The 576716-nt window shown below is 44.3% G+C and overlaps 1 protein-coding gene, 1 long non-coding RNA gene and 1 pseudogene across 8 annotated transcripts; 2 read left to right on the top strand and 1 right to left on the bottom strand.

Annotated features, from left to right (window-relative positions):
- The first annotated feature begins 90749 nt into the window (after nt 1-90749).
- LOC134910135 (NADP-dependent alcohol dehydrogenase-like) lies at nt 90750-556628 on the top strand. Of its 7 annotated transcripts, XM_063917876.1 has the most exons (14): nt 90750-90862; nt 91669-91770; nt 103847-103985; nt 106402-106485; nt 116271-116274; nt 149198-149414; nt 167018-167278; nt 187783-187918; nt 215543-215678; nt 492214-492430; nt 505965-506225; nt 517511-517646; nt 539229-539364; nt 556360-556628. In XM_063917876.1, exons 1-14 carry the CDS (start codon nt 90845-90847, stop codon nt 556382-556384), a joined length of 1872 nt encoding a protein of 623 aa, XP_063773946.1. In that variant the 5' UTR covers nt 90750-90844; the 3' UTR covers nt 556385-556628. The 7 variants fall into 7 exon arrangements, with proteins under 7 accessions (XP_063773946.1, XP_063773900.1, XP_063773909.1 ...); XM_063917839.1 differs by lacking the exons at nt 90750-90862; nt 91669-91770; nt 103847-103985; nt 106402-106485; nt 116271-116274 and adding exons at nt 106210-106378; nt 133436-133502; XM_063917830.1 differs by lacking the exons at nt 90750-90862; nt 91669-91770; nt 106402-106485; nt 116271-116274 and having other exon boundaries at nt 103896-103985.
- LOC134948232 (5S ribosomal RNA) lies at nt 189889-190007 on the top strand (annotated as a pseudogene).
- LOC134944937 (uncharacterized) lies at nt 357233-358279 on the bottom strand. The gene is made up of 4 exons (XR_010181999.1): nt 358229-358279; nt 358017-358076; nt 357378-357401; nt 357233-357262 (listed from the first exon to the last, which is right to left on the bottom strand). It is a non-coding gene; the product is annotated as an uncharacterized LOC134944937 (long non-coding RNA).
- Nucleotides 556629-576716: the final 20088 nt, after the last annotated feature.

The raw sequence follows: 576716 nt of genomic DNA, 5'->3' as shown, positions 1-576716 counted from the left end.
AAAATCATTTGGAACATGTAACATCACACATACTGTACTGTATTGTAATAAAGCCAACATCACACATACTGTACGGTACTTTAATCAAAAGGTAACAGCACAAATACAGTAACAATATCAACTTTAACATTTTTATAATTTATTTTTTTGTGGTGGTGGTGCGGGGTAATGGTTTTTGTACTTTATTTTTAGGTTTTGCTTTTTTGAATTATTTTTCGTTTTTGTCTTTTGCTTTTTAACACTGTCGCATACGGACACCAGAATAGAGGACTGACAACAGCAGCCCCAGGATGGAAACGCAGCCCAAGGCCCCAGATGGACACAGCACAATGGACTCGGCTGCTACTGGATAGATACAGCAGCGCCCAAAAAATCAACAGGAATAAAAGGGGCAACTTGTAACAGGCCCTTACATTACCAGGAATGTGGTGAGCCAAGTTCATGCACTCCCCTTTGAGTAACCGAGCTGCTCCAAGTGGATTCAGCACAGTGCATGCAGCCCCAGAAAATGTACAGGTCATACAGGTACATTGACACAATTTTTTAGCTTCAGCTGTGTGAAGCTGATGTGCTGAAGCTAGGAGGTAGGTAATGATCTGGTTTCATCATAGTCGAGCTTCCAAGTCATTTTCCTCTTCGTTCTCAGCACAGAGTTTATGGTATCCCTTATCTTCCTCTTTTCTGGATCACCAATCCTCACGCGGCGTTCACACCTAGCCATGATGTCATGTACCAGATTTTTGGGCAGCGGAAGTTTGCCCTTGGAACCATCAAAGTTCACACGATTGGCCCACGTCAAGTATTTGTCGTACCGTACATGGTGCTGGTACAGAGAATATGCATATTTCTGAATATGTCCATTTGAAGCTCTGTACAGATGGTCGTCCAGGGAAGTTGAGATGACAGCCAGGGCAATATTGTTCAGAGAGCCTCCGAATGTATTGCGAAGTGGCCTGTGAGCAGGTGTGCTGGTCATCATTGGTGTTCCTGGCAACAGCACACTTGAATCCAGGCCTCTGCGGTCGTCCAGCCCTCTGCGGTCGTCCAGGCCTCCTCTGCGGTCCTCCAGGCCTCCTCTGCGGTCCTCCAGGCCTCCTCTGCGGTCCTCCAGGCCTCCTCTGCGGTCCTCCAGGTCTCTTCTGCGGTCCTCCAGGTCTCTTCTGCGGTCCTCCAGGCCTCCTCTGCGGTCGTCCAAGTCGCTGACTTCGTCCAGTCCGCTGCTGTGGTCCAGGCCTCTGCGGTCCTCCAGGCCTCCTCTGCGGTCCTCCAGGCCTCCTCTGCGGTCCTCCAGGCCTCCTCTGCGGTCCTCCAGGCCTCCTCTGCGGTCCTCCAGGTCTCTTCTGCGGTCCTCCAGGTCTCTTCTGCGGTCCTCCAGGCCTCCTCTGCGGTCCTCCAGGTTTCCTCTGCGGTCCTCCAGGCCTCCTCTGCGGTCCTCCAGGCCTCCTCTGCGGTCCTCCAGGCCTCCTCTGCGGTCCTCCAGGTCTCTTCTGCGGTCCTCCAGGCCTCCTCTGCGGTCCTCCAGGTTTCCTCTGCGGTCCTCCAGGTCTCTTCTGCGGTCCTCCAGGCCTCCTCTGCGGTCGCCCAAGTCGCTGACTTCGTCCAGTCCGCTGCTGTGGTCCAGGCCTCTGCGGTCCTCCAGGTCTCTTCTGCGGTCCTCCAGGCCTCCTCTGCGGTCGTCCAAGTCGCTGACTTCGTCCAGTCCGCTGCTGCGGTCCCCCAGGCCTCCTCTACGGTCGTCCAGGCCTCCTCTGCGGTCGTCCAGGCCTCCTCTGCGGTCGTCCAGGCCTCCTCTGCGGTCCTCCAGGCCTCCTCTGCGGTCCTCCAGGCCTCCTCTGCGGTCCTCCAGGCCTCCTCTGTGGTCGTCCATGCCGCTGACTTCGTCCAGTCCGCTGCGGTCCTCCAGACCTCCTCTGCGGTCCTCCAGGCCTCCTCTGCGGTCCTCCAGGTCTCTTCTGCGGTCCTCCAGGCCTCCTCTGCGGTCGTCCAAGTCGCTGACTTCGTCCAGTCCGCTGCTGCGGTCCCCCAGGCCTCCTCTACGGTCGTCCAGGCCTCCTCTGCGGTCGTCCAGGCCTCCTCTGCGGTCGTCCAGGCCTCCTCTGCGGTCCTCCAGGCCTCCTCTGCGGTCCTCCAGGCCTCCTCTGCGGTCCTCCAGGCCTCCTCTGCGGTCGTCCAAGTCGCTGACTTCGTCCAGTCCGCTGCTGCGGTCCCCCAGGCCTCCTCTACGGTCGTCCAGGCCTCCTCTGCGGTCGTCCAGGCCTCCTCTGCGGTCGTCCAGGCCTCCTCTGCGGTCCTCCAGGCCTCCTCTGCGGTCCTCCAGGCCTCCTCTGCGGTCCTCCAGGCCTCCTCTGCGGTCCTCCAGGCCTCCTCTGTGGTCGTCCATGCCGCTGACTTCGTCCAGTCCGCTGCGGTCCTCCAGACCTCCTCTGCGGTCCTCCAGGCCTCCTCTGCGGTCCTCCAGGTCTCTTCTGCGGTCCTCCAGGCCTCCTCTGCGGTCGTCCAAGTCGCTGACTTCGTCCAGTCCGCTGCTGCGGTCCCCCAGGCCTCCTCTACGGTCGTCCAGGCCTCCTCTGCGGTCGTCCAGGCCTCCTCTGCGGTCGTCCAGGCCTCCTCTGCGGTCGTCCAGGCCTCCTCTGCGGTCCTCCAGGCCTCCTCTGCGGTCCTCCAGGCCTCCTCTGTGGTCGTCCATGCCGCTGACTTCGTCCAGTCCGCTGCGGTCCTCCAGGCCTCCTCTGCGGTCCTCCAGGCCTCCTCTGCGGTCCTCCAGGCCTCGGTCGTCCAGGCCGCTGACTTGAACCGCTTGGTGGTGTGTTGCAATGATGGTGCGGCAAACTCCAACTTGCCATTCTTCCCTCGTTTGTTCAATGACTTTCTTCATGGCTTCTACCATCTGTTCCTTTATGCCTTCTTTAAGGCCAGCCACATCGGTCTGCAGCTGATTGACCTGTCCACCAACTTCTGACTCCATATTGGTCACCTTACTGAGTAGCTCCTTTAGTAAAACAGGACAGGTACACTGGCAGTCCTGCACTTTGGTGTTCACATCTGTGAAATGCAACCTTCTTCGTGGTGAATGTGTCATGTCTTCTTGTCCAGGGGTGGCTACATGGTCCAAAAAAGAAGCTTCCTGATGCAGCGTGTTTGTCACGTCCTCTAGCACCGGTATTTCCAGATTCATTGGCTGAACACTGTGATCTGCAGGAGATGGAACAATTACATCATTTGCCACACCACATATCAGCTCCAACGTATTATTCTTTGCCTTGGCATTTTTTCGTGGTTTCACCACATTTTCTTTCTGAGCCGCCTTGGCAGTTTTCTTCTTCTTTTGTGGGACTACTGCAGCAAGTTTCTGTGCCACTGATGGGTGGGTTTTGGCACTCCCGTAAAATCTGGTAGTCTGCATTCTTTGTCTTTTGTCTAAAAATATAAAAACCACAATAAGAAAACATGTAAAGCACAGCATGCTAAAAATAGCAAACAACTGTACATTTTCAAATAAAGTGCACAACAGTAAAGTGCAAATACTGTACAGTATTTGCCTTTTTTCCCTGTGCCTCCCAACAAGAACCTCTGCAGGAGGGACAGAATGCTCTGTTACGGACTTCAGTTTAAATATACAGTATGATTACCATCACCTGTGCGAACAACTATACTGTACAGTAGTTACTGTATTTGATAAGATAGGTGTTTCACCACAAGTGATAGCAATCATTCAGTACTACTGCACATAGTACACCGGGATAAGCAAGGTCTATGTACATTACGTTATACCGAGCTGGATCGCTTAGCAACCTGACAAAATGGCCACCGACCGTGAACTCCCAGCACGTGGCAGCGCTTGGATATGGAGTGAGATACAGTATGGTACAGTCCAGGGGCAATGCTGAAGGAGCGTCACAATCCCCTAGCTCAATTACTAGAGCCATCTTAACAGCAGTGTGGGCCCCTGGACACAGCAATGCACTGGGGCCCCTACCCACTCACCAGCGGAAGGGGTGGGGGGAGCTATCAGCGGCAGCTTTGATGCTCCGCGGGGGATAGGGGGGGTTCTATCTTTCGCTCAGTATGTACAGTAGGACCTGGAGAAATAATTTCTGCTAATTATTCCTTTACTGCACAGATGGGGCAGGAAGGAGAACACTAAACTGTAGAAGGGGGCATTGTGCTGAATGAAGGGGCCCTGGTACATGACTTCCAGGGTGGTAGGGGGTGTTTAATACACAGGGGAGGAGTGGATAATGGAGTGGGCTTAATATTAGTGTTATGGACTGCAATTAGTTTCCTGTATGAAACAGATACAGTACAGTAAATAACCCTCCTTGGAAGTGCATGGGCCCTGTGAGACTTACAGTAGTGTACAGCATAAGGGTCGACTGACATGATGTACAAGCATTACATACAGTACATGTCAGTACTGTATGTAAATTCTTCAATTATTGCCTAACAACAATGCTGCTTACTGTATATTAAATACTGTAGGCCTAGAAATGTGCATCTCAATATAGTAGTTAAAAACACAGGGGCCTATGTGGATAAGCGAGTTCTATGCACACTAAAAATGGCCACCGACCGTGAACCCCCAGCACGTGGCAGCGCTCGGATATGTAGTGAGATACAGTATGGCATACATTTCACAGTTCAGGGGGCAATGCTGAAGGAGCGTCACAATCCCCCTAGCTTAATTACACCGGGATAAGCGAGGTCTATGCACATTACGGTATACCGAGCTGGATCGCTTAGCAACCTGACAACATGGCCGCCGACCGTGAACTCCCAGCACGTGGCAGCGCTCGGATATGTAGTGAGATACAGTATGGCATACATTTCACACTCCAGGGGGCAATGCTGAAGGAGCGTCACAATCCCCTAGCTCAATTACATTGGGATAAGCGAGGTCTATGCACATTACGGTATACCGAGCTGGATCGCTTAGCAACCTGACAACATGGCCGCCGACCGTGAACTCCCAGCACGTGGCAGCGCTCGGATATGTAGTGAGATACAATATGGCATACATTTCACAGTTCAGGGGGCAATGCTGAAGGAGCGTCACAATCCCCTAGCTCAATTACATTGGGATAAGCGAGGTCTATGCACATTACGGTATACCGAGCTGGATCGCTTAGCAACCTGACAACATGGCCGCCGACCGTTAACTCCCAGCACGTGGCAGCGCTCGGATATGTAGTGAGATACAATATGGCATACATTTCACACTCCAGGGGGCAATGCTGAAGGAGCGTCACAATCCCCTAGCTCAATTACACTGGGATAAGCGAGGTCTACTGTATGCACATTACGGTATACCGAGCTGGATCGCTTAGCAACCTGACAAAATGGCCGCCGACCGTGAACTCCCAGCACGTGGCAGCGCTCGGATATGTAGTGAGATACAGTATGGCATACATTTCACACTCCAGGGGGCAATGCTGAAGGAGCGTCACAATCCCCTAGCTCAATTACATTGGGATAAGCGAGGTCTATGCACATTACGGTATACCGAGCTGGATCGCTTAGCAACCTGACAACATGGCCGCCGACCGTGAACTCCCAGCACGTGGCAGTGCTCGGATATGTAGTGAGATACAATATTGCATACATTTCACACTCCAGGGGGCAATGCTGAAGGAGCGTCACAATCCCCTAGCTCAATTACACTGGGATAAGCGAGGTCTACTGTATGCACATTACGGTATACCGAGCTGGATCGCTTAGCAACCTGACAAAATGGCCGCCGACCGTGAACTCCCAGCACGTGGCAGCGCTCAAATATGGAGTGAGAGATGGTATACATTTTAAAATACACCGGGATAAGTTGTACAGGCCATGGAGCAATGCACAGGGACATTCATCATTTACGTACAGTATATAAATAATTGTAAACCGTAAATGAAATAATTACCGGTCAAATACTGTATGACGAAACTGTGTCAATGAGCTGGAACAGTATGGCCTGTGAAGAAGTTTTCGAAGGCAGAAACGGAGAGCAAATTATCAGGAGATTTCTGAAAGGTCGGAGAAGATCCACACAGCAAGTCTGCCTACGAGGAAACAGATTTGCAAAGTGGGTAGCGGGCGGTGACTGAGACGCTCTTTTATTCATATTCAAAAGTACAGTATGCTCTGTGATTGGTGTAAGGATGAATGCGCCTATATTGGCACCAATCACAGCGGTAAGAATTCCTTTTGTGTGAATGTGAATAAAAGAGCGTCTCAGTCACCGCCCCGCTACCCACTTTGCAAAGCTGTTTCCTCGTAAGCAGACTTGCTGTGTGGATCTTCTCCGACCTTTCAGAAATCTCCTGATAATTTGCTCTCCGTTTCTGCCTTCGAAAACTTCTTCACAGGCCATACTGTTCCAGCTCATTGACACAGTTTCGTCATACAGTATTTGACCGGTAATTCTTTCATTTACGGTTTACAATTATTTATATACTGTACGTAAATGATGAATGTCCCTGTGCATTGCTCCATGGCCTGTACAACTTATCCCGGTGTATTTTAAAATGTATACCATCTCTCACTCCATATTTGAGCGCTGCCACGTGCTGGGAGTTCACGGTCGGCGGCCATTTTGTCAGGTTGCTAAGCGATCCAGCTCGGTATACCGTAATGTGCATAGACCTCGCTTATCCCAATGTAATTGAGCTAGGGGATTGTGACGCTCCTTCAGCATTGCCCCCTGGAGTGTGAAATGTATGCCATACTGTATCTCACTACATATCCGAGCGCTGCCACGTGCTGGGAGTTCACGGTCGGCGGCCATTTTGTCAGGTTGCTAAGCGATCCAGCTCGGTATACCGTAATGTGCATAGACCTCGCTTATCCCAATGTAATTGAGCTAGGGGATTGTGACGCTCCTTCAGCATTGCCCCCTGGAGTGTGAAATGTATGCCATACTGTATCTCACTACATATCCGAGCGCTGCCACGTGCTGGGAGTTCACGGTCGGCGGCCATTTTGTCAGGTTGCTAAGCGATCCAGCTCGGTATACCGTAATGTGCATAGACCTCGCTTATCCCAATGTAATTGAGCTAGGGGATTGTGACGCTCCTTCAGCATTGCCCCCTGGAGTGTGAAATGTATGCCATACTGTATCTCACTACATATCCGAGCGCTGCCACGTGCTGGGAGTTCACGGTCGGCGGCCATTTTGTCAGGTTGCTAAGCGATCCAGCTCGGTATACCGTAATGTGCATAGACCTCGCTTATCCCAATGTAATTGAGCTAGGGGATTGTGACGCTCCTTCAGCATTGCCCCCTGGAGTGTGAAATGTATGCCATACTGTATCTCACTACATATCCGAGCGCTGCCACGTGCTGGGAGTTCACGGTCGGCGGCCATTTTGTCAGGTTGCTAAGCGATCCAGCTCGGTATACCGTAATGTGCATAGACCTCGCTTATCCCAATGTAATTGAGCTAGGGGATTGTGACGCTCCTTCAGCATTGCCCCCTGGAGTGTGAAATGTATGCCATACTGTATCTCACTACATATCCGAGCGCTGCCACGTGCTGGGAGTTCACGGTCGGCGGCCATTTTGTCAGGTTGCTAAGCGATCCAGCTCGGTATACCGTAATGTGCATAGACCTCGCTTATCCCAATGTAATTGAGCTAGGGGATTGTGACGCTCCTTCAGCATTGCCCCCTGGAGTGTGAAATGTATGCCATACTGTATCTCACTACATATCCGAGCGCTGCCACGTGCTGGGAGTTCACGGTCGGCGGCCATGTTGTCAGGTTGCTAAGCGATCCAGCTCGGTATACCGTAATGTGCATACAGTAGACCTCGCTTATCCCAGTGTAATTGAGCTAGGGGATTGTGACGCTCCTTCAGCATTGCCCCCTGGAGTGTGAAATGTATGCCATACTGTATCTCACTACATATCCGAGCGCTGCCACGTGCTGGGAGTTCACGGTCGGCGGCCATGTTGTCAGGTTGCTAAGCGATCCAGCTCGGTATACCGTAATGTGCATACAGTAGACCTCGCTTATCCCAGTGTAATTGAGCTAGGGGATTGTGACGCTCCTTCAGCATTGCCCCCTGGAGTGTGAAATGTATGCCATACTGTATCTCACTACATATCCGAGCGCTGCCACGTGCTGGGGGTTCACGGTCGGTGGCCATTTTTAGTGTGCATAGAACTCGCTTATCCACATAGGCCCCTGTGTTTTTAACTACTATATTGAGATGCACATTTCTAGGCCTACAGTATTTAATATACAGTAAGCAGCATTGTTGTTAGGCAATAATTGAAGAATTTACATACAGTACTGACATGTACTGTATGTAATGCTTGTACATCATGTCAGTCGACCCTTATGCTGTACACTACTGTAAGTCTCACAGGGCCCATGCACTTCCAAGGAGGGTTATTTACTGTACTGTATCTGTTTCATACAGGAAACTAATTGCAGTCCATAACACTGAAGTTGTATTTTCAGTACTGTACAGTATACAATACTTAAATTTGAACATCAGGTACTGGATAGTAAACATGTACAGTATTAACTTCTATCATAAAACTCTTATGCATTTTCAGATGTGTAAATTTTAGACTACAGTATTCACAAATGTTTTCTCTCCATACAGGAATTATAGTTGGACAACATGCCAGTAACTATCAACAAAACGATGAGCAAGATAATCGCCAACATGAAAAAAGAAAATAAAACCATCAAAGAGATCCATGCATGGCTCAAGGAAAGTGGCATTATAGTCACTTTAGAAACGGTGCGCTATCATGCATTCGAGAGAACAACGCCCAGATTTGTATTTCCTACAAAATGCACATGGTACGTACTGTACACTACTGTAATGTTTAAATGACTTGCTTTATACCATAAACAATTTTTTTGAAATAAAATAAAAACTTCATCAATTGTAACTGTGATTGTGCTGTTCATGAATTCATATTTTTCATACTGTATTGTACTGTAGGAGAGTGCAACAAATTGTGGAGGAACTAACTCGTGAGGATGATGAGCGTACTGCTCTGCAAATAAAACGAATTCTCCATTCCAAGTATAACCTGGACATATCGGCCACCAGCATCAGAAGGATGCGACGGAAAATGGGATGGACCTTTGGCGCAACAAGGTAAAATACTGAAAGCAGTATAAACCATACAGTAAATGCACTGTTAATAATCCCTTGATACGTGATATAATAATGCCATAAATCATTATACAGAGTGTGTACTTTATACTATATACAGTATGTGTGTGTGTATATACTGTATATATTCTATCCCAAAAGAGATACCTACTGTATAGGCACTCAGAGACAGCAATGAAGCATTGCCGGCTTATTGTGATGATTACATACTGTATACTGTGTGTGTGTGTTTGTGTGTATGTACAGTATGTATATATATATTACTCTGTATGTAACTTAATGTACTGTATGTACAGTTTAATGTATACAGTAGGTATATAATACAGTATACTGCACATACAGTCTACTGTATATACAGTAATCTGTAAATCTGTAATTTCATAACTGTATCTGATTTCATTATTTTTGGCTCTTCACAGGATATCTCCAATGATAAGAGATGTGAATAAAGAAAAGAGAGTGGAACAGGCACGGCGATGGATTGAGAGTGGTGAAACATTTGATGATGTCATTTTCACAGATGAATCGTCTGTTGCCCTTGAGCGGTTCTCCAGAATGTCATTCAGGAAACGTAACCATATCTCTTTAAAACCACGCCCAAAGCATCCATTGAAAGTCCATGTATGGGGAGGCATATCACGATTAGGAGCTGGTCCCCTATTATTTTTCGAAGGTACAGTACTATACTTTATTCTGTGCCTGTGTTCTGTAAAAATACATGTTGTACTGTAGAGTACGTGTAACTGCACAATAAAAGGAGTTGCTTATTAATGAACAACATTTTTTGATTTCTGTAGGAATCATGGATAAGAAATTTTTCCAAGAAACAATAGTAGAGAAATGTATGGTGCCATTTGTGAATAAATATTACCCAACTCACCATAGGATATTCCAAGACAATGATCCTAAACACTCCGCCTCAGCCAAATTTATGGAAGAGAAAGGTATGAATTGGGAACGCACACCACCAGAGTGAGTATTCTTTCAACAGTGTACAAGTAAAATTTTGGATAGCACTCTAGTACTGTAAAAAAAAATTTTGTTTAATAAACAGTACAATATTGTATGTTTAATTTTCTCTATTTACTGTAATGTAATTAATTTTTTCTATACGCTTTATTTTTATTTTTATATAGATCACCAGACATGAACCCAATCGAATTAGTGTGGGCTCAATTGAAGAGGTACGTTAGGAGTGTTGCAAAGCCAACAACAAAACAGCAACTGGTGGATGGGATAAAGAAATTTTGGCTAGAAGTACTCACACCTGAACATTGTAATAATTATATAAATCACCTGTATAAAGTATTACCTGTTGTAGTTGAAAGAAATGGTCAAGCCACAAATATGTAGTTCTGTATTTTCTGTTTAAAATTTTAAATTGGTGCATTATTAAAAAAAATGATAAAATTGCCTTTGTCTGATTATTGCATAAACTAATGTAGAATATTATACAGTAGTAATGTTATTGATGTGTACTGTATGAACAGTTATTTTCAGTTTTATAAGTCCTGAATAAGAGTACTGTACATTTTGATCAGTGCAGTACATGGAATCGGATGTTGTAATACTTTATTTTTACATTAATATTGATGTTTTTCCAATAAATATTCAATTTTACAGTATGGTACGGTACAGTACATGAGGGTACCTGTACAGTATGATACGTCATTATGGGGGAGAAATACTGTATCCACTAAATGTACAGTAAAATGTTTTTTTCTTATTACAAACACACAAATGCATCTCAGATGGAAATATGCTATACACAGCAGACAGCTTATGGTGACAGAACTTCCCTACTGTATCCCCACCCATAGTCGTGGTATATTTTAGATTGCCTAATGAGACACTCCTGCAGCATTGCCAATGATTCATGTAAAACCTGTGTGCAAACAGTATCTGTATTGAATGCAAAGTACAGTAAGAGTACAGTATACAGTATTATCAGAGCCAAACCTGACCAACATGATGCCCTAGGCTAGATTTTGGCTGATGCCCTCTTGCACAGATGCTACGTAGTTCCGCCTCTAACCCTGCACCCCTTTCCCAGCACCATCACCCATTTTGGCGCTCCTACCCCCTATAATCTAAATAAGAACAATGTGCACATTTAGTGCCAGCCCAAAACAGTGTACAGTATGTTCTTGCTGGGAAGGGGCATGGTAACACAATAATACCCGAAGATGAAATGACACAACACAGTACTGCAACTTTATTCACATTATATCATGCAGTGGTGTCTCTTATTCTCATGACATCATATCATAGTACCACATTACTCCTAACAGTAATGCCCCTTATTCACATTACACCCCACCACATTCATCTTTATTTACATTAGACCACAGGTTCTCAAACTCAGTCCTCAGGACCCCACACAGTGCAGGTTTTGCAGGTCTCACAGAATCACAAGTGAAAAAATTAGCTCCACCTACTGTATGGACCTTCTAAAATGTGTCAGTTAGTAATGAATACATCTGTGCACTTGCTGGTTTACCTGCAAAACATGCACTGTGTGGGGTCCTGAGGACCAAGTTTGAGAACCACTGCATTAGACCATGCAGTAGTGCCCTTTCCTTATGTTACACCAGAAAATATTGTAGTACACCTTATACACATACAGTACAGTAATGCCACACATTAGTAATGCATTTCATATTTAAATTTTCTGATTTAATTTCATAGAGCCGCAGTCACTCACAGAATATAGGCATGTACTGTAGCATCTCATTTTATTCTGCAGAAGCTGATTATTCCCGTTTGGCTAGTTTGCCGCCTCTGTACAGTATATCACAATAGAAAAAAGTTATAGTGTCAGTGAAAAAAGCACCTCATGACAGATACTGTACACAAGCTCATGTCTAAATACTGTATACTGTAAGCAGTGACATTAAGGGGTACAGTACTGTATATGCAATTGCAGTCGAATTCCGGCAGGAATACGGAAAAAATGGACACGGGATCCCCCATCTTTTTAGAACCAGCACCGGGCTCTGCGCCTGGTCCTGGTGCAAAAAATAAGGGGGACAAAAAAAGCGTAGGGGTTCCCCATATTTTTTGAATCAGCACTGGGCTCCACTAGCTGGACAGATAATGCACAGCCGGGGGAGACTTTTATACCGGTCCCTGCGGCCATGGAATTAAATACCCAACTAGTCACACCTGGCCGGAGTACCCTGGAGGAGTGGGGGCCCCTTAAATCAAGGGGACCCCCCTCCAGCCACTCGATTATCTCTATCACCCCTGTGTATTGTAGCTAGGGGATTGTGACGCTCCTTCAGCATTGCCCCGTAGCCTGCAAAATCTGTGCTGTTATTTGCTCCATAGCTGAGTGCCTCCTAGGAGCTAGGAGTCACAGGCGGTAGCCATTTCAATTGAGTCTGCCCTGCTATAGAATTGTACAGGTATGTGTACATTACCGTACGGTGCATAGAACCTTTACAGTAGAAACTCTCCTGCAGCTTTGGCCTGCTTTACTGTATGTACTGTAAAACTTGTGTTTTGTCAGTTTGCTATGCGACCGAGCCCGGTGTAACGTACAGTACTGTAATGTGCATAGACCTCGCTTACAGTATCTCTGTGTATTTTGGCTAGGGGATTGTGACGCTCCTTCAGCATCGCCCCGTAGCCTGCACAGCTTATGCCATTTCTCATTCCATACCCAACTGCTGCCTGCCACGAGGTGGGGGTTCAGGAGGTGGGGGTTCATGGGTAGTGGTCGTTTTGACAGTGTGCTATGCGATTGAGTCCGGTGTACCGTAATACTGTATGCAATCCTACAGTAGCTTATCCCTCCCCTGTGTATTTTGGCTAGGGGATTGTGACGCTCCTTCAGCATTGCCCCATAACCTGCACAAGGGTTCAGGGGCGGCGGCCATTTTGCCAGTGTGCTACAGTATGTCATCGAGTCCGGTGTACCATAATATGCATACTGTGTATTTTAGCTAGGGGATTGTGACGCTCCTTCAGCATTGCCCCATAGTCTGTACAATCTGGACTATTACTTGCTCCGTAGCCTAGGGCCTCTGTGGGGCAAGGAGTCATAGGTGGTAGCCATTTCTATTCAGTCTGCCCAGCTACAGAATTGTATGTGTACTGTGTACGGAGCATAGAACCTTAACCTGCATAGAACCTGCACATTATGGTACACCGGACTCGATCGCATAGAACCGCTCATGCAGCTACTGTATGCCCTGGTTTACAGTATGTGAATAAAAAAAATAATAAAGTGTCTGAAAAAAACTACAGTAACATGCATTCGTACTTAAGGAATCGAACCCTGGACTCTGAGTATAGGAAGCGAAACACTTCACCACTTCGCCGCAGACAAATGTATAAATCCGTTGGTTTTGATTATGCTGTAATGGCTACGGGATTAGGACGATAACATACTGTAGAAAATTCCTAATCTTGAGAGGCAATAGTGAACTTGTAACACACATCCATTTGCGACAGTGTACACTACTGGTTTTACAGTACTGTGTTTTGTCTGCGGGACTTGGACGCTCACATACAGTATTCATAAAGTATTGTAGATGGATCATATACTGTATGCTGTACTATTTGCGTCGGTGTCGTACTGTATATACAGTACTGTATTAAATAATGCAGCGTAATGAGTACAGTATTTACTGTATGCAGCGTAATGAGACGCCTTAGTAAAGTAGTCCTTATTATGTATGTCAGTATTGTATTTTACGGGAGACCACACGCATGCGCAGTGGTGATTGTAAAAAGCGACATCTGGTGGCTGATCGCAGGTATTACACGTAAAGGTAACGCCAAACGTCAAATGTCTGTCTCCGTGCGATTAGATAGCCTCTCTGTGGCTAGGCGCGCCTCGCTACGCCACAGTACGCTGCGTATGGTCGAACGGGACAAACGCCGCGGCCACTCAAGATAAAGGTGGCTACATCTGTAGCACACGGTATGAGCCAAAATTCACATGTTAGCACACAGAATGAGCTGAAATTCACATTATGCCACATGGAATGAGACAAAATTCAGGGAGAGTGACCGCAGGGATATAGGGACAGGGAGAGTGACAGAGGGACAGGGAAAGTGACAGCAGGGACATAGGGACAGGGAGAGTGACAGAGGGACAGGGAAAGTGACAGCAGGGACATAGGGACAGGGAGAGTGTCAGAGGGACAGGGAAAGTGACAGCAGGGATAGGGAGAGTGACACAGATAGGGACAGCAAGGGCATACAGTAGAGACTAGGGAGAGAGAAAGGCAGCAGGGTAAGATTATCTATTTAGCAGTGTTGGTGCTGAGGATGCTATGGTCTGTGGTTCAATGGATAAGGAGGCTGTGGTCGTCAGCCGCCCCTGATTGGCTGCCGGTCTGCGGTAGATTTGAAATAGTAGTGCCGTGGTCATAGGAGCGAGAGCTCAATGCAGCAGCGGGGGCAGACTCAGTTCTCGAAGAAGTGCCGGTATGACATACCATTGTATAACGGCCCACTTCGTGCACTGGTTAACGTTACACGTAAAGTAGTACCCCTTATACATGTTACGTCTCACAGTAGTACCCCTTATACACAGAGACGTGCAGTGAGCTGCTTATACATGTTATGATGCACAGTAGTACCCCTTATACACGTTATGATGCGCAGTTGTACAACTTATACAAGTTACACTACACTGTAGTGCCCCTTACTGTATACAGTTTATGCTACACAGCAGAACCCCTTATCAGGGATGTCTTTTCATATGGACTCAATGGGCAGTTGCCCAAGTGCCCCAGGATTATAAGAGCCATAGGGGTGTATTCAATTTAAGTCAGATCCTTTCTGACATTAGAGTATCCAATTAGCGGCCAAATCCTATTGGATTTGGAAGTCCCCGACAATGCCAATCCGACTTTTTTAAAGTCGGATTGACATCGTCGGAAACGGGGCTAAAACTTGTTGGATTTGCTCACGAATCCTACAAAACACGTGGGTCCATGGCTAATCCACCGATTCATATGTTTTCCGACAAGTCGGAAAAATGGCAGGACCATTGAATAGGTCGGAACACTAACCGACCAACATTTTTTGGAAATTGCCGTCTTTCTGACAAGGCGGCAGTTCTGACTTGAATTGAATACCCCTCATAGGCTGATAGCTGTGGGTCTCCTTTTTCCAGGGGTACCAGATTTTTTACATAGGCCCAGGGGAACCTGAGATATCTGACTTTAAAGCAGTGGTCCCCATCCGAGCCTGTTAATTACTTTTCTCAGCCAGATATCTCGGGATCTGTCTGACTTAGGGCCTAATTCAGACCAGATCATAGCAGCAAATTTGTTATCAGATGGGCAAAACCATGGGACTCATTCAGACCCGATCGCTGCTATGCTTTTTTCAAAGAGCATGGCCTAATCATAGGAGGTGTTGTCATGTACCCTTAGAAAAAATACAGAAAAAAATTAGTATTTTAAGCACTTCCATGGCCACCCTGCAGCCCAATACACAGCAGAGTGTGCTGGGCTGAGGAGAAGAGCTGCAGCTGCTGCTGCCAAGTTAGGGAGAGGGGGCCTGGGCCCCTACTGGACCCTCACTGGGCCCCTCCATCAGACCTGGGCCCGGGTAATTTGTACCCTCTCCCCGTCCTCTCGATACCACTGGGGGCAGCCGCAGCGGCTGCGTGAAGTCACACACAGCCGCTGCGACCTAGGCTGCAACAAGTAGCTCCCTGCCAGCATGCAGCAGCTGTGCTGGCAGGGAGCTACTCCTGAAGTACAAAAGCATTGCCGCTGTGTGATGATTTTGTTCTTCTACGACGGGGCAGGGACTGACATGCGGGACGGACTTACCCTGTGCTGGGAGTTTCCCCGCATGTCAGTGTGCCCGATCGTAGCTGTTCTAAATTTAGCACAGCTACGATCAACTCTGAATCACCCCCAATGTGCACTGCGGGGGAAGGGGGGGGGGGCAGATATAACATGTGCAGAGAGAGTTAGATTTGGGTGGGTTACATTGTTTCTATGCAGCGTAAATACTGTCTGCTTTATTTTTGCACTGCAATTTAGATTTCAGTTTGAACACACCCCACCCAAATCTAACTCTCTCTGCACATGTTATATCTGCCCCCCTGCAGTACACATGGGGGCTAATTCAGACCTGATCGCACGCTACAGTTTTATACAGCGCTGTGATCAGGTCAGAACTGTGCATGCATATGCACCGCAATGCACAGGCACGTTGCACTGGTACAAAGCGGATCATTGCTGTGCAATGGGTTTTATGAAGAATCCATTCGCACAGCCGATCGCAAGGTGATTGACAGGAAGAATGCGTTTTGTTTGTGGTAACTGACCATTTTCTGGGAGTGTTTGGAAAAAGACAGGCGTTCCCAAGCATTTGCAGGGGGGGTGTCTGACATCAATTCCGGCCCCGGATAGGCTGAAGTGATCACAGCAGCTGAGTAAGTTCTGGGCAACTCAGAAACTGCACAAAGTTGTTTTGCACCGCTCGGCTGCACATGCGATTGCACACTTACATAGCTAAAATACACTCCCCCGTAGGCGGCGAATATCTAATCGCAGGACTGCAAAAAACTGCAATCAAGCGATCAGGTCTGAATGACCCCCATGGTTTTGCCCATATGCTAACAAATTTGGTGCTACAATCAGGTCTGAATTAGGCCCTTAAAGTTTTTCTGAGGATATACTCCAAAAGCTGTGACTCTCCCCTTTTGGTGGACATTGGCAGTTTATCTTTTCTATGCCCAGAACCAGAGATATCAGCCTTCCAGCAGTCGGCCCCTGCTGCAGTTCCACACGCCTGATATGCAGTTTCATATTTTCATTGGTTGATTGCTCTGGCTCCTGAACTCTATTCCCCAAGTCCCCGGTACCTCCTGAAAGGTGGGACTTACTAGCTTTTTTATCAAATGAAAAGCTAAGAAATCTATTTCCATCAACTGGAGATATCGACAGTCAGACAAGCAGCCCTCCCACCAGAAAATTATGAATATTAAGTTCACTCCACTAGCCACCCCTCCCCTGCATATTAAACACCCCCTACCATCCTGGAAGTCATGTTCTGGGGCCCCTTCATTCAGCCCAATGCCCCCTTCTGCAATCTAGTGTTCTCCCTCCTGCCCCATCCTCCACCATCTGTGCAATAAAGGAGTAATTAGCAAAAATTACTGCTCCAGGTCCTACATGCTGAGCAGAAGATGGAGCACCCCCTACTGCCCACGGTACATCAAAGCTGCTGTTGATAGCACCACCCACCCCTACCACTGGAGCAGGGGCGCTTTAAGAGAGGAAGAGGCCCGTGTACGGATGTAGATGTCAGTAAATGCAGGAAGACATACCTGAAGTATTCGCCCGGGATCACCGTCTCAGACCAGATCTTTCTTCTGGAACTCTGCCAGCTTGCCAGCAGGACGAGGAACCCCAACCCCACACAAGTCGTTTGGACGGTGACACAAAGATTTATTTTTCAGAAACACGAAAAAGTGGTCACCGCTGTAACTTTTACTGGTAGCTAAGTTAGGCATTGCAAAACCTTTCACAACAACAGTAACAAGTATTTGTACACCACTCCGCAGTCGGTTTTAAACAGTTAATTGATACTCAAGAGTTACCACATGCACAATTCAAACAGTTCAGTACAGGTGATGGAACCTACGTGTTAGGGTGGGAATAAACTTTCTCTTAACTATCCTCGTACTGATCTATATCTGTCCATCAGAAGGTAGTTAGCGACTTATAATGTTCCTGTGCTCTGTCGTACTCTAAACTGTAGGTTGCAGAATTTTAGCAGAGCATAGAGTAGACTGCGTAATAGTTGAAAAAGTTACTTTTGCTCCTCAGTTTATTAAAGGCAAGTAGAATCACGGGTATAATAAGCTGGTAGTCAGGCATGCAGCAGGGTTTAGTAGGAAAGTGACGAGCAAAAGGCAGTTGCTCAAATGCTTTGGATTCGGGTGGGTTTTTTTTTTTTTCAAAAAACCCTCAAAAACCGCTTAAATCATAGAATTTGGGGGTAATTTTGATCCTATAGTATTATTAACCTCAATAACCATAATTTCCACTCATTTCCAGTCTATTCTGAACACATCACACCTCACAATAGTGTTTTTAGGCCAAAAGGTTGCACCGAGGTCATTGGATGACTAAGCTAAGCGACTCAAGTGGTCAGCACAAACACCTGGCCCATCTAGGAGTGGCACTGCAGTGTCAGACAGGAGTGCAGATATCAAAAAAAGGCCCCTAACAGCATATGATGCAAAGACAAAAAAAAGGTGCACCGAGGTTGCTGTAGGCCTAAGCTAAGCGACACAACCACCTGGCCCATCTAGTAGTCTCACGCAGTGGCTGAATGTCAAGAGTGGGCCGCAATTGTTCGGTCCACTGACAGCATCTCCAGCACGCTCCAGTCACTTTAAAAAAAATATGCAATTGGTGGACTTATACGGCAGTACCCCAGGACTAATACAGCAGTACCCCTGGACTCATACGGCAGTGTCACACAGGATGGCACTTTTCAAAAACTAGGCCCCAAACAGCACCTCATGCAAAGATGTCGAAGAGGTGCAATGAGGTAGCTGTATGACTAAGCCAAGCGACACAAACAATTCCAACTGGAATTATATGTCCAAATCGCTAGAATTATTTGGCAAGATCACTGTAATTAATAATTATAAATCACTGATATTAATTGGTAAAATCACTGTAATGCTACGTCCAAATCACTTGAATTAATTGGCAAAATCTCGCTATCTCCTGCCTAGTGAAGTGGAATCTAGATGGGATTTGGTACCGGGGACACAATAACTTCATCAATTGTCTAAATCCCACTGCACTAATGGCGGATAACGGGCACACGTCTAACAGCGCACTGATTATGCTGCTCACTGATTATACTGAGCGCTGATTATACTGAGCACTGATTATACTGATCACTGATTTTACTGAGCCCTGATTATACTGAGCACTGATTATACTGAGCACTGATTTTACTGATCACTGATTTTACTGAGAACTGATTATACTGAGCACTAATTATACTGATCACTGATTATACTGATCACTGATTTTACTGAGCACTGATTATACTGAGCACTGATTATACTACGGAGAAATGACACTGACGATGCAGCACAAGACACGGTACTAGTATTAGTGAGCAGCACAAAATCCCTCTAGAATTGTCACCCCCCAGATTACCCTGTCACTGGAATGATGATGACCTATGCACAGTGACAGGACACTACCACAGCAGCCTACTGCAGCAAGATGCAGCACAAGACACTAGACTATTAGTAATGTAGTATACTGAGTAAAGTAGTATACTGAGCACCACACAATGTAGCACAAGACAATGAGTAGTGATACTGAGCACTGATGAGGATACTAGAACTGACACTGGGCAGCGAGAACAGCACTGGACTATTGTACTGTAGTATACTGGTCACCACAATACAGCAGCAAGACAATGAGTAGTGATATAGAGCACTGATGAGGATACTAGAACTGACACTGGGCAACGAGAACAGCACTGGACTATTGTACTGTAGTATACTGGTCACCACAATGCAGCACAAGACAATGAGTAGTGATACTGAGCACTGATGAGGATACTAGAACTGACACTGGGCAGCGATAACAGCACTGGACTATTGTACTGTAGTATACTGGTCACCACAATACAGTAGCAAGACAATGAGTAGTGATACAGAGCACTGATGAGGATACTAGAACTGACACTGGGCAACGAGAACAGCACTGGACTATTGTACTGTAGTATACTGGTCACCACAATGCAGCACAAGACAATGAGTAGTGATACTGAGCACTGATGAGGATACTAGAACTGACACTGGGCATCAAGAGCAGCACTGGACTATTGTACTGTAGTATACTGGTCACCACAATGCAGCACAAGACATTGAGTAGTCAGGGCCGGCACGAGCTTAATTTTTTTGGTAAGCGAATTTAGAATTTAGCGCCCCTTGATGGGATCAAATTTCAAAAGAGGTGTGGTCTAACAAGGAAGGGGCGTGGTCACACAATAGTACCCCCAGAGGTCCAGGGAGATTGTCAGTGACAGGGAGAAAGTGCGTGACTGGGTGGCAGAGGTGATAAAGATAGTGGGTGACTGAGGAGGCTGGGGTCACAGGGAGATAGTGGGTGACAGGGAGATAGTGGGTGCCATGTGCCCACAGTGCCAGATATGCCCCCACAGTGCCACATATGACCCCACAGTGCCAGATACAGATATGCCCCCACAGTGCCAGATATGCCCCCACAGTGCCAGATACAGATGTGCCCCCACAGTGCAATATGCCCACAGTGCCAGATATGCCCCCAAAGTGTCAGATACAGATATGCCCCCACAGTTCCATGTGCCCACAGTCCTAGCTATGCCCCCTAATTGCCATGTATCCACAGTGCTAGCTATGCCCCCACAGTGCCAAATATGCCCCCAAAGTGCCACATATGCCCCCACAGTGCCAGATACAGATATGCCCCCACAGTGCCATGTGCCCACAGTGCCAGATATGCTCCCACATTGCCAGATATAGATATGCTCCCACAGTGCCTTGTGCCATATATGCCTCCACAGTGCCAGATATGACCCCACAGTGCCACATATGACCCCACAGTGCCTTGTACCCACAGTGCTAGCTATGCCCCCACAGTGCTATGTGTCCACAGTGCTAGCTCTGCCCCCACAGTGCCACATATGCCCCCACAGTGCCAGATATGCCCCCACAGTGCCTGATATGCCCACACAGTTCCAGATACAGATATGCCCCCACAGTGCCATGTGCCAGATATGCATCCACAGTGCCAGATATGACCCTACAGTGCCACATATGACCCCACAGTGCCATGTGCCCACAATGCTAGCTATGCCCCCACTGTGCCATGTGTCCACAGTGCTAGCTATGCCCCCACAGTGCCACATTTGACCCCACAGTGCTAGATACAGATATGCCCCCACAGTGCCATGTGCCCACAATGCCAGATATGCCCCACAGTGCCAGATATGCCCCCACAGTGCTAGTTATGCCCTCACAGTGCTACATATGACCCCACAGTGCCATGTGCCCACAGTGCTAGCTATGCCCCCACAGTGCCACATATGACCCCACAGTGCCATATATGCCCCCACAGTGCCATGTGCCCACAGTGCTAGCTATGCCCCCACAGTGCCACAAATGCCCCCATAGTGTTGCTCACCATTTGTGTGTGTGTGTAGAGAGCGCAGTGCGTGCCTCTCCTGCCTGCCGCCATGCCCATCAGTCTGGTCTTCGGCAGTGACGGCAACGTGTATATCTCAAATCAGGCGCCGGTCCGTGATTAGCTAGCAAACCGGCACCTGATTTGAGCTAAACACTCCGCCGTCACTGCCAGAGACCAGACTGAGTGGCAGGGTGGTAGGCAGAAGAGGCGCGCGCTGCCCTCTCTTCGTCTCTTCTGGATGGGTGGCGGATCGCGATCGACTGGTCGCATGTCCGCGATCGACCAGTCGATCGCGATCAACTGTTTTGCCACACCTGCCGGCGCCTTCAACACTGTGGCGCCTTACCCGTGCGCGTACCCAGCGTATTGGGCGGACCGGCCCTGTGAGTAGTGATACTGAGCACTGATGAGGATACTAGAACTGACACTGGGCAGCGAGAACAGCACTGGGCTATTGTACTGTAGTGTACTGGTCACCACAATGCAGCACAAGAAAATGAGTAGTGATATTGAGCACTGATGAGGATACTAGAACTGATACTGGGCAGCGAGAACAGCACTGGGCTATTGTACTGTATTATACTGGTCACCACAATGCAGCACAAAACAATGAGTAGTGATACTGAGCACTGATGAGGATACTAGAACTGACACTGGGCAGCGAGAACAGCACTGGACTATTGTACTGTAGTATACTGGTCACCACAATGCAGCACAAGACAATGAGTAGTGATACTGAGCACTGATGAGGATACTAGAACTGACACTAGGCAGCGAGAACAGCACTGTACTATTGTACTGTAGTAAACTGGTCACCATAATGCAGCACAAGACAATGAGTAGTCAGGGCCAGCCCGAGCTTAATTTTTTTGGTAAGCGTATTTAGAATTTAGCGCCCCTTGATGGGATCAAATTTTAAAAGAGGTGTGGTCTCACAAGGAAAGGGCGTGGCCACACAATAGTACCCCCAGGGGTCCAGGGAGATTGTCAGTGAAAGGGAGAAAGTGCGTGACTGGGTGGCAGAGGTGATGGAGATAGTGGGTGACTGAGGAGGCTGGGGTCACAGGGAGATAGTGGGTGACAGGGAGATAGTGGGTGCCATGTGCTCACAGTGCCAGTTATGCCCCCACAGTGCCAGATACAGATGTGCCCCCACAGTGCCATGTGCCCACAGTGACAGATATGCTCCCAAAGTGCCAGATACAGATATGCCCCCACAGTGCCATGTGCCCACAGTGCTAGCTATGCCCCCACAGTGCCATGTGCCCACAGTGCCAAATATGCCCCCACAGTGCCAGATACAGATATGCCCCCATAGTGCCAGATATGCCCCCAGAGTGCCAGATAAAGATATGCCCCCCCAGTGACATGTGCCAGATATGCCTCCACAGTGCCACATATGACCCCACAGTGCCACATATGACCCCACAGTGCCATGTGCCCACAGTGCTAGCTATGCCCCCACAGATCTATGTGTCCACAGTGCTAGCTATGCCCCCACATTGCCACATATGCCCCCACAGTGCCAGATACAGATATGCCCCCATGGTGCCATGTGCCCACAATACCAGCTATTACCCCACAGTGCCAAATATGCACACACAGTGCTACATATGACCCCACAGTGCCATGTGCCCACAGTACTAGCTATGCCCCCACAGTGCCACATATGACCCCATAGTGTTGCTCACCGTTACTGTGTGTGTGTGTGGAGAGAGCAGCGCATGCCTCTCCTGCCTGCCACCCTTCCCCTCAGTCTGGTCTCCGGCAGTGACGGCAGCGTGTATATTTCAAATCAGGTGCCGGTCCTTGATTGGCTGACAAACCGGCACCTGATTTGAGCTATACACACCACCATTACTGCCAGAGACCAGACTGAGGGGCAGGGCGGCAGGCAGGAGAGGCGCGGGCTGCACTCTCCTCGCCTCTTGTGGATGGGCAGCGGATCGCGATCGACTGGTCGCATGTCCACGATCGACGGTTTGGGCACCCCCTGCAGGCGCCTTCAACACTGTGGCACCTTACCCGTGCGTGTACCCCGCATAACGGGCGGGACGGCCGTGTGAGTAGTGATACTGAGCACTTATGAGGATACTAGAACTGACATTGGGCAGCGAGAACAGCACTGTACTATTGTACTGTAGTATACTGGTCACCATAATGCAGCACAAGACAATGAGTAGTCAGGGCCAGTCCGAGCTTAATTTTTTTGGTAAGCGAATTTAGAATTTAGCGCCCCTTGATGGGATCAAATTTTAAAAGAGGTGTGGTCTCACAAGGAAGGAGCGTGACCACACAATAGTACCCCCAGGGGTCCAGGGAGAATGTCAGTGAAAGGGAGAAAGTGAGTGACTGGGTGGCAGAGGTGATGGAGATAGTGGGTGACTGAGGAGGCTGGGGTCACAGGGAGATAGTGGGTGCCATGTGCTCACAGTGCCAGTTATGCCCCCCACAGTGCCAGATACAGATGTGCCCCCACAGTGCCATGTGCCCACAGTGCCAGATATGCTCCCAAAGTGCCAGATACAGATATGCCCCCACAGTGCCATGTGCCCACAGTGCTAGCTATGCCCCCACAGTGCCATGCGCCCACAGTGCCAAATATGCCCCCACAGTGCCAGATACAGATTTGCCCCCACAGTGCCATGTGCCCACAGTGCCAGATATGCCCCCACAGTGCCAGATACAGATATGCCCCCACAGTGCCATGTGCCAGATATGCCCCCACAGTGCCAGATATGACCACACAGTGCCACATATGACCCGACAGTGCCATGTGCCCACAGTGCTAGCTATGCCCCCACAGTGCCATGTGTCCACAGTGCTAGCTATGCCCCCTGAGGATACTAGAACTGACACTGGGCAGCGAGAACAGCACTGGACTATTGTACTGTAGTATACTGGTCACCACAATGCAGCACAAGACAATGAGTAGTGATACTGAGCACTGATGAAGATAGTAGAACTGACACTGGGCAGCGAGAACAGCACTGGACTATTGTACTGTAGTATACTGGTCACCACAATGCAGCAGCAAGACAATGAGCACTGATCCAGAGCACTGATGAGGATACTAGAACTGACACGGCAGCAAGAACAGCACTGGACTATTGTACTGTAGTATACTGGTCACCACAATGCAGCACAATACAATGAGTAGTGATACTGAGTACTGATGAGGATACTATAACTGACACTGGGCAGCGAGAACAGCACTGGACTATTATTCTGTAGTATACTGGTCACCACAATGCAGCACAAGACAATGAGTAGTGATACTGAGCACTGATGAGGATACTAGAACTGACACTGGGCAGCGAGAACAGCACTGGACTATTGAACTGTAGTATACTAGTCACCACAATGCAGCACAAGACAATGGTGGTCATTCCGAGTTGTACGCTCAAAGCCGATTTTATCTATGCTGCAATTTCCTGCTAAATGCGAAAGTGCATGGTATGCAGCGCGCATGCGCTAAGTTATTTAACTAAAAACTTAGCAGTTAGCTGGTGTTCGTACGACGCTTTTCAGTCGCACTGCCGATCGGTAAATGATTGATAGGAAAGGAGCGTTTCTGGGTGGTAACTGAGCATTTTCCGGGAGTGTGCTAAAAAACGCAGGCGTGTCAGAAAAAAACGCAGGAGTGTCTGGAGAAATGGGGGAGTGGCTGGCTGAACGCAGGGCGTGTTTGTGACATCAAACCAGGAGCTAAACGGACTGAGCTGATCGCAATCTGTGAGTAGGTCTGGAGCTACTCAGAAACTGCAAAGAATTATTTAGTAGCATTTCTGCTAATCTTTTGTTCGCAATTCTGCTAAGCTAAAATACACTCCCAGAGGGCGGCGGCCTAGCGTGTGCAATGCTCCTAAAAGCAGCTAGCGAGCGAACAACTTGAAATGTGGGCCATTGAGTAGTGATACTGAGAACTGATGAGGATACTAGAACTGACACTGGGCAGCAAGAACAGCACTGGACTATTGTAGTGTAGTATACTGGTCCCCACAATGCAGCACAAGACAATGAGTAGTGATACTGAGCACTGATGAGGATACTAGAACTGACACTGGGCAGTGAGAACAGCACTGGACTATTGAACTGTAGTATACTGGTCACCACAATGCAGCACAAGACAATGAGTAGTGATACTGAGCACTGATGATTATACTAGAACTGACACTGAGCAGCGAGAACAGCACTGGACTAATGTACTGTAGTATACTGGTCACCACAATGCAGCACACGACAATGAGTAGTGATACTGATCACTGATGAGGATACTAGAACTGACACTGGGCAGCGAGAACAGCTATGGGCTATTGTACTGTATATACTGGTCACCACAATGCAGCACAAGACAATGAGTAGTGATACTGAGCACTGATGAGGATACTAGAACTGACACTGAGCAGCGAGAACAGCACTGGGCTATTGTACTGTAGTATACTGGTCACCACAATGCAGCACAAGACAATGAGTAGTGATCCTGAGCACTGATGAGGATGCTAGAACTGACACTGGGCAGCGAGAACAGCACTGGACTATTGTACTGTAGTATACTGGTCACCACAATGCAGCACAAGACAATGAGTAGTGAAACTGAGCACTGATGAGGATACTATAACTGACACTGGGCAGCGAGAACAGCACTGGACTATTGTACTGTAGTATACTGGTCACCACAATGCAGCAGCAAGACAATGAGCACGGATCCTGAGCACTGATGAGGATACTAGAACTGATACTGGGCAGCGAGAACAGCACTGGACTATTGTACTGTAGTATACTGGTCACCACAATGCAGCAGCAAGACAATGATCACTAATCCTGAGAATTGATGAGGATACTAGTACTGACACTGGGCAGCGAGAACAGCACTGGACTATTGTACTGTAGTATACTGGTCACCACAATGCAGCAGCAAGACAATGAGCACTGATCCTGAGCACTGATGAGGATACTAGAACTGACACTGAGCAGTGAGATGCAGCACTGGACCATTGTACTGTAGTATACTGGTCACCACAATTCAGCACAAATACTGAGCACTGATATTGAGCTGATACTGAGCTTTCCACTCAGAGAACGTAGCCACGTCCTCTCGCTCTCTTGAGAAGCACGAGTGAAAATGGCGGCGATGTGCGGCTCTTTATATGGAATCCGAATCTCGCGAGAATCCGGCAGTGGGATGATGACGTTTTCCCCCGTTCGGGTTTTCCGAGTCAGACGGGAAGAACCGAGGCTGCTTCGGACCCATGTAAACTACGTGAAGTTCAGGGGGGTTCGGTTCTCGGAGAACCGAACCCGCTCATCTCTACACAGAATAGGTCGACAATAACAATATTGACAAACTACATGTCCGACACACCTTACATCGAAACAGAATAGTTCGACAATAACAAGATCGACAAACTACATGTCCGACACACATTACCTCGAAACAGAATAGGTCGACAATAACAAGATCGACAATCTGCATGTCCAACCAACAATATATCGACCCCATTAAGAGCTTCACACTTAAGTTATACCCACTACCTGCTAATTCTAGACTCCCAGACCCGCATCATCCGCCGCTACTTTAAGCTGTGGCACTACAAGTCCCAGCCTGCCCTTCACTACCTCCCAGTGTTCCTGCAAATGCCATGCCCAACATCCACCCTGCAGTCATATACCTGAAGGGATGGGCACCCCCATTCCCAGCTCTGCACCCCCTTTTCTGCCTGACCCCATACCCGCTAATTCTAGACGCCCAGAGCTAGGCGCGCCTCTTCATCCCAACTATACATACAGGTCTATTTTAATATGGTCCCCGTCAATACCTCAACCCCCGCCGCTACTTTAAGCTGTGGCACTACAGGTTCCAGCCTGCCCTTCACTCCCTCCCAGCATTCCTGCAAATGCCATGCCCAACAACCTCCCTGCAATCATATACCTGAAGGGATGGGCACCCCCAGTCCCAGCTCTGCACCCACTCTTCTGCCTGACCCCCTACCCATTAATTCTAGACGCCACTCTTCATCCCATTGATACAAACCGTATTATATAATATTGATGAACAGTGATAATATTAATAGAGTCACAAGAGGGATACAGTTCACATACCGCCGAACACTATACCGATACTTACAATCCAAAATATTTTTCAATTCACCATTTACACAGACAAATATTTTGTGACTCTACCGCCCCACCACCAACAACAACCACCCGTGTAACACTGCGTATCCATCATGTATAAAATGGCTACACCTAAAGGCTAAAGCTTTCTCTACCATGTAAACTGTTACACCTCTTCACTTGCTCAAACAGTAGTCTACCCCTGGATGTGCCCAAAGTTACAACTATGACCCATGCTGGGCATACCCCAAGTTGTAGCTCTAACACATGGTGTGCATGCCCCCAGTTGCAGCTATAACACATGTTCGGCATGCTTCCAGGTATAGACGTTCGTCATTTTCTGTGTGTAGGTGGATAGTCCTGTTAAAATACAAGTTGGAGCAACAACACACTCTATGCCAATTTCCTTTTCATTGCACAGGCACACTGTTTGCTGTAGACCTGACATCAGCCCTACTTCCAGTCATTTTTACAGCTGTCAGTTCTTATGATTGTATTCCTGTACGCCACCCCTTTACCCCCGTTTTAGCTAAGACATGCCTTTTCAAAGTATCCAGGTCTATATGTCCTAAATGTATTGGTGTAGGCAGGTAGTCCTGACAAACTTGAAGTGGCAGCAGCAGCACACTCCGCAAGTATCCTATTTCTTGCACAGGTACACTGGTTATGACATTTTTGAAGATGAATAAATGTTTCACTTTGTCCCACTGTGAAATAAGAATGGCGAAGTGCTAAACTGTAAGATAACGCATCTACCAATCAGCTCCTAATTGTGAAGTCAAAGGCTTTCTTTGATAAACTACAGCTATTAGCTTCTTGTATGGTGCATTATCACCTTCCATTTCATATCTTCTCTATGCTTAGTACATAGGAGCAGAGCCGGATTAAGAGGGGGGTCCCGGGGATAAGTATCCCGGGCCCCCTTTTTTCAAAGGGCCCCCCGTCGCCGCTGCTGCAGATCGGAACATAGTTCCGATCTGCGGTATTGCGCTGCGCTCCCCGGAGCCGGCGCCACACGCAGCGGCAGGGCAGCTCAGCGATTGCTGTCCCTGGCAGCTCTGGCTCCCGGCGGCGGCTCCACTGACTTGACTGCCTGTGAGTGTGATGGAAGGACAGCTAAGCGACGGCTCAGCTGTCCAATAACGTGAGGAGCAGCAGCCTGCGGCTCAGTTATTGGCTGCCGCTGGGCGCGCAGGCTGCAGGGAAGGAGGAGGGAGGACTCCGTGGAGGCAGCAGCCAGCCCACCACCCATTCTCAGCCAGCTCTAAGACTGCTAGGCTACCTGTACCTGTGCAAAAGCACATAAAAATGTAAGGCTGCATTACAGTATGCTCTGTATATATATATATATATATATATATATATATGTGTATGTATATATATATATATATATATATATATATATGTGTGTGTATATATATATATATATATATGTGTGTGTATATAATATATATATATATATATATATATATATATGTAACCCTCTTTCCACACTAACCTATTGATTGATTACCCTAAATGTGCCTCCACCCAAGCTATGAGATTATTTTGGTTGGGGCTTGCTTGGGTAAGCCCTATCCCCTAATAAGGTGATTCTTCAATATATATTCATGTGCATGTAAATACAACTTCCCTTTGACTTTAATATACCTGTTCTCTTTTCCAGCTCTCTCCGTACGACTTCCAGCAACACCAGGAAGAATGGTAAGTATAGTAGTTTTAATGTCACAGTAATAAATATTTAATAACATTACATAGCCATGAATATATAAATATATTTCTTAATATACTCCTTTTTCCCTTTCTAAACTATTTGCCTTAGTGTGCCTATACAATTATAAATGCATGCAACACAAAAAAACTCTCCGCCTTCTCTTAGGCAACAAATAACCCGGGTACCCTTGTCCTGTTAGTGCACTCGTTGGGGCCCTGGGGTTCCTGAGTTAGAGTTACAGTAGTATCTGGAAGGATATCTTTTCATTACAATGTTGCAATCCTGCTATAAATAGCAAATTAGGTAGTCTCTACTGAATATTAATGAGGTCCATGGGGCCGATATTCCCATCTGTTGCTCTAACTGTGGACTGAATAGGCTGTAGATACTTCCCCTTAATAATTTCCGGCACTGTCTTTGAAGTATCAGTTTTCTCTGGTACAGAAAGGATAATACTAGCCTTTGTTTACTGTTGTAGCATTTTGTGTCCAATAAATGATGACTTGCAGCTATGTAGAATTCAGTGTCTGCTAGACTGCGACTGCTACTTATGTTTCCTTTCTAGCTGTCCAAAGGGAAGTTTTTTTCATAGGTAACAAAGTCTTCTGTCTAACTAGTAACCAAATTGTTTCTCACGGACTGGTGACTGCAGCAGATGTCCTTTTCTGTACTATGCAGCCTCCAACAGATGATATAAATAACATATGCAGTAGTATCTATATGGGAAGCTGTAACCTTTAATATGTCTTACAATTGTCCAGTATGTCACGTATAGCAAAGGTTTCAGCAGTCCCTTGTATGGTATCTCGGCCAATATGCTATATAACAGTTACTATTAATGTATTTAATCCTTTCACTAAATATCAGCATCATCTTATAATACTGTATAATTGAATTCAGCAGCTATATAACTGATTCTGCTATAAGCAATGCCTGTAGCTAAGGTTATATGTCCCACTCCTGTAGCTACATTGATAAATGTCATGCAGCTGGGGTTGTATAGTGCATAGTGGGAGATTACTTAACCCCACTTCTCAGCTGCTGCGCTCCCTCTGTGACTAGGCCACTCCCCCAACTCTATGCTGAATGGCTGCTCCAGAGGGATGGTCACTCACCCAGTCATACCACACCGAATTTGGGTCTATGGGTCTGTGCTGTAGCCTAGCCCCGTCGATTCCTCAGGGAGGCTGTCCCTACTTCTACCAGCCGCTGAATTTGGAGGATCGACTTGCTTGACCAGTGCTCCAGCCCTCCACACTTTCACTCTCCTGGCCTCCTATGCAATCAGTGCTGGCAGAGAGAGGTAAGGCGCTGTCCATCCTGGACTGTAGTCTCTCCTCACTCACGCGTCTACCACCGCTGCAGCTCCCGGTGTCAGCGATTCCCACACTTCACCGAACTGATTTAGACGGGGGTCACCTCCTTTACTGGTAAGAGATCCCCCTGTCCTCCATCGCTGCTCCTCACTGTTTCACAGGCAACCAGCTCTTTTCCAACTGCCACACCAGCAGCCCCTTTTATAACCTCCTCTCTAACTGCTCGTGACTCCTGCTCCCCGGCTATGGCATGCGGATGATGCTGCCGTGGGGACAGTCTAGCAGCTTCTTCCCCCTCCACTGTATTATAGCATACAAATTACCATTATTAACATTACACATACACATATACTGATATAGCTTCCTAATAGTAACCATGGATTACACTCTCCCCCTGGGGATTCCAACTTCATAGAAGGTGGAGATCACCATTACATGAACATAGCTATTACAACTATAACATTATATTAGTCAAACTTACTAGTCATGGTTAAAATAGGGCCAAGGCATCAGTGCATAGGGGTGTAATACCAACGGAACTTCAGTAGGGGTCCCTAGCGTATCATATGTGAATATTTGTGGGGGCCTACCAATCCGTTGGGGCCTTGGGAGGGCCGCATGGGTGGCTTCCTCAACATTATACTCATCGATGACACTCTCTCCCAAGGGAGGATCACAAGAATGGTCCCATCCTCTCTCAGAAAATACACTACTATCTCCCCTCCCCCACTCATCATTAGGGTTATTTAATGACGGCTCTGGGGGATTCACGGGAGTACCCATTTCGCTGACAGGTCCTAACAGGTTAGAGTCTTTATAATAACTCCCTGAACCATATTGCTCATCGAGTACCATATTCATCTCTCCTCCTCTCCTGTCATCATCTAGATGGGAAGGAGCATCTTTTGGTAGCACTACCAATTGGCTATCTTCCTTCACTTCTTCTTCTGTTTCTTCCCACCTAATGTCTTGGGCTATTGGCAACAGATGGTGCCGATGATAAGTTACTAAAGGCCCTTGTTCATTCTCTGGTATCAGCTGATATACTGGAAGGTCATTAAGTTGTTTTACGACAATGTAAGGTTTGGACTTCCATCGGTTATTTAATTTCTGATGACGGGGTAATCCTAGAAGTTTAACTAGTACCTTATCCCCAGGAAGTAATCGATGTTCCTTTACGTGACTATCATACCGCAATTTGTTCCGCTCCCCTAATTTCTTAGCTTCACGTTGAGCCAGTTGAAATGCCTTGTTCAGCTGCTGTCGTAATTGCTTGATATATTGACTGTGTGAAGTCCCAGATGACGAGCTAACCTGTGTTCCTAAGCTCACGTCTATGGGTAATCGAGCTTCTCGCCAAAACATTAGTAAATAGGGTGTGTATCCAGTAGCTTCATTCTTCGTGCAATTGTACGCATGCACTAAGTGTGATATGTATTGTTTCCAACAAGGTTTTCTTTTAAGACTCAATGTACCTAACATATTTAAAAGTGTTCGGTTGAAACGTTCAGGCTGAGGGTCTCCCTGAGGATGGTATGGTGTTGTTCTGGATTTCTTGATACCACAGCAGTTGCACAGTTCCCGAATGAATCGACCCTCAAAATCCCATCCCTGATCGGAATGTATCCTTGCTGGGAGGCCATAATGTATGAAAAACCTATCCCATAGAGTCTTTGCTACGGTCACTGCCCTTTGATTACTCGTCACATAGGCCTGTGCGTATCGAGTAAAGTGGTCGGTTACAACCAATATATTACTATGTCGTCCTCCAGGATCCTCAAGGGCCAGAAAGTCGATACAAACTAATTCCATGGGACCCGTACTGGTAATGTTCACTAACGGAGCCGACTTCTCAGGCAATTTTTTTCGAACTATACAATTTCCACACGTTTTACAGTATTGATCTATTTCTTTATTCATGAAAGGCCAATAGAATCTTTCAGAGACCAATCCCTGGGTTTTATCGTACCCCAAGTGTCCATGCCCATCGTGTAGGGCTTGTAATACCATTAATTTGTACTTTTCTGGCAGAACCAATTGCATCTTATAAGTGCCATCCATTCGTATCGACCTCCTGTACAATATCCCCTTATGTATGATCAATTTCTTTACTTGCTTGGATAAGACCTTAGACTTAGTGGACAATTCATCATTCGAAACAGGCAGATGAGGATGCCCCAACATCCGAATAATTGGAAATATATCATTATCAGCCTGCTGTTCCCGTATCATTTGTTGGGAATCCACTATCTCTAAACCTCCAAAGGCAGATTTATTCAACCAGCAGTACATGTTAGGGAGTGCGGCATTTGACACTCCCATAGTCACAATGGCGGGAGTTAATGAACCATGAATGATATTGATCTGATTGCCTAACCCCTTGACAGTAGCTGCAGGAACTTCAACCCATTCCTCACTGACGATATGCACTTCCCGGTGTGGCATTCGGGATAACGCATCGGCATCCTGGTTACTGACCCCCAGCTTGTATTTAATGGTAAAGTTGTAATTTGACAGGGCTGCCAGCCAACGGTACCCAGTAGCATCAAGCTTAGCTGTTGTCTGAATATAGGTCAATGGGTTATTGTCCATATGAACAGTAAAAGGAACACCATACAAGTAATCATGAAATTTGTCCACAATGGCCCACTTTAATGCCAAAAACTCAAGTTTATGGACAGGGTAGTTCTTTTCACTGCCAGATAATCCACAGCTGACATAGGAGATAGGCTTCAACCTATTATCCGGGGCTTGAAAAAGAACTCCCCCAAGGCCCTCATAGGACGCATCTATATGAACGGTATATGGGAGCGATGGGTCGGCATATGCTAGTACAGGGGCTTCAGTTAAACTCTGTTTTAATTTTTGGAAAGCGTCTTCACATTGGATATTCCATCTTTCTCCAAAGGGTTCATGTGGCCTGAAATATCTGTGCTCACCGATCTGCTTTGATGTTATCTTCTTATTATTGGGTGGATAATCCTTAGTCAGTTCGGTCAGAGGCAGAACAATCTTAGAGTAGAGTGGAACAAATTTTCGGTAATAGCCGCAAAACCCTAGGAAAGACCTCAGATCTTTCAAGCTGTTGGGTCTAGGCCAGTTCACTACAGCGGTAACCTTGTCTGGATCTGTAGAAATTCTTTGCCTACTAACAATGTGTCCCAAATACTTCACAACGGATTGACACAACTGACATTTCTCAACCAACAATTTCAACCCTCTGGCTTGAAGACGATCTAATACCTTTAATAACCTCTCATTATGTTCTTCCAGGGTGTTTCCAAATACAATTATATCTTCAAGATATACAAGTACCTCGCGGTAACACATGTCCCCCACGGTTTTCTCCATCATTCTCTGAAAAGTAGCTGGAGCTCCTTTTATACCTTGGGGCATCTTGAGGAATTCAAAAAATCCTATCGGACAGATGAAAGCGGTCTTGGCTCTATCATCAGCACTCATGGGTATTTGGTAATATCCGCTTCTTAAGTCTAACACAGAAAACCACTGGCTTCCCTGCAGACAATCCAGAGCTTCATCAATTTTGGGCACTGTATACTGATCAGGTATTGTACGGTTATTCAAGGTCCGATAGTCAATACAAAGCCTGATCTCTCCATTCTTCTTCCGAGCCACTACAATAGGGGATGCATAGGGGCTTTCTGAATATGCAATTACATGATTCTCTAGCAAGCCCTTCAGATGTTTCCTCACATCTTCAAAATCAGCAGGAGCTAGCCGTCTCGACCTTTCTCTTAAAGGGGTATCATCCATCAGTTTAATATTATGTTCCACCCCCGAGGCTGTTCCTAGGTCCCAGTCTCCTTTAGAGAATACCAATTCTCGTAGTTGTAGCTGGGCAAGCAACTTTATTTTACTATCATGGTCAATGTCACTACCATGAAAGCATGTGTCCAGAGCAGAAGATCCTTGATCTATACCCTCACCAGTGGTTGCCTCACTCCCTGATGCTTCTAGTATACTGTCAATTTTCTGGCATATGTAATCACCGTTGAAGGAGTTCCCATGGCCTTTGTCCACACCCTGCTTATCACACCAATTACTGAGATTTTTAAACATATTGGTGTTAGTACCTACTATCACTGGTAACTTGCCATTGTCCCCAGGGGAATCAGGACAAATGAGGGCAACCAAAAGAACAGTCTCATTCGGAGTGATCAACCCAGGTTCGAATGTTATTCGGGTAACTACATACCCCAAATAGGGATACTTCTGCTCGCTGAGACCCCAGATGGTGAGTCCACTGAGGGGTTGGATAGGAACATCAGTCAGATGGGATTGGTACCAGGATTCAAAGATAATAGACACCTGAGATCCACTATCTATCAGTACTGTACATTCATGCCCGTTAACCAGGGCTTTTACCAATGGGGCGGGACCCATTAGACTGCCTGGAATGTTATCAGACCACAGAGCACTCCCCATAGCATGGACATTTATGATTGGGGAGCCTGTGAGGGGGTCACAGCGCTACCGTTGGGAGTTTTCCACCGGTTCTGTTCTCCGGCGAGTATAAGTATAATTCCCTCCTCCACTATTACTATTTACTGGACATTCAAAAGAGCGATGACCGGGCTGTCCACACGAATAGCAGATAATAGGAGACCTATTTCCCACTCGTCGATTCACTCCCCGTCCCATACCTGAAGGCAGATCTGACCTAATACTACTACTACGATCCTCCTGAAGAGCTATCAGCTGGTCGATTTTTTTATTTTGTTCTTCTAATAACTTTAATAACCTTTCATCCAGAGTGGTTTTATCAGTAGCAGGTAACACCACCTTTACCTTTTTTATGGTCTTCTCACGATTTTCAATCTGTACTTCCTCCAGTTTAACCTCCCTTACTAGTTCATTTAAAGTCGGTGGGGTAGTCTTTGACAAGGTGCATCGTAACTTCTGCGCAATAGGGCTATTAGTAAGGGCCCCTTTGAGCACTTGTTTAATCCGTCTCTCATCCACTTGCTCTTTATCAATACCCCCTTTATCGACAATTTTGTATATTAATCTATCTACTCGGTAAATGTAGTGCGTTAGTGTTTCTCCATACTCCAGATACGTGCTATTTAGTCTAGCTAACAGGTCTCCCACATCTTCCAATGTTCCATACGAGAAGTCTAGAGCCTCTATGTAGTCGGTTAGAGTGGCCTGGGTATTGCTCCTCCTGGTGGCTTGTATCACTCCGATGGCTGGACCCCTCAAACTTTCCACAACACGTTGCCATTTTATGTGCTCAGGACACTGCCATTCTTCCGAATGCTGGATGGCAGACTCCCTCCATAGTTCATAGGTCTCCTCTCCCGCCGGAACAGTTGTTATTCCTGAGAATATCCGTAGTTGACGATATCCTCCTTCGAAGTGCCACCTCTCCAAATGACTTACAACTTTATCTACTACTGCATCGGCATGTGAAGCTATTGTGGGTTCTTTATCACAGGGTGGCTCTTGTCCTAAATGGTTATTGTGGGAATCTCCCCCAGAAAAGGGTGGTCGGTTATCATTGCTATCAACTGGGGTATCCCCTTCCTCCCCATCATCCTTACTATCATCGGGCCACAGCACAGCAGTTTAAATTTTCTTCCGGGGACATTCTCCACGACGATCATGCCAGGAAGTAGTATGGGATCTAATAATGCATTATTGCTGATGAGCAAAGCAAAGGTATCCCCAACTTGTCCCCTCCACTGATCCACAATGTATGGTTGTATCACACCATATAGTTTTTTTATTTCCTTTAATACCAGTTCATCTCGAACGGCAATGAAATTTCCTCCTAACCCAAAACTGCACAAGGGATCTACTCCCTTCTCTTTACACCAACGATAAATGTCTTTTCCAGTCACCGCTTCCATTATGAATTATAGGTACACAGGAGAAGTCCGCTTATCTTAGGATCTCAGCAGTGCCTCCATAAATGTAACCCTCTTTCCACACTAATCTATTGATTGATTACCCTAAATGTGCCTCCACCCAAGCTATGAGATTATTTTGGTTGGGGCTTGCTTGGGTAAGCCCTATCCCTTAATAAAGTGATTCTTCAATATACATTCATGTGCATGTAAATACAACTTCCCTTTGACTTTAATATACCTGTTCTCTTTCCCAGCTCTCTCCGTACGACTTCCAGCAACACCAGGAAGAATGGTAAGTATAGTAGTTTTAATGTCACAGTAATAAATATTTAATAACATTACATTGCCATATATGAATATATAAATATATTTCTTAATATACTCCTTTTTCCCTTTCTAAACTATTTGCCTTAGTGTGCCTATACAATTATAAATGCATGCAACACAAAAAAACTCTCCACCTTCTCTTAGGCAACAAATAACCCGGGTACCCTTGTACTGTTAGTGCACTCGTTGGGGCCCTGGGGTTCCTGAGTTAGAGTTATAGTAGTATCTGGAAGGATATCTTTTCATTACAATGTTGCAATCCTGCTATAAATAGCAAATCAGGTAGTCTCTACTGAATATTAATGAGGTCCATGGGGCCGATATTCCCATCTGTTGCCCTAACTGTTGACTGAATAATCTGTAGATACTTCCCCTTAATAATTTCCGGCACTGTCTTTGAAGTATCAGTTTTCTCTGGTACAGAAAGGATAATACTAGCCTTTGTTTACTGTTGTAGCATTTTGTGTCCAATAAATGATGACTTGCAGCTATGTAGAATTCAGTGTCTGCTAGACTGCGACTGCTACTTATGTTTCCTTTCTAGCTGTCCAAAGGGAAGTTTTTTTCATAGGTAACAAAGTCTTCTGGCTAACTAGTAACCAAATTGTTTCTCACGGACTGGTGACTGCAGCAGATGTCCTTTTCTGTACTATGCAGCCTCCAACAGATGATATAAATAACATATGCAGTAGTATCTATATGGGAAGCTGTAACCTTTAATATGTCTTACAATTGTCCAGTATGTCACGTATAGCAAAGGTTTCAGCAGTCCCTTGTATGGTATCTCGGCCAATATGCTATATAACAGTTACTATTAATGTATTTAATCCTTTCACTAAATATCAGCATCATCTTATAATACTGTATAATTGAATTCAGCAGCTATATAACTGATTCTGCTATAAGCAATGCCTGTAGCTAAGGTTATATGTCCCACTCCTGTAGCTACATTGATAAATGTCATGCAGCTGGGGTTGTATAGTGCATAGTGGGAGATTACTTAACCCCACTTCTCAGCTGCTGCGCTCCCTCTGTGACTAGGCCACTCCCCCAACTCTATGCTGAATGGCTGCTCCAGAGGGATGGTCGCTCACCCAGTCATACCACACCGAATTTGGGTCTATGGGTCTGTGCTGTAGCCTAGCCCCTTCTATTCCTCAGGGAGGCTGTCCCTACTACTACCAGCCGCTGAATTTGGAGGATCAACTTGCTTGACCAGTGCTCCAGCCCTCCACACTTTCACTCTCCTGGCCTCCTATGCAATCAGTGCTGGCAGAGAGAGGTAAGACGCTGTCCATCCTGGACTGTAGTCTCTCCTCACTCACGCGTCTACCACCGCGGCAGCTCCCGGTGTCAGCGATTCTCACACTTCACCGAACTGATTTAGACGGGGGTCACCTCCTTTACTGGTAAGAGATCCCCCTGTCCTCCGTCACTGCTCCTCACTGTTTCACAGGCTACCGGCTCTTTTCCAACTGCCGCACCAGCAGCCCCTTTTATAACCTCCTCTCTAACTGCTCGTGACTCCTGCTCCCCGGCTATGGCATGCGGATGATGCTGCCGTGGGGACAGTCTCCACTGTATTATAGCATACAAATTAACATTATTAACATTACACATACACATATACTGATATAGCTTCCTAATAGTAACCATGGATTACATATATATTTATATATACACACATGTGTGTATGTGTGTGTGTTTGTGTGTATGTATATATATCTATATATATATGTATATATATGTGAATATATATATGTGTGTTGTGTGTATATATATATATATATATGTGTGTGTATATATATATATATATGTATTATAGACATATTTATCATAGGCGTGCGCACGGAGGGGTGCCTGGTGCACACAGGTAACCCCTAATGTCCAGCACCCCCCTCACACGCCTGTAGCTGACTCATTACTGAGCATGCAGTTCTATTCATGACTGTGACTACACTGTACGCCCGCACACGCTCTACGCCCAGCAGCACTGACGGTCTGCTCTCTACGGCCGTCCACCCGCACAGACTTCCTGCATGCAGAGACATCCCGCTAACTACGGCTGCTTGCTACGCCCGCCCACACCCACATGCCGCTGCAGGGGCAGTAGAGGGTACATTTGTCAGCAGCACCTGCTACCGAAACCCACATGTGAACAGGACTGCACCCACAAGTAATGTATAATGTGTGTTATATAATGTATTTGGAGGGGCACCATGTGTCACATAATGTGTTTGGGGGCACTGTGGCGTAATGTGAATTTTGCCTCATACCGTGTGACGTAATGTACATTTTGTCTCATACCGTGTGGTGTGGTGTGGTGTGGTGTAATGTGAATTGCAGCTCATGCAGTGTGGCGTAATCTGAATTGCGGCTCATACAGTGTGGCATAATGTGAATTTTATCTCTTGGTGTGTGGCGCAATGTAAATTTTGGCTCATACTGTGTTGCGTAATGTAAATTTTGGCTCATACTGTGTGGCGTAATGTAAATTTTGGCTCATACCATGTTACGTAATGTGAATTTTGGCTTATACCATGTGACATAATGTGATTTTGGCTTATAGCATGTGGCGTAATGTGAATTTCGTTTCATATCATGTGGTGAAATGTTCATTTTGACTCATACTGTGTGGTGTAATGTGAATTTTGCACCAAGGCACACCACTCTCTGGTTCCGCCACTATGTCAAGGATAGGTTGGGGAAGTGTAAGTAACGATAGGATGCAGCGGCAGCTAGGACTCAGGGTTATGCCTTAGCGGACAGTCAGTACCGTCCAGTGGTCACACCATTATGTTTCATTTTATTTCTCTGGGGTGTATTATATCTACTTGTATTATTAGGAACTAGGGAGAAATTAGATTACGACAACTGTATTAAAAAAAACTTTGATTAAAAAATATTGTATATTATTGTTTTTGTGTAAAATATGCAATAATAATAAATATTCCATTTAAGATGGATTAGTCTTTAAGATTCTTTCAAATGTACAACCTAATTGTAATTTTATTTGTAGTGATTGAAGATGCTATGATTTTATTTTTAAATCTTAGGGCCCCCCTGTCTTAAGTACCCCAGGCCCCCCGAAGCCTTAATCCAGCTCTGCATATGAGACCTATGTATGTTTAATGTCTGTTGCTAAAAATTCCACTATGTAAAAAATGTTGTGATCTTCTGCTATTGTTCTCTAGACATTATAATTTTTTATGTGGTGCCGGCGTTCATAAGACTGATGCTGTAAGTACACTACTTTGAATAACTTTGTTGTGCTGACCACTGACATAACAAAAGGGACTATTTTAAGTGATGGCTAGGTTTACGAATTGACAATAGATAGGTTAGCGTAGCTCACACACTACTTAAATTTAACACTACATACCACCCACATTGACTTAGTCCTAACCACTATTGAAGAACGTGTTAGTTACTGTGTCTACCTAAGTATGGTCGACATAAAGACCGTATATCTTAGTTGCCATTTAATTTCAAAATAATGAATCCATACCCTGTCTGCATATTGATTGTTGTGATACTGGTGTCCATCGGGTGACTACTGGCATCATGACAATCGTTCTACAGAACTACAATGTGTCGTAGTGTTATTATCAATAGCTTACCTTATATTTTTGTTTTGTAGGTGTTCAGTCGGCTTTTCAGTGCTTATTTGTATCAGTGAGCATATTGGATTTCCCCTCACTTGACTTCCAAGCTTTTATTTCTGCCAATAATTTATAAAAAATATATAGATATTACAGTATGTATGGGAGTGTACCTGCATGTATGTGCTTAACGTATAACAATGAAATGTTGCAGTCCTGAATCCGGTCATGAAGTCCTTAATCCAGTTCCGGATGGAAACCTGTAAATGCTGCTGCTTGGGAGAGAGGCTTAAATGTCCCTTACATAATAAAGAACTTATTTTATTTATATTTTTTTATTATGTTATAAACAGTCAAAATTACATTTTTAAACAAGAAGTGTAATATTAAAAAATATATCCACTGTACTTTTATTTTATTATATATTGTATATTTTTTCAAAGTCATTTTCATTATGCAATTTTTGTTATGCCAGGAGAACGTAATTAATCATGCTGAATTATCCGTCGGTATACTGTTCCTCCCATGAAAGATGGTGATAGTGCTGAAAAGAAATATATAAAATAACATTTAAAGGTAAGGAATCAACACATTTTATCATTTGTTCACCCATTTCCTCCCTACTAGCCCTAAATAACGATACATATAAATTTATATAAAGAACATATTGTACTATCTAACACCAAACAAGACTAGTATGTACCTTTAAAATTTAGTCACCCTCTTATTACTTGTGAAATTAAACATTTCATCGGTCCACTAATCTATTTTTTTTTATACTTCATCTTATCAAAAATCAATAACTATCCTTTTCTAAGAAGACATGGCCATATACTGTTCTATAAACCATTATTTTTTTTAACTTATGATGTGGTTTATCCCTAGCTTTCAGTTTCTGCTTACCATTTGATGCACGCCGATGAGCCCTATGCCAGCCTCTTTAATTTATAGAGCCGGTCCCTTTGGAAGGCTGGACCATTTTAGACATCAGTGTAAGTCATTCCTCCTCACTACATGCGGTCATGGGTGTTGAGGTCTTGGCTGAATGGAAAAAAGGAAGACGTTAGCAATGGTAGACCACAATCAATTGGCCTGGCTGTCTCTATACAATACAACTCACCTCCTGAACTCCGCCTGAAAACCCTAAGTAAATAGCAAATCCTAAACACAGACATGAAAACATAGCTTTCAGCGGCAGCTTACCGTTTGATGCACGCCGACGAGCCCTATGTCATCCTCTTTAATTTAGAGAGCCGGTCCCTTTGGAAGGCTGGACCCTTGGAGACATCAGTGTGAGTCCCTCAGTCCCTCTATATGCGGTCATGGGTGTGGAGTTCTTGGCTGAAAGGGAAAAAGGAAGACGTCATCAATGTTAGAACAACTAACATTTTATCTATTATTAAAAATGTCTCTCACTATCTCAATATTCTCTCTATTTACAAGATTTAAAAATCAAAACTAATTATTTTCTACATTAATATTCTATTTTAATTAAATTTTAAATAAAATCTTTATATTTAAGATGGGTTGTGGAGTACTTTCCACCTACTCTTTTATTTTATACTCCTCCTGTCCAGGTCTTTGCTCCTCTTGTCCTGGTCTTGGCTCACCCTGTCCAGGTCTTTGCTCCTCTTGTCCAGGTCTTGGCTCGCCCTCTCCATGTCTTTGCTTGCCCTCTCCAGGTCTTGGCTCGCCCTCTCCTGGTCTTGGTTGTCCAGTTCTTAGCTCACTCTGTTCTTCAAATCTTTGGAGTTGCCAATTAGCATATGCAAGATGCGCACGTAGTTCCAAAAACTCATTGTACGCAGAGCTTTGTGGTGAACCTGAAATCAATGTTGACTGAGGGTGATCTGTTCCATGGCCGTATTGGTATGGTGCATGTTCTGTGTTTGTTGCATATGGTGGAGGTACGGTATTGTGCATTCTTCGCCCTCCTTCACTCAGCAGATGTAGTGCTGTTGAGATCAATCGAGTGTTGTTCCCCGACTCATACTGCCATAACCCCATATGGTGCAGAGTCTGCATGATTTGTTGGCAATGCAAAGAAATAACTGCTTGATTAGCGGCAAGCTGGTCATAGATGGAAGCAATAGTAACCAATGAATTGCTTTGTGCGATCTGCGTTGTCCATATCTAGCCGATTCTCAAACCTTTGGAAATCTTCTAACCATCGTTGCTCCATAAGATCAAGTACTGTAATCATGATTTCCAAATTAGAATAGGATACCCTTGGTTGATCTTGTATAAAAAAATGAATTTTATTTAAAAATATATTTTAAAAACTTTAAAAATTTGTTTTCAATTATAGGAAAATATAATAAATTTATATACTATCTATCTCTATTACTGGAATTTCTTCTACTGAAAGTGTTAAATATTTTTAGATTAAATACTTTATTGATTAGAGTACTGTGTAAATTCCATAGGCCACTGCAACATTCATGCAAGTTTGTGAAATATGAGGCAGACTCTCTGGCTCATCCACTACAGCGTGTTTAACAACCTTGTTGCTCCAGTACCCGAAACAGGTAACGTTTTCCCAGTATACTCACTGTATTAAAGCAAATAATTTAATCTCCTTTTTACTTTTAAAATTTGACATTGATTAATGAATACACATGTTAAACAGTTATTTAACCTAGCAAACATGAACTGTTGTAGATAATTTGTGACAAAGGTTGGAAACCGCTGCTCTAGAGGAAGTTGAGGTTTTGTTTATTTTAAATTAAATGTTAAATATATTGTAATTTATTATTACAATATATTAACAGACCAATACTGTTTCAAAATTTAAATTTTTAACATTAATACATCTCTACGCACCTGTAGGCTCTATTTCCTCGTCAGTTGGCTGTGTCTCCTCATCATTTTGACGTGTGTCTCCTCCACAGTCGCCACTGACTCCTCAACAGTCGCCACTGACTCCTCAATAGTTGCCATTGACTCCTCAACAGTTGCCACCGACTCCGCCACAGTCACCACCGACTCTGCCACAGTCGCCACTGACTCCGCCACAGTCGCCACTGGCTCCGCCACAGTCGCCACTGGCTTCTCTAACATTCATGAAGCTGTGGAGATGTGGATGTAGATTTCTTAAATGAGGTAGTATTCTTCTTTGGCGTGCCAATTTTTTTCTTTTGGTTTTTGGTTTTTTTTCTTTTGGTTTTTTTTTTTAGTTTTTTTCTTTGGTTTTTTTTTTTGGTTTTTTTTTTACTCCTCTGCTGCTTTTATGTTCTTTTCCTTTCAAAAAATAAAAGATTTAAGATATTCTAGAATAATAATATAAATTCAATACAGTAATATAATGAATCTCATAAAAATTTTTATTTACCACTAGGGCTAGCAACCTCCTCATCTCTGGCCAGCTGGAAGTACTCCATGAATTTCTTCGACCAATCTTTATGTAGCTTTTGTCCAGCCTGGATTTTATTGTTTGTGAGCCTCCTGCAGTCTCTTAGCCTTTTATTTACAGCTCGATACACTATGTTGTGTAGTGCCAGCAGAAGACACATTGTTTGCATTCTGCTCCCATGTTGTGGTGTTGAACCTGTTTTGAACATTTGTTTCTTTTGATCCAAAAAGCTCAGAGCTAAACTTATTTATTTAATCAATGATGGTTTCTGTCTCTTCATCGTTGAATTTTGGAGCACGGGTGCTCCCTCCTTCTTCTGCGGAGTCCTACTCCTCATCATGTGACCCTGCCACATGCTCAATACGTGATAGTCCATGTTCATACACACTCTTGCTTCTATGTGGCTGTGATGCTTCTTCCTCTGATAATTGAAGAGAATGTTTTCTTGTGCGCTCTGACATCTTAAAAAATAAATAATATTTATTAGCATTTAATACTATTCTCCGTACTTCAAATGAATAAGAAATTAGACTATATTAAAACATTATATAGCCAACGCAACACAATAAAAAAAAAAATTACAATATAAAGCCTTACAAATATAAATATAAAGGCCTTTGATACGAAAAAAACAAAATGAATAACTTTTTTACATGAATACCCCGTGCTAACATTTTATGTTAAAAAAATTAAATTATGGAAACTGCAGTGGGAGTATAGTAGGGCATTCTTACTTTGTATTCTTTATTAAAAAAAACTTATCTAGGTTTTAAATTAATGTAATGAATTAATATTGACAAATTATGGTGTACTCTATATGACACATGCGCACAAGCAGGGTTCTTGTTATGTTACTCAGTTCCCATGTAAATATAAATAACTGTCACCCCCTTTTTATAATATGGTTGTTTTAATTTAAAAAAAGGACAGAACATGTGCAAACATTAGTAAAAATTGTAATTACACAACACAGTGATATTATTATAAGACATGCATATTGCGCATGTGCTCCTGCCAAAGTTATTGTGCTGTCACAAAAGTGGGTGTGGTCTCTCAACTACAAATAATCCACCTCGCATAGTGCAAGATTCACAAACAATGCCACCCCACATAGTGCCAGATACACTTAGAATGCCCACCAGCATTGCCAGATACACCTATAATATCCAACAGCAGTGCAAGATACAATGCCCACGTGAGTGCCAGATACAATACCCCCCCACCAATGCCAGATACAATGCCCCCACCAATGCCAGCTACAATGCCCCCACCAATGCCAGATACAATTCACCTCACATTGTCAGATAAAAAAACAATGCCCCCCAGCAGTGTCAGATGCACAAACAATGCCCCCCAGCATTGCCGGATACACCAATAATATCCACCAGCAGTGCAAGATACAATGCCCACATGAGTGCCAGATACAATGCCCCCCCACCAATGCCAGATACAATGCCCCCACCAATGCCAGCTACAATGCCCTCACCAATGCCAGATACAATTCACCCACCAATGACACATACAATGCCCCCACCAATGCCAGATACAATTCACCCCACATTGTCAGATAAAAAAACAATGCCCCCCAGCAATGTCAAATGCACAAACAATGCCCCCAACATTGCCGGATACACCAATAATATTCACCAGCAGTGCCAGATACAATGCCCACTGCAGTGCCAAATACAATGCCCCAACCAGTGCAAGATACACAAACTATGCATCCCAACATTTCCAGATACAATGCCCACCATTGCTGTCTTCTTCCAAAGTGGAGTACAGCGCAGTGAGCACTTCTACAGTGACTTAGGGGTCTATTCATGAAGCAGTGAATAGTGTGGAGAAGTGAGCCAGTGGAGAAGTTGCCCATGGCAACCAATCAGCTGCTCGGTACAATTGTATAGTATGCAAATTCTAAATGTTACTTCAATGATGATTGGTTGCCATGGGCAACTTCTCCACTGGCTCACTTCTCCACAGTTTTCACAGCTTCATTAATAGACGCCTATATGAGAGCGGCAGCGATGTTGGTCTCAATAGTGTTGCATTTGAAATATGGCACCGTTAAGTTAGCCAATTAAAGTTTGCGTTCTGTCAACCCACCCTGTTCCGATGCTGCCTGTCCGCGAACTCGGATTGGATCACGTATGGCACCATATTAAAAAGGAATGGAAGATTGACGCCACCATTGATTGGCCAAACACATTAACTCGGCGAGCTAATGAAAATGCTATGGATCGCTACAGGTAGCTGTCAATCTTCGGGTTGGCGATCAATGGATAGATCATGTTTACAAATACAGATCTAGTTGGTTACATTAAAACCAGAATTTGCAATATTACCAGGCAAACGAGATGAAATATGTCTGACGCCTCAGTGGAAAAGCGTCTTCTCTGGAGAGGTTAAGTCCTGGCAGCACAAATGCGATTTAACGATCAGGATCACGGTCAAGATCTCGGCCACACCAACTATCTTCAATCTACAGTGCCAATCCACACACACTGTCAGCATTAGTGACAAGAAAATAGCACCTAAGCTAGAGTGGTTCATTACTTTCATACTTTATTCAAAAGGCGGTAAAACAAAAAAAATCACATGATGTCAATTATGTTGCGTGATTGGTTATGTATTTTGAAGCATAAAATTTAATCAGAGTCAGGACTTAATGCAAATATGTGTCTGGGACGGAAGGGATGGAGCCATAGGGTCAGACAGAAATGTTATTGGTGTGATGCTTGTGCCTATGTGTTATGATTGGATGTGTCTATTTTTTACTTACATTTTTGAAGGATTCAAAATGTACAGTATAGCGAGTAGTGAATAGCCGATTAAAATATTACATTACATCTGTAAATAATAAAAACATACATACAAAATATATTGACGTTATCAGGAGAGAAAAAAAATATTGCCTGGTCAATGATTAGGACACAAAAGAAGAGTGTGCATATGCTGATACTTGTAGTTCGACAGCATTTCCCACCCAAATCAAGACCGCGCCAAACGTCTACACCTGGGCGCATCCCCGCGGCGGCCAACAGCTACAATGGGGGTGTCGACCAGGGGCTAGACACATGGGCAATGTCATGTCTGCAGCCAATTAAAACTGTTTTGCTGTGCAATGATTAGGACACTGAAGAGGAGTGTGCATATGATGATACTTGTAGTTCGACAGCATTTCCCGCCCAAATCAAGACCACGCAAAATATCTACACCTGGTTGCATCCCCACGGCGGCCGACAGCTACAAGGGGGGTGTCGACCAGGGCTAGACACATGGGCAATGTCATGTCTGCATCCAATTAAAACTGTTTTCCTGTGCAATGATTAGGACACTGAACAAGAGTGTGCATATGCTGATACTTGTAGTTCGACAGCATTTACCGCCCAAATCAAGACCGCGCCAAACGTCTACACCTGGGCGCATCCCCATGGTGGCTGACAGCTACAACTGGGGTGTCGACCAGGGCTAGTCACATGGGCAATGTCATGTCTGCATCCAATTAAATCTGTTTTGCTGTGCAATGATTAGGACACTGAAGAATAGTGTGCATATGCTGATACTTGTAGTTCGACAGCATTTCCCACCCAAATCAAGACCGCGCAAAACGTCTACACCTTGGCGCATCCATGCAGCGGACGACAGCAAGAACGGGGGTGTCGTCCAGGGCTAGACTCGTGTGTATCCACGAGGAGGGTCGTCAATGTTTAGACGGTAGCAGTAATTAATATATATCTGAACATCATAACGATAATCACAATAAAGATAAATAAAAATTTTGGGGTTATTAAAGAACAATTTTTACATACTAAAATAAAATGGAGTCCATAATTTATATAACCAGGTTCCATGTAATAACATTTTAATCTTAAATGTTCGTTCCCCTCTGTTGATATTTTACTATGGTCAATGTTCCTAATATGAAAGTTCCTACCCACTTTATGTGTTTACTTTTTTAGGACGAATCACATCATAACATTTCAAATAATACAATATTGCAAATTTTCGCGCACTTATTAAGTCTTTAAATATACATGTCATGTCCTTGTTTAGCCGCCATTTTACGTACACTGACATTGAGCGTGAAAGAGTTTTGGAATTGGCTTCAGTCAGAGGAGAATTGGTAGCTGTCTTAAAGCACATTGCTGATGACCGGCTGCTATCTGATCATCAACCTTCACAACCTGTTGGAGAAATTTTACAGTGATCACTGTTCCAGAAAATACGAATTTACAAAGAACAATCCTTGAAATTTAAACACCTTACAAACGTAACTATGCATTAGTCTACATCTATCTTTTTACTTTAAATTTTTAAAAATGTTTTTTTTTGTTTAATACTTTGAATGATACTGACACCGTAACGCAGGACTGTAACATCTGTATTCAACAAACACTGCAATTCTTGAGATTGTAGTGCTTACCCATGTCCATGGGGTGTCCCGTTGTGGTTAGATGTTACTGACAGCTGCCAACATAGAGGCGTGGAGGTAAAGGGATGTGGTATGTTACACTGTGCGCTTTTACAACGACACAGCCTGACCGTATGGTTCCGGTATGGTGTAATACATGGAACGGTCTGGATCTGGGGTTCAAGTGATCGGGGCGGAAATGCGTTCTCCCATCATGATGTCTCTCCCATAGTGAAGAGGAGCAGATGCCCTGAGGACTGCAGCGTACAGATGCAGGAGCGGTGCTCGTTGACTATGGTCTGTGTGTTGTTTTCTTTTTTTTAATGTGTATGACTGTTTCTAATGGGGGCAGACAGCAAGGGGGCAAACAAATGGGTGAAAGCTGCTGGGGGCAGACTACCGTGATGCAAGCTATAAGGGGGCAGAATACAATGGGGCAAGCTAGTGGGGTGCAAACTACTGGGGACCATTATTAATGGGGGATAAATAGTGGGGGCAAAGTAAAGGGTTCATTAATACTGTGGGCATAACTACAGGGGCATTACTAATTGTGAGCAAACTACAGGAGGGCAAACTACAGGGATGCTAAACAACTGTGGGACATTACCACTGGGGGCATACTACATAGTAATAACTACTGGGGCTAACTGACTGGGGGCATTACTACATGCGACATTACTACTCGGGGCAATACTATACAAGGGCATTGCCGTTAAGGGTATAAATAATGGGGACACTACTAATGAGGGCATTGTAAAGGGGGCACTTCATAAGGGTTATCATTAGTGGGGACAAAAGGGGCACAACTACTGGGGGCATTGCATAAGGGGCACAACTACTATGGGCTCTATATAAGGGGCACTATCACTGTGGGCACTGCCAGTACAGTTGACAGTGTATAAGGGGCGGCAAAGCTGGGTGCAGTATGTGTATTTGTGGTGCTACTACTGTGTGCATTATTACTATTGTGTGTGACATTTAAAAATACAACTATATATAAAAAAAAATTTGATTGGTGAAGCATTGCAGAATCCTAATATATATGTTTTATAAATTAATTTATAGATATCAAGGTGCATCATATCAATATGGTAATATAGCTGCACAATTTTGTTACTTAGATATATATCATGTTGATGCATATCAGAAAAATACTATAGTGGTGCATATTTTTTAAAATGATAGATAGCAAGGTGGATCACGTTAAGGTGTCACTATAGTGTCACTATATATTTATATATATATATATATATATATATATATATATATATACAGGTTGAGTATCCCTTATCCAAAATGCTTGGGACCAGAGGTATTTTGGATATCGGATTTTTCTGTATTTTGGAATAATTGCATACCATAATGAGATATCATGGCGATGAGACCCAAGTCTAAGCACAGAATGCATTTATGTTTCATATACACCTTATACACACAGCCTGAAGGTCATTTTAGCCAATATTTTTTATAACTTTGTGCATTAAACAGTGTGTGTACATTCACACAATTCATTTATGTTTCATATACACCTTATACGCACAGCCTGAAGGTAATTTAATACAATATTTTGAATAACTTTGTGTATTAAACAAAGTTTGTGTACATTGAGCCATCAGAAAACAAAGGTTTCACTGTCTCACTCTCACTCAAAAAAGTTCGTATTTCGGAATATTCCGTATTTCGGAATATTTGGATATGGGATACTCAACCTGTATATATATATATATTAGAGATGTGCACCGGACATTTTTCGGGTTTTGTGTTTTGGTTTTGGGTTCGGTTCCGTGGCCGTGTTTTGGGTTCGAACGCGTTTTGGCAAAACCTCACCGAATGTTTTTTGTCGGATTCGGGTGTGTTTTGGATTCGGGTGTTTTTTTAAAAAAACACTAAAAAATAGCTTAAATCATAGAATTTGGGGGTCATTTTGATCCCAAAGTATTATTAACCTCAATAACCATAATTTACACTCATTTTCAGTCTATTCTGAACACCTCACACCTCACAATATTATTTTTAGTCCTAAAATTTGCACCGAGGTCGCTGGATGACTAAGCTCAGCGACCCAAGTGGACGACACAAACACCTGGCCCATCTAGGAGTGGCACTGCAGTGTCACGCAGGATGGCCCTTCCAAAAAACACTCCCCAAACAGCACATGACGCAAAGAAAAAAAGAGGCGCAATGAGGTAGCTGTGTGACTAAGCTCAGCGACCCTAGTGGCCGACACAAACACCTGGCCCATCTAGGAGTGGCACTGCAGTGTCACGCAGGATGGCCCTTCCAAAAAACACTCCCCAAACAGCACATGACGCAAAGAAAAAAAGAGGCGCAATGAGGTAGCTGTGTGAGTAAGCTAAGCGACCCTAGTGGCCGACACAAACACCTGGCCCATCTAGGAGTGGCGCTGCAGTGTCACGCAGGATGGCCCTTCCAAAAAATACTCCCCAAACAGCACATGACGCAAAGAAGAAAAAAAAGAGGCGCAATGAGGTAGCTGTGTGACTAAGATAAGCGACCCTAGTGGCCGACACAAACACCTGGCCCATCTAGGAGTGGCACTGCAGTGTCACGCAGGATGGCCCTTCCAAAAAACACTCCCCAAACAGCACATGATGCAAAGAAAAATGAAAGAAAAAAGAGGTGCAAGATGGAATTGTCCTTGGGCCCTCCCACCCACCCTTATGTTGTATAAACAGGACATGCACACTTTAACCAACCCATCATTTCAGTGACAGGGTCTGCCACACGACTGTGACTGAAATGACGGGTTGGTTTGGACCCCCACCAAAAAAGAAGCAATTAATCTCTCCTTGCACAAACTGGCTCTACAGAGGCAAGATGTCCACCTCATCATCATCCTCCGATTCATCACCGTGTACATCCCCCTCCTCACAGATTATCAATTCGTCCCCACTGGAATCCACCATCACAGCTCCCTGTGTACTTTGTGGAGGCAATTGCTGCTGGTGAATGTCTCCATGGAGGAATTGATTATAATTCATTTTAATGAACATCATCTTCTCCACATTTTCTGGAAGTAACCTCGTACGCCGATTGCTGACAAGGTGAGCGGCGGCACTAAACACTCTTTCGGAGTACACACTTGTGGGAGGGCAACTTAGGTAGAATAAAGCCAGTTTGTGCAAGGGCCTCCAAATTGCCTCTTTTTCCTGCCAGTATACGTACGGACTGTCTGACGTGCCTACTTGGATGCGGTCACTCATATAATCCTCCACCATTCTTTCAATGGAGAGAGAATCATATGCAGTGCCAGTAGACGACATGTCCGTAATCGTTGTCAGGTCCTTCAGTCCGGACCAGATGTCAGCATCAGCAGTCGCTCCAGACTGCCCTGCATCACCGCCAGTGGGTGGGCTCGGAATTCTGAGCCTTTTCCTCGCACCCCCAGTTGCGGGAGAATGTGAAGGAGGAGATGTTGACAGGTCGCGTTCCGCTTGACTTGACAATTTTCTCACCAGCAGTTCTTTGAACCCCTGCAGACTTGTGTCTGCCGGAAAGAGAGATACAACGCAGGTTTTAAATCTAGGATCGAGCACGGTGGCCAAAATGTAGTGCTCTGATTTCAACAGATTGACCACCCGTGAATCCTTGTTAAGCGAATTAAGGACTCCATCCACAAGTCCCACATGCCTAGCGGAATCGATCAGTGTTAGCTCCCCCTTCAATGTCTCCAGCTTCTTCTGCAAAAGCCTGATGAGGGGAATGACCTGACTCAGGCTGGCAGTGTCTGAACTGACTTCACGTGTGGCAAGTTCAAAAGGTTGCAGAACCTTGCACAACATTGAAATCATTCTCCACTGCGCTTGAGACAGGTGCATTCCACCTCCTATATCGTGCTGAATTGTATAGGCTTGAATGGCCTTTTGCTGCTCCTCCAACCTCTGAAGCATATATAGGGTTGAATTCCACCTCGTTACCACTTCTTGCTTCAGATGATGGCAGGGCAGGTTCAGGCGTTTTTGGTGTTGCTCCAGTCTTCTGTACGTGGTGCCTGTACGCCGAAAGTGTCCCGCAATTCTTCTGGCCACCGACAGCATCTCTTGCACGCCCCTCTCGTTTTTTAAATAATTCTGCACCACCAAATTCAAGGTATGTGCAAAACATGGGACGTGCTGGAATTTGCCCATATTTAATGCACACACAATATTGCTGGCGTTGTCCGATGCCACAAATCCACAGGAGAGTCCAATTGGGGTAAGCCATTCTGCGATGATCTTCCTCAGTTGCCGTAAGAGGTTTTTAGCTGTGTGTGTATTCTGGAAAGCGGTGATACAAAGCGTAGCCTGCCTAGGAAAGAGTTGGCATTTGCGAGATGCTGCTACTGGTGCCGCCGCTGCTGTTCTTGCGGCGGGAGTCAATACATCTACCCAGTGGGCTGTCACAGTCATATAGTCCTGAGTCTGCCCTGCTCCACTTGTCCACATGTCCGTGGTTAAGTGGACATTGGGTACAACTGCATTTTTTAGGACACTGCTGAGTCTTTTTCTGAGGTCTGTGTACATTTTCGGTATCGCCTGCCTAGAGAAATGGAACCTAGATGGTATTTGGTACCGGGGACACAGTACCTCAATCAAGTCTATAGTTGGCTCTGCAGTAATGATGGATACCGGAACCACGTTTCTCACCGCCCAGGATGCCAAGGCCTCAGTTATCCGCTTTGCAGCAGGATGACTGCTGTGATATTTCATCTTCCTCGCAAAGGACTGTTGGACAGTCAATTGCTTGGTGGAAGTAGTAAAAGTCGTCTTACGACTTCCCCTCTGGGATGACCATCGACTCCCAGCAGCAACAACAGCAGCGCCAGCAGCAGTAGGCGTTACACGCAAGGATGCATCGGAGGAATCCCAGGCAGGAGAGGACTCGTCAGAATTGCCAGTGACATGGCCTGCAGGACTATTTGCATTCCTGGGGAAGGAGGAAATTGACACTGAGGGAGTTGGTGGGGTGGTTTGCGTGAGCTTGGTTACAAGAGGAAGGGATTTACTGGTCAGTGGACTGCTTCCGCTGTCGCCCAAAGTTTTTGAACTTGTCACTGACTTATGATGAATGCGCTGCAGGTGACGTATAAGGGAGGATGTTCCGAGGTGGTTAACGTCCTTACCCCTACTTATTACAGCTTGACAAAGGCAACACACGGCTTGACACCTGTTGTCCGCATTTCTGTTGAAATACTTCCACACCGAAGAGCTGATTTTTTTGGTATTTTCACCAGGCATGTCAATGGCCATATTCCTCCCACGGACAACAGGTGTCTCCCCGGGTGCCTGACTTAAACAAACCACCTCACCATCAGAATCCTCCTTGTCAATTTCCTCCCCAGCGCCAGCAACACCCATATCCTCCTCATCCTGGTGTACTTCAACACTGACATCTTCAATCTGACTATCAGGAACTGGACTGCGGGTGCTCCTTCCAGCACTTGCAGGGGGCGTGCAAATTATGGAAGGCGCATGCTCTTCACGTCCAGTGTTGGGAAGGTCAGGCATCGCAACCGACACAATTGGACTCTCCTTGTGGATTTGTGATTTCGAAGAACGCACAGTTCTTTGCTGTGCTTTTGCCAGCTTAAGTCTTTTCATTTTTCTAGTGAGAGGCTGAGTGCTTCCATCCTCATGTGAAGCTGAACCACTAGCCATGAACATAGGCCAGGGCCTCAGCCGTTCCTTGCCACTCCGTGTGGTAAATGGCATATTGGCAAGTTTACGCTTCTCCTCTGACGATTTTATTTTAGATTTTTGAGTCCTTTTTTTACTGATATTTTGTGTTTTGGATTTTACATGCTCTGTACTATGACATTGGGCATCGGCCTTGGCAGACGACGTTGATGGAATTTCATCGTCTCGGCCATGACTAGTGGCAGCAGCTTCAGCACGAGGTGGAAGTGGATCTTGATCTTTCCCTATTTTTGGAACCTCAACATTTTTGTTCTCCATATTTTAATAGGCACAACTAAAAGGCACCTCAGGTAAACAATGGAGATGGATGGATACTAGTATACTTATGGATGACGAGTGACTGACGACACAGAGGTAGCCACAGCCGTGGACTACCGTACTGCGTCTGCTAGTATAGAGATGATAATGATATAAAAAATATATATATATCACTACTGCAGGTATATATAATATAATGACGGACCTGCTGGACACTGTCAGCAGACTCCTAAACTACTAGTATGAAGAAGATAGAAAAAAAAAACCCACCACAGGTAGGTATACAATTATGGACGAGCACTGACGACACAGAGGTAGCCACAGCCGTGGACTACCGTACTGCGTCTGCTAGTATAGAGATGATAATGATATAAAAATATATATATATATATCACTACTGCAGGTATATATAATATAATGACGGACCTGCTGGACACTGTCAGCAGACTCCTAAACTACTAGTATGAAGAAGATAGAAAAAAAAAAAACCCACCACAGGTAGGTATACAATTATGGACGAGCACTGACGACACAGAGGTAGCCACAGCCGTGGACTACCGTACTGCGTCTGCTAGTATAGAGATGATAATGATATAAAAAATATATATATATCACTACTGCAGGTATATATAATATAATGACGGACCTGCTGGACACTGTCAGCAGACTCCTAAACTACTAGTATGAAGAAGATAGAAAAAAAAACCCACCACAGGTAGGTATACAATTATGGACGAGCACTGACGACACAGAGGTAGCCACAGCCGTGGACTACCGTACTGCGTCTGCTAGTATAGAGATGATAATGATATAAAAAATATATATATATCATTACTGCAGGTATATATAATATAATGACGGACCTGCTGGACACTGTCAGCAGACTCCTAAACTACTAGTATGAAGAAGATAGAAAAAAAACCCCACCACAGGTAGGTATACAATTATGGACGAGCACTGACAACACAGAGGTAGCTACAGCCGTGGACTACCGTACTGCGTCTGCTAGTATAGAGATGATAATGATATAAAAAATATATATATATCACTACTGCAGGTATATATAATATAATGACGGACCTGCTGGACACTGTCAGCAGACTCCTAAACTACTAGTATGAAGAAGATAGAAAAAAAAAAACCACCACAGGTAGGTATACAATTATGGACGAGCACTGACGACACAGAGGTAGCCACAGCCGTGGACTACCGTACTGCGTCTGCTAATATAGAGATGATAAAGATGATAGAGATGAACAAAAAAAATATAACACTACTGCAGGTAAATATTTATATAATATAATGAATGACGGACCTGCTGGACACTGTCAGCAGAATGCGTAAATAGAATAAAAAAAAAAAAACACCACAGGAGTGTTTAACTTTTTCAGGCAGACAATATACTGGTGGTCACTGGTCAGTCACACTGGCAGCAAAAGTGTGCACTGTACTCCTGCTATAACTGCACCCCAGTCTCCCCCACAATTCAGCTGTGTGAGCAGTGAGCACTCAGCACAGTCAGATATACATATATGATATTATCATGCAGCACACTGAGGCTGAGCACAGATATGGTATGTGACTGTGTATCGTTTTTTTTCAGGCAGAGAACGGATTATATTAAATAATAAAGTGGTCAGTCACTAGTAACTAACTATCAGCAAAACTCTGCACTCTGAGTACTCCTAATGCTCCCCAAAATTACTAAGTAATCAACTCAAGTGTCTCTATCTACTAACGGAGAGGACGCCAGCCATGTCCTCTCCCTATCAATCTCAATGCACGTGTGAAAATGGCAGCGACGCGCGGCTCCTTATATAGAATCCGAGTCTCGCGATAGAATACGAGCCTCGCGAGAATCCGACAGCGGGATGATGACGTTCGGGCGCGCTCGGGTTCGCCGAGCAAGGCGGGAAGATCCGAGTCTGCCTCGGACCCGTGTAAAAAGGCTGAAGTTCGGGGGGGTTCGGATTCCGAGGAACCGAACCCGCTCATCTCTAATATATATATATATATATATATATATATATATATATATATATCATGGTTTGGCATGTAAAAATACTACTGCAGTGGTGGATTTTTTTACATTTGGTTAGATATCAATGTGCATCATGTACAAGTGGTACTATAGTAGTGGATGTTTTAAAATTATATATATATATTATGGAGTGGCATGAAATAATACTACTTTAGTGGTGTTTTTTTATAAAATTGATCAATTTAAAGGTGCAGCATGTATAACTGGTACTTCAGTGTTGACAAATTGGTTACTTTGATATATATCAATGGTGCGTCATGTGTTTTAAAACTAATATAGTGGTGTATTATCTTTAAATATGACAATGTAATAGTGAGGTGTAAACAAATGTGCAAAAATCATTTGGTTATTCTATATTTTTAATATATTATCTATTATTATGGTAAATATATACAGTTTGATAAAATAAAATTGTAACCAAATATACATGTCAAATCCAATATGTTTTAATGTAAAAATCACCACTGAAACTTATAAATAAATGTATGTAAACAATATCATTAACGTTTTTTTAAATAGATTTAACATTGTTTGCTCTAAAATTATAAATAGTAATTATACTAACAATTTAATACTTTAAATAATGCAAATAGTAATATTAAAAATTATTAAATATAATATATTTTTTTTTTTTTAAATCAGTTCAAAGAAATGGCTGAGGAGCAAAGAAGATGACGTTCCCTATCTTTAACTGAAGGAGAGGGAACTACCAACCAACAAAGGACCCAGAGCAATGATGATCTGGAACAAAGATCGCAGGAGCATGTGACTAGAGATTCACATGAGAAAGAGGAATCTCCAGAGGAGGGAACAAGCACCAGGGCCCCTAAATTCACAGATGATAAGACTGAAACTCTCATTGATGATGTAATTAAATTTAACATTCAACTATTTGGGTCAAGATCAAGAAATTAACATAACCGCTTCAATAATACAACATGGGAGGAGATATCAAGAAACGTGTCTTCTGCTGGGAATACAGAGCGAATCGTGTCCAGCATCAAAAAAGACTCCGAGACTGCAGGAGGGTAACTAACAATAAAATACAGGCAGGACAGAAGCTACAGAAAACATGGGAGAAAAAGTTTAAGGATTACTTCTGGCTGGTACACCATGAAGAAAGTGCTGGACCTAGCAGTGCAGGTAAAATAACATAAAGTATTTTTTAACATATTTTAAAATTAGAAATATATATTATATATATATATATATATATATATATATTCCTCCAATAAGAACGGCACTCAGAGACTCTCATGATAAGTAAATTGTATTCAGATCAAGTCAGATCAAACGAACATTTTCGGGGACACAGCCCCTTCCTCAGGACCACAGACAATGTAATATCGCTTACATTTATAGAAGTGTGGGATTTGTACTATTGCGGACGTACGGTTTTTGTACACGTGTCTCGGACAAAGGACGGGACAGCGTACGCATACGCACGGTTGCGTGTTTACGCAACGTGCGTAAGGGTACGGCTGCTAAGTACAAATTACACAATAGCATTGTTTAGTTTAGGCGCGGGACGGTAGCCACGCGACAATAGCACAAATTGCTCAGTTTCCAAGATTTAGTTTAAATAATACCTTTTTTACTGTATAACCTCTGGTACTAAGGCTGTTTATCTGAATGAAAGTTAATTTTCTGTACAGAAAAACCAAAGTGTATTTGAGTGAACGAACGTGAGTGTGCATAAAGGTTTTGTGGACCCAGGGAAATCGGGATCCCGTAGAGGTGGTACACCAGGTGAGTGGAGACTTGGTGGCGTGAGAATTTGCTGGCTCACGTTAAAGTACAAAGGAGCAAGGTAGCAGATACCGCAGGCCAGAAGGTCAGCGAAGGTTTAGAATACCGCAGACCAAAGGTCATCAAAGTTTTTGTTTAAATACCGCAGCCCAGGGGGTTAGCGAAGATACCCATATAGGCCATTTGATTGATTCGCTCTGGCTGAGGTTTCGCAGCCTGAAAAATCGATTCCATTGGTCGTACAGCGGATAAGTAAGTTACCTATACGCTGTGCGATTGGACCGCGCGTTCGTGGGTGCAATACTTAGCGCAACGTGATACCCTTTTTACGAGCTTTACGTAAAATCGCGGGATCATTAGCGCTGGAAATAGCACACGCAAGCGTGATTTGTGTAAAAAAAAAATATTTTAATGGAGTTTCGCTGGTCTCACTCAGGAAATCTCCAACAACCAATATTTATGGAAAGGGTAAGTCACTCCCATATACTTCCAGTGAATAGAGGTTACATAGGGGCCCTAGGTTGGGTACTACCTTCGCTGATGACAGTATTTGGTTGTATTGGCCAACGTGGGCGGTGAGTGGGTAAAAGTACTCGTAGAACTTTCACCGTTGCCTTAGATTGAGTATTTTGTTTTTTTGTAGGATTGGCCGGGACGGCAATACCTGCAAAATATGGGGGCCAGTTGCTGAAGTAAGGGACGTTGAACCAGGGTTCAGGTTGACATTCCGCGGCCCAGAGGGTCAGCGAGGTTCATAATGTGTGAGAAGCATGGACCACACGCAGAAATTTTGTGCAATGAATGGGAACGTATGACTGCAGAAGATAGGGAACCATTCCCTAAGGTAGGCAGTTTTGAACCAGAGGTATTGCAGAATTTAAGGTTTAGGATATGTCTGATAAAATCCCAAAAACAAACGGTCAGACACAGAAACTGTTTAAATTTATGGCAGCAAGAGGGCGATATGCAGAGGGAACTAGCTCACGCAGCAGGTTCCAAGCCTAGCAGGAAAATGATGGCAACCGCACCACCACCACCGTATATTGTAGGGGAGAAAGTGGCTACAGACAATGGCATACCGGTATCTGATAAAAGTATGGTTGATAAATGTACTAATGCTAATCCGTGCAAGTTGTATCCCATTTTAAACTTTCCTCAGGACTGTGAGCAAGAAGATGAGCCCAGCACGATATCGGCACTCTCTCTAGCAGCCACCATACAGAACACTCAGGTGGGCACGGCCCAACCAGTAAGATCAGTTGTAAGGCCCCCTAGCGGAGGGATAAGTGAGGTCGTGTCCACAGGTAAGTACGGTACCATACATTATGCAGAGACAATAGCACCTCAGATTGTGGAATCAACTCAGAATGATGTAATTGAATTGAATCCTGTCAGGGTGATTGCAGTCCCCAATGGGAAGACTGACGCTCAGGGAGTCACTCCCATCAGGAACATTGCTACACATTGTCCTTGGTCCCGGACAGAATTGAGGACAATTATGTCTGAATTTCCCGATCCCAGAAAGGATCTAGTCGCATGCCAGAGGTTTATTAAAGAATTAGGTAATGCCACCGAATCCAGAAACAAAGATTGGCGAACAGTGCTACGGACATGTTTACCCTCCAATATTGACCCCGCGAAAATCATTACTGATTGTAAATTAGACGCAGAAGTACCTCTCACTGATGAATACACTCAGGAGAATGTACGACAAATCAATCTGCAATTAGGAGTATATTTCCCTACTGTTGTCAAATGGAATAAAATCTTTTCCATAAGACAAAAAGAAGGTGAAACGGCATCTGAATATTTCCATCGAGCACTGCAGGAAATGGCTAGATACACTGGGGTCGAGGACATTAAGGAAAATGTACATCACAGGGAGGTAGCTGTGTCAGTATTAATGGACGGGTTAAAAGAAACATTGAGAACAAAGGTACAAACCACTCAACCTAACTGGAGAGGTATTTCGGTGGCTGCATTAAGAGAGTCCGCTATCGAGCGCGATCGGAACATCATTTAAGCACAGGGAGTCACAATGGGGATAAGCTGATGACAGTAAGTATAATGCCCTTACAACGAAGCCGCATCAGCCAAAACCCCAGACCCCTGATGGTAAGTTCCGTGTAGTGGTATGCTATAACTGTAAGAAGGAAGGACATTATGCACCGAATTGTAGGTATAAGGACACACATAAGGTATACCGACCCCCTAGACCAGGATATGAACAACATTATGATACACGTAATTGGGATCAGGGATCACATAGGAAAAATTATGAGCCACACGCAGGGGAAACAAGGAGGTATCCACCTAGGAGGGACTGGCAAGCCTCCGAAAATTCTCAGTTACCCCCCTCACATAATGTAGCTGCCAGCGCACTGCGGGAGGGTCACAATATACAATAGGGGTGGGGCCACACCTGTAGTCTTCAGCCAGTAAAGTTGATTGCTAGCCTTGGTAGTGAACCCGAGGTCACAGATGATGTAGCTGGTAGATCATTACTTTTTCTTGTAGATACAGGGGCGGCCAGGTCAGTGTTAAATTCGACGGTAGGTATGAAAACCACGGGTAAAACAATTTCAGCAATGGGAGTAACAGGAATAGTGCAACACTACCCTTTAAGTAGACCAGCGGAGATTACGATAGGGCCTTTGCAGACCAAGCATTCCTTTTTGCTGGCTGCATCGGCTCCGACTAATCTACTTTGGAGAGATTTATTGTGTAAAATGGGGTGTGTCATATATTGTACTCCTGAGGGTGTCTTCTTGGATATACCCGAGAATCATGTTCAGGAAGTGCACAAAGGTTAATGTCACACTCTGCTGGTATAGACAAGTGTCCATCCAAGGTAGAGGCAATGATCTCCCAGATACCAGAATCCCTCTGGACCAAAGATGGACAAGACACTGGACTGATTGCGAATGTAGCTCCTGTAGTAGTGCAAGTAAAAGATGGCAGGATAGCTCCAAAAATCCCTCAGTATCCTCTGAAGCCAGAGGTGGAATTAGGAGTGTACCCAGTCATAGAGCGCTTGCTACAACAGGGCATCCTAGTTAGGACGTCCAGCACTGCCAATAGTCCCATCTTTCCTGTGAAAAAGAGTGGGGGGAGGGGTTACAGACTAGTGCAGGATCTAAGGGGGATAAACAAGATAGTTGAAAACCAATTCCCCGTAGTGCCAAATCCAGCTGCCATTCTCATGCAAATTCCCCCTACTGCAAAATTTTTCACTGTCATTTACCTCTGTTCTGCTTTCTTTTCTGTCCCTCTGCACCCTGACAGCCAATACCTGTTTGCATTTACATACAGGGGAGTACAGTACACCTGGACTCGCCTACCCCAAGGTTTCATTGACAGCCCAAGTATTTTCTCTCAGGCTTTGCATGACTGTTTACAATCCTTTCAACCTGAGAGCGGATCAGTATTAATACAGTACGTAGGTGACTTACTGCTGTGTTCTGATTCACTCGAATCGTCCTTGAAAGACACGAAACAGCTTCTGTTTCACCTTTCTAATACGGGACACAAGGTTTCAAAGGATAAGTTGCAGTTGTGCCAGACCAAGGTAAAATATTTGGGACATTGCTTGACACAAGGACTTAGACACCTCACCACTGATAGAATACAGGCGATTAGCGACATGACTCTGCCACAAACCCAGCAACATATCCGCACCTTTCTTGGAATGTGTGGGTACTGCCAAAACTGGATCCCAGGGTTCTCCATACTGGCTTTACCTGTGCAGGAAATGATCTCCTCGAACAAACCAGATCGGATCTCTCACACAGATGAGTCCGAACTGGCATTTGAGAGACTTAAACAATGCTTATCACAGGCACCTGCATTAGGCAGGCCAGATTATGGGAAACCCTTTGAGTTGTACGGTACGGAAAGTGCTGGGTGTGCGGCAGTTGTCCTAACCCAGAGACATGGTGATGCCAGCAGGCCGGTAGCTTACTACAGTGCACAGTTGGACACCATAGCGCGGTCTCTCCCCACATGCTTGCGAAGTGTTGCAGCGATGGCCTTGCTAGTGAGTAAAATCGAAGACGTAGTGTTAGGACACAACCTGACCATCCATACACCTCATGCAGTGTCAGCCTTACTGAACTCTGCTCAAACCAGACATGTCTCATCTGCACGGTTTACAAGGTGGGAATTAGCACTAATGGCCCCTGTAAACATCACCATAAAGAGATGCAGCGCACTAAATCCTGCAACTTATCTGCCAGGTGTGCCTGGACAGGCACAAAGGGTGGAGGATGAGAATGATGGTGAAGGAGGATTTAGTACAGACACTGACACACATGATTGAATGGAATATCGGAACCAGACTTTCACTGCAAGACCCGACATTAGTGACAACCCACTGGAAGGCGTAGATTTCACTTTTTACACTGACGGTATTTGCCACAGACAGACGGACTCGGGAGACTTGTGTACTGGATACGCAGTCGTAGACGACAGAGGTATCATAGAAGCTGAGCCCCTGGGCCCACCGCACTCAGCACAAGTTGCTGAGCTGGTCACCCTAACCAGAGCGTGTGAATTGGCCAAGGGAAAGTCAACCAATATATATACAGATTTTAGGTATGCTTTTGGAGTAGTGCATGATTTCGGGGCCCTATAGCGCCTCAGAAATTTCATGACGGCAGCTGGCACACCTGTAGTGCATGCATCTCATATAAAAAGGCTTCTAACAGCGATACAAGAACCAGACAGAGTGGCTGTTATCAAGTGCATAGCCCACACTTACAGTCAAGACCCAGTGTCACTTGGTAACAGCCGGGCAGACGAAGCTGCTAAATCAGCAGCCAGCACCCCCATACAAACAGATATCACATCACTGATGACATTCAACACCATTAACACACAAAAATTGAGTGAAATTCAAAATTTGTGTTCTCCACAGGAAAAGGCAGTCTGGAGGTCAAAGGGGTATGGCCAGGAGTCCTCAGGACTCTGGACAGATGGACAGGGTAAGCCAGTGGCCCCCAGAGCATATCTTCCAAGCTTAGCTGAGGCGGCACACGGTCTGACTCATCTGGGTAAAGAGGGTATGTGTAAGCTGGTGAGAGCCTACTGGTGTGCGCCAGGATTCTCTTCTCATGCGGGTAAGAGAGCAATGACATGTCTTATTTGCTTGAGGAAGAATATTGGAAAGTCAATACCAACAGAACCATCCCATATCCCGCCGACAGACGGCCCTTTTTGGGTAATACAGATTGATTTCATACAGTTACCACCCTGTAGGAATTTAAAATATGTGTTAGTCTGTATTGATGTGTTTTCCAATTGGGTAGAAGCGTTCCCTGCTGCCACAAATACTGCTACGTTCACTGCAAAGAAAATTGTGCAGGAATTTGTGTGCAGATATGGTATATCTAGAATAATTGAAAGCGATAGGGGTACCCATTTTACAGGTGAAGTCTTTCAGGTTATGTGCAAACTGATGGGAATTAATAGCAAGCTGCTTACTCCGTATCGCCCACAGGCGAGTGTGAAGGTGGAGTGAGTAAACAGCACTATTAAGAACAAGTTGAGCAAAGTGATGGCTGAAACTGGATTGTTGTGGCCAGAAGCTTTGCCACTAGAGTTGTACAGCACCAGAACCACTCCCAGGTCCCTCCCTTAACCTATCACCCTTTGAGATTCTTTTTGGTCGACAGCCCCATGTAATGATAGACCCCCAGGATGATTTGAAATGCAATAACGAAGTGACTGTAAAATATTTGGTTAAGATGAGCCAGCAGCTGAGGAATCAAAACAGAAATCTAAAGCTTGTGATTCCTGACCTACCAAACAGTAATTGTCATGACATTGAACCTGGGGATTATGTAATGATTCGAAATTTTCTATGCTCAGGTTGCCTCATTGACAGGTGGTAAGGACCGTACCAAGTCTTACTAACCAGCACGACAGCATTAAAGGTTGCCGAAAGAGAGACTTGGGTCCACTCGTTCCACTGTAAGAAGGTCGCTGACCCAGAGAGAACCCGTGACAAAGAGCAGAGTGTAGAGAACATCGTAACACTGGAGTGTCTGTTCCGGGAAGGCTGAGAGGCAGTACTGTTGTCACGGCACCTGAGCGCGGAGAACAACAAGACCAGAGGCGGTTGTCGCACCAGTTTTCTTTTTATTATTTTCTCCATCTCCCAATACCCTCCTTCTCTCCTTCCCTTTTTCCCCCCTTCTTGTTTCCTTTCTCTTCCCTTAACAAGATGGACTTACCCCAAGAGACTGCGTTCCGGGTTTTCCTGTTAACCCTGTTGTTGACCAGAACAGTCTGTTTCGGTGAGAGTCCCAGAGAGGTCGAGAAAGGATCTGGAATGGGTTCTGATGGTGAGGACGGATTTGTAGAATTCCAAGAGCAACACATCACTCGAGCAAAGGCGAGTATCAGAAAACGATCTGGTAGTCAGGGAACTAGGAGGCACTGTGAAGGGTTATTGGCTGAGGAAAATTGCATTTGTAGGAATTGTGAGAACCTAGTTGAGGATGGGTGCATCCAGAGATGTCAGTCCAGCCTTAATATCTACATGGACCGTCATCCATTGAGTGATTACCACTCACTAGTGGGTAAGGTTTTAAACCAAACAGAATGCTGGGTGTGCTCACAAGTACCTCAAGGTCAGAGCAAGTCAGTATTAGTACCGTACCCTTTAGCAATAGATGAGGTACTCGAAGTATGGGGTGGGAGACCGGTGGACAATAAATTTAATATTTCTAGGCCCCCTAGTTTGAAGCTCCACCAGTATCATGTAGATAGATCCTTAGTGTGTTTCAACATTTCCAATTTCCAAAAACCAGGAAATTGGGAGGTGACATGGAATAATCAAACTATGGCATTTTCGCATAGAGCTGATAGGATACCCGTAGACTCTGAACTTGTACGCCAAATAGCCAATAGTGGAAGGTATTTTCGGTATAGGTATACTCAAGGAAGCAAGACCATGCGGGTTGGAGAAGTATCACCAGGGTACTGTGCACATATCATCCAGCCTGATACTTGTACTGAACAGATGAGAGAACTAGGGATTGAGTTTTTCACTTGGAAAATTTGTAATATGGTGATGTCATATTCTGTCCCATATGTTCTCCCCGATGATGCCTATTTCATATGTGGGAGGAAGGCGTATAAGTGGCTTGCCCCAAACTCAGAGGGAAGAGTGTTGCCAGAGGTCTTGACCATAACCCATGATAAGATGAAAGACGTTCACCGCAGTGCTCAGGCTCCTTATACTCATACTCATTATGAACACATCGTCAAGAGACACCTCATAGATAGGACAGAGCACGTAGCCTCTGATTTGATCCATGAATCCACCGGGATTCAATTCCTTCTCGCATTAGACATCACCCGTACTGCCAGAGGAATTATAAATTATAGGTATATCCATGCGCTAGCGAACTTGATAGATAAGATCACTGAGATGTATGATGACACCTTCAGGTATACAGGAAGGGAGTTGCAAGCTTACAAAACGGAACTGATCCAGCACAGGATGGTCCTCAATTATATCACTGCCGTGATGGGTGGGTACTGTGTCACTTTGGAAACTCAATATGGTGTGAAGTGTTGCACGTATATTACAAACAGCACTGATGACCCAACCGAGATCATCGATCAAAAGATGGACGATATCTTGCAGTTGAAGTGGGAGTTCCGAAGGAGACACAACCTTACCCTTACAGCTGTGAGTAATGAACTGACCGGCTGGGTCTCATGGTTGAACCCACGCAATTGGTTCGCAGGTTTAGGAGAATGGGCTCAAAATGTTATTATGAGTGTAGGAAAGTTTCTCCTTTGTATCCTGGGAGTTGTCATAATTATTGGCTTGATATTTAGGTGTGTTCGAATTCTAATCTGCAGAGAAGATGATGCGTTAGATTATATGATGGGTAACTTTTAAACAGATGAATAACTATTACATTTATTTGAAACCAACAAAATTATGATTAAAGTAAAAAAAACAAGATTTAAATTATATATATCATCTACTTTAAAAAATTAAACAGTTAAGAAATAATAGGAATTATATTACCAAATAAGGAGGATTGATTGAAGATTGATTATAGTCTTCCTGGTTTGATCCTGCAGAACATTCCTTGTTGTATTATTCCTCCAAAAATTCTAAACAACTAAATAACAATAATTCAATAAATTATTTAAATTATTTATAGAGATTATCAAAATTAAATTGTATAAGATTTTATAAAGTTAAATATTACATATTACTTAGTTGATTTTATACTTACCAGCAATTATTAGATCCAGTCATTGAATGATCCATAGGATTTTTTTAATAAAAAATTTAAATAATTTAACTTTTGATTTTTAAAAATAAATCCAACATTAACTGAGTTTTGAACTTGAAACTTGAAAATAAATTGAAACAAGTGATAGTGACTAGGGACTTAGTCATATTTAAGTTTGAAGACAATGGAACAGAGATATTCCACCAAATCCACATTCCCAAGCTGAGATATGCATTTCTGGAGAGCTTCCTCACGATATTCGTGTTCTCGCTTTTGTGGTGTTTTGAGAACATTAAAAGTCACTTTTTCAATAAGGCTCTTTGTTACTTTTTGCTCCTTGTGAAAAGCCATTATAACTTTGTAGAGCCCCATTTTTTTTTCACCAAGGACTATGTTCCACCTTCTGTGCCAGCCCTCCAACTTGTTTTGGGTTCTTGGAATACCGCCAAGCATATTATCATAGTCAGACCAAATGCTAGGTGGAAAAAGTGGGGGAGATCTTGTTTGACTTCTGCCATTGGCTCTAATACGTCCCAAAACGTAGGTCTCTTCAAAATAGTTCATTAAAGGGGACACATTGGGTGGAATTATTTTTTTTTAATTCTTCAAAGGCAGTGGGAATTTCATCTGGGGGAATAAAAGCAAGTGCTTGAAGATGCCTCAGTTTCAGACAAAATGAATGGTCATGTCCATATTGCGTTGCAAGTCCAAAAGATTGGATTTTTCTCCAAATGTTTTGTCCTAGTTGAAACAGACAACACTTATGTGTGCTGTCAGGAAATACATCCTTTGCAGCTTGTATTGCTGCATTTTCAAAATCAGTTAAAATAAACTGTGGAGCAAACTGAATGTCAAATTGTAAAGCATATTCCTGAAGATCTTCAAGAAATCTAATATAGCAATCTTGGCTCTTGCTACTCAGCAATCCATACACAAGTGAAACAAATTTTTGTGTTGCTTCATTTGTTTCAATCATAGCATGAATGGAGTATATCTGACGGAATAAGGTGGGGCAAGTTTTAAAAGTGCCATCCATAACCCAACATGCTGCTTCATGAAGTTTTCTTAAGTTGCCTTCAGTAGTAAATAAAAGGATTCGTTCATTATGGAAAGCGGTGTCCTTTACCAAAAATTGAATGTCATCTATGTGGGACAAATTTTGTGGAATATCAATTTCATCCAGGGAGGTCGGTTCTGGAGGGCAATCTCTCCTGGCTCTTTTTACTAGTTGTCATAGACATTCCCTGTTGGGCATACAGGGAGCACTTGTTGATGGCATATCTGCAGTTACAGATTGAATTATGAGAGATGGGGGATCATTGGTATCCCGAGCACATTGTTTGATAGCTGCCTGAGCTAAAGCCACATCCGTTTTTTCAGGTTTAGGGGCATGATTGTGTTCTCCATGTTGAGCTGATGCTGTCCAACCACAATCATTGTCTTAGCAAAGCAAGTGCAAGATCCTGTCTGCCTCTCCGTGCAGTGCCAATACACCACATCCCCGCGCTGTTTGTTCTTTGCAAGAAGGTATCCATCTATGTTCAGTAGCATTCCTTTCCTGGAAGGAACAAAACGAAAAGCTGATTCTTCTGCCATTGTTGAATAAAAATCGGTAGGATATGGATAAACCACAGAATACTTGAATCCGAGTAATGGATGAAAGTATATATCCAACTGTGTTTTGAAATTCCTATTTATTGCTTTGAAAGAAGGAGGAGTTTTTAATAATAGCATTTGGTTTAGTGGACCAATAAAAATGTCTTACTTAAAAAAAAAAGGGGAGGACCAAAAATATTTGAATTTAATAAAAGGTCCTATTTGGTTTGTTGAATATAAACAACATATAGTGTTTTATCAATTTTATGTGAAACAAATTATTAGCTAGAGATAAAAGCGTGGTAAGATGTAGAAGGGGAGGGGTGCACAACAGGTAAGGTGGGTGCACATCCCTTCAGGTGCATGACTAAAGGGTGGTTGTTGGGCATGGCATTTGCTAGAATGCTGAGAGGGAGTGAGAGGCATGCTGGGACCTGTAGTGCTACGGCTTAATGTAGCAGTGGGGGTTGAGGTATTGACAGGGAATGTCTTAAAGTAGACCTGTATGTATCGATGGGATGAAGAGGCGCGCCTAGGTGTTAGGGTCTCCTGCCCTGTGCTGCCACGTCGTCATGGCAACCGGGAGACAAGTGCTAGCGGAGTGACCTGAGCGCAGCTGATACTCCGGTTCGGGTCTTTTGCTGTGCAGTGGTTATAGGCTCTGTGCATGGCAGGGGATCCGGTGCTGGTTTTTGTGCTCACAGTCTGTGAGGTCTGAGTGGGGCGTGGACAGCACCTGCTTTATAAGGCCTCTTCTCAGGGTAAGCAGATGCTGCTGAATCTTTGTTGGTTAGTCAGTTTCTGAAAGTTAGCCAGTACTGTGTAGCTTTGTATTTGTTTGTTGCTTACTGCAAATAGGCCTGGGGATTTGGTATTACACTCTGCCAATCCAGACCTAGCAGTAAGACTGGAGTCAGTCGTTTAGCTTGCTGGGGTTCTGTTACTACTTTGTGAACTTAGCAAGTTTGCGGCTGTATTCTAAGACTTGCCTGTCTAATCCTGTCTCACTGTGCTAGGTGTCAGGGGTCAGTTTAGTGGCAGTAAGCTGAACCTGTGCACTGCAAGTGAGAATTAGGATTGTGGAGACTCTCCTTGTGTCTATCATTCCATCTCTGACCAAGGAGTTTACTGCCACACCCGTTGGTAACCCTTTAGGGTTTTGCTGTTGCCCTTAGCAACAGCATTTCGGGTTCTCTACGTATTAAAACACAACATCTTGCTTTTCCCATCTGAGCAGTTCTAATACAAGGGAGATACCCAGTTCCTTAGCCTCTGGGCTTCTCTGTTCACTTTGTGTGTATTTTGTTAACCTATCACCTTCTGTGTACGTTATGTCATATTCCCCAGTCTGTCTGTAAGTCCATTTGTTTTGCATAACAGTTCAAACACCAGTACATTCCTGCAGGCACTGGAGTGCATAACAGTCCTGACACCAGTACTTTCCTGCAGGCACTGGTGTGCATAACATATTCAGCAGCCAAATACTCCTGTTGAAATTTTGTGGGAATATGGAGCATACCCCTCAAAATACGTTGCAACAGGTGGTCGATCAGGTGCAGGTCCTGACTCGACAATTTAATGATTTGTCCATTAAAATGCACACCTCCCAGGCTGCTGGCGGAGCTCCCGCAGCAGCAGCACCTGCAGGAGTTAAGGAGCCGAAAGTAAATCTCCCGGATCGTTTTTCTGGAGATCGCTCGCAGTTCTTTTGTTTCAAGGAGAGCTGCAAGCTATACTTCCGGCTTAGGCCTCAGTCTTCTGGGTTGGAGATTCAGCGGGTGGGCATAGTGATTTCCTTGCTACAAGGAGACCCACAGGTCTGGGCATATGGGTTGCAGCCTGACTGTCCGTCGCTTAAAAGTGTTGATGCTTTTTTTACGGCACTGGGCATGTTGTATGATGACCCTGACAAGACGGCCTCAGCCGAGGCTCAGATTTCGATCCTTAAGCAAGGGCGAAGGCCAGTTGAGGTTTACTGTACGGAGTTTCGGAGGTTGGCCCATGATACCCAGTGGAATGACCCAGCCCTGAGACACCAGTACCGAAGAGGTCTTTCTAACCAGATAAAGGACCAACTGGTACAATATCCCTTGCCTGATAGCTTGGATCAGCTCATGCAGTTATCCATCCGGGTGGATAGACGGCTGAGAGAGCGTAGGCTTGAAAGGGAGACTGAGATTTCCTTCCTTCCCAAGGGAACCTCAGACTCTGAGGAATTTTCAGAGGAGCCTATGCAGATTGGGGCTACCCGCCTCTCCTCGCGTGAGAAGACGCGGAGGAGACAGCAGGGGTTGTGTTTGTACTGTGGGAATAAAGGTCATGTGGTAGTATCATGCCCAGAAAAGCCGGAAAACTTCAGGGCCTGAGGGTGATGGGAAATATCCTGTCAGGCCAGAAGTCAGAATTTCCCAAGAAGACTTTTATCATTCCGGTGACCTTGAAGATCCTCGGTCAAACTGTCAAGACTGAGGCCTTTGTGGACAGTGGGGCCGACTGGGTTTTTATGGACCGCCAATTCGCCCTGAAACACTCTGTTCCCTTAGTACCCTTGGCATCGGAAATTGAGATTTGTGGGTTAAACGGGGAACCATTATCCCAAGGTAAAATTACCTCTTGCACTAGCCAGATTTCTTTGTTTATTGGAGCCACACACTCTGAAAAATTGTCCTTTTATGTGACTGTCTGTACTTTTGCCCCATTGGTGTTGGGGTTACCCTGGTTAAGGGCCCACAATCCTCAATTTGACTGGGTCTCTGGGGAGATTCTTAGTTGGGGTACTGATTGTTTCAGGAGTTGCTTGAGCCTTCCAGTCAGGCTCTCGCAGCTAAGTTTGCCTGGATTGCCAGGGTGTTATGCAGATTTTGCGGACGTGTTCTCCAAAAAAGTTGCAGAGGTACTACCTCCCCATCGCCCCTATGACTGTGCCATTGATTTGTTGCCAAATGCTAAGCTTCCCAAGAGCAGGTTGTACTCCCTGTCACGTCCTGAGACTCAGGCTATGGCAGAGTACATTCAGGAGAACTTGGCTAAGGGATTTATCAGACCTTCACAGTCTCCAGTTGGGTCGGGGTTCTTCTTCGTGGGTAAAAAGGACGGTTCGTTGCGACCCTGCATCGACTTCAGGGAATTGAACCGTATCACGATTAAAAACTCATACCCACTGCCTCTCATTTCGGTCTTGTTTGACCAGCTTCGTACTGCCACCATTTTTTCTAAGATTGACCTACGCGGTGCGTACAATCTAATCCGAATAAGAGAGGGGGATGAATGGAAGACTGCCTTTAATACCCACTCAGGGCATTATGAATATTTGGTGATGCCTTTTGGGCTCTGTAATGCCCCGGCAGTCTTCCAGGATTTCATGAATGATGTGCTCAGGGAATATTTGGATAGATTCTTAGTTGTATACTTACATGACATCCTAATCTTCTCCCATTCCCTGGAGGAACATCGGAAGCATGTACGCTTAGTCCTCCAGAAACTCAGAGACCACCGGCTTGGGGCGAAGCTGGAGAAGTGCGAATTTGAAGTTCAGCAAATCGCATTTCTAGGATATATTATCTCCCCAGAAGGTTTCCAAATGGAGGGTTCCAAGGTACAGGCAGTCCTGGATTGGGTGCAGCCCACTAGTTTGAAGGCGCTTCAGCGTTTCCTGGGCTTTGCGAATTTTTATAGACGATTTATCGCTGGATTTTCGTCTATAGTGGCGCCCTTGGTGGCACTCACTAAGAAAGGGGCGGATGTTGCTCACTGGTCTTGTGAGGCTAAAGCGGCTTTTGCCCGTCTCAAAAGGGCATTTGTTTCGGCCAAGGTGCTGCGACACCCAGATCCAGAGCGTCCTTTTGTGGTGGAGGTGGATGCATCTGAGATGGGTATTGGGGCAGTGCTTTCTCAGATGGGAGTGTCTGATAATCGCCTTCATCCCTGTGCTTACTTTTCCCGTAAATTTTCGCCTGCCGAGATGAATTATGACGTGGGTAACCGGGAATTGTTGGCTATTAAGGATGCACTCGAGGAGTGGAGACACTGGCTTGAGGGGGCTAAGTTTGTGGTCTCAATTCTCACTGACCATAAGAATCTGGCATATTTAGAGTCAGCGAAGCATCTCAATGCCAGGCAGGCACGATGGGCTTTGTTTTTTGCTCGCTTTAATTTTTTGATAACATATCGCCCTGGGTCAAAAAACATCAAGGCTGATGCGCTCTCGCGGAGTTTTGCTCCAATCCAGGAGACCACCGAGGAGCCGTTGCCCATTGTTTCCCCATCATGTATTAAAGTGGGCATTACCCAGGACCTCTTATCATTAGTCCTTAGAGCACAGGAGCAGGCTCCTCCAGACCTTCCGGTAGGTCTTTTGTTTGTGCCTCCTAGGTTAAGACAGCGAGTGTTCCTGGAATTCCATGCCAAGAAGTCTGCAGGTCACCCGGGTATTGCCAGAACTCGGGAGTTGCTATCTAGGGCGGTGTGGTGGCCCTCAGTGGCTAAGGATGTGGATCAGTGGGTTCGGGCATGTGACATCTGTGCCCGAAATAAGACTCCTAGAGGGGTTCCGGTTGGCCCATTACATCCACTCTCTATCCCATCTAAGCCATGGACCCACATTTCAATGGATTTTGTGGTGGACTTGCCCAAATCCTCGGGGATGACAGCCATCTGGGTTGTCGTTAACAGGTTTTCGAAGATGGCGCACTTCGTTCCACTGGTTGGGCTGCCATCGGCAAGACGCCTGTCTGAATTATTTATGCTGCATGTTGTGCGTCTCCACGGGTTGCCACTTGATGTGGTCTCTGACCGCGGATCCCAGTTTGTGGCCAAATTCTGGAGGGCATTTTGTTCCGATCTCCAGATTTCTGTCAGCTTGTCGTCGGGCTACCATCCGCAGTCTAATGGGCAGACTGAAAGGGTGAACCAGTCCTTGGAGCAGTTCCTCAGGTGTTATGTCTCCAAGTGTCAGACTGACTGGGTTGCTCATCTGTCCATGGCGGAGTTTGCCTATAACAACGCGGCTCACTCTGCTACAGGGATCTCTCCATTCCTTTGTGTGTATGGGCATCATCCTAAGGCCAATTCTTTTGACCCCCTGGACTCCACGCCTGGTGGTTCCTCTGTGGTTTCGGTCCTTAGAGGTATTTGGCGGAAAGTGAAGAAAGCCCTTGTGTCTGTGTCATTAGTGACCAAAAGGGTTTTTGATAAGCGGAAAAGACCCTGCAGCTTCAAATTAGAAGACTTCGTCTGGTTGTCTACCAAGAATTTGAAGTTGAGACAGCCATCTCATAAATTAGGCCCCCGGTTCATCGGCCCTTATAAGATCACCAGGGTTATCAATCCGGTGGCATTTCAGTTAGATCTGCCCCGTTCTTTGGGTATCAATAAAACCTTTCATTGTTCCCTTTTAAAACGGGCGATTAGTAATCCTTCTTCCAGTGGAAGACCTTCCCCTCTTCTGATACGTGGCCAGAGGGAGTTTGTTGTTGAAAGGATTCTTGACTCCAAGGTGGTTCGGGGTCGGCTGTCATTTTTGGTGCACTGGAAGGGGTATTGCCCGGAGGAGCGGTCGTGGGTGCGCAGTTGTGATCTTCATGCCCCCAGACTGATACGCTCTTTCTTCTCGCAGTTCCCAGATAAACCCGGTGGTAGGGGTTCTTTGACCCCTCGTCAGAGGGGGGGTACTGTTAGGGTCTCCTGCCCTGTGCTGCCACGTCGTCATGGCAACCGGGAGACAAGTGCTAGCGGAGTGACCTGAGCGCAGCTGATACTCCGGTTCGGGTCTTTTGCTGTGCAGTGGTTATAGGCTCTCTGCATGGCAGGGGATCCGGTGCTGGTTTTTGTGCTCACAGTCTGTGAGGTCTGAGTGGGGCGTGGACAGCACCTGCTTTATAAGGCCTCTTCTCAGGGTAAGCAGATGCTGCTGAATCTTTGTTGGTTAGTCAGTTTCTGAAAGTTAGCCAGTACTGTGTAGCTTTGTATTTGTTTGTTGCTTACTGCAAATAGGCCTGGGGATTTGGTATTACACTCTGCCAATCCAGACCTAGCAGTAAGACTGGAGTCAGTCGTTTAGCTTGCTGGGGTTCTGTTACTACTCTGTGAACTTAGCAAGTTTGCGGCTGTATTCTAAGACTTGCCTGTCTAATCCTGTCTCACTGTGCTAGGTGTCAGGGGTCAGTTTAGTGGCAGTAAGCTGAACCTGTGCACTGCAAGTGAGAATTAGGATTGTGGAGACTCTCCTTGTGTCTATCATTCCATCTCTGACCAAGGAGTTTACTGCCACACCCGTTGGTAACCCTTTAGGGTTTTGCTGTTGCCCTTAGCAACAGCATTTCGGGTTCTCTACGTATTAAAACACAACATCTTGCTTTTCCCATCTGAGCAGTTCTAATACAAGGGAGATACCCAGTTCCTTAGCCTCTGGGCTTCTCTGTTCACTTTGTGTGTATTTTGTTAACCTATCACCTTCTGTGTACGTTATGTCATATTCCCCAGTCTGTCTGTAAGTCCATTTGTTTTGCATAACAGTTCAAACACCAGTACATTCCTGCAGGCACTGGAGTGCATAACAGTCCTGACACCAGTACTTTCCTGCAGGCACTGGTGTGCATAACACTAGGTCTGGCGTCTAGAATTACCGTGTAGCGGTCAGGCAGAAGAGGGGGTGCAGAGCTGGGAATGGGGGTGCCCATCCATTCAGGTATATGACTGCAGGGTGGATGTTGGGCATGGCATTTGCAGGAATGCTGAGAGGGAGTGAGGGGCATGCTGGGACCTGTAGTGCCACGGTTTAGAGTAGCGTAGGCTGATGTGAGTCTGTGCATTTCGAATAAGCGGGTAATGGGTCCGGGAAGAGAGGTGGTGCAGAGCTGGGACTGGGGGCGCCCATTCCTTCAGGTATATGACTGCAGGGTGGATGTTGGGCATGGCATTTGCAGGAATGCTGGGAGGGGGTGTAGGGCATGCTTTGACCTGTAGTGCCACGGCTTAATGTAGCGGTGGATGATGCGGGTCTGGGCATCTAGAATTAGCGGTTAGTGGGTCCGGGAGGAGAGAGGGTGCAGAGCTGGGACTGGGGGTGCCCATCTCTTCAGATATATGACTGCAGGGTGGATGTTGGGCATGGCATTTGCAGGAACACTGAGAGGGAGTGAGGGGCATGCTGGGACCTGTAGTGCCACGTCTTAGAGTAGCATAGGCTGATGCGGGTCTGGGCATCTAGAATTAGTGGGTAATGGGTCAGGGAGAAGAGGGGGTGGAGAGCTGGGAATGGGGGTGCCCTTCCCTTCAGGTATATGACTGCAGGGTGGATGTTGGGCATGGAATTTGCAGGAACGCTGTGAGGGAGTGAGGGGCAGGCTGGGACCTATAGTAGCACGGTTTAAAGTAGCGGCGGGGTTTGCGTGATTAATAATATTTTATTCTATTATTTTAAAGGGTTTAAAGATCTGTTATATGTTGATCTTAGGTTTTGTATATCTGTAGAAGTTTCGTTGAGTTTTGGTCGAAGTTCAGTGTGTCGATCTACACTTCTGTCTATATGAATGTGGTCAATGTAATGTTTGTCGATCTTTGATGTGTCGATCATATCATGTGTCCTATATGTTGTTTTGTCGATGTTCTAAATTTAGATCTTCCTTTTGTCGATTAAAATGTTGTCGATCCTCTTGCTGACGGTTATATTTGTTGTCGATCGTAATGATGTCGATCATATGTTTTCGATTTTTATTTTGTCGATCATATATTTTTCCGATCTTCTTTTTGGTCGATCTTCAAGTTGTCGATCACATATACTTTCGATATTTGTATTGTCGATCATGGGTTTGTCGATCATATATGCTGTCGATCTAGTTATTGTCTATCTTGTTTGTTGTCGACATTATGTCTGTGTCGATGTTGCATGTGTCGATGTTATGTTGTTGTCAATGTATTGTTTGTCAAATAGTGGTTACTGTCAATGTTCGTGTAGTTAATGTTCGCTTGTCGATGTAGACATTGTCGATGTACGTACGTCCGACCTGATGTCCGGATCCCATCCTGAAGACTGGAGTGCCAGCAAACATGCCTGTACCTGCCCTGCCTTCACCTGAAGCAAGAGGTATTAATGAGGTGGAATTCAACTCTACATATGCTTCAGAGGATGGAGGAGTAGCAAAAGGCCATTCATGCCTATACATTCACCTATGATATAGGCAAAGGAGGGAAAATGCACCTGACTCAAGCGCAGTGAAAAATGATTTCCGTCTTGTGCAAGGTTCTCCAACCCTTCGAACTTGCAACACATGAAGTCAGTTCAGATACTGCCAGCTTGAGACAGTCATTCCCCTCATCAGCTGGAGAAATTAAAGTAGGAGCTAAAACGGAGTGATTCCGCTAAGTAAGTGAGACTCATAGATGGAGCCCTTCATTCCCTTTGCCAGGATTCAAGGGTGGTCAATCTGTTGAAATGAGATCACTACATATTGGCCGCCATGCTCAATCCTAGGTTTAAAGCCTAGATTTTATCTCTGTTTTCGTCTGACACAAGTCTGCAGAGGTGCAAAGACCTGCTGGTTGGAAATTGTCAGCCCAAGCAGAATGTCACACGTCAACAGCTCCTTTTAATTTTTTCCCGCAACTGGGGCTGTGAGGAAAATAATAAAATTTTCTTGCCGACCCACTGGCGGTGGTGCAGGGCATTCAGGAGCAAGTTTTGACATCTGGTCAACAATTACTGACATGTCTACTCTCACTGCATATGATGCTGTCACCGTTGAAAGAATGGTGGAGGATTATATCTGTGACAGCATGCAAGTAGGCATGTCAGACAGTATGTATGCTTGCGGGAAAAAGAGGCAATTTGGAGGCCCTTGTACAAACTGGTTTTATTTTACTTAAGTTGCCCCCCCCCCCACCTCCAGTGTGTACTCTGAAAGCGTGTTTAGTGCAGCCGGTAACCTTGTCAGTGATCTGCATAGGAAGTTATTTCCACAAAATTTAGAGAAGATGATGTTCATCAAAATAAATTTGAAATTCCTCCAGGAAGACCTTTACCAGCAATTGCCTCCAGAAAGTACACAGGAATCTGTGATGGTGGATTCTAACAGGGACGAATTAATACTCTGTGAGGATGAGGATGTAAACACTGAAGGGGTGAGGAATCAAGGGATGAGGATGAGGACGACATCTTGCCTCTGTAGAGCCAGTTTGTGCAAGGAGAGATTAATTGCTTCTTTTTTGGTGGGGGCCCAAACAAAGCAATCATTTCAGCCACAGTTGTGCGGCAGACCCTGTCCCTGAAGTGATTGGTTTGTTAAAGTGTGCATGTCCTGGTTATAGAACATAAGGGTGGGTGGGAGGGCCCAAGAACAAATCTATCTTGCACCTCATTTATTTCTTTGCATTATGGGGGTCATTCTGAGTTGATCGCTAGCTGCTTTTGTTCGCTGCACAGCGATCAGGCAAAAAAATGGCATTTCTGTGCATGCGTACGTGGCACAATGCACACGCGCTTCGTACTATTACAATGAACGATGTAGTTTCACACAAGGTCTAGCGAAGCTTTTCAGTCGCACTGCAGACCGCAGAGTGATTGACAGGAAGTGGGCGTTTCTGGGTGTCAACTGACCATTTTCAGGGAGTGTTCGAAAAAAGTCAAAACAGGAACTGAACAGTCTGAAGTGATCGCAAGCGCTGAGTAGGTCTGAAGCTACTCTGAAACTGCACAAAATTATTTTGTAGCCGCTCTGCGATCCTTTCGTTTGCACTTCTGCTAAGCTAAAATACACTCCCAGTGGGAGGCAGCATAGCGTTTGCACGGCTGCTAAAAACTGCTAGCGAGCGAACAACTCGGAATGACCACCCATGTGCTCTTTGGGGCCTAGGGGGTAATTCCAAGTTGATCGCAGCAGGAAATTTTTTAGCAGTTGGGAAAAACCATGTGCACTGCAGGTGTGTCAGATATAACATTTGCAAAGAGAGTTAGATTTGGGTTGGTTATTTTATTTCTGTGCAGGGTAAATACTGGCTGCTTTATTTTTACTCTGCAAATTAGATTGCAGATTGAACACACCACACCCAAATCTAACTGTCTCTGCACATGTTATATCTGCCTCCCCTGCAGTGCCCATGGTTTTTAAAACTGCCATCCTGTCTGCCACTGCAGTGCCACTCCTAGATATGCCGCCCACTTGTGTCGCTTAGCTTAGTCATCCAGCTAACTTGGAGCACCTTTTGGCCTAAAAACAATATTGTGAGGTGTGAGGTATTCAGAATAGATTGTAAATGAGTGGAAATTAATGTTATTGAGGTTAATTATACTGTAGGAACAAAAAAAATAATTCTGTGATTTTAGCTGTTTTTTTGGGGGGGGGTTTCAAAAATAATTCAGATCCAAAACCAAAACCCAAAATGTTGGTTTTGGCAAAACCAATAGAGATCCAAATCATGAATGGAGATCCAGAACACAAGAATCTGTCCCACACTGAGTGGTCAGCCCTTAAATGCCTGGGTACTTACAGATAAATAATTATCCACCCTGCGGACAAAGGGGTCTTGTTTGTGATTTTAGATCTTGAAAACTACAGAACCGAGATCTATAAACAACTGTCTGCGAGTTCCACCTACCGACAACTGAGTTTGAACCCTATGGACCAATATAAAAGGAAACAGCTGTCATGTAGGAAACCTCAGTAGTACCAATCTTCTTCACAGTCGCAATGGTCCACAACAATCTCATGGACCCCCAGGGCAAGCTAATTATTTCAGATCGCAACTCCCTGCACCAACCAGTTTATGGATGACATTCTCCAACCTTACATCATAAAACAACCTACGCTCATTAAAGGCACTAACAGCTTTCTCACACTGTTGAACACCATCGAACAGATCCCGGAGGGCACATTAATGTGCATTATTGACGTGTGCAGTTCGTACAATAGTATTCCCCATCCGTGGTGCACATGTGACTCGGCCACATTCTCCCGGTGTATCACTTGGTGAGCTCCTCTTTTTTGATTTAAGGAAAGCACCTACATTTATTTGTCATTGTACACCATGAAAACCGGGCGCACGAGCCCCGATACGTTGGACACACTGCTTGTACTTCAATACAGTTTTTGAACCAAGTCTCAGAGTGTAGCTGTTCTTTCTTCAGAGGGATTGATAACGGTATATTGCATTTATTCTTGGAGGTCACCGGAGCACATTACATATCAGCAGAGTGCTGGACTGAAGAAGAAATATATACTATTTGGGACAACGCATTGCTGCAAGGTGCAGAGTCATGGAGAATAGCTCCACCGCCAAACTCCCGTTAAGCCCAACCCCCAGGCTGTGATCGAACGACCGGCTAGTCACAGAAACAACAGGGATGACCATCGTTGGGTGAAACCATCGATAGTCTCCCATACCATAGTTGGTTATCATTAATGTCCATGCACAACTTCAACATCAATGACATCCATCGATAGGGAATCCACTGATGGCCATCCCTTTTGGGAAGTCAGTGCTGGAAAGAATTTAGGACCCAGTGTTGTTGCTGCAGTGTAAGTGTGAGGAGAATCTGTTGTGTGACAGCCAGCACTGGGGAACTGGGGGTTGCTGGATGGGGTTAGCCAGGAAAGATGGGGGGCACAGAATGGGGAGAGTTGGGGGGTATGCTAAGGGAGAGCCGGTGGGTGCAGAACAGTAGAGCAGGGTGGGGCGCATGGATGCTACTACTGAGTGCCGGGAGGGACAGAGAGCTGCTACAGGGGTCCAGGGTTCACAATGTACAGGGAGCAGCAGGTGCTTACCTAGTGCTGTGGTTTTATGGAGCAGCCCTAGCTGTGTGTGGCATCCAGCTCCTGGAGGGCAGGCAGCCATTCTTCAGTTTTCTTCTTGTCATTCCCATGTGCATTGGGACAAAAATGAATACATTAATTAAATAATCCCAAAATGTGGAACATCAATAATAAATCAAAATTAAGGTTGACTAATTGGAGCCATTCATTTGAGTGAGTCCCTACCATGAAATTATTTAGAAGAACCTCTCTCTAATGCTTCGGCAGAAAATATAACTTTTACCTCTCCAGCAGTTGTGCTTAATTATGATTCAGTCTTTTCTGAGTCACACTGACTTTGACCACAAATGTGGTCTCTCCCCACTTTATTTAAAAACACTTTGGCATTTTCCATTTCTACCTTTGCTGCTAGTTTTCACAAATCTGTTTGTTATGTTGAAGCTTGTTTCATATATGCTCTAGACTTTCATTTAAACCTAGGATCAAGTACAGCAGCACCCCTGTAATTATACAGCAGCATCCATGGATTTATACAGCATAGGCAGCACCCCTGGTGAATTTCACAGCACACCAGACAGGCAACAGCACCCCTGGACTTAAACGGCAGTGGGGCAGCATCACTGGGCTGATAAGGCAGAGGGGCAGCACCCCATATAAGGTAGCACCCCATGAATGATATGGCAAAGAAAATACATGCAAGATGGAATTGTCCTTGTGCCCTCCCACCCACCCTTATGTTGTATAAACAGGACATGCACACTTTTTACAAACCAATCATTTCAGTGACAGGGTCTGCCACACGACTGTGGCTGAAATGATTGGTTTGTTTGGGCCCCCACCAAAAAAGAAGCAATTAATCTCTCCTTGCACAAACTGGCTCTACAGTGGCAAGATGTCGTCCTCATCCTCAGATCCCCCCTTCAGTGTTTACATCCTCACAGAGAAATACTATTCAAACAAACAAACCACATCATTTAGGTGTCAGTGGACTGCTTATGCTATTATCCAAAGTTTCAGAACTTGACAATGACTTATGATGAGCGCACTGAGGGTGACGTGTAAGGGAGGATGTTCCTAGGTGGTTAATGTCCTTACCCGTACTTATTATGGATTGACAAAGGCAACAGATGTCTTGACATCTGTTATCCGGATCTATGGAGAAAGAATTCCACACCGAAGTGGTGGCTTTTTTTATTTTTTGCCCAGGCAGGACAATGGGCTTTTTCATCCCATAGGCTGTCTCCACTGGTGCCTTATTCAAACAAACCACATCAACATCATAATCCTCATCTTCAAATTCCTCCGCAGTGCCAGCTACACCCATATACTCCTCATCCTGGTGTATTTCTACAGTGGCATCTTCAATCTCAATATCAGCAACTGGACTGACAGTGCTCCTCCCAGCACTTGAAGGGGGCTTGCAAATGGTGGTTGGAGACTCCTCTTCCCATACAGTGTTGTGAAGGTCAGGCCTAGACATTGCAAAGACGAACAGTAACAGCACGCCTGTATTTTCATGACACCCCTGTAACATTACAGCATACAAGACAAGTCCAGTGTACATTTATTTTTACTGCCCCCCTGTATTTTTACAGCAAACAGGACCAGTGTACTTTTATTTTAACAACAGCACCCCTGAATTTTTATAGCATGCAGGGCCAGTGTACATTTATTTTCACTGCATCTGTGAATCTTTATAGCATATAATACAGGTTAGTGTACATTGCCTTTCACTGCACCCTAGAATTATTACAGCATACAAGACAGGGCCAGTGTACATTGATTTTACTGCACCCCTGAATTTTTACAGCATACGGGGCTACTGTAATATTATTTTAACAGCATCACCCCTATATTTTTACAGCATACAAGACTAGTTTGCTTTTAACTTTTAATAACTGCACCCCTGAATTTTTACAGCATACAGGGCCAGCATAATGTTATTTTAACAGCAGCGCCCCTATATTTTTACAGCATACAGGACCAGTGTGCTTATAATTTTTATTAACTGCACCTTTTAATTTTTACAGCATACAGGGCCAGTGTAATGTTATTTTAACAGCAGCACCCCAATATTTTTACAGCATACAGGACCAGTGTGCTTTTAATTTTTAACAACTGCGCCCCTTAATTTTTACAGCATACAGGGCCAGTGTAATGTTAATTTAACAGCAGCCCCCCCATATTTTTACAACATACAGGACCAGTGTGCTTATAATTTTTATTAACTGCACCTTTTAATTTTTACAGCATGCAGGGCCAGTGTAATGTTATTTTAACAGCAGCACCCCTACATTTTTACAGCATACAAGAGCAGTGTGTTTTTAAATTTTACCAACTGCACCCCTAAAATTTTACAGCATACAGGACCAGTGTAATGTTATTTCAACAGCAGCACCCCTATATTTTTACAGCATACAGGACTAGTGTGCTTTTAATTTTTAACAACAGCACTCCTGAATTTTTACAGCATATAGGGCCAGTGTACTGTTATTTTTACAGCCACCCCCCCCCCATATTGTTACAGCATACAGGACCAGTGTGCTTTTAATTTTATTTTACATTTGTTTATTTTTAACATAATAATACAAGCATGAAACAGATATGTCTGGTCAGGATTCATTTACAGAATGCAAGTGTAACAAAGATAAACACAACAGATAATGAAATACCAAGATTAACCATCAAGGCTCAGTACTAAAGAGTGTTGCAGGTATAGCTCAAACAATATCACATAACTATGTTAGCAAAGTATCAAAATGATTAGTGACTGATGTGTAATGAGCAATGAGACAGTAAATCAGTAACCCTATAGAAACCTGCTGATAAAAATCTGTTATAGTGTAAGAGAAATAAACATTCAAAGCAGTCAATAACTGCAAGGGAGCATGGTCCTGAACCTTGACAGATGAAAAAATAGCAACCAAGCAGTCTGCAATCATACATGGTCATCAAATTACAATTATATATATAATTGTTAAAGAAGAAAAAGATGGGGTAGGATGGTAAGGTAAGAAAGGGAGCACACACGAGGGGAGGAGGGAGGGGCAGAAAAGGAATCACATAACATAACATTTGATCCATAAAATCTAAGATGTAAGTTCAGCACCGCAGTTGGAAAAATTTTATAGAAAATAAGAGAATCAGAAATCAATGAGAAGGGTCAGAGTGGGAGTCTTCTAAGCCGTCTATGAAGAAACTATTCAGTGTGTTTGAATACCTTAAAAATGTAGGTTTGTGTGGCTGGATGTGTTTTTAATTTGTATTAACAACTGCACCCCTGAATTTTTACAGCATACTGGGCCAGTGCAATGTTATTTTAACAGCAGCCCCCCCATATTTTTACAACATACAGGACCAGTGTGCTTTTAAGTTATATTAACAACTGCACCTTTTAATTTTTACAGCATACAGGCCAGTGTAATGTTATTTTAACAGCAGCACACCTATATTTTTACAGCATACAACGACTGATACATTTCTGTGGTCTGGATGGCACTGTCCTAAGCTGGTTCAAATCATTTCTCACAGGCAGGTCACAGAGAGTATCGTCTGGATTATACTCATCACCACCAGTGCCATTGCCATGTGGTGTCCCACAAGGTTCTATACTATCCCCCATGCTTTTTGCAGTATACATGCTCCCATTGGGCGAAATAATCAGGCGCCATGGCCTGGTCTACCACTGCTATGCAGATGATACACAACTGTACTTGTCCTTTGCTCCGGGCACTGATAACCCAATAGCAACCCTAAATGGCTGTCTAGCTGAGCTACAGGAGTGGATGAGCGCCAGATGGCTGCGATTGAACCCGGATAAAACAGAGGCCCTTATGATACAATCGCAACATCAAAGGACAAGACTGCAGCATAGCCAACCAACTGGAATTACATTTGGGGATTCAGAATTACAGACCATGTGCAGAATCTTGGCGTTGTACCGGATGGTGGCTTGACACTTAAACATCAGATATCAGCCACAATCAAATCCTCATTCTTTCACCTGAGGAACATAGCCAGAATCAAGCACTTAATTCCCTCAGATGATATGCCAAAAGTCATACATGCATTTGTATCATCTCAATTAGACTACTGTAATGCCCTCTACCGTGGTCTCCCAGCAAAAGAATTTCAACGCTTACAGCTGGTGCAAAACACAACTGCCAGGCTGTTAACCAACCAGCCCCGTTCTAGCCACATAACACCCATCCTCTACTCCCTTCACTGGCTGCCTGTAAGATGGCGAATCATCTTCAAGATTGGCTTACTGAGTTTCAAAGCATTACATGACCAGGGCCCAAGGTACCTGAAACAGCTTCTGACCCCATACTGCCCCACTCGATTACTGTGATCTGTAGATGAAGGACTTTTAGCAGTACTGTACCTAGAATCTACCGTAATTCATCTGGGGGTCGATCTTTTAGTCATGCGGTTCCGACTCTATGGAACTCACTTCCCCGCACAGTGCGAGAGGCCCCAACTATAGAATCCTTCTAAAGTAGACTCAAGACTTTCCTGTTTACTCAAGCATTTCTATAGTGTCCCTTTTAGTATCTTCATGCTTCTGTATTTTATGAAAATATACTTCATTATTTTTTGTACTATATTATGCTATGTATCTGTTAAGCGCCTTGAGTCCTATTGGAGAAAGAGCGCTATATAAATAAAATTATTATTATTATTATTATTATTATATTACAGGAGCAGTGTGCTTTTAATTTTTAACAACCGCACCCCTATATTTTTACATCATACAGGACTAGTGTGCTTTTAATTTTTAACCACTGCACCCCTTAATTTTTACAGCATATAGGGCCAGTGTAATGTTATTTTGACAGCAGCCCTCCCCCCATATTTTTAAAGAATACAGGACCAGTGTGCTTTTAATTTTTATTAACAACTGCACCCCTGAATTTTTACAGCATACAGGGCCAGTGTAATGTTATTTTAACATAAACACACCTATATTTAAAGCATACAGGACCAGTGTACTTTTAATTTTTAACAACTGCACCCCTACATTTTTACAGCATACAGGAACAGTGTAATGTTGTTTTAACAGCAGCACCCCTATATTTTTACAACATACAGGACTAGTGTGCTTTTAATTCTTAACAACTGCACCCCTGAATATTTATAGCATACAGGGCCAGTGTAATGTTATTTTAACAGAAGCACCCCTATATTTTACAGCATACAGGACAGTGCCCCTGCCCCCTGTACAACACAGTGACAGCCAGGAAAGCAACACAAATGTACAGCTGCAGCTTCCATAATAGCACATGAAACACCAGTGACAGCCAGGACAGCCATGACAGCACCCCTAAAACAGCACAGTGACTGCAGCAGTACCCCTACAGAGCACACACTAACCCCACCCTACACCACTACCCACAGAGAAACAGAGGTCTGTCTCCCTCACTCTCCAAGTCCAGAGTGAAAATGGCAGTGACGCGCGGTTGTTTATATGGAATCCAAAACCTGCGATATTCCGACAGCGTGATGATGAAATTTTGCCTCGTTCTGGTTTCTGAGTCTGGCAGGTAGTCCCGAGCCGGACTCGGATACGGGCTCGGAGCATGAAATTGGGGGGTTCGGTTCTCAGGGATCCGAACCAGCTCATCTCTAATCTATATATTAATTTATGAATTAACATTTATGTAGCACTAGCATATTCCATTGCAATATCTTTCAAAGTTGGGTAGGGTCAGATTGGGAACTCAAAGTTGCCCTGGAAATTTTTTTTAGAAATAGCCTCACATTTGCAGTACCAGAGGTATACCATGTAACCATGGTGGCAGCACCACCCCTCACATGTTAACAAAAAAAAAGGCCCCACATGCATATCGGCCCAACAGGAATCTTCCCATTTAACCCTATGGCCAATCCACCCTGAGGTCCCCTATCACCAACCCAGCATGCCACTTATTATAGTAGGAATCTATAATCACCCCAGAATGCCAATCATTACAGGGAGCACAAATGACCACCCCAGTGTGCTTAAAACAGCAAGTCATGATGCATTGTAAGGGGTCACTAGGATCCCCCATTTCATGTCAACAAAATTGTTAAGGGAGTACCTTTGAACTCCTGCATAACAACACTTTATGGGGAGCACCTCTGACCACCAGCATGACAACACTATTTAATACATGAACTCTGAACTCTGCATGCCTCCTGCTGTTGGTGTGCCTGCTGCCAGCCGGGGCACTCACTTCTCCTTGTCCTCCTTATTGTTATTCCCTCTGTACAAGGCACCCCCACAGCCCCCAGCAACCACGGAGAACCCCTGACCTCTCCTAGCTGCCTCTAACCAGCTGTGGAACTTGATTATGTCCGGCTCACATCATACATAAGCCAACAGACACAGTATATTAGAGCTTTTCTTGCCACCAGACACCCAGACACCATGCACACTGCACTGAGCTAAGAAGGGGATAGCACATGGTGTGTGTACTTTAATCCAGCCTGCTGTAACTGACTGGCACCACCCATGCTATAGAAGCAACAACGCTGCTGTTGTTGCAGTGGCAGCTGAAAAACACAGGCTGACATGGGGAGATGGTGTGCAGATCCATGGTCCTACCGGGATCCGGTCTGAAGATCGACAGTGTCTAGGTCGACAATGTTTAGGTCGACCACTATAGGTCGACAGTCACTAGGTCGACATGGATGGAAGGTCGACTGGGTTTCTAGGTCGACATGCGCTAGGTCGACAGGTCTAAAGGTCGACATGAGTTTTTCACATTTTTTTCTTTTTTTGAATTTTTTCATACTTAACGATCCATGTGGACTACGATTGGAAAGGTAAAGTGTGCCGAGCGAAGCGGTAGCGGCGCGAAGGCACCATGCCCGAAGCATGGCGAGCGAAGCGAGCCATGCGAGGGGACGCGGTGCACTAATTTGGGATCCCGGTCACTCTACGAAGAAAACGACACAAAAAAAAAATCCTCATGTCGACCTTTAGACCTGTCGACCTAGCACATGTCGACCTAGAAACCCTTTCGACCTTCCATCCATGTCGACCTAGTGACTGTCGACCTATAGTGGTCGACCTAAACATTGTCGACCTAGACACTGTCGATTTGATGAACCACACCCGTCCCACCGCCCTGCTGATAGCTAAATTGGCAGTGGCTGTGTGGGTGTGCAGCTTCAATCATGGCTGGCCCACAGCTGGTGCAGAGATGGAGACAATGTTGTCTCCATCTCTGAAAAATATGGAGGTTCTGGAGTAATATACATGAAATAAGTAATTCATTGGACTGGAACATATGGAGTTACGGTCATGATATCATCAAAGGTAGTTAGAATATGAGATCTCTGCCGTTGGTATATATCTTGCAGTTTGAGCATTAGGTATACCATGATGTGGCAAACAAGAGCTTAACAAAGATTGGAACAGGACAAGGATTTAGGCAAAGCAAAAGCTAGACATCTGACAGACAGAGAACCGGCAGACAGGCACAGCATTAACAGGAAAGACACAACGTGTAGAAACCTGGGACATGGGGGGTCATTACAAGTTGATCGTAGCTGTGCTAAATTTAGCACAGCTACGATCAGGCACTCAGACATGCGGTGATGCTTTTGCATCTCAGGAGTTACTCCCGGCCAGTTCAGCTCCTGTGGCTGGCCGGGAGAACTTCTTTGCTGCCCCGGGTCACAGCGGCTGCGCCCCCTTAACGGTGGCTCAATGCCGCCATCCAGTCCCCTCCCACCCAGTGACCGCCTCTGCCTCCAAGGCGATCGCTAGGCAACGATGGCTGGCATGCGCAGTTCCAACCCGATCACTGCACTGTGATAAACTGCAGTGATCGATCGGGTCGGAATGACCCCATGGCCCAGCAGCTTACACAGCAGCATAAACTATAACTGGCAGGGAGGAGCTGGATTGACTGCCTTATAAAAGGGAGATCCACCAATCAGTGCAGCCAGGGAGTAAAGGACTCTTCATTACACAACAGAATATAGCTGCAGCCCAGCACTTAGCACAAACCCTGCTGACCAGGGTTAAATTTAGCCAGAATGTCATGACGTCTCTCCCATAGTTCCGAGGAGAGGAAGGCAGGAGGACCATATTGGTCAGATGCAGGACCCGGGCTTGGTGAGTATTGTGTTTATTTTTTAATGTGTGTGTGTAAGCAGCGCTTTTACTGCGGGTGGAACTACTGGGGGCATAACTACATGGGGGATAACTACTGGGGTCATAACTACATGTGGGCATAACTACTGGGGGCTAAACTACTGGAGGCACAACTACATTGGGGCATAGCTATTGGGGGCTAAACTACAGGTGGCTAAACTTCAAGGTGCATAACTACATGGGGGCTAACTACATGGGGGCTAACTACTGGGGGCTGGACTACTGGGGGCTAAGCTACAGCGGGCATAACTACATGAGGGCTAACTACTTGGGGCTGAACTACTGGAGGCATAACTACATGGGGCTAAACTACAGGGGGCATAACTACATCGGTGGTGAACTACTGGGGGCATAACTACACATGGGCATAACTACTGGGGGCTAAACTACACAGGGCATAACTACATGGGGCAAAATTAGTGGGGGCTAAACTACAAGTGTCTAAACTACAGGGGACTAAATTATATGGGGCATAACTACATGGGGCTAATTACTGGGGGTCTGAACTACTGGGGGCTAAACTACTGGGGGCATAAACTACATTGGGACATAACTACTGGGGACTAAACTACAGGGGGGCATAACTACATTAGGGCATAATTACTGGGGGCTAACGTACAGGGGACTAAACTTCAGGGTGCATAACTACATGGGGGCTAACTACTGGGGGCTAAGCAGGGCCGAAACTAGGGGGGGGGGCACTAGGGGGTCACGTGCCCCGGGTGCTGGGCTGTAGGGGGTGCTAATGAGCCCAGTTCTTCTGTAGGAATAGCTTCCGCTAGCTCCCCGACAGCAACTGTCCTGCTGTAGGGAGCCAGCAGCACTAGACGCGGCTCCCTGTGCTTCCGGGATGCGGACGCCGGCACATCGCGCGTGTGACGTCATGACGTTTCACGTGACGTCAAATGCACGCACCCGGCTAGAGAGAGGACGGACTGGAGCCGGAGATGGGAGTCTCTGGCGGCCGCGTCTTAACTAGCAAACCCTGGCTGCATGCGCACCAATAAAGTAGGTGCGTGCTGCGGCTGCCTCCACACTGTGGACCACAGTATCAGCAATGGGGGCCGAGGCTAACATGCTAAAAGGCTGGCTGCAGAGTACACAGCACTGAGGGGGGAGCTTAATAAATATACACTGACTGGCTCACTGACATGTACATTTTTTTAAACCAGTATCCCACATTAATATATATATATGTATATAATTATATATAATTATATATATATATATATATTATGTATAATATATTTTATATATACAGTATGTGTATGTATATATATATATATATATATATATATATATATTATACTGTATGTGTATATATGTATATGTATAAAACAATTTGGATATTTGATGGTGTTCTTTAAGAAACGTCACTCAATATTTTTACGGGATGGATATTACATTTATGTCGGAAAGGCCATCGTTCATGGTTGAAAAATGTTTGAAAGGGCAAAGTGTACAGTTGTGGGGTTTTCTGTGTTTTTTATTTATTATTTTATTTATTTATGTTTTTATTTAATTTTTGTTATTTATAATGGGTTTTTTTTGTGGGGTGGGGGGCGCCAAATTACTGCCTTGCCCCGGGTGACAGAAATCCTAGTTTTGGCCCTGGGGCTAAGCTACAGTGGGCATAACTACATGGGGGCTAACTACTGGGGGCTGAACTATTGGAGGCATAACTACATGGGGGCTAAACTACAGGGGGCATAATTACATCGGTGGTGAACTACTGGGGGCATAACTACATGTGGACATAACTACTGGGGGCTAAATTACAGGGGGCGAAACTATAGGGGGCATAACTACATGGGGCATAACTAGTGGGGGCTAAACTACAAGTTGCTAAACTACAGAGGACTAAACTATTGGGGGCATAACTACAGGGGGGCTAGCTACTGGGGGCGGAACTACTGGGGGCATAACTACATTGGGGCATAACTACATAGGGGCTAAACTACAGGGGGCATACCTACATTGGGACATAACTACTGGGGGCTAAAGTACAGGGGACTAAACTTCAGGGTGCATAACTACATGGGGGCTAACTACTGGGGGCTAAGCGATAGCGGGCATAACTACATAGGGGCTAACTACTGGGGGCTTAACTACTGGAAGCATAACTAGATTGGGGGATAAACTACAGGGGGCATAACTACATCAGTGGTGAACTACTGGGGCATAACTAAATGTGGGCATAACCACTGGGGGCTAAACTACTGGGGGCATAACTACATGGGGGCATAACTAGTGGGGGTTAAACTACAAGTGGCTAAACTACAGGGGACTAAACTGTAGGTTGCATAACTACATGAGGTCTAACTACTGGGGGGCTGAACTACTGTGGGCTAAGCTACAAGGGGCATAACTACATTGGGGCTAACTACTGGGGGCTGAACTACTGGTGGCATAACTACATGGGGGCATAACTACATGGGGGCTGAACTACTGGGGGCATAACTACATGAGGCTAAACTACAGGGGGAATAACTACATGGGGCTAAACTATAGGGGGCAGAACTACATGGGGGCTGAATTTCTGGGGGCATAACTACTGTGGCTAAACTACTGGGGGCATAACTACTGGGGGAAATACTACAAGGGGCATAACTACAGGGCATACTACTGGGGGCACTACTACACGGAGGAATACTTCAGGGGGCATTACTACTGGGGCACTACTACAGGGGTCAATGCTACACAGGGGCATTACTACAGGGGACATTACTACACAGGGGCATTTCTACTGGGAGGCAGTACTACACAGGTGCATTACCACAAGGGGCATTACTACTAAGGGCACTACTAATGAGGGCATTCTATAGGGGCACTACATAAGGGGCTTCACTTCTGGGGCATTAGGGGCACTGCATAAGGAGCACCACTATTACATAGGCACCAGTTTGAACACACCCCACCTAAATCTAACTCTCTGGGCATATGTTACTTCTGCTCCAACTGCAGTGCAACATGGTTTTTGCCAAATGCTTACTTTTTTGGTTTGTTAACTCTAAATAATCCTATTAGATCATTATCTACCCTTATGATTTTCCTTTACTATATATTATACAGTTGAGTAAATATTAACCATTTTATCACAAAAATATCTCTGGCATACTCTGGCCAGAATGATTCATTGTTTATATGCAATGACAGATTAACTAGTGTGATGCATTGCCAAAAACTCAGCTTCTCAGACGGAATATAAGGCAGCTTCTGATTTGTGTTTGCAAACTCTAGAGAGCAGAACCAACTCCCAAAGAACAAGCAACAGAGAAACGGAAAGCGTTACGCCCCAAACATTTGGAAGGAAGAAGTGTTTGCAGCAGAGACATGAGCACTGCAGGAAAAGTATGTTTTTTCTTAAAAAAAATATGTTTCTAGATTTTAAAGACCTTGGTTTCTATAACAGTGAAGCTGTTGTATTGTTAGATGTTCTAAGAAAGAAATGAGTCTTGTACTAATGTTTAGTTATACAATGAGTGGTAATGATCTTTACATCCTGTGTTCTGCTTTCTTACATTTGCAGTGTTGTCACTGCCTTTATCTTCAAAGCATCATCTTAAATCAGTATGCGCCTCCTTAAAGAATTATTTTATTAGTATATTATTGAACTTCTATTGTTTGTTTATACAAGTTGTGAAGCAAAAACAAAGCATCTGTATATATGGCGGCTACAAGAGCTGTTTGTACTATTAGCTGACTTCTTGCCCCTTCGTAAAGTTGCCAATGGATTTTGTACATGTCAAAGATTACTTGGGTTGGTTTAGTTTACTTTTCCAATATAGTGTAGTAAGTTTTAGTTTATATATCTAACTGCAAAACAATAAATACTTAAAGATATAAAGTGTATTGCATTCATGAAATAATACCTAAACAAATATACATTATAAGAAAAAGTATTATTTTGAACAGAAAATTATAATTTTGCATCTGACATATAATAATAATAATAACAACAACAGATATTATTATTATTATTATTATTATTAGTTGTAAAATAAAAAAGTAATAGAACTAGAAACCTTTGGTTCAATGACTAATCATATATACTGTATAGGGGAAGATCATTTGTACTAAACTTGTTATTTGTATTAAACTGTTCTGTTTGTGTTCATAATATGAAGCATTATCTAAAAAAATGGTTTGTTTTTAAGGTTATTAAATGCAGGGCAGCAGTTGCCTGGGAACCCAATAAGCCCCTCTCCATTGAGGAAATCGAAGTAGCTCCACCAAAATCTCATGAAGTTAGAATAAAGGTACTGTTACATTTACTAAAGTTATATGTCTACTAAGAAAGTGCTCATGTACTGTACAGTATGCTAAGAGGCGTTTTATCAGAGTAGGGGTCCCATGTGCAGACTCCGGGATGGCCTTTCCTCTTCACAGTGCAGTAGACTCCGGCATTGTGCCAGAACTATGGTGCAGTGTGTGCAGTGTGGACCCCCCTGTACCCTGGGACCCTTGTGCACCGCACACATTGCACACATTCTAGCAACGCCAATGAGTATGCCATAATTACCTCTTTAATATACATTTCTGCAGTAACACTGAATACGGTGTCTTTTGTGCTATACATTTTCTTTGAAGAAAGGATAATATACAAATATAACATATTCAGTTTACAGCTCTAAACTGGAGACTTACTGAAGCTGACACTGTAATGTGAAAAGAGGGTTTGGCATAATCTTCCTCAAATGCCAGCATTCCATCACATTAAAATCAACATCACCAATTATGTCTCCTGTACTCTATGTTAACTATTGTGTTAGTTCTTTATTTTGCGCTTTTTATTACACTAATTTTCACAGATTATTACTATTAATTGGAGTCATCAACTAAGTCCTTTATCGCACATACAACTGACCACTGAAAAGACATATTGGTCCAATATGGTTATACACATTTATTGTCAAATTAAACTCTTTACTTTTCAGGCTGGCGCTGAGCCCGTTTTTCAATGATTGTTATTGTTTCATCAATATCACAGATTATACCTTGTTTTTTTGTGTTATTGTTTTTTTCAGAAGACCACCATTTAAAAGAATATCATTAGTCTTTTGTTGCCTTCTTTCACAATTAGTACAATACAAACAAAATGGGCAAAATGTTTTATTTATTTTAAATTGAAATGTGAAGAAAGTGAACTAAACACAATTATGAACCAGTGGTGGATTTTACTTATGAACTGCAGCTCCCCCCCCCCCACCCCAGTAATATCCGCACTCCGCCACAAGCAGCCGCGCTGATAAAAAATATGGCCACTGACTGTCTGGCAGCACAGTCTCTTACATGGCATGGTTTTGCCTTGTAAGTGATTGTCCCTTTAAAAAAAACATCCGAGATCGGCCGGCAACCACCAACTCCGGCGATTACATCACACCGACTTTCTCTCTCTCTTCGACATCCCTTCTCTCACTGATGTCATCTCTCTCTTTCCCCTCTCATCCCTTTCTCTCTTTCTCCCAGACACCCTCTCTCACTCCTCTTTCTTTTTCTCCCATTCCCTCTTTTTCCATGAAACCCTCTCACTCTCTCTTTCCTCCACCCCCTTCTCTTCTTTCTCCTCTTTCTCTCTCTCCCCCTTACACCCTTTTTGCCTCTCTCTCCTGCTCCCCTAAGGGGCATTGTAGTGGGTGGGGGCTTCAAGATTTTGCTATGGGGCCCACAAACTTCTAGTTACGCCCCTGCTACCTACCAATCACCCGCAGAAGGGGTAGTCACATTGGGAAGTGTTTCCTCCCTCTGGGACTGCCAGACATTGCTATGATTCCTGTAGGAGGCCACTCCCTGCCTTTTAGCTGAAGCCGATGCAGTCTATAGAAGCCGGGGTTTTGTGCATGCATAGCACCGCCACTGCTACTGTGCATACGCTGGTCCCTGCACCTGTCAGCTACATTGTGCAGGTGTCAGAAACCAGATGGCAGCAGGGACAAGGCGGCAGGGAACAGTCATCACTGCCAGTGGCAGGCCCCCTCCTCAATCCAGGTATGAGCCACCACTGTTTTTTTTTTTTTTTAATACAATTTTTTATTGTTTAAAGATAGAGGTGTATACAAACAAAGGATGTATCGTCAAATACATGAAATGCAGGAATCCAAGTGCATAAAAACAATCAACATGGTGATCCAATCCGTATACAACATAATAAATTGGGAAGAAACATCAGCAAGTACAATGTAGATTAGACTACAATTAAGGATTCAATCATGTTAGTGCATGTAAAACAAGAACGATACTTAAAAGAAAAATAATAATAAAAAAGATAAAAGAAAAAGAACGAGAAAAAGAAAAGAAGACAAGGGAGGGAAGGGAAAGGGAAGGGGGGGTATCTGATCCTTTATATTGAGAGAAATCTGAAATGGAGTATAATAACCTATACAAAGTTAAATAATAAACCAATGTTAAGTGGCATTAGGAAATAGTAATAGTTCGTAATAAATGCCAATCCGTATGTTCATATACCTTCATGATTCTATCTTGAGTAGACAAATCTAAAGAATGTATAAATGGGGACCATTTTGCATAAAACTTTTCGACATGTTTATCCATATCGGGAAAAGTATTATTTATATCAAAGTAAAGGAGCTGTAGAAGCTTTAATTTAAGTTCTTGCAAGGATGGAGAAGAAGAGGAAATCCAATGTGTAAGAATGATTTTCTTTGCAAGTGTCACAATGGTTACCAACAACGAAATATGGGGTGAAAGTTCTCTATTAGGGAGCCAATTTTTAAAATTCGCACATAAGCAGGCTAGAGGATCAGGGCAGACATGTGTGGAAAATAAAGAGTTTAGGTATATAATTACTTTATTCCAGAAGCGCTTTATTTTACCACACTCCCCAAAACAGTGGAAAAAATTAGCGTGTGAGTAATGACATTTAAAACAGGAATCAGATGTGTTCGGTAACATATGTCTTCTTTGAGCAGGGAATATATGTAGGCTCTATGTATAGTTCTCCAGTGCACTTCCTGGAGATAGGAGGATTTCAAAAATTTTAGAGTTTTAGAGCAATGTTCGGTAAGAGTCAGGGAGGAATCAATGTCAGGGATATCACTTTGCCAGGTTAACGCCAGTGATTGCCATGATTTCGTATTAGAAATAGGTAATAGTATAGTATATAGAAGTTTAATACAATAGGGGATAGTATTTAATAGGCGTAAAAGGGAATTAATGGGATCAGTAGAGTTTTGATGCCTAGTATTAGAGTCTAAAGAAAAGACATAGTGCCGTGTTTGTAAATACATGAAAAAATTAGAAGTGTGTAGAGAGAATTGTGTTTGAAGAGTAGAAAAAGACAATATTTGCCCTCCAGGATCAAAAACCTGTGAGGTGAGCGAAAGACCTTTATCTTTCCACGTGAGGAAAATTGGATTAGATAGCGAAGGGTAGAATGAGGGATTGCCCCAAAGTGTATTATATGGAGAAGAAGACGGATTTCTTGTCAGTTTTTTATTAATAGTTTTAGTAATCCAAGCTGAATAAGTGTCTTGAAATAAAATATGATGTAAAATATTCGTAGGAATGTCGGATTTTTTAGAGTGAAGAAGGGCACTGGGAGAGTAAGGACTGAAAAGGGCTGTGTCTAGAGAAGTTGAAGTGTAAGTGGATTTAGAGAGTAGCCAGTCTGAAATATATCTGAAATGAATGGCTAAAGTATATAATTTAAAGTTTGGAAGGGACATACCTCCGAGAGATCGGTGAGTCTGCAGTTTGTGGAAAGCAATTCGAGGACGTTTATTTTGCCAAATAAATCTTGAGGTAATCTGGTCAAAGCGTTTCAAGTCAGAGATAGAAAGACTGATTGGTAACATGTGTAGTAAGTAAAAATTTTTAGGAAAGATAATGCATTTAACTACCGCTATTCTTCCAAGAATAGATAGTGGTAAATTCAGCCATGAATCATAAAGTGAGGATAATTTAGCAAGAGACGGTGTGTAGTTGAGTTTATATAAAGAAGAAAGATCAGAAGGTATGCATAGGCCTAAGTATTTAATATCCGTTTTGATTATGGATAAGGAGAGAGGGTTTGTGGGAAGTTGTGTGGGAGTACCGGGGTCTTCTAATGTTAAGATTTCTGATTTAGCAGTGTTTATCTTAAATCCTGCTTGGGCACCAAAATTAGATATCAAAGAAAATAATGAGGGTAGGGAAGTAGAAGGGTTAGACAGGAAAAGTAATAAATCGTCTGCATAAAGGGCAAGTTTTAATGGGATATTTCCGACTAATGTACCATGAATGTTAGGGGAGTTCCTGATAGAGATTGCCAAAGGCTCGATAGCAATAGCGAAAAGTAAAGGAGAAAGGGGGCAACCTTGACGGGTACCCCGAGAGACCGTGAAAGGGGCAGATAAATGTCCGTTACAGTAGAGCTGAGAGATCGGAGAGGCATATAGGGTTTGGATATTAGAGATAAAGGATGAGGGATAACCAAAGAGTTGCATGGATTTAAAAAGGTGGGACCATTCCAAAAGATCAAACGCCTTTTCTGCGTCTAAGGTTAGTATAATATTATGTGTCGATGTGGGGTGTGTTTTCAAATGTTGAATTACAGAGAGAACTTTGCGTACGTTTGTCACAGAATGTCGACCCCAAATAAAACCGGATTGGTCTGGGTGGATTATGTGAGGGAGGGAAAATTTTAGACGATCAGCTATGATTTTTGTAAAAATTTTATAATCTGAATTTATTAGAGAGATTGGGCGATAGGAACTTGGGAGGGAGGGGTCTCGTCCTGGTTTTAAGAGAACTTTAATTGTTGCACTATTAAAGTATAGGGGAAGAGACTTTGAAAAAATTATTGAGTTATACAATGCCAAAAGGTGCTTATCAATTTTGTCTATTAATAATTTAAAAAATTCATTAGAAAAACCGTCGGGACCCGGAGCTTTATTAGGTTTCAGGTGGCTAATAGCGGAGCGAACTTCTTCTAACGTAATGGGGGTAACTAAGGAATCAAGACAATCAGAAGGAATTTGGGGTAGTTGAGGAAAAGACCAGGGTTGGAGCGTCTCATCAGAGGGGGGTAACTGACCAGAATACAAAGTTTCATAGAATGATTTCATAATAGTTGCAATGTTTTGGGGGTCATTAGTTAAGGAGCCATCAGGAAGTTTTAAAGGATGTACTATCATAGGAGGAGAGGTACCTTTCAGAATATTAGTTAGAAGCTTACCTATTTTATTTCCGAATTTGTGAAACCGGAAATCGACTTTGAATTTATATTTGTCTCCCATCAAAGAGAGAAATTCGTTAAACTAGAGTTTTAATGTTAAATATGCAGAGACGGAGAGGGGTGGGTTTTGAAAACATGAAAAGCTGCAGAGAGGGCATGTTGTATCTCTAAATAGGATTGAGCATATTTTTTCCTCAAGGCCGTGGAATATGAAATAATGTTACCCCGAAGTACTGATTTAGCTGTTTGCCAAAATAGAGGGGGATCTAATTCCGAATGTTGTTCGTTTGAAAAATAAAAGGAGTCCCATGTCGCCTGCAGGGAGTCACAAAATTTCGTAGAGTTAGAAAGATGAGAGGGAAATCTCCATTGAGGGGTCGGAGTGTGAGTAGGTTGTAAAATGAAAGAAAACCAAATCAAAGCGTGATCAGAGATAAAAATGGGTTCAATGGCTGTATCTATTACTGATGGGAAGAGATGTTGGGATATAGACACATAATCGATTCTAGAGAATGTATCGTGGGCAAAGGAGTGGCAAGAAAATTATCTTTCTATCGGGTGAAGTGCACGCCAAATATCGGTTAGTTGCAAAGTTTCAGAGAAGTGAGGTATTCCAAGTTTAGAAAGGTGTTGGGGAGTCCTAGAAGTATTGGAGCGGTCTAAATAAATTGAAGAGATTAAATTGAAATCACCACAAACAATAAGATTATCATTGGAAAATGGAGTCAATTTAGCTAGTAACATCTGAAAGAAAGATTTTTTATAAGTGGTAGGAGCGTAAATATTGCAAAGGACAAAAACACGTGAATCAATAGAGAGTTTAGTGAGTAAGAATCGGCCATTAGGATCTATATCAGAGGATAACACATTAATGTGAAGGTTACGTTTTGCTAAGAGAACAACTCCCCTAGATTTAGAGTTATATGGAGCTGCCGCTAAGAGGGACCAGTGTGACATCTGTAATTTCATGGATTCCTGTTGTGTTAGATGAGTTTCCTGAAGAAACGCAATATTAATATTCGTCTTGGATAAATACATAAGAATTTTACGGCGTTTAGCCGGGGAGTTAATTCTACCAACATTTAGTGTACCAACTTTAAGGTCATTCATTTGAATGTCGAAGAAGGCTAGAAAAGGAAAAAGAGCAACCTTATATCAGAAGTATGGATCAGAAAAAGGAAATAGGAAATGGGGATAGGGGGGGAGGGGCATAGGGGAAATGCAAATATATACAAGAAAATGTGGTAAATGTTTGACAAGCAAACAAATTTCCGGGCCAAAAATACAGTATGAGAGCTGAAATTAGTCTAAACATTACTTCTAGGCCGGAACATTACCCCAGATAATTTCCCGACAACGGCATCTGGGTAAAATTAAGCCATATAATATAACAGAGCGAAACCAAGAAATGTAACAATAGGTACAGGATATGTTAAGAAATATACTATCTTTAAAGAAAAGCATCTCTAAGCATAATTGTTTGTTATAATCACAAATGAGGTACAAAATAACCTGAAAACGAGAGCCTATCCTAATGAAGACTCCCTGTTTAAGTGATATGCAGGTGGATAAAACTTAAATGAAACTACTTAGGACGTAGTCCATCATATTGAGTATTATCATAAGAATTAAACCATTTTGAAATTTATCATGTTTACGAGAACCAAACAAAAAGAGAGGGATAACCCTTATACTAAGGATTTCTGTGTGGAACCTGAGAATCAAGTGTCTGTGATGGGGCTGACATCCGTGATGTCATTATGGTCATCCGCAGACCCCTCTTGAAGGTAAGATGCTACATCCTCTGGAACGGTGAAATCTAGGTGCTTGTCTCCATCATAAATTCGAAGTTTAGCTGGATAAAGTAAGGAGAATTTGCGTTTGGTGGACACTAATTTCGTACAAATGGGGTTAAAAGTAGAGATGAGCGGATTCGGTTTTACTCGGTTTTACTCGGTTCTCAAAACCGAATCTTATTGGCTATCCAAAACACGTGACATCCGTGAGCCAATAAGATTCGGTTTTGAGAACCGAGTAAAACCGAGTAAAACCGAATCCGCTCATCTCTAGTTAAAAGCCTTTCGAGCTCTTGACAATTCGGCTGAAAAGTCTTGAAATATGAACAGTCGGTTGTTCTCCCACTGTAGAGACCGAATTTTCCTAGACGCAGACCATATGGCAACTTTGTGAAGATAGTTGAGGCATCTGAACAAGGTGACCCGAGGGCGACCCTCAGAGGAGCGAGGCGGAGGCCCTACACGGTGCACCCGTTCAATTACTAGGTCTTTGCAGACGTCAGTGATACCAAGGAGGGTAGGGAGCGTTACTTGAACAAATTGAGTGAGACCATCTCCTTTCACAGATTCCGGTAGGCCGACCAGCCTAATATTATTTCTTCTAGACCTATTTTCTGCGTCGTCTAGCGTCATCCAAAGCTGGTAATTTTCTTTTTCAAGACGTTTAATACAGCCCTGAACATCAGCCATATCATGACAAAGACCTCCAATTCTGTTCTCGTTAACAGAGACTTTATGTGAGAGATGTTGCAGTTGGAGTGAGATATCGGACACTGCCTTCGACAGTAATGGAGATACAGCTTGTGTTATGGCCTCCGTCAGATCTGCATTTGTAATAGGTGAATCAGGAGATCGGTCAGTTGGTGGGGTACATGAGAGAGATTGTGATGCAATTAATTTTTTAGGAGCTGGAGATGTAGGGGGGTAGTAATGCCCGGAGCCATGGTTGAATTAGCTCTCCTTTTTTCCTGTCTAACAGGGAGGGAGGAGGCTGGGACCTTAGCTGCAGAATTGGGGGACAGGAAACGGTCCATCAGTAATAGGAGGTGAGGAAGAAACAGGAGACTTGAGCACCGTTAATATATCACTGCATTCAGTGTAATGAGGAAAAGCTGGGTGACGTGCGGAGAGGGCCTTTTGGTAAAGGCTATAATAATGCTGTGAGGCGTCTGAGTATAGCAAAAACTGTACCTTTAGCGTGCAGTGTCCCTGGGAGTAACTGAGTACACCGTCTATCCGTTCTGAGGTGGAGTGACTTGGACGGTTGCTATGGAGATCGTACCCGGCCTTGTGAATGCGGCACACCGTGAAATTCCTCGGCGGCTTCCCAGATTATATGTACCTGTGGCGTTGCTGGTGGCGACCCACGTGGCTAAGAGAAAGGCCGCAGATCGTGGCGCACAGTCTCTCCGCTGTTAGCTCTGTGAGAGCAGCCGCTGTGACACGCTGACTGGCGGGTGCCTCCTGCGACAGCGAGGCGGCTCGGCGTGGACGTCTGATGCCGGAGGAGTCTCGCGGAATGGCACCGCTGAGGTTGCTATGGCGATCACGCCTGGCCTTGGAGTGCGGGACACCATGACCGTCCTCGGCAAAGGAATGCTGCAGACCTTTGCACTCAGCCTGTCCCACTAATAGTTCCGTGAGAGCAGCCGCAGTGACGCGCTGACTGGCGGGGGCCTCCTGCGATAGAGGAGCTGCTCGGCGTGAACGGCTGACGCCGGAGGATGCTCGCGGGATGGCACTGCTGAGGCTTTAGCGAGGTGGCTGGCTCCTGGAGACTGTAAAAACAGTCGTTATAACGGTGCCGGTGTCGGGAATTATCGGAGCTCTGCTGTGGTGAGTCTTCACAGCATGAGACCGGAACCGGAAGTCTAGGAGCCACCACTGTTTATGATAATTATTATTATAGATTTTTGTTTGTAGATACCACAAATAAATATTTTGTGGTTCTTGCTTCAGCATTAACCCACTTTTCCAAAACAGCAAAAAGAAAGATGCTATGTGTACAGTAGGTTTTCACACAAAAAAAAAATCTAAACTTGAAAATGATAACGATTTTATTTATTTTATTGGATAATTTTCACTGTCTTGATTTAAACACCTATTATGGTTAGCAATAACATGTAGCCCAAAGAAACCTGTAATTTTCTAAATAGAGATTTTACTGAATTACTTAAGGGACCCTATTTTTATGTAACACAAGACCAGAGCCGGTCGTAGGTATAGGCAAATTAGGCAAATGCCTATGGCATTTTAAAGGCCTAGGGCCATTCATTCCAAGCCTAGGTCTAGCTCAAAGTCAGCTTGACACAGTGGGCAGTGTCGGGATGGATGGATGGCACTGGCAGCTCTGCATTTGCCTACCTACTAAGACTGGGGCTCTCAGCTAAGCTCCAATCGTGTGGCAGCATATACAGCTGACCTGGAAGCAGTGGGAGCACTGGAGCAGGAAGAAGAGAATGGGGGCATCAGGCAGTTACAAAATTGCTATTGAAAAAGTCTCTCCCAGAATGGCTACCACCTCAGAGGAGACAATTATGGCAGACGCTAGTGGACCAGTAGTAAAAGAAACTTCCAAATGAAAAGTGCCAGGACCACTGACCATGGGCTCCAAATGGAAGGGGGGGGGGGGGAGCATTGCACATAAAACCTCTGACAACAATCAGGAACACATTCCACATTGACAAAGATTAAATGTTGGTGTTGCCTTGACATTACTGTGTAGGACATAATTTTTAAGGGGCATTACTGTGTGGAGCATATTATGGTTTATGGTGCATTACTGTGAGGGGCATAATATGGTGCAAGGGTCATTACTGTGTGAGGCATAATATGGTGCAAGGGACATTACTATATGGGGTAAATTATGGTGAGAGAAGCATTTCTGTGTGGCACATAATATGGTTCAAAGGGCATCACTGTGTGATGTAATGTGAATAATGGGCACTACTTAGTGGAGTAATGTGTATTAAAGGCACTACTGTGTGGTATAATGTGAATAAGGAGCAATACAGTGTGGTGTAATGTGAATAAGCAGTAATATGGTGTGGTTTAATGTTAATAAAGAGCAATACAGTGTGGTGTAATGTGAATAAGCAGTAATATGGTGTGGTTTAATGTTAATAAAGAGCAATACAGGGTGGGGTAATGTTAATAATGGACACTACTGTGTGACATAACATTAATAAGGGGCACTACTGTGAGGCATAACATATATAATGTAAAGGGGGTACTACTTTATGGAAACATTTTAATAAGGGACATTACTGTGTGACGTAACATGAATAAGGGACACTTTTGTTTGATGTACTGTAAAGTGAATAAGGTTGCATTACTGTGGGGCGTAATTTGAATTGTGGGTACTATTGTGTGGTAATTCTTGCAAGGCAACACCACTTTTTTTGGTGCGCACACTAAAATCTTACCTAGAATATCAAATTGGTTAGAGTCAGCTCTGCACAATACAGAGGAGATCTGGGGTTATATTTACTAAAAACTCAATTTGGGATTAATTTTTATGAATCCAAAAAAATCAACTGAAATCAATTCTATTGAAATTGAAAAATCCCTTAAAAAACCCTCACTTACTAAAAACTGATTTTGCATTTGATTTTCAAATCAAATTCAATTTTGATTTACGTTTAGAAGGGATTTTTGAAATCCGTTTCAAAATCGAACCTAAAATCCCCATTAAAAACCCCAGCAAAATTGACTGCAAAATTGAACAGAACTTCCTCATTGCCTCCTATTGGTCCAAATGTATCACATGCACACTAATTAAAGGGGAAGCTCTCTCTTCAAACTGTATTATACATGAAGACCTAACTGATGATTACAATTTTGTAGGTTTTTTTTTTAAATACTTACAGCTAAAATAGTTGGCAATAAGCTTTTCTCTAATCTGCTTTCCTATCTGCCTTCCACTTTCTGTGCTCACATAGTCAGTTGTTGGTAACCTCTGCATGCTCCCTGTTTATTGCATAATCATGGGGGAGTGGTTTATTGTGTATTTGTGGTTATGTAATAGACAGCAGTAGATCACAATATCGGACACTTTTGCCAAATAATATAATAATATGCCTCCCGAATTATCTATTTTTAATAGACCAGAGATGCATTCTGTCATGGATTGGGTGGCTATATGTGCCTATTTAAAATTATCTTCAGCAGGAGTTTGAAGATTTGTCAATGTAGTCAGAAGCCCGGAGCAACAGCCATGGCCTAAATCACCATTGTGCTATGCTGCTACTGTATGTATTGCACATGCATTGACTAGGTATGATGCCCATTTGTATACAAATGTGCAGTATTCAACTCATGAAGCTGCTGATGTTGCTCTGAGTAATGCTCCTGGGTCCTCCCAGTCAGGTGGTGATTTGCATACTGATAATTCAATTTTGAGTGGAATTTGAGTTGAATTTGGTTTTAGAATCGATTTGACATTCAATTTTGCCTTTATTAAACCAATCACTATTGAATGGAAATCGAATGCCAAATCCATAGGGAATCAAAATCGAATAATAGTAAATATACTCCCATGGTCTTTAGATCTTTCCCCTTTTAATCAGTGGAAAATATTGTTTTATGTATATTATTATAGTATTTATTAGAGCACAAGGAAATAAATACTGGTGGGGCACATCATTTGAAAAAGAGGACCCCCTCTCTTTAAAATGTTAATGATCCTAACTGTTCAGGTACATTTATGGGTATGATAGGTAACATAGGGGGTCATTCCGAGTTGTTCTCTAGCTGCCGTTGTTCGCAGTACAGCGATCAGGCTAAAAAACGGCATTTCTGCGCATGTGTATGCCCCGCAATGCGCCGGCGTGTTGTACGGGTACAATGAGCATCGTGGGTTTGCACAGAGTGTAACGAACATTCCAATCGCATGGCCAAACGCAGGAAGATTGACATGAAGTGGGCGTTTCTGGGTGTCTACTGACCGTTTTCAGGGAGTGCTTAGAAAAACGCAGGCATGGCAGAAAAAACGCAGGTGTGGCTGGGCGTTCGCTGGGTGGGTGTGTGACACTCCCTCCGTTGTTAGAATCAATGCACATAGAGAGTAACTACAGGGCTGGTCTTGTTTTGCACAAAATGATTTTGCAGGCGCTCTGCTGCACAAGCGTTCGCACTTCTGCAAAGTGAAAATACACTCCCCAGTGGGCGGCGACATTGCGTTTGTATGGCTGCTAAAAGTAGCCAGCGTGCAATCAACTCGGAATGGCCCCCATTATGTGCTTCTGACCATGTTTTCCTTAGTGCAGGGTAATATTGCATGTTGACAATCAAACAGCTATGAGGTGGCCACTTCTTTGAAAAAATGCAGCTCTTAGATTTTTTTCTCTGATTTGTTCTTTGCAGATCCTTGCTTCTGGTGTATGCGGGTCAGACAGCACTGCATTAAGTACAACAGTACATACCAAGTTCCCAGTAATTTTGGGTCATGAAGCTGTTGGAGTTGTTGAAAGTGTGGGTCCGGGAGTGACTCGGGTTAGTAAAGGTGAGTCTTATGTAGTAATAGCTGCTATACTCAAATCAAATGTATGGATGCATATGTTAAGGGAATGACATCATCAGAAAATGTACAGTATTCTGAAAAATTAATCTAGCAAGGGATTGTGATAATACTGTGTGCTATTTAAGGTAACCTATATAACATATATCCCATTTTTTAGCTAAAAATTGTAAATGTAATAGGGTGTGATTATTAGGGTTAAAATAGAAATCACGTGCGTTTTTTTGTAAAGGAAATATGCAATTTTTAGTCATGAAAACATGCGTTTTTTAGTGCTTGTTTTCATTACTTTGTGCACTTTGAGCCAGAAGCATGCACAGACAAATCAGTGAGATCCATGCATGCTTCTGTCTGTAAAAATAAAGAAAATAAAAAATAAAAATAGAAACCAATGTGCAGGTCCCCCCCCCCCCCCCCCACAAGCATAAAATACAGGAAACAAATGTTTAGGGGTTCCCTGTATTTTAACAACCAGCACCAGGCACTTGGACCAGTCCTCATTCCAGAAATACGAGGGAATAATGATGTAGGGGTCCCCCATATGTTTGGAACCAGCACTAGGCTCCTCTAGCCAGGAAGGTAATGCCACAGCTAGGGGACACTTTTATGAAGGTCCCTGCAGCCACAGCATCACCCCCCCCAACTAGTCACCCCTGGATGGAATTCCCTGGGAGAGTGTGGACCCCTATAATAAAGGGGTCCTCGGTCCCCCCCCTCCAGGCATCCAAACACCAGGGATGAAGCTCGGGGCTGTCCACGCTGTCCGTTGCCTGTGGATGTTGGGCTGATAGCTGTAAATTGTGTAAAAAATAAATAAATATTGTCTTTACTGTGGAACTACAGGTCTCAGCATACCTCCCCAGCATGCTGGTACTTGGAGAACCCCAGGTACCAGCATGTGGGGCATTAAAGGGCTCGCTGGTGCCTGTAGATCCACAACAAAAGAGATATTCAAATAAACACTCAGACACCATAATAGTAGAAGTTTATTTTATCACTCTTCCACACACACACTTACATTTACTTACCTAGTGTCCCACGGAGCCCACCGGTCCCCTTTTCAACACAGAATCCATTAGGTTATCTGTAAAAAAAAAACTATACTCGCCTACTCCGGTGTCGATTGGACCTTTTCAGTCCATGTAGGCATCTACGGGTTTAATATGAAAAAAAAACACTATCATCCCGAACCATGACGGACTACACATACACTTTAACTACATGAATGGGGTCCCCCCATGTGACTACTGTAAGTACAGGGACAACTCAGCCAATCAGGAGCCGCTGCAGTGGCAGCAGCTTCCTGATTGGCTTTGTAATCTGAGAGCACAGCCAATCGCGGCTTGCCCATAGGAGTGAATGAAGACACTTGTCTCCATTTAATCCTATTGTGGGAACCGCTAAAATGGCTTAATCACAAAGGTCAGCACCAATTAACTTTGTGGTTAGAGTGGGAAACCACAAAGTAACACATTTCTTTTTCTGTATTTTAGCAGCCAGGACCGGCTTTTTTTTTTTTTTACTCGTTCTTTACTTTTATGCATCTTACTGATCTGTGCATGCTTCTGTCAAACTCGCCATTCACAAACTGAGCTATTTTTCTGATGATTTTTGGTAATGTTTGGTACAGGTTGAGTATCCCTTATCCAAACTGCTTGGGACCAGAGGTATTTCGGATATCGGATTTTTCTGTATTTTGGAGTAATTGCATACCATAATGAGATATCATGGTGATGGGACCTAAATCTAAGCACAGAATGCATTTATGTTACATATACACCTTATACACACAGCCTGAAGGCCATTTTAGCCAATATTTTTTTATTACTTTGTGCATTAAACAAAGTGTGTGTACATTCACACAATTCATTTATGTTTCATATACACCTTATACACACCGCCTGAAGGTCATTTAATACAATATTTTTAATAACTTTGTGTATCAAACAAAGTTTGTGTACATTGAGCCATCAGAAAACAAAGGTTTCACTATCTCACTCTCAGTCAAAAAAGTCCGTATTTCGGAATATTCCGTATTTCGGAATATTTGGATATGGGATACTCAACCTGTATTACATTTGCAGTTTTGCTTGTTTTCATTTGGAAAACATCTGGATGCTATTTTTCCCTTGCAAGTTTGTGTTGAGGCTGAAAACATGCGATTTTATGCATTACTGCACCCTATTACATTTGTATTTTGCAGAAAACATTTGATACTGTGGGAAAAATCACACGTTTTCCAAAATCGCTACCTATTACATCTAGCCCCCAGTGATGTGAAACCTCGAGCTCCACCTGCATAATAATCCCATACTAATAAGATGTACAGCATCTGAATGATCTTCATGTTCAGTTGAAGTGTACTTGGCTATGCTGAGGTAATTTTATTTTATATCTTTAGGTGACAAAGTCATCCCCCATTGCCTTCCCCAATGTGGAGTTTGCAGAAGCTGCAAAGGCTCAAACAGCAATTTCTGTGAAAAAAGTTATATTTTTTATTTGTTTATTTTATTTTTTTCTTTAAACAGATTACTATGGGGGAGTGTATAAAAAAGAACATATCATATTAGTTTAGTTATAGATGTATCTTGGTGTAGACCCAGGAACCTACTGTATCTATTATGTTACATGGCACTCCAGGCCCTCTATTAGTTACATGACTTGGATACAGTACTTCAAATGGGGTGCGGATCATTAGATCGACAGTGTCTAGGTCGACAATGTTTAGGTCGACCACTATATGTCGACACACACTAGGTCGACAGGGTTTGTAGGTCGATGGGGTTTCTAGTAGTGATGAGCGGGTTCGGTTCCTCGGAATCCGAACCCGCCCGAACTTCAGCTTTTTTTACACGGATCCGAGCGACTCGGATCTTCTTGCCTTGCTCGGTTAACCCGAGCGCGCCCGAACGTCATCATGACGCTGTCGGATTCTCGCGAGGCTCGGATTCTATCGCGAGACTCGGATTCTATATAAGGAGCCGCGCGTCGCCGCCATTTTACACGTGCATTGAGATTGATAGTGAGAGGACGTGGCTGGCGTCCTCTCCGTTTAGAGAAGAAATAGATAGGAGAGTGAGAGTGAGACAGTGACACTTCATTTACTGGAGCTTAGGAGGAGTACTCAGACAGAGAGTGCAGAATTTTGCTGATAGTATTAGTTAGTTATACTAGTGACAGAGTGAGACAGTGACACTTCATTTACTGGAGCTTAGGAGGAGTACTCAGACAGAGAGTGCAGAATTTTGCTGATAGTATTAGTTAGTTATACTAGTGACTGACCAGTGACCACCAGTGCAGTTTTATATTATTTAATATAATCCGTTCTCTGCCTGAAAAAACGATACACAGTGACTCAGTCACATACCATATCTGTGCTCAGCCCAGTGTGCTGCTGCATCATCTATGTATAATATCTGACTGTGCTCACACAGCTTAATTGTGGGGGAGACTGGGGAGCAGTTAGGTTATAGCAGGAGCCAGGAGTACATATTAAAATTAAACAGTGCACACTTTTTTTCTGCAGGAGTGCCACTGCCAGTGTGACTGACCAGTGACCTGACCACCAGTATATAGTATACTATATTGTATTGTGAATGTCTGCCTGTAAAAGTTAAACACACGTCGTGTGACTTGTGTGGTGTTTTTTTATTCTATAAAATAAAAAACTCATTCTGCTGACAGACAGTGTCCAGCAGGTCCGTCATTATATAATATATACCTGTCCGGCTGCAGTAGTGATATATATATATTTTTTATATCATTATTTATCATCCAGTCGCAGCAGACACAGTACGGTAGTTCACGGCTGTAGCTACCTCTGTGTCGGCACTCGGCAGTCCATCCATAATTGTATACCACCTACCCGTGTTTTTTTTTTCTTTCTTCTTTATACATACTACATCTCATTATCATCCAGTCTATATTAGCAGCAGACACAGTACAGTACGGTAGTCCATGGCTGTAGCTACCTCTGTGTCGGCACTCGGCAGTCCGTCCATAATTGTATACCACCTACCCGTGGTTTTTTTTTCTTTCTTCTTTATACATACTACATCTCATTATCAACCAGTCTATATTAGCAGCAGACACAGTACGGTAGTCCACGGCTGTAGCTACCTCTGTGTCGGCACTCGGCAGTCCATCCATAATTGTATACCACCTACCCGTGTTTTTTTTTTCTTTCTTCTTTATACATACATACTACATCTCTTTATCAACCAGTCTATATTAGCAGCAGACACAGTACGGTAGTCCACGGCTGTAGCTACCTCTGTGTCGGCACTCGGCAGTCCATCCATAATTGTATACCACCTACCCGTGGTTTTTTTTTTCTTTCTTCTTTATACATACATACTACATCTCATTATCATCCAGTCTATATTAGCAGCAGACACAGTACAGTACGGTAGTCCACGGCTGTAGCTACCTCTGTGTCGGCACTCGGCAGTCCATCCATAATTGTATACCACCTACCCGTGGTTTTTTTTTCTTTCTTCTTTATACATACATACTACATCTCTTTATCAACCAGTCTATATTAGCAGCAGACACAGTACGGTAATCCACGGCTGTAGCTACCTCTGTGTCAGCACTCGGCAGTCCGTCCATAATTGTATACCACCTACCCGTGGTTTTTTTTTTCTTTCTTCTTTATACATACATACTACATTTCTTTATCAACCAGTCTATATTAGCAGCAGACACAGTACGGTAGTCCACGGCTGTAGCTACCTCTGTGTCGGCACTCGGCAGTCCATCCATAATTGTATACCACCTACCCGTGGTTTTTTTTTCTTTCTTCTTTATACATACATACTACATCTCATTATCATCCAGTCTATATTAGCAGCAGACACAGTACAGTACGGTAGTCCACGGCTGTAGCTACCTCTGTGTCAGCACTCGGCAGTCCGTCCATAATTGTATACCACCTACCCGTGGTTTTTTTTTCTTTCTTCTTTATACATACATACTACATCTCATTATCATCCAGTCTATATTAGCAGCAGACACAGTACAGTACAATAGTCCACGGCTGTAGCAACCTCTGTGTCGGCACTCGGCAGTCCATCCATAATTGTATACTAGTATCCATCCATCTCCATTGTTTACCTGAGGTGCCTTTTAGTTGTGCCTATTAAAATATGGAGAACAAAAATGTTGAGGTTCCAAAATTAGGGAAAGATCAAGATCCACTTCCACCTCGTGCTGAAGCTGCTGCCACTAGTCATGGCCGAGACGATGAAATGCCAGCAACGTCGTCTGCCAAGGCCGATGCCCAATGGCATAGTACAGAGCATGTCAAATCCAAAACACCAAATATCAGTAAAAAAAGGACTCCAAAACCTAAAATAAAATTGTCGGAGGAGAAGCGTAAACTTGCCAATATGCCATTTACCACACGGAGTGGCAAGGAACGGCTGAGGCCCTGGCCTATGTTCATGGCTAGTGGTTCAGCTTCACATGAGGATGGAGGCACTCAGCCTCTCGCTAGAAAAATGAAAAGACTCAAGCTGGCAAAAGCAGTAGCACCGCAAAGAACTGTGCGTTCTTCGAAATCCCAAATCCACAAGGAGAGTCCAATTGTGTCGGTTGCGATGCCTGACCTTCCCAACACTGGACGTGAAGAGCATGCGCCTTACACCATTTGCACGCCCCCTGCAAGTGCTGGAAGGAGCACCCGCAGTCCAGTTCCTGATAGTCAGATTGAAGATGTCAGTGTTGAAGTACACCAGGATGAGGAGGATATGGGTGTTGCTGGCGCTGGGGAGGAAATTGACCAGGAGGATTCTGATGGTGAGGTGGTTTGTTTAAGTCAGGCACCCGGGGAGACACCTGTTGTCCGTGGGAGGAATATGGCCGTTGACATGCCTGGTGAAAATACCAAAAAAATCAGCTCTTCGGTGTGGAAGTATTTCACCAGAAATGCGGACAACATTTGTCAAGCCGTGTGTTCCCTTTGTCAAGCTGTAATAAGTAGGGGTAAGGACGTTAACCACCTCGGAACATCCTCCCTTATACGTCACCTGCAGCGCATTCATAATAAGTCAGTGACAAGTTCAAAAACTTTGGCCGACAGCGGAAGCAGTCCACTGACCAGTAAATCCCTTCCTCTTGTAACCAAGCTCACGCAAACCACCCCACCAACTCCCTCAGTGTCAATTTCCTCCTTCCCCAGGAATGCCAATAGTCCTGCAGGCCATGTCACTGGCAATTCTGACGAGTCCTCTCCTGCCTGGGATTCCTCCGATGCATCCTTGCGTGTAACGCCTACTGCTGCTGGCGCTGCTGTTGTTGCTGCTGGGAGTCGATGGTCATCCCAGAGGGGAAGTCGTAAGCCCACTTGTACTACTTCCAGTAAGCAATTGACTGTCCAACAGTCCTTTGCGAGGAAGATGAAATATCACAGCAGTCATCCTGCTGCAAAGCGGATAACTGAGGCCTTGACAACTATGTTGGTGTTAGACGTGCGTCCGGTATCCGCCGTTAGTTCACAGGGAACTAGACAATTTATTGAGGCAGTGTGCCCCCGTTACCAAATACCATCTAGGTTCCACTTCTCTAGGCAGGCGATACCGAGAATGTACACGGACGTCAGAAAAAGACTCACCAGTGTCCTAAAAAATGCAGTTGTACCCAATGTCCACTTAACCACGGACATGTGGACAAGTGGAGCAGGGCAGGGTCAGGACTATATGACTGTGACAGCCCACTGGGTAGATGTATGGACTCCCGCCGCAAGAACAGCAGCGGCGGCACCAGTAGCAGCATCTCGCAAACGCCAACTCTTTCCTAGGCAGGCTACGCTTTGTATCACCGCTTTCCAGAATACGCACACAGCTGAAAACCTCTTACGGCAACTGAGGAAGATCATCGCGGAATGGCTTACCCCAATTGGACTCTCCTGTGGATTTGTGGCATCGGACAACGCCAGCAATATTGTGTGTGCATTAAATATGGGCAAATTCCAGCACGTCCCATGTTTTGCACATACCTTGAATTTGGTGGTGCAGAATTTTTTAAAAAATGACAGGGGCGTGCAAGAGATGCTGTCGGTGGCCAGAAGAATTGCGGGACACTTTCGGCGTACAGGCACCACGTACAGAAGACTGGAGCACCACCAAAAACTACTGAACCTGCCCTGCCATCATCTGAAGCAAGAAGTGGTAACGAGGTGGAATTCAACCCTCTATATGCTTCAGAGGTTGGAGGAGCAGCAAAAGGCCATTCAAGCCTATACAATTGAGCACGATATAGGAGGTGGAATGCACCTGTCTCAAGTGCAGTGGAGAATGATTTCAACGTTGTGCAAGGTTCTGATGCCCTTTGAACTTGCCACACGTGAAGTCAGTTCAGACACTGCCAGCCTGAGTCAGGTCATTCCCCTCATCAGGCTTTTGCAGAAGAAGCTGGAGACATTGAAGGAGGAGCTAACACGGAGCGATTCCGCTAGGCATGTGGGACTTGTGGATGGAGCCCTTAATTCGCTTAACAAGGATTCACGGGTGGTCAATCTGTTGAAATCAGAGCACTACATTTTGGCCACCGTGCTCGATCCTAGATTTAAAACCTACCTTGGATCTCTCTTTCCGGCAGACACAAGTCTGCTGGGGTTGAAAGACCTGCTGGTGAGAAAATTGTCAAGTCAAGCGGAACGCGACCTGTCAACATCTCCTCCTTCACATTCTCCCGCAACTGGGGGTGCGAGGAAAAGGCTCAGAATTCCGAGCCCACCCGCTGGCGGTGATGCAGGGCAGTCTGGAGCGACTGCTGATGCTGACATCTGGTCCGGACTGAAGGACCTGACAACGATTACGGACATGTCGTCTACTGTCACTGCATATGATTCTCTCAACATTGAAAGAATGGTGGAGGATTATATGAGTGACCGCATCCAAGTAGGCACGTCACACAGTCCGTACTTATACTGGCAGGAAAAAGAGGCAATTTGGAGGCCCTTGCACAAACTGGCTTTATTCTACCTAAGTTGCCCTCCCACAAGTGTGTACTCCGAAAGAGTGTTTAGTGCCGCCGCTCACCTTGTCAGCAATCGGCGTACGAGGTTACATCCAGAAAATGTGGAGAAGATGATGTTCATTAAAATGAATTATAATCAATTCCTCCGCGGAGACATTGACCAGCAGCAATTGCCTCCACAAAGTACACAGGGAGCTGAGATGGTGGATTCCAGTGGGGACGAATTGATAATCTGTGAGGAGGGGGATGTACACGGTGATATATCGGAGGATGATGATGAGGTGGACATCTTGCCTCTGTAGAGCCAGTTTGTGCAAGGAGAGATTTATTGCTTCTTTTTTGGGGGGGTCCAAACCAACCCGTCATATCAGTCACAGTCGTGTGGCAGACCCTGTCACTGAAATGATGGGTTGGTTAAAGTGTGCATGTCCTGTTTATACAACATAAGGGTGGGTGGGAGGGCCCAAGGACAATTCCATCTTGCACCTCTTTTTTCTTTTATTTTTCTTTGCTTCATGTGCTGTTTGGGGAGGGTTTTTTGGAAGGGCCATCCTGCGTGACACTGCAGTGCCACTCCTAGATGGGCCCGGTGTTTGTGTCGGCCACTAGGGTCGCCTATCTTACTCACACAGTCAGCTACCTCATTGCGCCTCTTTTTTTCTTTGCGTCGTGTGCTGTTTGGGGAGTGTTTTTTGGAAGGGCCATCCTGCGTGACACTGTAGTGCCACTCCTAGATGGGCCCGGTGTTTGTGTCGGCCACTAGGGTCGCTTATCTTACTCACACAGTCAGCTACCTCATTGCGCCTCTTTTTTTCTTTGCGTCATGTGCTGTTTTGGGAGGGTTTTTTGGAAGGGACATCCTGCGTGACACTGCAGTGCCACTCCTAGATGGGCCCGGTGTTTGTGTCGGCCACTAGGGTCGCTTATCTTACTCACACAGTCAGCTACCTCATTGCGCCTCTTTTTTTCTTTGCGTCATGTGCTGTTTGGGGAGGGTTTTTTGGAAGGGACATCCTGCATGACACTGCAGTGCCACTCCTAGATGGGCCCGGTGTTTGTGTCGGCCACTAGGGTCGCTTATCTTACTCACACAGTCAGCTACCTCATTGCGCCTCTTTTTTTCTTTGCGTCATGTGCTGTTTGGGGAGGGTTTTTTGGAAGGGACATCCTGCGTGACACTGCAGTGCCACTCCTAGATGGGCCCGGTGTTTGTGTCGGCCACTAGGGTCGCTTATCTTACTCACACAGTCAGCTACCTCATTGCGCCTCTTTTTTTCTTTGCGTCATGTGCTGTTTGGGGAGGGTTTTTTGGAAGGGACATCCTGCGTGACACTGCAGTGCCACTCCTAGATGGGCCCGGTGTTTGTGTCGGCCACTAGGGTCGCTTATCTTACTCACACAGTCAGCTACCTCATTGCGCCTCTTTTTTCTTTGCGTCATGTGCTGTTTGGGGAAGGTTTTTTGGAAGGGACATCCTGCGTGACACTGCAGTGCCACTCCTAGATGGGCCCGGTGTTTGTGTCGGCCACTAGGGTCGCTTATCTTACTCACACAGCGACCTCGGTGCAAATTTTAGGACTAAAAATAATATTGTGAGGTGTGAGGTATTCAGAATAGACTGAAAATGAGTGTAAATTATGGTTTTTGAGGTTAATAATACTTTGGGATCAAAATGACCCCCAAATTCTATGATTTAAGCTGTTTTTTAGGGTTTTTTGAAAAAAACACCCGAATCCAAAACACACCCGAATCCGACAAAAAAAATTCGGTGAGGTTTTGCCAAAACGCGGTCGAACCCAAAACACGGCCGCGGAACCGAACCCAAAACCAAAACACAAAACCCGAAAAATTTCCGGCGCTCATCTCTAGTTTCTAGGTCGACCTGTTATAGGTCGACAGGTCGAAAGGTCGACATGAACTTTTTTTTTTCTAACTTCAAGAATTTTTATTGAGAAAAAATATAAATTTTTATGGGGTACAGAAAAGAAAAGAGGGGATGAGTAGTACATCATACAACATGGTATATAGGTATACAATAAAATATAAATCAACGGAGGGGTACAGGAGGGGGGAGGGGAGGGAGCATCCAGTAAATCCAGAGTGCTTGTACTCTCACGGGCTAGAGAGGAATCAAGTGAACCTTCTCGAGAAATAGAGGGACAGAATACGCCCAACAGTTACAGATGTAATACTAGAGATCCTAAAGCGAAAGTACGAGGAGGGAGAGAGAACCAATAGCGTTACAAAGGGAAACCTAGAATCCAACATAGTGAATAGAGGCTATTGAAGAGAAAGAAAAAGGAGGAAGGTATGTAGGAATGTGCAGAGGGCCCATCGATACATTTATAGGAGATAGTGTTGGCTGGAATAATTGGAGGAGGAATCTCAGTAAGCTGGTACAGCAACTCTTTACTCACTGTCCGGTTGTTCAATTAAACTAGTCTGAGGAGGGTCGCTTGGAGAGGGGTTGCGAAAGTAATGGGAGCCCTCGCCAGCCGTAACAAACTGCTGCCACAGAGACCAATTTTTCCTTGGAGAGGGTGAACTGTCGGGAGGAGGGAAATGTTCAGTTTCCATAAGAAAGTGGTGATTCGTTTTGTGGATTACTTTAAGTAAAGTAGGGGGCGCAGGTTGTTTCCAGAGTTGGGCCAAGTTAGAGCGAGCGGCAATTAAAATGTGACCTAGTACATATCTGCTAGATGGGGGGACCGACGAGGGAACAATATGTAATAACGCGAGGGCAGGGTCCGGGGTTAGGTGAGTATCGAGAACTCTATTAATCAGGTCAAAAACTTCAGACCAATAATTAAGAAGGTGTGGGCAGGACCAAAAAATGTGGAAGATGTGTCCCACAGAGCCACAAAGCCTCCAGCATTTATTACTGCAGGAGGGTCAATATAGAGGAACAGGTCCGGAGGGCCTTCTTTGGGAAGTTATATGGGATCGTGTGGAACAGGTACATTAATTTGGGGAGAAGAGACATTTTAAAAGCAGCCATACGGCATAGCCAGAAGACCTCATAGGAGGCCCAGGATTTCGCCAGGGCCTCAAGCGTCTCTATTAGAGGGGAGAGATTGGAAGTGAAAACATTGGGAGTATGGGTCGGGATGTTAATGCCAAGGTATTTTATCATGAGGTTCTGCCAATTATAGGGGTAAGATGATTGGAGGGATGGCAAGGAGTGGGAAAGGTTGATGGGTACGGCGTCTGTCTTAGTGGTGTTGAGCTTATAATAAGATGCCTGGCTATATGCATCTAAAGTAGAGTGTAAGAGAGGAAGAGTGTGGATGGGATCAGAAATAAACAGGAGAACATCATCCGCAAAGAGACTTAATTTGTGTCGGGAAGATCCAAATTGCAATGCTGGAAAATGGGGATTATTCCGGATTGAGATGGCTAGAGGTTCAATTGAGAGGACAAATATTAGGGGATAGAGGGGACACCCTTGTCTAGTACCATTGGTGATTGGAAAGGAGTCGGAGAGGAATCCATTGCTGAGCACCCGGGCCGTGGGGGAGCTATATAGCGCCAAAACAGAAGTCAAGATATGATCTCTAAAGCCAAAACGAAGAAGAACTTCATGCATATACGTCCAGTTCAGTCTATCAAAGGTCTTGATGCTGTTTCGTCGCGACCTGTCCTCCATATCCGCCATCTTTGATTTAAATTGGTCCAGCTCCCGTTGCTGGAGGTCATGGGAGAAGACTAGTTCGTTATGGGATGTAACAAGTTCTTCAACCTTGCGTTCCAAGTGGTCAGTTCTGTTCCCTATTGCTACCAGCTCGGTCTTGACCTCACGGACAGCAGAGGTCAGGTCTTTGGAGAGTTCTGACTTGAAGGCAGCCAAAATCTGGCAGAGGGATCTCACTGTTAAGGGTGCATCAGATTCACAGTCAACTCCTGAAACCGTGAGAGTGGAGGACAGGAGATTTGACATCCCAGGGTCCGGCATGGTAGATGGAGAGAGGGCGCTTTGTAAAGGGGAGCTCTGAAGAGGTTTCTTGGGGGGGAGATTTTAGGAGGCACCGAATCTTTGTTCTTTTTTGGAGGCATTCCTCGACGCCAGGGAAGTATCCAGATGTTGAAAAGAGTTGCACCGACAGAACGGGGACCAAACAGAGGATATATGTGAAACAGGAGCACTCAGTCACATTGGCAATCAATACATGTTGATTAAGTGAACAGAAGTGGCAGCGGAGGGAGTGAGCAGCTCTCACATTTTGGGGTTTACTCCCTTAGGCACCCGGAGGGTTGTAGGGCAGTCAGCTTGAAAATGTGTCAGGGCCGTAGATGAGTGACACCAGTACAGGGATCAGCTCCGCACCAGGGGGGAGAAAGTCCAACGTGGAGAAGCGAAGCTAAAGACGCACAGGACACTTCGCCTTGCTGCTTGCCTCTAATACAGTGGGGAATGAGCCGACAGGAGCGGCCACTTTCTTCTCCGGGGCCCTCTGGAGGGCAGCTCCTAGTAGAAAGGCGGGCCACAGGAGTGGGGGGTAGATGTGCGTCGAACCTGCGAGAGACAAGGACGCCAGTTCCAGCAGCGCTATATCGGGAGGAACTATTCAACGGGAGCACCCCGTCACAGGAGCAGATGGTAGCAGGGAGAGGCGTACCGGCACTGATCCTCCAAGCCGGGAATGTGGCACTTGTGGGCAGGCACCAGGACCGGAGTCCACAGTGCCTTGGCTGTGACAGGGCACAGGTAGTTGGGCTGTGGAGCAAAGTCTCGATTGTGCAGGGCCTCAGAGGGGTAAGTGAGCAGGCACACTGGTGGGGAGAGGCAGATACAAGTGAAAATGCAGGGGGACGCTGGTTACAGAGTGCATAGGAGGGTCTGGCACTGAAGAAAGCACTGAACTTACAGTTTGGGTGTACCAAGATGGCCGCCACCGGGAGCACAGGCAGGAGAACTCTTGGAATAACTGCAGCTGCTGAGGGCTGAGAGGCAGAGGCAAGTGAAATTGCAGGGGAACACTGGTTACAGAGTGCATAGGAGGGTCTGGCACTGAAGAAAGCTCTGAACTCACAGTTTGGGTGTACCAAGATGGCCGCTGCCAGGAGCACAGGCAGGAGAACTCCTGGAATAACTGCAGCTGCTGAGGGCTGCAAGGGCGCCAACCCACTTCCAAGTGTGCCCGAGGGGTCTGTGGAGGTAGGAGGTGAAGTGCCCACAGGTTGAAGCAGGCAGGGGAGCAGCCACAGGTCCCGTTTTGGCTGTGATCCGGTCCCGGAGCACGATTCTGGGGAGGCCTTCAACTCGGAGCCCCGGCTTCAGGGTAAGGGGTAGGCCCCAGGCAGGGAGCTGTGTAAAAATACACTCTGCGGTACCCCCGAGCACAGGGCGGTATCCACAGCCGTGGGCAGAGCTGAGCCAGAGTAAATAACCACAGGGGTCTGCAGTAATAGGTGGCTTTTAACTCCGAGGGTGCAGGAGCTCTAATAAATCACAGCCACTCAGAGCTGCATCCAGGCCACGCCCCCAGGTCAACATGAACTTTTCATGTTTTTTTGGTGTCATTTTCTCCGTACAGTGACCAGGAAGCCCAATTAGTGCACCGTGGCCCCTCGCATGCTTCGGGCAAGGTTACTATTCCCAATCGTAGTCCGTGTGGATCGTTAAGTATGAAAAAGTTAAAAAAAATAGTTAAAAACTCATGTCAACCTTCTGACTTGTTGACCTAGAACAAGTCGACCTTGAAAACATGTCGACCTAGTGACTGTCGACCTATAGTGGTCAACCTAAACATTGTCGACCTAGACACTGTCGATCTTCAGACCAAATCCCCTTCAAATGTATTGTCATTCAAAATTGGAGAACAAAGTAATATCCAGTGCAGATTCCATAATCTTTCAGGAATATGTACTTTATCATGTCAACTACTAAGTATGTCAAACTTGGCAAGGATATATTTAATCAGTGAAAGAAGAGCTAAGTGCCCCCCAAAAAGATCTATTTCAAACATTTCTATATCACAGTTGAATGATTTAACATTAAATCTCCCCTCGGTTTAAATAATCTATGCGCAAATTAGTGTATGTTATTTTAGGGGCCTTTATTTTTTATGAAGAAATACAAATTGTCAGCACAACATTTTTTATTGCCCCTATTCCAAGACAGCTGCTCAGATAAGCAGTAGTCCAGATTAAGCTACAGCTACAGTACACCTTCACTGCAAACAATTCTGGTAGAAGCTTAGAATGCTAGGTATCGTTCCAGCATTGTTATTTCTAGAGATGAGTGGTTTGGATTACTTGGAATCAAAGCCGGTCCAAATATTGATAATCCGAGTTCACCCGAACTGTGGCTCAGGTGTTCCCACCATACTCCGAACGCAGGACTTGGATTCCATGTACTGTAAGGGGCTGTGGCCTGGACTCTGCACCATTTTACTCAATGTACACTGCTGTTTGCTTCATTATACACTGATGTTTTGGCTGTCCTGTGTCCAGACTCCAGACACTCCAGACTTATCTAAGTGGCTGCTGCAGTACATTAACAATGTATATAGTAGAGATGAGCGGGTTCGGTTCCTCGGAATCCGAACCCCCCCGAACTTCACCCATTTTACACGGGTCCGAGGCAGACTCGGATCTTTCCGCCTTGCTCGGTCAATACGAGCGCTCCCGAACTTCATCATCCCGCTGTCGGATTCTCGCGAGATTCGTATTCTATAAAAGGAGCCACGCGTCGCCGCCATTTTCACTCGTGCATTGGAGATGATAGGGAGAGGACGTGCAGCGTCCTCTCAGTTGTGTTCAGTGTGCTGCAAATATCTGTGCTCAGTGTGCTGCAAATATCTGTGCTCAGTGTACTTGCAAATATCTGTGCTCAGTGTGCTGAAAATATCTACGTTCTCTGCCTGAAAAACGCTCCATATCTGTGCTGCATTGTAGTATAGGAGGACAGTGCAGAATTTTGCTGACCAGTGACCACCAGTATTATATAGCAGTATGGTACAGTAGTCTACTGCTCTACCTACCTCTGTGTCGTCAAGTATACTATCCATCCATACCTGTGGTGCATTTTAGTTGTTGTGCGGTGTATATATAGTAGGAGGACAGTGCATAATTTTGCTGACCACCAGTATATAATAAATAGCAGTACGGTACAGTAGTCCACTGCTCTACCTACCTCTGTGTCGTCAAGTATACTATCCATCCATACCTGTGGTGCATTTTAGTTGTTGTGCGGAGTATATATAGTAGGAGGACAGTGCATAATTTTGCTGACCACCAGTATATAATATATAGCAGTACGGTACAGTAGGCCACTGCTCTACCTACCTCTGTGTTGTCAAGTATACTATCCATCCATACCTGTGGTGCATTTTAGTTTTGCGCAGTATTATATAGTAGGAAGACAGTGTAGAATTTTGCTGACCACCATTATATATATAGCAGTACGGTACAGTAGTCAACTGCTCTACCTACCTCTGTGTCGTCAAGTATACTAACCATCCATACCTGTGGTGCATTTAAGTCATGCGGTGTATATATAGTAGGAGGACAGTGCAGAATTTTGTTGACCATCAGTGTATAATATATAGCAGTACGGTACAGTAGGCCATTGCTATTGATATATTACTGGCATATAATTCCACACATTAAAAAATGGAGAACAAAAATGTGGAGGGTAAAATATGGAAAGATCAAGATCCACTTCCACCTCGTGCTGAAGCTGCTGCCACTAGTCATGGCCAAGACGATGAAATGCCATCAACGTCGTTTGCCAAGGCCGATGCCCAATGTCATAGTAGAGTAGTGATGAGCGGGTTCGGTTCCTCGGAAACCGAACCCCCCCGAACTTCACCCATTTTACACGGGTCCGAGGCATACTCGGATTCTCCCGTATGGCTCGGTTAATCCGATCGCGCCCAAACGTCATCATCCCGCTGTCGGATTCTCGCGAGATTCGGATTCTATATAAGCAGCCGCGCGTCGCCGCCATTTTCACTCGTGCATTGGAAATGTTAGGGAGAGGACGTGGCTGGCATCCTCTCCGTTTATTAATGTTGATGCAAATATTTGTGCTTATTGCTTAATTGTGGGGACTGGGGAGCAGCTGTATTATATAGGAGGAGTACAGTGCAGAGTTTTGCTGACAGTGACCACCAGTATATGTTGTCTGCCTGAAAAACACTCCATATCTGTGCTCAGTGTGCTGCATATATCTGTGCTCACACTGCTTAATTGTGGGGACTGGGGAGCAGCTGTATTATATAGGAGGAGTACAGTGCAGAGTTTTGCTGACAGTGACCACCAGTATACATTGTCTGCCTGAAAAACACTCCATATCTGTGCTCAGTGTGCTGCACATATCTGTGCTCACACTGCTTTATTGTGGGGACTGGGGACCACCAGAATATTATATAGGAGGAGTACAGTGCAGAGTTTTGCTGACAGTGACTACCAGTATACGTTGTCTGCCTGAAAAACACTCCATATCTGTGCTCAGTGTGCTGCATATATCTGTGCTCACACTGCTTTATTGTGGGGACTGGGGACCAGCAGTATTATATAGGAGGAGTACAGTGCAGAGTTTTGCTGAAAGTGACCACCAGTATACGTTGTCTACCTGAAAAACACTCCATATCTGTGCTCAGTGTGCTGCAAATATCTGTGCTCACACTGCTTTATTGAGGGGACTGGGGATCACCAGTATATTATATAGGAGGAGTACAGTGCAGAGTTTTGCTGACCAGTGACCACCAGTATACGTTGTCTGCCTTAAAAACACTCCATATCTGTGCTCAGTGTGCTGCATATATCTGTGCTCACACTGCTTTATTGTGGGGACTGGGGACCAGCAGTATTATATAGGAGGAGTACAGTGCAGAGTTTTGCTGACAGTGACTACCAGTATATATAGCAGTACGGTATGGAAGGCCACTGCTCTACCTACCTCTGTGTCGTCAAGTATACTATCCATCTAGATTCTATACCTGTGGTGCATTTTAGTTTTGCAGTTTGCTGACCGTGACCACCAGTATATATAGCAGTACGGTACAGAAGGCCACTGCTCTAACTACCTCTGTGTCGTCAAGTATACTATCCATCCATACCTGTGGTGCATTTCAGTTGTGCGCAGTATATATAGTAGTAGGCCATTGCTATTGATACTGGCATATAATTCCACACATTAAAAATGGAGAACAAAAATGTGGAGGTTAAAATAGGGAAAGATCAAGATCCACTTCCACCTCGTGCTGAAGCTGCTGCCACTAGTCATGGCCGAGACGATGAAATGCCATCAACGTCGTCTGCCAAGGCCGATGCCCAATGTCATAGTAGAGAGCATGTAAAATCCAAAAAACAAATGTTCAGTAAAATGACCCAAAAATCAAAATTGAAAGCGTCTGATGAGAAGCGTAAAGTTGCCAATATGCCATTTACGACACGGAGTGGCAAGGAACGGCTGAGGCCCTGGCCTATGTTCATGGCTAGTGGTTCAGATTCACATGAGGATGGAAGCACTCATCCTTTCGCTAGAAAACTGCAGTGCCACTCCTAGATGGGCCAGGTGTTTGTGTCGGCCATTTGTGTCGCTTAGCTTAGTCACACAGCGACCTTGGTGCGCCACTTTTTTTCTTTGCATCATGTGCTGTTTGGGGACAATTTTTTTGAAGTGCCATCCTGCCTGACACTGCAGTGCCACTCCTAGATGGGCCAGGTGTTTGTGTCGGCCACTTGTGTCGCTTAGCTTAGTCACACAGTGACCTTGGTGCGCCTCTTTTTTTGTTTGCATCATGTGCTGTTTGGGTACAATTTTTTTGAAGTGCCATCCTGCCTGACACTGCAGTGCCACTCCTAGATGGGCCAGGTGTTTGTGTCGGCCACTTGTGTCACTTAGCTTAGCCATCCAGCGACCTCAGTGCAAATTTTAGGACTAAAAATAATATTGTGAGGTGTGAGGTGTTCAGAATAGACTGAAAATGAGTGGAAATTATGGTTATTGAGGTTAATAATACTATGGGATCAAAATGACCCCCAAATTCTATGATTTAAGCTGTTTTTGAGGGTTTTTTGTAAAAAAAACACCCGAATCCAAAACACACCCGAATCCGACAAAAAATTTTCAGGGAGGTTTTGCCAAAACGCGTCCGAATCCAAAACACGGCCGCGGAATCGAATCCAAAACCAAAACACAAAACCCGAAAAATTTCCGGTGCACATCACTATAGTAGAGACCATGTAAAATCCAAAAAACAAAAGTTCAGTAAAATGACCCAAAAATCTAAATTGAAAGCGTCTGATGAGAAGCGTAAACTTGCCAATATGCCATTTACGACACGGAGTGGCAAAGAACGGCTGAGGCCCTGGCCTATGTTCATGGCTAGTGGTTCAGATTCACATGAGGATGGAAGCACTCATCCTCTCGCTAGGAAACTGCAGTGCCACTCCTAGGTGGGCCAGGTGTTTGTGTCGGCCACTTGGGTCGCTTAGCTTAGCCAGGGCCGAAACTAGGATTTTTGTCACCCGGGGCAAGGTAGTCATTTGACACCCCCCCCCCCCCGCAAAAAAAAAATATATATATTTTACAATAAATAAATAAAAATAATAAAATAAAATAACAAAAATAAATGAATAAAAATATTATATATATATATATATATATATATCTTTCAGAACTTTTTTACCTGAGAAACTGCCTTTTCTAACATACATTTCATATCCAGGAAAAAGTGTCCCCATTTTACACAGTACGACAGGCAAGTGTCCCCATTCCCCATTTTACACATTGCGGCAGACAGGTGTCCCCATTTTACACATTGCGGCAGGAAAAAGTGTCCCCATTTTACACATTGCGGCAGGAAAAAGTGTCCCCATTTTACACATTGCGGCAGGCACAGGTCCCCATTTTACACAGTACGCTGGCAAGTGTCCCCATTTTACACATAGCGGCAGGCACAGGTCCCCATTTTACACAGTACGCTGGCAATTGTCCCCATTTTACACATTGCGGCAGGCACAGGTCCCCATTTTACACATTGCGGCAGGCACAGGTCCCCATTTTACACAGTACGCTGGCAAGTGTCCCCATTTTACAGTTAGCGGCAGGCACAGGTCCCCATTTTACACAGTACGCTGGCAAGTGTCCCCATTTTACACATTGCGGCAGGCACAGGTCCCCATTTTACACAGTACGCTGGCAAGTGTCCCCATTTTACACATAGCGGCAGGCACAGGTCCCCATTTTACACAGTACGCTGGCAAGTGTCCCCATTTTACACATTGCGGCAGGCACAGGTCCCCATTTTACACATTGCGGCAGGCACAGGTCCCCATTTTACACAGTACGCTGGCAAGTGTCCCCATTTTACACATAGCGGCAGGCACAGGTCCCCATTTTACACAGTACGCTGGCAAGTGTCCCCATTTTACACATAGCGGCAGGCACAGGTCCCCATTTTACACAGTACGCTGGCAAGTGTCCCCATTTTACACATTGCGGCAGGCACAGGTCCCCATTTTACACAGTACGCTGGCAAGTGTCCCCATTTTACACATAGCGGCAGGCACAGGTCCCCATTTTACACAGTACGCTGGCAAGTGTCCCCATTTTACACATTGCGGCAGGCACAGGTCCCCATTTTACACAGTACGCTGGCAAGTGTCCCCATTTTACACATAGCGGCAGGCACAGGTCCCCATTTTACACAGTACGCTGGCAAGTGTCCCCATTTTACACATAGCGGCAGGCACAGGTCCCCATTTTACACATAGCGGCAGGCACAGGTCCCCATTTTACACATAGCGGCAGGCACAGGTCCCCATTTTACACATTGCGGCAGGTGGTGGAGGGAGAGAGAGAGAGAGGAAGGGAGAGGGGCTGACTTACATTTGAAGCGGTTCTCGCCGCTCTTCAGCCGCCTCTCCCTCCTCGTCTGCGCGGCTCCGGGCTCCCCCTTCTCCCTCCTCTGGCGGGGTTTCGTGGAATGACGCGTTTGCGCCGTGACGTCACGACGCAATCGCGTCATTCCGCGAAACCCCGCCCCCCGAGCTGGGCACTCGGGAGAAGGGGGTTTAAAAGTATGTACCGCGGCGGGTGTTAGGGGGTCTCGGCGCCCCCTCCAATCTGGCGCCCAGGTCGCCTGCCCCCCTAGCCCCCCCCTAGTTTCGGCCCTGGCTTAGCCATCCAGCGACTTTGGTGCACCTCTTTTTTTCTTTGCATCATGTGCTGTTTGGGGACTATTTTTTAAATCGGCCATCCTGTCTGACACTGCAGTGCCACTCCTAGATGGGCCAGGTGTCTGTGTCGGCCACTTGGGTCGCTTAGCTTAGCCATCCAGCGACCTTGGTGCACCTCTTTTTTTCTTTGCATCATGTGCTGTTTGGGGACTATTTTTTAAATTGGCCATCCTGTCTGACACTGCAGTGCCACTCCTAGATGGGCCAGGTGTTTGTGTCGCCCACTTGGGTCGCTTAGCTTAGCCAACCAGCGACTTTGGTGCACCTCTTTTTTTCTTTGCATCATGTGCTGTTTGGGGACTATTTTTTAAATTGTCCATCCTGTCTGACACTACAGTGCCACTCCTAGATGGGCCAGGTGTTTGTGTCGGCCACTTGCGTCGTTTAGCTTAGCCATCCAGCGACCTTGGTGCACCTCTTTTTTTCTTTGCATCATGTGCTGTTTGGGAACTATTTTTTTAAGTGCCATTCTGTTTGACACTGCAGTGCAACTCCTAGATGGGCCAGGTGTTTGTGCCGCCCACTTGGGTCGCTTAGCTTAGTCATCCAGCGACCTCGGTGCAAATTTTAGGACTAAAAATAATATTGTGAGGTGTTCAGAATAGACTGGAAATGAGTGGAAATTATGGTTTTTGAGGTTAATAATACTATGGGATCAAAATGACCCCCAAATTCTATGATTTAAGCTGTTTTTGAGGGTTTTTTGTAAAAAGAAAACGAATCCAAAACACACCCGAATCCGACAAAAAAATTCCAGGGAGGTTTTGCCAAAAAGCATCCGAATCCAAAACACTGCCGCGGAACCAAATCCAAAACCAAAACACAAAACTAGAGATGAGCACTTGAAATTTTTCGGGTTTTGTGTTTTGGTTTTGGGTTTGGTTCCGCGGCCGTGTTTTGGGTTCGACCGCGTTTTGGCAAAACCTCACCGAATTTTTTTTGTCGGATTCGGGTGTGTTTTGGATTCGGGTGTTTTTTTCAAAAAACACTAAAAAATAGCTTAAATCATAGAATTTGGGGGTCATTTTGATCCCATAGTATTATTAACCTCAATAACCATAATTTCCACTCATTTTCAGTCTATTCTGAATACCTCACACCTCACAATATTATTTTTAGTCCTAAAATTTGCACCGAGGTCGCTCGATGACTAAGCTAAGCGACCCTAGTGGCCGACACAAACACCTGGCCCATCTAGGAGTGGCACTGCAGTGTCACGCAGGATGGCCCTTCCAAAAAACCCTCCCCAAACAGCACATGACGCAAAGAAAAAAAGAGGCGCAATGAGGTAGCTGTGTGAGTAAGATAAGCGACCCTAGTGGCCGACACAAACACCTGGCCCATCTAGGAGTGGCACTGCAGTGTCACGCAGGATGTCCCTTCAAAAAAACCCTCCCCAAACAGCACATGACGCAAAGAAAAAAAGAGGCGCAATGAGGTAGCTGTGTGAGTAAGATAAGCGACCCTAGTGGCCGACACAAACACCGGGCCCATCTAGGAGTGGCACTGCAGTGTCACGCAGGATGTCCCTTCCAAAAAACCCTCCCCAAACAGCACATGACGCAAAGAAAAAAAGAGGCGCAATGAGGTAGCTGTGTGAGTAAGATAAGCGACCCTAGTGGCCGACACAAACACCGGGCCCATCTAGGAGTGGCACTGCAGTGTCACGCAGGATGTCCCTTCCAAAAAACCCTCCCCAAACAGCACATGACGCAAAGAAAAAAAGAGGCGCAATGAGGTAGCTGTGTGAGTAAGATAAGCGACCCTAGTGGCCGACACAAACACCTGGCCCATCTAGGAGTGGCACTGCAGTGTCACGCAGGATGGCCCTTCCAAAAAAACACTCCCCAAACAGCACATGACGCAAAGAAAAAAAGAGGCGCAATGAGGTAGCTGTGTGAGTAAGATAAGCGACCCTAGTGGCCGACACAAACACCGGGCCCATCTAGGAGTGGCACTGCAGTGTCACGCAGGATGGCCCTTCCAAAAAACACTCCCCAAACAGCACATGACGCAAAGAAAAAAAGAGGCGCAATGAGGTAGCTGTGTGAGTAAGATAAGCGACCCTAGTGGCCGACACAAACACCTGGCCCATCTAGGAGTGGCACTGCAGTGTCACGCAGGATGGCCCTTCCAAAAAACACTCCCCAAACAGCACATGACGCAAAGAAAAAAAGAGGCGCAATGAGGTAGCTGTGTGAGTAAGATAAGCGACCCTAGTGGCCGACACAAACACCGGGCCCATCTAGGAGTGGCACTGCAGTGTCACGCAGGATGGCCCTTCCAAAAAACACTCCCCAAACTGCACATGACGCAAAGAAAAATTAAAGAAAAAAGAGGTGCAAGATGGAATTGTCCTTGGGCCCTCCCACCCACCCTTATGTTGTATAAACAGGACATGCACACTTTAACCAACCCATCATTTCAGTGACAGGGTCTGCCACACGACTGTGACTGAAATGACGGGTTGGTTTGGACCCCCACCAAAAAAGAAGCAATTAATCTCTCCTTGCACAAACTGGCTCTACAGAGGCAAGATGTCCACCTCATCATCATCCTCCGATATATCACCGTGTACATCCCCCTCCTCACAGATTATCAATTCGTCCCCACTGGAATCCACCATCTCAGCTCCCTGTGTACTTTGTGGAGGCAATTGCTGCTGGTCAATGTCTCCACGGAGGAATTGATTATAATTCATTTTAATGAACATCATCTTCTCCACATTTTCTGGAAGTAACCTCGTACGCCGATTGCTGACAAGGTGAGCGGCGGCACTAAACACTCTTTCGGAGTACACACTTGTGGGAGGGCAACTTAGGTAGAATAAAGCCAGTTTGTGCAAGGGCCTCCAAATTGCCTCTTTTTCCTGCCAGTATAAGTACGGACTGTGTGACGTGCCTACTTGGATGCGGTCACTCATATAATCCTTCACCATTCTTTCAATGGGGAGAGAATCATATGCAGTGACAGTAGACGACATGTCCGTAATCGTTGACAGGTCCTTCAGTCCGGACCAGATGTCAGCATCAGCAGTCGCTCCAGACTGCCCTGCATCACCGCCAGCGGGTGGGCTCGGAATTCTGAGCCTTTTCCTCGCACCCCCAGTTGCGGGAGAATGTGAAGGAGGAGATGTTGACAGGTCGCGTTCCGCTTGACTTGACAATTTTCTCACCAGCAGGTCTTTGAACCCCAGCAGACTTGTGTCTGCCGGAAAGAGAGATCCAAGGTAGATTTTAAATCTAGGATCGAGCACGGTGGCCAAAATGTAGTGCTCTGATTTCAACAGATTGACCACCCGTGAATCCTTGTTAAGCGAATTAAGGGCTCCATCCACAAGTCCCACATGCCTAGCGGAATCGCACCGTGTTAGCTCCTCCTCCTTCAATGTCTCCAGCTTCTTCAGCAAAAGCCTGATGAGGGGAATGACCTGACTCAGGCTGGCAGTGTCTGAACTGACTTCACGTGTGGCAAGTTCAAAGGGCAGCAGAACCTTGCACAACGTTGAAATCATTCTCCACTGCGCTTGAGTCAGGTGCATTCCACCTCCTATATCGTGCTGAATTGTATAGGCTTGAATGGCCTTTTGCTGCTCCTCCAACCTCTGAAGCATATATAGGGTTGAATTCCACCTCGTTACCACTTCTTGCTTCAGATGATGGCAGGGCAGGTTCAGGCGTTTTTGGTGTTGCTCCAGTCTTCTGTACGTGGTGCCTGTACGCCGAAAGTGTCCCGCAATTCTTCTGGCCACCGACAGCATCTCTTGCACGCCCCTGTCGTTTTTTAAAAAATTCTGCACCACCAAATTCAAGGTATGTGCAAAACATGGGACGTGCAGGAATTTGCCCAGATTTAATGCACACACAATATTGCTGGCGTTGTCCGATGCCACAAATCCACGGGAGAGTCCAATTGGGGTAAGCCATTCCGCGATGATCTTCCTCAGTTGCCGTAAGAGGTTTTCAGCTGTGTGCGTATTCTGGAAACCGGTGATACAAAGCGTAGCCTGCCTAGGAAAGAGTTGGCGTTTGCGAGATGCTGCTACTGGTGCCGCCGCTGCTGTTCTTGCGGCGGGAGTCCATACATCTACCCAGTGGGCTGTCACAGTCATATAGTCCTGACCCTGCCCTGCTCCACTTGTCCACATGTCCGTGGTTAAGTGGACATTGGGTACAGCTGCATTTTTTAGGACACTGGTGACTCTTTTTCTGAGGTCTGTGTACATTTTCGGTATCGCCTGCCTAGAGAAATGGAACCTAGATGGTATTTGGTACCGGGGACACAGTACCTCCAACAAGTCTCTAGTTGGCTCTGCAGTAATGATGGATACCGGAACCACGTTTCTCACCACCCAGGATGCCAAGGCCTCAGTTATCCGCTTTGCAGCAGGATGACTGCTGTGATATTTCATCTTCCTCGCAAAGGACTGTTGGACTGTCAATTGGTTGGTGGAAGTAGTGAAAGTGGTCTTACGATTTCCCCTCTGGGATGACCATCGACTCCCAGCAGCAACAACAGCAGCGCCAGCAGCAGTAGGCGTTACACGCAAGGATGCATTGGAGGAATCCCAGGCAGGAGAGGAATTGTCAGAATTGCCAGTGACATGGCCTGCAGGACTATTGGCATTACTGGGGAAGGAGGAAATTGACACTGAGGGAGTTGGTGGGGTGGTTTGCGTGAGCTTGGTTACAAGAGGAAGGGATTTACTGGTCAGTGGACTGCTTCCGCTGTCGCCCAAAGTTTTTGAACTTGTCACTGACTTATTATGAATGCGCTGCAGGTGACGTATAAGGGAGGATGTTCCGAGGTGGTTAACGTCCTTACCCCTACTTATTACAGCTTGACAAAGGCAACACATGGCTTGACAAATGTTGTCCGCATTTCTGTTGAAATACTTCCACACCGAAGAGCTGATTTTTTTGGTATTTTCACCAGGCATGTCAACAGCCATATTCCTCCCACGGACAACAGGTGTCTCCCCGGGTGCCTGACTTAAACAAACCACCTCACCATCAGAATCCTCCTTGTCAATTTCCTCCCCAGCGCCAGCAACACCCATATCCTCCTCATCCTGGTGTACTTCAACACTGACATCTTCAATCTGACTATCAGGAACTGGACTGCGGGTGCTCCTTCCAGCACTTGCAGGGGGCGTGCAAATGGTGGAAGGCGCATGCTCTTCACGTCCAGTGTTGGGAAGGTCAGGCATCGCAACCGACACAATTGGACTCTCCTTGTGGATGTGGGATTTCGAAGAACGCACAGTTCTTTGCGGTGCTTTTGCCAGCTTGAGTCTTTTCATTTTTCTAGCGAGAGGCTGAGTGCTTCCATCCTCATGTGAAGCTGAACCACTAGCCATGAACATAGGCCAGGGCCTCAGCCGTTCCTTGCCACTCCGTGTGGTAAATGGCATATTGACAAGTTTACGCTTCTCCTCCGACAATTTTATTTTAGATTTTGGAGTCCTTTTTTTACTGATATTTGGTGTTTTGGATTTTACATGCTCTGTACTATGACATTGGGCATCGGCCTTGGCAGACGACGTTGCTGGCATTTCATCGTCTCGGCCATGACTAGTGGCAGCAGCTTCAGCACGAGGTGGAAGTGGATCTTGATCTTTCCCTAATTTTGGAACCTCAACATTTTTGTTCTCCATATTTTAATAGGCACAACTAAAAGGCACCTCAGGTAAACAATGGAGATGGATGGATACTAGTATACTTATGGATGGACGAGCGACTGCCGACACAGAGGTAGCTACAGCCGTGGACTACCGTACTGTGTCTGCTGCTAATATAGTCTGGATGATGAGATGAAATCAAGATATATATATATATAATATCACACTAGTACTGCAGCCGGACAGGTATATATATTTATTATGTAATGACTGATGATGGACCTGCTGGACACTGTCAGCTCAGCAGCACCGCAGACTGCTACAGTAAGCTACTATAGTAGTATGTATAAAGAAGAAAGAAAAAAAAAACCACGGGTAGGTGGTATACAATTATGGATGGACGAGCGACTGCCGACACAGAGGTAGCTACAGCCGTGGACTACCGTACTGTGTCTGCTGCTAATATAGACTGGATGATAATTAGATGAAATCAATATATATATATATATATATAATATCACACTAGTACTGCAGCCGGACAGGTAGATATATTTATTATGTAATGACTGATGACGGACCTGCTGGACACTGTCAACTCAGCAGCACCGCAGACTGCTACAGTAAGCTACTATAGTAGTATGTATAAAGAAGAAAGAAAAAAAAAAACCACGGGTAGGTGGTATACAATTATGGATGGACGAGCGACTGCCGACACAGAGGTAGCTACAGCCGTGGACTACCGTACTGTGTCTGCTGCTAATATAGACTGGATGATAATGAGATGAAATCAATATATATATATATATATAATATCACACTAGTACTGCAGCCGGACAGGTAGATATATTTATTATGTAATGACTGATGACGGACCTGCTGGACACTGTCAGCTCAGCAGCACCGCAGACTGCTACAGTAAGCTACTATAGTAGTATGTATAAAGAAGAAAGAAAAAAAAAAAACCACGGGTAGGTGGTATACAATTATGGATGGACGAGTGACTGCCGACACAGAGGTAGCTACAGCCGTGGACTACCGTACTGTGTCTGCTGCTAATATAGACTGGATGATAATGAGATGAAATCAATATATATATATATATATATATAATATCACACTAGTACTGCAGCCGGACAGGTAGATATATTTATTATGTAATGACTGATGACAGACCTGCTGGACACTGTCAGCTCAGCAGCACCGCAGACTGCTACAGTAAGCTACTATAGTAGTAGGTATAAAGAAGAAAGAAAAAAAAAACCACGGGTAGGTGGTATAAAATTATGGATGGACGAGCGACTGCCGACACAGAGGTAGCTACAGCCGTGGACTACCGTACTGTGTCTGCTGCTAATATAGACTGGATGATAATGAGATGAAATCAATATATATATATATATATATATATATAATATCACTAGTACTGCAGCCGGACAGGTATATATATTTATTATGTAATGACTGATGACGGACCTGCTGGACACTGTCAGCTCAGCAGCACCGCAGACTGCTACAGTAAGCTACTATAGTAGTATGTATAAAGAAGAAAGAAAAAAAAAACCACGGGTAGGTGGTATACAATTATGGATGGACTGCCGAGTGCCGACACAGAGGTAGCTACAGCCGTGGACTACCGTACTGTGTCTGCTGATAATATAGACTGGATGATAATGAGATGAAATCAATATATATGTATATATAATATCACTAGTACTGCAGCCGGACAGGTATATATATTTATTATGTAATGACTGATGACGGACCTGCTGGACACTGTCAGCTCAGCAGCACCGCAGACTGCTACAGTAAGCTACTATAGTAGTATGTATAAAGAAGAAAGAAAAAAAAAAAACCACGGGTAGGTGGTATACAATTATGGATGGACTGCCGAGTGCCGACACAGAGGTAGCTACAGCCGTGGACTAACGTACTGTGTCTGCTGATAATATAGACTGGATGATAATGAGATGAAATCAATATATATGTATATATAATATCACTAGTACTGCAGCCGGACAGGTATATATATTTATTATGTAATGACTGATGACGGACCTGCTGGACACTGTCAGCTCAGCAGCACCGCAGACTGCTACAGTAAGCTACTATAGTAGTATGTATAAAGAAGAAAGAAAAAAAAAACCACGGGTAGGTGGTATACAATTATGGATGGACTGCCGAGTGCCGACACAGAGGTAGCTACAGCCGTGGACTAACGTACTGTGTCTGCTGATAATATAGACTGGATGATAATGAGATGAAATCAATATATATGTATATATAATATCACTAGTACTGCAGCCGGACAGGTATATATATTTATTATGTAATGAATGATGACGGACCTGCTGGACACTGTCAGCTCAGCAGCACCGCAGACTGCTACAGTAAGCTACTATAGTAGTATGTATAAAGAAGAAAGAAAAAAAAAAAAAACACGGGTAGGTGCTAGGTGGTATACAATATTATATATATATTATATACAATTATATATATATATATATATTAAACTCATAAACTGGTGGTGATTATTAAACTGGTGGTCAGGTCACTGGTCACACTATCAGCAACTTGCAAGTAGTACTCCTGAGTCCTAAGCAGACAATCACAATATATATTATACTGGTGGTCAGTGTGGTCACAAACAATGGCAGTGTGGCACTCTGGCAGCAAAAGTGTGCACTGTACGTTATATGTACTCCTGAGTCCTGAGTCCTGCTCTCAGACTCTAACTGCTCCCCACTGTCAGTGTCTCCCCCACAAGTCAGATAATACAGTCACACTATCTCTATCACTTCAGCAAGTACTAGTAGTAGTAGTACTCCTCCTAATGCTCCCCAAAATTACTACTGTGTCTCTCTCTGTCTCACTCTCTTCTCGAATCTCTATAAACGGTGAGGACGCCAGCCACGTCCTCTCCCTATGAATCTCAATGCACGTGTGAAAATGGCGGCGACGCGCGGCTCCTTATATAGAATCCGAGTCTCGCGATAGAATCCGAGCCTCGCGAGAATCCGACAGCGTGATGATGACGTTCGGGCGCGCTCGGGTTAACCGAGCAAGGCGGGAAGATCCGAGTCGCTCGGACCCATGTAAAAAAAACTGAAGTTCGGGCGGGTTCGGATTCCGAGGAACCGAACCCGCTCATCTCTACACAAAACCCAAAAAATTTCCGGTGCACATCACTAGTATATAGGGCAGGCTGCTCTATACTCTGCTGTTTAGGTTCTGCTGTGTCCACACTCCAGAGACTCCAGACTTCACTAAGTGGCTGTGACGTATAGTGACTGTGTCTATAGGGGCACGCTGCATACTGCACTATAATCTGCTGTTTTGGCTGTGTTTTGTCCAGAGTTAAGAGATTCCAGAATTCACTAAGTGGCTGTGCAGTTTAGTGACAGTGTATATAGGGGCACGCTGTACTATACTCTGTGGTTTTGGCTGTGCTGTGTCCATCCATAGACTCCATACTTATTGTGGCTGTGCAGGATAGTGACTGTGTATATAGGGGCACGCAGCATGCTGCTATGTGTTGTGTTGTGCTCTGCTGTATCTATAAACTCTGTGATCCACGCAGTTTAAACTAAGCTGCAAGTTTAAAAATAGAAAAAATATATATTATATATCTATTGTTTTTGTACAGGTTGGTTGATAGGAATTACTCAAGTACGCTCTGTTCTATAAGCCCTGTGACTGCGCAGAACTAAGCTGTAAGTTTGAAAATAGAAAAAAATTATATAATTGTTTTAGTACTGGTTGGTGTGCTTTACTCAAGTGCGCTTTGTTCACGTGCATCTATAAGCGCTGTAATCTGCGCAGATCAAAGACAGGTGCATGTTTAAAAATAGAAATATATCTATTTATCTATATATATGTTTATACTTGTTTCATTTAATGGTTTTTTGGAATTTGGTGAAGGTTCCTACTAGAGATGAGCGCCGGAAATTTTTCGGGTTTTGTGTTTTGGTTTTGGGTTCGGTTCCGCGGCCGTGTTTTGGGTTCGACCGCGTTTTGGCAAAACCTCACCGAATTTTTTTTGTCGGATTCGGGTGTGTTTTGGATTCGGGTGTTTTTTTTAAAAAACACTAAAAAACAGCTTAAATCATAGAATTTGGGGGTCATTTTGATCCCAAAGTATTATTAACCTCAAAAACCATAATTTACACTCATTTTCAGTCTATTCTGAATACCTCACACCTCACAATATTATTTTTAGTCCTAAAATTTGCACCTAGGTCGCTGGATGACTAAGCTAAGCGAACCTAGTGGCCGACACAAACACCGGGCCCATCTAGGAGTGGCACTGCAGTGTCACGCAGGATGTCCCTTCCAAAAAACCGTCCCCAAACAGCACATGACGCAAAGAAAAAAAGAGGCGCAATGAGGTAGCTGTGTGAGTAAGATAAGCGACCTTAGTGGCCGACACAAACACCGGGCCCATCTAGGAGTGTCACTGCAGTGTCACGCAGGATGTCCCTTCCAAAAAAACCTCCCCAAACAGCACATGACGCAAAGAAAAAAAGAGGCGCAATGAGGTAGCTGTGTGAGTAAGATAAGCGACCCTAGTGGCCGACACAAACACCGGGCCCATCTAGGAGTGTCACTGCAGTGTCACGCAGGATGTCCCTTCCAAAAAACCTCCCCAAACAGCACATGACGCAAAGAAAAAAAGAGGCGCAATGAGGTAGCTGTGTGAGTAAGATAAGCGACCCTAGTGGCCGACACAAACACCGGGCCCATCTAGGAGTGTCACTGCAGTGTCACGCAGGATGTCCCTTCCAAAAAACCCTCCCCAAACAGCACATGACGCAAAGAAAAAAAGAGGCGCCATGAGGTAACTGTGTGAGTAAGATAAGCGACCCTAGTGGCCGACACAAACACCGGGCCCATCTAGGAGTGGCACTGCAGTGTCACGCAGGATGTCCCTTCCAAAAAACCCTCCCCAAACAGCACATGACGCACAGAAAAAAAGAGGCGCAATGAGGTAGCTGTGTGAGTAAGATAAGTGACCCTAGTGGCCGACACAAACACCGGGCCCATCTAGAAGTGTCACTGCAGTGTCACACAGGATGTCCCTTCCAAAAAACCCTCCCCAAACAGCACATGACGCAAAGAAAAAAAGAGGCGCAATGAGGTAGCTGTGTGAGTAAGATAAGCGACCCTAGTGGCCGACACAAACACCGGGCCCATCTAGGAGTGTCACTGCAGTGTCACGCAGGATGTCCCTTCCAAAAAACCCTCCCCAAACAGCACATGACGCAAAGAAAAAAAGAGGCGCAATGAGGTAGCTGTGTGAGTAAGATAAGCGACCCTAGTGGCCGACACAAACACCGGGCCCATCTAGGAGTGGCACTGCAGTGTCACGCAGGATGTCCCTTCCAAAAAACCCTCCCCAAACAGCACATGACGCAAAGAAAAAAAGAGGCGCAATGAGGTAGCTGTGTGAGTAAGATAAGCGACCCTAGTGGCCGACATAAACACCGGGCCCATCTAGGAGTGTCACTGCAGTGTCACGCAGGATGTCCCTTCCAAAAAACCCTCCCCAAACAGCACATGACGCAAAGAAAAAAAGAGGCGCAATGAGGTAGCTGTGTGAGTAAGATAAGCGACCCTAGTGGCCGACACAAACACCGGGCCCATCTAGGAGTGGCACTGCAGTGTCACGCAGGATGTCCCTTCCAAAAAACCCTCCCCAAACAGCACATGACGCAAAGAAAAATTAAAGAAAAAAGAAGTGCAAGATGGAATTGTCCTTGGGCCCTCCCACCCACCCTTATGTTGTATAAACAGGACATGCACACTTTAACCAACCCATCATTTCAGTGACAGGGTCTGCCACACGACTGTGACTGAAATGACGGGTTGGTTTGGACCCCCACCAAAAAAGAAGCAATTAATCTCTCCTTGCACAAACTGGCTCTACAGAGGCAAGATGTCCACCTCATCATCATCCTCCGATATATCACCGTGTACATCCCCCTCCTCACAGATTATCAATTCGTCCCCACTGGAATCCACCATCTCAGCTCCCTGTGTACTTTGTGGAGGCAATTGCTGCTGGTCAATGTCTCCACGGAGGAATTGATTATAATTCATTTTAATGAACATCATCTTCTCCACATTTTCTGGATGTAACCTCGTACGCCGATTGCTGACAAGGTGAGCGGCGGCACTAAACACTCTTTCGGAGTACACACTTGTGGGAGGGCAACTTAGGTAGAATAAAGCCAGTTTGTGCAAGGGCCTCCAAATTGCCTCTTTTTCCTGCCAGTATAAGTACGGACTGTGTGACGTGCCTACTTGGATGCGGTCACTCATATAATCCTCCACCATTCTTTCAATGGTGAGAGAATCATATGCAGTGACAGTAGACGACATGTCCGTAATCGTTGTCAGGTCCTTCAGTCCGGACCAGATGTCAGCATCAGCAGTCGCTCCAGACTGCCCTGCATCACCGCCAGCGGGTGGGCTCGGAATTCTGAGCCTTTTCCTCACACCCCCAGTTGCGGGAGAATGTGAAGGAGGAGATGTTGACAGGTCGCGTTCCGCTTGACTTGACAATTTTCTCACCAGCAGGTCTTTCAACCCCAGCAGACTTGTGTCTGCCGGAAAGAGAGATCCAAGGTAGGCTTTAAATCTAGGATCGAGCACGGTGGCCAAAATGTAGTGCTCTGATTTCAACAGATTGACCACCCGTGAATCCTTGTTAAGCGAATTAAGGGCTCCATCCACAAGTCCCACATGCCTAGCGGAATCGCTCCGTGTTAGCTCCTCCTTCAATGTCTCCAGCTTCTTCTGCAAAAGCCTGATGAGGGGAATGACCTGACTCAGGCTGGCAGTGTCTGAACTGACTTCACGTGTGGCAAGTTCAAAGGGCATCAGAACCTTGCACAATGTTGAAATCATTCTCCACTGCACTTGAGACAGGTGCATTCCACCTCCTATATCGTGCTCAATTGTATAGGCTTGAATGGCCTTTTGCTGCTCCTCCAACCTCTGAAGCATATAGAGGGTTGAATTCCACCTCGTTACCACTTCTTGCTTCAGATGATGGCAGGGCAGGTTCAGTAGTTTTTGGTGGTGCTCCAGTCTTCTGTACGTGGTGCCTGTACGCCGAAAGTGTCCCGCAATTCTTCTGGCCACCAACATCATCTCTTGCACGCCCCTGTCTTTTTTTAAAAAATTCTGCACCACCAAATTCAAGGTATGTGCAAAACATGGGACGTGCTGGAATTTGCCCATATTTAATGCACACACAATATTGCTGGCGTTGTCCGATGCCACAAATCCACAGGAGAGTCCAATTGGGGTAAGCCATTCCGCGATGATCTTCCTCAGTTGCCGTAAGAGGTTTTCAGCTGTGTGCGTTTTCTGGAAAGCGGTGATACAAAGCGTAGCCTGCCTAGGAAAGAGTTGGCGTTTGCGAGATGCTGCTACTGGTGCCGCCGCTGCTGTTCTTGCGGCGGGAGTCCATACATCTACCCAGTGGGCTGTCACAGTCATATAGTCCTGACCCTGCCCTGCTCCACTTGTCCACATGTCCGTGGTTAAGTGGACATTGGGTACAACTGCATTTTTTAGGACACTGGTGAGTCTTTTTCTGACGTCCGTGTACATTCTCGGTATCGCCTGCCTAGAGAAGTGGAACCTAGATGGTATTTGGTAACGGGGGCACACTGCCTCAATAAATTGTCTAGTTCCCTGTGAACTAACGGCGGATACCGGACGCACGTCTAACACCAACATAGTTGTCAAGGCCTCAGTTATCCGCTTTGCAGCAGGATGACTGCTGTGATATTTCATCTTCCTCGCAAAGGACTGTTGGACAGTCAATTGCTTACTGGAAGTAGTACAAGTGGGCTTACGACTTCCCCTCTGGGATGACCATCGACTCCCAGCAGCAACAACAGCAGCGCCAGCAGCAGTAGGCGTTACACGCAAGGATGCATCGGAGGAATCCCAGGCAGGAGAGGACTCGTCAGAATTGCCAGTGACATGGCCTGCAGGACTATTGGCATTCCTGGGGAAGGAGGAAATTGACACTGAGGGAGTTGGTGGGGTGGTTTGCGTGAGCTTGGTTACAAGAGGAAGGGATTTACTGGTCAGTGGACTGCTTCCGCTGTCGCCCAAAGTTTTTGAACTTGTCACTGACTTATTATGAATGCGCTGCAGGTGACGTATAAGGGAGGATGTTCCGAGGTGGTTAACGTCCTTACCCCTACTTATTACAGCTTGACAAAGGCAACACAAGGGCTTGACACCTGTTGTCCGCTTTTCTGCTGAAATACCTCCACACTGAAGAGCTGATTTTTTTGGTATTTTCACCAGGCATGTCAACGGCCATATTCCTCCCACGGACAACAGGTGTCTCCCCGGGTGCCTGACTTAATCAAACCACCTCACCATCAGAATCCTCCTGGTCAATTTCCTCCCCAGCGCCAGCAACACCCATATCCTCCTCATCCTGGTGTACTTCAACACTGACATCTTCAATCTGACTATCAGGAACTGGACTGCGGGTGCTCCTTCCAGCACTTGCAGGGGGCGTGCAAATGGTGGAAGGCGCATGCTCTTCACGTCCAGTGTTGGGAAGGTCAGGCATCGCAACCGACACAATTGGACTCTCCTTGTGGATTTGGGATTTCGAAGAACGCACAGTTCTTTGCGGTGCTTTTGCCAGCTTGAGTCTTTTCAGTTTTCTAGCGAGAGGCTGAGTGCTTCCATCCTCATGTGAAGCTGAACCACTAGCCATGAACATAGGCCAGGGCCTCAGCCGTTCCTTGCCACTCCGTGTGGTAAATGGCATATTGGCAAGTTTACGCTTCTCCTCCGACAATTTTATTTTAGGTTTTGGAGTCCTTTTTTTACTGATATTTGGTGTTTTGGATTTGACATGCTCTGTACTATGACATTGGGCATCGGCCTTGGCAGACGACGTTGCTGGCATTTCATCGTCTCGGCCATGACTAGTGGCAGCAGCTTCAGCACGAGGTGGAAGTGGATCTTGATCTTTCCCTAATTTTGGAACCTCAACATTTTTGTTCTCCATATTTTAATAGGCACAACTAAAAGGCACCTCAGGTAAACAATGGAGATGGATGGATACTAGTATACTTATGGATGGACTGCCGAGTGCCGACACAGAGGTAGCTACAGCAGTGGACTACCGTACTGTACTGTGTCTGCTGCTAATATAGACTGGATGATAATGAGATGTAGTATGTATAAAGAAGAAAGAAAGAAAAACCACGGGTAGGTGGTATACAATTATGGATGGACTGCCGAGTGCCGACACAGAGGTAGCTACAGCCGTGGACTACCGTACTGTACTGTGTCTGCTGCTAATATAGACTGGATGATAATGAGATGTAGTATGTATGTATAAAGAAGAAAGAAAAAAAAAACCACGGGTAGGTGGTATACAATTATGGATGGACTGCTGAGTGCCGACACAGAGGTAGCTACAGCCGTGAACTACCGTACTGTGTCTGCTGCTAATATAGACTGGTTGATAATGAGATGTAGTATGTATAAAGAAGAAAGAAAAAAAAAACCACGGGTAGGTGGTATACAATTATGGATGGACTGCCGAGTGCCGACACAGAGGTAGCTACAGCCGTGGACTACCGTACTGTACTGTGTCTGCTGCTAATATAGACTGGATGATAATGAGATGTAGTATGTATAAAGAAGAAAGAAAAAAAAAACCACGGGTAGGTGGTATACAATTATGGATGGACTGCCGAGTGCCGACACAGAGGTAGCTACAGCCGTGGACTACCGTACTGTACTGTGTCTGCTGCTAATATAGACTGGATGATAATGAGATGTAGTATGTATAAAGAAGAAAGAAAAAAAAAACCACGGGTAGGTGGTATACAATTATGGATGGACTGCCGAGTGCCGACACAGAGGTAGCTACAGCCGTGGACTACCGTACTGTACTGTGTCTGCTGCTAATATAGACTGGATGATAATGAGATGTAGTATGTATGTATAAAGAAGAAAGAAAAAAAAACCACGGGTAGGTGGTATACAATTATGGATGGACTGCCGAGTGCCGACACAGAGGTAGCTACAGCCGTGAACTACCGTACTGTGTCTGCTGCTAATATAGACTGGTTGATAATGAGATGTAGTATGTATAAAGAAGAAAGAAAAAAAAAAACACGGGTAGGTGGTATACAATTATGGATGGACTGCCGAGTGCCGACACAGAGGTAGCTACAGCCGTGGACTACCGTACTGTACTGTGTCTGCTGCTAATATAGACTGGATGATAATGAGATGTAGTATGTATAAAGAAGAAGGAAGAAAAAAACCACGGGTAGGTGGTATACAATTATGGATGGACTGCCGAGTGCCGACACAGAGGTAGCTACAGCCGTGAACTACCGTACTGTGTCTGCTGCTAGTAGACTGGATGATAAATAATGATATAAAAAATATATATATCACTACTGCAGCCGGACAGGTATATATTATATAATGACGGACCTGCTGGAGTGGACACTGTCAGCAGAATGAGTTTTTTAATTTTTATAGAATAAAAAAACACCACACAAGTCACACGACGAGTGTACTTTTTCAGGCAGACATTCAATCACAATATACTATACTGGTGGTCAGTGTGGTCAGGTCACTGGTCACAGTGGTCAGTGGTCAGTCACACTGGCAGTGGCACTCTGGCAGCAAAAGTGTGCACTGTTTAATATGTACTCCTGGCTCCTGCTATAACCTATAACTGCTCCCCAGTCTCCCCCACAATTAAGCTGTGTGAGCACAGTCAGATATTATACATAGATGATGCAGCACACTGGGCTGAGCACAGATATGGTATGTGAGTGTGACTGAGTCACTGTGTATCGTTTTTTTCAGGCAGAGAACAAGAACAGAACGGATTATTAAATAATAATAAATTATAAAACTGCACTGGTGGTCAGGTCACTGGTCATCAGTCACTAGTATAACTCCTCCTAAGCTCCAGTAAGTAAATGAAGTGTCTCACTCTCACTCTCCTATCTATTTTAATTTCTAAACGGAGAGGACGCCAGCCACGTCCTCTCCCTATCAATCTCAATGCACGTGTGAAAATGGCCGCGACGCGCGGCTCCTTATATAGAATCCGAGTCTCGCGATAGAATCCGAGCCTCGCGAGAATCCGACAGCGTGATGATGACGTTCGGGCGCGCTCGGGTTAACCGAGCAAGGCGGGAAGATCCGAGTCGCTCGGACCCGTGTAAAAAAACATGAAGTTCGGGCGGGTTCGGATTCAGAGAAACCGAACCCGCTCATCTCTAGTTCCTACATATAAATCATGTTTAATGTACCAGAAGGCACTGTTCTCACTCTTCTTTTCCATATATATTTATATTATTATTATTACATTTTATTTATAAGGTGCAACAAGTGTTTGCAGCGCCGTTCAAAGGACAGTATAAGGAGACAAAACTTAGCATTACAGTAAATTAATAACAAAAATAGAGTACAGGTAACAAAGAGCACCACAATTCTCAAGACATAATACAGCTAAGATGTAAGTAGTGAGGGAGTAATCATTGTACTACTTGGGGCTGGCGGCCATAGATAGAGATGAGCCTTTTTCCAGCAGGAAAAAAAGCGGGTAAAGATGGTCGCTGAGTAGGAGAGGACTGTGAGTGAAACTAGTCGAGAAGAGGGCTTTCACAAGAGGAAAGAGGTCCCTGCTCTGAAGAGCTAACAATCTAGTGGGGAGGGGCGACAGATGACATGAGGTGAAAGCAAGCGAATTAATATATATATAGAGAGAGAGAGAGAGAGAGAGAGAGAGAGAGAGAGAGAGAAGGAAAACTGTGGCACTCCGGTTCTTGTGTTGTCAAAAAGTGTTGTATTCCGGCATTTAAAACAAAATGCATAGATCGATGTTTCGGGGCCCATAGCCCCTTTTTCAAGGTGAACAACAATATATATATATATATATATATATATATATATATTTCAAAAGACAAAGAGGCAGGAGCATTAAAAGATTTATTATTAAAATACAGGTAAACTATCCCTCAAGTATATTATTTCCCATACCATAAGAACAAACTCTGTGGACTGATTACCACATGGTTTATAACAATAACAGCACCGAGCAGTGCTCCAAAGCTCCCAGCTTATTTCCTCCCGGATACCTGCACCATGCTGCCGGCTTTCTCACCGCTGGCTGTCACGTTTCAGGAACACAGGACTGTGGTAATCAGTCCACATAGTTTATTCTTACATTACGGGAAACAATATACCTGAGGGATAGTTTACCTGTATTTTAATAATAAATCTTTTAATGCACTTTAGAACGCTGACTAGAGATGTGCATCGGAAATTTTTTGGGTTTTGGTTTTTAGATACGGTTCCGCGGCCAAGTTTTGGATTCAGACGCGTTTTGGCAAAACCTCCCTTAAAATTTTTTGTTGGATTCGGGTGTATTTTGGATTCAAGCGTTTTTTTTCAAAACCCCCTCAAAAACAGCTTAAATCATAGAATTTGGGGGTCATTTTGATCCTATAGTATTATTTACCTTAATAACCATAATTTCCACTCATTTCCAGTCTATTCTGAACACCTCACACCTCACAATATTATTTTTTGTCCTAAAATTTGCACCGAGGTCACTGGATGAGTAAGCTAAGCAACCCAAGTGGGCGGCACAAACACCTAGCCCATCTAGGAGTGGCACTGCAGTGACAGACAGTATGGCACTTAAAAAAATTGGTCCCAAACATCACATGATGCAAAGATAAATAAATAAAAAAAAGAGGTGCAAGATGGAATTGTCCTTGGGCCCTCCCACCCACCCTTATGTTGTATAAACAGGACATGCACACTTTAACGAACCCATCATTTCAGTGACAGGGTCTGCCACACGACTGTGGCTGAAATGACTGGTTGGTTTGGGACCCCACCAAAAAAAAGAAGCAATCAATCTCTCCTTGCTCAAACTGGCTCTACAGAGGCAAGATGTCGACCTCATCCTCCTCCTCCGATTCCTCACCCCTTTCACTGTGTACATCCCCCTCCTCACAGAGTATTAATTCCTCCCCACTGGAATCCACCATCACAGGTCCCTGTGTACTTTCTGGAGGCAATTGCTGGTAAATGTCTCCACGGAGGAATTGATTATAATTAATTTTGATGAACATCATCTTCTCCACATTTTGTGGAAGTAACCTCATACGGCGATCGCTGACAAGGTGACCGGCTGCACTAAACACTCTTTCGGAGTACACACTGGAGGGGGGGCAACTTAGGTAAAAATAAAGACAGTTTGTGCAAGGGCCTCCAAATTACCTCTTTTCCCTGCCAGTATACGTACGGACTGTATGACGTGCCTACTTGGATGCTGTCACTCATATAATCCTCCAACATTCTTTCAATGGTGACAGAATCATATGCAGTGACAGTAGACAACATCAGTAATCGTTGGCAGGTCCTTCAGTCCGGATCAAAATTCAGTTTTCGCTCCTGACTGCCCTGCATCACCTCCAGCGGGTGGTTTCGGAAATCTGATCCTTTTCCTGGCAGCTCCAGTGGCGTTAGAAAATGAAGGAGGAGCTGTTGGTGGGTCACGTTCCACTTGACTTGACAAGTGTCTCACCAGCAGGTCTTTGAACATCTGCAGACTTGTGTCTGCTGGAAAGAGAGTAACAACGTAAGCTTTAAACCTAGGATCGAGCACAGTGGCCAAAATGTAGTGCTCTGATTTCAACAGATTGACCACCCTTGAATCCTGGTTAAGCGAATGAAGGGCTCCATCCACAAGTCCCACATGCCTAGCGGAATCGCTCCGTTTTAGCTCCTCCTTCAATCTCTCCAGCTGCTTCTGCAAAAGCCTGATGAGGTGAATGACCTGACTCAGGCTGGCAGTGTCTGAACTGACTTCACGTGTGGCAAGTTCAAAGGGTTGCAGAACCTTGCACAACGTTGAAATCATTCTCCACTGCGCTTGAGTCAGGTGCATTCCCCCTCCTTTGCCTATATCGTAGGCAGATGTATAGGCTTGAATGGCCTTTTGCTGCTCCTCCATCCTCTGAAGCATATAGAGGGTTGAATTCCACCTCGTTACCACCTCTTGTTTCAGCTGATGGCGGGGCAGGTTCAGGAGTGTTTGCTTGTGCTCCAGTCTCCGGCACACGGTGGCTGAATGCCGAAAGTGGCCCGCAATACTTCGGGCCACCGACAGCATCTCTTGCATGCCCCTGACGTTTTTTTAAAAATTCTGAACCACCAAATTCATTGTATGTGCAAAACATGGGAAGTGCTGGAATTGGCCCACATGTAATGCACGCACAATATTGGTGGCTTTGTCCGATGTCACAAATCCCCAGGAGAGTTCAATTGGGGCAAGCCAATCTGCAATGATGTTCCTCAGTTTCCGTAAGAGGTTGTCAGCTGTGTGCCTCTTATGGAAAGCGGTGATACAAAGTGTAGCGTGCCTAGGAACGAGTTGGCATTTGCGAGAGGCTGCTACTGGTGTGGCTGCTGCTGTTGTTGCTGCGGGAGGCAATACATCTACCCAGTGGGCTGTCACAGTCATATAGTCCTTAGTCTGCCCTGCTCCACTTGTCCGTGGTTAAGTGGACATTGGGTACAACTGCATTTTTTAGGACACTGATGACTCTTTTTCTGACGTCTGTGTACATTCTCGGTATCGCCTGCCTAGAAAAGTGGAACCTAGATGGCATTTGGTACCGGGGACACACTACCTCCAGAAATTCTCTAAGTCCCTGTGAACTAACGGCGGATACCGGATGCACGTCTCACACCAACACAGCTGCCAAGGCCTGAGTTATCCGCTTTGCAACATGATGACTGCTGTGATATTTCATCTTCCTCGCAAAGGACTGTTGGACAGTCAATTGCTTACTGGAAGTAGTACAAGTGGTCTTCCGACTTCCCCTCTAGGATGATGATCGACTCCCAGCAGCAACAACAGCAGAGCCAGGAGCAGTAGGCGTTATACTCAAGGATCCATCGGAGGAATCCCAGGCAGGAAAGGACTCGTCAGACTTGCCAGTGACATGGCCTGCAGGACTATTGGCTTTCCAGTCTAAGGAGGAAATTGACACCGAGGAAGTTGGTGGTGTTGTTTGCAGTAGCTTGGGTACAAGATGAAGAAGGGATTTAGTTGTCAGCGGACTGCTTCTGCTGTCACCTAAAGTTTTTGAACTTGTCAATAACTTCTGATGAATGCGCTCCAGTTGACATATAAGGGAGGATGTTCCTAGGTGGTTAACGTCCTTACCCCTACTTATTACAGCTTGACAAAGGCAACACACGGCTTGACACCAGTTGTCCGCATTTCTGTTGAAATAATTTCACACCAAAGAGGTGATTTTTGGTATTTTGACCAGGCATGTCAATGGCCTTATTCATCCCACGGACAACAGGTGTCTCCCCAGGTGCCTGACTTAAACAAACCACCTCTCCATCAGATTCCTCCTTGTCAATTTCCTCCTCAGCACCAGCAACACCCTAGCCTCATCCTGGTGTACTTCAACAGTGACATCTTCAATTTGAATATCAGTAACTGTAGTGTGGTTGCTCCTTCCAGCACTTGCAGGGGGCGTGCAAATGGTGGAAGGAGCCACCTCTTCCCGTCCAGTGTTGGGAAGGTCAGGCATCGCAACCGACACAATTGGACTCTCCTTGGAGATTTGTGATTTAGAAGAAAGCACAGTTCTTTGCTGTGCTTTTGCCAGCTTAACTCTTTTCATTTTTCTAGCAGGAGGATGAGTGCTTCCATCCTCATGTGAAGCTGAACCACTAGCCATGAACATAGGCCAGGGCCTCAGCCGTTCCTTGCCACTCCGTGTTGTAAATGGCATGTTGGCAAGTTTACGCTTCTCCTCAGATGCTTTTAATTTGATTAGATTTTTGGGTCATTTTACTGAACTTTTGTTTTTTGGATTTTACATGCTCTCTACTATGACATTGGGCATCGGCCTTGGCAGACGACGTTGATGGCATTGAATCGTCTCAGCCATGACTACTGGTGGTCATTACAATGCTGCTCTGTACTACTATATACTGGTCACAACAATGCAGCAGATATTGAGCACTGATCAGGCTACTAGAAGTGACAAAGATAAGCAAGAAATAGCAATGGCCTACTGTACTATACTACTATATACTGGTGGTCACCACAATGATGTACTGTACTACTATATACTGGTCACAACAATGCAGCAGATATTGAGCACTGATCAGGATACTAGAAGTGACACAGAGCAGCAAGAACAGCAATGGCCTACTGTACTGTACTGTACTACTATATAATGGTGGTCAACACAATGCTGCACTGTACTACTATATACTGGTCACAACAATGCAGCACAGATATGGATACTAGAAGTGACACAGAGCTGCAAGATACAGCAATGACCTACTGTACTGTACTACTATATACTGGTGGTCACCAAAATGCTGCACTGTACTACTTTATACTGGTCACAACAATGCAGCACAGATATGGATACTAGAAGTGACACAGAGCTTCAAGATACAGCAATGGCCTACTGTACTGAACTACTATATACTGGTGGTCACCACAATGCTGCACTGTACTACTATATACTGGTCACAACAATGCAGCACAGATATGGATACTAGAAGTGACACAGAGCTTCAAGATACAGCAATGGCCTACTGTACTGTACTGTACTGTACTGTACTACTATATACTGGTGGTTACCACAATGCTGCACTGTACTACTATATACTGGTCACAACAATGCAGCAGATATTGAGCACTGATCAGGATACTAGAACTGAGTCTGACATGGAGCTGCAAGGTACAGCAATGGCCTACTGTACTGTACTACTATAATATACTGGTGGTCACCACAATGCAGCACACTGAGCACAGATATTGAGCTTGTCAGGCATAGAACGTAGCCACGTCCTCTCCGCTCAATCTACAATGCATGAGTGAAAATGACGGCGATGCGCGGTTCTTTATATGGAATACGAATCTCGCGAGAATCCAACAGCGGGATAATGACGTTCGGCCTCGTTTGGGTTAACCGAGCAAGGCGGGAAGATCTGAGGCTGCCTCTGACGCGTGTAAAACAGGTGAAGTTCAGGGGGGTTCAGATCTTGACGAACCAAACCCGTTCATCATAGCGCTGACTCTTTGTCTTTTGACAGGAAATTGACAACCTGCATCGGACTTCTGAGAAGGTTCAGTTGTGGTCCACTTTCTGATGAATATTTGGTGGACACTGGTGCTGTTATAATCATTTAAGAGGTGGAAGGACTGTTTCCCACCAGACTGTTGTGATTCTTTAGTGCAATAAGCATGTTTTAGGTGCAGAGTATTGTGTGTTTTGTAATGAAAATGTACTGTTTATATATATATATATAGTTTATGTAATGGTTGGTTTGTGCGCTTTACTCAAGTGCGCTTTGTTCAAGTACATTTATAATCCCTGTGATCTGCACAGTTTGAACAGAGTTGCAAGTTAAAAAATAGAAAAAATATATCTATTGGTTTGTACTGGTTGGTTGGTGCGCTTTTCTCAAGTGAGCTTTTTTCACGTGCATCTATAAACCCTGTGATCCACGCAGTGATCCGCGACTTGACAAATGACAACTATCAGTTCAGTGAAGAGCAACCAAATACTAGTGCAGCAGCTGCGGCCAACAGTCATGATGATGATGCTAGTCCAGCAACATAATCTACTAATGGCCAATGCTCAAGGTCATAGTGGGTCTAAGTCAGTGTATCTAAAATCAAAAACCCAATATACAGTGTTGAAGAAAAACACACCTCTTATAAAGGGAAGGTTTGGTACAGAAAAACATAAAATTGCCAAAATACCATTCACCACATGCAGTGGCAAGGAAAGGCTCAGGACCTGCCCTTTATTTCTAAGTGGTGGTTCTGCAACTGTCAGTGAGACATCTTCCTTTGCCTTTCATGACAATGCAAGAACTTTTCACTCAGAGTCTAGAATAGGTGTCAAAAAATTAAAACCATCAAGGCAGTAGAACAAACTGTGCATACAGAACCATCAAACATTCCTGACATTTCCCACACTGTCCTCATAGAGAAGCCTCTTCCACCATGTCTGTACCATCTGCACATATTGCAAGCAGTACATGTAAAGATGGTGATGAGTGCATAATACAGTAGAAATAGAGGATTCATGTGTGGCCGTGGAACAGGATGAGGGGAATACTGTATGTGTGTACTACTACTATCTGACACTGAAGATGAGGATATTGATGATGTTGTTTGTGTAAATCATCCACCAGTGGCTGCAGTTTTTGCCCGTGATAAAAGAAAACCACTGTGATGCCTGGTCAAAAGACCAAAAAAGCCACCTCTTGGGTGTGGGATTATTTTTACCCAGATCCTGACAATGTCTGTGAAGGCATCTGCTCCATTTGTGATGCCAAAGTTAGTAGACGTAGGGTCGTTAGCCATCTAGGCACCTCCACCACGTTAGGTCATTTGCAAAATTTATTTTACAAGATTATAATGTAATTAATGCCCTCATCATCAGCCTCCCCATTAGAGATCAGAGGTAGTCCTTGCAAAAAATGTCTTGTAGAGGCCCAAACAAAAAAAGCATTTCAGCCACAAAAGTATCAAACAATATAACAAGATGTGTGGTGGTCAAAATTGACTGGAAATGACTGAAAATTAATGATGTTGAGATTTCTAAATACTCGAGGAACAAAAAAAGGCCCAAAATTAACTGATTTTAAATTTTTTGCCATTTTTTTTAAAACTCAAAAAAAAAAATACAAAACCAGTCACGGCGGTTTGGCAAATCCAAATCCAGACGAAGAATCAGAGCCAAATCCAAATCTAGCTAAAATGGTCTGGTGCACATCTCTAGGTATTTCACATGTGCACTGTGAAGCCAGAAGAGGAGGGATCCAAATGGATCCCTGTTTGCATTCCGCACCGTCCTCTAACAGGTAAGAATGGGCTTACTCCATTTGAGGATGGCGTTAGCTACTGGAGTCAAGCTCAATCAATCAATCAATCAATCAATCAAGCATCACACATATGCTATTTACTAATTATGTTTCCAGGGCAGTTATGTGCCCTGGGCTGCCCTTCACCACCCTCCAGCCTACAGTGATTGTGATGTAATGAATTCATAAAAGAGTAGCCCTGGAGAAGGGAGCAGCACTTTGGATGCACAACACATTTTCTCTGCAGGCACATACCAGCTGAAAAGAGGTGCTGCCAAAGCCATGCGTCCTGGACAGTGGCACCAGCCTCACCCTAGGTAGGACTTAGTATATTCTTACAAACCAGGTCTTATATATAAGGCATCCTACACATTTTTAATCCAACTTTAACTTTGAAATATAATGACTTGTGCTGAACCTTTGACTGATCTCTGAAAATATTCTTGCCTAACAGCGTAGGCGGATTATCAGGACTGATGGAAGACAAAACAAGCAGGTTTACTTGTAGAGGCAAACTGGTTTACCAGTTTGTGAGTACAAGCACTTTTACGGAATACACTGTTGTGTCTGACATATGTGTTGTCAAAGTGGATGATCGAGCTCCAAATGAAGTCTGCCTCATTGGCTGTGGATTTGCTACTGGATATGGTGCCGCTTTAAATACTGCTAAGGTAATAACTGATACTGTGAAATAAGCAAGGAAGCGTTATTTCAAAACTGCTTAATAAGCAGTTAGTAACCTAGATGTTTTAGCTATTTACATAGGGCCTAATTCTGAGTTGATCGCAGAAGCAAATATGTTAGCAGTTGGGCAAAACCATGTGCACTGCAGGGGGGACAGATATAACATGTGCAGGGAGAGTTAGATTTGGTTGGGATGTGTTCAAACTGAAATCTAAATTGCAGTGTAAAAATAAAGCAGCCAGTATTTACCCTGCACAGAAACAAAATAATCCACCCAAATCTAACTCTCTCTGCACATGTTATATCTGCCCCCCCCCCCCTGCCGTGCACATGGTTTTGCCCAGTTGCTAACAAACTTGCTGCTGCGATCAACTCAGAATTACCCCCATTGCCTAAAGCATGATTGCAAAACACAATTGGATCCTCTCAAAATGCTTAGTTCTTTAACAAAGTGTAGATAAACTGATGCAAGGGGGAATGCAATAATCAAAAAGTGAGAGATTTTGAGAAAGTTCTCCTGTTTTTTTTAAAGCGGCAATCATTTACATGGCAAACCCAGTTGTTGATTTTGCCATGTAAATGATTGCCACTTAAAAAAAAAAAGAGAACTCTCACAAAATCTCTCGCTTTCTGATTTTCACACCATAGCACATTCCCCCAATGAGTCTAGAAAATACATTTTGTAGTTAAATTGTTTCACATACTGGTGGACATTCCGAGTTGTTCGCTCGTTGCCGTTTTTCGCAACGCAGCGATTAGGTGGAAAAAGCGCATGCGCATGGAACGCAGCGCACATGCGCTAAGTACTTTCACACAAAATTTAGTAGATTTACACAAGGCCGACCGACGTTTTTTCATTGCTCGAGGGATCGTAGTGTGATTGACAGGAAGTGGGTGTTTCTGGGCGGAAACTGGCCGTTTTCAGGGAGTGTGCTAAAAAAAACGCAGGCGTGCCAGATTAAAACGCAGGAGTGGCTGGAGAAACGGGGGAGTGGCTGGCCGAACGCAGGGCATGTTTGTGACATCAAACCAGGAACTAAACGGACTGAGGTGATCGCAATCCAGGAGTAGGTCTGGAGCTACTCAGAAACTGCAAGGAATTATTTAGTAGCAGTTCTGCTAATCTTTCGTTTGCTATTCTGCTAAGCTAAGATACACTCCCAGAGGGCGGCGGCCCAGCGTTTGCAATGCTGCTAAAAGAAGCTAGCGAGCAAACAACTCGGAATGACCTCCACTGTACATATGTGAGTCCCAAAGTGGATCACACAGTCTTATCTAATAAAATTAATATTATATTTAAAAGGGTGTGTATCATGTACATTCAGGACTGCAATAAGTATTATTATTATTATTATTATTATTAACATCATCATCATCATCATCCTTTATTTATAAGAACCACAAAATACAGTGCACCGGAAAGTATTCACAGTGCTTCACTTTTTCCACATTTTGTTATGTTACAGCCTTATTCCAAAATGGAATAATTTTCCTTCAAAATTCTACACACAATACCCCATATTGACAATGTGAAAAAAAGTTTTTTTGAGATTTTTGAAAATTTATTAAAAATGAAATTCTAAGAAATCACATGTACATAAGTATTGAGAGCCTTTGGCATGAAGCTCAAAATTGAGCTCAGGTGCATCCTGTTTCCACTGATCATCCATGAGATGTTCCTACATCTTAATTGGAGTCCACTTGTGGTAAATTTAGTTGATTGGACATGATTTGGAAAGTCACACACCTGTCTATATTAGGTCCCACACTTGACAGTGCATGTCTGAGCACAAACCAAGCATGAAGTTAAAAGAATTTGTCTGTAGATCACCGAGACAGGATTGTCTCGAGGCACATATCTGGGGAAGGGTACAGAAAAATATCTGCTGCTTTGAAGGTCCCAATGAGCACAGTGACCTCCATCATCCATAAATAGAAGATGTTTGGAACCACCAGAACTCTTCCTATAGCTGGCCAGCCGTCTAAACTGAGCGATCGGGGGAGAAGGGCCCTAGTCAGGGAGGTAAGGAAGAACCCGATAGTCACACTGTCAGAGCTACAGCATTCCTCTGAGGAGAGAAGAAAGACAACCATCTCTGCAGCAATCCACCAATCAGGCCTGTATGGTAGAGTGGCCAGAAGGAAGCCACTCCTTAGTAAAAAGCACATGACAGCCCACCTGGAGTTTACCAAAATGCACCTGAGGGACTCTTAGACCATGAGAAACAAAATTCTCTGGTCTGATGAGACAAAGATTGAACTCTTTGGTGTGAATGCCAGGCGTAATGTTTGGAGGAAACCAGGCACCGCTCATCACCAGGCCAATACCACCCCTACAGTGAAGCATGGTGGTGGCAGCATCATGCTGTGGGCATGTTTTTCAGTGGCGGGAACTGGGAGACTAGTCAGGATATAGTGAAAGATGAATGGAGCAGAGTACAGAGACATCCTGGATGAAAACCTTCTCCAGAGCGCTCTTGACCTCAGACTGGGGCGACGGTTCATCTTTCAGTAGGACAACGACCCTAAGCACACAGCCAAGATATCAAAGGAGTGGCTTCAGGACATCCCTGTGAATGTCCTTAAGTGGCCCAGCCAGAGCTCAGACTTGAATCCAATTGAACATCTCTGGAGATATTTGAATATGGCTGTGCACCGACGCTTCCTATTCAATCTTATGGAGCTTGAGGTGCTGAATAGAGAAATAGGCGAAACTGCCCAAAGATAGGTGTGCCAAGCTTGTTGCATCATATTTAAAAAGACTTGAGGCTGTAATTCCTGCCAAAGGTGCATTAACAAAATATTGAGCAAAGGCTGTGAATACTTATGTACATGTGATTTCTTAGTTTTTTATTTTGAATAAATTTGCAACAATCTCAAAAATAAAAAACCTTTTTCATGTTGTCATTATGGGTTGTTGTGTGTAGAATTTTGAGGAAAAAATAGGATTTTGATACCTACCGGTAAATCCTTTTCTCATAGTCCATAAGGGATATTGGGGACACATTACTATGATGGGTATAGACGGGGTCCAAAGGAGCCAGTGCACTTTAAATTTCTTCAACTGGGTGTGCTGTCTCCTCCCCTCTATGACCCCTCCCACAGGCAGTTATAGGTAAAACAGTGCCCGAAGGAGAAAGGACATACTTGACAGAAGGAACTTAACACCAACAAACGTGGTGAGATTTATAGACCAGCACACCATAACACAACTTGGCCAGCAATGGCTGGCAACAAGAAACAGCAACAGCTGAACAGGTAACACATAACAGAGAACCTGCAGAAAGTCACAGCACAGAGATGGGTGCCCAATATCCTTATGGACTACGAGAAAAGGATTTACCGTTAGGTATCAAAATCCTATTTTCTCTAACATCCTTAAGAGATATTGGGGACACATTAGTACGATGGGGATGTCCCAAAGCTTTCAGAACGTGTGGGAATGTGTGGAGACAACTGCAGCACTGCCTGCCCAAACTGGGTATCCTCTTTGGCCAGGGTATCAAACTTGTAGAACTTCACAAAGGTGTTCTTCTCCAACCAGGTAGCAGCTCGGCATAGTTGCAGGGCCGAGACTCCACGGGCAGCCGCCCAGGAAGATCCCACTGATCTTGTGGAGTGGGCCTTTAGAGACTGTGGAACAGGTAAGGCAGCCAACACATAGGCCTGTTGGATAGTAAGCCTAATCCAACGAGCAATGGACTGCTTTGAAGCAGGACAACCCTTCTTCTGCACATCAGATAGCATGAACAAGGAATCCATCTTTCTCAGCTGAGCCATCCTCTTGATATATATATCTTCAAGGCACGTACCACATCACAATAGGTTGATTCAAGTGAAATGCGGAGACCACCTTTGGCAGGAACTGCTGTCTAGTTCTGAGGTCCGATCTGTTCTTGTAAAAGACCAAGCAAGGACTTTTCTACGATAAGGCCCCCAATTCTGAGACATGCCTAGCAGAAGCCAGGGCCAGTACCATCACTGTCTTCCACGTGAGGTACTTGTCTTCCACTGTCATCAGAAGTTCAAACCAGGAGGACTGCAGAAATCGTAGCACCACATCCAGGTGGTGCTACGTGCCGTAGGTGGCACAAATGGAGGGTGTATGTGAAGCACTCCTTGCAAGAAGGTCTAAACTTCTGGCAACACAGCCAATTTCTTTTGGAAGAAAATTGAAAGGCTGAAATCTGGATCTTCATGGATCCCAGACATAGGCCTTTATCCACTTCAGCCTGCAAAAAATGCAGGAATCTTCCCAAGTAGAAATCTGCAGGTGGTTATGTGCATTCCTCTCACCAGGAGACATATCTCTGCCAAATATGATGATAGTGTTTTGACATCACAGGTTTTCTGGCTTGCACCATAGTGGCAATGACCTTTTTGGAAAGCCCTTTGTGAGCTAGGATGTTCCGCTCAACTTCCATGCCACCAAACGAAGCCGCCATAAGTCCAGGTAGATGAACTGTCCTTGCTGAAGAAGATCCCTTCTTAGCGGCAGAGGCCAAGGGTCTTCTACGGATATGTCCAGAAGAGCCGCATACCACACTCTCCGGGGCCAATCCGGTGCAAGCAATCCTGCTTGATTCTCTTGAGCACCTTTGGGATCAATGGAATTGGAGGAAACAAGTATTCCAGCTGGTAAGGCCAAGGCGACGTCGGCGCATCCATCGCGCTCGACTGAGGGTCTCTGATTTGCGAGCAGTAGCAGCAAAGTTTTTTGTTGAGTCGAGATACCATCATGCTGATCTGTGGGCATCTCCCCTGTTGATGATCTGATGAAACACCTGAGGGTGTAGTATCCACTTCCCCGGGTGGAGATAGTGACAACTCAGGAAGTCCGCTTCCCAGTTATCCACTCCCAGAATGAAGATTGCGGACAGTGCTGTTGCATTTCTTTCTGCACAAATGAGTATTCTTGACACTTCTCGCATGCAGGCCCTGCTTTTTGTCCCTCCTTGTCGATTGATGTACACCACAGCCGTGGCGTTGTCCGACTGAACCTGGATCTCCAGATTCTGGAGCAGAGGGGAGGACTGAATGAGAGCATTGTAAATAGCCCAAAGTTCCGGTATGTTGATCGGTAGTAGGGCCTCTTGGGCAGACCACCTGCCCTGGAACTGCGCCTCCTTGGTGACAGCTCCCCATACTCTCAGACTTGCATCCGTCGTGAGGAGGATCATATCCTGAATCCAGAAGCATTGACCTTCCAGGAGATTGGAAGACTGCAGCCACCACAGAAGTGAAATCCTGGCCTGGGGTGACAGTTGAATCATCCGGTGCATCTGAAGATGGGAACCGGACCACTTGTTCAGGATGTCCAATTGAAAGGGTCGGGCATAAAACCTTCCATACTGAATGGCCTCATACGAGGCTACCATCTTTCCCAACAATCTTATGCAAACATGAATAGATACTCGAGCGGGGTGGAGAACCATGCGAACCATTTCCTGGAGAGTTCTCACTTTGTTCTCTGGGAGGAATGCTTTCTGCACTACAGTATCCAGTAGCATTCCCAGAAACAATAGCCACTGAGATAGCTCCAGGTGGGACTTCTGTAGAATGAGGATCCACCCGTGGTGTGACAGAAGGTGGCTATATGGTGCAATCTATATGGAGCAGTAGAAGCTCCCTGGAACTCGCTTTTATCAGGATATCGTCCAGGTAAGGGACCAAGTTGACTCCTTGGACTCCTTGGAGCTGGAATATGATTTCCGCCATCACCTTTGTAAACACCCTTAGAGCTGCAGACAGGCAGAAGGGTAATGCCTGGAACTGGTAGTGATCATTAATTCAGGGACACTAGGAATTCCTGTTGTTCCAGGCCTGCGATCACTGCTCTCAAATATTCCATCTTGAATTTGAAAACCTTCAAGTAAGGATTCAAGGACTTCAGATTCAAAATGGGTCTCACAGACCCGTCTGGTTTTGGCACTACGAACATACTGGAGTAGTAACCTTGTCCTGGCTGTTGCAGGGGTACTGGAACAATGACTTGGGACTGGACCAACTTTGTGATGGCCAGTAGTAGCGTAACACGCATATTTTCCAAAGCTGGTAAGCTTGATTTGAAAAATAGTTGGGGAGGAGCACCATCGAACTCCAGCTTGTAACCCTGAGAAATAAGGTCCCTTACCCAGGTATCCTGGCAGGAACTTTCCCAGATTTGGATAAAGTTACGTAACCGAGCTCCCACCTCGAGATCCTCCTGGGGTGGGCGGGCACCGCCATGCTGAGGTTTTTGTGGAAGCTGAACAGGTGCTCTGTTCCTGAGAGCCGACAACGTCTGGTTTCTTAGGCTTACCTCTGGGGCCTCTAGCTGCATTGGAGGCCCCTCTTGCCCTAGATTGAAATCTGGTGGACCAAAAGGACTGAGAAGATGGTCCCGGGTAGGTACGTCTAGCAGGTGGAGCCCCTGAGGGAAGAAACCTTGGAGATCCATGCGTCCAATTTGCCTCTGAAGAGCCACTCTCCTGTAAAGGGAAGAGATTCCACATTGCGTTTGGAGTTAGCATCAGCAATCCACTGACGCAAACCATATGGCTCTGCTTGCAGACACAGCCGTAGCAATGGTCCTAGCATTAATATTGCCAATCTCTTTTATGGAGTCACAGGGGACCCGTGCCTTGTCCTGAATGTGTTTAAGGAAAGTTACCGTAGTAACAAGGGTCATGTCACCCGAGAGACCCTCCTGAATTTGAGTAGCCCAGGAATGAATTGCATGTGTCATAAAGCAACCTGCAATGACCGGTCTTTGAGAGATACCGGCAGCAGTGTAGGTAGATTTCAGTGTGGTCTCAAGTTTCCTACCCCCCCGGGTCCTTTACCGTAAAGGAGCCTTGAGCAGGGAGTACTGCCTTTTTAGAGAGGCGAGAGACTCAGGCCTCTACAGCTGGAGATTCTTCCCAGAGCTTCCTGCCTTCAAGGGCAAAGGGAAATGTATGCAAAAACCATTTTGACACCTGATATTTTTTATCTGGATTTTTCCAGGCTAACTTAAATAAATCATCCAAGTCTTTGGAATCAGGAAATGTGACAGTCAGTTTGTCTTGTGGGAGGAAAAATGACTGCTGATTAGTAGTGTCCTCTATGGGGAGCTTTAGCACATCCCTTATAGCCAAAATGAGGGGTTCAATACCCTGTGTAGGGGCGGAATCCCCACTTATGGGATCCACATCATCCCCATCATCCTGTAAGTCATCATCATTATCTGAGAGGATTGCAGGTAAAGCGCGTTTATGCGCACCTGTATTAGACAGGGGGGGATGGGGAACATAAGCCCTGGCAGCTAGATCTGCTACTGCTTATTGCAGTTCTTGTGTTTTGTTGACATTTCCAGTGAGTTGAGATGACATATCAGACATCATAGTTTTGATAGCCCCCAGCCAGGAGGGCTTGTGACTCTCCCCCACATTGTCCTCAGCATTTTGTGATGATTGACTACACTGCTCACATGATATGGAACCAGATGAAAGAGGGGAGAATCTGGTATTACATACACTGCATAACTTGTGTTTTACCATTAATAAGTAACACACACAAAATACACATACAACACAGACTGAGTTACAATGCAAGCCTGCCCTATTGCATGTGCGTGGAGACACAGAAGAGAGGACACCAGCACACCCAACGCTGCAGAGCCCCAGCGAGGTTGTCAGCGTTTTTATATATATCAGTGAAAACTAGAGATGAGCGCCTGAAATTTTTCGGGTTTTGTGTTTTGGTTTTGGGTTCGGTTCCGCGGCCGTGTTTTGGGTTCGAACGCGTTTTGGCAAAACCTCACCGAACTTTTTTTGTCGGATTCGGGTGTGTTTTGGATTCGGGTGTTTTTTTCCAAAAACACTAAAAAACAGCTTAAATCATAGAATTTGGGGGTCATTTTGATCCCAAAGTATTATTAACCTCAAAAACCATAATTTACACTCATTTTCAGTCTATTCTGAATACCTCACACCTCACAATATTATTTTTAGTCCTAAAATTTGCACCGAGGTCGCTGTGTGAGTAAGATAAGCGACCCTAGTGGCCGACACAAACACCGGGCCCATCTAGGAGTGGCACTGCAGTGTCACGCAGGATGTCCCTTCCAAAAAACCCTCCCCAAACAGCACATGACGCAAAGAAAAAAAGAGGCGCAATGAGGTAGCTGTGTGAGTAAGATTAGCGACCCTAGTGGCCGACACAAACACCGGGCCCATCTAGGAGTGGCACTGCAGTGTCACGCAGGATGGCCCTTCCAAAAAACCCTCCCCAAACAGCACATGACGCAAAGAAAAAAAGAGGCGCAATGAGGTAGCTGTGTGAGTAAGATTAGCGACCCTAGTGGCCGACACAAACACCGGGCCCATCTAGGAGTGGCACTGCAGTGTCACGCAGGATGGCCCTTCCAAAAAACCCTCCCCAAACAGCACATGACGCAAAGAAAAAAAGAGGCGCAATGAGGTAGCTGACTGTGTGAGTAAGATTAGCGACCCTAGTGGCCGACACAAACACCGGGCCCATCTAGGAGTGGCACTGCAGTGTCACGCAGGATGTCCCTTCCAAAAAACCCTCCCCAAACTGCACATGACGCAAAGAGAAAAAGAGGCGCAATGAGGTAGCTGTGTGAGTAAGATTAGCGACCCTAGTGGCCGACACAAACACCGGGCCCATCTAGGAGTGGCACTGCAGTGTCACGCAGGATGGCCCTTCCAAAAAACCCTCCCCAAACAGCACATGACGCAAAGAAAAAAAGAGGCTTTTTACTGATATTTGGTGTTTTGGATTTGACATGCTCTGTACTATGACATTGGGCATCGGCCTTGGCAGACGACGTTGCTGGCATTTCATCGTCTCGGCCATGACTAGTGGCAGCAGCTTCAGCACGAGGTGGAAGTGGATCTTGATCTTTCCCTAATTTTGGAACCTCAACATTTTTGTTCTCCATATTTTAATAGGCACAACTAAAAGGCACCTCAGGTAAACAATGGAGATGGATGGATTGGATACTAGTATACAATTATGGACGGGCTGCCGAGTGCCGACACAGAGGTAGCCACAGCCGTGAACTACCGCACTGTACTGTGTCTGCTGCTAATATATAGACTGTAAAAAAGGAAGGGTGAAAAAATTCCTGCGCACTAGAAAGGGTATATAACACACTTATTTGCGGTGTTGAAAACACTATAAAATGATTTTTATGTGAAAATATGTGAAATTCTTTCCTTATCCACAAGAAATCTTCACATCAGAAAATATACCACACGTGTTGTTGTCTGACAAAAGAATATATACCATACGTCTTATTTCTCGCAATACAACAATAATGGAAAGTCTCGTAGTATGTTCATAAAAAATATATAAAATCCAATAAAAGTCCGAAAACAGTCTGTTATCTGGTATCCTCCTTATTGCAGTAAGTCGTTCCCACCATATATGATTCTTTGTCTTGCTCCTCAATATGGGTGCATGAAAAATAAATAATAAGGAATCATGGTGCAGACTTCTTTACAAGTTTATTCACAGACACAATATTCTACAGTTAAAATGCGTACCAGAAAAGACCTTCCAGGAAGGCACAGTAAAAAGCAAGTAAGGGTATTTGTTGAGCTCCCCCTTATAGAGCTGTACCTTCACCAGGTCCTGGGCAGCACAGAGCACCAACGCGTTTCAACCAAGCAGGTCTTTTTCAAGGTGTGGATAGTATGAGGATAACCAGATTTTTATAGCTAAGCAGCTAAAAACACACCCACTTCCTGTTACAGGGGGTGTGGTTAGCCGTTTTAGTGTTAAAATTTCTTTAAAATGATACAGACAAATCATAGATGATACTTAATACATGATTGAATTAAATAGGAGGTATATCCCTCTTTTTATAATATAACAATATAGTTGATGCATTAAACAAGTGAAATCGCGGATGTTTTAACTTTACTTCCTGTTTGCGTTCCATCCTTTGGAACGCCACGCGGCATTTCCGGTTCCGCCGGAAATGACGCGTGTGAAACAAGATTGCGGTCCGAGATGCAGTAGTGGGAGGCCGCATGGGTCTTATTTCCGCCGGAAATGCCTTGTGTGACTGGCGGGGGACGGTGTGTGGAGGTGCGTTCCACGTAGCTGGAACGCATCCCACAACTTCCGGTTTTGCCTGAACTCGTGGTCCGGCCCTATCTATTGATGTAGATGTTTTTAACTTAGAGAGTGACAGTATGTCACATCGACCCCCATTTACTGGACGTGCTGGTGGGTTTCTAAAAGAGTTTAAAGTGGACGTGAGTTCCACATAGATGGAACGCATTGCGCTACTTCCGGTTTCCCCGGAAATGAAAAGGCTGGATAATTGATGGATTGATTCACATGAATAAAAAATATATATTTGTTGCATATAAATCAAATAGCAATGGTTCAGTGGTTGGTTTTGATAATGTGATCCTCCTTATTTGTAGATTAAATGATTATAGTATTAGTGAGGACACTTCAATTGCCCACCCACATATCTACAAATGGTAAAAATCAAGAAGGAGTGGTAAAACATAAATCATATAAAAATGACCATGGAGAGAATCTTTTAAAATTAACAATTAACAATCAAACATCCAGAAAGTCAAAAGCATAATTAATACAGAAAAATTATATTCCAAAACCCTAAGATATGTGGGGGTTTTTTATAAAAAAATTGAAGTGTCCTCACTAATACTATAATCATTTAATCTACAAATAAGGAGGATCACATTATCAAAACCAACCACTGAACCATTGCTATTTGATTTATATGCAACAAATATATTTTTTATTCATGTGAATCAATCCATCAATTATCCAGCCTTTTCATTTCCGGGGAAACCGGAAGTAGCGCAATGCGTTCCATCTATGTGGAACTCACGTCCACTTTAAACTCTTTTAGAAACCCACCAGCACGTCCAGTAAATGGGGGTCGATGTGACATACTGTCACTCTCTAAGTTAAAAACATCTACATCAATAGATAGGGCCGGACCACGAGTTCAGGCAAAACCGGAAGTTGTGGGATGCGTTCCAGCTACGTGGAACGCACCTCCACACACCGTCCCCCGCCAGTCACACAAGGCATTTCCGGCGGAAATAAGACCCATGCGGCCTCCCACTACTGCATCTCGGACCGCAATCTTGTTTCACACGCGTCATTTCTGGCGGAACCGGAAATGCCGCGTGGCGTTCCAAAGGATGGAACGCAAACAGGAAGTAAAGTTAAAACATCCGCGATTTCACTTGTTTAATGCATCAACTATATTGTTATATTATAAAAAGAGGGATATACCTCCTATTTAATTCAATCATGTATTAAGTATCATCTATGATTTGTCTGTATCATTTTAAAGAAATTTTAACACTAAAACGGCTAACCACACCCCCTGTAACAGGAAGTGGGTGTGTTTTTAGCTGCTTAGCTATAAAAATCTGGTTATCCTCATACTATCCACACCTTGAAAAAGACCTGCTTGGTTGAAACGCGTTGGTGCTCTGTGCTGCCCAGGACCTGGTGAAGGTACAGCTCTATAAGGGGGAGCTCAACAAATACCCTTACTTGCTTTTTACTGTGCCTTCCTGGAAGGTCTTTTCTGGTACGCATTTTAACTGTAGAATATTGTGTCTGTGAATAAACTTGTAAAGAAGTCTGCACCATGATTCCTTATTATTTATTTTTCATGCACCCATATTGAGGAGCAAGACAAAGAATCATATATGGTGGGAACGACTTACTGCAATAAGGAGGATACCAGATAACAGACTGTTTTCGGACTTTTATTGGATTTTATATATTTTTTATGAACATACTACGAGACTTTCCATTATTGTTGTATTGCGAGAAATAAGACGTATGGTATATATTCTTTTGTCAGACAACAACACGTGTGGTATATTTTCTGATGTGAAGATTTCTTGTGGATAAGGAAAGAATTTCACATATTTTCACATAAAAATCATTTTATAGTGTTTTCAACACCGCAAATAAGTGTGTTATATACCCTTTCTAGTGCGCAGGAATTTTTTCACCCTTCCTTTTTTATTGTTACTTTGTGATTAGTGGAGTCACTTAAAAAATTCCAGCAGCCAGTTTACTAGCAAGGATCGCAGGTGGCACCGATATCCTTCCTCTTAATATATAGACTGGTTGATAAAGAGATAGTATACTCGTAACTAGTATGTATGTATAAAGAAAGAAAAAAAACCACGGTTAGGTGGTATATACAATTATGGACGGGCTGCCGAGTGCCGACACAGAGGTAGCCACAGCCGTGAACTACCGCACTGTACTGTGTCTGCTGCTAATATGTAGACTGGTTGATAAAGAGATAGTATACTCGTAACTAGTATGTATGTATAAAGAAAGAAAAAAAAACCACGGTTAGGTGGTATATACAATTATGGACGGGCTGCCGAGTGCCGACACAGAGGTAGCCACAGCCGTGAACTACCGCACTGTACTGTGTCTGCTGCTAATATATAGACTGGTTGAAAAAGAGATAGTATACTCGTAACTAGTATGTATGTATAAAGAAAGAAAAAAAAACCACGGTTAGGTGGTATATACAATTATGGACGGGCTGCCGAGTGCCGACACAGAGGTAGCCACAGCCGTGAACTACCGCACTGTACTGTGTCTGCTGCTAATATATAGACTGGTTGATAAAGAGATAGTATACTCGTAACTAGTATGTATGTATAAAGAAAGAAAAAAAAACCATGGTTAGGTGGTATATACAATTATGGACGGGCTGCCGAGTGCCGACACAGAGGTAGCCACAGCCGTGAACTACCGCACTGTACTGTGTCTGCTGCTAATATATAGACTGGTTGATAAAGAGATAGTATACTCGTAACTAGTATGTATGTATAAAGAAAGAAGAAAAAACCACGGTTAGGTGGTATATACAATTATGGACGGGCTGCCGAGTGCCGACACAGAGGTAGCCACAGCCGTGAACTACCGCACTGTACTGTGTCTGCTGCTAATATATAGACTGGTTGATAAAGAGATAGTATACTCGTAACTAGTATGTATGTATAAAGAAAGAAAAAAAAACCACGGTTAGGTGGTATATACAATTATGGACGGGCTGCCGAGTGCCGACACAGAGGTAGCCACAGCCGTGAACTACCGCACTGTACTGTGTCTGCTGCTAATATATAGACTGGTTGATAAAGAGATAGTATACTCGTAACTAGTATGTATGTATAAAGAAAGAAAAAAAACCACGGTTAGGTGGTATATACAATTATGGACGGGCTGCCGAGTGCCGACACAGAGGTAGCCACAGCCGTGAACTACCGCACTGTACTGTGTCTGCTGCTAATATATAGACTGGTTAATAAAGAGATAGTATACTCGTAACTAGTATGTATGTATAAAGAAAGAAAAAAAAACCACGGTTAGGTGGTATATACAATTATGGACGGGCTGCCGAGTGCCGACACAGAGGTAGCCACAGCCGTGAACTACCGCACTGTACTGTGTCTGCTGCTAATATATAGACTGGTTGATAAAGAGATAGTATACTCGTAACTAGTATGTATGTATAAAGAAAGAAAAAAAAACCACGGTTAGGTGGTATATACAATTATGGACGGGCTGCCGAGTGCCGACACAGAGGTAGCCACAGCCGTGAACTACCGCACTGTACTGTGTCTGCTGCTAATATATAGACTGGTTGATAAAGAGATAGTATACTCGTAACTAGTATGTATGTATAAAGAAAGAAAAAAAAACCTCGGTTAGGTGGTATATACAATTATGGACGGGCTGCCGAGTGCCGACACAGAGGTAGCCACAGCCGTGAACTACCACACTGTACTGTGTCTGCTGCTAATATATAGACTGGTTGATAAAGAGATAGTATACTCGTAACTAGTATGTATGTATAAAGAAAGAAAAAAAAACCACGGTTAGGTGGTATATACAATTATGGACGGGCTGCCGAGTGCCGACACAGAGGTAGCCACAGCCGTGAACTACCGCACTGTACTGTGTCTGCTGCTAATATATAGACTGGTTGATAAAGAGATAGTATACTCGTAACTAGTATGTATGTATAAAGAAAGAAAAAAAAACCACGGTTAGGTGGTATATACAATTATGGACGGGCTGCCGAGTGCCGACACAGAGGTAGCCACAGCCGTGAACTACCGCACTGTACTGTGTCTGCTGCTAATATATAGACTGGTTGATAAAGAGATAGTATACTCGTAACTAGTATGTATGTATAAAGAAAGAAAAAAAAACCACGGTTAGGTCACTGGTATATACAATTATGGACGGGCTGCCGAGTGCCGACACAGAGGTAGCCACAGCCGTGAACTACCGCACTGTACTGTGTCTGCTGCTAATATAGACTGGTTGATAAAGAGATAGTATACTACTAATATTATATACTGGTGGTCAGGTCACTGGTCACTAGTCACACTGGCAGTGGCACTCCTGCAGCAAAAGTGTGCACTGTTTAATTTTAATATAATATTATGTACTCCTGGCTCCTGCTATAACCTATAACTGGCACTGCAGTAGTGCTCCCCAGTCTCCCCCACAATTATAAGCTGTGTGAGCTGAGCAGTCAGACAGATATATAATATATATAGATGATGCAGCACACTGGCCTGAGCCTGAGCAGTGCACACAGATATGGTATGTGACTGAGTCACTGTGTGCTGTGTATCGCTTTTTTCAGGCAGAGAACGGATTATAAATAAAAGTGGTGGTCACTGGTCACTATCAGCAAAACTCTGCACTGTACACTACTGAGTACTCCTAATGCTCCCCAAAATTAGTAAATCAAGTGTCTCTCTAATCTATTCTAATTCTAAACGGAGAGGACGCCAGCCACGTCCTCTCCCTATCAATCTCAATGCACGTGTGAAAATGGCGGTGACGCGCGGCTCCTTATATAGAATCCGAGTCTCGCGATAGAATCCGAGCCTCGCGAGAATCCGACAGCGTCATGATGACGTTCGGGCGCGCTTGGGTTAACCGAGCAAGGCGGGAAGATCCGAGTCGCTCGGACCCGTGAAAAAAAACATGACGTTCTGGCGGGTTCGGATTCAGAGAAACCGAACCCGCTCATCTCTAGTGAAAACTGCTTATATAATGAATTCCCCGGGAGGAATAATATCTGTGCGCAAATAGCGGCTCTCCCCCAGTATACCCTGTACCATTGATCCAGCGTGTGACAGTTTGGAGAAGCTGTGTGAGGCTGCTGCTGCTGCTTATGCAGAGGAAGGTGCCAAAATGCAGCTGAGCCCAATCTGATGTAGCTCCGCCCCCGTAATGGTGCCAGAGCTACAGATATATATTTATACTGGCCATGTCTCATTAACATGCTGTAGCCTCACATAAATGTTTAGTACAGGCATCGCTAGCCAGTCTCATGCAGGGGCTATAGCGGGTCCGCACCAGGAGGGACCTGTATGCCTCACCCGCGCTTTTGCCACACCAGGAACTGGGGGACCTCCCTAGCGGGGCCCATGGTTAGTACCCACCACCGACGATCACCTTCAGGCAGTGTTTGGGGTGTGCGGTGTGCTGCGGTTGCGACAATCAAGGCGCAATGCCCCACTGAACAAAGAACCCCTCAGGACAGTGGTCCTGCAGAGGGGAAACGGGAAGCACCTCGCGAGGCCGGTGACCGCTCCCCCCCCCCCCCCCTAACTCCCACGGCGCAGGTATGCTGCCGCTCAAACAGCATACCGAAAAAAAAAAAGTTTTAAAATAAACTGAAGAAAACTCTGGAGCTAGCAGAGTGTGCATCCTCTCCTTCGGGCACTTTTTTCTAAACTGCCTGTGGGAAGGGGCATAGAGGGGAGGAGCCAGCACACCCAGTTGAAGAAATTTAAAGTGCAATGGCTCCTTTGGACCCCGTATATACCCATCGTACCAATGTGTCTCCAATATCCCTTATGGATGTTAGAGAAAATTAATTTAGTCTTTAGCAATAAGGCTGTAACATAACAAATTGTGGAAAAAGTGAAGCGCTGTGAATACTTTCTGGTGCACTGTATTTTCTGGTTCTTATAAATAAAAGATGATGATGATGATGTTAATAATAATAATGCACTGTATATTACATGATAGGAGAAGATAGATAGATCCAAGTTATGCAGTGTATGTAATACCATTCTCCCTTCTTGCTGCATCCACCATGTGGCTGATGCTGACGGGACTGCCGCTAAAAAGCTATTGTTTATGTTTTAATGGTTAACTAGTGTGTGTCAGCGCTAAGAATAAGTACTGAAAATTTACAAATATAGGATGCCTGATTGACAGGTAGAGAGATTCGGGGGGCGGCAACATGGCATTGTGGGAGTGGGACAGTTAAAACAGACGTGGATCAGTGCCATTTTAGGGGTGGTCATACACAGCTGCTCCGATAAAAAAAATGTTGGCGGTGCACCTGCCTTCGCAGCTAAGCGGCTCAGACAGGGGTCATCCATAGTTTCATGCGATTGCAATCTAATTGCTGTGCATTTGTAATTAGATTGTGATCTCATGTCGGGGTGGACCTTCTCATGCTGGGCGGCCTTGCCCTGTGTTGGGAAGCCCACAGCTGAGATTATTTCAGTAGCGGTATCTGCTAAGATTGCAGAATCTGCGACTGTTTCTCAATAGGGTCCAAAGTCTATTAGTTGTGTAAAATAAAGAATTTATATTGTCTTTTACTTGTGGAACTACAGGTCCCAGAAAGCCTCCCCACATGTTAGTACTTGGAGTACCACAAGTACCAGCATGGCTTGCTGGTACCTTTAGCCCTACCTGTAAAATAAATATTACAATAACCACAGGACACACAGACCGTGACAGTACAACTTAAATAAAACAGTCACATTCACATACAAGCGCTACGTGGGATGGTACGTATGTGTGAGTGTCATACCTACCATCCCACGTAGCGCTTCGGTCCCCTTTTCCTGTAGGAATTCATAGTGTACCTGTTAAAAAATACCCACATACCTAAATCCAGTGTTGATAGGTCCTATTCTTTCCATATGAAAAAACGAGTATCAGCGCACATAAGAAAAGCCATGTATGTATACATGGATTCCCTTTGCTTGAATTGTAATCCCTCCACATGTGTTCTGTCACTTGGAGACCTGCCAGCCAATCAGAGAGCGCCATGTAATAGCGCTCTTCTGATTGTCTGAGCACAGCAGGGCTGTCACTCAGGAGGGGCGCCCATTCTTCTCTATGGGGAAGTGAATGGGTGGGAAACTGCGTTAGCAGTAAGCCAAAGGGTTAATTGGGGTCACCAACAATTCAGGCATCTACATATTTTCTCCTCCCAGAGCCGTGTGATGATGTAGAGACACTCAGCAATACCATTGTTCTGATCTATTGTTTCCTGAACTTTGTCCACCCCTTACCTCTCCACACATGTTTTTGCACTAAAGTTTCTGCATGACAGTATACAATATGTTTCATCACCCAGCAGGTTTCAGGGCAACAAGAATCCCCCCTAAGTGTGCCCTTGCAAATTAGAGCTGTAACAAAAAATGAGCAATATCAGACAACTAGATGCAGTATGGAATTTTAATTGATACTAATTACAATTAGTTTGACATATTTCTACCAATTTATATTTCCTCAGGTGACTCCTGACTCTACATGTGCTGTATTTGGGTTGGGAGGTGTAGGTTTCTCAGTAATACTTGGCTGCAAAGCTGCCGGAGCTACTCGCATTATTGGGATAGGTACTCATAAAGATAAATATCCAAAAGCCATTGAACTTGGAGCCACAGAGTGCATAAATCCAAAGGACTATGAAAAGCCTATTCAGGAGGTCATTTGTGGCATGACTAATGGAGGAGTGGATTTTGCCTTTGAATGTACTGGGCGTATTGAAACTATGGTAAGAGGAAAATAGTACAACAATTGATGCTGATGCGGAGTTTTAATGAACTTGTGCCAAAAGATTGAGGGGTGTATTTACAGATGGGTCCACGTTTATCTTGACCTTTAGGATTAACTGAAACTGGCCAGTCGGAACTTAATCCCCTGCTGTAATGACTTAATCCCCTGCTGTATTGTTCTCTGTATTGTATTGCAGCTGAGAACAATAGATGAAGGGTTTATGCTAATAAATCATGTTGTGCCTAGGTGCAGAAAACTAGTCAAGATAACCGTGGACCCATCTGTACTAAGCCTTGGATGGAGGTAAAATCACTGGAGATAAAGTACCAGCCAATCGGCTCGTAACTGTCATATTTCAAAGACAGCCTGTGGCATGGCAGTTAGGAGCCGATTCGCTGGTACTTTATCTCCAGCAACTTTATCTCCATCCCAGGCTAATACCCCTTTCTCATACGTCCTAGAGGATGCTGGGGTCCACTTCATGACCATGGGGTATAGATGGTTCCGCAGGAGCCATGGGCACTCTTAAGACTTTTCAATGGGTGTGAACTGGCTCCTCCCTCTATGCCCTTCCTCCAGACCTCAGTTTTAGAAATGTGCCCAGGCAGACTGGATGTACTCTGAGGAGCTCTACTGAGTTTCTCTGAAAAGACTTATGTTAGGTTTTTTATTTTCAGGGAGAACTGCTGGCAACAGACTCCCTGCATCGTGAGACTGAGGGGGCAGAAGTAGGAACCAACTTCCTGTAGAGTTTCATGGCTCTGCTTCTGGTTGACAGGACACCATTAGCTCCTGAAGGGTACTGAACGCTAGCCGTGTCTAGATGCTCACTCCCACAGCACGCCGTCACCCCCCTCACAGAGCCAGAAGTCAGAAGACAGGGGAGTAGAAGAAGACAGACCTTCTATCAAGAAAAGTGACGGCTGAGGTACGGCGCGGCTGGCAGGAGCGCAGCGCACCATTGCTGCCCACACACAGGCACTGCAGGGTGCAGGGCGCGGGGGGGGGGGGCACCCTGGGCAGCAAAAACACCTCTATAAACTGGCAAAAAGGGGGCTTAAGATCAGTGGCGGTTCTTGCCACGGGCAAGCTGTACTTTTGCTTGGGGGCCGCCTTCCGGAGGGCGCCGGCGCCATCCGGAGGGCGCCGCACCAGGGCAAGATCCGCCACTGTGCCCCCCGTAGTGCCCTGCTGTGCCCCCCCGCTTTGAAGGGAACCAGACGCGTAGCGTCTAGTTTCCCTTCATGGAGAGGACCTTAGTTGTGCGGTGCGCGATGACGTCATCGCGCACCGGACAGCAAAGATCCTCTCCATGAAGGGAAACTAGACGCTACGGTCTAGTTTCCCTTCGTCTAGAGGACCTTTGCTGTGCGATGCGCGATGACGTCATCGCGCACCGCACAGCATAGTGGCACAGACACTAGGGGTCATAATTGACCTCTAGTGTCTATGCTGTTCTATGGGAGAGACGTAGATCGAAGAGAACAGAAGAGAGGAGGAGAGGAGAAGAGCGGCGCCGCCGGCGGAGGGGGTCTGGATCAGGAACGGGGATGGTAAGTATACTTTTTATTTATTTTTATTTTTTCTTTCAGCGCGCTGACCACGCCCCCAATCGAAGCCACGCCCCCCATATTTTGCCCGGGGCGCCACAAATCATAGAACCGGCCCTGCTTAAGATGCCCAGGCACAGCCCTACCCCCGCCAGTATAAATATTATGAAAAGTTTCTGAGGTAAAAAGGATGGAGCCTCTTCCTCAGGCAGCCAGCACACTGCTCAGTGCCATTTTCTCTCTCCTCAGGCTGCAGAGACATCGCTGGTCCTACTTCACTTCTGACTACAAGTATCAGGGTGCAAAACAGGGGGGGCACAAGCGAATTTGGTGCTTTACAAGTGTGTTTTACTATGTAAAAAGCGCTGCATGTCGGTAGGCATTCTGTGTTCACAGGCATTAGATACTGGCGCTGGCGTTGTGAACTGGCTGCTCCTAAACTGTGTCCCTCTGACAGATTGTACTGTGGGTCTGTCCCCTATAAGTCCCAGTGCGTCTGTGTGTGTGTTGTACACATGTGTAAGACATGTCAGAGGCAGGGAGTTCCTCCCCAGAGGAAACCATTTTAGGGACATAGAAGTGTAATGTGGTGGCGCTGCCGGCACACCAAGAGCTTGCATGGGTGAAAGAAATACTGTGATAGTATGCATCATATCAATAGGAGATTAGATAAGTCTGAATCTCATGCTGAGTGCTGGAGAAAATCTGTGGGGGATGTGATTTTTCAGGGCTCTGTTCTTCCATCCGCAGGCGACCCCTCTGTGTCACATAAGAGACCATTTGCGAATATTGTGAATACTGATACCGACATGGACACTGATTCTTGTGTCGACGATAGTGACTCCAGAGAAATAGATCATAAATTGGCAAAAAATATACAATATATGACTGTGGCTATAAGGGAAGTTCTGGAAGTCACGGAAGCCACTCCTGTACCTCAGGAGAAGGCTTATTTCTATAAAGAAAATAAATCTAAGGTCACTTTCCCTCCTTCCCACGAGCTTATTACACTCTTTGAAGGGATGTGGGTGAATCCCGAAAAGATATTTTGTATTCCCAAGAGAATTCAGTCACCCCCTGTGGTAGACAGTGCACTGTCCAGGTTGACAAAGAAGGTAATTCTCCCTGCACCTGGCACGGCTTCACTAAAAGAGCCGGCAGACCGAAAGATGGAAACTACATTGAAATCCATTTATGTTGCCAATGGTACGCTGCTCAGGCCCACAATTGCTTGCGCGTGGGTGAGTCGCGCTATTGAAAAATGGTCAGAAAGCATGTCTTCAGAAATTGACACGATTGATAAAGATGAGATACTCCTTAAGTTAGGGAATATCAAAGACGCTGCCGCATATATGCTAGAAGTGATGAAAGATATTGGACTCTTGAGTTCACAAGCCGCTACCATGGCAGTATTGGCTCGGCGGGCGTTGTGGATTCGCCAGTGGAACGCGGATGCAGATTCCAAAAGAAATATGGAGGCTCTCCCATATAAAGGTGAGGCCTTATTTGGCGATGGACTGGATGCGTTAGTCTCAGCGGCTACCGCAGGTAAGTCAACATTTTTGCCCTCTGCGCCTGCTCCGGCAAAAAAGACATATCACCCGCACATGCAGTCCTTTCAGCCCAATAACTACAAAAAAGCGAGAGGTACCCCCTTCTTTGCGGGTAGGGGAAGGGGAAAGGGAAAGAAGTCCACAGCAGCTTCAGGTTCCCAGGAGCAGAAATCTACCCCTACTTCTGCCAAATCTTCAGCATGACACTGGGGCTCCTTTGCGGGAGGCCGCTCGGGTGGGGGCACGTCTGAAACTGTTTAGCCAAGGTTGGATTCTGTCTGACCTGGATCCTTGGGTGTTGCAAATAGTGTCCCAGGGATACAAGCTGGAGTTTCAAGACGTTCCCCCATGCAGATTTTTCAAATCGACCTTGCTAGCTTCTCTTCCAGAAAGGGAAGCAGTAACAGCGGCAATCCAAAAATTATGTCAGGATCAGGTCATAGTCCTGGTACCTTTGTCACAACAAGGGGAGGGGTTTTATTCAAGCCTTTTTTGTAGTTCCGAAGCTGGACGGCTCGGTCAGACCGATCCTAAACCTGAAAAATCTGAATCTCTACTTGAAACGATTCAAGTTCAAAATGGAATCACTGAGGGCAGTGATTTCCAGTCTGGAGGAGGGGGACTACATGGTGTCTGTAGACATAAAAGATGCTTACCTGCATGTTCCCATTTATCCTCCTCACCAGGCTTATCTGAGATTCGCGGTTCAGGATTGCCATTACCAATTCCAGACGTTACCTTTCGGTCTCTCCACGGCGCCAATGGTATTCACCAAGGCGATGGCGGAGATGATGGTTCTCCTGCGTCAAAAAGGAGTCAATATAATTCCCTATCTAGACGATCTCCTGATAAAAGCGAGATCCAGGGTTACAAAACATCACACTCTCCCTGTCAATACTCCAACAACACGGTTGGATCATAAATTATCCAAAGTCACAGTTGGAATCGATGACAAAATTGTCTTTTCTCGGGATGATTCTGGACACAGAAGTTCAGAGAGTATTTCTTCCAGTGAAAAAGGCTCTGGAAATCCAGAAAATGGTAAAACAGATATTGAAGCCATCGAGTGTGTCGATCCATCAGTGCATTCGAATGTTGGGGAAGATGGTGGCGGCCTTCGAGGCCATACAGTTTGGCAGGTTCCATGCCAGGGTATTCCAGTGGGACCTGTTGGACAAGTCGTCAGGATCCCACCTACACATGCACCGGAAGATAATCCTGTCGTCAAAAGCCAGGATTTCACTCCTGTGGTGGCTACACAGTTCTCACCTACTAGAGGGACACAGGTTCGGGATTCAGGACTGGCTCCTGGTAACAACGGATGCAAGTCTCCGAGGCTGGGGAGCTGTCAGGGAGAAAGCTTCCAGGGAAAATGATCAAGTCAGGAAGCCTGCCTTCACATAAATGTGCTGGAATTGAGAGCCATTTACAGCGGCCTTCAACAAGCGGTACATCTTCAAGATCATCCCGTGCAGTTCCAGTCGGACAATGTAAGAGCAGTCGCATACATAAACAGGCAGGGCAGAACGAAAAGCAGAGCAGCAATGGCAGAGGTGACGAAGATCCTCCTCTGGGCAGAAAGACATGTAAAGGCTCTGTCGGCAATTTTCATTCCGGGAGTAGACAACTGGGAAACAGACTTCCTCAGCAGACACGATCTCCATCCAGGAGAGTGGGGCCTCCACCAAGAAGTCTTCACAGAGGTGACAAGTCTTTGGAGAGTTCCTCAAGTAGACATGATGGCATCACGTCTCAACAAGAAGCTTCAGAAATATTGTTCCAGGTCGGGAGACCCTCAAGCAATAGCAGTGGATGCGCTGGTGGCCCAGTGGGCTTTCTGGTCGGTGTATGTCTTCCCTCCACTTCCGCTGATCCCAAAAGTGCTCAGGATCATAAGAAGAACAAGAGTTCGAGCAATCTTCATTGCCCCAGACTGGCCAAGGAGGGCTTGGTACCCAGATCTTCAGGAGTTGCTCATAGAAGATCCTTGGCCTCTTCCTCTTCGCGAGGACCTGCTGCAGCAGGGGCCATGCGTGTATCAAGACTTACCGCGGCTACGTTTGACGGCATGGCTGTTGAGCGCCGGATCCTAGCCTGAAAGGGTGTTCCCAAGGAAGTCATCCCCACCCTTATTGGGCCAAGAAAGGAGTAACGTCAAAACATTACCATCGTATTTGGAGAAAATATGTGTCTTGGTGTGAATCCAAGAAGGCTCCTATGGAAGAGTTTGAGTTGGGACGTTTTCTCCATGTTCTGCAGGCTGGTGTGGAGGTGGGCCTACGATTGGGATCAATCGAGGTCCAGATTTCGGCCTGGTCAGTGTTCTTCCAAAAACAATTGGCCTCTCTTCCAGAGGTTCAGACCTTCGTGAAAGGGGTTCTGCACATCCAGCCTCCATTTGTGCCTCCAGTGGCACCATGGGACCTTAACGTGGTGTTGCAGTTCCTTCAATCAGATTGGTTTGAGCCTCTACAAGAGATAGAGTTGAAGTTTCTCACTTGGAAAGTGGTGATGCTTTTGGCATTGGCATCCACGCGACGGGTGTCTGAATTGGGGGCCTTGTCTCACAAAAGCCCTTACCTGATCTTCCATGAAGATAGGGCAGAGTTGAGGACTCGTCAACATTTTCTTCCGAAGGTGGTTTCATCTTTCCACATAAACCAACCTATTGTGGTGCCAGTAGTTACTGACACGTTCACTGAGTCAAAGTCTCTAGATGTGGTTAGGGCTTTGAAGATTTATGTCGCTAGAACAGCTCAAATATGGAAACAGAGTCTTTGTTTGTCCTGTATGCTCCCAACAAGATTGGGTGTCCTGCTTCCAAGCAGACTAATGCGCGTTGGATCAGAAGTACAATTCAGCACGCTCATACTACGGCTGGATTGCCGTTACCGACGTCGGTGAAGGCCCATTCCACTAGGAAGGTGGGCTCATCCTGGGCGGCTGCCCGGGGGGTCTAGACATTGTAACTTTGCTGAGCAGCTACTTGGTCGGAGTCAAACACATTTGCTAAATTCTACAAGTTTGACACCTTGGCCGCTGAAGACCTCAAGTTCGGTCAATCTGTGCTGCAGGGTCATCCGCACTCTCCCGCCCGTACTGGAGCTTTGGTATAAACCCCATGGTCATGAAGTGGACCCCAGCATCCTCTAGGACGTATGAGAAAACAGGATTTTGATACCTACCGGTAAATCCTTTTCACCTAGTCCGTTGAGGATGCTGGGCGTCCATCCCAGTGCGTACTTTACCTATTGTTTTGTTATTTGAGTTACACAAGTTGGGTTATATTTACATCTAAATGTATTTACTTAATTTAATTTTATTTTCTAAATTTCTTTATAAGAAACTAAAGGCCCATATTTATCAAGCCTTGGAGAGAGATAAATTGCACGGTGATAAAGTACCAACCAATCAGCTCCTAACTGTCATTTTTCAAACACAGCCTGTAACATGGCAAACAAAATAAAATAAAATAAAGACTTGTGTAAATAAAAATATTAGGTTCATGTAGAACGGCATAGTAATTCCTTTTTATTAGCTTTCTACCCTAATTACATTATGTAAATAAATTGCACTATATGAAACATCTTTCTTTCTTTGCTGACTATTGTAGGCTAGGTTTAGAAAGACTATTGACTCCTCTTTTGTTGTGGTAGTATGGTAGCTTTGTAAATGGAATATTGTACCCACTTTCTTGTGCCACATTGTAAAGCATTTGTATCATGAAGGGAAAAAAAAACATGCAAATGTATTGCCCATGGAGTACAAATATGCAAAGTCAATTTATACAATCTGATTACCATTACAGGTAAATCTGCAGTTACTGAGAGTAGTTTGCACAACATTTTAGTAAATAAATATAAATAAATAAATGTGTTATTTGTCACCTCGGCCGTAACTAGGTATGTGCAGAGTGTGCAGAATCAAATAGCTCAATAAGTAGGGTGTTTGACTGGAATGCAACAGGTTATGGGTTTGAATCCTGGTTATGGCAGTATATTGGAATGTGTTATTTAATAAAGGGTATTATAACTGAAAAACATATGTAATGTGGGAAGTGGTGTCATGGCATTGGCTTTCTCTGGGATCAATTTTGTCATGTCCCTTCCCCACAAGGGCATGTGCCTTATGTACCTATTGGAAAACTAAAAAAAAGGGGGGTGCCAATTTTCTTTCTGTCACAGAGCACCAAAGAGTCTAGTTATGGCTCTGTGTGCCACTAAAACACATTGTGAAATGTACTCTGCATTCTACTCATGGATTATAAAGAAATAATGATTCTGAAAATACAAAGATTTGAGGGGAAAAAAGTTATTTGTGCTGGTACTGTTCAGAAAATATACTGATATTAAAATTGCATAATAATTAGAGATGTGCGGCGGGCAATTTTCGTGTTTTGTGTTTTGGTTTTGGTTCTAATTCTACACTCATGTTTTGGTTTTGGATAGGTTTTGCCAAAACCACCCTTTTGTATTTTGGTTTTGGATCTGGATGATTTTTGAAAAAAACATAAAAACAGCTAAAATCACAGAATTTGGGAGTACTTTTGCTCCTACGGTATTATTAACCTCAATAACATTCATTTCCACTCATTTCCAGTCTATTCTGAACACCTTACACCTCACAATATTGTTTTTAGGCCAAAAGGTTGCACCGAGGTAGGTGTATGACTAAGCTAAGCAGCACAAGTGTGCGGCACAAACACCTGGTGCACTGCAGTGGCAGACAGATTGGCAGATTTAAAAAATAGGCCCCAAACAGCACATCATGCAAACAGTGTCAGACTGGGGCATGAAGGGCCCACCAGGGGAATGCAGTGATAGGGGCCCATACTTAGGGGTGTGTCAAGCCTACAAAGAGGGTGTAGCCAGCCTCCACAGAGATTTAAAGTAAACAATTGTCTTGTGCAGTATAATGTAACATATCTACCATGTATAATACAAGTGCACAGTCTGGAACCTGATCCATAAAGGAAGGAGTGGGCCCTCAGGCAGTGGGGCCCACCGGTGGTTTCCCCTGTACCCCTGTGGGCCAGTCCGACCCTGTATGCAAAGAAGAAAAAGAGGTGCAATGAGGTAGCTGTATAACTAAGCTAAGCGACACAAGTGTGCGACACAAACACCTTGCCCATCTAGGAGTGGCACTGCATTTGCAGACAGGATGGCACTTAAAAAAACTAGGCCCCAAACAGCACATCATGCAAAGAAGTAAAAGAGGTGCAATGAGGTAGCTGTATGACTAAGATAAGCGACACAAGTGTGCAGCACAAACACCTGACCCACCTGGAGTGGCAGACAGGATGGCACTTAAAAAAACTAGGCCCCAAATAGCACATGATGCAAAGAAGAAAAAGAGGTGCAAGATGGAATTGTCCTTGGGCCCTCCCACCCACCCTTATGTTGTATAAACAGGACATGCACACTTTAACAAACACATCATTTCAGCGACAGGGTCTACCACACGACTGTGGCTGAAATGACTGGTTTGTTTGGGCCCCACCAAAAAAGAAGCAATCAATCTCTTCTTGCACAAACTGGCTCTACAAAGGCAAGATGTCGACCTCATCCTCCGAATCCTCACCGCTTTCACTGTGCACATCCTCCTCCTCACAGAGTATTAATTTGTCTCCACTGGAATCCACCATCACAGGTCCCTGTGTACTCTCTGGAGGCAATTGCTGGTAAAGGTCTTCCCAGAGGAATTTATCATTCATTTTGATGAACATCATCTTCTCCACACTTTGTGGAAGTACCTCCTACGCCGATTGCTGACAAGGTTACCTGACTGCCCTGCATCACCACCAGCGGGTAGGCTAGGAAATCTAATCCTTTTCCTTGCAGCCCCAGTTGCGGGAGAAAATGAAGGAGGAGCTGTTGATGGGTCACGTTCTGCTTGAGTTGACAATTTTCTCACCAGCAGGTATTTGAAACTCTGCAGACTTGTGTCTGCTGGAAAGAGAGATACAACATAGGCTTTAAACCTAGGATCGAGCATGGTGGCCAAAATGTAGTACTCTGATTTCAGCAGATTGACCACCCTTGAATCCTGGCGAAGCAAATTAAGGGCTCCATCCACAAGTCCCACATACTCCTCCTTCAATTTCTCCAGCTGCTTCTGCAAAAACCTGATGAGGGGAATGACCTGACTCAAGCTGGCAACGTCTGAACTGACTTCACGTGTGGCAAGTTTGAAGGGTTGGAGAACCTTGCACAAGACGGAAATCATTCTCCACTGTGCTTGAGTCCCCCCCTCCATTGTGCATTCCCCCTCCTTTGCCTATATCGTAGGTGGATGTATAGGCTTGAATGGCGATTTGCTGCTCCTCTATCCTCTGAAGCATATAGAGTGTTGAATTCCACCTCATTACAATCGCTTGCTTCAGGTGATGGCAGGGCAGGTTCAGGAGTGTTTGATGATGCTCCAGTCTTTGGCATGTGGTGGCTGAATGCCGAAAGAGGCCCGCAATTTCTGCACCACCAAATTAATTGTATGTGCAAAACATGGGACGTGCTGGAATTTGCCCAGATGTAATGCACGCATAATATTGGTGGCGTTGTCCGATATCACAAATCCCCAGGAGAGTAATTGGAGTAAGCCATTGTGCAATGATGTCCCTCAGTTTCCGTAAGAGGTTGTCAGCGGTGTGCCTCTTATGGAAAGTGGTGATACATAGCGTAGGCTGACTAGGAACGAGTTGGCGTTTGGGAGATGCTGCTACTCGTGCCGCTGCTTTTGTTGCTACAGGAGGCAATACATCTTCCCAGTGGGATGTCACAGTCATATAGTCCTTAGTCTGCCCTGTTCCACTTGTCCACATGTCCGTGGTTACGTGGAGAGTGGGTAAAACTGCATTTTTTAGGACACTGAGGACACTTTTTCTGATGTCTCTGTACATTCTCTGTATCACCTGCCTAGTGAAGTGGAACCTAGATGGGATTTGATACCAGGGACACAGTACCTCAAACAATTCTCTAAGTCCCACTGAACTAATGGCGGATACCGGACGCACGTCTAACACCAACATAGCTGTCAATGCCTTGGTTATCCGCTTTGCGAAAGGATGACTACTGTCATATTTCATCTTTCTCACAAAGGACTGTTGGACAGTCAATTGCTTAGTTGAAATAGTACAAGTGGTCTTCTAACTTCCCCTCTAGGATGATGATCAACTCCCAGCAGCAATAACAGCAGCAGCAGCACCAGCAGGCGTACCACTCAAGGATTCTCCGGAGGAATCCCGGTTAGGAGAGGACTCCTAAGTCTTGCCAGTGACATGGCCTGCAGGACTACTGACATTCCTGACTGAGTAGGAAGTTGATATTGAGGGAGTTGGTGGTGTGGCTTGCAGGAGCTTGGGTACAAGAGGAAGAAGGGATTTAGGTGTCAGTGGACTGTTCATGCTCTTACCCAAAGTTTCACAACTTGAACACTGACTTATGATGAATGCAGAGCAGGTGATGTATAAGGGAGGATATTCCTAGGTGGTTTACATCCTTACCCCTACTTATTACAGATTGACAGAGGCAACACACAGCTTGACACCTGTTGTCCGGATTTGTAGAGAAATAATTCCACACCAAAAAGGTGGCTCTTTTGGTATTTTGCCCAGGCATCACAATGGGCTTATTCATCCCACAGACAACAGGTGTCTCCCCCGGTGCCTCATTTAAACAAATCACATCACCATCAGAATCCTCATCGTCAACTTCCTCCTCAGCGCCAGCAACACCCATATTCTCATCCTGGTGTACTTCAACAGTGACATCTTAAATTTGAATATCAGAAACTGGACTGTGTGTGCTCCTTCCAGCACTAGCAGAATGCGTGCAAATGGTGGGTGGAGCCACCTCTTCCCGTCCAGTGTTGGCAAAGTCAGTCATCGCAACCGCCGATACACTTGGACTCTCCTTGGGGATGTGGGATACCATCTTATAAAGCACAGTTCTTTGCTGTGCTTTTTCCAGCTTAACTCTTGTCATTTTTCTAGCGGGAGGATGAGGGCTTCCATCGTCATGTGAAGCTGAACCACTAGTGATGGACATAGGCCAGGGCCTTAGCCGTTCCTTGCCACTCCGTGCCATAAATGGCATATTGGCAAGTTTACATTTCTCCTCAGACCATTTAAATTTATTCTTTGGGTCTTTTTACTGAACTTTGGCTTTTTGGATATTACATGCCCTCTACTATCACATTGGGCATCGGTCTTGGCAGACGATGTTGGTGGGATTTCATCGTCTATGTCATGACTAGTGGCAGCAGCTTCAGCACTAGGAGGAAGTGGTTCTTGATCTTTCCTTATTTTATCCTCCAAATTTTTGTTCTCCATTATTTTTCTGCAGTTATATAACAATATGCGGTACAGGAGAACGTACCTCTACACCACACAGGGCAAACCCTGTGATAATTGATTTGGATTAAATATTAATAACCCCTTTATTTGGAGTAAATAGTATACAGCACAGGACAGCACCACTGAACTTATATGGCAGCACCACTGAACTGGACTTATACACAATTATATGGACTTATATGGACTTATACGGCAGGTTCACTGGATTTATATGGCAGTACTGCTGGATATATATGGCAGTATCAATAGACATATATGGCAGTATCACTGGACATATACGGCAGTATCAATGGACATATACGGCAGTATCACTGGACTGGATTTATACTCCAGTAGCACTGGAATTATACAGCAGGATCACTGGATTTATACGCCAGTACCACTGGAATTTTACGACAGGATCACTGGATTTATACGGCAGTACCGCTGGGCAAATACAGCAGTACCAATGGACATATACGGCAGTATCACTGGACACATACGGCAGTATCACCGGACACATACGCCAGAACCACTGGAATTATATGGCAGGATCACAGGATTTATACGGCAGTACCGCTGGACATATTTGGCAGTATCAATGGACATATACGGCAGTATCACTGGACATATACGGCAGTATCACTGGACTGGACTTATACGCCAGTACCACTGGAATTATACGGCAGGATCACTGGATTTATACGGCAGTACCGCTGGACATATACGGCAGTATCAATGGACATATACAGTAGTATCACTGGACTAGATTTATACGACAGTACCACTGGAATTATACAGCAGGATCACTGGATTTTTATGCCAGTACCACTGGTATTATACGGCAGGATCACTGGAATAATATATGGCAGGATCACTGGATTTATATGGCAGTACCGCTGGACATACTGTATATGGCAGTATCAATGGACGTATACAGCAGTATCACTGGACATATACGGCAGTATCACTAGACTGGACTTAAACGCCAGTACCACTGGAATTATACTGCAGGATCACTGGACTTATACACCAGTACCACTGGAACTATACAGCAGGATCATTGGAATTATACGGCAGGATCACTATATTTATTACGGCAGTACTGCTGGACATATACGGCAGTATCAATGGACATATGCGGCAGTATCACTGGACATATATACGGCAGTACCACTGGACATATACAGTAGTGATGAGCGGGTTCGGTTCCTCGGAATCCGAACCCGCCCGAACTTCACCTTTTTTTTACACGGGTCCGAGCGACTCGGATCCTCCCGCCTTGCTCTGTTAACCCGAGCGCGCCCGAACGTCATCATCCCGCTGTCGGATTCTCGCGAGACTCGGACTCTATATAAGGAGCCGCGCGTCGCCGCCATTTTCACACGTGCAATGAGATTGATAGGGAGAGGACGTGGCTGGCGTCCTCTCCGTAATAGAAAAGACTAAGAGTGACATTGTTATAATTGTGGGGAGGATTGGGGACGGGGAGCAGCTGTTAGGTAGTACAGTGCAGGGTTTTGATTATACCACCAGTGAGTTTAATCCTTTGTTTCTCTGCCTGAAAAAAACGCTCCGACCACCATATCTGTGCTCACTCAGTGTGCTGCACTGCTGCATGAAATATCTGTGCTGAGTGCACTGCTCACACTGCCTAATTGTGGGGACTGGGGAGCAGTTATAGCAGGAGTACAGTGCACAGTTTTGCTGACAGTGACCACCAGTCCAGTATACGTTTGTCTGCCTGAAAAACACTCCTGTGTATTTTTTTTTCTTCTTCATACTAGTTTGTTTGGCAGTTTGCTGACAGTGTCCACCAGGTCCGTTATACAGGATATTATATAAGCAGCAGTACGGTAGGCCACGGCTGTACCTACCTCTGTGTCGTCAGTGCACTCGTCGTCCTTAAGTAATATAATACTATACTATCCATCCATCTACATTGTATACATCTGGTGTTTTTTTTTTCTTTCTTCATACTAGTTTAGCAGTCTGCTGACAGTGTCCACCAGGTCCGTTATACAGTATATTATATATATATAAGCAGCAGTACGGTAGGCCACGGCTGTACCTACCTCTGTGTCGTCAGTGCACTCGTCGTCCATAAGTAATATAATACTATACTATCCATCCATCTACATTGTATACCTGTGGTGTTTTTTTTTCTTTCTTCATACTAGTTTAGCAGTCTGCTGACAGTGTCCACCAGGTCCATTATACAGTATATTATATATATATATAAGCAGCAGTACGGTAGGCCACGGCTGTACCTACCTCTGTGTCGTCACTCGTCGTCCATAAGTATAAGTAATACTATACTATCCATCCATCTACATTGTATACCTGTGGTGTTTTTTCTTTCTTCATACTAGTTTATCAGTCTGCTGACAGTGTCCACCAGGTCCGTTATACAGTATATTATATAAGCAGCAATACGATAGGCCACGGCTGTACCTACCTCTGTGTCGTCACTCGTCGTCCATAAGTATAAGTAATAATAGTATACTATCCACCCATCTACATTGTATACCTGTGGTGTTTTTTTTTTTCTTTCTTCATACTAGTTTAGCAGTCTGCTGACAGTGTCCACCAGGTCCGTTATACAGTATATTATATAAGCAGCAGTACGGTAGGCAACGGCTGTACCTACCTCTGTGTCGTCACTCGTCGTCCATAAGTATAAGTAATACTATACTATCCATCCATCTACATTGTATACCTGTGGTGTTTTTTCTTTCTTCATACTAGTTTAGCAGTCTGCTGACAGTGTCCACCAGGTCCGTTATACAGTATATTATATATATATAAGAAGCAGTACGGTAGGCCACGGCTGTACCTACCTCCCTGTCGTCACTCGTCGTCCATAAGTATAAGTAATACTATACTATCCATCCATCTACATTGTATACCTGTGGTGTTTTTTCTTTCTTCATACTAGTTTAGCAGTCTGCTGACAGTGTCCACCAGGTCCGTTATACAGTATATTATATATATATAAGCAGCAGTACGGTAGGCCACGGCTGTACCTACCTATGTGTCGTCACTCGTCGTCCATAAGTATAAGTAATACTATACTATCCATCCATCTACATTGTATACCTGTGGTGTTTTTTCTTTCTTCATACTAGTTTAGCAGTCTGCTGACAGTGTCCACCAGGTCCGTTATACAGTATATTATATATATAAGCAGCAGTACGGTAGGCCACGGCTGTACCTACCTCTGTGTCGTCACTCGTCGTCCATAAGTATAGGTAATAATAGTATACTATCCACCCATCTACATTGTATACCTGTGGTGTTTTTTTTTTCTTTCTTCATACTAGTTTAGCAGTCTGCTGACAGTGTCCACCAGGTCCGTTATACAGTATATTATATAAGCAGCAATACGGTAGGCCACGGCTGTACCTACCTCTGTGTCGTCACTCGTCGTCCATAAGTATAAGTAATAATAGTATACTATCCACCCATCTACATTGTATACCTGTGGTGTTTTTTTTTTCTTTCTTCATACTAGTTTAGCAGTCTGCTGACAGTGTCCACCAGGTCCGTTATACAGTATATTATATAAGCAGCAGTACGGTAGGCCATGGCTGTACCTACCTCTGTGTCGTCACTCGTCGTCCATAAGTATAAGTAATAATAGTATACTATCCACCCATCTACATTGTATTCCTGTGGTGGCTTTTAGTTGTGCGCAAAATATGGAGAACAAAAATGTGGAGGTTAAAAAAATAGGGAAAGATCAAGATCCACTTCCACCTCGTGCTGAAGCTGCTGCCACTAGTCATGGCCGAGACGATGAAATGCCATCAACGTCGTCAGCCAAGGCCGATGCCCAATGTCATAGTACAGAGCATGTAAAATCCAAAACACAAAAGATCAGTAAAAAAATGACCCAAAAATCAAAATTAAAAGCGTCTGAGGAGAAGCGTAAACTTGCCAATATGCCATTTACGACACGGAGTGGCAAGGAACGGCTGAGGCCCTGGCCTATGTTCATGGCTAGTGGTTCAGCTTCACATGAGGATGGAAGCACTCATCCTCTCGCTAGAAAAAGAAAAGACTTGCGGCAAAAGCACAGCAAAGAACTGTGCATTCTTCGAAATCCCAAATCCCAAAGGAGAGTCCAATTGTGTCGGTTGCGATGCCTGACCTTCCCAACACTGGACGGGAAGAGCTTGCGCCTTCCACCATTTGCACGCCCCCTGCAAGTGTTGAAAGGAGCACCCGCAGTCCAGTTCCTGATAGTGAAATTGAAGATGTCAGTGTTGAAGTACACCAGGATGAGGATATGGGTGTTGCTTGGGCTGGGGAGGAAATTGACAAGGAGGATTCTGATGGTGAGGTGGTTTGTTTAAGTCAGGCACCCGGGGAGACACCTGTTGTCCGTGGGAGGAATATGGCCATTGAAATGCCTGGTCAAAATACCAAAAAAATCAGCTCTTCAGTGTGGAAGTATTTCAACAGAAATGCGGACAACAGGTGTCAAGCCGTGTGTTGCCTTTGTCAAGCTGTAATAAGTAGGGGTAAGGACGTTAACCACCTCGGAACATCCTCCCTTATACGTCACCTGCAGCGCATTCATAATAAGTCAGTGACAAGTTCAAAAACTTTTGGCGACAGCGGAAGCAGTCCACTGACCAGTAAATCCCTTCCTCTTGTAACCAAGCTCGCGCAAACCACACCACCAACTCCCTCAGTGTCAATTTCCTCCTTACCCAGGAAAGCCAATAGTCCTGCAGGCCATGTCACTGGCAAGTCTGACGAGTCCTCTCCTGCCTGGGATTCCTCCGATGCATCCTTGAGTGTAACGCCTACTGCTGCTGGCGCTGCTGTTGTTGCTGCTGGGAGTCGATCGTCATCCCAGAGGGGAAGTCGGAAGACCACTTGTACTACTTCCAGTAAGCAATTGACTGTCCAACAGTCCTTTGCGAGGAAGATGAAATATCACAGCAGTCATCCTGTTGCAAAGCGGATAACTGAGGCCTTGACAACTATGTTGGTGTTAGACGTGCGTCCGGTATCCGCCGTTAGTTCACAGGGAACTAGACAATTTCTTGAGGTAGTGTGCCCCCGTTACCAAATACCATCTAGGTTCCACTTCTCTAGGCAGGCGATACCGAGAATGTACACGGACGTCAGAAAAAGACTCACCAGTGTCCTAAAAAATGCAGTTGTACCCAATGTCCACTTAACCATGGACATGTGGACAAGTGGAGCAGGGCAGACTCAGGACTACATGACTGTGACAGCCCACTGGGTAGATGTATTGCCTCCCGCTGCAAGAACAGCAGCGGCGGCACCAGTAGCAGCATCTCGCAAACGCCAACTCGTTCCTAGGCAGGCTACGCTTTGTATCACCACTTTCCAGAATACGCACACAGCTGACAACCTCTTACGGCAACTGAGGAAGATCATCGCAGAATGGCTTACCCCAATTGGACTCTCCTGGGGATTTGTGGCATCGGACAACGCCAGCAATATTGTGCATGCATTACATCTGGGCAAATTCCAGCACGTCCCATGTTTTGCACATACCTTGAATTTGGTGGTGCAGAATTATTTAAAAAACGACAGGGGCGTGCAAGTGATGCTGTCGGTGGCCAGAAGAATTGCGGGCCACTTTCGGCGTACAGGCACCGCGTACAGAAGACTGGAGCACCACCAAAAAAACCTGAACCTGCCCTGCCATCATCTGAAGCAAGATGTGGTAACGAGGTGGAATTCAACCCTCTATATGCTTCAGAGGATGGAGGAGCAGCAAAAGGCCATTCAAGCCTATACATCTGCCCACGATATAGGCAAAGGAGGTGGAATGCACCTGTCTCAAGCGCAGTGGATAATGATTTCAACGTTGTGCAAGGTTCTGCTGCCCTTTGAACTTGCCACACGTGAAGTCAGTTCAGACACTGCCAGCCTGAGTCAGGTCATTCCCCTCATCAGGCTGTTGCAGAAGAAGCTGGAGGCATTGAAGGAGGAGCTAAAACAGAGCGATTCCGCTAGGCATGTGGGACTTGTGGATGGAGCCCTTCATTCACTTAACCAGGATTCACGGGTGGTCAATCTGTTGAAATCAGAGCACTACATTTTGGCCACCGTGCTCGATCCTAGATTTAAAACCTACGTTGGATCTCTCTTTCCGGCAGACACAAGTCTGCAGGGGTTCAAAGAACTGCTGGTGAGAAAATTGTCAAGTCAAGCGGAACGCGACCGGTCACCATCTCCTCCTTCACATTCTCCCGCAACTGGGGGTGCGAGGAAAATGCTACGAATTCCGAGCCCACCCGCTGGCGGTGATGCAGGGCAGTTTGGAGAGACTGCTGATGCTGACATCTGGTCCGGACTGAAGAACCTGCCAACGATTACTGACATGTCGTCTACTGTCACTGCATATGATTCTCTCACCATTGAAAGAATGGTGGAGGATTATATGAGTGACCGCATCCAAGTAGGCACGTCAGACAGTCCGTACGTATACTGGCAGGAAAAAGAGGCAATTTGGAGGCCCTTGCACAAACTGGCTTTATTCTACCTAAGTTGCCCTCCCTCCAGTGTGTACTCCGAAAGAGTGTTTAGTGCCGCCGCTCACCTTGTCAGCAATCGGCGTACAAGGTTACTTCCAGAAAATGTGGAGAAGATGATGTTCATTAAAATGAATTATAATCAATTCCTCCATGGAGACATTCACCAGCAGCAATTGCCTCCAGAAAGTACACGGGGATCTGAGATGGTGGATTCCAGTGGGGACGAATTAATAATCTGTGAGGAGGGGGATGTACACAGTGAAAGGGGTGATGAATCGGACGATGATGATGAGGTGGACATCTTGCCTCCGTAGAGCCAGTTTGTGCAAGGAGAGATTGATTGCTTCTTTTTTGGTGGGGGCCCAAACCAACCAGTCATTTCAGTCACAGTCGTGTGGCAGACCCTGTAACTGAAATGATGGGTTCGTTAAAGTGTGCATGTCCTGTTTATACAACATAAGGGTGGGTAGGAGGGCCCAAGGACAATTCCATCTTGCACCTCTTTTTTCTTTCATTTTTATTTGCATCATGTGCTGTTTGGGGAGTATTTTTTGGAAGGGCCATCCTGCGTGACACTGCAGTGCCACTCCTAGATGGGCTAGGTGTTTGTGTCGGCCACTAGGGTCGCTTAGCTTACTCACACAGCTACCTCATTGCGCCTCTTTTTTTCTTTGCGTCATGTGCTGTTTGGGGAGGGGAGTATTTTTTGGAAGGGCCATCCTGCGTGACACTGCAGTGCCACTCCTAGATGGGCCAGGTGTTTGTGTCGGCCACTAGGGTCGCTTAGATTACTCACACAGCTACCTCATTGCGCCTCTTTTTTTCTTTGCGTCATGTGCTGTTTGGGGAGGGGAGTATTTTTTGGAAGGGCCATCCTGCGTGACACTGCAGTGCCACTCCTAGATGGGCCAGGTGTTTGTGTCGGCCACTAGGGTCGCTTAGCTTACTCACACAGCTACCTCATTGCGCCTCTTTTTTTCTTTGCGTCATGTGCTGTTTGGGGAGTATTTTTTGGAAGGGCCATCCTGCCTGACACTGCAGTGCCACTCCTAGATGGGCCAGGTGTTTGTGTCGGCCACTAGGGTCGCTTAGCTTACTCACACAGCTACCTCATTGCGCCTCTTTTTTTCTTTGCGTCATGTGCTGTTTGGGGAGGGGAGTATTTTTTGGAAGGGCCATCCTGCGTGACACTGCAGTGCCACTCCTAGATGGGCCAGGTGTTTGTGTCGGCCACTTGGGTCGCTTAGCTTAGCCATCCAGCGACCTCGGTGCAAATTTTAGGACTAAAAATAATATTGTGAGGTGTGATGTGTTCAGAATAGACTGAAAATGAGTGTAAATTATGGTTTTTGAGGTCAATAATACTATGGGATCAAAATGACCACCAAATTCAATGATTTAAGCTGTTTTTTAGGGTTTTTTTAAAAAAAACACCCGAATCCAAAACACACCCGAATCCGAGAATCCGACAAAAAAAATTCGGTGAGGTTTTGCCAAAACGCGTTTGAACCCAAAACACGGCGGCGGAACCGAACCCAAAACCAAAACACAAAACTCGAAAAATGTCCGGTGCACATCACTAATATACAGCAGCACAGGGACACCACCACTGGACTGATGCAAGAAACCACTGCAATGGGCTGGACTTATACAGCAGCACTGGACATATGGCAGCAGAGGACACCACCACTGTGACTGGACTGATGCAGCACAAGACACCACCACTTGACTGATGCAGCACAACACAGCACCACTGGACTGGACTTACCCAGAAGCACTGGACATATGGCAGCAGAGGACAACACCACTGTGACTGGACTGATGCAGCACAACACACCACCACTGGACTGATGCAACACAACACAGCACCATTGGACTGGATTTATACAACAGAACTGGACATATGGCAGCAGAGGACACCACCACTGTGACTGGACTGATGCAGCACAAGACACCACCAGTGGACTGATGCAGTACAACACAACACCACTGGACTGAACATATACAGCAGCACTGGACATATGGCAGCAGAGGACACAACCACTGTGACTGGACAGATGCAGCACAATACACTATCACTGAGGGCACTGAGGACGGAGACACGTCCTCTCTCAACAATCTCCAATGCCGGACTGAAAATGGCGGGGACGCACGGCTCCTTATTTGGAATCCAAACCCTGTGAGAATCCGACAGCGGAATGATGATGTTTTCCTCATTCTGGTTTCCGAGTCAGGCAGGAAAACCCGAGCCTGACTCGGATCCGGGCTCGTGATGTGAAGTCCGGTAGGGTTCGGTTCTCTGAAAACTGAACCCGCTCATCTCTAATTATAATAAAATTGTAATGAGCCCGAAATTGATAAAATAGGTGAAACAGAAATATACTATATTGACAAATGAAAGGTATGGTCAATTTCTCTAAATACATACAGTACTTGCATCTTATTCTTAATATTTAACATATGTGCCCTCTGTCCCGTACACTAATGACCTTGCAAATAGAACAATACTTTGATAAAACAACATTTTTTTTGTTTACTATTTTCAGAATTCTGCTCTTGAATCCACGTACTGTGCCAGTGGAGTCGCTGTGGTGCTTGGTGTGACATCTCCAACTGATAAACTTACATTTCCTCCAATGTTGCTCATCCCAGGTCGTACATTGAAAGGATCTCCATTTGGAGGTTTGTTTTGCACATTTCCTTATCTGTTTAAAAACTATTTTTTAGATAAAATTAAAACAGATTGAGCACTATAGCACTTGGTCACACATTCACACCCGGACAAATTGTCACAAGGGATAATAATTCATTTTCAAGGCAATTATCTTTATGTACATGCAGGGCCGTTTTAAACCTTCGGCTTATTAACACACACACACACACACACACACACACACACACACACACACACACACACACACACATATTGTAAACAGGTATATGACCCAGAGCATAAAAATAAAATACAGTCAGCCTTATGTTCTTTGTGTTGCTGGCAGAGAAGCTTTGACAATACAGTAGAAGAGCTCTGTGTCTTTCCTGCAAGCAGCTTACGCCACACGATCTCCGCTGGACGCTGGTGTCTTGCTCCACAGTCCACACACAGAATGGAAACTAGACGCTAACTCACACACAGTGTACACAGAGAGGGATCCCTCCTCTTTCCCTGCAGCCTGCGCGCACAGCCAATGACTGAGCCGCAGGCTGCAGCTTCATTCATTATTGGACAGCTGAGCCCTTCCTGTGCTGCTGCCCGTCAGCCCACCTGACCCCATATACATACAGTGGAATCAGGAGGCGGAAGCACAGCACCACCGCAGATCGGATCGGTAAGAGAGATCAGATCTGGGGTGGGTGCTGGTGGCCCTTTTGGAATGGGGCGCCCGGGGTCTAGCAAGACAGCATATCTCCCTCTATCACAGCATAGTAGGCTCAAATGAATACAAAAACTGCAGGTCTCATATAAGTATAGCACCGTTACAGTGCTGCGCAAATATATGTGTGTAAGTGCACAACTGTAATAAACACAATAAAATATATGAAGGGAGAAACACATTAGCTTTGTTTTTAAATCTTTATTCACATTAGTTTACTTTCTGTCACCCTCTATTTATTCTTTATTCTATGAATTTTAATATTTCGCTCTATTTTCAATAAAGGACAATTGAGTCCCGTATAAATACACAATTAAATAAACCTCTATAGTAATTAAGGTTACTGAGCATTTAAGCCCTTACTTGATACTACCATTGGGGATATATATGTGTCATAATAATAATTGTATTAATGATTCAGTAGTTGGATGAGTGCACCTTAAATGTATCTGGTTTCTTTTTCTTTTCCCCCTCCTATGGGGATTTGACTCCATATCCTCGTTTAAACCAGTTGGTAGCACCTTTATGAGCCTTTGAACCTTGCATGCGTGCATGTGAATCCCTATAGTAGGGTTTAATGAGAAATAATTATAGGCACTCCAACAGATTCACAACATAAAACATAAATCTCGGTGCGGGTTACTCTCCAGACCTGGTTAAAGGCTTTGCCTGACCAGTACTGGAACTTTTGGTATCTAAAACTGTGTTTATCCTGTCTCAGTAGATTTATTCTCCTGAATTTGGTGACAAGGTTACAATCGTTTTCTATGTGATATTCTACTCTTTGAATGAACCCTTACTCTCTAGTTTTTCACATCTTGGGAACTATGGTGATACTAATTAATGTAATGATATATATCAGAGGTCGGGTTTGTCATTGATAAATGTATGCAAAGTTTATTGTCATATCCAGTGACACTACACTCTCTAAAATTGTGATATCAGACCATCCGACTCAGGATTTATAGGTACCCACTAACTGAGGGAAACATCGGGGACCAATCGCATTGTGGATTTATTCTTTACTCCCAGCATTGACCATTCCTCAATTCTCTTCTTCCTTCCTTTCTTTTCTTCCTTCTGTGAACTCTCATCCATGATTCTGGGGAGCGTGTCCCTTCCATAGACACGTCTCCTCCGTCTAATGTGGACAGCACATTCACGCCTGCATATCCGACGATTTCTCCCTCTTTCCCCATCATCCCAATATCTCCTTCTCCAGGAGGAATCAACCCCTCCTTTTCGGTGCACTCTCATTGGTGGTACAGGGTCAAGTCTTCCTACGACCATACCCCTACGCTCGTGCCCAATCTCGCCCGATCTTGGAGGCTAAACGGAGGCGGGCTGGGTTAGTACCTAGATGGGTGACCACTAGGGAATACCCAGTGAAGTAGGAAGACACAATTTCCTGTGGAATAACACCAACAGCAGGATCACCACTAATACCCGTTCCCACTATTTCCAGAACCCAGATCCTATCCCTGTCTCACCCCTCCAACCCAACCCATAATAGTGGTCAACTACCAGGGTTGAAATCCAGTGTGTGGGTTTTCCCTCCCATGAAATTAACCCAATCTAGGGCTTCATAAATACAAACACAGTTTGTACTGATCTTTGGCAGACGGAAGCAGCGTGGCATGCAGCTACCTTCCTATATGCACTTATCTAAGTATAATCAAGATCTGAACATTTCCTATTTTTTCAGAATCTTTTCAGAATTGATTTCTCATGCTTTTATGTCCATATTTGTTTATTGTTATTTCAAATGTTTTATTCTTCTTAAGTTCCCATGTATTTTAAGAGCAGAAATAAAGACTATGCTAATGTTTTAGGCACTTCACTAATCAATAAACACTAAGACTCAACAAGAGTGCACCCAAACAAGAGTCAAACTTTTTCTTTTTTCCTTACATTTGCCCTTTCATTTGACTCCTGGCGCACCGCCACATGGACAGATAGGAACGGTCGATACCTTGAAACATTGTCCACTTCTGGCTTAAGCATTATCACTTTTGTACATTGAATCTAGGCCGGTGCAGGATCTACCCTTTCCCCAAACAGTGGTAGGCAAAACGCATGCGTGTCCAGGCGTTTGCTGTGCGGGCGTCTGACATCAACTCCGGGACCGTGCAGGCTGAAGTGATCGCAAGGACTGAGTAAGTTCAGATCTGCTCTGAAACTGCAAAAAACTTTTTCGGCCTGCTTGGCTGCACATGCGATCGCACACTTGCAAAGCGAAAATACACTCCCCGTGGGCGGCGACTATGCGTTTGCACGGCTGCAAAAAGTAGCTAGCGAGTGATCAACTTGGAATGAAGGCCATGGTTTTGCCCAACTGCTAACAAATTTGCTGCTGCGATCAACTCTGAATTAGGCCCTATCTCACTGCAGGTGTCAGTCACATGTCTCCATAGATCTCTTGCATACTGGTATCACGGATGGTTACCATGCCCGTGAGCAAGGGTTCAATTCCCACAAAGGACACACTTGTATTGTATACCTGTGTAAAAATCAGCATGCACAGTTTTATTCTAATTTTGCCAAAACAAATTCTGTCATACTTTGTATACAGTCTCAGACATGCACACAGATATACAGTACAGTCATAATTTAAAAAAAAACAAAGAAACTGTAGGTGCTACTTATTACAAAAATATACTGTACAAGTGTGGCTTTTCAAATTATGTGAGTGTTATCTTTATGAGACTGAGTTTACTTTACTTCTTCCCAAGCCTCCCCATTGCTTTATTAGGCAGCCTCCCCCACTACTAATTCCACCTCCTGTGAGACTCCTAATTTCACGGACTGAGTGCACTGCTTAGTAAATGACAAACACAACATGGCCGGTACACTATTGTATGTAAATGAATGGCTCATGCTGGCTTTGACTGGGGGAAGAGAACCAGAAGTCACAGAAGGCACATTCATCTGTAAGGGATGCGGTCAATTTATCTACAATTAAAATCCCAACAGTCAAAGTACCGGCAACTATTGACCGACAGGCAAAATTCCGACATAGGCAAAATCCCAACATGGTCAAAACACCGACTTTTAAAATACAGACAAGGTCAAAATACAGACATTTAAAATGTTGACAGGTCAAAAAGTTGACATGAGTTTTTCATGATAATTTAATTGAAACCGACTAGTTCATACTTTACCATCCCAGTGGACCTGGAGGGGGATTATATTAGTGTGCCGAGTGCAGCAAGCCATGCGAGGGAGCGTGGTATACTTATATGGTGTCCATGTCGACATACACACAAAAACAATGACAACTTGTGTCAAATTTTTGACCTGTCGACATTTTAAATGTCTGTATTTTAACCTTGTCAGGATTTTAAATGTCGGGATTTTGACCATCGGTCAATTGTTGTCCGTATTTTGACCGTCAGGATTTTGATTGTAGATATTTTATACTAAACCCATTAGTAATGTAAGGCATGTTAGCATTGTGAATGCACCTAGAGATTGAGAGATGCCTGGCGTGAGTTAGCCGTCATTTGCCGGGCAGCTTTGCTAATTTCTGGTGTCTTTTCTTGCCTTAAATGCATCTTACAGATGTGTCCTCTTACATCCTTGCTGCAGTCATGCTAAACAGCCCTTGAAGTCACACCATGCTGCTGCGGGACTTGGTAGCTGCGATCATCTTTTTTTTTTTTTTTTTTTTAAATGCGTTTTAGATGCAAAGATACAAAATACTGTGCTACAGTGTTTTCTTGCATCATTTCAGATGCAGATAGAGCTGCTATTACACACACAGAATATAGGCATGCTGTATATCATTTTAATCAGCAGAAGCTGCTTGTGTATCCTATCACATTACTTTGCAACTAAGACCCATTTCTGCAGGTAAAAAAAATGCAAAAAAAGAAGATTGGCGCTACTGAGTCCCACCATGGCATGGTGTGATTTCAAGGGCTCACTTCAAGTTCCTGATTGACTCTCTCCATCTGACCGCTGGTCTGTGTGTATAACATCACAGCTGTCACTGGCCATTTGCCAGTGCTTGCTAGTAATACACTATTACAGTACAATTACTATACTGTTCTGTACTGTACAGTATATCCATCCTCCGCTATTCGCTCTACAGTACTGGATTAGTGGCGCATTAGCCACTCAGTGGTGAAGATGTGTATTGCATGCTGTGTATGTTGTCGCACCTTAATGCGCCTTTCCGCACTACACCTCAACAACCTGAGCTATAGCTAAAGAGTGACAAATACTCTGTTTAAGCGGAGAAACTGCAACAATGAGGAAAGCTCCATCTGTATGCAAACAGATCTGTTTATAGGTGAATATCCATATGTTTATCTGTGCACACAATGCGTAAGTAAATTACTATTCACTTGATTTCAACTCTAATTATACCCATTATATTCTAGTATAAACATAAATATACTGTAAAATGAAACATTGATATTGATTTTTTTTTAATTGTTTGTACAGATGTGTTGTCATTGCTACAGTCAAGCCAAACAATACCTTACTGTGCCAGATTCTATTAGGTTAGGGAAACTGTTTTTGTGTCTTTTGAGCTGGAAAAGCATCTTAGTTGCAATGTGATACACCTAGGAGGCAATATGAGATTGTGCTGATTAGATTGATGTATATGACACTTGTATATCTGTGTGCGACTGAGTCTCCGAATCTGTATACAAAGTGCTACAATGTAGCAGCTGCAGCTTTCTACCATGCCAAGTTTCATAGCGCTTCGTATACAGACTCAGCCTTACACAGATTTACAAGTGTTGCATATCAAATTAACCAGTAGTCTCCTGATGTGTCCTAGTCGCATCACATTGTGACAAAGATGCATTTTCAGTAAAAAGGCACGCAACACTTCCAGGGTTGCACTAGACCTGGCAACTCACTTGCACCAGGCATCTTGGTGTACAGTATTGAGGCTAGATGTATGAGGACACGTACCTGTATACAGTTGTTAAGAGGTACTACATGTGTTTCCCTGGTTTAAAAATAATAATTGAATATAGCAGATAAAAAGACTGTATTTTGTAAAATGTATTTCAAGATGTTGACAATTCTAAAAATCTGAAAATATTAAATCCACCTGAGCATAAGTTTCTGTGCATTTTACATGCTCCTGTTTGCTTAGACATTTTGCAGTATTTGTTTAAAGTTAAATATACAGTAGCTTACACAATAGATAATGGAACTAATATTTTGTTGTTATTTTGATTAACACTGAATATGAAAATATAATATAAGGGTCACAGAAAGTGGGCGTCTTAGTGCTTGCAAATTTAGACACAGGCATGCGCATGGGTGAACATTATCACTCCCACGACTCTGCTGACAGACAGAAGTGTGGACGCAGCATCCATCTCTGAATATGGGGGGGTCATTCCGAGTTGTTCTCTCTCTAGCAGTTTTTAGCAGCCGTGCAAACGCTATGCCACCGCCCACTGGGAGTGTATTTTAGCTTAGCAGAAGTGCAAACGAAAGGATCGCAGAGCGGCTACAAAATCATTTTGTGTAGTTTCTGAGTAGCTTCAGACCTACTCAGCGCTTCACTTCAGACTGTTCAGTTCCTGCTTTGACGTCACAAACACACCCTGCGTTTGCCCAGCCACACCTGCGTTTTTGCTGGCACGCCTGTGTTTTTCCAAACACTCCCTGAAAACGGTCAGTTGACACCCAGAAACACCCACTTCATGTCAATCACTCTGCGGCCAGCCGTGCGACTGAAAAGCTTCGCTAGACCCTGTGTGCTAGATCATTCGTTGTTATAGTACAACGCACGTGCGCATTGCGCCGCAAACGCATGTGCAGAAGTGCCATTTTTTTGCCTAGCGTTCAACTCGGCTAGCAATCAACTCGGAATGACCACCATGGCCCCATATGCTTCATAAGGGATTAATTTTTAAACACCTGTTATTATTACTTAAAATAACCCCATATCCATACCTCCCAACTTTCTTATTATACAAAGAGGGACACACACGCGGCTTCGTTGTGCACTCCCAAAAAGAGGCGTGGCCTATGAAAGGGGGGGTGGCTTTGCAGGAGGGCCACGCCACCATTTTCGTCACAGAGGGGGCATGCCCAGCGCTCTCTGAGCTGCTGGCAAGCCCCCTCTCCTCCTGTCTCCACTGAATAGATGCTAAGCAGAGCAGCAAGTGTGGGAGCCTCCCGACTGCCCCCCCCCAACCGCGGGACACTGCGGCTCATGGGTGGGACAGCGGGGCAATCCAAAAAAAAATGGGACTGTCCCGCGAAAATCGGGACAGTTGGGAGGTATGCCATATCAGTGTAATACTTTGTACAGGTGAGTATACAAATGTGGTGCAGGAGAAAGCTGGTGCTACCTCTGTGATGCATTCTTACTTCTTACTTTGGTGTAACTCTCATCTTAGACCACAATCCGGCAGAGAGGAAAAGGTTCTTCCCACAGACATAGACACAATGGGGTATATTTACTAAAGTGTGAGTTTTTTTAGAAGTGGAGATGTTGCCCATAGCAACCAATCAGATTCCCCTTAACATTTATCTAGCTGCTTCTAGAAGATAATAGCTAGAATCTGATTGGTTGCTATGGGCAACATCTCCACTTCTAAGAAACATACTCACACATTAGTATATATACCCCAATGGTAGACAAAATGTATGTAAAGGAGTTTTGCATTTATTAATAATAACACCAAATAATGACTACAATGGGTAATTTTAAATGTAATGAATATATTATAAGTACTGTAGTTTACACATAACGTTAAATTACCAGGTATAATTAGCACAATATCACTGTAATTATGAATTATCTGGTTTTGCAAAACTAAACTAAAAATAAGAATTTACTCACCGGTAATTCTATTTCTCGTAGTCCGTAGTGGATGCTGGGAACTCCGTAAGGACCATGGGGAATAGCGGCTCCGCAGGAGACTGGGCACAACTAAGAAAGATTTAGGACTACCTGGTGTGCACTGGCTCCTCCCTCTATGCCCCTCCTCCAGACCTCAGTCAGGAAACTGTGCCCGGAAGAGCTGACACAATAAGGAAAGGATTTGGAATCCCAGGTAAGACTCATACCAGCCACACCAATCACACCGTACAACTCGTGATACTATACCCAGTGAACAGTATGAATAACAACTGAGCCTCTCAAACAGATGGCTCCAAACAATAACCCTTTAGTTAGGCAATAACTATATACAAGTATTGCAGACAATCCGCACCTGGGATGGGCGCCCAGCATCCACTACGGACTACGAGAAATAGAATTACCGGTGAGTAAATTCTTATTTTCTCTGACGTCCTAGTGGATGCTGGGAACTCCGTAAGGACCATGGGGATTATACCAAAGCTCCCAAACGGGCGGGAGAGTGCGGATGACTCTGCAGCACCGAATGAGCAAACTCAAGGTCCTCCTCAGCCAGGGTATCAAACTTGTATAATTTAGCAAATGTGTTTGAACCCGACCAAGTAGCAGCTCGGCAAAGTTGTAAAGCCGAGACCCCTCGGGCAGCCGCCCAAGAAGAGCCCACTTTCCTCGTGGAATGGGCTTTTACAGATTTAGGATGCGGCAGTCCAGCCACAGAATGTGCAAGTTGAATCGTACTACAGATCCAGCGAGCAATAGACTGCTTTGAAGCAGGAGCACCCAGCTTGTTGGGCGCATACAGGATAAATAGCGAGTCAGTTTTCCTGACTCCAGCCGTCCTGGAAACATAGATTTTCAGGGCCCTGACTACGTCCAGCAACTTGGAATCCTCCAAGTCCTTAGTAGCCGCAGGCACCACAATAGGTTGGTTCAAATGAAAAGCTGATACCACCTTAGGAAGAAATTGGGGACGAGTCCTCAATTCCACCCTATCCATATGGAAAATCAGATAAGGGCTTTTACATGACAAAGCCGCCAATTCTGACACACGCCTGGCCGAAGCCAAGGCCAACAGCATGACCACTTTCCACGTGAGATATTTTAGTTCCACGGTTTTAAGTGGCTCAAACCAATGTGACTTAAGGAAATCCAACACCACGTTGAGATCCCAAGGTGCCACTGGAGGCACAAAAGGGGGCTGAATATGCAGCACTCCTTTAACAAACGTCTGAACTTCAGGCAGTGAAGCCAGTTCTTTTTGGAAGAAAATCGACAGAGCCGAAATCTGGACCTTAATGGAACCTAATTTGAGGCCCATAGTCACCCCTGACTGTAGGAAGTGCAGAAATCGACCCAGCTAAAATTCCTCCGTTGGGGCCCTTCTGGCCTCACACCACGCAACATATTTTCGCCATATGCGGTGATAATGGTTTGCGGTCACCTCCTTCCTAGCTTTAATCAGCGTAGGGATGACTTCCTTCGGAATGCCCTTTTCCTTCAGGATCCGGCATTCAACCGCCATGCCGTCAAACGCAGTCGCGGTAAGTCTTGGAACAGACAGGGTCCCTGCTGCAGCAGGTCCTGTCTGAGCGGCAGAGGCCATGGTTCCTCTGATATCATTTCTTGAAGTTCTGGGTACCAAGCTCTTCTTGGCCAATCCGGAACAATGATTATAGTTCTTATTCTTCTCCTTCTTATTATCCTCAGTACCTTGGGTATGAGAGGAAGAGGAGGGAACACATAAACCGACTGGTACACCCACGGTGTCACTAAAGCGTCCACAGCTATCGCCTGAGGGTCTCTTGACCTGGCGCAATATCTTTTTAGCTTTTTGTTGAGGCGGGACGCCATCATGTCCACCTGTGGCCTTTCCCACCAGTGTACAACCATTTTGAAGACTTCTGGATGAAGTCCCCACTCTCCCGGGTGGAGGTCGTGTCTGCTGAGAAAGTCTGCTTCCCAGTTGTCCACTCTGGGAATGAACACTGCTGACAGTGCTAACACATGATTTTCCGCCCATCGGAGAATCCTTGTGGCTTCTGCCATCGCCATCCTGCTTCTTGTGCCGCCCTGTCGGTTTACATGGGCGACCGCCGTGATGTTGTCTGACTGGATCAGCACCGGCTGGTGTTGAAGCAGGGGTCTTGCCTGACTTAGGGCATTGTAAATGGCCCTTAGTTCCAGAATATTTATGTGTAGGGAAGTCTCCTGACTCGACCATTGTCCCTGGAAGTTTCTTCCCTGTGTGACTGCCCCCTAACCTCGAAGGCTGGCATCCGTGGTCACCAGGATCCAGTCCTGTGTGCCAAATCTGCGGCCCTCTAGAAGATGAGCACTCTGCAGCCACCACAGCAGTGACACCCTGGCCCTTGGAGACAGGGTTATCAGCCGATGCATCTGAAGATGCGATCCGGACCACTTGTCTAACAGATCCCACTGAAAGATCCTTGCATGGAACCTTCCGAATGGAATTGCTTCGTAAGAAGCCACCATCTTTCCCAGGACTCGCGTGCAGAGGTGCACCGACACCTGTGTTGGTTTTAGGATGTCTCTGACTAGAGATGACAACTCCTTGGCCTTCTCCTCCGGGAGAAAAACTTTTTTCTGTTCTGTGTCCAGAACCATCCCCAGGAACAGTAGACGCGTTGTAGGAACCAGCTGCGACTTTGGAATATTCAGGATCCAGCCATGCTGTTGTAGCACTTCCCGAGCTAGTGCTACTCCGATCAACAACTGTTCCCTGGACCTCGCCTTTATAAGGAGATTGTCCAAGTACGGGATAATTAAAACTCCCTTTTTCCGAAGGAGTATCATCATTTCGGCCATTACCTTGGTAAATACACTCGGTGCCGTGGACAGATCAAACGGCAACGTCTGGAATTGGTAATGACAGTCCTGTACCACAAATCTGAGGTACTCCTGGTGAGGAGGGTAAATGGGGACATGCAGGTAAGCATCCCTGATGTCCAGTGATACCATGTAATCCCCCTCGTCCAGGCTTGCTATCACCGCCCTGAGCGATTCCATCTTGAACTTGAACCTTCTTATATAAGTGTTCAAGGATTTTAAATTTAAAATGGGTCTCACCGAACCGTCCGGTTTCGGTACCACAAACATTGTGGAATAGTAACCCCGTCCTTGTTGAAGGAGGGGTACCTTGATTATCACCTGCTAAGAATACAGCTTGTGAATCGCCTCCAGCACTGCCTCCCTGTCCGGGGGAGCTGTCGGCAAGGCAGATTTGAGGAATCGGCGAGGGAGAGACGTCTCGAATTCCAGCTTGTACCCCTGAGATACTACTTGTAGAATCCAGGGATCCACCCGTGAGCGGGCCCACTGGTTGCTGAAGTTCTTGAGACGGGCCCCCACCGTACCTGGCTCCGCCTGTGGAGCCCCAGCATCATGCGGTGGACTTAGAGGAAGCGGGGGAGGACTTTTGTTCCTGGGAACTGGCTGTATGTTGCAGCTTTTTCCCTCTACCTCTGCCTCTGGGCAGAAAGGACGCACCTCTAACCCGCTTGCCTTTCTGGGGCCGAAAGGACTGTACCTGATAATACGGTGCTTTCTTTGGCTGTGAGGGAACATGGGGTAAAAATGTCGACTTCCCAGCTGTCGCTGTGGAAACGAGGTCCGAGAGACCATCCCCAAACAACTCCTCACCCTTGTAAGGCAAAACTTCCATGTGCCTTTTAGAATCTGTATCTCCTGTCCACTGCCGAGTCCACAATCCTCTCCTGGCAGAAATGGACATTGCATTTATTTTAGAAGCCAGCCGGCAAATATCCCTCTGTGCATCTCTCATGTATAAGACAGCGTCTTTAATATGCTCTACGGTTAGCAATATAGTGTCCCTGTCTAGGGTATCAATGTTTTCCGACAGGGAATCTGACCACGCAGCTGCAGCACTGCACATCCATGCCGAAGCAATAGCCGGTCTCAGTATAATTCCTGAGTGTGTATATACAGACTTCAGGATAGCCTCCTGCTTTCTATCCGCAGGTTCCTTTAGGGCGGCCGTGTCCGGAGACGGCAGTGCCACCTTTTGACGTGTGAGCGCTTTATCCACCCTAGGGGATGTCTCCCAACGTGACCTGTCCTCTGGCGGGAAAGGGTACGCCATTAGTAACTTTTTAGAAATTACCAGTTTCTTATCGGGGGAAGCCCACGCCTCTTCACACACTTCATTTAATTCATCAGATGGGGGAAAAACCACTGGTAGCTTTTTCTCCCCAAACATAATACCCTTTTTTTGTGGTACCTGGGGTAATATCAGAAATGTGCAACACATTTTTCATTGCCGTAATCATATAACGAGTGGCTCTATTGGAATGTACACTAGTCTCATTGTCGTCGACACTGGAGTCAGTATCCGTGTCGACATCTGTGTCTGCCATCTGAGGTAGTGGGCGTTTTAGAGCCCCTGATGGCTTTTGAGACGCCTGGGCAGGCACGGGCTGAGAAGCCGGCTGTCCCACATCTGCTATGTCGTCAAACCTTTTATGTAAGGAGTTGACACTGTCGCGTAATTCCTTCCACATGTCCATCGATTCAGGTGTCGACCCCGCAGGGGGTGACATCACATTTATCGGCACCTGCTCCGCCTCCACATAAGCCTCCTCATCAAACATGTCGACACAGCCGTACCGACACACCGCACACACACAGGGAATGCTCTGACTGAGGACAGGACCCCACAAAGTCCTTTGTGGAGACAGAGAGAGAGTATGCCAGCACACACAAGAGCGCTATATAATGCAGGGATACACACTACACAGTGATTTTTCCCCTATAGCTGCAATAATACACAGTTTGCGCCTAAATTTAGTGCCCCCCTCTCTTTTTTACCCTATTGAGCCTGGAAACTGCAGGGGAGAGCCTTGGGAGCGTCCTTCCAGCGGAGCTGTGAGAGGAAATGGCGCCAGTGTGCTGAGGGAGATAGCCCCGCCCCCTTCTCGGCGGACTTCTCCCGCTTTTTTCGGGATATTTTTGGCAGGGGATTTTACACATATATAGTCTTACTGACTATATTATGTGTTTTTTTGCCAAGCTAAGGTACTCTTATTGCAGCCCAGGGCGCCCCCCCCCTCAGCGCCCTGACCGGAGTGTGTGGTGTGCATGGGGAGCAATGGCGCACAGCTGCAGTGCTGTGCGCTACCTTAATGAAGACCGGAGTATTCAGCCGCCGATTTCCTGGACGTTCTTCTTGCTTCTGGCTCTGCAAGGGGGACAGCGGCGCGGCTCCGGCACCGGACGACCGAGGCTGGGCCTGTGTTCGATCCCTCTGGAGCTAATGGTGTCCAGTAGCCTAAGAAGCCCAAGCTAGCTGAAAGCAGGTAGGTTCGCTTCTTCTCCCCTCAGTCCCTCGTAGCAGTGAGTCTGTTGCCCGCAGATCTCACTGAAAATTAAAAAAACCTTAATATACTTTCTTTTCTAAGAGCTCAGGAGAGCCCCTAGTGTGCAACCAGCTCGGCCGGGCACAAATTTCTAACTGAGGTCTGGAGGAGGGGCATAGAGGGAGGAGCCAGTGCACACCAGGTAGTCCTAAATCTTTCTTAGTTGTGCCCAGTCTCCTGCGGAGCCGCTATTCCCCATGGTCCTTACGGAGTCCCCAGCATCCACTAGGACGTCAGAGAAATAACAATATTCTTGCAGAATGAATTGACATACTTGCAGTCCAAATTCACATTTAGTTCAGGATACCAATGCCAAAGTCTCAACAGCCAACAATGCTGGCAGCCAGAATCCCAGCGCACCAGGGCTATTCTTAAGGGCCCATACACTAACGCGACATGTCCGACTGTCATATCGCAAACGAACACCCCGCAAGCCTCCCAGGCGGCAGGATCGGCCAAGATACATCGTATGCTGTCTTTGTGTATATGATGTATCTTGGGCGATCCCAGCTATGCCTGCGTGGTCGGACATGATCATTAGTGCAGCACGGTCAAGCTGGAGGATCCGATCCGATGCTCACGGGAAAGCGCATCAGATCGGAAACACCTCCAAAATGCCAGATTTCATCCGATATATCGGGCCGAATGCCTGAAATCGGATGAAATCGGGCATTATCGTTCTAGTGTATGGGGACCCTTAGTTGTGTGTATCAAAGACCGAGCCCGCAGCGTCGCGAGAGCAGTGAGCCCGCAAGGGGACTCTTATCTCTTGCCACGCTACCGGCATCTTAGATGCAAGGCATGCTGCTCTCACCCCCTACTCTGTTAAATGTCTGCTGTTCTATCCCCCCAAAATCTGTGTGCATGCTGCTGCTCATCCCCCCAGACTGTGTGCATGCCTGCTCCTTATCTCCTCCCCCCACCCCCTCACCACACCGCTGCTCTCGCCCTCTTTCCTTATCAATGCAGAGAATGCACTGTGCAGCCACCTTACCTGCAGGCTGCAGTGCAGAGTTGGAACTGAGTAGTCTGTGAAAGAGCCTGGAATGAAGAGCAGTGCTGCATGTCACCCCCAGCCAGGACTCCAGGAGCTTTCAAAGTTACTGCCTGTGCCGGGTGGAGGTGGAGCTGGAGGCTGCAATACGGGAGCTTAGCAGTCACGGCTACTGTAAGATACGCATTCTGGGGGATTGCAGTGGCTGTGAAAGGTAGGACTATGCTACCTTTTTTAGGCAGCTGTAGCAGGCCGCCCCCTCTGGTCCCGACGCCCCTAGGCAGCTGCCTAAAGCTGCCTAGTGGAAGCTCCGGCCCTGTCTGCATGCACAAAACAGTTTTTACTTAAATCATTACTATGGATCTCTCTCAACAAATCTGATACAGGATCATAGGATGCAGCTTCCCCTCCAGAAGTTAGGCACAGCTTGCTGGAACATGTTTACTTAGTGCGACAAATATTGAAACAGACTGTGGTACTGCAAGTCCTAGACAGTCTTTGCTGTAGCTTGTGTCCTCTGCTTCTCTGCAGGAGCCACACTTTCAGAACTTAGTGGGCCCAATAAGGTTTCCCTGTCCCAATGCTTCTTGAGAGATACCTCTTTGCAGCAGTTATTCATTTTATGCCCATAATAGTGCCACAGTTTATTTTCTGAACCATAGTAGTGCCTTACTTAATATGAACCATCATAGTTCCCTAGCTTACATGATGTCACATTATGCCACACAATATCCCCAATTCACATTATGACATAAAGTGACCCCAGATATTATTATGCCACAATACAGTGCCCCTTGTTCATACTGTGCCACATTAGAGTGCGCTCCAGTTCAAATTATGCCACACTGTAGTGCTTCCATTTCATATTGTGCAACATTAAAGTGACCCAATTCTTACTTTGTTGCATTAGAGAAACAATACAACGCCCCCTTATCATTATAACATCTACTACACACTCCTCTCACTGAAAATGTTATGTCACACAATTCTACTGGGCAGTGTGTCAGAGGCAAATCTGTGAAATTAATATACAACTTGGGTCCAGGCCCCTTAAGCCTCGAGGCCCCATAGCAATGGCACCCCTCACACGTACTATAGTTACTAGAGATGAGCGCCTGAAATTTTTCGGGTTTTGTGTTTTGGTTTTGGGTTCGGTTCCGCGGCCGTGTTTTGGGTTCGAACGCGTTTTGGCAAAACCTCACCGAATTTTTTTTGTCGGATTCGGGTGTGTTTTGGATTCGGGTGTTTTTTTCCAAAAACACTAAAAAACAGCTTAAATCATAGAATTTGGGGGTCATTTTGATCCCAAAGTATTATTAACCTCAAAAACCATAATTTACACTCATTTTCAGTCTATTCTGAATACCTCACACCTCACAATATTATTTTTAGTCCTAAAATTTGCACCGAGGTCGCTGTGTGAGTAAGATAAGCGACCCTAGTGGCCGACACAAACACCGGGCCCATCTAGGAGTGGCACTGCAGTGTCACGCAGGATGTCCCTTCCAAAAAACCCTCCCCAAACAGCACATGACGCAAAGAAAAAAAGAGGCGCAATGAGGTAGCTGTGTGAGTAAGATTAGCGACCCTAGTGGCCGACACAAACACCGGGCCCATCTAGGAGTGGCACTGCAGTGTCACGCAGGATGGCCCTTCCAAAAAACCCTCCCCAAACAGCACATGACGCAAAGAAAAAAAGAGGCGCAATGAGGTAGCTGTGTGAGTAAGATTAGCGACCCTAGTGGCCGACACAAACACCGGGCCCATCTAGGAGTGGCACTGCAGTGTCACGCAGGATGTCCCTTCCAAAAAACCCTCCCCAAACAGCACATGACGCAAAGAAAAAAAGAGGCGCAATGAGGTAGCTGACTGTGTGAGTAAGATAAGCGACCCTAGTGGCCGACACAAACACCGGGCCCATCTAGGAGTGGCACTGCAGTGTCACGCAGGATGTCCCTTCCAAAAAACCCTCCCCAAACAGCACATGACGCAAAGAAAAAAAGAGGCGCAATGAGGTAGCTGACTGTGTGAGTAAGATTAGCGACCCTAGTGGCCGACACAAACACCGGGCCCATCTAGGAGTGGCACTGCAGTGTCACGCAGGATGTCCCTTCCAAAAAACCCTCCCCAATCAGCACATGATGCAAAGAAAAAGAAAAGAAAAAAGAGGTGCAAGATGGAATTGTCCTTGGGCCCTCCCACCCACCTTTATGTTGTATAAACAAAACAGGACATGCACACTTTAACCAACCCATCATTTCAGTGACAGGGTCTGCCACACGACTGTGACTGATATGACGGGTTGGTTTGGACCCCCCCCAAAAAAGAAGCAATTAATCTCTCCTTGCACAAACTGGCTCTACAGAGGCAAGATGTCCACCTCATCTTCACCCTCCGATATATCACCGTGTACATCCCCCTCCTCACAGATTATCAATTCGTCCCCACTGGAATCCACCATCTCAGCTCCCTGTGTACTTTGTGGAGGCAATTGCTGCTGGTCAATGTCTCCGCGGAGGAATTGATTATAATTCATTTTAATGAACATCATCTTCTCCACATTTTCTGGATGTAACCTCGTACGCCGATTGCTGACAAGGTGAGCGGCGGCACTAAACACTCTTTCGGAGTACACACTTGTGGGAGGGCAACTTAGGTAGAATAAAGCCAGTTTGTGCAAGGGCCTCCAAATTGCCTCTTTTTCCTGCCAGTATAAGTACGGACTGTGTGACGTGCCTACTTGGATGCGGTCACTCATATAATCCTCCACCATTCTATCAATGTTGAGAGAATCATATGCAGTGACAGTAGACGACATGTCCGTAATCGTTGTCAGGTCCTTCAGTCCGGACCAGATGTCAGCATCAGCAGTCGCTCCAGACTGCCCTGCATCACCGCCAGCGGGTGGGCTCGGAATTCTGAGCCTTTTCCTCGCACCCCCAGTTGCGGGAGAATGTGAAGGAGGAGATGTTGACAGGTCGCGTTCCGCTTGACTTGACAATTTTGTCACCAGCAGGTCTTTCAACCCCAGCAGACCTGTGTCTGCCGGAAAGAGAGATCCAAGGTAGGCTTTAAATCTAGGATCGAGCACGGTGGCCAAAATGTAGTGCTCTGATTTCAACAGATTGACCACCCGTGAATCCTTGTTAAGCGAATTAAGGGCTGCATCCACAAGTCCCACATGCCTAGCGGAATCGCTCCGTGTTAGCTCCTCCTTCAATGCCTCCAGCTTCTTCTGCAAAAGCCTGATGAGGGGAATGACCTGACTCAGGCTGGCAGTGTCTGAACTGACTTCACGTGTGGCAAGTTCAAAGGGCATCAGAACCTTGCACAACGTTGAAATCATTCTCCACTGCACTTGAGACAGGTGCATTCCACCTACTATATCGTGCTCAATTGTATAGGCTTGAATGGCCTTTTGCTGCTCCTCCAACCTCTGAAGCATATAGAGGGTTGAATTCCACCTCGTTACCACTTCTTGCTTCAGATGATGGCAGGGCAGGTTCAGTAGTTTTTGGTGGTGCTCCAGTTTTCTGTACGTGGTGCCTGTACGCCGAAAGTGTCCCGCAATTCTTCTGGCCACCGACAGCATCTCTTGCACGCCCCTGTCGTTTTTTAAAAAATTCTGCACCACCAAATTCAAGGTATGTGCAAAACATGGGACGTGCTGGAATTGGCCCAGATTTAATGCACACACAATATTGCTGGCGTTGTCCGATGCCACAAATCCACAGGAGAGTCCAATTGGGGTAAGCCATTCCGCGATGATCTTCCTCAGTTGCCGTAAGAGGTTTTCAGCTGTGTGCGTATTCTGGAAAGCGGTGATACAAAGCGTAGCCTGCCTAGGAAAGAGTTGGCGTTTGCGAGATGCTGCTACTGGTGCCGCCGCTGCTGTTCTTGCGGCGGGAGTCCATACATCTACCCAGTGGGCTGTCACAGTCATATAGTCCTGACCCTGCCCTGCTCCACTTGTCCACATGTCCGTGGTTAAGTGGACATTGGGTACAGCTGCATTTTTTAGGACACTGGTGACTCTTTTTCTGAGGTCTGTGTACATTTTCGGTATCGCCTGCCTAGAGAAATGGAACCTAGATGGTATTTGGTACCGGGGACACAGTACCTCCAACAAGTCTCTAGTTGGCTCTGCAGTAATGATGGATACCGGAACCACGTTTCTCACCACCCAGGATGCCAAGGCCTCAGTTATCCGCTTTGCAGTAGGATGACTGCTGTGATATTTCATCTTCCTCGCAAAGGACTGTTGAACAGTCAATTGCTTACTGGAAGTAGTACAAGTGGGCTTACGACTTCCCCTCTGGGATGACCATCGACTCCCAGCGGCAACAACAGCAGCGCCAGCAGCAGTAGGCGTTACACGCAAGGATGCATCGGAGGAATCCCAGGCAGGAGAGGACTCGTCAGAATTGCCAGTGACATGGCCTGCAGGACTATTGGCATTCCTGGGGAAGGAGGAAATTGACACTGAGGGAGTTGGTGGGGTGGTTTGCGTGAGCTTGGTTACAAGAGGAAGGGATTTACTGGTCAGTGGACTGCTTCCGCTGTCACCCAAAGTTTTTGAACTTGTCACTGACTTATTATGAATGCGCTGCAGGTGACGTATAAGGGAGGATGTTCCGAGGTGGTTAACGTCCTTACCCCTACTTATTACAGCTTGACAAAGGGAACACACGGCTTGACACCTGTTGTCCGCATTTCTGGTGAAATACCTCCACACCGAAGAGCTGATTTTTTTGGTATTTTCACCTGGCATGTCAACGGCCATATTCCTCCCACGGACAACAGGTGTCTCCCCGGGTGCCTGACTTAAACAAACCACCTCACCATCAGAATCCTCCTGGTCAATTTCCTCCCCAGCGCCAGCAACACCCATATCCTCCTCATCCTGGTGTACTTCAACACTGACATCTTCAATCTGACTATCAGGAACTGGACTGCGGGTGCTCCTTCCAGCACTTGCAGGGGGCGTGCAAATGGTGGAAGGCGCATGCTCTTCACGTCCAGTGTTGGGAAGGTCAGGCATCGCAACCGACACAATTGGACTCTCCTTGTGGATTTGGGATTTCAAAGAACGCACAGTTCTTTGCAGTGCTTTTGCCAGCTTGAGTCTTTTCAGTTTTCTAGCGAGAGGCTGAGTGCTTCCATCCTCATGTGAAGCTGAACCACTAGCCATGAACATAGGCCAGGGCCTCAGCCGTTCCTTGCCACTCCGTGTGGTAAATGGCATATTGGCAAGTTTACGCTTCTCCTCCGACAATTTTATTTTAGGTTTTGGAGTCCTTTTTTTACTGATATTTGGTGTTTTGGTTTTGACATGCTCTGTACTATGCCATTGGGCATCGGCCTTGGCAGACGACGTTGCTGGCATTTCATCGTCTCGGCCATGACTAGTGGCAGCAGCTTCAGCACGAGGTGGAAGTGGATCTTGATCTTTCCCTAATTTTGGAACCTCAACATTTTTGTTCTCCATATTTTAATAGGCACAACTAAAAGGCACCTCAGGTAAACAATGGAGATGGATGGATTGGATACTAGAATACAATTATGGACGGGCTGCCGAGTGCCGACACAGAGGTAGCCACAGCCGTGAACTACCGCACTGTACTGTGTCTGCTGCTAATATATAGACTGGTTGATAAAGAGATAGTATACTCGTAACTAGTATGTATGTATAAAGAAAGAAAAAAAACCACGGTTAGGTGGTATATACAATTATGGACGGGCTGCCGAGTGCCGACACAGAGGTAGCCACAGCCGTGAACTACCGCACTGTACTGTGTCTGCTGCTAATATATAGACTGGTTGATAAAGAGATAGTATACTCGTAACTAGTATGTATGTATAAAGAAAGAAAAAAAAAACACGGTTAGGTGGTATATACAATTATGGACGGGCTGCCGAGTGCCGACACAGAGGTAGCCACAGCCGTGAACTACCGCACTGTACTGTGTCTGCTGCTAATATATAGACTGGTTGATAAAGAGATAGTATACTCGTAACTAGTATGTATGTATAAAGAAAGAAAAAAAAACCACGGTTAGGTGGTATATACAATTATGGACGGGCTGCCGAGTGCCGACACAGAGGTAGCCACAGCCGTGAACTACCGCACTGTACTGTGTCTGCTGCTAATATATAGACTGGTTGATAAAGAGATAGTATACTCGTAACTAGTATGTATGTATAAAGAAAGAAAAAAAAACCACGGTTAGGTGGTATATACAATTATGGACGGGCTGCCGAGTGCCGACACAGAGGTAGCCACAGCCGTGAACTACCGCACTGTACTGTGTCTGCTGCTAATATATAGACTGGTTGATAAAGAGATAGTATACTCGTAACTAGTATGTATGTATAAAGAAAGAAAAAAAAACCACGGTTAGGTGGTATATACAATTATGGACGGGCTGCCGAGTGCCGACACAGAGGTAGCCACAGCCGTGAACTACCGCACTGTACTGTGTCTGCTGCTAATATATAGACTGGTTGATAAAGAGATAGTATACTCGTAACTAGTATGTATGTATAAAGAAAGAAAAAAAAACCACGGTTAGGTGGTATATACAATTATGGACGGGCTGCCGAGTGCCGACACAGAGGTAGCCACAGCCGTGAACTACCGCACTGTACTGTGTCTGCTGCTAATATATAGACTGGTTGATAAAGAGATAGTATACTCGTAACTAGTATGTATGTATAAAGAAAGAAAAAAAAACCACGGTTAGGTGGTATATACAATTATGGACGGGCTGCCGAGTGCCGACACAGAGGTAGCCACAGCCGTGAACTACCGCACTGTACTGTGTCTGCTGCTAATATATAGACTGGTTGATAAAGAGATAGTATACTCGTAACTAGTATGTATGTATAAAGAAAGAAAAAAAAACCACGGTTAGGTGGTATATACAATTATGGACGGGCTGCCGAGTGCCGACACAGAGGTAGCCACAGCCGTGAACTACCGCACTGTACGGTGTCTGCTGATAATATATAGACTGGTTGATAAAGAGATAGTATACTCGTAACTAGTATGTATGTATAAAGAAAGAAAAAAAAACCACGGTTAGGTGGTATATACAATTATGGACGGGCTGCCGAGTGCCGACACAGAGGTAGCCACAGCCGTGAACTACCGCACTGTACTGTGTCTGCTGCTAATATATAGACTGGTTGACAAAGAGATAGTATACTCGTAACTAGTATGTATGTATAAAGAAAGAAAAAAAAACCACGGTTAGGTGGTATATACAATTATGGACGGGCTGCCGAGTGCCGACACAGAGGTAGCCACAGCCGTGAACTACCGCACTGTACTGTGTCTGCTGCTAATATATAGACTGGTTGATAAAGAGATAGTATACTCGTAACTAGTATGTATGTATAAAGAAAGAAAAAAAAACCACGGTTAGGTGGTATATACAATTATGGACGGGCTGCCGAGTGCCGACACAGAGGTAGCCACAGCCGTGAACTACCGCACTGTACTGTGTCTGCTGCTAATATATAGACTGGTTGATAAAGAGATAGTATACTCGTCGTAACTAGTATGTATGTATAAAGAAAGAAAAAAAAAACCACGGTTAGGTGGTATATACAATTATGGACGGGCTGCCGAGTGCCGACACAGAGGTAGCCACAGCCGTGAACTACCGCACTGTACTGTGTCTGCTGCTAATATATAGACTGGTTGATAAAGAGATAGTATACTCGTAACTAGTATGTATGTATAAAGAAAGAAAATAAAACCACGGTTAGGTGGTATATACAATTATGGACGGGCTGCCGAGTGCCGACACAGAGGTAGCCACAGCCGTGAACTACCGCACTGTACTGTGTCTGCTGCTAATATATAGACTGGTTGATAAAGAGATAGTATACTCGTAACTAGTATGTATGTATAAAGAAAGAAAAAAAAACCACGGTTAGGTGGTATATACAATTATGGACGGGCTGCCGAGTGCCGACACAGAGGTAGCCACAGCCGTGAACTACCGCACTGTACTGTGTCTGCTGCTAATATATAGACTGGTTGATAAAGAGATAGTATACTCGTAACTAGTATGTATGTATAAAGAAAGAAAAAAAAACCACGGTTAGGTCACTGGTATATACAATTATGGACGGGCTGCCGAGTGCCGACACAGAGGTAGCCACAGCCGTGAACTACCGCACTGTACTGTGTCTGCTGCTAATATAGACTGGTTGATAAAGAGATAGTATACTACTAATATTATATACTGGTGGTCAGGTCACTGGTCACTAGTCACACTGGCAGTGGCACTCCTGCAGCAAAAGTGTGCACTGTTTAATTTTAATATAATATTATGTACTACTGGCTCCTGCTATAACCTATAACTGGCACTGCAGTAGTGCTCCCCAGTCTCCCCCACAATTATAAGCTGTGTGAGCTGAGCAGTCAGACAGATATATAATATATATAGATGATGCAGCACACTGGCCTGAGCCTGAGCAGTGCACACAGATATGGTATGTGACTGAGTCACTGTGTGCTGTGTATCGCTTTTTTCAGGCAGAGAACGGATTATAAATAAAAGTGGTGGTCACTGGTCACTATCAGCAAAACTCTGCACTGTACACTACTGAGTACTCCTAATGCTCCCCAAAATTAGTAAATCAAGTGTCTCTCTAATCTATTCTAATTCTAAACGGAGAGGACGCCAGCCACGTCCTCTCCCTATCAATCTCAATGCACGTGTGAAAATGGCGGCGACGCGCGGCTCCTTATATAGAATCCGAGTCTCGCGATAGAATCCGAGCCTCGCGAGAATCCGACAGCGTCATGATGACGTTCGGGCGCGCTCGGGTTAACCGAGCAAGGCGGGAAGATCCGAGTCGCTCGGACCCGTGAAAAAAAACATGAAGTTCGGGCGGGTTCGGATTCAGAGAAACCGAACCCGCTCATCTCTAATAGTTACGCCCATGTATATGTGGCTGGGACACGACTTTTACAGGGCCGTCTTTTCATATGGGCTCAATGCGGTCTTGCCCAAGGGCCCCAGGAGTATAAGGGCCCTTTGCTGATAGCTGAGGGTCCCCTATTTCCAGGGGTACCAGATTTTTGAAAATCGGTCCTGGGGAACCGGAGATATCCGACTTGAAAGCAGTGGTCCCCATCCAAGCCTGTTAATTGCTCTTCCCAGCCAGATATCTTGGGTTCTGTCTGATTTAGAGTTATTCTGAGGGTATAATCCAAAAGCTGTGACTCTCCCCTTTTGGTGGACACCTGCACCTTGTCTCTACTATGCCCAGAACCAGAGATATCAGCCTTCAAGCAGCTGGTTCCTGCTCCAGCTCCACACGCCTAATATGCAGTTTTATATATTCATTGGTGAATTGCTCTGGCTCCTGAACTCTGATCCCCAGGTCCCCAGTACCTTCTGAAAGGTGGGACTCTTTAGTTTTTTTATCACATTCAGAGCTAAGAAATATATTTTCAAGAACTTGAGATATCTGCAGTCAAGCAAGCTGCCTCCTACTGGAAAATGCAAAAAAATTAAGCCCACCCCACTATCCACCCATCCCTTACGAAGTAAACACCCCTTACCACCGTGGAAGTCATGTACCAGGGCTTCTTCATTCAGTCCAATGCCCCCTCTACAGTTTAGCCCCATTTGTGAAGTAAAGGAGTAATTAGCATAAATTACTGCTCCAGGTCCTACATGCTGAGCGGAAGATAGAACACCCCCTACCGCCTGCGGGACATCAAAGCTGCCACTGATAGCCCTCCCCACCCCTACCGCTGGAGGATAGGTAGGGGGCCCAGCAGAGGCGTCACTAGGGTTGGTGTCACCCTGTGTGGTAACTCATGGTGTGACCTCCTCGTGCTTTACATGACACGAAATACTTAGTAGAGATGTGCGCCTGGCCATTTTTCGGGTTTTGGTTGTTCTTACAGTATTATTAACCTCAATAACATTTATTTCCACTAATTTCCAGTCTATCTTGAACACCTCATATCTCACAATATTATTTTAATCCAGTTTAGGCCAAAAGGTTGCACCGAGGTTGCTGGATGACTAAGCTAAGTGACAGAAGTAGGTGGCACAAACACCTGGCACATCTAGGAGTGGCACTGCAGTGTCAGACAGGATGGCAGTTTTGGAAACTGCCCAAAAAAATGCTCCAGGGAGCACATAATGCAAAGAAATACGGTGCAAGATGAAATTGTCCTCCCACCCTCCCTTATGTTGTATACATGTATATTAAACAGGACATGCACAGTTTAACAAACCAATCATTACAGTGACAGGGACCGTCAAATGATTGGTTTGTTTGGAGCCCCACAAAACAATTTTTTTAGAAGGAGTTCCTCCATTAAGAATTACTCTGAGGATGTTGATGATGTGTTAATTGCATTATAATCTTGTTCAATAAATTTCACGTCTTCGCCGCAAATGACGGAACATGGTGTATGAATGCATGTATACGCCATGCGAAAATTCCGCTAGACAGTTGCAAATCTGTTTGCAACTCAATCACCATCAAATAATTTTTCCAGTGTGTCCAGTCTGTACGTAGCCCAGGACTTAATCCTACAGTGCAATAGAAACAGGCTGATAAGGGCCAGAGCTGATGTCAGACACCCTCCCTGAAAATGCTTGGGAACGCCTGCGTTTTTCCTGACACTCCCTGAAAACAGCCAGTTACCACCCACAAACATCCGCTTCCTGTCAGCTTACGTACGCTTTGTGATCAAAAATTTTGCACCATCCTGTCGCTGTTTGGCAACACGTCTGCGCATTGCATTGCATACGCATGTGCAGTCATTTGATAATTGGCTACTGTGCGAATTCGCACAACAGCGATCAGGTCTGAATCGGGCCCTTAGTACCCCTATCCCACCACTGCACCTATCATGCAGCAGCTCAGGAAGGTGCATTGTTTTCATTAAATAGCGGATGTCATCTTGTTAGAGCAAGTAGAGCAAGTGACTATTGTACAGGGTTTCAGCAAAATACAGTGGATCAGCACACACAGATTACAAGTGAAGTAACAGATAAATTAACACAAATACTGAATACACAAAACACTAAGGTCCATCTCACAGCCCCTCCAGCTCCCCTTATGTCCAACTCCCATCACCTCCGGCTATCTCATGTCCACCTCATAGCACCAGGCACCCTCATGTCCACCTTATACCACCCCAGGTCCCCTCATGTCCACTTCATACCATCCCAGGTCCCCTCATGTCCACCTCGCAGTCCAGCCACCCCCCCAAATCAGGCATGTTTGATCCTCAGTCTTTTAATCCCAGCATCCGTACATTTTTAAGATTGACTGAGAATGATTTTGGATCTCCTTGCACCTCTAAATCCTATGGTAATCTAACAGGTGATCAGAGAGCAGCATTGCGGTCATTATGGGCCAATGATAGGATTGTGATTCGTCCCGACGATAAAGGCGGGGCAATCGTAATCCAAAATGTAACTGACTATGATCGTGACGTAAAATACCAATTAGCAGATGACACAACGTACGTGAAATGTAGGTCTAATCCGATCCCTGGTATCAAGAAGAAAGCTGATTCTTTAATATCTTTGGCTACACAACAGGGTTGGATAGACACAGAATTGTCTAATTTTTTTCAAGTTGAATACCCTGTATGACCCATATTATACACTATCCCGAAGGTATATAAAACCTTGATTGACCCCCCAAGGCCAGCTCATCATATCGGCCAGGGGTTCGGTGTTACAGCCTCTGGCGATATTGGCAGATGGTTTTTTGCAACAGATGATGAAACATATCCCGAGTTATCTGAAGGACACGGGAGATTTTATTGACAAATTGAAATTGCTTAAAGACCTACCTGTCTGATTTAGAGTTACTCTGAGGGTATAATCCAAAAGTTGTGACTCTCCCCTTTTGGTCGACACTGGCACCTTGTCTCTACTATGCCCAGAACAGAGGCATAACTAGGGTAGGGTGAGTGGGGCACATGCCCTGGGCGCCTTGGCAGGCCCAGCAGAGTGAGCGCTGCCGGCGGCCAAGGCATCATGCCCCATTCACCCCCATCACGCCGCAATGTGAGGGGAGGAGAGCGCAGCGTCTCTCCCTCCCCTCAATATCCTCACCGCCGCTGCAGCACCAGCAGCCGCTGCCGAAGACCTGGAGAGTTGAGGGGCAGGAGAGGTGCTGCGCTGCGTTCTCCTCCCCTCACATAGCACAGCCACAGAGGGAACAGGAAGGAAGTGGTGAGTGACCGGGGGGGAGGGGGGGGGGCATGTAATTGGCACTGTGGGGCATGTATCTGGCACTGTGGGGCATGTATCTGGCACTGTGGGGCAATGTAACTGGCACTGTAGGGCAATGTAACTGCCACTGTGAGACATGTAGCTGGCACTGTGGGGCAATGTAACTGCCACTGTGAGACATGTAGCCGGCACTGTGGGGCAATGTAACTGGCACTGTGGGGCATGTAACTGGCACTGTGGGGCATGTATCTGGCACTGTGTGGCATTGTAACTGGCACTGTGGGGCATGTATCTGGCACTGTGGGGCATTGCAACTGGCACTGTGGGGCAATGTAACTGGCACTGTGGGGCATGTAACTGGCACTGTGGGGCATTTTCAGTGGCCACATCCCTTCTGGTGCGTGGCCATGTCCATTTTTTCACCGCGCACGCACATACTTCTTTTGGTGTTTTTTTTTTTTGGGGGGGGGGCACCACTCTTCATCTTGCCCTGGGCTCCGAAAACCCTAGTTACGCCTATGGCCCAGAACCAGAGATATCAGTCTTCAAGCAGCTGGTCCCTGCTCCAGCTCCACGTGCCTAATATGCAGTTTTATATTTTCGTTGGTGAATTGCTCTGGCTCCTGAACTCTGATCCCCAGGTCCCCAGTACCTTCTGAAAGGTGTGACTCTTTAGTTTTTTATCCCATTCAAAGCTAAGAAATATATTTTCAAGAACTTTAGATATCGGCAGTCAAGCAAGCTGCCCTCCTACTGGAAAATGATAAATATTAAGCCCACTCCACTATTCACCCATCCCTTACGAAGTAAACACCCCTTACCACCCTGGAAGTCATGTACCAGGGCTTCTTCATTCAGTCCAATGCCCCCTCTACAGTTTAGCCCCATCTGTGAAGTAAAGGAGTAATTAGCATAAATTACTGCTCCAGGTCCTACATGCTGAGCGGAAGATAGAACACACCCTACCGCCTGTGGGATATCAAAGCTGCCGCTGATAGCACCCCCCACCCCTACCGCTGGAGGATAGGTAGGGGGCCCAGTGCATTGCTGTGCCCAGGGGCCTACACTTCTGTTAAGACGGCCCTGGACTTTTAAATGATACACGCAATGGTAGGGTATCTAATTGGTCTTTAGGACAGTATTTTTGTACTATTAATTTCATTTTTATTTTCACAGTGTCCATAAACTGTATTTTTAAAAGAAGATGTGTGCATGCATTTTAAATCTTATTTTTAATTAAATCCAAATGAAGTCTACAGAAAAGCATTTGAGATGGGATTAGTAGCGTTTTAACCGAACACAATAAAGCGTGCCAGAAGAGAAGTATGTGTATGAGCTCTACATTTTTTTAGCTAGTTGTCATGTATTGATGCAGAGTGCTAACTTCAATGTGGTACCTCTAGACATCATCTAGAATAGATGTGTTTAATAAAAATAAAATAACATTGTGTTCTTGTGTTCTTCTTTCTAGGGTGGGTTGGTGATGATCTCCCAAAGCTGGTAACTGATTACTTGAATAAAAAAATCAATATTGATCACTTGGTGAGCAAAAGAGTCTCATTGGATAAAATCAATGATGCCTTTGACCTGATCCACAGTGGGAAAGGGTATGTATTTATGGAATCAAAAGCAGTTTATACTCACAGTTTAAAAAAAAAATAAACATTTTAGTTTACATAACTACTATTGTCATAAATATTTCATAAAGTACTGTAGTAATGAAAGTTTTGTACAGTATAAACGCTTTACATTAAAGGATTGTTTACATAGTATTAAATGTTTTAAATTGTATTAAAACATATGTAAACAAAAATAAGAATTTACTCACCGGTAATTCTATTTCTCGTAGTCCGTAGTGGATGCTGGGAACTCCGTAAGGACCATGGGGAATAGCGGGCTCCGCAGGAGACTGGGCACTCTAAAAGAAAGATTAGGTACTATCTGGTGTGCACTGGCTCCTCCCTCTATGCCCCTCCTCCAGGCCTCAGTTAGGGAAACTGTGCCCAGAAGAGCTGACACAATAAGGAAAGGATTTGGAATCCCGGGTAAGACTCATACCAGCCACACCAATCACACCGTACAACTCGTGATACTATACCCAGTTAACAGTATGAATAACAACTGAGCCTCACGAAAAGATGGCTCATAACAATAACCCTTTAGTTAGGCAATAACTATATACAAGTGTTGCAGACAATCCGCACTTGGGATGGGCGCCCAGCATCCACTACGGACTACGAGAAATAGAATTACCGGTGAGTAAGTTCTTATTTTCTCTGACGTCCTAGTGGATGCTGGGAACTCCGTAAGGACCATGGGGATTATACCAAAGCTCCCAAATGGGCGGGAGAGTGCGGATGACTCTGCAGCACCGAATGAGCAAACTCAAGGTCCTCCTCAGCCAGGGTATCAAACTTGTAGAATTTTGCAAATGTGTTTGAACCCGACCAAGTAGCAGCTCGGCAAAGCTGTAAAGCCGAGACCCCTCGGGCAGCCGCCCAAGAAGAGCCCACCTTCCTCGTGGAATGGGCTTTTACAGATTTAGGATGCGGCAGTCCAGCCGCAGAATGTGCAAGTTGAATCGTGCTATAGATCCAGCGAGCAATAGTCTGCTTTGAAGCAGGAGAACCCAGCTTGTTGGGTGCATACAGAATAAATAGCGAGTCAGTTTTCCTGACTCTAGCCATCCTGGAAACATAGATTTTCAGGGCCCTGACTACGTCCAGCAACTTGGAATCCTCCAAGTCCCGAGTAGCCGCAGGCACCACAATAGGGTGGTTCAAATGAAACGCTGATACCACCTAGGAAGAAATTGGGAACGAGTCCTCAATTCCACCCTATCCATATGAAAAATCAGATAAGGGCTTTTACATGAGAAAGCCGCCAATTCTGATGCACGCCTGGCCGAAGTCAAGGCCAACAGCATGACCACTTTCCGCGTGAGATATTTTTGCTCCACGGTTTTAAGTGGCTCAACCAATGCGACTTTAGGAAATCCAACACCACGTTGAGATCCCAAGGTGCCACTGGAGGCACAAAAGGGGGCTGAATATGCAGCTCTCCTTTTAACAAAAGTCCGAACTTCAGGCAGTGAAGCCAGTTCTTTTTGGAAGAAAATCGACAGAGCCAAAATCTGGACCTTAATGGAACCCAATTTTAGGCCCATAGTCACCCCTGACTGTAGGAAGTGCAGAAATCGACCCAGCTGAGATTCCTCCATTGGGGCCTTCCAGGCCTCACACCAAGCAACATATTTTCGCCATATGCGGTGATAATGTTTTGCGGTCACATCCTTCCTAGCTTTAATCAGCGTAGGAATGACTTCCTCTGGAATGCCCTTTTCCTTTAGGATCCGGTGTTCAACCGCCATGCCGTCAAACGCAGCCGCGGTAAGTCTTGGAACAGACAGGGCCCCTGCAGTAGCAGGTCCTGTCTGAGCGGCAGAGGCCAAGGGTCCTCTGAGATCATTTCTTGAAGTTCTGGGTACCAAGCTCTTCTTGGCCAATCCGGAACAATGAGTATAGTTCTTACTCCTCTCCTTCTTATTATTCTCAGTACCTTGGGTATGAGAGGAAGAGGAGGGAACACATAAACCGACTGGTACACCCACGGTGTCACTAAAGCGTCCACAGCTATCGCCTGAGGGTCCCTTGACCTGGCGCAATATCTTTTTAGCTTTTTGTTGAGGCAGGACGCCATCATGTCCACCTGTGGCCTTTCCCACCAGTGTACAACCATTTTGAAGACTTCTGGATGAAGTCCCCACTCTCCCGGGTGGAGGTCGTGTCTGCTGAGAAAGTCTGCTTCCCAGTTGTCCACTCCGGGAATGAACACTGCTGACAGTGCTAACACATGATTTTCCGCCCATCGGAGAATCCTTGTGGCTTCTGCCATTGCTACCCTGCTTCTTGTGCCGCCCTGGCGGTTTACATGGGCGACCGCTGTGATGTTGTCTGACTGAATCAGAACCGGTTGTTTTTGAAGCAGGGGTTCTGCTTGACTCAGGGCGTTGTAAATGTCCCTTAGTTCCAGAATATTTATGCGTAGGGAAGTTTCCTGACTTGACCATTGTCCTTGGAAGTTTCTTCCCTGGGTGACTGCCCCCCAACCTCGGAGGCTTGCATCCGTGGTCACCAGGACCCAGTCCTGTATGTCGAATCTGCGGCCTTCGAGCAGTTGAGCACTCTGCAGCCACCACAGCAGAGACACCCTGGCCCTCGGGGACAGGGTAATTAAACGATGCATCTGGAGATGCGATCCGGACCACTTGTCCAACAGATCCCACTGGAAGATCCTTGCATGGAATCTGCCGAAGGGACTTGCTTCGTAAGAAGCTACCATCTTTTCCCAGGACTCGCGTGCAGTGATGCACCAACACCTGCTTTGGTTTCAGGAGGTCCCTGACCAGAGATGATAATTCCTGGGCCTTCTCCTCCGGGAGAAATTCTTCTGTTCTGTGTCCAGAATCATGCCCAAGAACAGCAGACGCGTCGCAGGAATCAGCTGCGACTTTGGGATATTCAGTATCCAGCCGTGCTGATGCAGCACTTCCTGAGATAGTGCCACGCCGACTAGCAACTGCTCCTTGGACCTTGCCTTTATAAGGAGATCGTCCAAGTACGGAATAATCATGACTCCCTTCTTTCGGAGGAGCATCATCATTTCGGCCATTACCTTGGTAAATACCCACGGTGCCGTGGACAGACCAGACGGCAACGTCTGGAATTGGTAATGACCGTCCTGTACCACAACCTTGAGGTACTTTGAATTTGAACTTTTTTATATAAATGTTCAAGGATTTTAAATTGAGAATGGGTCTCATCGAACCGTCTGGTTTCGGTATCACAACATTGTGGAATAGTAACCCCGTCCCTGTTGAAGGAGGGGTACCTTGATTATCACCTGCTGAAGATACAGCTTGTGAATTGCCGCCAAAACTACCTCCCTTTCTCTGAGGTCAGCAGGCAAGGCTGATTTGAGGTAACGGCGAGGGGGAGTCGCCTCGAACCCAGCTTGTATCCCTGTGATACTACTTGCAGAACCCAGTGATCCATCTGTGAGCGAGCCCACTGGTCGCTGAAGTTCCGGAGACGCGCCCCCACCGCACCTGGCTCAGCCTGTGGAGCCCCAGCGTCATGTGGACTTAGAGGAAGCGGGGGAAGATTTTTGATCTTGGGAACTCGCTGTCTGGTGCAGCCTTTTTCCTTCTTCCCTTGCCTCTGGCAGAAAGGAAGCGCCTTTGACCCGCTTGCTTTTCTGAGGCCGAAAGGACAGTACCTGATAATACGGTGCTTTCTTAGGCTGTGAGGGAACCTGAGGTAAAAATTTTGACTTCCCAGCTGTTGCTGTGGATAAGAGGTCCGTGAGACCATCCCCAAACAATTCCTCACCCTTATAAGGCAGAATCTCCATGTGCCTTTTAGAATCAGCATTACCTGTCCACTGCCGGGTCCATAATACCCTCCTGGCAGAAACGGACATTGCATTAATTCTGGATGCCAGCCGGCAAATATCCCTCTGTGCATCCCTCATATATAAGACGATGTCTTTAATATGCTTTATGGTTAGCAAAATAGTATCCCTGTCGAGGGTAACACTATTATCTGACAGGGTATCAGACCACGCTGCAGCAGCACTACACCTCCATGCTGAGGCAATTGCAGGTCACAGTATAGTACCTGAGTGTGTATATACAGACTTCAGGATTTCCTCCTGCTTTCTATCAGCAGGCTCCTTCAAGGTGGCCGTATCCTGAGACGGCAGTGCCACCTTTTTTGACAAACGTGTGAGCGCCTTATCCACCCTAGGGGATATCTCCCAACGTGACCTATCCGCTGGCGGGAAAGGGTACGCCATCAGTAACTTTTTAGAAATTACCAGTTTCTTATCGGGGGAAACCCACGCTTCTTCACACACTTCATTCAATTCATCTGATGGGGGAACAAAACACTGGCTGCTTTTTCTCCCCAAACATAAAACCCCTTTTTTTAGTGGTACTTGGGTTAATGTCAGAAATGTGGAACACATTTTTTATTGCCGAAATCATGCAACGGATGCCCCTAGTGGATTTTGTATATGTCTCAACCTCGTCGACACTGGAGTCAGACTCCGTGTCGACATCTGTGTCTGCCATCTGAGGTAGCGGGTGTTTTTGAGCCCCTGATGGCCTTTGAGACGCATGGGCAGGCGCGGGCTGAGAAGCCGGCTGTCCCATGGCTGTTACGTCATCCAGCCTTTTATGTAAGGAGTTGACACTGTCGGTTAATACCTTCCACATATCCACCCACTCTGGTTTAGGCCCCGCAGGGGGTGACATCACATTTATCGGCACCTGCTCCGCCTCCACATAAGCCTCCTCATCAAACAAGTCGACACAGCCGTACCGACACACCGCACACACACAGGGAATGCTCTGACTGAGGACAGGACCCCACAAAGTCCTTTGGGGAGACAGAGAGAGAGTATGTCAGCACACACCACAGCGCTATTTAATCAGGGATTTACACTAATAGAAAGTGATTTATCCCTATAGCTGCTTTTTTATATACAGTTTGCGCCTAAATTCAGTGCCCCCCCCTCTCTTTTTAACCCTTTGAGCCTGGAAACTGCCGGGGAGAGCCTGGGGAGCTGTCTTCCAGCTGCACTGTGAAGAGAAAATGGTGCCAGTGTGCTGAGGGAGATAGCCCCGCCCCTTTTTCGGCTGACTTCTCCCGCTCTTATAATTGTATTATGGCAGGGGATTTTTACACATATATAGCTCATTAGGCTATATTATGTGTTGTTTGCCAAAGTTAAGGTACTGTAATTGCAGCCCAGGGCGCCCCCCCCCCCCCCCCCCCAGCGCCCTGCACCCATCAGTGACCGGAGTATGTGGTGTGCATAGGGAGCAATGGCGCACAGCTGCAGTGCTGTGCGCTACCTTAATGAAGACCGAAGTCTTCAGCCGCCGATTTCCAGGACGTTCTTCTTGCATCTGGCTCTGTAAGGGGGACGGCGGCGCGGCTCCGGGACCAGACGACCGAGGCTGGGCCTGTGTTCGATCCCTCTGGAGCTAATGGTGTCCAGTAGCCTAAGAAGCCTAAGCTAGCTGCAAGCAGGTAGGTTCGCTTCTTCTCCCCTTAGTCCCTCGTAGCAGTGAGTCTGTTGCCAGAAGATCTCACTGTAAAATAAAAAACCTAACAAATACTTTCTTTACTAGGAGCTCAGGAGAGCCCCTAGTGTGCAACCAGCTCGGGCCGGGCACAGATTCTAACTGAGGTCTGGAGGAGGGGCATAGAGGGAGGAGCCAGTGCACACCAGATAGTACCTAATCTTTCTTTTAGAGTGCCCAGTCTCCTGCGGAGCCCGCTATTCCCCATGGTCCTTACGGAGTTCCCAGCATCCACTAGGACGTCAGAGAAATATCTGTTTAAAATCAGAGGGAAATTTTTACAACCATTTAAATCAAAAAGTACAGTTTTAGTCAATGGCTATCCTCCGCTTAGCGTCAGTACTCTTCTCAGACCTGATTGCTGCTGTGCATTTTCACACAGCAGGCGATCGGGTCTGAACTGCGCATGTGTACGCAACGCAGTGCGCCGGCACATGCCAGAGAAACGATCGGCATATCAGCCCAGTGATTGCCTCTACCTGATTGACAGGCAGAGGCATTTACTTGGTGGGAGGGGGCGAGCAGAAGCGTTGGGCCGCCGTTTTGGGGGCGTGGTCCGGGCAATGAAGGCATGCCCAGACTGTGCGGGCGGTGGGCCACTGTGACCTGGAGAGCGTCAGGTAGCTCCCTGCCAGCGCGCAGGAGCTGCGCTGGTTGGGAGCATCTCTTCAGGTACAAAAGCATCGCCGCCATGCAATGCTTTTGTACCTGTGCGGGGATCAGAGACAGACATGCGGGGCGGACTATGGACTATGTCTGTGAAAGTGATCATAGATTTACTAAATTTAGCACATCTACGATCAAGTCTGAATTTACCCCCATATTAGGGACATGGAGTATTTATTTAATTTTACTACATATATTCTAAAGCATCCTTGCCTACTCTCCTGCAATTTTTGGGGATGTTATACTCCCAAATCCCGGCCACTTCCCCAGCAATTTGCTCTGAATCATGTCATCCTGGAACTGCATTACATCATGGCTATAATGACAAGATTCATGACACCTTGCCCTTTGTTCATCTCACCTGGATTTCCCTCAGTCCAGATCTCCCAGAGGTCATTTTGAAAAAGTACATCTGGTGCTGCAAGACCTGCATGGTGCCATATAATAATAATAATAATAATAAAAATAATAATATAGACTATAAGCCTATGGACAGGGCAGGCTTAAATTTGGTTTATTATTTTGATTCACAATTGTTAAGCACCCAGAGTATTCTCATGCTGTATAAATACCAGTGACGTGCGGTGAGGTCAATGACTGGGGAGGCACTGGCTAATAACAGAAATGGATTTACACCAACATACAGCTTGTAGAGATGAGCGCCTGAAATTTTTCGGGTTTTGTGTTTTGGTTTTGGGTTCGGTTCCGCGGCCGTGTTTTGGGTTCGAACGCGTTTTGGCAAAACCTCACCGAATTTTTTTTGTCGGATTCGGGTGTGTTTTGGATTCGGGTGTTTTTTTCCAAAAACACTAAAAAACAGCTTAAATCATAGAATTTGGGGGTCATTTTGATCCCAAAGTATTATTAACCTCAAAAACCATAATTTACACTCATTTTCAGTCTATTCTGAATACCTCACACCTCACAATATTATTTTTAGTCCTAAAATTTGCACCGAGGTCGCTGTGTGAGTAAGATAAGCGACCCTAGTGGCCGACACAAACACCGGGCCCATCTAGGAGTGGCACTGCAGTGTCACGCAGGATGTCCCTTCCAAAAAACCCTCCCCAAACAGCACATGACGCAAAGAAAAAAAGAGGCGCAATGAGGTAGCTGTGTGAGTAAGATTAGCGACCCTAGTGGCCGACACAAACACCGGGCCCATCTAGGAGTGGCACTGCAGTGTCACGCAGGATGGCCCTTCCAAAAAACCCTCCCCAAACAGCACATGACGCAAAGAAAAAAAGAGGCGCAATGAGGTAGCTGTGTGAGTAAGATTAGCGACCCTAGTGGCCGACACAAACACCGGGCCCATCTAGGAGTGGCACTGCAGTGTCACGCAGGATGGCCCTTCCAAAAAACCCTCCCCAATCAGCACATGACGCAAAGAAAAAAAGAGGCGCAATGAGGTAGCTGACTGTGTGAGTAAGATTAGCGACCCTAGTGGCCGACACAAACACCGGGCCCATCTAGGAGTGGCACTGCAGTGTCACGCAGGATGTCCCTTCCAAAAAACCCTCCCCAAACAGCACATGACGCAAAGAAAAAAAGAGGCGCAATGAGGTAGCTGTGTGAGTAAGATTAGCGACCCTAGTGGCCGACACAAACACCGGGCACATCTAGGAGTGGCACTGCAGTGTCACGCAGGATGTCCCTTCCAAAAAACCCTCCCCAAACAGCACATGACGCAAAGAAAAAAAGAGGCGCAATGAGGTAGCTGTGTGAGTAAGATTAGCGACCCTAGTGGCCGACACAAACACCGGGCCCATCTAGGAGTGGCACTGCAGTGTCACGCAGGATGTCCCTTCCAAAAAACCCTCCCCAATCAGCACATGATGCAAAGAAAAAGAAAAGAAAAAAGAGGTGCAAGATGGAATTATCCTTGGGCCCTCCCACCCACCCTTATGTTGTATAAACAAAACAGGACATGCACACTTTAACCAACCCATCATTTCAGTGACAGGGTCTGCCACACGACTGTGACTGATATGACGGGTTGGTTTGGACCCCCCCCAAAAAAGAAGCAATTAATCTCTCCTTGCACAAACTGGCTCTACAGAGGCAAGATGTCCACCTCATCTTCACCCTCCGATATATCACCGTGTACATCCCCCTCCTCACAGATTATCAATTCGTCCCCACTGGAATCCACCATCTCAGCTCCCTGTGTACTTTGTGGAGGCAATTGCTGCTGGTCAATGTCTCCGCGGAGGAATTGATTATAATTCATTTTAATGAACATCATCTTCTCCACATTTTCTGGATGTAACCTCGTACGCCGATTGCTGACAAGGTGAGCGGCGGCACTAAACACTCTTTCGGAGTACACACTTGTGGGAGGGCAACTTAGGTAGAATAAAGCCAGTTTGTGCAAGGGCCTCCAAATTGCCTCTTTTTCCTGCCAGTATAAGTACGGACTGTGTGACGTGCCTACTTGGATGCGGTCACTCATATAATCCTCCACCATTCTATCAATGTTGAGAGAATCATATGCAGTGACAGTAGACGACATGTCCGTAATCGTTGTCAGGTCCTTCAGTCCGGACCAGATGTCAGCATCAGCAGTCGCTCCAGACTGCCCTGCATCACCGCCAGCGGGTGGGCTCGGAATTCTGAGCCTTTTCCTCGCACCCCCAGTTGCGGGAGAATGTGAAGGAGGAGATGTTGACAGGTCGCGTTCCGCTTGACTTGACAATTTTCTCACCAGCAGGTCTTTCAACCCCAGCAGACCTGTGTCTGCCGGAAAGAGAGATCCAAGGTAGGCTTTAAATCTAGGATCGAGCACGGTGGCCAAAATGTAGTGCTCTGATTTCAACAGATTGACCACCCGTGAATCCTTGTTAAGCGAATTAAGGGCTGCATCCACAAGTCCCACATGCCTAGCGGAATCGCTCCCTTTTAGCTCCTTCTTCAATGCCTCCAGCTTCTTCTGCAAAAGCCTGATGAGGGGAATGACCTGACTCAGGCTGGCAGTGTCTGAACTGACTTCACGTGTGGCAAGTTCAAAGGGCATCAGAACCTTGCACAACGTTGAACTCATTCTCCACTGCACTTGAGACAGGTGCATTCCATCTCCTATATCGTGCTCAATTGTATAGGCTTGAATAGCCTTTTGCTGCTCCTCCAACCTCTGAAGCATATAGAGGGTTGAATTCCACCTCGTTACCACTTCTTGCTTCAGATGATGGCAGGGCAGGTTCAGTAGTTTTTGGTGGTGCTCCAGTCTTCTGTACGTGGTGCCTGTACGCCGAAAGTGTCCCGCAATTTTTCTGGCCACCGACAGCATCTCTTGCACGCCCCTGTCGTTTTTTAAAAAATTCTGCACCACCAAATTCAAGGTATGTGCAAAACATGGGACGTGCTGGAATTTGCCCATATTTAATGCACACACAATATTGCTGGCGTTGTCCGATGCCACAAATCCACAGGAGAGTCCAATTGGGGTAAGCCATTCCGCGATGATCTTCCTCAGTTGCCGTAAGAGGTTTTCAGCTGTGTGCGTATTCTGGAAAGCGGTGATACAAAGCGTAGCCTGCCTAGGAAAGAGTTGGCGTTTGCGAGATGCTGCTACTGGTGCCGCCGCTGCTGTTCTTGCGGCGGGAGTCCATACATCTACCCAGTGGGCTGTCACAGTCATATAGTCCTGACCCTGCCCTGCTCCACTTGTCCACATGTCCGTGGTTAAGTGGACATTGGGTACAACTGCATTTTTTAGGAGACTGGTGAGTCTTTTTCTGACGTCCGTGTACATTCTCGGTATCGCCTGCCTAGAGAAGTGGAACCTAGATGGTATTTGGTAACGGGGGCACACTGCCTGAATAAATTGTCTAGTTCCCTGTGAACTAACGGCGGATACCGGACGCACGTCTAACACCAACATAGTTGTCAAGGACTCAGTTATCCGCTTTGCAGTAGGATGACTGCTGTGATATTTCATCTTCCTCGCAAAGGACTGTTGAACAGTCAATTGCTTACTGGAAGTAGTACAAGTGGGCTTACGACTTCCCCTCTGGGATGACCATCGACTCCCAGCGGCAACAACAGCAGCGCCAGCAGCAGTAGGCGTTACACGCAAGGATGCATCGGAGGAATCCCAGGCAGGAGAGGACTCGTCAGACTTGCCAGTGACATGGCCTGCAGGACTATTGGCATTCCTGGGGAAGGAGGAAATTGACACTGAGGGAGTTGGTGGGGTGGTTTGCGTGAGCTTGGTTACAAGAGGAAGGGATTTACTGGTCAGTGGACTGCTTCCGCTGTCACCCAAAGTTTTTGAACTTGTCACTGACTTATTATGAATGCGCTGCAGGTGACGTATAAGGGAGGATGTTCCGAGGTGGTTAACGTCCTTACCCCTACTTATTACAGCTTGACAAAGGGAACACATGGCTTGACACCTGTTGTCCGCATTTCTGGTGAAATACCTCCACACCGAAGAGCTGATTTTTTTGGTATTTTCACCTGGCATGTCAACGGCCATATTCCTCCCACGGACAACAGGTGTCTCCCCGGGTGCCTGACTTAAACAAACCACCTCACCATCAGAATCCTCCTGGTCAATTTCCTCCCCAGCGCCAGCAACACCCATATCCTCCTCATCCTGGTGTACTTCAACACTGACATCTTCAATCTGACTATCAGGAACTGGACTGCGGGTGCTCCTTCCAGCACTTGCAGGGGGCGTGCAAATGGTGGAAGGCGCATGCTCTTCACGTCCAGTGTTGGGAAGGTCAGGCATCGCAACCGACACAATTGGACTCTCCTTGTGGATTTGGGATTTCAAAGAACGCACAGTTCTTTGCGGTGCTTTTGCCAGCTTGAGTCTTTTCAGTTTTCTAGCGAGAGGCTGAGTGCTTCCATCCTCATGTGAAGCTGAACCACTAGCCATGAACATAGGCCAGGGCCTCAGCCGTTCCTTGCCACTCCGTGTGGTAAATGGCATATTGGCAAGTTTACGCTTCTCCTCCGACAATTTTATTTTAGGTTTTGGAGTCCTTTTTTTACTGATATTTGGTGTTTTGGTTTTGACATGCTCTGTACTATGCCATTGGGCATCGGCCTTGGCAGACGACGTTGCTGGCATTTCATCGTCTCGGCCATGACTAGTGGCAGCAGCTTCAGCACGAGGTGGAAGTGGATCTTGATCTTTCCCTAATTTTGGAACCTCAACATTTTTGTTCTCCATATTTTAATAGGCACAACTAAAAGGCACCTCAGGTAAACAATGGAGATGGATGGATTGGATACTAGTATACAATTATGGACGGGCTGCCGAGTGCCGACACAGAGGTAGCCACAGCCGTGAACTACCGCACTGTACTGTGTCTGCTGCTAATATATAGACTGGTTGATAAAGAGATAGTATACTCGTAACTAGTATGTATGTATAAAGAAAGAAAAAAAAACCACGGTTAGGTGGTATATACAATTATGGACGGGCTGCCGAGTGCCGACACAGAGGTAGCCACAGCCGTGAACTACCGCACTGTACTGTGTCTGCTGCTAATATATAGACTGGTTGATAAAGAGATAGTATACTCGTAACTAGTATGTATGTATAAAGAAAGAAAAAAAAACCACGGTTAGGTCACTGGTATATACAATTATGGACGGGCTGCCGAGTGCCGACACAGAGGTAGCCACAGCCGTGAACTACCGCACTGTACTGTGTCTGCTGCTAATATATAGACTGGTTGATAAAGAGATAGTATACTCGTAACTAGTATGTATGTATAAAGAAAGAAAAAAAAACCACGGTTAGGTCACTGGTATATACAATTATGGACGGGCTGCCGAGTGCCGACACAGAGGTAGCCACAGCCGTGAACTACCGCACTGTACTGTGTCTGCTGCTAATATATAGACTGGTTGATAAAGAGATAGTATACTCGTAACTAGTATGTATGTATAAAGAAAGAAAAAAAAACCACGGTTAGGTCACTGGTATATACAATTATGGACGGGCTGCCGAGTGCCGACACAGAGGTAGCCACAGCCGTGAACTACCGCACTGTACTGTGTCTGCTGCTAATATATAGACTGGTTGATAAAGAGATAGTATACTCGTAACTAGTATGTATGTATAAAGAAAGAAAAAAAAACCACGGTTAGGTCACTGGTATATACAATTATGGACGGGCTGCCGAGTGCCGACACAGAGGTAGCCACAGCCGTGAACTACCGCACTGTACTGTGTCTGCTGCTAATATATAGACTGGTTGATAAAGAGATAGTATACTCGTAACTAGTATGTATGTATAAAGAAAGAAAAAAAAACCACGGTTAGGTCACTGGTATATACAATTATGGACGGGCTGCCGAGTGCTGACACAGAGGTAGCCACAGCCGTGAACTACCGCACTGTACTGTGTCTGCTGCTAATATATAGACTGGTTGATAAAGAGATAGTATACTCGTAACTAGTATGTATGTATAAAGAATGAAAAAAAAACCACGGTTAGGTCACTGGTATATACAATTATGGACGGGCTGCCGAGTGCCGACACAGAGGTAGCCACAGCCGTGAACTACCGCACTGTACTGTGTCTGCTGCTAATATATAGACTGGTTGATAAAGAGATAGTATACTCGTAACTAGTATGTATGTATAAAGAAAGAAAAAAAAACCACGGTTAGGTCACTGGTATATACAATTATGGACGGGCTGCCGAGTGCCGACACAGAGGTAGCCACAGCCGTGAACTACCGCACTGTACTGTGTCTGCTGCTAATATATAGACTGGTTGATAAAGAGATAGTATACTCGTAACTAGTATGTATGTATAAAGAAAGAAAAAAACCACGGTTAGGTCACTGGTATATACAATTATGGACGGGCTGCGGAGTGCCGACACAGAGGTAGCCACAGCCGTGAACTACCGCACTGTACTGTGTCTGCTGCTAATATATAGACTGGTTGATAAAGAGATAGTATACTCGTAACTAGTATGTATGTATAAAGAAAGAAAAAAAAACCACGGTTAGGTCACTGGTATATACAATTATGGACGGGCTGCCGAGTGCCGACACAGAGGTAGCCACAGCCGTGAACTACCGCACTGTACTGTGTCTGCTGCTAATATATAGACTGGTTGATAAAGAGATAGTATACTCGTAACTAGTATGTATGTATAAAGAAAGAAAAAAAAACCACGGTTAGGTCACTGGTATATACAATTATGGACGGGCTGCCGAGTGCCGACACAGAGGTAGCCACAGCCGTGAACTACCGCACTGTACTGTGTCTGCTGCTAATATATAGACTGGTTGATAAAGAGATAGTATACTCGTAACTAGTATGTATGTATAAAGAAAGAAAAAAAAACCACGGTTAGGTCACTGGTATATACAATTATGGACGGGCTGCCGAGTGCCGACACAGAGGTAGCCACAGCCGTGAACTACCGCACTGTACTGTGTCTGCTGCTAATATATAGACTGGTTGATAAAGAGATAGTATACTCGTAACTAGTATGTATGTATAAAGAAAGAAAAAAAAACCACGGTTAGGTCACTGGTATATACAATTATGGACGGGCTGCCGAGTGCCGACACAGAGGTAGCCACAGCCGTGAACTACCGCACTGTACTGTGTCTGCTGCTAATATATAGACTGGTTGATAAAGAGATAGTATACTCGTAACTAGTATGTATGTATAAAGAAAGAAAAAAAAACCACGGTTAGGTCACTGGTATATACAATTATGGACGGGCTGCCGAGTGCCGACACAGAGGTAGCCACAGCCGTGAACTACCGCACTGTACTGTGTCTGCTGCTAATATATAGACTGGTTGATAAAGAGATAGTATACTCGTAACTAGTATGTATGTATAAAGAATGAAAAAAAAACCACGGTTAGGTCACTGGTATATACAATTATGGACGGGCTGCCGAGTGCCGACACAGAGGTAGCCACAGCCGTGAACTACCGCACTGTACTGTGTCTGCTGCTAATATATAGACTGGTTGATAAAGAGATAGTATACTCGTAACTAGTATGTATGTATAAAGAAAGAAAAAAAAACCACGGTTAGGTCACTGGTATATACAATTATGGACGGGCTGCCGAGTGCCGACACAGAGGTAGCCACAGCCGTGAACTACCGCACTGTACTGTGTCTGCTGCTAATATATAGACTGGTTGATAAAGAGATAGTATACTCGTAACTAGTATGTATGTATAAAGAAAGAAAAAAACCACGGTTAGGTCACTGGTATATACAATTATGGACGGGCTGCGGAGTGCCGACACAGAGGTAGCCACAGCCGTGAACTACCGCACTGTACTGTGTCTGCTGCTAATATATAGACTGGTTGATAAAGAGATAGTATACTCGTAACTAGTATGTATGTATAAAGAAAGAAAAAAAAACCACGGTTAGGTCACTGGTATATACAATTATGGACGGGCTGCCGAGTGCCGACACAGAGGTAGCCACAGCCGTGAACTACCGCACTGTACTGTGTCTGCTGCTAATATATAGACTGGTTGATAAAGAGATAGTATACTCGTAACTAGTATGTATGTATAAAGAAAGAAAAAAAAACCACGGTTAGGTCACTGGTATATACAATTATGGACGGGCTGCCGAGTGCCGACACAGAGGTAGCCACAGCCGTGAACTACCGCACTGTACTGTGTCTGCTGCTAATATATAGACTGGTTGATAAAGAGATAGTATACTCGTAACTAGTATGTATGTATAAAGAAAGAAAAAAAAACCACGGTTAGGTCACTGGTATATACAATTATGGACGGGCTGCCGAGTGCCGACACAGAGGTAGCCACAGCCGTGAACTACCGCACTGTACTGTGTCTGCTGCTAATATATAGACTGGTTGATAAAGAGATAGTATACTCGTAACTAGTATGTATGTATAAAGAAAGAAAAAAAAACCACGGTTAGGTCACTGGTATATACAATTATGGACGGGCTGCCGAGTGCCGACACAGAGGTAGCCACAGCCGTGAACTACCGCACTGTACTGTGTCTGCTGCTAATATATAGACTGGTTGATAAAGAGATAGTATACTCGTAACTAGTATGTATGTATAAAGAAAGAAAAAAAAACCACGGTTAGGTCACTGGTATATACAATTATGGACGGGCTGCCGAGTGCCGACACAGAGGTAGCCACAGCCGTGAACTACCGCACTGTACTGTGTCTGCTGCTAATATATAGACTGGTTGATAAAGAGATAGTATACTCGTAACTAGTATGTATGTATAAAGAAAGAAAAAAACCACGGTTAGGTCACTGGTATATACAATTATGGACGGGCTGCGGAGTGCCGACACAGAGGTAGCCACAGCCGTGAACTACCGCACTGTACTGTGTCTGCTGCTAATATATAGACTGGTTGATAAAGAGATAGTATACTCGTAACTAGTATGTATGTATAAAGAAAGAAAAAAAAACCACGGTTAGGTCACTGGTATATACAATTATGGACGGGCTGCCGAGTGCCGACACAGAGGTAGCCACAGCCGTGAACTACCGCACTGTACTGTGTCTGCTGCTAATATATAGACTGGTTGATAAAGAGATAGTATACTCGTAACTAGTATGTATGTATAAAGAAAGAAAAAAAAACCACGGTTAGGTCACTGGTATATACAATTATGGACGGGCTGCCGAGTGCCGACACAGAGGTAGCCACAGCCGTGAACTACCGCACTGTACTGTGTCTGCTGCTAATATATAGACTGGTTGATAAAGAGATAGTATACTCGTAACTAGTATGTATGTATAAAGAAAGAAAAAAAAACCACGGTTAGGTCACTGGTATATACAATTATGGACGGGCTGCCGAGTGCCGACACAGAGGTAGCCACAGCCGTGAACTACCGCACTGTACTGTGTCTGCTGCTAATATATAGACTGGTTGATAAAGAGATAGTATACTCGTAACTAGTATGTATGTATAAAGAAAGAAAAAAAAACCACGGTTAGGTCACTGGTATATACAATTATGGACGGGCTGCCGAGTGCCGACACAGAGGTAGCCACAGCCGTGAACTACCGCACTGTACTGTGTCTGCTGCTAATATATAGACTGGTTGATAAAGAGATAGTATACTCGTAACTAGTATGTATGTATAAAGAAAGAAAAAAAAACCACGGTTAGGTCACTGGTATATACAATTATGGACGGGCTGCCGAGTGCCGACACAGAGGTAGCCACAGCCATGAACTACCGCACTGTACTGTGTCTGCTGCTAATATATAGACTGGTTGATAAAGAGATAGTATACTCGTAACTAGTATGTATGTATAAAGAAAGAAAAAAAAAACCACGGTTAGGTCACTGGTATATACAATTATGGACGGGCTGCCGAGTGCCGACACAGAGGTAGCCACAGCCGTGAACTACCGCACTGTACTGTGTCTGCTGCTAATATATAGACTGGTTGATAAAGAGATAGTATACTCGTAACTAGTATGTATGTATAAAGAAAGAAAAAAAAACCACGGTTAGGTCACTGGTATATACAATTATGGACGGGCTGCGGAGTGCCGACACAGAGGTAGCCACAGCCGTGAACTACCGCACTGTACTGTGTCTGCTGCTAATATATAGACTGGTTGATAAAGAGATAGTATACTCGTAACTAGTATGTATGTATAAAGAAAGAAAAAAAAACCACGGTTAGGTGGTATATACAATTATGGACGGGCTGCCGAGTGCTGACACAGAGGTAGCCACAGCCGTGAACTACCGCACTGTACTGTGTCTGCTGCTAATATATAGACTGGTTGATAAAGAGATAGTATACTCGTAACTAGTATGTATGTATAAAGAAAGAAAAAAAAACCACGGTTAGGTCACTGGTATATACAATTATGGACGGGCTGCCGAGTGCCGACACAGAGGTAGCCACAGCCGTGAACTACCGCACTGTACTGTGTCTGCTGCTAATATAGACTGGTTGATAAAGAGATAGTATACTACTAATATTATATACTGGTGGTCAGGTCACTGGTCACTAGTCACACTGGCAGTGGCACTCCTGCAGCAAAAGTGTGCACTGTTTAATTTTAATATAATATTATGTACTCCTGGCTCCTGCTATAACCTATAACTGGCACTGCAGTAGTGCTCCCCAGTCTCCCCCACAATTATAAGCTGTGTGAGCTGAGCAGTCAGACAGATATATAATATATATAGATGATGCAGCACACTGGCCTGAGCCTGAGCAGTGCACACAGATATGGTATGTATGTGACTGAGTCACTGTGTGCTGTGTATCGCTTTTTTCAGGCAGAGAACGGATTATAAATAAAAGTGGTGGTCACTGGTCACTATCAGCAAAACTCTGCACTGTACACTACTGAGTACTCCTAATGCTCCCCAAAATTAGTAAATCAAGTGTCTAAACGGAGAGGACGCCAGCCACGTCCTCTCCCTATCAATCTCAATGCACGTGTGAAAATGGCGGCGACGCGCGGCTCCTTATATAGAATCCGAGTCTCGCGATAGAATCCGAGCCTCGCGAGAATCCGACAGCGTCATGATGACGTTCGGGCGCGCTCGGGTTAACCGAGCAAGGCGGGAAGATCCGAGTCGCTCGGACTCGTGAAAAAAAACATGAAGTTCTGGCGGGTTCGGATTCAGAGAAACCGAACCCGCTCATCTCTAACAGCTTGGGGTAAGGGGTGTTCTCCCCAAACACCATAACCCTCCCTTTCCAATCCCGTAGCCTTACCCTAACCTCTCCCTATAGTGCCTAACCCAGGCATTCCCAACCACGGTCCTCAAGGCACACCAACAGTGCAGGTTTTAGTGATATCCAGGCTGCTGCACAGATGGTTAAATCAAAATAACTGAGCTACTAATTAAGTCACCTGTGCTGAAGCCTGGATATCACTAAAACCTGCACTGTTGGTGTGCCTTGAGGACCGTGGTTGGGAATGCCTGGCCTAACCCTTACATCCCTGCAACATTGCCTAAACCTAACCTCCCCTCTCCCCGCAGCCTAAATCTAACTCTCCTTCCCACGCAGCCTAAACCTAACTCTCCCTCCACCACAGCCTAACCTTAACCCTCTTCGTGGGTGCCTTACCGCCCCCCTCTCTGCAGCCTAACTCTAACCTCCCCACGCAGCCTAACACTAACCTCCCGGGGGGGTCGCTAAACTAACCCTGCCAACCGTAAACATAACCGTGGCACTATACTTACATAGGTCGGGATGCCGACTGTCGGGGTTTGGACGTCTGTATCATGACCAAATCGGATTTCTGGCGTTGGCATTGTGGCTGGTGGTGAAATCCCAGCTGACGGTAAATTAACCGCATCCCCGGCCAGCTTGACATACAGTACAGTAGGCGCCAAGGCCAAATCTGGCCATATTGCAGTATTTATATTTAACTCTTATAATATACTGTATCATCCATTTTTGCAAGATCTTCACAGCACTTAAGGGCCCTACACACTGGCCGATGTGTGCGGCCGATATGAACAATCTCGTTCAGTAATGAACGAGAAATTGTTCATATCATTAAGTGTGTAGGCATCAACATTGAACGATGTGCGGCCCCACGGTCATTCATCATTAGTGTCGGCTTGTTTATACCTGCAAGCCAATATGGACAGTATCGTCCATATTAGCATGCAGGGCTATGGGGCTTGGTGACATCTGCACTGCCAGTGACCAATAATTTTTTCCTTAAAAAAACAAAAACTGGAACACAATAGAACTGAGTACAAATATAAGAAATTACACAATGAGTACTCCAGTGTATAGAATAACAAGTAAGGAGCACCAGCATCCATCTTCCTCCCACTCCCAGCCAGGGCTGTGCTGCTGCTACTGCTGCATGTGGTGTGTGGGATAGAGGGAGGTACTGTTCTACTCGGGTTACTGCTTATCAGTAACACACATCCACAGGCAGCACATGAGGGCTGGAAAACCAAAGGCTGGAGCAGACAGTGACACGCAGCCTGCTCCTGCCGTAGTACAGAAATCAAAAACTTGGACACAGGCGCTGTCCAATATGCTTAGGATACCCCAAGAACAATTTCTTGAAACAGGTTGAAGGAGAAATAGTATCCCCCACTAATATGGGGTAACAGTAGTATTGATTATTCCAGTCTTTTTACTCAGTGTGCGTTCCAAATATGGATGTGCCACGAGGATATGACTGGGGACTGTCTTAATTAAAATTGTTGAGACACTGACCTTAAATCAGTGCTCTATGGTGGTCATTCCGAGTTGATCGCTCGCTAGCAGTTTTTAGCAGCCGTGCAAACGCTATGCCGCCTCCCACTGGGAGTGTATTTTAGCTTAGCAGAAGTGCGAACGAAAGGATCGCAGAGCGGCTACAAAAAAAAAAAGTGCAGTTTCAGAGTAGCTTCAGACCTACTCAGCACTTGCAATCACTTCAGACTTTTCAGTTCCTGTTTTGACGTCACATACACGCCCTGCGTTCGCCCAGCCACGCCTGCATTTTTCCTGGCATGCCTGCGTTTTTCCGAACACTCCCTGAAAACGGGCAGTTGACACCCAAAAACGCCCTCTTTCTGTCAATCAATCTGCGGCCAGCAGTGCGACTGAAAAGCTTCACTAGACCTTGTGTGAAACTACATCATTCTTTGTAATACAACGATGCGCGTGCGCATTGCGCCGCATACGCAGAAGTGCAGATTTTTTGCCTGATCGCTGTGCAGCGAACGAAAGCAGCTAGCGACCACCTATGTTCACTGAAAGGTTTCTTTACGTAGATCGAGCGCACAACAATATCAGTCCCATTCAGGTTCAGCACACACAGTGAGGTAATCGTCACAAAACTGACCTTGTTGGAGATCCCTATGTACCCATAGCGGTTTCTTTTTAGACCTGGGTGCGTAAATCCATGCTCCTTAAGTCACTGTATAAAAATCTCTAATCCACGTAATTTAAAAAAAAGGCAGTTTTAATGGTTAACACAACCACGGGCACAAATTCAGCATACACAAAAAACAAGATTATATTAAAAAGTAATTAAAAAAATCTATATATAGAAAGATTAATTCATTGTCTGGGACTCCTTAACCAAAGAGAGGCTACAGGATGTGCACATGTGGTAATAAACCTCAAGGGTCCGGACCAGAGGAGGTGGAAAATACCACAGTACAACAAGAAAAAGAGTTCTTACGTCTCCTGGCCAATCAAGGGAAGGTCCACACAATAAGCTCCACCACTGACGCGTTTCGGATAAAAATCCTTTTTCCAAGTGTCACTCGGTTTGGCTCCGCCCCCTGCCCGCCCCAGATTCTTTATCATTGTCAGTGGGAGGCAGCGCTCCCAGCTGCCTCCCATCCGCATTTTTTTTGTAGAAAAATGCAAAGAGGATAATTATGATACATAACTTCAGTCATTATGACAGGCGTCCCCTGCCTCCCCTGACTGCACATCCCTGATAAATATATTCTAATATTATTCTTAATATTTAGACTTTACAATTTTTCCTTCTTACTTGTTTCAGGATTCGGACCATTGTGTTATTCTGATCCCATTGCCAGCAGAGACACTACTTTCTTTCAGTGGAGTCCTCCATTTTTATTTGCTTCAAATCCTGCATGAAATGTACTAAATCAAGTTCTGTAAGGAAACATGTGGCACTCTATTATATTTACTGTAATTGCAATTATACACTGAATACAATCCAATTGCCTTAGCCTAAGCAATTTCGTATGTTATATCATACATCTGATAGAACACAAGAATATTTATCTTTAAGTTCTACAGAAATAAAGTGGCAATCACACAAAAAATAATTAATGTAAAGAATCATTCACATCTTGAGGGTCATTCCAAGTTGATTGCTGGCTAGCACTTTTTAGCAGCCGTGCAAACGCTATGCCGCCGCCCACTGGGGACTGTATTTTAGCTTAGCAGAAGTGAGAACGCATGTGCAGCCGAGCTCTGCAAAAACAGTTTGTGCAGTTTCAGAGTAGCTCTGAACCTACTCAGCGCTTGCGATCACTTCAGCTTATTTGTGTCCGGATTTGACGTCATACACCCGTCCAGCGAATGCCCAGCCACGCCTGTGTTTCTTCAGCCACGCCTGCGTTTTTTGCAAACACTCCCTGAAAACGGTCAGTTGACACCCAGTAACGCCCCCTTCCTGTCAATCTTCTAGCGGCCGCCAGTGCGAAGAAAAACTTTGCTAGAACCTGAGCACAATCACAAAGGGCTTTGTACCAGTATGTCCCGCGTGAGCATTGCAGGGCATACACATGGGCATTAATGCCATTTCTTCACCTGATCACTGCACTGCGAAAATCGGCAGCGACCAATCAACTCGGAATAACCCCCCTTGTCTTTTGATGCTGAGTGTTGATTTGCAGCCTTCCCATTATATTCCCATTATAAGCTGGGTAGGCATTTGATATGCCGGCTGTCGGGATCCCAGCGCTCACCATACCGATGCCAGAATCCCGACAGCTGCCATACCGACAACTATTCTCCCTCTTGGGGTGTTCACAAAACCCCTGGAGGGAGAATAAATAGCGTAGCCCACCACCGTGCCCGCAAGGGGCTCTTTTGCGCTCATCCTGCTGCCTGCATGTCGGCGGTCGGGATACCGGTGCGGGTATGCTGGGTGCCGGAATCCCGAGCGCCGGCATGACATACTACAACCCTGCTTAGTTTAGAGCTTATTGCTTTTAAAACGGAAACTTCTGAAACTCCGTTCTGTAGCAAACATACAGTATGCTTCCCCTCAACAACAAAATCATAGTTTCTAACTTTATAATTATGTTTCACCAACATTAGATTTAGAATCTATCCTTGTCTTGAAATATCAGTTTTTATGAAAAATAAACCATTAACCATTTGTCTACTTTCATTATTATCTTTTATTCATATGGCACCACATAGTGCCCATTGTGGTGTACGGCAAAAAATTCCAATAATACACAAATAATTCAGTGTATAAAGGTTCAAACAGACAGTACAAGGGAGAAAGTGAAGTTTTTACTCAACTGAGTGACTGCTAAAAACAATGGAAGTCAATGACCCAGTGTCCTTAAAAGGGTGATAGAAAGGATTTGAGTCATTGACCATGAGTGGGAGTACACTGGAGGTATAGTGCAAGAAGCGGGTAGAAGCTCATGAGAGCTTACAGTGTAGAGGAGTGAAGGGTATAACTGGGAGATTCACGGGGAAGAGATGAGGAGAGATGATTTAGTATGTGGGTTAAGAGTGTGAGCAGCACTGTCATTTCTTGCGGCGGACAAGCTGTGTCATCGCATAGGGCACCCGCCAAGGTATTTTGTGTCTCCTTCTGCTCCCCCTCCTCCCTCTTCCGTAGTCCTCCACTTGGGGGGGGGGGGGGGGTGGAGTTTTGTAGAATGACATGGTTGCGTTGTGATATTACGATACAACCTCATCATTCTGCGACACTCCATCCCCCCAAGTGGAGGACTAGGTGTCAGGAATCGACTTACCGCTGTTATGTCTGTCCGCCGGAGCGGACTCCGTCCGGGGTCACTGCATGTTGCTGTCACCTGTCGCCCTGCTCGTGGATACCATCTCAGGCCTGGGAGCGCCCCTGGAGTCAACGGGCGTGTGGGCGCGCCGCGTCCCAGCCGGGCCGCGTCATGGGCGCCGCCATGACAGTTTTCCCCAGTGTAACTGCGGCAGCCAATCCGGAGCTTTGCCGCACCTCCTCGTCTCACTCCAGCCAATACCTGCCGGTCAGGGGGTATATCAGGAGCTGCAGGGTGAGTCAGAGGTTGTCCTGAACTTTGTGTCACTCCTGCGACCCGTGTGTCTGGACCTGTACTCCTGTTCCTCCGTGTTCCTGGATATTCTCCTGATCCTCCGTGTTCCTGGATAATCTTCTGTACCTGTTACTTCCGTGGAACTACAAGTACCAGCACCAGCAATACCTTTCTGGCTTCACACCTTCTACACCTGCAGTGTGCTCCAGCCTACAGCAGTAGAGACTCCCTCTCCAGGTGCATTCCGTCATCTCACCTGTGATTCAGCCTGCATGCTGATTGTGCACTTCCAACAGCACAGTGAACATTACCATCTAGTCTCCTGCATTTCTACCAGGTTTGCTACCATTATTCCACCTCTGCTGGCTCCACGTTTTAATTACTCTGGTTCCATTTCTGCATTACAAACTCTGCCATAGACTTTCAGTTTCAAACCACATTATATCATTGCCATTACCATTGCCGTTACCATTGTCATTTCCATTGCATTCGTTTGTTTTACTTTCTGCTGCATTATTATCTGGACTTTCTGTTATTAATAAATCTACATTGTGCACATGCGCAGAAACCCAATACTGCCTCCTCACTTCATTCCACCTACCTCCACTGACCCACTAGCGCCCCCTCCGGGGACACAAACTAAACCGACTCTGACAGTAAGTTCAGGACCGATGGACTCGGACGGTGGTCAGAGTGTGGGGTCAGGGGCCTTACAAAACCTGGTCTCCCGTTTGGATGGACAAGAGGCTGTGCAGCAGCAGATATTCCAGTTTCTGCAAGGGATGTCCTCCCGGATTGATACGTTACAACAATCTCTGCTAAGTGCGCCTGCACCTCCAGTTCCTGTTACCTCTGCACATGCAAGTGTAGGGGGTTCTTCTTCTCTGGCTACATCTGCTCCTGTATCTCGTTTGCACCTGCCTGTGCCTAGCAGGTATGATGGCAGTCCGAAGTTATGCCGTGGGTTCCTCAACCAGTGTGAAGTCCAGTTTGAACTTTTACCTCATAATTTTCCCACGCCAAGATCCAAGGTTGCTTATATCATTTCACTGCTCTCTGGATCAGCCCTGAGCTGGGTGTCTCCTCTATGGGAACGTGCCGACCCGTTGATTAACAACTATGCTGAGTTTGTTTCCATCTTCAGACGCATCTTCGATGAACCGGGTCGTGCAACATCAGCCTCCGCAGATCTTCTCCAGCTCCGTCAAGGGACTCGCAGTATGGGCCAATACGTCATCCAGTTCCAGACGCTAGCCGCAGAGATCCAGTGGAATAACCAAAACTTGGTAGCAGCCTTCTGGCATGGACTCTCGGAGAGGATAAAAGATGAACTGGCAACCCGTGATATCCCTGTGCAATTACCAGAATTAATCTCCCTATGTATCAAGTTGGACTCTCGCATCCGCGAACGCAATAGTGAGCGTGCTCGTGCTGAGTGTCGCAAACCAAGAATGGTACCTCCTGTACAGTTTCAGCCTCCACCTTCTGACGAGCCTATGCAAATTAATAGGTCCCGCTTAACCTCTGAGGAGCGGTCAAGGAGACTTCGTGAGAGACTGTGTCTGTATTGTGCTGCAGTAGGTCACCAAATAAATTCTTGTCCAGTGCGTTCGGGAAACGCCAGATCCTGACTTGTAGGGGAGGAGTCAAGTTGGGATCTTTCAAGCAAGCTCCTTCAACCCAAGATTTCATTCTCCCTGTGACCTTAGAGACGGCGGCTGGACTCCAATCTGCAACTGCGTTGGTAGACTGTGGTGCAGCGGGGAATTTCATCACTCAAGCTGCGGTAGACAAGTTTCATCTGCCGGTCTATGAACTTCCATATCCAGTCTACATCACGGCAGTTGATGGTAGTCGTATTTCTAAGGGGTATATCACTCAACAAACCCGGCCAGTGATACTGGGGGTTGGGTTCCTGCATTCTGAGTTAATAAAATTTCTAGTTATTCCTCAGGCAACTCAGGAGATTGTGTTAGGTATGCCCTGGCTCCAGCTACATAACCCACAGATTGATTGGGCTACCTTACAACTAACTGCTTGGGGTTCACATTGCCGTCAGTCCTGTTTAGCCCAAGTTGTTCCTGTCAAGACTTCTGAAATCAAGACCCAGTCTACTCTTCCTATGACCTATCAAGATTTCGCTGCCGTCTTCAGCGAGAAGGCCGCTGATGTCCTGCCGCCTCATAGAGAGTGGGATTGCCCCATCGATCTCATTCCTGGCAAAAAACCACCTAGGGGGCGCACCTACCCGTTATCTGTTCCTGAAACCGAAGCGATGAGCGAATACATCAAAGAAAACCTACAGAAAGGATTCATCCGTCCCTCATCATCACCTGCTGGGGCAGGTTTCTTTTTTGTTAAAAAGAAAGATGGAGGACTACGTCCATGTATTGACTACCGGGGACTTAATGATATTACCGTTAAGAACAGCTACCCGTTACCTCTTATTACCGAGTTATTTGATAGAGTCAAAGGAGCCCGCATCTTCACCAAGTTAGATCTCCGCGGTGCCTATAATCTCATCAGAATCCGCAGCGGTGACGAGTGGAAGACAGCTTTCAATACTCGGGATGGCCATTACGAGTACCTGGTAATGCCATTCGGGTTGAGCAATGCTCCAGCAGTGTTTCAACACTTTGTTAATGAAATTTTCCGTGACGTTCTATACAAGTATCTCGTTGTTTACCTGGACGATATCCTCATCTTCTCTCAAGACCTCCCTTCTCATCGTCTCCAAGTCCGTGAAGTCCTCCGACGTCTTCGTGAGAATTGTCTTTACGGCAAATTATCTAAGTGTACCTTTGAGGTTACCTCCATACCCTTCCTGGGGTATATAATCTCTGGATCGGATCTCCAGATGGACCCAGCAAAATTGGAAGCTATTGCCAATTGGTCCATTCCGAACACTCTCAAGTCCATTCAACGATTCCTGGGCTTTGCCAATTATTATAGGAAATTCATCCGAGGCTTTTCAACTCTCATTGCTCCTATTACTAGCTTAACTCGGAAAGGGGCAGATCATTCCAACTGGTCAGAAGATGCCCTGGCTGCGTTTCAAAAAATCAAGATGGCTTTTGTTACCGCTCCAGTTTTGTTACAGCCCGATATTAATAAGCCATTCGAGTTGGAGGTGGATGCTTCCACAGTAGGAGTGGGAGCTGTTCTCTCTCAGATGGGAGCTGACGGGAAGATTCATCACTGTGGATTCTTTTCCCGTAAGTTTCTTCCTGCAGAAGTTAATTATTCCATCGGAGATCAAGAGCTTCTGGCGATTAAACTGGCCCTTGAGGAATGGAGGTATCTCCTGGAAGGGGCGAAGTTTCCATTTAATATCTATACGGATCATAAAAACCTGCTCTACTTGAAGGCAGCTCAGTGCCTTAATCCTCGCCAGTCCCGATGGGCTATGTTTTTCTCCCGTTTTAAATTCAAGCTCCATTTCCGCCCAGGTTCTCAGAATACCAAAGCAGATGCCTTGTCTCGATCCATGGAATCTGAGGACGAGATATCCGATCCAGTACCACGCTCCATCCTGGATCCTGTTGCTTTTGCCTCTTCACAAGTTTCTCCAGCCCCGCCTCCTGGTAAGACTTTTGTTGCTCCTGAACTCCGTCCTAAGTTGTTGTCTTGGGCTCATCAGTCTAAATTTACTGGGCATCCTGGTGTCCTAAAGACTTTTAAATTTCTCTCTGAAACATACTGGTGGCCGAAGATGAAAGTCGACATCAAAGACTTTGTGGCGTCTTGCCCTAAATGTGTGCAGCACAAAACTCCTCGTCAGTCTCCAGCAGGTCAGTTACAGCCGTTATCCATTCCCAGCCGTCCTTGGTCACATCTGTCTATGGATTTCATCTCTGACCTTCCCTCCTCCCAAGGATTCAATACCATCTGGGTAGTGGTCGACAGATTTACCAAAATGGCTCATTTTGTTCCACTCCAAGGACTTCCTTCCGCTCCAAAACTGGCTCAAATCTTCCTACGGGAGATTTTCCGTTTACATGGACTACCCACTGAAATAATATCTGACCGTGGAGTTCAGTTTGTGGCAAGGTTTTGGAGAGCTCTCTGTTCTGCCATGCAGGTCCATCTCAAGTTCTCGTCAGCGTATCATCCTCAGACGAATGGGCAGACAGAGAGGGTAAACCAGGAGTTGGAAACTTTCCTGAGACTGTACATATCATCTTCCCAAGATGACTGGGTAGATTTGCTCCCGTGGGCTGAATTCGCTCACAATTTCCGCTACCACACAGCTACTGAAACTACTCCGTTTTTCGCTGTTTATGGGCAGCATCCACGAGTTCCTGATTTTCAAGACCTTCCTAGCATCGATGTTCCTGCTGCCACTACTGTCCTCAGTCAGTTCTCAACAATCTGGAGGAAGATTCATACTTCACTCAAAAAGGCTTCTGCCCGGTACAAATTCTTTGCCGACCGCAAGAGACGTGCAGTTCCCAGCTTGAAACCTGGGGATAAAGTCTGGCTGTCAACCCGGAATCTTCGTCTTAAAGTGCCTTCGATGAAGTTTGCACCACGCTTCATTGGTCCTTTCTCCATTGAAAGAGTTCTAAATCCTGTGGCTTACAAGCTCAAGTTACCCTCTTCATTGCGTATTCCTAATGCTTTCCATGTCTCTCTCCTCAGACCATTAGTCCTAAATCGCTTCCAAAGAGCTCTTCCAGCTGGCCCCAGCATTCCAACTCAGCGGGGCATAGAGTTCGAGATAGAGAAGATCCTGGACTCCCGTCACCGGTATGGTCGTCTGCAATATCTCATCGACTGGTCCGGCTATGGTCCTGAGGAGAGGAGTTGGGTGAACTCTGCTGATGTCCACGCTCCCAGGTTGGTCCGTGTTTTCCACAGGTCTCATCCTTCCAAGCCACGTGGGTGTTCGGTGCCCACCCATAAGGGAGGGGGTACTGTCAGGAATCGACTTACCGCTGTTATGTCTGTCCGCCGGAGCGGACTCCGTCCGGGGTCACTGCATGTTGCTGTCACCTGTCGCCCTGCTCGTGGATACCATCTCAGGCCTGGGAGCGCCCCTGGAGTCAACGGGCGTGTGGGCGCGCCGCGTCCCAGCCGGGCCGCGTCATGGGCGCCGCCATGACAGTTTTCCCCAGTGTAACTGCGGCAGCCAATCCTGAGCTTGGCCGCACCTCCTCGTCTCACTCCAGCCAATACCTGCCGGTCAGGGGGTATATCAGGAGCTGCAGGGTGAGTCAGAGGTTGTCCTGAACTTTGTGTCACTCCTGCGACCCGTGTGTCTGGACCTGTACTCCTGTTCCTCCGTGTTCCTGGATATTCTCCTGATCCTCCGTGTTCCTGGATAATCTTCTGTACCTGTTACTTCCGTGGAACTACAAGTACCAGCACCAGCAATACCTTTCTGGCTTCACACCTTCTACACCTGCAGTGTGCTCCAGCCTACAGCAGTAGAGACTCCCTCTCCAGGTGCATTCCGTCATCTCACCTGTGATTCAGCCTGCATGCTGATTGTGCACTTCCAACAGCACAGTGAACATTACCATCTAGTCTCCTGCATTTCTACCAGGTTTGCTACCATTATTCCACCTCTGCTGGCTCCACGTTTTAATTACTCTGGTTCCATTTCTGCATTACAAACTCTGCCATAGACTTTCAGTTTCAAACCACATTATATCATTGCCATTACCATTGCCGTTACCATTGTCATTTCCATTGCATTCGTTTGTTTTACTTTCTGCTGCATTATTATCTGGACTTTCTGTTATTAATAAATCTACATTGTGCACATGCGCAGAAACCCAATACTGCCTCCTCACTTCATTCCACCTACCTCCACTGACCCACTAGCGCCCCCTCCGGGGACACAAACTAAACCGACTCTGACACTAGGGAAGAGGGTGGAGGGGGAGAGGGAGATTAAGTGCTAGCACTCGCCCTGCAAATACACTTTATACACCCCTTTGGCAAAGATCATTACCCTTGGTAACAAGCATTACCCATGGCAACAGACATGGATCCCAGCGCATGAAACCCCTGGCACTGAGCAGGTAATTTCAAAGAAAGTAGCTTTATTGTAGGGCATAATATATCAAGGGCATTGTGGTGTATGGCATAAAATGGTGCAAGGGGCATTACTCTGTGGGGCTTAATATGGTAGAATGTTTTTATTTTCCTGTGGTGGCTGATGTCTGTTGTTGCAAGGTCAAAATCGGGTGTGTAAGGTAGTTTTTTCCTGCGAGGCCACGCCTATTTAAGTAAGGACCCACTAATTTTAATTAGAGATGAGCGCCTGAAATTTTTCGGGTTTTGTGTTTTGGTTTTGGGTTCGGTTCCGCGGCCGTGTTTTGGGTTCGAACGCGTTTTGGCAAAACCTCACCGAATTTTTTTTGTCGGATTCGGGTGTGTTTTGGATTCGGGTGTTTTTTTCCAAAAACACTAAAAAACAGCTTAAATCATAGAATTTGGGGGTCATTTTGATCCCAAAGTATTATTAACCTCAAAAACCATAATTTACACTCATTTTCAGTCTATTCTGAATACCTCACACCTCACAATATTATTTTTAGTCCTAAAATTTGCACCGAGGTCGCTGTGTGAGTAAGATAAGCGACCCTAGTGGCCGACACAAACACCGGGCCCATCTAGGAGTGGCACTGCAGTGTCACGCAGGATGTCCCTTCCAAAAAACCCTCCCCAAACAGCACATGACGCAAAGAAAAAAAGAGGCGCAATGAGGTAGCTGTGTGAGTAAGATTAGCGACCCTAGTGGCCGACACAAACACCGGGCCCATCTAGGAGTGGCACTGCAGTGTCACGCAGGATGGCCCTTCCAAAAAACCCTCCCCAAACAGCACATGACGCAAAGAAAAAAAGAGGCGCAATGAGGTAGCTGTGTGAGTAAGATTAGCGACCCTAGTGGCCGACACAAACACCGGGCCCATCTAGGAGTGGCACTGCAGTGTCACGCAGGATGTCCCTTCCAAAAAACCCTCCCCAAACAGCACATGACGCAAAGAAAAAAAGAGGCGCAATGAGGTAGCTGTGTGAGTAAGATTAGCGACCCTAGTGGCCGACACAAACACCGGGCCCATCTAGGAGTGGCACTGCAGTGTCACGCAGGATGGCCCTTCCAAAAAACCCTCCCCAAACAGCACATGACGCAAAGAAAAAAAGAGGCGCAATGAGGTAGCTGTGTGAGTAAGATTAGCGACCCTAGTGGCCGACACAAACACCGGGCCCATCTAGGAGTGGCACTGCAGTGTCACGCAGGATGTCCCTTCCAAAAAACCCTCCCCAAACAGCACATGACGCAAAGAAAAAAAGAGGCTTTTTACTGATATTTGGTGTTTTGGATTTGACATGCTCTGTACTATGACATTGGGCATCGGCCTTGGCAGACGACGTTGCTGGCATTTCATCGTCTCGGCCATGACTAGTGGCAGCAGCTTCAGCACGAGGTGGAAGTGGATCTTGATCTTTCCCTAATTTTGGAACCTCAACATTTTTGTTCTCCATATTTTAATAGGCACAACTAAAAGGCACCTCAGGTAAACAATGGAGATGGATGGATTGGATACTAGTATACAATTATGGACGGGCTGCCAAGTGCCGACACAGAGGTAGCCACAGCCGTGAACTACCGCACTGTACTGTGTCTGCTGCTAATATATAGACTGGTTGATAAAGAGATAGTATACTCGTAACTAGTATGTATGTATAAAGAAAGAAAAAAAAACCACGGTTAGGTGGTATATACAATTATGGACGGGCTGCCGAGTGCCGACACAGAGGTAGCCACAGCCGTGAACTACCGCACTGTACACTGGTTGATAAAGAGATAGTAGTATACTCGTAACAACTAGTATGACACTATGACGACGGTATAAAGAATGAAAAAAAAACCACGGTTAGGTGGTATATATTATAATAATAATACAATTATGGATGGACGGACTGCCTGCCGACTGCCGACACAGAGGTAGCCACAGCCGTGAACTACCGCACTGTACACTGGTTGATAAAGAGATAGTAGTATACTCGTAACAATTAGGATGACACTATGACGGTATAAAGAATGAAAAAAAAACCACGGTTAGGTGGTAGGTATATAATAATAAATAATACAATTCTGGTCGGACGGACTGCCTGCCGTGTGCCGACACAGAGGTAGCCACAGCCGTGAACTACCGCACTGTACACTGGTTGATAAAGAGATAGTAGTATACTCGTAACAACTGGTATGACACTATGACGACGGTATAAAGAATGAAAAAAAAACCACAGTTAGGTGGTATATATTATAATAATAATACAATTATGGATGGACGGACTGCCTGCCGACTGCCGACACAGAGGTAGCCACAGCCGTGAACTACCGCACTGTACACTGGTTGATAAAGAGATAGTAGTATACTCGTAACAATTAGGATGACACTATGACGGTATAAAGAATGAAAAAAAAACCACGGTTAGGTGGTAGGTATATAATAATAAATAATACAATTCTGGTCGGACGGACTGCCTGCCGTGTGCCGACACAGAGGTAGCCACAGCCGTGAACTACCGCACTGTACACTGGTTGATAAAGAGATAGTAGTATACTCGTAACAATTAGGATGACACTATGACGGTATAAAGAATGAAAAAAAAACCACGGTTAGGTGGTAGGTATATAATAATAAATAATACAATTCTGGTCGGACGGACTGCCTGCCGTGTGCCGACACAGAGGTAGCCACAGCCGTGGACTACCGCACTGTACACTGGTTGATAAAGAGATAGTAGTATACTCGTAACAATTAGGATGACACTATGACGGTATAAAGAATGAAAAAAAAACCACGGTTAGGTGGTAGGTATATAATAATAAATAATACAATTCTGGTCGGACGGACTGCCTGCCGTGTGCCGACACAGAGGTAGCCACAGCCGTGAACTACCGCACTGTACACTGGTTGATAAAGAGATAGTAGTATACTCGTAACAATTAGGATGACACTATGACGGTATAAAGAATGAAAAAAAAACCACGGTTAGGTGGTAGGTATATAATAATAAATAATACAATTCTGGTCGGACGGACTGCCTGCCGTGTGCCGACACAGAGGTAGCCACAGCCGTGAACTACCGCACTGTACACTGGTTGATAAAGAGATAGTAGTATACTCGTAACAATTAGGATGACACTATGACGGTATAAAGAATGAAAAAAAAACCACGGTTAGGTGGTAGGTATATAATAATAAATAATACAATTCTGGTCGGACGGACTGCCTGCCGTGTGCCGACACAGAGGTAGCCACAGCCGTGAACTACCGCACTGTACTGTGTCTGCTGCTAATATAGACTGGTTGATATTTAAAGAGATATTAGTAGTATACAACAATACTATACTGGTGGTCAGGCACTGGTCACCACTCCTGCAGCAAAAGTGTGCACTGTTAATTAATATAATTGTACTCCTGGCTCCTGCTAACAACCTGCAGTGCTCCCCAGTCTCCCCCACAATTAATTATAAGCTTTTAATTTATACATTGATGACTGTGCAGCACACTGGGCTGAGCTGAGTGCACACAGACTGAGTCACACTGTGTGACTGACTGTGCTGTGTATCGTTTTTTTTTTCAGGCAGAGAACGGATATAGCAGAGAGAAGTGAACGGATATATTATATTAAATAAAAGTTAACTAGCAACTGCACTGGTCACTGACTGTGGTAAACTAACTCTGTCTGCGACTCTGCACAATCTCTCTCTATCTAATCTATCTATCTCTATTCTAATGGAGAGGACGCCAGACACGTCCTCTCCCTATCAATCTCAATGCACGAGTGAAAATGGCGGCGACGCGCGGCTCCTTATATAGAATCCGAGTCTCGCGATAGAATCCGAGCCTCGCGAGAATCCGACAGCGTCATGATGACGTTCGGGCGCGCTCGGGTTAACCGAGCAAGGCGGGAAGATCCGAGTCGCTCGGACCCGTGGAAAAAAAAGTGAAGTTCGTGCGGGTTCGGATTCAAAGAAACCGAACCCGCTCATCTCTAATTTTAATGAGGCCCCACCCCTCATTGGGAACGTGTGCTCTATGCATTTCAGGGCACATTTGAACATTTAAGGCTGGTAAACAGTCTGTAAAGGCAGGGGAGTTCCAATGGAGAAGAGTAGAGTAGAGTGGCAAAATCATTTGTGTGGGAGAAAGCAATTACAACAGAACAGAGGCAAGGCAACAGTTAGAGGAAGAGTGGTAAGGGGAATAGGGAGTGTGGATTGAGAGGAGGTCAGAGCACAGGCATCACCGGGTGTGGTGATACCCGGTGTGCACTCTGCATTATTACACCCCTCCCCCCACCTGAAAGGGTGCATGGTCTAATTTAAAAGAGGTGTGGACTCACGGAATCTCCTCTTCGTCAATCCGGGGGCATGTCCAGCTTCCCTGATGATGCTGGCTACACCTGGAGACTGGGCAGCGTGTAGTGCCATGTCGGCACTTTGGTATCACCTCTTCCAAAGGTGACACCCAGATGTGGGCCACACCACCCGCTCTCAGCTTTTGACGCCTCTAGGTCAGAGAAGAGGGGAGAGGAATAATAATAATGAAGTGACTTGAATGTGAGGATCTTAAACTGAATTTTGTACCTGAAGAACACACGGTGAAGTAGCTGGAGAAAAAGAGAGGTTGAATCAGAGTAAAGCAATAGGAAAATGAGGTGAGTTTAAGATGTGTCAAGAACATCATACACACATATATCCCCATTTATCAACAAGTAATAAAACTCATTGTGGATGATAAAACTCATTGTGTATGATAAATGGTGCTCCAGACAATCAGCTCCCAGCTGTCATTTTTCAAACACATGACAATTACCAAAACAAAAGTTGGAGATATAACTTAACCAGCACTCTTTAGTAGAATGGATAGTTGCTTGATTCCATACAATATCTCTCCATTTTAAAATTGACCCATCATAGGATAAAAACAAAGAAGGAACATATAGTGAAGTACAGTTTAATAAATCACATTAAAACACAAAAAAATACAGTGGGAGTTTTTCTGCTGAACTGCAGAAATAAATTGAAAGCAGTATCTCTATTACAAGAGGTATCTAAGTAACTTTCAAACAGCGGGTAATTACCACACATATGTTGGAACTGCCAGATAACAGTTCTAAACAGCACATAGATAGTTGTAAAGGGGATCCCGGGACTTCACCGCACTTTGGCCCCCATTTATCAACGAGTTTCCTTGCTGGAAACTCATTTTTGGCGGTAAATGGGACCAATTGCTATTTAACAAGGCTAATAGCGCTTCTAACTAGCAGCACTATTAGCCTTTCATATTCCCTGTACTGCGGCACGCTAAACTGTATTTAAGAACAAGCGTTATTTCTGAAATAGCGCTCGCTTACCTATAATGGCATTTCCTGCTCTGAGCAGACGTTATGACACCGCTGCAGCGGAGTTCATCCCCCCTCCCGCAGCAATCCCAGCATGCATCACGCCTGCCGGGTTGCTATAGAGACAGCCTGAGGAGTTCTCTCAGTGATGGCCGCCGCGTCCGGAAATCACTACCGCGCATGTGCCGGGAATTAGCATAAACCGGCGCATGCGCGGTAGGAGGCCAATCTGGGGACATAGTTCATTCATCAGTACTGATGTAAGGTAAACATCAGCGCTTACGTGGCAAATACCGCATTCGCTCGCCGTGGTATTAGCTCTTCTTAAATAGAAGAGCACGATGCCACTATATCATGGCGAGTGAAAACGGTATTTACCACTTCACTTATAGCTGGTTGATAAATGGGGGCCTATATCTGCTGTTGTCAGGTGGTCTCCCTGCTGGATCAGACCTTGAATGCCTCCACACCGACGCGTTTCTACCCCTGGCTGGGGTCTTTATCAAGGTGCAAATAGTGAAGGTATATTTGTACCTTGATAAAGACCCCAGCCAGGGGTAGAAATGCGTCCCGGGATCCCCTTTACAACTAACTATGTGCTGTTTGGAACTGACTCCTCTGCGCGGCAAAGCCACATGCACCTGAATATGGGGCGTGACCAGTGGTGGATTTACCTATGGGCTGCAGGACTGCAGCCCCCCAGGTAAAATCCGCCACCTCTCTTGGTGTCAGTGAAGCCAGATGCATTCCATGAGATTGCAAAGGCTTAACTGTGACTGGCAGTTACTTCCTATTGGAAGTCCTACCTGCAAATCACAGATACTACAGGCAATCCCATTGGGAGGTGTTTCCTCCCTCTGGGACTACCAGACTGGGCTGCGAATAGCAGAGAGCTGGCTGCCTGTAGGTAGCCAGCTCCCTGCCTCGTCAGCCCTAGACGACTTCTACGGGCTGCAGCCGATACAGTCCATAGAAGCTGGGGTTTGCGTATGTGCCTTACCGTCGCCGCTACTGTGCATGTGCTGGTCCTAGCATCTGTAAACTACATTATATAGATGCCTGGACCCAGCCAATGGCGGAGATGAAGGAGCAGGGACCCGAGGCAGGGAGGAGGGAGAAGGGACCTGGCAGCACGGCCAGCGGTAGCCCCCCATCTCCTCTGAGGTAGGAGACGACTCTGGGCATGACCTCTGTAAATGGGGTAATTGCTTCACAGGAATGCTGCTACTGCCATCCATGCCTCCCATTTTTGTCATTGTGGGGGCATGCCCAGCACTCTGAGCTGCTGGCATTCCCCCAGTCCCTCTGTCGCTTGTAAATAGATGCCGTGCTCATGCACACAGCGACTATTCACCGCAGCTCTACAGCAAAGTGGTGAGTGACAGGGGCCTCCCAACTGACCATCCCCCACCACAGCAGGACATTGCAGCGCACGGGTGAGACATTCATACGAAAATCTGGACAGTTGGGAGGTATGACGTAATGTAATGCACAGGGATATAATAATGAAATTGATAATACTAAAAAATGAATTATAGTATTATATCAAGTCACATCTATTTGACTAAATAAACAGTTTATATTGTATGTGGCCTTGATACGTTTGTCTACCCTTCGTCGTGTTCAGAAATCCCTCAGTTCGACTTGTTTACCCCTCAGTATATAAAAGCAAACACTGCAGGTCTTTGGCTGCCAGCATAGTTCATTTCAAGTTTTCCATTGGCAAAGAGTAAGACTGCAATAAGAAAACAGAGACACGTACAGTTAAAGCTCTGTTCATACATTATAAAAATGTTCTGGTACTTTGATATGACTGAACGTTTGTGGACTAAGTCTGCCTTCTTGTGGTTACTGTATAATATTGTATCTCTTTAATGTTCAGCATCAGTAATGAATTAGTGATTACGGTATATTACAATTTATTTTAAAACAATTGTGAACTGACCTTATAGGCTTTTATGTATGTTTGTGTATCTTGAAGCTGTATCAAATATGCGTAGAAACATTTGATTAATTCTTGTTTAAAATAATTATGTAACTTTTTTTTTTTTTTTGCAAAGAATGCTATACTTGTAGCAATTGTATTAGGACAATGTTGCACAGAAGTTGGGTAGAAAAATAATCAGAAGTCATTTGTCAGTGGCTAGAAGCTCCTGCCACTGTACCCATTATACTATTTGTTGTTAAACTGTAGATGACTAGGGATGAATTAACACTTTGTGCTTTGGGGCCTAAATATATCTTTAAGCCATGATAACATAATACCAGCTTCCAAATCTTAAATTCAGGGTTTTAAATCATATATTTTTATCTACTTTATAACGAGCCAATGTATGTGTCTAGCACAAGACAACTAGAGAGGTGGAAGGAGGGTCCACATCACTGTTAGCACCAGCAGCGGCTCTTAGTCACAATTACTAGGGGGGCTGTGACTACTCCCATGGCCGGAGAGAAGCATGTGCACTCCTGGAACACACTAAGGCCACCATCAATCCTCTCTCATAGCCAGGACTGCCAAGAGAAATCCTGGGCCCCGGTACAGTAACCTCCCGGGAGCCCCCCTGCAGGGGGTGTGGCCACACCCTGATAGTTGCATGGCTGCAACACTCCAGGGGCATGTCTAGCACATGTGATGTCCCCACTCACATACCTCCCAATATGACCCTTTCCAGGAGGGACACAATGAGGGGCCCCACTGGGCCCTCACTGGGCCGCTCCATCAGACCTGGGCCCGGGTAATTTGTACCCTCTCCATCCCTCTCTCGGCACCACTGCTCATAGCAAATTGGCACATACCCATATGACCTGAAACAAGTCCTCACTCACATCTGGCCACCTGCCACTTCTGTCCTGTCCAGAATATGGACAACGGAGGCACACACACTTGCATGCTGCACATGCACCCCCAGAACACACTTTGTCTAGTGTAACCCTGGTTAGGGTTAAAGAGATGTACATAAATGGATATACAGTAGGTACTGTAGATCATCAGGAAAAAGTAAGATACATTCATATATTTACAAATCAAATTATACAATTTCACTGGGTGTGGTATACAAGTTAGACAGCTAAAAGATAGACAGTCATTAGGTCGACACCACATGGTTAACAGTAAAAAGGTCGACATTAAAAATGTTGACAGGGTCAAAAGGTCGACATTCAAAAAGTCAACGGGAAAAAAGTTGACAGTGAAAAAGTCGACATGGTCAAAAGGTCAACAAAAAGTTGCGTTATTTTATGTTTTTTAAAAAAAAAATTGAATTTGAAATTCGTCCCCTCATGGGCTCGTTACTAAAGGTTACTAAAGTTAATAGCTTGTGACATGGATAGTAAATTAAAAAAAGTTTGTAACAGCATGAAAATCCCTAAAAACGTGTGTCAATCCTGTTGATCTTTTGACCCAGTCGGGCTTTTGACTATCGACCATATGGTATCAACCTAATGACTGTCTATCTTTTAACTGTCTATAAACCGCCTCGCAATTTCACTTAATATGGGGTAGACAATGACTAAAAACTTTATTTATTTACATGCATCTCAGAGGGAGTCATGTGAAGCGCAGCTAGGGGTGTAAAAGAGCTGTCAGCCAGTCTGGAGTTCCCTCCCTTCAGCGCTGACGACCCTCTGCCTGACCTGCCAGAGCTGTAAACATCAGAGCTGTGAACAGACAGCCAGGCACAGGGGGATGATGGGGGAGAGGCAGCTGGGATTGCAGCACACGGAACCTTTTAAACATGTATTATTCACACGGAAATTACCACATTGTTTAAAATATTGTGCCGTGAGTTGGCACCTTAAGTGTGCAGCCAAGAAGGGCAGGTACCTTTCAGCGTGGTTCCGCAAAGCAAGTACAACGTGAAAATGCGTGGTTCTGGTGCATCTTGAGAGTCTGGGGTACATTTACTAAGCAGTGATAAGAGCGGAGAAGTGAGCCAGTGGAGAAGTGCCCATGGCAACCAATCAACACTGAAGTAACATCTATAATTTGCATACTATAAAATTATACAGAGCTGCTGATTGGTTGATGGGGAAATATCTCCACTGGCTCACTTCTCCGCTCTTATCACTGCTTCGTAAATGTACCCCTCTGTGCGTGTGTATTCAATGTAGTGTCACTTAATTTATATATATATATATATATATATATATATATATATATATATAAAATAAATAAAAATTACAAAATATATAGTGTGCACTCTAGTATAATATTGCACTATTAAATAAAAATGAGAACAAACCCTTTTGGGATTATATGCATTGGACAGTTCTCACACCAAGTCCTTCAATGGTTGCATAAGCAACAGAAGTGATCATCTGCACTGCAAGTACACGTCCCTGATGTGTCTCATCCATTCAAATTAGGATGTTTGTGAACTTCCTTCAGCAATCCTTTTTCACTGTTGAATAATAAAATGGGGTGTCAGGGACCCACCCATATGCCTGACTTTGGAGGAATTATCCTGCACCCTAACTATGGCCAGAGCACATTTATTCAAAACATTCGGCTGCCACCAATGGTGATCATTAAAACAAACAGGTCATGACAGTGGCATCAGAAGGTGGGTACAGGGGGTGCGGCCCGCACTCAGGTGTCACCCTCGGAGGGGGTGACACCAAAATGCCTTCTGCTCTCACACTCACAGGAGCCGGGTGCTGAAGTGTTGCTTGCAGCACTCGGCTCCTGTGATCCAGGCGCTGACACTGCACATCTACTGTTCAAAGGGGGCAGCCCAGCTTCTTCGGATGATGCTAGGCTGCCCCTGGAGTGATATTACATGCTTCCCCCGTGAGGTCACGCCCATCCGACTTAGGCACGTCCCCTTTTGTCCTCAAACTCGCTTCCGCACGCAAGAGGATGCAGAGTGCGCACCGGGTGTCACCAGACCTGGTGACGCCTCTGGGTCATGGGTCCCCAAACAAACCTTTACATACTAATTGCACAAAGGCCCGGCGCTCCCAAGCATCTATGCAGTATGCTGGCAAGTCCAATATTTCAGCAAATAATAACCATGAACTATTAATATTTCAATTGTACCTCGGCTCTGCGCAAAGACGCCCACGCAGTTCATCATCGCAGCCTATTTGGCAATAAATAACCATTTAGAGCCTAGTGTAGTGATCAAAAAGTCTCTTTAAAGAATTTGGGTTCTGGAGGCATATATGACAGATTAAATAAACAAGAAGGTTTATTTACTGAAAAGTGTACAATGCATATTTTATAAAGAATGCTACAAAAAGGTGGTTACAAAGAAAAGGCTTACAAAGTATATACATACATGGGTAAGAAATTGAAAATAAAAATTTGATTTAAGTTCCAGCTTTAACATGCAGCTAATCTGTCCTGGGGAGAAGTGGAAGAAATGCAGGTTTAAACTTCAATACAACATTGATCTCTCAGAGCCAAGAACAATGGTTGGACATACTTTTTATTTGCAGAGTGACAGATTAAGGTGGTCATGCCGAGTTGATCGCTAGCTGCATTCGTTCGCTGTGCAGTGATGAGACAAAAAAACAGCACTTTTGCGCATGCGCATGCAGCGCAATGCGCATGCACAACGTACTATTACAACGAACTATGTAGTTTCACACAAGGTCTAGCGAAGCTTTTCAGTCGCACTGCTGGCCGCAGAGTGATTGACATGAAGTGGGCATTTCTTGGTGTCAACTGACCGTTTTCGGGGGGTGTTCATAAAAACGCAGGTGTGCCAAGAAAAACGCAGGCGTGGCTGGGCGAACGCAGGGCGTGTTTGTGACGTCAAAACAGGAACTGAACAGTCTGAAGTCATCGCAAGTGCTGAGTAGGTCTGAAGTTACTCTGAAACTGCACAAAATTATTTTGTAGCCGCTCTGCGATCCTTTCGTTCGCACTTCTGCTAAGCTAAAATACACTCCCAGTGGGAGGCGGCATAGCGTTTGCACGGCTGCTAAAAACTGCTAGCGAGCGAACAACTCGGAATGACCCCCTAAGTCCTCATTGGCCTGGAGCTGAAATTCATGAAGGGCCTATTATGTGCAGCCACAAGGGGTGTGACCAGCATAATGGGGGTGTAGCTACTGATATGGGGTGTGGTCTGTGCCATGGGGTGTGGCTAGCACCATGGAGGGAATAGCTACCCACCTACCTTCAATCACTTCAATCTCCCTCCCCTCTTTGCTTATATAAAGCGTATACTATCTGTTATAATATTGACCACACAAATACATAAAATGCACAAACTATGGTTTATTAATAAAAAGCAAAAAAAGTATAAAGTGCTTTCACAGTAACATTCCTGAAAATTGCTAGATACCAATATTTAACTTTGAAGAAAGTACAAGGTGCAGACCATGAAAACATTTGAAAAAATACTAAATAAATATTAAATAACACTAAAACATGAACTATGACTGTAAAATAAGTGACCTTCTCTTCAATTAAGACCTCGCAGCATTTAAAATCACAAGTAGTATATGCAATTTCACTTCATATTTCAAACCAGAAAGTAATGCTCCAGGGACCTCACTCTTAACTGAATAGGCCCTATGATTTAATCATATTACCAGAGATATTATTGTGTATGATAATTGGACATTAGAGTGCCATATACACTGCAATAGCAGACAGACAGCAATCTATTGGGCCCACAAAATACAGTAACTGTAAACACTCAAACTTTTAACTTGGTAATGAAAGAAATCCAAATGCTGTTTGTTTCATCAGAAAACACTTTGGTGAAGATAAGAGCAGGTGTTCTCATATAAACCACACTTTAAACCAGGGGAGGGCAATTATTTCAGCTGGGAGTCCACTTAATACTTTCCAAGGAATATTCGAGGGCCGCACACAAAATATTGTGGCTCCGGCAGGGCACTTATCGCAGATTATGCTTCGGTTGCCTGAGGCACCCGAAGCATAATCCCCGATAAATGCCGGCATCAGGGGGAGGAGCCCGCCGCATCGGGGCTAACAGGATAGCCCTGGGCAATGAGCGGGTCATTGGAAACCCCCATATATGTTTCCAGAAATTACTAATAACATTATGGTGCTGATTCTGAAATAACACACATTTATTAAAACACAATGGCCCTCATTCCGAGTTGTTCGCTCGGTATTTTTCATCGCATTGCAATGAAAATCCGCTTAGTACGCATGCGCAATGTTCGCACTGCGACTGCGCCAAGTAACTTTGCTATGTAGAAAGTAATTTTACTCACGGCTTTTTCATCGCTCCGGCGATCGTAATGTGATTGACAGGAAATGGGTGTTACTGGGCGGAAACACGGCGTTTCAGGGGTGTGTGGCTGAAAACGCTACCGTTTCCGGAAAAAACGCAGGAGTGGCCGGAGAAACGGTGGGAGTGCCTGGGCGAACGCTGGGTGTGTTTGTGACGTCAACCAGGAACGACAAGCACTGAACTGATCGCACAGGCAGAGTAAGACTGAAGCTACTCTGAAACTGCTAAGTAGTTAGTAATCGCAATATTGCGAATACATCGGTCGCAATTTTAAGAAGCTAAGATTCACTCCCAGTAGGCGGCGGCTTAGCGTGTGTAACTCTGCTAAATTCGCCTTGCGACCGATCAACTCGGAATGAGGGCCAATATACTTTTGTCATGAACAGTCAGTGCCAGAAGGCACAGAAACGCGTATAGCCTTAACCACATTCCCTACTGCCACCGACATCGAATAGTCCGGGGTTAAAATCTGACCTCAAATGAAAGCACCACTTGCAAACAATCACATTTAATAATAATAATAATAATAATAATAATAATTTAAAAAAAAACTTATCCCAGTTATCATCTTCCCACCCATCTCCCCCTCTCTGGACAAAGTTACCAGACTCCCACCTCCCCAGACAAAGTTACAAGCTTCCCTCCCAAGACAGAATTGCCAGCCAGAGCCGGCCCTAACCAATATGATGCCCTAGGCAAGATTTTGGCTGGTGCCCCCTAGCACCACCAATAGTTCCGCCTCTGATCCTGCACCCCTTTTCCAGCACCAGGCCAAAAAGGTATGTGTTTTTGCTGGCAAGGGCCATGGCCACACAATAGTACCCCCAATTCAACTTGTGCCTCACAGTAGTGCAACTTTATTCACAATTTATCATACGATAGTGTCCCTTATTCACATTACTTCACACAGTAGTACCACTTTACCTTATGGGGGTCATTCCGAGTTGTTCGCTCGTTGACGATTTTCGCTATACTGCGATTAGTCGCTTACTGCGCATGCGCAAGGTTCGCACAGCGCATGCGCTTTGTTATTTTACACAAAAGTTAGGTATTTTACTCACGGCATAACAAAGCTTTTTCATCGCTGTTCTGATCATAGTGTGATTGACAGGAAGTGGGTGATTCTGGGCGGAAACTGGCAGTTTTATCGGAGTGTGTGGAAAAACGCAGGCGTTCGAGTTGCAAAACGCAGGAGTGGCTGGAGAAACGGGGGAGTGGTTGGGCAAACGCTGGGTGTGTTTGTGACGTCAAACCAGGAACGAAAAGGACTGAGCTGGTCGCAATGGCTGAGTAAGTCTGGAGCTACTCAGGAACTGCTAAGAAATTTCTATTCGCAATTCTGCTAATCTTTCGTTCGCAATTCTGCTAAGCTAAGATACACTCCCAGAGGGCGGCGGCTTAGCGTGTGCAATGCTGCTAAAAGCAGCTAGCGAGCGAACAACTCGGAATCACCCCCTATATACGTTACTCCTCACAGTAGTGCCCCTCATTCACATAACATCATACTGAATTGCTACTTATTCACATTACACCACACCATATTGCTCTTTATTCTCATTATACCACACTATGGGGGTAATTCTGAGTTGATCACAGCAGGAACTTTGTTAGAAGTTGGGCAAAACCATGTGCACTGCAGGGGAGGCAGATATAACATGTGCAGAGAGCGTTAGATTTGGGTGGGTTATTTTGTTTCTGTGCAGGGTAAATACTGGCTGCTTTATTTTTACTCTGCAATTTAGATTGCAGATTGAACACACCACACCCAAATCTAACTCTCTCTGCACATGTTATATCTGCCTCCCCTGCAGTGCACATGGTTTTGACCAACTGCTAACAAAGTTCCTGCTGCGATCAACTCAGAATTACCCCCTATATTGCTCTATATTCACATCAGACCACACAGTAGTGCCCTTTCTATACGTTACGCCACACAGTAGAGCACCTTATACACATAATGCCACACATTAGTAATGCATTTATACACATAATGACATACATAATGTCCCTTACACATATGCTGCACATTATTAGTGCCCTTATACACATAATGACACACATAGTGCCCCTTACACATATGTTACACATTATTAATGCCCTTATACACATAATGACACATATAGTTCCTGGCGTGAGTCATCTGGCAGCTTTGCTAACGCCGGGTGCCTATTTTTTTATGAAAATGCATCTTATTTGCATTGCTATGTGGCAAGCATGCACAAGCAGCTTCCGCTGATTAAAATGATATGCGGCATGCCTATATACTGTGTGCGACTGTGACTGTATATGCATACAAAATGCTACACACAGAATATAGGCATGCTGCATATCATTTTAATCAGCAGAAGCTGCTTGTGCCCCTAGGCATACCAGATGCCCTAGGCAATCGCCTAGTTTGCCTATGCCTAAGGCCGGCTCTGTTGCCAGCTCTCTCCCTCCCCCCCTCTGGCACCCCCATACTGGGCACCTCTGCCCCCTTGTCAGGCAGGTCCACTGCCACGCACTATCCGAGCGTGTACCTTACTTAGGTGCTCAGCATGTACTTTACTTAACTGGCCACTGCCGCACGCATCCACGCCTTTGGCTCCACCCAAAACAGCACCTGATGATGTGACAATCCGGCCGGCTGTACCCGACGTGAACAGGCTTCCTCAGCGGCACCATGGTTAGGAGGTAATTCAGCGCAATGAGAAACAGCTCAGCCAGTCGGGCCGCTTGTCATTGCACACTGATAGGAGGCAGCGGGCCGAGCAGGATCAGTTCGTGGGCCGCATTTACCCCACGGGCCGTATTTTGCCCACGTCTACTTTAAACTCTAAAATTACATTTCAACTTATAACAGGTAAGAGGTAAACAAACACCAGACTACAAACAAACTGAGGATAATGAACAAGTATTGCTAAACAGTAACATTTCTTGCTTTTCGGCTGGAAAATTCTTCAACTGCATTTCCATGTCAATTTTTCTTAATAGATAATTTTCAACGCACAAAAGAGAGAGTGCATTTAAGCACTGTTGTACTTGTGCCATGGAGAACGTCAGTGCATTTTTTACCCGCTTAAGTGCAGAAAAGCTGTGCTCACCACTGCAGTTGGTGACCATCAGACAAAGGGACATGCGTCGTAGTGATATGGCAACATTTGGGATGTTACCAACCAATACCTCTGTAATTAGAAATTTATACATATTGATTTTTTGGCTCTCTTGTGTATCTGTGTTTGCTAAATATAGCTACGACTCAAAGCAGCAAAGTGTACTACTTCACACAGTATGCTGCTTTCCTTTGATTTAGTGATGCCAATAGCTGATCAATTATGGGAAGAAAAGTGTTCAATTTAAATTTGTCTGATTGTGAAAGTCCAGCAGCAGCATCTTCAGTACCACCAAAGTCCCGCTTTTTATTTTTATCTTAATTTGTCTTGTTTGTTTGTAATCATTGCAGGAGTAAAGAATTTTACTTTGGGTCTTAAATTCTGGAAACTGAGAACGGAAGCTTTCTAAAAACATTTTTAAGGATTCCAAAATGACTATGGCTCTGTTGAGATCTGATCTGAATCTTGAAGAAAATGACTGGTTTTGTTAAACCGGCTCAGTATTGTGGACCAGAGTTACACCATTATCTCATTTTTGAACTGACCCATTATAGTATAAAGTCCATTTGCTTCCAAACATATTTCTTCCCTTTCTGATGTATCATTTGCCATATTGTGTAGAAGATTTTTAATAGCTAGATAGCCTTCCTTCAAAGAATTATGGGCATCATGGTGAGTAGACCAACATGTATCTGAAAGGATTTTCAGTGTAGGTAATCCAAGGGGCTTGAAGACATCAGTCAGAAGATTCCAACGATGTGTTGATGTTAGAAATGTGCAGCGGGCATTTTTCGGGTTTTGTGTTTTGGTTTTGGATTTGGTTCCGCGGTCGTGTTTTGGATTCGGACGCATTTTGGCAAAACCACCCTCTCGGATTTTTGTCGGATTCAGATGCATTTTGGATTCGGGTGTTTTAAAAAAAAAAAAAAAACTTCAAAAAAAGCTTAAATCATAGAATTTGGGGGTAATTTTGATCCTATAGTATTATTAACCTCAATAACTATAATTTCCACTCATTTCCAGTCTATTCTGAACACCTCACACCTCACAATATTATTTTTAGTCCTAAAATTTGCACCGAGGTCACTGGATGACTAAGCTAAGCGACCCAAGTGGGCGGCACAAACACCTGGCCCATCTAGGAGTGGCACTGCAGTGTCAAACGGGATGGCACTTAAAAAATAGTCCCAAGATAAATAAAAAAAGATGTGCAAGATGCACATCCCTCCCACCCACCCATATGTTGCATAAACAGGACATGCACACTTTAACAAACCAATCATTTCAGCAACAGGGTCTGCCACACGACTGTGGCTGAAATGACTGGTTGGTTTGGGCCCCCACCAAAAAAGAAGCAATCAATCTCTCCTTGCACAAACTGGCTCTACAGAGGCAAGATGTCCACCTCATCCTCATCCTCCGATTCCTCACCCCTTTCACTGTGTACATCCTCCTCCTCACAGAGTATTAATTCGTCCCCACTGGAATCCACCATCACAGGTCCCTGTGTACTTTCTGGAGGCAATTGCTGATGAATCTCTCCACGGAGGAATTGATTATAATTCATTTTGATAAACATTGTCTTCTCCACATTTTCTGGAAGTAACCTCCTACGCCAATCGATGACAAGGTGACCGGCTGCACTAAACACTCTTTCGTAGTACACACTGGAGGGGGGGCAACTTAGGTAAAATAAAGCCAGTTTGTGCAAGGGCCTCCAAATTGCCTCTTTTCCTGCCAGTATATGTACAGACTGTCTGACATGTCTACAGTGATGCTGTCACTCATATAATCCTCCACCATTCTTTCAATGGTGACAGAATCATATGCAGTGACAGCAGACGACATGTCAGTAATCGTTGGCGGGTCCTTCAGTCCGGACCAGATGTCAGCACTTGCTCCTGACTTCCCTGCATCACCCCCAGCACCCTGAATGATAACCGTAACCAGATATAAATTCCACATGATCAAAGAATTCAGAGATCTTCGTTACACATATTTGCTCAAATGTGTGAATAAGCCCCAAAGCCGCATAAAGGCGTCTCCGTATATTTGGGGTCCCTAGCGCTATATCTAGGTGCAGGGTGTGGCACCCCAAAACACCAGCATAAGCCAGAAAGCCCAGCATAGCATACCAGTGAAAAAACTATAGTGTTAATAAATTAGTATTTAGGAAGCCGAAGCTATAGAGAAAGTGATACATAAATTAAATGCAATTAAAATAGAGAAATTGTTGTGTAAAAATTAATAAGTGAAAAGTGTTAATAGAATGTAAAGGTATGCCACACTAAGGCCATCCAGCTCAGCCAGTCCAGAGGCACCACACCTCACACCTCCATTACCCCAATCTGGGTCTAAGATTAACCAGCAAGGAGCCACATGATAATGGCTCCTTACTACAATATGTCTAAGCTGAGAGCTACCTACCTTAAAGCAACCCCATAATGCTCCATGTGGCATGTCAGGGCCTGCACCTCCTCCTAATGCAGGAACCTCTCTGCCTTTCACAACAAACATATATATTGGTAGATGCTCAATTAGCTTAGTGATATCATTCAGGTGCTCGAAAGGGAGGGGTATTTCTAAGCAAGAAAAAAAGGCATTTGTTTCCCCCAGCACCCTGAATGATAACCGTAACCAGATATAAATTCCACATGATAATAGAATTCAGAGATCTTCGTTACACATATTTGCGCAAATGTGTGAATAAGCCCCAAAGCCGCATCAAGACGTCTCTGTATATTTGGGGTCCCTAGCACTATATCTAGGTGCAGGGTGTGGCACCCCAAAACACCAGCATAAGCCAGAAAGCCCAGCGTAGCATACCAGTGAAAAAACTATAGTGTTAATAAATTAGTATTTAGGAAGCCGAAGCTATAGAGAAAGTGATACGTAAATGAAATGCAATTAAAATAGAGAAATAGTGTTAAAAAATTAATAAGTGAAAAGTGTTAATAGAATGTAAAGGTATGCCACACTAAGGCCATCCAGCTCAGCCAGTCCAGAGGCACCACACCTCACACCTCCATTACCCCAATCTGGGTCTAATATTAACCAGCAAGGAGCCACATGATAATGGCTCCTTACTACAATATGTCTAAGCTAAGAGCTACCTACCTTGGAGCAACCCCATAATGCTCCATGTGGCATGTCAGGGCCTGCACCTCTTCCTAATGCAGGAACCTCTCTGCCTCTCACAACAAACATATATATTGGTAGATGCTCAATTAGCTTAGTGATATCATTCAGGTGCTCGAAAGGGAGGGGTATTTCTAAGCAAGAAAAAAAGGCATTTGTTTCCCCCAGCACCCTGAATGATAACCGTAACCAGATATAAATTCCACATGATAATAGAATTCAGAGATCTTCGTTACACATATTTGCGCAAATGTGTGAATAAGCCCCAAAGCCGCATCAAGGCGTCTCTGTATATTTGGGGTCCCTAGCGCTATATCTAGGTGCAGGGTGTGGCACCCCAAAACACCAGCATAAGCCAGAAAGCCCAGCGTAGCATACCAGTGAAAAAACTATAGTGTTAATAAATTAGTATTTAGGAAGCCGAAGCTATAGAGAAAGTGATACATAAATGAAATGCAATTAAAATAGAGAAATAGTGTTAAAAAATTAATAAGTGAAAAGTGTTAATAGAATGTAAAGGTATGCCACACTAATGCCATCCAGCTCAGCAGGTCCAGAGGCACCACACCTCACACCTCCATTACCCCAATCTGGGTCTAAGATTAACCAGCAAGGAGCCACATGATAATGGCTCCTTACTACAATATGTCTAAGCTAAGAGCTACCTACCTTGGAGCAACCCCATAATGCTCCATGTGGCATGTCAGGGCCTGCACCTCCTCCTAATGCAGGAACCTCTCTGCCTCTCACAACAAACATATATATTGGTAGATGCTCAATTAGCTTAGTGATATCATTCAGGTGATCGAAAGGGAGGGGTATTTCTTAGCAAGAAAAAAAGGCATTTGTTTCCCCCAGCACCCTGAATGATACCCCTCCCTTTCGAGCACCTGAATGATATCACTAAGCTAATTGAGCATCTACCAATATATATGTTCCCTGCATCACCGCCAGCGGGTGGGCTTGGAAATGTTATCCTTTTCCTGGCAGCTCCAGTGGCGGTAGAAAATGAAGGAGGAGCTGTTGGCAGGTCACGTTCCGCTTGACTTGACAATTGTCTCACCAGCAGGTCTTTGAACATCTGCAGACTTGTGTCTGCCGGAAAGAGAGATACAACGTAGGCTTTAAACCTAGGATCGAGCACGGTGGCCAAAATGTAGTGCTCTGATTTCAACAGATTGACCACCCGTGAATCCTGGTTAAGCGAATGAAGGGCTCCATCCACAAGTCCCACATGCCTAGCGGAATTGCTCCGTTTTAGCTCCTCCTTCAATCTCTCCAGCTGCTTCTGCAAAAGCCTGATGAGGGGAATGACCTGACTTAGGCTGGCAGTGTCTGAACTGACTTCACGTGTGGCAAGTTCAAAGGGTTGGAGAACCTTGCACAACATGGAAATCATTCTCCACTGCGCTTGAGTCAGGTGCATTCCGTAGGTGTGTGTACTGTGTATGTTCTGTATGTGTGTGTAATGTGAGTGTGTATATGCAGTGGTGTGGGTGTGTACTGTAGGTGTGTGTGTACTGTGTCTATATGTGGTGGTGTGTCTGTAGTGTGTACTGTTTGTGTATATATGGTTGTGGGGGTGTGTGTACATATGTGTGTGTATATGTGGCAGTGATGTGTGTGTACTGTGCGTGTATATATGTGGTAGTGTGTACTGTGTGTGTGTATATATGGTGGTGCGTGTGTAGTGTGTGCTGCGTGTGCATATCTGGTGGTGTGTGTACTGTGTGTGTACTGTATGTGTGTGTATATGTAGTGCTGGTTTGTGTAGTGTTTGTGTGTATATGTGGCAGTGGTGTGTGTGTACTGTGTGTGTATATATGTGATGATGTGCGTGTGTGTACTAGGTGTAGTGTATGTGTGTTTTACTGTGTGTGTGTGTGTGTGTGTGTGTGTGTGTGTGTGTGTGTGTATATGTGGTGATGCGTGTTTGTTGTGTGTACTGTGTGTATGTATGTGGTGGTAGGCAGGGATAAAAGTGAAACAACAAATGAATACCTAGCGCTTATTAAGACACCAAAACTGTTTGGCCAATCGCTATATTATTGTATGTAGGATTCTCATGTAATGCTGCAGTTCTGTGATGCCAGGGATAAGTAACAACAAAAAAGGCAATAGGAATACCTAGGGCGTGCCATAACATATTTATTAAAAATGAATATTACTGTACATATACATTATGCATACATAATAACAATACTGTATGTCATTAAAAATATATTAAATGAACAATTGAACAAGACTTCTCTTATCTTCTAATCATTAAGGTTACCCAATAAGGGTTTATGGACAGAAATCCTTAATCGATGGTATCCAATCCTAAAGAGTGCCATATAGAATTTTGGTTTCAACAATTGTATTCTGATAAAGTTAGTTATGCTTATTTATTCCAGCAATGTCAATCTCTAGAGGGAGGGCGTCTGACTGTACGGTTCAAATAGGTAAATGTATTATAGCCGCACGCATCGTGCCGCTATAACACTTCCTGCGTCGCCTCATTACTGAGGCGAAGCAGGAAGGGACATCAACAAGATGTACAGTATTAACATCTTGTCTGCCGAAGCGCTACCCCCTCCGTCAATGTTCCCCTGAGCACACAGCGCGTCAGCTCAGTGCTGACGCGCTGTGTCTCCTACCTGGCCGGCTCCTCTGCGCATGCGCAGGAACTCGCTACTCAGGTGAGAACCCCAGCACAGTCCGGAGACGGCAGCTGCCACAGGCAGGGACAGCTCTGTCCCTGCTGTAGTGTATGGGCATCGCCACCTGCAGCTGTCCAAATCGACAGCTGCAGGTGTCGGAATGGTCAGCGATGCTGACCGTTCATACGTTGCCCGCGCATATCCGCCTGCTATCTTTTAGATAGCCGCACGGTAGCCATCATACATGGGTTAGAAGTGGTATAGCACACATAATGTGCGCTGATACCGCTTCTCCCCCATATTGCCAGATCATACATTTACCCAAAAAAGAGCATGGCGCTATGCTCCACCTCCTAGATGTTAAACGTATCCCCACAGCAATGATGTAATGGAATAATTTTTACGCTGACAAAAGGAGGTCGCCGGGGCTCTGTAGGTAAACGCCCCAGCGCTATGCTCCACCTTTGATGTTTGTAGTTACTGTACAAAGTTACTGTCTATCCAAGATGCTGTTAACCAACATTGGGAATGGAGAAGGCGAGCAGCTGCACACACTCACAATGCTGCCAAAGTACTTTACACACAATGCTGTGGGGATAAGTGTAACATCTATGAGGTGGAGCTAAGCACCGCACTCTTTTTGAACCGTACAGTCAGACGCCCTCCCTCCAGAGACTGACATTGCTGGAACAAATAAGCACAACTAACTTGAACGGAATACAACTAATGAAACTAAAATTTTATATGGCACTTTTTAGGATTGGATACCATCGATTAAGGATTTCTGTCCATAAACCCTTATTGGGTAACCTTAATGATTTGAAGATAAAAGGAGTCTTGTTCAATTTTTCATTTAATATATTTTTAATGATATATTGTTATTATGTGTGCATAATGTCTATGTAATATTCATTTTTTTATAAATTTGTTATTGTGCTCCCTAGGTATTCCTGAATCTGATACCTTTTTTTGTTAGGGGTTAAAGTAGGTTGGAACAGGGCGGTACTGCGTTTCCATCAGTTGTAGGTTTAATAAGCGGCACTGCTACCGTGGGCATTTATTATGTGTATAAGCAGCACTGATACCTTGTGGGCATTATGGGTATAAGCGGCATTGATACTGTGGACGTTAATATGTATGTAAGTGGCACTGCTACCGCGGACATTTATTATGTGTATAAGAGGCACTGCTGCCATGGGAAATTATTATGTGTATAAGGGGCATTCCTACCGTGGGCATCATTATGTGTATAAGTGGCACTGCTATTTACAGGGGGTTTCCTTTTGTTTGTTAACTTTCAGATTACACTGTTGATATAAGTGAAGTGGAGATGGCAATTAAGGTGACTGAAGGAAGGCCACACCCCCACACCACTGATCATGCCCCCCACACCACTAGCCACACCCCATGTGGCGGCGCACAATTAGGCCCTTTGTAAATTTCAGCTCCAGGCCCATGTGGACCTTAATCTGGCACTGAGTATTAGTAATGTAGTATTACTGAGCACCACAATGCAGCACAAGACAATGAGCAGTGATACTGAGCACTGATGATGATACTACTGAGAACCGACACTGAGCAGCACAATGCATCACAAGACACTGTACTAGTATCAGTAATGTAGTATTACTGAGCACCACAATGCAGCACAAGACAATGAGCAGTGATACTGAGCACTGATGATGATACTACTGAGAACCGACACTGAGCAGCACAATGCATTACAAGACACTGTACTAGTATTAGTAATGTAGTATTACTGAGCACCACAATGCAGCACAAGAGAATGAGCAGTGATACTGAGCGCTGATGATGATACTACTGAGAACTGACACTGAGCAGCACGATGCAGCACAAGACACTGTACTAGTATTAGTAATGTAGTATTACTGAGCACCACAATGCAGCACAAGACAATGAGCAGTGATACTTAGCACTGATGATACTACTGAGAACTGACACTGAGCAGCCCAATGCATCACAAGACACGGTACTAGTATTAGTAATGTAGTATTACTGAGCACCACAATGCAGCACAAGACAATGAGCAGTGATACTGAGCACTGATGATGATACTACTGAGAACTGATACTGAGCAGCAAGATGCAGCACAAGACACTGTACTAGTACTAGTAATGTAGTATTACTGAGCACCACAATGCAGCACAAGACAATGAGCAGTGGTACTGAGCACTGATGATGATACTACTGAGAACTGATACTGAGCAGCAAGATGCAGCACAAGAGAGACACTGTACTTGTATTACTGAGCAGCAATAAGCACTGATACTGAGCACTGATATTGAGATTTGCCACTGAGAGAACGTAGCCACGATTGAAAATGGCGGCGACGCGCGGATCTTTATATGGAATCCAAATATCACGAGAATCCGACAGCGGGATGATGACGTTTTGCCTCGTTCGGGATTTCCGAGTCAGGCGGGAACAACCGAGCCTGTCTCGGACCGGTGTAAAACACGTGGAGTTCGGGGGGGTTCGGTTCTCGGAGAACCGAACCCGCTCATCTCTAGTTGATGTAGGAAAAAAACACATACACCTACTGAATAAAGTCAAAGAACAAAACTGCCTCAGGGAAACATGTTACAGTACTTTAAACCAATACCATTAGACTAGAAACCAGCGCTCTAAAAATATATAATGCAGGAGGGATCCCACGTAGTAAAAGGAGATATCCCCTTTAGGCAGGAACTTACAGGTAATTTCAACCTCGCGTGTACATAAAGGTATCTTTTATAGACGAGTGTTTCAATCTCAGACGGTTACTTCAATCATACATACTGTACTCCTCTTATTAAAAGCACTTACATTAGAATCCTTTCACGCGTTCCCGTAAAGGTCTCTTTTCATCTCCCATCTTAGATCCCGGTAAATAGTACAGACAGGTAGGATATCCAGAACAACGTGATTTATTTGTAAAATCGGAACAGCACTGTCTTTCCATACATCACAGGATACAGACGGTTCACGCTAACAGTGCTTCATATACAGATACTGGCTGCAGACAGGTAAGTGCAAAAACATCTGTGGCGTTCAGTTCTTAAGACCAATCGGATCCTGGGAGACAGAAGACACGGCAGGCAGCTTCAACGCGTTTCAGGGAGCTCTCTCCCCTTTGTCAAGAACAGTAAGGTTCAAAGAATGTCCATAGCATGGACTATATTAAGCTAGCATATTCTTCTGACAAATCCAGGTCTGCTTACCATTTTATTTTCCACACGTATTCGATGCATTATCGTATGATTGGCACAGGCCATCTTGAATGGAAATCCCAGTTTCCTCAAGAAAAATAAGCAGAGTGTTTGCCAAGTGTTCTCCAATATGTTCACATACTGGAATAAATTTGGTGAACCGCTCAATGGCTCCTCTTGGAAGCACATAACGAAATATAAGTGTTAGCTAATAAGTGTGTGAAATATTGGGTGTTGATTCCACACTTACAGAATAGTACTTCGATTTTTTTTATCTCAGTTATGATCTGCTGCAATACTTGTTGCCCAGTCACCTCAATAAATGAATCACGAATTGTTGAGGACAGATATGATACGTGCCCTCGCCCTTTGTTAGCAAGCATCTGAATGTGTTCAACAAGGAAAGGATCATACTCTGCCAAAAATACTAGACATCCTAAATAATTCCCATTGTGCCCTGAGCTAATGATTTCATCATTTCCACGAAAGGCCAGATCTCTCTATGAAAGGAGTTTGATAGCACTTAAAATTCTGTGAAGAATTTGATGCCAATACTTTTTCTCAGACTCATGTCGAATCACCAGAGATTTGCCTATATGTTCTCTAGTCAATTTTTTTCTAATAAGCTTCTTAAGAGAATCTGCATGAGTGACACTACTTTCATGGCATCCTAAATCTCTGGCTGCACATCTCCAGTCTGAATAACCATCAGTTGTCAACAGTAAGGTGGCATCTGAAGAAAATAATTTGCAGTGAGCACAAAAGAGTTTGAGCATTTTGGCGAGTAGCAAAGCCAGTTATGCTGAATTTTCTCACCATTCATTTGTTCACGATAAAACAACGACTTTGTACAATGGTGTGCAAAATGTTCACCAGGGATTATTTTTTTGGTATTGGTAAAATCACTGTCCAGGAAGTGGCAATCAGCAACTCCCTTCTGATAATAAAATTCAAGTAATGCTTCAGAAACTTTCTGCTCTCCTACATCATTTGTTTCACCACAATTTCTGTATCACCTTCAACTGATTCACTAGTTACATTTTGGACATCTATCTGCATGATCAGTGAATGCACTAGGACTGGCTTCACTTGCACCAGCTTCACTTGCACCAACTGTAAAGTCTCTGGCAGTGGATGTACTTGGACTGACTACAGAGGGACTGGCTGCACTTTTTATAGAACAAACGTGACATGTATTTTTGCATATTGATTTATATCTTTAAAAATAGCTGAAGTGCCATATATGGATTGTATTTCTTACTCTATCATCGGGGACTATACATTTGAGCAAAGGCACACAGGTAGGTGACCATACTGATTTGGAATTGACTTTATGTTTATACATACACAAATATTATATATATAATATAATCTCCAGGGTATGGTTGGCACACACACTTCAAATGATCCCAGCTGCCTGGGGTGCTAACCCAGAACTCTTCCTCGGGTTGTACCAAAAATATACATTCCATTAAGAAAAAATGCACTCACCAGGGACTTTGTCATCAGTGGTTTAACTGAGTTTTTTAATTTACTCACATCATCAGTGTAGACATATAGGGGGGTATTCAATAGACAGAAAAAAACAGACACCCAACCGACTTTTCAAACAATTGAATATCCCCCATAGAATGGACATTTCAATTACCAAGCGTAACCTTCTCAAGACATTCCACCAGTAGAAAAGACAGAGGCATACTGGAATTCAATAGACGGCACTAGTGGTCATTTCTGTGAATAAACTCTATTTAATGCAGCGTTATCCTAGATATGTTTCGGGCCTCTGCATGTCACCAGAGACAAACAGTGCAATAAAGAAATATGCAAACTTATATATCTAACACACAACTTCGTACAATTGCTAAATCAATGTCACCTGTGTGTTGAACAGCGGCATCACTGTAGGCAAGTATGATTTAGTAATTTAAGGAGTTGTGTGTTAGGTATATATATTTGCACATTTCTTTAATGCACTGTTTGCCACTGTCGATGGGTGAAGGCCAGAAACACAAGCAGGATAATGCTGCATTAAATAGAATTTATTCACAGAAATGACCAGTCTCCACCTATTGAATACCAGTACTTATGGTCTATTTGTACCAAGGAGGGCACCGGAGCAAGCTCAAAAGCTGAAGACCACTTTGGATTGCACAGGGGTGCTGACTGTAGAAATTCAGGGGTGCAGTGAAAATAAATGTACACTGGCCCTGTCTTATATGCTGTAAAAATTCAGGGGTGCAGTGAAAATAAATGTACACTGGCCCTGTCTTGTATGCTGTAACAATTCTGGGGTGCAGTGAAAAAAAAATGTACACTGATCCTGTATGCTGTAAAATTACAGGGGCACTGCTGTTAAAATAAATGTACACTGGCCCTGTTTTGTATGCTGTAAAAATACAGGGGTGCTGCTGTTAAAATAAAAGTACACTTGTCCTGTATGCTGTAAAAATACAGGGCTGCTGCTGTTAAAATAAAAGTACACTGGTCCAGTGCTGTGCTGCTGTTAAAAGAAAAGTACACTGGCCCTGTATGCTGTAAAATACAGAGGTGCAGTAAAAATAAATGTACACTGGCCTTGTCTGGTATTCAGTAAAATTACAGGGGTGTTGTGAAAATACAGGAGTGCTGGCACTGTCAGCGGTTGTGATGTCTAGACCTGACCTTCACAACACTGTATGAGAAGTGGAGGCTCCTACCACCATTTGCATGCCCTCTGCATGTGCTGGGAGGAACACCACCAGTCTAGTTGCTGATATTAAGATTGAGGATGTCACTGTAGAAGTACATCAGGATGTGGAGGATATGGGTGTAGCTGGCACTGAGGAGGAAGTTGATGATGAGGATTCTGATGGTGATGTGGTTTGTTTAAATAAGGCTCCAGTGGAGACAGTTGTTGGCCATGGGATGAAAAATCAGATTGTCATGCCTGAGGAACATACCAAAAAGCTACCTCTTTGTTGTGTAATTATTTCTCCACAAATCCGGACAAAAGATGTCAAGCCATGTGTTGCCTTTGTCAATCCATAATAAGTAAGGGTAAGGACATTAACCACCTAGGAACATCCTCCCTTATACGTCACCTGCAGTGCATTCATCATAAGTCATTGTCAAGTTCAGAAACTTTGGATAATAGCGTAAGCAGTCCACTGACATTTAAATGATGTGGTTTGTCTGAATATTATTACTCTGTGAGAATGAGTATGTAAACAATGAAGGTGGGGAATCTGAGGATGAGGAAGACATCTTGCCATTTTAGAGCCAGTTTGTGCAAAGAGAGATTAATTGCTTTTTTTTTGGTGTGGACCCAAACAAACCAACCATTTCAGCCACAATCATATGGCAGACCCTGTTGATAAAATGATTGGTTTGCTAACATGTGCATGTCCTGTTTATACAACAACAAGTATAATTCCATCTTGCACTTCTTTTTTGCCACATCATTCCAGGGGTGCTGCCTTATATGGGGTGCTGCACTTCTGCTCTATCAGTCCAGGGGTTCTGCCCCACTGCTGTTTATGTCCAGTGGTGCTGTTGCCTGTCTGCAATGCCGTGTAATTCTCCAGGGGTAAAGCCTATGCTGTATAAATCCAGGAGTGCTGCAGTATAATTCCAGGGGTGCTGCTGTACTTGATCCTAGGTTTAAATTAAAGCCTATAGAAGATATGAAACAAGCTTCAACATCACAAACAGATTTGTGAAAACATAGCCGCAAAGGTGGAAATGTAAATTGCTATTTTGACTAAGTGTTTTTAATAAAGTGGGGAGAGTCCACATTTGTGGCCAAAGTCAGTGTGACTCAGAAGAGACAGAATCATAAAAGAGAGATTTTCTGCCGGAGGTCTTCTCAATTATTTCATGTTAGGGACTCACTCAAATGAATGGCTCCAATTACTCAACCTTAATTTTGATTTATTATTGATGTTCCACTTTTGGGATATTTATTTAATGCCGGGCTCCGGGATCCCAAGCGCCGGCATAACATACTACACCCCTGAACATCCGAATGCAACTATAATCATTCTGACTGTAGAGATCCCGACAGGCAGGATTACAAAACGGATAACTGGTGAACAAGCCTGTGTGGTGAAATGTACATTCAGGTTGATTCATATCAGCTCCTCACTGCAGGAGGAAGCTGTACCAGGCAGTGTCTAAACCGCTACTGACAGCACGGTAACACAGACTGTATCTCTCCTCTCATCTTACTTCACAGGTGCTTACACGATCTCCGTGGCACATCTGGATCCTGCAATGCCTAGTGAATCATGGTCCACCTAACACCGATTAAGGGGATAAGGAGTGGCACTGCAGCTATTCTTCTAACAGCTTGGCATCCACCCCCACTCTCACCCGTCATCTGCTCCATGGATGACGATGGGAAGCAGATGGGGATGAGTGCGTCTTATGCTGCACTATTTCTATAGCTCCTTAAGACCTTGAAACAGCTGCCTCTATTTTACATTTTCAAGTGCTATAAACAAAACACGTGCACAAAACATTTTTTCAATATGGTAGGGAGAGGTGAACAACATATAATGTGGCAGTGAAGAAGGGATATCTTATCTCTCACTACACATGGTTCGTGGTCACCTCTCAAATATGAGTATGCAAACCGGAATTTAAATGATCAACTGTGAATTTTATTTATACACTGTATATGAGCAAAAGAAAGTGTGGGATTTAATTGTGATATCATAGTGAACAATGGCCCTCATTCCGAGTTGTTCGCTCGGTATTTTTCATCGCATCGCAATGAAAATCCGCTTAGTACGCATGCGCAATGTTCGCACTGCGACTGCGCCAAGTAACTTTGCTATGTAGAAAGTAATTTTACTCACGGCTTTTTCATCGCTCCGGCGATCGTAATGTGATTGACAGGAAATGGGTGTTACTGGGCGGAAACACGGCGTTTCAGGGGCGTGTGGCTGAAAGCGCTACCGTTTCCGGAAAAAACGCAGGAGTGGCCGGAGAAACGGTGGGAGTGCCTGGGCGAACGCTGGGTGTGTTTGTGACGTCAAACAGGAACGACAAGCACTGAACTGATCGCACAGGCAGAGTAAGTCTGAAGCTACTCTGAAACTGCTAAGTAGTTAGTAATCGCAATATTGCGAATACATCGGTCGCAATTTTAAGAAGCTAAGATTCACTCCCAGTAGGCGGCGGCTTAGCGTGTGTAACTCTGCTAAATTCGCCTTGCGACCGATCAACTCGGAATGAGGGCCAATATATCTTGATATTTGTTTAGTACTATCCATTTAACTCCATGGGGTAAATTTACTCACATTCGTAATTTTCGGAAAAAGGTCAAAGTTCAATCACGAATGACATCGAAAGTGTAAAACTGCAAATTTTTGAATTTATTACGCCTAATTTACTAAGCTGTCGTATTCGGATTTTTCATTTGTTCCGATGTCGATGTCATTCGTGTTTTTTTCCCGTTTTTTACGGCAGTGATTAGCAAAACACTGCCGACTTTATCACAATGAATCTCGGCCGGATCTGTGTGATCCGTGCTGGGGTTCATTTTTTTTTTTTAAATAAACACTGTAAAACTTAAAAAAAAATTGCGTGGGGTCCCCCCTCCTAAGCATAACCAGCCTCGGGCTCTTTGAGCCGATCCTGGTTGCAGAAATATGGGGGAAAAAAATGACATGGGTTCCCCCATATTTAAGCAACCAGCATCGGGCTCTGCGCCTGGTCCTGGTTCCAAAAATACGGGGGACAAAAAGAGTAGGTGTCCCCCGTATTTTTAAAACCAGCACCGGGCTCCACTAGCTGGACAGATAATGCCACAGCCGGGGGTCACTTTTATATAGTGCCCTGCGGCCGTGGCATCAAAAATCCAACTAGTCACCCCTGGCCGGGGTACCCTGGGGGAGTGGGACCCCTTCAATCAAGGGGTCCCCCCCCAGCCACCCAAGGGCCAGGGGTGAAGCCCGAGGCTGTCCCCCCCATCCAATTGGCTGCGGATGGGGGGCTGATAGCCTTTTTTGAAAATGAAAAGATATTGTTTTTAGTAGCAGTACTACAAGGCCCAGCAAGCCTCCCCCACATGCTGGTACTTGGAGAACCACAAGTACCAGCATGCGGCGGAAAAACGGGCCCGCTGGTACCTGTAGTACTACTACTAAAAAAATACCCAAAAAAAGACAATACACACACACCTTGAAAGTAAAGATTTATTACATGCATCCACACAAACATACATACATACTTACCTTATGTTCACACGAGGATCGGTCCTCTTCTCCAGTAGAATCCAAGGGGTACCTGTTGAATAAATTCTACTCACCAGATCCAGGGTCCCAGGGTCCGCGGGGCAACCATTTGTAATCCAAGTACTTGAATAAAATAACAAAACGGATACCCGAGCCACGAACTGAAAGGGGCCCCATGTTTTCACATGGGACTCCTTTCCCCGAATGCCAGAAACCCACTCTGACTTCTGTCTAAGTGGGTTTCTTCAGCCAATCAGGGAGCGCCACGTTGTAGCACCTTCCTGATCGGCTGTGTGCTCCTATACTGACTGACAGGCGGCACACGGCAGTGTTACAATGTAGCGCCTATGCGCTCCATTGTAACCAATGGTGGGAACTTTGTAGTCAGCGGTTGACCGAAAGTGACCTCACCGCTGACCACAAAGTTCCCACCATTGGTTACAATGGAGCGCATAGGCGCTAGAGATGAGCGCCTGAAATTTTTCGGGTTTTGTGTTTTGGTTTTGGGTTCGGTTCCGCGGCCGTGTTTTGGGTTCGAACGCGTTTTGGCAAAACCTCACCGAATTATTTTTGTCGGATTCGGGTGTGTTTTGGATTCGGGTGTTTTTTTCCAAAAACACTAAAAAACAGCTTAACTCATAGAATTTGGGGGTCATTTTGATCCCAAAGTATTATTAACCTCAAAAACCATAATTTACACTCATTTTCAGTCTATTCTGAATACCTCACACCTCACAATATTGGCCCTCATTCCGAGTTGATCGCTCGCAAGGCGAATTTAGCAGAGTTGCTCACGCTAAGCCTACGCCTACTGGGAGTGTATCTTAGCTTCTTAAAATTGCGACCGATGTATTCGCAATATTGCGATTACAAACTACTTAGCAGTTTCAGAGTAGCTTCAGACTTACTCGGCATCTGCGTTCAGTTCAGTGCTTGTCGTTCCTGGTTTGACGTCATAAACACACCCAGCGTTCGCCCAGACACTCCCCCGTTTCTCCGGCCACTCCTGCGTTTTTTCCGGAAACGGTAGCGTTTTTATCCACACGCCCCGAAAACGCTGTGTTTCCGCCCAGTAACACCCATTTCCTGTCAATCACACTACGTTCGCCAGAGCGAAGAAAAAGCCGTGAGTAAAAATACTATCTTCATTGTAAAATTACTTGGCGCAGTCGCAGTGCGAATATTGCGCATGCGTACTAAGCGGAATTTCACTGCGATGCGAAGAAAATTACCGAGCGATCAACTCGGAATGAGGGCCATTATTTTTAGTCCTAAAATTTGCACCGAGGTCGCTGTGTGAGTAAGATAAGCGACCCTAGTGGCCGACACAAACACCGGGCCCATCTAGGAGTGGCACTGCCACTCCGTGTGGTAAATGGCATATTGGCAAGTTTACGCTTCTCCTCCGACAATTTTATTTTAGGTTTTGGAGTCCTTTTTTTACTGATATTTGGTGTTTTGGTTTTGACATGCTCTGTACTATGCCATTGGGCATCGGCCTTGGCAGACGACGTTGCTGGCATTTCATCGTCTCGGCCATGACTAGTGGCAGCAGCTTCAGCACGAGGTGGAAGTGGATCTTGATCTTTCCCTAATTTTGGAACCTCAACATTTTTGTTCTCCATATTTTAATAGGCACAACTAAAAGGCACCTCAGGTAAACAATGGAGATGGATGGATTGGATACTAGTATACAATTATGGACGGGCTGCCGAGTGCCGACACAGAGGTAGCCACAGCCGTGAACTACCGCACTGTACTGTGTCTGCTGCTAATATATAGACTGGTTGATAAAGAGATAGTATACTCGTAACTAGTATGTATGTATAAAGAAAGAAAAAAAAAACACGGTTAGGTCACTGGTATATACAATTATGGACGGGCTGCCGAGTGCCGACACAGAGGTAGCCACAGCCGTGAACTACCGCACTGTACTGTGTCTGCTGCTAATATATAGACTGGTTGATAAAGAGATAGTATACTCGTAACTAGTATGTATGTATAAAGAAAGAAAAAAAAACCACGGTTAGGTCACTGGTATATACAATTATGGACGGGCTGCCGAGTGCCGACACAGAGGTAGCCACAGCCGTGAACTACCGCACTGTACTGTGTCTGCTGCTAATATATAGACTGGTTGATAAAGAGATAGTATACTCGTAACTAGTATGTATGTATAAAGAAAGAAAAAAAAACCACGGTTAGGTCACTGGTATATACAATTATGGACGGGCTGCCGAGTGCCGACACAGAGGTAGCCACAGCCGTGAACTACCGCACTGTACTGTGTCTGCTGCTAATATATAGACTGGTTGATAAAGAGATAGTATACTCGTAACTAGTATGTATGTATAAAGAAAGAAAAAAAAACCACGGTTAGGTCACTGGTATATACAATTATGGACGGGCTGCCGAGTGCCGACACAGAGGTAGCCACAGCCGTGAACTACCGCACTGTACTGTGTCTGCTGCTAATATATAGACTGGTTGATAAAGAGATAGTATACTCGTAACTAGTATGTATGTATAAAGAAAGAAAAAAAAACCACGGTTAGGTCACTGGTATATACAATTATGGACGGGCTGCCGAGTGCCGACACAGAGGTAGCCACAGCCGTGAACTACCGCACTGTACTGTGTCTGCTGCTAATATATAGACTGGTTGATAAAGAGATAGTATACTCGTAACTAGTATGTATGTATAAAGAAAGAAAAAAAAACCACGGTTAGGTCACTGGTATATACAATTATGGACGGGCTGCCGAGTGCCGACACAGAGGTAGCCACAGCCGTGAACTACCGCACTGTACTGTGTCTGCTGCTAATATATAGACTGGTTGATAAAGAGATAGTATACTCGTAACTAGTATGTATGTATAAAGAAAGAAAAAAAAACCACGGTTAGGTCACTGGTATATACAATTATGGACGGGCTGCGGAGTGCCGACACAGAGGTAGCCACAGCCGTGAACTACCGCACTGTACTGTGTCTGCTGCTAATATATAGACTGGTTGATAAAGAGATAGTATACTCGTAACTAGTATGTATGTATAAAGAAAGAAAAAAAAACCACGGTTAGGTGGTATATACAATTATGGACGGGCTGCCGAGTGCCGACACAGAGGTAGCCACAGCCGTGAACTTCCGCACTGTACTGTGTCTGCTGCTAATATAGACTGGTTGATAAAGAGATTGTATACTACTAATATTATATACTGGTGGTCAGGTCACTGGTCACTAGTCACACTGGCAGTGGCACTCCTGCAGCAAAAGTGTGCACTGTTTAATTTTAATATAATATTATGTACTCCTGGCTCCTGCTATAACCTATAACTGGCACTGCAGTAGTGCTCCCCAGTCTCCCCCACAATTATAAGCTGTGTGAGCTGAGCAGTCAGACAGATATATAATATATATAGATGATGCAGCACACTGGCCTGAGCCTGAGCAGTGCACACAGATATGGTATGTATGTGACTGAGTCACTGTGTGCTGTGTATCGCTTTTTTCAGGCAGAGAACGGATTATAAATAAAAGTGGTGGTCACTGGTCACTATCAGCAAAACTCTGCACTGTACACTACTGAGTACTCCTAATGCTCCCCAAAATTAGTAAATCAAGTGTCTAAACGGAGAGGACGCCAGCCACGTCCTCTCCCTATCAATCTCAATGCACGTGTGAAAATGGCGGCGACGCGCGGCTCCTTATATAGAATCCGAGTCTCGCGATAGAATCCGAGCCTCGCGAGAATCCGACAGCGTCATGATGACGTTCGGGCGCGCTCGGGTTAACCGAGCAAGGCGGGAAGATCCGAGTCGCTCGGACTCGTGAAAAAAAACATGAAGTTCTGGCGGGTTCGGATTCAGAGAAACCGAACCCGCTCATCTCTAATAGGCGCTACATTGTAACACTGCCGTGTGCCGCCTGTCAGACACTACAGGAGCACACAGCCGATCAGGAGGGTGCTACAACGTGGCGCTCCCTGATTGGCTGAAGAAACCCACTTAGACAGAAGTCAGAGTGGGTTTCTGGCATTCGGGGAAAGGAGTCCCATGTGAAAACATGGGGCCCCTTTCAGTTCGTGGCTCGGGTATCCGTTTTGTTATTTTATTCAAGTACCTGGATTACAAATGGTTGCCCCGCGGACCCTGGGACTCTGGATCTGGTGAGTAGAATTTATTCAACAGGTACCCCTTGGATTCTACTGGAGAAGAGGACCGACCTGCGTGTGAACATAAGGTAAGTATGTATGTATGTTTGTGTGCATGTATGTAATAAATCTTTACTTTCACGGTGTGTGTGTCTTGTCTTTTTTTGGGAATTTTTTTAGTAATAGTACTACAGGTACCAGCGGGCCCGTTTTTCCGCCGCATGCTGGTACTTGTGGTTCTCCAAGTACCAGCATGCGGGGGAGGCTTGCTGGGCCTTGTAGTACTGCTACTAAAAACAATATCTTTTCATTTTCAAAAAAGGCTATCAGCCCCCCATCCGCAGCCAATTGGATGGGGGGGACAGCCTCGGGTTTCACCCCTGGCCCTTGGGTGGCTGGGGGGGGGACCCCTTGATTGAAGGGGTCCCCACTCCCCCAGGGTACCCCGGCCAGGGGTGACTAGTTGGATTTTTGATGCCACGGCCGCAGGGCACTATATAAAAGTGACCCCCGGCTGTGGCATTATCTGTCCAGCTAGTGGAGCCCGGTGCTGGTTTTAAAAATACGGGGGACCCCTACTCTTTTTGTCCCCCGTATTTTTGGAACCAGGACCAGGCGCAGAGCCCGATGCTGGTTGCTTAAATATGGGGGAACCCCTGTCAATTTTTTCCCCATATTTCTGCAACCAGGATCGGCTCAAAGAGCCCGAGGCTGGTTATGCTTAGGAGGGGGGACCCCACGCAATTTTTTTTGAGAAAATAATCACTTTCCCACCCCTTCCCACTGATATACATGCACGGATCTCATGGATCCGTGCATGCCTATCCAATCACGGAAAAAAAAAGCAGGTCTGTTTTTTTTAAGCACTTTTTTACGAGTTGTAATTTTTCACGGTAGTGTTTTGTTTTTTTTTGCTTTGCACTTCTTAGTAAATGACCGAGATTCATACTTAAACAGCCGCGTTTTGACCGATGGTGTATTAATTCGTGATTTTTTCCTAGGACTTCCAAATATTACGAATGCCCTCATCACTGCCGTGATTTGAGTTTAGTAAATTACCGAGATGACACTTTGATGAAAAAACGGCATCTCGGTCAAAATCGGGACCTTAGTAAATTTACCCCCATGTCACAAGAACATTGATTTTTACTGAATGAAATATCTCACACAATCTCTGCGGGGTGTGCATATTAGACTCTCCTTTTCTTAAAGGTAGAAGCACAAAGGGATGTTCGAAATCCTTGTCCTGGATTATAGAAATTATGTGCATTAGATTGGAACCTACACTTATGATCAATGCCTAAGGGTTCTTACTGATGTATGGAATATATAGCCCCTGATGGGATACGCCTTTTTGTGACACTTTTACAGTGAATAAACTGACACGAGTGATAAAGGATAAAAGCTGTAAATACAAATATGCTAATAATACAGGAGGATTTTGTTTCCTCTTGTTCTACAAAATATGTATTTTCACTGCTGCACTGAGGATGATAATATATAAAGTGCAATCGCAGTTATCAGTAATACTCCCTGCATAGAATATATACAGAGGTGTAGCTATGTGCCATTGTACCCGGAGCAAGGGTATGTCAAGGCGCCCCCCTCCCCTGTACTGAATTGGGGTCCTGGCCAACATGTGGGTGATTTGAAAAGAAAATGATTTGAAAAGAAACAATATTTAAAAATCCTAAATTGGTGACAGAGCCAGTTCTAGACCTTGTGGAGCTCAGGGCTCTGGGTGCCCCCAGGGGCAAATGTAGGATTTACTGGGGGGGGGGGTTTCCATAGGGGTATGAGGAAGGGGCATAAGCCTCGAAACGTCGACATTGTAGACACCTGAACAAGACTTTTGAACTGTGTCCCTGTGGGTTATATTATATATCTCCTATATATTAGCCCAGATCTGTGACTTTGTGCCTCATTTGCTATCGCTGGGCGGAGTCACAACACTGGGCGGAGTTAGTCAAATGTGTCACAGATCTGGGCAAATCTATAGGAAACTAGGAGCAGAAGCAGATAGTATGGGCGTGGCCAATGAAAAGGGGGCATGGCTTCACGGGAGGACCCGCGATCGCCAGCCACGCCCCCGTTTTTGTCAGTGAGAGGGCATTCCCAGCGCTCTGTGAGCTGCTGGCATGCCCCCAGGGGTGGATTATGAGTCCGGGGGGCCCAGGGTACTTGAGACAGGGGGGCCCTATCTCATTGCTGTGCCTGCTGCAAGTTTGGGGGCGTGGCCTAATAGCAGCCGCGTGGCCACGCCCCCTTATGCAAATTCTGGGATTTTTTTTTTCCGGATTTTGGCCTCTCAGCTAGGGGTAAATCCAGAGGGGTTGGTGGCTCTCCCCTACACACCCGCACAGGCAGAAGAAAGCAGGGAGGCTGCTGCCTCCCTGCAACACCACAGACCTGCCAACACGCAGCAGCGTGTGCTGACTGTAGCACAATGCTGCTGCTGTTGCTTCAGAGCTGGGACAGAGCTACTCCAGCCGGGGGGCCCCTAAAACTGTGGGGCCCACGGTACGTACCCTTTGGGCCCCCCCCTTAATCTGGATCTGCTGCTGGACCCCCCCTTAATCCGTATCCCATGATGCCCCCTCCCCCTCTGTCTCCACTAAATAGACGCTGTGTGCATGCGCAGAGTGTCTTTTCACCGCTGCTCTGCTAAGCAGAACAGCGAGCACAGGAGCTTCCCAACTGCCCCCCCCCCCCTCACCGCGGGACACTGCGGCCCGCGGCAGGGACAGCGGGACAGACCCCAAAAAATGGGACTGTCCCGCGAAAATCGGGACAGTTGGGAGGTATGGGGGTGTGTGAGGGGGTATGCCGTACAGACAGAGGGGCACCGGCTCACTGTGTGCTTGACCCCCCACATCAGCATACTCAGCAGGGGCTCTCTGGCACTGAGGAGCGTCACTTTCTGGCACACTCCACGCTTCTTAGCTGCAGTTTTGTGGGGTACCTGCCGCTGTGCAGGTTCCGTACTGCCTCTGTTATCTCCAGCCCCGGCAACCCCACCGCTAGCTGCAGCGCTGCCGCCAGCAGTGAGGTGCGCCCAGCTCCTTCTCACACTTTAGCCAGCGGGTAGCGCTGCAGAAGTCCGAGCTGCTTGCAGGCTCCGACCCTCTCCGCCCTCCAGCCACAGCGTCTCCTGGGGGCTAACCAGTCACTCCCAGTCTCCCCTTACCACAGTGCCCGGCTGCCGCGAGGTCCGCGGTGTGCGACTGAGGAGTGGGGGGGAGGGATACGGACGGGCAGTGGAAGCAAGACTCCAGCCTGAGAGAGTCAGCCATGCCAAGTCTCCACCAGCAGCAGATCCCAACAGGCTGGAGTGGAACAGCAGCAGCCAGCAGCAGTGACTCCGGTAAGACACATCTGTCTGTCACCAGTTTTGTCCCTAAACCAATCTCTCCCGTGCCCTGTGTTCTGTCATGTCCCTGTCACCCCTGGCCTTGCCCTGTCACCCTTATCCTGGCCCTTTCACCCTTATCCTGGCCCTGTCACCCTTATCCTGGCCCTGTCAGCCCTATCCTGGCCCTGTCACCCCTGTGATTGCCCTGTCAACCCTATCCTGGCCCTGTCACCCCTGTCCTGGTCCTGCCACCCCTACCCTGGCCCTGTCATCCCTATCCTGTCATTTCTGTCCTGGCCCCGTCACTTCTGTCCTTGCCCCATCACTCCTGTCCTGGCCCCATCACCCCTGTTCTGACCCTGTCACCCCTGTCCTGGCCCGTCACCCCTGTTCTGACCCTGTTACCCCTGTCCTGGCCCTGTTACTGCATACCTTCCAACTACCTTTTTGGCAGGTACAGTACCCGCAGCGCCTCCAGACCCCTCCCCAATGCACCACACCTCCGCACCTTCCCCTCCACCACATGCGGCACTCCACCCTCCCCCACACGCTGTGCCTCCAGACCCCCTACACCACCCGCGGCTCCCACTCCCCCACCCCTCCACCACCCACAGCACCTCCAGACCCCCTCCACCATCCACCCCCCATATATGTCTCCCCCAACACCTGCCCCCCTCCACCCGCAACATCTGCAGACACCGTCCTCCATCCACGGTTTCCCCCTCACCCACCCCTCCCCCACACACGGCAACCCCGCACCCGCCCCTCCACAACCTGCAGCGCCTCCGGACCCCCTTCCCCATCCACCGCATCACCCGCACCTGCCCCTCCCCCATCTGCGGTGCCTCCGGACCCCTTGGCACCCCCGCCCCTTCCCATCCCACAGCACCTCCGGAACCCTTCACCCATCCGCAACATCCCTGCACCTGCCCCTCCCCCACCCATGGCACCCCTGCCCCTCCCCCACCTGCAGTGCCTCCAGACCCCTCCCCCATCTGCAGCCCCCACTCCTCTGCCCCTCTCCCACCCACAGCACCTCCCGACCCTTCCCCATCCGGGCGCCCCCCCCCCACATCCGCCCCCCCTCCACCCGCAGCATCTACAGACACCCTCCTCCATCCGCAGTCCTCCCCACACCCACTACATTCTGTACATCGTGCCCCCTGCAGGTGATGTTCACGCCATCGCAAGGGGCTGCGCCTCCTTCACCATCGCACGCCCTATTATTGTGCAATATTTAATCACTAACAAAAGAATGCAGATAATACTCCATATAATACAAATATTGAACCCCAGAAAGGCATGCAAGGGTTAAGGGGGCGTAGCCCCTTGCGACGGTGTGAAGAGCGCCCGTAGGGCGCGATGAAGCACCTAATATATATATATATATATATATAATGTGTGTGTATAAAAAGTATATATCTATTTTGTACATGTGTCTCTCACACACACGTATACATTACACACACACAAAACACACCACACACATAGTGTACACTGTCCCCCACAGTAATTACACCACTGTCCCCCATAGTAATGCCACACACTACGCCCACATAGTAATGCCACACACTGTGCCCACATAGTAATTCCACACATTTTAACCACCCCTCCCCCCATAGTAATGCCACACACTATGCCCACATAGCAATTCCACACATTGTAAACACATACACACAACAGTCATACCAAAACTGCCCCCCCAAGCAGCACGGAGCATTCCCACAAGGGCTGGCATCAGAGCAGAGCACAACGAACAAAGCAGGACAGGGTGGGCGAGCTGGCAGGTGACGTAGCGTGTGTGACCGCATCACCATACAGTAGGTCACAGGGCCGGGCAGCAGAAAAGCACTGCTGCTGCAGTGCCTAAGCCCATTTGGGCGGTATGTATCTCAGGCGGGCGGCGGCACACCTGACAGTGCTGCTCTGTGCAGAGGGCTCTGCTAACAACAGCTCCCTGCAGCAGCTGTGATCGCGTATGCGATCGCGGTGTGTAGTGAGACGGAGACACAGCTGTCTCCATCTCTGAAAAGAATTTGGCTGATCAGGGGGGGTTTCTGGGCACTCAGAAACCCCTTCTGCATACGCCAGTGGCCCCCCATTTTTAAAATAGGGTCAGTGCGTGCCAAAGGCTTGCAACAACAATATAGGGGCATGGCAGTACGGACAGTGTAATGGTTAGCATTACTGCCTCACAGCAATGAGGTAATAGGTTCGATTCCCACCATGGCCATAACTGTGTGGAGTTTGTATATTCTCCCCATGAATGAGTTTCCTCCGGGTACTCCGGTTTCCTCCCACAATACAAAAATATACTGGTAGGTTAATTGGTTCCCAACAAAAATTAACCCTGGTGTTTGCGTGCGTGCGTGTGTGCGTGCGTGCGTGTGCGTGTATGTGGTAAGGAATATAGATTGGGACAGGGACGAATGTGAATATTCTCTGTAAAGTGCTGCAGAGTATGTGTTTGCTCTATGAATAACTGGTAATAATGGCTTCATTGGGAAGGTGCATGGCCACAAAATAGTACCAATTCACATTACACCAGAGAGTAGTATCCGTTATTCACATTACACCACACAGTAGTACTCCTTATACACGTTATGCCACACAGTAGAGCCCCTTATACATGTTACACCACACAATAAAGCCCTTTATACACGCTACACTATGGTTGAGCCCCTTATACCCATTACACCATGGAAGAGCCACTACGGAAGTAGCTGTATTTAACTATTTATTTGTTTCATTAAAATAAATTAAAAACACTATGTATGTCCTGACTGACCTGACCCACAGAGACCTGATAACACCCCAATCTCTGAAGGAAAATAATGCCCTACAACTGACTCCCCCAGCTCTGATAATCTCCCAATGCCTCAATGAAAATAATGGCCCAAATGTGACCCCTCCCCACAGACCAGAACCCCCCCCAAACTCTCAATGAATATAATGCACCAAAATGTCCCCCCCCCCCCCCCCCCCAATTTGATAATCTCCCAATGCCTCAATGGAAATAATACCCTAGAACTGCCATCTGAGATCTGATAATCCTACAGTGCTTCAAGTGCGCCCTTTAACTTTTTCAGCGCCCAGAGCTTGCGCGCCACCGGAGCCACCCTCGCTACACCCCTGAATGTATAACCATTGATGGAACAGTTGTAGATGCTACATATTGCTACTGAATCTTTTTGATACAAACAACAGGGATTAAGGCAGGGCCGAAACTAGGAATTTCAGTACCTGGGGCAAGGCAGTAATATGGTATCAGCCGAAAGGGAAAGCCTAGTTAGCGAAAGAGGAGGAACAGACAGGCGGCCCCTGGCTCCATAGCAACGGAGGACGCTGTCTAAGGGCTTCTTGATCTACAGAGTCGGGTGAAGCTCCACTGGGTCCTGTCCATCATCAGCCATGTTGTGAGTTGGGGGAGCAGCACATACAGCATTAATGTTGAGAGAGTAATTCCCCCCCTAAATAGACTGCGCCTTACTACCCAGAGACGCTGAGCCATCACCATATACCTTTAGCTTGATGCCTAGGCTGTCGCTGACTGACCTTTACTGCATTCAGTGAGGGAGCCAGATTTACCTTAAGACACTACACATAGAAGGGTCCCTGCCTTCAACTCACTGGTTAACTGAAGATCTCATTGATAAAACCCTGCGGCAAGGATACTTTAGACCTGATCCGGTGAGCACAGGTCAGTCATCATCCAACGGGTTAATAATTGGCATTCATGGGACAGCTGCAGGTTGAAGTGCTAGAGTAGCAACCAAGGCTACCCATTCAATGAAAGAGTGAAACCCCAAAGGAGGTACTATACCGAGAGGAGATCAGTAGTCAGCGCAATAGTCTATAGGTCACCTCCCAGCTGTCATCTAGATAAATAAATTCACTACTGATCCTGAATTTACTACTACCCTGGGAGCTTTATTAGTTACAGCATACAGGGGAAGAAAAACCAAGTAGTACCAGATCAATTAATTACATTAACTATCATCTGGAACTGGCATCCTTACTTGCTCTAATGTCTGTCATTATATATTGCTTAAGTATGTAGTGTAAAGCCCTAGCCACTGAAGTACCTACAGAAATTGAGAATAGGGGGCACTTCCCCCACAGCACCGCTGAGTATACACTTGGACCTTAGGAAGGATAGACGGGTCTAGTCCGTCATAACAAAAGAGACATTCGGAGCCCTATAGGGCCCAAACCACACTATCCTTCATTAATCTCAGACTTTGACCCCCTGAGTTGGCGCAAGTAGTTCAGCCTGCCGCGCCTACGACAGTGATTTCTTCAGTAGTATCCCAGGTTATGGAGGGACAGAAATTAGTGAGATACACTGAGATATTTTTTCCCCTGATCCACTATAGCTTAGGGTCAAAGAACTTCTCAGTTGGACCTAGAACAATATATATAGGGTCCCATTCGGAGTATACATTAGACCTTACTGTGCAGTTATATTTTTCTAGATCCCTGAGGCTATGGTCTAGTAGACTATAGAAAAGGTACCTATTGAGTTTTTTTTGTATTGCATGCATTAGTGATATGTATAGGAGAGTATAGTTACAGTCTTTTAAGTTTTCATGTTAGATTACAATGTACAATTTTGGATTAAATGGTAATATAAATAACTGCAGTACTTACCTGGTGTAGTGTGCCCATGGAGAGGAAATCCAACCTGGAAAGAAGAACAGAAAACAGGTATTACAGGATATTAATACACGGGGAAACAATACCATTTACTGTATCTGTATACTGTAACAGTAATTATTGAATACCAACCCCCGGGACCCTATAGGTCGTGGAGGAAAACCTAAAGGTGCATTACCCCTTTTGCATCCTCGGCTTACCCAGGCAAGCCGCTTCATTACATTTAGTTTGGAAGGAAGCACAAAGATAGTCCCCATTGGGTGACAGAAGAAGCTCCTAGTAACATACCAGGGGGGCTTATTATATAGCTAACCTTCCCACGGGAATAGGGTTACAATAATAATAATAATAATAATAAAAAAAAGACAAAAATAGATAAATAAAAAAATAAACTACTAAACACATTCAAACTACACCACACAGTAGTGCAAACTTAGTCTCATTACACTAAGATTGGTGTGCGCCCTACTGAGAGAGATACAATAGAATAGGTTCTATAAAAAAAAATTAACACTTTATTATTCTCTATGTAATTATACTGGTAGCGTGTTACTAGAGTTTAAAGTAGCAAAATATATGACATAGGGTTTGCTATTTTAAACTGTAAGGAATAATAAGTTACCAATATAATTGAATAATTGAGAATATTAAAGTGTTTATTTTTGTATAGAACCCATTTTTTATAGAATTTTTTTTCAAAAGACTCATCATCATCCGCTGTCACTGTCTACCTCCCAAGTCGGAGTCCTCATGGTGGTGGCATCCTCCTCCTCACTCCTGGGCAGTGGTGCTGCTGTGTGCTGCTGTTCCTCTCTCTATGCCTGACCCCAACGTGACGTCATGACATCAGGTCCCGGCTTACACTGCTCTTACTGAGGGGCGTACCTGCTTGGCAGCTGACATTGCCTTGTTGAATCTGTTCGTTGGGCAATAGGACTCCATCATCTTCAGTAGAAAAAGAGGAAAGGTAAAATGGAGAGGAAGAGACAAGTGGAAGAAAAAAGGGGGTGGCTTGAGGAGGTGCAGGACAAGAGGAAGGGTGGAGCGGGGACATAGAGACATACAAACTGCAGCTGGAAGGGGTACATGGAGACATACATTCTGGTTACTGGGGGAGGGGGACAGACACACTGCAGCTGGAGGGGGGTTATAGAGACATAGTGACTGGTGGTGGTGGGGGGGTGACGAACATAGTGGTGACTCGGCTGGGGAAAGGAGTACATGGAGACTTACACACTGGTGACTGGGGGAGGGGAAACGTGGAGAAATACACACTGCGACAAAAAGGGGAACATGGAGAAATACACTGGGGCCTGGTGGGATATATACACTTGTGTTGAGGTGGCTGGAGTCTAGGGTGAGGGGGGTTGTGGTGACATAGATACATTGGTGACTGGTGAAGACAGAAATTTACAGTGCTCAGAGAGCAGGGCAGGGGCAGAGGTTCTCAGAACCTCAGACACGAACTGGGCATAAAGGAGAGGAAGAGCACAGGTTTGGTGGAGTATTACTCTTACCAGTGTGGCGTACTGTGGGGTCCAACTGCTGAACAGATGAGCCACTTTATTTAACCCAAACCGCGGTCCTGCTTGCCTTCTTCCGACAGTGCTCCTCAACCTTTCCCCACACGCCCACCCAGCAGCCGCACTGCTCAGAGAGGAGGGGCGGAGCCTCAGGAGGGGCATTAGAAGCACATTGGTGGCTGATCCCGGGGGTGGGAGCGGCCACAATGCTGAAGGAAGGGGGCAGGCGTCAGGCACTGCTGCTGTGCTGCTGGCTGGCTACATCACACGTCTGCAGTTACGGCCAGTCAGCAGCTGGTGTGTGCGGGGGTGGCTGCTGCTGCTTATTAGATCCGTGGACACCGCCAGTGCATGTACCATCAATGCCGCCCCCCTCAGTGCTGGTGCTGGCTGCGGGAGGTGATCGCTGTGGTGGGGGTACTGTGTGGAGTTTTTTGTGCCCCCCCCCCCCTCATTCCGGCGCACGTGACCCCAAAGGGGGCCCCCCGTAGTTGCGGCCCTGATTAAGGGGTCTCTTTACTAACCCTTGGATGGAGATAAAGTCAGTACCAACCAGCTCCTAACTGTCATTTTTCAAACACAGCCTGTAACATGGCAGTTGGGAGCTGATTGGATGGCATTTTATCTCCATCCACTTTATCTCCTTCCAAGGCTTAGTAAATAGACCCCTAGTTTTACATTGTTGCAGTGGTAATGTAGTGGTACGAATGTAACCACTCCCTATATAGATATCAGCACACAATAAATTTCTTGTAGGAAGAACAAGTACACTCTACTATTGTATAAAAACAACTTTTCATGCTGAATGTCCGCTTTAGTCAAAAAAAGGCAAAATATCTCACTGCCGGGATTGAAAGCTAATTACTTTGCTAATCACTTTTACAATGTTTGATCTTAAACGATTAATATAAATGTGATTATGAGACAATGTACTCTCTCTAGGCTCTATGTCATATGATACATGAATAAAATATTTAGTTGTTTAACTAAGGGATAATTATTATTATTATTTAAACAAAGAAATTGTCACCACAGAGACAGCTTTTCTGTTAAGTATATAGTTTATTTGATAATTAACAAAGGGGTGACAGTTACAGATGTATTATTTGAGTCACATATAATTACTATTTTCTGCCCCTTCTATTTTAAGAGGAAAATATTACAAGTTATGTTTTATTATAAATAATTATATCAAAGCAATAAATACATGTAATAAAAGAGTGCTCCAAAAAAGGAATCACCTTTTGGGGCAAATGCCCAAAATCTGATACTAGAGGATTACAAAACAATCCTGAGAGACAGCTATAAAGTGGGCAATTAGGAATATACTGTCCAGTATGCAAGTAGGACTCAATAAGACCACATGGAGATATGCAGAGAGGGCTGGTAGAAAAGCTGGTGCCACTTGACTGCATTCGCCCGCCAGGCTAAAACTTGCTAGCCAGCCCCTGGGATCATCCATCCACTTTCTCAGGTTTGTAGCTGGGACATGGACACCAGAGGAGCACATACTTACACTATGTACAAACTAGAGATGTGCGGCGGGCACTTTTCGTGTTTTGTGTTTTGGTTCTAATTCCACTTTCGTATTTTGGTTTTGGCTTGGTTTTTCCAAAACCACCATTTTGTGTTTTGGTTTTGGATCGGGATGATTTTTGAAAAAAAAAAACATAAAAACAGCTAAAATCACATAATTTTGGGGTAATTTTGCTCCTACGGTATTATTAACCTCCATAACATTCATTTCCAATCATTTCCAGTCTATTCTGAACACCTCACACCTCACAGTATTGTTTTTAGGCCAAAAAGTTGCACCGAGGTGGCTGTATGACTAAGCTAAACGACAAAAGTGTGCGGCACAAACACCTGGCCCATCTAGGAGTGGCACTGCAGTGGCAGACAGGATGGCAGATTTAAAAAAATATGTCCCAAACAGCTCATGATGCAAAGAAGAAAAAGAGGTGCAATGAGGTAGCTGTATGACTAAGCCAAGCGACACAAGTGTGCGGCACAAACACCTGGCCCATCTACCAGTAGCACTGCAGTTACACACAGGATGGCACTTAACAAAACTAGTCCCCAAACAGCACATGATGCAAAGAAGAAAAAGAGGTGCAATTAGGTAGCTGGACGGCCAAGCTAAGCGATACAAGTGTGCGGCACAAACACCTGGCCCGTCTAGGAGTGGCACTGCAGTGTCAGACAGGATGGCACATATAAAAAATAGTCCCCAAACAGCACATGATGCAAAGAAGAAAGAGGTGGAAGATGGAATTGTCCTTGGGCCCTCGCACCCACCCTTATGTTGTATAAACAGGACATGCACACTTTAACAAACCAATCATTTCGGCGACAGGGTCTGCCACACAACTGTGGCTGAAATTACTGGTTTGTTTGGGCCCCCACCAAAAAAGAAGCAATTAATCTCTCCTTGTACAAACTGGCTCTACAGAGGCAAGATGTAGACCTCATTATCATACTCCTATTCCTCACCCCTTTCACTGTGTACATCCTCCTCACAGAGTATTAAATTCGTCCCTACTGGAATCCACCATCACAGGTACCTGTGTACTTTCTGGAGGCAATTGCTGGTACAAATCTTCACGGAAGAATTTATAATTCATTTTGATGAACATCATCTTCTCCACTTTTAGTGGAAGTAACCTCCTACGCCGATCGCTGACAAGGTTACTGGCTGCACTAAACACTCTTTCGGAGTACACACTGGAGGGGGGCAACTTAGGTAAAATAAAGCCAGTTTGTGCAAGGGCCTCCAAATTGCCTCTTTTTCCTGCCAGTATATGTACGGACTGTCTGACATGCCTACTTGGATGCTGTCATTCATATAATCCTCCACCATTCTTTCAATGGTGACAGAATCATATGCAGTGACAGTAGACAGGTCAGTAATCGTTGGCAGGTCCTTCAGTCCGGACCAGATGTCAGCTTTCGCTCCTCACTTCCCTGCATCACCACCAGCGGGTGTGCTAGGAAATCTTATCCTTTTCCTTGCAGCCCCAGTGGCGGGAAAAATTGAAGGAGGAGCTGTTGACGTGTCACATTCCACTTGAGTTGACAATTTACTAACCAGCAGGTCTTTGCACCTCAGCACACTTGTGTCTGCTGGAAAGAGAGATACATCATAGGCTTTAAACCTAGGATCGAGCACGGTAGTGCTCTGATTTCAACAGATTGACCCCCCTTGAATCCTGGCAAAGCGAATGAAGGGCTCCATCCACAAGTCCCACATACTTTGCGGAATCGCTCCGTCTTAGCTCCTCCTTCAATTTATCCAGCTGCTTCTGCAAAAGCCTGATGAGGGGAATGGCCTGCCTCAAGCTGGCAGTGTCTGAACTGATTTCACGTGTGGCAAGTTCTAAGGGCTGGAGAACCTTGCACAAGATGGAAATCATTCTCCTCTGAGCTTGAGTCAGGTGCATTACCCCTCCTTTGCCTATATCGTAGGTGGATGTACAGGCTTGAATGGCCTTTTGCTGCTCCTCCATCCTCTGAAGCATATAGAGTGTTGAATTCCACCTCGTTACCACCTCTTGCTTCAGTTGATGGCGAGGCAGGTTCAGGAGTGTTTGCTGGTGCTCCAGTCTTCGGCACGCAGTCTCTGAATGTCAAAATTTTTCGGGCCACCGACAGCATCTTCTGTATGTCCCTGTCATTTTTCAAAAAATTCTGCACCACCAAATTAATTGTACGTGCAAAACATGGGACATGCTGGAATTTGCCCAGATGAAATGCATGCACAATATTGGTGGCATTGTCAGATATCACAAATCCTCAGAAGAGTCTAAGTGGAGTAAACCATTGTGCGACGATGTCCCTCAGTTTCCGTAAGAGGTTATCAGCAGTGTGCCTCTTACAGAAATCAGTGATAGACAGTGTAGACTGCCTAAGAACAAGTTGGTGTTTGTGAGATGCTGCTGGTGCTGCTGCTGTTGTTGCTGCTGCGGAAGGCAATACATCTATCCAGTGGGCTGTCACAGTCATGTAGTCCTTAGTTTGCCCTGCTCCACTTTTCCACATGTCCGTGGTTATGTGGACAGTGGGTACAACCACATTTTCCAGGACACTGAGGACACTTTTCTTAATGTCCCTGTACAGTCTGGGAATCGCTTGCATTGTAAACTGGAATCTAGATGGGATTTGGTACCAGGGACACAGTATGTTCATCAACTGTCTAAATACCACTGCACTAATTGTGGATACCGGACGTATGTCTAACACCAGCATAGTTGTTATGGCCTCAGTAATCTGCTTTGCAACAGGATGACTGCTGTCATATTTCATCTTCCTTGCAAAGGACTGTTGGACAGTCAATTGCTTAGTTGAAGTAGTACAAGTGGTCTTCCAACTTCCTCTCTGGAATGACGATCGACTCCCAGCAGCAATAACAACAGCAGCAGCAGCAGTAGTCATACCACTCAAGGATCCTCTGGAGGAATTCCGGTTAGGAGAGGACTCATCAGTCTTGCCAGTGACATGGCCTGCAGGACTACTTACGTTCCTGACTGAGGAGGAAATTGACGTTGAGGGAGTTGGTGGTGTGGATTGCAGGAGCTTGGGTACAACAGGAAGAAGGGATTTAGGTGTCAGTGGACTGCTGACGCTATTACCCAAAGTTTCTGAACTTGACAATGACTTATGATAAATGTGATGCAGGTGATGTACAGTATAAGGGAGGATGTTCCTAGGCGGTTAACATCCTTACTCCTACTTATTATGGCTTGACAAAGGCAACACATGGCTTGACACTTTTCCGGATTTGTGGAGAAATAAATCCACACCGAAGAGGTGGGGTTTTTTGTGTGTTTTGCTCAGGTATGACAATGGGATTTTTCATCCCATGGACAACAGCTGTCTCCACTGATGCCTTAATCAAACAAACCCCATCATCATCAGAATCCGCATCATCAAATTGCTCCTCATTACCAGCTACACCAATATCCTCCTCATCCTGGTGTACTTCTACAGTGACATCTTTAATCTCAATATCAGCAACTGGACTGGTGGTTCTCCTCCCAGCACTTGCAGTGGGCATGCAAATGGTGGTAGGAGCCTCCTCTTTCCTTATAGTCTTGATAAGGTCAGGCCTAGACATCGCAACCATGGACACACTTGGACTCTCCTTGGGGATTTGGGATATATCTGAATGCACAGTTGTTTTTTTCCTGTGTTTTAACAAGCTTAATTTTTTTAATTTTTTGTGAGGGAGGAGGGCTTCCATCCTCATGAGAAGCTGAGCCACCAGTCATGAACATACAGTAGGCCAAGGCCTTAGCCTTTCCTTGCACTTCGTGTCATGAATGGCATATTGCCAATTTTACGTTTCTCATCAAATAATTTATTTCTTTTTTTCTGATTATCTATTTTTGCTTCTTGGATTTTACATGCTCTCTATGACATTGGGCATCGGCCTTAGCAGAAGATGTTGATGGAATTGCATCATCAATGTCATGACTGGTGGCAGCAGCAGCAGCTTCAGCACTAGTACTAACAACTGGAAGTGGTTCCTGATCTCTCAATATTTTTTCATCCAAGTTTTAGTTCTCCTTTTCACAGGACAGCACTCCTTTATTATTACAGCACACAGAACAGTGCCCCTTTATTATTACAGCACGCAGAACAGTGCCCCTTTATTTTCATAGCACCCCTGTATTTTTACAGCATAGAGGTACAGTGTAATTTTATTTTAACAACAGCACCCCTGTATTTTTACAGCATACAGGGCCAGTGTACTTTTAATTTAACGACATCACCCCTGTAATTTTACAGCATACTATACAGGACCAGTGTACTTTTATTTTAACAACAGCACCCCTGTATTTTTACAGCATACAGGGCCAGTGTAATTTTTTTTTATAAAAGCACCCCTTTATTTTTACAGCATACAGGACCAGTGTAATTTTATTTTAACAACAACACCCTTGTAATTTTACAGCATACTGTACATGACCAGTGTACTTTTATTTTAACAACAGCACCCCTGTATTTTTACAGTATATAGGACCAGTGTACTTTTATTTTAACAACAGCAACCCTGTATTTTTACAGCATATAGGACCAGTGTACTTTTATTTTTACAACAGCACCCCTGTAGTTTTACAGCATACAGAGCAATTGTAATTTTTTTTAACAACAGCACCCCTGTAATTTTACAGCATACTGTACAGGGCCAGTGTACTTTTATTTTAACAACACCCTGTATTTTTACAGCATACAGGACCAGTGTACATTTATTTTGACAATAGCACCCCTGTATTTTTACAGCATACAGGGCCAGTGTAATTTTATTTTAATAACAGCACCCCTGTATTTTTACAGCATACGGGACTAGTGTACTTTTATTTTAACAACAGCACCACTGTAATTTTACAGCATACAGGACCAGTGCACTTTTAGTTTAACAACAGCACCCTGTAATTTTACAGAACACAGGACCAGTGTACTTTTATTTTAACAACAGCAACCCTGTATTTTTACACAGCATACAGGACCAGTGTACTTTTTTTTAACAACAGCACCCCTGTATTTTTACTGTATATAGGACCATTGTACTTTTATTTTAACAGCAGCGCCCCTGTAGTTTTACATAATACAAGAAATTGCCAGTGTACTTTTATTTTAACAACATCACCCCTGTATTTGTACAGCATACAGGACAAGTGTACTTTTATTTTAACAACAGCACCCCTGTATGTTTACAGAATGCAGGACTAGTGTACTTTTATTTTAACAACAGCACCCCTGTATTTTTACACTATATAGGACCAGTGTACTTTTATTTTAACAACAGCACCCCTGTTTTTTTACAGCATACAGGGCTAGTGTAATTTTATTTTAACAACACCATCCCTGAATTTTTACAGCATACAAGACAGGGCAAATGTTATATCTGCCACACCTGCAGTGCACATGGTTTTGCCCAACTGCTAACAAATTTGCTGCTGCGATCAACTCTGAATTACGTCCTAAATACCTAGGGCCTAATTCAGACCTGATTGCAGCAGCAAATTTGTTAGCTAATGGGCACACCGTTCACTGCAGGGGCAGATGTAACATGTGCAGAGAGAGTTAGATTTGGGTGGTTATTTTATTTCTGTGCAGGCTTAAAACTGGCTGCTTTATTTGTACACTGCAATCTAGATTTCAGTTTGAACACAACCCACACAAATCTAACTCTCTCTGCACATTGTATATCTGCCCCCCCCTGCACAGCACATGGTTTTACTTATTAGATAGTAATAACACATATATTATAGTATAGTATATAGTATACAAGACATGGACAGTGTACTTTTATTTTAACAGCACCCCTGTATTTGTAAAGCATACAGGGCCAGTGTATGTTTATTTTAACAACAGCACCCCTGTATTTGTACAGCATACAGGACCAGTGTACTTTTATTTTAACAACAGCACCCCTGTATGTTTACAGCATTTAGAACCAGTGTACATTTATTTTAACAACAGCACCCCTGTATTTTTGCAGTATATAGGACTAGTGTACTTTTATTTTAACAGCAGCACCCCTGTAGTTTTACAGCATACAGAGCCATTGTAATTTTTTTTACAACAGCACCCCTGTAATTTTACAACATACTGTAAAGGGCCAGTGTACCTTTATTTGAACAACACCCTGTATTTTTACAGTATACAGGACCAGTGTACTTTTATTTTAACAACAGCACCCCTGTATTTGTACAGCATACAGGACCAGTGTACTTTTATTTTAACAACAGCACCCCTGTATGTTTACAGCATATAGGACCAGTGTACATTTATTTTAACAACAGCAACCCTGTAGTTTTACAGCATATAGGACCAGTGTACTTTTATTTTAACAACAGCACCCCTGTAGTTTTACAGCATACAGAGCCATTGTAATTTTTTTAACAACAACACAACTGTAATTTTACTGCATACTGTACAGGGCCAGTGTACTTGTATTTTAACAACACCCTGTATTTTTACAGCATACAGGACCAGTGTACTTTTATTTTAACAACAGCACCCCTGTATTTTTACAGCATACAGGGCCAGTGTAATTATTTTTTAATAACAGCACCCCTGTATTTTTACAGCATATAGGACCAGTGTACTTTTATTTTAACAACAGCACCACTGTATTTTTACAGCATACAGGAACAGTGCACTTTTACTTTAACAACAGCACCCCTGTATTTTTAAGCATACAGGAACAGTGTATTTTTTTTAACAACAGCACCCCTGTATTTTTACAGTACATAGGACCAGTGTTCTTTTATTTTAACAGCAGCACCTCAGTAATTTTACATAATACAAGACGTGGGCAGTGTACTTTTATTTTAACAACAGCACCCCTGTGTTTGTACAGCATACAGGACAAGTGTACTTTTATTTTAAAAACAGCATCCCTGTATGTTTACAGAATACAGGACCAGTGTACTTTTATTTTAACAACAGCACCCCTGTATTTTTACAGTATATAGGACCAGTGTACTTTTATTTTAACAACGGCACCCCTGTATTTTTAAAGCATATAGGGTATTTTTACAGTATATAGGACCAGTGTACTTTTATTTTAACAACAGCACCCCTGTATTTTTACAGCATACAGGGCTAGTGTAGTTTTATTTTAACAACAGCACCCCTGAATTTTTACAGCATATAAGACAGGGCAAATATTATATCTGCCACACCTGCAGTGCACATGGTTTTGCCCAACTGCTAACAAATTTGCTGCTTCGATCAACTCTGAATTACGTCCTAAATACCTAGGGCCTAATTCAGACCTGATTGCAGCAGCAAATTTGTTAGCTAATGGGCACACCATTCACTGCAGGGGCAGATGTAACATGTGCAGAGAGAGTTAGATTTGGGTCGTTATTTTATTTCTGTGCAGGGTAAATACTGGCTGCTTTATTTGTATACTGCAATTTAGATTTCAATTTGAACACAACCCACCCAAATCTAACTTTCTCTGCACATTGTATATCTGCCCCCCTGCACTGCACATGGGGGTCATTCCGAGTTGTTCGCTCGCAAGCGGATTTTAGCAGATTTGCTCATGCTAAGCCGCCGCCTACTGGGAGTGAATCTTAGCATTTTAAAATTGCGAACGATGTATTCGCAATATTGCGATTACACACCTCGTAGCAGTTTCTGAGTAGCTCCAGACATACTTGGCATCTGCGATCATTTCAGTGCTTGTCGTTCCTGGTTTGACGTCACAAACACACCCAGCGTTTGGCCAGACACTCCTCCGTTTCTCCGGCCACTCCTGCGTTTATTCCGGAAACGGTAGCGTTTTTTCCCACACGCCCATAAAACGGCCTGTTTCTGCCCAGTAACACCCATTTCCTGTCAATCACATTACGATCGCCAGAATGATGAAAAAGCTGTGAGTAAAATTCCTAAGTGCATAGCAAATTTACTTGGCGCAGTCGCAGTGCGGACAAATCGCTGCGATGCGAAGATTTTTACTGAGCGAACAACTCGGAATGACCCCCATGGTTTTACTTATTAGATAACAAATTTTCTGCTGCAATCAGGTCTGAATTAGGCCCATAGATAGAGATAGATTCTCAATAAAGCATATATAAAGAATACTACAGACTAAATTTCTATGAAGCAAGGCAAAAAGTAACATTGGTTCAGTAATTCTTCAGTTTATCGTGAACATAAATTCAAATAAATGATTTTATTATTAGTATAGATATAGAATATAGATATAGTGCCTGATTCACTACTGTTGACAAATGTGAGTTTGCATGCAGTGAGCGATTATCGGCAGACTACACATGTACTGCAAGTGCATTGGGTTTAATGCGATCACACTGCGTATGCAGCCTGATTGTATAGAACACATTTTGATTGACAGTAAGTGACCATTAGTGGGTGGTAACATGGTGTTTGTGGGGAGTGGTTAGGAAAATGCAGGCATGTCATGGCCATTTTTAGGGCATATATCTGAGAACGCTGTGTTCAAAAATATGTGCCTGGTGCAACTGCTTTCTCATTGATTTGAGTATGCTGCAACTGAACAATGGTGCTATTTTTTTGCAAATGCATTGCAATTCTACTAATGCATATGCAGATTTGCAAATGCATTGGCGGCCGTCTTTTATCCTTTCTGGGCGGCTCTTGCCTTGTGATTTTTAGCAAGGGCAGATTTGGGAAAATTGCTATCTCAGCCTCAATAGCGCTCCATATTGAATTAGCCCCATAGATAGATGTGTGTGCTTGTGGTGTGTGTATATGTGGGTGGCATATGTATATTTGTGATGTGTGTGTGTATGTATGTATTGTATATATATGTGTGTGTGCGTTTATACAAGTATCATGATATATATAGATATATGTGTGTGTGGTGTGTGTGTGTGTGTGTGTGTGTGTGTGTGTGTGTGTTAGTGTGTGTGTATATGTGTTATTTGTGCTTGTCATTTGGTAATATGTGTGGTGAAAGTTTGTGTGTGTTTGTAGCCACTTTAATATTATAGCAAGATGATTTATAGCCAATTTATTCAAATTTGTAGCCTAATAGCATTCTACATTTTGGCCACAAGATGTCCTCACACATCTGAACTCAAATGTTCTGTGGACATTTATCTTATCTTTATATCCTCTACTTGCCTACTTTTGAAACTAAATATAGGGAGATTTCAGTAGGATGTGCCGCACAGAGGGCCTAATTCAGATCTTATTGCAGCAGCAAATTTGTTAGCTAATGGGCAAAACCATGTGCACTGCAGGGGGGTCAGATATAACGTGCAGAGAGAGTTAGATTTGGGTGTAGTGTGTTCAAACTGAAATCTAAATTGCAGTATACAAATAAAGCAGCCAGTATTTACCCTGCACATAAACAAAATAACCCACCCAAAATCTAACTCCCTCTGCACATGTTACATCTACCCACCTGCAGTGCCCATGGTTTTGTGCGGTGTGCTGCCGAGGGGGCATGTCATACTCTGCCCAAAGGGTATGTCTAGTTCCACAAATGAAAGTGTCTATGCTTAAATGCTTGTTGTTGCAAGATATTTCTATATAACATTAGCAATAATACATTTTTAAGTAAAATTCGAGTATGCACCACACCTTTGCGCTGTTTAGGGAAAGAGCTGACCAGGTCTGTATGGATAGGAAAAAACACAAATTCCTTGGATAGGATCAGAATAAAATATGTACAGTCCCATTGGCACTTTGTCCGCCTGGATGTTAAACTTATCACCACCTCTGATTCAAAAGGACAGAAGGAAAGGATCTGTCTAGGGTGCACTAAATATTAAAATATAATGTTTATTATTTCATTTAAAAGTGAATTATAATACCACACTGAGGCTAACAACATTTATGCGAAGTATTTTAAAAAACATATTATAGTGGTGTAAAGATTAAAAGACAATTTGAATAATTAAGAAGGAAATTGAATAAAGATGTAAGATTTAAAAAAAACTAAGCATCTTTATTGTGTCTACTCTTTAATGCAGGGGTGGGGAACCTCCGGCCCGCGGGCCGTATACGGCCCGCGAAGCCGTTTGGTCCGGCCCACCAGCTGGTGTCAGTGAGACACGCTGCCGCTCAGTCCGGCGGCAGCGTGTCTCAGCTGTCAGAACAGGGAGACAGGGAGGAGAGCGCGGCTGTCGAGTTGGAGCGGCGGCGTGTAGTACTGCAAACCAGCCGCCGGTCCGTGAGCCAATCAGAGCTCGCGGACCGGCAGCCAATCAGGAGCCGCGGCTGCCGGTCCGCGAGCTCTGATTGGCTCTCCAACCGGCGGCTGGTTTGAAGTACTACACGGCGCCGCCGCTCCCACCCGACAGCCGCGCTCTCCTCCGTGTCTCACGGTAAGCAGCACGGAGGGGAGGGCATCTGCATACCTGCACTGTGGGGGCATCTGCATACCTGGCACTGTGGGGGCATCTGCATACCTGGCACTGTGGGGTCATCTGTATACCTGGCACTGTGAGGGGCATTTGTATACCTGGCACTGTGGGGACATCTGTATACCTGGCACTGTGAGGGGCATTTGTATACCTGGCACTGTGAGGGGCATTTGTATACCTGGCACTGTGGGGGCAATTGTGGATCTGGCACCGCACTATTTGGGGCATATGTGTATCACGTCCCATTTTAACTGGCCACACCCATTTTTTTGACGCGTGCGCGCCTCCAGCGCGCACACACAGTACCTCTAAGGGGCAGACCTACTGGGGGGCAGGGTCATTTTTTAAGTTAAGAATTTTTGTATGGCCCCCGAAGGATTTTATAAATATCCAAATGGCCCTTGGTAGAAAAAAGGTTCCCCACCCCTGCTTAAATGTATCACTATAGACAGTAACTGTTAATTTCGACCTGATGCTAGGATTTTTCACTGCGCTGCAATCAGGTCACAACTGCGCATGTGTATATACCACAATGCACATGCACGTTGTAGGGGTACAAAGCAGATCGTTGCTGAGCGATGGATTTAATGAAGAATCCATTCGCTCAGCCGATTGCAAGGAGATTGACAGGAAGAGGGAGTTTGTGGGTGGCAACTGAACATTTTCTGGGAGTGGTTGGAAAAACACAGGCGTGTCCAAGCAATTCCAGGGCGGGTGTCTGATGTCAATTCCGGACAAGAACAGACTGAAGTGATCGCAGCGGCTGAGTAAGTTCTGGACAACTCAGAAAACTTTTTTTTACCACTCGGCTGTACATGCGTTCACACAGTTGCAAAGCAAACATACACTCCCCTATAGGCGGCGACTATCTGTTCGCAGTGTGGTAAAAAATAGCTAGCGAGCGATCAACTCAGAATGACCCCCATAATTCTCTAGCTTTAATGCATGTTACTATTAATGTGAAAACTGGCAACAATTGTTGCTTTGTGCTCAGCAAATATTGGTAGTTTGCCTGTGTACTGGATAATTCTGTTTTACCAGGATAGATGTTATGATGTTAAGGGTATTGTATGATGTAATACTCCCATTAATATGGTGTACAGTATTAATGCCAAAGAGTCACAGGAAAGTATCTACTTTGGGGTGGGGGGGGGGGGTTATTCCGATATTAATAATCTATCCCTTTTAATTCTCACAGTGATTGGATGATGTTCACAGTTCACGTTTTCCATGTCACCCTGCAGCTGCACTGTGTATCACCAAACTGTCACATTTTAAAAATCTACAGGTGACCTGCAAAACATGAACTGTGTGGGGTCCTGAGGACTGAGTTTGAGAACCTGTGATGTTATAAATACCCTCACTGGTATTCTTCACATAAAGGGTCTTTCACTCAATAGTGTCAGACTAGTGTGTTCATTTTTTAAATACACATAATTTAGGTATCTTGTGTTTTCATATGTCCATATTATGCCTATGGGTACTATCTATCATATACCACAATTACTTCTTTACAGCAGTACAGTGTATTTATCATTAGGTTTGTCAATCCAGTATATTAGAACCACTAATTAATGTTTCAGATATATAGGTTCTAAATCTCCGCTGATTGCGATATGCAGCATAAGTAATATACTATGGTATTGATTGCTTAGTGAAGGAGCAGATAGTTTTAATACTGTGATGCTTTCTAATTCCTCACATATAGTATATCCAAAAGCAGATAGTAGTAATAGGCTACACTTATGATAGTTTTTTTTATAGCTTGCCCCTTATGTGTACTCATATGGTACGTTAGATGTCACTTGATATTTATCCACTGTGATTTTATTGGTGATTACTATTCCAGAATATCGACGCCCCTGTGTTAATGTACTACATGCAGTGTAGGGCCCGTAATATTAGCAACATTAGCTGCACCTTATCAGAGGTATAATTGTATTAGTGTACTGCATGCAGTGTAGGGCGCTTAATATTAGCAGCAAACCTGCTTAACCTTATCAAAGGTATAGCTGTGCCATCAGACAACCAGTATATACATCTCTGAGAGATAGTAACAGTGGAAAGTATTTCCAATAGTGCATATAGTTGCAAGAAAAAGTATGTGAACCCTTTGGAATTTCCTGGATTTGTGCATAAATTGGTCATAAAATGGGTTCTGATCTTCATCTAAGTCACAACAATACACAAACACAGTCTGCTGAAACTAATACCACACAAGCAATTATATGTTCTCATGTTTTTATTGAACACACCATGTAAACATTCACAGTGCAGGGTGGACGAAGTATGTGAACCCTTAGGCTAATGACTTCTCTAAGAGATAATTTGAGTCAGGAGTAAGACAACCTGGAGTCCAATCAATGAGATGAGATTGGAGGTGTTGGTTAAAGCTGCTGAGAATGCTGATTTATATGCAGGAATGAAAAAGCTATACCTTATACACACTTTAAATACACTTTACCATGGAGCGGCCGCTAAACTTAATACACACTCTACGTACTTTTTACGCTGTTAGCGTACATAGTCCCGTACCGTGTACGGACTCTGCGTAAAAATGCCGCGCTGACGGTACAAAGTACACACAGCGCGTACACACCCAATGAATACACTTTAAACCTTATGCAGCAATGCAGTGTGATGCTATTACACTTTAAACCTTAGCAGGGAAAGAAAGACACAACACCAGTCTGTAGTTAAACCATTGGGTTCCGACACCACAGCGTATTATTGCTGAAAGGGGGTTACAATATAAACAATACAATACAACAGAATGATGGCTACATTCAATGGTACATACGTGATTGGATTCGCTGCGCTACCCTGTCCGGTCCTCAGTCATCTGATAGATAACTTTGTGAGTCTTGTGTCTGACCAGGCCTGCTGCAGGCTCTCTTTATACAATTCATCCAAAACATAACACAATGGATACTGTAATCTCTTTGTCCATTGGACACAGGGATGGTCATTTACAGTACAGGAGAGGTCATAGGTCGATTTGAATAGGTGGGCGATGTCTGTTCCAACTGCTCTTGTGGGTGGTCTCCTCTGGATTCCCGCCGCATACATAATGTACAGTAAATACAGTTTATAGCTATATTCTGCTCCTGCACATAACTATCCGCAGGAACATGCGATCTTCCTCAAACCAACACCGGAATGTTACCCTTAAAATACCCTACAACTGGATACCAAACACCACCTTGTAACCTTGTTCTGTCCCCTCCTATCCTGTAAAGGTGAATCCCTTTGTTCTGTTACCACTTAAACTGCTGTTACTTGCTGATGTGGTGCAGGGAGACTATGTGTACATTGTGCATTTGGATTAAATATGTAATGTGTTTTGATGGCTTTCCATGCGTTCACAAACTCTACCGTAAATACTCATACCACGCACTAATACGCAGGTCCGCGGGAGCGACCATACGCAAATTGTGAATATGCGCACGCACAGCAGAGCAAGTGTTATGAGCCACGGCTGTGGCTCATTCCTGTTTTGCATGTCAGTTAGGTATTTTATGTTATTCTTCTGTTCATGTTCCCCGTGGGTGTCATGGGGTGCTCGGAACTCACCCTTAAGGAGGGGATACTGTTATGAACCACAGGTAGTGGTTCATTCCTTTTTTATGTTTATTAAGTTGTTTCGCAGGCCAGGATTTCCCGTTGCTCTGTTTAAGAGTACTCTTGGTTGCTGCAGCTGGTGAGTCTGTGTAATTGCAGCTTGTTCCCATGTGTTCAGTCTTACCTGGCTGCTAATTGCATCTTGTCAGTTTGGAGTCATGCAACAGGACAGGTGCATGAGATTATTAATTAGGCCTCTCTGTTATATGCTGGCTCAGTGCTATTCACAGACGCTGGTGATATTTCTAGGTTTCCAGTCTGCTTGAGTTCTGAGCGTGTACCTGCCAGTTCCTGAGCTCCTGTGTAGCAGTACAACATATAGGATAGCACTGGGTAAGCGCTGTCAGGAGGTCAAGGCCAATCGTATTCTTAAAGTCTTTTTCTCTTAGTTCGTCGAACCGGAAAAAGAAACAGAATTGTGGACTATAGTGCAGGACCTTAGGTTAAGGATTTTATTACACATCACACACGATAAAAAACAACATTAAGAACATCCCAAGTTAAAATGACACTTAAAATGTACAGCATCTGCTGTTAGGTATTCTTGAGTGGACTTAATCCGACATGGCTAAGGCAGTGGGTAATTACCAGATGTAGGTGAATAACAGGCAAAAAGCAGTTCCACAGGCGTATAACACCAGACTTTTCCGGCTGCAGCAGGAGAGTTCTCTGATGTAGATAAGCCTTCTTACTCTGGCATAGATGATTCCACGTTCTTTTCCAGTCAGATGAGTCCACTGGGGCACCCACGCGTTCCGACCCTGCCTGGGTCTTTCTCAAGGTCAGCTCCCTTTGTGAATGCCAAATACTTCTCTTCATCCGGTTTAAAAGTCCCTCTCTCCCTTCTGATTGGTCCCGGCACAGCTGGTCTCTATACATTAATTAATCTATCAGTCTCTGACACTTGTGCGCTGGGATCCACCTCCCTATACTCCCCTCTCTGAACATATCCAATCAGGACGCTATAACGTCCTGTCATTCCGTTCACGTGGTCCACGGAGGGGGCGTTGTTGTCTTTACTGATCCTCCCTCCTTCTCCCTTGTATTGATGTGCTGAAGATCTCCACCTCCGATCACATGGGAGGCGTGCGCGGATACGTCATCACGTTATCGAGTCATGTTGTTACTCGTTGTCACGGTAACTATCCACTTCCGTGGTTTATGCAGCTTCAAGGGTTGTTATGGTAACCACGGGTCCCGGACAATTTGTATCATTTTCAAAGGCTCAAAAACAAATCATATGTAGGGGGTTCGCCATTCTTAGTGGTCTATAGGGATCAACTTCTCTATGAATGAGAAAGGTACATATTAAAATCTTATAAAACATGCGATCTGAATAAAAAATCATAACAGAGATTACATGTTACAGGAACCATTTCACTTCAAAATCTAGGTTCAACCCTCCTGGTTGGAGGGTACCCATGTCATATATAAGACGCATTTCAGCCTTTGCTAATTGCGTGGAGATGTCACGTCTTCTCCAGTGTCCCTGGACCCACTGTAGGCCTACAAAACGTGTGATGGCGGATACTGAACACCCATGCACCCTCTTAAAATGATTAGAAAGTGCATGGGTATCCAGGCCCCTCCTAATGTTCCTGATGTGCTCCCCTAATCTAACCTTTAGCGGCCTAGAAGTCCGCCCTATATATACCAGATTGCATTCACACTCTACTGCATATATGACGTTTTTCGAGGCGCATGTCATAAATTCTTTTATTTCAAAAGACTTTTTATTAATAATTATTTGACTTATTTTACTTTGATTTGGCATCTTTATTTCTCTGCAGGCCATACAAGACATACACCTATATGTATGTCTTGTATGGCCTGCAGAGAAATAAAGATGCCAAATCAAAGTAAAATAAGTCAAATAATTATTAATAAAAAGTCTTTTGAAATAAAAGAATTTATGACATGCGCCTCGAAAAACGTCATATATGCAGTAGAGTGTGAATGCAATCTGGTATATATAGGGCGGACTTCTAGGCCGCTAAAGGTTAGATTAGGGGAGCACATCAGGAACATTAGGAGGGGCCTGGATACCCATGCACTTTCTAATCATTTTAAGAGGGTGCATGGGTGTTCAGTATCCGCCATCACACGTTTTGTAGGCCTACAGTGGGTCCAGGGACACTGGAGAAGACGTGACATCTCCACGCAATTAGCAAAGGCTGAAATGCGTCTTATATATGACATGGGTACCCTCCAACCAGGAGGGTTGAACCTAGATTTTGAAGTGAAATGGTTCCTGTAACATGTAATCTCTGTTATGATTTTTTATTCAGATCGCATGTTTTATAAGATTTTAATATGTACCTTTCTCATTCATAGAGAAGTTGATCCCTATAGACCACTAAGAATGGCGAACCCCCTGCATATGATTTGTTTTTGAGCCTTTGAAAATGATACAAATTGTCTGGGACCCGTGGTTACCATAACAACCCTTGAAGCTGCATAAACCACGGAAGTGGATAGTTACCGTGACAACGAGTAACAACATGACGCGATAACGTGATGACGTATCCGCGCACGCCTCCCATGTGATCGGAGGTGGAGATCTTCAGCACATCAATACAAGGGAGAAGGAGGGAGGATCAGTAAAGACAACAACGCCCCCTCCGTGGACCACGTGAACGGAATGACAGGACGTTATAGCGTCCTGATTGGATATGTTCAGAGAGGGGAGTATAGGGAGGTGGATCCCGGCGCACAAGTGTCAGAGACTGATAGATTAATTAATGTATAGAGACCAGCTGTGCCGGGACCAATCAGAAGGGAGAGAGGGACTTTTAAACCGGATGAAGAGAAGTATTTGGCATTCACAAAGGGAGCTGACCTTGAGAAAGACCCAGGCAGGGTCGGAACGCGTGGGTGCCCCAGTGGACTCATCTGACTGGAAAAGAACGTGGAATCATCTATGCCAGAGTAAGAAGGCTTATCTACATCAGAGAACTCTCCTGCTGCAGCCGGAAAAGTCTGGTGTTATACGCCTGTGGAACTGCTTTTTGCCTGTTATTCACCTACATCTGGTAATTACCCACTGCCTTATCCATGTCGGATTAAGTCCACTCAAGAATGCCTAACAGCAGATGCTGTACATTTTAAGTGTCATTTTAACTTGGGATGTTCTTAATGTTGTTTTATATCGTGTGTGATGTGTAATAAAATCCTTAACCTAAGGTACTGCACTATAGTCCACAATTCTGTTTCTTTTTCCGGTTCGACGAACTAAGAGAAAAAGACTTTAAGAATACGATTGGCCTTGACCACCTGACAGCGCTTACCCAGTGGTATCCTATATGTTGTATTGTTTGTGTATTGTGAGGGTGGAGAGACCTCAATAGTGATACCCGGACCAGCAGCTGTGACAGCGCACTGACATCTACCAAATTGGTATCCTGTGTAGCAGTGTCTGTCGATTCATGTGTCAGTCCCTGTGTCGATTCCTGTGTCTGATCCCGTGTCCTGCCGTGAAGCGTTCCTGTCCAGAAGTCCGGTGGCTTTGCCTATGCCTGGTCGAGTTTCTGGCTTCTTGGTGTCCACCGGTCTGTCGTTTGGGATTCTGCCTGTCCTCCAGTTCTGAGAGTCTGTGTCGACAGCATTGGGGGTTCCTGTCCGTTTGCCAGTATTCGTACCGGTTCCGTGAGTAGCGGCTCTGCCACGTCCATCGGCCTAGGCCGCTGTATTCCGTTATTATTTCTGTCACTGGTGTTTTGCAGAGGGTTCTGCTTATGCTGTCACCACCGGTACACAAAAGTATTGTCGGCGTGTGGTCAGCATTTCCTTTGTTGTTCTTTTCCTTTGGCGGCAAGCAGCACATACTTTGGTTTTAGGTTTGTTAGTAGCCCCTGGCCTTGTTGTTTAGTCAGAGGGCCCCTTGTTATCACCCTGTCTCGGTTAACTCTTTGTCTCTCATTAAGACCTGAGGGGGCATCGAAGTTGGGCAGACGTAATCCGCCCTTCAAACGCGGCTGCCATGGGCTCAAGCAACCATAGTCTCGCAAGAGTGTACTGACAGCACGGGCGAGACAACGGAGATAGGGTGCCAGGGGCTATTCCCTTTCCATTCCCCTTTCCCAGCATTACGTCCTGGTGCTCTGGACTCGCTTCATAACATCTCCCTTGTTCTGAGCACCAGGAACCTAACATTATCACCAGCCCAACCACAAAAAAGAAATAAAACTTTTTTTCTTTTTTGGCCCAGTCCAGAGTCTAGTCTAGAATCCAGTCCTGTCTAGAATTCAGTGTGCAGAATCCAATCCGGTGTTTAGAATCCAGTCCTGTTTAGAATTCCGTGTGCAGAATCCAATCCGGTGTTTAGAATCCAGTCCTGTCTAGAATTCAGTGTGCAGAATCCAATCCGGTGTTTAGAATCCAGTCCTGTCTAGAACTCAGTGTGCGGAATCCAGTCCGGTATTTAAAAAAAAAAAACGTCTTTTTTTGTCTAGTTTAAAAATTTAGTCTTGCCTTGTCTAGTCTTGCCTTGTCTTGTCTAGTTTTAAATCCTCCTATGTCTACTATGCAAGCCCTGCAGGCATCTCTCTCAGCCCTGAACTCTGCTTTCAGTGCTTTGAGACCAGAGCGACTAGAAGTTTTGCAGCAATCCTTAAAGCAACTGCAAAACCTTCTGACTAAAATCTTGCTCATCTTGCCAGAAGTCGTTGAGAGTACATCTATCTCTAAAGAGACTCTTGTTCACAGTATGGTGACAAGAGAATCCTCTGGTTTAATTGAAGAGAAAAGGTTTAAAAGGTTTAAAAGTTTTCTGCGGCCCAGGCTCTCAGAAGAGGAGCGTCTGCGTCGCAGAAACTTAAACTTATGCCTATATTGTGGGGGTTTAGGCCACTATCTGCAGACCTGTGAGTTGCGCAAGCCAAAGTGTGGTGACGAGTCTTCCCCTCTTGCCAAGTTGAGTCAGGATACAAGACCTACTCCTGCCTCTACTGTGACAGAGGTACTTGTCACACAACCCACACTAAAAAGCTCTCTGTCCTATAATTGGGGTCCTTGGGCAAGGGAGCCCCATTATAGATTCAGGAATCAAAAGAGAATGTTTCTCTCCTCTCTTGAGGTTCCTGTTGAAGCAGAGTTGCAAGCCCCTGGAGTGGTGCCCGATGCCCATGTTCCTGGAGTGGTGCCCGATGCCCAGGTTCCTGGAGCGGTGCTTGTTGCCCAGGTTCTTGGAGTGGTGCCCGTTACCCAGGTTCCTGGAGTGGTGCCCGTTGCCCAGGTTCCTGGAGTGGTGCCCGTTGCCCAGGGTCCTGGAGTGGTGCCCATTGCCCAGGGTCCTGGAGTGGTGCCCGTTGCCCAGGGTCCTGGAGTGGTGCCCGTTGCCCTGGGTCCTGGTGAGGTGCCCGATGCTCAGGATCTTGGTGCGGTACCCGATGCCCAGAGTGCTGGAGCGGTACCCGATGCCCAGAGTGCTGGAGCGGTACCCGATGCCCAGAGTGCTGGAGCGGTACCCGATGCCCAGAGTGCTGGAGCGGTACCCGATGCCCTAGCTTATAGAGGGACATCAAATATTATAGTTCAGGTGTCCATACCAGAAGGGGTCTCAGAAGCTGTTACCCCAGGTAGGGACTTGAAAAGCGCAACCCCAGAAAGGGTATCTAAAACCATAGTTCTAGTAGGGAACACGAGAAGCAAAACCCCAGAAGGGATATTTGAAGTAATATCCCCAAGTGGGGTCTCGAGAGACGCAGCCTCTAAGAAGGGTCTAGAGGTCGCTTCCCCAGGAAAGAACTTAAGAGGCGTAGCATTAGTGGAGTTGCTGAAGGTTATAGCTTCAGCAAATGTCCCGGAAGTCATAGTCCCGGGAGAAGTTTAGATAATTATCGACTCAGAGAGGGAGGCCGATGGCTCGGTCCCAGTGGGGGAGGCCGACGGCTCGGTCCCAGTAAAAGAATCCGAGGTGCTGACACCAGCGGGGTTCCCGGAGGCCACTGCCCCAGTGGGGTTCCCGGAGGCCACTGCCCCAGCGGGGTTCCCAGAGGCCACTGCCCCAGCGGGGTTCCCGAAAGTCACTGCCCCGGGTGGGGTTCAGAAAGTCACTGCCCCGGGTGGGGTTCACTGCCCCGGGTGGGGTTCAGAAAGTCACTGCCCCGGGTGGGGTTCAGAAAGTCACTGCCCCGTGTGGGGTTCAGAAAGTCACTGCCTCGGGTGGAGTTCAGAGAGTCTCAGCCTCGAGTAAGGTCAATAGTGACCAGGTCCTAGTAAAGCACTCCAGTCAGTCAGATGGGAAGGAAACAGATCCTGACTGTTGATATCTCAACATCCATAATCTTTGATGGGGACTTAGCCCAATTTCTGGCGCTTTTCAAACACTATTACACTATTATGTTGTCTAGACCATTTCTGGGCATCACTTCAGAGAACCTTGTGCTATATCTGATTTATTCTTTTAGAGGAGAGCCTTTTGAGTGGGCGACCAGCCTAATGAAAGCTGAAGATCCCATTCTTCAGGATCCCCCAGCATTCAGTGATGCAATTATTAAAAGATATGGTTCCAAAGAAATTGGTTCAGGTTCCTCTAAGTCACCCGTCTTGTCTGCTGAGAGTCCACCAAATACTGTAAACTCGGCACAAGAGTCTCAGCCCGTTGTTTTGACTGCAAGATGTGCTTTTCTGAATTCTTCTTCTAATAGGAGTACTTTGCCAGAAAGTTCAGCTCCAAAGGGTAAGAAACCCATCTCTGATTTGAACGCAGCCTTGCTGGGTGGTACCATCAGTTCAGACAATGTTTGGGGAATTACCTTGGTCAGACCTAAAGAGCTTTGTAAAAAGAAGAAGAAGAAAAAGAAATATTTTTTGACTCTTGCCTTGATATTTTAAAAAAATATATATTTTTTTTTTCCTTGTCTTGTGTCCAGTGGCCACCGTCAAGGGGAGGGCACTGTTACAAGCTGTTGTTGCAGCTTGTTTCTGTTTTCGTGTCTGTTAGACCAGTGTGTCAGGTTTTTTTTTGTATCCCTTGTTTTGGATAGTCTGTATTTTGGGGTCCTTTGACCCCTCCTCAAGGGGGGGGGTACTGTTATGAGCCACGGCTGTGGCTCATTCCTGTTTTGCATGTCAGTTAGGTATTTTATGTTATTCTTCTGTTCATGTTCCCCGTGGGTGTCATGGGGTGCTCGGAACTCACCCTTAAGGAGGGGATACTGTTATGAACCACAGGTAGTGGTTCATTCCTATTTTATGTTTATAAGTTGTATCGCAGGCCAGGATTTCCCGTTGCTCTGTTTAAGAGTACTCTTGGTTGCTGCCGCTGGTGAGTCTGTGTAATTGCAGCTTGTTCCCATGTGTTCAGCCTCACCTGGCTGCTAATTGCATCTTGTCAGTTTGGAGTCATGCAACAGGGCAGCTGCATGAGATTATTAATTAGGCCTCTCTGTTATATGCTGGCTCAGTGCTATTCACAGACGCTGGTGATATTTCTAGGTTTCCAGTCTGCTTGAGTTCTGAGCGTGTACCTGCCAGTTCCTGAGCTCCTGTGTAGCAGTGTCTGTCGATTCATGTGTCAGTCCCTGTGTCAGTCTCTGTGTTGATTCCTGTGTCTGATCCCGTGTCCTGCCGTGAAGCGTTCCTGTCCGGTGGCTTTGCCTATGCCTGGTCGAGTTTCTGGCTTCTTGGTGTCCACCGGTCTGTCGTTTGGGATTCTGCCTGTCCTCCAGTTCTGAGAGTCTGTGTCGGCAGCATTGGGGGTTCCTGTCCGTTTGCCAGTATTCGTACCGGTTCCGTGAGTAGCGGCTCTGCCGCGTCCGTCGGCCTAGGCCGCTGTATTCCGTTATTATTTCTGTCACTGGTGTTTTGCAGAGGGTTCTGCTTATGCTGTCACCGCCGGTACACAAAAGTATTGTGTCGGCGTGTGGTCAGCATTTCCTTTGTTGTTCTTTTCCTTTGGCGGCAAGCAGCACATACTTTGGTTTTAGGTTTGTTAGTAGCCCCTGGCCTTGTTGTTTAGTCAGAGGGCCCCTTGTTATCACCCTGTCTCGGTTCACTCTTTGTCTCTCATTAAGACCTGAGGGGGCATCGAAGTTGAACAGACGTAATCCGCCCTTCAAACGCGGCTGCCATGGGCTCAAGCAACCATAGTCTCGCAAGAGTGTACTGACAGCACGGGCGAGACAACAGAGATAGGGCGCCAGGGGCTATTCCCTTTCCATTCCCCTTTCCCAGCATTACGTCCTGGTGCTCTGGACTCGCTTCATAACATCTCCCTTGTTCTGAGCACCAGGAACCTAACAGCAAGTACGCGCATGGAGGCCATGTGTGTGTAGTTTGTACATGATGTGTGTACTGCAATATTTTTCGACTTTGACAATCCACCCTTTGGCAGTCACCAATAACTGCCACTATCTAATCACTATACAGAAAAATAGCTATACAATATCTACAGAAGTTTTGGATGGTCGGGGGAGAGTTGTAGGTGGGAAATATATAACCTAGTCGGATAGTAGAAATCATGTATGTATGAATCCATGTCTGAGGGGCATGTATCATTGTGCCGTATATGTTCTAAATAAGCTTCGAGGTATTGCGAAGTATACATTAAATCCTTCTCATCCCATATTAAGGGTCTGTAAATTGGCCAACAAACACTGCCAAGCTTTTTTCGGCTTCTTGTTTCAACAAATGGGGTGCACATTTAGTTGATGATACATGGAGGGGGAACATATGTGAGTGCTAGTGTATGTGGATATCACCTGTCGACTATGTGTGCTGTTAACTTGAGGTTGCAGAGATGAAGATAAGACATATCTAAAATACATTCACATAAACATTTTGGGTAGGGCTGCTGTCTTTTCCGGATGGATGTATCTGGGCAGAGGTGGAAACAAAAGAAAAATGGGTGAAAGAAACAGGCCATGAAATTCATTTGCAATCCTTATCATAACACTGTCTCTATGGATGTGTCATAAATTAAATCTGCTGCTATAACAGCGCCCTCGCTCCTTAGACTCATCAACTTTGTGCCGTGCTTGCGCCGCGGCAGATTTCAAACACACCTAAATATCGAACCAATAATTATGACGACTCCAGGATACAAAGGAGAAACTTCCCTACACTCATAATAACATTTTGAGCCCACTCTCCTAAACCTGAGAACCAATTTCGTGGGTTCAACCATGAGACCCAGCCGGTCAGTTCATTACTCACAGTCGTTAAGGTAAGGTTGTGCTTCCTCCTGAACTCCCACTTCAACTGCAAGATATCGTCTATCTTTTGATCGATGATCTCCATGGGGTCGTCAGTGCTGTTCGTAATATACATACAGCACTTCACACCATATTGAGTTGCCAGAGTAACACAGTACCCACCTGTCACGGCTGTGATATAATTAAGGACCACCCTGTGCTGAATCAGTTCCTTCTTGTAAGCTTGTAACTCCCTTCCCGTATACCTGAAGGTGTCGTCATACATCTCAGTGATATTATCTATCAAGTTCGCTAGCGCATGGATATACCTATAATTTATAATTCCTCTGGCAGTACGGGTGATGTCTAATGCGAGAAGGAATTGAATCCCGGTGGATTCGTGGATCAAATCAGAGGCTGCATGCTCTGTCCTATCTATGAGGTGTCTCTTGATGATGTGTTCATAGTGAGTATGAGTATAAGGAGCCTGAGCACTGCAGTGAACGTCTTTCATCTTATCATGGGTTATGGTCATGACCTCTGGCAGTACTCTCCCAATATAACACAATCCCTCTGAGCTCGGGGCAAGCCACTTGTACGCCTTCCTCCCACATATGAAATAGGCATCATCTGGGTGAACATAGGGGACAAAATATAACATCACCATATTACAAACTTTCCAAGTGAAGAAACCAATCCCTTGTTCTCCCATCTGCTCAGTACAAGTATCGGGCTGGATGATATGAGCACTATACCCTGGCGATACTTTTCCAACCCACATGGTCTTGCCATGAGTATACCTATACCGAAAATACCTCCCACTGTTGGCTATTTGGCGTACAAGTTCAGAGTCTATGGGTATCCTATCAAGCTCTGTGTGAAAAGGTCATTGTCTGGTTTTTCCACGTCACTTCCCAATTTCCCGGTTTTCGGTAATTAGAAATATTAAAACACAATAAGGACCTATCTACATGATACTGGTGGAGCTTCAAACTAGGGGGCCTAGAAATATTGAATTTCTTGTCCACCGGTCTCCCACCCCGTAATTCGAGTACCTCATCTATTGCTAAAGGGTACGGTACTAATCCTGACTTGCTCTGACCTTGAGAAACCTGAGAGCACACCCAGCATTCTGTCTGGTTTAAGACCTTACCCACTAGTGAGTGGTAATCACTCAACGGATGACGGTCCATGTCGATATTATGGTTGGACTGACATCTCTGGATGCACCCATCCTCAACTATATTCTCACAATTCCTACAAATACAATATTCATCAGACAATAACCCCTCACAGTGTCTCCGAGCTCCCTGACTACCAGAGCGCTTACTGATGCCAGCCTTTACTAAAGTGATGCGCTGATCCTGAGATCCTACCAATCCATATTTGCCATCAGAACCCATTCCAGATCCCTGCTCGACCCCTCTGGGACCCTCACCAAAACAAACTGTCCTTATCAAAACCAGAATTACTAACAGAACCCAAAACGCAGTCTCTTGTGATCGATCCATTTTGTTAGGGGAAAGGAAGAAAATAAGAAGGAGAAAAGAAAGGAAAAATGCAGGGGGAGGTGAAAAAAGAAAGTGGTACGACAACCGTTCTAGCTCTTGTTACTCTCTGTGCTCAGATGCCCTTCAACAGTCCTGCCTCTCAACTTTCCCGGAACAGACACTCCAGTGATACGAGATTCTCTACACTCTGCTCTTTGTCACGAGTTCTCTCCGGGTCAGTGACCTTCTTGCATTGGGACGAGTGGATCCAAGTTTCTCTTTCGGCGACCTTCAATGCTGTTGTGCTGGTTAACAAGACTTGATACGGTCCTTCCCACCTGTCTATGAGGCAACCTGAGCGTAAGAAATTTCGAATCATCACATAATCCCCAGGTTCAATGTCATGACAATTACTGTTCGGTAGGTCAGGAATCACAAGCTTTAAATTTCTTTGTTGATTTCTCAGCTGCTGGCTCATCCCAACCAAATATTTCACAGTCACTTCATTATTACATTTCAAATCATCCTGGGGGTCTATCATTACATGAGGTTGTCGACCAAAAAGAATTTCAAAGGGTGATAGGTTAAGGGGAGACCTGGGAGTGGTTCTGATGCTGTACAATACTAGTGGCAAAGCTTCTGGCCACGACAATCCAGTTTCAGCCATTAATTTGCTCAGCTTGTTCTTAATAGTGCTATTCACTCTCTCCACCTTTGCACTCGCCTGTAGACGGTACGGAGTATGTAGCTTGCTATTAATTCCCATCAGTTTGCACATGACCTGAAAGACTTCACCTGTAAAATGGGTACCCCTATCACTTTCAATTATTCTAGGGATACCATATCTACACACAAATTCCTGCACAATTTTCTTTGCAGTGAACGTAGCAGTATTTGTGGCAGCAGGGAACGCTTCTACCCTGTTGGAAAATACATCAATACAAACTAACACATATTTTAAATTCCTACAGGGTGGTAACTGTATGAAATCGATTTGTATTACCTGAAAAGGTCCGTCTGTCGGAGGGATATGGGATGTCTCTGTTGGTATTGACTTTCCAATATTCTTCCTCAAGCAAGTAAAACATGTCATTGCTCTCTTACCTGCATGAGAAGAGAATCCTGGCGCACACCAGTAGGCTCTCACCAGCTTACACATACCCTCTTTACCCAGATGAGCCAGACCATGTGCCGCCTCAGCTAAGCTTGGAAGATATGCTCTGGGGGCTACTGGCTTACCCTGTCCACCTGTCCACAGTCCTGAGGATTCCTGGCCATATCCCTTTGACCTCCAGACTGCCTTTTCCTGTAAAGAACCCAAATCTTGCATTTCAATTAATTGTTGTGTATTGATCATGTTAAATGTCATCAGTGGTGTGATGTTCGTTTGTATGGGGGTGCTGGCTGCTGATTTAGCAGCTTCGTCTGCCCGGCTATTACCAAGTGAAATTGGGTCTTGGTTGTAAGTATGTGCTTTGCACTTGATAACAGCCACTCTGTCTGGTTCTTGTATCGCTGTTAGAAGTCTTTTTATGTGGGATGCATGCGCTACAGGTGTGCCAGCTGCCCTCATGAAATTTCTGAGGCGCCATAGGGCCCTGAAATCATGCACCACTCCAAAGGCATACCTAGAATCTGTGTATATATTAGCTGACTTACCCATGGCCAATTCACACGCTCTGGTTAGGGCGACCAACTCAGCAACTTGTGCTGAGTGCGGTGGGCCCAGAGGTTCAGCTTCTATGATACCTCTGTTGTCTACAACTGCATATCCAGTGCACAGGTCTCCCGAGTCCGTCTATCTATGGCAACTGCTGTCAGTGTAGAAGGTAAAGTCTACTCCTTCCAGTGGGTTGTCACTGATGTCAGGCCTTGCAGTAAAAGTCTGATTCAGGTATTCCATACAATCATGCTTATCAGTGTCTGTACTAAATCCTCCTTCACCATCATTCTCATCCTCCACCCTTTGTGCCTGTCCAGGTACACTTGGCAAGTAAGTTGCAGGATTTAGTGAGCTGCATCTCTTAATGATGATGTTTACAGGGGCCATCAGTGATAATTCCCACTTTGTAAACCGAGCAGATGAGACATGTCTGGTTTGGGCGGAGTTTAGTAAGGCTGATACTGCATGAGGTGTATGGATGGTCAGGTTGTGTCCTAACACTACGTCCTCGCTTTTACTTACTAGCAAAGCTATCACTGCAACACTTCGCAAGCATGTGGGGAGAGACCGCGCTACGGTGTCCAACTGTGCATTGTAGTAAGCTACCGGCCTGCTGGCATCACCATGTCTCTGGGTTAAAACTCCTGCTGCGCACCCTGCACTTTCTATACCGTACAATTCAAAGGGATTCTCATAATCTGGCATACCTAATGCAGGTGCCTGTGATAGGCACTGTTTGAGTCTCTCAAATGCCAGTTCGGACTCATCTGTGTGCGAGACCTATTCTGGTTTGTTTGAAGAGACCATTTCTTGCAAAGGTAAAGCCAGTATAGAGAACCCTGGGATCCAGTTTCGACAGTACCCACACATTCCAAGGAAAGTGCGGATCTGTTGCTGCGTTTGTGGCAGAGTCATGTCGCGAATCGCCTGTATTCTATCAGCGGTCAGGTGTCCAAGTCCTTGAGTCAAGCAATGTCCCAAATATTTTACCCTGGTCTGGCACAACTGCAACTTATCCTTTGAAACCTTGTGTCCCGTTTGGGAAAGATGAAACAGAAGCTGTTTCGTGTCTTTCAAGGACGATTCGAGTGAGTCAGAACACAACAATAAGTCATCGACATACTGTATTAGCACTGATCCACTCTCAGGTTGAAAGGATTGTAAACAGTCATGCAAGGCCTGGGAGAAAATACTCGGGCTGTCAATAAAACCTTGGGGAAGCCGAGTCCAGGTGTACTGTACTTCCCTGTATGTAAAAGCAAAAAGATATTGGCTGTCAGGGTGCAAAGGGACAGAAAAGAAGGCAGAACAGAGGTCGATGACAGTGAAGAATTTTGCAGTAGAGGGAATTTGCATGAGGATGACAGCTGGATTGGGCACTATGGGGAATTGGCTCTCAACTATCTTGGTTATCCCCCTTAGATCCTGCACTAGCCTGTAACCCCTCCCCCCACTCTTTTTCACAGGGAAGATGGGACTATTGGCAGTGCTGGACGTCCTGACTAGGATGCCCTGTTGTAGCAACCGCTCTATGACGGGGTACACTCCTAATTCTACCTCTGGCTTTAGAGGATACCGAGGGATTTTTGGAGCTATCCTATGATCTTTAACACTACTACTGGAGCTACATTCGCCATCAATCCAGTGTCTTGTCCATCTTTGGTCCAAAGGGAACCCGGTATTTGTGAGATCATTTCCTCTACCTTTGATGGACACTTGTCTATAACAGTAGAATGCGACATTAGCCTTTGAGTGGTGTCTAATATATCTTGTACTTCTTGAGCGTGGTTCCCAGGTATATCCAAGAAGACACCCTCAGGAGTACAGTATATGACACACCGCATTTTACACAATAAATCTCTCCCGAGTAGATTAGTCGGAGCCGATGCAGCCAACAGGAAAGAATGTTTGGTTTGCAAGGGCCCTATCGTAATCTCTGCAGGTCTACTCAAAGTGTATTGTTGCACAGTTCCTGTTACTCCCATTGCCGAAATTGTTTTACCCGTGGTTTTTATGCCTATTGTCGAATTTAACACTGACCTGGCCGCCCCTGTATCTACAAGAAAAGGTAATGGTACACCAGCTACATCAACTGTGACCTCAGGTTCACTACCAAGGCTAGCAATCAACTTCACTGGCTGCAGACTACAGGTGTGGCCCAACCCCTATTGTGTGGTGAGACCCTCCCACAGCGCATTGGCAGCTACAATATGTGAGGGGGGTAGCTGAGAATTTTCGGAGGTCTGCCAGTCTCTCCTTGTTGGGTACCTCCTTGTTTACCCTGTATGTGGCTCATAATTTCTCCTAGGTAGTCACTGATCCCAATTATGTGCATTGTAGTGTGGTTCATATCCTGGTCTAGGTAGTCGGTATACATTATGTGTACCTTTATTCCTACAGTCCCTTGCAAAATGTCCTACCTTGTGTCCTACCTTGTGACAAGTGTAGCATGTTGCTACACGTGACTTACCATCAGCAGTCTGGGGTTTCGGCTGATATGGCTTTTTTGTAAGTGTGTCTATGTCACGATCCGGGTATCTGGACGCCATTTCTTACCCATCAGATGCCTCCTAAGGCTGGCTCAGCGCTCCAGGACCGGATCCCATCTGTTATCCTAATGTTCACATTCCTGCATCCTCTCCTGTCTCTCTGAGACGCTGTCACAGTAACGCCTTATTACATCTGGCATGGCGTCTCCCGCGGCCTCCGCCGCCGTCCCTGAGCTTCTGCATGCAGAGTGTCAGAGTGGCGATTACGTCAGCCGCGGCCTCCGCTGTGTCCGCGTGGTTGGATGTGCACTTGTCAGCCTGGCGTCTCCTGTCTCCAGTGGCCGGCGCCGCCATTACTGTTTTCATTACCACATGGATTACAAACCAAACTTCCCTCCAAGTGTCTGCATGGGCGCAGCCATCTTGGATTCTGTCAGCTGATCATTTCCTCCAATCTGTTGTCAGTATTGTTAATCTGCATAATTGCCTAGCCAATCCCTTCCTTGCTGCAGGTATAAATACACTGTGCCTGAGCAAGGAAGGCGTCAGTGCTTTGGTTGTCAAACCTAGTTCCTGTTTGTCTCTCTCCTGTGATTGTCTTCCAGGTTCCAGCTCCTGTCTCAAGACTTCCACCATAGAGACCCGCACCAGCATTCCACCTGCGGTGTAGCCTGACTCTCCAATCCATTGTGGATTCATCTGTTTCCAGCTACAACATTACCTGCTTCCAGCTCAGCTTCCAGCAGAGTACAGCTTCCCTTAAAGGGCCGGTGTCCTTTCTACACTTTACCACTCTCCACCGGTATTATTATTTCTCCGCTCTCAAGTTCTACATTTCAGTTCATATTTCATCGCTCCCAAGTTCATTTATTATTTAACTGGTTCCAGCCAGTATCCACTCCGTGCTAACAACAGTCTGGTTCCAGCCAGTATCCACAGCAGCTGTTTTACCTTCAGCAACCCAGCTTTTCCTGGAACACCAGCTGGCACAATCCTGGGTTATCTCCATTGCTACAGTCGGGCCTGGTAAGGACTTTCCATCTAGAAGATCATAAGAACTATCTCACACTACCAGTGCCCTGTGGCTCCTGCCATCCTGTAGTACCCAGGAACTGTATTTATTATTTGCTGACTTTTACGTTTTCTTTTACTGCTGCTGTGTTGCGGAGTTGTCATAATAAACATCATTGACTTTTATTTAAGTTGTCGTGGTCACGCCTTCGGGCAGTTATTATTCATGTTACTTACATGTCCAGGGGTCTGATACAACCTCCCAGGTTCCGGTACATCTCAGCCCCTACAACTGAGGCTGCCTCCCGTCAGCTCAGGCCCTCAGTTGTGACAGTCTATACTTACTGTCATCAGCCTTTCTCCCTGTAACTCCCTGTGCTTAATGATGTTCCTATCATGCTCGACAGCGGACTCTCTCAATGCAGCCACCGAGATACCTCTCCAGTTTGGTAGAGAGGTCTGTACCCTTGTTCTTAATGCCTCCTTTAACCCGTCCATTAATACAGTAACAGCTACCTCCCTGTGATGCACATTTTCTTTTATGTCCTCGATCTCAGTGTATCTAGACATTTCCTGCAGTGCTCAATGGAAATTTTTGGATGCTGTTTCGCCTTCCTTTTGTCTTATGGAAAAGATTTTATTCCATTTGACAACAGTAGGGAAATATACTCCTAATTGCAGATTGATTTGCCGTACATTCTCCTGATTGTATTCATCAGTGAGAGGTACTTCTGCGTCTAACTTAAAATCAGTTATGAATTTTGCGGGGTCAATATTTGAGGGTAAACATACCCGTAGCACTATTCGCCAATCTTTGTTCGTGGGTTCATTGGCATTACCTAACTCTTTAATGAACCTCTTGCATGCGACTAGATCTTTTCTGGGATCGGGAAATTCTGACATAATTGACCTTAACTCTGCCCGGGACCAAAGACAATGCATGGCAATGTTCCTGATGGGAGTGACTCCCTGAGCGTCAGTCTTCCCATTGGGGACTGCAATCACCCTGACAGGATTTAATTCAATTACATCATTCTGGTTTGATTCTACAATGTGAGGTGCTATTGTTTCTGCATAATGTACGGTACCGTACTTACCTGTGGAAACGACCTCACTTATCCCTCCGCTAGGGGGCCTGACTACTGCTCTTGTTGGTTGGGCCGTGCCCACCTGAGTGTCTTGTATGGTGGCTGCTAGAGAGAGTGCCGATATTGTGCTGGGCTCATCTTCCTGCTCGCAGTCCTGGGGAAAACTTAAAATGGGATACACTGGCAAGGGTTAGCGTTAGTACATTTATCAATTACTCTCCTATCCTGTACCAATGTACCATTGTCTGTAGCCACTTTCTCCCCCACAATATATGGTGGTGGTGGTGCGGTCGCCATTGTTTTCCCACTAGGTTTGGAACCTGCTGCGCGAGCTAATTCCCTTTGCATATCCCCCTCCTGTTGCCATAAATTTAAACAATCTGTATGTCTAATCCTTTGTTTCTTGGATTTTATCAGACATGTCCTTATCCTTAAGTACTGTAATACCTCTGGTTCAAAGCTGCCCACCCTAGGGAATGGTTCCCTATCTTTGTTAGTCATACATACCCGTTAATTGCAAAAAGCCTCCATGTGTGAACCATACTTTTCACACATAATAAACCTTGCTGACCCTCTCGGTCGCAAATCTGACCTTTTAGGTCCCACTTCTTCAGCCTGAACCCTGGCTGCTGAACACCCACTGCTTGTGCAATTGGATCCCATCACGGACTTTTTGCCAATAAACGCAATCCCCAATGCACACCGCAGATAGACGGTGAAAGACACCTAGCGCTTTCACTCGCTCCTTCTCCGCTGAGTACCACGACTCACTCCAATAGTGACCACCGCGTACCCAGTGAGGCCCTATCGGTTTCTATTTACTGGAAGTGTTTAGGAGTGACTTACCTATTCCAGTAAATATACACCGCTGGAAATTTTCCTGAGAGAGACCAGCGAAAACTCCCTATAACCTTATACACAAATCACACTTGCGTATGCTCTATACAGCACTAATGGTACCGTGATTTTACGCAAAAGCTTGTAAAGGGGTATCCAGTTGCGCTATATATATCGCACCCACAAATGCGCGGTCCAATCGCACAGCATATAGGTACTTGTTACCTATCTGCCGTACAACCACGGGTCGTTGTACAAACTGCGACCCTCAGCCCGGAGCGTAATACAAAAACCTCTTTACTTCAATACTTCACAATACAATGCACTATCACGCTCCTCTGAAAATCACCTCACGATTTGCGTATTTCAATCTATATTAACGTGAGTCAGCCACTTCACGCCACCAAGCCTCTACTTACTCGGTGTACCATGGGACCTGACTTCAGGAGTTCAATACGTTCACTCTTATGTTCGCTCACTCAAATATACTTTGTTTTTCTGTACAGAAAATTTGGATTCATTAAGGTTGGCTGCTTTACCCCCAGAGGCAATTTAAATCAAAATTATTTATACTAAATTTTGTTTTTATACTAAAATTATTTTTTTTTAGAAACCGGGTAGTTTTGTGCTATTGTAGCGTGGCTACTGTTCCACCTTTAAACTAAACGTACTATTGTGTAATCTGTACTTAGCGCCCGTACTCTTACGCAATTTGCGTAAACACGTGACTGTGCGTGTCTCTTACGCCACGTGTGCAGTTCCGTACTTTGTCCGAGACACGGGTACAAAACCGTACGTCCGCAATAGCACAAATCATACAACTCTATAAATGTGAGCAATAAAACTACTATTGCCCACTAAACACAACAGTTTCTTTCTGTATAAACCTTTACAACTAGGCCAGACTGCGTTTGTGCTTTACGCTTACTTCCTTAAATATTTTTTTTAGTTTTAACTATATAGCAACAAATATCTCCTGTTTCACACAGGTCTAAATGAATCTAGCAATCTGAATGTTATGGCAACAATGTGAGGGTATACAAAGAGTATGGGTGCTGCGTACGCCTTTGGCGCCAAAAAAAATTCACAGATTTTTAAATAGCTTTTTTTCTGTTTACCTTACGGGTTCTACCAGCATCTCTACAAACCATACAAAGCAGACGCCATCTAATCAGCAAATAAGTAGGGTTTTCAGTGTATCCATTGACCAGGAAAAGGATACGTAGGATACTTTCTATCCACCCTTTTGCTGATAGATTAAGTCTGCTGTGACCTGTTAGGCTGTGAGTATGTGGAAAACCGGACGGAGCCCCAATTGAGAATGCTGATTTATATGCAGGAATGAAAAACTATACCTTATACACACTTTAAATACACTTTACCATGGAGCCGCTGCGGCCGCTAAACTTAATACACACTCTACATACTTTTTACGCTGTTAGCGTACAGAGTCCCATACCATGTACGGACTCTGCGTACAAACGCTGTGCTGAGGGTACAAAGTACACACAGCGCGTACACACCCAATGAATACACTTTAAACCTTATGCAGCAATGCAGTGTGATGCTATTACACTTTAAACCTTAGCAGGGAAAGAAAGACACGACACCAGTCTGTAGTTAAACCACTGGGTTCCGACACCACAGCGTATTATTGCTGAAAGGGGGTTACAATATAAACAATACAATACAACAGAATACTGGCTACATTCAAAGGTACATACGTGATTGGATTCGCCGCGCTACCCGGTCCGGTCCTCGGTCATCTGATAGATAACTTTGTGAGTCTTGTGTCTGACCAGGCCTGCTGCAGGGTCTCTTTATACAATTCATCCAAAACATAACACAGTGGATACTGTAATCTCTTTGTCCATTGGACACAGGGATGGTCATTTACAGTACAGGAGAGGTCATAGGTCGGTTTGAATAGGTGGACGATGTCTGTTCCAACTGCTCTTGTGGGTGGTCTCCTCTGGATTCCCGCCGCATTCTTAGTGTACAGTAAATACAGTTTATATCTATATTCTGCTCCTGCACATAACTATCCGCAGGAACATGCAATCTTCCTCAAACCAACACCGGAATGTTACCCTTAAAATACCCTACAGCTGGATACCAAACACCACCTTGTAACCTTGTTCTATCCCCTCCTATTCTGTAAAGGTGAATCCCTTTGTTCTGTTACCATTTAAACTGCTGTTACTTGCTGATGTGGTGCAGGGAGACTATGTGTACATTGTGCACTATTTGGATTAAATATGTAATGTGTTTTGATGGCTTTCCATGCGTTCACAAACTCTACCATAAATACTCATACCACGCGTTAATACGCAGGTCTGCGGGAGCGACCATACGCAAATTGCGAATATGCGCATGCACAGCAGAGCAAGTACGCGCACGGAGGCCATCTGTGTGTAGTTTGTACATGATGTGTGTACTGCAATATTTTTTGACTTTGACACTGCCCTGCCCTATAAAAACACACACCAGATTTGAGTTTGCAATTCTCAAGAAGCATTGCCTGATGTGAACCATGCCTTGCAGAAAAGAGCTCTCAGAAGACCTACGGTTAAGAATTGTTGACTTGCATAAAGCTGGAAACGGTTACAAAAGTATCTCTAAAAGCCTTGATGTTCATCAGCCCATGGTAAGACAAATTGTCTATAAATGGAGAAAGTTCAGCACTGTTGCTACTCTCCCTAGGAGTGGGCGTCCTGTAAAGATGACTGCAAGAGCACAGCGCAGAATGCTCAATGAGATGAAGAAGAATCCTAGAGTGTCAGCTAAAGATTTACAGAAATCTCTGACACATGCTAACATCTCTGTTGACGAATCTACCATACGTAGAACACTGAACAAGAATGGAGTTCATGGGAGGATACCACGGAGGAAGCCACTGCTGTCCAAAACAAACATTGCTGCACGTTTGAAGTTTGCAAAGTTTGAATGTTCTGCAGCAGTACTGGCAAAATATTCTGTGGACATATGAAGCCAAAATTGAGTTGTTTGGAAGGAACACACAACACTATGTGTGGAGTAAAAAAGGCACAGCACACCAACATCAAAACCTCTTCCCAACTGTGAAGTATGGTGGAGGGGGCATCATAGTTTGGGGCTGCTTTGCTGCCTCAGGACCTGGACAGATTGCTATCATCGACGGAAAAATGAATTCACAAGTTTATCACAACATTTTGCAGGAGAACTTAAGGCCATCTGTCCACCAATTGAAGCTCAACAGTAGATGGGTCATGCAACAGGACAACGACCCAAAGCACAGAAGTAGATCAACAACAGAATGGCTTTAACAGAAGAAAATATGCCTTCTGGAGTGGCCCAGTCAGAGTCCTGACCCCAACCAATTAAGATGTTGTGACTTAGATGAAGATCAGAACACATTTTATGACCAACTTATGCACAAATCCAGGAGATTCCAAAGGGTTCACACACTTTTTCTTGCAACTGTATATTGGTAATTCCGTGTTTTGCACCTATATACATATCATATTTATGATAATTAACCACTGCAATTATATTACTAATTCTTATTCCATATTAAACACGGTATGTAGAATTATGGCTCAGTGACTTTCATGTAAGGAAAGAAAGATTCTTCCTTGTTTGGTACTTTGTTACACGCTATTTCAGTACATGCTATAAACTGTTTGATATGGTTTTGCTGATGGTCGCAGAAAATAAAATACAGTTGCCTTTTATAGAAATTTCAGACTGGCTTGTTACACTGACTATTAGGCAGCCAGATCTGCTGCCGTAGTCTCAGTGATAATTACTTCTCCCTAATGGCGGAGACGCTGTGCCATCAGACACTGAACACACACATCATGCTGCCTGTAACATATTCTAGAAAATGAGCATCATAAATTACAGTAGTATAAGCAGAGGCGTAGCGTGGAGACAAGACACCCGGAGCAGGGTCATGTCACGGCACCCCCACCAACCACCACAAACATACTTACATACATACATAGATTCACACACATTTAAGCACAGATATACATAAACACACAAATACAGTATACACAGATATATACACACACATAAACACACAAATATACACACAGATATACACAGACATAAACAAATACACACAGACATACATAAACACACATATACTCACACATACTGTATACAAAGATATATATACACAAGCACACACATACATGTATACACATTAGCACACAGACATATACACACACATTTACACACAACCACAGACATATACACATAAACACACAGCATACACACATTAATTCTCGACAAGAGGGCAGCAGCAGAGCAACTCCTCGTTCCAGCCTGGAGGGGCGGAGCTTCTATGTGATTGACAGGCTGGACCTCGTGGGTAGAAGGAAAGGACTGAGTAAAGGGAATAGGTGGCCACTGAATGCAGATCCCTGACAGCCAGGAAAGTTCTTCTGACAAGCCTTCAAACCTCCCCACTTCGCTAACAACACACCACACTGCACTGCACTGCACTGGACTCTCTGCACTGTGCAATCAGTGATATGCAACATGCAGGCAGTGTGGTGGCCACCTCTTCCCTCTCTTCTAGTAATCTCCTCCTACTCCTGCCCGAGATCCCGGCTCTCAACTGTGCAGTGAGCCAACGTCTTCTGTCCCCAGCGGCGCCTGAAGCTCGAGCTCCACTTTTTCCACCCTCCCTACGCCCCTGAGTATAAGTAACATGAGCTGTTAGTGTAGACACGTAGGACGCTTAGGCTAAGTCCTACATACATTTTGCATACTAGCTTTGTCAAGGTAAATGGAGGTGGCCGCCGCCGATTCTATTTAATGAAGTCCGCTACCAATCACAGTTTCCCGTTGGTCATTCAAAAATTTTTGGGTGCGAAGGTCCATTGAAATCACTTGCTCATGTGTGCATTAGTAATCCTGCACACTGATTGCATTAAGGACTACAATGTATGCCCGGCATTCCTTCTACGACCAGGAACTCATCATGTTATCGGCGATCCTCTATGTCATACTTTCCTCATATATCCAATTAATACGAGACATAGTATGAAATTAAATGACATTGGACATGCAATCTTGATATGACATGATAATATAGTATATTATTTATCATCTTATACAGCTATATTTAACGGTTTTTAAATACTATGGACAGATAATAAATTATTGCAAATTATCATATATAATTAATATATTATTTATATATAATCCAAACAATTTTAGTGTGTCACATTAAATTTGGTATGATATAAATGTTTATAATTAATTGTGTGACTCGTTACAAAATGTATTTAAATTACAAATCTCTATGTTAAATTGTGTCCAATTAAAAAAGAAAGTGAATAATAAGTGCTATGTCGTGTTATAGAAAAAGTGAACTGAAAAATTATTGTGTGTAATTGTGCGTGACTGATTAAGTGAAAATGTGCAATAAATTATTGTATATGAACAAATGTGTATATTGGAAAAATATAAAATTATGTATGAAAAATATAATAAAGAGTATCTGTATAAGTGTATATTTATAAATTGTGCTAAAATGTGAATTGTGAATGATGGTGCTAAACAAATGGTGATCTTAAAAACGTGTAACACTGCAAATAAATAGCGTGTTGTGACTCAAAGGTGCTGCAAACAAGGCCAGGTTGAAAATGTGACTGATAAATTATTGTAAATAGCATCAAAGGACAGGAAGTAAAATATTTCACTATTCACTAATATTTCGTAATTCTCACTTCTGACCAAATAGAACTTTTAAATAAAGGTTTATCATTTTCACCCCAAAGTAAATTTGATTGTTTCAAATGTGAAAAAGATGTGAATCTTTTCACAGGTAAACTACTTCTTAAAAAATTCTTTATGCAAAGTAATAAATTCTCAGCTGATGAAACCAACGAAACGAGTCCAACAAATCATCTTGATGTGAACCTATCATGTGAGGATTTGACAGCGATTTCTATTTTTTAAGAGTTACAAACAGAAAGTGCTTTGGAAATGGAGTCTAATATGTTTCAGACTAAAGTCTTATTTTAGACTTTAGTTTAAAATAAGACTATAAAAGAAATCCACCTTCTATCCTAATACTTGAATTTGTTCTCCTGTTAAGATCTTTTTGGACTTGGTCTCAAAAGATCTAGATAAACTTAAAGAGTCAGAGAGCCCAAGACACTATGAAGATATCCTTACAGAAAATGAAAGACAAGCTCTGAAAGAGATGGAACAGTGGCAAGATATAATCATTAAACCCTTAGATAAGGGGCGAAATATTGTATTATGGCCACATGGCATGTACATAGAAGAACTACCTAGAAGACAACAACAGGAGTAGATATAAGCGCTCAGTGATTGTTTCATGAAAACAAAAAATACTTAATGTCCATATATGAATATGTGAGAAGTCCAAGTCCCAGATGGCTCCTTCTGTTGTGATGTAGATGCGAAAAAAGGGGGGTCTTCAGCTCCATGAAATATCTCATGAAGATATACAATGAAAGCAGAAATAAAACATCATGGTATAGTACATCCTTAAAACATAATAGGTGATGTTATTCCTGACACAACTTCACTATGGAAATGGTCCAGGTATGTTACCATGGAAACGTGGTATTGAGGTTGGGACAGGCGGGCCCTAACGTTTACATGATGCATAAGGGCGGAAGTCCATCCGCGTGTCCTGGCATATCGCTATGGAGACGCGGACAGGAAGTGGACGTAGTATGGGCGGAAGTGCTCATTCGTTTTGGAGCACTAATGCCCATACATGATATTAGAACTGCACTGGATGCTGGGTACACGTGGAGACGCATTACCATGGTAACCCGTCTGTCTAATTAATTTAAGGCTCAATCAAACCCGCATTTGCATTAATTTCCGGTATTTTCACTTAAATACCTTCAGTTCTAGAGCACTCTTGTTCCTTGAGAAAGCCCCATGAAGGGGAGAAACACGTTGGAAGAGTGCTGACAGGTGGATCATTCACATATCTCTTCTCTTGAGGCTGGAATTGTATTTTCACATCTAGCTGGTCAGTGCCGTTTTTGGCCGACGGCCTACCAGTTGTTTACTTTCCACCCCTGAGTTTGTTGTATGTGAAGTCCCCTGCATTTGTTGTTTTATATAAATAAAGTGTTTTTATCTATATCACCACTTTGACCATCATGTTTGGAGCAGCTTGAGGATCTTGCAGCTTGAAGAAACTGCTACGTGAGGATCAGTACCTATTTCTGAGTGAGTAATGGTACACATTTTATATCACTGTTCATTCAAAAGAGATAAAGATACCTTTATATGCGGAGATCTGCTATATCCATTGTGAGTGGGGTACGCCATCCATTTCCATAGTGAAGTTGTGTCAGAAATAACATCACCTATTATGTTTTAAGGACGTACTATACCATGATGTTTTATTTCTGCTTTCATTGTATATCTTCATGAGATATTTCACGGAGCTGAAGACCCCCCTTTTTTCGCATCTACATCACAACAGGAGGAGCCATCTAGGACTTGGACTTCTCACATATTCATATATGGACATTAAGTATTTTTTGTTTTCATGAAACAATCACTGAGCGCTTATATTTGAGTATTTTGCATTGTTTGTTGTATTCCCATGAGGGTTAAGTGGCCCTTACCTTCTCAAATAGCTGCATAAGTTAATTTGCGCCTTGGGCCACTGATTATACATTTTTCTGTTAACTACAGGGGCAGAGTTGCTACAAACATTCAATCTTCAATCCCACTTCTAATTTCATGAGCATATATAACAAGATCATAACAGATGCCTACCAGGAAGGAACTATAACGAAACAAGATTGGGATTTCCTCAAGGTGGATAAATCTTAAACTCCCACATTTTACTTACTCCTGAAAATACACAAAGATGAACACAAACCTCCCGGCAGACTGATTTTCTTACGAATGGGTAGTCTAACAGAGAAAGCTAGTATTTTCATAGATCATCATCTCAGGAATTATGTGGTAATGTTACCCTCCTATGTCAGAGACACCCTGGATGTACTCACAAAGATACAAGAGATTTCACTACCAACAAATGCATGGCTAGCTGTAATGTTGAGAGTCTATACACAAGTGTAGACCATGAAGTAGGAATCAAGGCATCAGAATATTTTCTCAACATGAGTACTACACAGGATTTGAACAATCTCAGTCTATCTTTGTTAAGATTTGTCCTGACAAAAAATTTCTTTGTTTGTAACAAAGCCCACTATCTCCAGGTAAGAGGTACCGCAATGGGGACCACCTGTGCCCCTACATATGCAAACCTCTACCACAGATAGTGGGAAAAGGAATACATGTTTACAGATGAGAACGTTATGTACATTGACCATATCGTCATCTGGCTTCATTACATAGATGATATTTTGATAGTGTGGGAATGCCTGAAAATCACCTTTGAGATATTTATTAACAAACTCAACAGCAATTCACTTAATCTCAAACTGACTTTTGAAATCAGTCAAAATATGATACACTTCTTGGATCTGAAGATTACTATGGAAGAAGATGGGACATTATCAACTGACCTGTATCGAAAATAAACCACTACAAATAGTATTCTACATGCCAAGAGCTCACACTTACAATATACCATCAAAGGAGTTCCAAAAGGTGAATTCTTGCGGACTAATAGAAACTGCTCTAATCCTCAGGCTTTCAAGATGCGCTGTCAAGAACTGATCAACACATTTAGAGCAAGAGGATATAGTCACAAGAGGACAAAGGATGCAAAAAAAACCATCAGAGAACTAAAGACTCTTTACTAGTTCCAAATATGGATAAGAGAAAAAAAGACAAAGATTGTATTAGATTTGTTGGCACTTTCAATACAGAATGGAAAATGATCTTACAAATTCTTCAACGACATTGGCATATCCTTATGACAGATACAGATCTTCGTGAAATTTTACCAGAAAGGGTTCAAGCCAGTTGGAGGAGATTCAATAGTATAAAATACATACTTGTGAGAAGTTATCTGACAACATCCAAAAAGAATCTGTACAATATCAAAGGGTTTCATAAATGTAGAAATTTTAAAGCTTGCCAGTATATGGTAGAAACAAAATTGTTTCAAGATAAATTTTCTAAAACCTTGGACATCAGAGAATATATAGTTTGCAGAACCATGGGAGTTATTTACCATCTCCAATGCCGATATGACAAGAAGTATACAGCTAAGACGATCAGACCTTTTAAACAGAGAATTTTGGAGCATGTGGGGTCCATCAGAAATGCCAGAAATGACAAAGCAAAATTCAAAACACTCACACCAGTAGCAATGCATTTTTTGAAATTTCATGATAGTTCTCTGAAAGACCTAAAAGTCTTTGCTATGGAAAGAGTCATTCTGGGCATAAGAGGTGGAGATCTAGATGGAGAACTGCTGAGAAGGGAAACAAAATGGTTGTCTAGTATGACACCTAATGGCATCAATGAGTACAACAGTTACTTACCTTTTCTGTAAAAATATAACCTATGAGTTTAACAGATACTCACCCCTTCTGTAAAAGACACAATCCAAATTATCTTGGAATATTTTGTCGTATTATTATTTTTGGGAGGAATCTAACAGATGAGATTCCTAGTCCCTTCCATACATTTTCTCTTTTAATATGGATCTGTAATTTATTATTTATCATGATAGAATTGAACTAAAGCTATTTTTGCACAATACTTATAAGACCTTTGGAGTATAAAAGCTACTTACCTTCTTTGTGAAGAATAACAACCTATCCATCTTTTCATGACAAATTAATGTTATATATTTCTATGAAGAGAGGCCGATTATTGGGTCACTCTTCCTACCTCCACTCTTTTCCTTTCAGATAATATATTTTTTTGTAATATATACTTACCTTTAGTACACACTACCTTACCTTTCAGATACTTACCTTGAAAATATACTTACCTTATCTCTCAGGCAATCTCTAAACATATACATACTCATGTAAATCTATAAATATAAAAATGAAATAATGTACAAAATCTAGCGTATCCCTATATGATAAAATTAAAAGATTAGGTATTTATGTGGAGATTTGAATAATTTTATTCCTCAATGTCTCTCAAACCATCCCCATTACATACACATTTATTTGTTACACAAACAACTAATGGAGTTTTACACTGCTCTCCTTGTAATTTTTTTTACATGTATCTACCTCTGTTGTAATACAATGGAATATAACTTACCTTGTTATGAGAAAATCAAGTGATGAAATAACTTTTGGTGACAAATCTAACAGATGAAACCTCTCTTAATTTTCAAGATATGTATATAAAAAAGTTTTCTGGCTCCTCCAATATGAAAGGAATGCAAGTAAAACATTCTATCATTATAATGCTCTCCCTACAGGGAGTCCAACTGATAGGGCTCTTTGTAGAGGTGCCAATACATGAGACTTTACATCATATATTAAGTCCAAGATAGACATGACAAAAGTCATGTATGTATAAATGTAATCAAGAATTGTAACTAAGATGGGACTATGTGACATAGTTCATGCAATATAGGACATTATCAAGACCTCTTTCTCTTATAATATAATATTTTTATCAAGTATATATACCCGTTGAAAGTATCAACGAAGGGCCAATATTTATATGGATAGATAATTTGTTGTATCATTTTATTTATTTATATTTATATTTTCATATTTAGCTGGCCTTATACCTGCACATCCATGTTTGAGTGTATTACACCTTGAGATACTCATTTCTTATCAAGTCAATTGTAATTCACCTTGCATTATTATGTTTATTGTCAAATAATTAGTGTATTTTGTTTTTATTTACACAAATTTAGATTTATATTTTACTTCCTCTCCTTCGATGCTATTTACATTAATGTATCAGTCACATTTTCAACCTGGCCTTGTTTGCAGCACCTTTGAGTCACAACACGCTATTTATTTGCAGTGTTACACGTTTTCAAGATCACCATTTGTTTAGCACCATCATTCACAATTCACATCTTAGCACAATTTATAAATATACACTTATACAGATAATCTTTACTATATTTTTCATACATAATTTTATATTTTTCCAATATACACATTTGTTCATATACAATAATTTATTGCACATTTTCACTTAATCAGTCACGCACAATTACACACAATAATTTTTCAGTTCACTTTTTCTATAACACGACACAGCACTTATTATTCACTTTATTTTTTAATTGGTCACAATTTAACATACAGGGTAGAGATTCATAATTTAAATACACTTCGTAATGAGTCACATAATTAATTATAAACATTTAGATCATACCAAATTTAATGTGACACACTAAAATTGTTTGGATTATACATAAATAATATATGAATTATATATGATAATTGCAATTATTTATTATCTGTCCATAGTATTTAAAAACCATTAAATATACTGTAACTGTATAAGATGATAAATAATATACTATATTATCATGTCTATCATATCAAGATTGCATGTCCAATGTAATTTAATTTCATACTATGTCTTATATTAATTGGATATATGAGGAAAGTACTGCATACAGGATCACAGATAAAATGATGAGTTCCTGGTCATAGCAGGAATGCCATGCGTACATTGTAGTCCTCAATGCAATCAGTGTGCAGCATTAATAATGCACACATGAGCAGGTGATTTCAACGGATCTTGGCGGCCAAACATTTTTGAATGACCAATGGGAAACTGTGATTGGTAGCGGACTTAAATAAATAGAATCGGCGGCGGCCACCTCCGGTTACCTTGACAAAGCTTGCATGCAAAACATACTTAGCTAAAGCATCCTACGTGTCTACACTAACAGCTCATGTTACTTATACTACTGTAATTTATGATGCTCAGTTCCTAGAATATGTTACAGGCAGCATGATGTGTGTGTTCAGTGTCTGACGGCACAGCGTCTCCGCCATTAGGGAGCAGTAATTATCACTGAGACTACGGCAGCAGATCCGGATGCCTAATAGTCAGTGTAACAAGCCAGTCTGAAATTTCTATAAAAGGCAACGTATTTTATTCTCTGCGACCGTCAGCAAACCACATGGTCCCACAGTCAATAACGTGGACTGAAATATCAAACAGTTTAAAGCATGTACTGAAATATCGTGTACCAAAGTACCAAACATGGAAGAATCTTTCTTTCCTTATATGAATTTCACTGAGCCATAATTCTACATACCGTGCTAAGGGGTCTATTCATGTAAAAAACGAAAACATAATTGCTACTTATCACTATTCATTGCATCTCTTCGATGCGATGTATAGCTGTGATAAGTAGCAATTCATGTATACTCACCCTTCCGACGATGCGCTGCGGTGTCTGGGGCTCCTGCGGTGAGGTCTTCTCCAGCGGTCCCTCCCTGCGATGCGCGGAGTCCAGCGGCGGGTCCCTTTGCGCATGCGCAGCTTGATGACCTCCCGGCAGGCCGCAGTGGTTGCTGGGAGGTCGGGGGGCGGAGCCAGCACGAGGTGCCGAGCAGCGATCAGGGAAGCATTGAGCTTCCCTGACGTCTCCGCACTACAGTTCAGGTTACGCCGTCCTCAGATGGCGAACCTGAACTCCATGGAGAAGCGGAAAGCAGAGCTTTCCGCACCTTCATGAATTGCACTCACCATACAAAGGTATGGTGATGCGATTCAGGCACAGAGCGGGGGTACCTGTTAGGGTCTCCTGCCCTGTGCTGCCATGTCGTCATGGCAACCGGGAGACAAGTGCTAGCGGAGTAACCTGAGCGCAGCTGATACTCCGGTTCGGGTCTTTTGCTGTGCAGTGGTTACAGGCTCTGTGCACGGCAGGGGATCCGGTGCTGGTTTTTGTGCTCACAGTCTGTGAGGTCTGAGTGGGGCGTGGACAGCACCTGCTTTATAAGGCCTCTTCTCAGGTTAAGCAGATGCTGCTGAATCTTTGTTGGTTAGTCAGTTCCTGAAAGTTAGCCAGTACTGTGTAGCTTTGTATTTGTTTGTTGCTTACTGCAAATAGGCCTGGGGATTTGGTATTACACTCTGCCAATCCAGACCTAGCAGTAAGACTGGAGTCAGTCGTTTAGCTTGCTGGGGTTCTGTTACTACTCTGTGAATTTAGCAAGTTTGCGGCTGTATTCTAAGACTTGTCTGCTTAAATCCTGTCTCACTGTGCAAGGTGTCAGGGGTCAGTTTAGTGGCAGTAAGCTGAACCTGTGCACTGCAAGTGAGAATTAGGATTGTGGAGACTCTCCTTGTGTCTATCATTCCATCTCTGACCAAGGAGTTTACTGCCACACCCGTTGGTAACCCTTTAGGGTTTTGCTGTTGCCCTTAGCAACAGCATTTCGGGTTCTCTACGTATTAAAACACAACATCTTGCTTTTCCCATCTGAGCATTACTAATACTAGGGAGACACCCAGTTCCTTAGCCTCTGGGCTTCTCTGTTCACTTTGTGTGTATTTTGTTACCCTATCACCTTCTGTGTACGTAATGTCATATTCCCCAGTCTGTCTGTGAGTCCATTTGTTTTGCATACCTATCCGTTCAGACACCAGTACATTCCTGCAGGCACTGGTGTGCATAACATATTCAGCAGCCTAATACTCCTGTTGAAATTTTGTGGGAATATGGAGCATACCCCTCAAAATACGTTGCAACAGGTGGTCGATCAGGTGCAGGTCCTGACTCGACAATTTAATGATTTGTCCATTAAAATGCACACCTCCCAGGCCGCTGGCGGAGCTCCCGCAGCAGCAGCACCTGCAGGGGTTAAGGAGCCGAAAGTAAATCTCCCGGATCGTTTTTCTGGAGATCGCTCGCAGTTCTTTTGTTTCAAGGAGAGCTGCAAGCTATACTTCCGGCTTAGGCCTCAGTCTTCTGGGTCGGAGATTCAGCGGGTGGGCATAGTGATTTCCTTGCTACAAGGAGACCCACAGGTCTGGGCATATGGGTTGCAGCCTGACTGTCCGTCGCTTAAAAGTGTTGATGCTTTTTTTACGGCACTGGGCATGTTGTATGATGACCCTGACAAGACGGCCTCAGCCGAGGCTCAGATTTCGATCCTTAAGCAAGGGCGAAGGCCAGTTGAGGTTTACTGTACGGAGTTTCGGAGGTTGGCCCATGATACCCAGTGGAATGACCCAGCCCTGAGACACCAGTACCGAAGAGGTCTTTCTAACCAGATAAAGGACCAACTGGTACAATATCCCTTGCCTGATAGCTTGGATCAGCTCATGCAGTTATCCATCCGGGTGGATAGACGGCTGAGAGAGCGTAGGCTTGAAAGGGAGACTGAGATTTCCTTCTTTCCCAAGGGAACCTCAGACTCTGAGGAATTTTCCGAGGAGCCTATGCAGATTGGGGCTACCCGCCTCTCCTCGCATGAGAAGACGCGGAGGAGACAGCAGGGGTTATGTTTGTACTGTGGGAATAAAGGTCATGTGGTAGTATCATGCCCAGAAAAGCCGGAAAACTTCAGGGCCTGAGGGTGATGGGAAATATCCTGTCAGGCCAGAAGTCAGAATTTCCCAAGAAGACTTTTATCATTCCGGTGACCTGGAAGATCCTCGGTCAAACTGTCAAGACTGAGGCCTTTGTGGACAGTGGGGCCGACGGGGTTTTTATGGACCGCCAATTCGCCCTGAAACACTCTGTTCCCATAGTACCCTTGGCATCGGAAATTGAGATTTGTGGGTTAAACGGGGAACCATTATCCCAAGGTAAAATTACCTCTTGCACTAGCCAGATTTCTTTGTTTATTGGAGCCACACACTCTGAAAAATTGTCCTTTTATGTGACTGTCTGTACTTTTGCCCCATTGGTGTTGGGGTTACCCTGGTTAAGGGTCCACAATCCTCAATTTGACTGGGTCTCTGGGGAGATTCTTTGTTGGGGTACTGATTGTTTCAGGAGTTGCTTGAGCCTTCCAGTCAGGCTCTCGCAGCTAAGTTTGCCAGGATTGCCAGGGTGTTATGCAGATTTTGCGGACGTGTTCTCCAAAAAAGTTGCAGAGGTACTACCTCCCCATCGCCTCTATGACTGTGCCATTGATTTGTTGCCAAATGCTAAGCTTCCCAAGAGCAGGTTGTACTCCCTGTCACGTCCTGAGACTCAGGCTATGGCAGAGTACATTCAGGTGAACTTGGCTAAGGGATTTATCAGACCTTCACAGTCTCCAGTTGGGTCGGGGTTCTTCTTCGTGGGTAAAAAGGACGGTTCGTTGCGACCCTGCATCGACTTCAGGGAATTGAACCGTATCACGATTAAAAACTCATACCCACTGCCTCTCATTTCGGTCTTGTTTGACCAGCTTCGTACTGCCACCATTTTTTCTAAGATTGACCTACGCGGTGCGTACAATCTAATCCGAATAAGAGAGGGGGATGAATGGAAGACTGCCTTTAATACCCACTCAGGGCATTATGAATATTTGGTGATGCCTTTTGGGCTCTGTAATTCCCCGGCAGTCTTCCAGGATTTCATGAATGATGTGCTCAGGGAATATTTGGATAGATTCTTAGTTGTATACTTAGATGACATCCTAATCTTCTCCCATTCCCTGGAGGAACATCGGAAGCATGTACGCTTAGTCCTCCAGAAACTCAGAGACCACCGGCTTGGGGCGAAGCTGGAGAAGTGCGAATTTGAAGTTCAGCAAATCGCATTTCTAGGATATATTATCTCCCCAGAAGGTTTCCAAATGGAGGGTTCCAAGGTACAGGCAGTCCTGGATTGGGTGCAGCCCACTAGTTTGAAGGCGCTTCAGCGTTTCCTGGGCTTTGCGAATTTTTATAGACGATTTATCACTGGATTTTCGTCTATAGTGGCGCCCTTGGTGGCACTCACTAAGAAAGGGGCAGATGTTGCTCACTGGTCTTGTGAGGCTAAAGCTGCTTTTGCCCGTCTCAAAAGGGCATTTGTTTCGGCCAAGGTGCTGCGACACCCAGATCCAGAGCGTCCTTTTGTGGTGGAGGTGGATGCCTCTGAGATGGGTATTGGGGCAGTGCTTTCTCAGATGGGAGTGTCTGATAATCGCCTTCATCCCTGTGCTTACTTTTCCCGTAAATTTTCGCCTGCCGAGATGAATTATGACGTGGGTAACCGGGAATTGTTGGCTATTAAGGATGCACTCGAGGAGTGGAGACACTGGCTTGAGGGGGCTAAGTTTGTGGTCTCTGACCGCGGATCCCAGTTTGTGGCCAAATTCTGGAGGGCATTTTGTTCCGATCTCCAGATTTCTGTCAGCTTGTCGTCAGGCTACCATCCGCAGTCTAATGGGCAGACTGAAAGGGTGAACCAGTCCTTGGAGCAGTTCCTCAGGTGTTATGTCTCCAAGTGTCAGACTGACTGGGTTGCTCATCTGTCCATGGCGGAGTTTGCCTATAACAACGCGGCTCACTCTGCTACAGGGATCTCTCCCTTCCTTTGTGTGTATGGGCATCATCCTAAGGCCAATTCTTTTGACCCCCTGGACTCCACGCCTGGTGGTTCCTCTGTGGTTTCGGTCCTTAGAGGTATTTGGCGGAAAGTGAAGAAAGCCCTTGTGTCTGTGTCATTAGTGACCGAAAGGGTTTTTGATAAGCGGAAAAGACCCTGCAGCTTCAAATTAGGAGACTTCGTCTGGTTGTCTACCAAGAATTTGAAGTTGAGACAGCCATCTCATAAGTTAGGCCCCCGGTTCATCGGCCCTTATAAGATCACCAGGGTTATCAATCCGGTGGCATTTCAGTTAGATCTGCCCCGTTCTTTGGTTATCAATAAAACATTTCATTGTTCCCTTTTATAACGGGCGATTAGTGATCCTTCTTCCAGTGGAAGACCTTCCCCTCTTCTGATACGTGGCCAGAGGGAGTTTGTTGTTGAAAGGATTCTTGACTCCAAGATGGTTCGGGGTCGGCTGTCATTTTTGGTGCACTGGAAGGGGTATGGCCCGGAGGAGCGGTCGTGGGTGCGCAGTTGTGATCTTCATGCCCCCAGACTGATACGCTCTTTCTTCTCGCAGTTCCCCGATAAACCCGGTGGTAGGGGTTCTTTGACCCCTCGTCAGAGGGGGGGTACTGTTAGGGTCTCCTGCCCTGTGCTTCCATGTCGTCATGGCAACCGGGAGACAAGTGCTAGCGGAGTAACCTGAGCGCAGCTGATACTCCGGTTCGGGTCTTTTGCTGTGCAGTGGTTACAGGCTCTGTGCACGGCAGGGGATCTGGTGCTGGTTTTTGTGCTCACAGTCTGTGAGGTCTGAGTGGGGCGTGGACAGCACCTGCTTTATAAGGCCTCTTCTCAGGTTAAGCAGATGCTGCTGAATCTTTGTTGGTTAGTCAGTTCCTGAAAGTTAGCCAGTACTGTGTAGCTTTGTATTTGTTTGTTGCTTACTGCAAATAGGCCTGGGGATTTGGTATTACACTCTGCCAATCCAGACCTAGCAGTAAGACTGGAGTCAGTCGTTTAGCTTGCTGGGGTTCTGTTACTACTCTGTGAACTTAGCAAGTTTGCGGCTGTATTCTAAGACTTGTCTGCTTAAATCCTGTCTCACTGTGCAAGGTGTCAGGGGTCAGTTTAGTGGCAGTAAGCTGAACCTGTGCACTGCAAGTGAGAATTAGGATTGTGGAGACTCTCCTTGTGTCTATCATTCCATCTCTGACCAAGGAGTTTACTGCCACACCCGTTGGTAACCCTTTAGGGTTTTGCTGTTGCCCTTAGCAACAGCATTTCGGGTTCTCTACGTATTAAAACACAACATCTTGCTTTTCCCATCTGAGCATTACTAATACTAGGGAGACACCCAGTTCCTTAGCCTCTGGGCTTCTCTGTTCACTTTGTGTGTATTTTGTTACCCTATCACCTTCTGTGTACGTAATGTCATATTCCCCAGTCTGTCTGTGAGTCCATTTGTTTTGCATACCTATCCGTTCAGACACCAGTACATTCCTGCAGGCACTGGTGTGCATAACAGTACCGCTGGAGAAGTCAGAGACTTCTCCACGGTAACCGGCTCTGTGAATTGCGGTAAGCAGAGAAAAGCCCTGTTTAACGCAAAACAGGGCTTTTCTCTGCTGCATGAATAGACCCCTTAATATGGAATAAGAATTAGTTAACACAGGGGCATCGATATTCTGACTGTTATTAAATCACAGTGCCCTATAATGTATTTTGAATTTTCAAAAATGGAATAGTAATCACCAATAAAATCACAGTGGATAATTATCAAGTGACATCTAACGTACCAAATGAGTACATATAAGGGGCAATCAATAAAGACACTTTCATAAGTGTAGCCTATTACTACTATCTGCTTTTGGATATACTATATGTGAGGAATTATGAAGCATCACAGTATCAAAACTATCTGCTCCTTCACTAAGCAATCGATTCCATAGTATATTACTTAAGCCGCATACCGCAATCAGCAGAGATTTAGAACCTATATATCTGAAACATTAATTAATGGTTCTAATATACTGGATTGACAAACCTAATGATAGATATACTATACCGCTGTAAAGAAGTAATTGTGGTATATAATAGATAGTACCTATAGGCATAATATGGACATAAGAAAACACAAGATACCTAAATTATGTGTATTTAAAAAATTAACATACTAGTCTGACACTGTTGAGTGAAAGACCCTTTATGTGAAGAATACCACTGAGGATATTTAATAACATCATCCTATCACTGTGAGAATTAAAAGGGATAGATTATTAATATCGGAATAACCCCCCAAAGTAGATACTTTCCTACAGATGTAGCCACCTTTATCTTGAGTGGCCGCGGCGTTTGTCCCGTTCGACCATACGCAGCGTACTGTGGCGTAGCGAGGCGCGCCTAGCCACAGAGAGGCTATCTAATCGCACGGAGACAGACATTTGACGTTTGGCGTTACCTTTACGTGTAATACCTGCGATCAGCCACCAGATGTCGCTTTTTACAATCACCACTGCGCATGCGTGTGGTCTCCCGTAAAATACAATACTGACATACATAATAAGGACTACTTTACTAAGGCGTCTCATTACGCTGCATACAGTAAATACTGTACTCATTACGCTGCATTATTTAATACAGTACTGTATATACAGTACGACACCGACGCAAATACAGTAGTACAGCATACAGTATATGATCCATCTACAATACTTTATGAATACTGTATGTGAGCGTCCAAGTCCCGCAGACAAAACACAGTACTGTAAAACCAGTAGTGTACACTGTCGCAAATGGATGTGTGTTACAAGTTCACTATTGCCTCTCAAGATTAGGAATTTTCTACAGTATGTTATCGTCCTAATCCCGTAGCCATTACAGCATAATCAAAACCAACGGATTTATACATTTGTCTGCGGCGAAGTGGTGAAGTGTTTCACTTCCTATACTCAGAGTCTAGGGTTCGATTCCTTAAGTACGAATGCATGTTACTGTAGTTTTTTTCAGACACTTTATTATTTTTTTTATTCACATACTGTAAACCAGGGCATACAGTAGCTGCATGAGCGGTTCTATGCGATCGAGTCCGGTGTACCATAATGTGCAGGTTCTATGCAGGTTAAGGTTCTATGCTCCGTACACAGTACACATACAATTCTGTAGCTGGGCAGACTGAATAGAAATGGCTACCACCTATGACTCCTTGCCCCACAGAGGCCCTAGGCTACGGAGCAAGTAATAGTCCAGATTGTACAGACTATGGGGCAATGCTGAAGGAGCGTCACAATCCCCTAGCTAAAATACACAGTATGCATATTATGGTACACCGGACTCGATGACATACTGTAGCACACTGGCAAAATGGCCGCCACCCCTGAACCCTTGTGCAGGTTATGGGGCAATGCTGAAGGAGCGTCACAATCCCCTAGCCAAAATACACAGGGGAGGGATAAGCTACTGTAGGATTGCATACAGTATTACGGTACACCGGACTCAATCGCATAGCACACTGTCAAAACGACCACTACCCATGAACCCCCACCTCCTGAACCCCCACCTCGTGGCAGGCAGCAGTTGGGTATGGAATGAGAAATGGCATAAGCTGTGCAGGCTACGGGGCGATGCTGAAGGAGCGTCACAATCCCCTAGCCAAAATACACAGAGATACTGTAAGCGAGGTCTATGCACATTACAGTACTGTACGTTACACCGGGCTCGGTCACATAGCAAACTGACAAAACACAAGTTTTACAGTACATACAGTAAAGCAGGCCAAAGCTGCAGGAGAGTTTCTACTGTAAAGGTTCTATGCACCGTACGGTAATGTACACATACCTGTACAATTCTATAGCAGGGCAGACTCAATTGAAATGGCTACCGCCTGTGACTCCTACAGTAGCTCCTAGGAGGCACTCAGCTATGGAGCAAATAACAGCACAGATTTTGCAGGCTACGGGGCAATGCTGAAGGAGCGTCACAATCCCCTAGCTACAATACACAGGGGTGATAGAGATAATCGAGTGGCTGGAGGGGGGTCCCCTTGATTTAAGGGGCCCCCACTCCTCCAGGGTACTCCGGCCAGGTGTGACTAGTTGGGTATTTAATTCCATGGCCGCAGGGACCGGTATAAAAGTCTCCCCCGGCTGTGCATTATCTGTCCAGCTAGTGGAGCCCAGTGCTGATTCAAAAAATATGGGGAACCCCTACGCTTTTTTTGTCCCCCTTATTTTTTGCACCAGGACCAGGCGCAGAGCCCGGTGCTGGTTCTAAAAAGATGGGGGATCCCGTGTCCATTTTTTCCGTATTCCTGCCGGAATTCGACTGCAATTGCATATACAGTACTGTACCCCTTAATGTCACTGCTTACAGTATACAGTATTTAGACATGAGCTTGTGTACAGTATCTGTCATGAGGTGCTTTTTTCACTGACACTATAACTTTTTTCTATTGTGATATACTGTACAGAGGCGGCAAACTAGCCAAACGGGAATAATCAGCTTCTGCAGAATATAATGAGATGCTACAGTACATGCCTATATTCTGTGAGTGACTGCGGCTCTATGAAATTAAATCAGAAAATTTAAATATGAAATGCATTACTAATGTGTGGCATTACTGTACTGTATGTGTATAAGGTGTACTACAATATTTTCTGGTGTAACATAAGGAAAGGGCACTACTGCATGGTCTAATGCAGTGGTTCTCAAACTTGGTCCTCAGGACCCCACACAGTGCATGTTTTGCAGGTAAACCAGCAAGTGCACAGATGTATTCATTACTAACTGACACATTTTAGAAGGTCCATACAGTAGGTGGAGCTAATTTTTTCACTTGTGATTCTGTGAGACCTGCAAAACCTGCACTGTGTGGGGTCCTGAGGACTGAGTTTGAGAACCTGTGGTCTAATGTAAATAAAGATGAATGTGGTGGGGTGTAATGTGAATAAGGGGCATTACTGTTAGGAGTAATGTGGTACTATGATATGATGTCATGAGAATAAGAGACACCACTGCATGATATAATGTGAATAAAGTTGCAGTACTGTGTTGTGTCATTTCATCTTCGGGTATTATTGTGTTACCATGCCCCTTCCCAGCAAGAACATACTGTACACTGTTTTGGGCTGGCACTAAATGTGCACATTGTTCTTATTTAGATTATAGGGGGTAGGAGCGCCAAAATGGGTGATGGTGCTGGGAAAGGGGTGCAGGGTTAGAGGCGGAACTACGTAGCATCTGTGCAAGAGGGCATCAGCCAAAATCTAGCCTAGGGCATCATGTTGGTCAGGTTTGGCTCTGATAATACTGTATACTGTACTCTTACTGTACTTTGCATTCAATACAGATACTGTTTGCACACAGGTTTTACATGAATCATTGGCAATGCTGCAGGAGTGTCTCATTAGGCAATCTAAAATATACCACGACTATGGGTGGGGATACAGTAGGGAAGTTCTGTCACCATAAGCTGTCTGCTGTGTATAGCATATTTCCATCTGAGATGCATTTGTGTGTTTGTAATAAGAAAAAAACATTTTACTGTACATTTAGTGGATACAGTATTTCTCCCCCATAATGACGTATCATACTGTACAGGTACCCTCATGTACTGTACCGTACCATACTGTAAAATTGAATATTTATTGGAAAAACATCAATATTAATGTAAAAATAAAGTATTACAACATCCGATTCCATGTACTGCACTGATCAAAATGTACAGTACTCTTATTCAGGACTTATAAAACTGAAAATAACTGTTCATACAGTACACATCAATAACATTACTACTGTATAATATTCTACATTAGTTTATGCAATAATCAGACAAAGGCAATTTTATCATTTTTTTTAATAATGCACCAATTTAAAATTTTAAACAGAAAATACAGAACTACATATTTGTGGCTTGACCATTTCTTTCAACTACAACAGGTAATACTTTATACAGGTGATTTATATAATTATTACAATGTTCAGGTGTGAGTACTTCTAGCCAAAATTTCTTTATCCCATCCACCAGTTGCTGTTTTGTTGTTGGCTTTGCAACACTCCTAACGTACCTCTTCAATTGAGCCCACACTAATTCGATTGGGTTCATGTCTGGTGATCTATATAAAAATAAAAAAAAAGCGCATAGAAAAAATTAATTACATTACAGTAAATAGAGAAAATTAAACATACAATATTGTACTGTTTATTAAACAAAATTTTTTTTTACAGTACTAGAGTGCTATCCAAAATTTTACTTGTACACTGTTGAAAGAATACTCACTCTGGTGGTGTGCGTTCCCAATTCATACCTTTCTCTTCCATAAATTTGGCTGAGGCGGAGTGTTTAGGATCATTGTCTTGGAATATCCTATGGTGAGTTGGGTAATATTTATTCACAAATGGCACCATACATTTCTCTACTATTGTTTCTTGGAAAAATTTCTTATCCATGATTCCTACAGAAATCAAAAAATGTTGTTCATTAATAAGCAACTCCTTTTATTGTGCAGTTACACGTACTCTACAGTACAACATGTATTTTTACAGAACACAGGCACAGAATAAAGTATAGTACTGTACCTTCGAAAAATAATAGGGGACCAGCTCCTAATCGTGATATGCCTCCCCATACATGGACTTTCAATGGATGCTTTGGGCGTGGTTTTAAAGAGATATGGTTACGTTTCCTGAATGACATTCTGGAGAACCGCTCAAGGGCAACAGACGATTCATCTGTGAAAATGACATCATCAAATGTTTCACCACTCTCAATCCATCGCCGTGCCTGTTCCACTCTCTTTTCTTTATTCACATCTCTTATCATTGGAGATATCCTGTGAAGAGCCAAAAATAATGAAATCAGATACAGTTATGAAATTACAGATTTACAGATTACTGTATATACAGTAGACTGTATGTGCAGTATACTGTATTATATACCTACTGTATACATTAAACTGTACATACAGTACATTAAGTTACATACAGAGTAATATATATATACATACTGTACATACACACAAACACACACACACAGTATACAGTATGTAATCATCACAATAAGCCGGCAATGCTTCATTGCTGTCTCTGAGTGCCTATACAGTAGGTATCTCTTTTGGGATAGAATATATACAGTATATACACACACACATACTGTATATAGTATAAAGTACACACTCTGTATAATGATTTATGGCATTATTATATCACGTATCAAGGGATTATTAACAGTGCATTTACTGTATGGTTTATACTGCTTTCAGTATTTTACCTTGTTGCGCCAAAGGTCCATCCCATTTTCCGTCGCATCCTTCTGATGCTGGTGGCCGATATGTCCAGGTCATACTTGGAATGGAGAATTTGTTTTATTTGCAGAGCAGTACGCTCATCATCCTCACGAGTTAGTTCCTCCACAATTTGTTGCACTCTCCTACAGTACAATACAGTATGAAAAATATGAATTCATGAACAGCGCAATCACAGTTACAATTGATGAAGTTTTTATTTTATTTCAAAAAAATTGTTTATGGTATAAAGCAAGTAATTTAAACATTACAGTAGTGTACAGTACGTACCATGTGCATTTTGTAGGAAATACAAATCTGGGCGTTGTTCTCTCGAATGCATGATAGCGCACCGTTTCTAAAGTGACTATAATGCCACTTTCCTTGAGCCATGCATGGATCTCTTTGATGGTTTTATTTTCTTTTTTCATGTTGGCGATTATCTTGCTCATCGTTTTGTTGATAGTTACTGGCATGTTGTCCAACTATAATTCCTGTATGGAGAGAAAACATTTGTGAATACTGTAGTCTAAAATTTACACATCTGAAAATGCATAAGAGTTTTATGATAGAAGTTAATACTGTACAGTACATGTTTACTATCCAGTACCTGATGTTCAAATTTAAGTATTGTATACTGTACAGTACTGAAAATACAACTTCAGTGTTATGGACTGCAATTAGTTTCCTGTATGAAACAGATACAGTACAGTAAATAACCCTCCTTGGAAGTGCATGGGCCCTGTGAGACTTACAGTAGTGTACAGCATAAGGGTCGACTGACATGATGTACAAGCATTACATACAGTACATGTCAGTACTGTATGTAAATTCTTCAATTATTGCCTAACAACAATGCTGCTTACTGTATATTAAATACTGTAGGCCTAGAAATGTGCATCTCAATATAGTAGTTAAAAACACAGGGGCCTATGTGGATAAGCGAGTTCTATGCACACTAAAAATGGCCACCGACCGTGAACCCCCAGCACGTGGCAGCGCTCAGATATGTAGTGAGATACAGTATGGCATACATTTCAAACTCCAGGGGGCAATGCTGAAGGAGCGTCACAATCCCCTAGCTCAATTACACTGGGATAAGCGAGGTCTACTGTATGCACATTACGGTATACCGAGCTGGATCGCTTAGCAACCTGACAACATGGCCGCCGACCATGAACTCCCAGCACGTGGCAGCGCTCGGATATGTAGTGAGATACAGTATGGCATACATTTCACACTCCAGGGGGCAATGCTGAAGGAGCGTCACAATCCCCTAGCTCAATTACATTGGGATAAGCGCGGTCTATGCACATTACGGTATACCGAGCTGGATCGCTTAGCAACCTGACAACATGGCCGCCGACCGTGAACTCCCAGCACGTGGCAGCGCTCGGATATGTAGTGAGATACAGTATGGCATACATTTCACAGTTCAGGGGGCAATGCTGAAGGAGCGTCACAATCCCCTAGCTCAATTACACTGGGATAAGCGAGGTCTACTGTATGCACATTACGGTATACCGAGCTGGATCGCTTAGCAACCTGACAACATGGCCGCCGACCGTGAACTCCCAGCACGTGGCAGCGCTCGGATATGTAGTGAGATACAGTATGGCATACATTTCACAGTTCAGGGGGCAATGCTGAAGGAGCGTCACAATCCCCTAGCTCAATTACACTGGGATAAGCGAGGTCTACTGTATGCACATTACGGTATACCGAGCTGGATCGCTTAGCAACCTGACAACATGGCCGCCGACCGTGAACTCCCAGCACGTGGCAGCGCTCGGATATGTAGTGAGATACAGTATGGCATACATTTCACACTCCAGGGGGCAATGCTGAAGGAGCGTCACAATCCCCTAGCTCAATTACACTGGGATAAGCGAGGTCTACTGTATGCACATTACGGTATACCGAGCTGGATCGCTTAGCAACCTGACAAAATGGCCGCCGACCGTGAACTCCCAGCACGTGGCAGCGCTCGGATATGGAGTGAGAGATGGTATACATTTTAAAATACACCGGGATAAGTTGTATAGGCCATGGAGCAATGCACAGGGACATTCATCATTTACGTACAGTATATAAATAATTGTAAACCGTAAATGAAAGAATTACCGGTCAAATACTGTATGACGAAACTGTGTCAATGAGCTGGAACAGTATGGCCTGTGAAGAAGTTTTCGAAGGCAGAAACGGAGAGCAAATTATCAGGAGATTTCTGAAAGGTCGGAGAAGATCCACACAGCAAGTCTGCTTACGAGGAAACAGCTTTGCAAAGTGGGTAGCGGGGCGGTGACTGAGACGCTCTTTTATTCACATTCACACAAAAGGAATTCTTACCGCTGTGATTGGTGCCAATATAGGCGCATTCATCCTTACACCAATCACAGAGCATACTGTACTTTTGAATGTGAATAAAAGAGCGTCTCAGTCACCGCCCGCTACCCACTTTGCAAATCTGTTTCCTCGTAGGCAGACTTGCTGTGTGGATCTTCTCCGACCTTTCAGAAATCTCCTGATAATTTGCTCTCCGTTTCTGCCTTCGAAAACTTCTTCACAGGCCATACTGTTCCAGCTCATTGACACAGTTTCGTCATACAGTATTTGACCGGTAATTCTTTCATTTACGGTTTACAATTATTTATATACTGTACGTAAATGATGAATGTCCCTGTGCATTGCTCCATGGCCTATACAACTTATCCCGGTGTATTTTAAAATGTATACCATCTCTCACTCCATATCCGAGCGCTGCCACGTGCTGGGAGTTCACGGTCGGCGGCCATTTTGTCAGGTTGCTAAGCGATCCAGCTCGGTATACCGTAATGTGCATAGACCTCGCTTATCCCAATGTAATTGAGCTAGGGGATTGTGACGCTCCTTCAGCATTGCCCCCTGAACTGTGAAATGTATGCCATATTGTATCTCACTACATATCCGAGCGCTGCCACGTGCTGGGAGTTCACGGTCGGCGGCCATTTTGTCAGGTTGCTAAGCGATCCAGCTCGGTATACCGTAATGTGCATAGACCTCGCTTATCCCAATGTAATTGAGCTAGGGGATTGTGACGCTCCTTCAGCATTGCCCCCTGAACTGTGAAATGTATGCCATATTGTATCTCACTCCATATCCGAGCGCTGCCACGTGCTGGGAGTTCACGGTCGGCGGCCATTTTGTCAGGTTGCTAAGCGATCCAGCTCGGTATACCGTAATGTGCATAGACCTCGCTTATCCCAATGTAATTGAGCTAGGGGATTGTGACGCTCCTTCAGCATTGCCCCCTGAACTGTGAAATGTATGCCATATTGTATCTCACTACATATCCGAGCGCTGCCACGTGCTGGGAGTTCACGGTCGGCGGCCATTTTGTCAGGTTGCTAAGCGATCCAGCTCGGTATACCGTAATGTGCATAGACCTCGCTTATCCCAATGTAATTGAGCTAGGGGATTGTGACGCTCCTTCAGCAGTGCCCCCTGAACTGTGAAATGTATGCCATATTGTATCTCACTACATATCCGAGCGCTGCCACGTGCTGGGAGTTCACGGTCGGCGGCCATTTTGTCAGGTTGCTAAGCGATCCAGCTCGGTATACCGTAATGTGCATAGACCTCGCTTATCCCAATGTAATTGAGCTAGGGGATTGTGACGCTCCTTCAGCATTGCCCCCTGAACTGTGAAATGTATGCCATATTGTATCTCACTCCATATCCGAGCGCTGCCACGTGCTGGGAGTTCACGGTCGGCGGCCATTTTGTCAGGTTGCTAAGCGATCCAGCTCGGTATACCGTAATGTGCATAGACCTCGCTTATCCCAATGTAATTGAGCTAGGGGATTGTGACGCTCCTTCAGCATTGCCCCCTGAACTGTGAAATGTATGCCATATTGTATCTCACTCCATATCCGAGCGCTGCCACGTGCTGGGAGTTCACGGTCGGCGGCCATTTTGTCAGGTTGCTAAGCGATCCAGCTCGGTATACCGTAATGTGCATACAGTAGACCTCGCTTATCCCAATGTAATTGAGCTAGGGGATTGTGACGCTCCTTCAGCATTGCCCCCTGAACTGTGAAATGTATGCCATATTGTATCTCACTCCATATCCGAGCGCTGCCACGTGCTGGGAGTTCACGGTCGGCGGCCATTTTGTCAGGTTGCTAAGCGATCCAGCTCGGTATACCGTAATGTGCATACAGTAGACCTCGCTTATCCCAATGTAATTGAGCTAGGGGATTGTGACGCTCCTTCAGCATTGCCCCCTGAACTGTGAAATGTATGCCATATTGTATCTCACTACATATCCGAGCGCTGCCACATGCTGGGAGTTCACGGTCGGCGGCCATTTTGTCAGGTTGCTAAGCGATCCAGCTCGGTATACCGTAATGTGCATAGACCTCGCATATCCCAATGTAATTGAGCTAGGGGATTGTGACGCTCCTTCAGCATTGCCCCCTGAACTGTGAAATGTATGCCATATTGTATCTCACTACATATCCGAGCGCTGCCACGTGCTGGGGGTTCACGGTCGGTGGCCATTTTTAGTGTGCATAGAACTCGCTTATCCACATAGGCCCCTGTGTTTTTAACTACTATATTGAGATGCACATTTCTAGGCCTACAGTATTTAATATACAGTAAGCAGCATTGTTGTTAGGCAATAATTGAAGAATTTACATACAGTACTGACATGTACTGTATGTAATGCTTGTACATCATGTCAGTCGACCCTTATGCTGTACACTACTGTAAGTCTCACAGGGCCCATTCACTTCCAAGGAGGGTTATTTACTGTACTGTATCTGTTTCATACAGGAAACTAATTGCAGTCCATAACACTAATATTAAGCCCACTCCATTATCCACTCCTCCCCTGTGTATTAAACACCCCCTACCACCCTGGAAGTCATGTACCAGGGCCCCTTCATTCAGCACAATGCCCCCTTCTACAGTTTAGTGTTCTCCTTCCTGCCCCATCTGTGCAGTAAAGGAATAATTAGCAGAAATTATTTCTCCAGGTCCTACTGTACATACTGAGCGAAAGATAGAACCCCCCCTATCCCCCGCGGAGCATCAAAGCTGCCGCTGATAGCTCCCCCCACCCCTTCCGCTGGTGAGTGGGTAGGGGCCCCAGTGCATTGCTGTGTCCAGGGGCCCACACTGCTGTTAAGATGGCTCTAGTAATTGAGCTAGGGGATTGTGACGCTCCTTCAGCATTGCCCCTGGACTGTACCATACTGTATCTCACTCCATATCCAAGCGCTGCCACGTGCTGGGAGTTCACGGTCGGTGGCCATTTTGTCAGGTTGCTAAGCGATCCAGCTCGGTATAACGTAATGTACATAGACCTTGCTTATCCCGGTGTACTACAGGTATGTGCAGTAGTACTGAATGATTGCTATCACTTGTGGTGAAACACCTATCTTATCAAATACTGTAACTACTGTACAGTATAGTTGTTCGCACAGGTGATGGTAATCATACTGTATATTTAAACTGAAGTCCGTAACAGAGCATTCTGTCCCTCCTGCAGAGGTTCTTGTTGGGAGGCACAGGGAAAAAAGGCAAATACTGTACAGTATTTGCACTTTACTGTTGTGCACTTTATTTGAAAATGTACAGTTGTTTGCTATTTTTAGCATGCTGTGCTTTACATGTTTTCTTATTGTGGTTTTTATATTTTTAGACAAAAGACAAAGAATGCAGACTACCAGATTTTACGGGAGTGCCAAAACCCACCCATCAGTGGCACCGAAACTTGCTGCAGTAGTCCCACAAAAGAAGAAGAAAACTGCCAAGGCGGCTCAGAAAGAAAATGTGGTGAAACCACGAAAAAATGCCAAGGCAAAGAATAATACGTTGGAGCTGATATGTGGTGTGGCAAATGATGTAATTGTTCCATCTCCTGCAGATCACAGTGTTCAGCCAATGAATCTGGAAATACCGGTGCTAGAGGACGTGACAAACACGCTGCATCAGGAAGCTTCTTTTTTGGACCATGTAGCCACCTCTGGACAAGAAGACATGACACATTCACCACGAAGAAGGTTGCATTTCACAGATGTGAACACCAAAGTGCAGGACTGCCAGTGTACCTGTCCTGTTTTACTAAAGGAGCTACTCAGTAAGGTGACCAATATGGAGTCAGAAGTTGGTGGACAGGTCAATCAGCTGCAGACCGATGTGGCTGGCCTTAAAGAAGGCATAAAGGAACAGATGGTAGAAGCCATGAAGAAAGTCATTGAACAAACGAGGGAAGAATGGCAAGTTGGAGTTTGCCGCACCATCATTGCAACACACCACCAAGCGGTTCAAGTCAGCGCCCTGGACGACCGAGGCCTGGAGGACCGCAGAGGAGGCCTGGAGGACCGCAGAGGAGGCCTGGAGGACCGCAGCGGACTGGACGAAGTCAGCGGCATGGACGACCACAGAGGAGGCCTGGAGGACCGCAGAGGAGGCCTGGAGGACCGCAGAGGAGGCCTGGACGACCGCAGAGGAGGCCTGGACGACCGCAGAGGAGGCCTGGACGACCGTAGAGGAGGCCTGGGGGACCGCAGCAGCGGACTGGACGAAGTCAGCGACTTGGACGACCGCAGAGGAGGCCTGGAGGACCGCAGAGGAGGCCTGGACCACAGCAGCGGACTGGACGAAGTCAGCGACTTGGGCGAACGCAGAGGAGGCCTGGACGACCACAGAGGCCTGGAGGACCGCAGAGGAAACCTGGAGGACCGCAGAGGAGGCCTGGAGGACCGCAGAGGAGGCCTGGAGGACCGCAGAGGAGGCCTGGACGACCGCAGAGGAGGCCTGGACGACCACAGAGGAGGCCTGGACGACCGCAGAGGAGGCCTGGACGACCGTAGAGGAGGCCTGGGGGACCGCAGCAGCGGACTGGACGAAGTCAGCGACTTGGACGACCGCAGAGGAGGCCTGGAGGACCGCAGAAGAGACCTGGAGGACCGCAGAGGCCTGGACCACAGCAGCGGACTGGACGAAGTCAGCGACTTGGGCGACCGCAGAGGAGGCCTGGAGGACCGCAGAGGAGGCCTGGAGGACCGCAGAGGAGGCCTGGAGGACCGCAGAGGAGGCCTGGAGGACCGCAGAGGAGGCCTGGACCACAGCAGCGGACTGGACGAAGTCAGCGACTTGGACGACCGCAGAGGAGGCCTGGAGGACCGCAGAAGAGACCTGGAGGACCGCAGAAGAGACCTGGAGGACCGCAGAGGAGGCCTGGAGGACCGCAGAGGAGGCCTGGAGGACCGCAGAGGAGGCCTGGAGGACCGCAGAGGAAACCTGGAGGACCGCAGAGGAGGCCTGGAGGACCGCAGAAGAGACCTGGGGGACCGCAGAAGAGACCTGGAGGACCGCAGAGGAGGCCTGGAGGACCGCAGAGGAGGCCTGGAGGACCGCAGAGGAGGCCTGGAGGACCGCAGAGGAGGCCTGGAGGACCGCAGAGGAGGCCTGGACCACAGCAGCGGACTGGACGAAGTCAGCGACTTGGACGACCGCAGAGGAGGCCTGGAGGACCGCAGAAGAGACCTGGAGGACCGCAGAGGAGGCCTGGAGGACCGCAGAGGAGGCCTGGAGGACCGCAGAGGAGGCCTGGAGGACCGCAGAGGAGGCCTGGAGGACCGCAGAGGAGGCCTGGACGACCGCAGAGGGCTGGACGACTGCAGAGGCCTGGATTCAAGTGTGCTGTTGCCAGGAACACCAATGATGACCAGCACACCTGCTCACAGGCCACTTCGCAATACATTCGGAGGCTCTCTGAACAATATTGCCCTGGCTGTCATCTCAACTTCCCTGGACGACCATCTGTACAGAGCTTCAAATGGACATATTCAGAAATATGCATATTCTCTGTTCCAGCACCATGTACGGTACGACAAATACTTGACGTGGGCCAATCGTGTGAACTTTGATGGTTCCAAGGGCAAACTTCCGCTGCCCAAAAATCTGGTACATGACATCATGGCTAGGTGTGAACGCCGCGTGAGGATTGGTGATCCAGAAAAGAGGAAGATAAGGGATACCATAAACTCTGTGCTGAGAACGAAGAGGAAAATGACTTGGAAGCTCGACTATGATGAAACCAGATCATTACCTACCTCCTAGCTTCAGCACATCAGCTTCACACAGCTGAAGCTAAAAAATTGTGTCAATGTACCTGTATGACCTGTACATTTTCTGGGGCTGCATGCACTGTGCTGAATCCACTTGGAGCAGCTTGGTTACTCAAAGGGGAGTGCATGAACTTGGCTCACCACATTCCTGGTAATGTAAGGGCCTGTTACAAGTTGCCCCTTTTATTCCTGTTGATTTTTTGGGCGCTGCTGTATCTATCCAGTAGCAGCCGAGTCCATTGTGCTGTGTCCATCTGGGGCCTTGGGCTGCGTTTCCATCCAGGGGCTGCTGTTGTCAGTCCTCTATTCTGGTGTCCGTATGCGACAGTGTTAAAAAGCAAAAGACAAAAACGAAAAATAATTCAAAAAAGCAAAACCTAAAAATAAAGTACAAAAACCATTACCCCGCACCACCACCACAAAAAAATAAATTATAAAAATGTTAAAGTTGATATTGTTACTGTATTTGTGCTGTTACCTTTTGATTAAAGTACCGTACAGTATGTGTGATGTTGGCTTTATTACAATACAGTACAGTATGTGTGATGTTACATGTTCCAAATGATTTTGTCCGTAAATAAAGTGTTTCTTAAAATAAACATGACGTGGTTTCCAATGTTTGTATTCCCAACTTCCTGTACTGTATAAATTAGTACTACTGTATGATGGGAATTCAATTAAGAGTGGTATACTGTATGTAAAACAACTTGGTTAGGCATCTTGCATTTCATATTTTAATAAAAACCACAGGAAACTTCTATTTTTAAAAGTTTATTGAAGAAAAAAAAGGTGTTTTTTTAAATAAAGTTTGAAAGTTAATTAAAACAAAAAAGTAGTTTGTTCTTCGTTACATTCTTTTCTTGTGTATATAGATATCTGTGGGGGAAAAAAAAAAAAGTATTAAAGTAAAGACACTCATGTTCATTTGTTTTCCAAGAAAATTTGTGGAACCACACAGCCCAGCAATAAGTCATGCTGGGCTGTGTGGTTCCACAAAAGGCATGCGGTACAAAGTGAAATAGTGGTGTCAGTGGTCAGCACTTTGACACGCTAACATTTGTGGAACCACACAGCAATGGCTGACACACATAAAATGGCTGACACACATAAAATGGCTGACACACACAAAATGCCTGACACACACAAAATGCCTGACACACACATGCTGGAGTGAAAACACATGTTTGCCAAACAGTCGACAGCACATGTCGGCCAGATGGCCGACCAAACTTGCTCCAAATCACCCCAAACTGGCCAGAAAGCACCCCAGCACACTCAGGAGGTACTGTACACCACAGCTAAATTAGGAGAGAATTTCATTACAAACAGCCAGATCTTGCAGATTATCTGCCAGATAATTGTATGGTGTACAGTATGCCTATCTTATACAGTAGAAAAAGATACTATACAATGGAGTACAAGAACAAAAATTTTTATTAAATAAAATTAAATTAATCTTAATAAAAAATTAAAAAAGTGGTCCACTAAGAGGTGGACCACCACCCGCAGGAGCTGGATGGCACGCTGCAACTGTTCTGTGGGAAAAAAAGGACAGTATTACAAAACAAATACTGAATACTTTACAGTGTAGTAATGGCAATACAGTACTTTACTCTATATTAGACAATATTGTTATTTACAATGTACAGTACTGTATTGTCAGTACAGTAAATCAAACACTACTGTATGCTGTCGAGGTAATTTAAACATTGCTTTAGTTTACCTCTTGTATAAGTGGGCTGCTGCCTGCCCGCTTCTGGGCCAGCCCACCTGTCTTGCCCCTGTCTGGGGCCCCCATAAATAATTGGCACTATATTGGAGAAAAAAAAACATTTAGTCACATTCAAATAGTAAACAATTATTACTGTATACTGTAGGTACAGTATTATACTGTATTGCTGGTATTCAAAATATAAAGTACTGTACAAGAGTTTAGCTTCAATAGGTCATAAACAAATTGTCAAAGGAATAAAACACCACAGTACAAATACTGTAGACATTTACTGTATGTATTAGCAGTCATGACATTTCATGACCGCTTCAGAAAAAAGAGGGTTACAGTACTGTAGGTGGTGTTGTAGGGAGTACTATCCATAATAGTGGACTGTACTCAGAGCCAGCCATAAATAATATGATTCCCTAGTCAAGTTTTTGGATGCTGCCCCCTTGCACAGATGCTATTTCCGCCTCTGAGCCTGTACCCCTTTCCCAGCACCATCACCCCTCAACCATAGCAGTCCTCATTTTGGTGCTCCTCCAACTTACTGTACTGTATGTTTAAAATAGCAACAGTGTGCACATTCGGTGTGCATCCCAAAACGGTGCATGTTCTTGCTGGGAAGGGGCATGGCCACACAGTAATTCCCCAATCTGAAATGACGCCACACAGTACTGCAACTTTATTCACAACATATCATGCAATAGTGTCTCTTTTTCTCGTTACATCATATGATAGTACCACATTACTCCTCAAAGTATTCCCACTTATTCACATTGCATCACATCATATTGCTCTTTGTTCACATTAGACCACACAGTAGTGCCCTTGCTACAGTATATGTTACACAACAAAGTACTGTATACACATAATGCTGCACATTAGTAATGCATTTTGTATGCACAGAATATACTGTAGGCATGCTGCATATCATATTAATCAGCAGAAGCTGCTTGTGCCCCTGGGCATTTGGCAAGTATGCCTATGCCTAGGGCAGGCTCAGACTGGAGATCAGTACGTAATCCCGCTGGACGGGATCCCGGCAGTTAAAATACAGACGCCGGAATCCCGACCACACAATCCCGACAGGGGCGGCGAGCGGAAAGCAGCCCCTTGCATGCTTGCTTCGCTCGCCACGCGGTGGGCACGGTGCCTCGCTACGCTCTACACACTATTATATCAGTAGTCAGGAAACGCAGCATGCATTTGTGTAGTGAAGAGGGTGAAAAAGGAGAGAAAGTACAGTTTGTACTGTAAGGTTATGTCAGAGGGTGTGAAGATGATCAGCTCAGTGTTATACATGTTACAGTAAGTTAGAATACAGTACAGTGCATTATGTATTTCTATTTTATTACCAGGTGTCTCCTCCACTGGTTGGCGACGGACTGTAAAAAGATAAAATACAGTTAGTCATATCAGTTGGACTTAAAGTAATGTTGGAGAAAAAAAATACTGTAATTGCAGTACCAACTATTGCTACTGTACAGTATATTTATTTACCAAAATGGTATTCTGGCTCGTCGTCTGTGGGTAAAAGAGAAGAATATTATAAGATACAGTATACAGTAAAAAGTATAGTAATAGTAAACTAGTGTCCAGGCCTAGTGACAGGTGGGTAAAAAAAAGGTATGCTTGTGACAGGCATGGTGATTCCAAGGGACCCCACCGAGACCATCAGAAAATTTGTGAGTGGCCCGTATGCCGGTGATTATGACTAGACTAAGGTAGCAACTCTTTTTTGCTTTGAATTATGCATACTGTACAGTACTGTACTGTATGTGCATATTGTACAGTACACTTAAAATATTTAGCAGTTACTGTAGTGGTAATTTGTAGTGGCAAATATGAGAATTCTAACTACAGTATATGAAGATACTTCTCTGACAATTACAAATATTACCTACTGTACTGCATTATCGTCTGTAAGTGTAACTACTGTAGATAAATGTTAATGTGGAATGTGATTGGTTGCTACTGTATGGGCAATATCACCAGTTCAAACAAAAACAATCATCTAAAGTCCCCCATCCACTATTCCGATTTGTGCAATTTTTATCCGATTTCTACGCATTTTCCTGAAAAATCTGATGAAAAGTGCTACTCTGGTGGAATCAAATCAATGTCAGTGATAATTCTTACCACTAAATGCCGCCTCATCGTATTCATCATCCTCCTCGGCGGCCTGTTCCAGTGTAGGAACTATGAAAAAACATTAATGAGAAAAAAAAGGTTCATTCCAGGAAATACACTACTTTACACCTAACCGCTAGAATCCTGACTGCTGGTCATGCAAACCCAACCCATTGGTTTAACACAATGTACAGTACAGTACAATACTTTAGTTTACTTACCAAGTTGGGGAGAGGGCTTTTTCTCCCCTTCCTCATCACTGTCAATAATTACTGAGTGGAAAATAAAAAAATATTATAAACAAAATACAGTAGAGTACAGTTACTACAAAATTGCACAGTAGTACAGTGCTACAGGAGGCAGAGATATATTCATAATACAGTAGGAGCAGAATGACTGTCCAGCGGTAGGGGACATACAGTACTGTATTTAAAAGACCTGCTGTCTGGATCCCGACATTCAGAATGCAGAGTGTGGATTCAGAGTATGATTGGAGGGTTAGGCTAGTGGAGGGTGGGTCGGATGCACAATTTTGGGCACCATAATACAAAATGGATATCGTGGAACTACAAAAGGTTTAGAGGCGGGCGACCAAAGTGATGAAGTGGATTGAGAAGATGGAATACAAGGAAAGGCAGGCTAGGCATGTTTACATTGGAAAAGAGGAGATTAAGAGGGGACATGATTAACCTTTACAAATATACTGTATACAGTAAGGGGACAATACACAGGAACTGTTTTTGATAAGATGGACACAGAGGACACGTGCACAGTAACTCTTGTTGAAGTAGAGGCGATTTCGCACAGAGGCGAAAAGGGGTCTTCACAGTGAGGGAAATACTGTACAGTACATGTTTGGAATTCCCTGCCTGAAAAGTAATAAAAGTGGACTTGGTCAATACTTTTAAGAATGGGCTTGAGAAAATCCTACTGTACTTACTATAATCTGGCTCCTCTTCCTCCCCCGAATCAATGTGAATGAGCTCCTCCTCCGCCTCTGTATCAATTACGAGGCGGTCTGTGTGTAAAAGATGACAAGTATTGTAAAATACAAAAATTACAGTAATACTGTAAGAAACTAGTGTGTCTGTAACAAAAAGTAATTATTACCACTTCCGGAGCTCTCGGATGGTGTCGGCGGTGGTGGTGGTGGTGGTGTTGGTACTGTGGGAAAAAAAATAACAGTACTGTAAGTGAAGCTGTCAATTGGAAACATGTACTGTACAGTATCCAGGACACATGTACAGTAGTGTAACGATGACAGTCACACCAGAATTCTCGTTACACAATACCTGGCAGCGCAGCAGGTGGTGGTGGTGGTGGTGGTGATGGTGTTGTTGGTACTGTGGGAAAAAAAATAACAGTACTGTAAGTGAAGCTGTCAATTGGAAACATGTACTGTACAGTATCCAGGACACATGTACAGTAGTGTAACAACGATGACAGTAGCACCAGAATTCTCGTTACACAATACCTGGCAGCGCAGCAGGTGGTGGTGGTGGTGGTGGTGGTGGTGTTGTTGGTACTGTGGGAAAAAAAATAACAGTACTGTAAGTGAAGCTGTCAATTGGAAACATGTACTGTACAGTATCCAGGACACATGTACAGTAGTGTAACAACGATGACAGTAGCACCAGAATTCTCGTTACACAATACCTGGCAGCGCAGCAGGTGGTGGTGGTGGTGGTGGTGGTGTTGTTGGTACTGTGGGAAAAAAAATAACAGTACTGTAAGTGAAGCTGTCAATTGGAAACATGTACTGTACAGTATCCAGGACACATGTACAGTAGTGTAACAACGATGACAGTAGCACCAGAATTCTCGTTACACAATACCTGGCAGCGCAGCAGGTGGTGGTGGTGGTGGTGGTGGTGTTGGTACTGTGGGAAAAAAAATAACAGTACTGTAAGTGAAGCTGTCAATTGGAAACATGTACTGTACAGTATCCAGGACACATGTACAGTAGTGTAACAACGATGACAGTAGCACCAGAATTCTCGTTACACAATACCTGGCAGCGCAGCAGGTGGTGGTGGTGGTGGTGGTGGTGTTGGTACTGTGGGAAAAAAAATAACAGTACTGTAAGTGAAGCTGTCAATTGGAAACATGTACTGTACAGTATCCAGGACACATGTACAGTAGTGTAACAACGATGACAGTAGCACCAGAATTCTCGTTACACAATACCTGGCAGCGCAGCAGGTGGTGGTGGTGGTGGTGGTGGTGGTGGTACTGTGGGAAAAAAAATAACAGTACTGTAAGTGAAGCTGTCAATTTGAAACATGTACTGTACAGTATCCAGGACCAAAAAGGGGTCCGGCCAATAAACAATCTGCATCAGAGAAGCAAGATACAGTATGCTTAAAGTATACAGTACTATATACTAGATCGCCAACAAACGTAAATTAACAAACAACTATCACTGGAATTGACCATCCTCATCCCGTAGCGAAGCACGGGTATTCAGCTATCTACAATGTTATTTATACTTTGTGTTTAATATTTACATTTAGTTTTGTAAACAGACATTCTTAACATTAACGGATTGCAGCGAGTTATCTGTGATGGTCAGGACAGGGGGTTGGGACTATAGAAATCACTATGTACTGTACACTACTGTATTTGACAATACTTACCAGCTTGGCGGCGCCTGTCCCGCCTCCTGTGACGTCGTGCTACCAGCCCTGTAAAAATATATATATACACAGTATAATGGCAGCATACTGTACAGCCAATGAAATTCAACATTGACAGCATCTTTATGACATCACAATAAATGGAATTGTTCATTCTAGTACCCTGCACCTAATCACTCAGGAGGGCATAGTGTACTGTACTGTCTTCAAAACTTAAGGGGCACATTTCTAAATGTGACATACAGTACAGTACACTTACAGTATCGCTACAGTACAGTAGGTCCAGGGTATTAGACAGAACACTACCTTTATAGACATTGTAACACACATAAGCATTGCCCTTATAAACATTATGACACACATCAGCATGCAGCCCTCCCACCCTTAACCATCTCAGTACTGTTCATTACATTACAAATTGATTTCATGACAGATGATGCAGTACTCACCTGAATTCATCTTATTCACGTCATGTCACAGTAGTGCAGTTTATTCACGTCACAGTACTGTCCTTGATTCACGTTGTGTCACACAGTAGAGCACCGTATTCACGTCACAGTACTGTCCTTGATTCACGTTGTGTCACACAGTAGAGCACCGTATTCACGTCACAGTACTGTCCTTGATTCACGTTGTGTCACACAGTAGAGCACCTTATTCACGTTACTGTACTGTACGTCACAGTAGTGCAGTAGTATATCCACATTACGTCACAAAGTAGAGATCTGCCACAGTCATGAACCTTATAACACATTATGCAAGAGTAATGCACGTCAGAACACATTAGGCCACTGTAACATCCCTTAGAATAATTTCTGCCAAAGTAACATCCCTTAGAACACTGTACTATCTGAAACACAAATTTCTGCACACTGCACGACACACTGCAATTAAACCACACAATGCACTGCACGACTGCATAGTGTATGCACTGCGTGATATGACAAACTGCACATTTCCCTGCAAAATATGATACAATGTACACTACACAAAAAACTGCAATTACCACATGTGTATACAGTACACTGCACGACAGTGCTGGCCCTAGCCAGATACAGATACAGCCGCAGTCACGCAAAATATAGGCATGCCGCATATCATTTTAATCAGCAGAAGCTGCTGGTGCCCCTAAGCATAGCAAATGCCCTAGGCATTTGCCTACTGTAGTTTGCCTATGCCTAAGGCCGGCTCTGCTGCACGATGTGATTCACTATGCATTACACTCACTGCACAATACCATATACTGAATGTACACTGCATGACACGCTGCAATTACGCAGCACGATACACTGTGATACATTGCATATACTGTACACTGCATGATACTGTACACTGCACAATCGTAGACCACGTGGATTGTAAAGAACTACTGTATATATACACAAGTTTAAAAAAATAACAATTGTTTTTGTAAAACGCATGTCGATCTTTTTCCATGTCAACTTAACGACCATGTCAACCTACAGTAACTGGTGTCAACCAATTTCAAAAGCCGCACCATCTAGGTCCACGCCAAAAAACAAATTGACCTTTTGACCCGGGTTAATGTTTGGTCCTTGTTTAACCATTTGTTTACCACAAATACTGTACAGTGCTATATAGACCGGATACCTGCTGCTACAGCAGCCCCTGCTATAATGTACTGTACCTGTAACTACAGTAACTTAAAGTACAGTAATCTACAGTAATGTACTGTACTTACAATCCCTTATGGCCTGCAGGCGTCGTGGGGTCCTCCTCACGAGGTCGCTCCATCTCCTCTGGAGAGACCTCACCGTTCTCCTCCGGTTGTAGGTCCGGAGGATATCCCTGCTGGCCCTCCTATATGACCTAACCTTCTCCTCGTTGCTGGCGAGAGTTCTGTCCCGCCAGCGAACGAGGAGACGCAGCTCACCCAGAGCATAGGGACGGTCCCGTACAGCAGCCATAACCGTCCTTATGCTCAATGAGCGTCTCAGACGTCGTGCGCCTCAGACGTCGTGCGTCTCAGATGTCGTGCGGTCCAGGCATTCAACGTACAGTACTGTAGTTACTGTACTTTGTGACAGTTTCCCTTAGTTTTAAATATGCCCTTTCTTTGACCACAGTATTTTCCACTGTCTTGCCCTACGCCCTTCCCTCCTGGGAGCCTTCACAGGTCTTATGCAATACACAAATACCGAAGATGCACAGTCCGTCAGAATACACTCATTTCATTCCCGCTGTTTAGGTGCATTTAGCGTAAAGAATCGCTCCTGCAGATGTACTTTGATTTATGTGAAATCTGTGTGCATCCTTCCATTGACTGTCTTACAGTGTAAATAAAATAATACAGTGCATTATTACAGGAAAAAAAAAAAAAAAAGAAAGAAAGAAAGCACATCAGGTCTTGAACCCTGGACCCCCAGCGAGGGAGGTGGGAGCCTTCACCCCTAGCCCACGACGCCTCATGAGAGATTTCCAATTTCATGTGTGAAAGTACTGCAAACAGCGGCCGGCCCCCGCCCCATTGCTGTTGGTTTATGCCTTAGAGGACTCGGACGCTCGCATTTGTAAAGCACGGTGTTTTCCTCCGCCTCCGGCTAGCCTGCTGCCCTTCCCCCATGGGAGCCTGCACAGATCATGCAGTAGACAGGGAGGGAATGCAAATGCTGGTCATGTGCAATACACAAACGCCCACTGTAGTACTGTTTTGCTCACTTACAGTACTGTACTGTAGGTTGCATTTAGCGTAAAGAATCGCTCCTGCAGATGTACTTTGATTTAATGTACAGTATGTGAAACCTGTGTGCATCCTTCCATTGGATGTACTGTATTGGAGAGAAATTTTTTTTTTTTAAAGTGAATGTCACGGGAACACATTAAAAATAAGGTTGGCACTTCCTTCCCATTGGTGTTGGTTTACAGTATGCCGTAGTGTACTCGGACGCTCATGTAATTGCATTTCAAAGGCACAGTATTTTCCATCGTCTCCCCCCTACCCCCATCGCCCTTCCCCCCTGGGGGCCTGCACAGGGAGGAAATTCAGGTCCTGTGCAATACACAAACGCTGAAGATCTACAGTACTGTTTTGCTCAGTTGGTAGCGTCAGAATACACTAATTTCATTCCCGCTGTTTAGGTGCATTTAGCGTAAAGAATCGCTCCTGCAGATGTACTTTGATTTATGTGAAATCTGTGTGCATCCTTCCATTGACTGTCTTACAGTGTAAATAAAATAATACAGTGCATTATTACAGAAAAAAAAAAAAAAGAAAGAAAGAAAGCACATCAGGTCTCGAACCCTGGACCCCCAGCGAGGGAGGTGGGAGCCTTCACCCCTAGCCCACGACGCCTCATGAGAGATTTCCAATTTCATGTGTGAAAGTACTGCAAACAGCGGCCGGCCCCCGCCCCATTGCTGTTGGTTTATGCCTTAGAGGACTCGGACGCTCGCATTTGTAAAGCACGGTGTTTTCCTCCGCCTCCGGCTAGTCCTCCATTCCCATTATGCATTAGCGAACTCAGACGCTCATATATTTTAAAAGCACGGTGTTTATACATTGTACTGTACATTCTTCCTTTTACACAATTACTGTAGTTGCGTCTCCATACACATACTGTACAGTACTCCATACTTTTTCCACCGCCTCCCGTTACGCCTACAGTATTGCCAGAGCTGTAGATCAATCCGCCGCTATACTGTACGATCGAAAGTACTGGATTAGTGGAGCATTAGCGACACAGTGGTGGAGATGTGTAATGCATGATGAGTATCTAGATCGCCTCAACGCGCCTGCCTGTGATGAAACTCAGCTATCGCATTAGCGTGACTAAACGCCCGTCTCGGCGGAGAAACAGTCAAGATAAAGGTGGCTACATCTGTATGACTCTTTGGCATTAATACTGTACACCATATTAATGGGAGTAGTACATCATACAATACCCTTAACATCATAAAATATATCCTGGTAAAACAGAATTATCCAGTACGTAGGCAAACTGCCAAGAATATTTGCTGAGCACAATGCAACAATTGTTGCCAGTTTTCACATGAATAGTAACATGCATTAAAGCTAGAGAATTATCAGTTACTGTCTATAGTGATACATTAAAGAGTAGACACAATAAAAACGCTTAGGTTTTTTTTTTTAAATCTTATATCTTTTTCAATTTCCTTCTTAAGTATTCACATTGTCATTTAATCTTTACACCACTATAATATGGTTTTTTTTTTAAATACTTTGCATAAATGTTGTTTGCATCAGGGTGGTATTATAATACACTTTTAAACAAAATAATAAATGTTGTATTTCAATATTTAGTGCACCCTAGACAGATCCTTTCCGTCTGTCCTTTGCAACAATATGATTTGTGGTCGCACTCACACTGTTTGATATAACAATTGTATCTTACTACTACAGGTTGAGTATCCCTTATCCAAAATGCTTGGGACCAGAGGTATTTTGGATATCGGATTTTTCCGTATTTTGGAATAATTGCATACCATAATGAGATATCATGGTGATGGGACCTAAATCTAAGCACAGAATGCATTTATGTTTCATATACACCTTATACACACAGCCTGAAGGTCATTTTAGCCAATATTTTTTATAACTTTGTACATTAAACAAAGTGTGTCTACATTCACACAATTCATGTATGTTTCATATACACCTTATACACACAGCCTGAAGGTCATTTAATACAATATTTTTAATAACTTTGTGTATTAAACAAAGTTTGTGTACATTGAGTCATCAAAAAACAAAAGTTTCACTACCTCACTTTCACTCAAAAAAGTCCGTATTTCGGAATATTCCGTATTTCGGAATATTTGGATATGGGATACTCAACCTGTATTAGGGGTTCTCTATTACCAACTCTCTAGATAGAGTAAATAATTTTTTCCCTGTGCAATGGATTCCCCACTCCCCGTATCTCTCCCTCTTTAAGTATGCACCTCTGATTTAACAAAGGGATAGAGTGTCTTTAGTTCTTAAAAATGTAATATAACATCTTCAGCAATACATGAATACATTTTAAAAACAATAATATAAATTTATTCCTTTCAAGTAGTTTCCAGGCTTCGCGTAATTAAAATTACAGCGTGCATAGTAAACAATATTTCAAAGTGGTACTTTGCAGAATAAATAGGATCAGATTCTCTCAAACTTGTAGTTAGATGTGTTGGGCTAGTTTTTAATTAGCAATCAATGGTCCCAGGCTGAGTTGCCAAGGCACCACGGCAGTGAGCTTGTCATACCCCAGATTACTGCTGTCCACAGGTACTCCAGCACACCAGTCCATGCTACGCATTTCAGTCACTGGACCTTTGTCAAGAACGAATGGTGTGTCAGGATGCTGATGAGATTTAAAAACCTTATAGCTAATGGATTGATTAACAAGTGTCTGCCCAATTCCTGTTTCCGTTTGACCGGCAATGTGATGTCACTGGAAGTGACATTTCCACTATTTACCAGAAGAGACGTCACCGGAAGTGATATTTCCACAATTTACCAGAAGTGACGGCAGCGGAAGTAACGTTTTGCGTTTCACATGTGATCCACAATGTTTTCTATTGTTTAGACCCAATCCATAAGGAATCCTTTGATCAAGAGGCTGTACTGTATATCACTTTACTGACAGTAACTATCACTTTGGTGTTGCCTTGATTGATCAATTCCAGGCTTGATGATCTTCTAGATGATTACTTGTCTGCCATCTTTGTTAAGGGAATCATTGATTTTTTTCGATTATTTGAATTCTGAGCAGAAAAAAACTCACCACTACATACTTTTCTAATAAGGTACTTAGGGGGACATTTACTAAGCAGTGATAGGAGCGAATAAGTGAGCCAGTGGAGAAGTTGCCCCATCAACCAATCACCAGCTCTGTATCATTTTATAGTATGCAAATTATAGATGTTACTTCAGTGCTGATAGGTTGCCATGGGCAACTTCTCCACTGGCTAACTTCTCCGCTCTTATCACTGCTTAGAAAATGTCCCCCTAAGTATTCATATATAGTATTTGCCTAATACCAGAGTGGTGGTTTTTTATGCTCATTTGACATCCAATAATCCCAAGAAGGTTTCCATAAAAAAGAGAGAGAGAGAGGAATAAATGTTAATAAAATCAAAATAAAATTGTCGATACATATATTTCATAATGGAGAGGTGCAAAGAGTAAGATAATATATGGTATATAGTATAAAATGTGTTAAAATTAGTCTAAGAGCCATCTAATTTCAAAGTCCACATTGTGTCCCATAGGTTTAAAAGTGTTTAGTACAACGATCCAGGGCATCTCACTTTGCGCTAAGGACTTTTCTATGTTTTTGTTTCTCGAGTTGGGTTTTATTTGTTGTAGGCCTATAAATATTTTGAGCTGACCCTCACACTTATTATGTTTGGTAGAGAAGTGGTCAGACAGTGGATGAGTAGTCAACCCTTTGCGGATGTTGTATATATGTTCCGCAGCTCTTGTCTTCATGGATCTTGAGGTTTTGCCCACATATATTTCTCCACATTTACATTCAAGCATATATACCACATTTCTTGAGTGACACGTGATAAAATCATTTAGCATATATTTCTTCCCATTTGCTTTGAATTCTACAACTTTTCTTTCTATATTTGCTCTCGTACTGGTCCTACACATCGGGCACTCTCCACATCTGTGGAACCCTTTGTTGCACCCCTGGTTTGTGGTATTCTCTGCAAGGCTACTTTTTACTAGTTGGTTTTTGAGAGATTTGGCTTTTATGTAAATAAATAATGGCTTGTCTGGTAAATGACTGCCCAACACTGTCATTTGGGTTTTTCTTCTAGTAGGTTGCTTCTTTCAATTATGTCTAATTTTTCTCTTGCTTATTTGAAAGTGCATTCAGTGTAACCTTTTTCTTTAATTCTTCCTGACATCACATCCATTTGTTCCTCAAGGACATTCTTGTCAGTACAATTTCTCTTGAGGCATTTGTACTGACCCACTGGTATATTCTCCAGCCACCTGATGTTGTGTTCACTGTTTATATGGATGTATGAGTTGGAGTCTGTGGGTTTGCGGTGGGTCAATCTCCTTGCGATCACCCGTGCGAATGGATCCATCACACAAACCCATCGCTGAGCGGCGATCCGCTAGGTTTCCGTGCGACGTGCCTGCGCATTGCGGTGCATACGTATGCGCAGTTTGTGCCTGATTGCCAGCAGTGATCAGGTCTGAATTACCAGCAGTGACTCCTGAGCAGCAAATCACTGTTCTTGCAAATAAACTCCTTAGTGTCACCCCTGGTAGAATGTGAAGAATCCGGGAAAATTGACCTACAAAGCAGGGCACCAGGAGATTTATGGCTGAAACGGGATGCTCCCACCGGATGCGGGAGGGTAGGCAACAATAACTTACCTGAAAAGATTGAAAGGCATACTTGTAGCGGGAACTCACCATTGGGACAGAATGTATTCAACAGAATATTTTGTGTTTTACTATCCATCTGCAGTATTTATATAGTAATAATTAAAATACTTATAGTTATGCTTACTATACAAACCCTTTAAACAGGGACACTCATGAATTCCACTGGTTCTATGGCTGATTAAAACCAAATGAAATGCAGGCTTGAAAGTCAGCCAGCCACAAAAACTGTATAATTCATGAGTATCCCGGTTTAAAGGTATAGTATGGTAATTCTATTTCTAGTTAATTACAATACTACATACACATACTTCCCACCTTACGTCTCTTGGGAATAGGGACATGCTACGCCAGAGGCATGGCCACACTGGAGAGGGGGCAGGACCCCATGTGAAAGGGGGCATGGCCTAGCACAGTGAAACCCCCCCCCCCCCCACACACACACACACACACACCATTTTCATAATCTTTGAGGGAGTGCTTGACAGCCCCCGGCTCCTGTCCTTGCACTGATGCTGTGAACATGTGCACGGCATCTATTCAGTAATCACCAACTGCTTTTCAGAGCAGAGCAGCAGTTGGGAGGTTAGCATACAGCAGTGATACTTTATTCACTGCTTGAGATTTTTATCTCTTTTATGTTTACATTGTCACTATCCTGACTTATGCTCTCATGTTTACTAGGTTGTCTTGTGACATACCTCTGCCACTGTCCAGCAGATCAGGATATCCTGGTTGGCTGAGTTTCTTGCTTGAGAAGTCTGCTCAGCATACAAGCTGCAGCACCTTCAGTTTAATCATGAGCCCGTGAGATAAATCTGTAACATTTTGACTATATAGTCAAAATCTTAAGAAAAGTTAGTGCACATCTCAAGATGTTAGGGTGTGTACACACAGTGAGATCCTTGCTATGCCCGATTTTCACTTGCGATTTCCCCTGAACTCCCTGGAGCCCAGATAGCACAGATTTTGACTAACTTTTCTTGAGATATGGACTATGTGTGCTTACGATTTTGGCTTATGTGAGATTTTGGCTTATGTGAGATGTCATTGACATGTGAGATAAACTAGAGAGTACACCGATCTAGCAAGGATTGACTTGCCTGCACAGTCTATCTTTTCTTGCGATGCCGACCTGGCGGGACCACGCATCGGGATCGAATCGGGATCGCAAGGTGACTTTCACCTTGCGATCTGCACTAACTTTTCTTGCGATTTTGACTATATAGTCAAAATCGAAAGAAAATATCTCACCGTGTGTACACACCCTTAGGCAGCTTGCGATACAGATTCGATCCCAATGCGCGGGATCAGTATCACAAGGCTAGATAGACTGTGCAGGCAAGTCAATCTTGACTATCTACAGGGCTGGATCTAGACCTTGTGGCACCCCGGGCAAAAAAATAGGGGCGTGGCTTCATGAAGGGGCATGGTAAGTTATGCCCCCAGTAGTATTGCCCCCAGTAGAGTTGTGCCCCCTAGTGTGTGCTGCTTACAAAAAATAAAAAATAAAATTAATACTCACCATCCCCGCTCCTGATTTCTGACCGCTGTTGCCCTCCATGTCTGGCCACCGGCGCCGCTCCTCTGATCTATGGGAGAGACGTCATGACTTCTCTCCCTTAGCACCGCATAGAAATTAGAGGTCAACCATGACCTCTAGTGTCTATGTGCCGCTCCCACAATGCAGTGCGGTGCGCAATGACTTTATCATGCATCGCACAGCCCCGGGGGGCACCACCAGAAGTGGATCTTGCCACGGCGGCGGCGCCCTCCAGACGGCAGTGGCACCCTCCGGTAGGCAGCGCCCCAGGCAAAAATCCTTTGTGCCTGTAGCAAGATCCGCTACTGACTATCTAGTGTATTATCTAGTATGAAGTATAGTCAAAATTGGCAATTAGTCAAAATGGTGCATAGACAAAATTGTAGATACAGATAGTCAAAATCTGTGCTATCTGTGCTATCTGGGCTCTGGGGGAGTTCAAGGGAAATCGCATAGTCAAAATCGGGCATAGCAAGGATCTCACTGTGTGTATACACCTTTACTGTCTGTTGAAAATCCTTCCATTCCAGGCTGATTATTCACCTGAGAGTTCTCCAGTGTGTGAAGTCTACAGTTTCCTGACTGCAGCAGTGTATCAGTCCAATTAGCAGTGCTGGACCTGCACTGCAGAGATAAAGGGCCTAATTCAGACCTGATTGCTAGCAAGCGATTTTTGCACTGCTGCGATCAGATAGACACCGCCTACAGGGGGAGTGTATTTTAGCTGTGCAAGTGTGCGAACGCATGTGTATCAGAGCTGTACAAACTGATTTTGTGCAGTCTCTGCTAGAGATGAGCGGGTTCGGTTCCTCGGAATCCGAACCCGCCCGAACTTCATGTTTTTTTTCACGGGTCCGAGCGACTCGGATCTTCCCGCCTTGCTCGGTTAACCCGAGCGCGCCCGAACGTCATCATGACGCTGTCGGATTCTCGCGAGACTCGGATTCTATATAAGGAGCCGCGCGTCGCTGCCATTTTCACACGTGCATTGAGATTGATAGGGAGAGGACGTGGCTGGCGTCCTCTCCATTTAGATTAGAAGAGAGAGAGTGAGATTGATTTGAGACAGAGACACTTGATTTACTGGAGCTTAGGAGTACTGTAGAGAGTGCAGAGTTTAGTAGTGACTGACCACAGTGACCACCAGACAGTGCAGTTTTATTTAATATAATCCGTTCTCTGCCTGAAAAAAACGATACACAGTGACTCAGTCACATACCATATCTGTGTGCACTGCTCAGCCCAGTGTGCTGCATCATCTATGTATATATCTGACTGTGCTCACACAGCTTATAATTGTGGGGGAGACTGGGGAGCAGTGCCAGTTATAGGTTATAGCAGGAGCCAGGAGTACATATTATTAAAATTAAACAGTGCACACTTTTGCTGCAGGAGTGCCACTGCCATTTTGACTGACCAGTGACCTGACCACACTGACCACCAGTATAGTTAGTAGTATACTATATTGTGATTGCCTGAAAAAGTTAAACACTCGTCGTGTGACTTGTGTGGTGTTTTTTTTTTTATTCTATAAAAAACTCATTCTGCTGACAGACAGTGTCCAGCAGGTCCGTCATTATATAATATATACCTGTCCGGCTGCAGTAGTGATATATATATATTTTTTATATCATTATTTATCATCCAGTCGCAGCAGACACAGTACGGTAGTTCACGGCTGTAGCTACCTCTGTGTCGGCACTCGGCAGTCCATCCATAATTGTATACCACCTACCCGTGGTTTTTTTTTCTTTCTTCTTTATACATACATACTACATCTCTTTATCAACCAGTCTATATTAGCAGCAGACACAGTACAGTAGTCCACGGCTGTAGCTACCTCTGTGTCGGCACTCGGCAGGCCATCCATAATTGTATACCACCTACCCGTGTTTTTTTTTTCTTTCTTCTTTATACATACATACTACATCTCTTTATCAACCAGTCTATATTAGCAGCAGACACAGTACAGTATGGTAGTCCACGGCTGTAGCTACCTCTGTGTCGGCACTCGGCAGTCCGTCCATAATTGTATACCACCTACCCGTGGTTTTTTTTTCTTTCTTCTTTATACATACATACTACATCTCTTTATCAACCAGTCTATATTAGCAGCAGACACAGTACAGAAGTCCACGGCTGTAGCTACCTCTGTGTCGGCACTCGGCAGTCCATCCATAATTGTATACCACCTACCCGTGGTTTTTTTTTCTTTCTTCTTTATACATACATACTACATCTCTTTATCAACCAGTCTATATTAGCAGCAGACACAGTACAGTACGGTAGTCCACGGCTGTAGCTACCTCTGTGTCGGCACTCGGCAGTCCGTCCATAATTGTATACCACCTACCCGTGTTTTTTTTTTCTTTCTTCTTTATACATACATACTACATCTCTTTATCAACCAGTCTATATTAGCAGCAGACACAGTACAGTAGTCCACGGCTGTAGCTACCTCCGTGTCGGCACTCGGCAGTCCATCCATAATTGTATACCACCTACCCGTGTTTTTTTTTCTTTCTTCTTTATACATACATACTACATCTCTTTATCAACCAGTCTATATTAGCAGCAGACACAGTACAGTACGGTAGTCCACGGCTGTAGCTACCTCTGTGTCGGCACTCGGCAGTCCGTCCATAATTGTATACCACCTACCCGTGGTTTTTTTTTCTTTCTTCTTTATACATACATACTACATCTCTTTATCAACCAGTCTATATTAGCAGCAGACACAGTACAGTAGTCCACGGCTGTAGCTACCTCTGTGTCGGCACTCGGCAGTCCATCCATAATTGTATACCACCTACCCGTGGTTTTTTTTTTCTTTCTTCTTTATACATACTACATCTCATTATCAACCAGTCTATATTAGCAGCAGACACAGTACGGTAGTCCACGGCTGTAGCTACCTCTGTGTCGGCACTCGGCAGTCCGTCCATAATTGTATACCACCTACCCGTGGTTTTTTTTTCTTTCTTCTTTATACATACTACATCTCATTATCAACCAGTCTATATTAGCAGCAGACACAGTACGGTAGTCCACGGCTGTAGCTACCTCTGTGTCGGCACTCGGCAGTCCATCCATAATTGTATACCACCTACCCGTGGTTTTTTTTTCTTTCTTCTTTATACATACTACATCTCATTATCATCCAGTCTATATTAGCAGCAGACACAGTACAGTACGGTAGTCCACGGCTGTAGCTACCTCTGTGTCGGCACTCGGCAGTCCGTCCATAATTGTATACCACCTACCCGTGGTTTTTTTTTTCTTTCTTCTTTATACATACTACATCTCATTATCAACCAGTCTATATTAGCAGCAGACACAGTACTGTAGTCCACGGCTGTAGCTACCTCTGTGTCGGCACTCGGCAGTCCATCCATAATTGTATACCACCTACCCGTGGTTTTTTTTTCTTTCTTCTTTATACATACATACTACATCTCTTTATCAACCAGTCTATATTAGCAGCAGACACAGTACAGTAGTCCACGGCTGTAGCTACCTCTGTGTCGGCACTCGGCAGTCCATCCATAATTGTATACCACCTACCCGTGGTTTTTTTTTCTTTCTTCTTTATACATACATACTACATCTCATTATCATCCAGTCTATATTAGCAGCAGACACAGTACAGTACAATAGTCCACGGCTGTAGCTACCTCTGTGTCGGCACTCGGCAGTCCATCCATAATTGTATACTAGTATCCATCCATCTCCATTGTTTACCTGAGGTGCCTTTTAGTTGTGCCTATTAAAATATGGAGAACAAAAATGTTGAGGTTCCAAAATTAGGGAAAGATCAAGATCCACTTCCACCTCGTGCTGAAGCTGCTGCCACTAGTCATGGCCGAGACGATGAAATGCCAACAACGTCGTCTGCCAAGGCCGATGCCCAATGTCATAGTACAGAGCATGTCAAATCCAAAACACCAAATATCAGTAAAAAAAGGACTCCAAAACCTAAAATAAAATTGTCGGAGGAGAAGCGTAAACTTGCCAATATGCCATTTACCACACGGAGTGGCAAGGAACGGCTGAGGCCCTGGCCTATGTTCATGGCTAGTGGTTCAGCTTCACATGAGGATGGAAGCACTCAGCCTCTCGCTAGAAAACTGAAAAGACTCAAGCTGGCAAAAGCACCGCAAAGAACTGTGCGTTCTTCGAAATCCCAAATCCACAAGGAGAGTCCAATTGTGTCGGTTGCGATGCCTGACCTTCCCAACACTGGACGTGAAGAGCATGCGCCTTCCACCATTTGCACGCCCCCTGCAAGTGCTGGAAGGAGCACCCGCAGTCCAGTTCCTGATAGTCAGATTGAAGATGTCAGTGTTGAAGTACACCAGGATGAGGAGGATATGGGTGTTGCTGGCGCTGGGGAGGAAATTGACCAGGAGGATTCTGATGGTGAGGTGGTTTGTTTAAGTCAGGCACCCGGGGAGACACCTGTTGTCCGTGGGAGGAATATGGCCGTTGACATGCCTGGTGAAAATACCAAAAAAATCAGCTCTTCGGTGTGGAAGTATTTCACCAGAAATGCGGACAACATTTGTCAAGCCGTGTGTTCCCTTTGTCAAGCTGTAATAAGTAGGGGTAAGGACGTTAACCACCTCGGAACATCCTCCCTTATACGTCACCTGCAGCGCATTCATAATAAGTCAGTGACAAGTTCAAAAACTTTGGGCGACAGCGGAAGCAGTCAACTGACCAGTAAATCCCTTCCTCTTGTAACCAAGCTCACGCAAACCACCCCACCAACTCCCTCAGTGTCAATTTCCTCCTTCCCCAGGAATGCCAATAGTCCTGCAGGCCATGTCACTGGCAATTCTGACGAGTCCTCTCCTGCCTGGGATTCCTCCGATGCATCCTTGCGTGTAACGCCTACTGCTGCTGGCGCTGCTGTTGTTGCTGCTGGGAGTCGATGGTCATCCCAGAGGGGAAGTCGTAAGCCCACTTGTACTACTTCCAGTAAGCAATTGACTGTCCAACAGTCCTTTGCGAGGAAGATGAAATATCACAGCAGTCATCCTGCTGCAAAGCGGATAACTGAGGCCTTGACAACTATGTTGGTGTTAGACGTGCGTCCGGTATCCGCCGTTAGTTCACAGGGAACTAGACAATTTATTGAGGCAGTGTGCCCCCGTTACCAAATACCATCTAGGTTCCACTTCTGTAGGCAGGCGATACCGAGAATGTAAACGGACGTCAGAAAAAGACTCACCAGTGTCCAAAAAAATGCAGTTGTACCCAATGTCCACTTAACCACGGACATGTGGACAAGTGGAGCAGGGCAGGGTCAGGACTATATGACTGTGACAGCCCACTGGGTAGATGTATGGACTCCCGCCGCAAGAACAGCAGCGGCGGCACCAGTAGCAGCATCTCGCAAACGCCAACTCTTTCCTAGGCAGGCTACGCTTTGTATCACCGCTTTCCAGAATACGCACACAGCTAAAAACCTCTTACGGCAACTGAGGAAGATCATCGCAGAATGGCTTACCCCAATTGGACTCTCCTGTGGATTTGTGGCATCGGACAACGCCAGCAATATTGTGTGTGCATTAAATATGGGCAAATTCCAGCACGTCCCATGTTTTGCACATACCTTGAATTTGGTGGTGCAGAATTTTTAAAAAAACGACAGGGGCGTGCAAGAGATGCTCTCGGTGGCCAGAAGAATTGCGGGACACTTTCGGCGTACAGGCACCACGTACAGAAGACTGGAGCACCACCAAAAACTACTGAACCTGCCCTGCCATCATCTGAAGCAAGAAGTGGTAACGAGGTGGAATTCAACCCTCTATATGCTTCAGAGGTTGGAGGAGCAGCAAAAGGCCATTCAAGCCTATACAATTGAGCACGATATAGGAGGTGGAATGCACCTGTCTCAAGTGCAGTGGAGAATGATTTCAACGTTGTGCAAGGTTCTGATGCCCTTTGAACTTGCCACACGTGAAGTCAGTTCAGACACTGCCAGCCTGAGTCAGGTCATTCCCCTCATCAGGCTTTTGCAGAAGAAGCTGGAGACATTGAAGGAGGAGCTAACACGGAGCGATTCCGCTAGGCATGTGGGACTTGTGGATGGAGCCCTTAATTCGCTTAACAAGGATTCACGGGTGGTCAATCTGTTGAAATCAGAGCACTACATTTTGGCCACCGTGCTCGATCCTAGATTTAAAACCTACCTTGGATCTCTCTTTCCGGCAGACACAAGTCTGCTGGGGTTGAAAGACCTGCTGGTGAGAAAATTGTCAAGTCAAGCGGAACGCGACCTGTCAACATCTCCTCCTTCACATTCTCCCGCAACTGGGGGTGCGAGGAAAAGGCTCAGAATTCCGAGCCCACCCGCTGGCGGTGATGCAGGGCAGTCTGGAGCGACTGCTGATGCTGACATCTGGTCCGGACTGAAGGACCTGACAACGATTACGGACATGTCGTCTACTGTCACTGCATATGATTCTCTCAACATTGAAAGAATGGTGGAGGATTATATGAGTGACCGCATCCAAGTAGGCACGTCACACAGTCCGTACTTATACTGGCTGGAAAAAGAGGCAATTTGGAGGCCCTTGCACAAACTGGCTTTATTCTACCTAAGTTGCCCTCCCACAAGTGTGTACTCCGAAAGAGTGTTTAGTGCCGCCGCTCACCTTGTCAGCAATCGGCGTACGAGGTTACATCCAGAAAATGTGGAGAAGATGATGTTCATTAAAATGAATTATAATCAATTCCTCCGCGGAGACATTGACCAGCAGCAATTTCCTCCACAAAGTACACAGGGAGCTGAGATGGTGGATTCCAGTGGGGACGAATTGATAATCTGTGAGGAGGGGGATGTACACGGTGATATATCGGAGGATGATGATGAGGTGGACATCTTGCCTCTGTAGAGCCAGTTTGTGCAAGGAGAGATTAATTGCTTCTTTTTTGGGGGGGGTCCAAACCAACCCGTCATATCAGTCACAGTCGTGTGGCAGACCCTGTCACTGAAATGATGGGTTGGTTAAAGTGTGCATGTCCTGTTTATACAACATAAGGGTGGGTGGGAGGGCCCAAGGACAATTCCATCTTGCACCTCTTTTTTCTTTTATTTTTCTTTGCGTCATGTGCTGTTTGGGGAGGGTTTTTTGGAAGGGCCATCCTGCGTGACACTGCAGTGCCACTCCTAGATGGGCCCGGTGTTTGTGTCGGCCACTAGGGTCGCTTATCTTACTCACACAGTCAGCTACCTCATTGCGCCTCTTTTTTTCTTTGCGTCATGTGCTGTTTGGGGAGGGTTTTTTGGAAGGGCCATCCTGCGTGACACTGCAGTGCCACTCCTAGATGGGCCCGGTGTTTGTGTCGGCCACTAGGGTCGCTTATCTTACTCACACAGTCAGCTACCTCATTGCGCCTCTTTTTTTCTTTGCGTCATGTGCTGTTTGGGGAGGGTTTTTTGGAAGGGCCATCCTGCGTGACACTGCAGTGCCACTCCTAGATGGGCCCGGTGTTTGTGTCGGCCACTAGGGTCGCTTATCTTACTCACACAGTCAGCTACCTCATTGCGCCTCTTTTTTTCTTTGCGTCATGTGCTGTTTGGGGAGGGTTTTTTGGAAGGGCCATCCTGCGTGACACTGCAGTGCCACTCCTAGATGGGCCCGGTGTTTGTGTCGGCAACTAGGGTCGCTTATCTTACTCACACAGTCAGCTACCTCATTGCGCCTCTTTTTTTCTTTGCGTCATGTGCTGTTTGGGGAGGGTTTTTTGGAAGGGACATCCTGCGTGACACTGCAGTGCCACTCCTAGATGGGCCCGGTGTTTGTGTCGGCCACTAGGGTCGCTTATCTTACTCACACAGCTACCTCATTGCGCCTCTTTTTTTCTTTGCGTCATGTGCTGTTTGGGGAGGGTTTTTTGGAAGGGACATCCTGCGTGACACTGCAGTGCCACTCCTAGATGGGCCCGGTGTTTGTGTCGGCCACTAGGGTCGCTTATCTTACTCACACAGCGACCTCGGTGCAAATTTTAGGACTAAAAATAATATTGTGAGGTGTGAGGTATTCAGAATAGACTGAAAATGAGTGTAAATTATGGTTTTTGAGGTTAATAATACTTTGGGATCAAAATGACCCCCAAATTCTATGATTTAAGCTGTTTTTTAGGGTTTTTTGAAAAAAACACTCGAATCCAAAACACACCCGAATCCGACAAAAAAAATTCGGTGAGGTTTTGCCAAAACGCGGTCGAACCCAAAACACGGCCGCGGAACCGAACCCAAAACCAAAACACAAAACCCGAAAAATTTCCGGCGCTCATCTCTAGTCTCTGCGCATACCAGGACTTACTCAGTCGCTGCAATTACATCAGCCTTTCCGGTACTGGAATTGACTTCAGGACCCTCCCTGCAAACGCATGGATACACCTGTGTTTTTTCAGACACTCCCTGAAAACGGTCAGTTGACACCCACAAACACCTTCTTCCTGTCAATCTCCTAGCGATCGCCCGTGCAAATGGATCCATCACACAAACCCATCGCTGAGCGGCGATCCGCTTTGTACCTGTGCTACGTGCCTGTGAATTGCGGTGCATACGCATGCGCAAACGCACAGCAGCGATCAGGTCTGAATTACGCCCATTGTGAATGCATTTACTCTCAGGGGGTAATTCAGATCTGATCGCAGCAGCAAATTTGTTGGCTTATGGGCAAAACTATGTGCACTTCGGGGGGGGGGGGGCAGATATAACATTTGCAGAGAGAGGTAGATTAGGGTAGACTATATTGTTTCTGTGTAAGGTAAATACTGGCTGCTTTATTTTTACACTGCAATTTAGATTTCAGTTTGAACACACCCCACCCAAATCTATCTCTATCTGCACATGTTATATCTGCCCCCCCTGCAGTGTTCAAGGGCTGTGTAGACAGGTAACCCAGGTCTTCCGGCCTGGAACCCATTTACCTCCCAACCACAGCATCCTGCGGGTGGTTGGGGGAGAGAGCACACACTGCCTCCACTGCTGTCTGCGCTGCCATGCAGACAGCAGTGGTGCCGGTGGGGTAGGTGAATGGATGTCGCTCTTATGAGTGTGGCGTCCATTCACCACACAGATGGAGGCTGGAGGCAGCCCAGCAGCATCTTCCAGAGCGCTGAGCTTGATGTCATCTCTATGTGCCGGCCTTAAAGACACTGCACCTGTGTGCAATGTGTGCGGTGCTGAACCGGGAATATCCCGGGTCGGCACTGCAGTGTAAATTGGATAAATCCCAGATCCGACCTGGATTGGAATCATTTTCAAAGCCCGGGTCGGATTTGGATTTTGGTGTAATAGCGGTATAAATCTGCCAAATCCCACCTAAAAATGTGGCCTTAATTTTGTTTTTGTGGTAGATGAGGCATTTGTTTTACATGAAAATGTTCTGAACCATTTCCCCAATGACTGCGAAACAGAGAGTATAAAATGTTTAATTATAGATGATCATAGGCAAGGTAAGTAGTGGAGAATACCTTTGAACAATAGGTTTTGGCTTTTAAGTACTATCATAATTTAACAGGTGGAAAAAAAATGATTGTGTTGTAAAGGCATGCTGTGTCCTAAAAAAGATTTTATGCACAAAATCTCTGGGGGTGATTCAGATCTGATCGTAGTTGTGCTAAATTTAGCATATCCACGATCAGTTACTCATACATGCAGGTAGATGCACAGGGCTACTCCGCCCCGCATGCTAGGCCCTGCCCCTTCCCACCCCCCACACGGATACAAAAGCATTGCACGGCAGCAATGCTTTTGCACCTGCTGAGTAGCTCCCTGTCTGCGCAGCCTAGCTGCACTGGCAGGCAGCTATACGTCACGTTCGCGTTCATGCAGCAGCCGCGGCCCGCCCCTGCAATGGTCCGACATGACTGCGTTGTACGGACTGTGCCCCACCAACGGCATTCTAACGCCGTTGGTACACCCCCTCCCGCCTCGTCAGCCTCGGTCTGTCAATCAGGCAGAGGCGATCACAGCCCAGAGATGCTTTTAGCATCTTAACGGGCCTCCCGTGGGGCGTGGGTGCACTCCCTAAAGGGCTTCAGCCTGCGATCGTTGCCGCTGCAGTGATCCAGTCTGAGTTAGGCCCTACAGTATGTTGGCAACACGTGGCTTCTCCACTTAAATGATGGACAGTATGGAACAAGTGGAAGAAGCATGGAGATAGACAGCATTGAAGACTGCAGCCCAAAAAAAGGTCAACTGCTGTAACTAAATTATTTAGCATATTTTAATGTTGTTGGTGGTGTAAACTGGAAAAATGGCAAAATATACACAACTACAGTATGTGTTTTTTCTGTCTAAACAATTACTATTTCTTAAAAGTTTCATTTGTTGTTGCTGTTTGAATGCATGCCTCCCAACTTATTTGTCCCCTGAAGAAGGACATCTTCAAGTGCCGAGGAAATTAGGGGGAGTGACCTCATGATTAGGGGGCATGGCCTTGTAGCTAGAAGACATGGCCTCATGGCAAGCGCTGCAAGTGCAAACCACGCCCCCGTTTTTGTCATTATGGGAGCATGAACAGCGCTCAGTGAGCTACTGCCATGCCCCCTGTCTCTCTCTGCCCGGGAATAGACGCTGTACACACAGCATCTATTCACTGCTGCTCTGCTCAGAGCTGCTAGTGACAGGGTGATCTCCCAACTGCCCCCCTGTCACTCGCAACTGTGACCCACGGGTGAGGCAGGGGGACAGACAGTGAAAAATGGGACTGTCCAGCCATAATCGGGACAGTTGGGAGGAATGTGAATGAAGTACAGCCAGTTACTTATACATCATGTAATACCATCAGTGAGACATCTTGTTGGCTAAAAATTTATTCTGCAGCAGGGCAATGGGCCCAATTCAGACCTGATCACTGTTGTGCGAAGTCGCCAAACAGTGACAGAATGGTGCGAAAATTTAAATTGCAAGGTGTTTGCAAGGTGATTGGCCAGACGAGGACGTTTGTGGGTAGTGACTGGCCATTTTCTGGGAGTATCAGGAAAAACTCTGGCGTGCCCAAGCGTTTTCTGGGAGGGTGTGTGACATCATCTCCAGCTCCAATCAGCCTGTTTCTATCGCACTGTAGAGTAAGTCCTGGGCTACGCTCAGACTGCACAGTATGGAAAAATCATTTGATGGTGAGTGACTGGCGAACGGATTTGCAGATGTCCGCTGTCTGGCGGAATTTTCGCACTGCGTACACAAGCATTTTCACACTTGTATAGGGCGGGTTTTCGCTCTCTCTGGGTGGTGGCTATCTGATCTCAGACCTCTGCAAATTTGCAGCACAGTGATCAGGTCTGAATTAGACCCAATGACCCCAAACATACAGTCAATGTCATTAAGAACGATCTTCACCGTAAACTTTGCCAGGGTGACAAATCCTATTTTCATCCCTGATGTTAGTATCAGTTTCAGCGCCCCCCCCTGGAAGATCTGCTACTTGAGTGAGCTCAGCAGAGCCAATTGCAGTCTGTGTTTGGTTTCATCAGAGGAATAAGCAGAATATCACATAACAGCTGGAAGCAAAACAAACAGGACCAGGAACTGCATCCGGATAGCAACGTAAACTGATCTTGTGCTTTCTGTTTTCTAGGTACAGTATTATAGTACTTATAAGACAAAATGCAGATAAATATTTACTAGGTAAAGTAGCTGCAGGGCTAAGCTGGGATTATGAGGGACATTTACTAAGTAGTGATAAGAGCGGAGAAATGTGCCAGTGGAGAAGTTGCCCATGGCAACCAATCATCACTGAAGTAACATCTATAATTTGCATACTATAAAATTATACAGAGCAGCTTCTCCACTGGCTCACTTCTCCGCTCTTATCACTGCTTAGTAAATGTCCCCCTAAAAATCAACACTGGTATTTAAAACACACAGACCCACTTCAGCCATAGTGTATGGCTCCTGGTGTTATCCTCTTGGTTTCTCAAGCTACTCCCAGTGACAACATGACATCACATCATGAATTACATCCATCCTGTTAAGCAAAGAGTGCCAGGAGGTGTATCTGCTCGCTAGGCCTCCAAATGACTCAAGGGCCCTACAGACACGGCGATCTGCCGCCGATCTGCCCGACCACCGATATGGCAGACGAGCGACCCGGCGGCGAGGGAGAGGTGATGGGGGGAGTGAAGTTTCTTCACTTCCCCCCGTCACCTGGCTCCATAGCAGTGCATGTAAATATGGACGAGATCATCCATACTGGCCTGCATGCAGAAGCGACGGGGCACCAACGATGAACGAGCACGGGGCCGCGCATTGTTCATCACTGGGTGCCTCCACACTGAAAGATAAGAACGGTATCTGGTTCATTAATGAATGAGATTGCTCATATCTTTCAGTAATATCGCCCAGTGTGTAGGGTCTATAAGCCTCTGACTGCCAACTTAGGGCAAATCTAAACTTTTTTTTATAAGAGGAGTGTTTGAACAAATTAAATATACTAGTCAACTGGGTATCAGCTAAAGTTTACTGTATTCTGACAGTTTACTGTATCTGAAAAATTAACTGAATCCTAATCGTTTACTGTAGAGAAGAGCTGGTTCAGATCCCTGAGATCCGAACCTTACCGAACCTCCCTACCCGAGTCAGGATCCGAGTCAGGCTCGGGTTTTGCCACCTGACTTGGAAACCAGAAAAAGGCAAAACGTTATCATTCCGCTGTCGAATTCTCGGGCGGTTTGGATCCCATATAAGGAGCCACGTGTCGCCGCCATTTTCACTCCGGCATTGGAGAGTGTATAGAGAGGACGTTTCTCCGTTCTCTCAGTGTCCTCAGTGTCAGTGTCTTGTGCTGCATCTGTCCAGTCACAGTGCTTGGGTCCTCTGCTGCCATATGTCCAGTGCTGCTGTATGGGGTGCTGTGTTGTGCTTCACCAGTTCAGGGTGGTGTAATTTGTGCTGCATTAGTCCAGTCACAGTGGTGGTGTACTCTGCTGCCATATGTCCAGTGCTGCTGTATAGGGTGCTGTGTTGTGCTGCATCTGTTCAGTGGTGGTGTATTTAGAGATGAGCGGGTTCGGTTTCTTTGAATCCGAACCCGCACGAACTTCACTTTTTTTTCCACGGGTCCGAGCGACTCGGATCTTCCCGCCTTGCTCGGTTAACCCGAGCGCGCCCGAACGTCATCATGACGCTGTCGGATTCTCGCGAGGCTCGGATTCTATCGCGAGACTCGGATTCTATATAAGGAGCCGCGCGTCGCCGCCATTTTCACTCGTGCATTGAGATTGATAGGGAGAGGACGTGTCTGGCGTCCTCTCCATTAGAATAGAGATAGATAGATTAGATAGAGAGAGATTGTGCAGAGTCGCAGACAGAGTTAGTTTACCACAGTCAGTGACCAGTGCAGTTGCTAGTTAACTTTTATTTAATATAATATATCCGTTCACTTCTCTCTGCTATATCCGTTCTCTGCCTGAAAAAAAAAAACGATACACAGCACAGTCAGTCACACAGTGTGACTCAGTCTGTGTGCACTCAGCTCAGCCCAGTGTGCTGCACAGTCATCAATGTATAAATTAAAAGCTTATAATTAATTGTGGGGGAGACTGGGGAGCACTGCAGGTTGTTAGCAGGAGCCAGGAGTACAATTATATTAATTAACAGTGCACACTTTTGCTGCAGGAGTGGTGACCAGTGCCTGACCACCAGTATAGTATTGTTGTATACTACTAATATCTCTTTAAATATCAACCAGTCTATATTAGCAGCAGACACAGTACAGTGCGGTAGTTCACGGCTGTGGCTACCTCTGTGTCGGCACACGGCAGGCAGTCCGTCCGACCAGAATTGTATTATTTATTATTATATACCTACCACCTAACCGTGGTTTTTTTTTTCATTCTTTATACCGTCATAGTGTCATCCTAATTGTTACGAGTATACTACTATCTCTTTATCAACCAGTGTACAGTGCGGTAGTTCACGGCTGTGGCTACCTCTGTGTCGGCACACGGCAGGCAGTCCGTCCGACCAGAATTGTATTATTTATTATTATATACCTACCACCTAACCGTGGTTTTTTTTTCATTCTTTATACCGTCATAGTGTCATCCTAATTGTTACGAGTATACTACTATCTCTTTATCAACCAGTGTACAGTGCGGTAGTTCACGGCTGTGGCTACCTCTGTGTCGGCACACGGCAGGCAGTCCGTCCGACCAGAATTGTATTATTTATTATTATATACCTACCACCTAACCGTGGTTTTTTTTTCATTCTTTATACCGTCATAGTGTCATCCTAATTGTTACGAGTATACTACTATCTCTTTATCAACCAGTGTACAGTGCGGTAGTTCACGGCTGTGGCTACCTCTGTGTCGGCACACGGCAGGCAGTCCGTCCGACCAGAATTGTATTATTTATTATTATATACCTACCACCTAACCGTGGTTTTTTTTTCATTCTTTATACCGTCATAGTGTCATCCTAATTGTTACGAGTATACTACTATCTCTTTATCAACCAGTGTACAGTGCGGTAGTTCACGGCTGTGGCTACCTCTGTGTCGGCAGTCGGCAGGCAGTCCGTCCATCCATAATTGTATTATAATATATACCACCTAACCGTGGTTTTTTTTTCATTCTTTATACCGTCATAGTCAGTCATACTAGTTGTTACGAGTATACTACTATCTCTTTATCAACCAGTGTACAGTGCGGTAGTTCACGGCTGTGGCTACCTCTGTGTCGGAACTCGGCAGGCAGTCCGTCCATCCATAATTGTATTATAATATATACCACCTAACCGTGGTTTTTTTTTCGTTCTTTATACCGTCGTCATACTAGTTGTTACGAGTATACTACTATCTCTTTATCAACCAGTGTACAGTGCGGTAGTTCACGGCTGTGGCTACCTCTGTGTCGGCACTCGGCAGGCAGTCCGTCCAACCATAATTGTATTATATACCACCTAACCGTGGTTTTTTTTTCATTCTTTATACCGTCGTCATACTAGTTGTTACGAGTATACTACTATCTCTTTATCAACCAGTGTACAGTGCGGTAGTTCACGGCTGTGGCTACCTCTGTGTCGGCACTCGGCAGGCAGTCCGTCCAACCATAATTGTATTATATACCACCTAACCGTGGTTTTTTTTTCATTCTTTATACCGTCGTCATACTAGTTGTTACGAGTATACTACTATCTCTTTATCAACCAGTGTACAGTGCGGTAGTTCACGGCTGTGGCTACCTCTGTGTCGGCACTCGGCAGCCCGTCCATAATTGTATATACCAGTGACCTAACCGTGGTTTTTTTTTCTTTCTTTATACATACATACTAGTTACGAGTATACTATCTCTTTATCAACCAGTCTATATATTAGCAGCAGACACAGTACAGTGCGGTAGTTCACGGCTGTGGCTACCTCTGTGTCGGCACTCGGCAGCCCGTCCATAATTGTATATACCACCTAACCGTGGTTTTTTTTTTCTTTCTTTATACATACATACTGCAGTGCCACTCCTAGATGGGCCCGGTGTTTGTGTCGGCCACTAGGGTCGCTAATCTTACTCACACAGTCAGCTACCTCATTGCGCCTCTTTTTTTCTTTGCGTCATGTGCTGTTTGGGGAGGGTTTTTTGGAAGGGCCATCCTGCGTGACACTGCAGTGCCACTCCTAGATGGGCCCGGTGTTTGTGTCGGCCACTAGGGTCGCTAATCTTACTCACACAGCTACCTCATTGCGCCTCTTTTTTTCTTTGCGTCATGTGCTGTTTGGGGAGGGTTTTTTGGAAGGGACATCCTGCGTGACACTGCAGTGCCACTCCTAGATGGGCCCGGTGTTTGTGTCGGCCACTAGGGTCGCTTATCTTACTCACACAGCGACCTCGGTGCAAATTTTAGGACTAAAAATAATATTGTGAGGTGTGAGGTATTCAGAATAGACTGAAAATGAGTGTAAATTATGGTTTTTGAGGTTAATAATACTTTGGGATCAAAATGACCCCCAAATTCTATGATTTAAGCTGTTTTTTAGTGGTTTTTGAAAAAAAACACCCGAATCCAAAACACACCCGAATCCGACAAAAAAAATTCGGTGAGGTTTTGCCAAAACGCGTTCGAACCCAAAACACGGCCGCGGAACCGAACCCAAAACCAAAACACAAAACCCGAAAAATTTCAGGCGCTCATCTCTAGGTGTATTGTCCTGCATCAGACCAGTGGTAGTGTCCTGTGCATCAGCCATCAGTCATTCCAGTGACCAGTCACAGTGGTATCCTCTGCTGCCATATGTCCAGTGCTGCTGTATAATAATAACAACAAGTCCCTTACAGTGTTGCTGTGTTGTCCTGCATCAGACCAGTGGTAGTGTCCTGTGCATCAGCCATCAGTCATTCCAGTGACCAGTCACAGTGGTATCCTCTGCTGCCATATGTCCAGTGCTGCTGTATAATAATAACAAGTCCCTTACAGTGTTGCTGTGTTGTCCTGCATCAGACCAGTGGTAGTGTCCTGTGCATCAGCCATCAGTCAGTCCAGTGACCAGTCACAGTGGTATTCTCTGCTGCCATATGTCCAGTGCTCCTGTGCCACATATTGTGTTATATAACTCCAGAAAAATAATGGAGAACAAAAATTTGGAGGATAAAATAGGGAAAGATCAAGAACCACTTCCTCCTCATGCTGAAGCTGCTGCCACTAGTCATGACATAAACGATGAAATGCCATCAACGTCGTCTGCCAAGGCCTGTGATAGTAGAGGGCATGTAAAATCCAAAAAGCCAAAGTTCAGTAAAAAGACCCCCACATTTTTTTTTAAATGGTCTGAGGAGAAACGTAATCTAGCCAATATGCCATTTACGACATGGAGTGGCAAGGAACGGCTAAGGCCCTGGCCTATGTTCATGACTAGTGGTTCAGCATCATATGACGATGGAAGCCCTCATCCTCCCGCTAGAAAAATGAAAAGAGTTAAGCTGGAAAAAGCACAGAAAAGAACTGTACGTTCTAAGATGGTATCACAAATCCCCATGGGAAGTCCAAGTGTTCCCAACACTGGACGGGAAGAGGTGGCTCCTTCCACCATTTGCATGCCCCCTGCAAGTGTTGGAAGGAGCACCCACAGTCCAGTTTCTGATATTCAAATTGAAGATGTCACTGTTGAAGTACACCAGGATGAGGATATGGGTGTTGCTGGCGCTGTGGAGGAAGTTGAGGATGAGGATTCTGATGGTGATGTGGTTTGTTTAAAAGAGGCACCGGGGGAGACACCTGTTGTCCATGGGATGAAGAAGCCCAATGTGATGCCTGTGCAAAATACCAAAAAAGCCACCTCTTCAGAGTGGAATTATTTCTCCATAAATCTGGATAACAGGTGTCAAGCCGTGTGTTGCCTCTGTCAATCTGTAATAAGTAGAGGTAAGGACGTTAACCACCTAGGAACATCCTCCCTTATATGTCACCTGCTGCGCATTCATCAGAAGTCAGTGTCAAGTTGTGAAACTTTGGGTAAGAGCATAAGCAGTCCACTGGCACCTAAATCCATTCTTCCTGTTGTACCCAAGCTCCTGCAAGCATTACCACCAACTCCCTCAACGTAAACCTCCTCCTCAGTCAGGAACATCAGTAGTCCTGCAGGCCATGTCACTGGCAACACTGAGGAGTCCTCTCCTAACCGGGATTCCTCCAGAGGATCCTTGAGTGGTATGCCTAATGCTGCTATTGTTGCTGCTTGGAGTCAATCGTCATCCCAGAGTGGAAGTCGGATGACCATTTGTACTACTGCAAGTAAGTAATTGACTGTCCAACAGTGCTTTGCGAGGAAGATGAAATATCACAGCAGTCATCCTGTTGCAAAGCGGATAACTGAGGCCTTGACAGCTATGTTGGTGTTAGACGTGCGTTGGATATCCGCCATTAGTTTAGTGGGACTTAGAGAATTGATGGAGGTAGTATGTCCCCGGTGCCAAATCCCATCTAGATTCCAGTTTACTAGGCAGGATATACCGAGAATGTACAGAGACGTCAGAAAAAGTATCCTAAAAAATACAGTTGTACCCACTGTCCAGTTAACCACGGACATGTGGACAATTGGAACAGGGCAGGCTAAGAACTATATGACTGTGACAGCCCACTGGGTACATGTATTGCCTCCTACAACAACAGTAGTGGCACCAGTAGCAGCATCTCGCAAATGCCATCTCGTTCCTAGGCAGACTACGCTGTGTATCACTGCTTTCCATAAGAAGCACACTGCTGCCAACCTCTTACGGAAACTGATGGACATCATCGCACAATGGCTTAACCCACTTAGACTCTCCTGGGGACTTGTGATATTGGAAAATGCCACCAATATTGTGCGGGCAATACATCTGGGCAAATTCCAGCATGTCCCATGTTTAACACATACAATTAATTTGGTGGTGCAGAATTTTTTGAAAAATGACAGGGGCGTGTAGGAGATGCTGTTGGTGGCACGAAAAATTGCAGACCACTTCGGAATTCAGCCACTGCGTGCCGAAGACTGGAGCACCAGCAAACGCTCCTGAACCTACCCTGCCATCAACTCAAGCAAGAGGTGGTAACGAGGTGGAATTCAACACTCTATATGCTTCAGAGGATGGAGGAGCAGCAAAAGGCCATTTAAGCCTACACATCCACCTACGATATAGGGAAAGGAGTAGAAATGCACCTGAATTAAGTGCAGTGGAGAATGATTTCTGTGTTTTGCATGGTTCTCAAACCCTTCAAACTTGCCACACATGAAGTTAGTTCAGACACTGCCAGCTTGAGTCAGGTCATTCCCCTCATCAGGCTTTTGCAGAAGCAGCTGGAGGAATTGAAGGAGGAGCTAAGATAGAGCGATTCCACAAAGTATGTGGGACTTGTGGATGGAGCCCTTCATTCACTTTGCCAGGATTCAAGGGGGGTCAATCTGTTGAAATCAGAGCTCTACATTTTGTCCACCGTGCTCAATACTAGGTTTAAAGCTACGTTGTATCTCTCTTTCCAGCAGACACAAGTCTGCAGAGGTTCAAAGACCTGCTGGTGAGTAAATTGTCAACTCAAGCGGAACGTGACCCATCAACAGCTCCTCCATCATTTTCTCCCGAAACTGGGGCTACAAGTAAAAGATTTCCTAGCCCACCTGCTGGCAGTGATGCAGGGCAGTCAGGAGTGAGTGCTGACATCTGATCCGGACTGAAGGACCTGCCAATGGTTACTGACATGTCTACTGTCATTGCATATGATTCTGTCACCATTGAAAGAATGGTGGAGGATTATATGAGTGACAGCATCCAAGTAGGAATGTCAGACAGTCCGTATGTATACTGGCAGGGAAAAGAGGCAGTTTGTATGCCCTTGCACAAACTGGATTTATTTTACCTAAATTGACCCCCCCCCCCCCCCCCCCCCCCCCAGTGTGTACTCTGAAAGAGTGTTTAGTGCAGCCGGTAACCTTGTCAGCGATCGGCATAGGAGGTTATTTCCTCAAAATGTGAAGAAGATGATGTTCATCAAAATGAATTATACGATAAATTCCTCCAGGAAGACCTTGACCAGAAATTGCCTCCAGAAAGTACACAGGGACCTGTGATGGTGGATTCCAGTGGGGATGAATTTTTACTCTGTGAGGAGGAGGATGTACACACTGAAAGGGGTGAGGAATCGGAGGATGAGGAGGAGGTTGACATCTTAACTCTGTAGAGCCAGTTTGTGCAAGGAGAGATTGATTGCTTCTTTTCTGGTGGGGGCCAAAACAAACCACTCATTTCATCCACAGTCGTGTGGCAGACCCTGTCGCTGAAATTATTGGTTTGTTAAAGTGTGCATGTCGTGTTTATACAACATAAAGGTGGGTGGGGGGGCCAAAGGACATTTCCATCTTGTACCTCTTTTTCTTCTTTGCATCATGTGCTGTTTGGGAACTATTTTTTTAAAGTGCCATCCTGTCTGACACTACCGTACAAGTCCATGGGTACTGCCTAATAAGTCCTGGGGTACTGCCGTATAAGTCCAGTCCAGTGGTGCTGTCTTGTGCTGTATCAGTCCAGTGGTGGTGTCTTGTGCTGTACAGTATATTATTTACTCCAAATAAAAGGGTTACATACATTACTTAAATATTTTCCAAATAATTTTTACAGGGTTTACCCTGTGTGGTGTATGGGTACGCCCGCCTGTGCTGCATATATTAAAATAGCTCCAAATAAAAGTGTTTTTATTATGCAAAATAATTTTACAGGCTTTGCCGTGTGTGTTTGGATTAGGGCATGTCCCATGTTGTTTGTGCCGCACACTTGTGTCGCTTAGCTTAGTCATACAGCAACCCTGGGGCACCTCTTTTTTTCTTTGCATCATGTGCTGTTTAGGGACTAGTTTTTTAAAGTGCCATCCTGTCTGCAACTGCAGTGCCACTCCTAGATGGGCCAGGTGTTTGTGCCGCACACTTGTGTTGCTTAGCTTAGCCATCCAGCTACTCATTGCACCTCTTTTTCTTCTATGCTTGATGTGCTGTTTGGTGCCTATTTTTTAAATCTGCCATCTTGTCTGACACTGCAGTACCACTCCTAGGGGTAAATTTACTAAGATGGGAGTTCTATTTAAGATGGGGTGTTGCCCATAGCAACCAATCAGATTCTTTTTATCATTTATCTAGCACCTTCTAGAAGATAATACCTAAAATCTGATTGGTTGCAATGGGCAACATCCCATCTTAAACTGAACTCCCATCATAGTATATTTACAACCTAGATGAGCCAGGTGTTTGTGCCGCACACTTGTGTCGCTTTGCTTAGTCATACAGCCACCTCGGTGCAACCTTTTGGCCTAAAAACAATATTGTGAGGTGTTCAGAATAGAGTGGAAATGAGTGGAAATTAATGTTATTGAGGTTAATAATACTGTAGGATCAAAATTACCCCCAAATTCTGTGATTTTTAGCTGTTTTATGTATTTTTCAAAAATCATCTAGATCCAAAACCAAAACCAAAACATGAAAGGGTGGTTTTGGGAAAACCAAGCCAAAACCAAAACACAAAAGTGGAATTAGAGCCAAAACCAAAACACGAAAAGTGCCAGCCGCACATCTCTAATAAATATATATATATATATATATATGAGAAAAACTAGGCGGCACTCGTTTTTCTCATGAGTGGGAGCGCCATGCCTCATAGAGGAATTTGTTCTATATTCAAGCAAGGAGGGCACCCTGGCCTTTATATATTTTGTCCAGAGTGCCAGACGGGAGCATTATTCGCAGCTAAAGGAAATATATATTATGGACAGGGTGGCTTCCAGGGGCACTAGCTTGAGAATATATAATAGGAGGGGAGGTTTGCATGAACAATATCATAGGAAGATTTACTTTGTGTGTAGGGGTATCTAGGGGTAATATTCCAGATACAGTGAATACATGACAGAAGTGAGGGTGGGGGGAAGGGGGGATAGGGGTTACAAGAACTATATAATAAGAAGAGGGAATTTGGGGTTGGGTGGTGTCCAGGGGTAATATCACTACTACATAGTATATAAAAGGAACAGGGGGTCTTCCAGGGGCCATTAATCTCACTACAGTGTGTCACATGCAGTAGACCCAAAGGGGGCAATCCTGTGTGATATGCACTGGAGGGAGAGGGGGAAATAAGGGTGTGTTTAGAGATATTATAAGGGAGGAACAGGGCATGTGGTGACACAGGCAGTTTCCCCATACAACATGCGGCAGCTAGAACTCGTCCAGAGAGGAGCTCCAGCACGCATCCATTTCCCCCAGTGTTCTGAATGCCGATACCTCCCGCCCATTATAACCAACGTTCTCCAGTGGTACCTGGGCAAATGCAGGGGGGTGCCATCCATGGTTGCTGCTCCAGCGTCATTACAGCAACAGGGACTGGACCAAGTGATGGGGGAAGGGGGAGATTGTAAACTATTTTTCCCCTCAATTTGCGGGTAGTCGGAGTACACGGTTTAAAGACAATTGTTAGGTACTGCAGTTCTGTTTTTTGTGCTCCTGATCTTCGGGGCCCCCTTGTACTTCGGGGACCTGTACGGGTGTCCCCTTTGTAATCCCTGTTGCCGGGCCTGACTGGCGGTCAGGAGACCGCTGGTCGGCATACCGACACCGGGATCCCATCAGCATACCGACACCAGGATCCCGGCGGGGGGCGACGAGTGCAACAAGCCCCTTGCGGGCTCACTGTGCTCGCCACGATGCGGGATCGGTGACGGGTTCCATTGGGATAGTGAGGGGGGTGGGATGTTGGTGGAGGTCATGTGACCATCGGCCTACCGACTGCCAGTCATATGAATACTACCCTTTGGTGTCCTCCATGGGGTGATATACCCCCAATATAGCAAATATACCAAATACAAAATGGCGGCATTTTGTGTAGTAGCAAAAAAAAGTGTGTCTATTCCCCTTACGTTTCAGGACTGAACCCATTGTTGTTATTTCTGAAAGACACGGCTGTGGAATGTGACCTGATGATGGTGAGAGATCCCAGCTGGACTGTATCAGGTAATTATTAGAGATGTGCGGCGGGCACTTTTCGTGTTTTGTGGTTTGGTTTTGGTTCTAATTCCCCGCTCGTGTTTTGGATTGGTTTTGCCAAAACCACCCTTTTGTGTTTTGGTTTTGGATCTGGATGATTTTTGAAAAAAACATAAAAACGGCTTTTTGCCTCGTTCTGGTTTCCAAGTCAGGCAGGAAAACCCGCGCCGAGCTTGGATCCAGGCTCGGGATGTGAAGTTTGGGGGGGTTCAGTTCTCAGAGAACTGAACCCGCTCATCTCTAATATAGATAGATAGATAGATAGATAGATAGATAGATAGATAGATAGATAGATAGATGTATATACATATACATTATATATATATTATATGTATATATATTGCTAGTAACCTATATTAATAGGATGAATTTATTAATAAAGGAGTATAAATAGATCTCCGTTGGATCGTTTTTTCATATTTATGTCTCCTTTATTTTAATATCTGCTTTCATTATGCATTCTGTATAAACAATGAAATTACTGTGCAGAATTAGGAGAACAACTATACATTAAGCCATAGGGACCAGAATATAAATATCTCCTATATATTTGTTCAGATCTGTGACTCTGTGACTCATTTCCTAACACTGGGCGTGGCTAGGAGCTCTCATTGGGTTAGCACCAGGTTTATCACACCCAGCCCACAGCTGATGGGCCGAGAAATGCCTTCCCACACAGGTTACATCCAATGGGAGGCTCTGCCCTTTGCCTGCTGTGTGTTCCCTGGACTCCACTCGGCTGCAGAGGGACTCGCCGTTGTGAGGGAAGCTGCGGTGCCTGGCCCGGCCACAGGTGCCTTTACCGCCTGCTGTAGGGAGTGCCAACAAAGGTCAGCAGCTTAGCTGCTTCCAGGTGGAGAAGCAGGAGGAGCATTACCTACATCTTCCCCACTTCCAGCACCACCGGCCCCCTCCACCATCTGCGGCACCACCGAGGTTGACCCTCCACCACCCGCAGTAGCTCCAGTCCCTCTCCCCTACCAGCAGAACCCCCGCAACCACCCCTCCACCACCTGCAGCACTCCCACATCTGCCGCTATTCCACCCTTGGCACTCCCGCAACCACCAGTCCCATGGTGGCTCCGGACTCCCTTCCCAACCCGCGGCACCCCCGCACCCAAGGCGCCACCACACCCACCCCTCCCCCACCAACGGCATCCCCATAATTGCCCCTCCCCAACCCATGGCAATCGCTGTCCCCCTCCCCCATCTGCGTCTCCCCGCACCCACCATTCCCCCAACCACAGCACCTACTTGGTGATTCATCTTGCCCTGCTTGTGCTGTTCACGTAGTCGCAAGGGGCTAAAGCCCCTTAACCATCGCACACCCTTTGTCCGTGCACTATTTAACCACTCAAAAAATTAAGATTGGAGGTAATACTCCATATAATAAAAATATTGCATGCCCCAAGTGCGTGCAAGGGTTAAGGGGTCGTAGCCCCTTCTGATGGTGTGAAGAGTGCCCCTAGGGCACGATGAATCACCTAGTTATACAATATCTATGTTCTGAACTCCATTGTTAGAATTACACTCCTGGACATACCATCTCACACTTTGAGAGGGTATGAGTTAGAAACATAGAATTTGTCAGCAGATACAGTAAGAACCACTTGGCCCATCTAGTCTACCCCTTTTTTTACATTATTTTTATCTCTAACCTTATTTGATCCTTATTTCTTTGTAAGGATATCCTTATGTCTAGTTAACGTAGCAACTCGCAAATGTAATGCGGTGCAAGATTTAATAATATTTTTTTACCTGCTCGAGATAATACAGACCAGAAAGCATGTGAGTTTTTTTAGCCAAGTTTCAAATTGCAATTTCACTCTTTTGAAAGGTCCTCATTCATTGGCAAACAAATGACCCATGACTGCTACCTCACAAAACCTATATAAATCCCTGAGCCACCATTTTGTCTTTGATGGGGAGTGAGGCATTTTTCAGAGAAGGGACTTGTGAGAGAGTAAGGTAGTGTGTGTGTTTTTCAGGGGATCCGGTCTGAAGATCGACAGTGTCTAGGTCGACAATGTTTAGGTCGACCACTATAGGTCGACAGTCACTAGGTCGACATGGATGGAAGGTCGACAGGGTTTCTAGGTCGACATGTGCTAGGTCGACATGAGTTTTTCACATATTTTTTTTGTGTGGATTTTTTCATACTTAACGATCCACGTGGACTACGATTGGAACGGTAAAGTGTGCCGAGCGAAGCGGTAGCGGAGTGAAGGCACCATGCCCGAAGCATGCCATGCGAGGGGACGCGGTGCACTAATTTGGGATCCCGGTCACTTTACGAAGAAAACGACAAAAAAAAAAATCCTCATGTCGACCTTTAGACCTGTCGACCTAGCACATGTCGACCTAGAAACCCTGTCGACCTTCCATCCATGTCGACCTAGTGACTGTCGACCTATAGTGGTCGACCTAAACATTGTCGACCTAGATACTGTCGATAAAACGAACCACACCCGTTTTTCAGCATGTCTGCCAGGACCCTTGGAGAGCAGAGGATGGAGGAGGACAAGTTAGTTGTGGGTGAGACAGTGAGTGAGGGAGGTAGTGTGGAGGAGGAGGCTGAGGTGATTTCTGGTGGTGGGGTGGAGGTGGAGATTTTAGTCCCTAGGCTCGGCAAGACATGCATTTCTTTTACCAAGGCCTGCACACCAGACCTAGAGCCAAATGTAATAGAGTGATAGTTTCAAAAAGTGAGAGATTTGGTAAGATTTTGCATTTTTTTTTAAAGTGGCAATCATTTACACAGCAAGATCAACCTGATTTTGCAGTGTAAATAATTTCCACTTTAAAAAAAAATGAAAAACCTTACCAAATCTCTCACTTTCTGAAACTCTCACTTTATTACATTTGGCCCCATGATGGACAGGAAGAAAGATGTGGTTGGGCATCATTAATGCACTCAATGCAGTGATCACGTTGTGATATTCCATTATTTTAAATAAACATTTAAATACCAGTGTTATTATATACTGAAGACACAAGTTGCGTCTAATTACCATACACGATAATAGTGCGCTAAATGTTGCAGCAATACGTCCCTTAAGAAAAAGCAAGTAGTCACACACATAGTTTACTGAGGTCCAATGCTCAGATATATATAAGTGTATTTGATATTAAAAAGGTATGCATACAAAATAACATAAGTACAATATATATCATTAAGTAAAACACATATAAGCATATGAAATAGGTACAGAGTTACAATTACATATGAAACAGTAACAGCCAGTATACATCACCCTTAGCTCAGAGGACAGACATCACCAGATGGAATCAGCAACACTGAGCTTCCTGGGCAAGGGAAAATACTTATATACTGTGTATTGGAGAAGGGGCTGGGTCTTCTGCTATTGGTCCAGGAGAGGGAGGTTTCTCATTCATTGTGTGTTATTGGTCATTTCGAACACTGGGTGATACCTAATCTTGTGATGTGATTACAGTTGTTTACCTCTGGGATTCCACCTGAAGACCAGTTCAAACTGACCACAGTATCATACAGGAATATACATGAATCCGGTATCACTAATAACTTGTTGCCGTAATAGGTGACACTTTCCTCGCAACTACCAAATTATTACTTATGTGACCATGAACAATTTGATCCCACACACGGTGTCCTTATGCAGTCCCGTCTCTGTACTACATATATGGCTTGATATTTAATGGAACAATACCTTTATATATATATATATATATATATATATATATACAGTTGACCAATTGTGTATAGGCTATGTATAACTCATTGTGTAGGGGACAGGTCAGTGCTGTGTAAACCAGAAAGCCAGAATACATATGACATCAATAACTGGTCTGTATTTTATTTATATTGTGTATAACTTCATGGACACCTGGCATAGCTCACTTAAAATGCACACAAGATTCTGGTAAGTGCAGGGGTGTGTTAGTTAGAGCACACAACCCAGAATCTGCATGTCCTTAGCAGTTGTATGGTATCTGGCTTCTTGTTTGTTATAGACAATGGCAACACGGGATCAATGGGATAATCACCAAGCCTCAATTGTTCGGGTTAACAATGGGGGCAAACAACGTTATTAACACATTCACTCAGTCAAAGGTCTATCTTCCATGGACACAATGCCTATTATGACAAAACAATCTGATATGTTTAAGACACCATTTGATTTGTATTCCTAGATGTACCACATTTGAATGTATGTAAGAAATATTTCCTATTGTGCTACAGTATGATATTTATTAACAAATGCGTCTTCTGATAGCATGCGTGTTTGACGCATGCATCGTAGACGCATCCATTAGTAAATGCCATAGTGTATTCTAAATATCGAAATATGCAATTTGACTTTGACAGACCACCCTTTGATAGTAAACAAAAATTATCACAATTTTCTAATATTAATACATACAAATAGAATTGGTGACATAGATATATGTATACATTATTTGGCACATATATGCATGGTATTGTTATCTGATTATATCTTCAATTTCTGTATCGTATGGTAGGTCTGCTTCATCATTGAACAAGGATTATTATTTCAGGTAGTATCCTTCCTAGATAACGTAAACTTTTGGAGTTCAGGGAGAGCCACTGAAACACTTTTCTTCCACTTATAAAATACACATCGTCTGAGAGAATATAGGGAACAGAATGCATCATTATAATAGCACATAGGATTCCAATAAAAACACCATCTCTCTCATCTGATCAAAACATGTTTCTGGCTGTATGACATTCGAACAATAGCCTAGTGACACTACCAGTTATATATATATATGTCGAAAGTGCTTCCCACATATATCAATCTCTTGTACAGTCATGGTATTAATTATCTCTTTATCTGCTCTGTGTGAATAGGCCATTGTCTGATTGTACCTGATTACCTCCCAATTTCCTGGTTTCCTGAAATTGTTGAGATTTAAACATACTTATCTATGGTACTGGTGGATCTTAAGACTAGGGGGTCTAGTTATATTATATTCCTTATAAACTGGTCCCCTCCTCCATGTAATTCAAGTACCTCAGCTAAAGAATATGGCACTAATCCTGCATTATTTTGTTTTACACGTACCTGTGAGCACACCCAATATTTTGTTTAATTGGAAACCTTACCCACTAATGAATGATAATCACTCAAAGGATATCTGTCAAATTCAACCTTACCACTTGACTGACATCTCTGGATGCACTCATCTTCAATTATATGGTCGCAGTAACTACAAAATACAGTATTCCTCAGACAATAGCCTATCACATTGCCTCTGTAACTACTAAACCTTTGATTTACTCTGGCTTTAAACAAAGTGATAGGCTGATCCTGGGAGCCTATAAAGACATCACTACTTTCTCTAGAACCATTTCCAGTTCCACACTCGACTCCTCAGGAACCCTCACAAAAATAGAATGTCCTGGAAAAAATGTTTGTCAACAGAAAAAGAAAGATAGAACAAAACAAATCTTGCTTGTAGCAAATCCATCTTACTACGACTGGTCTTTTTGTAATCCCTTAGTATGCTCAGATAGTGTTCAATATTGCCACCTCTCAGTCTCCACGGAACAGATTCTCAAGTGATATTTCTGTGATTTCACTCCATTTTATGAGTTCCTTCCGGACTAGCGACTTTCTTGCAATTGGAAGCGTGGACCCAAGTCTCTCTCTAGGCTACGTTTCACTGAAATCGTGCTGGTCAACAAAACTTGGTACTGTCCTTCCCACCTGTCTATTAGGCAACCTGAGCATAAGAATAATCACACAGTCTCTTGGTTCACAATCAAGACAGTTAGTGCTTTGCATATCAGGAATCAACATTTTCAAGTTCTTTTGCTAAGTACTCAAATGCTGGCTCATCTTGATAAGGTACTGTTCTGTCACCTCATTGGTGTATTTCAAATCATGGTGCGGATCGATCATGACATAAGGTTGTCTTCCAAAAAAAAAAAAAATTCAAAGAAGGTGATTAGTTAAGTAGAGATCTGGAAGTGGTTCAGATGCTACATGACACTGGCAGTGTCTTTGACTACAGTAGTCCAGTTTCAGCTATCACTTTGCTCCTAATCCTAGGGATACCATATCTACAACCAAATTCTTGCATGATTTTCTTTACAGTTAAAACAGTATTGCCAGTGGCATCTGGAAATGTTTTTACCAAACTTGAAAATACATCCAGTGCATATACCAATACATTTTTTTTTTAATTCCTGCAGGGTGTTAACTGTACGAAGTCGATTTGTATTACCTGAAAAGGTCCGTCTGCAGGAGGATTATGGGATAGCTCATCTGGTACTGCCTTACCAAATGTTCATCCATGCAAGTAAGACAGGACATTGCTTTCCTGCTCACCGGAGAGGAGAACCTGGCGCACTCCAGTAAGCTCTTACCAATTTACACATACTTTCCTTACCCTAGGTGAGTCAGACCATGTGCCGCCTCAGCTAAGTTTAGGAGGTATGCTCTGGGGGCTACTGGTTTACCTTGTCCATCTCTCCAGAGTCCGGAGGACTCTTAGCCATATCCCTTCGCCTTCCAGACCTCCTTTTCCTGTAGCGAACACAAATTTTGCATCTCAATTTAATTGTTGTGTGTTTGAAATGTAGACTACCATGAGCATCACTCCAAAAACATCTCTAGAGTCGGTATATATATTGGCTGACGTATCTTCTGCCAACTCGCATACCCTGGTCAGTGAGACCAGCTCAACGACCAGTGCTGAATGCGGTCTGCCCTAAAGGTTTCAGCTTCTATACTACTCGGTCGTCTACAACAGCATATCCTGTGCATAATTCTCTCTGTCTGTCTGTCGTAACTACCGTCAGTCTAGAGAAAAAAATCAGGTCTGTGTTCATTAACAGGTTGTCACTTATGTCTGGTCTCATAGTAAAGGTCTGATTCAGATATTCCATACAATCATGCGCATCAGTGTCCATACAAAATTTTCCTTCACCAGTATTCTCATCCTCCACCCTTTGTGCACATGCAATAATTTACTGGTGCCATCAGTGACAGCTCCAATTTTGTAACTCATGCTGATGAGACATGCTGGGTTCTGGCAGAATTTTGAAGGACAGATACGGCATGTGGTGTTTTAACTTTCAAATCATGTACCAGTACTATGTCCTCACTTTTACTTACCAACAATGCTATTTTAACTACATTTCTTCTACAAGTGGGGAGTGCACCTGCCACAGTAAACAAATATGAATGGAACAGAGAATAGCGCTTGGTGGAAACAAAAGCAGCCTGGGTGTATTCTGGTGACTCCCAATCACCTAAATGACTAATGGACAGCAGATATTTGTTGAATACACCATTGGCGCTCCCACCCTTTGAACAAAAGTCACGTGATAGTCTTGATGAATAGTCCCAAAGTAGATCCTATGTTTCACTTGTAGGATTCTTCTTTCTAGTTGTTAGTTTTTCTCCAAAAATTAATTCAAGATTTTCCTTCAAAAGGAATTTCATGGTCTTCTGCTTTCTCTACTTGAATCCATGTTGAATTGATTATCAATGTGAATGTGTACTGGAGTGTTATCAAAACAATCCTTTCATCCCTGGCTGCTGTGCTGAGAATCTCCGTCCACAGTAGGGAATTCCTGAGTCCAAGGTGCAGAAGTTGGTTACCCAGCAATTACAAACCACATTGTCAACTAAATTTGTGCAAGGAGGAGCAGGTCCCGTGAATCGGCTGCAGTGATGCCAGTTCTGTGCTGCCCAGCGGGCAGACGCTTGGAGGAGGCAGCTGTCCCCGCTGCGCTGCTGCTGGGCGGGTGACTTGAGAATGTCTCCCAAAGGTTCCCGGAGTGTGGGTGACAGAGAGGGCGGCGATGATATCTCCTGCCCACAATCCACAGCGTTACTATAATCACACAGGGAGACTCCAGTGATGGCTGCCATCACTGGAGTCTCCCTGTGTGATTATAGTAACGCTGTGGATTGTGGGCAGGAGATATCATCGCCGCCCTCTCTTTCACCCACACTCCGGGAACCCTTGGGAGACATTCTCGAGTCACCCGCCCAGCAGCAGCGTGCCGGGGACAGCCGCCTCCTCCAAGCGTCTGCCCGCTGGGCAGCACAGAACTGGCATCACTGCAGCCGATTCACGGGACCTGCTCCTCCTTGCACAAATTTAGTTGACAATGTGGTTTGTAATTGCTGGGTAACCAACTTCTGCACCTTGGACTCAGGAATTCCCTACTGTGGACGGAGATTCTCAGCACAGCAGCCAGGGATGAAAGGATTGTTTTGATAACACTCCAGTACACATTCACATTGATAATCAATTCAACATGGATTCAAGTAGAGAAAGCAGAAGACCATGAAATTCCTTTTGAAGGAAAATCTTGAATTAATTTTTGGAGAAAAACTAACAACTAGAAAGAAGAATCCTACAAGTGAAACATAGGATCTACTTTGGGACTATTCATCAAGACTATCACGTGACTTTTGTTCAAAGGGTGGGAGCGCCAACGGTTTATTCAACAAATATCTGCTGTCCACCTGCCACAGTGTCCAATTGGGCACTGTAGTATGCTACTGGTCAGATGGCATCACCATGTCTCTGTGTTAAAACCCCTACTGGACACCTAGCTGTCTCTGTACTGTGTAACTCAAATGGTTTCTCGTAATCAGGTATTCTCAGCACAGGGGCTCTTTTAGCTTCTCAAATGCCAGTTCGGATTCCTCAGTATGAGAAACCCGTTCTGGTTTGTTTGATGAAACCATTTCCTGTAATGACAATGCCAAAATAGAGAAACCTGGGATTTAAAGTAGTAGCGTCATGTCCTGTATCCTGTCTTTCGTTAAATGTCTGAGTCTTCGTGTGTGTCAGTGTTCTAAGTATTTCACCCTTGTCCTACACAACTGCAGTTTATCCTTTGAGACCATGTGTCCTGTCTGGAAGAGATGAAACAAAAGTTTTTAGTATCCGCCAGTGAAGACACAAATGTATTGGAGCACAGTAATAAAGTAATCTACATTGTATCAATAATGATCTCTTATTGGGCTGAAAGGATAGTAAGCAGCTATGCAAGGCCTGGGAGAAAATACTCAGGCTGTCAATGAAGCCTTGGGAGAGTCAGGTCCATGTATTGTACCCCCTTTGTGAAAGCAAAGCTGAAGAGGAAACAGTGAAGAAAACAGAATAGAGATTAGTGACAGTAAAGTTAGTAGAGGTAGAGAGGATTTTTTTTTAAATGACAGCTGCATTGAGCACTACGGGGAATTGATTCTTAACTACTTGGGTTTCCCCCCTTAAATCTTGTGCTTACTGTGTTACTACTGGGACTACCTTAGCCACCAATCCAGTGTCCTGTGATGAACATGAATCTAGAACAGTGGAATGCAACATTAGTCTTTGAGGAGTATTTAACATACCTTGCACTTCCTGAGTGGTAGTACAATATATATATATTACACATTTCAATTTACACAACAAAATCTCTGTCGAGTAAGCAGTCAGGGGCCACTGCTGCCAGGAGAAAAAGAAAATAGTTTAGCATCATAGGCCCAATCGTAACTTCTGCAGGTTTTGTCAAAGGGTAATGCTGCACTTCTCTCGTTACTCCCATTTGCAGAATTCTTTTTTTTTTACCCGTGATTTTCAATCCTAACAGAGAATTTTCTAGTTCTACAAAAAGCTACTAGATCATGTGAAGTATTAATTTAATCCTTCTCATCCCGTATTACGGGTCTGAAAATGTTCCAACAAACATTACCGAGCTTTTCTAGACAAGGGCATTCCTCGCTGGCCTCACCTCGATGACCTATTTCCTAGAAATGAATACTTCTTAAGTGATAGTTACAAAGAAGCACCCTGGGGGTTACCCCTTCTCTTTCCGCTTTTCTTCTGGGAACTACTAATGTGCGGACAGGATATTCTCTATTTATGTCATTACTTTCCTGATTTTTTTTATTTTTTATTTTGGGTCTTACTATCTATGTACTTGAATTGCACCATACTTACCAGTTCCACTGGTCTCAGCCACTTCCCATGCAGGCTATAGCTCCTCTTTTACCTGTTGGGTATTACTCCTCTGAGTGCATGAGGAATGGCCGAAACCAGAGTCGAGTCACCATCTCCTCCTGAATAAAATGTTTGAAATTCGTTAGTACATAGTATAGGTTACATTTATTTTTCATATTGTTTTTTCCATTTTTTATAGTTTGTATACTGGCTGTAACTGCTTCCCCATCCACATATGGCGGTGGTGGTGTACCTGCTTTCCCTTTTTACTTCTCCTCATTGTTGCTATGAGTTCAGTTATTATGTTTTCGTTCTTATGTTATATGACTTTGGTCAAACATTTTTATTATCATGCTACCTGCAATACCTCAGGATAAAAACCACCAATTATTGGAAATTATATTTCACCATTCTCATTCACATGTACTCGATCAACCATAAGCCAATGCGTACTTACCCTTCCGCATTACCTTCAGACCCTCTATGCCCTTCACCAACCTGAACCATGGTTGGGTCACTCATATTTTACAGAGACGATTTCATAGGGCTACGTCCCTACCACCTTGAACCCGGCAGACCCTTTGGGTTTGTCTTGCTCCTGGTCCCTATGTAGCACGGTTCCCTGCATAAACCTCTATTTCCCATTGTGATGAGATAAGATGTTCCCTGTCAGCAGAGCTGGTGGGCAATTTTCCGAGGACCCCCAAAGACTCCTTCCTTAGTAGACACAGCTAGTCCGACACCTAAGCGAGCAGTGCACGCTACAAGGGAATTGTAATCTCAATCACGTCCGTATCTCACCTACAACTGTGCGGACCAATCATACAGCACAAGGACACTTGTTCTGCTTGTGCCCTGCAATTGAGGAAACTGTATGAACTCGGCAGACCCTTTGGGTCTGCTTTGTTCCGGAACTAGTGTATCTTAACCAACTCTATCGATTTGGGAGACAATTTAACTAGGCAATGCCCCCGGCACCTGGCTAATTGGTTTAAAATGGGCTACGATTCCAACACCCTCATATAACGTAAGGTAGTGATCCTCCACATCCACTGAACCTCTCTTTGGATCAGTGTAATCACTGCAGTACCTCTCGGTTTCACACTCATACAATTCACTTTCAATCTTCACACAAACAATATTTTTCTGTACAGAAAAGGAATCATTTACCAGTGATTGATAACAACCCCCTAGAGGTATTACACTTCAATTCATATTTGCTATTGACTATAAATAAACTATGATTCGGATTGGATAGTTATATTGCAGAACCTACACTAATATAAATATCAATATATAATAATAATATTAATAATAATACAGGTTGAGTATCCCTTATCCAAAATGCTTGGGACCAGAGGTATTTTGGATATGGGATTTTTCCGTATTTTGGAATAAGTGCATACCATAATGAGATATCATGGTGATGGGACCTAAAACTAAACACAGAATGCATTTATGTTACATATACAACTTATACACACAGCCTGAAGGTAATTTTAGCCAATATTTTTTGTAACTTTGTGCATTAAACAAAGTGTGTGTACATTCCCACAATTCATTTATGTTTCATATACACCTTATACACACAGCCTGAAGGTCATTTAATACAATATTTTTTATAACTTTGTGTATTAAGCAAAGTTTGTGTACATTGAGCCATCAAAAAATAAAAGTTTAATTATCTCACTCTCACTCAAAAAAGTCTGTATTTCGGAATATTCCGTATTTCGGAATATTTGGATATGGGATACTCAACCTGTAATAATAATAATAATAATAATAATAATAATATTATAACACACACACACACACACACACATATATATATATATATATATATATATACATACACACATATATATATATATACATACGTACATACATATATATATATGTGTGTGTGTGTGTGTGTGTGTGTGTGTGTGTGTACACATTAATTTATTACACTCTATAAAACTCATACAGCAAATATATTAATACACATATACAGGATGTAGCATCTAGAGCAGCCTAATTTGCATCTCAACAGATGTCCACATACTCTTGTCCTAGGTAGTTGAACAAGTTCATTAGCATTTCAATTACGTAGCTCTTGTAACAGACAAAGGGTTTCACTTTAAACAATAAGCCTGTGCCTGCAGGTATTTACACACTCATTATCTCCAGTTCTAAGACAATTGACTATGGCATGGGTTAGTTAAATTCATTGGTACCTTTTAAATGGTGATGGTTTGGACATATTTATTGTTTACTTGTGACAAAGGTAACAGATTGTTTAACAATGGCTTATTGTGATGTTTAATTCAGGAACAGCTGAAAAAGAGCTGTTAGTTAAGTGGATAGGAAGTGACTTTAAGGTGTGTTGGTTTTAAGACCAATGCAGATTTGTGCAGCATGCACTTGCTATTCATTACTGTAACTGCATTAAACCTAAAATGGCCACTGCTCCTCTCGCCTCCAAGCCATGTGTTTGAACCCAAAATGGAGTCTGTAAGCCAAGCAGCCAGAACACACAAACACTAGCTCTCTCTTTTGTTACAAGTAAATCCCAAATTATACAAGCACCGGAAGTCGCCCTGATGGACAATTCCCACTGCGTGCTAACAAAGCTTCCACTTGCCGCGTCTTTTTCGGCACGAACAAAGCTTTGTTATTTCAGGCTTATGCTAGTATTATGATGCCTAAATGCTTGCACAGTTTTTTAAGCATTCTTTAAACTTACTTAACAGATCAACAATCCAATCTGAATCAAACACAATATGACTTATTGAACTCCATTAGCAACAATAAAGAGTACCCTGTAACATTTCTAATATTGTGCATCTTTGTCGCACCCAAAGACAACAAAGAAATCTATTGCCCCTTGATTCATATCAGCGTCTCAATGATAGCGCAAAATGTATGTGGTTCATCGGCATCAGATGCGGCCACCCTTAGCCAGTAGACCACAGCGCGTCTGTACTGCACATCATATAAGGATGTGATATTGCTGCTAGAGCCCCCAACTGTGAAATTCTATTATTTTAAATAAACATTTAAATACCAGTGTTAATATATAGTGAAGACGCAAGTTGTGTCTAATTAACATATATGATAATAGTGCGTTAAATGTCGCAGCACTATGTCCATTAAGAGAAAGCAAGTAGTTGCACACATAGTTTACTGAGGTCCAACGCTCATATGTATATATATATATATATATATATAAATGTATTTGATATTAAAAAGGTGTGCATACAAAATAACATAAGTACAATATATATCATTAAGTAAAACACATATAAGCATACGAAAGAGGTACAATTACTTAAGAAACAGTTACAGCCAGTATACATTACCCTTAGCTCAGAGGACAGACATCACCAGATGGAATCAGCAACACTGAGCTTCCTGGGCAAGGGAAAGTACTTATGTATTGTGTATTGGAGAAGATACACATATGGGGCTGGGTCTTCTGCTATTGGTCCAGGAGAGGGAGGTTTCTCATTCATTGTGTGTTATTGGTCAGTTCGAACACGGCGATACCTAATCTTGTGATGTGATTACAGTTGTTTACCTCTTGGCTCCCACCTAAAGACCATTTCAGACCGACCACAGTATCATACAGGAATATGTGAGAAAGAAGGAGGCTGCGCTATCAGAGGAAAGAACAATGTCAATCACTAAATGTGTAATTTAAAACAATTTAATAAAAAACAATAATTCTTTAAAAAACAGTACTTCTGTGCAAGATAATATGCCAAATATATGCAAAAATGGATGTTACCAATTATATGCAAGAATTGGAGTTTACCCAAGGTATTGGGTTAGTGCAGTGTCCCATAAATGGTGAAAAAGCTGCAAGGTCTATGCAGTGAAACACGTCAGTTATTTACCCTTTGGAACAGGACATTTTTTAATTGGACCCGAACCAGCCCAAACCGTTGACCAGCTATCCAGAGGAGTCCGAGAGAGGCACCATCCTATCTCCGCACTGCATGAGGTATTCACCATTTATGGGACTCTGCACTAACCCTCTAGCGGCATATGGAACTTTTTCATGGACTCTCTTAATTACCATCTAAAAGGGACTCTCCATAGTGGATTATAACTGGACGTATCATTTATGGGCAAAGTGTGGAACAGATCCTAGAGAATATAAACCATCAGTCCTGTACCAATACCTTGGGTAAACTCCAATTCTTGTATATAATTGGTAAAATCAATTTTTTGCATATATTTGGCATATTATCTTGCACAGAAGTACTGTTTTTTAAAGAATTATTGTTTTTTTATAAATTGTTTTAAATTACACATTTAGTGATTGACATTGTTCTTTCCTCTGATAGCGCAGCCTCCTTCTTTCCCACAGTTTCCTTCCAGGGAGTGACTTTCCCGTATTATTGGCTGCTGCTTAGCTAAACAACTTGCCTCACAGCGCCCGAATATTTCTGGGTATTTTTACCTTATTTTTGTATCATACAGGAATATACATGAATCTGGTATCACTAATAACTTGTTGCCGCAATAGGTGACAATATCCTCGTAACCACCGAATTATTACTTATGTGACCCTGAACAATGTGATCACACACATGGTGCCCTTATGCAGTCCCGTCTCTGTACTACACGTATGGCTTGATATTTAATGGAACAATACCTATATGTATATATATATATATATATATATATATATATACACACACACAGTTGTGCTCATAATTTTACATACCCTAGCAGAATTTGTGATTTTCTGGCCATTTGTCAGAGAATATGAATGATAACTCACAAACTTTTCTTTCACTCATGGTTAGTGGTTGGGTGAAGCCATTTATTGTCAAACAACTGAGTTTACTCTTTTTAAATCATAATGACAACAGAAACTACCCAAATGACCCTTATTAAAAGTTTACATACCCTGGAGATTTTGGCCTGATAACATGCACACAAGTTGACACAAACGGGTTTGAATGGCTACTAAAGGTAACCATCCTCACCTGTGATCTGTTTGCTTGTAATCAGTGTGTGTGTATAAAAGGTCAGTGAGTTTCTGGACTCCTGAAAGACCCTTGCATCTTTCATCCAGTGCTGCACTGACGTGTCTGGATTCTGAGTCATGGGGAAAGCAAAAGAATTGTCAAAGGATCTGCGGGAAAAGGTAATTAAACTGTATAAAACAGGAAAGGGATATAAAAAGATATCCAAGCAATTGAGAATGCCAATCAGCAGTGTTCAAACTCTAATTAAGAAGTGGAAAATGAGGGATTCTGTGGAAACCAAATCACGGTCAACTAGGCCAACAAAAATTTCAGCCACAACTGCCAGGAAAATTGTTCGGGATGCAAAGAAAATCCACAAATAACTTCAGCTGAAAGACAGGACTCTCTGAAAAAAAGTAGTGTGGTTGTTTCAAGATGCACAATAAAGAGGCATTTGAAGAAAAATGGGCTACACGGTCGAGTCACCAGAAGAAAGCCATTACTACGCAAATGCCACAAAGCATCCCGCTTACAATACTCCAAACAGCCTCAAAACCTCTGGAACAAAGTCATTTGGAGTGCTGAGACCAAAATATTAACTTTTTGGCCACAACCATAAACTAGAGATGTGCACTTGAAATTTTTCGGGTTTTGTGTTTTGGTTTTGGTTTTGGGTTCGGTTCCGCGGCCGTGTTTTGGGTTCGACCGCGTTTTGGAAAAACCTCACCGAATTTTTTTTGTCGGATTCGGGTGTGTTTTGGATTCGGGTGTTTTTTACAAAAAACACTAAAAAACAGCTTAAATCATAGAATTTGGGGGTCATTTTGATCCCAAAGTATTATTAACCTCAAAAACCATAATTTCCACTCATTTTCAGTCTATTCTGAATACCTCACACCTCACAATATTATTTTTAGTCCTAAAATTTGCACCGAGGTCGCTGGATGACTAAGCTAAGCGACCCTAGTGGCCGACACAAACACCTGGCCCATCTAGGAGTGGCACTGCAGTGTCACGCAGGATGGCCCTTCCAAAAAACACTCCCCAAACAGCACATGACGCAAAGAAAAAAAGAGGCGCAATGAGGTAGCTGTGTGAGTAAGATAAGCGACCCTAGTGGCCGACACAAACACCTGGCCCATCTAGGAGTGGCACTGCAGTGTCACGCAGGATGGCCCTTCCAAAAAACACTCCCCAAACAGCACATGACGCAAAGAAAAAAAGAGGCGCAATGAGGTAGCTGTGTGAGTAAGCTAAGCGACCCTAGTGGCCGACACAAACACCTTGCCCATCTAGGAGTGGCACTGTAGTGTCACGCAGGATGGCCGTTCCAAAAAACACTCCCCAAACAACTCATGACGCAAAGAAAAAAAGAGGCGCAATGAGGTAGCTGTGTGAGTAAGATAAGCGACCCTAGTGGCCGACACAAACACCTGGCCCATCTAGGAGTGGCACTGCAGTGTCACGCAGGATGGCCCTTCCAAAAAACACTCCCCAAACAGCACATGACGCAAAGAAAAAAAGAGGCGCAATGAGGTAGCTGTGTGAGTAAGATAAGCGACCCTAGTGGCCGACACAAACACCTGGCCCATCTAGGAGTGGCACTGCAGTGTCACGCAGGATGGCCCTTCCAAAAAACACTCCCCAAACAGCACATGACGCAAAGAAAAAAAGAGGCGCAATGAGGTAGCTGTGTGAGTAAGCTAAGCAACCCTAGTGGCCGACACAAACACCTGGCCCATCTAGGAGTGGCACTGCAGTGTCATGCAGGATGGCCCTTCCAAAAAACACTCCCCAAACAGCACATGACGCAAAGAAAAAAAGAGGCGCAATGAGGTAGCTGTGTGAGTAAGATAAGCGACCCTAGTGGCCGACACAAACACCTTGCCCATCTAGGAGTGGCACTGCAGTGTCACGCATTATGGCCCTTCCAAAAAACACTCCCCAAACAGCACATGACGCAAAGAAAAAAAGAGGCGCAATGAGGTAGCTGTGTGAGTAAGATAAGCGACCCTAGTGGCCGACACAAACACCTGGCCCATCTAGGAGTGGCACTGCAGTGTCACGCAGGATGGCCCTTCCAAAAAACACTCCCCAAACAGCACATGACGCAAAGAAAAAAAGGCGCAATGAGGTAGCTGTGTGAGTAAGATAAGCGACCCTAGTGGCCGACACAAACACCTGGCCCATCTAGGAGTGGCACTGCAGTGTCACGCAGGATGGCCCTTCCAAAAAATACTCCCCAAACAGCACATGACGCAAAGAAAAATTAAAGAAAAAAGAGGTGCAAGATGGAATTGTCCTTGGGCCCTCCCTCCCACCCTTATGTTGTATAAACAGGACATGCACACTTTAACCAACCCATCATTTCAGTGACAGGGTCTGCCACACGACTGTGACTGAAATGACGGGTTGGTTTGGACCCCCACCAAAAAAGAAGCAATTAATCTCTCCTTGCACAAACTGGCTCTACAGAGGCAAGATGTCCACCTCATCATCATCCTCCGATATATCACCGTGTACATCCCCCTCCTCACAGATTATCAATTCGTCCCCACTGGAATCCACCATCTCAGCTCCCTGTGTACTTTGTGGAGGCAATTGCTGCTGGTCAATGTCTCCACGGAGGAATTGATTATAATTCATTTTAATGAACATCATCTTCTCCACACTTTCTGGATGTAACCTCGTACGCCGATTGCTGACAAGGTGAGCGGCGGCACTAAACACTCTTTCGGAGTACACACTTGTGGGCGGGCAACTTAGGTAGAATAAAGCCAGTTTGTGCAAGGGCCTCCAAATTGCCTCTTTTTCCTGCCAGTATAAGTACGGACTGTCTGACGTGCCTACTTGGATGCGGTCACTCATATAATCCTCCACCATTCTTTCAATGGGGAGAGAATCATATGCAGTGACAGTAGACGACATGTCCGTAATCGTTGTCAGGTCCTTCAGTCCGGACCAGATGTCAGCATCAGCAGTCGCTCCAGACTGCCCTGCATCACCGCCAGCGGGTGGGCTCGGAATTCTGAGCCTTTTCCTCGCACCCCCAGTTGCGGGAGAATGTGAAGGAGGAGATGTTGACAGGTCGCGTTCCGCTTGACTTGACAATTTTCTCACCAGCAGGTCTTTGAACCCCAGCAGACTTGTGTGTGCCGGAAAGAGAGATCCAAGGTAGGTTTTAAATCTAGGATCGAGCACAGTGGCCAAAATGTAGTGCTCTGATTTCAACAGATTGACCACCCGTGAATCCTTGTTAAGCGAATTAAGGGCTCCATCCACAAGTCCCACATGCCTAGCGGAATCGCTCCGTGTTAGCTCCTCCTTCAATGTCTCCAGCTTCTTCTGCAAAAGCCTGATGAGGGGAATGACCTGACTCAGGCTGGCAGTGTCTGAACTGTCTTCATGTGTGGCAAATTCAAAGGGCAGCTGAACCTTGCACAACGTTGAAATCATTCTCCACTGCGCTTGAGACAGGTGCATTCCACCTCCTATATCGTGCAGAATTGTATAGGCTTGAATGGCCTTTTGCTGCTCCTCCAACCTCTGAAGCATATATAGGGTTGAATTCCACCTCGTTACCACTTCTTGCTTCAGATGATGGCAGGGCAGGTTCAGGCGTTTTTGGTGTTGCTCCAGTCTTCTGTACGTGGTGCCTGTACGCCGAAAGTGTCCCGCAATTCTTCTGGCCACCGACAGCATCTCTTGCACGCCCCTGTCGTTTTTTTAAAAATTCTGCACCACCAAATTCAAGGTATGTGCAAAACATGGGACGTTCTGGAATTTGCCCATATTTAATGCACACACAATATTGCTGGCGTTGTCCGATGCCACAAATCCACAGGAGAGTCCAATTGGGGTAAGCCATTCCGCGATGATCTTCCTCAGTTGCCGTAAGAGGTTTTCAGCTGTGTGCGTATTCTGGAAAACGGTGATACAAAGCGTAGCCTGCCTAGGAAAGAGTTGGCGTTTGCGAGATGCTGCTACTGGTGCCGCCGCTGCTGTTCTTGCGGCGGGAGTCCATACATCTACCCAGTGGGCTGTCACAGTCATATAGTCCTGACCCTGTCCAGCTCCACTTGTCCACATGTCCGTGGTTAAGTGGACATTGGGTACAACTGCATTTTTTAGGACACTGGTGAGTGTTTTTCTGACGTCCGTGTACATTCTCGGTATCGCCTGCCTAGAGAAGGAAGTGGAACCTAGATGGTATTTGGTAACGGGGGCACACTACCTCAAGAAATTGTCTAGTTCCCTGTGAACTAACGGCGGATACCGGACGCACGTCTAACACCAACATAGTTGTCAAGGCCTCAGTTATCCGCTTTGCAACAGGATGACTGCTGTGATATTTCATCTTCCTCGCAAAGGACTGTTGGACAGTCAATTGCTTGGTGGAAGTAGTAAAAGTGGGCTTACGAATTCCCCTCTGGGATGACCATCGACTCCCAGCAGCAACAACAGCAGCGCCAGCAGCAGTAGGCGTTACACGCAAGGATGCATCGGAGGAATCCCAGGCAGGAGAGGACTCGTCAGAATTGCCAGTGACATGGCCTGCAGGACTATTGGCATTCCTCGGGAAGGAGGAAATTGACACTGAGGGAGTTGTGTGGGTGGTTTGCGTGAGCTTGGTTACAAGAGGAAGGGATTTACTGGTCAGTGGACTGCTTCCGCTGTCGCCCAAAGTTTTTGAACTTGTTACTGACTTATGATGAATGCGCTGCAGGTGACGTATAAGGGAGGATGTTCCGAGGTGGTTAACGTCCTTACCCCTACTTATTACAGCTTGACAAAGGCAACACACGGCTTGACACCTGTTGTCCGCATTTCTGTTGAAATACTTCCACACCGAAGAGCTGATTTTTTTGGTATTTTCACCAGGCATGTCAATGGCCATATTCCTCCCACGGACAACAGGTGTCTCCCCGGGTGCCTGACTTAAACAAACCACCTCACCATCAGAATCCTCCTGGTCAATTTCCTCCCCAGCGCCAGCAACACCCATATCCTCCTCATCCTGGTGTACTTCAACACTGACATCTTCAATCTGACTATCAGGAACTGGACTGCGGGTGCTCCTTCCAGCACTTGCAGGGGGCGTGCAAATGGTGGAAGGCGCATGCTCTTCACGTCCAGTGTTGGGAAGGTCAGGCATCGCAACCGACACAATTGGACTCTCCTTGTGGATTTGGGATTTCGAAGAACGCACAGTTCTTTGCTGTGCTTTTGCCAGCTTGAGTCGTTTCATTTTTCTAGCGAGAGGCTGAGTGCTTCCATCCTCATGTGAAGCTGAACCACTAGCCATGAACATAGGCCAGGGCCTCAGCCGTTCCTTGCCACTCCGTGTGGTAAATGGCATATTGGCAAGTTTACGCTTCTCCTCCGACAATTTTATTTTAGATTTTGGAGTCCTTTTTTTACTGATATTTGGTGTTTTGGATTTTACATGCTCTGTACTAAGACACTGGGCATCGGCCTTGGCAGACAACGTTGATGGCATTTCATCGTCTCGGCCATGACTAGTGGCAGCAGCTTCAGCACGAGGTGGAAGTGGATCTTGATCTTTCCCTATTTTTGGAACCTCAACATTTTTGTTCTCCATATTTTAATAGGCACAACTAAAAGGCACCTCAGGTAAACAATGGAGCTGGATGGATACTAGTATACTTATGGATGGACGAGCGACTGCCGACACAGAGGTAGCTACAGCCGTGGACTACCATACTGTGTCTGCTGCTAATATAGACTGGATAAAAATGAGATGAAATTAATATATATATATATATAATATCACTAGTACTGCAGCCGGACAGGTATATATATTTATTATGTAATGACTGATGACGGACCTGCTGGACACTGTCAGCTCAGCACCGCAGACTGCTACAGTAAGCTACTATAGTAGTATGTATCAAGAAGAAAGAAAAGAAAAAAAACACGGGTAGGTGGTATACAATTATGGATGGACGAGCGACTGCCGACACAGAGGTAGCTACAGCCGTGGACTACCGTACTGTGTCTGCTGCTAATATAGACTGGATGATAATGAGATGAAATTAATATATATATATATAATATCACTAGTACTGCAGCCGGACAGGTATATATATTTATTATGTAATGACGGACCTGCTGGACACTGTCAGCTCAGCACCGCAGACTGCTACATGAAGCTACTATAGTAGTATGTATCAAGAAGAAAGAAAAAAAAAAAACACGGGTAGGTGGTATACAATTATGGATGGACGAGCGACTGCCGACACAGAGGTAGCTACAGCCGTGGACTACCGTACTGTGTATGCTGCTAATATAGACTGGATGATAATGAGATGAAATTAATATATATATATATATATATAATATCACTAGTACTGCAGCCGGACAGGTATATATATTTATTATGTAATGACTGATGATGGACTTGCTGGACACTGTCAGCTCAGCACCGCAGACTGCTACAGTAAGCTACTATAGTAGTATGTATCAAGAAGAAAGAAAAAAAAAACCACGGGTAGGTGGTATACAATTATGGATGGACGAGCGACTGCCGACACAGAGGTAGCTACAGCCGTGGACTACTGTACTGTGTCTGCTGCTAATATAGACTGGATGATCATGAGATGAAATTAATATATATATATATATATATAATATCACTAGTACTGCAGCCGGACAGGTATATATATTTATTATGTAATGACGGACCTGCTGGACACTGTCAGCTCAGCACCGCAGACTGCTACATGAAGCTACTATAGTAGTATGTATCAAGAAGAAAGAAAAAAAAACCACGGGTAGGTGGTATACAATTATGGATGGACGAGCGACTGCCGACACAGAGGTAGCTACAGCCGTGGACTACCATGCTGTGTCTGCTGCTAATATAGACTGGATGATAATGAGATGGAATTAATATATATATATATATATAATATCACTAGTACTGCAGCCGGACAGGTATATATATTTATTATGTAATGACTGATGACGGACCTGCTGGACACTGTCAGCTCAGCACCGCAGACTGCTACAGTAAGCTACTATAGTAGTATGTATCAAGAAGAAAGGAAAAAAAAAAACCACGGGTAGGTGGTATACAATTATGGATGGACGAGCGACTGCCGACACAGAGGTAGCTACAGCCGTGGACTACCGTACTGTGTCTGCTGCTAATATAGACTGGATGATAATGAGATGAAATTAATATATATATATATATAATATCACTAGTACTGCAGCCGGACAGGTATATATATTTATTATGTAATGACGGACCTGCTGGACACTGTCAGCTCAGCACCGCAGACTGCTACATGAAGGCTACTATAGAAGTATGTATCAAGAAGAAAAAAAAAAAAAAAACCACGGGTAGGTGGTATACAATTATGGATGGACGAGCGACTGCCGACACAGAGGTAGCTACAGCCGTGGACTACCGTACTGTGTCTGCTGCTAATATAGACTGGATGATAATGAGATGAAATTAATATATATATATATATATATATATATAATATCACTAGTACTGCAGCCGGACAGGTATATATATTTATTATGTAATGACTGATGACGGACCTGCTGGACACTGTCAGCTCAGCACCGCAGACTGCTACAGTAAGCTACTATAGTAGTATGTATCAAGAAGAAAGAAAAAAAAAACCACGGGTAGGTGGTATACAATTATGGATGGACGAGCGACTGCCGACACAGAGGTAGCTACAGCCGTGGACTACCGTACTGTGTCTGCTGCTAATATAGACTGGATGATAATGAGATGAAATTAATATATATATATATATATATAATATCACTAGTACTGCAGCCGGACAGGTATATATATTTATTATGTAATGACTGATGACGGACCTGCTGGACACTGTCAGCTCAGCACCGCAGACTGCTACAGTAAGCTACTATAGTAGTATGTATCAAGAAGAAAGAAAAAAAAAACCACGGGTAGGTGGTATACAATTATGGATTGACGAGCGACTGCCGACACAGAGGTAGCTACAGCCGTGGACTACCGTACTGTGTCTGCTGCTAATATAGACTGGATGATAATGAGATGAAGTTAATATATATATATATAATATCACTAGTACTGCAGCCGGACAGGTATATATATTTATTATGTAATGACGGACCTGCTGGACACTGTCAGCTCAGCACCGCAGACTGCTACATGAAGCTACTATAGTAGTATGTATCAAGAAGAAAGAAAAAAAAAAACCACGGGTAGGTGGTATACAATTATGGATGGACGAGCGACTGCCGACACAGAGGTAGCTACAGCCGTGGACTACCGTACTGTGTCTGCTGCTAATATAGACTGGATGATAATGAGATGAAATTAATATATATATATATAATATCACTAGTACTGCAGCCAGACAGGTATATATATTTATTATGTAATGACTGATGACGGACCTGCTGGACACTGTCAGCTCAGCACCGCAGACTGCTACAGTAAGCTACTATAGTAGTATGTATCAAGAAGAAAAAAAAAAAAACCACGGGTAGGTGGTATACAATTATAGATGGACGAGCGACTGCCGACACAGAGGTAGCTACAGCCGTGGACTACCGTACTGTGTCTGCTGCTAATATAGACTGGATGATAATGAGATGAAATTAATATATATATATATATATATATATATATATATATATATAATATCACTAGTACTGCAGCCGGACAGGTATATATATTTATTATGTAATGACTGATGACGGACCTGCTGGACACTGTCAGCTCAGCACCACAGACTGCTACAGTAATCTACTATAGTATGTATCAAGAAGAAAGAAAAAAAAAAACATGGGTAGGTGGTATACAATTATATATATATACAATTATATATATATATTAAACTGGTGGTGATTAATTAAACTGGTGGTCAGGTCACTGGTCACACTATCAGCAACTTGCAAGTAGTACTCCTAAGCAGACAATCACAATATACTGGTGGTCAGTGTGGTCACAATGGCAGTGTGGCACTCTGGCAGCAAAAGTGTGCACTGTACGTTAAAATATGTACTCCTGCTCTCAGACTCTAACTGCTCCCTACTGTCTCCCCCACAAGTCAGATATACAGTCACACTATCACTTCAGCAAGTAGTAGTACTCCTAATGCTCCCCAAAATTACTAAATACTGTGTCTCTCTCTACTCTAGTCTCTTCTCTATAAACGGAGAGGACGCCAGCCACGTCCTCTCCCTATCAATCTCAATGCACGTGTGAAAATGGCGGCGACGCGCGGCTCCTTATATAGAATCCGAGTCTCGCGAGAATCCGACAGCGGGATGATGACGTTCGGGCGCGCTCGGGTTAACCGAGCAAGGCGGGAGGATCCGAGTCGCTCGGACCCGTGAGAAAAAAGCTGAAGTTCGGGCGGGTTCGGATTCCGAGGAACCGAACCCGCTCATCACTACCATAAACGTTACATTTGGAGAGGAGTCAACAAGGCCTATGATGAAAGGTACACCATTCCTACTGTGAAACACGGAGGTGGATCGCTGATGTTTTGGGGATGTGTGAGCTACAAAGGCACTGGAAATTTGGTCAAAGTTGATGGCAAGATGAATGCAGCATGTTATCAGAAAATACTGGAGGAAAATTTGCACTCATCAGCCCGGAAGCTGCGCATGGGACGTACTTGGAAGTTCCAACATGACAATGATCCAAAACACAAGACCAAGTTGACCTGTCATTGGCTACAACAGAATAAAGTGAAGGTTCTGGAGTGGCCATCTCAGTCTCCTGACCTCAATATCATTGAGCCACTCTGGGGAGATCTCAAACATGCAGTTCATGCAAAAAACAGCCCAAGAATTTACAGGAACTGGAGGCTTTTTGCCAAGAAGAATGGGCAGCTTTACCATCTGAGAAAATAAAGAGCCTCATCCACAACTACCACAAAAGACTTCAAGCTGTCATTGATGTTAAAGGGGGCAATACACGGTATTAAGAACTGGGGCATGTAAACTTTTGATCAGGGTCATTTCGGTAGTTTCTGTTGTCATTATGATTTAAAAAGAGTAAACACAGTTGTTTGACAATAAATGGCTTCACCCAACCACTAACCATGAGTGAAAGAAAAGTTTGTAAGTTATCATTCATATTCTCTGACAAATGGCCAAAAAAATCACAAATTCTGCTAATGTATGTAAACTCATGAGCACAACTGTATATATATATATATATATATATATATATATATATATATATATACATACAGTTGACTAGTTGTGTAAAGGCTATGTATAGCTCATTGTGTAGGGGACAGGTCAGTGCTGTGTAAACCGTAAAGCCAGAATACATAATACATGCGATCGCACACTTGCAAAGCAAACATACTGTACACTCCCCTATAGGCGGCGACTGTTTGCAGTGCTGCAAAAAATAGCCAACTCGGACTGACCCCCCTTGTGCCTTAAATTTATTTATTTAAAAAACAATGCAGCTACAGCAGTCAGTCGGAAGGAACCTGTAAAAAAGAGACCGACACGCCATCAAGAGAATCTTGCTGGTAAGTCCCAAAATAGAGAATAAAAAACATTACTGTACTTACTGTGTTTTTTTGTGGTCTCCAAAATCTTTATTAATGTCTCTCACCATTTGGTACCCTATTTTGCTTTGTATTTACAACATACATGTTAAGCAATATTATGAAGCCTCATATATGTATTTTTAAAAAGCCATTTTTAATCACATAGCAAAAATAAATACTTATGTTTTTTCTCCATTTATAAAACATCAAAACCAGCTGAAGTTGTGTTGCTGCAGTGCTGTTTAAATATGATATTGGGGTGCAATGCCAACTGCCATAGAGCACACACCAATGATGTTGGATGTTGTTCCATTTTGCAGTTGTCTCTACCAATGTTTATTTTTTTATGTGCAGTGCACCTCAAACTCTTTTCCTCCCACTATTGTAAGTAATACAGGGAATTATTGCTATTTCTGCACTTTGGTAAAGTTTATGGTTTTTGAGTAAAAAAAACAATTTTTCCGCCAAAAAATTTCATATGTAAATTTTCTTAGAAAACTTCAAATACTTACCTATAATGTTTATGTTGAAGGACCAATATGCCCATGACCACCCAGACCATCGATTGAAGAGGGATAAGATGCAGTCTTAGTGTTGACACCTATCGACATGCTTGACATCCCAGATGTGTTGATACCTGACAGCAATACCAAACAGCAGGACCAAGCACACCTACACCATACCACAGTCCATCTGTGGAGGACTTTACACTGTCCTTGGACTCTTTTAGGAACACAGATTTTAACAACTGGCACCCAGAAAGACCAGTAGCACTTTTTGGACGACCACTCCATGACTTGTCAGCCACAGTCCCAGTTTCTCGTAATTTGGAAATTAGGACCTGACAGTGTTATGTGAAATTGGAGCTCTTTCTGGGTGCCGGTTGTTCAAATCTGCAGCTACAGTATGACATGGAAATTTCATTCTCCAGACATCAAAATGACCTGAATTCTCTCCTCTTTTGTTGAAGCAATCCTCAGTTACTTGCAACAAAAAAGTGTTGTTACTTTTGAACCATAACTTTTCAGCAAATTCTGATGTTGTTTGACATGTTACGTGACCCCCTTTCCATTTGAAAAAAACTGAATTAGATTCAAGATGGCGCCCATGTTCGGTACATACCCTCAAGGATAGCCTACCTCACCCATACCTTACTGGAGTATTCAGTTTTCCCATATCCTGCACAGTTTTTGAAACAAAAGGGTATACTGTGACTTTTGAATCAACTTGTATATTTATATATATATATATATATATACTGCTCAAAAAAATAAAGGGACCACTTAAACAACACAATGTAACTCCAAGTCAATCACACTTCTGTGAAATCAAACTGTCCCCTTAGGAAGCAACACTGATTGACAATAAATTTCACAAGCTGCTGTGCAAATGGAATAGACAACAGGTGGAAATTATAGGCAATTAGCAAGACACCCCCAATAAAGGAGTTGTCCTGCAGGTGGTGACCACAGACCACTTCTCAGCTCCTATGCTTTCTGGCTGATGTTTTGGTCACTTTTGAAAGCTGGCGGTACTTTCACTCTAGTGGTAGCATGAGACGGAGTCTACAACCCACACAAGTGTCTCAGGTAGTGCAGCTCATCCAGGATGGCACATCAATGCGAGCTGTGGCAAGAAGGTTTGCTGTGTCTGTCAGCGTAGTGTCCAGAGCATGGAGGCACTACCAGGAGACAGGCCAGTACATCAGGAGACATGGAGGAGGCCGTAGGAGGGCAACAACCCAGCAGCAGGACCGATACCTCCGCCTTTGTGCAAGGAGTAACAGGAGGAGCACTGCCAGAGCCCTGCAAAATGACCTCCAGCAAGCAACAAATGTGCATGTGTCTACTCAAACAATCATAAACAGACTCCATGAGGGTGGTATGAGGGCCCGATGTCCAAAGGTGTGGGTTGTGCTTACAGCCCAACACCGTGCAGGATGTTTGGCATTTGCCAGAGAACACCAAGATTGGCAAATTCGCCACTGGCGCCCTGTGCCCTTCACAAATGAAAGCAGGTTCTCACTGAGCACATGTGACAGACGTGACAGAGTCTGGAGACGCCAAGGAGAACATTCTGCTGCCTGCAACATCCTCCAGCATGACCGGTTTGGCAGTGGGTCAGTAATGGTGTGGGGTGGCATTTCTTTGGGGGGCCGCACAGCCCTCCATGTGCTTGCCAGAGGTAGCCTGACTGCCATTAGGTACCGAGATGAGATCACAGACCCCTTGTGAGACCATATGCTGGTGCGGTTGGCCCTGGGTTCCTCCTAATGCAAGACAATGCTAGACCTCATGTGGCCGGAGTGTGTCAGCAGTTCCTGCAAGACGAAGGCATTGATGCTATGGACTGGCCCGCCCATTCCCCAGACCTGAATCCAATTGAGCACATCTGGGACATCATGTCTCGCTCCATCCACAAACGCCATGTTGCACCACAGACTGTCCAGGAGTTGGCGGATGCTTTAGTCCAGGTCTGGGAGGAGATCCCTCAGAAGACCATCTGCCACCTCATCAGGAGCATGCCCAGGCGTTGTAGGGAGGTCATACAGGCACGTGGAGGCCACACACACTACTGAGCCTCATTTTGACTTGTTTTTAGGACATTACATCAAAGTTGGATCAGCCTGTAGTGTGTTTTTCCACTTTAATTTTGAGTGTGACTCCAAATCCAGACCACCATGGGTTAATAAATTTGATTTCCATTGATAATTTTTGTGTGATTTTGTTGTCAGCACAATCAACTATGTAAAGAACAAAGTATTTAATAAGAATATTTCATTCATTCAGATCTAGGATGTGTTATTTTAGTGTTCCATTTATTTTTTTGAGCAGTGTATGTATGTGTATATATATATATATATATATATATGGAAAAAGTGGGGGATAGGGGTACCGGCGACCTGTGTTGTTTAAAAAGTACGTACTAAAAAACTTTAAAATTTATGAGCCAAAAAATATATATAAAAATAAACCAGTTTAATTAAGGTATAAAAGCTAATAGATAAAAATGTACAAATTTTTAAGAGATAAAAGTATATAAATATAAGGTAGGAGATTTGACTTAGCTTTAAAAATAGGCAGGGGGTCAGTGCAGGGAAACCAACGCGTTTCGTCACATATGACTTCTTCCCCTTTGAAGAAGTCATATGTGACGAAACGCGTTGGTTTCCCTGCACTGACCCCCTGCCTATTTTTAAAGCTAAGTCGAATCTCCTACCTTATATTTCTATACTTTTATCTCTTAAAAATTTGTACATTTTTATCTATTAGCTTTTATACCTTAATTAAACTGGTTTATTTTTATATATATTTTTTGGCTCATAAATTTAAAAGTTTTTTAGTACGTACTTTTTAAACAACACAGGTCGCCGGTACCCCTATCCCCCACTTTTTCCATACTTTTTAGCATTACTCTACCAGCACTGCATTTTTAGGGGGTGGCAGACACCTATAACAAGGTTGTGTGTGTGTTTTTAAAGGTTTTCTCTTTTATAATAGTTTTACATCATTTTGGAGTCTATCCCACAAGTGGCGCTGTATATATATTTTTTCTATATATATATATATATATATATATATATATACACACACACACGTAGGAAAGAGGTGGCACTCACGGGACTTTCACTACAGCAATGATGGACACAGCGGTCACCAGTCGAATATCAACGTTTTGTTAATTTACTAACATCATCAGGATACAAAGACAGGACAAAAAAAGCAAACAATTTATACCCACTTACCCCAACTCATGTGTCCTCGCCATCACCCTCGGCGCCGGGTCCTCTGACAACACCCTCCGGCGTTGCGCACTTCCTGTGCGCCCGACCACTTCAGACGGTTGCTCGGCAACCTTACACAACAAATAACAATGATGTGAAGCATGAGTCGTAACAGGCAAACAGCGCTCTCTGCTGTGTATCTCATATCTCGATGTCTGCAGTTATCAATCAGGGGTCCATCTTATTACAATTAATGTTACATTAACACAGAGCTCGGGGAACATTTATCCCAGAGACAAAAATACAACGTATAATAATGCAGAGATGACAAATCAATAATAGTGGTGCAGACTAAAAGATAACGAGCAACCTGAGCTGAATATGAGCAAATTTATCATATTGAGGCGGTGAATCCACCATGCCTCTTTCTGTAATAGGGCCTTACCCCTATCGCCTCCACGCAACCGTTTGGGGACAGTATCGATAATTTTATATCTCAGTGTTGCAAGGCCATGATTCAATGCTCTAAAATGCCTCGCAATAGGTTGATTGGTACCGCTTTTGCCACCTTCCAACACCTGGCGAATGGAGGAACTATGCAACTATTCCCCACATAGAGGAGACCACAAGGACAACGTATAATGTAGACGACAAGAGTACTAGTGCAAGTCAAAATATGGCGTATGGCAATTCGTTCCCCTGAGTGCGGGCGGGCAAACGAATCCCCATACTCCATAAAACTGCAAGTCGTACAGCCCGTACAACGGTAACAACCTGGTTTTCTAGACAAAAAGGTGGTAGGGCCACTGACTGACATAGCAGAGACATAATTCTTCACTAGCCAGTCTTTCAAATGTCTATTTCTGGTATAGCTAGGCATCAGTCTAGTCTTGTTGAGCATCTTAAGGTCTGGATCTGAGGTCACCACTGGACACAGATTCTTCACCACCTTTGAGATCGTGGGACTGGCAGTATTGTACTGTTGCACAAATGGAATGATGTCACCCTTACTCAGCTTCCTACTGTTTTTCGTGATTATTAAGGTTTTACACCGCGGAATCGCCAAAGCCTTCCTTTTAGCCTCCATTAGGTCATCCAACTTGTATCCCCTGGTCAGAAATTGACAAATCATAATGTCTGTCTCCTTCATGGTGTTACTCATATCATCAGAGATACGGTGTATCAGAAGAAATTGTGAGAATGGGAGTCCCTTCTTGGTGGAGGCTGGGTGTTGGCTACTACCATGTAGAATGGTATTGCGGTCTGTGCTTTTCTTATACAGTGAGGTATGGATATTCCCCTCTTGCAGAGAGATTAGAACATCTAGATAGTTCACACACTGAGTACTCATACAGTAAGTGAATTTAATTGTACTGTCCATAGAGTTGATTTTCATCATCAGGTCTTGAAACTCTATCTCCATTCCCAACCAGATAAGAAACAGATCGTCAATGTAGCGAACGAAGAAAGGTATCTTCTCTGCAACCTCTTTCTCACTGAAGAAGGCCTGTTGCTCCAGCTCGAACATGTAACTGTTCGCGAAGGCTGGAGCCACGCAGGACCCCATCGCACAACCTTGTTGCTGGACAAACCAGCGTGAGTCAAACAGGAAGTAGTTCCTATTCAAAGTAAGTTCTAACAGTTTAATGAAAAATTAAAGTTCTGGACCTGTATAGAGCGGACAGGATGACAATAATGTCGCAACAGCTGATAGACCCCCTGAGTGTGGTATATTGGTGTATAAACTCACTATGTCCAAAGTACATAGAAAGGCATTGGAGGGGAGTACAGGTAGATTTTGTAGACGTATAATAAGTGAGGTAGGTATTTTGAGACTGAACCACGGGTTGGAGAAAAACATCTAAGTATTGGGAAATTTTACAGTATATAGATTCCCTGGCGGCTATGATTGGGCGGCCTGGAGGGGCAGTAGGATGTTTATGTATTTTCGGCAACGTGTATAATACTGGAGCCACTGGATGTTGCTGTATTAGTGTTTTCATGGTTGCCCTAATGATAATACCATTAGTTGTGGCCTCCTCCAGTACCGCTCTTAATTCCGCCTCAAAACCTAGGAGTCGGGTCAACTGATAATTCAAGGTATACCTGTGGGTCTTCCAACTGTCGGTAGATCTCTTCCTTGTACCTGGGTAAGTCCTGTATAACAATCCCGCCCCCCTTATCTGCGGGGCGGATGACAATACTATTGTCACGACTGAGATTTTTCAGGGTCTTCCACTCAGATTTGGACATATTCGAGCTAGCCGACCTCAAGGACTGAACTGACCCACTGACCTGTTGTTCAAGTGATCGGTTGAAACATCTCAAAGAGGTATTCATGCTGATGGGATCAAAGTTTTATGTCCCTTTGATTTTATAGAATGGGTGGACTTAATCCGTATCAGATTGCCCAGATGCACCAAAGTGTTCACGAAGTCTCTACTTCCTATTAATCCGATATGCATCCAGTTTCCACTGGAAGTCATTAAACTGGCTAGACGGTACAAAGGAGAGCCCTTTATTCAACAGTTTCTTTTCCTCGGCCGGCAAAGTTCTACTAGAAAGATTGAAGACTATGTCTTCTTTACAGCCTTGTTCTTGCATTTTGATGACCCTTTGGCACTGTCCTCCTCTTCGGGTAAACGGTCTCCTCTTGTTTCTCGCTGAGCGCGAGTTCTGACACCTAAAGGGGGCTTGCCAGTGTTGGATCTATCAGTCGTCTCGTTCTCACTTTGAGATGACTAACCACCACTTGAAGTCTCAGTGTCACCCGCAAATCTCCAAAATTTTCTCTGTCGTGGATTATAAATCCTTTTGTAGCTGGAGATCAGTGCCCAGCGGTAAACTCTACCTTCAGTGTAATCTTTCTGTACCAAAGTGAGCTTGTTCCGCTTGAACTTAACCAAGTCTCTGCGGTAGTTCTCCACCTGTGTTGCTAATTTCCCCAACCAATCAGTGCTCTGGTATTGCCATATAGTGGTGAGATGCTGCGTCTCAAATTCCGCTTTTTTACTCTTAATCTCTTTCATTCTCTCGCTGACTCCTCGATGAGTAACAGGATCAGATCCAGGCTGCACTTATTCAGAATTGCGGCCCACTTGGGGCAGAACTCTGCATTGTATTTTCCTATTGTAGGGGAATTTCTGACTCGAAACCCCCTAGGGATCTGACCACTACAATGATAGTACGACAGAGTTACACCGTGTATGAAAAAGTCTATCTCCTTTTTGGACAGCCTCAATAATTGCACATACAGTTGCTCGGCAGATTCTCCCCAGTATGTTTGCTCAAAATGTTCCTTAAAGCGTATCGTGTCCGCATCTGCATCAGAAAAGCTCCAGGTTTCTCCTGTAGGGAGTGCGATATTCCTAATGCCTGTATTCTCCTGCATGCCCCCAAGAGAATAATTAAAAGCAAACAGGAATCAAGTCCTGAGGTGGAAAGAGCCGATGAGGTATAATTATAGAAAATGCGGGTGGTGCCTTGCCAAGAGGGTGCAGGAAACCCACTGTCAGTTCCAAGAAATGTCTCGTGGTAATCCCATACCAAGTATAGAAGAATAGCAGCTGGCACTCTCTCCTCCCACTGTACTATGCCCCGGTGCCTCCCAGAACGGTCTCATAACCAGATACACGTAGGAAAGAGGTGGCACTCGCGGGACTTTCACTACAGCAATGATGGACACAGCGGTCACCAGTCGAATATCAATGTTTCGTTAATTTAATAACGTCATCAGGATACAAACACAGGACAAAAAAGCAAACAATTTATACCCACTTACCCCACCTCATGTGTCCTCGCCATTGCCCTCGGCGCCGGGTCCTCTGACAACACCCTCCGGCATTGCGCACTTCCTGTGCGCCCGGCTGCTTCAGATGGTTGCTCGGCAACCTAACACAACAAATAACAATGATGTGAGCATGAGTCGTAACAGGCAAACAGCGCTCTCTGCTGTGTATCTCACATCACGATGTCTGCAGTTATCAATCAGGGGTCCATCTTATTACAATTAATGTTACATTAACACAGAGCTCGGGGAACATTTATCCCAGAGACAAAAATACAACGTATAATAATGTAGAGATGACAAATCAATAATAGTAGAGCAGACTAAAAGATAACGAGCAACCTGAGCTGAATATGAGAAAATGCTAGCTATTAAATAAATTAAAGAAGCCCCTGCATGGGAAATAGTAGTAATAATGACCTACATAATGCTGACCCTATAACAGGCAAGAATAACTAACAGTTCAAGGGAAGGTGCTCATTGAGACCTTTCGGGGTGATCATATTGAGGCGGTGAATCCACCGTGCCTCTTTCTGTAATAGGGCCTTACCCCTATCGCCTCCACACAACCGTTTGGGGACAGTATCAATAGTTTTCAATCTTTCTAGTAGAACTTTAATGGCCGAGGAAAATAAACTGTTGAATAAAGGGCTCTCCTTTGTACCGTCTAGCCAGTTTAATGACTTCCAGTGGAAACTGGATGCATATTGGTTTAATAGGAAGTTGAGACTTCGTGAACACTTTGGTGCATCTGGGCAATATGAGACGGACGAAGTCAACCCATTATATAAAATCAAAGGGACATCAAACTTTGATCCCATCAGCATGAATACCTCTTTGAGATGTTTCAACCGATCACTTGAACAACAGGTCAGTGGGTCAGTTCAGTCCTTGAGGTCGGCTAGCTCGAATATGTCCAAATCTGAGTGGGAGACCTTGAAAAATCTCAGTCGTGACAATAGTATTGTCATCTGCCCCGCAGATAAGGGGGGCGGGATTGTTATACAGGACTTACCCAGGTACAAGGAAGAGATCTACCGACAGTTGGAAGACCCACAGGTATACCTTGAATTATCAGTTGACCCGACTCCTAGATTTGAGGCGGAATTAAGAGCGGTACTGGAGGAGGCCACAACTAATGGTGTTATCACTAGGGCAACCATGAAAACACTAATACAGCAACATCCAGTGGCTCCAGTATTATACACGTTGCCGAAAATACATAAACATCCTACTGCCCCTCCAGGCCGCCCAATCATAGCTGCCACGGAATCTATATACTATAAAATTTCCCAATACTTAGATGTTTTTCTCCAACCCGTGGTTCAGTCTCAAAATACCTACTTGAAGGACACTACCTCACTTATTATATGTCTACAAAATCTACCTGTACTCCCCTCCAATGCCTTTATATGAATTTTGGACATAGTGAGTTTATACACCAATATACCACACTCAGGGGGTCTATCAGCTGTTGTGACATTATTGTCATCCAGTCCACTCTATACAGGACCAGAACTTTCATTTTTCATTAAACTGTTAAAACTTACTTTGAAAAGGAACTACTTCCTGTTTGACTCACGCTGGTTTGTCCAGCAACAAGGTTGTGCGATGGGGTCCTGCGTGGCTCCAACCTTCGCGAACAGTTACATGTTCAAGGTGGAGCGACAGGCCTTTTTCAGTGAGAAAGAGGTTGCAGAGAAGATACCTTTCTTCGTTCGCCACATTGACGATCTGTTTCTCATCTGGTTGGGAATGGAGATAGAGTTTCAAGACCTGATGATGAAAATCAACTCGATGTACAGTACAATTAAATTCACTTACTGTATGAGTACTCAGTGTGTGAACTATCTAGATGTTCTAATCTCTCTGCAAGAGGGGAATATCCATACTATGGTGGCCAATCCCGGGATCGGGATTGTCGGGATCCCGGGATTTAGGCACAAAAATGGCCGGGATTCAATCCCGGGATTGGAAGCTCCAATCCCGGGGATTGAGGGATCAGCGTTGAGCGTCCACAGGACGCTTCCTGCTTCCAGGTCCCCAGCGCAGCGTGAGAGGTCACGCTGCGCTGTTAGCTGCTGCTGGGAGCCGCCAGCAGCGTTCACAAGATGTTCCCCACCCGCCCGCCCCCGGTATATGGTGAGTTATATGTGCGGGGTGGGCGGGGCAGCATGGGGCGAGGGGGCGGCCACCTAGGTAAAAGCCAATCCCGGGTATCCCGGGAATCCCGGGATTGGTCATTTTTCAATCTCGATACCCGGGATTGAAAAAATGGCCTGGGATTGGCTTCCATAATCCATACCTCACTGTATAAGAAAAGCACAGACCGTAATACCATTCTACATGGTAGTAGCCAACACCCGGCCTCCACCAAGAAGGGACTCCCATTCTCACAATTTCTTCTGATACACCATATCTCTGATGATATGAGTAACACCACGAAGGAGATAGACATTATGATTCGTCAATTTCTGACCAGAGGATACAAGTTGGATGACCTAATGGAGGCTAAAAGAAAGGCTTTGGCGATTCCGCGGTCTAAAACCTTAATATCCACAAAAAACAGTAGGAAGCCAAGTAAGGGTGACATCATTCCATTTGTGCAACAGTACAATACTGCCAGTCCCACGATCTCAAAGGTGGTGAAGAATCTGTGTCCAGTGGTGACCTCAGATCCAGACCTTAAGATGCTCAACAAGACTAGACTGATGCCTAGCTATACCAGAAATAGACATTTGAAAGACTGGCTAGTGAAGAATGATGTCTCTGCTATGTCAGTCAGTGGCCCTACAACCTTTTTGTCTAGAAAACCAGGTTGTTACCGTTGTATGGGCTGTACAACTTGCAGTTTTATGGAGTATGGGGATTCGTTTGCCCACCCGCACTCAGGGGAATGGATTGCCATACGCCATATTTTGACTTGCAGTAGTACTCATGTCGTCTACATTATACGTTGTCCTTGTGGTCTCCTCTGTGTGGGGAAGACCACTAGACAATTCAAAGAGCGCATGTCGTTGCATAGATCCTCCATTCGCCAGGCGTTGGAAGGTGGCAAAAGCGTTACCAATCAACCTGTTGTGAGGCATTTTAGAGCATTGAATCATGGCCTTGCAACACTGAGATATAAAATTATCAATACTGTCCCCAAACGGTTGCGTGGAGGCGATAGGGGTAAGGCCCTATTACAGAAAGAGGCATGGTGGATTCACCGCCTCAATATGATCACCCCGAAAGGTCTCAATGAGCACCTTCCCTTGAACTGTTTCCTATAAGCTTTAGTTATTCTTGCCTGTTATAGGGTCAGCATTATGTAGGTCCATAGGTGTGCGCAGGGGGGGTGCCTGGTGCGTACAGGCCCCCCCTAATGTCTGGCACCCCGATCTCACATGCCCGATGCAGCGATCGCCGAGCAGGCTGATTACTGTCCCCTCTGCGCTGCACCCTGTCAGGACTGCATTACTGACCGGACACCTGGGTTAATCAAGGGTGCCACTGCCACCGGCTTTCAAACTCCCGGCTCCACCTCCATGTACAAAAACAGCGTGATGTGACGTGATTACATCATGCTGCTCGCATGCCCACCCATCACACCCGCCACATACACACCTCTCTCCTTCTATGCTATGCCAACGCCAGACACTGATGCGGAGCAGCATGCAGCCAGCGTTCCTCTTAGGAAGACAAATTCAATACTGGCAGGCAGTCGGCAGCAACATTGACATGTCACTCGTTTTTCCAGCAGCAGCAGTACTAGTCTGCGACTGTCAGTGTCAGTTTAGTTACTGACTTGTAAGTAAACTGCTGCAGCTTGCAGGGAAAAAAGAGGGGGAGCCAGACCAGGCTGAGGAGGAGCAGTGTAATTGCAGTGAGTGCCATCAGGGGTGTTTGTTTGGTGCACACCACAACATCTGACAATGTATCTGCTTTATTAGGATTCGTACAAAGGTGAATATTTTATATGCATTGACCATCAATAGATAGTGCTAGACTTGCCCAAAAGGCGGTGCAGGACACACCCCTCTCACAGTGCACCCCCTAATAAAATTTGCTGCGCACGCCAGTGTGTAGGTCATTATCACTACTATTTCCCATGCAGGGGCTTCTTTAATTTATTTAATAGCTAGCATTTGCTCATATTCAGCTCAGGTTGCTCATTATCTTTTAGTCTGCTCTACTACTATTGATTTGTCATCTCTGCATTATTATACGCTGTATTTTTGTCTCTGGGATAAATGTTCCTCGAGCTCTGTGTTAATGTAACATTAATTGTAATAAGATGGACCCCTGATTGATAATTGCAGACATCGTGATATGAGATACACAGCAGAGAGCGCTGTTTGCCTGTTACGACTCATGCTTCACATCATTGTTATTTGTTGAGTTAGGTTGCCGAGCAACCGTCTGAAGAGGCCGGACGCACAGGAAGTGCGCAACGCTTGAGGGTGTTGTCAGAGGACCCGGCGCCGAGGGTGATGGCGAGGACACACGAGGTGGGGTAAGTGGGTATAAATTGTTTGCTTTTTTGTCCTGTGTTTGTATCCTGATGACGTTATTAAATTAACGAAACGTTGATATTCGACTGGTGACCGCTGTGTCCTTCATTGCTGTAGTGAAAGTCCCGCGAGTGCCACCTCTTTCCTACATGTATCTGTTTGTGAGACCGTTCTGGGAGGCACCGGGGCATAGTACAGTGGGAGGAGAGAGTGCCGGCTGCTATTCTTCTATATATATATATATATATATATATATATATATATATATAGCAAACAAAAGAGGCGGCACTCGAAGTCAGCAAAAAACGTGAAATGTATTATCACAAGAGTGTTGACGTTTCGGGGACGTGCTCCCCTTGCTCAGAGCACGTCCCCGAAACGTCAACACTCTTGTGATAATACATTTCACGTTTTTTGCTGACTTCGAGTGCCGCCTCTTTTGTTTGCTACTATTCCGGGGTGACCCCCCTGTGGGAAGGCACAGGAGCAAGTATACTTCATTCTGCCATTTCAGTGGAGTGCCGGAGCCACTACAGCTATATATATATATATGCAGCATAGAATCGGCGGCACTCCCAGTCAAATAAATAGTCAAAGACCTAGTGAAACTTTCTACGTTTCGATTTTAGTGCAAAATCGTCATCAGGAACATGTACATTACAAACAGGCTTACCTTATATGTGCTCTAAACACCACCAGTGCCCCGCGTGCTTCCCCGCCATTTCCCGGGCTTGAACTGACATCATCAGCAGCGGCCCCGCCGTCGCTCTGACAACCAGCGCCAGCTTCCCCTCAGTGCTCCCCATCACCAAGGTTACTGAGTATAAACAACAGACGGCATTGCCGTTAAAATACATATCACAGCAAAAGGGTCCATTCTTAGAATAGAGAGCGGTTAACAGTTAGAGATAAGCAATAAACTTATATATGCACATATAGGAAACGTACTTATAAAAAACTACTAAATGTAAGATACTCATTAAGCCCAAACGGCTGTACTGTATTCAACTCAAAAATCCATCTCGACTCTTTTTGCAATAGTAACCTATCTTGATCACCTCCTCTCTTTTTGTCTGGTACATGATCTATGATCTTATTACGCAGCTGTGCCAAAGTGTGTCTACATTGTTTGAAATGCCTGGCAACGGGCTGGTCGATTGTTTTGCCCTCTAATGCTTGATGAATGGCACTTCTATGTTGGGCCATCCTCTCTTTAAATGTTCTAATAGATTTCCCAACATAGTAACTGCCACAGGGACATCTAATGAAATAAATCGTGTACCTGGTGGAACATGTAACTACATGTTAAATTGGGATTCTTTTTCCTGTATGCGGGTGTGCGAATGAATCCCCTACTTCCATATAGGTGCAAGTAGTGCACCCCAGACACCGATATACTCCTGTTTTTTTTAGTGATGTGCCCCGGACATTTTTCGGGTTTTGTGTTTTTGTTTTGGATTCGGTTCCGCGGCCGTGTTTTGGATTCGGACCCGTTTTGGCAAAACCTCACCGAAATTTTTTTGTCAGATTCGGGTGTGTTTTGGATTCGGGTGTCTTTTTCAAAAAACCCTAAAAAACAGCTTAAATCATAGAATTTGGGGGTCATTTTGATCCCATAGTATTATTAGCCTCAATTACCATAATGTCCACTCATTTCCAGTCTATTCTGAACACCTCACACCTCACAATATTATTTTTAGTCCTACAATTTGCACCGAGGTCGCTGGATGGCTAAGCTAAGCGACACAAGTGGCCGACACAAACACCTGGCCCATCTAGGAGTGGCACTGCAGTGTCAATCAAGACAGGATGGCACTTCCAAAAAATTGTCCACAAACAACACATGATGCAAAGAAAAAAAGAGGCGCACCAAGGTGGCTGTTTGACTAAGCTAAGCGACACAAGTGGCCGACACAAACACCTGGCCTATCTAGGAGTGGCACTGCAGTGTCAATCAAGACAGGATGGCACTTCCAAAAAATTGTCCCCAAACAGCACATGATGCAAAGAAAAAAGAGGCGCACCAAGGTCGCTGTGTGACTAAGCTAAGCGACACAAGTGGCCGACACAAACACCTGGCCCATCTATGAGTGGCACTGCAGTGTCAGGCAGGATGGCACTTCCAAAAAATTGTCCCCAAACAGCACATGATGCAAAGAAAAAAAGAGGCGCACCAAGGTGGCTGTTTGACTAAGCTAAGCGACACAAGTGGCCGACACAAACACCTGGCCCATCTAGGAGTGGCACTGCAGTGTCAATCAAGACAGGATGGCACTTCCAAAAAATTGTCCCCAAACAACACATGATGCAAAGAAAAAAAGAGGCGCACCAAGGTGGCTGTTTGACTAAGCTAAGCGACACAAGTGGCCGACACAAACACCTGGCCCATCTAGGAGTGGCACTGCAGTGTCAATCAAGACAGGATGGCACTTCCAAAAAATTGTCCCCAAACAGCACATGATGCAAAGAAAAAAAGAGGCGCACCAAGGTCGCTGTGTGACTAAGCTAAGCGACACAAGTGGCCGACACAAACACCTGGCCCATCTATGAGTGGCACTGCAGTGTCAGGCAGGATGGCACTTCCAAAAAATTGTCCCCAAACAGCACATGATGCAAAGAAAAAAAGAGGCGCACCAAGGTGGCTGTTTGACTAAGCTAAGCGACACAAGTGGCCGACACAAACACCTGGCCCATCTAGGAGTGGCACTGCAGTGTCAATCAAGACAGGATGGCACTTCCAAAAAATTGTCCCCAAACAGCTCATGATGCAAAGAAAATGAAAGAAAAAAGAGGTGCAAGATGTAATTGTCCTTGGGCCCTCCCACCCACCCTTATGTTGTATAAACAGGACATGCACACTTTAAAGAACCCATCATTTCAGCGACAGGGTCTGCCACACGACTGTGACTGAAATGACTTGTTGGTTTGTGCCCCCACCAAAAAAGAAGCAATCAATCTCTCCTTGCACAAACTGGCTCTACAGAGGCAAGATGTCCATCTCATCATCATCCTCCGATTCCTCACCCCTTTCACTGTGTACATCCCCATCCTCACAGATTATTAATTCGTCCCCACTGGATTCCACCATCTCAGGTCCCCGTGTACTTTCTGGAGGCAATTGCTGCTGGTGAATGTCTCCACGGAGGAATTGATTATAATTCATTTTGATGAACATCATCTTCTCCACATTTTCTGGAAGTAACCTCGTACGCCGATTGCTGACAAGGTGAGCGGCTGCACTAAACACTCTTTCGGAGTACACACTGGAGGGAGGGCAACTTAGGTAGAATAAAGCCAGTTTGTGCAAGGGCCTCCAAATTGCCTCTTTTTCCTGCCAGTATACGTACGGACTGTCTGACGTGCCTACTTGGATGCGGTCACTCATATAATCCTCCACCATTCTTTCCATGGTGAGAGAATCATATGCAGTGACAGTAGACGACATGTCAGTAATCATTGGCAGGTCCTTCAGTCCGGACCAGATGTCAGCACTCGCTCCAGACTGCCCTGCATCACCGCCAGCGGGTGGGCTAGGAATTTTTAGCCTTTTCCTCGCACCCCCAGTTGCGGGAGAATGTGAAGGAGGAGATGTTGACGGGTCACGTTCCGCTTGACTTGACAATTTTTTCACCAGCAGGTCTTTGAACCTCTGCAGACTTGTGTCTGCCGGAAAGAGAGATACAACGTAGGTTTTAAATCTAGGATCGAGCACGGTGGCCAAAATGTAGTGCTCAGATTTCAACAGATTGACCACCCGTGAATCCTGGTTAAGCGAAAAAGGCTCCATCCACAAGTCCCACATGCCTAGCGGAATCGCTCTGTTTTAGCTCCTCCTTCAATGTCTCCAGCTTCTTCTGCAAAAGCCTGATGAGGGGAATGACCTGACTCAGGCTGGCAGTGTCTGAACTGACTTCACGTGTGGCAAGTTCAAAGGGTTGCAGAACCTTGCACAACGTTGAAATCATTCTCCACTGCGCTTGAGTCAGGTGCATTCCCCCTCCTTTGCCTATATCGTGGGCAGATGTATAGGCTTGAATGGCCTTTTGCTGCTCCTCCATCCTCTGAAGCATATAGAGGGTTGAATTCCACCTCGTTACCACCTCTTGCTTCAGATGATGGCAGGGCAGGTTCAGGAATGTTTGGTGGTGCTCCAGTCTTCTGTACGCAGTGCCTGAATGCCGAAAGTGGCCCACAATTCTTCGGGCCACCGACAGCATCTCTTGCACGCCCCTGTCGTTTTTTAAATAATTCTGCACCACCAAATTCAATGTATGTGCAAAACATGGGACGTGCTGGAATTTGCCCAGATGTAATGCACGCACAATATTGCTGGCGTTGTCCGATGTCACAAATCCCCAGGAGAGTCCAATTGGGGTAAGCCATTCTGCGATGATCTTCCTCAGTTCCCGTAAGAGGTTGTCAGCTGTGTGCCTCTTATGGAAAGCGGTGATACAAAGCGTAGCCTGCCTAGGAACGACTTGGCGTTTGCGAGATGCTGCTACTGGTGCCGCCGCTGCTGTTCTTGCTGCGGGAGGCAATACATCTACCCAGTGGGCTGTCACAGTCATATAGTCCTGAGTCTGCCCTGCTCCACTTGTCCACATCTCCGTGGTTAAGTGGACATTGGGTACAACTGCATTTTTTAGGACACTGGTGAGTCTTTTTCTGAGGTCTGTGTACATTTTCGGTATCGCCTGCCTAGAGAAATGGAACCTAGATGGTATTTGGTACCGGGGACACAGTACCTCAATCAAGTCTATAGTTGCCTCTGAATTAACGATGGATACCGGAACCACATTTCTCACCGCCCATGCTGCCAAGGCCTGAGTTATCTGCTTTGCAGCAGGATGACTGCTGTGATATTTCATCTTCCTCGCAAAGGACTGTTGGACAGTCAATTGCTTACTGGAAGTAGTACAAGTGGTCTTCCGACTTCTCCTCTTGGATGACGATCGACTCCCAGCAGCAACAACAGCAGAGCCAGCAGCAGTAGGCGTTACACTCAAAGATGCATCGGAGGAATCCCAGGCAGGAGAGGACTCGTCAGACTTGACAGTGACATGGCCTGCAGGACTATTGGCTTTCCCGGGTAAGGAGGAAATTGACACTGAGGGAGTTGGTGGTGTGGTTTGCAGGAGCTTGGTTACAAGAGGAAGGGATTTAGTGGTCAGTGGACTGCTTCCGCTGTCACCCAAAGTTTTTGAACTTGTCACTGACTTATGATGAATGCGCTGCAGGTGACGTATAAGGGAGGATGTTCCGAGGTGGTTAACGTCCTTACCCCTACTTATTACAGCTTGACAAAGGCAACACACGGCTAGACACCTGTTGTCCGCATTTGTGTTGAAATAATTCCACACTGAAGAGCTGATTTTTTTTGTATTTTGACCAGGCATGTCAATGGCCATATTCCTCCCACAGACAACAGGTGTCTCCCCGGGTGCCTGACTTAAACAAACCACCTCACCATCAGAATCCTCCTTGTCAATTTCCTCCCCAGCGCCAGCAACACCCATATCCTCATCCTTGTGTACTTCAACAGTGACATCTTCAATTTGACTATCAGGAACTGGACTGCGGGTGCTCCTTCCAGCACTTGCAGGGGGCGTGCAAATGGTGGAAGGCGCAAGCTCTTCCCGTCCAGTGTTGGGAAGGTCAGGCATCGCAACCGACACAATTGGACTCTCCTTGGGGATTTGTGATTTCGAAGAACGCACAGTTCTTTGCTGTGCTTTTGCCAGCTTAAGTCTTTTCTTTTTTCTAGCGAGAGGATGAGTGCTTCCATCCTCATGTGAAGCTGAACCACTAGCCATGAACATAGGCCAGGGCCTCAGCCGTTCCTTGCCACTCCGTGTCGTAAATGGCATATTGGCAAGTTTACGCTTCTCCTCAGATGCTTTTAATTTTGATGTTTGGGTCATTTTACTGAACTTTTGTGTTTTGGATTTTACATGCTCTCTACTATGACATTGGGCATCTGCTTTGGCAGACGACGTTGATGGCATTTCATCGTCTTGGCCATGACTAGTGGCAGCAGCTTCAGCACGAGGTGGAAGTGGATCTTGATCTTTCCCTATTTTAACCTCCACATTTTTGTTCTCCATTTTTTAATGTGTGGAATTATATGCCAGTATCAATAGCAATGGCCTACTACTATATTTACTGCGCACAACTGAAATGCACCACAGGTATGGATGGATAGTATACTTGACGACACAGAGGTAGCTACAGCTGTGGCCTACCGTACTGCTATATTTAGTATACTGGTGGACACTGTGTCAGCAAACTGCAAAACTAAAATGCACCACAGGTATAGAATGTAGATGGATAGTATACTTAATGGATGATGACACAGAGGTAGGTACAGCAGTGGCCTACCGTACTGCTATATATAGTATACTGGTGGACACTGTCAGCAAACTGCAAAACTAAAATGCACCACAGGTATAGAATGTAGATGGATAGTATACTTAATGGATGACGACACAGAGGTAGGTACAGCAGTGGCCTACCGTACTGCTATATATAGTATACTGGTGGACACTGTGTCAGCAAACTGCAAAACTAAAATGCACCACAGGTATAGAATGTAGATGGATAGTAAACTTAATGGATGATGACACAGAGGTGGGTACAGCAGTGGCCTACCGTACTGCTATATATAGTATACTGGTGGACACTGTGTCAGCAAACTGCAAAACTAAAATGCACCACAGGTATAGAATGTAGATGGATAGTATACTTAATGGATGACGACACAGAGGTAGGTACAGCAGTGGCCTACCGTACTGCTATATATAGTATACTGGTGGACACTGTCAGCAAACTGCAAAACTAAAATGCACCACAGGTATAGAATGTAGATGGATAGTATACTTATTGGATGACGACACAGAGGTAGGTACAGCAGTGGCCTACCGTACTGCTATATATAGTATACTGGTGACACTGTCAGCAAACTGCAAAACTAAAATGCACCACAGGTATAGAATGTAGATGGATAGTATACTTAATGGATGACGACACAGAGGTAGGTACAGCAGTGGCCTACCGTACTGCTATATATACTATACTGGTGGACACTGTCAGCAAACTGCAAAACTGAAATGCACCACAGGTATAGAATGTAGATGGATAGTATACTTAATGGATGACGACACAGAGGTAGGTACAGCAGTAGCCTACCGTACTGCTATATATAGTATACTGGTGGACACTGTCAGCAAACTGCAAAACTAAAATGCACCACAGGTATAGAATGTAGATGGATAGTATACTTAATGGATGACGACACAGAGGTAGGTACAGCAGTGGCCTACCGTACTGCTATATATAGTATACTGGTGGACACTGTGTCAGCAAACTGCAAAACTAAAATGCACCACAGGTATAGAATGTAGATGGATAGTATACTTAATGGATGACGACACAGAGGTAGGTACAGCAGTGGCCTACCGTACTGCTATATATAGTATACTGGTTGACACTGTCAGCAAACTGCAAAACTAAAATGCACCACAGGTATAGAATGTAGATGGATAGTATACTTAATGGATGACGACACAGAGGTAGGTACAGCAGTGGCCTACCGTACTGCTATATATAGTATACTGGTCAGAGCCGTAACTACGTGTGTGCCAAGTGGGCTTGGCACACAGCGCAGTTGCCCTGAGGGCGCAACGGCCAGCGGCATGTAATGAGTCAAATTGACTCATTACATGCCGCCTCTGAAGTCTCTGCGCCGTGCGCCGCGCTGTGAGGATAGAAGACATCTGCGCCGGGCAGCGGAGAAGGAGGAGGGAGGGGGAGCAGGGAGCCGCAGCAGCGCTATGTTATTGGTAGTAAGCGCCGCTGCAGCATCCCCCTCTCCTTCCGTATTGGCTGCCGGGCAGCCAATACAGAAGGAGAGGGGGATGCTGCAGCAGCGCTTACTACCAATAACATAGCACTGCTGCGGCTCCCTGCTCCCCCTCCCTCCTCCTTCTTCTCACCTCACTGCGTGCACCGAGGGAGCTGCACGAGGAGCCTGTGACTGTCAGCGGGGAGAAGGTAAGTATATCCCTCTCTCTCTCTCTCTCTCTCTCTCTGGACACCGCCTGCCGCAATGTGTAAAAAATGGGACTGGCTACCGCAATGTGTAAAATGGGACTGGCTGCCGCAATGTGTAAAAAATGGGACTGACTGCCGCAATGTGTAAAATGGGACTGGCTGCCGCAATGTTTAAAAAATGGGACTGGCTGCCGCAATGTGTAAAAAATGGGACTGGCTGCCGCAATGTGTAAAAAATGGGACTGGCTGCCGCAAAGTGTAAAAAATGGGACTGGCTGCCGCAATGTGTAAAAAAATGGGACTGGCTGCTGCAATGTGTAAAAAGGGGGACTGGCTGCTGCAATGTGTAAAAAGGGGGACTGGCTGCCGCAATGTGTAAAATGGGACTGGCTGCCGCAATGTGTAAAAAAATGGGACTGGCTGCCGCAATGTGTAAAAAGGGGGCCTGGCTGCCGCAATGTATAAAAAGGGGTCCTGGCTGCCGCAATGTGTAAAAAGGGGTCCTGGCTGCCGCAATGTGTAAAAAGGGGGACACTGTCTGCTGTAATGTATAAAAGGGGCTTTACCTGGTGTAGTGGCGCTACTGTGCAGCGTAATTTGAATAATGTAGACTACTGTGCACCGTACTATGAATTGCTATTATTTTGTGGCCATGCCCCTTCCCCGCAAAGCCACGCCCCTATAATTTTTTTGCGCGCCTGCGCCGCGCACTGCCCCTGTTTTACATGGGGGGGCGCCACTATCGTTTCTTGCACACAGCGCTAAAATGCCTAGTTAAGGCACTGATACTGGTGGACACTGTCAGCAAACTGCAAAACTAAAATGCACCACAGGTATAGAATGTAGATGGATAGTATACTTAATGGATGACGACACAGAGGTGGGTACAGCAGTGGCCTACCGTACTGCTATATATAGTATACTGGTGGACACTGTCAGCAAACTGCAAAACTAAAATGCACCACAGGTATAGAATGTAGATGGATAGTATACTTAATGGATGACGACACAGAGGTAGGTACAGCAGTGGCCTACCGTACTGCTATATATAGTATACTGGTGGACACAGTGTCAGCAAACTGCAAAACTAAAATGCACCACAGGTATAGAATGTAGATGGATAGTATACTTAATGGATGATGACACAGAGGTAGGTACAGCAGTGGCCTACCGTACTGTTATATATAGTATACTGGTGGTCACTGTGTCAGCAAACTGCAAAACTAAAATGCACCACAGGTATAGAATGTAGATGGATAGTATACTTAATGGATGATGACACAGAGGTAGGTACAGCAGTGGCCTACCGTACTGCTATATATAGTATACTGGTGGACACTGTCAGCAAACTGCAAAACTAAAATGCACCACAGTGCACGCGGGGGCACTGGTGGTGTTTAGAGCACATATAAGGTAAGCCTGTTTGTAATGTACATGTTCCTGATGACGATTTTGCACTAAAATCGAAACGTAGAAAGTTTCACTTGGTCTTTGACTATTTATTTGACTGGGAGTGCCGCCGATTCTATGCTGCATTTATCTATTCTATACGGAGGGCACCCGGCCTGTTGAACTGTGTATATGGAAGCAATGAGTGCCGAACACGATTTACTGTATGTATTGTGATAGGGGACACCCTTTCCACAGTTAAGGCACCGGCTCCAAGTAGTAATTCATCAGTGGACTGCACTGTTTCTGCACTTGTATGCACCTGCACTTTAACATCTGAGTAATGGATCCAGCAAGTACTGAAGTTCCAGGATTCCAGCATACTGCCCTAGCAAGGGGAGAGTTGCTGACGTTGTCAGATGTGGATGCTGAAAGGATTCTGTTTAAAGATAAAATGTCACTTACAATGGAGAGTGAAACAGCAGAACAGATTTATAGCAAATTGTTCAAACTGAAGAAAAAAGAAACTGATTTTTATCTACATGGGGTATTGCTATCGGATTATTTTAGAGACCGCAAAATTCTGAGGGGGTTTAGGATACACAATATCCCCACTATAGGGCGGCATAGCCCAGAATTTTGTCGGAAGTGGGCAGCTGTATTGAACAAGGCCTCCTTTGATCTAATTTTATTAGTGATAGAGGAGGCCAATAGAGAGCTGACACTTGTGAGAGATAAAATTAAAGTTATGGAGGAGGTTTGTCGGGCAGTGCTGGTATCTGATGATACGTGTGATTGGATTACAAAATTGAATGGGCAGGTTGCAAAATATAAAAAGGACTAGCTAAAATTCAAGACCGCTAAATACAAAGTGGTGAGCCGTGACTATGAGGAGAATAGGGTGTACGCCTGGGTCAACTCTACTAAAGCCGAGATCAGGCAGAGACGACAAAGATACAGGAGAGGACCCAGGAGAAACCCTATGTACACGGAGACTACTAGTGGAGCTGGTTCTTCCACTAGTGAAGCAGAGGTGGCTGGACCAAGTCAAGCTAAAAGTACCGGGCGTCCCCCTTTAGGGGTTAGTACAAGGGCCCAAAGAAAGCCCAAAAAAGGGCAAGAACCAGAAGGGGTAAGCAATGCCAAATGGAAAACCGGGCCTCAATCAAAGAAGAAATGAACATTTACAATTTGTCCTCCAGGACATTAAAGCCGATGTAGATTACGGTGCTGCAAAAGGGATTGAATTTTGTCCCAACAAAGCCTTATTCTACTTTCAATTCTATTGTTGATATTAATAAATTTAGCAGACAATTGCGTCTTCGGGAGTTTTTTGATGCTAAAAAAGAGGTGGTGGTACAAAGAGAAAGTTGTCCAGTACGAGTTAAAAGTACATTTGACCCTGTATCTAACAATTCCTCAATTAAGGCGTATACTAATGCACTAATTTCCAAGCTAAACATCCTGACAAAAATCATGTTAAGGCACACCATGTAATTTATCTAAAGCTGAGTGGGATGCTCTAAAGGATTTTGAGACCTACGCAGATATAGTAGTACGCCCCGCAGATAAAGGGGGTGCACTGGTTATACAAGATCTGAGTGATTATAAGAATGAGGCGTTTAGGCAGCTTCTGGATACGTCAGTTTACTGTAAGTTGGAAGGTGATCCCACACTGCAGTACATGCGAGAACTTTCTGATTTATTGGAAGAAGCACGATCTGATGGTTACATCACAGAGTATGTCGTAACAGCACTACAGAAGAAATATCCGAAAGTACCCATTTTTCATACGAAACCAAAGTTGTATAAGAACAGTAAAAATCCGCCTGGCAGACCAATTGTGTCTGCCAGAGACTCATTGTTTTATGAAGTATCTAAGTACCTTGATCACTATATTCAACCAGTGGTACAAGCGCAGGACACCTATCTGAAGGACACTAACACCTTTTTGTCCAAATTAAGAGCATTGGGACAAATTCTCTCCCCCTGTTGGTTATGTACGGCTGATATAATCAGCTTATATACAAATATTCCATTAGATAGGGAACTGGAAGCTGTAAAGAAATTGTTGGAGATTAGTCCTTTATATGAAGGTCCAAATTTGTCTTTCTTTTTGAAATTGTTGCACTTAGCCTTAAGCAGTAATTATTTCTTATTTGATGATGTCTTCTTTTTGCAGACACTGGGCTGCGCAATGGGCAGTTGCGTAGCTCCGGTGTTTGCGAATGCATTTATGTTTGAGGTTGAGAGATTTATGTTTTTCGGGAGGTATTTTTCTGATAACATACATTTCTTTACGCGCTACATCGACGATATTTTAATGTTCTGGTTAGGTACAAGGGAACAGTTCATTGAGATGATGGATGTGGTCAATACATTAGATCCAAATATTAAATTTACGTGTGACATTCAAGCGATCAGCATCCATTATCTCGATGTAGAGGTTTCTCTGGTTAACAACAATTTGAGAACTTCACTATATTCAAAACCAACTGACTGTAATACGATGTTAGAGGCTAGCAGTTTTCATCCAGCCACACTCAAAAAAGGTTTGCCCTACTCGCAATTCCTGCGAGTACGCAGGATTTGCAGTGAGACTGATGACGAGAATAGACATCTCCAGAAAATGAGAAAGAGATTCCTACAGCGTGGATACGACAGTGGGGAACTAAATAGGGATATGTTAAAGGCGAGGTCAGCTCCAAAGATTCTGGTACCACAAGATCACAAATCTAATACCACTGATTCTATGGTCTGGATAAGCGATTACACTGACACTAATCTAGAATTAACAAAGGAAGCAAAACGTTTATGGCTTGTTGTTCAGCAAGGCGGGCATTTACCCTCAGTGAAAAACAAGAGGCTGATGCCTTGTTATAGACGAGGTAGAAATTTAAGGGATAGGTTGGTGTGTACGGATGTATCAAGACTAAAATCAGTGGTAGGTAATTTTTTAACAAAAAAAACAGGAGTATATCGGTGTCTGGGGTGCACTACTTGCACCTATATGGAAGTAGGGGATTCATTCGCACACCCGCATACGGGAAAAAGAATCCCAATTATACATGTAGTTACATGTTCCACCAGGTACACGATTTATTTCATTAGATGTCCATGTGGCAGTTACTATGTTGGGAAATCTATTAGAACATTTAAAGAGAGGATGGCCCAACATAGCAGTGCCATACATCAAGCATTAGAGGGCAAAACAATCGACCAGCCCGTTGCCAGGCATTTCAAACAATGTAGACACACTTTGGCACAGCTGCGTAATAAGATCATAGATCATGTACCAGACAAAAAGAGAGGAGGTGATCAAGATAGGTTACTATTGCAAAAAGAGTCGAGATGGATTTTTGAGTTGAATACAGTACAGCCGTTTGGGCTTAATGAGTATCTTACATTTAGTAGTTTTTTATAAGTACGTTTCCTATATGTGCATATGTAAGTTTATTGCTTATCTCTAACTGTTAACCACTCTCTATTCTAAGAATGGACCCTTTTGCTGTGATATGTATTTTAACGGCAATGCCGTCTGTTGTTTATACTCAGTAACCTTGGTGATGGGGAGCACTGAGGGGAAGCTGGCGCTGGTTGTCAGAGCGACGGCGGGGCCGCTGCTGATGACGTCAGTTCAAGCCGGGAAATGGCGGGGAAGCACGCGGGGCACTGGTGGTGTTTAGAGCACATATAAGGTAAGCCTGTTTGTAATGTACATGTTCCTGATGACGATTTTGCACTAAAATCGAAACGTAGAAAGTTTCACTTGGTCTTTTACTATTTATTTGACTGGGAGTGCCGCCGATTCTATGCTGCATTTATCTATTCTATACGGAGGGCACCCGGCCTGTTGAACTGTGTATATGGAAGCAATGAGTGCCGAACACGATTTACTGTATATATATATATATATATATATATATATATACACACACACACACACACACACACGTATCTACCAAGTATTCTGAAGTAAATAATTAATCTCCATTTGAATTCTATATAATATTCTCTGGCACTATGTATATATATATATATATATAAGGCAGATGTTTGGCACTCCACAATTTACTTGGCGGCAACCCTGGTTCCCTCCATAGTGATAATACAAAGGTGGTATGTATTGGTGGCACACATGGGATTCTTTTTTAAAACATGACACTGAAGCCACTGTGTTACTGTTTCAATTTAACATATACATCTTTGTCCTGATGAAAATTCATATGTTAAATTGAAATGTTGACCAGTGGCACTGTTGCTTTAGTGCAATTTTTTGAGGCAGAATTCTGTGAGTGCTGCCAATACCTACTATATATATATATATATATATATATATATACACACACAATGGACAAATGAGGCCATCTCTTGTGTATTCGGGGGGCACAGGCGCAAGTAAGCCTCACAAAGGCTGATGGAGTGCCGGAGTCTCTGTTGGATATATACATACATACATATATATATATACATACATACATATATACATACATACATACATACATACATATATATATATACACAAAGGGGGTACCTGGTTGCGCTAGGATGGAGTTACAGCAGCACCTCTAGATTAATCTCCTTTTAGCCATCAACTAGCTGATCTGAGGGTGCTAACACTGGTGTTCCTAATTTAAACCAACCGCCTTCACTGTAGATATATTTATTTAAAAAAATCATGCTTATTTATTCACAATAACATTGTTAAAATCAATAGTATACCAGCAGTAAATGTACAATTTTACAGAAAAACACTTTGGATGTGTTCAATTTGTGTTCAGTTCAGTACAGCACATTTCTTTGTAGATGTTTGTTCAGAATAAGGTACAGATTCTGTTTGTTCTGGATACAGTAAAGAAGATTGTTCAGAATACAGTACAGAAGCTGAATACAACATAAACCCAACGTATTTCATCCCAAAGACTTCCTCAGGTGTGCAAGATCAAATGCCCAATAAAGTGTTGTAAATGTAACTTGATAAAATTAATACACCACTGGTTGTGCCAGCTTGGGTTAATCAGAGTGTATTTTGCATATACAGTTAGTTAAGTAGTCCCGAAATTATAGGAAGCCCAGGAGGTGAGGAAGGTGATTTGTGTATCTTGGGTAAGTGATAGTATGTGGGGATAACAGAGTGTGCATTCAAGAAAAAAAAATATGTTGCTGTTTTTATAATGATGGAGTCATCATTCATCAATGATTTAAAAGCTTTTCTTTCTTTCAGATGTAGAATGTGTTTGTGATGTTTGTCTTTGTTAGTAGAAGTACATAATTTGCTAAAGTCACTAAGGGTGGCAGCGTAAAATTTTTTGATATATCCACTTTTATATTGAGTCGGATACAACTGATTTGTTCTTGAATTTAGCTCTATTTGGATCTATATCGTAAATTACTTCTATCTTGGGTTCTTACTCAGTATGAAGTTCATTCAACATATCTAATGCCACTTGATCCTGACTACCTAATAATATGGGTAAAGCAACTTTGCCCTTTCTTTTCATATTTTATTAAAAAAATATCTCTTTCTACATAGATCTTGAGTGTATCTATTAAGCTTAATAAACAGTTCAACTAGCGCTGGTTCTCTAGATTGGGTAAATTTAAGTCCTTTTGCAATAAGTGCTTTCTCACTTTCACTAAGAGTCTTAGATGAAATATTATATAAACCCTTATTCCTCTTAATCTTCTTAAGGTTTTGATGGGATTTTTTCTAACCTTGTGCAATGAAAGCACAAGATTTTTTTCTTGTGCTTTCATTGAACAAGGTTATCCACCAGATTTGTTGAATAAAGCAATAAATGAAGCTCTATAGACTAATCGTAATAACTTACTGGTTACTAAAAAAGTAAAAGAGAACCAAGCTGGAATGAAGTCAGGTCCCATATTTATATCAAAATATAACACACAATCAAACAAAATAAAACAGATTATTAAGAAAAACTATTCTTTATTGAAACATGATATAGAAGAAAAAACGAATATTGTTTCAAGAAAAATAGTAATCTTAAGAATGCATTGGCCCTAAGTCCTTTTAAAAGTTCAACCAACCCATCACAAGGAACAATCTAGATAAGTGGTTGGGTTTTAGGGAAGTCATGAAAGGGTGCTACAAATGTGGAAAAGATAAATGTATTACTTGTGGATTTATTTTGAATAAAAGCTTAGGGTTTGAGTCAAGCTCCTTGGGACAGAAATTCCAGATACAAAGTTTCATTCATTGTCAGAGCACCTTTGTTATATACCTTATTACTTGTGTATGTGGGGCTCAGTATGTGGGTAGGACAACCCGAACATTGAATAAAAGATTTCTAGAACATAGACGAAATGCACTCACAGGCATTGCGACACATAGTTTATCTCGACATGTCAAACAAACACCAAGGAGATATTAATGTCCTATCAGTACAAGGAAAAGAACATATAAAAAGAACAGATAGAGGAGGGAATAGATTCAATCAGTTATGTAAAAGAGAGGCATTCTGGATATTTTCTTTGAATACTATGTCCCCTATGGCCCTCAATAAGAGCATAGAGATGAACAATATTTAATCAATAAAATTTATATTATATCCTGGTTATTGCCCATAGTTCCTTTCCTTCCTCTTTCTCTTCCTTCTACTTTTTTCCCTTTGCTCTTTCTTTCTTTGTGTGGAAATCTAGTCATACGTTATAATATGATATATGAATTTATTCTTCCTCAATCTCCTTCTCTTTTTCCCTCTCCATCATCTTATAGTTATTAATGGGTGAGCCTGAATATAAATTTGTCACCATTTCTAGAAAGATGGGTTTCCAATAGAGAATTGTTTCTCTTTTTAAGAATGTTCTATATATGGTTTATCTGAAGATTGACGACATCAAAGTTAGGAGTCACTGAAGCGTCTGAGTATAATGAAGAATTATAGTGCATATATTTATTTATTTGTTTGTTTTTGGTAAATGGCTTTAGTATCAAAGATATTTCAAGGTTTTATATTAGAACCAATAAAGAACAAGTAATAAATAATATAAACATCTCTAACTTCCATCAGGGGATTGAACCCTGGACTTCTTACACACTGTCCTGACACTTTAACCCATTAGACTATTTTGTCTATTAAAAAACCTAGTCTTTGGAGCTAAGTATTATGGTTTCATTTATTTTAAAATAACCATTAAATTTAACATATTAGAGGTGGCCAAAAATCAAACCTGGGTCTCTGTGCACAGATGCTTTTGTACTCTAGGCTATGTAGCCTGCTAACATAAGTAACCTTTGAAACTTAATGTTGAGGCTGTTTTTTTTTATATAATGTATGTGTAACAAATTGAGATCTGTTACAATGTTTATTTTAATTTTGATACACTGAGATGTTTCCTAATCATGCCATATAAAATTGATGGTCTAACAAGTAATAAAATATATATTTTTTAATAAATGATTACTAAATAGATTACTCCACATAGTTGCTGTTTTACTTTAAATTTCAGATGTTGTCATTATTTCTAATGAGAAGTGACCTCTGATTGTACATTGATATCTTGATCACCTTGATCACTCATAACCACCCATTCAGAAGAAACCGCCAGAGTGCAAACGGCGGAGAAACGCATTAAGGGAAACTGACAGAGCATCCTCCACTATCCGCTGTGCTCCTGCCTATTCAATTACCAGAACCTGGTGCAGAGAACGGACGACAGTGCACAAGCCGCAGAGACGGATCAAAGTGCATAAGCCGCGGCCTCCCTCCCACTGCTCATCTTATACAGTAGGGCAAAATAAGTATTTGGACAGCCACTGATTGTGCAAGTTGACCCACTTAAAAAGATGAGAGAGGTCTGTAATTTCCATCATGGGTACACTTCAACTGTGAGAGACATAATCTGAAAAAAACCTAGGACATCACATTGTATGATTTTTAAAAAAATTATTTGTATATTCTTGCGGAAAATAAATATTTGGACAATAAAAAAGTTTAACTCAATAATTTGTAATATAACCTCGGTTGGCATTTACAAAGGTCAAACGTTTCCTGTAGTTCTTGACCAGGTTTGCACACATTGTAGCAGGTATTTTGTCCCACTCTTCCATGCAGATCTTCTCTAGATCTGTCATGTTTTGGGGCTGTCACCAGGCAATACGGACTTTCAACTCCCTCCACAGATTTTCTATTGGGTTGAGGTCTGGAGACTGGCTAGGCCACTCCAGGACCTTGAAATGCTTCTTATGGAGCCACTCCTTAGTTGCCCGGACGGTGTGTTTGGGGTCATTGTCATGCTGGAAGACCCAGCCACGTTCCATCTTCAATGCTCTTACTGAGGGAAGGAGGTTTTTGCCCAAAATCTCATGATACATGGCCACATTCATCCTCTCCTTAATACGGATCAGTCGTCCTGTCCCTTTTGCAGAAAAGCAGCCCCAAAGCATGATGTTTCCACCCCCATGCTTCACAGTGGGTATGGTGTTCTTGGGATGCCATTCTCCCTCCAAACACGGCGAGTGGAGTTTATACCAAATAGTTTGATTTTGCTCTCATCTGACCACATTACATTCTCCCAATCCTCCTCTGGATCATCCAGATGGTCACTGGCAAACTTTAGACGGTCCTGGACATTTGCTGGCTTAAGTAGGGGGACCTTTCGGGTGCTGCAGGATTTCAATTCATGACGACGTAGTGTGCTACTAATGGTAACCTTTGTGACTGTGGTCCCTGCTCTCTTGAGGTCATTGACCAGGTCCCCCCGTGTAGTTCTGGGCCGATTCCTCACTGTTCTCAAGATCATTGATACCACACGAGGTGAGATCTTGCATGGAGCCCCAGGTCGAGGGAGATTGTCAGTGATCTTGTATTTCTTCCATTTTTTAATAATTGCGACAACAGTTGATCTCTTCTCGCCAAACTGCTTGCCTATTGTCGAGTAGCTCATCCCAGCCTTGTGCAGCTCTACAATTTTATCCCTGGTGTCCTTAGACAGCTCTCTGGTCTTGGCCATGGTGGAGAGGTAGCAGTTTGACTGTTTGAGGGTGTGGACAGGTGTCTTTTATACAGATAACCAGTTCAAACAAGTGCCATTAATACAGGTAACGAGTGGAGGATAGAAGAGCTTCTTAAAGAAGAAGTAACAGCTCTGTGAGAGCCAGAAATCTTGCTGCTTGGTAGGTGTCCAAATATTTATTTTCCACAAGAACATACAAGTAAATTGTTTAAAAATCATACAACGTGATTTCCTGGGTTTTTTTTCAGATTCTGTCTCTCACAGTTCAAGTGTACCTATGATGTAAATTACAGACCTCTCTCATCTTTTTAAGTGGGTCAACTTGCACAATCGGTGGCTGTCCAAATACTTTTTCCCCCCACTGTACTTTGCAATACTAACTGCTCACCCACGGCCAAGTAAGACTGCATGGAGCAAAAGGGAAGTGCATACTCCTGATGGCAAGCTACAATTGGTGAGATCATAACATACGTGCGGGAGATAGTAGCATATCAAAGGCTGATAAACTGTTCTATACTGTATCTAACTGACTGCTCAGATAAGGATCCGTTACCTAAGGTCATTTGACCCATTAAGGAATTGGAGCTTACTATTTTGATACAGCAGAAATAAGAGGATTGGCCAGATCATTTAAACATCTGGTTTTACTAAATTGTGTTTTAACTGCGTATTACTCGGTATCTTTATATTGTGTATGTGATTTGCTATATCAGCATTTGGGAGCTACTTGTTAGGCACTATCTATGTGGAGATTTTAATTAAGGAAACTATTAATTTTTTGCACCTGATAACCTGTGTGTGCTTTTTGTATTTTCTTTCTTTTACAATCTCATTTAGTGTGTACACTCATCATTAACGACCCCCTCCCTTGTCTGAACATGTACATATGAGGGAGGTCCTTGATGACGTCAGCCATGCTGCAGCATGGGAGTCCCCCCCCACCCCCACCCCTCCGTTCCCCCACAGTCGCTCCCTTCTCCACTGGCAATATCGGCATCGGCTTGTCTAGTATGGATGGGCCTTAAGCCATATTGCTATAGCAGCCATAATATAATAATTTGAGTAATAGAGACATACTAAGTGGACACTGTTTTCTGTTTTATTATATACTTTATTTCCCCCTCACAATTTATATGTATGTGTTAGTCTGTCATTGATTTTTTTTAGTTTGTCATTGATTTTAACCTCTGTTTCATTGTTTTGTACCCAATATAAATTGGATATTTGCTAAACATAATAATAAAGGCGCACACATATTCCGCAGCACTTTACAGAGAATGTTTGTCCACTGCTACAATCTATATACTGTACCCTACCACATGTGCATGCACACACATTCACATTAGGGTTATTTTTTGTTTTTGAGCCAGTTAACCAACAAATATGTATTTGGATTGTGGGAGGAAACCGGAGTACCTGGGGGAAACCCATGCAAGCACGGTGAAAATATACAAAAACCACAAAGTTAGGGCCATAGTGGGAATTGAACCCATGACCTCAGTGCTGTGAGCAGGGGCAAAGTCAGAAATTTGTGGACCCCATAGCAACATTTTGAAGGGGGCCGTCTCAATGCTTCTAGAGAGACACCTCTCTGCAGCAGTTGTTCATTGTATGCCCCATAATAGTGCCCTAGTTTACTTATTGAACTATAGTAGTGCCTTAGTTAATATTATCCCCATAGAACTACCTTGTTTATTTTATTGAACAAAGTATTTCACATTGTAGAGTTGCCAGCCCAGTACACATTATGCAATACAGTACCCCTAATTCACATTACTATATACAGTGTCCACAGTTCATATTATGCCACACTATGGTGCCTTAACTTAATACTGTGCCATATTACAGTGCCCCAGTTCATATTACTACATGTAACATTACAATGCCCTCCAGTTCATTTTATAACACAGTGGAATGAGCAGGTCCAGTGGTGTAACCAGATATATTGTAGGATGAAACACAAAAGTTTATAAGGGTCCCTATGTACCACCCAATGGTTGAAAATGTATACAACACATGTAACTTTGACAAAGATGATGGGCCCCTCTCAGCTCTGGGCCCCATAGCAGCTGCAATCCATGCACCTATGGTAGCTACACCCTTGGCTGTGAGGCAGTAATGCTAATCATTACAGCGTTTGTGCTACACAAGTTACACAACTGCAGTGGCATTATTTTAGAAAGAGCGCTGAGTGAAAGAAAGTACGGGACGATCCGGTCACGTGACCCGGCAACACGGAAGTGAGCGAACATCGCTAAGCAACCAGGAGGAAACAGGAAAAGGGGAAGAGAGCCAGCACAGAGACGCGGTGGACAGCGGGGAACGGCATCAGGTGAGTCTCCATACGTGGCAGGGATCTTACAGGCAACAGCTCGGAGGAGTGTTAACTGGAATTTCCCTTGCCCTAGACGGTGTTACTCCACCAGACCGGCCGGGCTTCAGGGGAGCGCCTGAACCCAGGTGCAACACTGGAGACCGGGGTAGGGTTGAGGAAAGAGTCCGGAGTCAGAGCCATATCCATTTCATTGCAAATCCACACCGCATTGCTCAGCACTGTGCAAACCCCATTATCTACAAACCCACCCCAATACTTATCACAATCATAGCGCTCAAATACAGTGTATGCGGGATACCGCATGCAAAAAGACTTTACTGGAACTTGAAGGACTTCAGCTTTATATATCATTTTTTTAACCAATTAATTTTTAATTTTTCATTCATTTTTTGTGATTTCTTTTTTGCTTTTTTCTAAGTATTCACCTTCCCTTCCCTTTTCCCTATCAAGATTTGCTAGTATCGTACTTCTTAGTGTTACCAGAGTAAAAGAGTAAAAAGGCACTTTGGAGAACATACTATATTTTTAAAATAAATTTATTGGTTTATACTACACCTTTCTGCAATCATTTCATACTAACAGCATATATATTCACCTTTGGTATAGTGCATTGGTCCTTCCTGAGAGGAAACAATTGACAATTCATGAGTACAGCATGTCTATTGCACAGAAATAGGGCGGGGCCGAATTGACAACAAACAAATCAGCTGTACACATTTCAGTCACAATAAGGGCTATATCTGATACTGATATCTAATTGGAATAATTAATAAGCTATCACATAGTCTAGGACTGAGCGCAGTATGAAATCATAATATATACTGTATCAAAAGGCTTGTCACCTGTAAAGTGCAGCAGCTTGTCCGAAACACAAGAGACTCAGTGCGCAGCTAAAAAAAACCATTCATTTGTGCAGTCTTGACCAATTTATCTGCAGCAAGAGATCTCACATGGGACTGACCAATTTCAGAAAGAGTAGAGAAATTAGGGCATTGACAATTTTTGATGCATTAGTAGCTCCAGAGAGACAGACAGATGACAGCAATACCTTTGCAACACATTTTTACAATTAGAGAAATTGATCAACAAGGAAACAGGGTTATGGTGGGACACATACTCCCTAAAATGGTACCTACAAAATGATCTAATTCCAAAAGGTCTGAAAATCAAGAAAATACCCACGCACAATAAAGACAACATATTCTTCATGACAAAATGGAACACCATTCTCACAGATTGCTCAAAAAAACTAATTCAATTACTTGTAGAGAGCAACACGGGGGAGTTAAACACAATCAAGAACGACATTATTAAACTTAACGCCCAATTAGAACCCTACAAATAGGAGGTGGAATTCAAAAATCTTACAGACCTTACAGCACAGAGTCTTAAATCGAGAGAACAAGTTATTAGAGGTGAAAAAGAAAAAGATCCTTAGAGACAAATTTAGGGTAGGGAAAACACAAAAATGCAAGAAAGATACAGTAACATGTATAAGCTCGAACAAGCAGACCAGACACAAACAACTTTTAATAAATGAAAACCCTATCACACCCCTATACAAAAAACTCAATCTTACATACCAACAATATATGTCCAAATTACATCATGTAGGTAGAACCACGGACAAACACACATCATCAGTCTCCTCAGCAGGAGAGTCAGAGTCTGAAATTTCATTTTCAATATACGAGATAGAAGAGGGCTCCCACTACGAAGGTCTAGAAAGATTATCATTAGAGAAAGGATGGGAAAGCTGTAGCCAAGCACCCACATTTGTCACAGACAGAACACACCAGAGGATAGAAAAACAAACATCTTCCATTAGACAGGGATCTAACCCCAAAACAATACAGGAGACAGAGATACCACCAGTACAAGAAGTACAGGAACAAGAAAGTACCAGACAAACAGAAACATCAGGACCATGTGTTTCAGAACTCCACTTTTTAGGGGTCAGCAACACAGGGGGGCAAAACATAAACAGCACACCCATCATGAAAAGAAAATTAGAAGAACAAGAAGAGGATGTAGGGGGGGGGGGGGGAGAAAAGAACAAAAACAGGACACCACCCATAGTATAAGAATTAGGAAAGGGAATTTTCAATTTAAGTGATGTCACACTCACAGGCGACCATCTAAGACTTCTAGATAAAGGGTTAAAATTTGCACCAACCAGCAAACTTGACAAATTCAACACCTACCTTGACCTACACAGATCTGCACGTAAATTATGTTTGAAAAAATATTTTGCCACAACAGTACCAGCTCCAATAAGAAATGAGAGAGATGCAGAAACATTCAAACATAGCACATTGAAACCACCATCAAGCTTCAATCCAAGTCATTTGAGGGGTTCACAAGTAGAAGCATTTGTCAAAATGGTAGAGAGAGACAATGAAACACTAAATACAAATAGACATATGCACAATCTGACCAAAAAAGAGAAAACGGCACTACAAGATTTACAGGACAACAACTCATTGATCATAAAACCAGCGGACAAGGGGAGAGTAGTTGTACTATTAAACAAAGCTGATTACATCAAAGAGGCATACCGCATTCTAGATGACACACAGACATACAAGAAACTACTTCAGGATCCACCAAGACATTCCAGATAGAACTCGAATCACTCATACAGAAGGTAGCAGATTTATGTATTTTAAATGAACAGGAACACCAATACATAAAAACGCAACACCCAATAATCCCAGTATTTTATTATCTGCCAAAAATACATAAGAATCCACTCAACCCACCAGGCAGACCCATCATATCCAGAATAGGTTCTTTAACATCCCATCTCCCAGAGTATCTGGACATATTTTTACAACCTTATGTGCAAAAACAGAAGTCATATTTACATGACACAACACACATACTCAACAAGCTACAAGAGATTCAATGGGGAGAGGAATTATGGCTGGTCACTTCAGATGTTACCTCCCTATATTCAATAATAGATCACAGCCAAGGATTGACCAGCATTAAATACTCCCTAGGAAAAGACACAAATGTGGAGGACTTACAAAAATAATTTATTATTGACAGTATAGAATTTATACGGCAACATAATTACGCTTGGTTTGAAGGAACCTATTACTTGCAGACAACAGGTACAGCGATGGGCTCGATATTCGCCCCCAAGCTACACCAACCTCTTCATGAGTTGGTGGGAGGACAAATTCATCTGGTCCAATCCAAAGCCTGGGGAGAATCTCGTGCTCTGGACAAGATATATAGATGATCTGTTCTTTATAAGGAAAGGTGAGGAGCAGACATTGGTCAACTTTTTGCAAAACATGGACAATAATGATAATAACCTCAAATTCACAACTCAGTACAGCAAAAATAGTGTAGAATTTCTAGATCTTAACATTTTTGAGGTGAAACCCATAGAATGTAGGAAGTAAGTTCAAGATATATATGCACACTTACACAATTTTATTCAAAACAATTAGTACATTTATATGTGTACACTCGTGTTCATTTATTTATTCTAACCTTACTATTAAATTTATCAAGTTAATTTGTGTTCACAAAGTATTGGATAGACATACAGTTGTAGGGGGATAATCAGTCCAATGCAGCATATCACACCACAGAAAGACATCTCAGGGAAATAATTCAGGACAACTGCAATACTTTACCAGTATGTGCCATATATGAAAATGTTTTGGACAATTAGAATGGAGAAACTTCCCTTTATTTAAAAACACCATCTGCAAGTTTGTACTATCCCACCAGTGATGACACATTGGAAAAAGGACCAATGACAGAACAAACAGGCATCAGGTGATGAGGGGCGTGACTTTGCACGGACTTAAAAGAATGAGGAAAAGGGTTCCACATTTATCCACTTCTCCCAGAGGAAGGCCCCAAAGGGGTTGAAACACATTGGAGCTGCAGAAATCTACTAAAATACAACCAAATTGCTGTAAGAGGAAAGAGCGCTGAGTGCAAGAAAGTACGGGACGATCTGGTCATGTGACCCAGCAACACGGAAGTGAGCGGACATCGCTAAGCAACCAGGAGGATACAGGAAGAGGGGAAGAGAGCCGGTGCAGAGATGCAGTGGACAGCGGGGAAAGGCATCAGGTGAGTCTCCGTACGTGGCAGGGATCTTACAGGCAACAGCTCGGAGGAGCGTTAACTGTAATTTCCCTTGCCCTAGACGGTGTTCCTCCCCCAGACCAGCCGGGCTTCAGGGGAGCACCTGAACCCAGGCGCACCACTGGAGACTGGGGTAGGGGTTGAGGAAAGAGTCCGGAGTCACAGCCATATCCATTCCATTGCAAATCCACACCGCATTGCTCATCACTGTGCAAACCCCATTATCTACAAACCCACCCCAATACTTATCACACTCATAGCGCTCAAATACAGTATATGCGGGATGCCACATACAAAAAGACTTTACTGGAGCTTGAAGGACTTCAGCTTTATATATAATTTTTTTAACCAATTCATTTTTCATTTTTTGTGATTTCTTTTTTGTTTTTTTCTAAGTATTCACCTTCCCTCCCCTTTTACCTATCAAGATTTGCTAGTATCGTACTTCTTAGTATAACCGGAGTAAAAGAGTAAAAAGGCACTTTGGAGAACATACTATATTTTCAAAAAAATGTATTGGTTTATACTACACCTTTCTGCAATCATTTCATACTAACAGCATATATATTCACCTTTGGTATAGTGCATTTGTCCTTCCTGAGAGGAAACAATTAACAATTCATGAGTACAGCATATCTACTGCACAGAAATAGGGCGGGGACGAATTGACAACAAACAAATCATCCATACACATTTCAGTCACAATAAGGGCTACATCTGATACTTATATCTAATTGGAATAATTAATAAGCTATCACATAGTGTAGGACTGAGCGCAGTACAAAATCATAATATATACTGTATCAAAAGGCTTGTCACCTGTAAAGTGCAGCAGCTTGTCCGAAACACAAAAGGCTCAGTACGCAGCTAAAATCCCCATTCATTTAGACAATAAATATGCTGCAATGATCCAACATATAATAAAAATAGAACAAGACTTCACTAAATAATAAGCATACAAACATAGGCAAAGTTAGAAAAATCATGCAAACTTTTACAGTTACTATAAATAATGTAATAAAAATGATATTTTTTTCTACTGTATATACAGTATTGCAGATTTAATATTTTCTGGAATTATTGTCATTTTTTTTTCTTTTTAGATAAAATGATATTTAATTTTGCATTTTGTACATTAACGTTGCATTTTCTTAATTGATAAAAATAAACTATTAACACTTCTATTGTTGAAAGCATTCTTACTTTGCAGCATTTTTCCACACCTCCATTTTTGCACAGTACTGTATAAGTATTGTGACTCCACAGGCCATACCCCACTGTGTTCACATAACATATTGTATAAATACTGTGACTCCGCAGTGAGCGGTGATTTTGGAACAAAATTTCAAATACATAAATACTATTAAACTGTAGTTGATTTTGTACTACTTGTATGTGTGTTACCCTATATGGATTACAACGATCAGTTGAGAGAAGATCAGGAGCAGTAACCAAATACTAGCACTATCCTGATAGTACAACTTCTACTAAAGGTGATCCAGGGGGCAGTAAGTTTAGGAAAGGGCATGTGAAATCGAAATCTTTCACAATGTTAAAAAAAGGGGTAGTTGTATCACCATACAAAATGTCAAATCAGTGCCCAAAAAAAGAATATTAAGGCTTAAACTGTGTGTTCAGATTCAGAAATCCCTGAGAAGAGCCTAGAGGAAACCATGATAGCTATGTGTGAGTCTGATATTTCTCACACTGTCCTCATAATGAAGCCTCTTTCTCCTCCTTCCATGATTTCTTCACCTGCTGCACATGTGAGGAACAGTACAAGTAAAGTTGGTGATAAGGAAATAATAGAAATTGAGGATGCTTGTCTGTATGTGGAACAGGGTGAGTGAGATATGTGTGTACTACTACTGACACTGATGATGAGGCTGGTAATGATGTTGTTTGTGTAAATCAGCCATCAGTGGCAGTAGTTTTTCCCTGTGATAAAAAGAAAGCCTTTGTGATGCCTGTACATAAGACCAAAAAGGCCTTCTCCTTAGTGTGGGATTATTTTTACCCACACCACATGTGCATGCACACAAATCTTGGCAATGTTTTGTGATGGAATATGCTCCATTTGTAAGACCCAAATTAGTAGAGGAACAGATGTTAGCCATCTAGACACCTCCACCATTTGCAACATGTTCATTAAATTTATTTTGCAAGAATATAATGTAATTAACACCCTCACCATTATCCTCCTCATTAATGATCAGAGGTAGTCCTTCTAAAAAAATGTGTTTTTGGGGATCCAAACAAAGCAAGCACTTCAGTCCCTGTCGCTGACGTGTATGATTTGTTAAACTGTGCATGTCCTTTTTTATATCCAACTTAAAAGTGGGTGGGAGGACCCACGACAATTCCATGTTGCACCACTTTTCTTTCCATGATGAACTGTGTTTTGGGGGGTGGATTGGGGATGGTCTTTGCATTACTAATTTGCAAAACATTTTTAAATAGATATACTTGTAGTGTGTTTGTGCCACTACTTTGTTGCTTAGTTTAGCTATCCAGCCTTGGCCAATATTGGTGAAATATATTATGAGCTGTGAGTTGGTCAAAATTGACTGGAAACGACTTGAAATTAATGTTAATTTTTTTAAGTTTCATAAATTTTTTAACAAAATACAGATCCAAAACCAAAGTCAAAACAGGTGAGGGTACAAAACAAATCCAAAATCAAAACCATAACACAGGGGTCAGTGCACATATCCAAATGGGTGGTCTTCAGTATGCCGAATGTCGGGATCCCGGCGCACAGTATACCGGCGCCGGGATCCTGACACCCGGCATACCGACATATATTCTCCCTCATGGGGGTCCACGACCCCCCTGGAGGGAGAATAAATAGCATGGCGCGCATACCGCGCCACCGTGCCCACAGCGTGGTGAGTGCAGCGAGCCCGCAAGGGGCTCCTTTGTGCTCGCCACGCTGTCGGTATGCCGGCGGCCGGGCTCCTGGCGCCGGTATTCTGGTCGCCGGGAGCCCGGCCGCCGGCATACCATACTACACCCATCCAAATAATATATTACGTGTTGGCTTATTGCTGCATTTTTATTGTCTGAAGTGAATCATCGCTCCTTATTTCCACACATACTTATATCATTATCTACCCTTGTGATTTTCCTTTACTATATATTATACAGTTGATTAAATATTAACCATTTTACTAAAAAAAATATCTCTTTCACACTCTGCCCAGAATCAGTCAATGTTTATGTACAATGACAGATTAAATAGTGTGATGCATTGCCAAAAACTCAGCTTCAGAGTATAAATATAAGGTAGCTTCTGATTTGTGATTGCAAACTGTAGAGCGTAGAACCAACTCACAAAAAACAAGCAACAGAGAAACAGAAAAGAAGAAGTGGCGGTACCAAACCCGAAGTGACACCCCAAACATTTGGAAGACATGAGTTTTTGCAGCAGAGACATGAGCACTGCAGGGAAAGTATGCTTTTTTAACCCAGCGTCAGTAAGGATGGGTCATTATGACCTTGGCAGTTTTCACTTTATAATTTTTCTGAGTATTTTAACTAAAATATACAGATGGATTAACAAATATTTAAAAAAAATAAGAAATGTGGGATTAAATATTTCAGGGTAATTTTGACCCACCTGACTACCGGTGTAACAATTTTCTACCGTACTGATGCTGGGTAAATACAAAAATATGTTTCTAGATTTTAAAGCCTTTGGTTTCTTTTACAGTGAAACTGTTGTATTGTTAGATATTCTAAAACGAGGAGTGAGGCTTGTACTAATGTTTTGTTATACAATGAGTGGTAATGATCTTTGTATGCTGCGTTCTGCTTTCTTACATTTGCAATGTTGTCACTGATACTACCGTAAGAAAAGAAATCCTGCACTAGGAATATAGGTAATATATTTAATTTCCAGGGAATTATTATTTGTATTATTTCCCGTTCACATAGATTAAATTTTCATATCTGGAACATACATTTGGTGCAACCAACTGACTCAATACATACACTAGTACAAGAGCAGAGAAAAGGAATCAATTTGAATTGGGTGCACTCATTCCCTTCCACAAAATGATACTGTAGTTTATTTTTTTAAATTCTACATTTTATTCATATATCAATATTAAAATGTAAATACTCATATGTGAGACATGTATTTTATTTAATATCTCATATGATGTATCATATTCCCTTTTATTTGATATACAGTGTTTACATTAATATAAAAGTACAATTTATGGATACAAATGAAACATCCGACATACCAAACAAGTAAATTTGTACGGTATCAAAAACAAACAAACCCCTGCATTGAATTTGATTATGAAAATAACACTGAGTAAATGAATTAAACATCCTAATTACATTATACATATAATTAAAAATACTCTGCAAAAGCAAAGACGAAGTGGATTGTATAATTATCACTTTAAGTGTAATTACTAAGTTACAATCTATACTTGAAGCACATAACTGAGAACTAGAAAACTTAAGATCTCACAGTTGTAGAAAAGCTACACTAATAACAATTTTGTAATAAGAGATGATACACAGCATTTTTTATTCACACAAAACTTTTTTTTTCTTTTCTACACGTTAATCTATTTCTATTATTTCTTTATACTTTGCTTGATATTACCCTAATAAATGGAATATATGACACACCAAATGGGATAGTAAACAAAATACATGTATTGACATTTTAATATCGATATATATTAATAAAATTTTGAATTTTTAAAAATAAAGTACAATATCATTTTGTGGAAGGGAATGAGTGCACCCAATTCAAATTGATTTCCTTTTCTCAGCTCTTGTTCTATTGTAACTAATTATCTCCAAAGAATCATCTTTAATCAGTATGTGCCTTGCAGAATTATTTTATTAGCATATTATAGAACTTTTATGTTGGAAGCAACCCCCCCCCCCCCCCAAACCCCCCCCCCAAAAAAAAAAAACCCTGGGTACCGATGCAGACAATAGTGTTGACCCAAACAAGCATTATAAGGACATTATAAGGAATTGTCTGAGCACCATAGTCTACTCAAATTTATTTTTGATTAGAAGAGCTGGTTGTACTGTTAAGCCTCATACATAGTAAACGAGACAGTTAAAGATATCACTCAGAAAGGCCATTCTCAGCGAGATCTTTTACTATCTCATCTGGTGTGTACACTCAACATCGTTAACGACCCCCTCCCTCATCTGAACAATCCAAACGAGGGAGGACCTCATTAACGAGGGCCATGCTGCAGCTGTAGCATGGCCCCCACTCCCCCATCACTCCTCCCGCCGTCGCTCCCTTCACAGCTGGCATTGGCAAGTGTGTATGCACTTGCTGATGCCGACTCCCTGTCGGGTCCCTGCCGCAGCCAATATCACCGGCTACACACATCGGCAAGGGTGTACCCGGCTTTAGCTGAGTTCTTGCCATAGTTTTGTCCCCTCATTAAGTGGGCAATGGATTTTCTACATGTCAAAGATTACTTGGGTTGATTTAATTTACTGTTTTGATATATTGTAGTTGCATTCATGAAATAATACCTAAAATACCTAAAAGGTCATACACCAAATACACATTATAAGCAGTGGAGGATATACCACAAGGCAACCAAAGCGGCTGCTTAGGGCTTTGTGGGTCCCAGGAGGCCCAGCCGGTCCAAGGGGGCCTGACAACTAGGCTGTATAAAGCACATTTCCCGTGGACCATGAGCTCCGCTGAAATTGTCTGATAGCTGGGCTGGTTGAATACTCCTGGCAGGTTTCATTAATTAGACAGCTGTGTCCCCAGTTCTGCAGTATTGTGAGTGTGACCCGACATTACACACATGACTTCAGAAGCGCTGAGTGAAGAGCTCGGATGCACACAGGGAAGAACATTAGAACTTCCAGTGCACTTTATTACAGAATTTTCTATTTTATTTTGAATAACATCCACCTGCTACAAATTCCAGTCTGGTAGGAGTGGTGGTGGTGGAGGGGGGAGGTGGGGGGGGGGGTAATTGTGCGCTTGGTGGACAGTGTTTATTTAAGTACAGTTTACAACATCCGGCTGCTACAATCATGGCTGTGGGGGAGGCACACACTGATATGCTATTATTCTCAATTTTAAGTACTACCGTATATAAGAGATGCCTGCTACAATAAGTGGTGAAATAATGGGTATTATAAGTGATGGGGGACCTGCTAGGCTGCTGCAATCAGTAAGGGAAGGGGGAGGACACTTATATATAATGCAGTGGACACTAATGTTATTGGGTCTAAACATAAGTATTATAAAGGTACAGGTGCCTGCATTAAATATCATTGCCCCCCGCCCCCCCCCCCCCCCCCACACACACACACACACACTGATTTTAGCACATCCCACATCCCCTATTAGCAGGTCCCCCGTCCAATAGAATACCCATTATTGCACCCCTCAGTCAGATATATATATCAGTGCCTTCACGGGGACCTCCTAAATTTAGTGAGGGGGGAACTGATCTAAAATGCAGTAACTGAGTGGTGTAAAAATAGAAAGAGAATAGAAATAGAAGAGGTGAGGGGACATGTGCAATCAGGGAGAAAGTAATATACTACAATAGGCAATAATGAGGAAAAACAACAAATCATTTTTAGCAGAATCTGCAATCCAACCTGAATAACCCCCTTAGAACAGAAAATTATAATTTGACATCTCACATATTATAATAATAATAATAATAATAATAATAATAACAATAACAACAACAGCTAATATTATTAGTCGTAAATAAAAAAGAGTCAAAATTAGAAACCTTTGGTTCAATAACTAATCAGATATCCTGTATGATGGCAGCTCATTTGTATAAGTAATGAAACTGTTCTGTTTGTGTTCATAATATGAAACATTATCTAAAAATAAAATGGTTTGTTTTTAAGGTTATTAAATGCAGGGCAGCAGTTGCCTGGGAACCCCATAAGCCTCTCTCTATTGAGGAAATCGAAGTAGCTCCACCAAAATCTCATGAAGTTAGAATAAAGGTACTGTTACGTTTACTAAGAAGTCTAAGAAAGTGCTCATCTACTGTACAGTATGCCATACTTACCTCTGTTATCTACATTTCTGCAGTAACACTTATTAGTGTTTCTTTTGTGCTATACATTTTCTTTAAAATAAACAGCTGTAAACTGGAGACTGACTGACATTAGCACTGTAATGTGAAATGAAGTTTTGTCATATTTCTCCTCAAATGCCAGAATTCTATCACATTAAAATCAACATCACCAACTTGTATAATCATGTTATAGTCAAGTCAATAGGTCAAACAGTCCATAAGTCAACCCCACATGGTCACCATGCATTAGGTCGGCACTGACAAAAGGTCAACCTGTAAAGAATTACACTGGAAAATGTTAACAGATACAAAAGGCTTACTGGTTCAAATGTAGATTATAGGATGGAAAGCGCATTTCAGGGTGGGGTGTAATTGGGGGGGGGGAGGGGGGGAAGAGATAGCCTATGAAAGGGAAGAGTAAGTCTGCGTGTGAGTTGGTAATTACCTTGATACTTGGTGTGGTGTTGTGTGTGTCTATGCGTTATACAGATTATAATGAGTCGTTTGTTAAAAAGTTCAATGGGTGTACAGTATATTGAGCCACAATGCTCAAAGATTGTAAAAATATTAAAAAATCAGAAAATATAAGTTCAGAATTATCATTCAAATGTTCAATGGGAAAGTTATGAGAAAACTTAAAAAAAAAAAGAGAAAGAAAAAACATCAGGTTTGTCATGCAGACTCCCCTTTTTGCTGTGTACTTTCCTTATTTATTTATTTATTTATTTATTATTTATTACCAGTTATTTGTATAGCGCACACATATTCCGCAGCGCTTTACAGAGAGAATATTTGCCCATTCACATCAGTCCCTGTCCCAGTGGAGCTTACAATCTAAATTGCCTACCACATTTACACGCACACACATTCACTCTAGGGTTAATTTTGTTGGGATCCAATTAACCTACCAGTATATTTTTGGATTGTGGGAGGAAACCCACACAAGTACAGGGAGAATATACAAACTCCACACAGTTAGGGCCATGGTGGGAATTGAACCCATGACCTCAGTGCTGTGAGGCAGTAATGCTAACCATTACACTTTCCTTGTTCATATACCATTACTTACAGGTCACCCTTTGTGTTGGGTCAATGTCAGGTGTACTTTTAGGGCACACCTTCACCATAGGATCTTAACCCAGTACCTATGTCACCTTTGTATGCAGCCTAGTAAATTGTATGGGGTCTGTTTGTGACTTACAGCGGCATCCTGCTTTGTCAGTTCCACTCAAAAAAAGGGTATGGATTAATGCACTGTGCAGTGACAGGGTTGCGGGCCTGACAGAATTCTTGACAAAGGCACTGAGTGCTGAAACGCCTTGGAGGACACTGTTTTACAGAGACATCTACTCAGGGCCGGTTCTTGCCCTTGTGGCGCCCCGGGCAAAATGATAGGGGCGTGGCTTAATATGGGGGCGTGGTCAGTTACGCCCCCATTTGTAGCGCCGCTGAAAGAAAAGGGAAAAAAAGTATACTTACATCTCCGCTCCTGATTCCAGACCGCTGCAGACCTCCGCCGGTGCCGCTCCTTTCCTCGGATGCATAGACACTAGAGGTCAATTATGACCCCTAGCGTCTGTGCCACAATGCTGTGCGGTGCGCGATGATGTCATTGCGCACCGCACAGCAAAGGTCCTCTCCACGAAGGGAAACTAGACGCATAGCGTCTGGTTCCCTTCACAGCGGGGGACCAGCGGGGGGCACTGTGGGGGGCACAGTGGCAGATCTAGCCATGGTGCAGAGCCCTCCGGATGGCGCCGGCGCCCTCCGGAAGGCGGCGCCCCGGGCAAAAGTCCTGCTTGCCCGTGGCAAGATCCGCTACTGCATCTACTCAAAACACACAGCAGATAGAAGCTGTCTCCCTCTCCGGCTGGAGAGGGACCACATCACAGAGACACCACTAACACGGAGCCGCAGGTCACATGACCGGGTACACGGAAGCTGGAAATGAGAGCCTAAGCTGGATGGAGCAAGCCGCCTCACCGCTTTATAGACCACACTGAAGCCGGACACTGCAAACTGGGAAAAAGGAGTTCACCAGTCACAGTGGCGGAAGCTGAGCCGGCACAGGTTTCCTGGATATGCCACCGGCGGTAAGTAACACACAAGCACGCAACCCTGTCACTGCACAGTACATTAATCCATACCCTTTTTTTGAGGGGAACTGACAAAGCGGGATGCCGCTGGAAGTCACACACAGACCCCATACAACTTACTAGGCTGCATACAAAGGTGAAATAGGTTCTGGGTTAAGATCCTATGGTAAAGGTGTGCCCTAAGAGTACACCTGACCCAACACAAATGGGGACCTTTAAGTAATGGTATACGAAAAAGGAGAGTATATAGCAAAAAGGGCAGTCTGCATGACAAACCTCATGATTTTTCTCTTTTTTATAAGTTTCCTCATAACTTTCCTATTGAACATTTGAATGACAATTCTGAACTTATATCTTCTGATTTTTTTTCTTTTTATATTTTTTCTTTCTCTGAGCATTGTGACTCAATAAACACCCATTGAACTTTTTAACAAACAACTCATTATAATCTGTATAACACATAGACACACCAAGTATCAAGGTAATTACTAGAGATGAGCGGGTTCGGTTCTCAGAGAACCGAACCCTACCGAACTTTGCCTTCCGAGTCCGGATCCGAGCCAGGCTCGGATTTTCCCTCTTGACTCGGAAACCCAAACTCGGCAAAACTTCATCATCCCGCTTTCGGATTCTTGCGGGATTTGGATTCTATATAAGGAGCCGCGCATCGCGGCCATTTTCACTCCAGTCTCGTAGAGTGTATAGAGAGGACATGTCCAGTGTCTGTGTGTTGGGGCGGGAAAGTGGGGTGGCAAGTGTTGTGCTGCTCAGTCCAGTCCAGTGTAGTCACTCAATGTATTGTGCTGCATCAGTCCAGGCAGTCACAGTGTTGGTGTTCTCTGCTGCCATATATCCAGTGTAGCTGTAAAGTGGTGCTGTGTTGTGCAGACCAGTCCTGTGTAGTCAGTGTATTGTGCTGTATCAGTCCAGGCAGATATATCTAGTGTAGCTGTAAAGTGGTGCTGTGATGTGCAGACCAGTCCAGTGTAGTCAGTGTATTGTGCTGTATTAGTCCAGCCATTCACAGTGTTGGTGTTCTCTGCTGCCATATATCCAGTGTAGCTGTATAAAGTGGTGTTGTGTTGTGCTGACCAGTGGTAGTGTCCTGTGTCATCAGTGATTCCAGTGACGATATACGCTGCTGCTTTATATCCACTGCTGCAGTATAACAATTAGAACAACCTGTTGGGCTGCATCAGACCAGTGGTAGTGTCCTGTGTCATCAGTAATTTCAGCGACGATATACGCTGCTGCTTTATATATCCACTGTTGCAGTATAACAATTATAACAACCTGTTGGGCTGCATAAGACCAGTGGTAGTGTCCTGTGTCATCAGTAATTCCAGTGACGATATACGCTGCTTCTATATGTCCACTGCTGCAGTATAATAATTATAACAACAACCTGTTGTGCTGCATCAGACCAGTGGTAGTGTCCTGTGTCATCAGTAATTCCAGTCATTCCTATGACGCATATTGTCTCATATAACGGCCAAAAAAATAATGGAAAACAAAAATTTTGAGGATAAAATAGGGAAAGATCTAGAAGAACCACTTCCCCCTAGTGCTGAAGCTGCTGCCACTAGCCATGACATAGACGATGAAAGGCCATCAACGTCGTCTGCCAAGGCCGATGCCCAATGTGATAGTAGAGGGCATGTAAAATCCAAAAAGCCAAAGTTCAGTAAAAAGAACCAAAAAAAAGAAATTTAAATCGTCTGAGGAGAAACGTAAACTTGCCAATATGCCATTTACGACACGGAGTGGCAAGGAACGGCTGAGGCCCTGGCCTATGTTCATGACTAGTGGTTCAGCTTCACATGACAATGGAAGCCCTCATAACTGAGGCCTTGAAACTTATGTTGGTGTTAGATGTGCGTCCGGTATCCGCCATTAGCGCAGTGGGATTTAGACAATTGATGGAGGTATTGTGTTCCCAGTACCAAATCCCATCTAGATTCCACTTCACTAGGCAGACGATACCAATATTTTGCCATTTAATTCCAGTGATTTGGACATATAATTATTAATTACAGTGATTTTGAAAATTAATTCCAGTGATTTGGACGTATAATTCCAGTGATTTTGCCAATTAATTCCAGTGATTTGGACGTATAATTCCAGTGATTTTGCAGTATAATTTCAGTGATTTGGACGTATAATTATTAATTACAGTGATTTTGCCAATTAATTCCAGTGATTTGGATGTATAATTACAGTGATTTTGCAGTATAATTACAGTGATTTGGACATATAATTATTAATTACAGTGATTTTGTCAATTAATTCCAGTGATTTGGACGTATAATTCCAGTTGGAATTTTTGTGTCTCTTGGCTTAGTCATACAGCTACCTCATTGCACGTCTTCGACATCTTTGCTGTTTGAGGCCTAGTTTTTGAAAAGTACCATCCTGCCTGACACTGCCGTATGAGTCCAGGGGTACTGCTGTATTAGTCCTGGGGTACTGCCGTATAAGTCCACCAATTGCAGAATTTAAAAAAAATGACAGGGGCATGCTGGAGATGCTGTCAGTGGACCGAACAAATGCGGCCCACTCTCGACATTCAGCCACTGCGTGACACTACTAGATGGGCCAGGTGGTTGTGTCGCTTAGCTTAGTCATACAGCAACCTTGGTGCACCTTTTTTCTTCTTTGCATCATGTGCTGTTTGGGGCCGTTTTTTATATCTGCCCTCCTGTCTGCCACTGTAGTGCCATTCCTCGATGGGCCAATTGTTTGTGTCGCTTGGCTTAGTCATACAGCTACCTCATTGCACCTCTTCTACATCTTTGCATGAGGTGCTGTTTCGGCCTAATTTTTGAAAAGTACCATCCTGTCTGACACTGCAGTGTCACTCCTAGATGGGCCAGGTGTTTGTGCTGCACACTTGTGTCGCTTAGCTTGGTCATACAGCTACCTTGGTGCAACTTTTAGGCCTAAAAACAATATTGTGAGGTGTGAGGTGTTCAGAATAGACTGGAAATGAATGTTATTGAGGTTAATAATACAGTAGGAGCAAAATTACCTCCAAATTCTGTGATTTTAGCTGTTTTTATGTTTTTTTCCAAAAATCATCCAGATCCAACACCAAAACCAAATCACAAAAGGGTGGTTTTGGCAAAACCAATCCAAAACCAAAATACGAAAGTGGAATTAGAACCAAAACCAACACACAAAACACGAAAAGTGCCAGCCGCACATCTCTATAATTACTAGAGATGAGCGGGTTCGGTTCGTTGAGATCCGAACCCCCCTGAACTTCACCTATTTTACACGGGTCCGAGGCAGCCTCGAATCTTCCCATCTTGCTCGGTTAACCCGAACGAGGCCGAAAGTCATCATCCCGCTGTCGGATTCTCGCGAGATTCGTATTCTATATAAAGAGCCGCGCGTCGCCGCCATTTTCACTTGTGCATTGGAGATTGAAAAGCTCCATATCTGTGCTCAGTGTGCTGAAAATATCTGTGCTCAGTGTGCTGCAAATATCTGTGCTCATTGTGCTGCAAATATCTACGTTCTCTGCCTGAAAAGCTCCATATCTCTGCTGCAAATATCTGATCAGTGTGCTGCATTGTGGGGACCACCAGTATTATAGTTCAGTACAGTAGGCCATTGCTGTATTTTGCAGCTCCATGTCAGACTCAGTACTAGACAGTATCCTGATCATCAGTGCTCAATATCTGCTGCATTGTTGTGTGACCAGTATATATATATATTATATATAGTAGTACAGTGCAGCATTTTGGTGATCACCAGTATAGTAGTACAGTACAGTAGTCCATTGCTGTATCTTGCAGCTCCGTGTCACTGCAAGTATCCATATCTGTGCTGCATTGTTGTAAGCAGTATATATAGTAGTACAGTGCAGCATTTTGGTGACCAACAGTATATAGTTGTACAGTACAGTAGGCCATTGCTGTATTTTGCAGCTCCGTGTCACTGCAAGTATCCATATCTGTGCTGCATTGTTGTGAGCAGTATATATAGTAGTACAGTGCAGCATTTTGGTGACCAACAGTATATAGTTGTACAGTACAGTAGGCCATTGCTGTATCTTGCAGCTCCATGTCACTTCAAGTATCCATATCTGTGCTGCATTGTTGAGAGCAGCATATATATATATATAGTAGTACAGTGCAGCATTTTGGTGACCCATATACTACAGTACAATAGTCCAGTGCTGTTCTCGCTGCTCAGTGTCAGTTCTCCAAAGTATCATCAGTGCTCATTAAAATCAGTGCTCAGTATAATCAGTGATTGATCAGTATAATCAGTTCTCAGTATAATCAGTGGCGCTGTTAGACGTGCGCGCGTTTTCGCCATTAGTGCATTGGGATTTAGACAATTGATGAAGTTATTGTGTCCCCGGTACAAAATACCATCTAGATTCCACTTCACTAGGTAGGCGATAGCAAGATTTTACCAATTAATATCAGTGATTTATAATTAATTATTAATTACAGTGATCTTGCCAAATGATTTCAGTGATATTGTAATTTTCTTCCAGTGATTTGGACCAATAATACCATTGATTAGAACAAATAATTCCTGTGATTTTGTCATTTTCTTCCAGTGATTTGTACCAATAATACCATTGATTAGAACGAATAATTCCTGTGATTTTGTCATTTTCTTCTAGTTATTTGGACCAATAATACTATTGATTAGAACAAATAATTCCTGTGATTTTGTCATTTTCTTCCAGTGATTTGGACCAATAATACCATTGATTAGAACTAAAAATTCCTGTGATATTGAGGTGTTTGTGTCGCTTAGCTTAGCCGTCCAGCGACCACAGTGCACCTCTTTTTCTCTTTTTTCTTTGCATCATGTGCTGTTTGGGGACTATTTTTTTAAGTGCCATTCTGTCTGACACTTCCATATATGTCCAGTGGTACTGCCATTTGATATAATTCCTGACATTACTGCCATTAATTCCAGTGATTTTGCCATTTTCTTCCAGTAATTTGGACCAATAATACCATTGACTAGAACGAATAATTCCTGTGATTTTGTCATTTTCTTCCAGTGATTTGTACCAATAATACCATTGATTAGAACGAATAATTCCTGTGATTTTGTCATTTTCTTCTAGTGATTTGGACCAATAATACCATTGATTAGAACTAAAAATTCCTGTGATTTTGTCATTTTCTTCCAGTGATTTGGACCAATAATACCATTGATTAGAACTAATAATTCCTGTGATATTGAGGTGTTTGTGTCGCTTAGCTTAGCCGTCAAGTGACCACAGTGCACCTCTTTTTCTCTTTTCTTTGCATCATGTGCTGTTTGGGGACTATTTTTTCAAGTGCCATCCTGTCTGACACTGCAGTGCCACTCCTAGAGGGGCCAGGTGTTTGTGCCGCCTTTTGGGTCGCTTAACTTAGTCATCCAGCGACCTCTGTGAAAATTTTAGGACTAAAAATAATATTGTGAGGTGTTCAGAATAGACTGGAAATGAGTGGAAATTATGGTTATTGAGGTTAATAATACTATAGGATCAAAATGACCCCCAAATTCTATGATTTAAGCTGTTTTTGAGGGTTTTTGATAAAAAAAACACCCGAATCCAAAACACACCCGAATCCGAGAAAAAAAATTTCAGGGAGGTTTTGCCAAAATGCGTCCGAATCCAAAACACGGCCGCGGAACCGAATCCAAAACCAAAACACAAACACAGAAAAATTCCGGTGCACATCTCTACTAATTACCAACTCATACGCAGACTTACTCCTCCCTTTCATAGGCTAACTCTTTTCCACCCTTTCCCTCCCCGCCACCCCACAATTCCACTCCACTCTGAGTTGCACTTGCCAGCCTAGAATCTACACTCATACAGGGGGTTGGACACCTCCGTGTAAAGCTACACCTATACCTTCCCCTATCAGACCAGTGAGCGCAGTACTCCATCAAAAATCAAATGGTTGATGTGGCACTGGTTGACACACACATGTTTGACACATGTTGACACAACTTTTTAAGGGTTTTCATACTTTACCATCCACATGGACTACAATTGGGAATAGTTACCTGCCTGCAGCATGGTGAGTAAAGCAAGCCATACAAGGGGACATGGTAATTTGGGTTCTCTGTGCTCTGATGGTGAAAACAACACCAAAAAAATTAAAAATACATGTTATGCTGACCTTTTTTGTGTGGACTATTTCCCAAACGCCCTTTTTGTACCTATCGACCTTTTTTCTGTGTCGACTTTTCATAAATCAACATTTTGTCCATGTCGACCTTTTGTCAGTGTCGACCATAATGACTGTTGACCTTCTATACCATCATGTCTCCTGTACTCTATGTTTTTTTATAGGGAATACATACTAATTACCAGCGGCTAGGATGCCCGTTGTCAAGATACTGACCGCGGCATCCCAGCTGCCTGTATGATGGCAGTGAGATGCGCACTAAAAAGCCCCTTGTGGGATCGCTGCGCTTTCCATGCTACGGGCATGGTGGCTCGGCTTGCCACAGGTTTTATTCTCCCACTATGGGTGTCGTAGATGCCCACCAGTGGCGGATACAGACAGGGGCGAAAAGGGCAAACGCCCCCCCTACACATATTGCGGTGGGTCCGGTTAACGCGACGACCAGCACCTGCGGGCTGCGGCAGCACTAACACAGCTGCCGCGCCCGCTCCCGCCGCCGCTGAGAGTCTAAGTGAGGGAGAGAATAGTAAGTGCAGGGGGCCGGAGGCCGGAGCAAGCAGTGTGTTACTCACTGTCTTCTCTGCCGCGCCCGGCTCCCCTCCCCAGTCCCAGCGGTAGCGTCTATTTTCCCTTCATGGAGAGGACCTTCCAGGTCCTGATCACGAAGGGAGCATAGACACCCTGTCTCAGCCGCTCCGGCTCATCCTCCTCCTCAGTGATATGATGCCTCTGCATAATGACAAACACTGTCATGCGCAGTAGGCATTTGTGGATGCCAAGGATTCATTCAGTGTGCTACAATGTGAATTTCGGCTCATTCAGTGTGCTATAATGTGAGTTTCGGCTCATTCAGTGTGCTATAATGTGAGCTTCGGCTTATACCGTGTGCTACAATGTGAATTTTGGCTCATACCGTGTGCTATAATGTGAATTTCGGCTCATACCGTGTGCTATAATGTGAATTTCGGCTCATTCAGTGTGCTACAATGTGAATTTCGGCTCATTCAGTGTGCTATAATGTGAGTTTCGGCTCATTCAGTGTGCTATAATGTGAGTTTCGGCTCATTCAGTGTGCTATAATGTGAGTTTCGGCTCATTCAGTGTGCTATAATGTGAGCTTCGGCTCATACCGTGTGCTACAATGTGAATTTTGGCTCATACCGTGTGCTAAAATGTGAATTTCGGCTCATACCGTGTGCTAAAATGTGAATTTCGGCTCATACCGTGTGCTATAATGTGAATTTCGGCTCATTCAGTGTGCTACAATGTGAATTTCGGCTCATTCAGTGTGCTATAATGTGAATTTCGGCTCATTCAGTGTGCTAAAATGTGAATTTCGGCTCATTCAGTGTGCTCTAATGTGAGTTTCGGCCCAGTCAGTGTGCTATAATGTGAGTTTCGGCCCAGTCAGTGTGCTACAATGTGAATTTCGGCTCATTCTGTGTGCTATAATGTGAATTTTGGCTCATACCATGTGCTATAATGTGAATTTCGGCTCATTCAGTATGTTACAATGTGAATTTCGGCTCATTCAGTGTGCTACAATGTGAATTTCGGCTCATTCCGTGTGCTACAATGTGAATTTTGGCTCATTCAGTGTGCTATAATGTGAATTTCGTCTCATTCTGTGTGGTATAATGTGAATTTCAGCTCATACTGTGTGCTATAATGTGTACCATTGTTGTCCTATTACTTATGCCATCACAGGATCTATTAAAAGAAATGACTATTTATATAAAGCATTTTTATCTGCTAAAGTAAATTTATTTCACTTTTTTTTATTTATTTTTTTATTCCTCTCTGAAAGTGGACTGTGAGCCCAAATCTAGGCTGCATGATTGTGCATGTGTGATCTACGAATGTGCAGATGCATGCAGGAATGGCAATTCGCCAGTCTGTATCACCAGTGCGCAGGGTTCTCTCCAATAACTGGCAACAATAGGAAATTTTTGAAGCGAACGAGAGGGGCATTTCTAAGTGGGAGGAGCTAGGATTAGGAGAGGAGTCATCATTTTTAAACCGCCCCCCCCTAAAAGTTAAGTCTAGATCCGCCACTGATGCCCACAGAGGGAGGATAGCCTGGCTCGCCAGTATTCCGGCGGCATTTCATCACCTGTCGGGATCCTGACAGGTGGTCTCCTGATTGCCTCCCCATTATAGTTTGTAATAGTTATTACATTGTAGATGAAGATTAGAATTTAGACCAGTGGTTCCCAAACTTTTTTGAATCATAGCACCCTAGAGTATCATCATTTTTTTTCATGTCACCCTAGGCCAAAAGTTTTCTAGTGGTATATTTAGAAAGGAATATTAAATTAAGTAAACTGTGTTTATATGTTATCCTTAGGTTCAATTGTGTGGTGATGGACACAATTTGCTTCTGTTATGTTATATTATGATTGGCAGCCACCAGCACTGATTTTGCCTATTACATTGACCATCGATAATTTGCATTGGTCCTGGACCACCAACCCAGGCCACCCCTGCAAGTGTCCCGAGGCACCCCAGGGTGCCTATGCATACAGTGTAAGAACCACTGGTTCAGACAGTTGTTTGGAAGAGATAATGGTTCCCAACAATCCTGTGTTACTTTTATTTTTAAATGTAATACACTTGGGGCCCGATTCAGACTTGATCGCTACTGTGCGTGTTTTTGCAGCAGTCTTGGATCAGATAGCCGCCGCCCATAGAGAGTGAAAACCCGCCCTGTGCAAGTGTGTGAATGCATGTGTACAGCGTGTGAAAATTCCGCCAGACAGCGGACATCTGCAAATCCATTTGCAACTCACTCACCATCTAATGTTTTTTCCAGTCTGTGCGGTCTGTGCGTAGCCCAGGACTTACTCCTGCAGTGCAATACAAACAGGCTGTTTGGGTCCAGAGCAGACGTCACACACCCTCCCTGAAAATGCCTGCATTTTTCCAGACACTCCCAGAAAACGGGCAGTTACCATCGACAAACAGCCACTTTCTGTCAATCACCTTGCGAACGCCCCTGCAATCAAAATTTTTGCACCCTCCGGTTGCTGTTTGGCGGTGTGCCTGCGCATTGCGGTGCATGCACAGTCATTTGATAATTGGCCGCAGTGCAATTTCACACAACAGCGATCAGGTCTGAATCGGGCCCTTAGCTTTACAAATTATTATTAAGCAGAGTCATCAACTAAGAGCACGTAGAATTCAGCCATTTCACCTGACCACTGAAAGAAACATATTGTTTCAGTATGGCTATCCACATGTCTGCCCAAATTAACCTCTTCACTGCTGAGAGTGTTCAAGCTGCTGCTGAGCCCATTTTTCCATGTTTGTGATTGTAACATACAAACATCAATGGCCCTCATTCCGAGTTGTTCGCTCGCAAGCTGATTTTAGCAGCTTTGCACACGCTTAGCCGCCGCCTACTGGGAGTGAATCTTAGCATAGTAAAATTGCGAACGAAAGATTAGCAGAATTGCGACTAGACACTTCTTAGCAGTTTCTGAGTAGCTCCACACTTACTCGGCAACTGCGATCAGTTCAGTCAGTTTCGTTCCTGGTTTGACGTCACAAACACACCCAGCGTTCGCCCAGACACTCCCCCGTTTCTTCAGACACTCCCGCGTTTTTCCCAGAAACGGCAGCGTTTTTTCACACACACCCATAAAACGGCCAGTTTCCGCCCAGAAACACCCACTTCCTGTCAATCACATTACGATCACCAGAACAAAGAAAAAACCTTGTAATGCCGTGAGTAAAATTCCTAACTGCATAGCAAATTTACTTGGCGCAGTCGCAGTGCGAACATTGCGCATGCGCAATTAACGGAAAATCGCTGCGATGCAAAGAAAATTACCGAGCAAACAACTCGGAATGACCACCAATGTTTTTATTCTTTTTAGGCAGCACCCAATCAAATTATACCTTGTTTTTTTTTCCAGAAGACAGAGCATTAGCTTTTTGGTGCATTCTAATTTGACAAGTAAAATGTAATCTAATTGGCAAAAAAGTGTACAATTATAATTTTATTCTAGATTTTTATTTGTAAACACCACAAAAATATGTTGTGGTTCTTGCTTCAGCATTAAACCACCTTTCAAAAACAGGAAAAATCTGCACTTGAAAATGATAATTTTTTTTTTTTTTTGGATAATTTTCACTGTCTTGATTTAAACACTTACTATGGTTAGGAATAACACATCGCCCAAAGAAACCTGACATTTTTTAACTACTGCATTAAAGGGACACTTTTTTAACACAAGGCAGAGGATATCTGGTCTTTAGATCTTCCTCCCTTTCCTCAGTGAACAATTTTATTTTATGTAAATTGTTTTAGTAATAAATACTGATGGGGCACATAATTTGAAAGAGATGACTCGTCCCTTTCAAACATTAATGACCCTGTTCAGGTACAAGTGTGGTAAGTCACTAGTAGTCAGGTGATTTCAGGCAGGGCCGAAACTAGGATTGCTCTCACCCGGGGCAAGACAGTAAATTTGCGCCCCCTCCCCCACAATTTTTTTTTTATAATTATAATTAAAATACAATTATATATATATATATATATATATATATATATATATATATGTGTGTGTGTGTGTAAAAAATAGAAGTAATCAGTGCCTAATAATGCCTAGAAAATGACGGTGGGGACATAGAATGAAATTTAGTGAAAGTGATGATGAAGGCCTTTGCATTGGGACGAAAAGCGTCGGGAGTTACCATGGACCCTCTTTTGATGGACAGATAAGCTTTTATATCAATTGTTTCTTGTACATGTGATACCTGCTCGTTTTAAACCGTGGTTTAATTTATGTACTAAAGTAAATGTGAAAAATTATCTTTCTACTACGCTATTGTGGAGTGTGATATTCTGGGAGCGTTTCCAATTAACACTCACTAAGTAGAAAAATTTTATAAGTACATATAGGTTTAAACGGTACACACTATTGGTTGTTTCTTTTTCTCTTTTGCATATTACTGTGATGATATTGGTCTGAGGACCGAAGATTCCTATCTGAGATAAGTGCTTGTCCCATTTTTTTTCACTAAATTTCATTCTATGTCCCAACCGTAATTTTCTAGGCATTATTAGGTGCTGATTACTTCTATTTTTTACACATTCTAATCGCCATAATTTGTTATCAGCTGCCACCCACGTTTGTGAGGAATGCATGTGAAAATATTTTAATTCTAAGAAATTATTTTAATATTTTACTACAGATTATATTTGATCCACATGAGCGCACACTTATACATTTTGACGAATATATATATATATATATATATATATATATATATAAACAGAAGTCCAACAGTGTGGAGGTGCACTCTTCCAGTTAAATAATTTCTCACAAGTTCATCTTTCACAATAGCTTTATTGCAGTCAAATTTAGGCTTATTTAATCGACGTTTCGATCCTCAGTTTAGGATCTTTATCAAGATAAGCTTCCAGTTTATGAGAGCATCATATATTGATTACTGAAAAAACACAGAATAAAACACATAAATAGACATACAGTAAAAAAACAAAATACAATAAGGAAACAAACAAATAAAACATCAGTGGACCACCACGCCCCTCTTGGTCAATTATCAAAAAAGATTCATTAATCACCAAAGTGAATCATAAGTATTGGCCAGTGTCTCTATAGATAATTACCGTGTGTAAGCAAACCTACACCAAGGATATATATATATATATATATATATATATATATATCCCACACGTTACACCACAGAGGAGCCGCGTATACACATTACATAGATTGTATATGAGCACATTGACACACACGGTATAGGGACCAAATTCACACTGACGCACACAAAATATATAGGGACCAGATGCACACACACACACACACACACACACACACACACACACACACACACTGTATAGGGATCAGATGCACAATGACACACACACACTGTATAGGGACCAGATGCACACTGACACACACACACACACACACACACACGTTGTAAAGAGGGGGGGGGTAGCTGTCTGCCAGGCAGAGAAACATACCTCGTAAATCTCTCTCTGTCACAGGTGGGCTCCACCTCTCCTTCAGAGTCCAAGCTGCTTCACTGTGTTCCTCCGCTGTTCCCAGGCATGGGGGAGGGCTGTGTGCTCAGGGCTGCCGGAGAATGCAGTCTCTGTGAAAGCTCCCCTGTCAGAGGAGCCTGCAGAGTCCAGTGCAGGCGGCATGCTGCAGCGTGAGTGACTGTGACTCATTCACTGTCACTGACTGCATCCAGCGTGCCCTCATCAGTCCCGCGCTCTGTGCTCATGGCTAAATCCCGCCGGCCAGACTCCTGTCTCTGTCCTCTCTTCCTCTCCTCCCTCAACTCGGCAGCCAGCATCGCGCAGTGCCCTCAGATAATTTTGGCTGCGAAAACAGCCTCCCTAGCGCCCCCCTCATTCCAGCGCCCGGAGCGCGTGAACCCCAAGCCCCCCCTAGTTACTGCCATGTTCCAGGTGTACATGTCATACCTGTTCCTTCCCGCCGTAATCTGTCTCAGCCCCCTGAAGAGCTACAGGCGTCACTCCTGTGTACGTTTCGGCAGATAGATGAGGGAAACCCCCAGAGGACCTCCACAGAAAAAGTGGCAGAGAGAATGTATGCTAAAGGATTTTGTATTTATTTCTAGAGACTCTGAATACAGGCTAGAATGGGTCACTTCAATCACAGGAACATACTGTATGGCAAGCATTTCTCATATCATATCAACACAGGAATCACTAATGCCTACTTAACAGTGGTCAATTATTTCTACTTAGCCGTTTGCAATCATGTCTACTTAAGCATGGAATGATATAGTCACATACACTCTCAGTATGGTTTGGTTCAATTAAACTTAAATAGATGAAGAGTCCAGGACACAATGTCATCTTTGTGTTCAACACCAGTCCATGTGATTTTATACTAGTGATGAGCGGGTTCGGTTCCTTGGAAACCGAACCCCCCCGAACTTCACCCATTTTACACGGGTCCGAGGCATACTCGGATTCTCCCGTATGGCTCGGTTAATCTGAGCGCGCCCGAACGTCATCATCCCGCTGTCGGATTCTTGCGAGATTCGGATCCTATATAAGCAGCCGAGCGTCGCCACCATTTTCACTCGTGCATTGGAAATGTTAGGGAGAGGACGTGGCTGGCGTCCTCTCCGTTTATTAATAATATTTGTGCTTCTTATTGCTTAATTGTGGGGACTGGGGAGCAGCTGTATTATATAGGAGGAGTACAGTGCAGAGTTTTGCTGACCAGTGACCACCAGTATACGTTGTCTGCCTGAAAAACACTCCATATCTGTGCTCAGTGTGCTGCATATATCTGTGCTCACACTGCTTAATTGTGGGGACTGGAGAGCAGCTGTATTATATAGGAGGAGTACAGTGCAGAGTTTTGCTGACCAGTGACCACCAGTATACGTTGTCTGCCTGAAAAACACTCCATATCTGTGCTCAGTGTGCTGCATATATCTGTGCTCACACTGCTTAATTGTGGGGACTGGGGAGCAGCTGTATTATATAGGAGGAGTACAGTGCAGAGTTTTGCTGACCAGTGACCACCAGTATACGTTGTCTGCCTGAAAAACACTCCATAGCTGTGCTCAGTGTGCTGCATATATCTGTGCTCACACTACTTAATTGTGGGGACTGGGGAGCAGCTGTATTATATAGGAGGAGTACAGTGCAGATTTTTGCTGACAGTGACCACCAGTATACGTTGTCTGCCTGAGAAACACTCCATATCTGTGCTCAGTGTGCTGCATATATCTGTGCTCACACTGCTTTATTGTGGGGACTGGGGACCACCAGTATATTATATAGGAGGAGTACAGTGCAGAGTTTTGCTGACAGTGACCACCAGTATACGTTGTCTGCCTGAAAAACACTCCATATCTGTGCTCAGTGTGCTGCATATATCTGTGCTCACACTGCTATATTGTGGGGACTGGGGACCACCAGTATATTATATAGGAGGAGTACAGTGCAGAGTTTTGCTGACCAGTGACCACCAGTATATATAGCAGTACGGTACGGAAGGCCACTGCTCTACCTACCTCTGTGTCGTCAAGTATACTATCCATCTAGATTCTATACCTGTGGTGCATTTTAGTTTTGCAGTTTGCTGACAGTGACCACCAGTATATATAGCAGTACAGTACGGAAGGCCACTGCTCTACCTACCTCTGTGTCGTCACGTATACTATCCATCTAGATTCTATACCTGTGGTGCATTTTAGTTTTGCAGTTTGCTGACAGTGACCACCAGTATATATAGCAGTACGGTACGGAAGGCCACTGCTCTACCTACCTCTGTGTCGTCAAGTATACTATCCATCCATACCTGTGGTGCATTTCAGTTGTGCGCAGTATATATAGTAGTAGGCCATTGCTATTGATACAGGCATATAATTCCACACATTAAAAAATGGAGAACAAAAATGTGGAGGGTAAAATAGGGAAAGATCAAGATCCACTTCCACCTCGTGCTGAAGCTGCTGCCACTAGTCATGGCCGAGACGATGAAATGCCATCAATGTCGTCTGCCAAGGCCGATGCCCAATGTCATAGAAGAGAGCATGTAAAATCCAAAAAACAAAAGTTCAGTAAAATGACCCAAAAATCAAAATTAAAAGCGTCTGAGGAGAAGCGTAAACTTGCCAATATGCCATTTACGACACGGAGTGGCAAGGAACGGCTGAGGCCCTGGCCTATGTTCATGGCTAGTGGTTCAACTTCACATGAGGATGGAAGCACTCATCCTCTCGCTAGAAAACTGCAGTGCCACTCCTCGATGGGCCAGGTGTTTGTGTCGGCCACTAGTGTCGCTTAGCTTAGTCACACAGCGACCTTGGTGCGCCTCTTTTTTTCTTTGCATCTTTTTTTCTTTGCATCATGTGCTGTTTGGGGACTATTTTTTTGAAGTGCCATCCTGTCTGACACTGCAGTGCCACTCCTAGATGGGCCAGGTGTTTGTCGGCCACTTGTGTCGCTTAGCTTAGTCACACAGCGACCTTGGTGCGCCTCTTTTTTTCTTTGCATCATGTGCTGCTTGGGGACTATTTTTTTGAAGTGCCTTCCTGCCTGACACTGCAGTGCCACTCCTAGATGGGCCAGGTGTTTGTGTCGGCCACTTGGGTCGCTTAGCTTAGCCATCCAGCGACCTCGGTGAAAATTTTAGGACTAAAAATAATATTGTGAGGTGTTCAGAATAGACTGAAAATGAGTGGAAATTATGGTTATTGAGGTTAATAATACTATGGGATCAAAATGACCCCCAAAATCTATTATTTAAGCTGTTTTTGAGGGTTTTTTGTAAAAAAACTCCCGAATCCAAAACACACCCGAATCCGACAAAAAATTTTCAGGGAGGTTTTGCCAAAACGCGTCCAAATCCAAAACACGGCCGCGGAACCGAATCCAAAACCAAAACACAAAACCCAAAAAATTTCCGGTGCACATCACTATTTTATACATTGTCCATCTGGTGACAGTGCAACATTAGTCTCTGTATAGGTAAGCATTGAGCATTCCTTGGGGTAATAAACAGGGTAATAAATATCTTTGTCCCAGGACTTGAAATGGAGTCAGACCATGTTCATAGGATAGGATGAATAAGGCAATAAGCTCTGTATTTCAATGTATTACAGACAATGTCTAGCACAGGCTGGTGAATGCATAGAAGAAATGGGTGTCTCTCACCAAATCAGTGAATGTATTAGGTTTCTCCTTCTTCAGGGCAATCTGGGATGACTTGGACCTGTCATTTCCACTGGAATGCTTGGTCTGGTTGTGGCACCACAAGTCTCAGCCAACTCTTTAATGCAGTTTGTCTCTCTGGATACTGTCCCATTTCTTTCTTGTCTCCTATATCAGGCTTTCACACATCATGTAACTTTCTCTGCTGTCTGCTTCACATCTCCCCATCATGGGGGGTAATTCCAAGTTGATTGCAGCAGGATTTTTTTTAGCAGTTGGACAAAACCATGTGCACTGCAGGGCAGGCATATTTAACATGTGCAGAGAGAGTTAGATTTGGGTTGGTTATTTTGTTTCTGTGCAGGGTAAATACTGGCTGCTTTATTTTTACACTGCAAATTAGATTGCAGATTGAACACACCCCACCCAAATCTAACTCTCTCTGCACATGTTAAATCTGCCTCCCCTGCAGTACACATGGTTTTGCCCAACTGCTAAAAAAAATTCCTGCTGCAATCAACTTGGAATTACCCCCATGGACTCTTCCTTTTGTGTTCCAGCTAACACTTTTGTAGAACACCTCCCCCTTCACTTTCCTTGTTTTCCTCCATCCAGCCCCCAGCTTGAGGGGTAATTTAGTTGCTAGTGATGACACAGATAGGGGGGAAGTTGCTAACCCTTGCAGCTTGATATCTAGCTGGTCAGCAAGGTCTCTCCTGGGATGCCACATAATTATAGGGATGAGAGGTAACATAATGTTCTCCTGACCATGTTTTCCTTAGCGCAGGATAATATTGCATGTTGAGAATCAGACAGCTATGAGATGGCCACATTTTTTAAAAAAATGGAGCACTCATATTTTTTCTATGACTTGTTCTTTGCAGATTCTTGCTTCTGGTGTATGCGGGTCAGACAGCACTGCATTAAGTACAATACTACATACCAAATTCCCAGTCATTTTGGGTCATGAAGCTGTTGGAGTTGTTGAAAGTGTGGGTCCGGGAGTGACTCGGGTTAGACAAGGTGAGTCTTATGTAGTGATAGCTGCTATACTGAAATCAAATGTGTGGATGCATATATTAAAGGAATAGCATCATCAGATATTGTACAGTATTCTGAAATATTAATCTAGCCAGTGGTTGTGATAATATTGTGTGTTATTTTAGGCATATATAGCATTTATTCTAACATAACATAAGTGATGTGAAACCTTGAGTTCGACCTGCATAATAATCCCATACTAAAAAGATGTACAACATTTGAAGATCTTCATGTTCAGTTGAGGTATAGAGTTCTTGGATAAGTTAATTTTCTTTTATATCCTTAGGTGACAAAGTCATCCCACTTTACCTTCCCGAATGTGGAGTTTGCAGAGGCTGCAAAAACCCAAACACCAATTACTGTGAAAAAAATGAGTATGTTTGTTCTCTTTCTATTTGTTTGTTTCAATTCTAAAGACAAATGTGTAAAAGCCCGTACACAATTGGCGACTCACTCCAGATAGCAAAATCGTCTAGCGTTTCCCCTCCCGGGCCAGACCGCCATACATACACACTGAGCGGTATCATACAGTGACGTCATGCTGCGCCTGGCCTGAACATGCAGCATATGATGATATAGTCAGATTGAGCTGCATGCACAGATGACAGAGGCGGTCGTTAAAAAGGCCCGGGACCGCGCATTGGCCGTCATCAGCAGCATAGACACTGGGCGAAATTGTAAATGATATCACTCAGAATGGTAAAAATAAGCAATATCGCTTACAAAATCGCCTAGTGTGTATGGGCCTTAAAAGAGGATAAATCATATTAGTTTAGTTATAGATGGATCTTGGTGAAGACATAGGAACCTACTGTATCTATTATATTACAGGACAGTTCTGGCCCTCCATTAGTTAAACAACTTGTATAAAATAATTGCTGTACAGTACTTAAAATGTATTGTCATCCAAAATTGGAGTACAAAGTAATGTCCAAAGCAGATACCATAATCTTTCAGGAATATATTCTTTACCGTGTCAACTACTAAGTATGTCAAATTTAGCAAAGGCTCTACTTAATCAGTGAAAGAAGAGATAAGTGCCAAACAGGATCAATTTTAAAATTATTTTATATCATAATTGAATGGTTTAACATTGAATATCCCCCGGTTTATATCATCTATGAAGAAATTTTAGGGGCCCTTAGTTTTTTTTAATGAAGAAATACAAATCGTCAGCACAACTTTAAATCAAACATTTTTTTTAAATCAAACTTGCTATGATTTATCATACTACAGGTTGAGTATCCCTTATCCAAAATTCAAAATCACCCATTTTTGGGTCCCCTACTGAGATACAGACAAGATAGATAGATAGATAGATAGATAGATAGATAGATAGATAGATAGATAGATAGATAGATAGATAGATAGAGATATTATATTATATATCTATATAATATATCTATATACACATAATATATATTATATATATGTTATTATCTCAGTAGGGGACCTAAAAATGTGGGATTTTGAATTTTGGATAAGGGATACTCAACCTGTATTGAGCTATTTTTATTGCCTCTATACCAAGATAGCTGCTCACACAAGCAGTAATCCTGATTAAGCCTAACAGCTACACTTCAACTACAAACAGTTTGGTGGAAGATGAGAATGCAAGCTATCATCCTAGCATTGTTATTCCACATGGGCACTGTGAAGGTCAGAGGAGGCTGAGGGATCCAAATGGATTCCTGTTTGTATTCCGGACATTCTTCTAATAGGTAAGAATACGCTCACTCCATTTGAAGTTGGTGTTAGATACCAGAGTCAAGCTCCAAAAACTTTTCAGTGCTTGTTAAATAACTCAAAATACTCCAAATACTCACTCATACGTGTCTATATAAGAGAAAAGTAATACAAACTGACCCTTATGGATTACATAGATAGCAATAAAGATAAAAGGCTTGGGTGCATGGCCTTACTGGTAACAGAGGCAGATGTGTCTCTTGTGGGCTCCTGCTTAACATTAGAGATGAGCGGGTTCGGTTTCTTTGAATCCGAACCCGCACGAACTTCACTTTTTTTTTCACGGGTCCGAGCGACTCGGATCTTCCCGCCTTGCTCGGTTAACCCGAGCGCGCCCGAACGTCATCATGACGCTGTCGGATTCTCGCGAGACTCGGATTCTATATAAGGAGCCGCGCGTCGCCGCCATTTTCACACGTGCATTGAGATTGATAGGGAGAGGACGTGGCTGGCGTCCTCTCCATTTAGATTAGATTTAGAAGAGAGAGAGAGAGAGAGATTGCTGTGATACTGTAGATTAGAAGAGAGTGCAGAGTGCAGACAGAGTTTAGTGACTGACGACCACAGTGACCAGTGACCACCAGAGACAGTGCAGTTGTTTGTTTTATTTAATATATCCGTTCTCTGCCTGAAAAAAACGATACACAGTCACACAGTGACTCAGTCTGTGTGCACTGCTCAGCCCAGTGTGCTGCACATCAATGTATTGTATATAAAGCTTATAATTGTGGGGGAGACTGGGGAGCACTGCAGGTTGTTATAGCAGGAGCCAGGAGTACATGATAAATAATATTATATTAAAATTAAACAGTGCACACTTTTGCTGCAGGAGTGCCACTGCCAGTGTGACTAGTGGTGACCAGTGCCTGACCACCAGTATATTAGTAGTATTGTATACTATCTCTTTATCAACCAGTCTATATTAGCAGCAGACACAGTACAGTGCGGTAGTTCACGGCTGTGGCTACCTCTGTGTCGGCACTCGGCAGGCAGTCCGTCCATCCATAATTGTATTATAATATATACCACCTAACCGTGGTTTTTTTTTCGTTCTTTATACCGTCGTCATACTAGTTGTTACGAGTATACTACTATCTCTTTATCAACCAGTGTACAGTGCGGTAGTTCACGGCTGTGGCTACCTCTGTGTCGGCACTCGGCAGGCAGTCCGTCCAACCATAATTGTATTATATACCACCTAACCGTGGTTTTTTTTTCATTCTTTATACCGTCGTCATACTAGTTGTTACGAGTATACTACTATCTCTTTATCAACCAGTGTACAGTGCGGTAGTTCACGGCTGTGGCTACCTCTGTGTCGGCACTCGGCAGGCAGTCCGTCCAACCATAATTGTATTATATACCACCTAACCGTGGTTTTTTTTTCATTCTTTATACCGTCGTCATACTAGTTGTTACGAGTATACTACTATCTCTTTATCAACCAGTGTACAGTGCGGTAGTTCACGGCTGTGGCTACCTCTGTGTCGGCACTCGGCAGCCCGTCCATAATTGTATATACCAGTGACCTAACCGTGGTTTTTTTTTCTTTCTTTATACATACATACTAGTTACGAGTATACTATCTCTTTATCAACCAGTCTATATATTAGCAGCAGACACAGTACAGTGCGGTAGTTCACGGCTGTGGCTACCTCTGTGTCGGCACTCGGCAGCCCGTCCATAATTGCATATACCACCTAACCGTGGTTTTTTTTTCTTTCTTTATACATACATACTAGTTACGAGTATACTATCTCTTTATCAACCAGTCTATATATTAGCAGCAGACACAGTACAGTGCGGTAGTTCACGGCTGTGGCTACCTCTGTGTCGGCACTCCGCAGCCCGTCCATAATTGTATATACCAGTGACCTAACCGTGGTTTTTTTTTCTTTCTTTATACATACATACTAGTTACGAGTATACTATCTCTTTATCAACCAGTCTATATATTAGCAGCAGACACAGTACAGTGCGGTAGTTCACGGCTGTGGCTACCTCTGTGTCGGCACTCGGCAGCCCGTCCATAATTGTATATACCAGTGACCTAACCGTGGTTTTTTTTTCTTTCTTTATACATACATACTAGTTACGAGTATACTATCTCTTTATCAACCAGTCTATATATTAGCAGCAGACACAGTACAGTGCGGTAGTTCACGGCTGTGGCTACCTCTGTGTCGGCACTCGGCAGCCCGTCCATAATTGTATATACCAGTGACCTAACCGTGGTTTTTTTTTCTTTCTTTATACATACATACTAGTTACGAGTATACTATCTCTTTATCAACCAGTCTATATATTAGCAGCAGACACAGTACAGTGCGGTAGTTCACGGCTGTGGCTACCTCTGTGTCGGCACTCGGCAGCCCGTCCATAATTGTATATACCACCTAACCGTGGTTTTTTTTTCTTTCTTTATACATACATACTAGTTACGAGTATACTATCTCTTTATCAACCAGTCTATATATTAGCAGCAGACACAGTACAGTGCGGTAGTTCACGGCTGTGGCTACCTCTGTGTCGGCACTCGGCAGCCCGTCCATAATTGTATATACCAGTGACCTAACCGTGGTTTTTTTTTCTTTCTTTATACATACATACTAGTTACGAGTATACTATCTCTTTATCAACCAGTCTATATATTAGCAGCAGACACAGTACAGTGCGGTAGTTCACGGCTGTGGCTACCTCTGTGTCGGCACTCGGCAGCCCGTCCATAATTGTATACTAGTATCCAATCCATCCATCTGCATTGTTTACCTGAGGTGCCTTTTAGTTGTGCCTATTAAAATATGGAGAACAAAAATGTTGAGGTTCCAAAATTAGGGAAAGATCAAGATCCACTTCCACCTCGTGCTGAAGCTGCTGCCACTAGTCATGGCCGAGACGATGAAATGCCAGCAACGTCGTCTGCCAAGGCCGATGCCCAATGGCATAGTACAGAGCATGTCAAAACCAAAACACCAAATATCAGTAAAAAAAGGACTCCAAAACCTAAAATAAAATTGTCGGAGGAGAAGCGTAAACTTGCCAATATGCCATTTACCACACGGAGTGGCAAGGAACGGCTGAGGCCCTGGCCTATGTTCATGGCTAGTGGTTCAGCTTCACATGAGGATGGAAGCACTCAGCCTCTCGCTAGAAAACTGAAAAGACTCAAGCTGGCAAAAGCACCGCAAAGAACTGTGCGTTCTTTGAAATCCCAAATCCACAAGGAGAGTCCAATTGTGTCGGTTGCGATGCCTGACCTTCCCAACACTGGACGTGAAGAGCATGCGCCTTCCACCATTTGCACGCCCCCTGCAAGTGCTGGAAGGAGCACCCGCAGTCCAGTTCCTGATAGTCAGATTGAAGATGTCAGTGTTGAAGTACACCAGGATGAGGAGGATATGGGTGTTGCTGGCGCTGGGGAGGAAATTGACCAGGAGGATTCTGATGGTGAGGTGGTTTGTTTAAGTCAGGCACCCGGGGAGACACCTGTTGTCCGTGGGAGGAATATGGCCGTTGACATGCCAGGTGAAAATACCAAAAAAATCAGCTCTTCGGTGTGGAGGTATTTCACCAGAAATGCGGACAACAGGTGTCAAGCCGTGTGTTCCCTTTGTCAAGCTGTAATAAGTAGGGGTAAGGACGTTAACCACCTCGGAACATCCTCCCTTATACGTCACCTGCAGCGCATTCATAATAAGTCAGTGACAAGTTCAAAAACTTTGGGTGACAGCGGAAGCAGTCCACTGACCAGTAAATCCCTTCCTCTTGTAACCAAGCTCACGCAAACCACCCCACCAACTCCCTCAGTGTCAATTTCCTCCTTCCCCAGGAATGCCAATAGTCCTGCAGGCCATGTCACTGGCAAGTCTGACGAGTCCTCTCCTGCCTGGGATTCCTCCGATGCATCCTTGCGTGTAACGCCTACTGCTGCTGGCGCTGCTGTTGTTGCCGCTGGGAGTCGATGGTCATCCCAGAGGGGAAGTCGTAAGCCCACTTGTACTACTTCCAGTAAGCAATTGACTGTTCAACAGTCCTTTGCGAGGAAGATGAAATATCACAGCAGTCATCCTACTGCAAAGCGGATAACTGAGTCCTTGACAACTATGTTGGTGTTAGACGTGCGTCCGGTATCCGCCGTTAGTTCACAGGGAACTAGACAATTTATTGAGGCAGTGTGCCCCCGTTACCAAATACCATCTAGGTTCCACTTCTCTAGGCAGGCGATACCGAGAATGTACACGGACGTCAGAAAAAGACTCACCAGTCTCCTAAAAAATGCAGTTGTACCCAATGTCCACTTAACCACGGACATGTGGACAAGTGGAGCAGGGCAGGGTCAGGACTATATGACTGTGACAGCCCACTGGGTAGATGTATGGACTCCCGCCGCAAGAACAGCAGCGGCGGCACCAGTAGCAGCATCTCGCAAACGCCAACTCTTTCCTAGGCAGGCTACGCTTTGTATCACCGCTTTCCAGAATACGCACACAGCTGAAAACCTCTTACGGCAACTGAGGAAGATCATCGCGGAATGGCTTACCCCAATTGGACTCTCCTGTGGATTTGTGGCATCGGACAATGCCAGCAATATTGTGTGTGCATTAAATATGGGCAAATTCCAGCACGTCCCATGTTTTGCACATACCTTGAATTTGGTGGTGCAGAATTTTTTTAAAAACGACAGGGGCGTGCAAGAGATGCTGTCGGTGGCCAGAAAAATTGCGGGACACTTTCGGCGTACAGGCACCACGTACAGAAGACTGGAGCACCACCAAAAACTACTGAACCTGCCCTGCCATCATCTGAAGCAAGAAGTGGTAACGAGGTGGAATTCAACCCTCTATATGCTTCAGAGGTTGGAGGAGCAGCAAAAGGCCATTCAAGCCTATACAATTGAGCACGATATAGGAGATGGAATGCACCTGTCTCAAGTGCAGTGGAGAATGATTTCAACGTTGTGCAAGGTTCTGATGCCCTTTGAACTTGCCACACGTGAAGTCAGTTCAGACACTGCCAGCCTGAGTCAGGTCATTCCCCTCATCAGGCTTTTGCAGAAGAAGCTGGAGGCATTGAAGAAGGAGCTAAAAGGGAGCGATTCCGCTAGGCATGTGGGACTTGTGGATGCAGCCCTTAATTCGCTTAACAAGGATTCACGGGTGGTCAATCTGTTGAAATCAGAGCACCACCGTGCTCGATCCTAGATTTAAAGCCTACCTTGGATCTCTCTTTCCGGCAGACACAGGTCTGCTGGGGTTGAAAGACCTGCTGGTGACAAAATTGTCAAGTCAAGCGGAACGCGACCTGTCAACATCTCCTCCTTCACATTCTCCCGCAACTGGGGGTGCGAGGAAAAGGCTCAGAATTCCGAGCCCACCCGCTGGCGGTGATGCAGGGCAGTCTGGAGCGACTGCTGATGCTGACATCTGGTCCGGACTGAAGGACCTGACAACGATTACGGACATGTCGTCTACTGTCACTGCATATGATTCTCTCAACATTGATAGAATGGTGGAGGATTATATGAGTGACCGCATCCAAGTAGGCACGTCACACAGTCCGTACTTATACTGGCAGGAAAAAGAGGCAATTTGGAGGCCCTTGCACAAACTGGCTTTATTCTACCTAAGTTGCCCTCCCACAAGTGTGTACTCCGAAAGAGTGTTTAGTGCCGCCGCTCACCTTGTCAGCAATCGGCGTACGAGGTTACATCCAGAAAATGTGGAGAAGATGATGTTCATTAAAATGAATTATAATCAATTCCTCCGCGGAGACATTGACCAGCAGCAATTGCCTCCACAAAGTACACAGGGAGCTGAGATGGTGGATTCCAGTGGGGACGAATTGATAATCTGTGAGGAGGGGGATGTACACGGTGATATATCGGAGGGTGAAGATGAGGTGGACATCTTGCCTCTGTAGAGCCAGTTTGTGCAAGGAGAGATTAATTGCTTCTTTTTTGGGGGGGGTCCAAACCAACCCGTCATATCAGTCACAGTCGTGTGGCAGACCCTGTCACTGAAATGATGGGTTGGTTAAAGTGTGCATGTCCTGTTTTGTTTATACAACATAAGGGTGGGTGGGAGGGCCCAAGGATAATTCCATCTTGCACCTCTTTTTTCTTTTCTTTTTCTTTGCATCATGTGCTGATTGGGGAGGGTTTTTTGGAAGGGACATCCTGCGTGACACTGCAGTGCCACTCCTAAATGGGCCCGGTGTTTGTGTCGGCCACTAGGGTCGCTAATCTTACTCACACAGTCAGCTACCTCATTGCGCCTCTTTTTTTCTTTGCGTCATGTGCTGTTTGGGGAGGGTTTTTTGGAAGGGACATCCTGCGTGACACTGCAGTGCCACTCCTAGATGGGCCCGGTGTTTGTGTCGGCCACTAGGGTCGCTAATCTTACTCACACAGCTACCTCATTGCGCCTCTTTTTTTCTTTGCGTCATGTGCTGTTTGGGGAGGGTTTTTTGGAAGGGACATCCTGCGTGACACTGCAGTGCCACTCCTAGATGGGCCCGGTGTTTGTGTCGGCCACTAGGGTCGCTAATCTTACTCACACAGCTACCTCATTGCGCCTCTTTTTTTCTTTGCGTCATGTGCTGTTTGGGGAGGGTTTTTTGGAAGGGACATCCTGCGTGACACTGCAGTGCCACTCCTAGATGGGCCCGGTGTTTGTGTCGGCCACTAGGGTCGCTAATCTTACTCACACAGCTACCTCATTGCGCCTCTTTTTTTCTTTGCGTCATGTGCTGTTTGGGGAGGGTTTTTTGGAAGGGACATCCTGCGTGACACTGCAGTGCCACTCCTAGATGGGCCCGGTGTTTGTGTCGGCCACTAGGGTCGCTAATCTTACTCACACAGTCAGCTACCTCATTGCGCCTCTTTTTTTCTTTGCGTCATGTGCTGTTTGGGGAGGGTTTTTTGGAAGGGCCATCCTGCGTGACACTGCAGTGCCACTCCTAGATGGGCCCGGTGTTTGTGTCGGCCACTAGGGTCGCTAATCTTACTCACACAGTCAGCTACCTCATTGCGCCTCTTTTTTTCTTTGCGTCATGTGCTGTTTGGGGAGGGTTTTTTGGAAGGGCCATCCTGCGTGACACTGCAGTGCCACTCCTAGATGGGCCCGGTGTTTGTGTCGGCCACTAGGGTCGCTAATCTTACTCACACAGCTACCTCATTGCGCCTCTTTTTTTCTTTGCGTCATGTGCTGTTTGGGGAGGGTTTTTTGGAAGGGACATCCTGCGTGACACTGCAGTGCCACTCCTAGATGGGCCCGGTGTTTGTGTCGGCCACTAGGGTCGCTTATCTTACTCACACAGCGACCTCGGTGCAAATTTTAGGACTAAAAATAATATTGTGAGGTGTGAGGTATTCAGAATAGACTGAAAATGAGTGTAAATTATGGTTTTTGAGGTTAATAATACTTTGGGATCAAAATGACCCCCAAATTCTATGATTTAAGCTGTTTTTTAGTGTTTTTGGAAAAAAACACCCGAATCCAAAACACACCCGAATCCGACAAAAATAATTCGGTGAGGTTTTGCCAAAACGCGTTCGAACCCAAAACACGGCCGCGGAACCGAACCCAAAACCAAAACACAAAACCCGAAAAATTTCAGGCGCTCATCTCTACTTAACATCTGAAATTGGCCCCTTAGTAATTAGGAAGACCTGCTTTCAATAGGACCCACCCTCTGGAGCCTGCTCTTACCCAGGGATTAGGTCTGTTGGATCTGGAGACACCCAGTGGTGCCGAGGGGGGGTACTAATTATCTGGGCCCAGGCCTGATGGAGGGGCCCTGGGCCCCCTTCCCCTTACCTGGCAGCAGCAGCTGTAGCTCTTCCCACCCGGCACATGCTGCTGTGTTGTGGACTGCAATGTGGCCAGGGAGGTGCTTAAAATACAATTTATTTCTGGATTTTTTTTTGAAGGGTGCATGGCAAGTACCTGACTCCCCACAATGCCTTGAATTGTGACTCTGGACTTCCCACAGGTGAAGTCGCAACTGGCACCCTGTACCCCCTGGATCCCCAGCTGCCCCTATACCTACCTTCAGCCATGGAGGGGAAGCCCCTGGTCTGTATTCACGCTGACTTCTGGCCAAGGCGCTCCATCTCCCCTGCAGGATGCTCGCAAGCTGCTGTGCTCCAGGCTGCCTGCTGATCCCCATGGCTTCCTGTTGTGCAGCTGCTGGCTCTGGACCTCTCAGCTTGCCGTCTGGGGGTCCGCACAACTCTAAATAGTTAGCTCACTGCCCTCTGTGATGCATGTTACTAATAGGATAGGGACAGGGACATGGTCCTATGTACCTCCATGTGGACTATATATTAGGTCTCCTGTAATGTCAAGCTTTACCACAATTGTAGAGACCTGCAATATAACTGTGACCCAGGGGTATTGATTTGTGGCCCTACATCAGCAGGAGGACATGTTCCCTTGCTATATACATAGTTTATTATATAATTAACCTTCTCCATCGTTATTTTGTCCTGCAATTATACTGCTTCTGATATTGTAGCTCCATCTGGTGGCAAATTTCTATAACTACACTTTATTGAAAACAAGCTCTGCAGCTTTCTACACAATCTCAAGTTTATCTGATTTGACGTGAAGTCTGTTTGTGGGACTTCTTCACCATTTTGATTGCTCTTTTCATCTGCCAGTATGTCCGATTCTGCGGAAGGCTAGGCAAGTTAAAGAAATAGACTTGAACGGCCTTCATATACAGATCTGCCAGAATCTCTCTTGGAAAAACCAGTAACAAAGGCGTTTGCTTTGCCCACTCACTGATTAGCTTAAGAATCGTAGTATCCAAGTAGAGCATGATGGGACTGTCTTCAGGCTCCAAGATTACGAGGATGTCCCGATATCCTGCTCTTCCTTGTGTCTCACAAGATCCCACTAGGCACCATATTGGTAATCAATATAGTTCCCTAAATCAAGCTACCCAAATATGCTATTTACTGATTATGTTTGTAGTGCCATACCAGGGCAGTTATGTGCCCTGGGCTGCCCTCCATCACCCTCCAGCCTACAGTGATGCTGATGTCATGAATTCATAAAAGAAGAGACAGGTAGTTGCACTTTGGATGCACATAACATATGTCCTCTGCAGGCTGAAGAGAGGTGCTGCCAAAGCCATGCACCCTGGGCAGTAGCTCCGGCTGCACCCTGGGTAGAGCCCAGTGTATTGTTACCAGTTCACATACATAAGGTATCCATAAGGACTTGGCCAGTTCATTTGTGGGTCCCATAGCAACATTTTGAAGAGGCCCCTGTCTCAATGCTTCTAGAGAGACACCTCTCTGCAGCAGTTGTTAGTTATGCCCCATAATGGTGCCCTAGTTAATTTTCTGAACCACAGTAGTGCCCTAGTTAATGTTATGCCCCAAAGCAGTGCCAATGTTTATGTTATGCTCAAAATAGTATCCTACTTTATTTTACACCCCATAGTAGTGCCCTAGTCCACATTTTGTCACATTGTAGGGCTGCCAGTACACATTATGCACCATAGTGCCCAAATTCACACTATGTTATACAGTGCCCCCAGTTCATATAATGCCACACTATAGTGCCTCTACTTCATTTTATGTCACATTAAAGTGCCCCAGTTCATATTATGTAACTTTATAAAGCCCTCAAGCTCATTTTATACCACATCACAATAAGCAGGTCCAGGGGTTTAACTAGATATATTGCAGGCCCCAAGGCAAACGTTGGCAAGGGACCCTATTTATTTATTAATGGTTAAAAATGTATATGACACGTAACTTTGACATGGAAGGTGGGCCCCTCTCAGCCATGGGCCCCATATCAGCTGCACTCCCTGCACCTACAGATGTAACCATGTCCATCTTTGCTGTGATGCAGCATGCTCAACATGGCTTACTGCATGGCATGCCAGGCTGTGACTATTCTCAGCTGGCGATCGCTCTATTAATTTCTGAAGTAAATAAAAGGAAAGAAAGTTGAACCTTTGACTGATCTGTTTAAATATTCTTACCTTACAGCATAGGTGGAGCATCAGGACTGATGGAAGACAACACAAGCAGGTTTACTTGTAGAGGCAAACTGGTTTACCAGTTTGTGAGTACAAGCACTTTTACGGAATACACTGTTGTGTCTGACATATGTGTTGTCAAAGTGGATGATCGTGCTCCTAATGAAGTCTGCATCATTGGCTGTGGATTTGCTACTGGATATGGTGCCGCTTTAAATACTGCTAAGGTAATAACTGATACTGTGAAACAAGCAAGGAAGCGTTATTTCAAAACTGCTCAATAAGCAGTTAGTAACATAGATGATTTATCTACCGTATTTACAGAGTGTGTGGTTGTGCTTGGAAATTTGATCTGGTTAAAAAGTTGTATTTAATTAGAAGACTAAGGGGTCTATGTACTAAGCCTTGAATGAAGATAAAGTGGACAGAGATAAAGTCCCAGCCAATCAGCTCCTAACTGCCATGTCACAGGCTGGGTTTGAAAAATGGCAGTACGGAGCTGATTGGCAGGGACTTTACCTCTGTCCACTTTACCTCCATCCAAGGCTTAGTAAATAGACCCCTAACTAGTATATTACTATTGCTACTCTTCTTTTGTTTATTTTGTCCTTGCAAGGGGCTCATCTTTCTATAGAAATCAGAATCAAATTTATTGGCCAGGTATACAACAGTATACCCAGAATTTAACTCCGGTCTGCTGCTACACCAAGTACTCACATACATAAATACCTTACAATTGAATATGAATGCATAATACATTACATTAACAGTGCCAGAAAATGAAAACTTCTATTAAAAAAAAAATCATAATTTGGAACAATAATACAGTACTAATCAAGTCCTCTGTACAAGTATTCATCAAGCGAGGTACATAACACAGACCCAATTATTGCAGAATAGAAAGGAGTCAGCAACTCTGCAATAATTGAGTCTGTGTTATGTACTTTGGTTTGGCTCAGCTAGCGAACGAGACAAGCTTAAGATTCAAAGAGTAATGAGGACAGCGGAAAAGATAATTGGGGCAGGTCTCCCACCGGTCCAGGAGTTATATTTGCCTAGGGTGAGAAAGCGGGCAAGGAACATTGTAGGGGATCAGTCACATCCTGGTTGTAACTTCTTTCAATTAATTCCGTCAGGCAGATGCTATAGAGCACTGCCTGCAAAGACATATAGAAGTCTTAAAATGCTGTCAAATGTGGCTTCTGGTGCTCTAGTCTGCAAATCTTGAGAAGTTGCTAGTTAATACGCCAAATAGATATATCCCCATTTAACTAGCCTTCTGGCTGGACATCATTTGAGTGATATCTGGCGAGAGCAGCTTTAAGTGACAATCTAATAGTAAAAAACTCTACAGAATACTAGTTGCAACACCTTATCACAACCTGTGATACTGTATCATAAGATGTTTTGTATCGCGTAATGTCACACAAATTTCAATCTAGAAGGATAGTTAAGTGAGGGCACAATTGTATATGAATGATGTTTCTGTTTTGTTCAGTAATAAGATCTACTGTACTTTATGCATATGTATTTTTTAGCAACACAGTTGAGTCTCCCATATCCAAAATGCTTGGGACAAGTATTTCAGATTTTTATGTATTTTGGAAATTTTGCTTACCACAATGAGATATATTGAGAATGGCACCCAGGTTTAAATATGAAATGCATGTATGCATCATATACATATGGCCTGTAGGTAATTTATTACAATATTTTTAATACTTTTGTGCATGAAACAAAGTTTGTGTACACTAAACCATCAGGAAGGCATACCTCCCAACTGTCCCAATTCCAGTGGGACAGTCTTGTAATTTGGACACTGTCCCACTATCCAACCCAACGGTCACAGTGTCCCACAGACAGTGGGGGAGGGGGGGTGAGCTGGGGAAAGCCTTTGATCACCCACTGCTCTGCTTGGCATGTATTCAGTGCTGGGAGGTGGTCAGTGGTTGCCCAGCTGCTCAGTCAGCACTGGGCACCCCCACCCCCAACATGACATAAAATTGCTCCATGTCCCAAGGCCATGCCCACTAGGGAGAATCCATGCCCTCCCACCCAAGACCATGCCCCCTTCCCAAGGCATGCACGCCAAAGCTGCATGAGGGTCCCAATTATCTCCTTAGAAAAGTTGGGAGGTACAGTATGAGTAAGCAAAGGTTACACTATCTTAGCCAAAGAAAATGGATTTCAGAATATTTTGGATATCAGATTAACAGATATGGAAGACGCTTGTGAGTAATTTCTGCAGTCCTTGGACAAAATTTAAAAACAAGCTAACACTGCCTAAAACATGAGTCTAATACACAATTGTGTCCTTCCCAGCAACTACAGTATGAATTAATAAATATTTGAGAAATCCAAGCAAGTCAAGGGCATATGCAGGATTTCTACAGAGGGACTTTCAGAATGCTTGGTTTTGTAACAGTGTAGATAAACTGATGCAATGAGTCTAGAAAAGATATTTTGTAGTTAAACTGTTTCACATACATAAGTGACTCCCAAAGCGGTTCACACCGTATTATCTAATGAGATTAATTGTAAATTTAAAATGGTCACGTTTTGTCGTTACGCTATAAAATAACATTTTAATTGAGTGCAATTCATTGCATCCACCACACAGAGTGTGTATCATGTATATTCAGGACTGCAGTAAGTATTATTATTATTATTATTATTATTATATTTTATTTCTAAGAGCCACAGAATATATTACATATTAAGGGGAGAATGCAGCAAAACACATTTGAGATCCAGGGGTTCTTGCTGCATCGAACATGTGCATTGGCATTTCTATAATGGGTGCAATGGGTGCGGTGCACACGGGTCCCTGTGTCCAGGGGGGGCCCACACCGCACACACTACACCCATATTTAATTCTTACCTTTCTAGAGTCCAGTGACGGGCGCTGCGAAAATTGCAACCAAAAGTGAGAAGTAGTGCATAGCGACAGGGGAGGAAATGAGTAGTGGCTTGATGCTTGTTTAAGTGAGGAAGTAGTCATGGAGAGACTAAGCAAGGTAAAGATTAATAAATCACCAGACCCAGACAGTTTTCATCCGCGGGTTATTAGGGAGCTTAGGTCACAGCTAGCAAAACCCCTATACTTGATTTTCCATGGTTCAATTAGATCAGGCATGGTACCAAAGAATTGGCGTATAGCAGAGGTACTGCCTTCATTTAAAAAGGGAACAAAAAGTAATCCTGGAAACTATATACAAGTTAGTTTAACCTCTATAGTGGGTAAAATGTTGGAAGGCATTTTGAGGGATAGCATAGAGGAGCACCTACAGGCTTCTAAGTTTATTAGCAAAAGTCAGCATGGGTTTGTAAGGGACAGATCATGTAAACCAACTTAATTAGCTTCTACGAAGAAGTGAGCGAGAATCTTGATCAGGGAAAAGCAGTGGATGTGGTGTATTTAGATTTTGCAAAAGCCTTCGATACAGTGCCTCATAGGAGACTGATCAACAAATTAAGGGAACTTGGTCTAGGGTATACTATTTGTAGATGGATAAGTAATTGGCTGGATAACAGAGTACAACGAATAGTGGTCAATGGGATGCTCTCCAGCTGTGCACAGGTAGTCAGCGGAATGCCACAAGGGTCCGTTCTTGGCCCAATGCTGTTCGCTATATTTATCAATGATCTAGGAATAGGCCTGGAAAGCAGAGTGTCAATCTTTGCAGATGATACTAAACTGTGTAAGGCAATTAATTTAGAAGGCGATGTGGAGTCTCTACAGAATTACTTATTTAAACTTCAAACCTGGGCGTCTAAATGGAGAATGAGGTTCAATATAGAAAAATGCAAAGTTATGCATTTTGGGACAAAAAACACACTTGTATCCTACACTCTAGATGGGGAAAATATAGGGGTAACTATGGTCGAAAAAGATGTGGGGGTGCTCATAAATAATAGGCTTAATAACAGTACACAATGTCAAATTGCAGCAAAGAAAGCAATTAAAGTGCTAGCATGCATTAAATGGAGCATTGAGACAAGGGACGAGGATGTAATCCAGCCGCTGTACAAATCATTGGTACATCTGCACCTGGAATATTGTGTTCAGTTCTGGGCACCGTATTATAAAAAAAGATATCGGAGAACTAGAAAGAGTTCAATGAAGAGCTACTAAATTGATTAAAGGGTTAGAAACACTGGAGTACGAGGAAAGGCTTACTTGGTTAAATACTAGAAAAGAGGCGACTAAGAGGAGACATTAATATCTTCAAATATATAAAGGGTCATTACAAGGAGCTAGCAGCAGATTTGTTTATTAAGAGAACTCTGCATAGGACGCGTGGGCACTCGCTGAGGCTAGTGGAGAGGAAATTTCGTACACAACGTAGGAAAGGGTTCTACACGGTAAGGGCAATTAAGATTTGTAAATCCCTGTAAATAACGGAAGACTCTCTAAATGCATTTAAAAACGGATTGGACAAATTTCTAACTGGAAAATGTATCCAGGGCAACAGTATTTAACATATTGACTTTAGAGATGAGCGAGTTTGGTTCTCCAAGATCCCAACCCCCCCGAACTTCACCCATTTTACACGGTTTCCGAGGCAGCCTCGGATCTTCCCGCCTTGCTCGGTTAATCCCGAACACGGCCGAACGTCATCATCCCGCTGTCGGATTCTCGCGAGATTCGTATTCTATATAAAGAGCCGCACGTAGCCGCCATTTTCACTCGTGCATTGGAGATTGAACGGAGAGGACGTGGCTGCGTTCTCTCCCTGAAAAGCTCTGTAATCTGTGCTCAGTGTGCTGCAAATGTCTGTGCTCTATGTGCTGCAAATATCTGTGCTCAGTGTGCTTTATTGTGGGGACTGGTGACCACCAGTATATAATTATTCTTATAGTAGTACAGTACAGTAGGCCATTGCTGTATCTTGCAGTTCTGTGTCACTGCAAGTATCCATTCCATATCTGTGCAGCATTTTTGTGAGCAGTATATAGTAGGACAGTGCAGCATTTTGGTGACCAGCAGTATACATATATAGAACAGTACAGTAGGCCATTGCTGTATCTTGCAGCTCTGTGTCACTTCTAGTATCCTGATCAGTGCTCAATATCTGATTCATTGTTGTGACCAGTATGTATACTGTACTGTGCGACTTGTGTTATACACCTGGTGATTATACATCCTGTAATCTGTACTGAGCGATGTGTGAGATACACCTGGGGATTATACACCCTATATACTGTACTGTGTGATGTGTGAGATACACCTTGGGATTATACACCCTATATGATTATTATTATCATTATTATTATTATATGGTGCCACAAGGGTTCTGCAGCGCCCAATTACAGCGTACATAAATAATCAAACAGGAAAACAGCAACTTACAGTTAATGACAGTATAGGACAAGTACAGGGTAAATACACATAGTTACATCAGCAGATGACACTGGAATAAGTATCAGGTGGCAGAAGACTGCTGGATGTGGTACAGTTGAAGATTATTAAAGTAAGACAAAGGATAAGCACATGAGGGAAGAAGGCCCTGCTCGTGAGAGCTTACAATCTAAAGGGGAGGGGTAGACAGACATGGGTGACACAGATGGGGTACATAGAGAACGTGGAACAGAGGGTTAGGATGAGATTTGGCTGGGTTTGGTGAAGAAGTGGACCCCCAGAAGGCACAAGTCAATACTTAACATTGCAACATTTTACTGGGCTATGCAGGAGAAAATTAAAAATAAGGGAAAATAAAAATAAATAAAAAAATCAATAACTTCTACCGCTTTCAAAAAGGTCAATGGAAGCTGAAATAATGGACAACTACCTCATGAAAGCCAGATACAGTATACCAAACAGTACTTAGCAGAGTTAGGAATGAGTGCTTATGAAACACAGTAACATTTTGTCATAATATTTCAGAAACTGCATGGCTGGTCTCTTGCACTCTTTTGCTCTAATACACCACCTGCTTTAGGATTTATATTCAAAAACATTATGTCTCCATAATCCCCAAAACATCAGTCTTCTTGGAAAGTGGTTTGTTCCTTTGTAAGGGAAAGAGAACAAACGTTCTCAAACAACGGTTTCTCAATTTCTTTTTCCTCTTGGAAGGGATTGTAAATTCGCAGGAATATCTGAGCATTTCTGTAATCAGAAAGCAGCGACTTTCTACAAATGTTTACGAACAATTCCAGTGATTTTGTCATTTTCTTCCAGTGATTTGGACCAATAATACCATTGATTAGAACAAATAATTCCTGTGATATTGAGGTGTTTTTGTCACTTAGCTTAGCCGTCCAGCGACCACAGTGCACCTCTTTTTCTCTTTTCTTTGCATCGTGTGCTGTTTGGGGCCAATTTTTTGAAGTGCCATCCTGTCTGACACTGCAGTGCCACTCCTAGATGGGCCAGGTGTTTGTGCCGCCCTCTTGGGTCGCTTTGCTTAGTCATCCAGCGACCTTGGTGCAAATTTTAGGACTAAAAATAGTATTGTGAGGTGTGAGGTGTTCAGAATAGACTGGTAATGAGTAGTTACAGTGATTCCTTAAGGAAATCAGAGGTCTCTCTACACGCCTGAATTCAAGTACTGTTAAGGAATGTACCCCATTATCTAATTTATGGATGTTGCATGACTTTGAATTCCCAATCCGTATTCTGTTATTGTTCAGTTTGTCATTTGTGGTTGGCGCCTAATCACTGTAACCACCAAATTGTATCTTTAAATTTGTCTATTGGGGAGTGGGAAACACCCCTTACTGGTGATATACGGTATAGGCAGCCTCTTCTGCGCACTTGAGAGGTGCTCCATTTTTTATTTCTTGGTAATGAGTAGTGATGAGCGGGTTCGGTTTCTCGGAAACCGAACCCCCCCGAACTTCACCCTTTTTACACGGGTCCGAGCCATACTCGGATTCTCCCGTATGGCTCGGTTAACCCGAGCGCGCCCGAACGCCATCATCCCGCTGTCGGATTCTCGCAAGATTCGGATTCTATATAAGCAGCCACGCGTCGCCGCCATTTTCACTCGTGCATTGGAAATGTTAGGGAGAGGACGTGGCTGGCGTCCTCTCCGTTATTGTTGGACTTGATTGTGCTTTATTGCTTAATTGTGGAGAGGACTGGGGAGCAGCTGTATAATATAGGAGGAGTACAATTCAGAGTTTTGCTGATCAGTGACCACCAGTATACGTTGTCTGCCTGAAAAACACTCCATATCTGTGCTCAGTGTGCTGCTTTATTGTGGGGACTGGGGACCACCAGTATAATATTATATAGGAGGAGTACAGTTCAGAGTTTTGCTGACCAGTGACCACCAGTATATAATATATAGGAGTACGGTACAGAAGGCCACTGCTGTACCTACCTCTGTGTCGTCAAGTATACTATCCATCTAGATTCTATACCTGTGGTGTATTTCAGTTGTGCAGTTTGACACAGTGACCAATAGTATATATAGCAGTACGGTACGGAAGGCCACTGCTGTACCTACCTCTGTGTCGTCATTAAGTATACTATCCATCTTCATTCTATACCTGTGGAGCATTTTAGTTTTGCAGTTTGCTGACACAGTGACCACCAGTATACTATATATAGCAGTACGGTACGGAAGGCCACTGCTGTACCTACCTCTGTGTCGTCATTAAGTATACTATCCATCTACATTCTATACCTGTGGTGCATTTTAGTTTTGCAGTTTGCTGACACAGTGACCACCAGTATATATAGCAGTACTGTACGGAAGGCCACTGCTGTACCTACCTATGTGTCGTCATTAAGTATACTATCCATCTACATTCTATACCTGTGGTGCATTTTAGTTTTGCAGTTTGCTGACACAGTGACCACCAGTATATATAGCAATACGCTACGGAAGGCCACTGCTGTACCTATCTCTGTGTCGTCATTAAGTATACTATCCATCTACATTCTATACCTGTGGTGCATTTTAGTTTTGCAGTTTGCTGACACAGTGACCACCAGTATATATAGCAGTACGGTACGGAAGGCCACTGCTGTACCTACCTCTGTGTCGTCATTAAGTATACTATCCATCTACATTCTATACCTGTGGTACATTTTAGTTTTGCAGTTTGCTGACACAGTGACGACCAGTATATATAGCAGTACGTTACGGAAGGCCACTGCTGTACCTACCTCTGTGTCGTCATTAAGTATACTATCCATCTACATTCTATACCTGTGGTGCATTTTAGTTTTGCAGTTTGCTGACATAGTGACCACCAGTATATACAGCAGTACTGTACGGAAGGCCACTGCTGTACCTACCTCTGTGTCGTCATTAAGTATACTATCCATCTACATTCTATACCTGTGGTGCATTTTAGTTTTGCAGTTTTCTGACACAGTGACCACCAGTATATATAGCAGTACGGTACGGAAGGCCACTGCGGTACCTACATCTGTGTCGTCATTAAGTATACTATCCATCTACATTCTATACCTGTGGGGCATTTTAGTTTTGCAGTTTGCTGACACAGTGACCACCAGTATATATAGCAGTACGGTACGGAAGGCCACTGCTGTACCTATCTCTGTGTCGTCATTAAGTATACTATCCATCTACATTCTATACCTGTGGTGCATTTTAGTTTTGCAGTTTGCTGACACAGTGACCACCAGTATATATAGCAGTACGGTACGGAAGGTCACTGCTGTACCTACCTCTGTGTCGTCATTAAGTATACTATCCATCTACATTCTATACCTGTGGTACATTTTAGTTTTGCAGTTTGCTGACACATTGACTACCAGTATATATAGCAGTACGGTACGGAAGGCCACTGCTATACCTACCTCTGTGTCGTCATTAAATATACTATCCATCTACATTCTATACCTGTGGTGCATTTTAGTTTTGCAGTTTTCTGACACAGTGACCACCAGTATATATAGCAGTACTGTACGGAAGGCCACTGCTGTACCTACCTCTGTGTCGTCATTAAGTATACTATCCATCTACATTCTATACCTGTGGTGCATTTTAGTTTTGCAGTTTGCTGACACAGTGACCACCAGTATATATAGCAGTACGGTACGGGAGGCCACTGCTGTACCTACCTCTGTGTCGTCATTAAGTATACTATCCATCTACATTCTATACCTGTGGTACATTTTAGTTTTGCAGTTTGCTGACACAGTGACCACCAGTATATATAGCAGTACGGTACGGAAGGCCACTGCTGTACCTACCTCTGTGTCGTCATTAAGTATACTATCCATCTACATTCTATACCTGTGGTGCATTTTAGTTTTGCAGTTTGCTGACACAGTGACCACCAGTATATATAGCAGTACGTTACGGAAGGCCACTGCTGTACCTACCTCTGTGTCGTCAAGTATACTATCCATCTACATTCTATACCTGTGGTGCATTTTAGTTGTGCGCAGTATATATAGTAGTAGGCCATTGCTATTGATACTTGCATATAATTCCACACATTAAAAAATGTAGAACAAAAATGTGGAGGTTAAAATAGGGAAAGATCAAGATCCACTTCCACCTCGTGCTGAAGCTGCTGCCACTAGTCATGGCCGAGACGATGAAATGCCATCAATGTCGTCTGCCAAGGCCGATGCCCAATGTCATAGTAGAGAGCATGTAAAATCCAAAAAACAAAAGTTCAGTAAAATGACCCAAAAATCAAAATTGAAAGCGTCTGATGAGAAGCATAAACTTGCCAATATGCCATTTACGGCACGGAGTGGCAAGGAACGGCTGAGGCCCTGGCCTATGTTCATGGCTAGTGGTTCAGATTCACATGAGGATGGAAGCACTCATCCTCTCGCTAGAAAACTGCAGTGCCACTCCTAGATGGGCCAGGTGTTTGTGTCGGCCACTTGTGTCGCTTAGCTTAGTCACACAGCTACCTCATTGCGCCTCTTTTTTTCTTTGCATCATGTGCTGTTTGGGGACAATTTTTTTGAAGTGCCACCCTGCCTGACACTGCAGTGCCACTCCTAGATGGGCCAGGTGTTTGTGTCGGCCACTTGTGTCGCTTAGCTTAGTCACACAGCGACCTTGGTGCGCCTCTTTTTTTCTTTGCCTCATGTGCTGTTTGGGGACTATTTTTTTGAAGTGCCATCCTGCCTGACACTGCAGTGCCACTCGTAGATGGGCCAGGTGTTTGTGTCGGCCACTTGTGTCGCTTAGCTTAGTCACACAGCGACCTTGGTGCGCCTCTTTTTTTCTTTGCATCATGTGCTGTTTGGGGACAATTTTTTTGAAGTGCCATCCTGTCTGACACTGCAGTGCCACTCCTAGATGGGCCAGGTGTTTGTGTCGGCCACTTGTGTCGCTTAGCTTAGTCACACAGCGACCTTGGTGCGCCTCTTTTTTTCTTTGCATCATGTGCTGTTTGGGGACTATTTTTTTGAAGTGCCATCCTGTCTGACACTGCAGTGCCACTCCTAGATGGGCCAGGTCTTTGTGTCGGCCACTTGTGTCGCTTAGCTTAGCCATCCAGCGACCTTGGTGCACCTATTTTTTTCTTTGCATCATGTGCTGTTTGGGGACTATTTTTTAAATCTGCCATCCTGTCTGACACTGCAGTGCCACTCCTAGATGGGCCAGGTGTTTGTGTCGGCCACTTGGGTCGCTTAGCTTAGTCACACAGCTACCTCATTGCGCCTCTTTTTTTCTTTGCATCATGTGCTTTTTGGGGACTATTTTTTTGAAGTGCCATCCTTTCTGACACTGCAGTGCCACTCCTAGATGGGCCAGGTGTTTGTGTCGGCCACTTGTGTCGCTTAGCTTAGTCACACAGCGACCTTGGTGCGCCTCTTTTTTTCTTTGCATCATGTGCTGTTTGGGGACTATTTTTTTGAAGTGCCATCCTGCCTGACACTGCAGTGCCACTCCTAGATGGGCCAGGTGTTTGTGTCGGCCACTTGTGTCGCTTAGCTTAGCCATCCAGTGACCTAGGTGCAAATTTTAGGACTAAAAATAATATTGTGAGGTGTGAGGTGTTCAGAATAGACTGGAAATGAGTGGAAATTATGGTTATTGAGGTTAATAATACTATGGGATCAAAATGACCCCCAAATTCTATGATTTAAGCTGTTTTTTAGGGTTTTTTGAAAAAAAAACACCCGAATCCAAAACACACCCGAATCCGACAAAAAAATTTCGGCGAGGTTTTGCAAAAACGCGTCCGAGTCCAAAACACGGCCGCGGAAACGTATCCAAAACCAAAACACAAAACCCGAAAAATGTCCAGTGCACATCACTAGTAATGAGTGGAAATTGTGGTTATTGAGGTTAATAATACTATAGGATCAAAATTACCCCCAAATTCTATGATTTAAGCTGCTTTTGAGGGGTTTTTGAAAAAAACACCCGAATCCAAAAAAAACCCGAATCCGACAAAAAAAATTCAGGGAGGTTTTGCCAAAACGCGTCCGAATCCAAAACACGGCCGCGGAACCGAATCCAAAATCAAAACACAAAGCACAAAAAATTTCCGGTGCACATCTCTAATTGACATTCAATTATCTTGGAGTGGTAAGATTCAAAGCTGTCAATTGGTTCTAAACCATTACTCCAGCATGCACATTATAATATGAACAGATTAACACAGAATACAGGTTGAACCTGATGGGAATTTTGCCTCTTTTCAACCTCACTGACTATGTCACTAACTATGTAATGCACACAGTAGTGTTCCTTACACATAATGTCCCCACTATAGTGCTAGATACACATAATATCCCAGTATAGTGCTAGGTACACATAATGCCCCAGTATAGTACCAGATACACATAATGCCCCTAGATAGTGCTAGATACACATAATGCCCACAGTATAGTGCCTGATACACATAACATCCCCATAATAGTGCAAGATACACATACTGCCCCCAATAGTGGCAGTTACCGATTGGCTGATGGCCTGCACCACATTGGAAATGCCGGGCCACCCTTAAAAATCAGGTCGCTCTGCTCGAACTTGCTTGGAGATGGCCCTGTCTCCACTTCTTTACAACCTATAATGGCAGATGTTAGATCAAAATTCAAAACTATTTTCTCGTCCCCCAAGGAACAAGTTGTAACACCTTCAATCCTGCCGTGTCATGATTTAAAAATAAACACTCAAACTGAGCAGGGGATATCTGAATGAATGTATCGCGCAGAGAGTATATTAAAAAATGCTTCCCCAAGAATTCAAGTGCCAGGAGCTTATACAAGGAGAAATTGATTCCCAAGTATGCTGTGATTTAGGCATTAGATAGTGTAGCTTAGAGGGAACAGACCAGCATGTCTGAATCTCCGTTCATGAACCCTGATAGAATTTAGACATTGCAGGGTGCCATGTCACAATGACACACAATCACAGGTATGTGTAATAATATATGTATAGTTTAGGTTGTAAAATAGAGGGACTAGGACACAAACCAAAGAAATCCACCAACACATCTAAGCAAAGGAAAAGACTTTGAAACACAACCTCTCCAAAATATACAGTTTTACCCAAGGAAACAGCAACAAACAATATACACATAATAAAGTTTTACCTCCACTGCTCCACACAGATGATGAGAGAAAGTTTATATTAGTTCTAATCATGCTCTTAATGATAGGACTGGTCAGGGCTTGAATGTTTATTGTTGCAATACCAATGTCATTTCTGCAGAGAGGTAGAGGCATACAGTACCTAGAACCACCGGTCCATCAAGTCCACTGCACCCTGGTTTCCACCGCTCGCCATCACAGCAGTGTGAACTGGTCTGGTGGATTACATTGTGCACAGGAAGGGATGGCGGTGGCATCTGATGTAACACACAGGCGCCACACAGCACGCACACACTTTATCCTTGGCCTGCCCACAACACTCCCCCATCATCAGGGACTTGGCGCCAATATGGCGGTAATAAATAATGGCACCCATTAGGGTGGCTCCCTGTGCGGCTTCTCTAGTGGAATGTGCCTGGAGCCGGCCCTGTTGGATGTTGACAATCACTCTGCATCATGAAAGCAGAATACTGTAGCTTGTACAGGGGCTACTGGCAGTACTAGAAGTCACACAGGCATGATAAATACCAGACTTACTGACAGAACAGGAAAAAACAGATAGGAGTGAGGGACAGTCACACTGACAGCACAAGAAAACAGGTTCATAAGTCAGAAATACAAACTGATATTGCTAGAATGGAGGCTCACAGGTTATACAGACACGATAACAAGTCATACAGACATACTGAGAGTTCTCACCCTCTTTTCCCAGTGATCAGGCATCTACAGATTCTCTTTTGCAGGAGTTGTGTGCTGGCTACTCTTGATGATCTGGAGCAGGGATGGGGAACCTTTGGCCCTCCAGCTGCTGTTGAACTACACATATCAGCTGCCTTTCTACAGTTTTGCTATTTGGCAATGCTAAAACTATTGCAGGGCATGCTGTGATGTGTAGTTCAACAACAGCTGGAGGGCCGAAGGTTCCCCATACCTGATGTAGAGACAGCAAACAATTTTTCCGTTCTACTGCTTCTTGATCTAGTTCCACCCCCTACCTCTCCACACATTTTTTGCACTACATGAAGTTACTGCATGAAAAGATACAATATGTTTAATCACACAGCAGGTAACAGGGCAACAAGAATCCCCCCTAAGTGTGCCCTTGCAAATTAGATTTGTAACAAACAGGGAGGAGTATTGCTCAACTTGATTATTATTTTTTTGTCTATTCATTTAATAAATGAGTTCAGTCAGACACAATGCAATATGGAATTTTAATTGATACTATTAGTTTGACATATTTCTACCAATTTGTATTTCCTCAGGTGACTCCCGGCTCTACGTGCGCTGTATTTGGGTTGGGAGGTGTAGGTTTCTCAGTAATAATTGGCTGCAAAGCTGCCGGAGCCACTCGCATTATTGGGATAGGTACTCATAAAGATAAATATCCAAAAGCCATTGAACTTGGAGCCACAGAGTGCATAAATCCAAAGGACTATGAAAAGCCTATTCAGGAGGTCATTTGTGGCATGACTAATGGAGGAGTCGATTATGCCTTTGAATGTACTGGGCGTATTGAAACTATGGTAAGAGGAAAATATTACAACAATTGAGGCTGATGCTGAGTTTTAATGCAATTGTGTAAAAAAAAATTAAGGGCATGCACAAACCCAACTTGGATGGTTTATGTTGTGCAAATTGACACAATGTACTGTACTTTATGTGCAACTCAGCATCAGCCGCTAATGTGTAAAGTTTATTTTGTTTAAGTAACTATCAGTTTAATATGTTAACCACACAGAATGACATTCTTTAATTGTCTATGAAAACAACTTCAGAATAATTCAACCATGACAGAATATACAAAATGCTAAAGAAAGCATTAAGTACTAGAACTGACTTTTAGCTCTAACTCATGGCAGGCATGCTAACCCCTTGGTTACCAAGGACCTCTATGCTGTACATACAATGATGAAGGGCAAGATAGTTGGAATACAGTTTTACACAGCCTCAAACTCCCTATTCCTGGCTTCAAGAAAACCTGGGGCATTTTAAAGTAGTGAGTCTCCTCTTTCAATTAATGCCATTGTATTAGTTGATTTAATAATTTTGTTTTGCTAAAAATATCTTTAACTAGAGGGGATAGGTCTCATTCAGAACCACAAATCTACCCGAAAGTATTTCTTTAAAAATCTGGGTGAATGCCATTGAGAGAGTCCATTTTTATCTATCATGAACTCATGATCACCAGATAAAAAATAAATATTTGTGTAAATAAAAATATTAGGTACATGTAGAAAGGTATAGTAATCTCTTTTTATTAACTTTCTGCCCAATTTTAATTTTGTAAATAAATTGCAAAATCTGAAACATCTTTCTCTCTTTGCTGCCTATTGTGCATTCTAAGTTAGAAAAGTTATTGACTCCTCTTTTGTTGTAAATTGATTATTTTCCCCACCTTCTTCTGCTGCGTTATATTGCATTAATATCATAAAGTAAATAAAACATAAAGAATGTAGTGCCCCTGGAGTACAAATATGCAAAGTCAACCCATACAACTGGATTACCATTATAGGTAGTTCTCCAGTTACTGAGAGTAGTTTGCACAACATTTTAGTAAATAAATATAGTGTTATCTGCTATTACTACAACACATTACAGAAAGTACTGTGCATTCTTTTCTTATTATAAAGAAATAATAATTCTAAAAAATACAAATTCTTGTGGAAAAAAAAATTATTATTTGTGTTAGAACTGTCCGCAAAATGTACTGATATTAAAATTGTATTATAATGCAGGCAAAATTGCTAAAATAGGTGAAAAAAATACTGTATTTGTAAATTAAATTTCTCAAATGTGACCCTGTGGTATATGTACTATTAAATAAGTAAGGATAATAGTGATATTGTGAATACTGTACAAATATATGTATATTTAATGATTTACATAGGGACCAGGTATCATTCCTCATACTAAGCTTATGGGTAACTGAGGTAACTGAGGTAATATTGATAGCTGTTACTGCATTGACACTGGGCTATACTTCCTCTAACCAGCACGAGACTGTATCTGCACAGGGGTGTCTCGCGCTGTAAGCGGGAACAAGCTAGGGCTCACAAGGACTGCACAACCCCAATAAAAGAGGGAGATTTAGCGCAGAAGGTTGTTGTGTGTGGGCCACCGAGGAGTCTACTTCTCTCTCTCCTCTGCACTGCACAGAAAGAGCTGTGCTGTAAACATCGCGGTGCCAGAGGGAGAGGAAGTGGCTTACCTCTTAGACGGCTCACAGAAGTAGTCAAGCGGCTGCTGCAGGAGGTCCCATCTACACGGAGGCAGAAAGCTGAAGGCGGCGCCAGCAGTGGCAGTGTCTGGCCAGGGAAGGTGTCTACACAGATGCGGAGAGTGGGAGGCACGGCTATCGGAGGAGGTGGTGCCAGACCCCACTGTAAATGGCTAGCAGGGATAACATAGAAGTGGCCACCTAATATAGCCCGAATCCAGCCTAATGTAAAGCGGCCAGTGGGAGATAGAAAGGCAGCGTCACTGAAATCACCCAAGTCACCCAGCCGTCCCTCTTTATCCTAAGCCTCCTAGCTAAGCAAAAGGGCGGGGGAGTGCTGTGAATGGAGGCAAATTGAGGATGAAAGCAGCAGTCCACACCAGCCTCCTAGCTGAGCATGAGAGCAGGGGAGTACTGTGTGACGAGAGCGATCTGAAGTCATCCAATTGGTGAGCAGGGGGCAGAGCCAAACTGGATAGTTATTGGCCACTAGCTGGAGCTGTGGCTGAAGGCGTCTCAGGTCTGTGAAATATACCCAACACTGCATCCACACCACCAGTGTAGCATATACAATCAATAGACAGGTGGTTTAAGAAAAGGATAGACTTTAATGGGAATTTCCTAACTTCTCATTGTGGCTTATCACCTTATTACACCTCTATATTACCTTAGGATGAAAACGCTAATTTCCAGCAGTTTATGGGAATAATTAACTAAGTGAACTCTGGGACTGTTACTTGTTCCCTAATATTTATCAGTGAGAAGGTCAGACACTTTTATAAAACAAGAGGGAAGGTGATCTTTAATACCAAAAAAGGAGAAAGGAATAGATCATTTAATTTAGACTATAATTATCCTTATTGTGGACAGTTAGTAATTCACAGACTATGAACTGGGACTCTATAATATTAACTTCTCAGTCCAGAGAGTTTTAAAGTAAGAGAACAGTGACATCTAGCTATTATTATAACTTTTCAGAAGGGTTAGTACAAGGATTGGATACATTCATCTGTAAAGGCTACACTTGCTCTTCAAGGAAAAGAACTCTTGGATCCACATATATAGTTACTAAATAGTAGCTATTTAACTGTTACTTGATGGCATCAGTCTAAAGTTTCATCCTCTCAGGATTTCTCCTTCTTTAAGATAGAATATATATATATATATATATATATATATATATATATATTTTTTTTTTTTTTCAGTGGTAAAACCCTGTGTATGACAGGAAAGGATTCACTAGCTATATATATGCATATATACATAACAACTTTCTATACTAACTGCAGTTAGCAACTGGATGAGACTTCGGGAATAGGGGGATTGTGAGGAGAATGCGGGTTTGATGAATTCGTTATTTTATGGTACATTGTATTAAATCTGTCATGTCATTAATACAAGTTGCAATGAAATGTAAATTGTATGAGTATATGGTAATTCAGTAGATATTAGTAAATAAGCTTATTTAAAGTCTGATGTATTAAAGTATATTAAAGTCTGATTAGAGTATATGATACTTGCCTGAATACTATGCTTATAGTGACTCAATTCAATTGGTAACCCAAAACATTGATTCTTCCTGTAAGAGAAAAAATACATAGTTGTGTAGGGTTATCCCAAACTGAGCCCTTTTCTATTAATACTACAAAGTAGAATAAAAGTTTGGGTGGATGCACTATAGTACATAATTATCAGTAATTTAATAGCCAGAGATAGGGTTACATCTGGAGGCACTGCTGAGACAGACATCAACTATACTCTCCTGCCTGCCATGGAAGTCATAAGTGAAAAAGATATATATACCTGGTGTACAGACCACGGTGTGAATGTGAGAAGTAGTGTAGGTTTGGTGGGAAATTTTACCAGCATATCTGATGAAGAATTGATTAAAGAAGTAAATAAATTGTGTGGGATAAAATCACCAGTTATAATAGATAAGTGGAAAGGAGCATTAGGGGAGACTTGTGCGGTTTTAATAAATAATCAAAATTATCTAGATGCTTCTTTGATCCCTATTAATGTTTTAGTGGAAAGTGTGCCGGGTAGACGGTGGATTATCATATGGCCTAGTCAAGTAGTGGTGGGGGAGGAGGAAGCCTCGGAAGCTCCAGGGTCTGGAGTGGAGGAAAATCAGAGGAGTCATCCAAGTATGGGTGACTTTTCACAAGCCAATCAACCTAATATTGGCCCTATAGAGCCTCAAGTAGAGGCAGTAATGGATAAAGTAGTAAGTCACTTTGAAAGGTGGCATTACGAGGGTGGTTATAGGAGATTAAGAGTTTTTTCAGGGATACTTCCTGCACGCGCTGGGGAAGAAAGTTATGAGGTTTGGAGAGAAGCAGAGGTACAGCATTCAGAGAGTGGGGGTGCCCGGAGTATAAAAAAAATTTGTTGAGAGTCTCCGAGGTCCAGCTATGGGGATCATACATGCCACACGTAGGAGCAATTCTCACGCCACCTTGAAAGATTATTTCACTGCTTTAGATTATTCTTTTGGAACCATAGAGGAAGTAGGAGATATACTATCCCGACTTCATCGTACCTTACAAGAACCTAATGAGACACTTACAGATTACATTTACCGCCTAGATAAGATCCTGTATAAACTTTTAGACAAAGGAGGGATTGAACAGAGAGAAATTGATGAACGACGTATGAAGCATGTTTTAAGAGGATCTTAAACTAGTAATCCAGTAGCTCAAAGACTGAGGTGCACTAGGCCCAGAACCCCCCCCCCCCCCCCCGCCAACGCTGAGTGATTTAATAAAAGAAGTAAAATTAGAAGTTCAGATAGAGAACAGAGAAAAAAGTCTGAAAAGAGTAAAAGTTGTATCACCCTCTACTGATGTTTCACCAAACAGTGACAAGTTATATAACTTGTTAGAAGAACAAAATAGGAAATTGGATCAACTCATTACTTTACAGAGTAATAGATCAGTTACACTGCCCATGGGAAGGGGTAGGGGGTATGCCCGGAGACAAGATAATAGAGACAACATCACCTGTTACAGATGTGGACAATTAGGACATCGATCTTTTGAGTGTCCTCAAAATGGATATAATAGACGGAACAATCAGGTCCGTACTGACCGAAATGTAGAACAGCCAGAAAATGCCAGAGGGATGCCTATGAACCCCGCATCGACTCCCGACCTATCATAGTGTGTGCAATGGGGAGTGCGCAGTAGTCTGATCCAATTATGGAAGGGATGATGGGAAAGGCTCCAAGGGTACAGGCATTGATAAATGGGAAAGCATGCATGGTTCTGTTAGACAGTGGTTCTCAAGTGTCAATTATATTTGAGAGTTGGTACCGACAACATCTGTTTAATGTACCTTTATTGCCATTTGATGGTTTAGCAATATGGGGATTAAGTGCCCAAAAGTATCCCTATTTAGGATATGTATCCACTCACATCGAGTACTCTCATTCCCCCTATGTGTGTGTGAAGAACCCTTACCGTTAATTGCTTTAGTGTGTCCCGGTTCTCCAGGAGATCAAGGACATGTATCGGTCATTGTGTGAACAAACTCCAATCTCTTTAAAACATTATCTGATTGGTGTTTGACTCAAGATAAGCTGATTACCTCAACGTGTAACACAGCACGTCAGTTGTCACCAGATTATTGAGTGTGGGAGAGAACTGTATTCATGTGTGTAAGGTAGTCAACACCCCAGAAAGAGACCGAAGCATTCCAATCTAAACTTATGGACTGCTTTCATGGTAGTGATATTAACTATAGTGACAAAGAAAAATTGATGGGTGAATTGCATCTTAGAAAACCGATCTTTTCAGTGGAAGAATGGGATTTGGGTACGGCAGTAGGAGTTGAGCATCGAATTAATTTAACTGATGCTAGTCCTTTCAGGGAGAGGTCACATAGATTAGCCCCTGCCGATTTTGATGATGTAAGACAGCATTTAAAAACTTTGCTTGAGAACCATGTCATAGCTAATTCTGAGAGCCCGTATGCATCCCCTATTGTAGTGGCCCGAAAGAAAAATGGTGATATTAGATTGTGCATTGATTATAGGACTTTAAACAACCGTACCATCACCGATCAATACACAGTGCCCAAAGTAGAAGAGGCTTTAGATTGTTTACAAGGCAGCCCATGGTTCTCGGTTTTAGATATGAGGTGTGGATACAATCAAATCCCCATGAGACCGGAAGATAGAGCCAAGACTGCCTTTATTTGTCCTATAGGATTTTTCGAATTTCTTAAGATGCCCCAGGGAGTGAAGGGTGCTCCGGCCACATTTCAAAGAGCTATGGAACAAACCGTCGGGGATATGTTTTACAGAGAAGTACTAGTTTATCTAGACTATATTATAGTATTTGGAAGAACCCTTGCTGAACATAATACCCGATTAATCAAAGCATTGGATAGACTGCAACAAAAAGGATTAAAGTTATCCATTGACAAATGTAAACTCTGTCAAAAGACAGTTAAATATCTAGGTCATGTGGTTAGTAGAGAGGGTGTGGCTACAGACCCTGATAAAGTGGCAGCAGTACATCATTGGCCTCGTCCCAACAAAATAAAAGATTTATGTTCCTTTCTGGGGTTTTGTGGCTACTATCTCCGATTTGTGTCCAATTACTCTAAGGTTGCTCAACCCCTGACTGAGCTGATCCACCCCTTAACAAAGGTCATCAGAACAAATGTCCCCATCCCGGCAAAGAGTACTTCAAACCTCAGGAACAGTTTGGTGAACGTTGGACAACTGCCTGTGAGGAAGCTTTTCAGAAGCTAAAGTACTGTCTGACTCATACCCCAGTGTTAGCTTATGCAAATCCTAAACTGCCAAATGAGTGGCATATTGACGCTTCATTTGAAGGATTAGGAGGAGTATTGTACCAGTGGCAAGATGGTCAATTGCATCCTGTATTCTATGTTAGTAGAGGACTATCTTCCAGTGAAAGAAGATATGCTGTACACAAACTAGAATTTCTAGCATTGAAATAGACTGTAGTCGAAAAATTTCATGATTATCTTTACGGAGTAAGTTTTATCGTGCAGACTGACAATAACCCCCTCACTTACATAAACTCAACCACTAAATTAGATGCCACTGGGCATTGATGGTTGGCCGCCTAATCAAATTACCACTTTACTCTGAAGTATAGGCCGGAGATACATAACACCGATGCTGACACTGTATCCCGCTTACCAAATCCCTGTATTAGTACTAGCAATGATGACTGGATTGAAGTTCCAGCTCCTGCAGTTCAAAGTGTATGTCATCAGATAACTGGATTACTTAATACACATCAAGAAAGAATAAGTTCTTTGGGAGCATCAGACGCTGTATTACCTTTGATGTACTGTTGGGTCTCAAGATCTGAACTCGGGGGTTTGGAAATATTGTCAACGGAACAAATAAGAAATGCTCAGGGCGAAGACCCAGATCTAAAACCGGTAATGGATCATTTGAGTCATGTTCATCCCATATTGGATACAAGGGTTTTACCCCGGAGAACTAATGTGTTGCTACAACAGAGAAAGAAATTACTGTTAAGAAGATATCGGGGGAGGTTAAATACCAACTTGTCATTCCGTATAAGTATGTATCCATGGTCCTTAAATCCTTGCATGACCAACATGGACATTTAGGATATGAGAAGATACAACAATTCATTTCAGAAAGAGTATATCGGCCCTTCATGAATCAGGACATTGGGGAATATTGTAGAAATTGCACAAATTGTATCCTCCGGAAATCCTTAACCACCCATCCGGCCCCCCCTAGTTAAAATAGACAGTTCAGGACCCATGGAATTGGTCTATATTGATTTTCTCTCCTTAGAGGGCCCAAATGGTAAAGAAAGCAATATATTAATAGTTACAGACCAGTAACCCCTGATCAAAGAGCATTGACAGTGGCTAAAACATTGTGGGACAAGTTTTTTGTGCATTATGGGCTACCTGTTAGGATTCATTCCGACCAGGGACGAGACTTCGAGAGCAAATTGATCAAAGAACTATGTAGTTGTTGTGGCATTAAGAAATCTAGGACCTCTTCATTTCACCCCCAGGGTGATCCACAACTGGAAAGATTTAACAGAACTTTGCTCAATATGCTTGGAACCCTGTCCATGAAAGATAAGATGCAATGGAAGCACCATGTATGCCAGTTAGTTCATGCTTACAACTGTACCATCAATGATGCCACTGGGTACTCCCCTTATGTCCTTATGTTCGGGAGGGAGGCACGATTGCCCATTGATGTTTGCCTGGGGATCACTACAGGAAATCATAACCCTCGCACACACACACACAATATGTCAAGAAATTTCGGAAAGAGGTGCGGGAAGCTTATGCTATTGCTCAAAAGATGACCAAAAAACAAGGAGAAAAGAATAAGCAGTATTATGATAAGAAGGTTAAAGAACATGTGTTATTACCTGGAGACAAAGTTCTGTTGAAGCGACTAGGATATCCAAAACGTCAAAAACTTGCTAATAGATGGAGGGAGAATCCATACAGATAATAGACAAATTGACAGATATTCCTGTGTATCGTCTGATGTCTGAAGATGGTGAGGGACCCATACCTATCACCGACAACACTTGTTACCAATTACCCAAGAAATTTCTCTCCAAGATAATATTTTGAGGGAAGATATTACTAATAAATCAGAGAATGATAGATCAATACCCTCTCCGGCCCCCCTTCATCAAGTAGAAGGAAATGCGTTGGAGGATATATCCAGTAGTGGTACGGGCTATTTCTATGACTATGATATTCCAAATGTTGGCACCACCTTAAGAGAAAGTCAAGCGTGCATAACTGGAAAAGAATCTACTTCTGTAGGGATAGACATAGATAGTGGAGAGAATTATGGGGAGGATGTTAGTGATGCTGTTCTGACAGTTCCACCGGAGAATGACTCCTGTGAGCTTCCCTCTATTAATTGTGATACAGAATCCTCAGTAGTGGGGGGAGATAACATTGAGGGGAGGCCTCAAAGAAAATGCAGACCACCTAGGATTCTTACATATGACAAGTTAGAAAGTTCCACCATGGAACCTCGCATTATTCACTCTAGTGAAGTAAACAGTTGGCCGTACTTTGGTTATGTTGGCGATGCTGTTGGTTTTAAGTAAGAAATGTACATCACCCATAGGATTGTGATATATTGAAAAAGATGTAAATGTGGTGATCTGTGTGATGGGAACACTTGCTTATCTTACAGATCACCAGGGGAAGAAATGTGACCCTGTGGTATATGTACTATTAAATAAGTAAGGATAATAGGGATATTGTGAATACTGTACAAATATATGTATATTTAATGATTTACATAGGGACCAGGTATCATACCTCATACTAAGCTTATGGGTAACTGAGGTAACTGAGGTAATATTGATAGCTGTTATTGAAGTGACACTGGCCTATACCCCCTCTAACCAGCACGAGACTGTATCTGAACAGGGGTGTCTCGCGCTGTGAGCGGGAACAAGCCAGGGCTCACGAGGGCTGCACAACCCCAATAAAAGGAGGGAGATTTAGCGCAGAAGGTTGTTGTGTGTGGGCCGCTGAGGAGTCTACTTCTCTCTCTCCTCCGCGCTACACTGAAAGAGCTGTGCTGTAAACATCACGGTGCCAGAGGGAGGGGAAATGGCTTACCTCTTAGACGGCTCACAGAAGAAGTCAAGCGGCTGCTGCGGGAGGTCCTGTCTACACTGAGGCAGAGAGCGGGAGGCGCGGCTAGCCAAGAAGGCGGCACCAGCAGTGGCAGTGTCTGGCCAGGGAAGGTGTCTACACGGAGGCGGAGAGCGGGAGGCGCGGCTACCCAAGGAGGTGGCGTTGACATCGGCTGTGAATTGCCAAGGAAGCCGCTACAAGGAGGCAGAGAGCGGGAGGCGTGGCTATCAGAGGACGTGGCACCGGACCCCGATGTAAATGGCTAGCAGGGAGAATGTAGGAGTGGCCACCTAATACAGCCCGAATCCAGCCTAATGTAAAGCGGCCAGCGGGAGGTAGAAAGGCAGCGTCACTGAAATCACCTGAGTCACCCAGCCGTCCCTCTTTGTCCTCAGCCTCCTAGCTAAGCATGAGAGTGGGGGAGTGCTGTGAATGGAGGCAAATTGAGGGTGAAAGCAGCAGTCCACACCAGCCTCCTAGCTGAGCATGAGAGCGGGGAAGTGCTGTGTGACGAGAGCGATCTGAAGTCATCCAATTGGTGAGCAGGGGGCAGAGCCAAACTGGATAGTGATTGGCCACTAGCTGGAGCTGTGGCTGAAGGTGTCTCACTTCTGTGAAATATGCCCAACACTGCATCCACACCACCAGTGTAGCATATACAATCAATAGACTGGTGGTTTAAGAAAAGGATAGACTTTAATGGGAATTTCCTAACTTCTCACTGTGGCTTATCACCTTATTACACCTCTATATTAGCTTAGGATGAAAAGGCTAATTTCCAGCAGTTTATGGGAATAATTAACTAAGTGAACTCTGGGACTGTTGCTTGTTCCCTAATATTTATCAGTGAGAAGGTCAGACACTTTTATGAAACAAGAGGTAAGGTGATCTTTAATACCGAAAAAGGAGAAAGGAATAGATCACTTAATTTAGACTATAATTATCCTTATTGCGCACAGCTAGTAATTCACAGACTATGAACTGGGACTCTATAATATTAACTTCTCAGTCCAGTGAGTTTTAAAGTAAGAGAACAGTGACAGCTAGTGGGGATTATTATAACTTCTGAAAAGGGTTAGTACAAGGATTGGATACATTCATCTGTAACGGCTACACTTGCTCTTCAAGGAAAGGAACTTTTGGAACCACATATATAGTTACCAAATAGTAGCTATTTAACTGTTACTTGATGGCATCAGTCTAAAGTTTCATCCTCTCAGGAGTTCTCCTTCTTTAAGACAGAATAAATATATATATATATATATATATATATATATATATATATATATATTCAGTGGTAAAACCCTGTGTATGTCAGGAAAGGATTCACTAGCTATATATATATATATATATATATATATATATATATATATATATACATAACAACTTTCTATACTAACTGCAGTTAGCAACTGGATGAGACTTTGGGAATAGGGGGATTGTGAGGAGAATGCGGGTTTGGTGAATTCGTTATTTTATGGTACATTGTATTAAATCTGTCATGTCATTAATACAAGTTGCAATGAAATGTAAATTGTATGAGTATATGGTAATTCAGTAGATATTAGTAAATAAGCTTATTTAAAGTCTGATGTGTACTGTATATGATACTTACCTGAATGCTATGCTTATAGCGACTCAAATCAATTGGTAACCCAAAACATTGATTCTTCCTGTAAGAGAAAAAATACATAGTTGTGTAGGGTTATCCCAAACTGAGCCCTTTTCTATTAATACTACAAAGTAGAATAAAAGTTTGGGTGGAGGCACATGGTACATAATTATCAGTAATTTAATAGCCAGAGATAGGGTTACACTAAATGCATACTTGCCCTTATATTCCTTATTATTTAACATATGTGCCCTCTGTCCCTTACATTAATGATCTTACAAATAGAACAATAATATGATAAAACAATTTTTTTAAACTATTTTCAGAATTCTGCGCTTGAATCCACTTACTGTGCCAGTGGAGTCACTGTGGTGATTGGTGTGACATCTCCAACTGATAAAATTTCATTTCCTCCAATGTTGCTCATCCCAGGTCGTACATTGAAAGGATCTCTATTTGGAGGTTTGTGTTGTACATTTCCTTATCTGTTTAAAAACTATTTTTCCAATGAAATCACTCGGTTATATATTCACACTTGGACAAATAGTCACATGTGGAATAATAATTAACTTTAAAGGTAATTATCTTTATGTATATAACTTAATTTCATATACAGTATATGTGTGTTCATCCTCATAATCTTTCCAGGTCAGTTTAACTGGAGTCTTATAGGGGTTACACACGAAGTGATGTGTACAGAGATGTGTGCTGAGCGATCTAGCACAGAACACTCAGCACACATCTCTGACCCTCTCAACACACAGCGGTGAAGTGAGCGATCTAACTAGATTGTGCCTGCATGCAGGCCAATCTACAGTCAGCGATAGCGACACACGGGGCCAGGCATCGCAAGTGCTATGGGGCATACACATGGAGATATGTGTGCTACATTTTTCAGCAATCAAGTCAGATTGCTTAGAATTTAAGCACACATCGCTACATGTGTATGGCCCTTTAAATTTCTACTTCAATATATGCTATCGGGGGGTACTTCTCATTCCATTATCTTACTTTAAGTCTGTGGCATTTGGCTGTCCTATACTGCCCTCTTTACACCATATTACAACAACCTGTTCACACTTACATTATAAGCAGTAAACAGATCACTGTTTCTCACAGGATCAATACACTTATTTCCTGCAGTACTCTGCATTTTATGGGCTCAACAATTAAACAAGCCATTAGTGACATCACAGGTTGCCTAGAGCTGCCTGCCAGTGCTATTGTGAGCAATCCCCTTTGTATGTAAGCTCTTGCTGGTTGCGGCCTCCTTCCTATTGCACTATTCATGCCGGCAGTGCTCCAATTCTATTGTTTTAAATTCCATTTAGAGATGCTTACCTTGTATATAGGCTTGTTGAGTGCCAAACTGTTTCCCTCCCTTCAACCTACTACCGAATGCCCTACAGGATACTGGTTGCTCTACCACAGCCCTGTGTCCTTGTTCTACTTAGTCTACCATTTTATAGTTGTATTTTCTCCATAAGTATGTAATTTTTATACTGTATTATATTTATGATGTGGCAAGTTATTGTTATTATGTATTATCTGTGTATGGTGCTGCAAAAACTTTCTGGTGCCTTAAAAATAAAGATAATTGTAAGATGCAGTGGGCGTACACAAAGACGCTCCTGTTTTGAGAAGGATCTCTTATACCAAGAAGAAAGCTAGTGCAGTTGCTCACTTGCAATGATGATGACTGTGTATCTAAGGGGGAATTCAATTAGCCGTGGTCATTTAATACGGGCTAATGGATTACATGGGCTATTCAATTATCCCCGAAGTGGGCCCACCAGCATCACTTATTGGGATGTATTTAAGGAATGCAGTGAATATGTTGGCTGTCAGGATCCCTGAATCCTGACCCCGTTGGAATCCTGACACCAGAACTCCAAAAGGTGCAAGAGACTGACGTCAGAATCCCAACAACAAGCATACTAAATATTAGACCAGCCGCCAGGTTAGGTTTAGGGATGGGAACGGGGGTGGGTTTAGGCAACATGGAGGAAGGGTTAGGGGTAGGCACCACAGGGGGAGGTTAGGGTCTGGCTCTGGGGGGGGGGGGGGATGGTTAGGTTTAGGCAGCAGGGATGGGAGGTTAGGTTTCAGCACCTCCAGCGGGTGGTTAGGTCCAGGCTCTAAAGGGGGAGGTTAGGTTTTGGCACTAGGACCAGAGGGTTAGGGTTAGGGATAAGGGAGCTGGGGAAATACCCTCTACTCAACAATGCCAGAAATTTGAACATCAGGATCCTGGCATCGGCTTTGAGCCATTTCACAAAAAAGAGGACAAATTTGGTAAAAAAATTAATTTCTTCAATATTCATTTTCTGTGTCCCACAAAATAGGTCATAGATGTAGCAACATTAATCATAAATATAATATTGGTATCTACATTATTATGTAGAGAGAACATTATGTAAAGTTAACATTATTCTAAAGAAGAAAATTTTGATAAGGGATGCAATTTAATGTTTGATCTTCCCACATTGCAAATGGGAGTTCCACAATTTATCACTAGGTGGTGTTACTATTAGTATATGTTGGTTGACCACATGTGTTCATATGCAAGAGCAATCAGTGTTTGAAGCTGAATGTTGAAGGTGGACATCACTATAACTAACTTGTAACGTTAGTTATAAAACATGAATTAATTTCCTTCAGCTCTGTAAAATGTGTCGTTTTAGATACTATAAGGTTTATGAGGATTCTGGACAACTATCCAATACTTCAATGTTTATCATTGATGGCTATTTAATAAAACAGCTCATCTGTTGAATGGTAACTAACGTTACATGTGTATTTAAGTCAGTAGCATACGCTAAATAAATGTTATCTAATACTTTGTCCTCTTTTAGAAACCTACTAGGGTAAAGCAATTCAAGTTTGAAAATACAATGGGCTCTAGAAAATTGTAGATATATATATATTTTTTAATGAAATTCTGAAATTTTAAAATATACAAAAGGTGGAAGCATTGGTAGGGTGATGGTCCTTTGAGGGCAAGGGACAAGGACCCCTTTGGACTTTTTTTGTGCTTTCATATTTTTTTGTTTGCAAAGACAGAGCAAGTAATAGTTAGAGGACCTCATACATGAAACATACGCTCTTGTTGCATTTAACAGATATACCCCATGCTGTATGTATAAGGTATTGGCACTGTGGTGTGAGCTGGCTCCCAGGATTACACTGCTCTGTGGCAGACTGTGTGCTGGGGTGAAGGGGCTTATAAGGAGTCATCACCCAGTATGTCTTGACAATTATATAGTAGAATAATATTTTGGGTTCAATTTCAGAACATGATACCCACTGAAATAAAGTAACTAAACTGCTTAAGATCATTACATTTGTTCAGACCATTAAAGGTCGACAGCTTGAAAAGGTTAATGTGACAATAGTTGACACAAAAATGGTTGACAGAAAAATAGTCAACACAGAAATTGTTCACAATTTTTGAAGTTTTGTTTTGGCCCAATTATTGTATAATGCATGATATGTGACCACCATTAGTACAAACGCACCCAATACCCAAGAAGTTGAATCTAAGGGCCTTATTCAATAGCAGTTGCTACTGCGATGCGATTGCATCTTGACGATTTTCAGGCCAGTGTGTATGCGCAGGGCCATTTCTGAGCATGTGCAGCCTAGGATATGTGATCACATTGTATTGATGAGAACGCAAAACTGCAACTGATACTGAATAAGGTCCTTAGGTCACAGTTCCACCTGTGAACTATTTTGTAGTAGTAAAGTACCCCACAGTTAAAGGGGTAACATTATAAGTATCAGTAACGACAACTATCTTACTGTACAACAGTTGAAAAGAAAATGTGGTCTGGGTCTTACAGGATTATTATGTTTTTCCTGAGAAGGATGACATTGACATCATAAGCACGGATTTAGTGCTGAGGCACTAGTCACGTAAATTGCATGGCAAACATTATTACTCTGGATGCAGTGTTATATTACGTTGTGTTAAATGTTTATTGTTATACTGCACAGAGAATAATCTATATTCTTTGTGTAACAGTCATATTATGTAATATTAGTTATAAAAACGTGCCTATTTTGATAACTATTAAGCATAGATATAACTGGAAATTTATAGTACATCATTTAACTATTTATATAAACATAATCTTATGTAGGACTATTGCTATTGTAAGGGAATAGTTGCCATTCAATAAATATTAAATACTGCTTAAACTCATGGTATTTCATTTTAATAAATATACCAACATAATCATTTTTAGTGCTATACTAAAGAAAATTCTCTTTACATAAACTATATAGAGAAGCAGAAAATTATATTGTAACAAAGGCTGTTACATTTAATCACTCATTACATGTAACATTAGTTACAGCAAGTTGGACCAGACATTTTAATTAAATGTCAATCTAAGTTTTTCAGTAAAGAAAGTAAATTACGCTTATAAAATTACATTCAATTCCTCTTGTCTTGTAATAGTATATTATATACATCTTCCATATATTTGGAAGTTATGCAGTGTTGTTCACATAACAAACAGTAGATATGTAACAATATAGATACAGTACTTAATAGAGCGCACCCATACAAAGTCATTAGTGCAGCATCCAAAGAAAGATATCACCGTTCTTTCAGTACTTAGAACACTTGTGAAGAATATTGATGGAAATGGCATTCCTCTTTCTCCCTCAGTATAAAATGAAAACGCAAATCATAGTGTAGATTGTTACATATGACACATTTTATAACATATGCACTATGCACCATAGTGAGGTGATGTAAATATGACACCTCTTCTCCCCTTTTGGTGTTTCCCCTAAATCAAATGAGGTGAGTACAGCAAGAATAATGGAAAGGATAGGGTTAAGGTTAGTGAGCAACAGCAGTATGTCAAATCTCTTTATTATGGAAATCCACTTCCAGACTCCAAACTATTATATAGAAGAAAATATATATCCCATAGTGTGATAACGTTTTTAAAATAAATTTAATACACACTATAAAAAACACATTTGAAAAAACACATTTTGAAAAACAGTTATAGAAAAAAATGGGAAAACCCAGTGGATATATATGCCTACCAGATGATTATGTGTCTGAGCATAAATCAGACCAGCGCATAGTTAAAGTCCCGGTTTACCCTAACAAGCAGGTCCAAAGAATTCTCAGGAAAAGGTGTATAGGCTTGATCCACAATAGGCTTCCTCAGTGAGTGACGCGTATCGGTTTCCCTTCTTCAGGCCATGGATGTCTGTCTCCATTAAAAGTCCATATACTTAAACTAGTCCTCAAAGTAGGACAACTGTTTGCATCTGGTCAGAAAACATTCTTATTGGTCCGGCTCTGAACTTCATTAATTCCGTGTTTTAACTCACCGCTTCCAATCCAGGTATATGGAATGTATGAGGCGATCCCGATTGCGTCATTTCCATGTATACGCGCTTCCAGATAGGTGTAACTCTCCATTTGTTCCACAACCTCCGGTGTACGTTAAAACAGCGTAGATACTGTTTCTCCTATCTAGTTGTTGGAACACATCATGCATTCCACGGCCCGCAAACCGGAGCTTCCACAAAGTTTAGACAAACAGCGTCTACATGAAAATGCTGAGAACAACGTATACTTTAGAAACTATGCATTAAAAGTCATACATAAAAAAATTATTCCTCCAAAAAAAATTTTTTAATTCAAAGTCGACGTTCAAACCTTTGGGAATTAGTGTTCCCAGGTTGAACACCCACCTCATTTCTGCCCTAGATAGAATATTTTCAAGTTCTCTTCATTTCCAATTCGGAATTATTTGATCTATTGCTCAAACAGAGGCAATCTTCCTAGCATCACAGTTGTGGCTTTTTTTAAAATGACTTGACACAGAATGTGTGTCAAGTGCTTTTTTGATATTATATATATGTATTCTGCTCTACAGGTTTTCAACCACCTTGATTTTTTTTCACATATAGCAGTCCACACTCCACATACACATTTAATGATATATACCACATTTCTGGAATCACAAGTAAGGAATTGTTTAACCCTATACTTATACTATTATACTATTTGTCCCCATGTTTGAATTCTGTCAGTTTTTTTGGGTTATTAAAGGTAGTGCGGCAAGGCAGACAATTCCCAAATCTGTGGAAACCTATATTACAGGTGCTACCACTTTTATCTTCTCTTAATGTACTTTTAAGTAGCTTATTCCTAATAGTTGGTGTATTTCTATATATAAAAGACGATTTATCTGGTAAATAATTTTTCAGCGTTTTATCTTTTTCTAATAAATGACAATTTATTTTTATTATACCCTCTACTTTCTTATGGTATTGGCCATATTGTGTGATAAACGCCCATTTAAATTTATCGTCGGTATTGGCCTTCTTCATTTTCATTTTTAAGAGGTCTTCCCTATTAATGTTTGAGACTTTTTCTATTGCTAAATGAAGAGTCTCATTTTTATATTCCTTTTTAATAAAACAATCTTTTAAATCACTTATTTGTGACTCCAAGACTGATGGCTGCGAGCAATTCCTCTTAAGCTGTTGAAATTGGTCTAAGGGAATGCTATCTAGTCAGTTTCTTTAAAAAAGCCACAACTGTGATGCTAGGAAGATTGCCTCTTTTTGGGCAATAGAACAAATAATTCCGAATTGGAAATCAAGATATCTTAAAAATATTCTATCTATGAGGTGGGTGTCCAACCTGGGAATACTAATTCCCAGAGGCTTGAACCCCAACTTTGAATTAAAATATTTTTTAGAGGAATAATTCTTTTATGTATGACTTTTAATGCATAGTTTCTACAGTATATGTTGTTCTCCCCATTTTCAAGTAGGTACTGTTTGTCTAAACTTTGTGAAGGCTCCGGGTTCGGGCCGTGGAATGCATGATGTGTTTCAACAACTAGATCGTTTAATAGGAGACACAGTATCTATGCTGTATTAATGCAGACCTGGAAACGCGTCTACACGGAAATGACATAATCTGGATTGCGTCATGCGTTCCACATACCTGGAAGAGGTGAGCTAAAGCACAGAATTAATGGAGTGCAGAGCTGGACCAATAAGAATGTTTTCTGACCAGCTGAAAACATTTGTCCCACTTTGGCAACTAGTATAAGCAGGGCCAACTTAACAGCAGTGTAGGCATCTTGGTAAAGCAATACACTGGGGCCCCTACCCATCCTGCAGCGGTAGGGGTGGGAGGTGCTATCTGTGGCAGCTTTGATGTCCTGTAGGCGGTAGGTAGTGTTCTCTCTTCCGCTCAGCATGTAAGACCTGGAGCAGTAATTTCTGATAATTACTCCTTTACTGCAAAGATGGTGAGAGGTGTGGAGGGAGGGAGAATACTAAACTGTAGAAGGAGCATTGAGCTGAATGAAGGGGCCCTGGTACATGACTTACAGGGTGGTAGGGCAGGGCTTAATATACAGGGGCAGGGTGGATAGTGGAGTCGGCTTAATATTCATAATTTTCCAGTGGGAGGGCAGCTTGCTTGACTGCAGATATCTCCAGTTCCCGGAAATATATTTCTTAGCTTTCACTTGAGTAAAACACTACAGAGTCACACCTTTCAGGAAGTACTGGGGACTTGGGGATCAGAGTTCAGAAGCCAGAGCAATCCACCAATGAATATATAAAACTGATACCAGGCATGTGGATCTGGACCAGGGACCAGCTGCTGGAAGGCTGATATACCTGGTTTTGGGAATAGTAGAGACAAGCTGCCAGTGTCCACCAAAAGGGGAGAGTCCCAGCTTTTGGACTATACCATCAGAGAAACTCTATATGTGCCTATACACCTAAAGATTTTTCTTCCAATCTGGCTGGTTGGAATGAAAATCTTGTAATAGATGGGAGCAAATGACATGGATGGGAGCAAATGACAGTTGACCATTTCAAATGGTCAACTGCCATTTGCTCCCATCCATTACCAGATTTTCGTTCCAATCAGCTAGATTGGAAGATAAATCTTTAGGTGTTTGGGCACCTTACGTCAGACAGAACCCGAGATATCTGGCTGGGGAGAGCAATTAACATGTTTGGATGGGGACCACTGCTTAGAAGTCGACCGAGCGTCCTCGAGTCGGAACAGCTGGTTAGTGTAGGCGGCTTGTATCCTCAAACAGGGGCCAGAATGGCTCATTAATGGCAGTGGCTGATGTCCTTGTCCAAAGGCAGCGTTGGATGATGCTGTCTGACTGTGTAATGGGAGATGGCACTGCAGTGATGAACGGACCGCTGTCCTATATTGCATGCAGTGCTAGACGCGGCTAACAGACGCCATCCAGGGAGCCAGCGTTATAGTGATGGACCGGCACTGTAGAAATGGAAGGACCAGTAGATAGTCAGATACCCGGTGCTCAGAACTGTTGTAGAGAAGGAGTCCTAGATGCATTTCACCACTTACTGTGACTTTTTCCATAGGTAGTACTCCTTCTACTCAAAGTAGACCTTTTTATACGATGAATTCCACACACCTGTATTAATTCCAGGGGAGTGATTTTAATCAGATTCAATTTTCACCACACCTACATAGGATCTAAGAAACAAGTCTACAACTCAATATCAATATATGAATTCACTATAATTTAGTATACCCACAATCTTTTTAACTAGAGTCTAATATAATAGCAAAATATAAATTATAATAAAGAAATACAAATATACATAAATTAGTACATACAAACATACATAAAAAGAACCCCAGGGTGAAGATGCCTGATATAATTACTCATAGAATAAATGAACTCATATAATGGACAGTTTTAAGATTAACCTCTTCCTTACTATGCATTTCGTAATTTCTTAAATATATTGGCAAGACATAATATTGTCCATTATATTTAAATATTATTTCAATAAGAACTCTCCATAGTATAAGTTCATGAAGACAAAAATAAATAAATAAACATATTCGTACACCATAATTGTATTCCACATGATTACATTTTTACAGATTTTGTGTGTATACTGATATCCCCGTATTTTATACGATTCATCTAATGAATTAATAAAGCCATGATTATAATTATATTCCACCTGATTACACTTTCACATTTATACAATTTTTCCAAATCCTATGTATATACTAATATCCCCATATTTCATATAATTCATCTGATGATTATCTTGTAATTTCACAATGTAAAATGAAAATAGTGTACAGGAATTTGTGAGTCAGCTGACTTATCACAATATTTTGTTGACCAAGTGTATATTGGTCAACAATAATTATTAATAACTAGAAGAAGAGAATTATAAGATAACTAGAAGATGTGACCTATAGAACATTAACAACATTAAGATATATTAGGGATCTAACTCAATATACTCATTGAGTCCCTCTGGGACGAGGGTCCTCAATGTGTGGATCCAAAAGTTTTCAGGTAAACATAATTTCCTATACCTATCCCCCCCCTCTTGCAGTAGGTTTGATCCATTCAATCCCCATTAGAGTGAGACTCTTGGGGTTGCCAGTGTGATGTTCCACAAAATGTTTTGAGATTCCATTGACACAAGACTTCTTTATAATATTTCTTTTGTGCTCAAGGAATCAGATTTTTAGACTTCTCATAGTTCTACCGATGTAAATAAGGTCACAACTACATTGCAAGATGTAAATCACAAAAGAGGTTTTACAATTAATATAAGTTTTAATCTCAAATTGATCTTCAGTATTCAAGGAACTAAAATAGCTGATCTTATTGCTAATAATGAGGAATTATTTAGCCTTGTTCATTTGAGTAGCTGACAGTAGTGGTCATTCCGAGTTGATCGCAGCCAGCAACTTTTTGCTGCTGGTGCGATCAACTAATCCCCGCCTACGTAAAAGTAGACTAGCCCTGGACATACTTACCCTGTGCGACGATCTCAGCGATGATGAGGCCGGCTTTGGCGTCAGACATCTGCCCTTTGTTCTCCTGGACACACCAGCATTTTCCTTACCACTCCCCGAAAACGGCCGCCAAAGGACAGGTGATGCCCTGGAACGCCTTCCTTCTGTCAATCTTCTTGCGGGCGCCTTCGTAACCGGTGTCGTAGCCTTGCTCACCGCGCATGCGCATTCCAGACCCGTGTGCACCGCAGCGAAGAACCGCTGCATGCGAACGGGTTGGAATGACTCCCAGTATCTCAGACACTTTTACTTTGGGAACAGTAGGGCTTTAATTTACTCTTGAGCAAGGTTCAGCTGACAGGGCTATCTTATCCTTCCAGGATTTATTTAGGTTAACATAGTAAATTTGTTCAGGCTTCATTTTGCCTGGTTGGTACACTTTATAGTTAACCTCATTAACGGTCTCCCTGATCTCAAATGGAACTTGCACTTTAGCCAAAAACTTGCTTTCCACATTGGATGTCAAAACAAGAATTCTATTCCCAGGGGAAAATGTACGTACATGTCCCTTCCAGTTATATACTCTCTGATGTTCAATTAAACTTTTATAGGGTGTTGGATACCCTTCCCATGTCTCTTTATCAACATCTAGCAACCCTCTGGGATGTCTCCTATACAAAAGATCAAAAGGAGAGAATCCCATAGAAGACTAAGGCACGTCTCATACAGCCAGCATCAAATATGGCAAAAAGTAATCCCAATTTTTCCCATCCTTATCACCAACCATTTTCAGCATACTTTTTAAGGTTTTGTTGAACCTCTTTACCAACCCATTCATTTGGGGGTGATAAACTGAGGATCTCAGGTGAGAACCTTTAAATAATTTGCATTATTCCTTCATAATTCTAGACATAAAAGGGGTACCTTGGTCAGTCAAAATTTCTCTTGGTATTCCCACCCTAATAAAAACATGCACCATCCCCCTAGCTATTGTCTTGGTTGACATAGTGGTTGACATTACTGCATAATCTACTATTATGAGAATATACTGATGATCCTGGGCAGACTTTATCAAAATCCCAACCAGACCCATGGCTATACTGTTAAATGGGACCTTCATAACAGGCATGGGCACTAGGGGGCTTTTTTTTAATGGGGTCTGGGAGCATGATACTGGCACTCGGGAAGGAAGAACAATATTCAGACACATCTTATATACACCTTGGGCCAAAAGAACTACTGCAAAATACTCTCAGTGGTCTTTTCAGCCCCTAAGTATCCTGCTATGATGTGACCATGAGCTAGGTCCAACACTGTTCTCCTGTGATAAAGCTAAATATTTATCGTATATAAAACACTTTAAGAGGTCTAAGAACACTGTACGCTATCTACGTAAGAAGTACCGTAAGGGTACGCAAGTTGCGTAATGATCGCTCAACCGTAGTCGAGACGCTCAAGCGTCACGTTCGCTTACGGCCCAGAGATCACAGGCAGGCACGCTATTGGCTGCCGACTAACGTAATGATTCGCTATAGCGTAGCGGACGCTCGGGACCACGAGGAGATCACCAGCGGTGCAGACGCTTATAACGTTAAACCTTTATATCTATACCTTTAACAACGAAATATACAGTAAACCTTAGTGTGGTGACAGAGTGTAAGTGCAACCTGGTGTAACCTGATTAACTACAAAGCTGCTTGAGCGTCACCGACGCTCAGGGAATACTTAACACTATAAGAAATACACAGATACCTGGGCTTAGGGTCCAAAACCTATTATATGTATTATGACTATTATACTTGCAAAAGAATCACAGTACAAAGCATACACTACAATATAACATAGACTAACTAACCAGATAACTACACAGGAAATACCATACAATACAATACAATACAATCAAGGGAAAATAAGGGAAAAAGAGAGGAGAGAGAGATGGTTTACAATAACATCAAGACAATATGATTGCGGAGAAAACTTACGCACAAGGGGAAACGATCGCATGCGCCTCGATATCCAGCTCCCGATTATCAGCAATGAGAACCGTTGAAGAGAGTGAACTGGATATGGTCGGCCTGCCTATTTATGCCCCACACACAATGCAATTCAATGGTCCCTACAATCTTATTGTTCATTGGACACAGGAATTCGGCTTCGCATTATAACAAAAGGTCATAGGTTGATTCATACAGGTGGGCTGTGACTATTTCCAACAGCTCAGGTGGGAGGGAAACTGGGTTTCCCGCCGCATGGGTAATAAAGTGCAAATAAAGTAAATGTTCATAAACTTCTTATGTCCATAACTATTCGCACGAGCGATTGATCTGCTTCAAACCAACACCGGAATATTTCTAATTAAATATTCTTCCGATGGATACTAAACACCACTGTATTACTCCTGTCTGACCCTTCGTATCAAACAAAGAGGGATTTCTCTGTTCATGAACATTCTATATTAACCAAACTTGCAGAATCTATCAAAGGGACCATGATCTACAAAATACATTATATAGTGAAAATATGTAATGATTGAGTCGCACGCTACGATCGCATAAACTCTACCGTAAATACGCATACCATGCGCCTGCGGGTGCCCGCGACTGTGAGTATGCGCACGTACGGGAGAGCGTACGCATGCGCAGCACGGACCTGTGTGAGGTGCAAATATGGTAGTGTGCATAGAGATATTTTTCTGACTTTGACAGTCCACCCTTTGGCAGTCAACAATAACTGCCACTTCCTGAAAACATTTCAAAAGGAGAAAAATATATGTTAGGGGTTAATACATTTACATGGTTGGGTAAGGGAGGAGAGGAGATGGTAGGAAAAGGGTATGACCTAGTGAGATAGCAGAAGCATGTGTGTATGAATCCGTGCTTGGGGGTCATGTATCATCGTGCCGTACGTGTTTTAAATCAAGCTTCGAGGTATTGCGAAGTATACATGTGAATTCCTTCTTATCCCGTGGTACGGGTCTGTGGATGGGCTGTCAAACTTTACCGAGCTCTTTTTGGCTTTGGTTGTAACAAAATGGGGGAGCACATTTTAGTTGATGATACATGAATGGGGGAGATATGTGATTGCTGATATCTGTGCCTGTATTCCCTATCGACTATGTGTGTCATTACCTGAGGGTTGTAGAAATGAAGAAAAGACATAATTACGGTAAATGCGGTGGTATTCTATGTCAGGTAAATGTACAGTCGTCGATTGAGGTCTTGTTTGGTGTCTGTTGAATGCAGTCTTCTTTGTGCTTTTGCCCATAAGGTGCGAGCAAAAGCTGTCAATGTCCATAGATTTACAAAAGTGTTGGGCTAGCGTAATTTTAAAATTTCTAGGGAAACTGGGGATCCATGGCATAGTTCATCAAAAATCTGTGTATCAGGTTGTCAAACTTCTTCTTTAATCCCTCTGTTGTCTGTATATCGGCTCATCAAATTCCTCGTCCAAGTGGGTCTTTTTACCTTGGAGGAAACGGAAAAACAGGTGAAAGAAACGGACCGTAGAAATCGCATTTTCATCACATCATTGTTTCTACATTTGGGTCATAAATCAAGTCCATTGGAATTACAGTTTCCTCACTCCTTAAACTCATTACCCTAGTACGATGATTGCACCTCATTAAAGCCTGACCGCATCTAAATATCAAACCAATCGTTATGATAACACCTAAGATACATAGGAGAAACTTCCCAACATCCATTATAACTCCTTGGGCCCATTCTCCTAAACCGGAGAACCAATTTCGCGGGTTCAACCATGACACCCAACCAGTCAGCTCATTACCTACAGCAGCAAGAGTGAGATTGTGTTTTCGGCGAAATTCCCACTTCAATTGGAGAATATCGTCCATCTTTTGGTCTATGACCTCGACCGGATCCTCGGTGCTATTCGTGATATACGTGCAACACTTCACACCATACTGTGTTGCCAATGTAACACAATATCCGCCTGTCACTGCTGTGAGGTAATTAAGAACCATTCTATGCTGCACCAGTTCTGTTTTATAAGCTTGAAGTTCCCTACCAGTATATCTAAACGTGTCATCATACATTTCAGTGATATTATCTAACAAATTTGCGAGCGCCGATATGTATTTATAATTCAGCACTCCTCTAGCGGTGCGGGTGAAATCTAACGCAATTAAGAATTGAATCCCGGTGGATTCACTTATCAGATCAGAGGCCGGATGCTCTGTCTTCTCTATCAGGTGCCTTTTAACAACGTGCTCGTAATGGGTGTGAGTATAAGGAGCTTGGGCACCACGGTGTATGTCTTTCATTTTGTCATGTGACACAGTCATTACTTCAGGCAATACTTTTCCAATATAACACAATCCTTCAGAGTTTGGGGCAAGCCACTTGTACGCCTTTCTCCCGCATATGAAATATGCATCATCGGGGAGAACATATGGGACGGAGTAGGACATAACCATATTACACACCTTCCATGTGAAATCTCCTAACCCTAATTCTTCCATCTGCTTAGTACACGTATCAGGTTGTACGATATGTGCACAGTATCCTGGTGATACTTCTCCAACTCTCGTAATTCTATTTCCTAAGGTGTACCTATACCGGAAAGATTTTCCTCTACTTGCTATGTGGCGTACAAGCTCTGTATCTGTAGGCATTCTATCTGCTCTATGCGAAAAGGTCATGGTTTGGTTACTCCATGACACTTCCCAATTTCCCGGCTTTCTGGGATTGGAGATGTTGAAACATAATAGGGACCTATCCACGTGGTATTGGTGGAGCTTTAAACTAGGAGGACTGGAGATGTTAAACCTCCTGTCCACCGGTCTCCCACCACTTAACTCAAGTACCTCCCCTAACGTTAAAGGAAATGGTACTAGCCCTGATTTGCTATGACCCTGAGGTACTTGAGAGCATACCCAACAATCTGTTTTGTTTAACACATTACCCACTAAGGAGTGATAGTCACTCAATGGATGCCGGTCCATATGGATAATAAAACTGGATTGGCATTTCTTAATGCACCCGTCCTCAATGACATTGTTACAGAGCCTACAGATACAGTTTTCTTCAGCCAAAAATCCTTAAAAGAAAAATGTTTACAGATAACATGGCTGCTGGATCGTTTCCGGTACTCGCCTTTGCTTGGTGATTGGGTTGCTATTGGAAATTTACACCTCCGTCTCAGTCATCAGAACCTTTCTGGATCCTTTCTTGACCTCACTGGTACTCTCACCGAAACAGACTGCTCTGGTCAACATCAGGGTCAACATGAAAATCCATATCACAGTCTCTTGGGGCAAGTCCATCTTACAGGAGGAGAAAAGAAGAAATTTGTGAAGGGGGTATAAGAAAACAGTTTGTGGGGGAGAGAACTTGTTACGATAATAAGTTCTCTCGTCTTGTTGTTCTACTTGTTCTGCTGTCCTCTCAAAAGGTGCTGTCTCTTCAGTCTTCCAAATGAACATTCTGGTGATGCAACATTCCTTCCTAACCGACGATCTTTCTGTAAGGAGCGAAAATCTGGCATTACCATTGGTCCAACTGAGGGGTGACATACCATCTTTAAACCATGAAAACATGAGTGAGAAGAGAGAGAGAGAGTCAAAAAAACAAAAGAGAGGGAGAACGCTTCATGTGCATAACTCAACAACAAACAACAATAGGAAACGAGAAACGAAGCATTTTTATCAAACATTTTTCAACATTAAGAAAACATTGTTAGCATTATCAGGCTGTCATATCTACGTGTCTAATGGTCTCCTTGAACAGTCCCTCCCCACCAGCACCTGCATTACTCCACTGTTTGTATCTGGCCAGAAATACATTGTGGCGGATAGGTCATGCTGGGGTTTGGTAGACTTCTGCAAGGACCAAGTGGATATGCAATGTGTGAATTCTTACCAATAATCGTCAGAGATGGGGATAGAGAGAGAGAGAAAAACATTTTTCTTCACAAATACATTTACAACGTTTCACCTGGTCATTCCTGTGTCTTTAGTGAATGACCTCCCAATTTATTAACCGTTACCTCAGGCTTACCATCAGTCCTAATAATCACCTTTCCTGACTATATCTCATGGGTGTGGGCCAAAATTCTTCCTGTCTGATCTCTGATTATAATGGTGTGTGTTATAATTTTGCTCATTTCTTGGTCTAGGGGGTCTGACTTTATGTGGGTTATTACAGTTGCTGGCATAATGCCCTTCTCTTCTACAATGATAACAAATCCTTGGCTTTCTCCATGTGCTAGGGGCCTGGGATTCCGGTCGACTTGATGCATCCTCTAGTGCTTGGATGTTCAGTGCCATCAACCGCTCTCCCTGCGCTTCCCTGGTTCTTTGGATATTTCGGTCATGCTCGATAGCGGACTCTCTTAATGCCGCCACCGAGATACCTCTCCAATGTGGTATGGAAGTTTGTACCCTAATTTTTAGTGTGTCTTTTAAGTTGTTCATTAATACGGACACAGCTACCTCTCTGTGGTGTACATTAGTTTCAATGTCATCTATACCAGTGTACCTAGCCATATCCTGCAGAGCCCGGTGAAAATACTCTGATGCGGATTCACCTTCTTTTTGTTTTATTGTAAAGATTTTATTCCACTTTGCTACTGTAGGAAAATATTCTTTCAACTGTAGATTGATTCTTTTTACATTATCTTGGTTATACTCGTTTGTTAGTGGCACTTCCTCATCTAGCTTACAATCAGCGATAAATTTCAATGAATCATCATCGGGGGGTAAACATGCCCTCAAAACTGTCCTCCAATCTTTGTTATTTGGCTCTGCAGTGTGTCCTAGCACTCTAATGTATCTTTGACAAGCAACTAAGTCTTTCCTGGGATCAGGAAATTCAGACAGAATTGTTCTTAATTCTGTTCGGGAAAAGGGGCAGTACATGGCGATGTTCCTGACGGGGGTGACTCCTGAAGAGTCAGTTTTCCCATTTGGTATTGCAATTACCCTGACAGGATTAAGTCCAGTAACGTCATTCTGAATTGATTCTACAATATGAGGTACATTTGTTTGTGCGTAATGTATAATACCATACGTACCTGTGGACACGACCTCACCTGACCCTCCATTAGGGGGTTTGTTTACAGTCTTTACCGATTGGGTCGCGTCCACCTGGATGTCTTGTGTGATGGCTTCTGGAAGAGGTGCCAACATCGTTCTGGGTTCACTTTCTTGTTGGTGTTCCTGTGGAAAGTTTAACATGGGGTGCGACTTGCATGGGTTAATAGTTGTACATTCAACAGTATTACAATTAGCATTGTTACATGTATTACACTTATTCTTATCATCTATACTACAGTTGCTAAGAGCGTTTTTATTGTTCACCCTTGTGCTTTTCTCCGCAACCACAATCCCCTCCATTGCCATGTCTCTCCTCTCAAGATGAAAGTTAGGTATGTAAGTTACATTTCTTTGCATTTCACCTTCCTGTTGCCATAACTGTAAACAATCATAATGCTTGATTCGTCTCTTTGCTGATTTAATGAGACATATCCTTCTCCTTAAATTATGCAACACCTCTGAGTCAAAACTACCTATCCCGGGAAATGGTGCCTTATCACCCGCAGTCATTCGTGTCCATTCATCACAAAAGGTCTCAGTGTGGGGACCATATTTCCCCCACATTACTAACTGAGCAGACCCTTGGGGTCTGCAAGCTTCTGGAGTCTGAATCCTGACTGCCGACCGTCTCTGTATTGTGCACTTGGCTGCCATTGTGGACCTTTCTAACACAGAAAAACTTCCTAAAATGCACCAAACACAGAACTTCGTTGGAAATCCTTAAAGCTCTTCCACTGAACTTCTTCTGCTCCGGGTATCTCCGATCCGCCTTCTAGCAGACACGTGTAGCCGTTGCAGGCCCTATCTCTAGAGATTTTCCTGAGAAAATTCCCTTCACAAATCACGCTTGCATGTGCTCCCTACAACACGTATGAGGGCAAGATTTACGCATGGATATACGACCTCATATCACGTTGCGTTATTGGTCACACATACAACCGTGCGGTCCAATCGTACCACTTATAGACACTTGTTGCCCATAAATGGTAGGATCATTGGAGTCTCCCTACTGTGCTCCAAAACAGCCAGAGCGTAACACAACGAAAACTTTATCACACTCTGTTGCACGTTTTCACTTCAGGCCGTGCTCATAGATCACACAGATCACAAAGTCCACAAAGCGGGATTTAATACCGTTTTATCACATAGACCACAAAGTCCACAAAGCGGGATTCAATACACTCATACCGTTTTCAACCCACTATCATTCTTATAGTTTTCTGATCAGAAAAAAAATCATTTCCCGTAGTCTGATAGCTCTCCCCAGAGGTATTACAGTAAAGTAAGGTATTTAAACTAAGTTTTGGAAAACTGAAATCAATTTGTGCTATTTATCGCCTTGCGCAATTTACCACGTTGCGCTATTTATCGCCTGTTAAAATCAACTTGTGGTTTGAGTTACGTGGGCGTACACAGACGCTCCGTTGCGTAATATACGCTGCGTGCGTCGGCCTTTGGATTGCGTACGCAAGTCTTTGTTAGAGACACGTGTACGCAAAGCAAAGATCCACCGTAACACAATTTATACTTTTATCAATGTAGATTGATCCTTGATCATCTACCACACACCACACTGACTTCGCCTTATCTCCCAGGCAAAACTGTGTGTTTGTCTATACTTTAACTATATTACCTCTATTCTTAAACTATGAAATAACGGCAAATCTCTTTTAGCACGTTTATCAACTATAAACCTGGCAGACAGGAGAGTGATATACGAAAATACATAAATGAAAAAGAAATGCAGATATATATGTGTGCGTGCGTGTGTACGCAAGACAGAAAAATAAACAGTTTTAAAAGAGACTAGCGTTTTGCTCTTACCTCCGGTTCCCGGATTCCTTCAGCACCCTTTACTAAGAGAAGCAGACGCTTATCCCGTCAGCACTACGAGGGATACAACCTCCCGCCCTTTGCTGATGGATAATGTCTGCTGATCTACCTAGTGCAGATATGTGAAGGACTGGACGGCCCCCAATTGATAAAGCTAAATATTTATCGTATATAAAACACTTTAAGAGGTCTAAGAACACTGTACGCTATCTACGTAAGAAGTACCGTAAGGGTACGCAAGTTGCGTAACGATCGCTCAACCGTAGTTGAGACGCTCAAGCGTCACGTTCGCTTACGGCCCAGAGATCACAGGCAGGCACGCTATTGGCTGCCGACTAACGTAATGATTCGCTATAGCGTAGCGGACGCTCGGGACCACGAGGAGATCACCAGCGGTGCAGACGCTTATAACGTTAAACCTTTATATCTATACCTTTAACAACGAAATATACAGTAAACCTTAGTGTGGTGACAGAGTGTAAGTGCAACCTGGTGTAACCTGATTAACTACAAAGCTGCTTGAGCGTCACCGACGCTCAGGGAATACTTAACACTATAAGAAATACACAGATACCTGGGCTTAGGGTCCAAAACCTATTATATGTATTATGACTATTATACTTGCAAAAGAATCACAGTACAAAGCATACACTACAATATAACATAGACTAACTAACCAGATAACTACACAGGAAATACCATACAATACAATACAATACAATCAAGGGAAAATAAGGGAAAAAGAGAGGAGAGAGAGATGGTTTACAATAACATCAAGACAATATGATTGCGGAGAAAACTTACGCACAAGGGGAAACGATCGCATGCGCCTCGATATCCAGCTCCCGATTATCAGCAATGAGAACCGTTGAAGAGAGTGAACTGGATATGGTCGGCCTGCCTATTTATGCCCCACAAACAATGCAATTCAATGGTCCCTACAATCTTATTGTTCATTGGACACAGGAATTCGGCTTCGCATTATAACAAAAGGTCATAGGTTGATTCATACAGGTGGGCTGTGACTATTTCCAACAGCTCAGGTGGGAGGGAAACTGGGTTTCCCGCCGCATGGGTAATAAAGTGCAAATAAAGTAAATGTTCATAAACTTCTTATGTCCATAACTATTCGCACGAGCGATTGATCTGCTTCAAACCAACACCGGAATATTTCTAATTAAATATTCTTCCGATGGATACTAAACACCACTGTATTACTCCTGTCTGACCCTTCGTATCAAACAAAGAGGGATTTCTCTGTTCATGAACATTCTATATTAACCAAACTTGCAGAATCTATCAAAGGGACCATGATCTACAAAATACATTATATAGTGAAAATATGTAATGATTGAGTCGCACGCTACGATCGCATAAACTCTACCGTAAATACGCATACCATGCGCCTGCGGGTGCCCGCGACTGTGAGTATGCGCACGTACGGGAGAGCGTACGCATGCGCAGCACGGACCTGTGTGAGGTGCAAATATGGTAGTGTGCATAGAGATATTTTTCTGACTTTGACACCTGTATGGCTGGGGAACCACAAGTTGTTCTACCACATTCTCACCCCTTTTTGTCACTTGGTACATGAGCTCAGTGTGGAGGGCCATGTGTGGGAATGTAAGCCTGTTATCAGGATCTACTGGTTCACCATCATTGATAACTTCAAAATTTTCTCTGGCTCTTATCAAGGTGGGATCCCTTAAATGTTCTGATTCAAACAGATCCTTTCTCACGTCAAGATGAGGCATACTTTCAGCACCATCTACAGTTTATCCTTCCCTTGGCAGATACCTAATTGTATTCCTCATTATCTACTACTTCCCCAACCATACTATCAAAAGGACATTTGTCTGAGGGTTTTGAGGTCACATCTGTGGCCAGTATATCACCGGGATGGTCTCTTTATGCATTCTAGTCACAAAAAGATGCACAACACTAGCAGAGTTGCACTGGACCTGGCAGTTTATGTGCGCCAGGCAGAATCTTGTGATACATGGTGTACAGTATTGCGGCTAGATGTATGAGGACACATGCTTGAAACAGACTGTGGCACTGCAATTCCCAACCATGCTTTTGCTGCAGCTTGTTTCCTCTGCTTTTTTGCAGAAGCCACACTTTCAGTGCCCACCCCCTTACGTGCCGGGCCAACCCTGGTCTGGGCTTGGTGTAAAAGGGTCCCTGAAAAATAACCTAAGTCCAGTCACCCGGGAATCCAACCCAGGTAGCGAGCAGGGTTGGATCCAGGAAGGACCCTGGTAACAGGGCAGTGTAAATGAGTGACCCAGGTCTTGCAACCCAGGACCCATTACAAGCCTAAAGAGAGATGGGTCTCCAGCACTTTGAGAAGATATCATACTCAAGTGCCAGAGGAGAGAAGCACAGGCAATAACCAAGAAACAGCTTGCAGTGTAAGCAGGGGTTCAAGCTGCTGTGACGCAACTTGAAAACCATGTTCAATGATTCGGGCTTGACCCAGATTTTTGGTGTAAAAGGGAATCAGCTTCTCCTCCTCCAGCTGTCATGCTGCTCTCCAGTCTGCAGACAATAACTTCCATTCCTGTCTCCTCTCTCCAGCTGTCATTTCTTTTTCAAAATCATACTTATTAAAAAAAATGTTAGTGGCCCCTACTCCCTTTTCCAAAATGGACATATTCCAGTGGGAACTCATTAGTTATGAGAAGGCCATCATCAGAGTCACCTGTACAGTAATATTATACAACAGTGGGATATTATCTGTGGCTGGGACAGGTCTTTTATCTAATACACAAAACAGTGGGGTATCTAATTAGTCTTTAGGACAGTATTATTACTAGTAATGATATTACCCTTATCCAGAATTCAAAATCTTACATTTTTGGGTTCCCTACTGCAATAATGACACATATCTATATATATTATATATCTATATAATATATCGATATATACACATAATATATCATACATATGTCATTTTGTCAGTAGGGAACCAAAAATGTGGAATTTTGAATCTTGGTTAAGATATACTCAACCTCTGGTTTATTTCTACTGTGTCCATAAACCGTATTTAAAAAAAAAAAAAAAAGATATGTTCATGCATTTCAATGTTTTAGTTTAGTAAATCCTATTGAAGTCTACAGGAAAACATTTGTGGTGGGGTTATTTGCATGTTAACGGAAGACAATAAAGTGTCCTAGAAAAGAAGTGTGTGTATGAGCCCTTAAGTGTTTTAGGTAGTTGTTATGAATTGATGCAATGTACTGTACTAACTACAATGTGGTACCTCTAGACATCCATTCAGAATAGATGTGTTTATAAAAAATAATACATATTGTTCTTGTATTCTTTCTTCTAGGGTGGATTGCTGAAGATCTCCCAAAGATGGTAACTGATTACCTGAATAAAAAAATCAATATTGATCACTTAGTAAGCAACACACTGTCATTGGATAAAATCAATGATGCCTTTGACCTGCTCCACAGCGGAACAGGGTATGTATTTATTAAGAAAATATCAGTTTATACTATACACAGTTTAAAAAATAAATATATATATGCAAACAACGGGTAGAACGGCTACATATATTAACACACACACATATATATATATATATATATATATATATATATACACTGCTAAAAAAAATAAAGGAAACACTTAACCAATGCAATGTAACTCCAAGTCAATCACACTTCTGTGAAATCAAACTGTCCACTTAGGAAGCAACACTGATTGACAATCAATTTCACATGCTGTTGTGCAAATGGAATAGACAACAGGTGGAAAATATAGGCAATTAGCAAGACACCCCCAATAAAGGAGTTGTTCTGCAGGTGACCACAGACAACTTCTCAGCTCCTATGCTTTCTGGCTGATGTTTTGGTCACTTTTGAAAGCTGGCGGTGCTTTCACTCTAGTGGTAGCATGAGACGGAGTCTACAACCCACACAAGTGGCTCAGGTAGTGCAGCTCATCCAGGATGGCACATCAATGTGAGCTGTGGCAAGAAAGTTTGCTGTGTCTATCAGCGTAGTGTCCAGAGCATGAAGGCGCTACCAGGAGACAGGCTAGTACATCAGGAGACGTGTAGGAGGCCGTAGGAGGGCAACAACCCAGCAGCAGGACCGCTACCTCCGCCTTTGTGCAAGGAGGAACAGGAAGAGCACTGCCAGAGCCCTGCAAAATGACCTCCAGCAAGCCACAAATGTGCATGTGTCTACTCAAACGATCAGAAACAGTCTCCATGAGGGTGGTATGAGGGCCCGACGTCCACAGTTGGGGGTTGTGCTTACAGCCCAACACCGTGCAGGATGTTTGGCATTTGCCAGAGAACACCAAGATTGGCAAATTCGACACTGGCACCCTGTGCTCTTCACAGATGAAAGCAGGTTCTCACTGAGCACATGTGACAGATGTGACAGAGTCTGGAGACGCCAAGGAGAACGTTCTGCTGTCTGCAACATCCTCCAGCATGACCGGTTTGACAGTGGGTCAGTAATGGTGTGGGGTGGCATTTCTTTGGGGGGCCACACAGCCCTCCATGTGCTCGCCAGTGGTAGCCTCAGCCCCCTTGTGAGACCATATGCTGGTGGGGTTGACCCTGGGTTCCTCCTAATGCAGTGCTTAAAGTGGTCCTAGAGAGGTGGTGGAACTCACCCCCCTCCCCACGGTGCCCATGAAATAAAGGTATTGCGCGCGCCGTAGGCGCGCGCAGCAAAAAGGGGGTGTGGTCTCAAAAAGAAAGGGGCGTGGTCACACAATAGTAATAATGGCCACAGTAGTAGTACCCAAGTGGAAATTTTGAAGTGGGGGTATGGAAAAGTGAAGGGTGCAATTATGTGCGCGCCGAAGGCGCGCGCACTCCTGACAAGGGGGCGTGGCCACGCAAAAGGGGGCGTGCCCTTCAGTGTAGTTTACCACACCATATACCCCTTATACACATTATGCACCACAATAGTAGGACCCCTTTCACATTATAGCTCACAGTATGAGCCGAAATTCACATTTATACCACACAGTATGAACCACATTCATATTACACCACACAGTATGAGCCAAATTCACATTACACCACACAGTATGTGCCAAATTCACATTACACCACATGGTATGAGCCGAAATTCACATTACACCACACAGTATGAGCCGAAATTCACATTACACCACACAGTATGAGCCGAAATTCACATTATAGCACACGGTATGAGCCAAAATTCACATTATAGCACACAGAATGAGCCAAAATTCACATTATAGCACAGAGAATGAGCCGAAATTCACATTATAGAGTGACAGAGTGACAGGGAGAGTGACAGCAGGGACATGGAAAGTGACAGCAGGGATATGGAAAGTGACAGCAAGGGAATACAGTAGGGACTAGGGAGAGAGAAAGGCAGCAGGTTAGATTACCTGTTTAGCAGCGGCGGTGGTCTGCGGTGCTGTGGATGAGTAGGCTGTGGTAGGCGTGACGTGGAGGCTGTGGGCCTCGGAGATAGTGCGGCGGAGGAGGCTGTGGGTGCGCAGAGGTCCGAGGGCGGGGCGGCAGAAGAGGCTGAGGGCGGCTGCAGTGGATCTGGAACCAGGCTGGCTTTATTATCCCTGCCGCCGCATCGAGCTCCTGTGACCACGGCGCTAATATTTCAAAACTGCTGCGGACCGGCAGCCAATCAGCGACAGATTTTAACTAGTAGTGCCGCGGTCACAGAAGCTCGATGCAGCGGCAGGGATAATAAAGCCGGCCTGGTCCCAGATCCGCTGCAGCTGGGAGTCTGGAACCTGGGCTTCCAGTGCGGCGGCGATGGTAGGGGCGGAGCGACGGAGGGCGGACCGGGAACGCAGCTTCTTTGTCGGCCCATACAGTAATGCCCCCAGCAGTAGCATCCCTTATACAATGCCCACAGTAGTAGTGCCCCTTATGCAATGCCCCCAACAGTAGTGCCCCTTATGAAGTGCCCCCTTTACAATGCCCTCATTAGCTGTGCACCCCATCAGTAATGCCCTTAATGGTAATGCCCCTGTGTAGTATTGCCCCTAGTCGTTTAGCCCCTGTAGTTTAGCCCCAGTAGTCATGCCCATACTGGTAATGCCCCTGCAGTTATGACCCCAGCAATTTACCCCCCCCCTCTAGTTTAGCCTCTGAGTGGTAATGCCCCCAGTAGTTTTGACCTCATGTAGTTTGCCCCATGTAGTTTAGCCCCCAGTGGTAATGCCCCCTGCAGTTGTGCCCCCAGTTGTTTAGCCCCTGTAGTTTAGCCCCCATGTAGTTTGCCAAAGTTAGTAATGTCCCCAGTAGTTTGCCCCCTTGTATGTAGTTATACCCCCAGTAGTTTAGCTCCTGTAATTATGCCCCCTTGTAGTTTAGCCCCCAGTAGTAATGCTGCCAGTAGTTTGCCCCTTTGTAGCTTGCCCCCTTGTAGTAATGCCCCCAGTAGTTTGCCCCTTGTAGTTTGCCCCAGCAGTAAAGCCCCCCAGTACTAGAGCCCCCCAGTAGTTTGCCCCTCTGTAGTTTGCCCCAGTAGTAAAGGCCCCCAGTAGTTTGCCCCCAGTACTAGAGCCCCCCAGTAGTTTGCCCCTCTGTAGTGACAATGCTAAATTCCTTTGTCGTATAAACAACCCTTTATGAAGTCTAAGAACACTGTACGCTGTTTACTTAAGAAGTACCGTACGGGTACGCTGGTTGCGTAACGATCGCTCCGCCGTAGGCGAGACGCTCAAGCGTCACGTTCGCTCACGGCCCAGCGATCACAGGACAGCACGTTAAGGGCTATGACTAGAGTAATGATTCGCTATGGCGTAGCGGACGCTCGAGACCACGAGGAGATCACCAGCGGCGCAGACGCTCACAACGCTATACCTTTATGTCTAAACCTTATACCAATGAAATACACAGAATACCTTAATGTGAATACAGGGTGTAAGTGCAACCTTGTGTAACCTGACTAACTACAAAGCTGCTTGAGCGTCACCGACGCTCAAGTGAACACTTAACACTATAGGAAATACACAGATACTGGTTTAGGGTCCAAAGCCTATTAACTGTATTATATCTAATATACTTGTAAAAGGGGATAACAGTACAAATGATACACTACAATATAACAGAGACTTCCTAACCAAAATACAATACTATCTAATACAATTCAATACTAGTCTAGGGGAGATGTGAGAGAAAAGAGAAAGGAGAGAGAGAGAGAGAAATGGAGAGAGATGAGAGAAATTGGCTCACAGTAAGACAATGATTACGGAGAGAAACTTACGCACAAGGGGAAACGATCGCATGCGCCTGGACATCCAGCACCCGATTTTCAGCAATGAGAACCGTTGAAGAGTGAGAGCTGGATGTGGTCGGCCTGCCTATTTATGCTCCACACACAATGCAATCTCATAGTCCCTACAATCCCATTGTCCATTGGACGTCGGAATCCGGCCCTGTATCATAACAAAAGGTCATAGGTTGATTCATACAGGTGGGCTGTGACGATTTCAAACAGCTCAGGTGGGTGGGGAACTAGGTTTCCCGCCGCATACCTGAGTATGAGTAAATAGTAGAAATGGACATAAACTTCTTATGTCCATAACTATTCGCACGAGCGATTAATACGCTCCAAACCAACACCGGAATATTGCTAATTAAATACTCTTCCGATGGGTACCAAACACTGCTGCATGACTCCTGTTAGACCCTTCCTACAATACAAAGAGGGATTCCTCAGCTCAGGGACATTCTATGTTAACCAAACTTTCAGAATCTATCAAAGGGATCATGATCTACAAACTACATTAATTGTGAAAATATGTAACGAATGAGTCGCACGCTACGACTACATAAACTCTACCGTAAATACGCATACCGTGCGCCCGCGGGTGCACGCTATTGCGGGTATGCGCCTTCACGGGAGAGCGTACGCATGCGCAGCGCGGACCAGTGTGCGGTGCAAATATGGCAGTGTGTATGGGGATATTTTTCTGACTTTGACAGTCCACCCTTTGGCAGTCAATAATAACTGCCACTTCCTGAAAACATTTCAAAAGGAGAAAAATATATGTCAGTGGTTAATTCATTTCCATGGTTGGGTGAGGGAGGAGAGAGGAGTAGGTGTGAAGAGGGTATGACCTAGTGAGAAAGCAGAAGCATGTGTGTATGAGTCCATGTTTGGAGGGTCATGTATCATCGTGCCGTACGTGTGGTAAATCAAGCTTCGAGGTATTGCGAAGTATACATTTGAATTCCTTCTTATCCTGTGGTACAGGTCTGTGGATGGGCTGTCAAACTTTACCGAGCTCTTTTCGGATTTTGAACAAAATGGGGAGCACATTTTAGTTGATGATACATGAATGGGGGGATATGTGATTGCTGATATCTGTGCCTGTATTCCCTATACTATGTGTGTTATTACCTGAGGGTTGTAGAGATGAAGGTGAAGAACACTTATGGAAAATGCAATGATATTCTATGTCAGGGAAATGTACATCTGTCGTTGAAGTTGTGTTCGGTATCTGTTGAGAGTCGTCTTCTTTGCGCTGTATTGCTCCTTGGGCATGAGCAAATAGCTTTGTCAGAGCCATCGGATTTACAAAAAATGTTGGGCTAGCGTGAGTTTAAAAATACTAGGGAAACTGGGGATCCATGGCAAAGTTCATCAAGTGTCCATATCATAGGTTGTCAAAACTTCATCTTTGGTGCTTGTCTGTTGTCTGTATAGCGTCTCGTCAACTTCCTCGTCCAAGGGGGTCTTCGTATCTTGGAGAAAAGCAGAAAAACAGGTGAAAGAAACGGACCGTATAATCGCATTTTCATCACATCATGGTTTCTATCATTGGGTCATAAATCAAATCCAGGTTAATTACAGTTTCCTCACTCCTCAAACTCATCACTCTTGTACTTTGTTTGCACCTCATTAAAGCCTGCCCGCATCTAAATATCAATCCAATAAATATAACAACACCTAAGATACATAGTAGAAACTTTCCAACATCCATTATGACTCCTTGAGCCCAGTCTCCTAAACCGGAGAACCAATTTCGCGGGTTCAACCATGACACCCAACCAGTCAGCTCATTACCTACAGCAGCAAGGGTGAGATTGTGTTTTCGACGAAATTCCCACTTCAATTGGAGAATATCGTCCATCTTTTGGTCTATGACCTCTACCGGATCCTCGGTGCTATTTGTGATATACGTGCAACACTTTATGCCGTACTGTGTTGCCAATGTAACACAATATCCGCCTGTTACTGCTGTAAGATAATTAAGAACCATCCTATGCTGAACTAGTTCTGTTTTGTACGCTTGAAGTTCTCTTCCAGTGTATCTGAACGTGTCATCATACATTTCAGTGATATTATCTAGCAAATTGGCGAGTGCGGAAATGTATCTATAATTCATCACTCCTCGAGCGGTGCGAGTGAAATCTAACGCTACCAGAACCTGAATCCCGGTGGATTCATGGATAAGATCAGAGGCCGGATGCTCTAACCTTTCTGACAGTTGTCTTTTAACTCGGTGCTCGTAATGAGTGTGAGTATAAGGAGCTTGGGCACCACGGTGTATGTCCTTCATTTTGTCATGTGTAACAGTCATCACTTCAGGCAATACTTTTCCAATATAACACAATCCTTCAGAGTTTGGGGCAAGCCACCTGTACGCCTTTCTCCCGCATATGAAATATGCGTCATCGGGGAGAACATAAGGGACGGAGAAGGACATTACCATGTTACAAACCTTCCAGGTGAAATCTCCTGACCCTAATTCTTCCATCTGTTTAAGGCACGTATCAGTTTGTACGATATGTGCACAGTATCCTGGTGATACCTCTCCAACTCTAGTAATCCTATTTCCTAAGGTATATCGATACCGGAAAGATTTTCCTCTACTGGCTATGTGGCGTACAAGCTCTGTATCTGTAGGCATTCTATCTGCTCTGTGTGAAAAGGTCATGGTAAGGTTGCTCCATGACACTTCCCAATTTCCCGGCTTACGGGGATTGGAGATATTAAAACATAAGAGGGACCTATCCACATGGTATTGGTGGAGCTTCAAACTAGGAGGGCTGGAGATGTTAAACCTCCGGTCCACCGGTCTCCCACCACTTAGCTCAAGTACCTCCCCTACCGTTAAAGGAAATGGTACTAGCCCTGATTTGCTATGCCCTTGAGGTACTTGAGAGCATACCCAACAATCTGTTTGGTTTAACACGTTACCCACTAAGGAGTGATAGTCACTCAATGGATGCCGGTCCATATGGATATTAAAACTGGATTGGCATTTCTTTATGCATCCATCTTCAACCAGGTTATCACAGAGCCTACAGATACAGTCTTTCTTTTTGAACTAACAATCCTTCAAAGAAAATGTTTACAGATAACATGGTTGTTAGATCGTGCCCGGTACTCGCCTTTGCTTGGTGATTGGGTTGCTATTGGAAATTTACACCTCCGTCTCAGTCCTTAGAACCTTTCTGGATCCTTTCTCGACCTCACTGGTACTCTCACCGAAACAGACTGCTCTGGTCAACTTCCTGGTTAACGGGAAAATCCATATTGCAGTCTCTTGGGGCAAGTCCATCTTACAGGAGGAGAAAAGAAGAAATTTGTAAAGGGGGTATAAGAAAACAGTTTGAGGGGGGGGAGAGAACTTGTTACGATAATAAGTTCTCTCGTCTTGTTGTTCTTCTTGTTCTGCTGTCTTCTCAAAGGTGCTGTCTCTCAGTCTTCCAAACGAACATTCTGGTGATGCAATGTTCATTCCCAACCGACGATCTTTCTGTTAGGAGCAAAAATCTGGCATTACCATTGGTCCAACTGAGGGGTGACATACCATCTTTAAACCATGGAAACATGAGTGGGAAGAGAGAGAAAGCACAAAAAAAAACAAAAGAGATAGAGAACAATTCATGTGCATATATACATTACATAACTCGACAATAACCATCAATAAGAAAAGAGAAACAAAGCATTTTTAAACATTGTCAACATTAAGAAAACATTGTTAGCATTAGAAAATCATTGTCAGACTTATTAGGCTGTCATATCTATGTGTCTAATGGTCTCCTTGAGCAGTCCCTTCCCACCAGCACCTGCATTACTCCACTGTCTGTATCTGGCCAGAAATACATTGTGGCGGAGGTCATGCTGGGGTTTGGTAGACTTCTGCAAGGACCAAGTGGATATGCAATGTGTGAATTCTTACCAATACTAGTCAGAGATGGGGATAGAGAGAGAGAGAAAAAAAAACATTTTTCACAAATACATTTACAACTTTTCACCTGGTCATTCCTGTGTCTTCAGTGAATGACCTCCCACTTCATTAACCGTTACCTCAGGCTTGCCTCCATTCCTAATAATCACCTTTCCTGCCTATGTGATCCCTGATTATAATGGTGTGTATTGTAATTTTGCTCATTTCTTGGTCTAGGGGGTCTAACTTTATGTGGGTTATTACAGTTGTTGGCATAATGCCCTTCTCTTCTACAATGGTAACAGATCCTTGGCTTTCTCCGAGTGTCAGTGAACTGGGGTCTTGGCTGATTTGATGCCTCCTCAAACGCTCGGATGCTCATCATCATCAACCGTTTCCCCTGTTCTTCCCTGATTCCTTGGTTTTCATGATTATGGTGTTGTCTTTCTCTTGATCTACAATCTCTTGCAAAGTGTCCCTTTTTATGACAATTGTAACAGACTTCCATATCTGGATTTCTCACAGGGGTGTGGGGCTTTTGTTGGGGTGGTCTTGTGTTTTGGGCCTGTATATTTGCTGCCATTAACTCATCTCTTTGTGACTCTCTGTATCTGGTGATATTCTGATCATGATTGATGACGGCCTCTCTTAGTGCGGTCACCGAGATATCTCTCCAGTTTGGGTTGGTGGTCTGTACCCTTGTTTTTAATTCATCTTTTAAACCATTCATTAATACCTTAACCGCTATTCCTTTATGTTGTGCATTTGTCTTGATGTCTGCGATCCCAGTGTTTCTAGCCATTATTTGCAGTGCTCGATTGAAATAATTAGAAACATTTTCCCTTTCGTTTTGCCTTATGGAGAGAATGTCATTCCACTTGACAGCAGCTGGGAAATATATTCCTAACTGTCGGTTAATCTGCCTAATACATTCCTGATTGTGTTCTTCCATACAAGGTACCTCCGTGTTTAATTTACAATCAGCAATGAATTTTTCAGGGTCAACACTGGAGGGCAAACATGCCCTCAGCACTGTCCGCCATTCTTTGTTGGTGGGTTCTGTGGCGTTTCCTAGTTCTTTAATAAACTTTTGACATTTGACTAGATTTTTCCTAGGATCAGGAAATTCAGACACAATTGATCTCAATTCGGTCCGGGACCAGAGACAGCGCATTGCACTGTCCTTGACGGGAATGATTCCCTGATCGTCAGTCTTCCCATTGGGGACTGAGATCACCCTGGCCAGATCGAGCTCAGTTACATCATCTTGTGTTGGTCTTATATTTTGGGGTATATCTGTTTGTGCGTGATATGAAACATTGTACGTACCTGTGGACACGACCTCACCTGACCCTCCGTTAGGGGGTTCGATTATTGCCTTTACCAATTTGGTCGCGTCCACCTGGATGGCTTTTGTGATGGTTGCTGGAAGAGGTGCTGACATCGTTCTGGGCTCACTTTCTTGTTTGTATTCCTGAGGGAAGTTTGACATGGGGTGCAACTTGCATAGGTTAATAGTTGTACATTCAACAGTATTACCATAATCATTGTTACAGTTATTACACTTATTCTTATAATCTATACTACAGTTGCTAAGAGCGTTTTTATTGTTCAACCTTGTGCTTTTCTCCGCAACCATAATCCTCCCCGATGCCATGTCTCTCCTCTCAAGATAAGATTCAGAAAAGTCAATTGAATCTCTTTGTAATTCACCTTCCTGTTGCCCTAACTGCACATAATCATAATGTTTACTTCGTCTCTTTGTTGGTTCAATGAGACATATCCTCCTCCTTAAATTTTGTAACACTTCTGGACTGAAGCTACCTATTCTTGGGACTTTGTCCCTGTCTTGTACAGTCATTCTCTCCCATTCATCACATAAAGATTCTGTGTGACTTCCGTATTTTTCACACATGATGTACCTTGCCGACCCAACGGGTCGGTTCTCTGAATCAACCCGAACCGAGGTTGATCGCCCCCTACCTGAACAACTGGCCCCCATAATCTGCAGGTGTTGCTTATTCCTCCTTGGATCTTTATATCAAGGTTTTCAGCGAACCCTTACAAACAAACCAAGATGTCCTGGGCAGGCCGGCGGTGGCGGTTTACCAAGTACCCCACTTACTTCTCGCCCACGTTGGCCAGTACTGCAATCACTGTAACCAGAGCTGCTGTACCCAACCCAGGGCCCCTGTGAACCTTCTGTGTACTGGAACATATGAGGGTTACCCGAAGGACACTTACTCTTTCCAGTAAAGTTGGGGTTGTTAGATAGTTCCTGAGTGACCAGCGAACTTCCCTTTAAAAATAAAAAATTACACAAATCACGTCAGAATGTACAAATAGCGTTTGTGACCACTTTACTCTAATGGTATTAGGTCAGATTACTAACTACTGCACACAATTACGTGCGGTCCAATCGTTCAGTACATAAGCACTACTTGTCATGTACTGAAAGATCAATGGAATCGATGTTTCCGGCCGCGATTCCTTCAGCAAGAGCTTATGGCCTATATGGGTTCTGCACCAACACCCCAGGCGTTGTGCCTCTTGTACCTTTATAGCGGACCTCTTTGTCTATTTTACCTGTTACCTTATGACCTCCTGGTCTGTTACCGTCTGTTAATGACCTCCTGGTCTGTTACCTTATGACCTCCTGGTCTGTTACCGTCTGTTAATGACCTCCTGGTCTGTTACCTTATGGTCCGCTATACTCTAATGCTCAAATATTATTTAACCAGGGATGCCTCCCTAGCCACCGTATATGTCACTTACACGTATGTCCTTTGACGAGTACCCGACTTTCCTTTTGGTTCAACCTCTAAGTTATATAAACTTATGTGATAAAAACACACTCACTCAACACATGTACACTTTGTTTCTATATCTATTTCTGCGCAGAAATTTTTTTTTCAGCCCAGCAGTGTTACCAATTTGGAGCAGGATCTGTTAGACTAAATTTCAGATTTTTCCAAAAATAGATTTGCGTTATTTACCGCGTCGCGTTATTTATCGCCTTTGCGCTAATTATCGCTTTGCGCTAATTCAACTTTTCGTGACTTGAGCTACGTGGGCGTAACCGGACGCTACGTTGCGTAACGTACGCTGCGTGCGTCTGCCTTTGGATTGCGTACGCAAGTCTTTTGTTAGGGACACGTGTACGCAAAACAAAGATCCACCGTAACACAATTTCTACCTTTATCAATGTAGATGATCCCTGATCATCTACCGCACACCACACTGACTGCCTTATCTCCCAGACAAGCCGTGTATTGGTCTATACTTTAACTATTACCTCTACTATGAAATAACAGCAAATCTCTTTTAGCACTTTCTATCAACTATAAAAATTGGCAAACAGGAATAGTGATATACGAAATTTGAAAAAGAAATGCAGATAAATGTATGCGTGCGTGTATACGCAAGACAGAAGAGAAATAAAACAGTTTTAAAAGACACAAGCGTTTTGTTCTTACTTCCGGTTCCCGGATTCCTTCAGCACTCTTTATCTAAGCGAAGCAGACGCTTATCCCGTCAGCACAGCGAGACAACCTCCCACCCTTTGCTGGGGGATAATGTCTGCTGATCTACCTAGTGCAGATATGAGAAGGATAGGACGAGTCCCCAATTGACAATGCTAAATTCCTTTGTCGTATAAACAACCCTTTATGAAGTCTAAGAACACTGTACGCTGTTTACTTAAGAAGTACCGTACGGGTACGCTGGTTGCGTAACGATCGCTCCGCCGTAGGCGAGACGCTCAAGCGTCACGTTCGCTCACGGCCCAGCGATCACAGGACAGCACGTTAAGGGCTATGACTAGAGTAATGATTCGCTATGGCGTAGCGGACGCTCGAGACCACGAGGAGATCACCAGCGGCGCAGACGCTCACAACGCTATACCTTTATGTCTAAACCTTATACCAATGAAATACACAGAATACCTTAATGTGAATACAGGGTGTAAGTGCAACCTTGTGTAACCTGACTAACTACAAAGCTGCTTGAGCGTCACCGACGCTCAAGTGAACACTTAACACTATAGGAAATACACAGATACTGGTTTAGGGTCCAAAGCCTATTAACTGTATTATATCTAATATACTTGTAAAAGGGGATAACAGTACAAATGATACACTACAATATAACAGAGACTTCCTAACCAAAATACAATACTATCTAATACAATTCAATACTAGTCTAGGGGAGATGTGAGAGAAAAGAGAAAGGAGAGAGAGAGAGAGAGAAATGGAGAGAGATGAGAGAAATTGGCTCACAGTAAGACAATGATTACGGAGAGAAACTTACGCACAAGGGGAAACGATCGCATGCGCCTGGACATCCAGCACCCGATTTTCAGCAATGAGAACCGTTGAAGAGTGAGAGCTGGATGTGGTCGGCCTGCCTATTTATGCTCCACACACAATGCAATCTCATAGTCCCTACAATCCCATTGTCCATTGGACGTCGGAATCCGGCCCTGTATCATAACAAAAGGTCATAGGTTGATTCATACAGGTGGGCTGTGACGATTTCAAACAGCTCAGGTGGGTGGGGAACTAGGTTTCCCGCCGCATACCTGAGTATGAGTAAATAGTAGAAATGGACATAAACTTCTTATGTCCATAACTATTCGCACGAGCGATTAATACGCTCCAAACCAACACCGGAATATTGCTAATTAAATACTCTTCCGATGGGTACCAAACACTGCTGCATGACTCCTGTTAGACCCTTCCTACAATACAAAGAGGGATTCCTCAGCTCAGGGACATTCTATGTTAACCAAACTTTCAGAATCTATCAAAGGGATCATGATCTACAAACTACATTAATTGTGAAAATATGTAACGAATGAGTCGCACGCTACGACTACATAAACTCTACCGTAAATACGCATACCGTGCGCCCGCGGGTGCACGCTATTGCGGGTATGCGCCTTCACGGGAGAGCGTACGCATGCGCAGCGCGGACCAGTGTGCGGTGCAAATATGGCAGTGTGTATGGGGATATTTTTCTGACTTTGACAGTAGTTTGCCCCAGTAGTAAAGGCCCCCAGTAGTTTGCCCCCAGTACTAGAGCCCCCCAGTAGTTTGCCCCTCTGTAGTTTGCCCCAGTAGTAAAGGCCCCCAGAAGTTTGCCCCCAGTACTAGAGCCCCCCAGTAGTTTGCCCCTCTGTAGTTTGCCCCAGTAGTAAAGGCCCCCAGTAGAAACGCCTGTGGTACACATATAGGAGGGAGGGAGAGAGGGAGGGGGGAAGAACTATACTTACCTAGCCCCGCTCCCGCCGCAGTCCTCTCTCGCCGCCCGCTCCTCTGCACTATGAGAGAGACGTCATGACGTCTCTCCCATAGCGCGCACTGACAGAGCCGGAAGCCAGAGCTCAGTACTGAGCTCCTGCCTACGGCTGCCGCTGCGGAGAGGGAGATGGGCGCCCGCTGGTAACGCGATCTCAGCGGGCGCCCGGCATCTCCCTGCAGCGCCGCCCGGCACATCGGGTTAGGTGAGCCGGGGGAGGCGGAACTGCATTCCGTCTCCTGGTGGAACTGACGGAACGCAGTTCCGGCCCGTTCCGGCTCACTTTAACCCCTGTCCTAATGCAAGACAATGCTAGACCTCATGTGGCTGGAGTGTGTCAGCAGTTCCTGCAAGACAAAGACATTGATGCTATGGACTGGCCCGCCCATTCCCCAGACCTGAATCCAATTGAGCACATCTGGGAAGTCATGTCTCGCTCCATCCACCAACGCCACGTTGCACCACAGACTGTCCAGGAGTTGGCGGATGCTTTAGTCCAGGTCTGGGAGGAGATCCCTCAGGAGACCATCCGCTACCTCATCAGGAGCATGCCCAGGCATTGTAGGGAGGTCATACAGGCACGTGGAGGCCACACACACTACTGAGCCTCATTTTGACTTGTTTTAAGGACATTACATCAAAGTTGGATCAGCCTGTAGTGTGTTTTTCCACTTTAATTTTGAGTGTGACTCCAAATCCAGACCTCCATGGGTTAATATATTTGATTTCCACTGATAATTTTTGTGTGATTTTGTTGTCAGCACATTCAACTATGTAAAGAACAAAGTATTTAATAATAATATTTCATTCATTCAGATCTAGGATGTGTTGTTTAAGTGTTCTCTTTATTTTTTTGAGCAGTGTATATATATATATATATATATATATATATATATATATAGAAGAACAAACAAATGTCCGGCACTCACGCTTATAAACTGTATACTGGTCTGGTGCACAACCTCTCCATGGAGCATGTAGACAAACGATACTGGTGGCACTCAGAATGAAATAACAGACGACAACCAAACTGGTTCCAGTCGACATTTCGGGGACTGCTCCCCTTTATCAAGACCCCTTGATAAAGGGGAGCAGTCCCCGAAACGTTGACTGGAACCAGTTTGGTTGTCGTCTGGTATTTCATTCTGAGTGCCACCAGTATCGTTTGTCTATATATATATATATATATATATATATATATATATATATATATATAATTTTTATATATATATACATATACCGTTCTACCCATTGTTTGCACAGGAGTTACAGATTGTCATGGTTGTAAGTAAAATGAATGTTAAACATTTGGTAAATCTATAGAGCTGTAAATTTGAGACGTCTTAATTTGGTAAGTAAATAAGTAAATATTAATCCATGGTTCTTGGCATTACCCGAGGATCACCCCGTAGCAAATATGGTAAAAAGTGACAGGACCATTTTTGTTGTTTATTAAATTCTACACACTGGAGGTGCAATCCAAATTTTGATCAGATTGTTTTTTTTGGGCGTTATCGTTCCCACAACTCAAGATACACAACGGTGATGTCATCATTATGTCAACACCCTTTTCATCCCCTTAGGGGAGGTTTATTGAAATTCTATTTATGTAGTTTTTCTATTTCCCACCTGCAGAATACCTATGTTAAACTACATCTTCCTAACATATCGGGAAGTAAGAAAATTAGTGATGAGTCAGTGGTTGAGTGAGTGAGTGAGTGAGTGAGTGAGTGAGTGAGTGAGTGAGTGAGGGCTTTAGCATTTGTGTACTTTATTAAATTCTACACATTAGAGGAGCAATTAAAATTTTGATCCAATTGTCCATTTAGGCATTATCATTCACGCAACGCATGCCATGCATCAGTAATGCCATCATTATGTCAACTCACTCTTCATCCACTTAGGAGAGGTTTACTAAAATTCTAATTATGTAGTTTTCCTATTTGCCACCTGAAGAATACCTATGTTAAATTTCATCTTCCTAACATATGGGGAAGATGGAGAATTAATGTGATGAGTGAGTGAGGGCTTTCGCATATATATAAATATATATATATATATATATATATATATATTAAGTACCTTATATATAGGGTATTTCAACACAAGTGATTGCGATCATAAATTAAGAGGGAAGTCCAAATAGAGAACATTTTGTCCCTACTGGAAAGGGTAATGCTGGGAGGTATGATTTGTGTATATTAAATACAACCCTATGGTGTATATTAGATTTAAACTAATAGTTAATAATGCCTGGGTACTGTGTATAGCACCACCTAATTGAGAGATAACTATTTTATATAGTGTTCTTACAGTAGAACAAAGACAACATAAACAACCTTAAAAAACATATAGAAAAATAAAATCTATAATGTATCGTGTCAACTGCATGAATAGCAGCAGCCACATTGGGACAGGACTCAGGAGGACTCTCTGTGTATGTGTATGTCTATCTCTAGACCCGAGTGCTCTCATTAGATAACAGCTTACATAGGACCCAGACACCCAGGTGGTGAGGAGGAGAAGCTGAGTCCCTGGGTCACTTACCGCTCCCCCCATCTCTCTTCTGGTGAGGATGCTCTATCTGTAGCTTATGACATGTGATACTCCTGTGTCTCTGCCTGCACTGCAGCTGCCTGGTTCTGCTGCTGCACAAGAGGGAGAGCTAGTGATGTCAGTGTGCTCCGATCAGGAGGGGGGGCTGACAGAGAGGGGCTCGGGATACAGTATCTCCTATGCCCTCTCTTTAATCTGGCTATGGGGAGCTGTATTATACCTAAGTGAGCTGTACCTGCTGCGGTGTAAGCATACCTCCCAACTTTCGTGTATCGTTAGGAGGGACATCTGAGCGTGTGCGCCTTTAAAGGGGCATGGTCTGTGTAAAAGGAGGCGTGGCTTCAAGGGAAGGCCCGTGGTCGTGAGCCACGCCCACTTTTTGTCACTGAGGGGGCATGCCCAGCGCTCTGTGAGCTGCTGGCATGCCCCCTTTCCTCCTGTCTTCACCGAATAGATGCAGCGTGCATGTGCACAGCGTCTATTCAACGCTGCACTGCTAAGCAGAGCAGCGAGTGCATGAGCCTCCCAACTGCCCCCCACCACCACCACCACCACCGCGGGACACTGCGGCCCGCGGGTGGGACAGCGGGACAGTCCCATAAAAATGGGACTGTCCCACGAAAATTGGGGCAGTTGGGAGGTAAGTGTATGGGCACCAACACCTGCAGCTGTTGAAATCAATAACTGCACGTGTTGGAAAGGTCAGTGCTACTGATCATTCACACTGTACATTGCATTGTAGATAGCAGCGTCAATATAAACAGCATTTCACAAACATCACTGCATTCATATAGGAGGTAAAAGCGATATCAGTGCACATAACATGTGCTGATGCCACTTCTCCCCCATAGCGGTATTTAATACATCTACCCCCAGTTTTGTTAGTTCTCTGTACTATGATGCACTGTATGCTTTTCAGTTCTGGCTTTTCACAGCTGGATCTAAATGAAATGTTTGGTACTAAAATGGACCAGCAACTGAAAAATCCCTGTATAAAATAAATACTAAAAGGTATTGTGAAAATTAGTATTCTGACATGTCTAGAGCACACAAAATCATCTGAATTTAGGATAGGGCTATTAAGGTTATATAGTGGGAATATTAATTGATGGGGATAACAAATAATAATGCTAGTTGGGGGAAGGAGGTAAATGAAGTTAGACTTATTTTGTGTTGAGGCTAGTAGGGGGAGAAAGGCCTAAAGCATTTCTCTTTCCAGGAGAAATACTCCCCCTCCTTCACTGATCCCACCCCCATTTAGGGCTGCTCCTAGAAATTTCCTGGGCTGGTTTTCCTTCCCAATCCGCCCCTGAATATGAGCCTATAGCAGGGCATACTTAACGCTTGGTTTTATTCACAACTGTTAAGCACCCAGTTTATTCCCATACTGTAAAAATAAATTTTAATGTTACTCTTAATATTTGGATTTTACTATTTTTCTTTCTTACTTGTTTCAGGATTCGGACCATTGTGTTATTCTGATCCCATTGCCAGCAGAGACACTACTTTCTTTCAGTGGAGTCCTCCATTTTTATTTGCTTCCAATCCTGCATGCAATTTACCGAATCAAGTTCAATAAGAAAACATGTTGCAATCTATTATATTTACTGTAATTATACAATGAATACAATTAACTTGCCTTAGCCTAAGCAATATCTTATGTTACATCATTCAGCTGATAGAACACAAGAACATGTATCTTTAAGTTCTGCAGAAATAAAGTGGCAATCACACAAAAAATAATAAATTTAAAGAATCATTCGCATCTTGTCTTTTGATGCCGAGCGTTCTGCTGATTTGCAGCTTTCCCATTATAAGCGGTTTAGTTCAGAGCTTATTCCTTTTTTAATTATTATTATTATTATTATTATTATTATTCTTTCTATTGTTAATTTATGTGGCATGACAAGGGTTCTGCAGCACCTTACAAAGTACATAAACAAATGAGCAGAACAAGAAAACAGTGTCATAATTATGGTGGGGTGAGCAGGGCATGTACCCTGGGCACTCTGAAAAGCCCAACAGAAGTGGCAGCACTGGCCAGGGCAATGTAAAACACAGCAGAGTGTCATCCCGCTGGGTGTTTGTGTAAGCTAACTATACTACACCATCTCTGCTCCCAGGGTTCTGGACTGCCCGGGGGTGTGTACAGGGATAGTGCTAAGCAGTCAGCAGGTTAAGCAATGCAGGGAGGCAGGTGCCAGGCTGCTCCACTGCTATCCATTCTGTTGCTGCCCCTGTCACTCAAGTCAAGGCACTGCAGTGCTGATCCCTGCTTGCAGGTGCCCCCCATCCCCTCATGCCCTGTTGTTTCCTTAACCCTACTGTTCTTCCACCTGGCTTGTAGGCTTTACATAAGGGAAGACTGAATATTGTACATACAATTGTCGAGAAACCTTTTAAAATGTCTGGAAAACTATATATTTATGTGTGCTGACTTATCTGTGACAGCTGTTGCATGTCACCCCCTCCCTCTGCTCATGGGTACATAGCATCCTCAGATAATTGCATGTGCCTGCTCCACCCCTGCTCATGGGTGCATAGCATTCCCCCTCCCCCTGCTAATGTGTGCACTGTGCCCCCAGCCAGTGCCCCCCTCCCCCTGCTCATGGGTGCATAGCATCCCCTCAAATGATTGTATGTGCCCGCTCCCTCCCTGCTTATGGGTGCATAGTATTCCCCATCCCCCTGCTCATGTGTGCACTGTGCTCCCCGCCAGTGCCCCCCTCCCCCTGCTCACTTGCATGATCACGGGTGCCCAGGGGCAAATGCAAGATTTTTAAAGGGAGGTTTCCAAATGATTAATGACGTGGTCTCTCTCAGCCACCGTCATGTCATCCTCCCTGTGTTCTATCCCAGTCACTGTGCCTATGTGTTCTGTGTGTCACACTTCTCCTTTTTGTCCCATCCCAATCACTGTGACACCCCCCCCCCCTTCTGTATTCTGTCCCAGTTCCACTATTGCTTTGCAGAGTGAGGGCTGCTACTGGGAGCATAGCCATGATGCTATCATCAAGTCACAGTCTCTTCAGCCCCAGCAGTTTTATTTCCGGGACAGAGTCATAGAATGAAGATGGGGCTCACAGAGTGAGGGGAGGGTAAGACTGAGAAACACAGAGTGAAGGCGATGTTGATAGACACAAACAGAACATGATGGTGTGGCAGAGAGATACAGTCAAGAGATGATGATGTGGCTGAGATGCAGGTGGGAGATGATGGTGTGGTTGAGATTGATGCAGGGGGGATGATGGTGTGGTTGAGAGGTGATGTAGAGAGGAGATAATGGCGTGGCTGAGGGACGATGCAGGGGGGACATGATGGTGTGGCTGAGAGATGATGCAGGGGGTGGTGATGGTATGCTAAGAGATAACACAGAAGGGAGATGATGTGGCTGAGAGATGACTCAAATGGGAGATGATGGTATGGCTGTGAGATGCAGGGAGGAGATGAAGGTGTGGCTGAGAGGTGATGCAGGGAGAGATGATGGTGTGGTTATGAGATAAGGGGGTAGATGGTGTTGCTGAGAGATGCAGGAAGGAGAAGATGTGGCTGAATGATGCAGGGGGAGATGATGGTGTGGCTGAGAGATGCAGGGAGGAGATGATGGTGGCTGAGAAATGCAGGGGGAGATGGGGGTGTGACTGAGAGATGCATGGAGGAAATGATGGTGTGGCTGAGAGATGCAGGGGAGATGGGGGGTGTGGCTGATAAATGCAGGGAGGAGATGATGGTGTCGCTGAGAGGTGATGAAGGGCGGAGATGATGGTGTACTTGACAGATGCAGGGGGTAGATGGTGTGGCTGAGAGATGCAGGAAGGAAATTATGGTGTGGCTGAGTGACGCTGAGGAGATGATGGTGTGGTTGAGAGATGCAGGGAGGAGATTATGATGTGGCTGAGAGGTGATGCATGGTAGAGATGATGATGTGGCTGAGAAATGCAGGAAGGAGATGATTGTGTTGCTAAGATTACAGGGAGAGATGATGGTGTGCCTGAGAGTTGCGGAGGAGGGTTTTGTGGCTGAGAGAGGCAGGGGGAGATGAGACAGTATGGCTGAGAGGCAATGCAGGGAGGAGATGATGGTGTGACTGAGAGATGCAAGGGGGAGGTGGTGTGCCTCAGAGTAGGATGCAAATGCATTTGCAACTGAGTATTTGTAAGCAGCAGACCTGCAAAAATATGCTAATGTCCCTGCTGCAGGGATATGCACAGAGAAACTACCTGACAGCATCTTTGATCCACCCACCGCCTGCGCCCAAAGATACACCATTGGATGTGCCATCGGACCTCTGAGCAACCCAGAATGTCATAGCCAGTAAGCCGCCGGGGCCTTTACGGCTGCATATGAGTTTGCAGTTACCTCCTACAGTACCTGTCACTAACTTGGCGAATAAATCCTCACTACGTCTGCTGCTGATTATCAATGTGATCAATGGCACATGCATTGTACAAAAAAATAGCTGAGCTACGAAAAGATCGGCATTGCAACCACCTCTAAGTTAGGCCGTTCTCTATTCCGTCTGCTAGTATTGAGCTGTCAGTGACACACTTGGGTTCTACTGATTTAACCTGGAATCATAACTGCAACAGAATGCAATGCAAGTCACAATACAAATGGATATGATAACACTAAAAACAATGATTTATTGTATTTTATCAAGTCCTGTATTTTACAAAATAAAACAGTTGTTATGTGGCCTTCATAAGTTTGTCTTCCCTTGGTCATGTTATGAAATCCCTCAATTTTTAAAATTGTACAATTGTAAACCATTTGAATTGTTTACCCCTCAGTATATAAAAGCAACCACTGCAGGTCTTTGGTTGCCAAATACAGTTCATTCCAAATTTCCACAGGCAAAAAACAAGACTGTAATAAGAAAATGGAGACACATAAAGCCCTATTCATATAGTCTGGTACTTTCATACGAATGTTTGTGGACCAAGACTGCCATCTTGTGCTTACTGTATAATATTGTATCTTTTTTATATTCAACATAAGTAATAAATACTACTATACTGATAGCATATAATCATTTATCACACTCAAATGGTTCCTGCAATAAAATGTTTTGTCCAGGGCTTTAAGTGGTCCTGGAGAGGTGGTGGAACTCATTCACTATACATGTTATGCCACACAGTAATGCCCCTTATGCACAATTGCCACAGTAGTAGTGCCCCTTACACATAATGACCACAGTGTGCCCTTATACACATCTCTGCCTCTATCAGCTCCATGCCTGTATCCCTTCAGCAGCTCCCCCACCTCTCTTGTCTCTCCAGCCATCTCTAATCTTGTCTTCAGCATGCACAGAATCTGCTCCTCTTCATGGCTCCTCTTCACTTCAGCAGTGGTGACAGCATGACATCACATACACCGTGCCGGAAAAGGAAACCACGGGACCTGAGGAGGGGATGAATGCTGTCCAACAGCCACAGCGTGTGGGTACTAGGAGGGGTGGGCTGTAGATGGAGGAGGACCACGGAGCTACCAGGAACTAAGGAGGTGGCTGCAGCTCATCAATAACACTAGTGTCAACTGCATCATCTATTGATGTAGGTGATGGGGCGGGCTTTTCTGTTGGAATTACTGTGCAGGGCAATGGAAGTGGTGGAACTAGTTCCCCCTACCATTACAGGTGGTGGAACTCAGTTCCACCTCGTTCCCCCCACTTTAACCCCTGGTTTTATCACTCTCTTTACCTATTACATCAAATAAGAATATTTATCATTTATTATGTATTTAATTTTCTAATTCTACATGGTTTCCTTCTGTTTCCTTCTTTTTTATGCTCACGAGCTTCAAGAACAATGGAAATTATTAGAATAGGAAAACAACGGTATTACACTTTTGCTCCATTCTTCGGGATTTACCTAATGCATAAATAAAAACCCATTTTAAAGTACTTTTTTTTCTGCCTTTTTATTTTATTGTTTTCTGTATTAACCACAGTTTTTGAGTTGCAGCTCTATCACCTCTAATCCGAAATGTATTTATTAATAAACAAAAAGACACCTGACATCTTCACTGAACACAAATAAAACCATAATATCACTTTAAAACTACGAAAATGGCTTCCTGTCTTCCTGTTAAGAAAGAACTATCAAAATGGTGTCGACTGATACCTTGGACTACAAATATGGCAGCCGAGGAATTTCCTGTTATACTGGAAAACTACCAAAATGGCTACCACAGACTTTCGGTCGCGGCAGTAATAACGTGGCGGACGAACAGCTATACACAGGAGTTTACAAACAAAAATCACTGTGCACTGTGAGGAGGGTCAGGAAAATGGGGGCCATCTGGACTCTCTCTGTGATACTTGCCATCTATCCAGGGACTCCTGTGAGATTGTAAACATGCCTTTTTGTCTATAGTACTAGGAGAGAAGAACAAGCGCCTTATGGTGCAGTAATTTTGTTAATAGTGTATTGCAGACACAACAAATGGAAAGGTCCGTACCAGATAACAACTTGTGTTAGGGCCTATCGATTCCTTATCCAGTAGGTGTTCTCCACCAGATAACAACTTGTGTTAGGACCTATCGATTCCTTATCCAGTAGGTGTTCTCCACCTTGGTCACGTGCCATAAAGGTGTTGCCTTGTTCCTGTCTGATAATTGGATTTACTCCTGATCCCTTGTCTTCATTATCTGGACAGTCAGTACATGCATTGCTGTTGATCTCAACTGACCCTCTCCATGAGGTAGAAAATCCCTTTTTGTCTGCTTGCATGTAGACCTAAAGCTTTGGTGAGAGGCCATTTTATACCCACTGTTTAAACTTTTATGTTTGGTTTTAATCTATTAAATTATGTATTACACTGTTGGGAGCATTTCTCTCTGCGTGTTTTACCGGATTATAATGAATGTCACAGCATGAATGGATATCGTGACTGGCATTGTCCGCTTCTATATTTGCCTAGCTGACTACAATATTTGTAGACCAATTGTAAGGGTTCATGATTTTAAATTCTGAGATGATTGAAGGTGTAAATCCAGCATTACAATATTGGAGTATCTCCTTTTTTTACATGTCCCATCTGACCTACATTTGAGGATTACTTCTAAGAGGGAACCGTAATCAGCAGTGCCCAATCCTGACACATGCTCAAGTTGTCTACTTTTATTGTAGACCATTTAAATGGATTGTCATACATAGAAGACATATATGGTGAATCAAAGAGAGATAAAATAAGTATACAGTACCTGAATGCACAGTGATTTTTGTTTGTAAAGGATTGTTTGGAGGAAAAAAAGGTGATACCGTATTCACTGGGTGTGGGCTGCTTTAATATACAGGTACAAGCGAGTTGGGCTAGGACTAAAACATCCTTTGGTAGCTATACACAGGGGATCCCACTAACTATAAGGGTGTAGTATGGTATGTCGGCGGCCGGGCTCCCAGCGACCAGCAAACCAGTGCCAGAAGCCCAACCACCTGCATACCGACAGCGTGGTGAGCGCAAATGAGCCCCTTGTGGGCACACTGTGCACGCCACGCTATCTATTCTCCCTCCAGGGGGGTCGTGGAGCCCCAAAATGGAGAAAAAGTGTCAGTATGCCAGCTGTCGGGATTGCGGTGCCGGTATACTGTGCGCTGGGATCCCGACAGCCGGCAACCCGAAGACCACCCAACTATAATACCAATGTTTAGGACTTTTAAACAGTGGGAGAGTCTGCTCACACAGATATCCTCATTTAAGAAATGTAAGTACAATGACATCATTTGCTCTGTCTGAAACCGGAAGTGCATCACAGCAGGAAATGGTAATCATTAAATAAAAGGAGCCTTCTTCCCACAGTTGAGTATTAATATGTCATAGACTTTATGCTAATGAAAGATGCCATCTCTACTATTTTCTATATTATTGTCTACAATATATCCTTGTTTGTTCTTATTTTTTTTATTAATTCTTCATTTTACCATTTTATATCTTTCCTGCTAGTTCAGTGGATAAGCGTCAATCATGTGACACTACCTCCACAATCATCTGCTACTGTGGTTCCACTAGGGGAACCTAAGTGTCACTAAAGGTTCAGCTCATATCCACAGAAGCTCCAGTTTAGTTCCTCAAGCATTGTATTGAATTTATTACACTTGTGAACTGACCTTATAGGTTTTTATGTATACACAATGTAATGATAGTGGTGGATGAAAGGCAATATTTCAATACAATATACATGGCATGAGAAGTATAAGGAAATATAGAATACAATCAAGTCCTTGATTTCTGTTTCTGTTTGAAAATCTTTTCTTATATCCACACTTCCTCTCAGATTTACATCATCGACGAATATACATACAAGAAAACAGAAAAATATACTAGTGAAGTACAGTTAAGTAATGATTGTGTCTTGAAAAGGAGGGTGATGATAGTAGTTATTTTGTGTCTATCAGCAGGATAGTAACTCGCCACCACTCTATGGAAAGATGATCGTAGCAAAAACTCACTTGGAGTGTGCGCCAAAAATTTACATAAGGGTTTCTTTCAGCCCAAGGTTCAACAACCAAGCCATACCAGAAGGCAAAGATAAATCACTATAGAACTGCATACCCAACTCACATTTAAAGAATTTGGGTTCCTCCTACAGTATAGCGTTTTTTTTAACACACATTATGAGAAGTTCAAATAAGTTTATTCCAAAACATGGATAAAAGTGGCACTGTAAAAAAAAAAAAAAAGTTACAAATCCTATGGTAGTCCATACAAAATAGTCCAATTTCCAAATATGATGTTAACAGGTGAACCAGTGTACACACAAGTCATAAACAGGAAAAAGGTCCAGGCTTAAACTTGTGTCAACAAGTCATGCATACCTCCACATTTCAGAAAACAGTGTACCACAATGTATGGATTGTCCTACAGTAGCCCACTTTTCGCAGCACCAACGCCGTTTCAATCCTGTGTTGATCTTCATAAAGATTGGATTGGGCTGATATTCCTATTGCGCCCGAGTTTATTCCTTATCTCAAAAGGCTTTTATGCATGTTTGTGTATTTTGAAAATTGCATCAAATATGTTTATAAACATTTGATAAATTCTTGCTTTCAATAATTATTCAACAGTTCTAGTTTCTTTGTTTCTTTTGTGTCACCATCCTGACTGGATTTCTCATGTTCTGTGACTTACCTCTGCCATCTCTCCTGCAGTTCAGTATATCCTCCATGCTGGGTTTTAGGGGGTAATTCAGACTGGATCACTGCGCGTGCGCACCCCAGGAGCCCAATGAGATGCTATCAGCTTCTCACTGGCTGCGATCGCCTCTGCATAATTGACAGGCAGAGGTGGTCGTGGGGTGCGAGGGGATGTGCCAATGGCATTAGAACACTGTTGGTGGGGCACGGTCCGGACAACAGAGGTGAGTATGAATTTTTTGGGGGGAAAGCCACGGCGGCTGCGTGATGTCACGCGCAGTCACTGCGACTCGGAATGCGGTGGGTAGCTCCCTGCCAGCACACAGGAGCTGTGCAGGTAGGGAGCTACTCACCAGGAACAAAAGCATCGCCTTCATCGTAGATATGCTAAATTTAGCACATCTACGATCAACTCTGAATTATCCCCATAGCCAGCACTCCAGATTCAAATACATCCTGACCTGCTTGCCTTCAGCATACAAACTGCAGTCTGTGTTACTCACTCCTGATTAAGCCACCTGTGTAGTATTTCATCTGTGTGAGTAATCAGCAGCATCATGTGTCCAACATCTTGTCTCTCTGTTCATTGTGTCCACATGAAGTTCCCAGCAGCTGCCACTGTCTGTGTGAAAAGCGCTGCACGCTGTCTCAGCATTGTCCTCCATGATGTCTGCTTCCTGGTGTTTGGGCCTATTCCAGAGTTCCCTCCAAAACTGGACCTGGGCACTGCCATCTTGGGTTTGTCAGCTGACCAGAATGTATTCCAATTGGATTCCTGGTGTGTCTCAGCTGACTTTCTCCACCAGTGACAAGCTACCTGAGGGTATATAAACAAGATTCTGGGAACAGGAAGGGTCATGAACAACTTCTTCCTTTAGTGATTTCAAGCTCCTGTTTAACCAACATCCAGGGTTAGCCAGTGTATGAAGAAGTCCTACATACGTCCATCTCATTTGCTGCTGCCTTTCCAGACAGTAACTCCTCCTTTCAGCTCACCAGCTGAGAACACCAGGGACTGTGACATTTTGTTTGCAAAGAATGCTATACTATACTTAATACTTAATGCTATAATACTAGCAAATGTATTAGGACAATGTTGCACAGAAGTTGGGTAGAAAAAGAAACAGGAGTTATTTGTCAGTGACTAGAAGCTACTTCCACTGTACCCATTATACCATTTGTTGTTAAACTGTAGTTAACCATAGATGAATTAACACTTTATGCTTGGGGCCTGAATATCTGTAGGCCATGATAACATATTTCTAGGTTCCAAGCAGTGGCAGATGTACAGGAGACAATGGAGTCAGTTGCTGCCAGGCTCCTGCCCTGAAAGGCACCTTCTCCATTGCCTCGGGTCACTACAACCACTGTGGACTGTGCACCAGTGAGCGATGAGCAGCTCTCAGGGTAGGCGGGGTTAGCCGGCAGTGTTAAGCAGAGCGCCCGTCCCACAGACAGGCTGGCTCTCGCATGCAGAGCCAACCAACCCCCCTCCCCTCTGCTGTGTACATGTGCCCTGGCCTCCGGCAGCAGCAGTGGTCCTGTGCTGCAGCCAGCAGCGATGGGGAAAGTGACTGGTAGCAGATGCGTGAATCAGCATTCCGCACTGCTATTATTGGGAGAGGTGCTGCAACTCGAGGTCATTGGGTGCCTCACTGTGTGCTGTAAGCGGTAATGGGATGTGTACAGGTCTACAGAGGCGTCTGAGCGGGAAGCATCACATGCAGGTAACATACTACTGTGTGTTGTTTCCTCCACGAAATGGGAGAAAGGGGGAAGAGAGATGAGATGGATTTATTATCTACTGTATGTAATAGGAGAAAAGCGCTATAGAAAAAATGTTATTGTTATAATATGTGCGCATATAATGTGAGTGTGTATATGTGGTTATGTGTGTGCATATGTGGCTGTGTGTGTGTGTGTGTGTGTGTGTGTGTGTGTGTATGTGTGTGTGTATACTGTATGTGGTTATGTGTGGGTGTGCATATGTGGTTATGTGTGTGCATATGTGACTGTGAGTGTGTATATGTGGGTGTGCATATGTGACTGAGTGTGCATATGTGGCTGTGTGTGTGCATATGTGGCTGTGTGTGTTGGTGGTGAAAGTGACAGGGGGCACCATTAGTTTGTTTAGCCTTCGGGCGTCTGATATGAACTTACACCCCTGGTTCTAAGTCTCCAATTTTGTGCTTTAGATCATGTATTTATATCTACTTTATAATGAGCCAAGACATGTGTCTAGCGCAAGACAACTAGAGAGCTGTAGGGAGGATAAACATTTCCCTCACAACTCTCTCTAGCTTGTTATACAAATCCTCTCCTTTCCCATAACAAAATGCCCAACCCAACTCTCCCACTAAACTATCCAACCATGTACATTGAAATATTCTCCACATCACTGTTAGCACTCATGTTCACTCCCAGAACACACTAAGGCCACCATCAATCATCTCCCATAGCAAACTTGCACATACCTAGAAGTCCTAAAACAAGTCCTCAGTCACATCTGAGAACCAAGTAACTGAATATAGTCAAAATTACTGCCGGAACATGGACAATAGAGGCACACTCCCTTGCGTGCTGCACATGCAGCCCTAGAACGTACTTTGGCTACTCTGAAAGATTTAGGGTGTCGACCTGCACCAATAGATATCTGTCAAGTCAAGCAGAAAACTTTCAACGTGGTTCACAAAGAAAGTACAACATGGAAATTAGAGATGAGCGGGTTCGGTTTCTCTGAATCCGAACCCGCCAGAACTTCATGTTTTTTTTCACGGGTCCGAGCGACTCGGATCTTCCCGCCTTGCTCGGTTAACCCGAGCGCGCCCGAACGTCATCATGACGCTGTCGGATTCTCGCGAGGCTCGGATTCTATCGCGAGACTCGGATTCTATATAAGGAGCCGCGCGTCGCCGCCATTTTCACACGTGCATTGAGATTGATAGGGAGAGGACGTGGCTGGCGTCCTCTCCGTTTAGACACTTGATTTACTAATTTTGGGGAGCATTAGGAGTACTCAGTAGTGTACAGTGCAGAGTTTTGCTGATAGTGACCAGTGACCACCACTTTTATTTATAATCCGTTCTCTGCCTGAAAAAAGCGATACACAGCACACAGTGACTCAGTCACATACCATATCTGTGTGCACTGCTCAGGCTCAGGCCAGTGTGCTGCATCATCTATATATATTATATATCTGTCTGACTGCTCAGCTCACACAGCTTATAATTGTGGGGGAGACTGGGGAGCACTACTGCAGTGCCAGTTATAGGTTATAGCAGGAGCCAGGAGTACATAATATTATATTAAAATTAAACAGTGCACACTTTTGCTGCAGGAGTGCCACTGCCAGTGTGACTAGTGACCAGTGACCTGACCACCAGTATATAATATTAGTAGTATACTATCTCTTTATCAACCAGTCTATATTAGCAGTGGCGTCACAAGGCGGGTGCGGGGGGTGCGGCCCGCACCCGGGTGTGACACCTGGAGGGGGTGACACCAAATGTCAGCTCCTCCGTAGTGACAGGACCCAGGTGCTGCAGTGTGAAATTCCGCTACAGCACCCGGCTCCTGTCATAGCAGAGGAGCCGACAGCACACTGAGACCGTCTCTGGGGGAAGCCCAGCATCTCCGGAGATGCTGTGCACGCCCCCAGAGTGACGATACCAGTATCCCCGCGAAGCCACGCCCCCTAGCTGTAAAGGCCACGCCCCTTTTTTGCCGCGATCGCGGCAGTACATCAGGGGTGCGCACCGGGTGTCACCACACCTGGTGACGCCTCTGTATATTAGCAGCAGACACAGTACAGTGCGGTAGTTCACGGCTGTGGCTACCTCTGTGTCGGCACTCGGCAGCCCGTCCATAATTGTATATACCACCTAACCGTGGTTTTTTTTTCTTTCTTTATACATACATACTAGTTACGAGTATACTATCTCTTTATCAACCAGTCTATATATTAGTAGAGATGAGCGCCGGAAATTTTTCGGGTTTTGTGTTTTGGTTTTGGGTTCGGTTCCGCGGCCGTGTTTTGGGTTCGACCGCGTTTTGGCAAAACCTCACCGAATTTTTTTTGTCGGATTCGGGTGTGTTTTGGATTCGGGTGTTTTTTTCAAAAAACCCTAAAAAACAGCTTAAATCATAGAATTTGGGGGTAATTTTGATCCCAAAGTATTATTAACCTCAAAAAACATAATTTACACTCATTTTCAGCCTATTCTGAACACATCACACCTCACAATATTATTTTTAGTCCTAAAATTTGCACCGAGGTCGCTGTGTGAGTAAGATAAGCGACCCTAGTGGCCGACACAAACACCGGGCCCATCTAGGAGTGGCACTGCAGTGTCACGCAGGATGGCCCTTCCAAAAAACCCTCCCCAAACAGCACATGACGCAAAGAAAAAAAGAGGCGCAATGAGGTAGCTGACTGTGTGAGTAAGATTAGCGACCCTAGTGGCCGACACAAACACCGGGCACATCTAGGAGTGGCACTGCAGTGTCACGCAGGATGTCCCTTCCAAAAAACCCTCCCCAAACAGCACATGACGCAAAGAAAAAAAGAGGCGCAATGAGGTAGCTGACTGTGTGAGTAAGATTAGCGACCCTAGTGGCCGACACAAACACCGGGCCCATCTAGGAGTGGCACTGCAGTGTCACGCAGGATGTCCCTTCCAAAAAACCCTCCCCAAACAGCACATGACGCAAAGAAAAAAAGAGGCGCAATGAGGTAGCTGACTGTGTGAGTAAGATTAGCGACCCTAGTGGCCGACACAAACACCGGGCCCATCTAGGAGTGGCACTGCAGTGTCACGCAGGATGTCCCTTCCAAAAAACCCTCCCCAATCAGCACATGATGCAAAGAAAAAGAAAAGAAAAAAGAGGTGCAAGATGGAATTATCCTTGGGCCCTCCCACCCACCCTTATGTTGTATAAACAAAACAGGACATGCACACTTTAACCAACCCATCATTTCAGTGACAGGGTCTGCCACACGACTGTGACTGATATGACGGGTTGGTTTGGACCCCCCCCAAAAAAGAAGCAATTAATCTCTCCTTGCACAAACTGGCTCTACAGAGGCAAGATGTCCACCTCATCTTCACCCTCCGATATATCACCGTGTACATCCCCCTCCTCACAGATTATCAATTCGTCCCCACTGGAATCCACCATCTCAGCTCCCTGTGTACTTTGTGGAGGCAATTGCTGCTGGTCAATGTCTCCGCGGAGGAATTGATTATAATTCATTTTAATGAACATCATCTTCTCCACATTTTCTGGATGTAACCTCGTACGCCGATTGCTGACAAGGTGAGCGGCGGCACTAAACACTCTTTCGGAGTACACACTTGTGGGAGGGCAACTTAGGTAGAATAAAGCCAGTTTGTGCAAGGGCCTCCAAATTGCCTCTTTTTCCTGCCAGTATAAGTACGGACTGTGTGACGTGCCTACTTGGATGCGGTCACTCATATAATCCTCCACCATTCTATCAATGTTGAGAGAATCATATGCAGTGACAGTAGACGACATGTCCGTAATCGTTGTCAGGTCCTTCAGTCCGGACCAGATGTCAGCATCAGCAGTCGCTCCAGACTGCCCTGCATCACCGCCAGCGGGTGGGCTCGGAATTCTGAGCCTTTTCCTCGCACCCCCAGTTGCGGGAGAATGTGAAGGAGGAGATGTTGACAGGTCGCGTTCCGCTTGACTTGACAATTTTGTCACCAGCAGGTCTTTCAACCCCAGCAGACCTGTGTCTGCCGGAAAGAGAGATCCAAGGTAGGCTTTAAATCTAGGATCGAGCACGGTGGCCAAAATGTAGTGCTCTGATTTCAACAGATTGACCACCCGTGAATCCTTGTTAAGCGAATTAAGGGCTGCATCCACAAGTCCCACATGCCTAGCGGAATCGCTCCGTGTTAGCTCCTTCTTCAATGCCTCCAGCTTCTTCTGCAAAAGCCTGATGAGGGGAATGACCTGACTCAGGCTGGCAGTGTCTGAACTGACTTCACGTGTGGCAAGTTCAAAGGGCATCAGAACCTTGCACAACGTTGAAATCATTCTCCACTGCACTTGAGACAGGTGCATTCCATCTCCTATATCGTGCTCAATTGTATAGGCTTGAATGGCCTTTTGCTGCTCCTCCAACCTCTGAAGCATATAGAGGGTTGAATTCCACCTCGTTACCACTTCTTGCTTCAGATGATGGCAGGGCAGGTTCAGTAGTTTTTGGTGGTGCTCCAGTCTTCTGTACGTGGTGCCTGTACGCCGAAAGTGTCCCGCAATTTTTCTGGCCACCGACAGCATCTCTTGCACGCCCCTGTCGTTTTTTAAAAAATTCTGCACCACCAAATTCAAGGTATGTGCAAAACATGGGACGTGCTGGAATTTGCCCATATTTAATGCACACACAATATTGCTGGCGTTGTCCGATGCCACAAATCCACAGGAGAGTCCAATTGGGGTAAGCCATTCCGCGATGATCTTCCTCAGTTGCCGTAAGAGGTTTTCAGCTGTGTGCGTATTCTGGAAAGCGGTGATACAAAGCGTAGCCTGCCTAGGAAAGAGTTGGCGTTTGCGAGATGCTGCTACTGGTGCCGCCGCTGCTGTTCTTGCGGCGGGAGTCCATACATCTACCCAGTGGGCTGTCACAGTCATATAGTCCTGACCCTGCCCTGCTCCACTTGTCCACATGTCCGTGGTTAAGTGGACATTGGGTACAACTGCATTTTTTAGGACACTGGTGAGTCTTTTTCTGACGTCCGTGTACATTCTCGGTATCGCCTGCCTAGAGAAGTGGAACCTAGATGGTATTTGGTAACGGGGGCACACTGCCTCAATAAATTGTCTAGTTCCCTGTGAACTAACGGCGGATACCGGACGCACGTCTAACACCAACATAGTTGTCAAGGACTCAGTTATCCGCTTTGCAGTAGGATGACTGCTGTGATATTTCATCTTCCTCGCAAAGGACTGTTGAACAGTCAATTGCTTACTGGAAGTAGTACAAGTGGGCTTACGACTTCCCCTCTGGGATGACCATCGACTCCCAGCGGCAACAACAGCAGCGCCAGCAGCAGTAGGCGTTACACGCAAGGATGCATCGGAGGAATCCCAGGCAGGAAAGGACTCGTCAGACTTGCCAGTGACATGGCCTGCAGGACTATTGGCATTCCTGGGGAAGGAGGAAATTGACACTGAGGGAGTTGGTGGGGTGGTTTGCGTGAGCTTGGTTACAAGAGGAAGGGATTTACTGGTCAGTGGACTGCTTCCGCTGTCACCCAAAGTTTTTGAACTTGTCACTGACTTATTATGAATGCGCTGCAGGTGACGTATAAGGGAGGATGTTCCGAGGTGGTTAACGTCCTTACCCCTACTTATTACAGCTTGACAAAGGGAACACACGGCTTGACACCTGTTGTCCGCATTTCTGGTGAAATACCTCCACACCGAAGAGCTGATTTTTTTGGTATTTTCACCTGGCATGTCAACGGCCATATTCCTCCCACGGACAACAGGTGTCTCCCCGGGTGCCTGACTTAAACAAACCACCTCACCATCAGAATCCTCCTGGTCAATTTCCTCCCCAGCGCCAGCAACACCCATATCCTCCTCATCCTGGTGTACTTCAACACTGACATCTTCAATCTGACTATCAGGAACTGGACTGCGGGTGCTCCTTCCAGCACTTGCAGGGGGCATGCAAATAGTGGAAGGCGCATGCTCTTCACGTCCAGTGTTGGGAAGGTCAGGCATCGCAAACGACACAATTGGACTCTCCTTGTGGATTTGGGATTTCAAAGAACGCACAGTTCTTTGCGGTGCTTTTGCCAGCTTGAGTCTTTTCAGTTTTCTAGCGAGAGGCTGAGTGCTTCCATCCTCATGTGAAGCTGAACCACTAGCCATGAACATAGGCCAGGGCCTCAGCCGTTCCTTGCCACTCCGTGTGGTAAATGGCATATTGGCAAGTTTACGCTTCTCCTCCGACAATTTTATTTTAGGTTTTGGAGTCCTTTTTTTTCTGATATTTGGTGTTTTGGATTTGACATGCTCTGTACTATGACATTGGGCATCGGCCTTGGCAGACGACGTTGCTGGCATTTCATCGTCTCGGCCATGACTAGTGGCAGCAGCTTCAGCACGAGGTGGAAGTGGATCTTGATCTTTCCCTAATTTTGGAACCTCAACTTTTTTGTTCTCCATATTTTATAGGCAGAACTAAAAGGCACCTCAGGTAAACAATGGAGATGGATGGATTGGATACTAGTATACAATTATGGACGGACTGCCACGGTTAGGTGGTATAAAAAAACCACGGTTAGGTGGTATATATTATAATAATAATACAATTATGGATGGACGGACTGCCTGCCGACTGCCGACACAGAGGTAGCCACAGCCGTGAACTACCGCACTGTACACTGGTTGATAAAGAGATAGTAGTATACTCGTAACAACTAGTATGACACTATGACGACGGTATAAAGAATGAAAAAAAAACCACGGTTAGGTGGTATATATTATAATAATAATACAATTATGGATGGACGGACTGCCTGCCGACTGCCGACACAGAGGTAGCCACAGCCGTGAACTACCGCACTGTACACTGGTTGATAAAGAGATAGTAGTATACTCGTAACAATTAGGATGACACTATGACGGTATAAAGAATGAAAAAAAAAACCACGGTTAGGTGGTAGGTATATAATAATAAATAATACAATTCTGGTCGGACGGACTGCCTGCCGTGTGCCGACACAGAGGTAGCCACAGCCGTGAACTACCGCACTGTACACTGGTTGATAAAGAGATAGTAGTATACTCGTAACAATTAGGATGACACTATGACGGTATAAAGAATGAAAAAAAAAACCACGGTTAGGTGGTAGGTATATAATAATAAATAATACAATTCTGGTCGGACGGACTGCCTGCCGTGTGCCGACACAGAGGTAGCCACAGCCGTGAACTACCGCACTGTACACTGGTTGATAAAGAGATAGTAGTATACTCGTAACAATTAGGATGACACTATGACGGTATAAAGAATGAAAAAAAAAACCACGGTTAGGTGGTAGGTATATAATAATAAATAATACAATTCTGGTCGGACGGACTGCCTGCCGTGTGCCGACACAGAGGTAGCCACAGCCGTGAACTACCGCACTGTACACTGGTTGATAAAGAGATAGTAGTATACTCGTAACAATTAGGATGACACTATGACGGTATAAAGAATGAAAAAAAAAACCACGGTTAGGTGGTAGGTATATAATAATAAATAATACAATTCTGGTCGGACGGACTGCCTGCCGTGTGCCGACACAGAGGTAGCCACAGCCGTGAACTACCGCACTGTACACTGGTTGATAAAGAGATAGTAGTATACTCGTAACAATTAGGATGACACTATGACGGTATAAAGAATGAAAAAAAAACCACGGTTAGGTGGTAGGTATATAATAATAAATAATACAATTCTGGTCGGACGGACTGCCTGCCGTGTGCCGACACAGAGGTAGCCACAGCCGTGAACTACCGCACTGTACACTGGTTGATAAAGAGATAGTAGTATACTCGTAACAATTAGGATGACACTATGACGGTATAAAGAATGAAAAAAAAACCACGGTTAGGTGGTAGGTATATAATAATAAATAATACAATTCTGGTCGGACGGACTGCCTGCCGTGTGCCGACACAGAGGTAGCCACAGCCGTGAACTACCGCACTGTACACTGGTTGATAAAGAGATAGTAGTATACTCGTAACAATTAGGATGACACTATGACGGTATAAAGAATGAAAAAAAAAACCACGGTTAGGTGGTAGGTATATAATAATAAATAATACAATTCTGGTCGGACGGACTGCCTGCCGTGTGCCGACACAGAGGTAGCCACAGCCGTGAACTACCGCACTGTACACTGGTTGATAAAGAGATAGTAGTATACTCGTAACAATTAGGATGACACTATGACGGTATAAAGAATGAAAAAAAAAACCACGGTTAGGTGGTAGGTATATAATAATAAATAATACAATTCTGGTCGGACGGACTGCCTGCCGTGTGCCGACACAGAGGTAGCCACAGCCGTGAACTACCGCACTGTACACTGGTTGATAAAGAGATAGTAGTATACTCGTAACAATTAGGATGACACTATGACGGTATAAAGAATGAAAAAAAAACCACGGTTAGGTGGTAGGTATATAATAATAAATAATACAATTCTGGTCGGACGGACTGCCTGCCGTGTGCCGACACAGAGGTAGCCACAGCCGTGAACTACCGCACTGTACACTGGTTGATAAAGAGATAGTAGTATACTCGTAACAATTAGGATGACACTATGACGGTATAAAGAATGAAAAAAAAACCACGGTTAGGTGGTAGGTATATAATAATAAATAATACAATTCTGGTCGGACGGACTGCCTGCCGTGTGCCGACACAGAGGTAGCCACAGCCGTGAACTACCGCACTGTACACTGGTTGATAAAGAGATAGTAGTATACTCGTAACAATTAGGATGACACTATGACGGTATAAGGAATGAAAAAAAAAACCACGGTTAGGTGGTAGGTATATAATAATAAATAATACAATTCTGGTCGGACGGACTGCCTGCCGTGTGCCGACACAGAGGTAGCCACAGCCGTGAACTACCGCACTGTACACTGGTTGATAAAGAGATAGTAGTATACTCGTAACAATTAGGATGACACTATGACGGTATAAAGAATGAAAAAAAAAACCACGGTTAGGTGGTAGGTATATAATAATAAATAATACAATTCTGGTCGGACGGACTGCCTGCCGTGTGCCGACACAGAGGTAGCCACAGCCGTGAACTACCGCACTGTACACTGGTTGATAAAGAGATAGTAGTATACTCGTAACAATTAGGATGACACTATGACGGTATAAAGAATGAAAAAAAAACCACGGTTAGGTGGTAGGTATATAATAATAAATAATACAATTCTGGTCGGACGGACTGCCTGCCGTGTGCCGACACAGAGGTAGCCACAGCCGTGAACTACCGCACTGTACTGTGTCTGCTGCTAATATAGACTGGTTGATATTTAAAGAGATATTAGTAGTATACAACAATACTATACTGGTGGTCAGGCACTGGTCACCACTCCTGCAGCAAAAGTGTGCACTGTTAATTAATATAATTGTACTCCTGGCTCCTGCTAACAACCTGCAGTGCTCCCCAGTCTCCCCCACAATTAATTATAAGCTTTTAATTTATACATTGATGACTGTGCAGCACACTGGGCTGAGCTGAGTGCACACAGACTGAGTCACACTGTGTGACTGACTGTGCTGTGTATCGTTTTTTTTTTCAGGCAGAGAACGGATATAGCAGAGAGAAGTGAACGGATATATTATATTAAATAAAAGTTAACTAGCAACTGCACTGGTCACTGACTGTGGTAAACTAACTCTGTCTGCGACTCTGCACAATCTCTCTCTCTCTATCTAATCTATCTCTATTCTAATGGAGAGGACGCCAGACACGTCCTCTCCCTATCAATCTCAATGCACGAGTGAAAATGGCGGCGACGCGCGGCTCCTTATATAGAATCCGAGTCTCGCGATAGAATCCGAGCCTCGCGAGAATCCGACAGCGTCATGATGACGTTCGGGCGCGCTCGGGTTAACCGAGCAAGGCGGGAAGATCCGAGTCGCTCGGACCCGTGAAAAAAAACATGAAGTTCGGGCGGGTTCGGATTCCGAGGAACCGAACCCGCTCATCTCTATATATTAGCAGCAGACACAGTACAGTGCGGTAGTTCACGGCTGTGGCTACCTCTGTGTCGGCACTCGGCAGCCCGTCCATAATTGTATATACCACCTAACCGTGGTTTTTTTTTCTTTCTTTATACATACATACTAGTTACGAGTATACTATCTCTTTATCAACCAGTCTATATTAGCAGCAGACACAGTACAGTGCGGTAGTTCACGGCTGTGGCTACCTCTGTGTCGGCACTCGGCAGCCCGTCCATAATTGTATATACCACCTAACCGTGTTTTTTTTTTCTTTCTTTATAGTCATACTAGTTACGAGTATACTATCTCTTTATCAACCAGTCTATATTAGCAGCAGACACAGTACAGTGCGGTAGTTCACGGCTGTGGCTACCTCTGTGTCGGCACTCGGCAGCCCGTCCATAATTGTATATACCACCTAACCGTGGTTTTTTTTTCTTTCTTTATACATACATACTAGTTACGAGTATACTATCTCTTTATCAACCAGTCTATATTAGCAGCATACACAGTACAGTGCGGTAGTTCACGGCTGTGGCTACCTCTGTGTCGGCACTCGGCAGCCCGTCCATAATTGTATATACCACCTAACCGTGGTTTTTTTTTCTTTCTTTATACATACATACTAGTTACGAGTATACTATCTCTTTATCAACCAGTCTATATATTAGCAGCAGACACAGTACAGTGCGGTAGTTCACGGCTGTGGCTACCTCTGTGTCGGCACTCGGCAGCCCGTCCATAATTGTATATACCACCTAACCGTGGTTTTTTTTTCTTTCTTTATACATACATACTAGTTACGAGTATACTATCTCTTTATCAACCAGTCTATATATTAGCAGCAGACACAGTACAGTGCGGTAGTTCACGGCTGTGGCTACCTCTG

The sequence above is a fragment of the Pseudophryne corroboree genome, chromosome 1, assembly GCF_028390025.1.
Source record: "Pseudophryne corroboree isolate aPseCor3 chromosome 1, aPseCor3.hap2, whole genome shotgun sequence".
Classification (NCBI taxonomy): domain Eukaryota; kingdom Metazoa; phylum Chordata; class Amphibia; order Anura; family Myobatrachidae; genus Pseudophryne; species Pseudophryne corroboree.
Note: the sequence above shows the minus strand (reverse complement) of the source record. Positions and strands in the feature narration are given on the sequence as shown.

Coding starts and splice junctions, on each gene's coding strand:
- LOC134910135 (XM_063917876.1), top strand. Junction 91,771..103,846: donor CTCATGAAGTTAGAATAAAG/GTACTGTTACAT, acceptor TGTTCTTTGCAG/ATCCTTGCTTCTGGTGTATG. Junction 517,647..539,228: donor GAAAGGATCTCTATTTGGAG/GTTTGTGTTGTA, acceptor TCTTTCTTCTAG/GGTGGATTGCTGAAGATCTC.